Here is a 541,132-nt window from a genome sequence, read left to right on the forward strand (position 1 = left end):
TTTATTTATCATTTACAAGCACAAAGAAATACATAATCTTTTTTTTTTTTGCCATGTCTTTATTGAACATAAAATTTACAAGATAGGTTGAACACAGAAATGAATCCTTATTTGTCTGACTTGTAAAAATGAAATATATTTAAAATTAAGACAAAAAAAGTTAATAAATTAAAAGTGCACACCAAATAATAATAATGATGATAATATTAAACTATTAATGATATTAATAAAAAATAAAATAAATAATTAAAAATGATCTTTCATTTAAATTAAAGGTTTGTACATTCACACTATTAATTCGTACATCTTGCACCTCTAAGCAGTTGTTTTGCGGATTTTGAACTCATATTTTCAGGGATTTACAATGAAATTTATGACATAAATCATTAAAAATAGGGTTTTCATAAATTTGGCTTTGTGTTTGTAAAAGCAATTGGCTAGAGGAATAGGGACAATATTACTTATTAATTTGAAATTGATCTTTTTCACTGTGGGTAATACTTTTGAACTTAAATTTTTGATTAAGTGGACTGTAGATAAAAACTTAAAAAAAAAAAACTTTATTTAGAACAAATCAACAGCACAAATTTTCATAGGAAAATAGAATCTTGCTTTCTTCCAAACAATATTAACAGGATTAAAACAAATTCTAGATAAAATCAAAATGGCAAGGCTATATTGCACTAAATAAAAAAAAATAGACACATATTTAAATAACAATAAAAAAAAATAAACCAATAATACATGTATATAGTGACAATAATTATTTATAAGGCAATATATTTTGAGACCCTTTCGGCAATTCACACAGTCGACTCATTATTTTTTTTTATTACTCTTTTATTATTATTATTATTATTATTATTATTATTTTGGTTTGTTTTTAGTAACAGATGCTCAAATTACAGTGCAAGAGCAGTTCCAAAAAGTGTCAGGTTTCCATCCAGGCATTTGAAAATACTATTTTAAAAAGAAAAAGTATAAGTAAAAGGACAAAGATTTAAAAAAAAAAATACACAAAAAATGTTTAAATTAAATATCAGGATACTATTTCTTAAAGACTTATTTTTTATATACTTTTTAATTAATTTCTAAACCAGGTTGATGAGGATTTGTGATTTTTTTTTTCTTACAAGAATGAATATAATATTTACCCATCATTATGATGCTGACCATATCAGATATTTCTATGGAGAGTTTTGAAAATTAGAATCTGAAACTGTAATGTGACTTAAACACATCCTACTTCCCAGTAGTTACCATGGTAGCAGAATCCATAGTTGCCATGTCCGCATGTCAGTGTATTTGGGACTGCTTATATTAAATTCCTCTTTATCTTTACTCCTCTACGTTCTCATCGACTAGACTCGAGTTTTCTTCACCTTTCGGGTTCCCTGGTATGACAGCGATACTGACTACCCAGGACTTTTAAGATATGAACCGCTGTCACTATATTATACAGTTATTTTAATCGTTCTCTGAGCTTCCCTTTATCACATCTGGCAACCCAGCGGAGAAGCGCCGCATCCTGTCATACAGACCGGGATTAGCTAGCTAATGATTTACACAGACTGTACTAAATCCACTCAGGACACCTTCACATCACTTCACAAGGTTTGTCACGAAGCAAAACTATTTCAGCCTGCCCTATCATACGAAGGAGAACACGTGTGGCTCATTTTGACGGCTCGGAGGCGGATTAACAGCTTAATGTACGTTAATATTGCTAGCTAAATTAGTTAGCAGCACTAGCTAGCTTTAGCTAAAGTTAACAGAAGTTACCTACATTGAGTTAGCGTTAGCTAGCTGAATATCATCCCGGCTGAGGCAGACAGTGCCGGAGAGGAGACAGGTTGGTTTTTATTGTTCCAGTTTCCCCGTGTTGTGAGTCAGCACTAACCGTAGTTCGTATCAGGAAGCCAGGCGAGTAGTAAGCTGAGCTGTCAAACACCCCGAGTCACGCCTGTGCTGCTGACAGCGTGGATGGAACTGACAGAGTGATTTCGTAGAAGAGGTTTGTGTCATGTTAACGCTAAAAATGGCTTCAGTGTGTATTAAACCTGTGCAGTCTCTACGATACCCAGCTAGCATTCAATGACATCATGCGCGGTGATAGCACAGAGCAGATTTTAGGTGTAACGTTACAGCAGCGGACAGTGCAGTTGAGCCAGTGACACTGTCTCAGTGGCGGACTCAGGCTGTGTGAGGGGCAGGGGCAACAACATAAAAAGGGCACCAGCAGAAAGTTTTCTAGCGTCTATAGCAGCCTATATGGCACTGCATTATGCTTTCTCAATTTTAAGGGCACCCTGAAGGGCACTGTGGCACATTTCCTTAACTAGAAGTGCAACCTGGAGCACACTTTAGCATGTTCTCTTCATTTACAGGGGAACTATACCCAATTTCAAAATTCACATTATTACTATAGAGTGTGCCAGGGCTGACGTCAAAACCCGGAAGTTTAGCATCGCGCTGGTTCCCGGAAGAGAAAGTGAGTGTGATTTTTGCATTGCTTTTTGGATTATGTCCGAAAATAAGCTCTGTGGCTAACACAAGTTTATGATACTTACAGGTTTTGTTCAGCGAGATAATCTTCACATATGAACACCTTTCATACCACATTTGAAGCTTAAATGCGATCACCAGAAGTAAAAAGCTAACGTTAGGCTTTAACAGACTACATGACTACTTCACGGTCGCATGACTCTTGACATCACCGCCACTAAGCTTTCAACTGATTTCGGCCACTTTATTTTAAAAACATTGTATAATGGGGAAATCGGACTGTTTAAGCTAAATTAGAAGCTGTAATGGCGGACTGCCAGCACTCTCGCCTGTTCGGGGGTGATGACGTTTAATGTCCGCGACAGGGTTTGTAGTCGTATTGAGCAACTTGTTAGCAACCGCCTTTTTTACGACACATAAAAGCTTCAAAATTCACAAGTAGGGTATTTACTGATGTGTTTTATGTCGTAGAACAAAACCTGAAACTCGCTTAAGCTTTTGTTAACCACAGACCTTATTTCAGGCATTTTACCAAAATCCCATTCAAAAAGCTTACTGACTTTTAGATGAGAGAACCGGAAGTGCTAAAAGCGCTAATGGAGTTCCAGGTTTACTGGCACACTCTATTGTCTGGGACGTTCTAAAAATATTAGTAATCTAACAACTCTCTCTGAAATATAAAAACAAGAGTGCTAAACCTCAAATTCATTCATGTCATAGATTTTTAAGTCTGGAGCTGTTTCATTTGCAGTGAATTGGGAAACATGTTCTAGATGACACTCAGTACGTTTACATGCAGCTTGAGAAAATCGAATTATTGGCTTAGTACAACTGAAACTGGACTTTTGAATGCATGTTAACAGCTTAGTCCAACTGAAATTGGACTATCTATAGCTCAACTTACACACTGAGATAATTCGATTGAAAATCCAACTATTGCTGCATGTATCCATTTATCGTGGATAGGGTTGGGTTGGTATGAGGAAAAAAAAAAAACGGTCCAGTTTTTGTGAAAAACCACATCAAGTTGGTAATACCGGATTTTCGCCACTTGGGGGCGCAATTGACTCATTTAAAATTAAAACACGACCATAGGACAACAGAGTGACAGTAACACGTTGTTTCTTTTATTCCTTAAAAATAAATTTGCAGATTTACCTTACTCAATCAGTGCAAACAAGGGTTACCTCCTTTGTCTGGTTCTAAGCCAAAGTGTTGCCATATTGGCACATTCTTTGATTTCTTTGAGACTAAATTGTCCGTCATTATCGAGTCCCTGTCACACAAACTCCAGACTACAGTACAGGCCTCGGCGCATGCGCATTCGCACCCCCTAGCTCAGTCCCCGCCCCACCCCCACCCCCCTCTCTCTCCTGCTCGCTGTGCGCTTGGCGAAGAGGCAGACACAGGTGCTCACAGACTCGGGCGTACTATAAGCGGAGCGGACTCCGCAGGAAATGTCCGCAGTCATTCGGGCTTCCATAGTTGAGCGCACTTCCGCGTTGTAGTTAATCCCTGCAATGTGAAAAATACATGCTGAGCAGTCTTGTGTGACACTGGTGTCCACACGGTCGTAAAATCTGAGCTTTGCGCGCACAGGGCTTGTGGACGTCCGCTTTTAGTCCGGGTGGACTTCCACGGAGAATGTTTGGGCCTGACGTATGTGGTCCAGTCGGTCTCAAAAAAAAAAAAAACCCGGTCCAAGATGGAGTACCGAACCGAAATTGGTATTACCGAGAACCGACCCAACCCTAATCGTGGATTCCCACCAAAAGCCTCATGAGCATCATAAGCAGCCAGCAGCCATTCATTTTCAATGCACAACGGTGACGAAGGGCGTCAGGGGCGTCGGCTGCAGTGAGCGGCATGATGCCAGCGACCAGAGCGTCAGGTAGAAGTTGAGAGAAGCTGAACTTTATGCAAATGAGCAACGCCGCCGCTGAAGCAGCAGCCAATTGCAGACCGGGTTTGCAGGACTCTGTGGACCCAGACTTATTTACCACCAATTACATTTCTCAGTGGTCCTACGTGCCAACAGGAGAGTAAAATCATAATAATAAAAGACTCATAAAAGCTATATGACTTTGTTTATTAGCATTATTTTAATTGTGCAATGAAAGTCATGGATAATACATAGTGAAGACATAAATAATACTATATTTGTTCATCATTGTAAAATGCACAGCCGGTCAGCCTAGATGGACACATCTGCAGCGCCCGGCCTTGCCCCTTTGGCCGCTGCAAGTGCCTGCTGGAGCTGGCAGTGTGAGTGATGTCAGAGCAACCAGAGTGCCCGCAGGCGACCATGAAGCTTTTGGTGGGAATCTTCAGTTAGTCCAAGTGGAGTCGGACTCGGCGTTCTGCGCATGCACCACTTTTTCTTTGGCAGGCTTTCATCCGAAGAAGAAGGAGATGACGTAGCAGCAGTGCAGTAACTCCCGGAAAAATAAACGAACAAACACCATGGCGACTGAGAAGCAGAAGACACACTTTTGGACGGACAAGGAAACTACATTCATGCTCTGACAGCTAAAGGAGCTAAACATTTTGAAGTTTATGGATGGTGGGAAAATGCGAAAGGTAGATTTATTTTAAAAAGTTTCTGAACAAGAACAAGAACTAGTTCAATACGCACTATATTAAAAAGGACACAGCGCCACCTATTGAGGCTGAGTCAGACATACGTGGTCAGAAAATCGATTTTGTCTTCTGCATATATACTCAGACAAGACGAGAAATATTGACTTGACTGATTAGCCGAGCTATGAGCTTAGCTCGACTACTGCGTGCATGTAAACGTACTGACTGAGAGTGTCCAGGAGAATGTTTTGAGTATATGGGTTTATTTTCTGATTCAGAACTGGGTATAAAAAAGAAAATCAGCACTCTTTGAGTCTTCAGTATCAGTCTCCCATTCATTATGTGTTGAACAGCTCCAGACTTTATAACTTATGACATCACAAGTTGAGACTTTTCTGGTTTCTGGCTTTGCGAGACAGTAGCTCATGTTCACAAATACTGACTGAACTTCCCGAGGCCATGGAAATAACATATTGGAATTCTTAATTTATGTTTTCTTTACTCTAATGCTGTGTTCCCACCAAATGCAATGAACGCGATTTACTCACGCGTAACATGAGTTTGGACGCCGGACCATTTTGTTAATTCGCGTTATCGCGTCAGTCATGCGAGTAGCGAGCCCGCCCATTTTCACTAGATAACAACATCTGGCCTGCCATTCTCTCCTCAACCATGGCTGAGATAACCACCATCGCTGCTTTGTACCTGCTCTGGAAGTCCCAGATGCGTCGGAGGGCCAAACGCCATTGTTTTTGGGTTCACCCTATCCTGCAGAAGCGCATCCAGCTCGGCGAGTTTCCCAACCTCCTCCAGGAACTCCGTCTGGATGATAACTGCTTTCAGCGGTACTTCAGGCTGACTGGGGCCCAGTTTGAGGACCTGTTGGCGAGGGTTGGCACCAGGATCTCCAGGCAGGACACCAGCTACAGGTGCTCCATTTCAGCTGTGGAGCACCTGTCCATCTGTCTCCAGTAGGGATGGGCATCAATTTTCGATTATCTATGATTGATTGTTAAGGCTTTTGATCGATCACAAATAATTTTGATCGATAGTCGCAGTGTTTCCCCTACAATGCCTGGCATAGGTCTGGCGAGCCGCCGTGCCAATGAGACGCCCCGCCCAGTGAGCACAGCAGCTCAACGGGCCTACGAGACCCCCGCCCCGCCTTCCCTCGAGGCCTCTGAAGACACTACGCCATTGAAAGACGGAGGTTTTGCTGAAAACTGAAGCCTGTAATTCTGGCTGGCAACGGTTGTAAACACCCAGGGGTGAACTGCGCATGCGCGCCATTCTTCCTCTTTGGCCTGGGGGGTTGAAGCTCAAAACTGGGGCAGCTGTGCTCTCTTGCGCTGACAGTCTGTCCTACACTCTTTTGTTTTCTCTCTTTTGAAATACTCGCTTATGAATTAATCGATAATTGATCGTTAATTTTTTTGATGATCGAATAATGAATTTTGATCGTTTGCCCATCCCTAGTCTCCGGTGAGTAGCAGTTTATTGTTGTGTCAACAACTGGACGCTTTCGCGGCACAGCGTCGCGTGAATTCGCGTCTGTTTGCGTCTTTGCATTGACTTTGTATGTAATCTCGACACGCAAATTTGCGAATTCACTTTTGGTGGGTACACAACATAAGGGCACCCTGGAGGCACTTTATCGTGATTTATCTACCAAAGGGTCATCCAAGCGGGCCATTTTGCTATACATGACCAGAATTTTTGCTGCAAATAATTATATATTGTTTGATTAGAACTCCAGTGAATGTAGGTGTGGCTGGAAATATTGTTTGACTGTATTGAATCTACACAGACATCCTGCTAAATGACTTATTTCTCCCCAGGAGTGCTATGGCCAAACAGTCTGATGACATCACCTCAGTAAATGGTCTCACCCTCACAGGCCATACCTCTCAACATTATTCAGAAATGAATCTGCAAAGGTAGGAAGGTTTTGATTTTGGTTGGTCATGCGGTATCATGTCACAACAGCTGGCGTTTTCACCCTGTGAGTCTGTGTGTGTGTGTGTATGCCATCATAGCAAACTGTACTACTGAAGAGGCCGGGTATTTCGCCAGGTGTTTTTATGTCCGTCTGTCTCTCGGTCTGTCTGTTTGCCTGTCTGTATGTAGACAGATATTTTTCAATGCAATAGCATCACAACCATGCAAAATACAGACAGGTGTGTAGTTAAGATCAAAATGAAGGCTGAGCTGGAAGAAAATTAATAATGATAAGAATAAATTTGATTTGTTATAGCACCTTTTCCAGAAATAAAATCCACAAAGAGCTTCACAAAAGACCATTAAATCGCTGTATTGGGGCTGGAGTGATCCCATCACAACAGGTCTCTAGGTCACTCTGAATCTATTAGTGTTTAAATTAATGCAAAATTTAATTGATCAGATGACTTGCAAATGCATTGTGCCAAAAAGGTTTAAGGCAGTATGAAATAAGATGATAACATTTCTCTCCAATGTAATAAAAGGATCTACATGGACTACAATGCCACTACTCCACTGGAACCAGAAGTGATCCAGGCTATTTCTGAAGCCCTTCAGGATGCCTGGGGAAACCCGAGCAGCAATTATATAGCAGGTGAAGAATCCTTAAACCTTCATCTAAATGCCTATGAACAGATGTTGGAATTGGGAAGCAAAGAATGTGTGCAAATTAATTTTCTTTACTGTCGGTGAGCTAATGCTGCTTTTCCATTATTTGCCTCCTCGGCACCAAACCCGTAATTTTGTATCTCAGCATGCCAACTATAAAAATTACTTCTTGTTTAATCTTTTATTTCTAGGCGCTAAAGCCAAGGCAATAATTAATCATTCCAGAGACAATGTGGCGAGAATGGTTGGAGGTAAAGCAGAGGACATCATTTTCACATCAGGTGGAACAGAGGTAATCACCACTGTTAGTTCGCTTGTTTTGCTCTTGTTCTGAAAAGCTACTTCACTTTTGTGGGAAGCTGTAAAATATTTAGTGCAGAATTGTGGTATCATGGATACGACGGCAGCTCACAGCAAACAAATCTTTCAGGCCAATAACCTGGTGCTCCACACTGCTGTGGAGCACTTCAGGAGAAGCTGCAGGGCTGCGGAGCAAGGTGAAGGGCACCAGAATGGAAACAATGGCCTCCCTCACATTATCACCTCTAATGTGGAACACGACTCGGTCAAACTAGTAGCGGAGCACCTACAGAAAGATGGCAAGGCAGGTAGGAGATCCTGTAGTTTTGTTCAGAATAATACCAGAGATTTTTTTTTATCAAACAATCACCCTTTATTTAAAAAGCAAATCTAAAGTAGCTTCCTTATGTTAACCTCCTTCCTTGGCTTGTATTTGTCACAGATGTGACATTTGTGCCTGTGTCTAAGGTGACAGCCCGCGTGGAGGTGGAGGATATCATTGCTGCGGTGCGTCCAAACACTTGTCTCATCTCAATCATGCTGGCCAACAATGAGACAGGAGTCATCATGGTAAGAAGGAGACAGAGGCTTAAATACCTGTCAGTCTCTCCTGTGTTCTCTTCTATCTCTTTATAGCACTGATGATAGAGAAATTTCACTTACATTATCCAAGTGGCTGAAAAATGAAGCCAACGTGGAAGTGCCAAAAACTGCAGTTTCTCTAACGGCCACTTGAGGCTGACTCCAAAAGCGAGTCAATCTCCAGTCGACCTCCCATGTTAAAATGCCCAACTTTACAGTAGAAAAAACATGTTTACAGCCTGGTACAAAAAACTAATTTCCCTTTTTATGACAAGACTTAATGCTAAAGTCATGCGTATCAAATATGAATTCCTAAGAACAATTCCAATGCAAAAACAAAAAGCTCCGTAAAGTATTTTCCCCTGTATGCTGAAACATCTTCCCCTCGTTAGCCACTCCAAGAGATCTGCCAGAGAATAAAATCCCTCAACAAGCAGCGCGATCAGCTCAGGATCCTGCTCCACACGGATGCTGCTCAGGCTCTGGGGAAAATCCGAGTTGATGCCTGTGAACTGGGAGTGGATTACCTCACCATCGTGGGACACAAGGTCAGGAATCTATTGTAAAAAAATATCTCGATTTGGCATCGTAAAAGAAACATGTTTCGAAAGGTTTTGTGACATTTCTAGTTCTACGCCCCTCGGATTGGTGCTCTGTATGTGAACAGCCCTGGAGTGAGGACACCGTTGTATCCCATGCTGTTTGGAGGAGGACAGGAGAGAAACTTCAGACCAGGGTAAACACACTGCATTGTGTTTCTTGAGAAATCATCAAGTACAAAATAGACATGGAAAAACGGCCAAGATCTAAATAAAAAGAATCTGTTTTCTCTTTTTCTGAATTTTACAGCACAGAAAACACACCAATGATTGCTGGTCTGGGAAAGGTATGTTTCCTACTTCATGTATGTGTTACTCAAATTTTTTACTAGCACTACATTTAAAAGTTTCATCCATTTTACTCTAAATGAGTTTTTATCTTCCTGATATAAAGGTGCATTTTTGAGTGGAAAAACAAATGTCTTGTCAAAATGATTAAGCAGTTGGTTGCAGATCTTTAAAAACAGACACCTGCAGCGACTAGTCCACAGTAATTGGCCTTAGTAGATCAACTGAGGAGGCTGCTAGCTGCTGTAAGGCCGACAAAAAGTACAAGCTTTACAAGTACACTTTCAAATGATACCACTTCTTCTCTTCCATGTTCCAAATATATCATTATTATAACCTCAGGTGACTTGGCAGTGAAAATGAGTTAAAAGACAAATACCATTGATATTATTTCTTTACTTAGACATCATACATGTCATATTATGCTTCATTTATAGCGACTGGTTTATTATGTGTCTGTCAGGCTGCAGAACTGGTGACCTCTAATCTGTCAGATTATGAGGGCCACATGCGAAGTACCAAACTTTACTTGGAAGAGCGACTGAAGGTGAGTTTGGATCCATTCAGAGAGATCAAAAATGTTACATTCTGGGGATTTTTGTTCTTTGACTTTAAAATAATACCCTGCAGTATCATTATTCTGTTGCTTCTCTCTTAAATTAAAAGCACCCATCAGTACGTTTTCCTTTTCAGGCCGTCTTTAAAGACAAGATCCACTTCAACAGCCATTACCCTGGCTCTGATATCCTCCCTAACACATGTAACGTGTCCATCCTGGGCCCGACATTACAAGGTGATGTCACGACTCTTCCGTCTCTGTCCTATGTCTGTCTTGGCCAACCAGTCCAAAACAGTGTCCTCTAACCCTACATCAATGTCAGCAGAGATAGTTCATGACCTGCACAGGGCTATTTGTAAACTACAGAGGCTTTGAATGATTTATTTCCTTCTCCTGCTTTAGGCTGGAGGGTATTGTCCAACTGTAGGAGGCTGCTGGCCAGCGTTGGCGCTGCCTGCCACTCAGACAGTGGAAACAAGTAAAAGAGTCCCGCCTTTACCTGTTATTCTTTTGTCCAGAGAGCATATTGATCACAGTTACATAACTCCCCTGCACTGCACTGTGTCTGTCCATCAGGCCTTCCCATATCCTTCTGAGCTGTGGCGTCTCCTCAGAGGTGGCAGCCAATGCCTTGAGGTTGAGCGTGGGCAGAGGGACAACCAAAGCAGATGTGGATACAGTTGTGGAAGATCTGAGGGAAACTGTGCAGCTGCTGGAAGAAATGAACTGATGGGCTTCATGTGAATAAACAGTTAGGTCAAATAAGGACGTACAGAATTAAAAATACATCATCTGCACTTATTGTTACATTAAAGTGGAGAAAGACAACTTTTCAAGTCTCCCCCAAAAACAATAAGATCATGCTACCGTTATTTTGATACAGAGGTTGACTAGTATTGGTTTATCTGACCAAGCAGTAGGCTGGTTTTCAAATTACCTCTCTAAAAGGTCTCAATTGTTCCAATTTGATGGGCTCACCTCTAACTGACTGAACACCTGTAGGGTGTACCCCTGGGTTCTGTCTTAGGTCCGCTGTTATTTCCAGTCTATATTAATAGTATAGCATCAAAACATGGATGGTGCCAACTTTCATTTTTATGGGGATGATACAGTGATATATTAGGCCAGTTCCTCCATTACAGAGACTTTGGTAAAATTGCAGGCTGTATTTAATTTTATCCAGATTCAGTTTTCACAACTAAAGCTCATAAAACTAAGGTATGTATTTTTCAAATGCAAGGAAAAAGCCTGTGAAAACCAGTAATATTAGTAGTGCTCAGGGAAAGAAGTTAGAAATGGTCTCTTGTTACAGATATCTTGGTATTTGGCTTGATGACTTCCTGTCTTTTAAATCTCAGGTTGATACTGTTTTTAAAAAGCTGAGGTTGAAGTTTGGGTTGTATTTCAGAAACAAAACCTGTTTCTCCTTTGAGGCCAGAAAAAGATTGGTCTCTGCTACGTTTTTAACGCTTGTGGATTACAATAATCTGTTGTACATAAATGTATCTGTGCATTGCTTGCATATGATACTGCATACTATAGTGCTTTGAGATTTGTTACTGATTATAAAGCCTTCACCAATTGCTGTACGCTTTTTTCCCAGGGCTGGTCGACCTTTTTCGAGGCTCAGTCATTGATTTATGTTCATTTATAAAGCCATAAGGGGCAAACTCCCTTCATACATTTGCACTTTGATCTAACTGTAGTTGAAGTTTGAGATCTCAAGATTTAGTCTTGTCTGTTCCTAGTGCATGGACTGAGCTCGGAAAGAAAGCTTTTAAAAGCCTTCAAAAAAGATTTCAAACTGAGAAGAATGATCTCTCTACTGGATTTTAAACCTCTCATAAGTGCAAGGGTGAATGGATCATTTGGTACTTGTCATTGTGTGTAGGTATTTTAATATTTCTACATGTTACTGTATGTCCTCTGTGTTTTTTATTGTGCTTATTTTTGTTTGTAACTTTTTGTCATGCTGTTGTCTTGGCGAGGTCTCCCTTGAAAAAGACGTCAGTGATCTCAGCGGGACTTACCAGGGTAAACATGGGTTAAATAAATTTAACAAAAGAAAAGGTCACTCTTCATTTTCCTCAGAACCTAACAACTACAGTTCAATCAGGAGAGACTCGTTTTTAGTTTTGGAAAAAAAAATTTTTAATGACAAGTGCACATGAGAATGAAAATGTGAATGCCTAGAATGACAGCTGAAAGCTGCAGAGGAGAGAACAGATGTAAAATCTCGCAGTGACGACCTGATTGGCTGATGGAGGTCGTGGCTAATTACAATAGGACAGCTAGAAGAGTGAACGCCCAGAGGCAGCAGATTGGAGGAAGCAGTGGGAGTGGGAGAGGGAGAATTGTGAATGAATGAGCACAGGAAGGTCTTCCTGATTGAATTTACGCTGAGCTTCATTTTACCTAACCTTTGAAACATAAAATCATCATAACAGCAGTAACCACTGCTCAATTAGAAATGCTTCTGAAAAGAAAATATATTCTTTGTTTAACTTATCAAACAGATATTGAATTATAGATGAGTGTTTCTGGTGATAGTGTCAGCTAACATTTAGCAACATGGCTAAGGCTAGCTATGATTTCTAACGCTAGTGGCCAGTCACAAACAATTTGTTTCTGGCTGGTACTGGCTTACTTGTAGCTCCTGGTTAATTTTCTGTCTGTTAGCATTAGCTAGTTGTAATGTTAGCATCATGGCTACCAGTAACAGCCAGGCTACTTTCCAAGGCAAGAACTAGAGATAGAAACCCTGATCTCAATGCTACGATAAAAACGAGTAAAACACCCAGTATTATTGATGAGTATGTAGGTTTTATACTTTAAAGAAAACTTCACCTGCATTTTGCTTTTATTGGACAGGACAGCCAAGTGTGAAAGGGGGAGAGAGAGAGAGAGAGAGGATGAGACGCAGCAAAGGGCCACAGGCTGGACTCGAACCCGGGCTGCTGCAGCAACAGCCTTGTACACGGGGCGCCTGCTCTATCCACTATGCCACCGAAGCCCCCAAAGTGATCATTTGTAAATCAGTTGCTTTTTTCCTTGAATCCATGAAGAAAACTTTGTGTTTCCTGCATCCTTCCAAGGCTAATCAAAGAAGGCTTGGACATGCTCTATGACCCCATGGAAACTATGGGATATGACACGTGCAATGTAACTGGAGTTGCAATGTTGTAGGGTTACAGCAGACAGCGCTAGAAATAAAGGGATGGTGTCCACACAGGTGCTCCTTTGGTGTGCTTGGCCCGACAGAACTTAATGGGTACGTTCAAAGAGATGGTGGCCAACATACGGTAGTACATTTTTAAATTAAAAGCATTTGTTTTTGGTCTTTCATTAAGCATCTTTTCAGAACTGTAATTCTCACCCATCTCTTTCTAAAGATATTTGGGGCTATGGATGCCTCAGTTAAAGAAATCAATCATCCTCATGTTCTATGCTAGACCAACAGCTATTGAGCCTTTCGGAAAGTGCAGACTAGATTTTACTGCATGTGTTGTACCCCAGTGATGTGACACTGTGACATCTTCTCTTTTTAACCTCCTTGCATGCCTCCACAGTATGAGTAGAATCCAGAAAATGGATGTTTGGGAAGTTTGGAAATGGAACTTTCAATACAGTTCTGCTGTTTTTAAATCTGCTTGTCTGTGACTTCAATTCATGGCATGAATTCTTCAAAAATTCAAGGTAAAATGCAGTGAGTAATTGATCTAGTGGTTATTCTGTGGGTGATTAGTAATGCAAAATGGATGACACTTCTTTTGTGCCGTAAATCAATACTTCATTGTTCCGGGAGATCATAACCTGGTGGCAGACAGAATGGCATAGTGAAAGTGACGCTTATAGGGAACCAGTCTAAATGCAGATGGTGTCATTATTTTACAGCCATTACATTGTGCAATCAACATTTATTTCATAATAACAAGTTACAGCAAAAACGTGTCTGTTGCTGCTTTAACTGATCATGTAAAATGGATGAAATATTTAATATGAATAATAAAAATGGAAGAACTTGAAGTGACCTGAGGGGTGATGTTATGGAGAGATGACTGTACTCAGCTTCCATCACGTCATGTGAGCAGCCAATCAGCTAATTGGCGTCAACATTTATGAGTGTTATTGACATCAAATATTAACACGCTTTTAATATTTTTCTAATCAGCCACAAAATATTACATGTAGATGATAATCTCGCAAATGTAACATCTGTTTAGTCTCCCCACTGAGATGAATTTTTAAAATAGTTGTAAAAAATAACACTCATTGTAATCCACCAAGTCTTGGCTCTGACTTCTCCCATTACTTAAGTTTCCGTGCCGCCTCAGCTCCCCCATCTCCAGTGAAGCATTGGCGCGTGTGCCAGCATATGGTCACTGCCACACAAAGGAGAGCAGGAGGCCACGAGTTCTGCGCCTCCACCCGTCTTTCATTACCTTTCTATCTCACTGGCTCTGACCCCCTCCTCTCTCCCCAACAGCCGTGCTGGCCAGCTGGCTGCCGCTCAGGTGTCACTTTCCTGGCTCGGAAAGAGGCAATGAGTGCATGAGTTTTTGTTATTGAATGAGAGTTGAGCATGAGCGAGAAGGAGATGTTAACCTGGTGGGAGCCAAAGAGCTCCGGGGAGCTTGTTCTGCGTGCCATAACTTACTCATAGCAGCCAGGGATGGTGCTTCATCGGGCCATCCAGGCAGCTCGAGCAGGGGATCTTGCAACCCTGAGGGAACTGGCATCTTCTGGTTACCTCTTACCTGTCATCGCTGATGCTCAAGGTGCAGGCCCGGTGCACCACGCAGCAAGGTGTGGACGTCTGGAGTGCCTGCAGTTCCTGGTGAGCGAGGTTGGGCTGGCAGCTGACACTCGGGCCTTGAACAGAGCCACACCAGCACATGATGCAGCAGCTACTGGCCACATCCAGGAGCTGCAGTGGCTGATAGACCAGGGAGGCTGCAATGTTGAGGTAAGTTTATCACTGTGAACAATCTACACAGAGAGGGAGAGGGGGAAACCTACCCTGAGAGCTCAAGTGCCCTGGAGAGGTGCCACATGTCCAGCTTTCCCCGTAATTTCTACCAGCTCTTTTGTGTGAGTCTAAATTCTGGCGATGGCTTTAGATGGTCATCTAACTGATCCCAGGGTGAGGTTACATCACTGCAGTTGTAAAAGGTACAGTATGCTACCTTTTCAGATGTATTACCAGCTGATTACATCATATGGTGTCGACTTACTGGGTATCCATTAGTATTATGTAGCAAGTGTAATTATGTCCAGATGCTTGTGGGGAGCTCCCTCCAAACTTCGCTATTGGTCTGCCGACATGTTGTTTGCAGACTTCCTGCCTGAAATCAAAGAACACAATGTTTAAACTTATCATTTCTTACAGATTATTAATGTCTTAATTAATGATCCTCAGAAGAATCCCTTCTGCAGCTATGAGAAAGACATGCCCCTGTTTAATATCTCGCACCATATCCTTTGTGCACAAGTGACAAAATGTCTTTGACGTGTGCTGATAATCAAGTGTTCATTACAATCATCTTTGTTAATATTTCCAGGATAGGGATGCCGCTGGTGCCACCGCGCTTCATCTCGCAGCCCGGTTCGGTTGTGTGGAGGTCATTAAGTGGCTGCTTTCTGTTGGAAGCGCAGCGGAGGTGGAGACAAACTGTGGAGCTGTACCTGCACACTATGCTGCAGCCAATGGGGACCTCACCTGTTTAAAACTACTGGTTCAGCAGGCACCTGGGTGAGTTCACAGCTGATCCTAATAGCTCTTTAAAAGACTGTTTTTTTGTTGTTGTTGTTGTTGTTGTTGTTGTTGTTTTCAGAAATCAATATGATGAAGGTCACGTGAATATAGTAAGGTAAGGTAAACTTTAATGTCCCTGAGGGGCAATTTGGGATACAGACAGTAGTCATGAGTACAACAAAACAGACAATACATGACACACAGTATCCAGTATCACACACTGACAATTAGTGGTCACTGCTGGTTAAGATAAGCGACAGCACACAGTGACAAAGGACGATCTGTAACACTTAGTGCTACATGTAGGGAGGCATAACCTCCGCCCTAATGGAAGCGTCTATGGGCCCAACGATGAAGAAGCAGCTCTGATCATCCAGGTAATTTCATACAGCACAAACAGAGCTTTTCTGGCTTCATGAGCCACTGAGCAACTGTCCAACTGAACGGGGTCCTGCCTTCAATGCTGTATCCAGCAGTGACTGTTACAAAGATGAAGACATGACAGTTCCCCAAAAGTGAAGCCAAAACCTCTTGGTCGCCCCCTGGTGATCGGCTGCAATATAGGTCATAAATAAACCCCACCCCCTCCAAGTTAGCAGGTGGGACATGGCCCAATTCATATTACACGTCAAATACATGTTCAAGTGTTATTTGATGCTCTAAAAAGGGAATGTGACATCATGATTGACAGCTGTGTGTGTCACTGGTGTGTTTGTGTTCAATGGCACTTCTCATGATTAGGTCATTAGGTGTACGGGCAGGAACTTGATACTATGGCTCCACTTCCCAGTCGCTACTGTGCAGACTCTGACTCCAAATGACAAACATGGCAGCTGGGTGCCTGGGATAGTTTGGCTTCGATGGGCAAAATGGAGACCTGTTGTTCATCTTTATATGCAGTCTATGGTTGAGCCACAATATTTCTGTGTCACCTGTAGCAACAACAAGGACAACAACATCAACTAAAACTTTGCAGAGATTCTCAAACTTATGGAACACAAATAAAACCATCCAATTTAACGTCACTGATGATTTAACAAAACTTTGCTTTAACTCATGAAAACTACATTTGTTTATTTTGTTGCCACCAGTCTTGTGTTTGACACATCTCCAATCACTTATTCTGTTAAATCACATTTGCAGATGATGATTGTATATTCTCAAGTGACCAGACACTATTGTTACATTACTCATGTTTAAGTAAAAGGATTTGTGGCCTTTAGTGACAGGTGAACATGTGTAATGTTAATCCTCCCTCCTCCATGAATCCCTTCTCTCCTCCGTCCCCTTAACCTGAGACAGTGACACGTACTAAGGACCAGATAAAGATGTGCTGCACTTCCTGCTTCATTTCCTTGTTACAGGAGAGTTCGACTGTAATTAGCATGACGCATGGCGGGGTCAGACCATCACGTGTGATGACCGGTAACCTGTGAATAATACATGCCTGGACACTGTTAGTCACATGCCAGCCTTGCGGTTGTTGAAGTACAGGACATACGTATGTCAGTGTAAATGAAGCTGAGCTGTGTTCACAGGCTTGACAGATTACCTGAATAAAGGTCATGACCCTTGGTTTATAAATGTCAATATATCCTGTCCTGTGTTTTTGGAGTGTAAGATTCCTGACTGGATCCTTAGAGCAAATGAGATGCAAACTAACATCTTTATACTGATTTTGGTTTTGTTTTAGAATTGATTTCAACAATAATAGTAATCATATCTAGAGAATCTAGATCATCTGTCATTACTATATTCAATTATATGATGGAGTGTAATAAAACCCAAACCAGCACATTTCCAATCGATAAAGTCTACAAACCAAATATTGACTGACTGGGGGTTTTTTGGGTTTTATGGAGGACAAAAAATGACTTTAGTGTCAATAATTATTAAATAAATGTATAAATAAATAAACACATAAATAAATTTATAAAAAATACTGAAATAAGTAAAAACAGGAAATTAAAAAATGAATATATGAAACATTTTGGAATAAATAAATATATGAATATAGAAATATATAAAAAGAATAAATAAATAAATGTTACATTAAATTAGGAAATAACAGATAAATGAATAAGTACCGAAATAAGTAAATACAAGCATATATAAGTAAATACATACATTTAAAAATAAATGTATGACAAAAAACAGGAATAAATAAATATGGAAATAAATAAAAGAAAAAAAGTGTTTAATTAAATATGGAAATAATAGATAAATAAGTACAGAAATAAGTAAATACAGGAAAATATAAATAAATACAGTAATATAAAAATAAAGGAATAAATAAATATGGAAATAAGTAAAAGAAAAAATAAATAAATGTAAAATTCATTAATTCATTCATCATCTTCTAACCGCTTCATCCTCTTGAGGGTCGCGGGGGGGCTGGAGCCTATCCCAGCTGACATCGGGCAAGAGGCAGGGTTCACCCTGGACAGGTCGCCAGACTATCACAGGGCTGACACATAGAGACAGACAACCATTCACACTCACATTCACACCTACGGACAATTTAGAGTTATCAATTAACCTAGTCCCCAATCTGCATGTCTTTGGACTGTGGGAGGAAGCCGGAGTGCCCGGAGAGAACCCACGCTGACACGGGGAGAACATGCAAACTCCACACAGAAGGGCTCCCACACCCGGGATCGAACCGGCAACCCTCTTGCTGTGAGGCGACAGTGCTAACCATCACACCACCGTGCCGCCCTAAATGTTAAATTAGATATGGAAATAATAGATAAATTAGTAAGTACTGAAATATTTTGTTACAGGAATATATAAATAAATAGAACATTTTAAAAATACAAGGATAAATAAGTAAATAAATATGGAAATAAATTAAAGAATAAATAAATGTTAAATTAAACATGGAAATAATAGATAAATTAGTAAGTACTGAAATATTTTGATGCAGGAATATATAAATAAATAGAAAATTTTAAAAATACAAGGATAAATAAGTAAATGAATATGGAAATAAATTAAAGAATAAATACGTGTTAAATTAAACATGGAAATAAATGCACAAATAATTAAATAAAAGTTGATCATGAAACAGGACATAAATAAATATTTTTTAAAAACCCTTTTTTGATTTGCGCACTTATTTTATTTATTATTTGTTCATCAATTTATTTCTGTATTTATGTCAGCATTTATTTCATTAGGTATTTATTTCCATATTTATTTATTTGCATTTTTCTTTATACATATTTATTCATTGATACTTGGCCCTCCACACGGTTGCACCAGTCGTGACTGAAATACTAAAAAGTGAGTTCAAAACAGCAAGAAAATGAGAATCAGTACATTTATTAACAGCAAATTCATTATATGTCATTTATACTTGACAATATGAATTTCAGCTTTAAGTTTGTCACTTCAGTAACTGTCTCAACTGAACACAAGTCTATTATGGCTAAAATAACCATTGCATTGTATCAGGCAGACGTTTGATACTGGTCCCAATACTGACTACATGTTTTTAAGCATTTCATGTCTGACACTGGTAACTTAACCTTGTGGCCCCCTGTCCTTGATGTATGTTGGAGTGCAGGTGTGTGAACCACCAGACTGTCATCGGTGCCACCCCGCTTTACCTGGCCTGCCAGGAAGGCCACCTGCATGTTGTCGAGTACCTTGTGAACAGCTCCGGGGCTGACGTCCACCTGAGGGCCCACGATGGCATGACCTGCCTGCACGCTGCTGCTCATATGGGCCACCAGACTGTGGTGATGTGGCTGGTCAGTAGAGAAGTGTTTCCTGGATATATTTGTGTTCTACTGAATCACCACACACTTTGATCCTTTGTGCTTTTCCCCAAACAGGTGAGCCATACTGATGTCAGCCTGTCATGCCAGGACAGAGAAGGAGCGACTGCTCTGCACTTTGCCGCCAGCAGAGGGCACTATTGTATCTTGGAGAGGCTGCTTCATATGGGTTCAAAGGTCATCAAGGATTACTGGGGAGGGACCCCGCTTCATGATGCTGCAGAGAATGGAGAGCTGGAGGTTAGACAGCAGTTTGCTCTTGTTGTTTTTGTCTTGTCTAAATAAACTAAACAGAATGAATGACACAATATTTTCTTGGTATCTTGGTCTGTTACACTGTCCTGTTCCCTCTTCCAGTGCTGTAAAATCTTGTTGGCCTATCAAGCAAAGCCTTCAGACCAAGACATTGATGGATTCACTGCAACAGACCTGGCAGAGTACAATGGACACCACGAATGTGCCAGATATCTCTGTGCCATGGAGAAAAATGTAAGCTGTCTGTCTCTCACCGACAGTATTTTTCCTGATCTTACACATTTTCCTGCTCTGTGTCCTCTCTCTCTGTGTCCGCACTGCCCAGCTGTTTATTCTGGCAGGAAAATCAAAGCTAATTCCCGGTCAACAGCAAACATCTGGAGGATCTCGGAACCTCGGTGAATCATTTTCTCAATTTGCATTTCATGCTGGTCGAGCCTGTCCTTCTCCGGCGCTGTTGTCTTCCACTCAGCCTGATTGCTCTCAGTTTAAGAGGTCTCAGAAAGTGGAGGATGAGGGCTTTCATGTTTAATAAGGCATTGCAGGCGATGGTGCCGTGAGTGCTGGAGGAGACTCTTGGTTCTTATTTTGCCACTGAGGACTCTCTGAGATTAGACTGTTTTGTTTTGCACAGAAAGCACGACACTCCTTAATGTGACTGATGAATATTTTAGTGTTAACACATTGTTTGTGCTTGTGTTGCCTGCTGAAGTCAGGGGTCATTGTGGTTAAAACTGCCCTGCTTCAACTCAAATGAACCAGTTTACTGTGTGCAGCATCTTGCTTTATTTGTTTTTCTTTTGAATAGCTACATAACAGTGAGTTTTGGAGGATTACAGTTGGTACTGACACTTAAAACTGGACTTGTGGAGTTGATTTAAATAGAGAACAGATTATACTCCTAACTCAAAGAGCCTATGGGGACCACTCTGTCAGCAGACTTGTTGAACCTTAAAGCCTCACAGCTGTCCACCTGCAGCCTGTCCTTGTTTCTCCCCATCACACTTCACTTACCGCCTATGGTGCAGACAACACAGCGACGTACACAGAGTAATGAAAGCTGTCGGGCCCGATAGATGCCATTAATAAGTCAGCAGAGAAGAGCAGCACTCATACATAAAGAGGATGATGATAGGGAGCCGTTGAGGCGTGGCTGCTGAGCTCCCCTTCAGAAATAATCCTCCCAGCAACAATGGAGAGCTAATTAGCGCAGGGGCCGCTGCGACGTCGAACGCAGCCGGAGCCGCCGCCAGCTAAGGGCCTATCAGTTACCCCTCTCCAGCGGCTCAGGTGGAGGGCCCAGTGGCTGAGCCCGTTATGAGATCCACAAGCTTAAGTTTCAGCGTTTTCACCATTCTGATGCCTGGAACAGGCAACTCTATCCCTCTGTGGACTGGGAGAGCAGGATGTCACTGGCCTCAAACACACGTTTGATTGTGTGTCATGTTTTTTTTTTCCAGGGACTTGGAAGTGCTATGATTGTCACCTCTGGATACTGTGTAATGTTGGTAGCAGACAGAATGATGTATCAGGTGTCTTGGACAGACAGACTGATGTGAACAAAGGGATGATCTGATAGAGAACCTGAAATAGTAGTTAATTGATTTAAATCATCATGATTTTTGCAGAGCAGACTGTGTAATGCTTTGAAACCTCCCGTGCCAGAGATGAGCTGCACAAGCTTTAATTACATTTCTGGTGGTGTGTTAGTTTTGTAAAGTGCTGCTTGGATCACGGGTTTCATCGGTTCTAAAGTGTCAGTCAGATAATCTCATTTCCGAGCAGCGACCTAAATGGATTGGGACGTTGACCGGGGAGAGCTGTGTGTTTGGCCTCTCTGCATGTTTGGATCTCTCACAACGAGGTCAGACTCGTTCAGCGCTGTCAACCGCTCTTCCTCATCTCGCATCTCAGGAACAGCTGCAATCAAATAAACAGTGTGTGGCGTGAGGTTTACTTCACACACATTTGTGGCTTTTGCTCTCCATTCACAGCGATCGGGCCGCAGAGATACGGCTGTTTCAGAATGGTATTTTTAGAATAGTTGGGAAAAGGAAACACTTTGTGGTCTAATTCATCACTGTGATTTCATCAGGATCTACTCGTCTTCTGCATTTAGAAACAAAACACATTCTTTAATGGCTTTTGTTTTATCTCTTGGTAAAATATCTAATCAACACTTCATCTGATAAACTCATTGTATCCCTGATTTTGTAAGTCCTCCATCCTCTTTCACATCAGGTCTCTTGACCTGTCTGAATCTCACAGAGCTTGGCTGCATCACAGTTGCATGTGTATCACAGATGGTTGAGATATTTACAGAACTGTAAAATCTACATCCTATCCCCAAACGCCCTGTAACACTCTCTGCAGATTCAGCTTTAAAGTATGTAATGCCAAGGTGTTAAAATCCAACAATAGCTGTGGACAGGTTGTCTGCAGGTTCTTAAACGTCTTAAATTGCCTTAAGTTTTAGAAATGTTAGACCTTAAAAGTCATTAAATAGTCTTAAATTTGAATTTGTGAGGTCACAATCTAATTTTATTTATCCAGTTATTTTATTTTTTCATGCTTTTGCCTTTAATTGACAGGAGAGAGTGAAATGGGGGAGTGAGAGAGAGTGGGGGGATGACATGCAGCAAATGGTCGCGAGCTGGAGTCGAACCCACAAGCACTGCACCGAGGCAACACCTCTGTATATGGGGCGTCAGCACTAGCCACTACTCTACCGACACTCCTTATCCAATTATTCATTGTATTTTTAGTCTAACAAGTAAAGCTCTTCTGTGTGAAAGTCCACATTTCTGATGTCACAAATATTTAAACCTATTACTGAACCTCAAACTGTCTGTTACTGTTACTTCATACTTGCCCTCAGCTGTTGGCAAAATGTAGATTAATCTAACTCTGATAATCATACTAGTACATAAAACCTACCTCTGCACGGAACTACATGTACACTACTTACCTTTGTACTTATCTGCAATACTTTAATAAGATAAACATGACTTGTCCAAAAATTAGTCTTAAATTTGGTTTACAAAATATCTCGAAAAGGTCTTAAAGACCATTAAATTTAAGTGTCTGGTTTAAGCTGAAATGCCCAAAAATTCCCAGGTCATAGCTCCTTCCAGGATTTCCAAGTATTGGTGTCATTGTTGCTGCTGTTGTCACAAAGACAACCGGATTTCTTTCTGTTTTCCTCAGATCCTGGCAACTACCAGCAACATGGGACACATTTTGTTTTCCACAGTTACTTCGGTGGCTTCAACGTCTGCCAGTTCCATTACTGGGAGTAGGAGCTGTAAACAACTTACACCGATACTCCTTGGTGACTGGGTACAGCAACTGTACCGATAACGCTTTATCATGATACAATATTATATGTCTGTCACGACGATACAGTTTTGTTTTGATTAAAATTTAATTTGTCTGCAATTGATATGAAACAATATCAGTATATACCTTTACTGTCTTTTTCTGGGCTGCTTACCATTGTTTGACATGAATGGGCCATGGGAATTTCAATGGTTAAACAAACATAACAAAACAATGGCACTCACTAATCAATCTTCTTTTGTATTTTAATTGTGGACAGAAGATGGATTAGTGAGTGCCGTTGTTTTTGATTATTTTCATCGTCGACTAATCTGTCGATTATTTCTTCGATTAGTCGACTAATCATTTTATCGAAAAATTTGTTAAAATGTTGAAAAATGTCGGTCTGTCTCTCCCAAACCCCAAAATTACATCATCTAATGTCTTGTTTCATACTCACGCCAAAGGGTTTTAGTTCACCGTCATGGGAGAGTGTGTAAAGCTGCCAATATTTGAACGTAAGAAGCTGCAATAGGAGTATTTTGGGGTACTTTTATAGTTCCTTTCTATGAAAAATGACTCAAACTGAGTAGTCGACTTCTACAATAGTCACCGATTATTTTAATAGTGGATTAGTCATCGATTAGTCGACTAATCGTTGCAGCCCTAGTTGACACACTCTTTTGCCCCATCAATCGAGTCTTCGTCCTACATGTTGGCAGACAGAGTTGAACGGTGAAAGCAAGGCTCATAGGGAGCCAAACTAAACATCAGTTGTGTTATTTTTCTACAGTCAGTATATTATGCAATCAACATTTATTTAATAATGACAAGTTAAAGCAAAAAAAAAAGGTCTATTTCCACTCAAATATATTTGAGTTGTAAAATGTTGGTTGGACGAAACAACCAATATTAATTTGTCAACTTGGGCTTTGGGAATTGTGATGGCCGATCATTTTTGAGGCCACCCTCAAAAAAAGCTTGACGGGGCACCTGTTGGCTCAGTGGGTAAAGTGGGCACACGCAGTGGCTGCATGCCGGATTCCAGCCTGTGGCCCTTTGCTGCATATCATCCCCTTTCCCTCCCTCCTTCATGCTCAAAGTGTCCCATCTAATGAGGGCAAAAGGGCCAAAAAATAATCTTAAAAAACTTAGCTCCTTCTGCCTCAGGTGTGGATATAAGCTGCTTTTTTGTCATTGTCTTGTACGATATTTAACCAGATATCTTTGGAAATTTTGGTCTGGCAAAACAACCGATTTTAATAAGTCAGGCTGGGCTTTGGGAAATTGTGATTGGCATTTTTTAATTTTTTTTTTTTGACATTTTAGAGACTATTAATCAAGAGAATCATTGATTAATCGATTGTGGCAATAATTGGTAGTTGCAGCCAGCAAGAATACTGAAATACATGTTTTTATCAGGAAATTGGTGAATTAGTGTTTGGAAAATGTAGGCGCCATTTTCCTTGGCACGTTGTTATTTGTTGTCGGCGTTTCCACATCAAGTCAAACCCATCTATCTAAGCTTATGGTATCACATTGTGTTTCCACTGTCACAGTTTACTGATCACCTCAGGTTGATTTTACAGCCACCCCCACAAAAAAACCCTGATGAATTAGTTCCTCCGTTCAATTGTTCCAAGTGGAAAAAGCACCTGAACGCGCATGGATAAAATGTCTTTTTTCCAGCTGCTTTGACAAGTCTTCCGCTGATACCTCCCTTCGTGCCACAACATGGCCATTGGTTTGTCCATGCATTAGTGACATTACCGGCCACCCTATCCTTTCCCTTAATTATTAACAGCATTCTCCGATCAGAGTTTTTGTTTATTACCTGGTGGCCCTTGGCCACTGGCAGAGATGCTGATGATGGTGTCAAACGAGTGGTTGGTGATCTTACGATAGTGTCACATCCTCAACACGGAGCGACCGCTGCAGATACCTGGCTGCATGACTCTGTGCTTCCGGAGTCTCACTGTGAAGTGAAGACGTTCCTGTGTGCACTGGGAGGATTGTTGAAGGTCAGTGGGGCTGGTTTATAGATCATTTTCTCTTTTAGTTGTACTCTCTGTACTGCTTTGGCCTGTTTTTGCTCCTCCCTGTGCTTTGTGACATTATTTTTCATTGAGTATTTGTTCATAAGTAGGTGACTGGACAGGCTGAGTAATTAGTTTTGTAAAACGAAAGGAAAGTTTTGCAATTTCTGTTAAAGAGGCCCTCGCTGACAGATGTGTTGGCAGCGTTTGACCTACTTTCTGATCAGTTGTGGCCTCTTACGGTTAGGTATGACTAATACTCCAGGCTTGTGACATTACAATATGTTGTCATTGTTGATTTTGTGCAAATTGAACATGATTTTTCTTCCTTGTTTTGAACCATGTGCTGTGTCTAGATGTAGTTTTCTGATCCAGTAGTTGTTAAAATGTTTCCGTATGATGTAGACAAATATTGCCATTAGTCTTGTTTATCACAGTGGATGCATAAAAGCTGTAAATGTTGGCAAAAACATCATGTCTGTCACTTGTTAGCCTCTCAAACATTTACCTCCTTGCGGGAAACCTGAGAGTATTTTAACATGTGAGCAGACATGTATTTACACTATAGTGTTCTGTGTATAATGTACACCCGCTGTATACATTCCACGTTGCAATTTATCACCAAGAACGTGAATATTTCATGTGGAAGCAGGTTGTTTTCATGATCGACTCCAGAATTACAAGACATGTTTTTAAATACACATGCTTAAACTCTCTCATGGCTCGACCCGCAGGGACCACAGATTACTGCTGCTGCGTGTCCGACAGTGAGACAGCACCGAGTAGCTGTTTCTTAACTCTTGGCTCCTAATCTGTAGTGATCAGGCTCTTTGTGCTCTTTGATAGAGGGAGAGTGGATCCAGGCCAAAACAGGGCTAGGCTATCTATATATCTGCGTGGCAATTGTGATGGGGTGCTGATGAAAACCAAATGCTCTCTGGCCACTGGGTCTAATTAAACACACACACGGACCGGTTCATCATAGCTTTTAGGACATTGAACTGTTACGAGAAGGGTCACAAAAGAATCAGGCTCTCCCCTTCCCATTTTCCCAGCCCCCCCCCCTGTTTATCTATTTATGGATTGCACAACTTCGGGGAAGTTGATTCCTCCGCCTGAGCAGTGTCACAGCATATTTCGTGCTGTTGGACATCAAAGTACCGTGTGAGAGGAAATGGCAAGGACCACCTCACGGACAAAAAGCACAACAGCATGCAGCAGCATATTAGGGCTGCCTTTGATGTTTTGGTTACTAATAATGTCCTTGGAGAGCTGAATTTGATATGCATTCTGCATGGAGTGCATTAAGACAATGCAGGTTCATTAAAGGGGATCTAAATGTTTCCATACATCCTACATCCTCCCTAGAGTGGTGTGAAATGCTGCCAATTATTCAAGGTTGCTTACTATCCCATGCGCTTGTTTTTTCTTTCTCTTTGTCTTTTAAAGTGCATGTCCTCAGGCTTTAAAATGTTTTGATGTGTTCCTATCAATCTAGACATTAAGTGCTTTTAATTAGCTTGTTTCTTACAATAATTATTTTTTTAGACCTGTAGAAAACAATCCAAACAAATCTCACACCATATTTTGCAAAAAGTATCACAACTCCAGAGGTTTGAAAAATTCACACGTATCAACTCGGAGGAACTGATACCGTAAAAACAATCAGTCCACCCATCACTAGTACAAAACCAAATTATTGCCCTTACATTTCCTCCATTGAGATATATTGTGTCTTTGACAACGCATGAAAGGGATCTAGCCTTCCTCAGGTATTTTACTCCTGAAAAAAACAAAAATGTCACTTTTTGTCACTCGACTCTTTTTACATTTATGTCGAACTGTCACAGAAGAACTACAGTTCTATTCCAGAAGTAAGATTACATATGGTGTTCAGAAAAAAACAGTCAAAATGTAAAAAATCTATAAATCTGTTTCTGTTGTGTGTCAGTGTGATTGTATGAAAACATGCAGAGATACAAAACCTTTGACTCCATAGTCAGTATGACGTAGGGCATTAACGACTTTGATTTTTTTCAGGTCGACTTATCTGTCAATAAAGTCGAAGTTGAGTCTACAAGTCATTTGATGACGTCATCACATTGACACGGCGGAGGAAAGTAAAGTATCTCCACACGTGATGTGTGTCTGTCAAGGCCCAAACATACTCGGGCGGAATGTACGCGGAACGGACTCTGCGGAGGTCTGCGCGGACTAAAAGTGGACGTCCGCAAACACTGTGCGTGCAAAGCTCAGATTTTACGACCGCGCGGACTCCGCTCTGCACACCAGTGACTGCTCCACATGTATTTTTCACATTGCGGGGATTTTTCATGGACATTTTTACAGGAAAGTACAACACGGAAGTGCGCTCGACTATGAAAGCCCAAATGACTGGAGTCTGCTCAGCTTATAGTGCACCCGAGTATGTTCACTTTAGTCAAGGATAAAGTATCAGTGTGGCAGCAATTGCATTCCGTACACAAGCACACACAGAGAGAGAGAGGGAAAAAACACACGACTTGTCGACTCCTCCCGGGGGGTGTCGACTTGTGCCACTGACGTCGACACGTCGACAAATCGACTTTTCTGTTAATGCCCTAGTATGACGTCACATGTAAAGAGACAAACAACATTTTTGTTACGTAGCATTTACTGAAAAATAGATGCAGAAAGAGTCGGAGGAGCATTTGTGACATTGAGATGTTTAAATCATAGTTGGGAAAATCTGTGAGGGTATAATCTAACTGTCATATTGGACAATGTGAGGTTTGATCAATATCAACAGTTTCTCCTTCACAAAAGTGACATTGTTTAACTGTGGTGCTGGAAAATTCACAACAGAAAAGTCATGTCACATTCAGACATCACAGTAGTCATGCCATGGTTGGATTTGTCACAACATCTTTATCTGAGGTGTCTGAATGTAACAATACAGATGGTGTGATTTGATCCGATGTCAGTGACAGGACAGATATGGATCAGTAAACTGTGAAAACCCATTTCTGCCAATGTGAGGAAAACAAAACATCCTGTGAGTCATCATAATGAAAAGTCTTTAATGAAATAATGGCTCAGTATGTGATAATAATGAGTTAGTATCTCAAAATAACAAGTTATTATTTTGCAAAAGTTTCTCATTTGTGCAATAAGTCATTATTTTGAGATACTAAAGCCCTATTTGCACGGGACTAGTATCACCTGGGGACCTCTGGTAATTTGCAATAATTGAAGAGGTCGTCTGTTATCTTAATACCGTGCGAATCTGCCATGTCCATAAAAATTCCACAGCATCAAACATGAAGATGCTTCCGCTTTTACGTCTGGAACCTCCTGTCTACAACTGGCTTGAGACACATCCTCCGTGAGGACTTGGCTCAGAGTCCAGAGTTACTCTCTTATCCTGAAGCCTCCTTAAGGAATCTGATCCTGTTTGATTTGGTGGTGGGAACTGCTTTTGACCACATGCCTTTGCTGACGTTGACGCCAGCAGGATTTGAACCCTGGACCTTCCGCATGGAAGACGAGTACTAACCACTACACTAGGGAGGCCCTATAGTGCCAAACACAAAGGGTTGATATTAGTCTTGTGCAAACCAGCATCTCTGTGATTTGGGGTTGTATTTAGGTTCTCTCTCTTCTGTCTCTTTCCCAGTCGAGAATTACGAAGGCTGCGTTGGCAATTTAAATGTTTTGACAGCATTTTGGGTACAGCGGGGTCATCTCGCTACACAGCATGGAAACCCATTTGCAGAAAGGACAAGCTCAAATCTATCAGAGGAGCAAAATCTCGAAAGATGATGAGATGAATGACGTGACAATATGTGGCAGAATCTGTTCTGTTCGTTTAACCTATATTGAATTTTTAAAAAAAAGTGCAAATGTGCGTCAAATAGAAGGGATTTGCTTATCCTGTGCAAATGCGCCATATGAAACATAAAGGTTAGGGGACTGATTCCAAAAGCATGTGAGATCCCCAGGTAATACAGGTCCTGTGCGAATAGAGTTTTGATCATTAGTTTAGTTCATCTGCCCTTCTCAAAGTGTGAAATGACCTACTGCTGTCTTAAGATAGAGGTAAATGTGCCATTTTAATACTATTAGACCTCAATGTGGCCTTTGACACTGTTGATTATTGTATATTATTAAACTGTCTTCAAGAACTGGTTGGCATCTAGGGAACTGCCCTGAAGTGGTTTGTCTCCTATTTATTGGACAGGTCTTTTTCTGTTAAGATTGGTGGCCTCTCCTCCTCATCTGCCCATATCACTCGTGGTGTACCTCAAGGTTCCATTTTAGGGCCCATTTTATTTGCACTGTACTTGCTTCCGTTAGGCTGCATTTTCTACCAGCAGAAAATCTCTTATTACTGTTATGCTGACGACACACAAGTTTATCTTCCGTCAAACCCAGGGGATTCTTGCGCCATCACATCCACCCATCCATCCAAGTTCTATATTTGATATCATTTGGTCTTCAGAAGTCTTCAACAGTATTAAGTGTGACTCTGTGACATTTGCAGAAAGCCTGTGCAGATAAGCCCATCGAGGTAATCACACCAGTGGAAGAAGAAGTGAAGGTGAAGCCTGCTTTGTTGTCACAGTGCAGCAGGGAGGATTACTACGGCAGCCTGAGCGACACATGCGGGGACAGTTACAGCACTAACACACCCATGGATAGTTTAAAGGTAAACGTTGAATTTAGTTTCTCACCATGTTTTCCATTCTTCACCTTTTCCTTGTATATAACCCAAAGCAACCGGGCCATGTCTCTTTTTTCCCCAACTAGCAACCTGAGAGTGAGGAGTCCCCGCAGGCAAGGTACCCTCAGCCCCCGTCTGCACCTCCTTTACCTTCTGCTTCATCCACACCCACACAGCCAGAGAGAAGTGCCGTCAACAGGATAGAGGAGGTTCACATCGCAACATCTGGTGAGAAAAACATTTCTGTTAATCATATTTTATCCCAGTTTAATCATTCTTTTTACCAAAAATGTTTATTATTACTACTTTTTGGTTACTGGAAGTCACCACTCATTGGAGAAAAATGTCTGTGTTCATCGGTGTGAATAATACAAAGACTTTTTTTGGATTCCAGTTCTTAAAGGTTTCAATCAATCCAAGGCCACTGGGAGTGAAAAAACTGCCTCTGCTGATAAAGTGATGTTGCCTGATGCAAACCTCCTGGCTGAAAGAAAACTCCTTGGTGACATGAAGTCCATTAAATCCTTAAAACAATCAGGAATATCAGGAGTCTTCACCGGACAAGCAGTAAGTGCAGTAAGCTTTCTCGCTGTGCACATCCTTCCTTTGTAAGAGCTTCTGTCTTTTGCTAAAACGCAGTGTCTGTTCAGAACAAGATGGTGGTCCTGCCCACTGAGGAGGCCAACCTGTCGGACATCGACTACCTGGTGCCCACTCACGATGAGAGAGGCCGTCCCATCGCTGAGTGGAAGAGGCAAGTCATGGTGAGACAGCTGCAGGCCAGGCTACTGGATGAGGAGGATCAGAGGAGGAAGGTAACTTCTCTCTGAAGATTGAGCATTATTAATTCACTTACATTTATAGCCTCATCTGAATCTTACAGATTTGGTCCAACAGATACAGGTTTTTTTAATCAAGAAAGCCAAAGTTACAAAGTTAACCTCTTTTCTTTTTGTATGTGTTAACCTTTTTTCTTTTAAATGTGGGTTAAACAAACAGGACTGATTCTGCCACACACTGTTACATGTTATCTGTCTTATCATCTTTTCAGATTTTACTCTTGTGATTGACTTGAGTTACTTTTTTTTCTGCAAATTGATCTCCATGCTGTGTAATGTGATGAGTCTACTGCACTCAAAACGCTGTCAAAACTTTCAGTTATGATTGCCAATGCAGCCTCTGTAATTCCCAACTGGGGCAGATGCAGAAAAAAGGTGCAGAGAATCAAAAAAAAAAAGGTAACACAACAAAAAATGGTAGGTGAGATGCAGTGGAATTTTTACTTGACAAATTGCAGACATGGCAGATTTGCACGGGATCAAGATCTCCGACAACTTCTGCAATTATTACAAATCACAAGAGGTCCCTAGGTGATACTAGTCCCATGCAGATAGGCCTTTCAGAGATATAGGGCGTGTCTCTGCATCAGCACGACCCATTTTCCCCCTTATTTTATGTGGATAGTTTTAGTGTATTTTGACAACGTTTTCAGGTTTCCAAAGCCAAAACAATTAGTCATTAATCACTGAGTCGATCGATGGCAACTATCAGCAGTCGCAACCATTTTGAAAATTGATTAATCATTTGCAGCCCTAGAAAAGTCAGGTACATGTTATATAGCCTTCTCTAAGCAAATGATCATTAAGCCTCACCAGACCACACAGAGCAAAGCGAAAACTGTGGTCTAATTTTGTGATGCTCTTCTAAATCTGCATCACTGAAAATTCTAAAAAAAAAACATTTGGAAATCCCATCATCATTTACTTTTAATTGCATGTAACAAATCACTGAACACATAACACATTGCTCGTCAAGTCATATATCTGAGGTTTGGATGGCAGTTTTACTGTATCATTACTCTTTCCCTCTCACGCCTAAGTAATTTGAAATGTAAAAAAAAAAGAAGCTGACATCCTGTGTGTTTATCTGCCTGCTGTTGCCTCTTCTCTTACAGGAAAATGGGAACAGATATGCCAAAGTCAGCTGGAGGTACTCCCAAGCCCACAATGCAATCCTGGGGCCCTCTGGTGAGCTGCTGACTGAGGATGACCTCATCTATGTGGAGCAGCAGATTGCCAACGTCTCCATGCAGAGGAACTGTGAGGGCTACGAGCTGGAGCTCGCTCGTCTGGCTGAGGAGCTCCGGCACATCCTGCCAGCCCCCATAGTGAACATCACCGCCAACACACAGTTCAGAAACTTCTCAAGTCAGGTTCCTCTACCTGTGTGGTGCGGTCGCATCTCAGGCATCGTGAAGAGCATGTCTCTGCTCATGACCAACCTGACGGACCAGCCCTACTGCAAGATGCCCAACACCGATCTGATCACTGTGTTCTCTCAGACGCCACACAGACAGAACTCCACCAGGGGACGCAGGGAGAGGATAGAGGATGAAATCCATCAGTTCGGAGTGTCTGTGAGGACTCTGAAGTCTAATTTTGAGACACAGAACTTACCTTTGTCAGATGAGCCGGAGGAGGCTGTCGTGTTGAGTTCTTCCCCACAACTCGAGGCCACAGAGTCAGACAAACAGCCTAAAGTCTTGAGTCCGGCCCCAGAAACAGACCAGAACAGTGACTCTGGCATCGACTATGATGAAAACGTTACAGATGTCCTAGAGACCACCAGCCTCAGGAAGGAGCGTATAGTCGTGTTGTTCTTAGGCCACTGGAAGAAGTCTGCCTACACTGTGACACTGAAGAGCAAAGATGCAGCGGAGAGGAAGATGAGCAGTGGAAGCTCGGGGATGGGCGATGACAAATCTGTGGCAGATCGCAGGAACAGTTTGGAGATCGCCCAGTCGAAGATGATGAACAGCTCTCTGGGTCATTTCTTCAAGCAGAGGAGTGCTGTCAACAAGATGCTGGGAAACTGGAGGAGCATGATCTCCAGCGTCCCGTCCAGACAGATTCGCAGGTATCTATCATTACTATCATCCATGTTAGAGCACAAAACTCCACCTGCATGACTCATTATGCAAGTTTGATTTGTCAAAAAAAATCAAGTCCGTACCACAGCAGCCCTGGTTCGAGTCATGCCCTTTGTTGCATGTCTGCAGGTCAGAAAATCAGATTATCACTGAGGTGATTGGGAAGAGAAAAATGCTAAGCTTCTAGTCTTTAGTCTCAGCCTTGTGTTAATATACAGTATAATGAGTCACCCTTTGCTGTTATCCACAGGCTCCACAGGCAGAAAGCCCTCTACTCCCCGGAGCAGTTCCTACCTCGTCTGGAGGGTGTGTCGGTGGAGTACGACAACCTGACCCTGGATCTCTTCATGCTGGGCTACTTCCACATCCTGGAGTTGGAGCTGCCTGTGGACGAACGCAAAATGAGACACCTGCTCTGCTTCGAGGTGTTCGACCACGTGGGGAGCTTCCCCTGGGAGCTGGTCAGGGACTTCCACAAGGCCGTCATACAAGACATCGAGACTGGAAACCGTGAGTGGAAGGATGGCTTTGAGGACATTAAAGTGAAGTTCTTTGGAAACACTGTGAGTCAGTCTGAAAGCACTGTAGAGGTGGTGAAACATACCCTCCCAGAGATTAGACAGGTCCCTAAGGTAATTGTGCAGACACCTACGCCGGATGAGGGGATGCTACACGGTGGAACTGACATCTCCAGTTTTAGCAACGAAGAAATCTGTAAATACATCGACCGTAGTTTTGCTTTTTGGAAAGAGAAGGAGGCAGAGATTTTTGATTTTGAGTAGTGTCATCTTTTTGATATTTTTGTATTGTTTGATGTTAGATTACATTCGGGCTGGGTATCAAACCTAAATACTGTTTGAGTTGTGAATTGAATTGTTGTGGTGAAAGCTAGTGCAGAATGCTTAGCCAGATTCATAGCCATGTTTACATATTTGATTTGAATGATTGTTTTGTAAATTTTATACTGTATTTTATTGTGTTAAACATTAAACTCACTAAAATTTGAAAAGGATTTTTATGTTTCTACATAGCAATATTTTGTAGATATTTTTGGTACAGCTATTAGAACTTAAGTATCGAACTGGCGATAGAATTTGAACCATACCCAGCCCTATAACAAAAGCCAGAGTGTCTAAAGTGTTAGTGTGTGTTTCTGAGAGTAAAAACTGATAAGATTCACTGACATTACATCTTCTTTTCGATTCTCACGTTTTCAAGGCAATTTTAATCAAACCGCACATCTCTTAAAGGAACATTTCACCGCAAAATCAAAATCCTATTACCTGTAGTGCTCTTTATCAGTCTAGATTGTTTTGGTGTGTGTAGCTGAGTATTGGAGATATCGGCTGGAGAGATGTCTGCCTTCTCTCTATTACAATGGAACTAAATGACACTCGGCTTGTGGTGCCAAAAGAACACATTTGAAAAACTCAACAGCAATGTCTCTTTCCAGAAACCATGACCCGGTTTCTCAAGATAATCCACAGACCTTGTTGTGAGCAGTTTCTTGTACGAACTATTTCCTTGGGAGCAGGAACATATTTTGACTAAGGGTTGCTACATTGTGTAAATGTGCAACCTGCACACTTACAGGAGCTACAGGAAAACTGCTCAGATGTACTTACATCAGCCAGGAGTCCAATGGATGTGTGCTCCCTCCCTCAGACACAAATTCTCCCTGGACTGCATGTGTACATCCAGTTGTCTGCTCACCGAAGTCACTTACAACTCCTGGGGAAATCATAACGTTACAATTGCTCGTTGTCTGCTCCATCATAATCTGTCATAAAACACAGTCCCGATGGATTTGCCCCCCTAAAAAGCAGCTCCAAAACTCCTCCTGTCCTGGCAACTTCCTGGTCTTTCTCAGCCTGTTTACACTATTGATTAGCTCCCACTATCGCACCTTCCAGCACCCATGCTTTCTATGAAACTACACTCGCCAACCATATCACTGCACAAAAGGAAGCATGCATCTACTCGTGGACGAGAGGCTCATACTGTAGGTAAACATTTATGGTGTCCTCCTCAGCTCAGCTGTAACATTAGCTAGCTCGGTGGTGCTAGGTGGGCTAGCAGTAGATGTACACTTCCTTCTGTGCAGTGATACAATTGGTGGGTGTAGTTTGATAGAAAGAAAAAAGTTCCTACGTGAAACTCCTCAAAAACAAAGTTTGTGGATTATTTTGAGTGATTTCTAGAAAGAGACATCACTGCTGATTTTGAGTTCAAATGTATGATTTGTGTCGCTTTGAGCACCACAAGCTGAGTGACACCTACTGCAGTGGCTCCCAACTGGTCCGGCCATGGGGTCCAGGTTTCTCCTTAGTCGTTAGTTCAAGGTCCACACAGTGTTACACATTCAATGTCATACTTGCGTTTGGCCATGTGTTCAGACTAGTCTGCTGTCTCTGTCAAGCAGCTGTCTGCTAGTCACTCACTCTACAGCAGGAAACGGCACTTCAAAATAAAAGCTTTGTGCCAGAAACTTACTGTACTTACAAATGAAGTGTGTTTTTTACAAACTTGACACGTTTGCAAGTCACTTGTGGTCCATTCAGAATGGACCTGCGACCCACTTTTGGACCACGACCCATAAGTTGGGAACCAGCGATCTAATTCCATTATAATTGAGAGAAGGCAGTCATCTCTAGAGTAGATATCTCCAACACTCGGCAACTCACACCAAAACAATCTAGACTGATAAATAGCACCACAGGTAAAAGGAAAAATATGTATTTTTAGTTTGGGGGTGAACTGGACCTTTAACATCTACGTAGACACCCAGCACTTTGCCCTGCATAGTGACAGCTAGTATTGATCAATTGTTGTGACGTACAAAAAAAGTTGGTGTTACGTCAGTTACCTCATCTGCTCACTCTCAGGCCTGTTGGGAATAATATGTGCTTGTAACAGCAGCTGTGGGCTCCATACTTGTTGTTTGGAATCTGACTTCAGCCCAGCGTCACTCTCAGTCCTATAAATAACTGAAAGACAGGCAGCCTGTCCCAATGACTTGGCAAAAGCTTTTCGCCATGCTGCCCACTCCATGTTGATCTAACCAGCCGCTCAGCTGCAAACAGCTTTTTTACTGGAAGGATGAGCCATTGTTTCCATGCTCTGCTCCTGTGGTGAGTTTGTTGTTGGTTTCTCATTTAATTTTACAATGTTTGATGACAGGAAATGTAATTTATTGTTGGCTTCAGAGGAGATTAGAGTCATGCTGTTACAGTATATCGTATAAATCACGAGCCAGAAGTACTTTGTAGTCCTTGTAACAACACAGTGATGCAACACTTAAGAAAACAAGGCACTTTTTATTTTATTTAGGTCACAGAGGAGAAACTGTTTTCTAACTCACTGGTTCTCAACATTGTTTTGTGTTGAGAACCCCTGAATTGATACACACTAGGTCATGGACCCCTGTTTGATAAGATTTTGCCTCGAGGACCTCCATCTGAAAAGATTTTGGTTGTTAGATATGATTGAAAACCAGAATGATTAAGACCAGAATTCTATAATTGTCAATTACATTTGAGGAGATGACTGTGGACGCTGTGAAACCTGATCAGAACAGTCACCCATATGACTCTCACTCACACTGGGCTCACCTCTATACTGAATTAGATAGTGAAAAATAATATTCCCCATTTTTCTGGGGACTCCCAGGAGTTCGCTGAAGGGCCCCTGGGGGTCCCTGAACCCCTGGTTGAGAACCACTGTTCTAACTAAGCTCTAAACTTTAGACTCAAAATTACAAAAACACATTTTATCATTCAGTATAAAAACAAAATAATTGTCATACAATGTTTTTAAAGTAATAAATAACAAACTGTTCCTGTTACACCAGCTTTTCTTGAAGGTGTAGTTTCTTTGTATGATGCAATCCTGTTATCAGGGCTGCACAATTTTAAATCCAGCACAGCAATTTCACAATTAGATTGTTCCAGGCCTGAAAAGGTCTTGGAATTAGTCAAAAATCATTAAAAGTTTTGGAAAAGTCTTGGGATGTATAACAAATATAACAGCAGATATATTATCTGTAGCTGTTGATTTAACATAGCTTTAATATGTATCAATGTGTGAAGTTTTGTTTGCTAAACATATGTTTCGTAATTGTCTATCTGGGTTCTCACTTCCTGTACGTCAGGTCACTGACATCATGTCTGAATGGAGTTGGTGTCTGAGATGTTTGACAAACCCTGGGCAAGTAGGGAAAAAAAAAATAAAAATATCTAGGGTCCTTGAAAAGTTGTGTAAAAGTTTATGTGGGAAATAATTTTGAGATAAGATTATTAACTTCTTAGTAAAGTTATTGCTAATCTTTTCTGAAAAACAAACATTGTTTAGACATGTCTTAATGTATTTTGTTCTACACTTGCAGGTAAGCTTTAAACTCACGTTTTCCCTGCCAAAGGACGATTTGACCTACTTTGTTGACCATGGTGCGCAATGTGGATGACCTGGACTTCTGCCTGTCCTCCCACCCTCAGAGCATCCTGGAGGGCCTGCGCTCCCTCTGCTCTCACCCCAAACTGGTGGATGTAACATTAAGCGCGGGCGGCCGGGACTTCCCCTGTCACCGCGGCGTGTTGGCCCTCTGCAGCGCGTACTTCCGCTCCATGTTCTCAGGGGACTTTGTGGAGAGCATAGCTGCACGTGTGGAGCTTCATGACGTTGATCCTGATATACTCAGCTGCTTGCTGGACTTTGCATACACAGGCAAACTGACCATCAACCAGAGCAATGTGGAGGGGCTGATCTGCACCTCCAGCCAGCTGCAGTTCCAGACGGTGAGAGCCGTGTGCAGCCGATACCTTCAGCACCAGATCGATGCGACCAACTGCCTGGGAATACTGGAGTTTGGGGCGATCCATGGGTGCCCTGAGGTGATGGCCAAAGCGTGGGCCTTCCTCTTGGAGAACTTTGAGGCTGTGCAGCAAGGTGAGGAGTTTCTACTGCTGGGAAAGGAGAGATTGGTCGCCTGCCTGTCCGACGAAGGACTACAAATCCGGACAGAGTGCACCCGCGTAGAGGCCATCCTGAAATGGGTCAGGCACCACAAGGAGTCTCGGCTCTGCCACCTCCCTGAACTCCTCACCTTATCCCGTCTCCATCTACTCAGCCTGGACTACCTGGCTGACACCCTGCTGAAGGACAGCCTGGTGCAGGCCTCTCCCAGCTGCAGAGAGACTGTGGACAAAATACACAGAGAGGTTAGTGAGTTCACACTTCCTCCATCTTTCCTCTCTTATCTTTGTTTGCACAATCTGAGCAGATTTTTCAAAACAGTTGTGACTTTTATTCCTCTAGAAGCTGGATTTGGCACCAGAACAGACGGACAGACTCAACTCTCAGAGTCCACAACCAAACCTGCAAGAGGTGCTGCTGGTGATGGGAGGACGTTCACTGGATGACTCAGATGATGAAGACGACTCCGATGAAGAGGACAGAGACCCACGACTGCAACGACTGCTGCCCAGGAACTTTGCCTTCTACAACACAAAGACAAGTACAAACAATCTTTTTTTTTTTTTTGGCACATTTCAAAATGTCAAGTTTGTTTAAGTTCAGAATCCATTTCAGGACAAAAATTTGTTGTGAAATGTTTGTCATGTTCCTAAAAACAGTTTGGCAGATGTGCTGCAGGTCGTTAAATGTAGTGTTGACAGAAAAACAGCTTTGCGGGAACGCGGCCTGGATGTGACAGAATTGGACTGTCTTCTCAGTTCCTCAAATGAGCATTTTATTGTGCAGAGCTGGAAGAAGGCATCCGTGTTCTGATTTTCATATGGGATGTTAACAAAAAGATTGCTGCATTTAATTTTAAGATTTCTGGTTTTACATTCAGGCATGACAACTGTAACCACAATGGTGAGGGCTGTGCCAGCAAAGTTATGTGTTCTTTAACTGTCTTGACCTAACTTTGACTTTTTCAATGAGGACATTTGTGCGTCTTTGCCTAATTTTTCTGGTATACATCTGTCATGTGCACACTGTGTTTGCGACTGCGTTTGAACTGAGTTTTTAAGGTAAAGTGTGTCAGATTAAGAGGGATTTGGTGGCGTCTAACAGTGATTGCAGATTACATCCAGTTTAAACTTCTCCCGACCAGAATTCTTTGAGTGTTCATTGTTCAGCAGTTTTATTTTTGGGGGGGCCGCATTATCCACAGACGTCTCTTCCTTTCCAAAACAAATGAACCAGGCTATTAGAACCACTAAAACACTCAATGAAACAGTTTCAAGCTAAAAATCAGTGCATCTCCGACGCTATTTGGCATCTCAGACACAGGCGGGTTGCCCACAACATACTGTTGTGTGCTCACCACTTTCCTCTCGTAAGGTAATTTGTGCTTACTTTTTTCTGATCCAGATGTTCAGGAAGTTTTATTGTGAGCCGTATTATTCACAGAGGTCTCGTCCTCTCCAAAACAAACAGACCAGGTGATTGAAACTGGTAAAAACACTGGATAATGCAGTTTCACGTTACAAATCTATGTATTTCTGACACAGTTTGGCATGTCGTTGTGGGTGGCTAGTTCAATACATGCTAATGTGAAGTCACCTTTTTACTCTGATAACACAAGATCCAGATGTTCAGGAAGTGAAGGCTGAATTATCCACAAATGTCCCCCCTTTCAAAAACAATTGAACCAGGTGATTTAAACTGCCAGAAACACCTAATAAAGCAGTTTCACGAACGCCAGCATTGCTACTGCAGTTGGGCTTTTTACTGTGGTGGCTAACGCAAAAATGCAAAAACGCCATTGGCCCTTTCTGGGCTGGTCCATTCTAGAAACACGTCGGTGCAACATGGCGATCTCCATGAACGAATACCTGCTCCCTGTGTAGATATAAACGGCTCATTCGAAGGAAACAAAAACACAACTATTTTTATTTTCAGGTCATTGCAAACCTAAGAAAATATACTAATTATAGTATATTCCATTCTGCCAATATGTCCCCTTAAATCCTCTACACTGGATCTTTAAAAGGCGATGTAAATGAGGTCCCTGAGTGTGTCTTCCTGGGTTCCACAAATGAGGGGCCTGCACAGTGAAAGCTCTGTCATCTAAAGTGACAGGTTGAGATTTTGGATCCTCCACACTTGAGGATCTCAGGCACCAACCAGGCTTATAGGGAATTAGCAGATCACAGATATAGCTCAACTCAACTCAACTCAACTCAAATTCATTTGGAGAGCACATTTAAAAACAACTCATGTTGACTGAAGTGCTGTATAAAAGGAATAAGATGCTAAGACACAAGCACAGCTGTCGGGTACACAGCTTATATCTTCAGAGACACAACACACACAGGCACACATCAGAAAAAGCCACATCAGGGGGACTCAAACGCTAATGAATAAAAGTAGGTTTTGAGCCTGGACTTAGACGAGTCAGTGGAAGGGGCGAATCTGATTGGGAGGGTGACGCTGTTTCATAGTTCAGGGGGAAACACAGCTAAGGCACAATCATCGGTGTGATGTGGTTGCTTCTCTTAGTATGAGTTAAAGTCAAGTCCTTGGATGTTTTGCCTGCTGATGCCAGTGTTTTGTAGTCATCAAGTCTGGAGGAGACAGAAGCGTGGATTGCCGAGGAAAGACATGAGCTGATCTTCATTTAATATATCTCTGTGAAAACTTTTTGCTTTCCCTCTGCATGGTGCTCAAACATGACCTCCCTTTTCTTCTACTCTGCAGAACAATGGCATGAGCTCCCTAACTTCCCCAACCCTAACAAGTGGGGCTACGCCATGATCTCCTTGAACAATGATGTATACGTCACAGGTGAGTGAACTGCACTCAACACAGAAACTTGAGGGGCAAAAATAAAAAACGATGAACAGTTTTGAGCACCGATCTTGTGAGGAATGTAAAACATTGACACTTTTGACAAAGTGCTCTTGTCTGTCTGACAGGGGGCTCGCGAGGTTCGAATACCAACACCTGGTCGACCACAGAGACCTGGAAGTACATCACAAGAGAGGGGAGGTGGGTTACTGTGGCACCCATGCTCCGGCCTCGGACTAACCACACGTCAGCAACTCTCAACGGGGAGATTTACGTCATTGGAGGTAATAAAATAAACATAGTCCTGCATGTGGTGCCTTAAACCTGCAGTGCAATGGAAAACTTTGACGAGTAGCGCATCTGCCCTCAATCGCTGACCTGTGCTTATAGTTTGTAAGAATTTGCTTTCTTCTTTGTGGTTGAATAGTTTCAGTGATGGCCAAGTTCGAGGAACAGGGCAGTATTTTAGATGAGCGCTTGGGCTGCTCCAACACACATCTTTAAAGGGACACTTAACCCCAAAATCAAAAATACATATTTTCAGTCTTTGGCATTTTGAGCACCACAAGCCGAGTGCCATCTAGTTCCGTTATACTGAACAGAAGGCAGACATCTCTACGGCCGATATCTCCAATACCCAGCAACTCACACCAAGACAAATTAGAGGAATAAATAGCACTACAGGCAAGAGGAAATGTATATGTTTTTGATTTTGGGGTGAACTGTTCCTTTGGGATTCGATATCATCACTCATTTTACTTACATTTCCTCCTTTAGGCACAACGTCAGATCGTGTTGAAGTCGAGCATTACGACCCTTACACCGACACCTGGGCATTGACGTGCCCGGCCTTGAAATACGTGACTAATTTCACCGCCACGGCGTGTCACGGGAGGCTCTATGTGATTGGCTCATGTGCTGTCAAGTACAATGCACTGACTATGCAGTGTTACAATCCTGTTATAGGTAAGGATGATTTACGCTAACCTCATGTCTCCAAGGGGTCAGCTCTCTTTTTTTTTTTTTAACCCAACTCTAAATTAAATAATGACAATTTAAAAAATGTTTTATTATTAGCAATATTATTGTATTTTTTTTTAATTATGTGTTTATTCATTTAAGGAACAAGAACAGAGAAACGTTGACAGTGGTAGAAGCAGTGTCTGATGTTCTGTACACATGTATCATTTCTAACACCAGTCCTTTAATGGGCTTTGATAGTTCAAGTAATCATTAAATTACATGTTACAATTTAGAAATGCACGTGCAGTATTTCATTCATTTATGCAGTCCTGTTGATGTAGCTTCATTTCCAATAGCTTCTGATAGCTCTCCTACTTGCTATGTATTAGTACTCTAACCAAATATTGATTGGCTCATAGTAAGGCTGGGCGATATCTCGATATTTTGGATATATCGATATTTTTTAAAACAAGATATGGAATGCAACGCTATCGTTTACATCAATATGATCTGTTGCTGCACGCTGTCACGCCTGTTTCTCCACCCCACAGCCGCTGCTTCTTTCTCCCTCTCTCTCTCTCTCTCCCTCACACACACGCACATTCTGCCCCGCCCCGCCCAAAATTTAAAGCCCCACTGTTGCGCGGGAAAAAAGTAATCCTCTGTTCATTCATCCTGAAAAACGTATGAAACATTCACTTCACTATCCACCTTTATTTTCTTGACTCCATGCGAGCTACCGGTCAACAAGTGCCATGTGTAAAAACAGAAGCTTGGTCTGCGTGATGTTTGATTGCCGTGCCTGTGACCCGCAACTTTCGTTTCCGAAATGGTCGCTATCGCTAATGTGCTCACTTACATGCATTTTATTTATTCAAATTTTATTTTATTTACTTCAAATGTGATCCTTCTGAGCTCCCAGATCAAACTCTCTGGCGGGCCGCATATCGGAGTTTGCAATCAGTGCGGCTGGCTGAAACTTAAAGTCTTGCGGTGGCGCAGCTACCGTAGGACCACCGCCTTTTAAAGTGGCCATTTATTCATTATGGAAAATATCGATATATATCTTACACTGAAATTCCAGGTAAAGATATCGAGATAGTGATTTTATTCCATATAGCCCACCCTTAATTCAGAGTACATTTTGTTATAAAGCTATTAACAGAAGTCCCAACTATCCAAACACAATATTCAATTCAGTGTAGATATTCTTTATTTTTCTAAATCATATGTTTTTACATGTTTGTTTTCTTTTTACAGACAGCTGGATCAGTATATGTTCACCCTTCATCCCTAAGTATTTGTCCTCTCCTCGTTCCGTCTGTGTGGATGGCATCATATATCTGGTTGCCGACAACACTAAGAAAGTCTACTCTTACGATCCAGAGGCAAATATGTGGCAGAAGGTAGACTTAGACAGTCCTCAGTATCAATGCTAATTTCAGAGGATTAAAGCAAAAAAAAAAAAAGATCAGTTTTATTCTCCTGTTATTTTGCCTTCAGCTGTGTTGTGACTTTCCCCTCTCCTCAGGTCCAGCTTCTCCACATGCTTCACGAGAATGGCGGCCTGGTGTCGCTGGATGGGAAGCTGTATGTCACCGGAGGCCATTGGAAAGGTATGGAGGGGGACTACGGGGTGGAGGTGGAGGTGTACAACCGAGCCGCCAACACCTGGGAGGTGGAGAGCTTCCTGCCAAGACTTTGGTTCTACAGCGGAGTCTGCACCATCTTCCTCGACCCATCCCAGTGGCCTGAGGTTTTCCCCATGGAGTCAGCATAATGGCCTCCTGTCCTGACGGGACTAAACTCAGGGTCAGAGAGTTCACAGAGACGTGTTACTATCATTCATACCGTGTTACAACACAAGTGGAATGTTGATCCCAGGATGTCATTGTGCCCCAGAATAGTGTGTTACATGATTCTCAGGTATTCGTGGCTGTTTTAGGGCCTTGCTCGGCCGCTCAGCAGGTGTTTATTTATACTTTGTATCACGTGTTTGAGATCCAAATTCCTTTGTGTATTATTGAATAGAGCTTGTGAATCATTAAATCTTTGTAGCGTGAGTTTTATTATTGTTATTGGTTGTACATCACCAGTTTGGAATGCTGAGATTATTATTAGGGTCATTTCTGTTATGTAGCAACATTTATGCCCGCATAGTTTATGTCCTCTTACTTTCTTTAAAATGTGTCAGATATTTATAACAAATGGTCAGTGTTGGAGATGTTACTTTTGAAATGTATTAGGTGAAAGATTACCGGTTACCCTGTTAAAACTTTTTAGTTACTTTTCTAACAAATGTCTTAAACTGCTGAAAAATATCCAGAAATAGGCTCTGCCAAAAAAAAGGGGATTCCTGCATGGTGAAAAGACGCAAAGCAACAAAATGAATGTGATATTCTACATATAAATTTTTAAGTGAAAAGAATATATTCAGATGTAACCCCTTTGTAATCACCAACATTTTGGAATTTAATCACATGTAACTAGTTACTCTCAACACTGCAAATGGTTTAACGTCTACTTTGTCACACAAACACAGAGTAATGACTTTATATAAACCACTGGCGGATGAAGTGCAAAACATTGATCATCTTGTTACAATACAGTGTTTTGCAGGGAAATCTTTGGTCCTGGCATTGATGTGGATACCAAATCATGTAGGAAAGAAGCAAGCACTCTCAAAATAAATCCACTCAACAGGTGCACGGCCAAAAGCAGCAGTGCGTCACACACTGAAGAAGACTTTCTGTCGAAACGTCTGTGTTTCTGGTAACGCCACCCAAGTTGGTTTATTAAATTTACCAAAAGGACATTTGTGAGTGCTTGTTTCTTTTCTTTTTTTATTGATGTGGATACCACCTGACACTCAAACACCATTGCAGACCAAGTACCCCCCCCCCCATGGCAACAGAACATCCCGATGGCAGTGACAATGCACCATGCTACACTGTAAAACCTGCTCAGGAATGACCCGAGGAACATGAGCCCCCAATCTGGTCTAGCATTCGTGGGATGTGTCAGTACCCCAGAGGTACCACTGATTCACAGTGGGGCCTCCTTGGATCTGACTTGGATATGACCTGGCAAGGCATGGACACAGGGGTGTCCTGTGGTGTCTGGCACTGGGGCATCGGTGACGGAGCCTTTATGTCCCGTTATGAGGCGGGGTACTGCTACGTCCAACGGATGCTTGATCAGATTGGGATCTCAGAAATTTGGAAGCCAGCTGGATGCCCTGAGTTCATCATCACATTCCTTAGGTCATTCCTGAACATTTTTTTTGTGGTGTGGCAGGGTGTGTTATCTTGCTGGTGGGGAATTCCATTGCCATGAGGCGGGGTATGGAGCTTGGTCTGCAACTGTGTTTGGATGGGGAGAACGTCAAGTGGCATTCATATGGGGCGGCTGTGGCTCAGGGGTAGAGCGGGTCGTCCATCAATCAGAAGGTCAGCGGTTCGAGCCTCCAGTCTGCATATCAAAGTATCTGTATGTCAAAGATACTGAAGCCCAAATTTCTTCCGATGGCTGTTCGTGTGTGTGAGTGTGTTTAAAAACTGAGTAGCAGGTGGCACCTTGAATGGTAGCCTTGGCCACCTGTGTATGAATGTGTGTGTGAATGTGATGTGGCGCTATACAAAATGCAGGTCCATATGAATGCTAGAACATTATTTTGTAACTAGATAAAAAATATCATTCGCTTCATCCATCAGTGGTTCTAATGTTTTGGCTGATTATTATATATATCTACAATGTTTGAAAGGCAGATTTTCAGGAAGTGACATAATTTTCTTTGGAGGGAACTCGAAGGGTAAAGTTGAATAAGATTAAACTTTCACTCGTGTTTTTTCCCCCCTTATGTGTCATTAATCTGTTTGTCACATTCTTAGTTGTTCCAACCTCATCAGCTAAATTATGAAGAATGTTTGTCTGATCAAAAACAAAATTCAAAAACATATTTGATATAGTTATAAAAGTTCTGTTTTATGTCTAGGTGGTTAGCTAGATAAATCTGGATCACTCACAGAGCTAAAGCTAATTCAGCACATTAGCTCTGTGTCATTTTCCCCCCTGACCTATATAAACCATTCCACCCATAATAATTATTATTTGAGCACCTGAGATTGGCCAATATGTGTTCCAGAGTTAAAAATGGCACCTTTAATAAAATGTGTTCCTGAAGAATAGTCCAAAAAAAAAAAAGAAAAGTAAATCCTCTCTGTGGAAACACTCCTCAATTTGTCCTCAGTGTCTTGATGATCATTAACCCACTGGAATCCAGTTGCTTGTTCTCATGGCGTCTTGCCATGGCAACACCCAAGCCAGCATTCTGTTTCTATGGCAACGGCCCGGAAGCGCCTGGTCACCTTGGCAACGTCGACCTGGGATTAGAGCGGTGCTTGTTGCCTGCAGTCCTTCCTAAAGTTTCCTGGCTAAAAAGTTGTGTCAGTGATTTCTTTTCAACTTTCTTTGCTTATCTGTGAGCAGGTACCAGCTCTGTGCCACCTTTACGTATTTATTGTGACATTATTTTAACGTGAAGTTAAGTTTGTGCTTTGTTTGCGTCAACATTTGACTTCTCTCTACCTTAAACTTTATTAGCGCTAAGCTAAGGTTAATGTTCGTCGAATGAAACCATTAATGTTATTAGTTAACGTGTCATTGTTGAGGCTGGGCCAGTTTTGACATGAGTTCTCAACGGGAGCAAGGTGCACACTCACCCAGGCTGGAGGCTGTGATTCAGGTGGGTATAACTTCTCCTCTGTGTTAGCTGCCATCTTTAATATTTTAACAGGCTTTTTTTCACGGTTGACACTTTGGCATGTCACAGCAGGAAAATCACAGGTGTAGCTAAGTAATTAACGAAATTAAAGATGGCTGAGTTTCATTTATGCCAGCTGCTTCAGTTTCAGGGTCCTGGTGTTGTGTTTGCTGACTCACACTGTCATGTTTTAATGGGACATTTAAATAGTGCAGTATTGGTTTTAGTAACACCTGTGACGAGTCAAAATGGCTGCTGTCAGAAAGACCTATTGAGAGAGGAATAACTCAGATAATTTACCAAAGTAAAAGTTTGTGTAAAAGTGTAGAAACTGTCTGTTACAAGTAAAAATAAAAGTCAGACATTCAAAGTTTTACTTGAGTAAATTAACAGCATCAAAATATACCTGAAGTACTCATTATGCAAAATGCCTCATCTCAGAATAATATGTATTTTATTACTGTATTAAAATTACTGATGACATGAACATTATGATGTCGCAGCTGGTAAAGACAAAGCTAATTTTAACAAGGTTATATAGATATAGTTTAGTATTAAGTGGCAGTTTCTAATAATATTTTATACTAATAATCCGAAATTGCAGCAACTAAAGATTTAGACTAAATGTAGTAGAGTAAAATATACATTATTTGAATAGAGTAGAATTATAAAGTAGCAGAAAAAGCGTGTTTCAAATTGCACTAAAGTACAGTACTTGAGGAAATGTACTCAGTTGCTTTCCTCCACTTGAAATGTAAATTGCACAAATACCACAATAAAGTAATTAAATAGGTCTAAGTGAATTAATTACCCCAATGAATTGAAATATTCAGTGCATTTTGTTAGTGCAAAGTAATTTCCATTTTATGTTACTTCATACTTCTATTACATTAAATTTCAGAGGGAAAAAATGTGCTCTTTACTCCACCTCATTTATCTCTCAGTAATAGTTACATATTATAACTATAACAATATAATGCAATGTTATAAATAAGAATCCCCCAAAACTATATTAAGTGGTTAAAATAATCTACAACTTGGCCAGCGCAGTTTTGAGTGTCACTTCCATAGTAATTAATTAATCATGATAATCCAATATGTATTCATGTTTTTTTTACTGCTCCCGTGCAATACCCTAATAACCTGCAGCTTTAACAAAAGATATTCCCAACTTGGGTTCAATAAAGTACATCCATCCATCTACTAATATAAAATACATCATATATAAACCTCTGAAAGGCTCCATTCTGCATAACGAGCACCGTAATTGTTGAGTAAGTACATTTTGTTGCTTATTTTTCTGTATTTTTACTTTAGTAAAGTTTGAAAAGTGATGTCACTACTTTTATCTAAGTAAGTCTAACCTCAGTGAGTTGGGTCTGCTCAGTTGTGTGACATGTTGGGGTGACTGTATGATTGTAGAAGTTGGAGGAGTCTCTGCTTCACTCTGATGGCAGCTCAGGAGAGAGGACACTGACACTTCCCGGTGATGGACAGGAGTCCGGTGTCACGCCTACACCTGTCCGCACCCGCATCCGGCAGATCATCACCAGTAACCTTGCAGAGCAGCCAGCTGGTAGGAAAGAGAGCTTTAATTCAAACTGAAGTCACGCAGTTCAAACAATAAATCTGCCTCGCTAGATGTTATCACTATACCCCATGTGGCAGGATTGACACTTCTGTATGCATGATCTGTTTCCGTATCCCAGGTGAGAGCTCTGAGGTCAGCGAGCTGGAGGAGAGCAGGGCCCTGAGGGAGCAGCTTTCTCCAAGCCACATGGACCGTAACCAGCCGCGAGTCAAACAGGCCAGTCTCACAGAGAGGGTAGGAGTGACACAGGGCGGCCACACATTCTCAGGTCAAGGCCAAGCTGTTGAACAATATTTACATTTAAGCATTTGTGATACTAATGTGATTCTAGTAGAAATATTGTCATCAGAAATAACGAAATGCTCAGGTGGCATCATCTAGCTAAGTACACATTATCGTCCTGTTATTTTTGATTTAAACAACAATACATGGGGACTGTAGTTTTGTCATGACCATAACCGTGTCAGTGTGTGTAACTGCGATCATGACAAGCACCTCTTCAAATACTATCTCTAAACACCCCCTGTTACATTTTCCAACCCTGTTTTGCTCCTAACTGCATCGGCAGACATTGTTTATAATGTCAGATGTCAATGCGGCTCTTACAGGCGTTGGAGTATGTAATACTGTTGATGGTGAATTTGTGCAGTTTTGTTTGGAGATGAGATCAAGAGGGTCAACCACACTAGAGCATTGACTGCAAAAAGCTACCTGCATTTGAAATGGAATATGGTTACAGTAAACATCAGTGTACCGCCACTCTTTCCAGCAGGGAAAGCCTTTTGGGGCTGAACAAACAAACAGTGCGGGCAGCTTGAAACAGCTTCGCATGTACTGTAGTGAAAGCTGAGGGAGAGAAAGTTTGGAATATACATGTACAGACTCTTGATTGAATTAATGCAACTTGGCACAAGCACTTTATGTCATACGTTTTTTTTAATTAACTGCTGTAGAATTATAGTGTACATATTACACTAAGTACTGTATAAGATCCATTGTGTGTGTGTGTGTGTATGTGGGGGGGTGAGTGAGTGTGGATGCATGTGCGTGTGTGTTTGTAAGTGTAAATAAGAAAGGGGAGGGTGGTTCATGAAGGGTTTCCTTGTGGTCTGTTCAGGTAGACTCAGACCCCCCTGTGCTCACAGGGACCGGCGTCTCCCTTCACAGCCCCCCATGGTTGCCCCTCCATGTAGCGGCTGCTACATGGGGGGAAAACTGTGAAGGTCACCGGCCTCCTCCCCTGAGACTGTTGAAGAAAAAGCTCATTTTTCACGGAGCACAAAGCGGCCATTTGTGATAACACTGCCCTCATTCTGCTGCTTAAATCTAATGAACTCCCACTGCTTGCTTTACTCTTGGAACTTATTTTAAAACCAGGGCTATAAATATAACTTAATTAGCTTGGCAGATATATTTAGTGTATTTATTTTGTTGATATTTTTAGATGTGTGAAAAGGCACTAAAGAGAAAAAACATAAGCAAGTGTTGCTGGTATTTGAAGCCCACAGCACTGAGTACCAATTTGAAGAGTGGTGGGGTGCAGGGTTAGCACCAGCGACCCAATCGCCAGAATGAATATTGAAATTATGCATTTCTGCAAAACACGGATGAATTTGTACTTTATTATGTATCTCGTATGTTGGAACTATGTTTCATCAACGCTGTGGTTAACATGGTTAGGTTTTGGCACAAAAACTACTTGGTTATGGTTAGGAAGAGATTGTGTTTTGGTGTAATACCTGGTTTTGGGGGGCACATTCCGTACTGGAAATGCCTTGATGTCCTGGTAAATAATAGTAGCTTTTCATGGCACAATACTGTCTGGAAATGCAGCGATCTCTCGTAAAAAAAAAACAAAAAAAGTTTTGTATAGCACTTTCCCAGCTGAAAATGCAGCAATGTCTCTGTAAAACGCAGCCACTTTTCATGGCACTATCCTTGCAGGAAATGTAGTAACGACATGGTAAAATCAACTGCATTGTGTGGCACTATCACGGCTGAAAACACAGTGATGTTTCAGTAAAAACAACCACTTTTGATGGCACTATCCCACCAGGAAATGCAGCAGTATCTCCAGTGGAAACATAGCAACAGGTCACTAAAAAGCAACCAGGTTTGGTGGCTAAAAAGACACTGAAGACGCTATATGATGGCTTGCTTAAAAAAAAACAAAAAAAAACTGGCTTCGTTGTTTGTTGGTCTCCAACAGTGGTCTGCAGCTGGCAGGATCTTGTGCCATCCACCTTCCTCTCCACCTCCCAATTATAAAGTCAGCTCATATATTAAGAAATGTTGATATGATTCATATAAAACATACAAATTTAACTTGTCCGTGCTTCGCAGAAACCCTAAATGCCAACATTTTCCTCTGATGACTGGGCTTGCACGAGACAAAGATCACGGAAATTATAACTGTTAACGCAGCCGAATGTTTTATCCGGTGGTGTCTCAGGAGTCAACAGGTTCATTACAAGACTCCTGTTGTGACTCGTCTGTTCCAGTGAAAGCTCCTGTCTTCTCACTATTTTTCCCCTGCAGAGCAGCATGGTTATTTGGCAGCTATGCTGTGATGTGATGTTAATGCACTGTGCTAATCAATGCCCTAGAGCCAAACATACCGCCTTGGCTGTGGCATCCGTGTGGAGGTAACATTTAGGCCAACAGTCTTACCTGCAGATAGCTTCCTCCCTCAACATTCACTGCCGAAGGGATCATATTACTAAATATATCATACACTGTATGATCCGTTTAATTTGTCAGCATATTTTGAGGCCCATATCAGTATGTCTCACCTGTACGTGAGAAAGCAGCCAGACAGTACACATTAATCATCAGATCTCATGAGAAGGGCTGGGCATTAATTCAATATAATTGTTTTTTGGCTGTTTAATGGCATCATGCAAATCATGATGATATGCAATCCTGTTGTTAAATTAGGCAGTATGTTGTCCTTTGAGCAGTTCACCCTGCCCCTACAGTAACAGCCATCCTACAGTTGCCTGCTCACAGCTGGAGTCTGACCTCATGTCAGTTCCAAGGGTCAAACAACAAGCCCTCATAACTACATCCAGGCCAATGTCTTTTAACCTTTGGGATCAGGTTGAAGTGATGTGACCAGGTTATTTTTCACACAATGCCAAAGACAAAGAAACTTTAAAGCCCGCAGCAGGAAGGTGTTAATCTCTCTCACAGGGTTTGATTTCTCCGGTTACATCACCATGTTGTTGTTGCATAGTCATTTTACAGCAGACTTGTGACTATTGAGTCTCTGCTAGTCGCCTGGCTACCTCACAGTGACAACAAAACAAGGAAAATATAAAATATATTAATATATATTATACATAAATTCTTTTATTTTTTCCTTTCAAGACTTCTGGCCAAGAAATTGTCTTGCACATAAACTCCTGTATCATTTGTTACAGTTACACCTCAGTTTTTATGGATTAAAGCTGCAGTGTGTAGGATTTAAGGGTTTTTATTCACAGTAATGAAATCTAATATTCCTAATTATGTGTTCTGTAGTGTAAAATCACCTGAAACTGAGAATGATTGTGTTTTTGTGACCTTAGAGTGAGCCGTACATATCTACATAAGGAGTGGGTCCTCTTTCACGGAGCCCGCCAAGTTGCACCAGCACATTTTATTTCCTAAGAGTGTTTTGCCCAGTCCTGCCCTATTGTGCTGTGATTGGCTAGCATTAGTCACATCAACGCAATGAGGTTAGAGGCAGTAAGGACAAAGAGGTCATGGTTGATAACACATTGCACCACTGTGTTTCTACAGAAGCCCGGAACAGACAAACCAAGACCTTGCTCTAGAAAGGGCCTTTTGTTTTGTTACATTACCTGAAGACCACTGTAGTTCTGCTACACACTTGGAAAGAGAAGGCTGAGGGTTATTTAGTTGGTTGCGATCTGCAGCCTCACCACTGGATGCCACTAAAGCCTACCCACTGCTCCTTTAAGCAAACGAGATATAATGTGTTGATGAGTGGGCTTCAGAGATGATGCTGGTGCATTTTTTTTTTTTAAACTTTGGACAGAGCCAATCTAGCCGTTTCCCTCATTTCCAGTCATTATGCTAAGCTAAGACTGGTGGCTGGCGGTAGCTTCATATTCTCATGTGACTCTGGGGAAGAGAGTGAATAAGCATATTTCCCAAAATGTCTACCATTCCTTAAAGGGACAGTTTACCACAGTCTAGTACCAAAAATACAATGAAACTAGATGGGATTCCCCTGTGGTGCTCAAAACGTTTAAAAAAAAGCTAGCTCAGTGGTGCTAGGTCAGCTAACAGTAGATGCATGCTTCCTTCTGCACCTTCAGTGCAATGATACAGTTGGTTGGTGTAGTTCAGTAGAAAGAAAATAGTTCCTACATGAAACTACTCACAACAAGGTCTGTGGATTATCTTGAGTAACCAGGTCATGATTTCTGGAAAGAGACATCACTATCGAGTTTTTCAAATGTCAGTTTTTCAACTGCCATCTAGTACCATGAAACTGAAGAGACCACATTTTCCCAACTTTCCTTAAGTCTCTTTGACTTGACAGAAGACCATTAATGCAATACTGGTGAGGTCACACCTCGACTCTGAAAGCCGTCCTCTGTGTCTCTGTTAAGTCACTCAGCACGATCCTTGATGACCCCAGAAAATTGCTCATGAACCAGGATAAACCTTGACCCAGTTTGTGAGCTGGATGGTCCCAGGAGGTTGGAGAACATGTTGGGGTGAATTCTGAACCCTCTGTGTTGCTTTTGGAGCCCCGCCAGTGTGCATTTTCTCAGACATAGACATCCATACCCTACTGCCTGAACTCTTTGTCAGTGGCTGCACAATGCTGCAGTGTGGCAGTCAGTTGGATAAAGATAAACTCTCGCTGAATGATTTCTGACACCATCTGCCATTTGCCAGTGCCCTCTGAAATCTTGACTCCCCTGGGTCTCTGCATAAGAACCCTGTCAAACATAGTCAGAGCAGATAAAGTCTGTTTTTAGGGATTGTGTTACTGTCCCCTTTTACCCTGCTACCCCCCTCTGTTTCCAGTTTGTTTTTCCTGCTGGCACAAACCCATTCATTTAGGCTGCAGTTTAAATGGAGCGCTGCCAAAAAGTCTGACTCTTTCAACTATCATGAAATTGTAAAAATTAATTGCCTTCCCCAGAGAGAATACTCTTGAAAGCCCATCCATGCGCTGAATTTTTGATGAAAGTATTCCATTAAACCTTTTCAGCATTTGACATTAAGCTACTCATGTTACCTGACTTTAAAGTCAAACATTAAGCACAGTTTTCGGTTCTTTTTCACATGTCAAGAGCGTCTAATCAGAGGTGAAGTCTTGAACTGACTGACTGGTATATGTATAAGCCCCTACAAAAAACACTATAGTATTACCATTAGGAGTCACTGTAAACATACCACACAAAAAAATCACTGTTGCTTTAGTAATTCCATGTTTTTTTGGGAACACAAGATAGAAAATTACTATTGAGTTGGCTATGGTCACCATATAGTGAATTACAGTTATACCATATTGTATAGTATTGCTATGATGATTGTATTTCCATTCTTAACGGATACAGATATTTTCCCCCAACATTCTAAAAAATATTATGTTCATATGACCTTCTTTTCACAACATATTTTCATTCATACTAGAACGCAAAAATGACGAACGTAGTAGTGTACAGGCTGATATTACCTTTTTCCAAACACCAATCAGAGATCTCATCACAGTTGATTCCTGTTCAATTTAAGGTTGCAGGAGCTCACTCAAACATAAGAGGGATGCTCTGGACATGTTTAAGTTTTCCCTTCAGTCCTCATCGACAACAATCCCACTCTGGAAAGTGTCCCGCTATCTGCTGATTCAACCGTGCCTGATCCAAAATGGTTGTTTCTGGTTGAACTTAAACCACAGACATGGAGGAGGACCAATAGGCCAAGCAGTGTTAACAAAACGTTAGCGCATGTGTGGTCTGCTGTTGTCGTGGTTGTTTGTAGCGCATGCTTATTACACAAAGCAACAATAAGCATGCACAAGTTGAGGAAATCATGTTATAGTTTCTCAAACTCTCGATTTTATATGTCCACACACACATAGTCTGTAACCGGAAAAATCTGCACCTTAGAAGGCGTTTTTAAAAAATCAGTGACTTAAAGATCTGTTTGTGTTTACCAAGCAGCAACCTTCAAGACTAAAAAAAATGAAGCCAAAGCGGAACTGCAGTTCATCGACTTGCCACTTGAGGCTGGCTCCAAAGCAGACTAAATCTTCATAGACTCGATGCTGAACTCGAGGATTCAAAACGGCAGTTCACAAGCTAATGGTTGACATAATAGTAACTATATCTAATATGTATACAGTCTGTGGTGTTTATGAGAGGCCAACACATAGAGGAAAATCTCAAAATGTCTGTATACGTGTTGACAGGGCCCTAAGCAACGCTGTAATATTACCTGAAATATTTACTGTAGAAACACCAAACAAAACACTATAGTAATATCACACATTTACGATAACATCATCATAGTATTACTATAGATATGGCTGTTACACTGGAGGAATTCTTCCTGCTCTGATTAAAGTTGACTCAGCAGCACGATATGTGGTATTTCTATCCTGATTATTACTATTATCGCTTTTTAAATGACAAAGATGACACAGTTTTAAAACAAATTACTTATTCATGCTAGGGGAAGGCTGTGGCTCCGGTGGTAGAGTGGCTTGTCCACTAATTGGAAGATCTAAGGTTCAATCCACGGCTCCTCCACTCCGCATGTCGAAGTATCCTGATGGCTATGCCAATGGTGTGTTCAAGTCTTAAAACTGTGCAGCAGCCCCGGCCACGTGTGTGAGAATGAGTGAATGTGACTCCTTGTGTAAAAGTGCTTTGAGTGTTAGGAAGACTAGAAAGGTAATTACCTTACCATCTAAATGTAGAATACAAGAAGGTAATGAGGCCGCTGCGTTCCTTATTTCAATGCATTGAAACAAGGGGTGCAGCTTTTTTAACTTAGACGTTTTGGTTGCGTCTGATTACTATGGATACATAATATTCATATATGTAAAACTGTTGGCACAAGGTAGAGTACCTGCTCTGGATGAAGGAAAGGTTCAAGCACCAAGAGAGAGAAGATGGACCTACTCAACAGTGTGGGTTTTTAAATGCTTTTTAAAATAATATATAATAAAAGAATACACGGTATAACTATTGAAATATGTCAGGGCCACTACAGCCAATAAAAAGGCACTACAGAAAAAAATGTTGTAATACAATAGCTGTTGAAAAACACTATAGAACATCACAAACTTACTATAGACACTATAGAGTTCTTATAGTACACTATAGTAATGCAGTAGTTTATTTTAGTAGGGTTGTGTTTGTAGGTTTTGCACAGCACTGTCCTTGCTGTCGGCATTGTGTTAAGTGCTACAAGGCCGGCCACATGCTTGCGAGTACACCGTGTGTATTATTAGTTTGGCCGTATTTACACAGATCACTTGTATCCCTGTGTGCCATCACAGCAGCTGTCCCCGAAACCAAAACGTTCACTCCATGGTAACACACTCACAGCAGCTCCCCCTCCTCACTCCCATTCCCCCTGTTTGTTATCCCACATTGTGTAATTACCGTCAGTGATGATACATAAACAGCTTTCACAATCAGCTGGGGCTCTTTCACAGAGTCAGCACTCAGGGGGTAATGTGAGGGGAAGGGGGAGCGGGTATGTTGTTGAAGTAGGATAGTGCGTTTTTTGGGCAGCTTGGGGGCGATGGACATCCGCTCCAGCTGTGTTTAGGAATCTGACAGATAGTGCACTCCATTAATTCCCTTTATTAAGCCTCTGGGCCCAGGCCAAGCCAGGGAAAACGTTTGCAGCTGTAACCCTTCACATGCTGGCTGGACTGCGCACTCATGGCCAGATTTTGTTCTGGGTGAGTCAAAGTCAGAGAGAAAAAGGACTGACCGGTGTTACACAGTAAGAGAGGAGACACTTTAGAAATGCAAAGCAAATTTCAAAACATTTAAAAAAGAATAGCTGAAGCATTTGATAAACTGGTGACTTATCAGCTCTCCAAATGTTGTGACATTAGGTCAGTGGGAGAATATTGTAATCATAACTTGGTAACTGAAATGGATTGGATTTTGATCTACCACATGAGCAAGGCAGCAAGTTTTGGCCCAAACACCAAAGCCTTCACAAGGGCCTTGAAAATGATTCTCTTGTTGCTTGTTGGCAGATGAATCAAAGCAAGATTATCCCTTGATGTTGTTTGAAGTATTTATCAAAAGAGACAATACAAGGAGTGGCACAAATCATAAATATCAAGAAATATAAAAAGCTAATTCAAAGCACATTTTAAGAGGCTGAGAAGTCTTTTACTTTGGAAACATAAGCGGGGCTCAGGACACAGATACTTGGAGATGGAAAAAAAAGAAAAGGAAGCAACCATATGGAGGCATAAAACATACCATGATAAAAAGGCTGTTTTTGTATAAATTGCATCTTTAACATTATTGCAAAATGGCAGTAGATGACCTCAAAGAGTCATGCTACATTGGGTTTGGGCTCAGTCCACTTTAGGGGGCCACGGAGGCTGCTGAAGAGCGATTGTACTCTGAGGCAGATCGTAAATAGCGAGGGTGTTCAGTGAGCACACTTCTGGGCCCCCAGTAAGCCCTGTAAGCCCCAGAGTTAGGGCAGATGGAGGACTGGGATTACTCGCCTCTCTCTTTTGCCTTTTTACAGTCACCGATGGATGGGTGTGTTGTGAGGAACAATGAGTTCAAACTAACTTGGAGATGAGGGTGATGAGATTAAATGATGCAAGCAGAGCGAGGGAGTAGATGGTGATGTAGGAGAGTTCAGTGAATGTGGGGGTCTCCACAACAGGCTGTTATGGCGCCCTCTTGGGAGCTTCCTGCACGGAGCATGGCTAATCCAGAGCAGCCTCCAGCCTCCTGCTTTACAGCTGACTGGGGAGAAACAATAAAAAAAACCCGTCCCCTCTGTAGTGCGCGGAGCATGGGCGAGGCGCTGGCGAGAAGCCCACACACTGCAGCTATGTATGAAAACGTGCAAACAACCGTCCTCAACAGGGCAGGGCAGAGACCTTCAGGGGTTGCCAGGGACACCTGGTCACTGAGTGCACAGCAAGGTAGGGAGGGTGTAGACTACAGCATTGGATGGAACTGAACTACACATAGAATATATTGGCGAAAACACACAGGCTAATGTCACAATTTGTAGAAACAAATCTGCAATATTTGTATAATTTGTATTTCCTTCCAGTTCCAGGGAGGTTGGTGTGTCCCCACAGTGTACTGTATGTTTTCATATGATGTGTTTCATTTTAGACAGACGAGAGATTGTAGCTCCATAAGCCCAAGTTTCACTGCGTGTGTCATTTGAAGTGATTTGATTATTTGCTGATTTGTTTGGGGATATACACCATTAAAGTCATTGCAGGACAACTCCAAAGGACAAGTTTTCTTTTAAATAAATATAGTTATGTTTACATTCAGTGTTCCTCACCAAAACACATTTTGTGTTTATCCTCGAGGCCTGACAGACATGTTGGATGTATTTTCTTCCTCGTGAAACATTTACAAAGCCAATTTTTTAAAATATGTCCAATCTTGAATTGTTTACATCCTTGTTTACTTGGTAGTAGTTCTACATTGCCTTTGTTGGTGCATTGCTACACCTCTTTGCATGTCACCGCTGGCAACTGTTGATCAGTGATGTAATGTGAAACTGGCGGCAGAACTGCATATCGTGCTGCCAGGATGCTCATGTATGCGCCTGTATGTCCCCGTGCATGTGCGCAGTACAAACAAAACAGGGACCCAGCTTCATGGCGCTACCAGTGGTCGAAAATTCCACAGGGTATCTTTAAAGATGGAGAAGGCGGAAATCTGAAAGAGGCAAAAAACAATCAAAGAATATAAAAATGCATCTTCCTCTTGCAGCTCTCTCTTCTCTGTCTCAAGCCCCTCCCACCACATGACCTCAGGTATATGCACATGCTTCATACAGTACCCCAGTCATTGTAGAGTCGCCCGCAGCTCATCAGCTCAGCCATTCTTGCCCCACTCTTTCTCTGTTTATCTGACTGCAAATGCCACAAGAATTAGCTTGCTAGCCACCCAACTGTCCCTCCGCCTTGCTCCCTACCACTGTGAACTGCTTCACTTGGAGGAGATCAGGCAGCAGCTGCTAAAACGGACATTCTGTTGGCAGCTGTACCGCCAGGTTTCACAGCAGGCTGGTGGCCAGCAGCAGCACCGGGTCTAATCTGTGTAATGGCAGCAACATAAAGTTATCTGAGCTGGTGGTTAGTCTGGGGTCTGCACTTGCTGCATTCTGGTTTCTGTGGCGGCTGACTGATGGGCCGTCTTCGGAGCTGCTGCGTGCTCTCCTCCTAGCAAGGTGGTCTGAAGTGATACACATTCTCATTCAAGACTCCAGCTAACATTAGCTACATAAAATGTTAACTTAAAGCTGCAGCTATGAGCCTTTAGCTCTGGTTGGCAGAAGGCTAAACTGTTAGGAAAGTTCTATCTCCATCTCTCAAAGATCTCACCGATACTAACACACGTTTTTATTGATTTATTGTGAGACTCTTTTTGATAAGTCCATCTTCCTTTCGTTGGTTGCATTGCAGTGTGGGCAGGTATTGCCAATGCTGGTATCACACCTTTTTCTGCTACTGAATCAGGGTTTCACCATCTGAAGGGACATGAACCCTCAGCTGCATTGGTAAAACAGCCAATAGGAATGCCTTCTCTCTGACATGACCTGTGATTGGTCCCCTGTCACAGGCTAGATTTTCTAAAGCCTGAAATCAGAGCCAAGAAGAGGTAAAGAAGTCTAGTGTCCCCTCAGTCCACTTGAATTTCAATTATGCAAAAATTATTATGGGATTTTTGCCGAGTGACGCCAAAATAAAACTGCCTACCTCAGCTTTAAGGTACAGTATCAACTGAAATGTCAGGGGCCTTCATCCGAATCATTTAACTAGTTTTTACACTATCATTAGAAAAGTTTATATTGTGCACACTTGGTACATTTTAATAGAGAGTTAATAGTGGTGGGTGATTGTTGCACCAGTGCACCTTAATGGGTTAATTTTGGCCATGGTGTTGACTGCGCTGCCTCTGGGGAGTCTTGTTAGGGGCAAATATGTGGAAATAACTGAGCCTTTTGTATTTCTGAGTTACTTGTTATGAGGGTGAGTTTGATTTAGTTTTGGTATGTTTTCATGACTTGGTGTAGTACAGCATGGTCTCAGTTGTAGTGTGGTCCCCTTCCCCAAACAGCATTAGGCCCCTCCACAAGGATCCAAATGTAGATTTTGTTCATGTGTTGTAATAAACCATGTGTGCTATGGCCATGTATTGAAGGTGTATTTATAAAGTACATGCTTGTTAGTAAGTCAGTGTTATTGCTATAGTTGTGCCAAAATACTTGAAAAGATGCATAATCACTAAAGCTCCGCACACAGCTGTTTCCAGGAGTCCCTTTAAACACAGCTGCTGCAGTTCTGTGTGTTTCAAACACTCCGCCCATGTTGTTCCTCCCTTCTCAGTCCCTAAAGCTGTCACCTCAACAACGGGCAGTAAAAGAGGCTTTTGTGCTCTCTGGGTCCTCGAAGAAAAACACCAAAAGCACGGAGCCAAGTGCACGATGGCCGTTAGTGTAGTTTGTAGTATAAAATTCTGAGAAGGGCATTTGAAAATGTGTTAATAATGGTGGCAAAGTGGCGGGGTTCAGTGTTGAACAGTGAGACTATTGTCTTGGCTCTCTTGGAGCCTGCTGGAGAGATTAAGCACCCAGAGAAGAGATGAGGTACAGAAGAGAGGTGGGAGGGAGTGGGTCGCAGGGTTGATTTGAAGGGCTTGGATGGTGGTTTGGAGTGTGTTGTAGGGGAGGGGGCTCCCTCGCTCTCACTCTCTTCCTCTCTTTTAAATGAGAAGTCGGCAAGGGCAGCTGGAGGCACGCAGTGTGTTGTAGCGCTCTGGGGCCATGTGGTTTGTATTAGTGAGGACAGGGTGTCTGGCACCAGGATAGAGAGTGGGTGGTGCAGTGGGAGTTTAGGTTGTGTGAGGTTGAGAGGTTACAGGACATTTGGATTTCAGATATGGGAGAGGATTTGAGATTCCTCAATGAGAAAGAGCAGTGCGTTGCTTTGTTTTTAGATGCAGTTGATAGACACAACCATTGACAAACATACTGTACTTCTACATTCCATAGACATTAATACTGTAACCCCATCTTTGAATACAAAGTTTGTGAAACTTTCTAGTCAATCACATGTTGAGTATTACAGAGTTCCTATTTCTGTGGGGAACATGCAGCACACATTTAATCTCATCAGTACTAATATCATTGAATTGTGATGATAGTAATGACAAGTCAAGATGTAAGACATTCTTTCTGGCATAAATTTGCATGCATAGTATACGTCAAAATATATCAAGCAAAGCTCCCATGCATTAACTTTATTTTTCTCAAACACAACCCACAGTGAACTGATGAAAACTGCTAAATGACTTCTCTGAATGAAATCATAGCCCAACCATTAATCACAGGTATTTCCAGATATAGGATGAGATAGACTGAGCCACGGGTTAAGTACAATAAATCCCCGTGAATGGTGCAATAGACGTACACCACAACAGCTGCAAAAATGACCATAGTACACCTCCATGACACACTGTCAGTGAGTGTGTTTCCATCCGCCTGTTTTTATGTGAATTTGAAATTTTTCTATGTTTGTGGGAGGTAAAAAAGTTGGTGTATCGATATCAGGTTAATGCGACTATAAGTGCAATGGAAACAGATTGATTTAATATATTATGATGTACGGTCGTGAGATACTGTCATTGCATAGACCAATGCACACTCTCTTCGTTGTCTTACACATCCATTAGTTTTCTTCATTTGAGGTTTAACTGGGGCTCTGTGTGATGTTACTGAGGTATCTTCTTATGCAGTGGTATAATGGCAACTGACTGCCACCTACTGCTTATCTCAATAAATCAGCTCCCAGTATTCGAGTAACAGTTGTGGATGGAAAAGCGCACAAATGAGCCTTTTCTTTTGCTGATTTTCTGAAAATTCAGCTGGAAACCCAACTTGAGTTTCCAGTTTCTTAAGTACACCCACATAAAACAGTGCAATCTAACTCATTTGGTCTGCAATAAATCCTTGTGAATGGTGGAATGGACGGACAGTTCAGTATTACGCAGCCCACTATAGCAACACCACAACAGCTGCAAAAATGACCACAGCACACCTACATAACACACAGTCCGTGAGACAGAGTACAATAAGCTTTGTAAGGATTTATTGTAGGGCTGTTGCATTAGACCTTACAAATGTATGTAAAAAACACAGTGCAGAGTGTGTGTATATTACTGCAATGTGCAATGTCCTGTCACATTGTCAAACTTGCCAAAGGTCATTTGTTACTGCGGTTGTCAGTACTTGGATACTTTTTTCAACACCGCATGTTTAAAACGATACAACCTCTGTTAATTATATGTTCCATAGTAATGAAAGTACCGATGATGTAAAGAACAGATGTATAACATGATTTTAAACTCAACGCTGCACAGATGGCCCTGTGTCTGATACGGCATCTTCACCAGCAACAAACCCAGAAAGTGACTGGAGGCGTGTGGTCAGTGATGTTTTCTGTACCAGCGCTGTGTACAGGTTATTAATTAAGAAAATATATCTGTGTATATATCCTATTTTGTATGCCTAGGCCATTTTTGCTGTTTGGCTGGACTGCAGAGTTGAGGTCAGCCCTATAAAGACAAAAGTCTGTCCCTGAATGACTGAGTGAGTGATGAAGTTACACCATTGGTCAGAGAGACTAAAGACATCGAAGTTGGTGTTTCCCCATTGGCTGTTGCTCTTTCAAAATGAATAGGTGCTTACAAGCTGATGGACAGAGACATGGGTGCTGACAGTTAATGTGTTACTGTATTCCTTGTTTTCTGTAACCAGTGTTGCATCACAGGATGGGGGCATTAGCAAGCTAGCTAGCTAACTAGCCAGCTGCTGCAGGAATGCTTCATCCACACACTAACACATCGCTATCATCAGATGAGTGACAACTATTATTTTTTATGAGCATTGTAACAGAAACATAAAGGCGTGGTAAATTAGCTAGATAGCCAGCTAGCCACAGGCAAAATGGCATAGCACTATACTAGGGGCCTCCCTAGTGTAGTGATTAGAGCACTCATCTTTCATGTGGAAGGTCCAGGGTTCAAATCATGCTGGGGTTGACGTCAGCAAAGGCATGTGGTCGCAAGAGGCTCTCACCTCCAAATCAAACGGGATGAGATTCTTTAAGGAGACTTCAGGATAAGAGAGTAACCCCGGAATCTGAGCCAAGTCCTAGACGAGGGTGTGTCTCAAGCCCATCGTAGACGGGAGGTTCCAGACGTAAAAGCAGATTCATGTCTAGCCATATACTAGGTTTTGACCTTGTCTTGTTACACCAGTGTTTTGTCAAAGTTTTAAATTCTGTTATCGTGACCACCCTGTGTCTTTCCGCTCCATCCAGCTCGATCAGATGCTGATGCTGCCGTCACCAGTGGACTCAGACCAGGACAGTGTATCACCAGGATCCATGAACAAGGAGAGAGCTTACAGGCAAAGACTGCAGGCATTTCAGGAGGCTCAGCAGAGACAAGCCCAACTTGTCCAGAAACTTCAGACCAAGGTGACTGTAAATAAATAGAACTCACAATTCAAAAACCTTTACATGAGAAAAAAAATAAAGTTCCTTTGGTTCGTCTGTGCACCTTATGTTGGTTTTATACAAGGTTCTTCAGTACAAGAAGAGGTGTGGGGAGCTAGAACAGCAGGTGCTGGAGAAGACCTCGGACTCTGAGAAGATGAGATTGTTGGTATGTCTAGACTGTTGCATCATCTTCAAGAAGCAGTATTGCTTAAATATAAACATTCAAGCTCTAAGTCTAAAGGGTATTCTAAGGCAGTGGTTCCCAACTGGTCCAGACTTCTGCGTAGTTATTAGTTCAAGGTCCACACAGATAAAGACATTCAGTGTCATACTTGTGGTTGGCCATGTTGTCAAGCTAGTTTGCCATCTCTGTGAAGGAGCTCTCCATTAGTCACTCGCTCTAAAGCAGGACATGGCACTTCAGAATAAAAGCTCTGTGCCTGAAATTCACTGTACCTAAGAATAAAGTGTGTTTTTTACAAACTTGACACATCTGCAAGTCACTTGCGGTACATTAAGAGGGAACCCGGGACCCACGTTTGGACCTCGACCCACCAGTGAGGAACCACTGCTCTGAAGCACTGGCTCCCAACTGGTGGGTTGTTCCTGATGAGCACAAAGCAATTTTGGTAAAAAAGAGAAGAAGAAATAAAAGCCTATATGAAGCGGTACAATAAAGCACTGTGCCATCATCTGATTTACTAAACTAGAAACTAAACTACCAACGCAAAATTCATGGCTCACCAATTCTTTCCATCATGCAATAAGCAAAAGATGGCATTCTAGTTGCATTGAACTGATTTATTTTAGGAATTATGCATGACTGATGTTTGTTAAATTTACATTTAAAATGAATCTCACTGTCCTGCAGTACTCCAAAGTACCCCTAGAGGCTAGTCTGCTCCTTAAGGCCCAGACACAGCAAACTGACTTCAGAGTACTCGTGGTGGTGAAAGTCCCCTGCTGCATCACCTCGAGTAGCCTGTGTCTCGGCCAACCAGCACGTACGTTATGCTCCTGTGTGAGAACAAATAACTCTCCACACCAGCAGACGGCCATAATCTATATTCCTCATTCGAAGAGGGAAACTGGAAGATCGTCTTGACGCTAGTTAGGCTGTTAGCACGTTAACCAGTGACCAATAAAACAAATCATCACAAAACATTTCTGTCCCAATGGCTAAAGAAAAATAATCTTACCTTAAGTTAGTTTTGGTCTCACTCCCTCTTCACTGACTGGCTCCACTGTTGCTTACGTCAATTCTACATGATGAATCAGCCAAAGAAGGCCGACAGGGGCCGACAGGGGGCAATAGTGCGGGACACCACAACGACTCGGATGGCAGATGCTCACCAACAGCTCAAATTTGAGCAACAACCAGTTGGCTTGGTGTGTCAGGGCCTTTACGCCCAACCAACCCAAAATATTTTTGAACTGGCTGATTAACTAAATTTGCTTTGCTAGCATTGTTATTCTTTTAGCTGTTTTCTATTTTACTGCATAATGTTTGTCAAATCTTGATCATTAGAATTAATTTTTGCAAAAATACTCAAAACAGTGTTTAAGTGTTAAACTAATCTTTGGACATATTTGGACATATAATAAGCCATTATATCTCCATTCAAAATTCTGTAATATTATTTTATCCTTCATGCTCATTTGTTTAAATCCAGCAAGCTATGAAAGTCAACCAGTAAAGGAATAATGCATAAGTAAAGGTAAAACATGGGTTTAATGTCGTGAATAAGAGTTGTGCTTTTATTTAAATGTATTTAATTCATCCAAATATTATTCTTGGCCGAGTGGCCTCCGCAGAGAGTTTGGATTAGCGGATTTTCACTGTAATTGTGTTGCTTTCTAAATATTAGTTAACTGCTAATTTACAGCACGACCAAATACTGAAGTGTTACCGAGATGCCAGTCGTGGTGGTGTGTTTTTGTGTGTGTGTGCTCAGCTGCAGGCTCACCTGGACTCAGCTCAGCGTCAGCAGCAGACAGAGCAGGATCTCAACATGGCTATCCAGAAAAAGTCTGCTGAGCTGGAGGAGGAGCAGAAGAGGTGAGTGATGGACACCACAGAAACGTGTACAGCTTCTGTATCCATAAGTAATACATATCTGTGAGTCTTAGAAAAAGAGCACAAAGTTCGGATTCCTGAAATAATCTGCAGCAGCAGGGAGTCGCTATTTGGCTGCAGACTTCAAGCAGTAAATTCATGGATAAACCTGTTAGAATTTGCTTTTTTATTTCTCTGTTTCTTGTTGAGAAGCAGAGATCGTGCCGAAATATTTCTGAGAAATGTGTGCACCAGAGATGTTCCCAGCAGTTCCTCCTGCTGCGTTTGCCCTGCCCCTGCTGCAGGGAGAAGGCAGAACCTGCCCTTGGCAGATAATCACAGTATCCAATTTGTCAGAGAAAATTAGTGGGACTATGTTGGCTTTCTTCTCCAAAGCATTTTAATGATGCCTCACATTAAGTGTGGGCCAACCTCTGCAGCTGAGGCCAGGTTTTAATGCCCTGTGATTTATATAGTTATGGAACTTTATTTGAAATGCCCATGGCAGAGACCTGATCGTTTTTACTGCCTAAAATATCACTCACTGCAGAGCTCGATCCACTGAAGCACTTTGTAATGTAAGTGCAATGTAGAGATTAGGCCTACAGCCTCCACTTTGTTTCTGCTAATTATTGGGATTACTGCTGCTCAGTTCCCTTTAAACAGGATATCATCCCATACTTGCAAACATGGGCTTGGCTTTCCTTCAGACAGATAACCAGAGACAGCAGTGAATACTTTTACATGCAGAAAATATTCTGGTTTCTGGCCCTTATTCCTAAAAAGTCAATATTTCTACTAAGCTTTTTACATGACTAATGAAAATTAATATTCCACTAATATTCCTGTTTACATACAGCCATGCAAACTCTAATTAACATACCCTAACATGTCATTTAACACGTTTAAATATGGAAAAGTGAAACAGCTGAAGTAGCTTGTGCCATTTTGCTTCTTTGCGTCAAATGGCCACTTGAGATTTACAGCAGAAATAAACAAGTTTACAGCCTGGTACAAAAAAACGGCCCATTCAGTGACAGGTGACGCGTCACTACAGTCTGAGAGTCAGATCCACCTCTCACTTCTTCACAGCGCCAACCTCCAGTGGCATTGTTACGTCTGGGCATCAGAGGTTTCAGCCCTGAATGTTTTATAAACAGCCCAGATTCTAAATAGGCTGTATATATATATATGTATTTTAATAAATAAGAATAGGCCTAATAATGATTTTAAAAACGCCCTGGATCTATTAACGTGTCATTCCTTTAATCCATTAAAGCCCTCAAAATTAAGTTTAGCTTTCCACCAGTGACAGACTTCACCTCGCTCTTTCATTCCTTCAACCACCTTCTAGAAAATGTTGCATTGCAATATTTGCGCATATCAGAAAACCTGCTGATGCCTTAGTCTTTTATAATGTTTAAAAAAATAGGTATGTTCCACCTAACAACCAAAGCTTTGGACTTGTCTTCTGGGTATGTATCTCTACTGCAGCCTTGCAAACTGTTGGCTGGTTGGTTTGTATACAGAACACAGAGCTGACTGTAAACAGGCAAGATCCTGTGTATCGCAAACTGCGTCAAAAACCCCAAATATACCATATTCCATATTCCAAATATGTCCAAATAATGCTTAAAAACCCAAATAATATCGGCATATCACAAATGTCTTAACTGGAAATTGCTACATTTGGACTAAGGTCTGATTTGGAACATGCTGTTTACATGACACATATCAATTTCAGATTCTTGTCATATTTGGAACAATACTGGAATATTAGTGTGCATGTAAACACAGTCAATGTGGCGTGCTTTACTGTAACAGGGTGTGTGTTTAGTGTGAGAATGATGTAAACGTTTTTGTAAATGACTCTGCAAGCAGATCTGGTTGATATTACATCTAAGCTGACACAGACGTTATAAAACTGTCTCACATGTTCGCCCTCCGGTTGGCAAGGGTGGATCTAGAGGCTACATGTAAGAGTGATATGCCTGCGATTTAAATGGGGGGCTGTGGAAGTGTTACAGGAGGGTGTCATGAGACTCGTTTGTCAGGGGAGTAGTGCCAAATGGTCTCTCACTGTCATTATGTTATAATAAATAATGTTATATCCAGGTGTGCAAGCCTCAGCCAAGTCAACTCTGTGCTGCGGGAACAACTGGAGCAGGCAGGCACTGTCAACCAGGGGCTAACGGAGAGCTTGTGGAAAGCTCGCGAAGACGTTGACTTGTGTGATACCCGTCTGCGGAGAGAGCAAGAGGTGAGAAAAACCACAAAAATGAAGTGCTTGAGTCAGAAAAGCAACAGGGAAAGCTCAAGTTTATCCCTTTCTGTACAGAGATTGTGCAATTAAAGTCCTGTTGAGTTCACATGGGGTAGGAATTCCATTCATGGCCAGTTTTGTCAATTCATTCTCATTCCCTGTTCATTTCATTGCTATGATTTTTGAGTTGTTGTTTCCTGTGAAAACATTCCAAGTGCTGAGGGGGAGGAAAATTTTGTGCAAACAATCTGGCGTTCGTGCTGTAAATGGGCTACATCTGTTGATTCAGGGAAATCCAATTATTTGTATGTGTGCCAGTGTGAGTCCAGGAGTTCCAGTATTGCATCTGTTTGGTATCACAATAAAATGAAGGGTGCCATCATTTGCTGTAAGCAACCCTTACCACCCACCCTCGTCCCCTTGTTGTGTGCTTCTCTCTGCAGACATGCGCCTCCCGGCTGAGTCGTGAACAGGCTCGTGTCAGAGCTCTGTGGCGCCAGGCTGCTTCCCTGCGGAGTACTTTCACCCAGCTAAGGACTTTCACTGACAGGTGAGCGTGGCGCACTGCCAGAATCCCTCCAGCGATTCAGGATTCCACAAGAACCCCCACCGCTCCTGCGTCTCACACTCACGACTGCAACCAGAATCCATCTCTCTCAGCCAAGGATCAAAGTGGAACAGGTCAACAGGGTCGCCAGTCCCCCTGCTCATTGTTTCCTCACTGGGGGGGGCAGATGGCTTAAGGTGTCTCGCTTCACTGTTGAAATCATCCATCAAGGCAAAGCTTGATCTCTATAAGACATAGCCTCTATCATGTTGAACCACGACAAGAACTACTGAAGAGTCATTTGCTGTAACAATGATTGCTCAGCCCATAGACAGCTGTACAGTACTATAATTTAAACTGAAGACACTTCAAAGTGAGCCCTGATCCCAGAGCTTAAATGCCATAGACATCCATCCTTTGCAAATACAAGCAGACAGTTATTTAGTTGGACTAATGGCTCACAACCGTATGAACAAAAACAGCATGTCATGTTTTCTTACCCTTTCCGATTTTTCCTATGTTATGATACAGTCAGTAAATCTTGATGCACATTATTCTGTTCAACAGGACACTGTCTGATATGCGCGGGGAGTGTGTCGCTGCCAGCCGGCAGCTGCATGTTGCCTGCATGAACTTAGAGGCCAGAGTAACACAGGAGAGCACCTCTAGTGGTGTGGGGATGTCAGCACTGGAGAGACAGCTGAAGGACAAGCTCAAAGAGGCCATGCAGCTTCAGGGTCGCTGGGATGCAGAGAAAATCGAGCTTAACTCCAGGTGAAGTCATCTACGAATTCTTTGGGCCTGTCGACTGTATCATTTCCCTCCTTTCTTTTGGAACTTAGAACTTAGAACAACTTCGAAATCCCTCAATTTATTTCTCAAAAGCCGATACATTTTTCACCATGAATGTTGGACTCATTAACTACTAATGAAAATAACTGTGTGATTAACAACATTTTAAGTCAGCCCCCCAAACTTAAAACTTCAGACTGACAGCACAAACCCCACAGCCATGTTATTCTACATTCTGTGAATTGGCTTAGCTTATGGAGGACGAGAAATGACTGAAGTATCAATAAACATATAAATAAATTCAGTGATAAATAAATAAATAAATAAATAAACATATTAATAAATAAATAATTACAGGAATAAATGAATTGTATCAAATATGGATATAAATAAATGGTGAAATCAGTAGATATATTAGATATATTAATTAAAAAAAACATGGAAATAAATAGATAAATGCATGAATAAATAAAAAAGTTAGTTAAAACAGGACACAAATAAATACCTTAATTTTATTTCTACATTTTTGCACACCTACATCTTTTCTGTATTTCTGTGTCTGTATGTTTATGAGGCATTTATTTATTTTTTATTTATTTAATTATTTCCATAATATTTTTATCATTTATTTATTTACTGTATTTATTTTCATATTTATTTTTTATTCCTGTATTTATTTATACATTTATTTATTTTTTTGCAAATGCATTTTTATTATCATTTTAATAAATTAAAATTATAAGATTGCAAACATGGCATAAGAATGGCATTGACATAGCATTTTTTATTTATTTATTGATACTCATGCCATTTTTTGTCCTCCATATTGTAGTCGACGAGGACTAGGACTAGGACTTGCCCAAGAAGCTATCCTCAGTGACCTCTGTCTTTTGCAGAGGACAGAGGACTGCAGAAATGTCAGTGCCTTTGTATTCAGCTGGCTTTGATCTTATCAAAAGTCATTGTTAATCCTATAATTCTATGCAGAGAATATGATAGCGTTGATGGTCTGGCTGAGGAGGAGTACATGTCAGTCATGTGTCTTCAGTGTCTCAGGAGATCGTGAGTCTGTGTGTCCTATATTTATATGCATATTTATCTGTATAGGATCCTGGAGCTGACTGACACGGTGAAGCACCTCCGCAGCCAGAACAGTGGGAAGGATTCCAGCCTCAACACCATGCAGATCAGTCTGGACAGGATGGTGGGACCCTGGGAATCATGCCTGGGAGGTGGTAGATAGACGGGCGGTTAAATTGGGTTGTAGTCTGGACCCCGGGCTTGATAAACTCCACGACTTCCTCGTCTAGAGGGCTGCAGTCTGGGGAATGTCAGGCTTGCTCTATGTGTGCTGCTTATCTGACCTTAATGGTTTCCTGCTCAGGAGACGAGGAGAACAGAGGATAAAGCAGAGATGGAGGTCCTCCACACAGAGATCCAAGCCCTGCAGAAGGTTTTATGTCACGTTCACCAGGTCAGAACAAAAGCACACACTGACCGAGGTCATGCATGATGTTAGCACACAGAAGATCCATGTTTTGTCTCATTCTCCATCATTATATCTGCCTTACCCAGTTGGTTGGTGGCGACGGTGATGGCAGTGGCTCTGAAAGTTTGTCATCTTCACCCCTTCATGGCCGGTCTCCTCTGAGGAACACGACGCTGATAGCTGTGCAGAGTGCTCTCTCCAAGTATCATAAACAAACACAGGTTCAACTAAAGTGTCTGTCTTTGCTTTTCTTTTGTCATTGTACATGTTTTAGACAAGTGGCTCCCAACCTGAAGGTAGGAAACTAATAGAAACCTGAGAGGTTATAAAATGATTAAAGGAAGCTTTATTTTCATCAAATATACACATTTTTCCTTTTACCTGTAGTGCTATTTATGAATCTAGATTGTTTTGGTGAAAGTGTTGGAGATATCGGCCGAAGAGATGTCTGCCTTTTCTATTGCTAACTCACCTAGCACTACTAAGCTAACTAACATTACAGCTCAGCCAAGGAGGACATCATTATTGTTTACATCTAACGCTGTATCGAGTATGAGCCTCTCGTCCATGAATAGATGCACGTTTCCTTCTGTGCAGTGATACTGTTGGTGGGTGTAGTTCAGTACAAAGAAAATAATTCCTACATGAAACTGCTTACAGCAAGGCCTGTGGATTATCTTGAGTAAGCTGGTCATGATTTCTGGAAAAAGACATTGCTGTTGAGTTTTTCAAATGTATTTTTTGGTGCTTTAATCACCACAAGCTGAGTGCAGTCTAGGTCCCTCTCTACTGCTGGTATCTCCAACACTCAGCAACTCACACCAAAACAATCTGATTGATAAATAGCACTACATGGAAGAGGAGAAACATGTGCTTTAGATTTTGGGGTGAACTGTCCCTTTAAGAGGTCAGAAATGCCAAAATTATTGAGAACCACTGTTTTATTTGTTTTAGAGACTGTCATGACATTTCACTCTACTTTCTTTACCTGCACACTTCAAACAATGCGTCCATGTACATCCCACAGGACCTGCATGGGCGTCTGGATGCCGCCCTGGAGCAGGTGGAAACACTGCGTGATCACCTGCAGCAGAGAGACACTGAGAGGAGAGAGATGGAGCAGAAGATCCAGGAAGTGAGGAGGGAAAGTCAGGAGGCTAAAAAGGCTTTGGAGGAAAGCGTCAGAGACAGCAACAGATACCGCTGCTCACTGGAGCTCAGCTCAAGGTACACCGAAACATTTAATTATTGATTTATTTATGCATTTATTAAGTTATTCCTGCTCTTATGTATGCATTTATTTATTTATTAACATTTTTTTTTTTGGTCTGTATTATGTATTTATTTATTTTTTTTTAATTTATTCACGGATTTATTCGCTTACTCATATATTTATTTATACATTTATTTATTTACCTATGAATTTATTTTTTACTGTATTAATTTATTTTTTGTTTATTTACTTTATTTGTTTATTCATGTATGTATTTATTTACATATTTATTTATATATTTATTGGTCGATATGTCATTTTATCATCCTTTATAGATGACAGTTATAGTTTGGGGTTGAGTAGAAAATCTTCACCATCATTACCAGAGCATATTTGAATGTACTGAAACCTCGCCAAAAACAATATTTATACAAGAAGTGTTTGTTATGGTTCTTTTTTTAGAAATATGAAGTGTTCTAATAATGAAGATCCACATTGTGCAACAGCTGACCTTAACAAACTCTCTGTACCTCTGTGTCTCACAGTGAGAAGAGCAGCCTGGAGAAGCTGCTGTCAGGGCTGCAGCAGGAGGTGGACTCCCAGCGTGCCGAGCTGGAGGTACTGCGAGGCTCATCACTGGAGCTCCAGAGACAGCGGGACCTCCTGAGGCAGCAGAGAGAGGATCTGGAGATGCAGCTGGCACGCCAGCGCACAGAGGCCCAAAGAGGGTACAGCACGAGCAAGGGAGAATGACCGTTACACAACACGCATCCCGTCACCAGCGATTGTTTTCAAGCTCCGTTTGTTTACAGTTCAGATCAGGAACACATGTCATTCTCCAGCCGGCAATGTACCCAGATGACAGTTGGATGAAAATGTAAATGATTTACATTGCATTACTGCGCTCATGGAAGAGGACAGCTTTTTTGAGGGTTTCTTTTGCTTTAAAAAAAATTTGATTAGCTGAAAATTGGAGCAGGACATGCGATACAGCAAAAAAGTAACTCCCTCAGAGTTCTGGCCTCTGGCACCAACATTTCTCCTTCTTTCAAAGTGGAGATAGATTGCTGTTAAGGGATTTTGTTTATATAAATGATCTGCGTGTGTGTTAGACAAAGACACGATGTGAGAGAGTCATGTATGTGTTGCATTTTGTGTCCCAGTGAGAGGAGTCTGGAGGAGCTTGAAGGGAAACACTCAGATCTGCGCAGGGAGCTTGTGACAGTGAAGGAGGCTCTGAGTCAAGTCACCCTGCAGAAGGAGGTGTTGGAGGATGATAAGGCCAGCCTCGCTCTGGCGCTCAGCAAGGTAGACTGCTGTTTGTTTGCACCAGGTAGCCTGATCTGATTTACTAGATTCTCCCTGAGGGTATCAGTCTATCTAATATTTATGCCTCGCTCCACAGATGGAGTCTCAGAGTGCTGCTCATGAGTTAGCCCTCACCAAACTGCAGAATCAGGAGGCTGCCCTTAAAGATTCTCTGGCCAAGATGGCTGCCCTGAGCGAAGGCTTAGCTAAAGACAAGGTGGAACTCAATCGTATACTGCTCCAGGTCAGTAGTGTTGATTTTGTTCATGAATACTGTGACTGAATATATCTCTCAAAGACCTTCCTCCTGACTAACTCAAAACAATGACAAGACAGCGCCAACGTCATTAAACACTCATTGTGACTATACCAACATGCAAAACTCAGCAAAGCCCTAATTTTTTTGATAGCTCCCAAAGATAATCCTGCCAGATTTTCTTTAGGTGTGAGGTACGTTAAGAGTGTTTTTAACATCCCACAATCTGCCTGGAAGTCCATCCTGACAACACCAATTTCATATCACAAATATTCAACATGTTTAGAATTTACAATCTGATATCCTGTTGTGAGGAGGGAACCCCGAGGATCGCGGGTGGTCTTGCATGTCTCAGAGGGTTTTAGTGCATAGTCAGGCACCTGTGTACATCTCTGACCTGCTCCACCGTTATATAACCAGTAGGTCACTTAGTGATCACATGTGATCTGCGGTCTGTGTTGACGCCTTAAAAGTAGCTGAAGGCTCATTTATTCTAATGGGCCTTTGTCTCACCTTGTACAGTCTAGAGTTTGTAATTTTTGTGTGTTTTAAGGTATGTTGTTGCTATATTTTTTGTTTGTTTCTCTTAAATGATTTTTACAGTTTTATGATCTTATTTTTAACAAATTTATTCCTCTAAAATGCTACATTAAATAAACTTTACTTACTTACAGAATTAAAAAATAGTGGACATGGTGCAGTTGCCCTGTAACACTGATGGAAGGCAGAGTTGAACAGGACAGAAGTGAAATATTTCAGTTTCCCCTCCAGACAGAAGGTGAGAAGACGGAGCTCGGTGAACGTAGACGGGAAGCTGAAATGGAGCGGGCAGCAGCCAGGGAGGAGACGGCGCGGGTGCAACAGGACATGATGAATCTGCTCGCTGACAAACAGGCCCTGGAGAGCTCCCACAGCCACTTACAGGATCTTTGCCAGAAGCTGGAAGCAGAGCTGAGCCTGCTGCAGACGGAGAACGCTCAGGCCCTGGAGCAGCACTCCCAGGTCAGAGACCCCCGGCCATCCAGCCTCCATCCCCCCAACTCCCTCCACCTGGGGGAGAACCATGTTGATGTTATTAATAGCTTTCAGCAGGTTCACGGAGCTCATTGTCACATTAAAATGTATCGGAGGTACTGGCCACATCTGCTAGAGTTTTTTTTTTTTCTTTCTAATGGGATACGGAGAGCAGTTTGAGCCCCTCTCTGTGTTTTATGAGTAACTTGGGACATAACAAGCAAGGGATCTTCATGAACAAATGTGAACTGGAAAAGATAAATAGATAGACATATAATATCCAGTGGGGGTTTAGTGAAAAACCCAATAAATTAACACCTAAAGTATTCCCATCCTTCCCTCGGCAGATCCAGATTTCATCCCCTGAAGAATGAAAGGAATCCTCTCCTGTTTTGTTATCTGTTCCGAATGTGAAACTGGGATATCCGCGTTGATCTCTGCTAGAATATAACAAACCTAAACAATTTGACAAATTCCGTCCAAACATTTTTAGACAGCTTATCTGTAAAAATAAATCATGTGTGTATAAAATAAGCTCTGCCGTGACCTCCACTGCATGGAGCTCGTGTTTCATTCCCTTATTGGGCGCCACTCACATCATTAAACATTGGTGTACTTCTACTCTGATATTTATTTACCTGAGGAGAGGCTGAAAGACATCATGTGCCAATATTTAGTCAGTGTGAGTTCATTTTCGTTGGGTTAAATAGCAGCGATTGTTGCTTTTCAAAGAATTAGTTACAGTGAAATATTAGAAGTTGCAGGCGCCCATTATAGACCCAGACATTGTGTGATAGTGTGTTCGTAACAGGCCAGGGACATACAGTTTTGAGATCTTACAGCTTCCAGTAAACGTGTTTTTTCTGTCCCAGGACAGAGCTTTATCTTAAGATTTGTTTGCATGGACCCTAATATTCCACTAATAATCAGAATAAATGCCTTATAGAACCACCTCAGTCAGAAGAGACAGGCTTGATTGGAAGGTATACTCAGTTGGGTTGAGACAGGTGCTGTAAACCTTTAACAATCCGTTCAATAGGAAAATACTAGCCCTGTTTAATGTCCACTTAGAGTCCATAAAAGATGAGTGACAAAATAGTATCCATATAAATGGTTCCTTCAGTTGCACCATCGCCACATCCACCCTCCTAAATGCTATATTGTAGGCAACTGGACTTGCTTGAGTTTCTTGAAGACGTTTCGCCTCTCATCCAAGAAGCTTCTTCAGTTCTAAAGGACTGGTGTGGAGTCACAGAGTTTAAAGCCGAGAAACTCAAGCAAGTCCAGTTGCCTACGATATAGCACTCAGGATTACCATGACCTGGATGACTGAGAATCTTCACCGACACATCCACCCTCCTGCATTCATGACAATCCCACCAAGAGCTGTCCACAGTACAGACAAATTGTCTCTGTGTGTTACATTTTGGAACAAAACTATCAATATAAGCACATCTGTGTATTTTATGAGCTCGATACTTTGCAACATAAATCCCCCTATTCACAAAAAAGTGTGTTCACTGGTTCCCCTGTAGCGGGTAAAAAACACTGAAATATTCCCAATTTATTATTGTATTTCTCTGCCTCATTTATAAGGCTTTAGGATATTCTCTTAGAAGCTGCCACCTTGCATAGTTCTGAGATTCTTCCCTGAAATAATGGACCTTCCAGCAGGTCGTCCTTTAATCACAAGTTTGGTTGTTTGATCCCTGACTCTTTCTCTCTGAGTGTTAAAGTGTCCTTGAGCAAGACACTGAACCCCAGGGTGCTCCTGACAGGAAGGCCAGCCTCTTGTATGGCAGCAGTTGTGCAGTTGAGTATGGGTGCGAATCGGTGCATGAGAGGCAATTTGTAAAGCGCTTTGTCTGGTAAGGTTGAAAAGCTCTATATAAATGTAGCCCATTCACCAGATCTATCATGTTTGCATTCAAGTGCAATTTCCAGTTAGATAATCTGCCAAATTCGGTGAATTACTACAAGATAAATCCCAGGAAAATCTCAGTACTTTCAAACAATAATCTTTTGTTAGACTTTACATGTATATTGTGCAGGAATTGTCAGCTACTTTTTGTTGACGATACTGCCAGTTTCAGCATTTTGTCCCCAATTTTTGATGCTTCCTCTTGGATGCCTGCTTCTTACGTTGTGGCACCTGGTCGCTACCTTCACACAAAGTCCCGACTTCACCTGCACACTGTGCCCAGGAACATCCTGAACACAGTGAAACAAGAAAGAAAATCTGAGAAACTAGGCAGAGGGCAGAGTCTCTGCAGACGAATACACTGCTGGTTCAGTAGTGATGATGGAGAGCGATTACTTTGGTATGAGTCTATACGTTTTTTAGGAAAATCCTGCAAAGTATATCTTTTATAAATGCTGTAATAAGATTCAGAAAGTTCCGCATCAACTGCACATGTTCCCAGTTCAATGCTTTCCTTGCTACATATAGGTCCTGTGGTGTGTCACGATGATTTAAGTGGTAACTGGAAAAAAATCATAACCCCACTAATCATTTTTGTTTTGCTTCAGGCAGTGCATTTGTTATGGACCTGCAGTTCCTGTACACTGTCATGGATTGCTTTAAGTTTGTTTAATTTATGCGTCATAACAGCAAAAAGTGAGGGGTATCTGGAGTTCAATTTCAGCACAGAAAATGTGGCTGCATAACATGCAGAGGTTGAGTGGTTTGTTCTTAATACAACAGATACAAAATACCCACCATACTCCTGCTGCTCACAGCTATGACAATACAGATATGAAGTGTGAATGCATTTAATAATTTTTTGTGTAGTCTTTATTTTGTGTGCAATAAGGAAAAAGTATGATTCGATTATTTGATGGAATTTTAAAAATCTCCGTTTGTCGGTCTCCAGGTCAACAGGCAGATGCAGACTGTGTCAGAGGAGCTGTGTGCGTGCAAGAAGGAGCTGGAGACGCAGACCACAGCCCTAAAGAGAGCTACCCATGACAGGGAGGAGCTGGCCAAGGACAGGGCTGCTCTGGATGTCAGGCTAAACTCCGCTGACCGAAAGGCCTGTGGTCTCACGCAGGAGCTGGTTGCACTTAGGTCCGTGTGGGTTTGTGTGTATGAGTGTTTGTTCATGTGGTTTGACCTCTAAAATGTTTGCGACCAATCTGAGATTTAAAACCAGTTTCCCCAGTTTGTTTTCTGCAGTTGCATTCAGCACACGCTACAGTGGAATTGTTTCTGTCTTCATTGGTTGAGGTCAGGGTCAGAGCTGGGGTTAAGCATGTATCGGTTACGGTTAAGAGTGTAGGGAATGAATGTAAGTCAGTAAATCTCCTCATCATAAACAACCCAGTGTGTATGTGTGTGTGTGTCTGTGTGTTTGTTTAAGTCAGACTCACTGCCAGTGTGTATTCAAGGTCATTTTGACTTTTTAAGCAGATTTTACTTTGTGAAACCCAGCAAGTCACATGTAACAAGAGTCTTTAAGTAACATGGTTTTATTTGGAAACTATGCTCATGATGGATCATTGAATTTTATGACCTACACCTCGTGGTTCAAAGGTGTTTTTTCTCAGAGCTTAAACCACTTCACCGCTGTGTTCCAGAGCAGAGAAGGAGTCCCTGGAGACAGCTCTGTATGAGAGCCAGGAGCTTGCCTCGTCTCTGGAGGCCGAGCGCACCAGGACGGAGGGGGAGAGGCGCAGCTTGCTCCTGGCTAACGAGGCCTTGACGCGTGAGTAGCCCCCTCCCTCAGAGACCCCACTGTCCTCCGTGCCAAGGCCCCTGGCCATGAAGCTTTTCCAACAGCCCACTAGAGATCCATATTTCAGCTGTGAGCTCTGCAGCAGCTGGACTGCGGGATCACTGGGGCTGCTTTCTCAGCTGACCAGGGTCCCACAACCCCGCACAAACACACATGGATCAGATAAGTCGTGTTAAGCTAGCATGTTCCACATAAATCCACGGATGAGTATCCCCTATAAATAAAACTGTAAATAAAATCTTGCTGATCCTGAGTGTCTCCTTCTAGTAATCAAGTGGGATTTTGATAGAGATCGGATACATGTGTTTAGGTGATGCTGCTCGGATGCGTGTAGATGCTGAACGCCAGCTTGCGCAAGCTGCACAAGAGCGGAGTAAGCTGGAGGAGAAGCTGGCCCAGGTGGAGAGGAATGCCCTGCTGACCCTGAACAACAAAGAGCAGGTTCACAGAGAGCAGCTTGAAGCTGAACGCCGACAAAAGGTTCAGTCAAACTTTTGTTGACTTGACAACATTTAAATCAGATGCTTTTGCTACCTATTAACTAATCAGTGTGTGTGTGTGTGTGTGTGTGTGTGTGTGTGTGTGTGTGTTTGGTGGTTGACAGGAGCAACAGTGTGCGGAGCTGACAGCTCAGCGGGAGCAGGCGGAGGAGCAGCTGCGGAGACAGTGTGAGGAACAGCGTGCGCACAGCCACAAGGAGCTGCAGCAGGTGCACGAGGAGCAGGCCAGGCTGCAGCAGGACTTCAACCAAAGCCTCCTGCAGGCTGAGAGTGAAAAGCAGCAGGTGTGTGAGGTGGTCTTCATAGGCTTGTTACCATTGTTTATGAACCTTGAAATATGGCGTATCGTAGGAGAGGCCAAGGGTTAGAATTGTCTCATAAGCACCACATTCCAAGTTTTGTATTCACAGTTGCCAGTGTGTCCATCAAATGCTGTATGAGCTGCCAGTATCCTCATTCAAGGTCACGCTAGGTCCATTCCATAGTCTGTACATAAAGGCGCACAACACGTCTCCACTTCCTCCGACTCTACAAAAATGAAGAAAAATATCTTGGATACAGCCATTGACATCCTACACTGGTGACGTCATTTGAAGCCAAAGTCTGCGTGGTAGAGATCTCCATGGTATAGCATTCCTGGCTATACATCCATCTGCCCAATCGCAAGCACACAGATTGGCACACACAGCTGTCATGATGTCAAACACCCTTTTTATAGCATCAAATAATGAGCTTTAATCAAAATTAATAGAAAAATTAACACAAACAAACACCAGTGTGATCAGAATTACCTATAATGGCCCACGTCTCAACTGCTAACATAAAGGGGGCGGGGTTTAAGACCTATACTGCAGTCAGCCACCAGAGAGAGATCAAGACGTTTTGGCTTCACTTCTAGGGAGCTTTCGAGTCATCCTCCTTTAAATACAGTCTTTCAGTGAAAGGTTATCTAAGCACAATAGTTTCTGCATGTCCAAGTCCCCATGGCCAAACTGTCTGTGAGCCACATTATGACTGACCCTGACCTCGCTGTCTGTCGTCACCAGGCTTTGTCCCAGAAGGAGGCAGAGAAGGCTGCCCTCATGGAGAAGCTAGCAGCCCTGCAGCAGGACCTGACCACAGCAAGCATGGAGCTAGAATGCATGCAGAGGGAGGTGATTCACAAACAAGAGCAGGAGAAGGTAAAATCTGGCTGGCTCACGTTGGCTCTGGTCAACTTTCTATGTCTTTTACATGTAAGTCAGCTAACACAGATATGTGTACCTCACTGTTCCAGAATGCAATGGCTATCCTTCAGTCTGAGCTGCAAGACCTGCGGGCTCAATTTGAGGAGTCTTTGAACTCCCATGAGAACACCAAGAAGAGTCTAACTGAGCAAGCCAGAGAGTTAAACCAACAAAGAGAAGAAGCACAACAGGAGGTGAGAATCTTTAAAAACATCACCCTTTTTTTTTTAGCCTTTCTCTTAAAGGGGACTAATTATGTTTTTCTTTATTTTCCGTCATATATATATGATGTTACAGTGTCTGATGTTTGTGTTAAACATGGCCAAAGTGTGAAATATTGGAGTAAATGTATGTTAAAGTAAGACCTGTGAGCAAAAAAACATCGCCCTGGTTCCCTCGTCAAAATGCCTACAGGATTTTTCCATTGGATTTTGGATTATTCTAGAAAATAAGATCTGTGGTGAACAAAAGTTGTTGATATTTACACGTTTCGCTTTATTGTAACGTAAGGCTTTAAATGAACCTCATCACTATCGCACAAATTCAACATCACTACCACAACGAGGCTGTGAAGCCGTTTTTGGCAGTGACCTCTCTAACTTGTAAGCAACTGCCTTTTTTGAGACACATTAAGGCTTCAAGATTCACGAGTGGGGTAATTACTGATGTATTTTATTTCATACAACAAAGCGTTAAAGTCTCTTAAGCTTGTGTTAAATACGGACCTTATTTTAGGCATCTAACCAAAAACCCACTGACTTTGAGACGAGGGAACCAAAACTGCAAAAATGCTAACTCATTTCCACAGTTTCCACATTTGAATCCGCCCACTCCGCCAAGTTCAAGTTGGCCGATTCATCCGGCATCTTTACATGAAACAGTGTTCCACGGTTAAATTAAAATGGGGGCTTCGATAAGCCAATCACTGCCTTTGCCAAGACTAACTTCTTTTTTAAGAAGACAAGATAGATATAAACAAGATAGACACTGCTATCGAGACTGTTCTAGATTGACATGTCTTTGCAGTATCACCCAACATTGCAGTTTGTTTTTACTTTGCTCCACGCAACTCTAAAACCCTGGCAAAACAGGTATGTTGGCATGGCTATAAATCAGTGTGGACATGAAATGACGCAGATATATTGGTCTCTAGTAATTGGTTAAGTAAAATTAAATCCCACTCCCCCACGAAAATATGTTAGAGTGGATAAGTGTCACAGTGAAGATGGAAATGGAGTGCAACAAGTTGACAATTTCTACTTTCATGAAAAGTTGACCTCAGTTCGTGACAGATTTCTTTTTACGGTCATCTGCTAAAGGCATATGTAACCTTGGTTGCAGAAGTTGTTTTTTTCACCCTAGTTTTAATTAATATTCCTGCTGGAATATGTCCAGTTGTGTTTGGAAGCTTCTGTTGTTGTTTTCATGGTAAAAAGTGCCGCTATTCTCCACTACAGTCATTCCCTGGCTGCAATGGAGATGCACATACATCAAGACATATAAGAACTGGAAACGCTGACCAATCAGGCTTTTTCGGGAGGGGGAGATTAAAGAGACAGATGCTACAACGGAGCTTTTCAGACAGAGGGTGAATACAGGTATTCCAGCACAGACAGTATGAGGCTGATAAAGTGTTTTTTGAACATTAAATTATGTAAACTTGTTCTAGTACAAACCCAGAATATAAGTATGAACCTAAAAATGAGCCCCTTTGAACATAAATATCATGGGCGTCTTTTCAGTGGCACCAGTTTATGATAATGTCCGTTACAATGATGACTCATGTTTATATGGACAGGTATATATAAAGCAATTCATAGAATATATAGTGTGGATGTCAGTGGTGGTGGTTTGTACAGTAGGATCACAGAAATGGATAGGAAATTACAGGTTTGTTTGGCTTGGCACAGGATGGGAGACCACGGATCTGCTTCTAGCGTGAGTGAGAGTTTGCACCAATTAGTGCCAGTGTGAGGGAGAGCCATTTACCATAGGCCGCTGTTGACATTGGCCGATGCCACAGAGCTTTACTAGCATCAGGGTGCCATCAGGTGCACAGTGCACAGGGCCAAATCCTACAAGGAGAGGTGGTGTCTGCTCTTAAGACTCCCTCTCAGCACTCGCTCTCTTTTTCCTGTCAAGTCCACTGCAGGAAAAATTTGGTTCCATTGACCTTGATATAAACATAAAAGCGCAAATTAGAGACTGTAATTTTGGCCCAGTGACATACCTCCCCAAGCCAAATGAGAGCTGTAAATCTCATCTCTTGGGGTTGCTTGAGGTCAAGATTCCAGCCACAGGGTCGCTGGGCGTTTTAGTGAAATAACAAACTCACAGTCACCTCATTAAGATGTGACTGCAGAGCTGTAAGGGCCTCGCCATGCCTTGATTTAAAACCCTGGTTTCCTAGGAAAACGAGATTGTTTATCTGTGTGGGGACTTTATGGTTTTAGGGAAAAAGCAAAAATGAGGATCATCCTGTCTTCGCTCTGTCTCCTTACTCTTGTCAAAGAATAGTGAATGAGGTTGTGTGGAGCCAGAGCAGAAGAGTTTTGGGGTTTGGACAGCCCTCCCCACCATATTTCAAGTCAAGCCTCAGCGACACTGTCATATTTGGCCGCAAACTCCTGCTCGTTTCCTTGTTTGATTATTTTCACTAATCCCGTCTCAGGATTCTCATGTCAGACAGTGACAAAGCAGGAGTGAGAGTGTGTGACAGAGAGCTAGTGAGCACGATAGAGGAAGAAAGCAAGGGGAGAGAGGCAGAACCAGAGGGAGGAGGATACGGTCCCTGGTACCGTAATATGAAATCAAAGTTTAAGTTAACCCCTTGTATAAATAAGCCGGTGGGGGAGTGTTTATTTTCTCCCTTGCAGCAGCGAGAGGCTGGCTCCACTGGGACTCCAGGTCCCCCTCTCCCATCCATATAACACAACAGTGCTGCCCTCACATCCCCTGCCTTTCTCCTCCACCACCCCCCTCCTAAAAAATCAGATAAAATAAAGTATAATTGGCCAGATCAGCACTGGCTTGTTTTTTCTCACATTAGAGTTTATGAGAAAGAACCATCTTGTGTGGCCTCTGAACATAACACTCCTGCTCCTCATCCTCATCCTCCCTCCTCCTCCTCCTCCTCCTCCTCCTCCTCTTCCCCCACCACCTCCACCAGGGGAAGGGGGGCTGCTGTTCATCATGTTGCTCTCTGTGGATTCTTTACACTGCGAGCCGCAGAGGGGAGATGGGGAGAGACAGCACCTGGCTACAGGCCCAACTGGCTCTTATCCATGCCCAGATAAGCTCAGTCCTCCCTCTTTTTCTGGCTACACACAACATATTGCCGTAAAACAGAATATGGGTCATACTGTGTCTTGAGATTGCACACGAAGCACTTAAAATAGGAGATGTTGAGATTCAGCTTTCAAACAATGAAGCTGTGATGCATTATCTGATCCAAAATCAGTCTTACAGTGTGCTGAGGGATTTTTCCCATTCGATGTTGACGATTACATACACATGTTTGAGCTTCTGATGTACTGTAGATAACAGCCTAATAGTAGTTTTTTAGGAATTTTTAAGAATATAAAAACGTGTGTGTTGGGTGATTGACCTTACACTGAACAATAATATAAAGGCTTTTGTTTTTGCTCATTTTTTCCATGGGTTGAAATAAAACTTTTGCTATGTACAGAAAAAGTCTTATTTCTCTCAAATTTTGCGCAAAAATTTGTTGAAATCCATGTGAACCCAGTCTTACACCAAACAACGTTTCAAGCAATTTTACTTTCCCAGACAAATTTCCACTGTTGGAATTAAGTCATTCGAGTTTTACCTCAGTTGGTGCGCGCTCCCACGATCTTGTGTAAGGTTGTTCTAAAATTCAGCCCGAGCTGTCTTATGTCGTTGGCCTTGGGGTTTTTTTTCATCTTGATGTTCTGTTAAAATCAAACGTTTAATATTATCTTAAGTATGTAGTCAATTCACGTTCAGTGACATGAACACTGTCAATAAACAGTAGCTGTGCTCCCTCCAGCATCAAACAGGAAGTATGACGCCGGGAAGGCACAAGAATGTGAACAAGTCTCAGTTCTCTTGAACTGTAGAAAAGGTAAATGGACTGCACTTATAGCACCTTTCTAGTCATTTGACCACTATGAGTCATGTTCACCCATTTGTACACTGCTACACAGTTTCTTAACACACTGACACACAGCCATTGGGAAGAATTTCAGCTTCAGATTCTCGTGTAAGGATACTCTGACATGCAGACTGGAGGAGCCAGGGATTGAACCACTGATCTTCCGATTGGTGGACGACCTGCTCTGCCTCCTGAGCCACAGCCTCCCCAGGCAAAACTGGTGGAGATGTGGTGAGAACAAGAGTCTGTGTTAAATTCTGCATGTATCTGATCCAGTAAACAGCACCTAATTGAGAAATCCTAACCAGTTCACGTCTTATTCCCACGGTCTCCTTCCACTAAAACAGTGCAGCTAACCAATGAAGGCTGCAACAAAATCCAAAAGTTTGTACGAATACTGTCGATATATGACGCCTTTTACCTTGTGTTTCCAGAGTTATGTGTTTATACAGATACACAAAGAATTGCTAATTTGTCATAATTCTTAATGCAAGTTTGGAAGTGCCTGATAAATGTCTTTTTTCAAGATGAAACTGTACATTATAGAGTGGCCTTTTAGTGTGACCATCCCAAGACACACCTGTGCCATAATCTTGCTGTTTAATCAGGATCTTGATATGCCACACCTGTCAGGTGGATAGATTATGTTGGAATAGGAGAAGTGCTTACTAATGCCTACCATACGCTAGAAGATTTTGAAAATACTTTAGAAAAGACTTTGAAAAGATTAAAGTTTTACACCCTCTCACATCTAAAGCAAAATGTGGGTTTTTAGTCAGAGACTATTTGCAAGTAGTAATCTGGATCTTGATATGCCACACCAGGTGGATGGATTATCTTAGAAAGGGAGGAGTGCTCACAAATTTGTTCAGTGCATATTGCAGGTTTTAAAAGGAGTTTAACGCTCATTTTAAACCAGGAACAAGAAAAAAGCGAGAGTTTATGTATTGACCTCATGAATAAGAGGTTTGCTGTTTATCTCCTCCTTATTTATCCTTATTGACATATCGCACCTTTCCTTCTCCATAAATCTGGGCATGAAGTTAGAGGGCCTTCGTCGGCAGCTGCAGGAGTCAGAGGATGGACTTATTAAAGGGCAAAGGGAGCTAATTGAGGCCCACAGACAGCTCCAGGAGTGTGCACAGGAGCGAGATGAGCAACGAAAAGAAGCTCTGGACCTGAGGAGGCTCCTGGGTGATGAGACCAGAGAGAAAGAGGCGATCCAAGCCTCTAACCAGGAGCTAAGAGGTTTTATCAAGAGAGCAGAGAGTGACAACAGCAGGTATGGCTGTCACATGGAACGGCAGATTTCCTGTAAATTCAGTAGTTTTTTTTTGTTTGTCTAGCAGCAATGAATATTTTGGAAATCTTTTTAACTTCAAACATATCTTTACTAGCTTGAGACGAGCCGTGGAGGAGAGGGAGCAGAAGGCAGCCGTCTTAGAGGAATGCAGGAGCTCGATGCACCAAGAGGCAACCGCTCTACGGAGCAGTATGCGAGAGCTGGAGAAGTCTCGCCTGCAGGCACGCAGAGATCTGCAGGAGCTGCGCAGACAGGTGAAAGATTATTGAGGAAACTGCCTTCCATCTGATTTATTTTAAATAAAAGGATTACCTTCAAGCAGTGTGTGCTATGTTAACACGAGCAGGTAAAGGTCCTTGAAGGCGAGAACAGCCGCCAGAAACAGGAGCTGCGTGAGCTGCAGGCCCGGGTGTGTCAGGAGGAGCAGAAGGAGGAGGAGGCACGTCGTGAGGCTTTCACTCTCAAGCAGAGAGTGCTGGAGTGCGAGGCTGGCAGAGACGCAGCGCTGAATGAGGTAGAAGGCCTCCGGGAATTAGTCTGTTGACAACATGCTAGAGCAAACATTCCACCTTTGCTTACATACTTGAAGAATACCTGCCATAGTCGTGCAGGGACAAAAAACATGAATGATAACACACTGTATACTCCTCTGTAACAGTGATGGGTTTTCTTAGAAATATTTTGTTAATATAAATGAACAACAGTTTATTAACGGGACAGTTGCGATCTTTTAAAGTGGGGTTGCATGAGGTGGTTCAAAAAATCCAGACAATGCCTGTAAAAAAACAATATTTCATTGAAAACTATCAGAAATTTTAAAAAATCAAACTTGAGTCTGTTTTAATGAACAGTGTGGCAAAAATTAGGCTTTCTTTTTTATAAAATTCATTTTCTTTTTAACCGCCTCTGTCTCATAACCCCATTTTGGGGTCCCCATGTTCTCATGACCGCAGCAGTGTTGTCAAGTGAATGTATGGCATACTCTTACATTTTGTTTCCAAAAGCACGAAGGCCATTCCAAATGGATCCCACATTATTATGATATATTCGAAGTCTGGTTAATGTATCTTTTTCCAAACTAAATACAACAAATATCTAAACGTCAGTCTTTGAAATATCCTGTGACCTTGTCTATATATCACGCATCTGAGCCCTGAGAAGGTTGAGAAGCTATGAAGCCATAAAGAATGGTCACATTTCCAAGGTATATTCCTGTTTAAAATTATGCCTCAGTCAGGACTCTGGTCCCTCTTAACCTCTTGTGATACAGTTTAGAAACCCTATCAGTGAACTTTGACAAGCTTGTCAGCTTTAAGCACATTAACCCTTTATAGAAACCATGTCCTTGTTCTTTACACAGTTAAGTGTTGGTCACTCAATAACACTCAGGGCATGTTTCCTCAGGAATTACACTGTAGTGTTGTCAAACACTGCTGTAGTAAGAACTATGTTCAGCCTGTTGCCCATATTTCATCCTTTAAGCAATACTGTAACCCCCAGATGACCATTTGTATATCAATTAATAACCCTCTGTTAAGCTGAATTCATGACGAAGACTCAATTTTTGCGCAGAAAATCTCGCATGCCCCCACAGTGAATGAAGAATCCAAAAACAGAGAAAATTAGGTTCATCTTGTGACTCTGTGGTCTGCGCAGGTTTCAGGTCTGCAGCGCCGTGTGATGGAACTGGAGACATCGGAGCATCAGACCCGAAAGATGCTGCAGGACAGAGAGGCTCATCAGCAGCAGTGTGACCAGAGGCACAGAGAAACCACCGCCCAGTTGGAGATTGCACTAGAAGACGCTGGGATCAAGGTCAAGGAACTCTCTGTGCAAGTCGGCCTCGCTGAAAGCAAGGTCCGGGCCCTGGAAGAACAGCTGGGCCTGGGTGATACCAAACGCAGAGACCTGGAGCTCAAGTTGGCAGGGTTGTGTTCAGCTGTGCACCGCACTGTTGGTACCAACCATGCAAGGCTTTCAGGCACACTGGGGTCCCGGAGACGGTCTCCCTCTCCCTGGAGAAACCACCTCCAAATGAGAGGTATGGTCATGCACTTTCACCATAAGATGATGGCATTTTTCACTATGACAGGATACATTAATAAGTGTGTTGTTTGGTTAGGGGGAGACAATGACACAGACGGATCTGTATTGTTCTTGTCTCGTGGTGAAGATGATGAGCCGGACGTGGACTCAGTGCATACAGTCCTGCGGGAATTCCAGCAGGAACTCAGGGATACACAACGAGACAGGGTATATTTCAGCTTCTTAATAAGTGAATAAAGGCTCAAACCTCAAACTCTGTGAGTGGTTTGAGATTGCTGACCTAAAGTTTGCACTTTTTTAATCTCATAAACGCATCTTACTCCTTCAGGATGAAGCCAAGGCTCAGACAGTCAGTCTAAATCAGCAGGTTACAGAGCTCCAAGGCAGCCAGGATAAGTCAGCCACCCATCTGCTACAACTACAGAAGTCCTTGAAGCAGTCAGAGCAGGGTAAGAAAACCAGTGGATCCCACTTAACTGAATATCCATTATTATTTCTGTTTAGACATACAGCATATCTAACATGTTGTTCCAGGGAAAAGAGAGATGGCAGATCGACTGCATGAGGCACGTACATCCCTTTCCCTGCAGGAAGAAGTAGTGCGTCGTGCAGAGAGGGAGAAGAGAAACCTTGAAGAGGAGGTAGCCCAATGCAGGACTAGTCTGCAAGCTGCTGAGGCTGAATCCAGGGCTCTGCAAGTATGTGAAAGCCAAAATTAAATCCAAAATTTTGGAGAAATGAACAACATCAGCAACCAAGATTACGTGTTTCCCTGATGTTAGCATGTAACTACTTATAGCAGTGTACAATGCAATACCATTCCTGAAGCAGATGACGATATAAAGAAATCTTTCATGAGCTGACACATCTTGTCTCCAGAGTAGAGAAAAACATTGAAAACATTGAGTATTCAGAATGGTCTGAAGCCTGAGGTTTTAGCTCACAGGAATTGGGACATTATTTATATGACAGAAAATAAGGAAAAGCATAATAGGTCCCCTTTGACTCAAACAACATACAGCATCTTCAGTGACAGCTGATAAACTCCTGTGCCAATTCCTCTACAGGACAAGTTGGAGCTTTTGCAGGATTCAGAGTCGCGTGCAAATGTAGAACAACAGAAGCTGAAGGAGTCTCTACAGGCAGCAGAAAGCAGGGTGAGCCGCCTGGAGCTCTCCCAACGCACCCTCGAAGGTGAGCTACAGAGGGCCCAGCTCAGGGCAGCAGAGCTGGACGCAGAGGCAGGGGCACTGCAGGAAAGACTAACAGAGCTGCGGAGGAAGCTGAGTGAGAGCGAGGACCGGTGTGCAGCGCTGAGGGTCAGTGAGGAGAGGCTGGCCACGTCACTGGCTCGAGCTGAGCAGCATGAGAGCCAGCTGAGAGAACAGATCCACAAATTGTCCAACACCCTCAGTGACAACAGGACCAGCAGTGGAGCTCTGCAGGAGCAGATCACACAGCTGCAGAGGGCTCTGACTGCCAGTGAGCAGGACCGAAGGCTGCTGCAGGTACATAAGAACGTTACTGTAACATAAAACAAATCATGTGCACTGTGTATTTTTTATTTGTAAGCTTCTCCCCCTCTCTCAACATAAGGATGTTTGATTGAAACTTCAAAATAAGATGAATAGCCACCCTTCCACTGCCGTGCTTTGATTTACAGTGCAGCAATGTAACCTTCTCAGCTCCAGACTGAGCATTTTTATTTACATTTGCCGCTGTGGTTTTCCTGAAGGACCTCAAAGACTGAGCAATAAAACGCTCAGGCAAGCTCATTAATTCTCCAAGAGCTTCTCAGGAGAGCTTTCCGGTCTTAGTTTGGGACTGCACTTTAAAGATACTGAGCAAACAAAAACATGACATGCTTGGTATAAATCTCCTGATTTGCTCAAAAGCTGTCAGGTCATTGCAGTAAAAAGCGCGAGAAAAGTCCCAACTCTTGCCGGCAGCGTTCAACAATCTGTCAAGGACTGTAAAAAGAGACAGAATATAAAAGACGGGGAGGACCAAAGGGTCAGCCTGAGTGCAAAATCATGTTTTGATGAAACTGAGTGGTTCATTGTATATCGACGTGTGTGTGCCCATAGGAACGTCTGGATAAAACACGAGATGCCCTCTCAGAGAAGAAGAGGCTGAACCACACTTTAACAGAACAGACCCAGAACCTTCAACGAGCCCAGGAGGATTTAGAGCTTAAATATTCTGAGCTAGAGAAACATAACAGATCACTGAAAGAGGTGAGTCACGCTGAGGTTAAAGTGCAAACAAAGGTGCAAAGGTTGAAGCTCTGTTTTGATGTACAGATGATTGACTGTGTCCCAGAGCCTGAAACAGCAGCAGGAAGCTGGACTGCAAGCACAGGGGAGCTCTCAGCAGCTGCAACAAGAGAAGGAGGAACTCCAGGACAAAGTCACTGATCTTCAGAGCTCTTTGCAAAAGCTACAGAGCGAGAGAGCAGAGATGGAGAGGGTGCTGACACGTCTTGGTAAAGACAAGTCAGCACTCAGGAAGACACTGGAGAGGGTGAGCTCACCAGTCTGTTGCACTATACTTTAGGGAGTTGTTTGACATTAAGCAAAATAAGTTTATTCTCTTTGTTTCCGAGAGTTAGACGAAAAGTGTGTATGTCACATATGGAGCTACTGCCAGCAGCTGGTTAGGTTAGCTTACCTTAGCTTAGCATACAAACAAGAAACAGGGACACAGTCAGTATTTTTCCCAAAATATCAATCCATTCCATTCTCCCTAATCCTTAGGATAAGTCCCACTGAAGTTGTAGAAACTTGTCTAAATCACAGTTACACATATACTTGGACTACTATAGAATACAGTAGATTACAATAATAATAATAATAATAATAATAATAAAAATAATAATAAAAATAAAAAATCTTCAGGAAAAAAATGACTGCAGTGGTTTCGTATGACACTTACATAAAGTTAGGGTATCTAGCACAGGTGCTTTGATACTGACAGTAAGAAGCAACTTCATAACATTACAACTGAAACAGTAACAACATCATTGGTTGACTCGGTGGGAGACCTTTGGTTCCCCCATGTCTGAAGAAAATGCCACAGAAGTGGATGCTCCTGTAGTAAATAAAAACATGGTAAAGTGCCCCCTATGGTGCCCTTCCAATGGAGAAAACATGATAAAGTGCCCTCTTGGATGCCTCTATGTCAGATTAAGCATGATAAAGGACCCTCTAGAGCAGTGGTTCCCAACAGGTGGGTCATGCGAGTCCATTCTGAATGCGAAAAAAATGACTGCAGTGTGTCAAGTTTGTAAACACACTTTATTTTGAAGTACAGTGAATTTTAATGACATTGGCCAAACACAAGTATGACGCTGAATGTATTTTACCGTTGAGAGCTTTGACTTTGAAGAAATCTGGACCCCATGGCTGGACCAGTTGGGAACCACTGCTAAAGGGTGCTCTTAAGCAGTGGTTCTTTTAGTGGAGAAAACAAGTGACGTCTTGCATGCCCTCAAGTGGATAAAATGTAGTGAAGAGTCCACTAGGGTGCCCATCCAGTAGAGAAAACATGATGAAGCCCAAGCTAGTGTGCTCTTACAGTAGAGAAAATGTAATAAAGTGCACTCTAGGGTACTCTTTCAGTGGAGAAAATTGATAAATTCACCTCTAGGGTGCTCTTTTTAGTGGAGAAAACTTGATAAAGTGCAGACTAGGGTGCTATTTCAGCAGAGAAAACATGATAAACTGCCCTCTCAGATGCCCTCAAGTGGAAAAAATGTGATGAAGTGCCCTCTAGGGTGCCGACTGTAGTGGAGAAAACGTGATAAGGTGCTGTCTCAGGTGCTCTTCCAGTGGAGAAAATGAAAAAAAATTCCTCTAGGGTGCTCTTCCAGCAGAGAAAACGTAATGAAGTACACACTAGGGTGCTCCTCTAGTGGAGAAAATGTGATAAAATCACCTCTAGGGTGCTCTTCCAGTAAAGAAAACATAATAAAGTGCCCTCTCAGGTGCCCTCAAGTGGAGACAATGTGATTAGGTGCCCTCTAGGGTGCCGACTGTAGTGGAGAAAACGTGATAAAGTGCTGTCTCGGGTGCTCCTCCAGCGGAGAAAACTTGATAAAGTTGCCTCTCGGGTGCTTTTCCAGTGGAAACAACATGATGCAGTGTCATAAAGGCTGCCCTTCATGTTAGAAACCTTTCTGCTAGCTGGCGTGCCACCACATGCAGCTGGTGCCCTTTCTTTTTTTTCACCCCTGCCCCTCAGAAAGCCTGAGTCCGCCACTGAAAGTTATGAGCCCCCTTTTGTTGGACCCCAGAACATTAACCAGCTTTTCCTCAGGGGACCTGAAAAGTCTTGGTGCTGAATATGAGGTAAAAGATCTGAAATGTAATATATAATAAATATAATACATGAAGGAGCCAAACCACAAAGGGCTTTAAAATGTAATTAAAGGCATCTTAAAGTCAATTGTAAAACTGCTGGAAGCCCATGTACATGTACTGCAGAAGCCAGGACTGAAGTAATATGTGTTTAGTGTCGGTCAGAAACCTCGCTGCCACATTCTGGATGAAATGAAGACGTGCAGTTGCAGAAGCATTGAGGCACATAAATGGGCAGTTACATTAATCCATGCAGGAGAATAATTTGCCGGAGTTTGTCATGTGCGTAGTATCATTTGTCCCATTTTCCACATATTCATCTCCTTTGTCACACATTGTACGGAGTGATCTTGAAGTGATGGAAACATGTAGGTGGACTGTGAGAACTCTGCGCCTGGCTTCTGCTACACACATTACAGGAAGGCACATGAGTGCAGAACAATCATGGTAAAGTCGTTCACATTATGTCACCCTCGTGTTGTTGTCAGGTGGAGATGGAGAGGCTCAGGGGGGAGGAGGAGGCAACGTCGGCAGCCAGAGAGAAGGAGCAGTTGGGACAGACGGTCCGCAGCCTGGAGCAGGAGCTGGCCGAAAAGCAGGGTGAGCTGCAGACTGTGCAGGTGAGAGGTATGGAGCAGGGGTCACACTGTGGGAACAGCGTATTAGTATGGATCAATCAACTTCTCTTCGTCAAACCATGCCAGTCATGCAATATCCTAATTTTGCTTTGATGATGCAGCAGTTGGGGCGGCCTGTAGCTCACCTGATAGAATGTACGCCTCATGTTGGCTGAATCCTTGCAGCGATCTGTGTGTCATCTCCGTCTCTATGCCCCCTTGAGCTGAAATAATCTTGAAACAAGCAAACAAAAAATGCAGCAGTTGCCCATTTACAGTCGGTGCAGAATGCAGCAGCACAGATTTCTCACAAACACTCGATGTCGGGCACACATCACTTCAGTCTTGGCCGAACTACACTGGCTCCCCATCCAGTAAAGAATTCAATTTAAGATTATATTGATTATTTTTAAATCCCTTCATGGTCTGGCTTCGCTTTACATTTCAAAACTCTTAACCCTTATTTGGCTCCGACACCCCTCAGATTAGAGAATTAAATGTTCAAAGATCTATAGGGGGATCATACTTTTACTATTTTATTTTTCCAAACTGTTTAATGTCATTCTTTTAAATTTAGATTTGTCTTTCTGACCACGTCTTGAAATCCCTTTTTTACTGAATGTTCTGTCTCATCAATCGTCTTTCAACTTGATGTTTATCTTACTGTATGGTACTGTATGGTGTTGTATTTTGTGAGGCACATTTTAAGTCTGGTTTTGAAAAGTGCTACAGAAATAAAGTTTATTATTATTATGTAAAATCATCATAATACAACTGTTACTGTAACTCATGTAGCATTTAGAAATATTAAAGTGTTTTATATGAATCTGGAACTCTCTCTAAAGCTTCACTTGCTTCCATGAAAAGCCAGATTTCATACACTCTTTGAAAGCACTGACAAGTTGTATTTGAACAGCAGCAGCACATCAGTCACAATTCCCAAAGAGGAAACGTCTACTGTTAAAATGTAATTTCATTTTATTGAACATGTGTTTGATTGTTTACACCTGTCAAATAAAGCTGCCTCTTACCCATGGATGGATTATGAGATAGTGCGCCCCTGGGCACAGACATGTAAAAGGCCCCCCATTCCTCCTCAAGGTGGTTATTTTGGCTTTTTTTATGGTTGTCCTGAGTGTTTTTTCAATCTCTTAGTAGTTGTTTTGAGTCTTTTGTTGTTGTCTGCATCTTTTTTGTGGTTATTTTGTGTCCATCAGTAGTAATTTTGAGTCTTTATATGGTTCTTTTGTGTTTCTTTGTTGTCGTTTTGAATCTCTTTGTAGTTGTTTTGAGTCTTTTTGTGTTTGTTTTGCATGTTTTGATGTTATTTGTGTCAACTTGTAGTTGTTCGGTCTTTTTATTGTGTTTCTTTGTAGGCTTTTGTCTTATTGTCATCTTTTTGAATCTCTGTAGTTGTATTGAGTTTCTTTGTGGTCATTGTGTGTCTCTATATAGTTTTCTTGAGTCTTTTCATGGTTAGTTTGTGTTTCTTTGTAGTTATTTTGTCTCGTGGGTTTTTTTTAATCTCTTTGTGGTTTTGCATCTGTTTGTGGTCATTCTGTGTCTGTATGTAGTTGTTTTGAATCTTTTTATGGTTGTTTTGTGGTCTTAATATCATCTTTTTGAATGTCTGTAGTTGTATTGAGTTTCTTTGTGGTTGTTTTGCATCTTTTGTGGTTATTTTATGTCTCTTTGTAGTCTTTTTGTCTCTTTCTAGTATTTTTCAATCTTTTTGAAGTTGTTTTAAGTCTGTTTGTGGTTGATTTTAGTCTCTTTATGGTTGTTTTGCATCTTTTTATGCTAATTTTGTGTCTTTTTGTAGTTTTTTGCATCTATTTTATGGTGGATTTGTATGTTGTGTCATTTGTAGTTGTTTTGCATCTCTTTGTAACTGTTTATGTGTCTGTGGCTTTTTTGCCTCTCTTTGCGGTCATTTTGTGTCACTATATAGTTGTCTTGAGTCTTTTTATGGTTATTTTGTGTTTCTTTGTAATCTGTTTGTCCCTTTATTGTCTTTTTGAATCTCTTTGTAGTTGTTTTGAGTCCTTTGTGGTTGTTTTCATCTCTTTATAGCTGTTTGTTATTCTCTTTGTGGTCATTTTGTGTCTGTTAATGGCAGCTTGATTGACTTACCAACAAGAAATCTCAATAAAATCACTTCAAACAGAGGCTGCGGTTCAGGTCCCCCCTGTCCCCTTGGGCCCTTGGGCCTGCGCTCCATAGGCCTATTAAATAATCCATCCCTGCTATTACCAACATGTGTTTTCTAGTTGGCAACCTTGCCCAGGTAAGAGCCCTCATGAGGCAGAGTTCAGGATGACCTCAGTAACCCCAGGTGTCAGAGAGCTGTCTGTGTCCCCATTCTGCTGAACCTCTGATTACACTCACTGACCTTTATCTCTCTTTCACTCTATTTTAAATTCTGTAAACTCATGTGAACTGTCCTCAGGCCCAAATCTCCCAGTTGGAGCACTCTCATGCACAGCGCCTCCTGGAGGTGACAGCCCGCCATCACCAGGAGTTGGATTTGGAGACGGATCGTCTGAGAGACAGCCAGCTCCAAGCAGAGCGGGCCCTGGAGAGCAGGGAGAAGGCTCATCGCCAGAGGGTCAGATGCCTGGAGGAACAGGTATTTTAATTCTCGGTGTGGATGATTTGTTGGAAAAGGTCTTCATTTTGGGTTTTTTGTGTTACCTACCTACCTTCAATTTTTCTGTTCGTTTTTCTTTATTAGGTGTTGACTCTGAAAGAGCAGCTGGACCAGGAGACAAGAAGACGACAGGTCTATTTCAATCAGATGCTACAGCCTGGTGTGTAAGCAGAGACCCTGCAGCGAAGTATGTAGCACCTCTGGCTTCCTCATTCACTGTTCGTCTGGCAGCTCCCCAACAACATTATGTTACAAGCTACGTCCACATTTGGAAGCGCACACAAACACACTCCTAAGGCGTTTGCTCCCACCCATGCACATGTGCACACCGGATTACATTAATCTGCAGGAAAACTCAACAACAACAAACAATGAGTGTTTTGTTTATAAGTGGACTGGACGTGCCAAATTGTTTTAAGGATTTCCTCTGGCTCACTACAGTTGGCGTTTCTAAGTCTGTTTATGCTGTGTCAAATTTTTTTTGGAAACAATGTGATGCAAGGTTTCCTCAGTTGGTGCTTCATTCTGCTCTTGTGATTGTTGCTACACTCATTTGTCATATTGATTATGTACCAATTTTATATGTCATAATCACTGTTTGTGTTGTGAGAATATATATTCAAATATTTACAGTAATTGTTAGCAGATTTCCCTGGTGCTGTGATTTAGTAGTGTTTCAGGCAGTCATGAAGATACTGTCAGTACTTTGTTTTATTATGTGTTGTATTAGACTGAATCAGTGATAACGAGTGCAAAAGTTGTGATTACTTTTAATAAACTTGGTGTATCAGTGCACAATTATGCAGTTTTGTTTTGCGAGAGATGTTGAGGTTTGAGACTCGATGGTGTTTATTCTACCGGCCACACAACTTTGTTATGGGAAAAGTTTTCTGTGAAAGACAGTGCTGCCCTTTCATGGCATGTGAGTTCTGGCGTTTGGCTCGCACCATTAAAAGCCTTTGTGGATTTAGTGTTGTGGGTGAGAGAATGACCTTCGCTCTCTGTTGCCAGTGCTGTCTTAAGTGTTTTCTTTCAAAGATCTTTGCAGACTCCAAGGTCTGCTGCGGGGATCATCATTCCTTGAAAGTTTCACTTGCAATCCATCTGTAATCCCTCACAACCCTAAAAAACTTTTAGATAATATGTGGTCCTCCCTTTGATACTTAGAAACCACACATACACATGCATCTCTTGTGTGTGTGTGTGTGTGTGTGTGTGTGTGTGTGTGTGTGTGTGTGTATCTGAAAAGCAAACTCTTCTTTCATTTCAGTCCTCACTCTTACCATGCTGACTGTACAGTGTTGCATTTTCACAACAGTGCACATGCATGTCTTCTCACTGTGCAACCTTGCATGCCGTGGTAACTGTACATAGTAGAAGTTCCACTGAAAGGGGAAAATCTTGTCAGAGTTTCTTTAAAGCAGCCCTTTGATTATCATAGATCCGCCCAGTGGTTATCCAGTTACCGGCCTCTTTGCAGCTATTGGCTGCAAGGAGCTAATTATGCAAGGTAGTGAATCCCTGTGGGGGAGGTGGGGCCAAAACTGAAAGAACTCCTTTGGCAGGCAGAATAGAGCTTTTATTGAGGATATTTCTAAGCTGACCATCAGGGACCAAATCGCTGGATTGTTAAAAAAAAAAAAAAAAAAAAAAAAAAAACACATCTCAGCTGAATCACGCTGCTCCCCCTCTTTCATTCCTCCCCTCGTTTCATTTCAGTGAGACAGAGTGTAGCTCATGCAGTACCCAGCAGCAAGCAGAATGCAAGGAATCTACAGTATTCCCCTGTCTCACACAAGAAGCCCAGTTCACTACTGAAGGACAAGAGAGGGGAGAAAGAGGCAGAGCCAGAGAGCAGTCAGGGGAGGATTCAGACTGCTGTGGTTGAGAGGAGGAACGTACGGTCTTGTCCTGTTCTGCTCTGCTCTTGTTGCCTCAGGTGTGTGCGCTCCTCCCTCCCCTCTGCGGTGCCTGCTGTCAGCTCCATCCCTGGGTGGCTGAGGCCATGGTGTTGGTGCTGCGAGCCCTGCTGCCCTGCTTCTGCACCCTGCTCTCCCTGGACCTGCTGCCTGGGGTGGAACTCGCCGTGCCCCTGGAGGACTTCTACCCCTTTGGCCAGGAGGAGGGGGACTCCCAGACCAACGCTCAGGACGACGGAGGCTCCAGGCTCGTGGAGATCTCTGTTGCTTTCCCCTTCTTTGGAGACAGGCACACAGGACTCTATGTGAGTACAGAGCAGTGGCTTTTTATGTGTGTTTATGTCTTCATGTGTCAGCGTGTGTGTGTGTGTGCATGCACTTTGCAGTTGGCAATTGAAACTGACATGGTGTGGATTCTATAAGAGCCTTAGGGAGATGAGATTTGGCACGCAGCCAAAAGCTACATTGCATCGTCTCTTGAGAGTTTGTATATGTTTGTGTGCGCTCACAGGCTCTGGTGTGTAACCTCGTGTAGAATATCGTGTTTTCTCCCCCATGGGTGGAATCATAATCCTCCATGACATTCTCTTCACTTTACATCTGCCCCTCTCGCACTCTGAGGGCTCTCGAGTGCACCGAGGGAGCGTGTGAGAGACACTATTAGCAGAACAGCGGTTCTAATAAGTCCACAATGAGCTGTTAAAGGAAATGACAGTTTGTGTTCTTGGTGTTGCCGCGGAGCATCTGTGAGCAGTTCGTTCTCAGAGAGCGGGGGGAAAATATGCACGCTGGAGAGAGAGAGAGAGAAACAGTGCTCATGGGAGGAAGCTGAATGGTTTGACAAGGATTTTCGCGCACCACAGTGAAACACACTTTGATCTGCCTTTGTCATGTATTGGGTTCAGTTCCAGCACATGGGAAGGCAGAACTCCCTTAAATCAACACCACCTGTTGTGGTTATGCATCTCGAATCCCCTCCTTCTCGCTCTGAGCCCCGCCCGCCTCCTCCCCGTTCAAACCATGGGCAGGGGAGCCCGAGGAACCATGGCAACAATGGGCAAGGTCAAAGGTCATCTTTCTAATCTGAGCATCTGCGCCAAGGGGGTGAGGTCAGCCTCCCAATGAAGACATTTTTAAAACTCTTTTGCATCTACACACACAGTGCACTGACAGTGGCACAGTATTTCGAGTGCAGTGTTTGTGTCTTTCTGCAGAGTTATAAACTCACTGTGTGTGTGTGTGCAGCCTCTGTTTATCACAATTGTGTTTCCTCCCAGTTTTGCAATGAATTCCAGTGCATCACTTCTTCTTAATAACACTGATACACAATAGTAGAATTAGACAAGATAAGACAAGTTGCTTGTTGCTTGGCTTGTTGGTCCTAGATTGAATTATCATCTGATAAAGATAAAAATCTGAGAACTAGATGTTAGTTGCGATGTGATATCCTGCATCTCATTGGACTGTAACTCTGTAGTCACGCAAGGCATAACAGATTGTGACAGGCACTTGAAATTACAGTCACGCTCATTTTAAAATGCCTCACCTGAATCCATTAAACATCTGCTGTAAAGCGCACGGGCCACATGGTGATCTCTGCCACCAGAGAGCTGCTTTGAACAGTTAATATTTCAGTGAGGGGATAAATGTGTGTGAATAGTTTCTCCCAGAGGTTCGTTCCAAGCCTCTGGGCTGCCGCCACATGGAAGCTGTAGAGCCAAACTGATTTTAGATGGTTTGTGGGTGCTGTCTTACATTATTATCATAACTGATTCTGTTTAGCAGCACACATACCTTGAAGTCCACACAGCAGATCCTTTTAAACCCTTAACTATTAGCTTTTGTCCCCTCCTAAAGACATGTTATTTTTAGCTCAGTTGTCAGAAGAAAACTTTGGATTGTATATTTCTGTATTCACATGTTTCATAGTATCATATCATCATTTCTGAAGTGATGTAGTACATTAACTGACTTTGTCATGTGGAGGTGGAGTAGATGGTGAATGGCATGACACCTTGGCAAGACAAACAACAAAAGTGGTTAGTGATTAGGGAATCATTGCGGTTTTTCCAGCAGCTATTAAAGTACCAGACGTGGGTGTTTTGAAGCAACCTGTCACTGTTTTTCCAGTGGCTCATTAGGCATGAAAAGAACTTGTTTTTCACTGAGACATCTCTGCTTTTCCTGCAGGGGTTGTGCCATGAAAAGCAGCTTTTGTTTGCTAAGACATCGATGCATTTTCTGCCACTATAGACACATGAAAGCGGCTGTTTTTTTGCACAGTCATCACTGCTTTTCCTGCAGGGGTTGTGCCATGAAAAGCGGCTGTTTTTTGCAGAGATATCACTGTGTTTTCTGCCGCTATAGACACATGAAATGCAGTTGTTTTTTCGCAGACATCACTGCTTTTCCTGCAGGGGTTGTGCCACCAAAAGAGGTTGTTATTTGCAGACACATTGCTGCTTTTCCTGCTGGGATAGTGGCATGAAATCAGTTGTTTTTTACTGAGACATTGCTGCTTTTCCTGCCTGGATCATGCCAACAAAAGAGGTTGTTGTTTGCAGACACATTGCTGCTTTTTCTGTGGGGATAGTGCTCCCAAAAGTGGTTGTTTTTTACTGCAACACCACTGTGTTTCCTGCCAGGAGAGTGCCCCATGCAAGAGTGGTTGTTTTTTACTTAAATACTGCCGTTCTTCCGGCCAGGATTGTGCCCCCCAAACTGGGTATTTTGAGCCAAAACATGATCCATTCCTAACCATAACCAAGTGGTTTTTGTGCCTTAACCTAACCACATGTTAACCACAGCATTTCAACCCACTACATTATAACGAACAAATATACAGTGCCAACATTTTCTCTGGTGGTTGGGTTGTTTTAGAAGTTGTGATCCAGAAATACAGCAGTGGATTTATAGACTGCCACAGCCATGTGACTCTTGGTTACAGAAGTCTCTAATGTCGCAGCAACAGACCCAACAAATCCCTGTGCAAACAAGGGTCCCCCCCGACTTGGTCCTGCTCCAGTCCCACTTCCGCCTCCTGGTAACCAGGCTGTCCCTCTGTTATGGTTTGTGTCTGGGAGTTTTCACATGTTGCTGGGATCCCTCCCCCTCCAGCTCCCCTCCCCTCCCCTCCTCCCACGCCTCAGATAACATGGCAGGGGTCTTCCCCCTGGAACTGTCCAGCTGCTTTATCTGAGAAATGACCAATCACTTTAACAGAACACAGATGTATCTGCAAAGCGTCTTAGGGGCTTCCAAACAATGCAGTTCACGGATTAACTACTCTTACGGATGGCCAGTGTGAAGAACATGAAGGAGGATGTCCAAGGTCAGGGAGGAAAGAACGCAAGTTTAAAAGCAGATGTGAGAATAGATGGTTGTGATCAAAGGTATTCATTGCAGATACACAGTGGAAAAACTCAAGCTTTTCTCCGGCTTGTTGTGCTTGTTAGTAGGCTGAAACATGTCATTTAAAGTATTAAAATGTCCAAGATAATGTGGCATCTGTCTGTAATTAGGAATCAAATACATTTAAACATAATTAAAATACATTGTTAAAAGGATCCTGCCAAGAACGTGATAAAGTGTAACTATACTCTTCACAGATTGCACATCTGCTAGTGCTCATCTGCTCTTCAAAAGAGCTTTGACACTTGAGCATTTTCATTCACTCACTTTCACTCACCACTTTGTATGGCCCAAAGATGTGCGCATCAAGTTTTAGTCTTTGCACTCTGCATGGGTGCTTTTATATGCATGTGTGAGATGAGAGATGTGGCTGAGATCATCCACCATGGACAAGATATATATGCACATACTTTTAAAAGCCTTAAAGTCCTAAAGTAAGTGATGCACTTTGAATGAACAGTTAAGCATTTTGGGAAATGGGCACTCTTTTGCTTTCTTGTAGAGAGTCGAATGAGGAGATTGATACCACTCTCATGTCTGTTAATGATGAAGCTACAGCCAGGAGATGGTTAGCTCAGCAGAGCATAAACACTGGAAGCTTGTTTGTGTAAAAACAACAACTTGTGGTTTTACAGGAGGGTTGTGTAACAGACTATTTGCAGTGACTTCCTGGAGTCTCCGCTGGTTGCCTTTAAAGCTCACAGTGATGACAAGACTCCAGGAAGTCAACGCACCCAGCCAAGAAGTAGAGAAGCAAAGTCCCTCCTCTTTAGGTCTTTCGCATGGGACCTTATTTTGGAAAAGATTCTGTACAGTAGTCAACAGTAAGAGTCAAATAATTTTTTGATCCTGTTTGAATTGTGTTATGAATTACACATGTGATGTTTGTCAGTTTAAAAGATAACTAAGTCAGGAATGTCAGAGTTTGTTGTAGGTTTGTCGTAGTACCATTTAGTTTTGTGTGAAACCGCACAGTGAACTACACCTCACATCACGCACAATATACGTCCCCAAAACCAACCTGGCCGTTACCTTGGCGCAAATGTAACAATAGGCTCATTTGAGATGAGCCAGACCTGCACAGACTCAATCACCGCCAATCACACTGCACGCAGGTTAGCTTTGTGTCCGACTTGAACTTTAAAGGCTGCTAAAAACTGTGTGACTGATCTGCAGCTTTTTGTCAACACCACCTGCTGCTGCCACCTGATCTTGTCAAGGCGCAGTTCATCCTGAACGAGCCTACTATCTTACCTGATGTATTTTATCCAGCAACTCCTGGTCTTTTTTATCAGCAGGGGAGCAAAAAGACGAGCAAGACCCGTTACTCATGTAAGTACATTTTGGTACTAAACACACAGGCATCGCAACAAACAACAAATCACGACAATATAGACTTTCTTGACTTGCAAAATTATCTTTTGAATTTACAAACATCATATATGTAATTCATGGCACAATTCAAACGGGATAAAAAAAAATTGTCTTTCGCCATTGACTACCGTACATATTTTTCCCAAAGTCACATGGTGGTCCACTGGAAGGTAAGAGACTTCACCTCTCTGTAGTCTGGTGTATCTTCTGATCTAACTCTCGGCAAAGAAGCAAATACGTGTATTTCCCCAAATAATAAACTTTTAAATTACGACCTCAAGCCTAAAACTTTACTAGATGTATTCAAATAGAGTCATTAGAAGTCATGTTTCTTTTTTAAACCTTTTTAACTGGTCACAGTTTTAGTCTCAGTTGTCTTAAAATCCAATTTTTACAACTTTAAATTACTTGATGGAAGTATTTTTTGCTCTTTAATCTGTCTGCTTTGCAAATTAAATTCTTTATGGACACCTTTCCTACATTACACAGAACATTTTAACACCTTTTTACACCAAACCTCCACATTGCTTGCACCATGGAAGTTGTATTAGAATCCACTCACACTGTTCCAGACAGGATTTATTGCCTCACTCTAAACTCTTTGGAGATAAAGGTGAGCCGGGGCGAAGGAGATATGCCAACTGCTCACACTGTAGTCACTTCCTTCTTCTTCCTCGTCAAATAATTGTACAAGCTTGTAACTGTGAAACCTCCGTTTTTGACAAGGAAAACTAATGTTTTCCTGCGCTGATCCACGGGCACCTTATTCGTTTAGGGGTTTGCTTTGGCTTGACTTAAGCCAGATGAAAGTTTATTTTAGTCCATAAATTGCTTGGCTCTAAAGAAAACCACCCAAGCAAAATCCTGGATGTATCCGGCAAAAGAATTCCCAAAAAAATAACAAGGGAGTTGTAGAGTGGAGTGGCACCATTGAGAGTGAGAGGAAGAAATATGGGGATATACTTCTTACAAGGTTGGCTGATCGCACCTCTTCTCCCCTGTGATTCTGACCTTGGTCATGTTACAGCATAGCACAAGGCAGCTCTGAACCCATTCACTCTCTCACATAAGTGTGATGCATATCCACCCTTCACTGGATGTTTGGTCGAAATCCATGGGAAGAAGAAAATATGATGCAAAGACAAAGGTCCGGAGTTCAGTTTGAATTCCTCTAAGGTCATTACCACGTCAAAGAAGTCCCCTAAAATATTAAAAAGTAAGAAATACACACTTTTAAACAGTTCCAGATGCTACTAGAGATCAGATTAGGCGATTAAACATATTCCAGTATCGAGTATAAACTCTTATTTAGTGTTCAGCATGATTTTCTACACTAATTTTGCTGTAAGATGGGTGACTTCCAGACCACTGCTACCACAGGTCTCTCATTAGTGGGTATGTGGGTGTGGGAGGTTTGTAGTTCATGTACATCCTCTCATTCATCCAGCCCTGTGCCCTCTCTCTTGTTTTTCTGCCGGTATCAGATGGCGCTCTGGCTGACCCCCGGGCCCTGCCCCTGCAGTCGCTCCTCTTTTTCCCCACATCAGCCACGTTCTCACCACATCACGCTGATGCAGAGGGGAAGACTGTGGTCGGGCAATTAACTTAGCCCCTGCGCCGTGCCAAACAAAACTTCCTCTGCTGTTTTTACAGCAAAGTCCTTCAAATTATGGTTTTCATACATGCAGGGAGTGAAGCCGAGCCATCTGACGTTGCTTTGTCACTGTCACATGCCACTCGGCTTCGACACAGAGAGGCAAAGTTCACGCCAGCGATTAGGAGAAACAGGATAGGTGCCACGGTGGGAAGAATCTCCCCTTGTTGACAATATGCAGAAATGATGTATGAATGAATGAAGGCCTTTCATGGGGACTTTCGCCCTTCGGCCTGCAGAACTTTCTCCGCTCAGGTTTAGAAGCTTGTTTCTCTGGATGTTTAAAATTAAGTGCAGTGGCTCTTCGGACTCTCTTATGTGCTGCTTCATAATCTATCATCACATATGACTGTTTACCGCATTGCTTCATGCTGTTTTAGAATCTATCACAGAAATCTCTTGAATTTTCTTCTCTTCTTGAGGCTTTTCACTTTCTGCCCCAAGGGCTTAGGTTTTGTTTCAGCACTGGGTGGAACACATATGAAACAGGGGATTTAGGGTCCTCCACCAAAAAACTTAAACATCAAACCTTTAGTTAACTTTATTATGATGACTTTTTTATGCACCAGTTTGTACCTTTTCTCCAACAATTTAGGGTGTACATGTCTTTAATTTTGTCAAAAGAAAAGTGGGCAGTGAGAAATTTCCCTTGCGTCCCTTTCCTGAAATGTACACCTGTGTTCTCCTCTAAATTAACTTTATCCCACCTAAACCATCCCTTATTTACAATTCACCTTAGTTCAATTCAATAGAACTTTATTTATCCTGAAGGAAATCCTTTAAATTACAGTAACAGTACAGTAACTACAATTTAACATTCACAACCAGTAACAACTAGAACAACCAGTGGGTTCTCCATGTCAGGGTCACTGGGCCCAGTTTTAAGAACAATGGGGAAATAAATATCTGGCCAAATACAAGATAAGAAGTGTGTTCAAGGAGCAAATGGACTTGAACTGAACTTTCTTATATTATTAATCTTTTTCCTTTCCTACAACTCACTTTTCCTATCGAGCGCCACGGCAGCGAACCCTCTTACAAAACACAAACATTTGTCACATTTGCTGTCTTGGTTTTGTGGCTTTCATCTTTTAAGCCTTACTGTTGCTCTGTTCAATTTTGTAATTAATTTTTCCAATTGCAGCTTTGACATATAAATGAACATCCATTACAGTTAAGACCTTGCCAAGTGAGTTCACGCTGCCGATTGAGCCCATCGCCACCAGGGAAAACATTCTGTATATAGGAGTTTTGGTGTCTGTGGTGACATCCGAAGTGATACCTTTAATGTCAACCAGCCAGAGCTAAAGGGACAGAGATCCGAGAGAGACCATAGTAACAGAGCAGCAGCGAGGAGTATGGTGACGCTATGATGAAAAACCTAAGAAGCATCAAAGAAAAGTTTCTGGAGTGGGTGCTCCAGATAAAAAAGGAAGTTCTGCATTTAGAGAAAAGACTGAAGTCAAACAAAAGACTTGAAGAGAGTGGTCCTGGGAACGTGGGTGATGCAGCAAGTTCACCTGCAGGGATACGTGATAAGCGCCCATCAACAGTGTTCATGTAGTTCCTTTCACTGCCAGAGGGGGGAGACAAAGGTTCTGCACTGCAGCTTTAAAGCTGCACTAAAATATGTTTTTTGGATCAATTGACTATGTGTGTTTAAGCACTTATTTGTGGTGACAAACCCACACAGCGAGTTTTTTGTGTCTTTAAGCTCATTCTTTTGGTTTTACAGCCCATAATATCACTGTTTTTGTTCAGTTTCACCACCTTTCCAGCTGCAGCTGGCAGCTGTTTTTAGCAAAAAAGATCGGATTTGTCCAACAAGTAGTCCAAATCCAGATATTTAATTTTCAACAATAAAAAACAGCCTTTGAGAGTGAAAGTAATTGTTTGTTTATTATCTGTTGATTGATTAATCAGTTAATCACCTAACTGTTTCAGCAACACACCAATTGACCTGTTAAAGAGAGTTAATATTCCACCATGCCTCAGTACCTGCAGTGCTGACTGTGCATTTCTCACAGAGGAGACATGTCAGCGAGGGGACGACGGGTTCATTTATTTGGTTACTTTGCTGTTGGCAGACGTCTGTGGATTTAAAGGCTGTGAACGTCTTTCCTGGTGTGATGACTTTGCAGGTGCGTGAGTAGCAGAGACCTGGTTTTCTCAGCTGCTGTCATTTCACGGAATAAAGGTAGCGTCTGTTTGCTCCATGGGAAGTGTAAACATCCGTTATGGGAGCGTCCGCTGCCCCATGCTGCTGTTTGCTCCATGAGGTCAGAACACCTCTGTTTGTCCACCCTCACCTCTTCTCAGCACTTCTGCTCTAACCCCGCCTAACCCTACAAATGAGTCACAGTGGCTTCATCTGACGCGTTTAGCCAAATATATGATTCATCTTAATCACATCCTCCGTCTCTCTCCCCTTCAGGTGAACAACAATGGCCTTGTATCTTTCCTGAGGGAGGTGTCTCAGTTCACACCTGTGGCTTTTCCGATCGCCGGGGACAGGAGGGTTGTGGCGCCATTCTGGGCGGATGTGGACAATCGTCGAGCAGGGAGAGTCTTCTACAGAGAGAGCCACGAGCCCTCCATCCTGAGGAGGGCCTCAGCTGAAGTCAAGACGTACTTCTCAGAGTTCCCCGACTTCAACGCAACATGGGTCCTCATCTCTACATGGCACCAAGTTACTTTCTTTGGAGGCAACTCTCGCACACCGGTATACACTTAACAGCTCTCACACTATAACATGTAACATAACATGTAGTCACAAAATATGGAGTAGCTAACGTAGTTTGAAATCTTACAAATCCCGATTTGATTAAAAGAAATATGTCTATGAATGGGAGTTTAGAAAGAAACCAACCATCCAACCAGAATCCTCCAAACTAGTGTGACACTTCTTTTTATTAGATTTATTGTCACAATAACCAGTAAGCTATCAGCTACAATAGGCTACTGCACAGTACACATATCCCGTCTGCGGAGGACAGAAGCTGCCAAAAACAGCCCCTTTATTTGCATAACAAAGAAGAAATGCATAAAGAAAATCATACAGAAGTTAATAATAGAAGTTAATTATAGTTAATAATAAAGTTAAGTTAATAATAAAATAAAATATATGATCAGACATTAAAAAAATAAGTAATAAATGCAAAAATAAATACATTTAAAAGTTAATACAAAGATAGATAATAATAAATAAATAAATAAAAATCATATAAGATAAATATATAGAATTAATATAAAAAATACATTTAAGGTAAATTTAAAATGAATAAAAAATAAATGCAAAAATTAAAAAAGTTAAAAATAAATACAAATAAATAAAAGGAAAAATGTGAATTGGAAAGTAATTAAATAGTGGAAATAATAAAAAAAAAGTAAATAAAGAAGTAAATCAAAACAGAATTATCAATTTATGTCACACTTTATCAATTAATTCATAACTGTATTTATTTTTAATATCACATCTGCTACATTTAATGGCATATTCATTCATTATCGAGTCATTTATTTATTTTGTTTTTGGACAGTGTCCGTCCTCCATACTCATCCACCTGAGTGTTTGGAAATTAGTGAGCTAGAGAAGTTGAATCAGTTTGTTAAAAGTAATGAATGAATGGTTATAAGATCCAGCCTCTGCCACTCCAAGTGGTCATGGTATGAATGTAAATTTGTATGCAAAAAAAATAGTGGTGTAACTTAACATCTACTTTAAATGTTCAAGTTAAATTCACATATTTGGAACATGACAGGTGGTGTTGATGAAGGGGTGTTTGAGTTCATCTAATAGGGATGAACTACTGGGAACCAGTGGCCTAGATAATCTCAGAGTCCCAGTAAATAGCCTTATTGTTGTCAGACAAAATTGGGATGTAATATGTGGTTAGAGAGCAGAGCTATTGGGTTTCATTCTAATGATAATTGTGATTTTTTTTCTGCCTCGACAACAGACCCTGATGAGTCTATTATGTCTCCAGCCTGACTGAGATTCAGGAATCTGTACCATTATTGATACAAGGAGTCTGTCAGATGCAGGCATTAGTAACAAATTTCATGGAAATCAGGAAACGCTTTAACCGAACCCGTTCCTCTCTGTGCAGGTAAATACTTTCCAAGTGGTGCTTATTACAGATGGAGAGCTTTCCTTCACTATATTCCAGTACAATAACATCACTTGGACCACAGGCATGCACGCTACCAGTGGAGGAAACCTGGCTGGGCTGGGAGGGATCGCAGCGCAGGTAAGATCACATGGTTATTTGCTTAATGGTCAAAATTTGGATTGTTCTGTACGATCTGCTTCAGGTGTCTAAACTCTGATTCAGCGATCTTTTGTGATGTCTTCCTCCTTGTTACTGTCTCTTCCCAGGCAGGTTTCAATGCTGGCGATGGCACGCGTTATTTCAACATCCCCAGCTCACGCACGGCCGATGTGGTGAACGTTGAGGAAACCACTAACGTGGGCTACCCGGGCAAATGGGTCTTCCGTATAGATGATGCAAATGTGGAAGTGGGCGGCTGCAATAACTCCGGTAAGACCTGGTTCTGAGAGATTAGTCCTCCTTCTCCCGGCCGCTGTTAATACGTTAGCTTCTAGGACTCCAGTTACATTGACCTCTCTCTGCAGCATCAGTGTGTCCACACCTGCGACCGTGTCTGAACGGAGGCCAGTGCATCGACGACTGCATTACAGGCAACCCCTCCTTCACTTGCTCCTGCTTGGCTGGCTTCACTGGCCGACGGTGCCAGATCGGTGAGTTATGGTTGACACTGCTTCCTGCTCTGTTGGGCTCGACACACGCTGCGAATGAATACCTGTCTAACTGAGATCAGCCAGGAAAAATAATATTAAAAGAAAATACTAGAATTCACCTGGCTTGCCAAAGGGACATCCGGATATTTCCTTAATACCTGTATCAGCTTTGTGCCAATCCGTTGCATTCTCCTCTGACATAACCTTACTAACTGATCTTGGCCAGATGTTTTCTTCTAATTAAAAGAGTCACACTACCTCCTTTGTATTTCTCCCTGTCCCTGTAGATGTCAATGAGTGTGCCTCAGATCCTTGCCAGAACGGAGGAACTTGTGAAGACCGGATTAATAGTTTCGTCTGTCAGTGTCCTCCTGGATACACCGGGACTCTGTGTGAAACAGGTACAAAACACACTTTGCCCTAAAGTGGAAACAACTCCTCTTTCTCTCTTCTACGTTGTATCTGTTTGTATTTTAAGAGTAAGTGTTTACTGCTGGGGGCCTTAATTGTACTGTGAAAAGAACAGCGTGTGCATCCATGTGACCGTAGCTGTCCGTGCATGTTCAATGTGGAAAGTACGCCTGAGCCTGACTAGTTTTATCTGACACATAACGGCAGTGATGGATTAATTAAAGAGGAAAAAACACAAGAAAGAGAACTTGAAGCTGCACCTGAAAGAAGAGAGGCGGAGGGTTATGTCTCAGCAACCAGATCTTTGACACGGAGACAGCGTTCGCTGTCTGTTCAGAGAGGCTCAGACAAGAAATATCCAGGTAGATGGTAGCCTCGTGAAATTAATATTTGAGTCAATTCAGTTAATGGTAAATGGTAAAAAAAAATCAGAAATCATGACACACTGCTTTCTCGTACATTTTATAAAGTTTGTATCAAACTGTACCATATCATATCGTATCGTATCATATTGCATCGTATCATATCGCATCACAGCACATCGCATCGTATCGTATCGGTATCTGTGATTCTGGTATCAGATCGAAACTTTTGTGGTATCATCCACCCCTAGTATGCAAAACATGCAGGTCAAAAAATTACACATGAATGCAAAACAACTTCTAAAAAAAACTTGTTTTAACTAATAAATACAAATCTTAAATGCACTGAGGATTTTTGTGTAGTCAGCATCTTTGTACTCTTTTGTTAAAATAGCAGTACACTTGACTTGGTTAGGACTCGAAAAAAGTTTAGAACTTGGGACTTGATAAGACTTGAGACTTAGGACACATTCACACTGGCGCTATTTGGTCCGCTTTAAACCACCCTGGTCCGCTTCCACGGATAGTTTGGTTTGTTTGGAGTGGTGTGAACGCTCATTCGAACTCTGGTGCCGACTAAACGAGTGAACTCTGGTCTGCTTGAAAACTGGGGGTCTCGGTTCAATTGCAAGTGAACCCTGGTGTGGTTTGCTTACAGTGGAAATGCAAATGGACTATCCAGTGAACCCAAGAGAGGAAGTGACGTAGAGCGCAGTGCATTTTGGGTAGGAAAAAAAACAAGCCAACAGCGCGAACCGGGAGAAGCAGTTTTTAAATTGTTTAGGGAGAGGATGGCGGCACGTGGATTTAATCGGTCAACGGATCAGTATTGCATCAAGGTAAAAAAAAAACCAGCTGCAACAGCAGTATATTAAGGTCTGTGACTTAAAGGGATGGATTTCCGTTTTCGGTCCTGGCCAATCGATGAGCCGGGTTTTCTTCTTCCTCATGCTTTTTTTCTTCCTAGTCAGTGGTGGTTTCAGGCAATACCGCGCCCAAACAAGCAGCTGTTGTAACTGCGTGACGTTGTCCAGGCGGTTTGGTCCACTTTAAAAAGTGCAGTGTGAAAGTGAACTGAACCAAATGAAGTTGTGAAATTTTCTCGCCCAGTCGAACCGAGTCCCCCGGACTATCCTGGTGTGGATGCACCCTTAGTTGTTACTGACTTGATCCCACCTCTGTTTGTAAGAAGCTAGGTTTTATTACTTGCTGATCTCGTAGAAAGAATGCTAACTGAATCTTGGTTTGTGACCTTCTTAAGTCCCGTAACTGGTTTTTATCACTCTTCCATTTTACCTTCTTGTCCTCCACAGTTACTCTGGTTGTTCCACCGTGCGCCATTTCCACTACATGTAATGCTAGGGCTTTCATTGTGACCGTGTGGGAGGCAATAAAGGGTTTTTGCCATCTTGGTTCAGACTGCAGAGCCTCGGTGTTGTTATTTTATTACCTTCATAAGCATAGGCACGACTCATAACCCTTGGCTACACTACCAATCACTACCGGAGGAGAGCAATCCTCTTCCAATTTTGGTTGCGCAATGGTTGACACATGGCCTTTGTGCCATAAATCAAGCCTTCATTTTCTTGGGAGATCGTACCCACTGGCAGACAGCATTGCAAAGTAAAACCAAGGCTTATAGAAACCAGTCTTAATGCTGATCGTGTCATTATTCTACAGCCATTACATTGTGCAATCAACATTTACTTTATAATGATCATTCGGAGCAAATAAAATGGTGTATTGCCACTTTAAAGCTGCCTTTTTTATTTTGTCTTTCCAGAACACTTTCTGTAGAATCACATGGAAATGTGGAAATTGTTCAAATTTAAAGTAACAGCATGTACTAGAAATACAGTAATATATCATTTTACATAATAGTGAATTACCCCAAAACAAGTTAATCTGACATTTTTACCGTATATTAAAAGATTCCACACTTCTTCTCTCACCCTCTGCATGCACTAAATAGCCTGAAGACCTGGAAAACCTCTGATTAATTAAGGTATTTTGTGCCTCATTAAGCAGTTTCCACACCAAAAAAAAGTATTTCAGAATATCTGGGTCCAGCCTCTCTGGAGCTTCTGTGCTTATTCCCACAGTCCAGCCTGTGGAGATGTATCAAACCTCTTCTAATACCTTTCACAGCCAGCAGCACATACTTGCAGAGTGAGGGGAGCAGTGTGGCGGATATATTAATCAGCTGAGTAAATATTCCATGAGCGTGTCTTTCTGTCCCTGTGTGTGTGTTGCAGACATTGACGAGTGCGGAGACAGACCGTGCCTCAACAACGGGTTGTGTGTACAAGGCGCCGGCAGTTTCACCTGCGTGTGTGAACCGGGTTACACTGGTGTCCTGTGTGAGACAGGTGAGCAGGGTCAAAGTAGGCATGTCTTTTCTGCTGCTTTGTACATCAAACTCAGTCATTCTGGCAGATGTTTAAGTCCTAAGAGTTCCCCAGTCTACCTCAATAAATGGGTCCAAGTTGAGGTTACGGTTGAAGTCATTTGCAAACAACTCTGTTTTTTTCCTTGAGTCACAAAGTGTAGCAATGAACCACGGTGAGAAAGTTCACTGGAGTCAGGTCGGATTCCAAAAAGACATTTACTGATCTGGCTCCTCCTGCCATTGATTGTTGATGAAACTTGAACCCAATGGGGAATTGAATTATCAGGCCCTGCACAGTTCATGAATCCTTGTAGCTACATGAGACGGGATTACTCTTAATACCAGACACCTGGTCAAAGAAACTCACTGGTCTCAATCCAGTTCGGTGTCTTAGACAACCACATCTTGCTTTTCCATGTGAAAATGTTAACATGAAACTAAATCAACAGCGCAACTGATTCACTGCCTTTTGTGCGTCCTCCAGACATAAACGAGTGCGAGTCGCAGCCCTGTCTGAATGGAGGAGAGTGCATCGATCAGGTGGCCAACTTCACCTGTGTCTGTCCCGATAACTTCACTGGAGCGCTCTGCGAGACAGGTGATTGGAATTTAACTTGAATTCTGCCAGAAAAACATGTTTGGACAAATGATTGTTCCTAAGAAATGTTGATATCTTTCTCTTCGGCTCCCTGTAATACATCATTTTTCCAAATGCAACAAACACAAAGGGAATCCTATCAGATATGGAAGACAAGAAACGACTCAAGTATCAATAAACAGGAAAAAATGTATAAAAGATTGATTCAGATCGCCATCTTGAATATATACCTGTGTTAAAAGAGGAATGATAAAAGTTCCTAATTTAAAAATAGTGCCATATGCTATATATGTCCTCAAAAAGCAAACCCACATATGTCAGGGTTTACCATTTTATTTTTATTTTTTTAAATAGTAAATTATATGCTTTTTCTACCAAAGCTATAAAATCTATTAATAAATTACAAAAAATATTCAATGAAATGATCAATTGTCTGATTTGTCAGATATTATTATTTGTGTCAAGACAATACCTGCACAATGGCGTGCACTAGGGCCCGTCGTAACTTCCTTGCACCACTGGTGTTGTATGTATGAATAAATAGAGGAAGCGCAGCTTGACTATGGAAACAATATGCTGTCTGTGGTGATGAACACCATGGTAATGAGCAAATAAAGCTCAGCCCAAATTTTTTTAAGTTTGTTTTAAACTGGAAGTTGCACATTTAATCTTTTTGGTGAAATGAAATATGCACTTTCCAACGACCCAAAAGATTAAACATGCAACCATCTACATTGGCAACTTGCTCATTACCAACCAAGATACAAAAATTTAGCATCCAAAAGATGTAAGGACCAGATTAGAAAACATGATACAAACGCATGCTGCGCAGTGGCAGCATTAGACAAAAAAGAACATTGTTTTACCACTAGGAATGCACACGATTAGACATCTAAACAATTTAACACCTGCCCCCTCGCTAGTCCGCACCAGAAATATTAGTCGGTTTAACCAATTAGTGTTTTATTCATGTACAAGGCGGCTTAACTGTCATGCAGCCGCCGGCCACTAGCGGGTGCTACATAGCCGTCAGACAGCAGTCCCCCTCCCTGCTGTAATGCTCGAGTAGACTGAAGTTTCAAAACAGCATGGTGGGAAATTGTAGAGATGTCCTCTCACAAAACCAGCGCGGTTTGGCAGCACTTTGATCTAGAAAATGAATTCAGCAGCAATTTATCTTTTTTAAGATGTTATATTATTTGTTAACTTTCAGTGAGTTGTTGTCAAATAATGTGCAGGCTTAACATTGATACTGCACAGCGCAAAATGAAATAATTTTTTCCCCCGTTTATTTATTTTGGGGTAAATAAATAAAAATAAAACCTCCAAAAAAATGGGTGGCAGCATATATATCTCAGAGACAAGTAGGGGTGGGAATCACCAGAGGATCCACAATACTTAAGTCACAATACACAATACGATAGCAATTTTAAATATGTTGCGATTACCTTTTTTCAACTGTAAATTATGTCCCCAAAGGAAAACTTTTTCTATATCTGTTTCAATTGATTATATTATTCTAGTAGGCCATCTAAAGTTTAATTTGTATTTTTTAATATTTCTGAAAATTGATACTTAGTACTGTGTGATGATACGATATTGCCACACAAAAATATCGCGATACTGTGCTGAATCATTTTTTTCCCCCACCCCTAGAGACAAGTTACCAAAAAACAATCACCAAATACATCCTGAGGTAAATGCAGAAATCTGTTTTGTCACTATTTGGATGAACTAACCAAGAGCATAGGTTTTGTTTCTAGGTTAGATTCTTGGTTAGATATCCTCTGTTAGGACATTTTTAGCATCAGGCACGTAATTTCCTGCATCCTGGTGAATTTTTATTTGCCAATTTGTGCCTTTTCTCCATCAACTTAGAAGAAGAACATATACTTTATTAATCCCAGAGGGAAAATTCACCATTTTCACTCTGCTATACACACAGGACCGAAATACACACACACATGCACGTGCAGGACCTATACATGCATTAAATGGAGAGTCTGTGGTCCCTGTGGACTGAGACCCGAGACAGCTTGTCAAGGGCTTGTCTGGGAATTGAACCAAGCTAGAATAATACCACTAGACCAACAAGTCACGTTTGTCTAGTCCAAATAAAAGTCCTCTGCTGCTTTACTGTTTTTACCAGGAGGGACAGATGCACATATTCTATACAGTAAGCGGGTTGTGTCCCCTGTGTCCTCCCTGATATCTACACCTCTGGAACACAACCTTTAAAGCATGTTCTTATCTTCCTCTCTCAGAGCTGGTGGAGCTTCAGGTCAATGTAACTGAGGCAGAAAACCAAACAGGTAAAATCATGTACAGCTACATCTTAAACTCAGCCAGTTTTTTCCACATACAGTTTGATCCTTACACTGCTGCCTGTTATGTTTCTCCACGCGCAGCCTTGTGTGAAGAGGACGATTGCAAGAAGCACCAGACCTGCGAATACACCAGCTCGGGAATCCACAACTGCACCTGCGCTCCAGGCTTCTATGGTGACGAGTGTGAAGGTATGGTACACTTGGGCCGCTGACGCTCGCTGCAGGCAGCTGGGCAGGTAGAGAGCAGACCGGGGTATTTAAAGAGGAGCTGTGCTATCCCACAGGAATTTGGAGCGCTGCCCTGGAAGAGGCTGCTGTGATGATGGATTATTGTAATTATCAAAACTGACACGGCCTCGCCCAGTTTACTACGGGAACCAGTCGCTTGATGTTGTGAATAATTGTTTTATAGCACATTTTATTAGTTTACCAACAAGAGGAAGTGCTTTGTCTAGACTTAAAAAGGCCTTTTTATGAGTCAAAGCTGGTCTTTGGTATTCAGGTCATTTCTTCAGACAGAGCTGTTGAAATATGCATGCTTCCACACCGCTACTGGCTTCTCTGGAAGTTGGCCATTGCACCACACTGTAGTTTCAAACACAGCTGCTGCTTGCATAACCAAAGGGCAATTTGAACACAAAATATGTAAAACGCCATCATCCTCTGCTAATGCTTCATACCTTCCTTTCATAAATGCATATTAAGTCATTTTACATTATGTTTAATGTCTGTATCGCATTATATTTGTTTTAGGAAATAACTACTGAGCCATTTAAAGCTAATTCATGCTCCCACGAGAGGTTAGTGTCACCCTCTGATAGCAAGATCTTTTCTTTTTTTCTCCACCAAAAGCTCTTTAATAGTATTTGAGCTATTGCAAATGCATGCTACTTCTCACCCTTGAGCTGAAATAACTATCAGTGCTTATATAGGCTCTCTTAAATCTCCCAAATACTTTCCTGCCTGGCTCACTTGGAAGGCACAGTGGAAAAAGGAGCATGATCCTCCAAGGAAGAGAAAGTAGTGGGACTCAGAAGTGCCTAATCAGGCTCTCAGATCAAAGGGGCCCGGCCCGCACAGGTGGCCAATGAAAGTGGCTCTTTCAGAATTAACAATCCATTAATTGCCCTCGGGGCCATACGTTTAGGTCACAAAATATGCTCCATATCATCAGAAAAATAATACCCTCCACCGAGCTCCCCAGGACTTCAAAGGGGAGCCATTTAGCTGCGATACGGCCACGTCCTTTGATCCACTGCTGCAATTAGGAAGGAGAGGAAAATAAAAACATTCTTACAATTTGTACGGAGCGGGTGTGCAGCACGCTGACTGGTAACCTTCTGGTCCTGTGAACTTTGTTGGAAAAGATTAGGGAGAGAGGAATGACAGCAAATCAATACACAGTTTACAGTATAGCAGATGAAAGACGTTCAACATGTGGTACGCATGTTGAACTTTATACCTTCTGCCTGTGTTTACACTTAGGCCAATACTGAAAAACGTAACATAATTTAAGTACTTGCTTTCAAGTAGCTCGAGCAAACTTTCCAGCTTCGAGCCTCCCTCCCTCTCTCTCTCTCTCTCTCTCTCTCTCTCTCTCACACACACACTTTCTCTCTTCCTGTGTCTGCAGAGGAATGTCTTTGCCAGAATGGGGGTGTCTGTGTGGACATCAATGGGACCTGTGAATGCCCTTCAGGCTACACAGGACTCTACTGTCAGTTTGGTGAGTATGATAATCCTATCAGGTGTCTCACAAGAGCTTTGATGAATATAAGGTGTCATTTACAGTGGGGACGCTGGGAACAGGTCCCCACCACTTTTTGAAATTTCCGTTTTTTCCCCATCACTTTTCAAAAGCATAATTTGTTAAAAATGTAATGTAATACGCTTGAAGAAAAGAAACAATTCATTGCTTTAAAAGATGTACAGATACAGTATACTTAGGAGGTATGCATATTTTTTATCTATATTAATGGTTGTAAATTAGTTTTGGATTGTTGTTGACAATTTAAATAAGACATGAATAGTGAGAAGGGGGTAGGATTATGCAAGTGTGCACTTCTTCCTACATAAAGTTCATTCATTGATTCATTCAACAATGCAGTGTCAATATACAAGAAACAAATGTGCATTGTCCAAAATAACTAACGTGAGCTTAAAATAAAATCCCCCTCAGCCAACTGATTCTAAAATGACCTGTAATCATATATGCCAATCAGTAACTCCAACAAATTGTTGACACAGTTCCTCCTTGTCCAAGTTTTCTATTCTCTCTTTGTACGAAAGTCGAGAACGACCGTGCTTCAAACTATTTTTATAATGGTGTTATGTCAATCACAAATTGCTTATTTCGTTATCTCGAGAAAACGAGCCTTGTTATTTTGAGATCACAAGACCATTACCAAAAGGTCCTAGATGAATCCACCTAAAAATCTTTTATCTGATACCAACTCATGCCCACGTACGCTTCCGGTGCATCATAGAAGCCTGGTCATGACATTACCAAAAGTGTGTTTGGCAAGCATCCAACACTCTTGGCAGGGCGTTGTAGTTGTCAAGACGCCATCTATGTATGGTGGCATGGCACTCCTGATCTCTGATAAGCATTTTAAGTATCCTAATAAGAGGAAACAGCCTTTTTGTAATTCCGGTAAAACTTCAGTTAAAAGCCCAGTCTCTTTAACTAGCCCAGTGTGGCTACACATTTAGACAAATAAAGGCCTGTCTCAATTAGAGGCCTGGTCTGGTTGCCAAGCAGCTCATTTTCTAATAGAAGTTCTTTGGATGTACGTCAAATTATGTGTCCATTCCTTTTTTATCCTAAAAGTTATTCATATTCCTTTTATCCATAAAAGTCTTCAGATCAAAAGGATCAAAAGAGTTTTTATAAAAAATTGATCCAAGTTGTGAGGATTGTTTTAACAGGATAAACTGGTGCTGTGTCGGAATGACGGATGCTGTAATCTTCGAGTGCCGTAACTTTCTCTCTCTGATGCATTGTCTGATGGAGCTAGATCAGATGAATGATTCACAATTAATATATTATCTGAAGCCTTTACAAGTATATACAAGTAATATTCATTCAGGTTTAAATAAACAATTTGATTGTATTTTCCATCTTGACTGAGCAACAGTTTTGTGTGAAAAGAATTAAAGGCCTGTTGATTTCAGTGATTTATGCAGATATTAGCCCAGTCTATTAATTGAAGTGTAATGGTGTAACAAAATAAAATAACTAGGGCTGTCAAAGTTGATGCGTTAATCACGATGCTTTTAAGATCCAAACACATCCAAACATCATTTTTCTTTAATCGCGTTAATCATGTGCTGCTGTTTCATCCCTTCGATGCACCCTTGTCAAGCCGCCCCAGTGACTTCCTGCTTCCTGCTGCCACAGTGATGGAAAATAACACCACTGCACTTTTGAATGGATCATTTCACTTTAAAAAAAACTCCTAGCTGGCTCAACTGACAAGTCAAAAGTAATGTGCACCTTGTGTCAAACAGAAGTAAAATAATACCAAAGTATTTAGAGTTTGAGCTGCCACCTATGAGCTGAGCACACAGGTGCTGCTAATCATGCTGTCAACAGGCAACTGCGTCGCCAATGCCGGACACAGGCAAAGTGAATTGCCACAGTGGATGAAACTAAATCAAAGTAGTTAACAACACTGTTTGCTAAATTAGTGGCAATTGACTGCAGACCAGTCGACATCGTGGGAGACTCAGGTCTGAGGGACGTCCTCAGGTTGGCATGTTGTCATGTTTTCAAGACCACACTGTTGTAGCAGTGCAGCACTGATTTGAAAGAAAGAAATCTAAAAGTCAAGATCATAAAGTAAATTTCTTTGCATCCATTTGATTCCATTTGAATCAAGACACTGTGATAAGAATTTCTTTACATTGTTTATATGGACTTCAAAGCTGTTGTGAAATGAAAAATAATGGAATTTTAAAGATAGAATTAATTTACGATTAATTTTGACAACTCTTACATGTTGTTTTCTTGTGATAACGGGTTGATAATCTCGTAATCACGAGGAAGCAAAGCTCAGTTTCTCAAATTAACAAAATAATCAACTTGTGATCTCAAGACAACAGCATTAAAAAACAAAAAACATTGGAAGCATGGCTGCTCTTGGCCTCCGTACTCTCTGTGAACATGACACATATAAACTATTAAAGTCCAGGGGATTATGAATCATTGTCATGAATAGGCGTCACATGCACATTTAAAGAGGTCACCTCCCCAGACAAAAGACACAAAAGAGGAGAGAATATATTTTGAGCTATCATCTGCCACCTGAATTCTGTGTGTTCCCTTACATGATTTCCACCATAAATTGCTGCAGAAAAATTCATCATAATGCAGGAAATGAAATGTTTGACACTCAGAGCTGAGGATCCACCGTCTTCTAGCTAGCTATCACTGCACCCTGAATGACATGGGGAAGTGCAGATTCAATATAAATTGGCTATATAACCAAGACTTCAAAGCATAGCTAAAAACCGGTACAAGGCAATGCACATGAGGTTCAGCGTATTTCTAAGTATCTCAGAAAATCTAATTTGCTTTAAGTGATATGAACCCAAAATGCCTAAATTTGCACGTTGAGGACCATTTAAAAATGTTTTTTTATTCAAGCCCTCATGTCCCCACCACTTTTCAACACAAAGTGACAACCTCGAATGAATGTGTGGGAAAAAAGTGAGTCACTGTATCATAAAGCCTCAAACCAGAAATTGCGAGCGTGTCGTTCACGATGCCTTCCTCTCAGAAGTAACCCAGACGCCATGCAGTAACAGCAGACCGTGTCCTGACGGCAGTCCTTGTTTGGAGTACGGAGGAGCGTACCTGTGTACATGTCAGACGAGTGGAGCAGAGCTGGATCACAAGGACTTCTACCCCTATGGTAAGAGCCTCAGGCACCAACCTAACAACATGGCACTTTGCAGCAATGTGTCATTGCATGAGCAGCTGGTTTCTATAGCAACAAACACATTTTAGAACACACTGGTCTTGACAAGTGTCACTTTCTATTTCAGAAGGACCGGTCACATTTGCAGTTTACATTTATGATGTGGGCAGAAATTTTAAAATGATTTGTAGTTGAGTGCTCTGAGGAGATCTTGTATTCGATCCAATCATTACATGACAAATAATCTGTGTTATTTTTCCAACTAAGCCAACATGTTTGAGTAGAATTAAAGAGCTTTCCCAGCGCAATGGAACACAGTCAAGTCTCGGTGTGTGTTTTTCAGTACAGCCCCGATCGGTCTGCGACTCCTCTCCGTGTCTGAATGGCGGCTACTGCTACGAGCGGGATGGAGGCTACACCTGCGAATGCAAATATGGATACTGGGGGAAGCACTGTGAAAAAGGTAGCATGATTGATAAAAAACACTTTGAGAATACGTGAACTGATGAAATGCCTTTATCAAAACATCCCTCAGACTCATAACTCAGACTCAAACCCAGCTTTAATGCAGCAGGAAACGTGCCATTACTCGTAATGCTGCTTGAAATATTACAACGCCGAAAGGCTTATGATAATTTGTACTTATGACTGAGTTACGAGCTACTTTCCTGAATTATGGCTTGAATTGCAATGTAGTGGAACAGATTTATTTTGTGCGATTAAAAGCTACGGTTCCCTCCTTCCTGTCTCTTTCCAGTTAGACTCAATACCTGTGCTTCTGGGCCCTGCCGCAACGGAGGCTCCTGTAAGGAAGAGGCGGGGAGCTACAAATGTGTGTGTCCTTACAGATTCACTGGAAAACACTGTGAAGTGGGTGAGTGCCACCCTCAAGTCATATTCACTTATTCACTCGAAGCACAAACATTTTTCTTGCAAGTTTTTGTGAAAGCATTGGACAACCCCAGTTCTTTAGCCCCTATTAAAGGAATACTTCACCCTGCAATTGTGTATCAGTTACTCACCCAGTGTAACGCTGAATTAATGAAGACAACTTTGTTTTTCTCACATTCCTCCATGGTGAACGAAGAACACAAAAAAAGGAGAAAATTCTTGATGAATAGAAGTCCTAGGGGACCACGTTTAACAACAGCAAAACTGTATCAAAACGTCTGTTTACAAACTCTGACAACTTGTGCAGGATAATCCAAGTCTCATTTATCCAGTCGTATGCTCAGTACTTCCGACAGGGAACTGAACTAAAAGTGAAACCTATCTATGCTCTCTTTAAAGCCAGACTCCATTGACAAAAACAGTAATTTTACCTCACTGAACACAGGAGCTGCTGGTCTACTGCTGCCTCGAGCCGTTAGTTTATTTGTGTTATTGTGTGACTTTGGTGTTTTAAAGGGTTAGTTTGGATTCACCAAAGTCACACAATAACACAAACAAACTAGCGGATTGAGGCAGTGGTAGACCAGCAGCTTCCGTGTTCAGCAGGGTAAAATTACTGTTTTTGTCAATGGAGTCTGAGTTTAAAGAGAGCAATAATTTTTGCCCTATTATTGTTTTTAATCACATCCTGTGAAGCATATTGGGCTGCATCTTTGCATTAAAGATGATATACAAATAAACTAATAAACTACTAATTCTGGGTGGCACAGTGGGACAATGGTTAGCACTGTCACTTCACAGCACCCTGTGTCAGAGTGTGTTTTTTTTAGGTGCTCTGGCTTCCTCCCAGAGACCAAAGAGATGCAGGTCAGGTAAATGTGAGCATGAATGGTTGGTCCCTATGTGTCAGCCCTGTGATAGTCTGGTGACCTGTCCATAGATAGAGATAGACTCCAGCCCCTCCCTTGACCCTGTACCAGGATAAGTAGTTACGGATAATGAATGAAAACTAATTCGCTGTGTATGTTTCCTTGCAGGGAAGCCAGATCCCTGTGCCTCCAGCCCCTGTCTGAATGGGGGGACATGTTTCCACTACATAGGAAAGTACAAATGTGAATGCACTGAGGCTTTCAGCGGCAGGCACTGCGAAACAAGCAGGAGCTTAGTACAAACCAACGCAGGTAAGCAGACAATGTGTCACCACACAGTAATGTCCGAACTCTCACTGCTATGCTGAAGTTTGTACAACACTTACTTCAGTAGATTGGCGCAGGCAGGGGATATCCTGAGCTGTTAGGTATAGAGATACTGTCTCTCCATCTGAAGATAATTTTAGCAGTGTTGCTGCACTGGAGGCTTCACATTCACAAATATAGAACGGCTGCTTAATCTATATAAAGTACGACCTGATGATTCATGTCTACGCACTCTAACAGCATGCTGAAGATAATTTTAGGCAGACAAAAACAGAGGATGGAAAACACCTCTGTTGCTGTTAGTCTGTTCTGTGTGAGCTCCTTTAAGCCCCGGTGTTTGTGAGCTCGTGTTACGGTGCATCCGCGCTGACATTATCAACGTGTTTGTGTTCATTTCAGAGCTGGGCTGTGGCCTGCCCCCACAAGTGAAGCACGCCGAGGTCCAGTTCTCCTCAACAACACCGGGCTCCATGGCAGTTTATATATGCCACTCAGGCTTCACGTCTGTGCCCAGAGCCACTCAGAGCATCTGTGGCATCCAGGGAGACTGGAGCCAGCCACCCATTTGTGAGGGTCTGTAACACACACCAAAACATGGACACACACTCTAAACAAAAACTTTGAATGAGCTCTGACAAGTCCTCATGAATAAGATTCCAGTTATCAAAGGAGTTAATAATCTTTATACTCATTTCTTCATCTCCTGTCATTACAGAGATCAACGAATGCCTGTCACAGCCCTGTCTCAATGGTGGTACATGTCGGAACCAGGTCGGATCCTACCAGTGTGAGTGTGACGTTGGCTTCAGTGGACACCGCTGTCAGACAGGTAAAGCCTGATCAGAGTCCTCTAAAAATTAAAAGGCAGCTCCATTATTCTATTTTACCTTACTTTGGGGTTGTTATATCATTCCGTAGCTTATTCAGCTCCCTGTGTATTGAAATCTAGTAATTCTAATTTTGGACTGAGGGCCTTAAAACACAAAGCTGACAATCAGCTGTCAATCAGTGTCAGACTGTCTCTTTCAAACATTCACTCATGTTATCAGAGAACCGGGGTTACATTTGTAACCGAAAGTGTCAGCGGTGTGTCCTGCACCACTGGCACTATCAGCCTTTGTCAGCTGTTTTTCCAACCAATTTAGCATGTTGAATTGGCATCAGACCCAGCGGACAGATACAGACTTGTCCATCCGCTGGTATGGAGAGTTACTTTGAGACTTTCTGGCTGAGACACAGGCGATGTGAGGCGACACCAGTCAGTCTTTGTTACCGGTTTTGTGTATTTCTAAAATGTTTTTCACACATGACCTGACAGAGGTCATGATGTCGTTGCTATTCATAAACCCATGTGCTGCTGTGGACGCCACATTAGTTTGGTTCTGAAAGTCACGCAATAACACAAACTACATGATGCCTCAGGTAGACCAGCAACTCCCGTGTGCTGTGAGGTAAAATTAGTGTTTCTGTTAATGGAGTCTGGTGACTGTGAAAAGGATCTTGTAACGGCTTGAGTTCCCTGTGGAAACTGCCTGTCTAATGGCAAGGTAAAGTGGTGAAAATAATCTTAATATAGCGAACACTCAAACTTGTATTGATTGTTGAAGGTGGTCCCTTATTTAGCAGGTTAAACTACGTTTTGCTTCTGCCCTCGTCTACTGCCACCAGACAGAACACGGGTTGTTATTGGTCAACAGCTGCCGCTGACTGGTTGGTTTGTTTGTGGTATTGTCTGACTTTTGGATTCAAACTAACATGGCATCCACTGCAGTACATTGCTTGGCTTCCGTGCTCCTGCCTGCTTCTCCAAACTGGGAGTGACAAAGACAAAATAGTACACAGATGGACCCGCCCTTTAAATGCTGACATTTAGTGCATCTGCACACATGTAGCTCATGTGTCTGTTTCATCCCCCTGAAGACATAAATGAATGCCTGTCGGATCCCTGCAAGCACGGGGGTACGTGTGAGGACCGGCCTGGCTCCTACTTGTGTCACTGTACTCAAGGCTTCAAAGGCCAGGACTGTGAAATAGGTAAAGTGTTCATTCAACCTCTTGCATTACATTTAAATCTTATACCTCTTAGATTATCTCAGATAGCAATCACAATTCTATTGTGTATATCTGTGTGCAGAGCAGGACGTGTGTGACTCCAACCCCTGTCTAAATGGTGGTGTGTGTCGGGGTTACAGACGGAATTATTTGTGCGTGTGTAAAGACGGTTTCTTTGGGGACCAGTGTCAGATGTGTAAGTGGCTTTGCACAGTTGATGTTAAAAGCTGATTCACGCAAGTCAGCCGTTGTTTTAACTGCTTGTCTTTGTCACCCCCAAGTGGAGAACCCATGTGTACTGCAGCCTTGTGGAAACCGTGGGCTCTGCAGGAGTGACAAGAGAGGCAACTACAACTGCGTTTGCAAAATCGGACACACGGGCAAAGACTGTGAGAAAGGTCAGTGAGAGTCACACCGAAGTACATCAGCTCAATCAGCTCATCCTCTGTATGCAAAGACAACTCTGTAATTATTTAATGTATGGATTTGACATGTAAGGTTGCCACTGTTCCCAGACCTGTTGCCTCCCTCTGGTCTCCATGTCCTGCGTGTGGAGGAAAACGAGGTGGAGCTGCGCTGGGACGAGCCAGAGCCGTCACACAGCCTGGTCAGCGGGTTCCTCGTCACTTATGGTCCCCTCGGCGCGAGCGATCACCAAACAGACATGCTGGATAGGCAGCAATCCTCCCACGTAATGCGCGGCCTGGTGCCCGGCCTGCTGTACAACATCTCCACCTTCTCCATCAAACGTAACACCAACAACAACGACAACAGCCAGCCCGCCACCGCACTGATACGCACCAGTGAGTATGGTCTCTAAGAGTCTCTCTCTGTGTTCACATCAGTTTGATCCCACGTGTGCAAGACTTTTCATGTGTGTGTTTCTGTGCCAGGACCTCAGCCAGTGGAGCAGCTGCAGGTGGAGAACGTTTCCTCCTCGCAGGTGTGGCTGAGCTGGCTGGTTCAGGCGGCTCATCATGCTGCAGTCAGCAGGGTGCACGTGTCTCTGTTGCCTTCAGATGGCGGCGAGACACGCACTGCTGTGCTCAACACGAGCACCACTGAGTACACCTTCAGGTCAGGCTCTGCACCTTGCTTCAGAACAACACTCATAACCCAGAATTTCAAATGAATGTGCAGACCGGCAGTGTCCTGTGTGTCCACTACATGGTGCTGTAGGTGTTGCACTTTGAATGGTTTTGAGCAATATACCTTTTCACCACTAGAGGGCACTATTTCACCACTGTTTAGAGGCCCTTCACAGTATTATGAGGATGACGAAGTCAGGTATTATGAAATGTTGTTTAACGAGAGACCCCCCCAGCTGAAAACATAGTTTTTTAATTAACTTTTTTAGTTATTAAAATTGTATTTTGTACAGACAAGAGAAAGAAAACTTTCACATGTAGTTTTTTTTTTTTTTATCTTAGTTCAGATTTCAGCTCTGGAAATGTCAGCATAAAGTGCACATGTAATTAGATAATGCCTCATTTGCATATTTAAACATAGAATTTTAGAAAAGTTATGTAAGAAATCGACTAAAGAAGTTTCATGGTGTTATCTAACAGTTTTTTCCTCATACTCTGTGCCAAAAATCACCACTTCAGTAGCCCTTACATTCACCAGACTTTCTAGTTTCATTCCTTTCTATATTCTGAAGGTTTTTTAAGAGGGGTGTGTTCATATTTTATTCATAGCCTGATTTATGTAATGTTTTATTCTAGAAAACATTGCGATTTATTTGGCTTTTGACGGTATTTTGCTGATTTGTGGAATGATTTAAAAAAAAAAAAAAAAAAAGGTGGAAAAACAACACGCACATCTTACCCAGTTTAGGGGTGGGTGCTGGACCAAAAAAATTTCACATGTAAAAACAAGTAAAGTTTATATGTGTATATCTGTGTGCAGAGCAGTTTCAAGCCATGTCGGCTCTTCCTCAGATGCTTATAAGCATCTGAGGAAGAGCCGACATGGCTCAAAACGTCATGCTTTAAATAAATTGCACTCGACTGGAGCTATTTTGGTTTGCGGACTTTACTTGTTTTTACATGATAAAAAACAACAACAACAGACATCCAAAATTCCCATTGAAACACCTTTGACTCTAATATGTCAGTAAAATGAAATAAGAATTTTGAATCTGGTTTTATTCAGTGGTCATTTTTGTTCTGGAAATGTTTGCAAACCAGTGCATATTTAATAAACTTATGCCTCATGGACTCCCTTGGATTGTCACTGAGTTACTGGTTGTATTAACCTGGCACAATTTGCATTTACATTTTCTTTAGGTATTTACACCCTATTTGCATTTGAATTTATTTAGATATTCACCCTCTGCACACATGTATATTTCACCTTCTGTGCTGTATATGTTTTTATACTTTCCAGCATTCCTTATTTAAGACAGTCTTTACTTTTTACTTTTAAGCCCCTTCTAAAAAAAAAAACAAAAAAAAAACAAAAAAAACTGTACCTGCACTGTCAACCACAAATTTGCACCACCATCGTAAGCATATCTACTGTAGTTACAGCTCTCTGTAGTAGTCCTCGGACTAGACTGTCATTTCACCGCTGTGTGTATTATTCATAGGATATCTATCTATCTATCTGTCTGTCTGTCTGTCTGTCTTGTAATATGAAAAATAATTGCCTTAATGTTAGTTATCAGCTGGGGAAGTTTCATGGTTATGTCTATCAGTTCACCTTGGGTGTCTCACCTTAAAGCAATATGAAATAATAAATCCAAAAATAATAAATGTGGCAATAAATATATGAATAACTAAATATAAAAGAATGGAAATATTAACATGTAAATGAGTCAGTATAGTTCTAAGAATAATTAAATAAGTTTTTCAAAGGACTGCTTTTATTCATTTTAGTGGACTTTTATTTCATAATTCCACATTTCTTTATTTCAGCGAGCTAATTCTAGTCTCATTTATGGTCTGATAAATTTATTTTAAAAAAGAAAAAAACAGCTAGCTAGTTCTTGTGCTGTTGCTTTGGTGTAAATCTGTGAGATAACCACATAGGAAATGGAAATAAAACAAATCCAATGTAATATATTTCACAGAACATATTACACCCCGTACAGGCTACATGAAATGGACATTTCTCCCTTGTGTCAGCGATGGAAGACTTCACATCGCTGACACAGATGCTGAACAACTTCTTGTTTTTCTTTCACAACTTTGATAATTTCTGATCCACTCCTGAGTTTATTAAATATTTGTAAATATATATTCCAACGTTATTGTGCTTTGTTTGCTGTAGTCCCATTTTTGTGTTCCTCTTTCTGTTTCCCAGCTCATTACTCCCTGGTCAGATGTACACAGTGGACGTGCTGACTCAAAGTGGAATCAGACCAGATGAGTTTCCCTCCACCAGCCACTCAGCTGGACCCCTGACTTTCTGGACAAGTAGGTTACCTCTCGTCACACAGAAGTCATTAGAATGGTGATAACACAACTGCTGGTCGTCTGATGAGGTGCTAGTGTGCCAGGATTATTTCTCATTTAAACATTACAGTGCACATCTCAACATATCACTACAGATTTGTTTTTGAATTTCATTCATTTTTGAAATGCTGTTAGTATTTTAAAGCATAACACAGCAGAATAAAAGATAAGAGTTAAAAAATAATTACCTCAGTCACCACCACACTGAGCAAAAAGAATCTGACCATCTCCATGTGTTTCCTCCCTCAGGGCCTCTGCCCCCTCAGAACCTCTCCCTGTCACACGTGACCACTAACTCAGCACAGATCACCTGGAGCCGCCACCCGAGAAACGTCCCAGATGGCTTTGTGGTCAACGTGACCCGAGGGTTGAATACCAGGAGTCGCTTCCTGCCCAATGGGAAGCTAGGATCATACACCCTGCGAGAACTGACGCCAGGACAGCACTACTACGTGGCTCTCACATCCGTGAAAAGCACGGGGCAGGAACAGATCCACAGCATACCTCAACACTTAGCCTTCGCTACCTGTGAGTGTCTGTGATTCTCTTAACCCTCTAATTTAGGTGGACGTGTTCCAAAAAAAAATGGAGGGTTGCTGTAGAAATGACCTTTTTTGCATCAACAGTGTTGATTGCATGCCCAGATATTTAGCCTCAGTGAATGCAGAGCAGGTACAGGTCATATGTTTGAGACTATAGACTGTGTAAAAGAAGTGGATCTCGTCTCCTGGTCTGAAAAGTGAAGCCAGTGATGAAGTGCCTTAAACCTGCATTCTTTCTAATGGCCAGCAGGGGGCGACTATTCGAGTAAAATTGACAATAAAGCTGGGTATGAATCAGGACAGAGGCACAGCAATGGGCCTGCTCCACAGCTCCACAATCTCATATAAATATGGTCATTCTGGGCTCCAAAAAACCAAGACAGCGGCTGCCGAAATACCAGACTTGACGCTTGTCAGGGTCAGGGTGGCGACATCCACTTCTTTTATATACTCTATGTTTGGGACACAACAAAAACAATTTGCTCAAATTTAAAATGTGGCTTCGCTGGACGTATCAAATGACAGATGATTACAAATATGTGAATTGTGAAATTGTGTATGCATTTCCTTTTGACCTAGTGCCGATGGGGACGAGATCAGGGAGAAGAGAGAGGCCAGCTGGGGCTGGACGCACACTACCCCTGTCTCAACCTAAGGACCAGGGAGGCACAACAGACACAGAGAACTCAGAGGAGCTGCCCAGGTACTCACAGAGTGCTTATAATTATTAACGGTGTGTCCTGCTCCACTTTGCTGGTTAAAGGAGCTATATGTAAGAAATCTAAAGCAAATAGTCATAAAATCCTCCTGATATGTCACAGAGACTAAGGAATAATGTTTATATAACATACTGATCTCACCGACAACAATAGCACAGCCAGAATATTCGCATTTAAAAAAAAATTTACGGTCCGCAAATCATGTTTATGTTTTGAATTTGTGTTTTGGCCTGTTGCGCCACCCACCGCCGTCTACCAGTCACACAGTCAGTAGAGTCTCAGCATCAGTTACAGTTACGACTGAGCTACAGCAGCACGGCAAGCAGCAATAGCAGTGTCCCAATACATAGCATTAGCAGTGTCCCGGTACATAACATTAGCAGCCGGCTCCTCAGCTGTATCCCAGCAGCAGCGTTAGCAGCAGAGAAGCCGGACTTCCTCGAATGGTCCGCTGGAAAACCGAAGATCACGGATGCGGCGACACAGCCCTGCCACAGCAGCTGCCCGTGGGCAAACTAATCAGTCTCCAGCGTGCCACTGTCCAGCAACCTCGAATCTATAGGGGAGGGGGGGGCGGACACGACTCGCGGCAGTATTTTGAATTTGAGTGCAGTAACCGTTTTGGCCACATTCTTACATACAGTGCCTTTAAGTGGTGCATAATCTGGTGCAAGGGGCAAAGGGGTTCTATTTAGTCCCTTAATTAGTCATAGATGTGTTTTGGGCTTAACATGAATGCAACCAGTCAGAGTGTGATCTACCATTCCCTTTAAAACCCAGGTGTGCCTGCATCCGCCACGCTGCAATTTACATGAAGAAGCAAGCAGTTCTGTGCTGAGAGCAGTGCAGTAAGAGCTGATGTCACTGCAGCAAATATTGTTGGACATTTAAGCAGCAAAACTAAAACCTGCAGTTAGAAACTTGACAGAGGAAACAGACTTAAACTTAGCTTCTAAAATTATCAGTGAAGTTACGCTGCTCCTGGTGTGTAAATGCGTACAGGGTCTCTCCTAATGGAGATTCTTACAGCAGCTCTGCTCTGCTCTCTGCTACGTTCACATTTTACAAAATTGCATTGATATTTTCCTCATTAATGATGTGTTATTTCATCCACTTGCAACCCATCAGCGTGTCCCTGTGTGTGCAACAAGCAGAGAGTAAGCATGTTGTGAACCCACCTGTGTAGGAGCCCTTTAAACAGCAGGAAAATACTGCACCGTTCTGACTTTAGTCCAGGTTTTTGTTGGTCTACGATGCAATCGCTTTCTACTGCCTCAAAATGGCAATACATTAGCAATGTGCCTGACCACACCTTGGTGCACAGATTGGCACAAACATTTTCTACTTACAATGTGGGCACTGAACGTAAAACTGACAACAGTAACAATGACAGCAATGACAGTTGCACTGTGCTGTGCACCACGTTGTGCTGGGTGAAAGATAGGGCTCAGAGACTTTTGTTTCCACCTGGCAAATCAATTATCACTTAGCATGGTTTTATTTAAATGATATTTGTATGGTATCTAACATGTTGAAATTTGTAACATTTGCGGATGATACACATTTATTTTGTTCAGGTGATGACATGAAAGAGTTGAAAGGGAACTGATCATGTTGAAAAAAATGGTTTGCTGTTAAAAAGTTATTACTAAATTAAAATAAAACAAAATTTAAGGTGGTAAGTGGCATAGGGGCTAATTGTGAAATAAAACAGGATTGATAGAGTATATGAAACAAAATTTTTGGGCGCCATTATAGATCATAAACTATGTCGGAAGCTGTACACAGAACATATTGAAGGCAAATTATCTAAATCTATTGCTGTTCTTTATAAGACAAGGGAGTTGTTAAATAAGAAATGTTTGTATATATATTGTACTGTTCACATGTAATGCCTTGTATGTCCTACTGTGCTAAAATTTGGGAAACATATAAAACAAATATAGACCCTGTAATTAAACTTCAGGAAAGAGTTCTTAGAGTAATACATAAAGCTGGTTATCATGAATCTACTAATCAGCTGTTTATAGGATCCTACACCTTAAAATGGTTAGACATTGTGTATTTAAAAACATCGGAAGTACTTTTTTGGGTTGTGAACAAAAGCCTTCCTGTCTGTATTCAACTTTTTTTTAATTAAAAGAAGGAAATTATCATTTAAGAGACTTTAGATTTTAGACTATAATGTTTTTGATTATTCATTTATTTATTTCCTTTCTTTGGTATTGTTGATGTTCTAGGTTATCCTCTGGTTTAAATAGGATAGGCAGCCTGTTCCTTTATTGGTTATCTACTGTGAGAACATTTGTGTGAAATCATCTTTGTTTCTCCAGATGCACATAAACACAATTAAAATGATTCATTCATTCATGTTGCAGATACACAGAACTCATCGACAGAAGGGGAAAGATAACAGCCAAGTTCGCTCACATGCCTCGAAAAGCTATTCGACATCGGACCAGTAAGTACGAGTAGTGCCAACAATGTGATAAACACTTTGTGGGAAGTCACTACTGTAACACTGTTTGACACATTATCTAAAATATTGTGTGTATTCATATACAGTATTTAGAGTATTTGACCAAACTACCCAATAAAGTTGTTCACTCTGCAGCTAATTAATTCACCCAGACATTATGACACTGTCTGACATCTATTAAACCAACATATTGAAACAGTTCTGGTGTGCTCAGGATGTCCAAACAATGAAAGAGTATCTTATTTGCTTATCTTGATGCAGATGGAATAATTTAGGCCGTGGTCCTGTAACCATATGGTCCTAACCATGGCCTGTCTGGATGACAAATGGGTGGTCCTCTAGTGTAAACTGGACTCTCTGCTATCGCACAAACAGACCTGCGTTATCTGACACATGCTGTCCACTTTATCTCGCAGCTTTCGATTGAGTCAAACAAGTCAGAAAACTTGAAGAAATATTTTCTTTTTATTTTCATATAATTTCTTGTAGTGTATTTTCACTTTTTTCCACATAATGCATCCCAGTGCAGAGGTTTATAGCCTATAGCCTAAACAGAAGAACTGTTTTACAGATGTTATCTTGTACTCTCGAGAGAATACGCTTCCTTTCTAGGATTGTTCTGCCCCTTTTAATGATGTTACACCCATGATGTCATCATATGCATTTGCATTTGATTTTGCTCAAATCACTAATGTCATGTTTCTTTAATCCAGCCTGAGGAGCATACATATAACATGTAAAGTCTCCGTATGATGTCATTCTTCTTTTTTGGTTTCACACTGATACATGACAGGAAATGTTTTGCCTTGCAGAACCTGACCCACCTATAAGATTAGAGAAGATGGAAGAAACAACAAACAAAATCAGCCTTGCACTAGAGGTTCAAGAGGAAGGTTTAAGAACGAAGCCTGGTAGGTGTTTTGGTGGCACATCTGCCCTTGTAATTGATCCCAGCTGATGTGGTGCTGCACATACATGAGATTTATGTCCTGTTGGAAAAAGACCGCTCATTAGTCTTTAGACGAGTCATTTATTATCAATGTCGTGTGTTTGCAAAACACTGTGATTGAATTGTCAGTGAGGATGCTAACCTTGAAAGACAGGATGTTACATTCAGGAAAGCAGAAAAAAGAGGGGGAAGTGGTGTAACAGCTGTAGATAGTGTGTGTGTGTGAAACTTGAGACCCACACTCGTTTTGCTGTGTGGATGCTGATGGCAGCTGTTGTCTTTTAGAGCTGCCACAGGACTGCCGCAGTCTGCCCTGCCAGAACGGGGGGACGTGTGTGGACGAAGGCGACTCCTACATCTGCGACTGCACAACAGGGTTCAAGGGCAGACAGTGTGAACTGTGTAAGTTTATGTGCTTCCTCTCTCTACACACAGACACACAGACACACACACACACACACACACACACACATAAACAGAGGGGTGGGTCCAATGAAAATAGGCTGCTTTTTGGCAAATGAGCAACGGATGGTTACTCATTCTGTTGATGTTTTAGGTATGGAGGACAAAAAATGACATAAGATTCAATAAATAAATAAAAGAAATAGGAAAAAAATACTAATAATCTATAATTAAATAAATATGTAAATAAATATATGCATCAAGAATCCTTATATATAGATAAAGAAACCACCTACCTCATAAATATTCAGACACAGAAATAAATAAATGGAAGTTCACAAAATGTAGAAATAATTTTCAGATATTTGTTAATTTATGTTTTGTTTAATTATCTACCTTTATTTATTTCTGTATTTATTTATTTTAACATTTATTTATTGATATATTATTTTATTTATTTTTCATGGATTTATTTATGATGCATTTATATCCACATTTATTTATTTATCCATTACTGATTTTTTGGCCTCAATATTATGTTGAGAACTGTAAACAAAGATTTAAAACACATGGTTTCTGCTGGGAGATCAATTTTTGTCTTCAACACCTGATCTATCAGTTAATCAGAAGTTTACTGTCATGATGCAAGCATAACAAAATTGCAAATGTGTCATCCTCAAATGGTGCGTACTATTTAAAGGAATAAAAAAACTATGATAAATGTAAATATAAGGAGTATAACATCAGAAGGGTTGTGAGCTGTAGGTGGGTGATATTACAGGGAAACATTTGACAAAGTGTAAAAAACATTGCTGAGAGCATTAAACCTTTTGAAAGGTCTATTTAATATGTCATATTAAGAGGATTTTGAGCTGAGGAATATAGGACCCTGGGAACATATCAAGCAGCAGCCTACAAGGCTAAGAAATGAAGTCAGTGCTGAAGTGCCAAAATGCCAAAAACTGCAGTTCATCTTATGGCCACTTGAGGCTGACTCCAAAACAGAGTCAATCTCCACAAGCCCTCATGTTAAAATGCCCAACTTTACAGCAGAAATAAACATGTTTACAGCCTGGTACAAACGCAGTTTCGGTCTCTATAGCTAATTTCAACATTCATGACAACTGTATGAGGGTTGAATTTTTTATATACCTCATCCCTTTATATTATATTAAGGCTTAAAGTTTTGATTATTTAAATGCAGGGCTGCTTGATTGACAGACTGTCTGCGAGGTGTCACGACAGTTAATAAGTCAGATCCACACTGAGATCCTCCACAGCCCTTCGCTCTCATCCAAATATGATCATTTCTAGCTCCAAAAAAACAACATGATGTTCAAAACGCTAAACTCGAAGCTTCAAAGTGGGAGTCCACAAACTAATAGGCGACTTCACAGTGTCTGGGTCCATTATTTTATACAATCTGGAACATATACATATTCCATGTATATGGGACATATAGGCTCCCCTTCAGAGTCTACAGCTATGCTAGCAGTTCTGTGAAGCTCAAGGGACACACGATAATACCAGCATGTCATTAGTATCGGCTGATATTGGCTTTGAAATTAGCCATTAAAATCGGCCAGTATGCTTATTCTTATTTTGCACAACGAATAAATATTACATACATTGAAAATCATTCTAAATTATGTCTCCATCTGCTGGTGGGCCATCACGATGAGAGTACGTACTGTATGCATAATATGATGTTAGTTCCCCTACAGAGGAGACTTGATGATCACTAAAAATCAATATCCGTATCAGTTATCGGCCAAATAAGTTGTTATATATCGTCATATTGGATATTGGCAAAAAATCTGATATCGTGCATCCCTGTGGAGTTCTCTTTGATAAATGCTAACACAAGCATGCTAGCATTCTCTCCATGGCAATGCTAACACGCTGATCTAAGCAGGCAGCATGTTTACCATGTTCACCTCGCAGTTTAGCGTATAAGCATGTGTTGAGTTGGCGTGGCCAGAAAAACATCAGCTGGACTGGAAACTAAATATAAATGCTTGAGGATCAGCTCACGTCTCCTGTCAGCATGGATGGGATAAATTATGTAGCAAAGTGATGGATGATAGAACGCTGTTTCAAGCGCCTTTTACCCAAAAGGCAATAAATTGATTGGTAGCGTCCCTGCTAAGTCAAATAGATATATACATGATTCTCCAAAGAGAATTTGGTGAAAGATGTCCCCTCTCTAGAGCAGGGTTTACAGTCCTGTCTTTGTGTTCTCAGCTGTTCTGTTGTCTCTCAGTGTAACTGAAGCATCTCAAGGTGTGAATTTACAGTTTAATCTGGGTTAGATTTGCATGTCATCATGTAAACTGTCACGGAGCTCTGAGCTATGTATAGATCTCTGGTTTCTTAAAAGCAGGAAACATGCTTCGCTGACAGTTGACCCCTCTGACATTTATAAACGGCCTGGTTAACTTTGAAGCTCAGAGGCATGAATGTACAACATGAGCATGGTGTCAGCGAAGGCACAAAGCACCATATTATTACACCACTTTCTTTTCTTCAGAGAGAGACACTGTTACACTGATCACTTCTGAATGTTCTGGGGTGTGTGTGTGTGTGTGTGAGAGAGGCAGCGGTTTATCATCTGTGAACAACGTCCTTCTTTGTACTGATTTTACTCAATCTGTGTTTCCTGTTTCTCGTCGGTTAATTAAGGCACCAAAGAACATAAAATAAGTCAGTGCCCGTGACAAATTACTTCAAATTACTATCCACACACAACTTCAACTTTATTTATTTATTTATAAAGCATTTTTTATACAAACCTGCAGCCCAAAGTGTCCCACATAAAATAATAAATAAAATAATTAAAAAAAAAAAACAATCAATGCAAGATAAAAAAAAAAATGATAATGTAAATTAATAAATAAAAGTGAGTAAAATAAAATAAGATAAAATAATCACCCAGGATAGAAATATTGTAAAATAAAAAGAATTACTAAAATTTAAAAGCTAAGTCTATAACACGGCTCCAAATTAAAAGCCAGATTAACAGCAATATTATTAATGAAGACAGTGTGTTTTGTCTTCATGAGAGAAGCCTTACTCCTCAAAAAATCATTCAAATCCCTCAACAGTCTAAATTCCTCATCTGCAGATGACTGGAGTCTCTCCATGTACACTGTCATTAATTTTAAAGATGTGCTTTACAGTGACGACTCAAGTCACCAGCTTGTGTTAAATGTATCTGTGACACACTGTAAAACTGCCAGCTGCCTTTTCAACACTGTTACTACAGAACTGCTTTAAATAGATGACAGTCAGTAGGAATCCATTGGCTACAGTGTCTTATTGAAGTTAACAGTCATGGACACAGATCTATATTTATATTTATTGGAGTAATTGATTATACGCTACCAATATTAGTACATACAGTACTAACTCAGAAGCATGAATGCAATTTAATTTCTTCCCTAAGAGGAATGCATTCATGGAAATAATTATTCGGATTGTTGTTTTCTACTTTATGAAAAGCAGCTTGAATTATATTTTCCTAAAATCAAAAGTCAAGGCCTTACTGAAGGACTATGAGTGATAGATCATGTTGGAACAACCAATTTCCAAACAAATACAGGAATAAATGCATACAATAAATAAATATGTAAATCAATAAATAAATGCATTAATTTAAAAAAATTAGATGCGGTGGGTAGGACCTCCTACCTCATTAACATACAGACACAGAAATACATAAATATTGCTGCACAAAAATGTAGCAACAAATTTAAGATATTTATTTGTTTGTCCTGTTTAATTATTAACTTTTATTTATTTGCTTATTAACTTATTTATCTATTTTTCCATATTTATACCAACATTAATTTATTTATATATTCTTTTTTTATTTAGTTTGGCATTTATTTATTGATTGATTCATTATTTGTTCCTTTATTATCTTATTCCTGTTATTTATCTATGCATTTATCTATTTATTATAATATCTAATATTATTTCTAATTATTTATTTATTATTTTATTTGTACATTTGTTTATTTATTTCCATACTTATTTAGTTATGAATTTATGTATTATTTTATTTATGTATGTTTGTTTATTTGTGTATTTATCTATACATTTCTTTACTTATTTCCATATCTAGTTATGAATCTTATTTATTTTATTTATTGATTGATTATTGTCATTTTTCATCCTCCATAGACATCAGTTTTTTTATGAAAAAAAAAAATCACAAAATGTTCCAGAGGAAAATGTGTGCGACTGATTAGCAGTATTTTTTTTTAAAATACCTTAATTATCATATGCAAGACTGTCGACTTTATATCAATATAGTAGGTTTACGTGCTCCATCAGTCTGCTATAATGAGCAATTTAAAATATTAGTGGACTCTGTATTGGATACATTTGCTGAGAAACAGAATTGTTTTTAAATGCAATTGTTATAAATGGGAAAAGTCATAGCTGACAAAGAATTATACCCAGTTTAACATAAAATAATTTGTCTTGGTAGCATTTACATTTTAGCTTCCCTAAAGCATCTTTTTTCACCTTAATTAACAAATGTATTCTATTTATTCTATATCTTCCACCAGTTTGATTTTACTGATAATCACATGTTGATGAAGCGGTGTATGAGGAGACACTGGACACACACTCGCCCCTCTTGAGTCCTTTCCTTCACCTAAACATCCAGCGTCAGATTGTTTAAACATTCCTTTCCTAAAACCATCCATCAGCCAGAGAGAAGGGCCCAGCTCCTTCCCACACCACTCCTAAACCATCCAGCAGACTTTTCCCTGCTGACAGTACTTCCAACATTCATACCTCATGTTGTGTGACCCGCTGTTTACAGTGTGCCAACGAGTGCCGCACCCCTGTACCCGTCTCTACTCTGAAACCAAGAGTGTGCCTGTGTGGGAGGGTGGAGTGTGCCACTACCTGTAAGTCACATCAGGCATGCTGATACCCATCATGATAAATGTGGTGTTTAAGCTTCTAAATTGCTGAAGAAAAGCAGAGATTATTTTTAACTGATGGATCTGTGTTTTATTCTTCACAGGTACAAAAGGACGTACAAAGTACAGCAGGATGTTTGTTATCGAGAGATCTGTGAACCGACGCCTCCAAAGAAAAGTCAGAGTGAGTTCAAAAAGCTGTCTGAACAGTGTTGAAGTTCATCAAATAAATCAATGCAGTTCTTTTCACACGCTGATATTCACTTTCTTAACAGGCAGAAGAATAAACAGACAACAATAAAGGTTTGTTTTCTTTTACACAATCAACATAATGATATTTTAGGCGCTGTAGAAGCTCACAAGCTTCATAACAACTCTCCTAAAAATGAGTCTTTCTTTCTTTTATTTCTAGAGCACTTGGATACTGATGAAAGGACTGTCGTCACTGTCATGTGAAAAAACCTAACTTCAATTTTGGTGTTTATAATCTACTTGAAGTAACTGATTATGGTCATTTTTTTGTGCTGTCAGAACCCACTGTAACATTTTAGAAACAGATCATCATTCATCTGAAAATGAGGTTGTGTTTGTTCATTCCTGAGAGCTGTGTTTGCAGCGCTGCGCTTCATGAGAGGACTTCAGTCAATCAAATGAAAAAATGGTCCAGATCATTTATCATTTGTGACGTTTGGTGACTGATCTTTGGTACAAACACATATGTATGCAAATATTAATGGTGAGCAGTCCACTGTGCTGCATCAGAGACCTTATATACCTCATTTCCATGTCCATGCTGACACATTAGGAGAGGTTTTTATTATTTGTGATTCAGCTGCAGGTTTTGTCCCTCAGGGAAATAACTGTAGAGTGTTCCAATCTTTTCTTGATACACGCCCCCCTGATCTCCTGATAATGACGATGGGAAATATATGTTTTCTCCACACTCCAGAAATTCATCTCTTCCTCTGACAATGGTGCGCAGTATTGTCTGTGTATAAATATCTTTCTCTGTGTCTTAGCAGGCATCACTGCTCGCTCTTCTGTAAATAGTGTTTATAGGCCATTTTGTAGGTGAATATTTTAATAATAAAAATGTTAAAATGTTTCGTGCTTCTGGTGTCTTTTTGGGTTTATTTTTGCATCATGGATTTCATCTTAAAACAGTGAGCAATGTCTTACTACAGCATCCATGTTACATGTATGCGTAGGCAACGCGGTCGCCACAATAAATTTAAATGTTATTATGTAGTGGCTACGTTGAAACTTAACATTTCAACAACGCTGTGGTTAAGGTGTTGTTATGTTTGAGCACAAATATCACTTGATTATGGTTAGGAAAAGTCCATGTTTTGGCTTAAAATAACTGTTTTTAGGGGACCATCTCTGCTGGAAAAATGACAAGTTACATCCACATTTGATGCCTAAAAAGCCACTGGAAAAACAGCAGTTGGTTGTTAAAAAAGTTGCTTGAAAAACAGCATGGGTCGCTACGAAACACTCATGTTTGGTGGCTAAATATCCACTGGAAACACAGCTATGTTTTCCTACAAAACACCCAAGTTTTGTGCCTAAGAAGACAGTAGAAAAACAGTGGCAGGTCACTAAAAAAGCTGCTGGAAAAACAGCGACAGGTCACTGAAACACAACCATTATTGGCGTCTAAAAAGGCACTGGAAAAACAGCAATGGGCAGCTAAAAAATTACCAAGTTTTGTGCCTAAAAGCTGCTGAAAAAAACAGCAACAGGTTTCTACAAAAAGCCACTGCAAAGACAGCGATGAGTGACTTTAAAACGCCCATGTCTGGTGCCTTTAAAACAACTCAAAAATCAGTGACAAGCACTAATATAACATCCAAATTTGGTGCCTAAAAAGCCACTGGAAAAATAGCCATGGGTCACTAAAAAAGATGCTAGAAAACCAGTGACAGGTCACTACAAAACCCCACATTTGAGGCCTAAAAAGTCGCTGGAAAAACAGCCATGGGTAGCTAAGAAACACCCATATTTAGTAGCTAAAAAGCCACTTGGAAAAACAGTGATGGGTCACTAAAAAGGTGCTTGAAAACCAGCAACAGGTTTCTACAAAAAACACATTTGAGGCCTAAAAAGTTGCTGGAAAAACAGCGATGGGTTGCCAAGAAACACCCATGTTTCGTGGATAAAAGTCAGCAGAAAAACAGTGGCAGGTCACTAAAAAAGCTGCTGGAAAAACAGTGACGAGTCACTTCAAAATGCCCACATTTGGTGCCTTCAAAGCATCTGAAAAATCAGCAACAAGCCACTGATAAAATACTTGCGCGTGGTGCCAGAAAAGCCACTGGAAATACAGTGACGGGTCATCAAAGAAGCAGCTGGAAAACCAGCAACAGATCACTACAAAACACCCACGTTTGGTGCCTAAATAGTTGTTGGAAAACAGTGATGGGTCGCAAAAGAAGCAGCTTGAAAAACACAACATGTCACTAAAAAGCACAGCGATGACATCCCCTGCACTTCTAGATAAAAAAGTCGGCCCACCTACTACATCACTTTAGAAACTTTGTTAAGGTACATAGAAAACATGCAAATGTAACGTTTTTGAGTTTTGCAGAAACGTACAATACCAAAAAATCCTTCTGGTGACTGAGCTGTCGTGGGAACCTGATAAATATATTCTTTTCAAACAAGTAATCTGAATTGTCAAATAATGGTCCGGATAGTTTAGACATCACAAAAATCACCTGGCTGGAAATATATTAATTATAGTTTATCACGAGGAGGGAAGTCAGACCAAAGCCAGTGTCACTGAATGCACAAAAGTTTAACTGAAAGACAGTTTATTATTTTTGAATGGTTTATTTAAAGAAGGAATAGTGTCCATCACGCTGAAGATGTAAACTACTAGCTAGCTAAAATAGTTTTAGTTTGACTGGTGAAACAGGCAGCTTTACACCCAGGTTAAAGGGCAGGGCCCAGCACCTCCCTCTGTTCATAACTCTGGAGAGCCATGATTGAAGACCACTGACCTGACCCTGAAACCAACACAAACTAAAAGTAATATAATTGTATCTTTGAATTTCAGAGCTGATGTCTTAGTTTCAGCGGCCTCTGTCAAATTACGCCCCTCTGCCTCTAAAAAGCTTGTTTCTCATTATGTAGTAGTTTTGGCATGTTGAGGATAATCACCCCTTATTCCCCACTTGTTCCCCAGACCTGCGGTTTCTGTGCTGCCTTCAATGACCCTCGGAATGTCCCAAGCTGTGTGTGCCTTTTACCAACCCTTCCCATTGAAGTGCTGAAGGTTAGATGTGAAATAAATGGACTTAATGTGTATCACAAGATTGAATTTGATTTGATTCAACTGATTTCTGATGTACATTTTTCAACCATTTTAGTTCATTTTTAGTAACTCTCAGCCACTGGTTCACTTTATATCTTGTATATTTTGACTGATATTTGACAACCTATTGTTTTAAAAACTGGGCCCAGCATGTGACCCTGACCAGAGGAACCCACTGGTTGTTCTGGTTGTTACTATTTTTTCTTTAATGAGTATTAATTGTTGTTACTGTAATGAATCATTCTCTGGCACAGCGATTTCCTTCAGGATGTATAAAGTTCTTTTGAACTGAATTAAACATAATCGCAAAATTAAAAAAACAACAAATACTAATACAAAAAATAATAATACAAAAAACTCACCAGCAAAAAAAAAAAAAAAAAAAGCCAGTCACTTGAGTTTATTGCAGAGTGCCCAATTGTTCATAGGTCCTACATAAATCCAAAAATTAAGTAATGTCGGCTTTGGTTTTATATACAGTGTCCATCAATCCAAGTGCAATCTCCTATTTATTAAATTGTGCAATCCAAAGTACAGCTTGATACAAGCTAATTTTTTTTTATGTTTTTACACTAATTATTTCCGATTTTATGGATGATTATGTTGTCTTTCTTTCGACTTGCTTGTTTAATTAACTACTTGGCACCTGATCAGACGTAGCACACACTCCTCCGTGCGTCAACCAGTCAAGCTGCAGTTTGCATCCATGTGTTTTCAGATTTATGACCGTGTAAAATGCCTGAAATATCCTCCTGAGGCACTAACTTTGTTTGGTATGACTGTTTAATTTCTCCTAGCTATTTGGGATCAATAGGACCCGATAAGTATAAAAAACAAAACATTGTCAATGATAATTAAGTCCCAACGTCCTCAAATGAGACAACAATAAAGTCTGGATGTCCTCGAACAAGTACTCCCTAATTAACTGTGTCTTAGCTTATTACTGTTGCTAAAATTTGTTGCCAAACTGAACTACAAACATTACTGATATTAAATAAACAAGTTTCAACCATAAAATGTGATCAGGTTTTGGACCGTCTCCACATTTGTATCGGGATCAGCTGCAGACTGACTTGGCAGAGATGGCTGCTATCTTGTTTTTACATGGATTAGTGTTTTGTGGTCCCACTACCACTAGACACAAAAAAGTGTCCACGAATGAGGACAACAGGTCCAAGTTAAGTAGAATGAAGTTTAAGATGAAGTAAAGCCAAAATGTGATGTCCTCGTATGAGGACACAGGGCCTCAGGAGTACGGAGGCGTATTGCATTCACTTGACAAAAAAAGGCCTGTTTTTCTGAGTAATTTTTTCTGTTTTTCGGAGTAATTTATTTATTTTTCTGTTTTTCGTGCTATTTTTTCTGGTTTTCGGGGTATTTTTTTCTCTCTCTTTTTTCGTGGTAATTTTTTTTTCCTGAACAAGGAGACAAGATACTTCAAAATCTCACGAGAAGCTCCCACCTGGCACCTGCAAGTGACTGGTGCCTGCGTAAAGTCGACAAACTAATGATAACACCATCTATATGACTTAAAGACAAGAGTATCTCCTAGTGTCTCAAACCCAAAACATAGTAAACCATTATATAATATAATGGTTTACTATGTTTTGGGTTTTTACTTCATCTTAAACTTCATTCTACTTAACTTGGACCTGTTGTCCTCATTCGTGGACACTTTTTTGTGCCATCTAGTGGTAGTGGGACCACAGTACACTAATATATATATATATATATATATATATATATATATATATATATATATATATATATATATTATATTCCATTATATCGAGCTCTCATCAAAGGAATGAAAGCGTCTGTTGTTCTATTGCTCTCTTAACTCAGAAAAAATTACACAGAAAAACAGAAAAAATTACTCAATAAAACAGATTTTTTTTAAATTTGTCAAGTGAATGCAATACGCTTCAGTACAGGAGGATATGGATGTTGCTGCAAAGATATGAGTATTGCTAATTGTTGCTTATTAAATCAAAAGATGGGTTAACCACAATAGGGAAGTAATGGTGAAATCACAATTTAAAAAATAATTCCTCTCCTTTTATGGGTCAAAATTGTTTGTAAATTATGTGGTTAACTACACAAAAAATGCAAACACTATGCAAATTTAAATGTAGTACAAAAATGAATTCAAACTACTACCCCTCAACACTGGTACTGCACTGTACGATATTCTAACTGGTTCAATCCTTTTTTGGTTGGGTGTGAATATTTCCGACAGCCCCTGAAGGCAGCATCCCACTCCTGGCTGCCCCCCCTCCTGCTCCGAGTGAAAACTGAGATAGTGAGGAGGAAAAAGCGACGGGAGGACAGACAGACCATGGAGGGAGAAAGCTGGATGTATTAGCTTCTCTCCTACTTTAGGACACATTTTTCCTTCTTTCGTTTCCGCCTGTTCAAATCAAAGCGCCTCGATGCGGCGGTGTGTGTTTTGTGTGCTGGGAAAACGTCGTAAATCTTAACATTCAAACATTCACCGACAGTCTGACCGCGGACGGTTAGTTAGCACGACCCGACGAAAGTTAGCCTGCTCCGGCTAACTTAGTTAGCCTGCTCCCAGCTAGCAAGACAAGACAAAAAACAGGCTAGTGGAAAAAGGAGTGGGAAAGTGGCGCTGCGGCGGCAAGTAACTCGTAATGTTGCCTCCCGGGATTAACTTCAGATACGGATGAGAAAGAAGTTGGCGAGTGGGGAACACCGAGAACAACCGACGGCCACTGATATGTTGGGGGTGATTCACGGCTCTGGCAGCCCGCCTGAGTCCCGAGGTTGGCCACACTCGGTGCTGTGGAGGCTCGGGGGCTTCTTCTTCCTCCTGCTGCTGGAGGGGGCCGGCTGCCTGGCCAACCCGAGCAGCACCTCTGGCTTCAACAACAACAATAACAACAACCCGAGTGTCAACATCTACATGAGCGTCGAGGAGGTGAAGAAGCTGCTGGGTAAGAAGGCCTGCATGTAGAGTCAGCTGTCTGCAAACTTTGTGACCAGTGACTGAGTCAGGGTTACTGCCAACATGGGCACACACACACACACACACACACACACACACACACACACACACACACACACAGGGGATTTACTTTGGAGTATTGGTGCTTAACCTAAACATTAAGAGTAATGGAAGAAGTATTCAGAGCCTTTAGTAAAAGTACTAATACCACACTGTAAGTGTCAGTATCACACTTAAAATATTCTGTCACAAGTAAAAGTCCTGCAAAACCTCAGCATCAAAATATACTTAAATTGCAGCAGTGAAAGAAGTATCCAGATCCTGTACTTGAGTTAAAGTACTAATACCACTCTGTAAAAATACTCTGTTACCAGTCCTGCATTCAAAATATACTTAAAGTACAGCGGTTGGAGAAATATTCAGATGCTTTACTTAGGTAAAAGTTTTAATACTACACTGTAAAAATACTCTGTTAGAAGGAAAAGTCCTGCATTCAGAATCTCAGCATCAAAATATACTTAAAATGCAGCAGTGGAAAAAAAGTATTCAGATCCTTTACTTAAGTAAAAGTGTTAATAACACACTGTAAAAAATCTCTGTTTCAAGTAAAAGTCCTTCATTGAAAATCTTAGAATCAAAAGATACTTAAAGTGCAGTGGTGGAAGAAGTAGCCTGAACTTTTACTTAAGTAAAAGTACTAATACCACTCTGTATAAATACTCTGTTACCAGTCCTGCATTCAAAATATACTTGATGTGCAGCGTTTGGAGAAATATTCAGATGCTTTACTTAGGTAAAAGTGTTAAAACCACATTGTAAAAATGCTCTGTTACAAGTAAAAGTCCTGCAAAAATCTTGGCATCAAAATGTACTTAAAAGGCAGCAGTGGAAAAAAGTAATCAGGTAAAAGTATTAGCAATAGCACCACACTAAAATGACTTTCAACTAAAAGTCCTGCAAAGTTTTGGCATCAAAATATACTTAAAGTACAGCGGTGGAAGAAATATACAGATTCTTTACTTTAAGTCAAAATATTAATACCACACTAAAGTTATTCTGTCACAAGGAAAAGTCCTGCATTCAGAGTCTCAGTATCAAAATATATATTTAAAAGGCAGCAGTGGAAAAAAGTATTCAGATCCTTTACTTGAATAAAAGGACTAATAGTACATTGTAAAAATACTCAGTTATAAGTAAAAGTACTGCAAAAGCTTAGCGGAAATATATGCCCTAAAGTGCGGTGTTGGAAAGAAGTATTCAGATCCTTTACTTGAGTAAAAGTGTTAAGCAGGACTGTATAAGTAAAAGTTCTGCATTGAAAATGTTACTGAAGTAAAAGTATGTTACTGTCAGCAGAAAAATGCACTTGAAGTATTAAAAGTAAAAGTACACAATACAAAAAAATCCTCACTGATGAGAAGCTGGAAACTCTTTTTTTTTTTTTTCAATATAAAAATGACTGAAGTGATCAAAAATATTTCTGTCCATCAACTTGTTGTTATAATTAATGTGCTAAAATATTTCAGCTGTACTCTAGGCCTATATGAACCATCACATTTTATAAACTCTTAATTAAAAACGTAAATTTGTAAAGTAACTAGTAACTAAAGCTGTCATTCATTTAAATGTAGTGGAGTAGAAGTATGAAGTAAGATGAAAAGAAAAGACTCAAGTAACGTACAAGTATCTCAAAATTGTGATTAAGTACAGTACTTGAGTAAATTTACTTGTGCCAAAAGTAAAAATACTCATTTTGCAGAATGGATCATTTCAGAATAATATATTAGATAATTTGATTATAGTTTGTGATGCATTAATGTGTCATTGTTGCAGGTGGTAAAGTTGGAGCTGATTACAACTGTTTTATATACTGCTGTGCTGATAGCTCAATCCACAATACTATAATTTATTAGTAGCTTGTAACTAATGTTGTCAAATAAATGTATTGGAGTACAGAGCACAGCATTTGCCTCTAAAATGTAGTGGAATACGAGTATAAAGTACAAGTACCTCATAATTGTACTAAAGTAAATGCACTTCGTTAAATTCCACCACTGCATATTAAGAGAAAATGAAAGTAATGATAAACACAAGTGTTGCAAAAATCAAGAGACAAATGTAGAATAGAAATAATGATAATAAAGCTACAAAAAAAATACTAAAAAGGGACAATATACATGAATACAAATGAAAGAGTGGTGCAGGTTTTTCTTTAAGAAGTGGTAGTTATGTGCAGAAGTATTGTTGAAGGAATGTGCAGAAGTGTTGTGATGCAGTTGTGTCAGTGTGTCCCTCACATCTGCACTGCAGTCAAACATTACAACCTACACTCATTGTGTTTAAAGAGCAGCCGTAGTGTTAAATACATCATGAGTCCATCTTAATTTGTAAATGCTCCCTGGCCCTCAGTGCAGTGTGTGACTTTGAGCCAAAATGCACAAGTTGTGTTGTAAATCTGCAAAGTTAGCCATGATGAATAAATGAAAAAGTCACATTTATCGTCAGAAATTGCAAATTTGTCATGACGAAGTAATGATGACATAACGGAAGAAAACAACATCACTTCTTATTTAAAACGCCTCGTGCTGTGTGTGTACATAAAATTAACGTTTGCCATTAAATGGACCTCACACTATCACAGGCATGGTTGACATGTGGGCAGTAACTGACTTGTAGGAGCTGTGCTGGTGATATTAGCATCCCTACAGTGATTAAGATGTAATACATGACAAATACTGTGCATATCATATCATATCATATCATATCATATCGATCTTAAATAGTATTTAATATTCTCTCACACAATAAAACCCCAAAGTTCCATGATTAAGAAAACAGGCTTGAAGCTTGAAGCAGCTTCACAGCTATTGTGTGTTTGGACGCTGGGCTGCATCAGCAAAGGTATGCTGATGTGTCATCAGGAATTTTAGAAAGGGGGAAGTGACTAAGCCATACATTAAAAGAGCAACCAGAGCAGGGATGACTGTGGTTGAGTGTCAGAGTTAGGTTTTATAAAGTGAGCTGCAGGGAGGTGAGTGTGGTCCAGGGTGTTCATGGAGCTGTTGGAGTTCATTATGTGGCCGCACAAGATGCAAAGTCTTATGCGTGATTTGGGCCAGGCCATATTGAGCCACTTGTATTTGAGCTTTACTGTACATTAGTGCTGCGACTATTGATTATTTTCATGCCAATCTGTTGATTATTTTGTTTTTATTTAATTTATTTATAATTTTATTTTTATCAGAGAGAGAATCCTTTCAGCACAATTACACACACAAAAAACATGCACAATAACATGTGACGCATATATCCCTGATACAATAGCACCGAAACATATTCTCCCATCTATTGCGCTCTCTTTCCTTTTACAATATGCAAAATAAGAACATCTGAACAAAGGATGTCACACTTTTCCAAACCTTCATCACTCATTTTTCTACGGAGATCTACTCGCAGCATCTTCTTCCTCAGTCATCTCAATAATTCATAGTCTGGTACTTCAAATCACGTAAGAAGGTACTTAGAACAGTTCGGATCTCCATGAGCTTATATATTTGATCCGTTTTGACCACCATCTCTTGAATTTCTCTGATTGTAGTTTTAAAGGGAATGTCAGTCTCTCCATGGTATAGATTTCATGAACAGTTCTTTGCCAGTCTTCCAGTGTTGGTGCGTTTGGTTGTAACCACCTCCTTGTCACAGCTTTCTTCCCTCCAGTCATTAATATGCTCATTAAATATCTATCTGCTATCGATTGGGTGTACAATGCCATGGTACCCAGATACATTGACAGGACATCAAATGGAATAATAGTTTGAAATATGTATTCCAGACATTCATGAATGTCATACCAGTAAGACAAAAGTTTCGGACAGTCCCAAAATAAATGATAATGGTTGGCTGAATTTGAACCAAACATCCTCCAACAATTTGTTCCAGCCTATTTTCTTGTTTCATTGATTTGTTGTTTTTGTCCCACAACCCAAAGGTAGTCAGTTTACGGTCATAGAGAAGTAAATAAACCAGAAAATATTCACATTTAAGAGGCTGAAATCAGAGGTTTTTGACTTTTTTTCCTTAAGAAATTATTCAAATAAAACACACCATCTAAGTATTGTTTTCATAATCGTTATATCTGCCCAGTATTCTATCCAATAATTGATTCATTGTTTTGTCAATAAAATTGGAGAAAATAAACACATCCTGCATTCTTTGCCAGAGCCCGTGGTGGTGTCTGCAAATGTTTGGTTTTTTTATTTTGTAGCTAACAGTCTAAAAATCAAAGCATTTTAGTTTATTATCATATAGGCCTATGGCTAGGGTTGCAGCGATATTCAGGTTTTAAGGTATATTGTGACGTGTGGATTGACGATTGTCATCAGGGCTGCAACTCGTGTTGTTTATTTCTTCGATTAGTCGATTAATCATTTCATCAAAAAATGTGTTAAAATGTTGAAAAATGTCAGTCTGTCTCGCCCAAACCCCAAAATTACGTCATCTAATGTCTTGTTTCGTACTCGCGCCAAAGGGTTTTGGTTCACCGTCATGGGAGAGTGTGTAAAGCTGCCAATATTTGAATGTAAGAAGCTGCAGTAAGAGTATTTTGGGGTACTTTTATACTACTTTTCTATGAAAAATGACTCAAACCGATTAGTCGACTACTAAAATAGTCACTGATTATTTTAATAGTTGTTGCAGCCCTAATTATCATATCGTGTCCATTTGCTTATCTTTGATATTAGAAAAAATGTCAACTATATTTTAGTCATTTTCAAAAGGGAGACTTTATGTACATACTTCCATTTTAAAAAAAAAAGGTTTCAAGTTTCAATTATAATACAACTTTTGTACAGCTAAAGATAACCCTTCTGTTTTCATTCCCTTAGGGTAATTCTGACTGATAATAATATAAATTCTGTAATACAGTGATACTGTGAAATCACAATGTTTTCTGAGATCGCACCGTGAAAATCTCATACTGTTGTTACCTTATATAATAACAAAGAAAAGCATCAAATTCTCACATTTAAGGAGAATTAAACCACCAAATGTTTGACTGTCTTTGCTATAAAAATTACTCAGGCGATACTTTCCAACACACCTGTGTCTGAGATATGAAACATCATTTGAAAAGTTGCTCAAAAAAAAAAAAAATACTGAAATGATTAATCGATTATCAAAATAGTTTAATTAGCTAATCATTGCAGCTCTACTTTACGTAAAGGTGAAATTAAAAAACTTTCTAGACCTTCAAAATATACAGAATTGTGCTGTTTTAACGTCTCAATGTGGCTGCTCTTTAGTGTAGGTGTCTTCCTGGTGCCAGTGGGATTGAGCCAGTCTATGCATCGTTCCTAAATTGTTAATTTTAGGTTTACTGGAGATGTGTCGAGGGTGCAGTTTGGAGCCAGTTATTTCCCATGTGAGTGCCACTTTACGGTTTAATGAACGGGTAGAAGTGCTAGTGTGTGATGTCTCTGTGGAGGGAGGAAGCTGATGTTGCAGCTTTCCAAACTGACTAATGTGCTACTGCAAATGAATGCATCATCATCTTTTAGTGAATCAGATGTGATTTGGATGGACTCGATTCAATTTGTCCAGGATAAAATGTGTCGGGGTGTCCAGGTTTTGAACAGGAAGTTGTGTTGGCTAACTTGAGTTAGTCATCGCTGCCAGCTTGTTACTGTGTCAACCGAAGAGGCTGATTTTGGTCTCTGGCACTTTGATGTTAAACTATCACTCATTGTGCTGTTTAAAACAAACATTTCAGCTCCTTTGCTCTTCTCTGTAATCTGACTGGTGTTGGACCGTGGGCTGACTCTGTCCCTTTTGGTTCCTTTTGTTCTCCATCATGCTGTAGTTAATCTTCTGCTGCCAGACAAGGGCCTCTCTTGTGGTTTGCTTGAAACCTTGTCTGGTCGTGTGGAGAAATCTCTTTATGTTTGACAACTACGTGTGCGGAGCTAAAAGTATGCGTGTGGACAGAATCTTCCATGATGCAGTTGCAACTGTAGGAAAAAACATGTTGGAGGGAAGTGAAGCTGGCATCGACTTCACATTAGTGATATGCTGCTGGGGAGCCTCACTGCAGAGTCATGCAGAGATCTGAAGTTTGCAGCTGCAGCAGAGGTCGTGTAGCAAACCACAGACTCATCAGTTAGCCTAATGGACATAATGAATCAAAATGTGGATTCATATTTTCTCTGAATGAAAACTGATTGATCATGTGCATAGATGAGACATGACGTGTACTGTAACACACTCAAATGGTGAATGGATTCGACGTGTGTCACAACATCACTTGGCAAAGCCTGTGAACGATTTAATTTCCTCCACTGATTTCAGCCTGCCCGTCTGTTGGTGCCCAGATTAGGGTGCTGCTGCTTAGCGCACAGTTTCTCAGTTTGTCTGAGTGCCCAGCTGCTACCAGCACTGCATGCTCACATGCTCAGACATACATGCCTTCAACTTCCTGTGGACAAAAAAAGGAATGTAATCTCCTAAAATTGCTCTCTGAACCACAGTTGGCATGTGTCTGTTTACGGGAGTTTCTGGAGAGTCTTGCAGCCCGTTTACACCTGGTTTTATCACGCATCTTGCCTGATCCAATCACATGTGGAATGCTATGTCTGTCTGTTCACACCTGGCGTGAGAATGCATCTCGAGTGACCACTTGTGGTCGCATCTCACTTCCCTCGCTATTTGGAAATAATTACATGAATAATTTACGTTGGTTTTAACTGGCAGGAGCTTTGACATGCGATATACACACTTATAGCCTCAACTATTTAAAATGAGTATAATGCTGTTTAATTGTAGGGCTGCGCACAGCATATACACCCTCTCTTTGCCCCGCTCTTACTCTTTTCATCATGAGACACACGCTGCTGCTGCTGCGATAGTATGAGCTCTATGCTTGGGACAGTTGGTAGGAGTCCGACTGGCCACCCACACACAGTGACCAGGCTAACATGGCTAACCTTACCTACAGGTTATCAACAGAGTAAATAGCAAAGTCAAGCCGTGGGGGTATCAGATAAGCAAGGAAATCAGCTGAGTAGGCAGTCCTTCAATGTTGACCAGGACAGATAGTGTAGTGCGGGGATGACGTTTTTTTTGTAGGCCAACATGGAAGTTAATATCGCCCTGATTCCCTCGACAAAAAGCCACCAAGACGTTTCCATTGGATTTTGGATTAGGGATGCACCGAAATGAAAATTTGTGGCCGAAGCCGAATAATATTAAGCGCTTGGCTGAATACCGAATGCCGTTTTTTAGTTTTTCATTAGTTTTAGCAGATGAACCCCCTCCAGATTAGTGTTGTCAGGGTACCAATATTGGGACCCACGGTACGATACCAGTGAAAGTATCGCGGTTCTGAGTAGTATCAGGATACCACACAAAAATGAGGCAGATGTGTCTTTTGTCATTTATAAAAAGATAAATCACTTTTCTATAATACATCAATGATATTTCAATGGAATAAATTACTTATTAACTTATTCATGCTTCAAAAATGGCATCAATAAGTGATTAACATAGGGGGGATCAAAATAAAATAAATAAATGAAATAAAAATCAACCAGCCACCCTCCTCCCCTGACAAGTAAAGAACAGTCCCTACAGTGCGGTGAGGTTTGTGGACCAAGAAATGTGAACGGCTTGTTTCTCCTCTGATACGCCACATACTGTGTGCCGCCATGGCTCAGCTGTTCAGGTACTTTTGGGCAGTCATGACAACAAGTTATTCACCTGGAGCCAGACTTCTCCGTCGCCGGTAAGCCATTATCGTGCGCCGCCGTATTTGACAGGAATACATTCCTCTCCGTGTCTGTGACCCCTGTTCAACCCACAGCCGGCGGGATTCGTCTTTTGTTTCTGCTGCTGGTTCAAATCTGTACTCACACAGCGTGCTGAATGATTTATTTTGCTCGCACAAAACTATTTTTAGTCGCAGATGTGAGTGTGGTGATGGACGGAGTAAAATATCGCCACGCTGCCGACGTTTTACTCTGTCCGTCACCGCACGCTGTTTGATTGTGTTATCAAAACACGCCGCTATTATTCGGCCTTGCTTTTCACTTATTCCACCGAATACTGAATGTGTGTTCTTTTGCAATATTCGTCTGAATATATTCGGTTACCGAATATTCGGTGCATCCCTATTTTGGATTAATTTTGGAAAACAAGCTCTATTGCTAACAAAGGTTTATGATAGTTACAGGTTTTCTTCAGCAAAATAATCTTCACAAATGAGCACCACTTAAATGTTTTTTAAGCCTAAACGTTTTAAGCCTGAACTACATCACGGTCACATGACATTAGCTTTGCCACCATCACAAGGCTGTGAAGTCGTCTTTGGCATGATGGTGTTCTGTAGTCTCATTTAGCCCCTTGTTAGCTTCAGAATTCATGAGTGGGGTATTTACTGACATATTTTATGTTGTGGAACAAAACGTGGAAGTCTCTTTAGCTCATGTCAACCACAGACCTTATTTCACTGAAGACCCAGTGACTTAAAGATGAGTGAACCAAGAGTGCTAAAATGCTAACCCACATCTGGGTTTTAGGACTCATTCCTGCACCACTCTATTTACGTACATGGGGCCCAGATCACCTCCAGATGTGGTCTGAGTGATCGGAACCCAAGACACATTGAGGATGCAGTGGGTGCAAGCTCACCTGTGCATAGAGCTGTCCATTTGTGATGTGATCACCCAGGACACATGTTAACACCAGCTGTAAACAGGGCCTTGTATTTAACAGAGCAGTATCTGGGGCACCAGGTGTTGATAGGGACTCGGTGATGTTCTGATTGTACTGCTGGGGCATTAGAAGATGTTCAGGGTATCCATGGTATATTTCAGTTTGTTCTGTGTGTTGTCTTTATTTGTTATGTCAGCAAATTAATATTTGTGCGTTGAGTCCAAGCTTGTCATTAAGTGTATAATAACAGCTGTGTTAGCCAGCTGTAAGAGGTGAGATAAGAACTGGAGCTTATCTTGTTTGATGCTTTGCACACCACAGACACAGGGCAGGAGTTTTTGCTGTGGTCTCTCTGCTTTGTAAGCAGATGGACCCTCCGCTCAGGATTTCACTCTGATAACTTTAACAAACAACGTGACTCTCAGGGGGTAGGTAAGGAACAGGAAAACGTCATGCCTGAATGGAAACGGGGTTTTGCCTGCACAGCCTGTTTGTCTGTGGATGAACTGCAGGCATCATCCCTGATTGTTTTTGCATATGACTAACGGGGAGTAAACTGGCTGTTTCAACCCAGCTCTCCACATGCATTCCTACCCTCAGCTCCCACATCAGCTGTGTCTCAAGACCCGCATCCTGGGCTGGAATTGTGTTGCAGCTGCCAGCTCAAATTCAGTTACTTAAAGGAATACTTTATCCATAGAATCAGTCTTTGCTGGACAGCAGTTGAAGAATGCTAAACATCCCTGCAACCTATTGTTTGTACAAAACATGGTGAGTTGCATGACCCACATTGAACGAGCTGCTTCCAATTTGGGTGAAAAACCGGCGAGATCACACTTTCTGTTTTTAGATGTGAAGCCACCTCACTGATCTGAACTTCAGTGTGTACAGTTATATATTTCTGGGGTGTAATGAAGGTCCATAATGGTTAAAACAGATAGTTAGTGAAACAGATTGTAAAGAAATTAGATTAGAGAAGAAGTATAGTCCTGGACAGGAAACAACAGATATAATTCAGTCCCAGTGGAGAGTCTGTGAAGCACCACAGGGCTTGAAGTACTTTTTTCTGTGCCGCTGCTCTGGTGCATGTAACTTCTTAAATTACTTTATTAATTTTTTTTTACGGCACCATTTGGTGTATCGATCCTTTTTCCTGGCACAGAAAATACAGCGAACCTCTAAAAGAAAACATTTATTCATTGCGAGAGTTTAAAAATGAGGACATTACAATTTAATTTGAGCTTCCCTGCACTATACAGTGAAACTCCCTCAATTATTATATGGTCATAGAAGCATTTTTGAACAGCTTTTCAGCAAATCTAGTATATGTTATTCTATTAGGACTTCTCTTTTGATGCCACATATTCAAGGAAATGTATAACATATAATGTGGACTGAATTACTGGCCCTTTTTAAACAGGAATTGTGCAAATTTGCAGGACCACAGTTTTGTATATGGTGCTGCTGTTGCCTTTTGCTGCTCTGTCTTGTCTGTCCATGTGCTGTCACTCTCCTCTTAATTGCTCCAACACTATCAGATATAAATGTTTTTCATTGTGTAAGAAAATGGACATGTTGCATGAGAGTGTGTGAAAAATGTCAATTGCATGCGTCTTGCGAGTCGATGCATGAAGAGTTGGCAGCTGTGCTCAGTGTACAGTATGTACCAACGTGCATGTAAAGCTGAGACTTATGTGTGCGGCTGATATTTTACATGCACTACCCTGCATATGATAATTAGACGGGACCTCATTATGAACAGTTTTATGTCGCCAATTAAGTTAAGTTGTAGGTGACTTTAACACAACCCTGTTTTGGGCAGTTTGGAGTTTATATTTAATGTTCTGTGGTTTACATACATACATATATATGCACATGGTATTTTGAGCCCTGCGTCAGAAAAATGGCCTTCACGGTTTCCTAGGCCACACGTTGACATATTGAAATGTCTTATTTTGTCCAGCTGTCCGCCAAAAACCCAGACATATTCACTTTACAATTATGTAAAACAGAGAAAATCAGCAAATCCTGACATTTGAGAAGCTGTATCCAGTGATTTGTTTTGGCATTTCTGTTTGAAGAATGACTTAAATGACATCAGAATAGTTTCAGATTTATTTTCTGTCGATCAGCTCAAGCAGGTACCACGCCAGAAGGTTTTTTATTTTAAAGGTTGTTTAGAAATGTATATGATGATTGTCGCGAGAGACGCTGCATCACACTTCTCACTTAACACCAGGGGTAATCCTCGACTACATTCATAAGGCCCATGACCCGAGCTGTGACACTGGTTTCACAGGCTACAATAGCGTTCTTTCTTTCTCTGTTTCCTGGCATTCTGACCATCCATGTGATCATTATGAAGATGAGGGATGAAGTAAAAATAAGATTTCTGTACGTTAACTCGCTGTCTCCTGTAATAATGACCTTTTTGAGCCCAGTTTTCCATGGTCGACCAGGCAACACAGTACTCTGAGGATTTTTTCTTGGTGGAAAGTAAGCACTGAGAGAGTCTGTTTTCTAGTTCTTACATGCTGTACTCACTTTGTCACTGGTCTTACTGCTCACTTTAGTAATGCTGGGCTTTTCCAGTCATAGCAAAACCATAGCTTCACAGTCCCCAACCAAAATTAGTATTGTGTACACAAAATAAGCAATTCCCTATAAAGTGATTATTCCAATACTTTGCTTGTGGGAAGAGGATGTTGTGTGCAGCTATAGTTGTTGACAGATTCTAATCAGGCAAACGCCGTCTGGTAGTACAGCTACCTCACATATTGTAATCCTGTTTTATTTCATTGTGACTAGTGTTGTTTTCGGCGGCCTGTTTTATTTTAGTTTTAGTCTAGTCTTTGTGTCATACTTTCTATTAGTTTTAGTCACGTTCATACTCTTTTTTGTCTAGTCAAGTTTCAGTCAACTAAAAGTCTGAGTATTTTAGTCTTATTTTAGTCAGAATAATCCATGACTATTTTTGTCTCGTTTTAGTCAACGAAAACTGATGACATTTTAGTCTAGTTTTAGTCAATGAAAATTGTATTTTAGTCTCTTTTTAGTAATGCAATTCTAAATTAATTCTAAAATTAATTCAAAATTAGCTCCTATAGTGAGAGCTAAATATATATTTATTTATACAACAGTTAGTTCCGACCGAGTAATTTGATTGGACGAGAGGCATTCCATGAGTGCTGATATAGAGTATAACGTCACTGGGACTTGTAACAGGAAAATCACTCCACTCACAGGTGTATATGTATAATGAGCCGGTGAATACTGGGAAAATAACTCCCGACAGGGGAATAGAACCCCGACGAGCACCCTGCACTGCCGGCAACAGCTGAATCACCTTGTCAGGGTAGCGTCCCTAGCAACGCTGGGCTACATAGCAATGGTCATTACGCAGTAATATCAGACCTCTGAATGCCGCGACTGACCAATCAGAATACAGCATTTAATAGAGCCGTGTAATAAATGTAAATACAGCCGTTAATTAACCAACTGTCACACTCGCTACATTGACGCAAACTGACACTATAGCGTTACACCAAGAAGATGGATATCATCTTCAAGAAGATGGAAAAAGAAATACTGCAAAATAATAATAATAACGTGACTAAACATTTTAACGTTATTTCATCTCGTCTGGTTTTGGTCAACGAAAATTTTAGAGACATTTTGCAGAGGTTTTATTTTGTAAAACACTTTTAGTCTCGTTTTTATTCGTCAACATTATTGCATTATATATTTAATTATAGTTATCGTCACATCACCACCATTTACGTTGCGTCTTGTCTCGTTTTCGTCACGTGATAAAGGTTCGTTGATGACGATACTTAGTCATACTTTTCGTTGACGAAAAAGCAACACTAATTGTGACTTCCAACAGGGAAGCAATGTGGACATTTTTTCCACTGGCCTGTCAGGTGAGAAGGTCAGTTGGTGTGAAGTATTTCACAGCTTGAAAGATGGTCTTTTCACAAAACTGGGCTATCTATGAAGTGGAAAGACTCAAATACTTTTGAAATTGGTGCAATGTGACCAGAGAAAACAGGAAAAGGGTTGTGGCATTCACTTTTTGCTCAAGAGGTAGAAAACCAACAACTGCTCGAATTGCATTGCACCAAATCAATTAACACTCTCACGAGTGGGTGACGTAATGAGAGTTGGTATTGGCTTGTCTGAGAACAATATGGCGGCCGGCAGGTAACAAACAATCTTGTATTACAGCTAAAAAGTAAGCTACAATATATTTTTGAAAACATTTTAGGTGAGGAAAAGGCAGCGCAGCAACAGAATCTTGGTTCACATTTAATCAGCACTGCTTAGGTTTATCGTTTGATCTGAGTTTGGTCTTAGTTTGCATAGAGAGAGAGAGAAGGGCAGGTCTTCTCTTTGATCCGCTTCTGTACTCTTTGAGCCTGTGGTGGCGGTGGGCTAGAACTCGCCTGATTGGACCCAACCCGACCGAACAGGTTGGGTCTGGGAAGGACAGAAAATGAGACAAAGAGAGAGGGTGGCACTGTAGGGCAACTTGGTTAGCAGTGTTTGCTTCTGCCTCCCCAGCAGGGGGAGAAATGTTCGTAACATGCATTGAAGAGTGGTGATCATGGTCACCGCATTGCCATGGAACGCCATTTTCACGAGGGGCACAGCCGGCTCTGCTGAACCTAGGGGCAATTTAGAGCAACCTAACGTGCATGTCTTTGGATTGTGTTAGGAAGCCAGAGTACCCGGAGAAAACCCAGAGAACATGCAAACTCCACACAAAAGGCTCTAGCTGGCTGTTGAATTCAAACCTGGAATCCTCTTGCTGTGAGGCGACAGTGCGAACCACTGCACCACTGTGGCGCCCTGAAAATATAATAAATGAAATGTTACATGGGATAGATTTTTTTACAGTAGATATTGTAGTTTTTTTAAAACTGGGCTAGGGCCAAAATCTGCTGCCGTCGGTCCGGCTCTGGTTGGACTTGGACAGAAATTGTGCGGGTTCGTGTAAGGTTGGACCTGATCTTTTGGGCCGGATAAGAGCTCTGTGACGGGCTTACAAAAACTGAAAGCTGAAGTTTTAGCAAGAGTCCTAGAGTCAGTGAAAATCTGACAGATGACGTGTACATTTTTGCTGACAAATAAGCAGGGGGATCTCAGCTCATTTACACATACTACCCATGTTGTTATGACACAAATCAGCAAAGTATCCCTTTAATTCTTGCTGAGCATGAAAAAATGGAAACATCCAGGTCTTCAAAAATGTGAGCAAGTGTATAAAATCGTCCTCATATTCTGAGGAGCCAAGTGCATGTCGGCTAACCAGCCTACCTCCCCTCCTCCCAAGAGCTGAAAGGAAAGCAGGGGCTTTGAAAAAGAGCCTGTGAACAGTGAGGAGTGATTGGCAGCAGCATTCATTTCCTTCATGCCACTCTCCAAGGATCCTGCGGTTGAATAGGGGAGCCCCTGCTTTCACATCTTTTGTCTGAGAGCTGCTGCACTCAGACAAAAGATGGGTGGTTGCTTTACAGGAGCAACCACCAAATTGTTGCTCTTGTGTTAAAATGAGAATATTGGCATTGGAAATGTACAATCATGTTTTCTTTCCCAACTTTGTCCCTTATGACACAAGAGTTTGAGTTCTGCTGTAATCCTGTTGAGACCACTGCCATGCTTGAGTTGCACTGATTTAATTTGGCCGTCATTTTGTCGTCTTGCCTTCTAGTCTCGGCTGGCATTTCTAAAACAAGCTAATTTAGTTAGGAAACACACCTTTCTCAACTTAAAAAAAAAAAAGTACAAAAATATTTGACCTTGTGCGCACAACCCAGGCTTTCAAACTGCGGCCGTACTCACAAAGCCGCCCATGTAAAACAGCATCCAAAAATAGCGTGAGACGGTGTGCGTGCGACTTCTTAAATGACCTGTTAGGCTGCCTCGAACTGCTAATCATTTTTTCAGTAAACCATTTGATATTTGTTGAGTAAACTAAGGAGCCCCTTCAAGCAACAAATAACCATCAACGAGGTGCCTATAAAGGGACAGCGGCAGACAGCCTCACTCAGATTCCTTCCCCCTGCCTTCATCCTCGTCTGCCCTTGGGCCACTTCATGGAATAAAAGAGGAAACTGATGTATGATTTCTTTTGAAGTGAATCAAAGAAAACCACAGAGATTGTGACTTAATGTGTGTTTTTTTTCTTGCTGTAAGATGCTTTCAGATGTGACTATTTTTGCAACCAGAGCTGCTGGTGCTGTCTGACTGTAAAAAGTCAGTTGGTGTCTTTGGTTATGCTTTTCAAAGAACATACTACGTCATGATGACTTTATTCTGCATTCTTATAGCGCTTTCCTTTTTAATTTTTTAAACTTTGATACTGCTTTTCTTCAGTTGCTGGAGGTAAAGAAACTTGAGTTGGATTTGTGTTGGGACACGCACCAAAGCTTGGCTATGCCTAATCTTTCCTTTGGAAAGAAAGGTGTGCAGCTGCCAGAGAGAAAGACTGAGGGAAGTTTCCATCCAAATATGGCAGAAATTTTAACCAAATTTCCATAAAATCAGCAAAAGAAAATGTGAATTAATACAGGTTTCCATCTGCTACTGTTTATCTCACTCTCACTTTGGTGTGCAGTGTTATATTATGTCTTTTTTTTATCTATTATCTTTGCCATCAGTGTAAAGAACAGTGGCTGTCTCCAGATGAGTGCTGTTTATTCTTCAGGAAGATTCAAGTGTTTACCTCGAAGGTTACTGTAGGACAACTCAAATCATGTACCCACTCCTGTAGACTTCATAACCTGGATGATGAGTTCAAGAAAAATAACTCTCAAGTGCCCTGCATCTCCAGAGAGATAACTGTGACGGGATGGCATGTCAGGTGATTTCCTGCTGAATTTTTTAGCCCAATGCCTTTTGTTAGGGTGGATGTTTGAGAGCCAAGCTTTGCTATTTGATAACTGTTTTTATTTTATAAAGCAACCAGCAAGTCTTGTGATCATTTAAGATTAGCACTTAAAGCCCAGCTTATTCTGAATCTGGTTTGAATATGTCATCAGTCATACTATAATTATCATGTCCAAGTTTCCCTGTGGTTGAGCCAAGTTTTCACCGAGTCAGTGATCTTGTTATGAATGATTATGAATTAGCTTTATTGCATTTTTAACATGGTGAACCATTTCTAACTTTACATGAAGGAAGTTGTTGAGATGTTTTTGTACATTAACTGCCTGTTTATACTAGAGATGTACCGATACCACTTTTTCCTTCCTGATACCGATCCCTGAACCTTAGTTATCTGCCGATACCAAGTACCGATCCGATACCAGTGCCTAAAATAAAAATGGATGGGATATGAATTGTTGTATGTCTCAACTCCTAAAACTCTATGTAAAATATTAAGAAATGAATACATGATAGTAGAATGAATGCCATAAAACTTTTTTTTATTATTATTATCCAGTGTTATCCAAGACATTTTAAAGGCTACAGTAGAATGCTTTTTTAACTCTGCTCCGTTTCCATTTCGTTTGCCTGTAGCGTGCGTATGTGTAATGACGTGAGGCATACGTGGTATTGGATTGGTCATAGGCTGTACTCGCCAATACCTGATACTACATTTTAGGCAGTATCGGAAGCATTTCCAATCTTTGCGTTTGCGCCTATCATTTACACGTAACCGGCGTTTTCCTCAGCAAAAACTGAGATTTTAAAAAACTGCTTCCAAAGTGAAAGTTTTTTAAAAAAATATTCGTTTCTATGGAGATGTGTAGTAGTGTATCATTGCTTTTATCACTAGCACCAAGAGGAAAACAAATCACTGTGCATGTGCAGAACGTTCTTCTCTGGTGTTTAGCATATGGCGTATCGCCACCTACCGGCCTGGCATGGTAATTGCAGCAAAAAACTGCAGTTTCTGCGTTTTCAAGTAAACAGGGATATTGTTTAAACAACTGAAAGTGTAAACCCGGAATTTTTTTTATACGGGATAAATAAGAATCCGTTTTTATTTGTATCTGTATCCGTGTAAACAAGGCCTGAATGATGGTATGAATTGTAAGATATATGTTCAGATGAGACAAACCTGACCAAGCAGCGAAATGAGTTTTCTCTTCATTTTGGGTTGTTGTGTGTAACTTGTTGGACAACTTTAAATTAAGTGACTGCTAGATTTGGGCTGCATTGCAAAAAGTTCTGAACAAGTTCTCCAAGTTGTGTATTTTTGTATTACTAGTGCAGTGTCCGTTGAAAACATTTCTGTTCAGAACAAGCTAATTGGTCAGCCTGTGGTATTGCTGCTTGCAGCTTTCTCAGGAATCATTCATGCAAACAACTTCACACTGGACACTGCGCTTATTTGGGTCCTGACCGACACACCTGTGCCCCAAACAACTATAGGTTATAAACAACAGACTAAACTGCTCATCAGTCAGAGAGATTTTAGCATTGAGCTACTTAACATGATGTCTTTTTCAGTCACAGACCAAAACCCGCTCTCCTCAGTTTATAGCTTTTCCTCTCTGTCTGATATCTAAGACCTTTAGATCCCTCGTACATTACCCCCTCCTCTCCTGCCCGATTCATGCCTGTGGATTTGTTTGGAGTTTCCAGTTGATAGAGTTTCATGCAGGCCCTCATTTTCCCCTTCCTTGGTTAATGTCGCCAGTGTCTTCCCAGTGAGAGGCTGGAGGGAGTGTTTATCTCCCGAGCGCTCAGGGATGAAGGCTTTGGGAGGTATAGTGTCGACTGTGCGCACAAGAGGGTCTTTGTTATATCTGTCCTGGACCTTACCACCTGGCCACTGCCACCTTTTGTTCTCCTCTTTCAGTCTGCAACGTGATCCACAGCTCACAAGAGAACACTGCATGTCGATTTAAAACTTTACAGAGCCCAAAATGTTCAGACAAACTGAAATCCTGCTGTGAGTTCTAGTTTTGTGTTGACATCTGTATATGAAAGGAGCGGCCATTTCCAGTAGGTGCTCTGATATGTGGTGTTAATAGTAAGGTATCAGTTTCGGTGTCTGAACCAATACGAAAAATGTAGGAGGACTGAAATCTCCCCTCTCACAGCTGAAAGAAGTCACAATGTGCCCTTTAGCAAGGCATGTAAATTAGAAGGACTGATTGCACTGTGCAGCTCTAATGTGTTGGTGCTCTAGGAATGTCAGCAGGGTGTTTCGTGGAAAGAGCTTGTGATTAGTTTGGTGTTGAATGTCTGTCAAACCAGTGAAGCAGTGCATCTGTGGAGCTTTTCTTATTTCCCAAAAGAGTTATTTTAAGTGTTAGCGTCTTGTATAGCCTCTCAAATTGCCTATTAAAAGATCACGAGCAACTTCCAGTTGGCATGCTGCGAAGAATATAAGTCAGTTTGTGCTCATTGGGCCTCATGCAGGAAGTGAGACAACAAACAAATTTCCTCTTGTATTTGTTAGTGTCTACTATTTGTTCTCATTTTATTTGTGTCTGTGGATTTCTGGGATTCTTTTCTTATTTTTTTAATCTTATCTTAGGTAAGAAAAAATATGAGTGGTCTGGAGCACTCTTACCAAGACAAGAGAAAAACATATTTTTCAAATTCTTACCCGACATGAGGAAACACATGTTTTAAATTTGAGGAATATAAAAAATGTATGAATATAATAAAATCAAATTTAGGTTATTACATGTTTAATAGTAATTGAAATTATTGGATTATTAAAGTTGGGGGCTAAAGAAATACTATTGGTCCATTGATTAGGACTATAAAATCCCTTAGATAATATCACATGTGTTCAGCTTCTGAATGGCTTGCATGCTGCTCTTCGGACACATTCACACTGGCGCTATTTGGTCCGCTTTAAACGAACCCCGGTCCACTTCCACGGATAGTTTGGTTCGTTTGAAGTGGCATGAACACTCATTTGAACTCTGGTGCGGACCAAACGAGCGAACCCTGGTCCGCTTGAAAATTGGGGGTTTTGGTTCACTTGCAAGTGAACCCTGGTGCGGTTCACTTACAGTGGGATATGCAAACGGACTATCCAGCAAACCAAAAAGAGGAAGTGAACCATAGAGAGAAAGTGACGTAGGGCGCAGTGCATTTTGGTATTTTTGTGGTGACCAAGCTGGCTGAATGGGATGGATTTCTGTTTTTGGTCCTGGCCAATCAATGAGCCGGGTTTCCTTCTTCCTCATGCTTTTTTTCCCTTCCTGGTCAGTGGTCGTTTCCGGCAGTACCGCCCCCAAAAGAGCAGCTGTTGTATCTGCGTGATGATGTCCAGGCATTTTGGTATGCTTTAAAAAGTGCAGTCTGAAAGTGAACCGAACCAAATGAAGGTGTGAAATTTTTTAGCATTCCCCGTCCAATCGAACCGAGTCCCCCGGACTATCCTGGTATGAATGCATGCACCCTTAGATGCCTCGGTCATCCAGGCCTCACACAGAGAACATGTCTTTAGAGATCACATGATCTATTTGATAAATGAATGAATAAACGCTGACCTCATAAAAACGCACTGCTTCTAAAAACATTTTCTTTTAATTTCAGTCACTGTGTGTCCCTCTGCTGTTCTGAAGTATAAATCTGAGGTACTTTTATTTATTACAGTATTTTGATCTCATGTCATTTTCTACTTTTACTCCACTACACTTTAAAGGGGTTTTCACTCCACTAGAATTATTTGATAACTTAAGTTATTAGTTACTTTACAAATGCAAGGTTTTTACACATAACCCATATGAAAATGCATAAGTGCCACTGAAACGATTAGTTGATCAATAAAAATGTAAAAACTTTCATCATGGTTCCAGTTTCTCAAGTATGAGGACCAAATGAGAACCATTTCACCCCTATAGGTTACACAAGAACCCAAACATTTTCTCATAACTTTTCTCCAGATGCTGACTTATGAAGTAGAACTGAGTGTGGTTTATAACATGACTCTAAGCATTTGGTGACAAGTTCAGCCGAGGTTAATATGAGGCTTCAGCGGTATGAGTGGGAACCATAGTCGGGGACATGCAAAGAGGGAATTTCATACTCAAAAGACTGTAACTGTAGAAAGTACTGACTTGATTTGCCAAACTCAGACTGCTGAAGCCTTATATTAGCTTTGGCTAAACCATAGAATGTATTTTTGCACAGAGTAAAGATTGTGGATTTTGTCCACTGTTTCTTACAGTAGATTCATGTGAGAGAGGAATATATAAGAAAGCAGGAAAGGAGGGAGGGAATACAGCCGTAATAGAGCCAAGAAATGATCACATCAACAAGTACCTCTCTCAGAGTACTTTAATGTGGACTATGATGATTGAGAAAAGTCCAGTATACCATTTGGTTATTCAGAGTTCATTCAGAGCACAGTCTCAGAGTGCAGAGCCCACTGTGGGGCACAGACAGAGCAGCAAAATGCCAGGCTAGGGCAGGAAATTAACTTATTTGTCACTGCCACTGTGGCTGGTGGATTCCAAAATCTACCAGCCACTCAATAGATTACAGTTGTGGGGGTTTTTTGGCTGGTGAGTGGAGCAAACCAGCAGCCACTTGCATATTTTGCCAGAATTTGGCTGGTGGCCGGTGCCAATTTCCAACCCTGTGCCAGGTGCAGTCAAAGTGAAACTTAACTGTTAGTTATTTCATATAGATATAAAATGCTATATTTCTAAGAACAATTGCGCTCTCATTATAATGTTGTCTAGCATTTTTCCAAGCTACTTTTGAGGAAAGCGTCTGCGTGCCTGTGGAAAGCGCGCACCCTGCGGTTGAGCGCTGGGTCTAAAAGTTGGCTTTCTGCAGCAGCTGCTTGTCTAATCCAATCTATTGTTCTGTTCTGATCTGATCTGATCTGACACGATCAGCTCTAATTGATACACCACAAACTGATCCATGAGAGGAAAAAAAAAGGTATTTAAAGTTCCACCTGCGCTGTGTTTACGGACAAGCATTTATCGTACTGCCTAGTTGTTTTAATCATGTCCCTCTCTACTGTCTTTGACTATAGTTTGCCCGTTAGTCGCTGAGTCTCTCACTTCAAGAAGAGGGTATAGTTTTTTAATGACTGGGACTGAAGTTATTCTTGTGGAATTCATGTTTTTCACATGTCGAGCTTTTTCCTTCACATATTCTTTTTGACCGCTATGATTCAAGCAGTTACACCATAAAAAGTTATTTAAGGGCCCTTCTTCCTCTGTGCACAATGCAATGCAATTGCGGTCATGTCACTTGCTAAAAAGATTTTTGAAAAGCTTTGTGTGAAGACAAAGAGAAGAGCAACACAGACTAGCACTGCACTGCCCAGAATGAGGGAGCTTTAGTTAGGGATGGGAAATGATGAGATTTTGGTGCCAGTACCATCATCAATTATTTTTATTGGTTTGTTTTCTTTATCGGTTCCGTTTTTGATTTCTGATCAGTTTTCTCTGTGGGGAAAAAAGTAGGCCTTTCAGTGTGAGCCCAACTTTTTAGTATTGCTTCAACAGTTAGTATAGGAAGTTTCTAAAGTGTATAAAGTCTCAAATACATGGCGTTCCTGGAATTTAAGCCAGTATCTTACAGAAAGATGTCTCAGTATATTGCTAGTGTTTACACTCGTACTTGAAACGATCATTTGACAAACATTGCAAGCAGCACTGTTGTCATCTGTCATCATGAAATGAAACCATGCTTGGACCGTTCCATCCTCTCTGCCATGACTTCTCCTCGTTGCGACTTTCCGGCAGCGAGGACTGTCAGAAAAACATGCCGGCATCGATAAAAGGAATTGATACTCTCGGACAATTTGGAACCGGTTCTCAGTTCCCAGCCCTAGCTTTTGTGTGATTTGTTTATTTTGCAACAGTATGATCAGTTTATCAGGTCACTTAGTTGATACATGATGATGAATTTCACCAATTTGTCATTAAACAATGTCACATCATGTACTTGTGCATGCTAAGCATGAACAGATGATTTTAACAGCTGCTTATTATGGCTACATGTCACTGTGGGCCAAACTATACATCACTGAAGACAAGTTTTATTTAAACAGTTGTATGCATTAGATTGTGCTGATTAATCGAGGGACTTACTGACCTTTTGTTTAGGCTAATTCATGAGAAATGATTTTCACATTACAGGCTGCACATGTGAGGTATCGATATGAGTTGAACATGATGAATGAATACAGCAGTCATTTCTTTTAAAGATTTATTTCACCAACAAAAATTGCTGTCGTGTGTTTCATACAGTATTAAAATGTAAAAATAGAGGATTTATTACTGCAAACATGAAGTGTTGATTTAGATGTTCTCTGTCATTGTTATTTCAGCGTGCTCAAGTGTGCTGAGTGAGTGTTTTTTACATCAGTGCAGGTGATACAGTGTGTTCTGCCCTGGCTATTGTTAATCACTTGACACCAGCAGAGAGAAATGGAAATTTCCTGCAGGAAATAATCCCTCACAACACAACACGCTGCCAAGTTATCACACTGGAATTCAAACTGATGGTGTTGTTATTTTCCATTAGTGTTCAAGAGGACTGTTAGCATTAGAGATGTTTGGATCTGTCACAGCAAACAGCACGATAATGCAGTGAGGCTCTTTGTGACCAAACACTAACTAAGAGGAATCTTGTTTACAGGCACACCTTCCACTAATGCTGTTTCCCCGTCCAGAGAGCAGAGAGTGTGAGTCAGTGATGAAACCTCAGGAACCACTCACTCCCTGCCCTCGGTCTGTGTACACTGACAGGCTCCTGTTGCCATTCCTTCACATTCCTGTTTTGAAGTTGTTGCAGCGAGGGTGGATGGCTATGGTGCTGTTGGAGGGACAAACTTTAGTCAGACTCACACTGGTCCTCTTTGGGCCTTTATGCCTGGTTGCTTAGTTTAATTGGTATCAAAGCAGTGCTGCCCCATGTTGAGAAGAGGGAGGTGGAGAGAGTTGAGCCTGAGAGAGGTAATTATAACAGGGCTAAGCTGTGTTGCCCCTTGTACATCTGTGTATATATATATTATAGTATATATGTTAGTGTTGCACGGTATACTGGTACTAAAATAGTACCGCGGTACTAGAGTATTCCAAACGGTACTATACTGCATTTGGAAAATACCGGTGCTGTTTTAAATTGATTCAATTCATTAATTTATTTAATTTATTTACGCACACAAACACCTTCCTTGTTCCTACTGGAGCACAGATTGCGCAAGTGGTGTGTATGACAACACCTGTATCAACGTTCGCAGCTGGCACATGTGAAAAAAGGCAAGAGAAAGTCTGCCTTGCAAAGGGAGACAACACGAGACAACACCAACTTGGTGAAACATTTGAGCAACCAAACCATGATGTCTGTACTGAGGTATTTACCGAACCATGATTTTTTTTTGGTACCGTTACACCCTTACTGTTTATTGTTCTAAAGGTTTGTATCCAAAAGGACTTTTCCTTAGGAAAAAGTACCGAAAAGTATCGAAATTCATATTGGTATCGGTACCGAAACAAAGATTTTGGTATCGTGACAACACTAGTATACATCCACAACACTTTCGTTTGTTTCCCTTTTTTCATGAATTGAAATAAAAGATTGAAAATGTTTAGCGATGCACACAAAAGCAGTGTTTCCCTCAAAATTGGGGGGGTGCATCAGCAGCAGACTTTATAGTGTGTGTGTTTAGTTGGGTGTCCCTTTGTGATCATTCTGTGTCCCCTCTCTGAATTCAAAGGTTTCTTGTGGGTCTGTGAAAGCAGCGCAGGCTGCTTTGGCTTGATCAAAACTGAAAGCGAACAAAAAGACCCAGTGCTGGACCACGGGATGCACGGTTTACATGGGACTGCAGCAGGTTTCATTTAAAGTAGGTTGGAAACATGCTGGACAATACTAAAATAGGTGTGCTGTTGTTCTAAGAGTAGGGCGTTCTATTTCTGTACAAATTAATAAACGGTTAAGTTTCACTTTTGCCGCTCCGTCTGTGCCCAGACTACGCTCTGCGCTCTGAGAGTGTGGCGCTATAAAAAACTGAATGGTATATGTATTCCAACAGTGCTCCCAAGAAAAGATCCAGCTTCAAAAATAGAAAATCAGTAGGTGGCAAATGTTATCGTGGTGGACTGCCACGAATAAATGAATGTGTGGGAAACCCTGAAGTAGGTTCTTTCTCTCAAACTTGGTTTACAAATTGGTTTAAATCTGTATTAGTGAGCGCTTTGACTCCATAATCTATCCACCTGACAGGTGTGGATTATCAAGATGCTGATCATGACTACACAGGTGTGCCTTGGGCTGGTCACAATAAAAGGTCACTCTAAGATGTGCAGTTTCTTTTCACACAATGCCACAGATACCACTGTTGACCAGAGCTGTTGCCTGTGAACTGAATGTTTATTTCACTACCATAAGCTGATCTGGCAGTACATCCAGCTGGCCTTGTAAATACAGACCATGTGTAACCACACCAGCTGAGGATGTCCACATCCAGCGTCTTCACTTGCAAGATTGTCTGACACCAGTCACCCAAACAGCTGATGTAACAGTTGGTTTGCACAAGCAAAGAATTTCTGCACAAACTGTCAGAAACTGTCTCGGAGAAGCTCGTCTCAGAGGCTGGTCTCACACAATCTGGCAGGTGAAGAAGCTGGATTTTGAGGCACCCGGTGGATGACCTGCAAAAAAGGTTATTCAGAGGTGGTATTTTGTCTTAAATCAGTGTCCGGGTTCAGTTCTGGGTGAACGCAAGAATGTTGATCGGATAGGGTTTGTTGTTTTCACCAGCTAGAATAAGAGAGCGGGTTCAATCAGATGCATTACGAACTGGCGTGTTAACTGTGGAGATGTGCTGCTCAATATTATGTGATAAAGAAATATACCCTAATTTCACATGTAAGAAATGGCCCAAAATGATAACTTTTAACATGCTGCCTAATCAGATTATTTGAACAGTGCATGGTTATGTAGGATTTGCAGTTTTGGTTCAGGCTGCCGATCTTGTCAGTGAGTCAGGGTTGCACAAGCGATTAGTCATATGTGCGGGTGAGGGGCCCGGTGCGGTATTCCACGTCGCGGTGCCGGCTCAGGAGTGGTCTTGAAAATCAGATCCATGCAGGACTCTGTGTGGAGGGCCACAGCTGGCTCTTTGGAGCAGGTAAATGTTCTGCCAGCAGATACGTTTTACCAATTTTGCTCATTTATAATTGTCTCAGTGCTGAGAACATGAGATGGGATCTGTATTTTTAACTTTACATGTAAAAACTCACATTTTATTTTAACTATCTGTTTTAGTGAAAGTGTACAAGAAGCAATTTCTCAATTAATAGAAGGGAAATCCAGCACTTTCACTCTTCAGGCTTGGTTCGATTGTAGTATATGTGACATCCGTCCCCTCTCTGAGTTGGTAAATGCCTGAGAATGTTTTTAATTGAGCCAATGTGAGAAAGGTCTCTGAGTCGGTGCTTTGAGATAGCCCGAGGGTATTGGGGGAGCCTGGGCACATTCTTCCCCTCTCTTTAAACTAGATACTCACAGACTGATAGGCAGACCCCACTCTGCCAGACTATGCTTTCAAGGACTGATAGCACCGCCCCAGGCCGGGGTTGGGGATTTCACCCGCACACATTAGACTTGTATTACTTCTTGATGCAGCTGTAATGCCAGTGAAAAAACTTTTTTAGGCCTGTTCATGTGAATGAGACAGAAACACAACATGTTACCAACCCGTCCCACTCTCTGATGATCATGTACGATGACATTTCCTAGGCTATATGTTCACTAAAGACTGAACGGTTGATGTATGCAAGTCCCCTTTGATCTAAAGCATTCCAGTCCCTTTCTCTTAACCCTTCCCCTGCCCAGTTTTGCTTCCTGGATAGAAAATTGCGGTCATATTTGGATGTTGTCTCACTTGAACGTTTTGAAGTTTTCACTTGGGCACTAAGAGGGCTCAAGTACTAACAGATGTGGTTAGTCCATCTCTTTTATTGTGGGGAAACCCCCCTAATCCAAGCTGGCAGTTTGAGTGGATATTTTACCATTTTCCTCAGGCTTGCTCTGTGTGAGTGTCTAAATCTACCTCTAAATTAGAAAATGTCCTGCCTTTTATGTGCACTGTAGTGGTTTTTATCTGGATTTCCAAAATATTCAGTAAATGATCTCAACTCTTTCTCATAAGGTGCAATTTTATGTCCTCTGTCCTCACGCAGGCCTCGACGCAGAGCTCTACTATGTGCGAGATGATGTGGTGAATCATTATGCCCTCTCCTTCACCCTGCCTGTGCCCAGCGAAACCAACAGTCTTCACTTCTCATGGCATTCCAAGACAAAGGTAAGTCTGGAGTTTTTTGCTCTTTTTGCACTGCCGTTCAAAGTGAGAATTTAATGCCATTATTCAGCTTTGCTGTTCTTCATAAACATGTATAATTGTGAAATGTGGGGACAGAGTTTCCTCGCCTTTAGGCCAGCTGCGAAAGTAGTAATAGCATCCCAGCCGGCAGGATGGGACCATGGTTGTGTGTTATGTGTGACACAACCCCAGAGAGATTTAAAAGCAGCCAGCAGCGGTTAGCAGCTAACTCAAAGAAGAACAGCAGCCGAAAATGTCCGTGAGACACTGAGACAATGGGTGCGGTTACATGATGGCTTCTCATTCAGAATGAAATAAATCTGAATGAAATCATTCAGAATTAAAGTTTTTCCAGGTAGTTTACATGAGAAATATTCATTCCGAATGAGGGCTTACACGGGAGATCAGTTTAATCGCCTTTATTCGGGTCCATGCAAGGTTTGGGGCAGGTAAGGTTTCTGATTGGATAGGGGGCGGGGCGGATGTTGCATGTTTATGTTTACTGGAAGAAAACACTGTAGTCCATAACAAGATACTTGACGCCGCCGTTCTTAGTGCCTTTTTCAGGCTTGTTTTGCTTATATTCTTGAAGCAGCAGTACAACAACAACCTTGTTCTGCTTCGTCTGTTGAGGAGGAGAAGGGAGGTAGAAGGTCAAAGAAGGGAGATAGAAGATCACTCTGGACCATCTCTTGTTTTTAGAAGCTGCCATCTTGTCGCGCACGCTATATACGTCATCACGCCAGAGCGGCAAGGAAATGCATGCACAGAAACACCGGAATGAACTTAAAGAGGAATGAGTGTATACAAATGCGAGAAATTCTTTCATTCGGAATTAGAAACGGAAAATTAGAAATATTTCAGCCCCTTACATCAGAATGAATTTTCAATCGCATTGGCCATTTTCATTCCGAATTAGGTGTTTACAAGATCACTTTTAATAGGAATGAACTTTCATTCCGAATGAAAAGAGAATTAAACTGTCCGTGTAAACGCACTCACTGAGGTCTGGGAGCTCCTTACCCTCTGAGCAGAGAGTAAGATCGGCCTCCAAAAACAGGGGTGGTAAATTAATGGTATTGCCATGTTATGCCAAGTATTGTTTAGAAAGCACCGTGTTTACTGCTAAGCTATCTAAAATCACTCACTGGAGATGATGTCGCTGTTTGGTTCTGTGTAAAAATGGATAAGCAGAGTTAAGAAGGGACTTCTTAGCAGCCCTTTAGTGCAATCATTGTACAGGGCTATTGGATAACCATTTCAGTACATGCTTTTTTCCCCAATATGTTGATTGTCATTGTCCTATCTTATTGACAACACATCAAAGAAATACATAACAATAGTACAATGGTTTGAAACTAAAATAATATACAATACACACTACATAGACACATCTAAATACACTCATACTTTCTACATGCACAGAGATCAGGCACAATACCAATAAATCAAATTATTACCTTACAATTTTTTGAATTTCTGATCAGATAATGCCTATGTTTCCTCCTTTCATAATGTTCATATTTGGTTCCCAGAGCTGAAATAAGTCTTTTCACTTAACCTTAGAAATGTAAGTTAGTCTTTCCAGACCTAAACCCTCAGATAGCTCCTTTATCCACATTCTCAATGATGCAGCGTCAAAACATATCAACATGATGCAATAGCTCTCCTGGCTTAAAGAAGTCCAGAAGTTTAGTTTATTTCAGTGATTGAATGAAGTCCTCTGGATACATTCCAAGCACACACAGTTTGTCAGAGATGTTGAACACCAAGGTCCCTTTAAACGCCAAACATTTTATTACATCCTTTTCTTCATCATTCTTTGTTTATAGGTTGACTACCGGCTTGGCTTCCACATGGAGAATCCTATTGCCATGAACCAACCACGGAGCAACATCTCCAGTCAGGGGGAGGTGCCCCGTGTTCCCTCTGGTTTGTCAGATATTCGCCTTTTGTTGTGTCATATGCTCATAGGGCTCCTATGTGCTTCTTAGTTGTAGACTTTAAAAGGTCTTTCAAATGGAAACGCCCACGCAGCTGTTAGCAAAACAGAAGTGACACAGGTTAGAGCTCTAATAATTAAAATATAACTACAAAGGTTAGTTCAGATTTTATGAAGTGGGGTTGTATGAGGTACCCTTTCCGACATTGAACTGAAGCCTTTATATATTTCTCTTCAAAGCCACCAGATTCCTTTTGACAAAAAATATGCTGTATTATACCTCACAGACAGGGGAGTTGCTTTAGACTTTTTCCTTGATAAATTAATTTAATCATTTCTGAGTATACTGTAATGTGACAGTAGGAGTGGCAGAGTTGTATACGACATTGTTAGATTTGTAGGATTGTGCTCAACTTAAACAAGTTTTACAGCAGAGTTAATTAAAAGCCTAATCTTTATAATTCACTGATGTCATACATCTGTGATGAGTGATTCCTGGCATAGTTTCACGTGCTGCTGGGGGCCAAGTTTCTCTAAATGACACGTGTGTTCATCTCTCCCCAGTCTTTAGAGTGGACCTCTTCTGTTCCGGCAAGGTCGATGGAGAGGCTGTTTTAACTGTGCAGCTCAATCTGACCATCCATGCCAACAACTACACAGTGCTCAACTTCAAGAGGAGGAAAATGTGCTATAAGAGTAAGTATCTTAAAAATCAGCTAATAATCCAAACAGATGTGCAGTTAAAGGTACGCATCGAGACGGGGGTGCAGCCTTACTGAATGTTTTTTCTTTTCTTTTTCAGTCAGTATCATTATTTGTCCATCTGTAGTTTTTCATAGCTGACATCTTTATACGTAATAGCAGGGAAAGCACAGGTGTAATTAATAACAGCAATGATGGCTGTTCCTGCTGGCTCTCTGTGACATTTCGGTGGAACTGAGCTATCGTTAATATTATTAGTAACACCTGTTTTTTTTGTTGTTGTTGTTGTTGTTGTTTTTCTGTATGGAGGATGGAAAAGGACTAAAGTATCTATGTAAGAGTGTAAAGAAATACTGGAACAAATAAATAAGAAAATAAATACATAAATGTATGAATAAATACAGGAACAAATAAATATGTACAGAAATAAAATAATTAATAAATAAATAAAATGTATTAATAAATGCAACAATAAATAAGTGCACAAATAAATAAAAAATATAGAAATAAATGTGAAAATAATTAAATAATTGTATTTATTTACTGAAATCTGCATTTATTTATTTATTTCTATGTTAATTGTGGCATTTATTTATTATTTATTTATTTCTGTATTTATTTCCATATATATTTATTCCTTGGCGTGTAATTTTTCATCCTCCATATTACTGCTTTGACATTTTCAAAATATCTGCTGTGATAATAAAATAAATTGTGCCAAAATATATTCAACATAAAACACTGAGTGTGTGGAGAATTTTAGTGATTTACTGGCTGTGTGTCAGCACCGTGTGTCAGATGCTCTGAAGAGTTACAGTGGGAGATGAACAGGTTTTTGTGTTCTGTGTTCAGCTCTGTGCTATTTTTAAATCTGCCTGAAGATAATTACATGTGGCCAGAAGGTTTCTTGCCATATTCCACATGGAAACCAATTTATTCCCATCTTATTTTGAGCATGAGTCAAATTAGCAGCCATAAGAGAATCTTTGTTTGCCTGGGTGGTGCTTAGAGTGTACGCTGGGAAATCATACCTGTCAACTTAGTTCTAGACCAGTGTCTGTAGCCCCAAAGCAGAGGATAAATGATGATGTATGCATGTTGTTTTAATTTTTTAATTGCGTCCCAAGCTTACTGACGTATAGTCGTTTTTAACAACTGGAACTTCTCAAAGAATTTTTAGGAAGCTTAACCTATAAAAGCTATTCCAGGTTTGTGCTCCTGGGCATCTAACAAAATCCCTGCTTGCGAGGTTGTCCCTTCTTGTCATCTATGAACTAACAGTGAAGAATACTGGATGTTGGTGATTAGTTGATCAGCAAAACCCAACATAAGCCCTCCTGCTTTTTATCTTGCACTTTCTTGTTTCCTATCATTTAGTCTTCTTATGGTTTTAATTTCCTTTAAAGTTGGGGTTGGCAGAAAGAAAGAAAACAGCAGAATTTGAAAATATACCCTCCTCTGGAGCTCTGAACATCCCTGTGCTAAGTCCCTCCCACCAGACGACCACAGGCATACAGTCCCTGACAAAAGTCTTGTCACTTATCCAAGTTGTAGGAACAACAAATAATAACTTGACTTGTAGTTGATCAATTGGAATCAGAAATGGCTTATATGAAAAGCAAAGGCCTCTAGATTATGCTTATTATACCAAAATAAAGTTGTGCATCATTCACTGAGTTTTATCATTTAATCAGGACAGAAAGGTCAGATCTTGCTTGGACAAAAGTCTTGTCGCATACAAAAATAATGTACTGTAGAAATGATGCTTTATTTTGAATACACAAACATGCTCCAATAACATCAGAACATAAAGTCATGGTGCCTTGGGAAAAAGAATTAATATTGTGTATGACTCCCATGAGCTTGGAGGACTGCATCCATACATCTCGGCAATGACTCAAATAACTTATTGATGAAGTCATCTGGAATGACAAAGAAAGCAGTCTTGCAGGACTCCCAGAGTTCATCAAGATTCTTTGGTTTCATCTTCCAAGCGTCCTCCTTCATCTTACCCCAGACATGCTCAATAATGTTCATGTCTGGTGATTGGGCTGGCCAATCCTGGAGCACCTTGACCTTCTTCACTTTCAGGACCTTTGATGTGGAGGCTGAAGTATGAGAAGGAGCACCATCCTGCTGAAGAATTTGCCCTCTCTTGTGGTTTGGAATGTAATGGGCAGCGAGAACCTCTTGATACTTCAGGCTGTTGATGTTGCCATCCACTCTGCAGATCTCTCGCACACCCCCCATACTGGATGTAACCCCAAACCATGATTTTTCCTCCACCAAACTTGACTGTTTTCTGGGTGAATCTTGGGTCCATGCAGGTTCCAACAGGTCTTCTGCAGTATTTGCGGCAACTGGGATGCAGTTCAATGGATGATTCATCAGAAAAATCAACCTTCTGCCACTTTTCCACTGTCCATCCTTTCTGCAAGCTGTGGGCCTTGGCAAATGCAACACGATTCTTTTGTTGTCTTCTGTTTAATGCTGGTTTGTGAGCAGTAATTCGGCCATGGAGACCATTGCGTGAGAGAGTTCGACAAACTGTTCTGGTAGATACAGGAGTTTCTGGTGACCAGTTCTGATGTTGCTCTGCTGCAGTTGAAAAAGGGCTGGCCCTGGACTGCCGAAGCAACAAATGGTCCTCTCTGACAGTTGTGTTACGGGGTCTGCCTGACCTGGGCTTGTCATGAACGTCACCAGTTTCTTCAAATCTTTTTTTTTTTTATCCTCTCCACTTGACATTTGGATACACTGAAGATGTCTGCCACCTCAGCAGCAGACTTGGTCTTCGGGCTCTTGATGATCAGCACTTTGGTCTGCGGTTGAATCTTTGGCATGTTGTCAGCGGTCAGGTTGCACTTCACATGAAGGTCTGGTGTGCTGGGGTTCTTTTTATACACACCTGGGAATGTGTTAATTACAGTATTTGTCACAGGTGGAGCTCTAATCTGTGATTGGTTGAATCGTTTAAAGACACGACAAGACTTTTGTCCAAGCAAGATCTGACCTTTCTGTCCTAATTAAATGATAAAACTCAATGAATGATGCACAACTTTATTTTGGTATAATGAGCATAATCTAAAGGCCTTTGCCTTTCATATAAGCTATTTCTGATCCCAACTGATCAACTACAAGTCAGGTTATTATTTGTTGTTCCTACAACTGTATGTACATTAATGTACGTTCTCTGATTCTGTTTATCAGACCAAAAATGAGACAAGAATTAGTTGCGGCATAGGACTGCTATACCTGGTGGAGAGCTGGCAGCAGCTTTGCAGATGTGGTCCTCGGTAGGCGGATGTAGTGGCTCGAATTTGACCAGTGCAAACCCCCCCCAATGCAGGCAGGTAGCAGGCAGCAGTGGCAGGTCTGAGCTGTGTAACAGCAGCAACAGAAAGTTTGCTGATTCAGCTGGGAGTCTTGGATGTCCTGTCCTCCGGAGCTGGGGTTTAGGTTGCTGTGGCTGACTGGGGGTCTGTCTGCAGAGCTGCTGCCCGCTCTCCTCCTGGCGAGGTGGTGTGTAGTGGTGGGTGATTCAAGGCTTTAGCTAATGTTAGATACATGAACCTGAACTCAAAGCTGCAGCCATGAGCCATCAGCTCCATTCAGCAGAAAGCTAGGCTATGTTCTCCTTATCTCTGAAATCTTCTGCGGATATTGACATGTGAGTTATTTGTTTACAGCCATACTCTCTTTTAGACTCTTTTTTTGGGTTGCCTTGCAGTGTACGCAGTTGTTGCCAATGCTGGAGTAGCACCTTTCTCTGCAGGATTCTCATCCATTGAATCAGGCTTTCAACAAAGTGCATGCACATTTGCATTTGTAGAACAGCCAGTAGAAACGCCTTGTCACTGCAATGACCTTTGATTGGCCAACATCTCCGAGCTACATTTTCTAAAGCCTGTAGAAGTCTAGTTTTCTCTCAGTTCAATTGAATTACAATATGGTCAAAGTCTAATATGGGATTTTTGCTCAATGACACCAGAATGAAACTGCCTACCTCAGCTTTGAGGATTCTGCTTTTTTTTTCCCGACACTTATTAAAACACCACAGACAACATTGCTAAATTACAGAGACCACATTTACAGGGTTATGTTGAAAGAAAGTTTGAGATGTGGTGGAAAAACATCTCTCTCTATGTCCTCGGTGTATGTGATTTCAGCCATTATCAAGGCCGTTTTTAGTTTAATCATAAGGTTTTGTTTTACATATTACGCTGGGGTTGTGTGAATGAAGTCTGTATATTTTCACCAGAGTTGATATAATTTTCTGTCCTTCTCTCCGTGTGAACAGGAATCGATTCCGACCCAAAGATTCCCATTCCCCCCAACAACAACACTCTTCCACGGCCTGACTGTAAGTAATCTTCCCTCCACATCCTGCTCTACTTACCCCTCAGTAGCAACTCCGTGCATTGTTTATCATAGGTGGCATCAGCCTGACAAGACGGTGGCCAGATTAGTGCTGAGAAGTCTCTCTGTATAGCAGTGCACATTAGTCAAACTTTCCATAACCAAGGCATATGAGCTCAAAGAGGAGGATTCATTCTCCTATTGAAGTGCACTCTGTCACCCCCCCACCCCTTGGAGTGGCGGTCCTCTTCCAGGGGGATTTATTCAGACTCTTTGTGAGCCCACTGCCCCAGTAACAAAGTACCATTAGTGGGTTGTCTCTCTTCTGCTTGGGTAGGCCCGCAGAACCTGGGGCCCTCAGAGGCTTTTAGAGAGGTGATGAGAAAAGCTCTCAGACACTGGATCCTGGGCACAGCTTCTACTCTTCCAGGACTCCATTAAGCCTAAGTGGAGCCCCCAGTGCACTTATAGTTTCTTTCTCTCTCACTCATGTCTTTACCTCATCGCCTTACGTCATATTTTTGTTCTGCTTCTTTCATAAAAGCAAACACTGTAATAAGGGTGGTACTTTTTGTTTACCAAGTTTTTCTTTTGCTGTGTCTGATTGTCAGTATGTATGGAGGACAAAAAATGACAAATTAAATATAAATAATAAATGTTTAAATGCATACATAAATAAATGAATAAAGAAATAAATGCAGCAGTTAGGACCTCCTACCTCATTAACACACACACACAAAAATATGAAGATTAATTAAAAGTTGTTCAAAAATTAAGAAGGCTTTCGTTAATGAGGATGGTATTTTTTTTGCAACGATAACCCCATTTTACCAAGTTTCTTAATTGCTATGTCTTGTTTTTAACCTGTATGGAGGAAGAAAATTGACCAACAAAGTAATGATTAAAAAATAAATAAATGTGTAAAAAAAATAACTAAATAGAATAAGTAAATGCTGAAAAATATATGTAAGAATATATGTAAGAAATAAATGCATAAAGAAAGAAAGAAATACAGAGGTTTGGGCCTTCTATCTCAGTAACATACAGACAGAAAAACTAAATAAATATAGTTGTACAAAAATGTAGAAATAAATTTAAGATATTTATTTATATACTGCTAAATTATCAACGTTTTGTGCATCAGTCTATTTATTTCCATATTGATTTAAACATTTTTGTATTCAGTTATTTAATTTTTTCTGTATTGATTTCAGCAATTATTTATCCCTTTATTTATTTATTGATATTACGAATAATAATAATAATAATAATTATAATGACTTTGTTAAGGACAGAGAAAGGCCCATAGCGCACCACATGAAAACAGACAATCATCTATGTAAGAAAATACAATTTATTTTTTTTATTTATTTCTGTTTTTATTTTTACTAATTCCTGTATTTATTTTATTATCATTATTTTTTATTTATCTTTTTTTTTTATTATACTTCAGTCACTTTTCATCCTCCATATCTTTGTTCTGCTTCTTTCGTAGTAGCAAACACTGTTGAAGCTTTCTGTAATGGTGACGGTATTTGTGTGCAGTTATTACCCATTGTCCCACCTTTGCTGTGTCTGATATCTAACGTATGGCTTGTTCTCGTCAGTCGACGGTGTGACCGCCCCCACCACCTCCACCCAGGTGTTCTATATCAGCGTGAGCGTCTGCTGCATCGTCATCTTCCTCGTGGCCATCATCCTGGCCATCCTGCACCTGCACAGCATGAAGAGAGTGGAGATGGAGGACAGGTTTGTTTCTCTGGTTTGTCCTGGTTCCAAACAGACCTTTTGTTATGAGTCATTTAAGCCGAGTACACTCATTATACTGAAACTGATGAAAACCAGCACACAGCGCAGCAGACTTACAGCCGTGTATCTGTCACCTGTGGAAGTTATGTTAGTGTTTTCTGCAGAATGCTGCTGTTCAAAGACCAACAAAAATAGGTCATCTCCACAGAGAGGATTATATCAAGTTGAAACCTGCACTTAAGATCTCCCGTTGTTCGCTTCCTGTAATCTCGACTCCAGATGGCTGTAGGCAGCCACACTGGTTATTGATGTGAAATGAGATCTGAGCCTTCAGGACAGTAAATTTAAATTATACCAAGATTGTTTTCTCACTTTCTGTGGAAATCTGACTCATGTGATAATTAAATCTTAAAATAAGTTGCTGTAAAGTGGCCTTGATTTGATCATTATGGAATCCTTATTTTATATAGGAATATTTGTTGGTCTGTCAGATCAAGTTTCTGAGCAGCGTTAGATCAAGGTATTTTTCTGTCTTTTATAGCTGAACTGAGACGTTGACTAATCAGTTAGATTAGTCGATCAACAGAAAATTCGTGTGGCAACTATTTTGAGAATAATTTTAAAGCAAAATGTTAAAAAACCCTCACTGGTTTCAGCTTCTCTGATGTAAATATCTGCTGTTTTTGTTGTCTTTTATGACAGGAAACTGAATATTTTTTGGTTCTGGAGTGTTGGTCTGATAAAAACAGAAACTGAAGATGTTACTTTCAGCTCTGGAAAATTCTGATCAATATTTTCCTGTGTTTTCTGTAATTTTATGGACTGTCAAGAATATGACCAATTTGAATTGATAATGAAAATTATCATTAGTTGCAGCCCTAGTATTTAGAGTTTAAGTTAGTTTGTAATGAAGTTTGGAGTCCTGTCAGGGAGTAGCGATGCCATGGCGAGGACATTTTCCCACCAGTCTTTGGTTTTACTGATTACACTTGGCATTTTACATAAAAAGAAAACTGCTGATGATGCTCATTATCTGCAGCACACTATATTAAGTTACAGGAAACTGGTTTACACATTGCTAAGATCTTCCCTAGCTGAGATGTTCAGGTCTAACGTTGGAACCCCATTTAGTAAATCACTGGTTTGAGACTAGCTTGTAGAAGTGAGAAGAGACTTCACATGCAAACTTAGTTATAGCTTTACAAATCTCTGCTCATAAACAATCCTTGGTGCCTCTGTATAACGACTCTGTATTTCTTCTCTGTTTTCAGCGTGAGTGACAGCGGTAGCTCGCAGGGCCTGTCTCAGCCGTCCACACAGACCACACAGTACCTGCGGGCTGACACTCCAAACAACGCTGCCCCCGTCACCAGTAAGAGATTTCACCCCCTCTCACCACATTACCCACAGGCGATCAGATTCAGTAACAAGATGTAGCATCAGTTCATGTTATGAAATGGCACCTAGAATTACATTCAACCTGATTCAGATTGACATAGTTGTTTTCCCTCTTCTCACACTGGCATCTGCAACTGTGTGTGCTTTGCCACATGCAGTAATGGACTGTGAATGACCTAATTAGCCTAACTAGTATCATAAGATTGTAATGAAACACAGAGCTCCTGCAGTGATGGTTTCTGACTTTATGGTGCTACTGAGCAATGTGTAAATGTGCGCACTGTGTGCTTTGCGTCAGGCCAAGTGTTCAGCTGTTAAGAGAAGCACAAGCAGGCTTTTATATTGATGTAAATATAGAACAAGGTGGGGAACACAGACACACAGTAACAAAGTTATCGTAAGAGTTAAATCGAAACATCTGACTTCCCTACCTCAGTGGATTATACAGTTAGTGAGTGTCTGGCACATTTTAGCTCTTTGTTAGTTGTTGTTGGTGTTCAGAGGCAGTGTGATTACTCAGCCAGCTCTTGTTGTCTTGACTGGCTCCCATTATAATTATGGGTAAATCTGTGATGTTTTAGTGGAAAGAAAAGGAATATTCTGGCAGGCTTCACACTGATCAGTTTGTGTTTATCATGTGGATTTGGCCTTTTAATTACAGTGCAAGTGACAGGGCCACGAAATGAGAGTCAAGGTTGCCACAATAAAATGTCACCATTGTTACAGCAGCCCCAGAATTCATATGACATTTTGACGAATATCTCATTAGTCAGATGGCTTAAGTATCAACAAATCATTCAATAAATAAAAATAGAAAACAATACAGCAATAAATGAATACGGTGGGGAAAAATATAGTAAATTGACACTGAAATAAATCAAAAAATAAATGAATAAATGTGAATACATATGGAAATACTGGAAAAAATGTTGATAATTAAACATTGCATTAATGGATAAATAAATATCTTACATTTATTTCTACATTTTTGTACGATTATATTTATTTATTGCTGTTTCTGTGTCTCTGTGTCAATGACGGAGGTCATAATCTCTGTATTTATTTCTTTATTCATCCGTTTATTTATTTATCCCTATATTTATTCTTTTCTTTTTTTAATACCTGTCATTTTTAATCCTCAAACTTACCATAATACACATTTTTTCCCCCCTTCCATACTGTTACACAATTTTAAATTAGATTTGTGAATAGATTTTAATATTCAGTTAGTATTCAGTTTTATTTTGAAGGAATAGTTGTTAGATTCAAGCCTGATAACTGACCAGCTAAAAATGAAACAGAGCAAGCGCAGAATATTAAAACAACAAAGGCAAAAAACTATTTAACAATCTAAGACCACTCTATGAGAGACAATAAAAATGATGATGTAAGAAAATAGATTTAAAAGCTGTAACAACAGAAATAGTGGTAAATGTAAAGCAGAAGTGAAATAAAAACTGGTTTAGTAGATTAAAAAGACAAAAAACGATAAAAATGATCACAATAAAATTTCCATAAAAAAAAAAATATAATAATATAGTTAAAGAAAATCTAGCCTAAAAAATGGGGGGGGGAACTAAAAAGACAATTAAAATTAATAAGGATAAAACATGATAGATATAAAATAATAATAAATATAATAAAATAGAAGATAAATTAGAGTAAACTTTTACAACATAAATATAGTAAAGTAAGTGAATAAAATAATGTAAATAATATATGTATAAACCATTCCTAATCAAAAGCCTGTGTGACTAAGTGGGTTTTGTCATTGTATGATCCTTCATCGCCCTCTTGTGGTCACAAACCCACATCTCACTTCCTGTTATGCCCACTTGCCTTTTCCTCATAACCTGTGCTTTGCTGAATGTGATTGTCTGCACCACCATCCACCCTTTTTTTTTTTTTTTAATTCCTGATGGGCAGGTTTACTCAACTTGCGAGCATGCCTGGTTTGATTAGTGTTGTGTGTTATCAGTTGACAGTATACAACCCTTCATTCATTCGGGTCATGTTGTAATTTGAGCAAGCTCACCATTACATCACTTCTTTCTCACGCCCGCTCTCCTCTCCTCTTGTCATCAGACAATCACCCTGGTTCTGCACCCATTCTCCAGCTTGCTGCCTCCTCCTTCCAAAACCCTGGTGTTCCCCCTCATGAAACCAAAAGTAAGTGTCAGTGAAGCGCCAGAGACGATTTAATCCTCAGAGCTGTAATACTGTTTGGTCGTCTTGTGCACCGCAGTGATGAACGTTAACACTTAAAACCATGTTTTGTCCATTTCTACTGTTTTGTGAACAGAAGAGTGAAAGCACATGTTTTATAGAAATTTTAAAATTCCTTTCCTCTTGGTGGCTCGTTCAAGCCTCAGAATCATGACCTCTCCATCTCACCTGCTTTATACTAACATTTTCCGTCGGCTTTGTTGGGAAACTTGATGTGCCATGTGTTTAAAATTAGATAGATATTTATTAAGGTATTTTGAATTGAATAGTCACGGAAAAGCTTCGGCAGTAAGTGCTGAAACAATATTTTATTGTTAAGGAAGTCAATTCACAGACTTAAACTCACTGTTGACAATTTTGACAAGCGATTCATCATTTCATTCATTTTTCAAGGAAAAAATGCTGAATCTTTTCTGCTTCAAGCCTCTAAACTGTTTTGGATTTGCTGCTTTTCTTTGTTCAATGTAATTGTAAATTGAATATTTGGTTTTTGAACTGTTTGTCAAATAAAACGAGTCATATAAAGATGTTTACAAGGGCTCTGACCACTTGTGATGGGAGTTTTGACCATTATTTTATTACTACTTTTAAGTCATTTTGGATTTTCAAATTAATTGATGAATCATGACAATTGATGAATGAATTGATTCCGCAAATAGTCGTTAATTTTTTAGCAATTCCTCAACAATCTTAAAAGAAAGACGGACAGATAATGCACCATGCCACACTGCAAACATGGCTCAGGAATGGCCCAAAGATGTGACAAAGACCTCAAAGTGTCAACCTGGCCTCCAAATTCCCCAGATCCCAATCTGAATGAGCATCTGTGGCACGTGCCATTAACTCACCTCACAACCCACTGGACTAAATGGATCTGCCGCCAACACACTGGTGCCAGACACCACAGGACACTCCCAGAGATCCTGTGTCCATGCCTCCACAGGTCAGCTTATGGTGACCAAGAGTTACTCAGACCAAATGAGGTGTGCATCAGTGACTTTAAAAAAAAGGTAATTGTTGAGCTTGCTTTGGATGGACACTATTGTCCCACAATGCACTGCACAACGGAATTGGAAGCACCGCTCACAGCTTGTCATCAATTGCAGAAAATAAACGTCCCTTTTAGTTTGACCTCCAGGGGGCAGCATTGACCTGTACTGTGTTACTGCTCATTATACAGTTGACACACTCCAGCAGAGATTTAAACATTTAATCAAAGTACCTTATAAAGCCCAGATCTGTTTCTGAGATTTAAACCTCATCTTGACGCCTCTGCTTCATTCTCACACATCGAGCTCACAACTCAGGTTTTCTGAACAAAGTATCAGACAAGAGGAAGAAGAGGCCAAGGGCAGATTGACTGTCGCTGCCTCCAACTTTATCTGGAGGTTGTTTTTCAGTGAGTTTCCCATTGTCTGCCTTGTCCCCTGGTTTATCTACAATCTGTCTAAGCAACTGTGCACAGTTCATCCTGGCAGCGAGCTGCAGACACAGGAGGTTAGAATGTGTTATCTCTCATCACTGACATGTTGTGTACACATGGAGTGTGTTGATATAAAAGGGTCGTGTATACTCATGTTTGTTCGTCTGTGTAAGGGATGTTGTGTGTACTTTTTTCCCAACCAGAGTCTCTCCGACCTCAGTAAAGCAGCGGCCATTAACACTGAGTACGTCTGTAGGTTATGTAATGTAAGTGCTGTAATACAGGACTTAGCGTTGATGCAACATGCGCAGGGTACTGTCCATGACTGTGTTTCTTGTAATTGCTTGAATTCACTCAATTCAACGGCAGTACGGAGTGCATTTCAGCAGAAACCTATCTGTGTGTGAGAAATGCGTCCCTGTCAAAAGTGATGCAAAGCAGAAGTCCCCCAGGTTGTTTCCCAGTGTTAATCTGGGTTAAAAGACCTGTCAATCCATTTAAACGTGTTTTGTTTACACTGGGATCATGTGTGCCTTTAAAACGAGTCTGTGTTTTTCCATCCTCACAGGTTACCCCTCTCTCCGCATTGAGAAGAATGACCTGAGGAGTGTCACCCTAATCGAGGCCAAAGCTAAAGTGAAAGACATTGCCATCTCGAGGGAGAGAGTCACACTGCGTGATGTCTTGCATGAAGGTATTTGTCTCTCCCTTATTCTTCCTGAAGTAGCTCTCACGTCTGTGTTCCTCAGAAGGGTGTGAACATTATCTCAAGGATTCCACTGAAAAGTGGAACACAAATTCAGAGTGTCTGCTCTTGGCTCTTCAAAGAGGTGCTGCTCACTGGTTGTGTCATGCAGAGTGGTTAACATTTCTTCCCCCTGCTCTGCTCAGGAGTGTTGTTGTGTATGAGAGGTGCGGTTTTGAGTGGCATGTTGGTGGAGAGGTTTTTGATGGAGTGGCTGTAATTATTAACATCTCTTATCACTTCAATCATACATAGACATAATAGGTGCATGCATTTTTTGACCTTGTGCTGAGGTCTGAGAATTACCCTTAAAAACTCCCTGACAGAAGTTAAAAATAAGACATATTTGGCAAATGACACACTCCAGCTTATGTTGTAGGAACATATCTATGTTTTTACTTACTTGCATTTACACAAACAGCATGAAAACAAATTGAACATGTAACAAGAAAGATCCAAAACCCATAGGATCAGGTTGCCAGTCTCCTCAAGAAAGAACTCTTTGAAAATGCAAACACAAAGAGATGTGCACAAATGAAACAGAGCAATAAAACGCTGACATTGAACACATAAAATACCAAATGAGACAGAAGATTCTCAAGATAAGAGGTCAATAAAATATGACAGTAAAGAAAGTGGCATGAGCATGTAGGGCCTGATTGAAACGATTTAGCACAAGTGCATTTGGGGCGTGTCCAACTGGCCTTTTGGAGTTGAACAGCGCATTATCTGGGTGCAAAGTAATGCGCCATGAGTAACGGACTTGTGTTTAGTCCATTAATTAATCATAGTTGTTTTGGGCGTAACATGATTCCACCCTTAAGAGTGTCATCTCCCATTTTCTGTAGCAGCCAGGTGCACCTTAATGTGACGCATTGCTAATTACATGTTGGATCCTAATGCAGTAAGAGCTGTGATGTCATTGCAGCAGATATCACGGGACACTGAAGCAACACCAAGCAAACTTGAAACTGCAGCTCTAAACTCGACAGAGGAAACGGAACTAAACTTTTAACTTCTGATATTATCAATGAAGCTACGCTGCTCCTCGTGTGTAAATGTGCACAGTGTCCCTCCCTCCCTGCTCTGCTCTCTGCTACGTTCACATTTTACAGAATCTAATAAATATTTGCCTCATTAATGTTGTATTATTTCACACACCTGCAACCCATCAGCGCGTCCCTTTGTGTGTAACAAGAACAGTGTATGTTGTTAACCAGCCTATGGAGGCACTTCTTACTATTTGAATAATGGGCCCTTTAAATAGCAGGAAAATGCTGTGACACAGTCATTTTCTGCTGCCTCAAAATAGCAGTTCACCAACAATGCACTTGACCACACCTCATTTTAAGACCTCCACACCCATGGGCGCTCAGATGGACGCTATCTACACAATGTGGGAACTGGTCATGAAAATGACAACTGTGTCAGTCTGATTAAGCAATGAAAGTTGCACTGCACAATATCTATATCGTATATCTAATAATTATCCATCCATCCATTTACGTAACTGCTGATCCTCTTGAGGGCCGTGTGGGGGCTGGAGCCTATCCCAGCTGACATTGGGCGAGAGGCGGGGTACACCCTGGACAGGTCACCAGACTATCACTTTTTTTCAATATCGTAGATAAGCAAATGTACGTGGTACGGCAACAGTCAACATTTGTATCACAGTATACCTTGAAACCGGTGTATTGCCCTCGATCAGAGATATATTTTGCCCCGTTCAGAACAAAATGCAAAGTATAATCAGAAACACTTTTCTGTTCATAAGACGCAACAGGCTCAGCGTCTTTAAGATTTATACTGTTCTACTAGTGACTGTTAACAGCTGTGAATTGTAACTATCCAGGTTACCACTTTGGAAACTGGTGCGTTAAATATTAAACGTGATTTCTGTTTATGTTTAGTAGCTAAATGAATGCAGCCATACAAAAAACATTTCCATCATCCATGTATTTGTGTGTCTGTGATGGAAAAAAAAAAACAGCTGGTGACCTATGAACACGAATTCTGCTTTTTTCCCTGCAATGTATGAGCATGCCTCGTCAGATCAGTGTCAGTGGAAACTTGCCATGAACCCAAAATAGCAAAAGTTTGTTCTTGCTGAGGCATATTACACATTGACAGAAAGCCATAGACAGTGAAGTTTCTAAATCTCTTTCTTTGGCTTGGTATCAAAGATAAACACAACTATTTGGGCTTCAGTTTGGCTCGATGAGAAGTTCGCACTTTGGATGCTGGATGCTTTTGGAGACAATTCAGCATCGTCATGGAGTGATGGAACTGAACAAGACTGTACTTCACTTTCTGGAGATTTGCCCACAGTGGGGTTTAGTGTGGTTGTGTGAATGATGTAATAGTTACCCAAGGGTGACTGTAGTACAATGGAAGCAAAGAGTGTGGGTGTTCTGTTTTTAAATGCTGCTTTAAGGCCCTCTGATGGTTTATGCTCTTTGTTTTTGTCTAGAAAGCGAACGAGAACATTGGCAGTGCCTAATTTTTATTTTTTATTTTTCTGTAAAATCTCACAAAAGTAGGGATGGGAATCAAAAACCGGTTCCAAATTGTGCGATCTTTTCTAAATTCTATGCCTCTGAGCTCTGATTAACATGCTGGCATCGACCAAAGGAAGTAATCTGACAGTTGCGCATTGCAAAACTAGTGACGTAAAACTCATGCGTCTGCACTGCTTAAAACTTGCAACAACAAGGAGCCATGGCGTAGAGAGAGAAACGTTCCAAAGCCTGGCTTCAGTGCCGCTTTAATGTCTGCAAAATGAACATTCCAAGTGAGGGTGGAAACACCAGCAAGAAGCTGGAACATCTTCCACGCAACTTGAGCTTAAATTCCAGGAATGCCATGTATTTGACACCCTACGCACGAGTGCTACTGCTTCCCAACAGAGCATCACGTCCTTTACTGAGGTTAAATGTCCTGTTATGATAACATTAGTGCCACACAAACAGACCTAGCAGACTTTTTCTTTGACTAAGAAAACCAATTCAATCTATACTGGATTCAGACTCAGAGATAGTAAAATATTTGTGACGCTACAGACATGTGTAGGCCTACTTTTCTTCTAGAAAACTCATAAGGAATTAATAAGTAAATGATAAAGAATGGGATCAATATGCAGAGTCTATATTGGCATTGGTATCTGTAAAATGTTATCAGTTACCATCCCTATACAAAAGCTGCAACTGAACCCCTGAATCTCAAAGATATATTTAAATATCTCTTTGCTAGTGCCGTGGCTCCATTGATGGCATTGTTAATTAGTCGGCCCGTCATTTATATCTATACTGAAATATGTCTGTGAGGCTCAATACCAATACACCCCTTGCCCCTGCCACTTAGCTCTTACCACTCTGTTTTGCACTTTCACATCAAGAGGTATGGTGAAGCGTTGGGGCTATATGGCCCTCCAAACAGAGGTTTCAAAGAATCATGGGCAGCTGAAAAAATCATTGGTAAGATCGCTGCACAAGCGATTAAAGAAATCTGAAAATGTGTTTTCCGCATTAACAAAGATTTAAAAATTAAAATAGCTATCATCTAATCTTTATAATGTATTATGGTTCTTTTCTTTATAACAAGCATTACAAAAAAATGTAGTAGTATGCTCATGTCTTGGCAGCTACGTGACTAAACATGTTATTTTTATCATAGATTTGTGCATGTCAGTCCTACATTTTGACAAATATGCTTCCCCAGAGTGGAATATGCTGCTGAGTGCTCCAGAATGAGTCCTAAAACCCAGAAATGAGTGAGCATGTTAGCACTTCTGGTTCCCACATCTTGAAGTCAACTGGTTTTTGGGTTAGATGCCTGAAACAAGGTCTGGGGCTCACCCAAGCTTAAGAGACTTTCACATTTTCTTCTATGACATAAAACACACCGGTAAATACCTCACTTGTGAATTTTGAAGCTTCTATGTGTCTTAAGAGTCGAATGCTAACAAGAGGCTTAATGAGACTACAGAACACGGCTTTACTGCGGTGCTGTGGGGGCGACATTAGTCATGCAACTGTGTGTGTAGCATTTTACTTCTGGTGATTGAATTTAACCCTATGGGCCCAAACGATGCATAGCGTGTCCAAATTCACACCCGTTCTTCTCTGTGGATTTTCTCTGCGACCATGTGTCATAGCGAGCATATCACGTGAAACAGCAGAATTGTAGCTTTCCGACAAGACCGAGCACTTGTCCGTAGTCCAATGTTTTCACAGCGAAAAAAAATGATAAAATTACACTAAAATTATGTATAACAGAGCTTTCATACAGCTCTGCACACACATTACTCTTGGATGGATTACTCACGAATGCAGACTCGCACAGAAATGCCATGCATATCACATGAAAGCGCAGGACCAGAGCTTTCCAATGATACCACACACATCATTGTGCTGTCATCCCATCACGCTATAAATACAGATCAAGTGTCTACAAAATAAAAACCTGACGAATTTCTTTACAATCCATTATACAGATCTTGTTATCAGTCACTTCATATAGTGTGGAATATCGTATCTTACCGCGTCTTAGGCTTGCGTGTGTTTCTCCCTGTCTATCCACATTTGTAGTCCAGCTTTCAAGTTGCAAATATCTCCATATTGTCCAGTTGACACTTCATCAAACATTGTATGACAAGACCAGCGCACTTCACCTTTGCGCACCCAAACAACTGAGGCCTAATTATGCATGCATGACAGGGCCGTAGGAATTTCTTGCAATAATGAAAAAATACTGGTAATCATGTCCACCTGGCACAAACCACATGTTTTGGACAGCTGTGAAGTGACAGAATGTCCCAGCATCATGGTTCTTATATTGCCAGATTCCAGACAGTCTCCCCTCTTCATATATGGTAGAATATGTCATCTTCCAACTTGCTATGGTGAGATACATGTAAAAATGTAAGAATTTAGTTACACAGATTTGTTGTTTTTTTTTTCATTGATATAAAAATTAATATAAATACAGGCACATAGAAGGACATGAAATGATGGCAAATCTGGATAGCCCACATTGTCCTGAAAAAACAAGATACAGCATGTGTATGTAGCCTTTATAATGACTGTGATATGAGCTTAAAAGTAAAGGCAGTAAAAGTACCCCAAAAACGCCTAGGGCCCATAGGGTTAAGCTTCGAAAATCGTAAAGGTGGTGTTCATTTTTGAGTATTTCGCTAAACAAAATGTGTAAGTTTCATAAACGTTTGTTTGCAGCAGAGCTTATTTTCTACAGTAATTCAGAATCTAATGCAAAAATCCCATCGGCTTTTTGACAAGGCTTTTTGACAACTAGTGCAACGGTCACTTCTGCGTCAGCCTACAGAAAGACATGATCCCTGGAGCACTCTGTGTTAGTGCAGACTGGCAGGGAAGGAGCACTGGTTGCTACTGTTAGCATACAGGAATTGGGCCTTAAGTCTTGTTAAGCTGGCTCTGATCTCACTTGGCTACACTTTGCTTGTTAACGACATTTAGGCAACTGTCAGCAATATGTCTTCTTTTAGTGTTGAACTCTACATCCTTTCATGTCTTTTGTTCCATTTAAGATTTGCAGTCTTGTTGATAACTTGCCCTTCCACTGAATCCTTTTCTTATCTTGTTTGCGTCGGACGTGACTAACTTTACTAGTGACTAATTGTACTTTGCATGGGTGTGGTGATCAAACATGTTGTTGAGGCTGAATGATACACATATCCGCTCTGGCGAGCTCATCCTGTTATTTTTTCTTGTGTAATAAAGTAGCTGGAAACTTTCATTATCATTTTGATATTGCTCTTTCCACAATGGTGGTTAGTTAGTCTTTGTTAGATGTATGAGTCTTTTTATCGCAGTGGTTTTAAGGTCAGGTTTCAGTCCAGACCCTCCCTGGTTTAAATATTGATTCTAGGTAGTTAAAGTTAGCTGTATGGTTTAAATTACCGCAACTAAATTATCAGGATCCTCCACGGCCATCTGCAAGGAAACACGCCAGCAAATTATCTGTACTTGAGTATCTATCCAACTTGCCAACTGACTTGCCAGTGCAGTCATGTATCCACACACATCAGATCCTTCACACAAAATGCCATGAATGAATAATTAAATATCAAAAAACACTAGAGATAACAACTAAGAAACGACAAATAAAAGACATACAACTCCATGTCTCAGAGATGGTTGAACTCTGAGTGGGGTTCTTGTTTTTGGGAGCCGGCAGGTCCAGACAGGCTTGACGGAGAAGGCAGGGGCGGGAGGGAGACAGTTAAACACTAACCCTGTTGTTATGCTTCGCCTCTTCTCCTGTTGAAACACAGGGCACAGTTAGCCTCAAGGCTCAGATCTTTTCTCTCAGTTTATGTTGATGGTTTATGTTCTTAAATGGCATTTTACCTCCGTAAAGTCCTGGAGCAATGGGGTGACAGTTTAGACAAAGGAGATGATGAACGTGCTCACTTGGCCTTTCCACATCATATGTATTTCTGAATCGTTAAGCGATGAAAGGTCCTCTGAGCTCCAGTGAATCGCTCTTGTTTTGGCGCTCGTCAGTGAGACGAGAGCCAAAGCTGCCTAATCCTTTTAAGAGACAAAGCATTTTAAGCAGAAGCCTGTCCACCTCTGTCCACAGATCAGCCAGGCGTGGCGACCTGTGAGCGAGGTGACATTTCGATCTTTGTATGTGGTGCCTCTGGCTGTGTCTCTCCTGCCCTTTCCCTTCCAATAAAAAACCTGTGGTTTGTCTTTGACAGGCACATTTGGCCGCATCTTTCACGGCGTGCTGCTGGACGAAAAGGACCCCAGTAAGGAGAAGCAGGTCTTTGTGAAGACAGTGAAAGGTACGTGCTCCATCCTGGCTGCAATGCACAGCTGAATGCACATTTGTCAAATAAATGAAAATATTGTCAAGTCATGTGTGTTGTAAGTTTTCCTCCCTCTCATTGATGTGCAGCTCACTGTGGGTTTTCTAATAAGCAATCGCTGAAATGCCAAAACAAGATTGTAAAGACGTAAAACGAATGACGAATCAACTGAAACATACGTAGCTACCCAGTAAATACGCACACCGATTTGACAGCTAATGAATTATATTTCTTACTCATGCTGCAGGGTTTGCATGCCAGTGAAAAGACTTTTATACAGGACTGTCAGGTTCTTTGTTAGCGGCATGTGTCAGCTCTCTCTGCCAGCTGCCTTCTGACCTCTCCATTCTCTTATGTTTACTCAGGGAGGGGTGGATACCACTCAGTGAACAATAACCCCATGCCAGTCTTGGCTTTGTTAAACTCTTTACTTCCTCCTCATGGGCCTTTTGGGAAAAGAACAATACTGCTTCCATAAGTACTAGACGATGGCAAAGCTGCATACACTGATTAAAAACTGGACCTCAGTGAGCTTGGCACAAGTCAGTTTTCCTCTGAAGTTTCCCACTACAGTTGATTGTTGGCACGGAAATCTGTGGGGGAAACAAATAAAAATCAAACAGTACATGTTGTCTGAGAGCACAGAAATGATATCCTTAAATTTTCAACTTTACTCTAGTTTTGCTTAATTTTTAATCCGATTTTGTGTCTGTTGAAATTGTTCAGATCATGCGTCTGAGGTGCAGGTGACCATGATGTTGACTGAAAGCTGCAAGCTTCGTGGACTTCATCATCGGTGAGTGGAAGCAAACTCGAGTAACTGTTTTTGTTTTTTTTGTGCCACTTGACTTTATGTGACAAAAAATGTAGATATTGAATATAATAGAATTTCAAACAAGAAAAAACACTACATATTCCCAACGTGGTCTGCGTCTTAGACCATGATGCCATTGTCACATGCTCAAATCACAGTATTAACCAGTACTGTGGTTAAAGACAGACGTTGGTTTTTCCTTATAACTGTTGTCCACTTCTGCGACAGACTCAGATCATAACATAGCAGTAAAAAAAATCTGGTTTACTCCGAACCCAATGTCGTACTCTGCCACAGCAGTTCCTGTGGTCGTCTTTTAAAAAGCTCAGTTTGAATGCTGATGAAAGAACCCCACATTTTTACACATTGGGGTGAATTCATAAAGATAGCACCATAAATTATGGAACACTGCTGCTAACTGACCCGTCTCTGATTCACAAAAGACATGGACATGGAAAATGCACAACAGAAGGACACGTTCAGGAAGGTTAGCGTATGATTGGATAGAGCTACGCATTTTAAAGTCACCCACAATTGCTGCATGGAGCTGTAAGCAGTGCTGTACAGAATAGTATCGTGGCGTAAGTGGTAGTAAGCAACACAAAGCATTGTGGGATTTTAGGATGCAGAAGCTGCATTACAGACAAACTATCCGTAGACGACCGTGAGATCCAGCTTGGTAACACGGTGAAATGGTGAACGTTTGCTGCATAACCGTTCTCACGACCAGTGTGGGAAACGGATCGCTGATGGAGCACGAGTAGCTTTCCAGCTCGCAGAAGACACTGTGCACACTCCACTTAACCACTGGAGCTGAGCATCACCAATGGGTTGGAGGTTCATTAAGGCAATGATAGTGCATAAGACATAAATAACATTGACTGGTTTAGAAAAAAATCAAAATAGCCTCCACATTTACAGCTAAACTTAATCGCCATGAGGGAAACTAGTCCCAAACAGTGTCCAAAGACCAGCAACAACAACACCACTGCAACAGCTGCTTTAGCTGGAAAGCACAGTAAGTAACCAATTTAATCACAATGTGACCCAAGTGAAAGACAAACTGTAATGACTAATTGTGATGCAGTGTTGGCCATGGGAAAAAAATGTTTGTAAATCTGCAGGTCATACACCCATTTGTGAACTTAAGGTAGGCCTTGAGAGATTTATAATTTTGGAACTGCTCGAATGTGTTGGCACTCAAACCACAAATGAGGTCGGGAAACACGTCCGGAAATGTGACATTCAGTAGCTTGTTAAAATTGCCTGACCGCTGGCTACTACTCCCCAGAATAAAATGCGCTGTGACATCATCGCCTATTCTCTGTTGGCCGTAGAACCTTATTCGTGTTGACTGACAGTTGAAGTTCACAGAATCCTAACCAATAATCATCAATTTAAAAAAAACTGTGAATTTTTCTTCTCAGGTGCATTCATGAACGCATGTGCATGTGTAAGGTCCTCTTTGACCCCTGTGAAACAGCGCTTCCCTGAAAGCCACAGTGTAATTCAAATATTGTGAATTTACTATGCATCTGAATATATCAAACACTGAATGACAGCATTGTTTGCATTAAATTATGTCTGAGTGATCTAAATGCTATTGCTTCATTTAGTGTATAGATTTCAAAAGGAGCAGAAAAAAATGTCTTGGTGACAGACAAAAAAATATACTTGCCTACCACAATGGCAGGCAGTGAAAAAAGTTAACTTAAGACACTGCCTCCAACTCTCTGAAGAAGCTAATAATTTCATTGCAACAGCGCATGGCAGTAAGAGCTGATCTTAGATGTTAGAGGTTATTTGCTTGGCAGCACAGTAACAGTGCGTTTTTAACTTTTGCAGATGCTTTGAGAATTACACCGTTTCTTTTTGTCTTATTTGCGCAGGTTTAGCGGCCACAAAAGCTGCCCTGTCCCTTCGTGAATTTGCCCAAGTACACTGAATTTTGCTTAAAATTAAAATAGAATTTGTATAGCTATTGCACCAACTTTATCTGGAGGTTTGGTACTTTCACTTTCTTTACATGACAAAAAATTGTCGTCATTTTTGCCCGCTCCTTCCTCTTTCTTCTTTTTGTGGTCAGCAAAATAATACTTTGACACTTCCTCTTCCACAATTTGGCAATAATTTGGAAGCTGACCGGTAACACGTACTTCGATCTTCCAGTAATCCCTTTGACGTGCAGCTACACATTTATTCACAGTATGCTCTTGTCTGTTACACGCTGTTCCCGTTCTTCAGATTGTCTTTCTCTCCACCTGCAGAAATCTGCTGCCTATAAGTCACGTATGTACAGAGGACGGAGAGAAGCCCATGGTGCTGCTGCCTTTCATGGCTTGGGGCAATCTCAAGCTGTTTCTGCGCCAATGCAAGCTAGCTGAGGCTAACAACCCACAGGTGAGGCTTCAAGTCAGCATACATTTGGTGGATAAAAGAAACACGAATCACTTATTTAACCATTAAGATTAATACCTTAATGTAAGCCTTGTATGGCATCGCATTGAGACATTTATTAAACTATTAAAATTAATCCCCCTGCTTGGAAGAAAAGTCAGATGTTATCCAAGAGTGGAGCCTGAGAGAAGGTTTTGTGTGTTTGCAGCAATCAACACGTACCAGTAACTACTGTTTACACTGTTATTAGAAGGACTGTTGATATAGTCATGAAGCCGGTGCTCAAGGCAGAGATTTTTATTCGCTATGTAAAGACAATCAGGCTTTTGTACAGGTTAACCCCAGGGAGTCTTTGATGTGCTTGGCAAAGCCACAGCACAGATCCAACCGATCAATCAGCTGCAAAATACAGATGCAGCAAACACCTCGCAATCACAAGACGAAGCATGCCATCCATTTGCATTAATCAAAACCGCTTTGTAAAGTTTCAGGTAACACATCAGCACCTTAGTTCTCAGCAATCTCATTATGTACTCTTGGCAGTTGTCAGAGACAAAGACATAGTCATTAAGTTGTGCTGTTGCAATAAACATCGAGCTATAAATCAGAAATGCATCAGCACAGGTGAGATTAAGCTCCAAGGAGGCACAATAATATAGTGTGGCATTCATTCTGAAAGTGAACATCTGGTTTGGAAGATAAAAAGAAAAAAAACAAAAACAAAACAAAACACTGTTGACCTTTTCCACAGTTGTCATTTTTCCACTGACAACCCAACTGTTAACTTAACCTGACTGAACTGTCTGGTACCAGCTCCACACATCTCAGTTTAACTTGGAATTGTTGCCTTAAAATGTTCTTATCTCTGTTCACTGGTTGCCAGGACTTTGCTTTCCTGTGTTGTGAGATTAATTAATTTAGGTTGTATCAAGCTGTCCACTGCCTGATGATTGAACAGCTGAAAAACTTCCACTGTGTGTGTGTGTGTGTGTGTGTGTGTGTGTGTGTGTGTGTGTGTGTGTGTGTGTGTGTGTGTGCGCGCGCGCGCGCGCAGCCGACTGAATTAGATCGGATACAGAAATACAACATGCAACACTCAAAAATGTGTTTTTCTTCAGTTTATGTCCCCACAAAGTCCGACCTTGACTAGACTGACTTGTATCTTTGCTCTGGAGAGGTGTTGCATTCCTGTACTGGGGGGGAGATGTCTTTGCACCTCCCTAAAATCTACGGCTGCCCCTAATAGTCGACCAAAAGTTAGTCAAACAGAAAGGTTATTAGTTGGCAATTAGTTGCTTAGTCGCAGAAAAAACAAACTCTGTTAGGAGCTGCGCCTTGTCAAAATAATTTAAAACCTGTATGACTGGACCATGTGGGAATTTAATTTGAAAGGACAGACACAGGAAGTGGCCACGCTCAGCAGTCAGACAGGAGTCAGGTTCATTTCCAGGGCTGGTACCTGCAGTTATTCCACAGGCTAGTTAATAACATGTCGGGCAGGAAATCCAAAGTGTGGGATCATTTTGAGAAAGTGAAGGACGAACCCAAGGTGATATGTAAACTCATCTTCATTGATCGACTACAAACATGACGTATCATCTGAAACATGGAAGTAGCTACATGTCCATTAGCCCACAGCGTCATTAACAGGCGGCTCGCTCAGTGTGTGACGTGCACTTGTAGATAAAATATAGGCCTATATTAATGAAGGTTCATTAGTACGGTTTGTATTTCTCTGTAATGTAGCACAGTGTTAACAATGTTACTGATACTATTCTTTCTCACACCTTCAACTCAAACCACCAAAATATATCATTTAATAATTACATTAATATCGTAAACATGCGGGCAACTAGTCGACTAACGGCCTTAAATGACTGAATTTTCTTAAGGGAAAACTGTGTTAAACAAAATATTAATCAGTATTTTTACATACTTTAAAAAACCAATATACGCATCAATATGTGGTACTGTTACTCCAGGAGCTCTCCTACAAGGCAAGGTAGTCTTTTAAGCTTTACAGGATGTTTATACACTTGGTCCCAGACACACCTGCTGGCAGATCTATTGTCTACAAGCCCTCCTGTAGCTCCGAGCTCAAAACAAATAACTTTCTGAGACTCTTGCTCAAACCTTTGAGTAAGGGACTTTCTGGGATTCAGATTGTTTTCCATCTGTTGCATACAACAATATTAAAACGACATTATGTAAGAACTGTTACATTTGTGATTCGGCGCCTCACAGTTTCAGAGCGGTACACCGCTGTCGTAAAGACAAATTGTGCCTGCAGGGTTGCAGGTTGCAAACTGTTTATACTGTCCTGATGTAAACTGTAAACTGTAGTGATCTGTCTCACAGATGCCAACTACAGCGTGCAGACGTGCTCATAATGACAGTGCTAACATGCTGATGATAAGCAGGTGTATTGTTCACAAGTTCACGGTCTTCATTCAGCGTTTTAGCAAAAAGAAAATTAGCCATTTAGCATGCTAGCATATGCTAATTGGCACGAAAGAAAATTTAAAGGATCATCAAAGTTATTACAGCTCATCCCGTGACTGACAAGGATTCTCATGAACCACATTTTCTAGCACTCCATCCAACAGTTAATCAGATATTTCACTCAAAACCACAAATGTCAGCTTATCATGCCAGCCGAGGAAAAGTCTTTCTGGTTCAGTGGATATTTGCACCAAGCCGTAGCAATCCATCAAACAGTTGTCGTGATATTTCACTAAAAGCCAAAAGTGTTGACCTGCTGACGGTGACAGAGGACCGACATTGCCTTCCCTAGAGCCATGCCTGTGGCTCAAAACACGAAACAGTTAGTCGCTCCCATATTTGACCCAGAGCTGACTGTGTTCCCATTCAAAGGAAGTAAGAACAATTTGACACAGAAGACCAATTTCACCACAGTAAAGTCACGTCAGCTCCGATGTGGTCTCCTGTCCTCGCCCCCTCCCATTTTTTGTGTTTTTCCTGTCTCTGCTTCTCAACTGCACGTTATGTCGCTCTCCCTCATTTCCTTTCAGGCCGTCTCTCAGCAAGACTTGGTTTACATGGCCATCCAGATTGCATGTGGAATGAGCTACCTGGCTCGCAGGGAGGTCATACACAAAGACCTCGCTGCCAGGAACTGCGTGTAAGTGTCCCTGACCCGGCTCAGAGCTGCCGTCACCTGTCTTCAGTTCTTCCCTGTAGCTTTCAGGTGATTTAGTCTGGAATTTAATTACTAAAAAGTAAAGATGCCAACATTTCTCTCGTGTCTCTCCCCTCCTCTGACAGCATTGACGACAACATGCAGGTGAAGATAACAGACAATGCCCTTGCCCGAGACCTATTTCCGATGGATTACCACTGTCTGGGGGATAATGAGAACAGGCCAGTCCGCTGGATGGCCCTGGAAAGCTTGCTAAACAACGACTTCTCCAGTGCGAGTGACGTGGTAAGAATTACAGTATGCTGCAAAACACAGTTCGCTTCTCATAGATTTAAGGGTAAATTTGGTATTTTTCAACCTGGGCCTTGTTTTCCATGTTTTTGTGTCCAAGGGATGAATGGCAACAACTTTTGAAACTGAAGTTACCGTGTAAAAGTACCAACTCGAGCCATTTATGCACTGTAGGGTTGCGGTTTTGTGGTGTTTCTGATTACTCTTTTATCAAAATGTCTGTCTCTGTAGGGATCCTTTCCATTGTTGTCACTTATAAAACAATCTGAGCCTGTCAGTGGTAAAAACAAACCCTTTTATTGGATGAGCATTGAAGTTGTGAACATGCCACGTGTGGTTACATCACAGCCTGTTTTGCAGCTGTCAACTACAGCATTTTTGTATTGCAATGCTTTGTCCATTAGTCACTTAGACACAAGTCATGGAAAAATAGGGGCCAGGATGACAAATATTAGACTTACCCTTTAACCGTTAAAACATTTCCTGCCTCTTAAGGGTTTTCAGTAACTACAAAATGTTCATGGTGCAAGACAGAGAGGGTGATGCAGGAAATAGCACCGATTGTATCCAAGCCATTCTTAAAGACGCTTGGTCAAGGTGTCAAAAGGAAAGGAGGTGCAGTGTTGAGGTGCTCCGGCTCTTCCCTTTTTCCTGTCTCAGGATAGCAATGCGGGCGCGGCGGAGACAGTCGGGAAGCTCAACGATCCTTAGAGACACCGCTCAGACACCAGACAGACATGCCCCCACCCCTCCGCATTCCTCTTATGGTCACAGCGCTTCATAGTAATCACCATCTCTGCCCTGCACTTACAGTTAACAGAAGCCTGGCATTATCAACTAACTGAGCTTCAGGGGAAGTCCAGACAGAGCTGCGTAGCATCATAAGAACATCAAACACGCCAGTGTTACGCGTGTGAATACGCCATACCCCTATGTCACTGGTTATGCATGTTTGATACTGAGCTGGACTGGATGAGAAAGTGACTGTGGGCACGTTCAGGCCTTGTTGGGAATGTCTGCCTGGGCACTGATGTGGGTAGATTACTGTATATCATGTTTTTCCTCTGAAGCCCTCTCACCACTGTGCCCTCTGTCCTCAATCACTCCCTACACTTCCTTTAAAGGCTCTGTGTCACCCCATCACAGGTTATGACATATTAACTACGCATGAACAGTATACAAAACTCACAGCTCACTTCATAGGCACGTCATGCTTTGGTGCAAGTTTAAACGATACTTCTTTTCATGTATTAACAGACAGTATCTCCTGACTGAGGTAACATTTCTCCACCGGCAACTTCAGTAAACTATTTTTATTTTAAATATAAGGGACATTTCAAACACCTCTGTGTTAAGGCAAATTCATGCTGTAGCCAACACAAGTGCAGTGCAGTGAAGCGCAGTTAAGTTTGATTAATTTGACACATAAAATACACATAAAACATGGCTCAATAGTGACATCATTAACATTAACGTAACTGCTTGTCCTGATACAGGTTCCGGGTAAACTGGAGCCTATCCCAGCCGACATTGGGTGACAGGCATGGAACACCCTGGACAGGTCTCCAGTCTATCACAGGGCTGACACATAGAGACAGACAACCATTCTTGCTCCCATTCACACCTACAGACAATTTAGAGTCACCAGTTAACCTGCATGTCTTTGGACTGTGGGAGGAAGCCGGAGCAACCGCAGACTCTACACAGAAGGGCCCTGAGTGGCCAGTGGATTCAAACCCAGAGTCGTCTTGCTGTGAAGCAACAGTGCTTCACCACCACACCATCGTGCTGCCAACAACATAAACAAAAGTACAAAATCCAGCTCCATTATAACTCACAAGGTTCACAGACAAAAAATGTGTCTTATACTCGACATATTTTCCCCACATATACAACATGCTAACATTAGCTGTCACAGTAAATAAAAGCATCTTTTCCATTGAGGGAAATGGTTCTCAGTTAACAAAAGTTAACAGGAGGTCATCATTACAGTGATGTGTAGTTACATTTTTCGGGAGGTGTATGCCAGACTACAGCCTAGGGTACACTTCTACGCAGTCTACACCAATGCCAATTCAGTGCAGTGCATTCCCAAAAGACAACAGGTCGCAACAGGCTATAAAGCTAAAAAGCAGTGCTTATGATATGAAATAAAACTAATTTGAATAATAAAAAATAAAACCTGTGCATTGGGAGGAATGTTACACTTAGTTTAACCTTGGCTTGGCTTTCAACATTCAAAGCACCCAAACGTGCATCATCCCAGTCATCGGCACATCTGGGTGCTGTCAAATGTGCATTAGCATGTATGGTGTTTTTTTCATACACAGACCCATAGCAACGTCAAGCAATGACAACACACCGTCATCATCTTATACACAACTCACTCTCTGTGTTGCTGGGAACCCTGCAGGAGGGTCTCCTGGCATTTCATTTGCGCTTGCCTTAGTGTGACTGGCTCATGCCTAATTCATACTTCTGCGGTGCCTATGCAATCTGTGCAGGCACCTCTCACACAGATACATAGTAGGTAATTTCACACATGCATGTTGGGACCAGCACTGTCCAGAAATCCTCCCTCCCAGCTTTGATATCCAGTCAAACTTATGCAGCGTCTCATGTATTTGGCGTGAAGTTCCATTTTTCAGGAGTCTCTCTGCGAGCCCCACAGACCGTCTCTGCAGCTCTGCGGAAGCTTTGTGTCTGTTTCTCTACGGAAGTACAAATTAGGCACTTCACACCACAGCTTGTTGTGCTAACCTCAGCGTATGTTACTAAGAGCCCATGGCTAAAGGTTTTTGGGTGGAGCTTGTGCTTGTGAGCTTTGGTTCCATGTTATGTGCATCACTCTCTGCATGCGGCTGTGTGCATCCAGCTGTGACGGGTCACGCAGACACAATGAAACGCTGCTCTTTTCAAGGATAATCTGTCATTTTCTGTTCATAAGTCACTGTCAGGTTCACAGGAGCTGCCCAGTTATTTTAGATAAGAATTAGCCTTACTCCCAAAATTCCAAATACCAAGTGTGACCTTAGATACGAGGTAATAACACGATTATGGAAATGCTTCTTTTCCTCCTGGGAGGTCAGCGTGAAGGGTCAACACAACAACACATGCAGGGCGGGTCCTTGCTGACACGGGTCCTTGAACTCTCAGTCTCCCTAAACACAACGGCCACCCAACTGTTTACCCTCAGTCTCTTAACAGAAACTTTCAGCAGTGATTTATATTCCATATAAATTTTTCAACATAATTTCCTCGCATTGTTCCTGCGAAGCATTTTTTGCGACTGTTCCCCACGGGCTTTTCCGCACCCTGAATAGGAATGGTGGTCGTGTTGATCCTGTTTGATGATAACACATTAAAGACAACAGCTTGTGTTGATCGTGTTTAAATAAATGCTCAGTGCAGGACTCAGTGTTAATCCTGTGTCGTTTTTTTTCTCCACAGTGGGCCTTTGGAGTGACGCTGTGGGAACTGATGACTTTGGGTCAGACGCCATACGTCGACATCGACCCTTTTGAGATGTCGGCCTACCTGAAGGATGGGTACAGAATAGCACAACCAATCAACTGTCCAGATGAACTGTACGTTGGATTACAGAGCACACACACACACACACAAATATACAAACACTATTTTTTCTTTTCCCTAATAACGTGCTTAAAGATGCTGAAAAAACAGAATCCATTTACCTGTCCCTTCAAGGTGTTACTGGGACATACAGCTGCATATCGCCAGCCTGAAGGTGAAAAGAAAGAGCCATATATAATGAGAATAATTTATGGACTTCACTTTGAACCATGTGTTAGTTTACATTTATGAATAAATACTAAAAATGTCGGCGTCAGAATGATACACAGCATCTTTATGGATTTTGACACGACCACCCAAAGCCTGAGCTTGAGCTTGCATCACAAACTAATCCACCCAGGTGGTCCACCACTGCAGCCCTGCTGTGAGCCAGGAAAAAGCCTGTTATTATCCAGCAGTGTAAGGTGACAGCCTCATTGCAAACTCGATACGGAGGAAATGGCATGTAAACAATAACGCCGTGGTGTGAGAATGACGCCTGTGGGCACTGGCTGCTCCTTCTCCTCGACAGTTGCAGGATGTTGATAAAGCTTAACATTTACCATCACTGGTCGCTGCTGCTGAACATTTCAGTTTGACCCAGCTCCCGTTTTACACACACAATGTGTCGGCACACTTCATCTGGTCTACACACTGAGATGGTGCGTTTATATTGGGGCATGTCAGAACCAGTCAGCTGTCTGCGCCCGTCCGCCATTGAAGGCCAAGTGTTAATTATTTTAATGGACAAGAACATGAGGTACAGTAGTAACTTGTAGTAGGCTGCAGATGAAGACGGATTGTTCCTCAGCACATTCAATAAATAACCAGGCATGTGATGAGCAAGGGACAAAAAAAGCAGAAAAATATACAGACCCTCCACCATCCATTTACAGCACAGAAGGAAGCATGCATCCGACCACTGAGCTAGCTAAAGGCCCAAACACACCAAACTGACTTCAGAGACCCAGCGGCGATGAAGGCCCCCTGCTGTGTCGCTTCATGTCTCCTGTTTCTCAGCCAAAAGTTGCACATGAACACACTGCAAAGACTGCAGCCGACAGCGAACCAGCATGTACGTTCTGCACCTGCCTGAGGAGAAATGACACTCCACACCAGCAGATCACAGCAGTCTGTAATCGTCATTCAAAAAGGGAATCGGAAAGACCATCTTGATGCTAGTTAGCCAGTTAGCACATGAACAACACAACCTGATGCTGAAAGAACAAAGCATAGTTACCGCGCGTCAGTGAACAGTTACACAAACCATCCGGAAAGGTTTCTGCCAAAGAGCTCAGTGGCTGAAGAAAAATAATCTTACCTCATGAAACAACTTTGTTTTGGTCTCAATTCCAATTTGCTTCTCGTGCCCTGAGCTGAACTGCCAATCAGATTTCATTCACCAATGGACTCAGCCACTGACAATGTTGATTCCACATGCTGAAGGGGCAACAGTGTGGGGCACACCGCACCAACTAGGGCAACAGGCGTTCATCGATGGCCCAACATTGATCGACAGCTGACTGTCAGCTTGGAGTGCCAGGGTCTTAAAGTTAACAGCTCAGCCAAGAGACACCATTGCAGTTAGATCTTGCGCTGTCAGGAGCACGAGCCTCTCGTCCGCACGTATTTCACACTTGCTTCTGCGCAGTGATACAGTTTGTGGGTGTAGTTCGGTAGACAGAAAATAGTTCCTACATGAAACTGATCACAACAAGGTCTGTGGATTATCTTGAGTAACCAGGTCATGATTTCTGGAAAGAGACATTGCTGTTGAGTTTGTCAAATGAATTTTTTCAGCCTGAACAATCTGGATTCTCAGGTGCAGTCCTCACTTCGCTTTTCCAGCAGTATAAAGCCCTCTGTCACAAACTTACATCCACTGTCTGACAGCCTTTATGTCATTATTTAAAATAGTTTCATTTATCATATATACTTTTTGCCCACTTGTTAGTAAGTGTAGTATAGTAAAAGAAAATGTTCTGTTGCTTCGACCAAAAAAAATCTTGTGCTGGAAAACCCCCTGATAGTGTTATCTACAAGGTCCTCGGGGAATAATCACCTGAAATCTATAAAATAACTGAACACGGTTTCCGTCTGAATACAATGGTGGTGAGGTGATGGCTTCCTTTTCCAAAATATTAGAGGTTGCAAAATAAAACATTTAAGGTCATGCTTCGGTGTTAAGAAATGATTTTATCTCCCTCGTTTATATCAGTGCTGTACAGGCAGCTCCTGTTTCAGGACAATACAACATGTACTGTAGGTAAGTGTGTGTGCCACTTAATTACAACGCCCTGAGTTTGACGCAGCCCTGTCTCCGTGAGAAAATTTTTGCGGTGTACGTTTCTACAAAACACAGATTCGTTGGATATGTATGTTTCATATGTATCATATGAGCTGACTTTGTCATGTGAAGGTGGAGGGGATGGTGGATAGCGTGAGACTAAGGCAAGACGCCTGCCCAAATGCAGACCACTCTTTGAGACCAACAAACAACAAAACTGGTTGTATCTTAGCAACCCGCCATGTTTTTCCAGCCACCAAATGTGGATGCTTTGTGGCGACCTGTTGCTGTTTTCCCACCTGGAATAGAACCATGAAAAACAGTTGCTTTTTACCGAGACATTGCTGCTTTTCCTTTGGGAATTGTGCCCCAAAACCGGGTATTTAAAGCCAAAACATGATCTTTTCCAAAACATGACCAAATGTTTTTTATGCCTAAACCTAACCAAGCGTTGACTTTAAAAGTTTCAAACCATCTGCCACATAATAACATGTAACTCTAAAGTATCTGTGGTGTGCAGAAATGCACAAAGTCAACATTTTCTTCTGGCGACAGGGTAGTGTGATGCCAGCTCTAGATTTCTGTTTCATGTCGCCTGTCTTCTGTCTTGAATGGAGGACGAAAAATGACCTCAGGCCCAATTGCCAGACAACCACTCCATCACCTCCTTATCCTAGCTCTGGTTGAGGGGTGAGAGGCTGTCAGCAAGTTGTTTGTTGGGCACAGGGAAACAAAGATCTGTGTGGGTACATGAGACCCTCATAAATAGGGTGGGTCATGGGGAGTACCACCAGTTGGTCCAGGAGCTTCTCCTCCATGATGGCTGTTTCCAGGCATATTTTAGGATGGCTCTAGGTAAGCTCTAGGTATCCAACAACCGCTACCACCAGTTTCTCCTCCATTGTTCGAAGGCCCGCCTCTCAAATCATATGATTGGACAATGGGGGGAAAAACTGGAGATGACTTGAGCTTTTCTGCTCTGAGTTGAAGTCTTTGCAGCTCAAGGAGTTCAGAGCACTCTGGGAAAAATGTCAGGCGCCTCGAGAACAGAAATGCAAGGCGCGTCGCAACACAAAAACCATAGGCGCCAAAAAGCTGCCTCCAGCTGCTAAAACGCTTTCTGTGTGATCAGGGCCTTAAGTATCAATCAATCAATAAATGTTGAAATAAACAGATAAATGCATAAACAAATAAATCAATAAAGAAACAGTGGTAAGTTAACAGGAAATAAGTAAATCTTAAATTTACTTCTACATTTTTGCACAACTACATTTACTTGTGTATTTTTGTGTCTGTCTGTTAATGAGATTAAAGGTCCAACCTCTGCATTCATTTATTTCTCAATACTTATGTCAGTTTTTCATCCTCCTAAATCTCCCCCTGCATCCTGTCTCAAACAAAAACACCCAACATGATGTGAAATGTCTCGTGGTCAGACCTTTGATCCGACCCTCATTGTTTTCCTTCCCTGTGTGTTGCAGGTTTGCAGTGATGGCTTGCTGCTGGGCCCTGGACCCAGAGGAGAGGCCCAAGTTTCAGCAGCTCGTTCAGTGTCTCACAGAGTTCCACGCAGCGTTGGGTGCTTACGTGTGAAAACAAGCTGCTGCTTTCCTCCCTGAGAACAGCAACACTGAAGGCTGGTGGACACTTCATAAGGAATACATGTCTGAAATGTGCCTTGTCAGATGACAGCAGTCTAAAGCCTGATGATTTTATTTTGTACAGTCCTTTTGGAGTTTTTATATAGTTGAATTATCTTTTTACAGCATAGCAAAGTAAAAGGAGTCTTCGTTGAATATTTTTTTTCGTACGCTTTGAAGGTGTCTAGAAACGTGGTGCTCTTCGCTTGCATTCCCGGACGTTTATGTGCCATTGGACAAATTTTTTAAAGCGCAATTTAAGCCTCTGACAAAGGGGTTTTAAAGACAGTATTTTCTACAGTTTTTATCTTAGTGAAACAGTGTAAAGTGTAGATGTGGATGAGAGTACCTCTACAGCAGAATGATTTAGGTACCAGAGTAGTTTAAGGGCTTCATTTGTATATGTAACCACACTCTCCAACACGGTACGAGAGGCCTCAAGGAAAACTTCGGTACACTGTTTCCTCTGGACGACACTACAAACGACTTTTCTTCGTGGATCAAACGTATGGACGCCACAGCTTGTACAAAATCAGCATCGCAAAGCTACATATATGACTTGATTTTTAAGAATCCAGAGTGAATAATGGACACTGTTTGAACGCCACCAGCTTCTCCCTCTTTTGTACATTTAATTTCCACTATCACAACCTCCGAACAGAGTTATCACCATGTCTCTATTTTATAAGCTTGATTGTTCTGCGTCAGAACACGGCCCGTCACAGGATTTTTTTTGACTGATTTTTGTGAGTAACTAGAACATTAATAATCACTGTGAACACAAAACTGCCTACCAGCTTTGGTCTAATCTTATTCTCACACCTTTAACATCTTTGTGATGTGTCTTTATGCTCACTGCATGTTGAATTAAGGTTTTAAACTGCTTCCCAAATTTCATATCCACAAATTAAATGGGATCTTTTAAATATAGAATGTCGACTTCATTTCTTTTCACATCAGAAGGAGCACTTAAAACAACAGCGCTTCCCATTGTTTTAGGGAGAACACCTGATACCACAGTCATGTTTGTTTTGTAGCACAAAAGCCGCAGTTGAAGCCGAGTGTTTTGGTACAACAATGTTTTTCTGTTTAGCCTGCAAAGCTTAAAACCACAATGATGCCTTTGCTGTTCAGCCATGCCAGCCGTCCAATTGTTGATGGAAAAAGAAAAACCAAATGAGTAAAGTTTCAGCTCTTAATACTCAGGTATCTGTGTCACCAAATAAGCGTCCATGTGTGTGTAATGTAAGAACATTGTTATGGATTCTTAATTCTCTTATTTTCTATTTGAGTCGCTTTTGTTTTGCCTCTTTAGCTTTAGGCTGATGTCACATGGACCCTGCACTTCTTCCTGATGTTGTAATGGAAAGTTATTTAAAATCTAATTTGTGCAGAATCCCTTAAGTCCCCAGCTTTACAAGTCCTCGTCCCTACACCCAATCCACCTTAAATACTTATGAATATTGACAAAAATAGCTTTTTTTTTGGTTTGCATTAAAGGGAGAGGTTTTTTAAATGGGGTTGTATGAGGTACTTAACCATACTACGTGCAGCTTGAGAAAATCAAATTACTGGCTTAGTCCAACTGAAACAGGACTTTTAAATGCATGTAAACAGCTTAGTCTGACTGAAACTGGACTATCCGTAGCTTGCCTAACACACCTAGACAATTCGATTGAAAATTGAACTGTTGCTGCATGTATCCACTTAGTCCAACTGGAGTCAGACTCAGGGTTCTGCGCATGCACCACTTTTTCATTCGCGGACTTTCACCAGGAAGAAGAAGGAGATGACGTAGCAGCAGTGCAGTAACTCTCGGTAAAACAAACAAACACCATGGCAACCGAGAAGCAGAAGACGCACTTCTGGACGGACAAGGAAACTACATTCATGCTCCGACAGCTAAACACTTTGAAGTTTATGGATGTAGGAAGACGCGAAACACGGATTTATTTAGAAAAGTTTCTGAACAAGAACCGGAAATAGTTCAATACGCACTATATTGAAAAGGACACAGCGCCGCCTATCGAGGTGGAGTCAGACGTACTTTGTCAGAAATTCGATTTTCTCTTCTGCATGTATACTCAGACAAGACGAGAAGTCCGACTTAAATGACGAGCTGAGCTATGAGCTTAGTAAACGTACTGAGTGTATTACCCACAGTAGATGGCAGCCAGCACACCCCCAGTTTGGAGGAGCAGACAGAAGTGCTGCCACAGAAGCTAAGCAATGTACTGCTTTGGATGAGGACAGCAGCGAAAAAGATGTAGCCACCTATAAAAATCAGTATCAGCTTATGTACATGCTTTTTTTTTTTTTTTTTTGGTAAAGTTTTACTGCCTTGCCCTCAGACAACCCTTTCCAACAGGAAACTAAAGCCGTCACATTTCTCACCACACTCCTTCGTAATTTTGCTTGCAGAACACAGGATGCTGGTCTACCACTGCCTCCATCATTTGCTTGTGTTATTGTGGGACTCAGGAGTTGTAAAGGCATAGTTCAGATTTTTTGAAGTGAGGTTTATGGGTTACATATCCATGCCAGCAGTTTGGAGAAACAGACTTGAGTCCAACATGGAAGCTAAGCTAAGGTACTTAAGCCACCCAAAAAAAAAGTCCCACCTAAAAATATCAATATCACTTCAATCAGGAGAGACACAATCTGAGAGAAAAGAATATTTATCTACATGTGCACATTAGTATGACAAATGTGTAAAGTCTTTGGCGATTAGACCCCATCGTGACATCTTCTATTCTAGGAGGGTAGTGAATACCCTTTAAAACACCAAAGTCACACAACAACAGCAACTAAGTCAGTAGTCGAGGCAGAGGTACACCAGCAGCTCCTGTGATCAGCGAGGTAAAATTTCTGTTTTTGTCAATGGAGTCTGGCACTGAAGAGAGCATGGATGGGAAACTGAAGCCACAGCTTCCCTGTCGGTACAGGCCGTCTGACAAAAAGGTAAAAGGGTGGTTGCTGCCGCCCCCGACCACACATTGTTTAGCTTCCCTGTCAGACTCCTGTCCTGCTTCTTTAAACTGGGGGTGCACTTACTGACATCCTGCATACACCGACTATGGATCGGTACCAAATGCAACCCCATTTCCAAAAAATGAACTGTCCCTTCAAAGGGTTCAGGTACAGTGATGTCACTCAGTATTACAAAACTAACCGACTGAAGGAGCGGTCGACCAGCAGCTTCCGTGTTCTGTGAGGTAAAATCACATAGAGCACAGATAACGGCTTCACTGTCTGTTGGGAAGAGCCGTCTGACGGCGAGGTAAAGAGATAAAAATATTCTAAATATAGCATACATTTAAACTGATATTGATCTTTTTGTTTTGTTGCTGACACCCCGTCCGTCGCAGTTATTAATGCTGATGCAACATTAATTTAGATATTTAACTACATAATGTTTTGGGTTGTTTCACCGACAAAGATTTCTGCATTTCTGCGTCTCAGTTTTAAATTTCTTGGTGTTTGTGTTTGTGTTGCAATGTTCTTCTTATTTCTTGGGATAACCAGCTAAATGTCAGTGATGTGACGTCACGTTGAGGTATTTCCGCACAGCAACGTTCAAAGACGACATCCTTTCAAAACACCAGTTGTTGTGTTTCCGTTCATCACAGTCAAAGAGTCATTTCTGCACAGTTGTCCTACGATTTCTTCACCAGCAGCAGTCACAATAGACAATAATGCAACGCAACCACAAGACGTTGAGTAAGTGGATGTTCTCGTTATCAGACTGTTGTGTCACAATCTTGTGGGCGCTACTGAGTTAGTTTGCAAAGTAAAATCCAGAACATCCTCAGGTCTGAGAGGGTTTCTGGGTTTGATTCAGTAAACGTATTCAGAGAGTTCTGTAAACCTCTCTGAAGGCCCCTGTTCATACTTGTAGCCTCATATAAAAAACACAAGATGGATTTCCTGGATGGATTCAGCCAAGTGTGACTCACCTTTGGATCTGCCTTCATTATTGTCGCTCAGTTTCCTCGAGATTTAAGCACATTTCCATCTGGCGTTTCCATTATTTTGTCCACTTGTGTGTAGATAGAGTTGTAATACATTTATTATTGTGATATAACTCATACTCATAAGGATACGGACAAAAGTATAAATAAAAAAATAAATATGTAAATAAACAAAGAATGAATAAACAAATATGAAAATGGATAAATACAAAAATTAAATAAATACGTGAATTATAAAGAAAATAAAGAAAGAAAAAAAAGCTGAAATAAATTTGGAAATGAATACAAAATGCTGAAATAATTAAACAATGGAATAAATGCTGAAAGAATAGAATAAGAATAAGAAAAGAATAAATAAATGCTAAAATGAATACCTTTTAAGTAAATAATAAATGCTGACATAAATTTAGAAATAAATGAATAAAGGAATAAAAATGGGGATATAAATGAATGAAATAAAAAAATAAATGCTTAAATTAAGGAATGAAAAAATGCTGAAATAACTGGAAATTAATAAATAAATAAAGGAATAAATAAATGCTGAAATAAATACAATTTAAATAAATAAAATAATAAATGCCGAAATAAATTCAGAAATAAATGAATAAAGGAATAAAAAATGCGGCTATAAATAAACAATGGAATAAATAAATGCTGAAATAAACACAGAAAAGAAAGAATACATGCTAAAATAAGTATGATTTAAATAAATAAAATAATAAATGCTGAAATAAATTCAGAAATAAATGAATAAAGGAGTAAATAAATGCTGAAATAAAGGACTAAATAAATGTGAATATAAATAAATAAAATAATACATAAATGCTGAAGTAAATATGGAGATAAATAAATAAATGCATAAATAAGTGTGGAAATAAATAAATGCATAAAGAAATTAAAGCAGAGGTTGGGACATTGCTACTTCATTAACATACAAACAAAAATGTAGAAATACATTTAAATTATGTCTTGTCTACTTATCAAATGTATTTATGCATTTATTTATTTTTATACTTATTTCAACAATTATTCATTTTTTATTTGTTTATTTCAACATTTATTATTTCCATATTTGTTTTTTATATATGTATTTAATTCTGTATTGTTTAATACATTTATTTATTGTTCAGTCTTTTTTTTTTTTTTTTTGTCCTTGATAAAAGGGACACAGTTCTCACCTTTGATTTGTTGATTCATAATATCGCCGTACTTTACTTGAACACACCTGTTAATCTAAATATTGTTCTACCAAAGATCAACTCTCATATCTGTGTTGCCTAGGAACACATTAAGTTGACCATCGACCTGGTCATAAACTATATTGACAGGCTTTTAATTCGTGGGTGGCACTTTATGTGAAACCAGTATCAACATTGTATCATAGTTAGTTGTGCAATACATCACAACAGATGCACAGTGTATCATAAGAGCTGTTACTGTTTATCAGGACATCTCATATGTGCAGTCAGTCAGCTCAAGCGTCACATTCACAACAACTTGGGTTCAGTTTTCCTGGAAGTTAAATGTTTTCTGTACATCATGGTGTTTTCACTATGACTCAAGTACAGTACATATGTAAATGATATTATTCAGACATACTGCAGACTGCGTCACACACTTAGTGGAAACAGACGTCTTGTTTAAGGAACTGAGAGGAAACAGTGGTTCAATCCAGACCACACAAATTACAGAAGTGTAGAGCTTTTTAGGTCCTTTGTAAAACATGAGAGGCACAAAATCTTTGTAATTGTAAAAAGCATCCCAGTTATTGATATCAATAATCCAAACTTTACTTGTAGCAGACCTGATAATAAGCAACTGTGGCTTTTGACTTCTTGTAGAATTAGGATATCGTACTTTTGTCTCTAACATAAAGCTTGCCGCACAGAAATAAATACAGTTATAGTTTAATATCAGACTTAGGGCTCATTCACACCAGTATAGTCCGGGGGACTCGGTTTAATTGGGCGAGGAATGCTGAAAAATTTCACGCTTTCATTTGGTTCGGTTCACTTTCACACTGCACTCTTTGAAGCGGACCAAACGCCTGGACAACGTCACGCAGTTACAACAGCTGCTTGTTTGGGGGCGGTATTGCCCGAAAAGACCACTGACCAGGAAGGAAAAAAGCATGAAGAAGAAGAAAACCCTGCTCATCGATTGGCCAGGACTGAAAACAGATTCCATCCCCCTCAGTCGAGGATCTTAAGATACTGCTATCACAGTTTTTTTTTTTACCTTGCTGCGATACTGATCCGTCGACCGATTTAAATCCACGTGCCGCAATCCTCTCGCTAAACCATTTAAAAACTGCTTCTCCCTGTTCGTGCTGTTGGCTTTGTTTTTTTTCTACCCAAAATGCACTGCACTCTACTTCACTTCCTCTTTTTGGTTCGCTGGATAGTCCGTTTGCATTTCCCACTGTAATCAAACCGCACCAGGGTTCACTTGCAAGTGAACCGAGACCCCCAGTTGTCAAGTGGACCAGGGTTCGCTCGTTTGGTCTGTACCAGAGTTCAAATGAGCATTCACACCACTCCAAACGATCCGAACTATCCGTGGAAGCAGACCAGGGTTTGTTTAAAGCGGACCAGATAGCGCCAGTGTGCATGCGTCCTTAAAGTGCACATCACAGACAAGCGTAGGCATAACGTTATTCAAATACATGCAACACTTCCATCCTTAGTTGTGTGCCAGTATCTTCTCTGCCGTCCTTTCTTAGTTGTCCCTTGTACTGACGCACCCGAGATAAACTGTTTTGTTGCCCTAAGCAGGCGCAGTTTCGCAGGAGCCCTAAGACAATGAAAGGATGAAAGACATTTTAATCATGTCCTGTATTTAACTGGAACCCTGTAGTGTCTGTTTGGTGGGAGCAGTTCATATTCTGAATGCATGTCAAATTATCGTCCCCTGAAAAGTCTCATTAAAAGCCCGCCATGAAGGTTTTTCTCCCCCATGATTGCTCATTCCCCCAAATTCCCAGAAAAAATAAAGAGTAAACAACCTTGGTGTCCTCAACGGCAGCTACAGCCCTGATTGCAGTGCACAGTAGAAACAAAAAGTACCATTGTAAATAAAAAAAAAAGTAATGATGGCTGAATTCCATTTTGTTGTTTCAGTTTCAGGGTCCTGGTATTGTGTTTGCTGACTCACTGTTATACTGTCATGGTTTATTAGGAAACATGCTAATTTGTGTACCAATTACTCACCCTGGTTCATGTTGAATTTGTGAAGACATAGGGGCAGACATAATGCAACAAAACTATATCAAAGCATCTTTGTAAAACCTCTCCCACAACCCGTGCAGTATAATCAAAGTCTCTTTTATGCAGTCGTATGCTCAGTACTTCACAAACAGACAGCTCTTTCTGGCAGGAAACTGAACAGGAAGTTAAACTTATCTATGCTCTCTTCAAAGCCAGACTCCATTGACAAAAACAGTAATTTTACCTCATTAAACACGGGAGCTGCTGGTCCACTGCTGCCTCTATCGGTTAGTTTGTTTATGTTATTATGTGACTTTGGTGTTTTAAAGGGTTAGTTTGGATTCATCAAAGTCACACAATAACACAAACAAACCAACCAATCAAGGCAGCAGTGGACCTGCAGCTCCCGTGTACTGTGAGGTAAAATCACTGCATTTTGAAAGAGACTGTACGCCGTCGCTACACACTTAGCCTACACACGTGGCCTACGCCGTTGTGAACATTTATACTTGTACAGTGATGTGTCTGTGTCACTCTGCAGTTACACCTCCAAAACACAGCAGGGTTTCTGTGAGGTGCTGTAAAGTTTAGTTGATTCATAACACACATTTAACACACATTAAACATGGCTTAATAGAGACAACTTCAAACACAAGTACACAAATCAGCTTCACTATAACTCGCAGCATTCACAGACAAACACTTGTCTTTATCTGGACACATTTTCCCCACAAATACAACATGCTAACATTATTAGCACAAGCCTATGGCATTTCACATTGTATAAATTAGCCTAGCGACTAGCATGTTTTTTTTCTACTCATATGAAGCCAGGGACAACAGCAACATTTAACAAAGGTAACGTTACAAAATCCGGCTCCATTACGACTCACAAGGTTCACTGACAAAACAACTATCTTATACTAGACAAGTTTTCCAAACAAATACAACATGCTAACGTTATTAGCACAAGCCTATGGCATTTTACATTGTATAAATTAGCCGGGCGACAAGCAGAGATTTCCTTTACTCATATGAAGCCAGGATAAATCACGCACAAGACTTAAAATGCTATTTATTGTTGTCACAATTTATTGTTTCTTATCTGTGAAATTATAATAAATAAAAGCTTCATTTCCACTGAGGGAAATGGTTTCAGATTACAAGAATAGTCACAAGGTCTGCGCTGCCGCCACGTGTAGTTACATTTCTGTAAATTGTGCACATCAGGCTACAGCGTAGGTTACGGCCTCGGCTCTATGCCGACGCAGAAGTACAAATCCCACAGAAGGGACAGCTCCTTGACAGAGACAGCAAACTAGCTGGACGACATGGCAAAACGTAAGTATGATGCTACATGTCCTCCTGAGACCCAAACAATTGCTTGATATGCATTTTTAATTTTTCCTAGATTTTTGGGATCAGAAGGACCCAATAAGTAGAAAAAACTAAACATTGGCAACGATAATTAAGTCCCAAATTCCTCAAACGAGACAATGGTGAAGTCCCAGTGTCCTCAAATGGGACAACAATAAAGTCCTTATGTCCTCAAACAAGTACTTCCTAATTAACTGTAGCCATGTTTCCATCAGCCTGTTTAGATGCGCATCTAGAAGTATCGCATCGGAAAATTATGATGGAAACGCCAAAATTCAAATTAAAATCCCCTAAAAAATAGATAAATAAAACAGTTATGTTCGAATTAAGTCTGACGTAGCGCACCTCTCTCCATGGTGATATCCACACTCCGGGTTGGGAAGGCGGTAATGCATTTACAAGCTGGTTGCCAACTGCCAGAAAATGTAGAAGAAGAAGAATGCGAAACTTGTTTCATTTCCGGTTCTGCGGAAAACTCGCGCGACATTTGTACATTTAATGGAAACACACTGGATTCGTATTTCTTTTAAGGCGCATTTCCCAATGATTCGAATCACTTTTGGATGGAAGCATAGCTAGTGTCTTAGCTTGTTACTGTTGCTGAAATTGGTCAAATTTGTTGCCATACCAAACAACAAACATTATTAATCATAAATAAGGTCTATGTTAAGTAGACCAAAGTATAAAATGTAGTAAACCTAAAATGTGAGGACACTGGGTCTTAGGAAGACATTTAAAACTGTGTGGACCTTGAAGTAACGGCTGCGGGGAAATCTGGACCAGTTGGGAACCATTTGGTTGAAAGGTTGTGTAAAGATTTCGCCTGCTGACCTGGAATCTGTTAACACATGGTTAAACATAGTTGAATAATAGCCTTCAGTAGCCACACTGACACTGATGAGTTCATTCATTAGTGTCTCTGTGTGGGCCCCCCACTCATTAGCTCCAGGCTCACACTGAGAGCTGCATACCACAAAGTAATGAAGCATTAAGTGTGTTTGAGCTGCAGGAGAACAAAGCTCGGCTCCACTGAAGTGAGGAAAACACCAAATATTAAATATGAACCTGGATATTTCCTGGAAAGAAACTATTAAATTGTTTTCACGATTAACGCCTGAGGTCACGCTCTCACAGGTGAGTGTTGCACAGGCTCGCGCGTGACTCAGCCAATCAACGCGGGACTGTCTGTTCCCAATTCACAACTTTCAAAACATTTGCGCGTGGAGCTGTGGGCTGAGTCCAATTACATCACCGACGGTCATAAAACAGCAGTGCAGCTCACCGGGGGGAGAAAACAAAGACAGCCGCTGACACACGCTGCTTATACCACCGGAGCTGAGCTGAGCTGAGCGCGAGCTGGACGACACGAGCTCAACTCATGGACATACTCACATACAAAGAAATAGGAATGAAGCGACCGAGGACGATGTGCTGCAGCATTAAGGTAAGGCATCAGTGCTGCTACACACACAGTGGCAGGCTGCACAACCTACTGTCAAGCGCCTTGTTTTAACCTGTTCATTGTTTAGATAAGAATCTGAGCTGGGTTTATTTTTAGGAGGTTGCATAACGTTATAAAGGTGATACCACTTAAGTAACACAATGTGATTTCATAGTGAGTTTTCTGTCTGAAAACCTGAGCAGTGTGTCCTCAGAGTAAACAGAGCTTCACCTTAGATAAACAGCTTCACTGTCATTGTGTCGAGCTGTTGTTCCTCTTATCCCAAAAACATTCAGTTTATTTAAGTCATCAGTGGTGCAAAAACTGGAGTTACCTTTGACTTATATGAGAAGAATGAGTTTTTTTTAAAGTGTAACAGCCATTTAATAATCATTATTATTGACGAGAAACTGTCTGATCTTTGTAAGTACCCTGACATGTAAAAGTCCTGCATTCAAAAACTTACTTAAGTTAAAGTACATAAATACTGTGGTCCAGATATACTCAAAGTACCTAAAGTATTCATTAGGGAGTGTTCTGCACTAATCAGAGGAGTGGGATGGCTTGGGTTTGACTTTTTTTGACCCTCCTCGAAGCTACAAATATTTTTTGTTGAGCCTTTCTGACTGACTGGGGGAAAATGCCTCCACCATTAATTAGTGAGATGTTTTTACTTTTTTTTGGTTAGATTTTTAAAACTTACTCTTTGATGTTTGAAAGTCAAAGGTTAATATAGGAGGACAAAATCCTGGAGCTGGAAAAAAGCATGTCGTTCATGCTGGTTCGTCGGTGCAAACAATTTATTTTTGGCGCAGAATAAAGAGATTTTTATGAAACGCCACTATTTTAAGCTCAGATTTTTTTTTGTTTTTCTTTGACAGGAGCCTTTATTTCACACAATGCGTCCAAGGACCATGAGGAATTTGAAAATCCAACAATTATTTCTGTTTCTACAGTTTCTAGCTGTGTTTAACTGTGTAATTTTGGCAATTTTCTTTTAAAGAAAACATGCCTTCCAAACCAGCCCAGGTATGTTTTCTTTAAAAATTGTTGGTAAAAAATAAATACATGAGTTGAACAGAACACCTTGCTCAGCTTCACAGTTTATTTGTAACACTAAAGTTTTGGTCCTCCTGGACCTGCATCAGGAAGGTTTGTAAAATAAAAACAACATTAGTTGTACATACATTAGTCTTTAGTCAATTCATATTTTGTTTTAGTCGTCAGTATCTGCAAAGTAACAGTAGTAATAAGTACAACATTAGCCTCTGAGATGTCGTGAAGTATAAAGTTGCTGAAAATGGAAATATGTAGTGTGAGCTCTTTGGAATTATACTTAAGTGCAGTACTTGAGTAAATGTGCTTAGTTACATTCCACTATTAATTATTTTATGACTCAGTGTTGTAAGGTAACTAATCATAATGTCAAATTAAAAATGACATGCATAGAAAAAGGGGAAAAAAAGACATTTTTATAGCTGCAGCTATGTCCACAATCTGATTATTTTCAAAATTCCTATCAATATTACAGAACCCAATGTGAAATTATCAATATTCTGTCTGACCAACAGTCCAAACCCCAAAAATATTGAATTCACTGTATTGTAAGATCAAGAAAAGCAGCAAATTCTCACATTGGAGAGCCTCGAACCACAAAATGTTGGCAATACCCCTTGAAAAATGACTCAATTATGAAAATAGTTGCTAATGACTTCTATTTTAGGCTATTATTGATAATTGACTAATCTTGTCTGCAGGAATCCTGTCTGCTTACGCAGAATTTGTACAGTGGGAAATGTTAACATTTTTTCTGTCATTAAATCTATCAGTGATTCAGTTATGACAATAGTTTTTATGTGCTTGGCAGCCGTGTCCAGCTAAAAGTTTGGTAGATTTCCTGCTCCTCTGGCTCCGGTATTCAGAGTCTCACTGAGCGCTGATGAGCAGGAGAAATGTAACCTCGAGTGCCAAGTGGAGCACTTGTATATTCGCTGTATTGCAATAATGGCAGAGAAACAGTTTGTTCCAGGGCTGTGACTAATAATGAGGCAAAGGTCCATGTTGCTTGCAGCGTAACTCAGCGAGAAATGACACGTCTTCTTCATTGGTACTGTGTTGTGTGAATGAAGCATGAGTAATACATCTATTTTCTGCAAGGGAGGAGGAGACGACTTAAGCAACCTCTAAATTTCCAGAAGGTGAAGTTTTCTTTGAAATATCTTGGGTGTTTACCTTAAGTGTTCTCACACAGAATGTGGTGGGTCCAGTTACTGCAAACCTCCTCGTGTTTATCATTTTAAGGCTTCACTTTAAAGTCCTCTCTGTTGAAACCAAGATGTACAAATATAGAGCGGGTGGAGGACGGTGAAACAGTATGGCTCATCACATCACTCAAGCTGGGAGTTCACAGTGATTTCTCACCCATCCTGCACAGTGCAAGTATACCTTAAGTTCAAAGCTGTATAGAGGTGTATTTACAAAGTGGGAGTAGTTCAGATTAAAAGCAGAGGAAGCAGCAGGTAATGTGTCAGCAAGCTTTTTCTGCAAGTCATTCCTGCAGTGCTGAGAAGTGGGAGCAGCTGCCCAGAAAGTGTTGAAGTATATGAGCTGACTTTGTCATGGGGAGGTAGAGGTGGAGGGGAAGGTGGATGGCGTGACACCTAGATGGGACAGCTGCCAAGCTGTAGACCACTGTTTGAGACCAACAAACAATAAAACCGGGTGTTTTTTAGGAACCTGTCACTATGTTTCCTGCCAGTTTTTTTTAACCCTCAAACATGGGTGTTTTTTTGGAGCCCGTTGCTGCATTTCCTGCTGCTTTTTAGCCCCCAAAGGTGGGTTCATTTTAGAGGCCGGTCGCCGCATTTCCTGCAACTTTTTAGCCCTAAACGTGGGTGTTGTTTGCAACCAGTGGCTACTTTTCCAGCCCCCAAATATGGGTGTTTGTAAGGGGCCTGTCAGTGCATTTACTGCAGCCTTTTAGACCCCAAACGTGGGTGCTTCTTAGTGACCAGTTGCTCTTTTTCCAGCAGCTTTTTAGCCCCCAAATATGGGTGCTTTTTAGTGACCTGTCGTGTTTCCTACAACTTTCTAGTGCTCAAACATGGATGCTTTCTTGGGGTTAGTTGCTGCATTTCCAGCAGCTTTTTGACCCCTAAACATGTTTGTTTTTAGGGGCTTGTCGCTGCATTTCCAACAGCTTTTTAGCCCCCAAACTTGGGTGGTTTTTAGCAACCTGTTGCTGTGTTTCCTGGAAATATCTAGCTCCCAAACATGTTTGTTTTTAGTGCCGTGTTGCTGCATTTCCTGCAGCATTTTAGCCCCTTGATGTGGATTTTTTTTAGGAGCCAGTTGCTGCATTTCTTGCAGCTTTTTGACACCTAAATGTGGGTGATTTTTGGTGACCCAGTGCTGTGTATTGCAGCTTTTTATTCCTCAAACATGGATGCTTTTTTTGGGTTCATTGCTGCATTTCCAGCAGCTTTTTAGCCCCTAAACATGTTTGTTTTTTAGCAGCTTGTTGCTGCATTTCCTGCGACTTTTTAGCCCCCAGATATGGGTTATTTTAGGAGCCAGTTGCTGCATTTCTTGCAGCGTTTTGGCCCCCAAACGTGGGTGCTTTTTGGTGACCCAGTACTGTCTTTCCTGCGGCTTTTTAGCCCCCAAATATGGGTGCTTTTTAGGGACCTGTCACTGTGTTTCCGTTAGCTTTCTAGCCCCCAAACGTGGGTTGTTCTTAGCAACCTGTTGCTGCTTTACCGGCGAGCTAGTGCCATGAAAAGTGGTTGTTTTTTACCAAGTCGTTGTTGCTTCATCAGCGAAGACTGTGCTCTGACAACCAGATATTTTAAGCCAAAACATGATATTTTTCTATTTGGAAACATCATGTTTTGGCTATGAAATTTTGGAAATGTTTTATTTAGGAAATTCCTAACCCTGGGTATGGTTTGGAATTTCCTAAAAAATATCATGTTTTGGCTTAAAATGTAGTTTTGTGCCTAAACCTAACCACATTGGTTTTCTTGAGTTATTGAAATAAAAATTCAAATGTATTGTACCTGTGGTTTGCAGAAATTTACTGCTGCAACATTTTTTCCTGGTGATGGGGCTGGAAGCAGAGTACCTTTTCAACTATGTCAAACTGTTATGCCAGAGCTCTTGATTACTGTTGGCGTTCTGTTCAGCAGTTACAGCAAAAGAGTAATCAAATCACTTTGCACTCAGCAGAGCCAGTCGTTCAACATTGTTTTTGTAGAGAGCAGTCATTTTCATCCATCTTTTCTTGACAACAGTACAGGCTGTTCAGCACTTTGCTCTCTATTTGCTCTGTTTTGTCAGGACATTCTGTTTGTTTTTTCCCACAACTTATCTGCTGTGGGCTACACCTAGTCTGCGCCCAGGTCACAACATCAAATTCTCTGTATGGATTTCTCTGCAAACATCTGAGCCGAGTTTCTGCTCAGGGGCACATGATGTTTACATCCTGAAGAATGGGACAAGAAATCTTTGAAAGCACCTGTTAGCTTCTCTTCACACCTCAGTGCACCTGAGCATGCGTCTCATGTTTCTGGCTGAATAGAGTTTAAGCAATAGTTGAGCATTGTGGGGAAATGCACGGATTTGTCTAGTCGCCAGAAGAAAATGTTCGAGCTGTGCATTTCTCATTTCTGCATTTCCACAGATATGTTACATTTGTGCATTTCAAACATATCAGTGTTTCTAACGTGATGTATTTCTAATTGTTGATGAGCCGGCTTTGTTACTGGGAGGAAGAGGGGATGGTGGATGGCGTGACACCTGGGTGAGACGGCTGCCAAGCTTCAGATCACTGCAGACTGAAACCAGCCACAAAACTAGTTCTTTTTTGTTGTTGTGCCTAAACATTACTATAGTACACATCAGCCACAGCATTGTTGAAATGTTGTCTAGAGTCAGATGACAAGATTGATGCCACTCTTATATCCTGTCAGTAAGGTTACCACCAGCAGCTGGTTAGCTTAGCTTAGCACAAAGACTGGAAACAAAGAAAAACAGCTAGCTTAGTCTGGCTCATAGCCCCACACTCAAACGTCAAACCATAACCTGTCACGTTTAAACATCAGGGTTTTGTGCTGATTGAACAGATAATATGGCCTATAAGATGTCAATTAGCTAGATTTAGGGTGTTTTCACACTTTGTCCTTTCAGCCCCATAAATGGACTCAGAGCAGTGACTCAGCATTTTTTGCACATACGTGAACACACCAAGTGAACTCAAACCCTTCTGAAGTCCACAGTTGGGATTGCTTAACCTGTGCATTGTGAACTCACTTTGCTCTTTGCCATTGTGTTTAGCCCTCCAGATGTTATTGCACTGGGACGCTTGAAAAAACAGACAAAATCACGTCGGCCTGTAATGCTTGCAAGGACGTAGGACGAGGAGTGGTTTGGTCCACAGAAGATACTGCACGTCTCCAGATGTGGAATGTAGATTACATCAAATGTCAACAGCCTACAGCACAGAAACACCAAGGTTTTCCTCCAATTTTAAGTTCATCTGAAAGTGAGGGGCTTCATAACCGCACTGCAGCGCCACATCAAAGTAAAAACAACAATGAACTACATCAATACGTATTACATATAGGTTATAGTGTGAACAGGATGAGGACTGAGGCCAAATCAGAGCTGAAGTTGACCAGATAGAGAACTTAATCCTCTTTCAAATGAACTGACAACATGAACACAAAAAGTAGCCCCTTTTCTGTTGGTCCACTTTTCGGTGCACTTTAAAAGGACTGAGTTTGGTTCATTTAAAAAGGTAGGCTGAGCTAACTGTCTAACATTACTTGCTGTAGCCTTATGTTAGTGAACAGGCATCAAAGTTTGATCTTGTAATCTGATTACCTTTGATTAAATGAATAAGCATATTTTCTCCAGGTACTTCCTATCCACCTTATTCCTGAGGGCACTACTGTAGAAATGATTTTGTGCGCAACTTTCAGTGAAATAGCGGAAGTAGCATTAAGCTAGTGGCTACTCTTGGTAGCTAACCGCCAATTCTGGTTCTTTCCGAAAGTAATTTTCCTTCAGTTTAGCAAATACTAATTTGTTTTTGTTGTTGGTTTTTTTTTTATAAATATTTAACTAATGTCAACACTGGTACCTGTTGCACTGGCGATGCTAACTTCATCATCCCTGCAGCACTGTATTGCTTTAAATCAGAGAAAATGCTCCTTTGATCACGATGCTGCTGCTGTGCACCAACTTTTTTCCGTATGTTTCACAATGAAGGGAGGTGATTCTGTTGCTTTAGTTTCTTTCAAGTATCCTGGGAGATTTCATATCCTGCAGCTTTTCCTTTATTTCTGTAGTTTTTGACCAAGTAGATCAGGCATTTTTTGTAGAAAAAAAAAAAGAATTATATCCAGTGTGGTAGCTACAGCACGTGTCCCTGAAATAAAAGCATTTGAGAACTTCCCTCAATTCTTTCCCTCACAGCAGGGCTGAAGGCTGGGACAATAACATCCAGACAGACGGAGCTTAGAGTGTTCAAAAGGATAAATATGTTCATAATCCACGGAGGATCCAACTCTGCTTGTGCTTACAAACATTAAATAGACTTAAATCACTTGTATTAACAGAGCGGATAAATAATGAATCCTGCGTCTTTACATTGGGACGTGGTGTCGACACACTGTTGTATTGTTGCTGCCCTTCTTCTCCACCTTTTATAATACTCTATGGGTATGTTATTCAAATTCCAACACTATGCAACATCCCTTTATCAAGACAAAATTGACCCGCTGTCATTAGAGGCTTAAGTAGATTTTAGGTTGACCTGAATCTGTGGTTAAAGAAACAGTTGTGAACCACTAACTTTTTGTTTGAATCTGAACCCCAAACAAAAGAAACTCTTTTTCCTTTCCCAACAAATGGATCCTTTTGAGATAAAGTGTGGATGAAATATTAGCAACAGTGTGAAAGCATCAATTGTGTGTGTGCTAACAAACCATAAAGCCAAGCTTTAATAGGAGCATTAACTGTTCTGAGTCAAACACATAGTTTATTCTCCCTCAGCCGATCTGTCACCCAGTAAACAAACTGAAAGCCTGGATTTATCACTGTTTTCATAGCAAATTCGCTCCTAATCTCAACACGTATCTTCAGCGTCATTCGTGCATTCATGACCCCCCCCGAGCGAGTGTTTGTGAACACCTCCTGACACACAGACGGGTGAGTGGCTCTTCCAGATTACTGGGAGCACGTCCAGTGGGCAATCTTGATCTTTCCACATCTCTGGACGTGAAGACAAAAGTCTAGAAGACAAAATCATTCCATCAGTTGGAGACACACACACTGATAATGATTCAATCATTGAAACACACTTTAATTATTTTGTTTTTAGTTTCTAGGAAGACCAGATGAATTCATGAAATGCCATAAGACATCACTATTAGTCATATTGTAAAAACTTCAATCAAAACAGCCTCAGAAACCAGAGGTGGAAAGTAACCAAATACTTTACAAGTACTCCAATTGTGTGTGATCATGGAGGGTCTGCTGGTTTCCTGGCAACTGATCCCACCCAAGAAATATACAGGCACAGAGAGGCACACCCTCGATTTAGCACTTCCATTTTTGGGTTAAACAAGTGAGATATAAAGCATGGTAATGTAAAGTGGGAGATTTTGCTTGCTTTGTGGACTTGGAAAAGGCTTATAACCACGTCCCTTTGGGAGTCCTGTGGTGGGATCTGCGGGAGTATGGGGTACCGGGGTCATTGCTACGAGCCATCCGGTCCCTGTATAACCAAACTGATAGCTGTGTCTGTGGACCTGGCACAAAGTCAAACACGTTTTCAGTGGGACTTCCTGCCTCCACTAGGGTCACCCCTCTTCACTTATTCTGTTTGTAATCTTCATGGACAGGATCTCAAGGTGTAGCCAGGTGTTTGATTTGGGGACCTCAGAATTGCATTTCTGCTGTTTGCAGATGATGTGGTTCTTTAGGCTTCATCAGACCATGACCGTGAAAATGTATATAAAAGAAGCTAAAATGATTTTCCTCCGCGGGGTGGCTGGGCTCAGCCTTAGAGATAGGGTGCGGAGCTCAGAGTAGAGCTGCTGCTCCTTCGCATTGAGAGGAGCCAGTTGAGGTGGTTCGGGCATCTGATAAGGATCCTCCTGGGGGCCTCCCATTAAAGGTTTTTCGGGCACGTCTAACTGGTAGGAGGCCCCGGGGCAGACCCAGAACACACTGGACGGATTTTATATCTCATCTGGCCTAGGAATGCCTCGAGTCCCACAGGAGGAGTTGGAAAGCGTTGCTGGGAAGAGGGATGTTTAGAATAGCTTGCGTAGCATGCTGGCCCCAGACCTGGCCCCCGATAAGCAGACGATGATGGATAGATGGATACAAAGTGAAGTGAACTACCTTTAGACAGAGGCAGCCTTATTGTTTGACCCTGTTTTAAGCCATTGTTCCGAGCCACTCTAACCATATCCCAGCTTGTTGGTGAAGATTCTCAGTCATCCAGGTCATGGTAATCTTAAATGCTATATCGTAGGTAACTCTACATCTGCTCGGGTCCCAGGCAGAAGCTGAGTAATGTAGTGTATGCAGTTCAGTGCACTGGTGAAACAAAACAACCACTCCACAAGCGCATGGACTCAACTGGCCATTCACATGCAAAGGAGAAGGGACATTCTTTTGAGGACCGCAATGGCCAGAGAAGAAAGATGGTTTGAATGAGGTGTGAAAGACGCCATCTACGTCAAACTGGAGTTAACCATCGTTAAACAAAGGAGATGGCCTATGACACCACTTATCACCCACCTACAATTCAGTCTTGGAATCCCGCCCCAAGCGTCTTAACACCCATTCACACCTGGACCCATCTAACCCTAACGACAAACATGATGGTGGGGTGGGTCAACGACACACCTGTGACCTCAACGACTCTGTAAGGGCTCACACCCATACAGGGTTTAAAGACTCCACACCAGTCTGTCAGAAGCGAAGAAGCCTCTTGGATGAGAGGTGAAACGTCTTTAAGACACTCTAGCAAGTCCAGTTGCCTACGATGTAGCATGCAACATATCCCAGCCGTAGCTTCACATTTTGTGCACACAGCAAACATTTGAATTCTGTAAAAGGGAACATTGCTGCCTAATGAGTAGACATATTTTTACTTTTCATACTTCAGTGCATTTTTCTCTTATACTTTTATACTTTTTCAGCGCTCGACAGTGCAAGCATTTCACTCACATTTGCAACTAAAAATAGGTGTGTGCGAACTGTAAAAAAATATTTAGGGGCACATGGGCGCATAAAAAAAATCAGCAGAAGCAGCCTATATTTTTGTCAATAAAAAAAATATGATAATCTAACCGCAAATGTTGGAGGAACTCCAGCAGCCTGCCTTCTTCCCTCTTCCGCGTGTGACACGGTTATGGGCGGTTTTCCAAGCCACTGTCGGCACAATGAATATAAATCCCACTGTCGGCAGGGTGTAAATAAGTCAAAGTGTGGCGGAGGAGACGGACTGGGTTAAGCGGCAGACCTCCGGGGAAACCTGCTCCATTCTCCCCGCAGTTAGGGACCGTTCGCCACGGTACCGCTGCTGGGCAGGGTGGAAATAAGTCCTGCAGAGTTTCAGAGGACCTGGAGAATGTTTTAGGATAGTAATAACATTATATAAGATAATCATATTGCAAAGATAATATATATAAGATAATAACATTAAAGACAAAATTAAATTGCAATACTTTTTCAAAACTTGATGATTTTACCTTTCTGTACATTTTGTATACAAATTCATTAAATAATTTTGCTTGTAAAATGTCTATTTGCATCATGTTTATTACAGAAAACACATTATTTGATCAATTTACATTGTGCCCCTAAAGTTCTTTGTGCGCTCCTTACTTTTTCAACTTAGGAGCACATGTGCTCCTTGGGAAAAAAGTTTGCGTCAAGCCATGTTTTTTTAAAACTCAAATTTTAAATGCAATAATTCTACTTACATAAGACTTACATTACTGATCTATATTGCCTCATTTTACGCCCAGCTCATCTGTGGTTTCTGTGTAGAATATGTACATTTTGTCCCTTTAAATGTTGTTTCCTGTCTTTTGACGTGGTGAATGCGGCAGAGTCCAGGCCTGATGTGTTGGTACTTGTCAGCTGTGCCATGTGTTTTGTGAAGCAGCTGTTCCTCGCTGCATTTCGCTGCACAGACACCGTAAGATTGCTTCTCTGATGTTTAACTGTGCACTACATTGAGTGAACGTCACATCATGTCAGTGTGTTGCGGAGGTGGAAAAACACGGGAAAGTTGTTCAACACAAATCTGGTACTTTTCCGAGAGACCACGTTTTGGATGACAATGTGATTCCTCTGAGTTCTTCTCTGTTTCTTGGAACAGTTTAGGCCTCTCGGGAGGAATATGCTTTAGGCTTTGAGTGTGATCTGCTTCTCTGTGCGAGCAGCCAAGCGTCTCTCGCAGCTGAAAACGCCACAAAAGACGCTTGACACTTGACATTTATGACTGTAACCTACTTTAGAGACTCAATCCTCCTCCTGTGTTGTCTGTCTGTCTGTCCTAGCTGTTTGTCCTGTGCCACGGCCTCCTGCAGTTCTCTCAGCTGCTGTACAGCTCCTACTTCAAGAGCACCATCAGCACAATCGAGAGACGCTACGGCCTCAGCAGCTACTCCTCAGGAACTATTTCCTCTCTCCACGAGGTAGGAGCCAACAATAACATACCCTCACACAGCCTGAGATCATGATAGCTTTATTTCAAGGATACCGGTGACAAAGGCGGAATTGGAGAACAAGCAGCGTATCACAATCGCACTTCCTGAATTCAAGCCAGACTCAAATATTTTGGAACAGTTTTATCACAGATATGAGGGGTCAAGGAAACGATAACATGAGCCGTATGTGCTGGATTTTTTTGTTTAAGCTCAAGTGGGTTTTAATTGCATCACACTGATAAATATTTTCCAGTTAGGTTTCGAGTATGCATGACCAGGGGTCACTCATCTGTGATTAAATCACTGTGTTGACATTGCTACCTTAAGGCTTTTTAAATTCTTTTGCGGCTCCCAGGATTTGGCTGCGCATGGAGATCTAATTTGATTTACAACATCTGATTTGATTGTATGATATTTTATTAAAACACAGCCTGAAGATTTCAATTTCGGATCTCCTTTTAGAGTTATTAAAACTGCTACAGATGAAAAATGGGAAGGTCAAAATGGAGAACAGGTTATTCTTAGCGATGAACCTGATGAGAATTATCACCCGTCTCTGCAGTTCATCTCAGCCGTACAGCTTTTTTAGCTAATTGTTTAGGTTTCACAGCCCACAACTTAACTGTTTGATTCACTCTCATCAGCTTTATTTGTAGATTCAGATTCACTTTCTGAATGAAAAGTGAAACTTATTTATGCTCTCTTCAAAGCCAGACTGACAGAAACAGCAATTTTACCTCACTGAACACAGGAGCTGCTGGTCTACCGCTGCCTCGATCGGGAGTTTGTTTGTGTTATTGTGTGACTTTGGTGTTTACTGACTATCTGATTGAGGCTGTAATGGACCAGCAGCTCCCGGGATTAGCAAGGTAAAATTACAGTGTTTGTCAATGGAGTCTAGCTTTGAAGACAGCATAGGTAAGTTTCACTTTTCGATCAGTTCCCCGTCAGAAAAACAGTTTTCCTCACAAATTCAACACAACACTGGGTGAGTAATTGATATATAAGTAGTCATTTTGGGGGCCAAGTATTCCTTTAATCCTGAACTGTGCCTGTGTTGTGTGCCGATCCCACTAAATTTGGATTATAGTGCAACCCTGGCCACTTCCATATTTGGTTTTAAGAGTCCATTAGTAATGTTTGGAAAGTGTGAGACCTGCAACTTGATGCATTAAGTGTGAAAGGATTGATTCCTCAGGCTCCTCTCTGAAGCATTTGTCTGTGTCTGTCTCTCAGGTCAGCAACAGTGTGCTGATAGTGTTCGTGAGCTACTTTGGAAATCGGGTTCACCGGCCTCGCGTCATTGGAATCGGTGGACTACTGATGGCTGTCAGCGCCATGATGCTGACCTTACCTCACTTCGTATCCCAGCCCTACGAATACGACTCTGTTTTACACAGTAAGAACAAAGACCTGAATACCACGCTGCTTCTCTGTCTCCGCTGGCACCACTGTGACAGCTACTGTGACTCAGTCCAGAGCTGGGGACTCATGAAAGTACAAATATGTCAGTGCAATTTATGAGACTTTACTTAAGGGTTCGTCTAGGCATCTTTTCAGCAAAGGCTCCACTCACTCAGCAGGAGTGAAGCAAGTATCTGCTTTTTGTACTCTGCAGCGAGTGGTGTATTTAGAAAACTTTGCCAGTGCTCCCCAGGTGAACTCTTTGTAAATCAGAGAGAAATTCCTAGTGTCTGTGAACTCGCTGAAAGTTAAGACGATTAGAGTTACCTCCAGGAGATTTAATTTGTAATAACAATCTCTCTCTTTCCACTTTAAAGGGATAGTTCAGATTTTTGAAGCGGGGTTGTGTGAGGTAAGTTTCCATAGTCACTGTATTACCTACAGTAGATGTGAGTTGGCACGCTCCCAGTTTGGAGAAGGAGAATAAAGTACCAACATGGAAGGTAACCGATGTACTGCTGTGGACAGGGCCGGACGCAAAATGTATTTTAGCCCCCCCCAAAAGTGAATATAGTTTAATACAGTGCTATATTGGAAATGTTTTCACTGCTTTACCTTGCCATCAGACAGCCCTTTCTTTTACGGAACTGAGGCCATTATATGAACACAGTCTCACTCTGAAGTCGTCAAAATCCAGCGCTTGGGCAGTGACTTGCAGCGTCAGAAACCAACAAAAGAAGGCATCCTTTAACGTCAGCATGATATGTGGCCGGTTGCCATTATAGTTTAACGTGCGTGGCGGCATCAGGGAAAAATGCGGCGGGACAAGGATGAAAGTTAAGGCGGCGACAAACACCGACTTTCACCCGAGAGAGTGGTGTTCGCGTCTCATAAGATTCTAAAGCCAAACCCTGAGCTTTTTTCCTAAACCCAACGTTTGTGTTTGTTGTTGAAGGACAAAAAACATCAATTTGTGGGGTTGTACCGACGTAGTGCGTTTATTTTGGAAGAGACTCTATGTAAATGTTAAATTTCCTGTGAAAACAAAAGTGTATCTTGAAAGACGAGAACTTGACACAGTGTCCCAGAACGTCAACAACCAATGCACCCAGGGTACCCTGCACGTCGTATGTGGACGTGGAAAGTCCATGACTTAACGTGTAATATGTAACGAGTTCAGAGTGAGAATGTATTGGTTACATATCTCTTCTCAAAGCCACCAGACTCCTTTGACAAAAACAGTAATTTTACCTTGCACAACACAGGAGTTGCCGGTCTACCGTTGCCTCAGTCAGTTAGTTACTTCATATTATTGTGTGACTTTGGTGAATCTAAACTAACCCTTTAAAACACCAAAGTCACACAATAACACAAACAAACCACCCTATCGTGGCAGCTGTAAATCAGCAACTCCTGTTCTCTGCAAGGTTAAATTACTGTTTTTGTCAAAGGAGTCTGGTGGCTTTGAAGAGAGCGTAGATGTATATATTGGCCTCAGTTGCCCATCACCAAGGGCTGTCTGACAGCAAGGTAGAGTGGAGAAAATACACAATAGTGGCTAAAATACATTTTGTGTCTGCCCCTGTCCACAGCAGTACATTGCTTTAGCTTCTTTGGTGGTACTCCTGTCTGCTTCTCCAAAGTGGGGGCAGGCCGACTGCCATCTACTGTAGGTAATACACTGACTATGGATAAATACTTCATACAACCCAGACTATCCCTTTAATCTTGCCCCTAGTTAAAATTCTTAAGTGTTGTGCAGAGTGTCAGTGAAGGGCCATAGAAGCTTGCAGTTGGGAGAAACTTTCTTGGTTAAGGTTCGAAAAAATGGCGTAGTTTGGGTTAAGATGAATACATTCCTGTCAGAAAGGGCTTCCTTGGAGAAAGCCTGCGAGGAAAACTTCTCCCATGTGCTAAAAGCTTCAAGAAATTAAAGAAGTCACATCCACCAGCCTCTCATTAACTTGTCCTCCCCTCTCCCCCCCTCTCTCCGTCCGTGTGCTGTGATCCAGACCGCCAAGACATTTGCACCGTGCAGAAGAATTCGAGTAACCTGGAGTCGTGTGACCGTGAGGAGAAGAGGCGTCTGGCTGACTCGAACAACCTGTGGCTGCTGATGGGCAGCGCTCAGCTGCTCTTCGGTGTGGGCTCGGTGCCCATCCAACCATTTGGGATTTCCTACATAGATGATTTTGCTGGACCTGGAAACTCCCCTCTTTACATAGGTGAATGGCCTATGGTTGATTGATTTGTTTAGATAAGGAGAGCACAATCTGAGGGTCATGGTGTTATTCTGGGTCATTCTGCAGGCTTTGGAAAACTTTTACCATCAGTGTTTCATGACCTGGGAATTAAAAGATGGTTTCATGCAGCTACGTTCTCTTGTTTTGGTGAAAATGTTCATAATATTTTTGAGAAGTTCAGCAATTTTAAGGTTTTTAAATTTAAGATTGAGCAGCTTTTTATGCTCCTTTATCTTCAGAGCACCAAACCTAAGGAAACGTGGTAAATAGAGTAAACCTGATTTGTTCTCCTGTGAACCTTTCAAACAAAGGATCATTGGTTTGCAGATGGAACCTTGTAATTTTTCATTTCCTTTAATTCTATATACTTTATTAGTCCCATAGGGGAAAATCAGTTTTTTCACTTTGTTGTCGGCGAACTGGCGGAAGAAAGTTAAAGATTAATTTCGATAGACACCCTTATGTTTTTTCAAATTGAATGCATATAAGCAAGAATATCCCGACACAAAAGGTTAATAATTTGTTAAAGAATAATTATTTATTTATTTCAAAAAGGGAAAAAATGTAGAACCTTAAAAGTGGGAGGTCACAATTTGGTAAGAAAATTATAAAAGTATGGATGACAAAAAATGACGAAGCATCAATAAATAAATGTATAAATAAATACAGCAATAAATAAATAAAACCTGGAAAAAAACAATAAAAGAATGAATAAATGAAAAAAAAACCTCATAAATAAATAAATAAATAAAAAGAAATAATAAAAGAAGTTAGAACCTCCTGCCTGAGTCGCATAGAGACACAGAAATACATAAATAAATAAATGTAGTTGTACAAAAATGTAGGAATTAATTTAAGATAGGTTCAGGTTCCAGCAGCTTCAGAAATGTGAGGAGTTGCTGCTTTTACTGACTTCCTGTTTCCTGTTTGGCAGCTGCATGAATTTTGGCCACAAGCCACTCAAATGATTTTATCACATTTTTGGACCTTTTAAATACTTTTATAAATTCATACAAACATTTCTTTTAGGGAGTTGTTGAAGTGTGGATGAACAGCAAGTAAAGAGACATTTATTCATTTATGTCCTTTCAGCTTTTATATGTGTATTTATTTATGCATTTATCTATTTCCATATTTATTTCAGCATTGATTAATTAGTTTATTTATTAAAGCATTTGTTCAAGCAAGTCATTTTTCATCCTTCATACAAAACAGCTCGACACTGCTTCAAAACCTCACAGCTGCTTTATCATTCACAGCCATCCTGTTTGCAGTATCTGTATTCGGGCCGGCCATCGGATACCTGCTGGGCGCAGTCATGCTGCGGATCTATGTGGACGTGGACAAATATGGTTTAGGTAATGATCAGGTTTTTAAAGTTCCATCCATCCCACAGTTATTTTACTGACAGGTTACAGCAGGAACGACTGTGCTCACTGCTGTTTTCATGCAGGAGCTGAACAGGAGCTGAGAGTGTCTGATCCCCGCTGGGTCGGGGCCTGGTGGATGGGCCTGCTCATCACCAGCGGCTTCCTGGTTCTCACCTCCATCCCCTACTTCTTCTTCCCTCGTCGGATGCCGGCAGAACACAATGTAAGTCACACTCTGACTCTCAGAGTTCTTTAAGGTCACAGCAGCCTTTTTTTTTACAACTTAACACTCATTGAACTGTGGTGTATTGCTCGTGTTTTACTGACACCTACAGGCTCTGTGTCAACATTGCATTTCACTTTTCCTCTTTTCACTATCTTGAAGGCACACAATGTTTCGCAATATCAACATATAAATCCAAATTATTCCTGACACATATTACCTCACTGACCACACTTCTGTTCCCAAGAACTGATTTGTACTTTTATATTTTGACCTTTTACAACAATCCACAGAAAATATTAGTCATAGATGAGAAAAGGGCCAGAAATTCATTTCCCACTGTTTTGTGAAACCACATTTTGGCTCCTCTAGCTTTGTCCGGGACTCGACCTGGTAAAATAATAAAGTTGTTGTTGTAAATTCAGCTAAAATTAACACATTTGGAACATGACGGGTGAGTGTTTATGAGGTCATCTGATAGCAACGTGGGGGTACGTCAGACAAAACAGGATAGGAGTCACTGATACAGAGTACTTTCTTGGCTTTGTTTAAAACATACAAAACTAAGAGCAAATATTTCAGTATGAAGAAGACACAAAAGTCATCTTTGAGCAACAAAATCTCTCTAGAAATCTTTCATTGTGATGTTGGACAGCTTTGGGTGATTTTAATGCATGAATGCAGCACAAAGAGACCAAAAGAAATGGGCACAAAACGAAGGTGTATCATATAAACTGTATCATATAAATGCTCCTGTACATGGAGGAAACAAATAGACTTAAGCATCAATACAGAAATAAATGAATAAATAAATTGTGTGCAGATATGTCAGTTCAGTCATACAGGTAAAAGGACTCAATTTAAAAAATTGGCAGCCATCTGAGACCCATTTCATGCTTATTTAGAGGAGGCCAGGGGACGTGATTAACTCACTGCCATAATTTCTCATGGCCCTTGCTTGAGCTCGAACACACAGCACTCTGAAGCACTTTATTTTATTATTTAAAAAAAACAATCTTCAAAATGAAATAAAGTTATGAAAAAAAATTATAATAATAAACAGAAATAAAATGAACAACTAAAAAAGTATACATGAATAAATAATTAAAGAGAAAATAATTAATTCATAAATAAATGTTGAAATAAATATGGAAATATAAATTATTTATTTAACAAACACATTAAAAAATAATTAAGCAGGATATAAGTGAATATCTATAATTCATTTCTACATTTTTGTACAGCATCATTTGTTTATTTCTGTATTTCTGTGTCCCCATGTTAATGAAAATAATCATGATAATAAGTAGAAATTTAATTCAAAAATTCAATTTATACATAAGTGTATAAATATACTGGAATACATAATTACATAAATAAACAATTAAAGAATAAATTCATAAATTAATGTTCAATTAAATGTGTAAATAAAAAGATGAATAAATTATTTTACAAATTTATTTAAAAAATATTATGCAGGACCTAAATAAATATCTATAATTAATTTCTACATTTTTGTACAACTACATTTGTTTATTTCTTTATTTCTGAGTTCCCATGTTAATCAGATATGAGGCTCTAACCCCTGAATTTATTTCTTCATTAAAGTAATTATTTATTTTCATATTTATGTCAGCATGTATTTATCCTGTATTAACATTAAACATTTATTTTTATTTGTTTCTTGTCCTCCATACCTGTATTCATTACACACTGCATATTTGCCTTCACACATTCAGTCTACACTGCCTGTTATGTTCCAGGTGATTGGAAGTGAAACTGACATGAGTGATGACTTCAAGAAGCCAGATGTCTCTTTACTTGATTTCCTGAAAAGTAAGTTAATTATATTCAGCCTGCAGAGGTTCAGAGAGTTTTCACTGGAGTCGTCTCCAGTATCAATAATCAGTAATAACCTGTGTATCTTTGTGTGACTGTGTCTGATCAGTGTTTCCCAGGATGTTTGTCCACCTGCTGCTGAGCCCTCTCTTCCTGATGCTGGTCCTGGCCCAGTGCTGCTTCTCCTCAGTGATCGCAGGTCTCGCTACGTTCCTCAACAAGTTCCTGGAGCGACAGTACAGCGCGTCGCCCGCTTACAGCAGCCTGCTAGTAGGTAGGTACTGCAGCACCACAAATATAACCCTTTCAGTCAACTGCTTGAAGTCATTGTCAGCTTTTAAATAATTCAAGTCATAATGTAAAGCTTGGTATATACACTCACTGGCCACTTTATTAGGTACAACTGTTCAACTGCTGATCTACTGGGATTTTCACACACAACCATCTCTAGGGTTTACAGAGGATGGTCTGAACAGGAGAAAATATCCAGTGAGCAGCAGTTCTCTGGGTGAAAATGCCTTGTTGATGCCAGAGGTCAGGGGAGAATGGCCAGACTGGTTCAAGATGATAGAAAGACAACAGTAACTCAAATAACCACTGGTTACAACCAAGGTGTGCAGAAGACCATCTCTGAAGCAACAACACCTTGTCCAACCTTGAAGCAGATGGGCTACAGCAGCAGAAGACCACACCAGGTGCCACTCCTGTCAGCTAACAACAGGAAACTGAGGCTACAGTTCACACAGGCTCACCAAAACTGGACAATAGAAGATTGGAAAAACGTTGCCTGGTCTGATGAGTCTGGATTTCTGCTGCCACATTCAGATGGTAGGGTCAGAATTTGGTGTAAACAACATGAAAGCATGGATCCATCCTGCCTTGTATCAACGGTTCAGGCTGCTGCTGGTGGTGTAATGGTGTGGGGGAGATTTTAGTACCAACTGAGCATGGTTTAAACACCACAGCCTACCTGAGTGTTGTTGCTGACCATGTCCATCCCTTTATGACCACAGTGTACCCATCTTCTGATGGCTACTTCCAGCAGGATAACGCACCATGTCACAAAGCTCAGATCATCTCAAACTGGTTTCTTGAACATGACAATGAGTTCACTGTACTCCAATGGCCTCCACAGTCACCAGATCTCAGTCCAATAGAGCACCTTTGGGATGTGCTGGAACAGGAGACTCACATCATGGATGTGCAGCCGACAAATCTGCAGCAACTGTGTGATGTCATCATGTCAATATGGACCAAAATGTCTGAGGAGTGTTTCCAGCACCTTGTTGAATCTGTGACACCAAGAATTAAGGCAGATCTGAAGGCAAAAGGAGTCCAACCAGGTACTAGCAAGGTGTACCTAATAAAGTGGCCAGTGAGTGTATATTAAAACCATTTTTATGAACTGTGGAAGTGAAATGAAACAGTCTGTTAAAGTCATTTAATGGGCGCTCTAGACTACAGTGTGTCAGCCAGCTTGCACCATGGCCGCTTTCCAAAGAGTGAATTAGATCTGTGACATCATCTTTTCCTCGATAGGAATTTAATTTGGGTTTTCAAGTTTGCTCCTTTGCAGCATTTTTATGTATTAACAGACTACAGCTGACATTAATGTCAGGGTGTTAGCAAATACAACACTTCTTTAGGCACGCAATAATAACATCTTCACCTGGTGGTCACTGAGCTGTTCATGTTCCCCAGGTGCTGTGAATCTACCTGCAGTGGCAGTGGGGATGCTGGTGGGCGGGGTCATCATGAAGAGGGCACGTCTCTCTCTTAAGATCATCCCACGCTTCTGTGTGGCCATGTTGACCGTGTCCACCCTCCTCTGCATCCCTCTCTTCTTCATGGGCTGTCCCACGCAGAAAGTCTCAGAGGTCAATCACGACCAGATCGGACAGTACCGGTGAGTGAGGAGAGCGGGGCGTTGTCATGGTGATGCTTTCATGTGACACAGAATTGCTTCTCAAAGGGGTAGTTTAATTTATTAGAGTCACACACTTCCAGCCTGGCTTATGATAAATACACTCAGATGTAATCAAATCAGTGTTGACTGCAAGTCCCAAAATTTTCCACCAACGTTTGGGAGGAAATTTTTTGCCATGTGGGCACTGGTCACTATCTTTAACCCTTTTGGTACATTTCTCACAAACTCACAGAGATTTCCAACAATTACACACTCACTTTTAAATTCTGTTTCTGAAATATGAGTTGTCATACTCATTTATTGAATCTGGGAGCTCACACAGTGCACACAGGGAGTCGTCAGGACACTCGATACAGTATAATCCCATTTCTTTGTTTACGTTTGCCTTCATGAATATGCAAATTCTAGGTTAGCCTGGCCAAGAATTGGGCGAAAGTAGGCCAGTGTTACCTTTCAACATCACTTCCAACTGCACGCCTGGCCATGAAAATACACCAGTGTTTTGGAACCTGCATTGTTCGCACACAGTGTTCGTCTGCGAGCAGCCTTCCAACATGCTGCTCTCTGTGTGGGCCGGGCATAAGCACATACAGCGAGCAGCAGTAGTGGCCCAATGTCCGACACCGGCACACCGTGAGGACAGAGGGCTCAGTGGGGACGCAGCACCTGCAACAGCAAGCGAACACGCCGTCTGTGTTTATTTGACTGAAAATAACAATTTCAAGTGGAAGTTGGGAGGTTCAGATCAAATTTCTAAGCCGTCCAAGTGAATTGATTTATAGTGGTGCTGTATTGTGTTCCAGGAGACAGATGCACTAAAATTAAAAGCAGTTTTTCAAGTTCAGACAAAACTGGTGGAACATGAAGTCAACAGAGCGTGTCTGATAAAGCCCATCTGAGTGCAGAAGCAATTCTGAGAGGTAGCATGGTGATTTTCCAGTGAGGGCTTTGTAGATAAAAAGAATCTCACAGCAGAGTGATAGAGTCCAGGAGTTTGATATACTGAAAACAAAACATCTGAACCTTAATGACTTTATCGTAACAACTACTTGCAGAATACTCAGACGTAGTCAAAATGAAACACATGGGCTTATCTGAACGTGTTTCTCTCCTCCTTCCACAGGTCTCTCTCCTTGTGCTACTCCAACTGCTCCTGTCCTGCCACTGCCTTCAACCCTGTGTGTGGCTCTGACGGTGTCGAGTATATTTCTCCGTGCCATGCTGGCTGCACCAACTTCACCAAAGACTCCAACAACACCCACAGGGTTCAGGTCAGTGCCTCCTGCTCATGGTTTGCTCCCACAGTGTAAATACCTGCAGGTCAGGCTGATGTGGAAATGATATATTTAACATTGGCGTAGAGTGTAGGCTACTGTATATGAGATGTATCTGATGATGTCATTAAAGCTACAGTTGGCAGTGTTGGGCAGGAGCGTCACTACAAGTAGCGACATTAATAATTTAACTGTATGTCTCAGTAGCGTGGTGGCAACGTTACTATTTTCTGAGTTGGCTATTGGCTTTTCTTGGCAAGACCCGCCCTACTCTGCCTCTGACTGGCTACATTGCACTTCTTGACACATCTCTCACGTGTCTCGCCCATAGACGGTATATATTTAGTGGATTTGCAGTGGACACCGGAGAAATAGACACACCAAGGGCAGAGAAAAGAGCTGAGAGACAGAGGACAGTATTAAGAAGGAAGAAACATACAGTACCTATGTCACGTGTTATATGCAGGAATTGTCCCAGAAAAAGAAAAGTTTTAATTCAGGTCTTTTATTTTTATTGTCATAACATAAGGCCCTTTTACACTGCCAGATTTTCGGCGAATGTTGGGCCATTTTGCTGGCAAGCTGCGAGCGTTTAGACACACAGAGCCGGATTGGTGAGTTGATCCGAGGTGCCCAATTTTCCATCTTGTAGGGTAGTCATATTGGCGGAACCTTTTTTGGTTTGAGGTGCCCGTCCGCCACAGGAAGGGCTGTTGATGACTTGTGGGAGGAGCTGTTGATGACGGCGCACGTGCGGTGGACTAACAGGAAACAGCTGATAGCAGGAATTAGCGAGCAGCTAGTAGCAAGAGGGAAACACAAACCTGACAGACACTGTAAAGATGAGCAACTAGGGAGACAAAGAATTGCACGCCCTCCTTGCCCTCACAAACGAAGAGGCCATTAACCGTCAGATGACGGGGACGGTGAAGGACGGGCCGACTTACGAGAGAATCACCGAAGGACTGACCAGCCACGGCTTCCCTCCCACGTCACTGTTTACGTCACACGCTGAGCTACACGTTTTGTTACTTGCTCACGCCCCCCATTGCCCCGAAAAAGACGCATTCTGTATAAACAAAAGTAGGCAGGTGGCATTTTGCTGCACTCCCCGATTTTGTTTTTATCCTGCCAATGCTGAAAAAAGACTGATTGGGCTTTCCTGCAAATTTGCACAATTCCTATTTAAAAAGGGCTATAGCAAGATAGCCTACTGAAAGAGGCCAACACAGAGAAATGCATAAGAGGAGAAAGAAAGACAGAGATCAATAGGTTGACTGATGATGTCATGTTATTGGAGGACATGTTCAAATGTCACAAAGTCTTCAAAAGTTCTCATTTAAATCTTAAGTTTTATAATAAACAGTTCAACTGAAGATTTTTTGCTGCCTGTCCACCCTATCTGGCAGTTTTCTTATCACTGAGATATCGTTGATTTAACATCAAGTCCATAAATAAAAGCAGCTGTAAAGTGCCAAGCTACTTTTGCCATTTTCTCACAGCTAAGCTTGCTACGTTTCTCTGTGGGTAGCTTCAGTGTAGTGAAACGTCATTTTGATGTGGCGTAACTTGCTGCTTGCTCAACACTGACAGGTGGTAACTTTTGTGAAAATAACTGTGATATATATTTTGTTTCACAGATTATCTGTCTCATGTAATCCTGTGTGGATGTAGTGACAGTTTCGACAAATATGACTCAGTCATTTTTTATAAAAGTTACCAGCTACAGCTTTGAGTCATGCTTGTGATATGGGGCTGTGTAAACATGGCATGATTTGAGGAATATTTGTGCAACACAAGAACAACATTGTACAATAAATCATCAGCAGTAATGAGTTAAATTACCTGATACAGACTAATCGTGTCAGATAGGAATGCTTGATAAGTTTATTGAAAAGAAAAAAAAATGAATAAGTACGATTTGTTTTTACAGCAGGGAAAGAGTTCAGAAATGTATAATTTCCTTCTATAATCTTGTGTAATTATCTCAGTGTGGGACAAGGGAATAAGTGTTTGGTTCTTGTCCTAGCACAGGATCTGTAAACGATCCTCCTGTCAGGATGTAATTAACCTTTAACTGTGTAGGAGCAGAGTGCTGTAGGGAATGCATACGCTGCACTGAGAGAATCTGCTCTTCAGGGGGTTGACTTGATCTTTAAACATCTTTTATTCCAATGTTAAGTAGACACTTGGGACAGGAAGTGACTTTGACCTTAGATGCCTCTACTTTGTGACGTATCTGCCAAATGATCACACATTTCATATCAGCAGTGATATGAAGCGCCGGTCCTACAGCACATCATGTGTCTCATCATCAGCCAGGAACGCAGTCAGACCTTACGCAGGGACTGCTCTGCTGCTAACAGGACGCAAGTGGCTCAGGATCAATGTCCAATCAATGCTTATTAGTCACAGAGCATATAGGAGGTGTTTTAAGAGGGACAAAACGTCAGTATCCAGACGTCACAGCTTGTGAATAATCTTTTCGTGGGTGGATTGTGTGACTGCTGATAGAGTATTAGTCAGTTTGACTCAGCTCGTAAGCTCACTGTGTAGTGCTGCACTACAAACACAGGCAGCACGACCAGCTTCATTAATGAATCCCAAGAAGTCTCAGAATAATTATTTTCTCCTTCTGGTGGACTCACACGTCCACAGGTGAGATTTAATCAGGTGCTGGACAAAGGTCTCGATTCATTTTCATAAGCACTTTCTGTCTTTTGATTTCAACACACCAGCAGATACGGTGTTGTGTAAAGGTCCAGTGTGTAAGATTTAGGGGGATTTAGTGGCATCTAGTGGTGAGGATGCAGATTGCAACCAGCTGAAACTTGTGGTTATAATTCCTTCTTTGTTCAGGAGGTTCTTACCAGGAGCCGAATTATCCACAGAGGTCTCCTCTTCTACAAAACAAACACACCCAGTGATTTAAACCGGTAAAAACACTGAACAAAGCAGTTTCATGTTAAAAAAAAAAATCAGTGTTTTTACGATGCTCTCTTTACGGAGGGGCTGCTAACTACGGTGGCTGACGAGAAAACCCGAAAGGCCCTATCTAGAGCCAGTGTTCAGTTTGCCATTCTAGGCTGCTGTAAAAAATATCAGTCCAACATGGCGATCTCCATAAATGAGGATCCGCTCCCTGTATAGATCTAAACATCTCATTCTAAGGTAATAAAAACACAATGAGTCTTATTCTCAGGTGATTTTACACTAAAGAAAACTTACTTACACTTCTGGCTCCAAAAAACAAGATGGCAACAGCCAAAATGTCAGACTGAAGGTTTCACAACAGTAGTCCACCAACCAGTCCGTTACATCATGGTGGACACATCCACTTCTTTTACAGTCTGCGGTCTAACTTCAAATCCCAGTGGGCAAAATAAGCATCACAGTAGATGTAGTTACAACTTAACAAAAGCTGTTTGTGCAGATAACAACAATATGAATATTCCCTTTGCTTTCTGTTTGGTTACAGCTGTATACCAACTGCAGGTGTATATCAGGGAGCCAGGGTAGCGCCCGCCCTGCTCCGTGTCCAAACAGCTGCCCACATTTCCTGCTCCCCGCCATTCTGGTCATCTCTCTGGCATCATTGATCGCCTGCTTCACTCACAACCCCATGTACATGATGGTGCTCAGGTAAGGAAGGATGACCGTATACTGCAGTATATTCACATTTGTTATATAATTTTAATGACCAAAATAGATCTAATGAATGATACAATAAGCTTGTCCTCCAGTATTAACACTTACTAATGATTTTATAAACCCTTATATTTTAACCAGGTTACGTAAACATACTGCATTAGAAGACATAGCATGAACTTAGTATCTTTCTTACTTTTTTTTTTTTTTTAAACAAAACTTGTATTTAATATATAAAAAATCTGGCCACACAGATCAGTTTTCAGAGGCTCTTATGGACTTTATAAATAAATAAAAAAAAATAATAATAAAGAAATGTTGAAGTTAATGTGGAAATAACTAGATAAATGCATAAATAAATAAAAGTTGATAAATCAACAAGACAAGTAAGTTCATATCTTTATTTTATTTCCACATTTTTGTTCAACTCCATTTAATTATTTCAGCATCTGTATTTTTACAAGTTATGCGGGCTTCACCTCTGCCTTTATGTCTTCATTTATTTATTTATTTTCATGTTTATATCAGCATTTATTAATTCATTTTTGATTTATTTACGAATTTATTCATTAATACTTGTATTTTTTTGTCCTCCATACAAAAAGATGCTAAAACAGATTTATTCAGTAAGTGTAATAGTTACAGAATGTGTTTATGCTGTTTTCCAGTATTATATTTAAAATGTTGGTTTTATTTTATATCCTTGAAATTTCTTTTCCCGTTCATTTCAGATGTGTTCCCTCTGAAGAGAAGTCATTCGCAATAGGAATTCAGTTTTTACTCATGAGAGTATTGGGTAAGTCAATGTGTCGTGCTACACTTTTATGAATGACTAATTATTGTATTGATGATATGCTTCTTTTTTTCAAAGTGCCTAATTGACCCCTAAATCCCATAATATCCACCTGTCTCTATTATTATAACTCAATAAAGTTCACTGCTGTATGGAGTCCCAAAGTGTCCAATATTAAAAAAATAAGAAGAAAAAAAAGAGAAAGAAATTATTGCATGACTAAACTGAGTAAAATATATAAATCAACCAATTCATTTTGTAATTTGTTTTTTTTAATTATTAACTAATTATTATGAAATATATCATTATTCTCATTTTACAGTTTTTATGAGAGTTAATTTTTATTACAAAGCGTATAATACAATTACAGAATTTTACATAGAATAAAAAGTGATGAGAAGTGACAAAATAAAATATGATATTAAATAGAAGTGTCTATGGGCTGTTATGAATTAAAAACACACTACACTAAAAGAATTACCATAATGAAATAAAACTAAAATGAAACTCTTGGCTAACTGAAAAGAGTGATATAATAACCTTGTTAGTTTTCTGAAATTATTTTACAAATTATTGGTTAATATATGTATTATTAATTTAATATGGCACTCTTTGGGGCTCTGTACAGTTGAATTCCACTGGGATGTTGCTGGTCATTTAGTGGCTGCTACACTAAAATAACACAGTCTAATTTAACATATATTTGAATTCCGTTCATCAGTACTTTTAAGTAGATGTTGGATTGCCCTCTAGTGGCTCTGGCTCACACACATGTGGACAGAAGTGTGTTAACATGCTGCCTTTCTGTGTCCCTCTCAGCCTGGCTTCCTGCCCCCGCTCTCTTCGGGACAGCCATCGATACGTCGTGTATCTGGTGGAAGCGTGTGTGTGGAAAGAAGTTTAGCTGTGGTTACTATGACAACAACATCCTGAGGAACCGGTGAGAAAGCTTATCCCTTAGAGCACATATTGCGCACACACACACACACACACACACACACACACGGAGGACATCCACATCATTTATCTTTATCTGTCTGACCCCTGCAGCTACCTGGGCTTACAGGTGGGTTATAAGGTCATGGGTATCGTCCTACTGATGATGCTGGGGTGGAAGGTGAAGCGGACCCAGGAGTACAGTCTGGAGAAGAGGCCTGAAGGACCACTGTGACCTCGCTGGGCGTCCCCGTCGATCCAAGCCTTTCTGTCCCGTAAAGCTTTGCTGTGGTTGAAGAACACTGTGCAGAGTGAAGCCACAGCCAACACGGGACTACGCTGACCTCAATTTCTGTAGGCCCACCTCCCCACCAGGTGCCTCACCGGCTGGAGTTAGGAAGTACAATTTCCAGAAGGGACAATGTCTGATGTTTTCGGATGCTTTAATACTCGCGATTGGAATTATTCTGACTGTATGACCCGTGTAATACAAGTCAAGAGAGGACTGCTGAAACACATCGCTGTATGGAATGACTAAAGTATCAATAAATAAATAAATGTATAAATAAATAAACATGGAAATAAATAAATAAAATAAAAAATAAATGCGGACATAAATACATGCCTAAATAAATAAACATGGAAATAAATAAATAAAAGAATAAATGTTGAAATAAATAGATAAATGCATAAATAAATACCTAAAAGTTGATAATTAAACAGAACATAAATGAAATCTTAAATTTATTTAAGACAACATTTATGGATTTATTTATGTATTGTTGTATCTATTAATAACATAGGAGGTCCTTATTTTTTTTAATTTATTCTTTTATTTATTTTTTCCTGTATTCATTACTATTTAATTATTGATACTTATGTCATTTTTTGTTCTCCATACTTCTGTGTCGTACCTCACAATATTTTGTATGTATCATGATGTGAGTTCAGACAACTGAATTTTTTACTGTGTGTAATACTTGTTCCTGTATCGTAGGAATCCCTCCAGGTTTCTATTTCCAATGGGAACATATCCTGTAACTAATTACCTGTATTAGCTTAATATTTAAGTTTATTTTTTTTATAGATGTTTGTCTCATACACAGAGACATCTGTGATACCTGCAATACTCGTTTCATATACGATCACATGTATAACACTTGATTTAATTGCAATGCTAATGAATTTTCAGATATCAAGTACATACACTGTTACTCATGAATGGAATTAACTGCACATGTTATGCTTCTACTGCTGTGGTTATGTGGTTGTTTGTTCCAGTAGAGTACATAAATGTGTAAACATTACTGGTTAATATACAATACAATTAATCAAGTCAGTGTGAAGTCTTCTACTCATTTCATTAATTTACCGTATGGGGTGCCACCTGCGGCTCAGTAACCATTGACATGCACTCATACGCCAATGGAGCAGCCACTGGGAGCAATCTGGGGTTCAGTATTGGATTTAGGTCGGGGGAACAAGAGGGCCAGTCATTAGCATAAATGCCTTCGTCCCAAGGCCCACTGCACCAGTGTAAGGTCTGACAATAGCTCTGAGGATTTCATCCTGGTACCTAACAGCTGTCAGTGTAACATTGGCTGTGACATAGAGGTCTGTGTGACCCTCCAAGGATATGCCTCCCCAGACCATCACTGACCCACTGCCAAACTGGTCATGCTGGATGATGTTACAGGACGCATAACGTTCACAGCGGTATCTCCAGACTCTTTCAGGTCCAGTGGTGGACCTGCCAACTCTGGTGTTCTCTGGTGAATGATGGAGCTGCACGGTGCTGGGCTGTGAGTGCAGGTCCCACTAGAGGACATCAGGCCCTCATGCCACCCTCATGGAGTCTGTTTCTGACAGTGTGGTCAGAAACATGCACACCAGTAGCCTGCTGGAGGTCATTTAGTAGGGCTCTGGCTCCTCGCACAAAGGAACAGATACCGGTCCTGCTGCTGGGTTGATGCCCTTCTACGGCCCTGTCCAGCTCTCCTCGTGTACCATGCAGTCTCCTGGTATCTCCTCCACGCTCTTGAGACTGTGCAGGGAGACATAGCAAACCTTCTTTGGACCGCATGTATGGATGTGCCATCCTGGAGGAGCTAGACTACCTGTACAACCTGACTGGGCTGCAGGTACCGCCTCATGCTACCAGTAGTGACAGAGACACTAGCAGAAGACAAAACTAGAGAAGAATCAGTCAGGAAGGATAAGGAGAGAGCAGCTATCTGTGGTCACCACATGTAAAACCATTCCCTTTTTGGGGGTTGTCTTGCATTTGCCTCTCCATTGCACCTGTTGTCACTTTGATTTGCACCAAAGCAGAGCAGCAGAGAAATATTTCTTGTACCTCTCTCTGTTTCCACCATTTTCTTCTGTGCTTAAGAAACTTTTAAGCCTCTTAAAATTCCTCCTCCCTGCTCCTAACAGCCCTTAGCTCCCTTAAGGGCTAAGATGTTCTGTGAATAACTTTTATCTTAACAAGCAACTAGTCTTAAGTTTAAGGGGAAATTCTAAGAAAATGTCATAATTCTAAGAAATTTCTTAGAATTTTGTCACTAGGAGCAACTCATAGTACGAGGAAGCTTTGTGACTACAGCCCCTGAAGATTAAGTGACTTGGTGTTATACTGTGACCATTAAGTGTTCCCTTATTTTTTTGAGCGGTATAGAAATAGTCCTCTTGTAGATGGTCTTGTGGTACAAACTCCATGTAGCTGCTTTAACCCCATGATACCTGAGCCAACTGGCTTGATTTTTTTTTCAAAAACAGGGAAAGTAGGCAATGAGATACTTAATAAAAGGCCTGAAAATTAGCAAGTTATTAACATGTTAGAAGAAGTAACGTTATTAACTAAGAAATTACTCAAAAACAAGCCAAAAACAGAAAAGTAAAAAATGAAACAAGACAAAAACAAACAAGTAAATTACCTAAAAATAAGCAAAAATAAAGATATAAAATTAAAAGACACAAAGGGAAAAAAAAACTAACGAACAAGAAAATTACCTGAAAATAAGCAACAAATAAAATAAAATAAAAAATACCTGAAAATAAGCAAAAAAAAAAAAAGAATAAATAAGGAGCAAAGAAAAGTAAAAAAAAAAAAAAAAAATGAAAATAAAAAACAACCAAACAAACCAAGAAAATTACCTGAAAATAAGCAACAAATAGAAGTAAAAAATACCGGAAAATAAGCAAAAAAGAAAAAAGAAAAAAAGAAAATTACCTGGAAAAAGGGACAAAGAAAAGTAAAAAATAAAATAATAATAAAAAACAACCAAACAAACCAAGAACATTACCCAAAAATAAGCAACAAAGAAAAAAAAAGAAAATTACCTGAAAATAAGCAACAAATAAAAGAAAAAACCCCCCCTGAAAATAAGCAAAAAAAAGAAAAAGAAAATTACCTGAAAAAGGGACAACAAAAGTAAAAAATGAAATATAAAAATAAGCAAAAAAGAAAATTAAATAAAGAAAATGACCTGAAAAGAAGGAACAAAAAAAAAAACAAATTAAAAAAAAACAACCAAATAAACCAAGAAAATTCCCTGAAAATAAGCAACAAAAGATGTAAAAAAAGAACAATACAACAAATAACAAATAAATAGACCCCCCCCCCCCCCCAAAAAAAGCAATAAATAAATAAATAAATAAAATAAAATTACCTGAAAAAGGGGACAAAGAAAAGTAAAATAAATTGAAAAAAAAAACAAATGTGCTATAAATTAAACTAATTAATATCTGTATTTATTTTCTGTGATATTTTCCTACTTTTTTGATGATTTTCGAATAACACTTTTCTTATAATGCTCATTGCCTTTTTCTTTGTTTCCTGTAGAAATGTGTTGCCATATTTTAAGCGCTTGTCAAAGGCATCTGAATGCAGCACAAGATAAAGGATGTGACTTCAGGGTAGTGTGAAATATTAGCCTGATTGTTTCTTGCCACACACACCTGAGTGTTTGTCTCTCTGACACAGAGACAGCAGTGTCTTTCTAATGTGCTGAACTAAAAGAAGAAGTTCCTCCAGACAGATGACACCGGGTCCAGCAGCTCTGTGTCCATGTCTGCCTCTCCCTCCCTGTCTCCCCCGACTCACATGACGTCATTTTATATCACGGCTGTCAGTTGAGCGGAGAACGAGGAGAGGCCGCGCATGCGCAGACGCCCTGGGTATGAGAAAAAAATGAAGTAAGCGTCACGGACCGGTGCAGCAGCAGCAGCAGAAGCAGCAGCAGTGTGTTCCCATCACGAAGAGAGCCGCCTTTCCACCCAGCATCTTCACCAACCGACACCGAACTCGAGTGGGAAACACACACAACTACCAGTCAGACTGTCCTCCGGTGTCCAGAGTTCCCCCTCCTCCTCCTCAAAATGTCCGTGGGCAGTGACTTTGGAAACCCTTTAAGAAAATTCAAACTCGTCTTTCTGGGGGAGCAAAGTGGTAAGACGTGTTTAATTCTCCCGAGAAGTTCATTTTGTGTTGGTGTGAACCCGCTGCACCTGCCGGCGCCGGGTCAGCAAGTTCATTAACGTCGTGGAAGACACGTAGCTAGCTAGTTTGAGTTGTGGGGTTTAAACTGAGGCATGAAGAAATGTCTCCACTGGGGAAATGTGTGTGTTCAGTTGGTGGGAGTGAGGGTGTGGAGGGGAGGGCGTTATTTTAATCAAATTACCAGCCTCACAATGGAGCGGAGTGTGTGACATGTAGCAGCCCGCAGTCTCTGAAGTTTAGCAGTAAAATGACACAGGCTCGTTTAAAGCCTTAAAGCTGGCTGTTTAGTTTGAAACATCCCGGACTAGCTGTTAGGATTCACACAGCAAACGAGGCTGGGTATGTGCATGCAGGGAGACAGCAGTGTGCAGCCTCGGGTCTGATGCTGTGGATGATACAAGTTGGTAAATATTCCTGTGTGTGTTGAGACACACCCAGGTTGTCAGTGGCGATGAGATAACTTGTGTGGCTGCAGTCTCTGCCCTGGAGTTGTTCCAGTCTGCCTGCTGAGGCTGACCAAGTTTTTGCATCATGGCTTAGATTGATCATTTTGGAAATATAAATCATCATCTGTTTTTATCTCCATCCCCAAGCTCTCCTCACCCACACCCTTTCATAGCCATTCACACGGCTCTCCTTTTTTCCCCAGTGTGGCAACACAGTTGTTTTCCACCAGATTACACTGAGCTGGCTGAGACATGATTTGAATCTTTAGGTTTGCTTTGTCTTTTTGAACAGGGTAGGTCTGTTTATGGTCTAATTCAGAGGTCTTGAGCAGCCAAATGAACCACATTAGTCATGGTTCAGTCCTTCTGTAGGTCCCATTGATCATCCAGTATAGTGGGGTCATGCATTACATAGTATATTGCTTAATTTTACAGCAGGGCAGCATACTTATTACCTACATAATGGATATGTATCGTCTAATATCTGCACAACCAAGCATCGGCTCTATAACCAACGAGGGATCAGTGCTAAATTTAAAGCAATGCCCTGCAGTCTTCATGGTTAAGACTGGTGCTGACACAAGAAACAAGAAATTGATGATTGATTGATCATCATTTAGGATGCATCTAACAGTTATTTTCACTGTTGGTTAAACTGTCATTTATCTCGGGATTACCTTGTTTGGTCTGTAAAATGTCAGTAATTGTGATTTCCCAAAGCCCAAGATAATGTCCTCAGATATCTTGTGTTGCCCACAACCCAAAGATATTCATGTTTACTGTCACAGAGGAGTAAAGACAACAGAAAATATTCATGTTCAAGAGGCAAGGGTCGCAGCAGTATACCCGTTTTAAGACATACTGTGATATAAAAGTTGATGGTTATCATACTGTGTACATTTGCTTATCTACAATATTAAAAAAAAACATTAACAAAATGGTTTCAAGTTTCAATTACAGTAATAAAACATTTCATTGGCCACCAATAACCTTTCCGTTTTCATTCCCTCAAGGATCATTCTGACTGATAGTAATATAAACTTTGTAATACTGTGATGCTAAGAGACCGCAATATTTTCTGAGACTGTTATTGTACCGTGAAAATCTTATACCGTTGTGACCCTATAAGAAGCCGCAATCAGAGAATTTTGACTTTTTCCCCCCCTAAAAACATTACTTAAACTGATCAATGGATTAGGGATCGATCGATATGTTTTTTCCAGAGCCGATGCCGATACCGATTATTATGAAACAGAGATACCAATAGCCGATATTTACAACCGATATATGTCTGCTGTAAAAATCATAGTCGACACAGAATTAGAAAAATAAACACTGACAAAGCACTACATTCAAATGCAATTAAGCGCATATAGCATATTTATTCTGAGAACTTTTCCAAATAAACAATCAGTTGGAAAAGGTAGGTCTTGAGTTTGTTGTTAAAAGCCTGGATTGGTACGTGCAGGCAGTGAGAAGCACGCCAGGGGCAAAACAGTGCAGCTAAGGAAAACAAATATGTATATTGGCATATCGGTGGGAAAAAAATCACAGATACTGATAACCCTAAAAATTCAAAATATCGGCCCGATAATCGGCCAGGCTGATTATCTGTCGACCCCTACAATCGATTATGAATTTAGTTGGCGATTAATTTAGAGGTCCAGTGTGTAAGATTTAGAGGGATTTAGTGACATCTAGTGGTGAGGATTGCAGATTGCAATCAGCTGAAACTTCTCCCAGTTAGAATTCCTTCAGTTTTCATTGTTCAGGAGGTTTTTACAGGGAGCCACATTATCTGCAAAGGTCTCTTCCTCTCCAGAACAAATGGACCAGAAATATTGAATAAAGCAGTTTCACGTTACAAATCAGTGTTTTTCCAATGCTTTTTGGCACGTCGGAAATGGGCGGCTCACCTACCACATGCCAATGCATGTGCATTTTTTTCTCTGATAACTTAAGATCTGGATACTCAGGAGGTTTTTACTGGGAGCCGAATTATCTGCAGAGGTCTCATGCTCTTTAGAACAAACAAAACTGGTGATTAAAACTGTTAAAAAAAACAAATGAAGCAGTTTAAGGTCACAAATTAGTGTTTCCCTGAAGCTGCTCATTGCACAATAGGGCTGCAACTAACGATTATTTTCATTTTCGACTAATCTGTCGATTATTTCTTCGATTAGTCGACTAATCGTTTTATCGAAAAATGTGTTAAAGTGTTGAAAAATGTCAGTCTGTCTCTCCCAAACCCCAGAATTATGTCATCTTATGTCTTTTTTCGTACTCACGCCAAAGGGTTTTAGTTCACCGTCATGGGAGAGTGTGTAAAGCTGCCAATATTTGAACGTAAGAAGCTGCATTAAGAGTATTTTGGGGTACTTTTATAGTTCCTTTCTATGAAAAATGACTCAAACCGATTAGTCGACTACTAAAACAGTTATTATTTTAAAAGTCGATTAGTCATTGATTAGTCGACAAATCGTTGCAGCCCTATTGCACAAGGGCTTTTAACTACAGTAGCTGATGCAGAAACGCAAAGGGCCCTGGTTAGAGCCAGTGTTTGGTTTGTCCGTTATTGCCGACTGTAGAAACATGACAGTGAACATGGTGATCTATGAACAAGAACCCGCTCCAGATAGATATAAACAGCTTTTTTCTGAGGTGATGAAAACACAGTGAGTCTTATTTTCAGGTGATTTTACACCAAAGAAACATACTTATTATATTAAATTCCATTTTTGACATTATTTCCCCCTAAATCCAACACACTGGACCTTCAGTAGTTGACAACTAGTTGATTATGCCTTGCAGATCATCATTTACATGACAGAATAAGTCATTCTCTGGTTCCAGTTTCTGTAATGAAAGGATAATCATTAGCTGCAAACCTAGTTAAGATGGATTTCAGTGCATTGAGGAGTTTGTTTTGCATCTGAAGGTTATTAAATGTGATGCTTCAGACTTTGTAACCTATAAAACTTGACACTCTCCCTGTCTTTTCACAGTACTCTTACATCTAAATGAAAGTAAATTAGATGCAGTGTATATAACAAACAGACCTAGGACTGCTGGTTGGCTTTACTCTTGGGCAATTTTAGGATATTAAGTGCCAAGCAACAAGCCAAAGGGGATTTGGCTGCGCAAACAACTGTATTCACCAGACCATGGAGCTGACTGAATGTGTTGACATATAATGGTCAAACTGTGGAGACAGAGACATGAAGAGACGTCATTTCGTATTCACTGGAAGGTGAAGTATTAAAAAGTATTTGTAGGTTTTCAAAAGTGAATGGCACAGAGGACATCTCCAGCAGAGGAGAATGAATATGTCTGATTGGGTGTGCTATTTATTTCAATTCAAATACAGAGATTAATCTTTCTTTATTATCATTTAGATGCTGAATGAGCAGCTGGTAGTAATATAAAAGCAGAGTCTTCAGGTGTTCAGGTTAGACAAAGGTTTATGGAGCGTTTAAGATTTGCTGCAGCTTCCTTTCTTTTATTTCTCTCAATGAAAGTCTTCTATGTGTTCATCAGTTATACTCTGGGGTATGCTTTTGTGCAGAGTCTGTCAGCAATACAGGAAATGTGTGGGAATCTGTGGGCTGCAATATCTGTAATAATTACAGACATGTGTTTGACATAGGGGTGGGAATCACAAAGTAACTCACAGTATTATGCTTTGGATAATCAGGATTCGTTGTCCATGATAAGGATGGTATCACGATACATCTACAATGCATCATGATGTCTCGGGCATGGTGGTGCAGTGGTTAGCATTGTTGTCATAGCAAGAGGGTTCATGGTTCGAGGACAGGGTGGGGGAGCCATTTTAGCCATTTTCTCCACAATGAGATCAGGATGATGACGAATCAGTGGCTATGCATGTTTGTTGTGTTGCCCCAGCCCAGCTCTGCAAATCATTGATGCGTTACCTTTGTGCGTTTAATAAGTATCATGTCAATGTGTCTAAAGTGACGTAGTTCTCATTATGTATACGAGCTGACCTTGTCATTAGAAGGAGGAGGGGATGGTAAAGACGGCTGTCAGGCTGCAGACCACTGTCTAAGACCAACAAAGACATCAGTGGCATTTTGTGTAGCGATTGAGCCACCTAAAGCGGGTATTTTTTACCGTAACATCAGCGGCTTCATCAGATGGAATTGTGAGGCCTTGGTTGCTTGTGTACTTTACTTTCTTGCATATTGTGTCTTTACTGATTTTGTTTGTCCCATCTGTGTTTTAAAAGCTGAAGAAAAAGGCCCAGACTTTTGACATGAAAGATGGCGGTGCCTCTCTAAATTGTTTATCTCAGTGTCGACACTGTCCACCATTTTCCTCCTGTAACTTTCGTCTTCATTGCAAGGTAGTTAACTTCCTTTCACTTTACCCTAATTTATTATGGCAAGCCTTTTTAACAGTTAATCAGTCATGGTGTTAGCTATTGTAGATATCAACAATTGCCTTTCGACTAGTTAATATTCCAAGCCAGCACATCCATAATGTAATTTCAACTAGTGGCAGTTCTGATTGAAGATATCGTCATTCATTCATTTTCATAATCACTTTTCCTGTTAGGGGTTGCGGTGGGGCTGGAGCCTATTCCAGCTGATGTTGGGCGAGAGGCGGGGTACACCCTGGACATGTCACCAGACTATCACAGGGCTGACACATAGAGACAGACAACCATTCACACTCACATTCACTCCTATGGGCAATTTAGAGTCACCAGTTAACCTGCATGTCTTTGGACTGTGGGAGGAAGCTGGAGTACCTGGAGGAAACCCACACTGACACAGGAGAACATGCAAACTCCGCACAAAGGGGCTCCCCCACCCTGGACATCGAGGATGTCTATTACTGTGGGTCTGTCTGTCCTACTGAGACATAATTTATGCCACACATACTATAGAATTGCAGAGTGTCTTTGTGTAGTGCTCTAATGATCACAGACTCAGCATTTCCCATAATTACTGCTTACATCATCACTGCATGGTAATTATGGTAACTGCTGTAAAGTTTTATTAGCGACATAAACCTTTGGCCTAATATAATCCTGGAGGTTTGTAGGGTTTTGAATGCAGTGGTTGTCCTCGTTCAATAGGGTCTTTGGTAAAATGGCTTGAACTCTAAAGCTACTGGAGAGCCCGCAGGTCTGCAGCGACGAGTCCCAGCCAGTCTGCAGGAGTGAAGTCTGTTCCTGTTGTTAGCGTGCGGTGGACTTTATTTGTCAACCACTTCTCATCCAGACAGTGGCAGCGCAAGCCTCGTGTTTGATTGGGTCGTCTCCGGTGGAGCTGTGTCTCTCTGACATGTCTGCTATAATTGCAGCTGGTGCCCAGGCGGGCGTGAATCCCGTCAGCTCTGCCACAATCATTTATTAATGTACACGACTGGACTCAAGTATGTCAGGAACGAGGGCATGAGTGGAGAGGCTGTGGTGCAAAGACTACTTGTTCTTTCTGGGTTGATAGTTCCTGTGTACTGTGAAGGCCCATAATGGTGGAAGTGTGTGAAAAATGTGTCTATAAACGGAAAGATGGCATGATGTTCTGTTTTTCATAAAAGAATCAGCTAACGTCAGAGAGGTGGGGGCTCCAGATTAAGTGGGTGGAAGCAGGCAGAATGTTAAATGAGCTGTCAGGAAGTCTTTCCTCCTGCATACTTCTTTGGGTGTTTTCTACACTGCCTGTACAAAGGAGGCTGGCTAAAGATTTCTTTGACAAAGCTGAAGGCTTTAAGCAGGCCAATCAGCTGTTTCCAAGTCTGTGTGCCCACGCTCCCGGTGGAGAGCATTTTGCAAGTTCCAGCCTCAGAGAAATCAACCAGGTCATTGTTAGAACACCTCAGATTACTGCTCTGAAATTATTGGGTCATAGATGTTTTGCCATAGGCATGATTTCAAAGGAGCAATACTGCATGGTACTTTGTAAAAGCTAATTGTTTGGAGGTAATCCCCTGCTGTGTGCTTCATTTCACCTCAGACAAACTGAAGGGAATACATTTGGTGGATGCATTCGCATGGCTGCCATGAGATTTTGCTCACTGAATCAAAATGCCATCTTCCATCTTTCACTGCACAGAGATTGCCATCGCACAAACTGGAGCTGGCTTCAGAATACTGCTGAATCACCGGACCAATATGCTTCAAAGTAAGGTTCGGTTGGTTGTCTAATGCATCAATCACCGTGTCTCGGGGGAACAGCTTTCTGAGCAAATGAAACTCTGAGTTTTGGCTTGCCCGGGCAGGGAGCAGCCGACACATTTCCTCACTGAGGCTGTGAAACCACAGACGCAGATGTAGATACTACGTATTTTCCCACACATGCACACATCAATAGCATGCAGCTTTTTGTACAGAAAATGCACTGTGATAAGCATAAATACTGGAGCAAACAGGAGCTGAGTCACAATTCTGTCTGGGTTGGTATACAACACTAAATACTGGAATGTGAAATACAGTTCAGCAGATAGTGCGGCAAAGTAATCTTCAGTTTATATGGGATGTGTTTCCATCTACAGGGGTTTTCCTGCGTAGAGATTTATGAGGTGGTGACCTCCATCAAATTTCGTCCCTCTTCCAGCTCTCCACATAACTCTGATGGGTGTGTTCATGAAAAACACTTTCCTAACAGTGTTGCACTTGGTGGATTTCTGTCATTTGTAACTGCAACTGCAGCATTACGTCAAGGTGCAGAGGTGGTGCTGTATTGTAATCAGCACAAGTCACAGCCAAATGTGCTGCCGAAAGTGCCAAAGAGGAGACAAAGTAGGGCTGTGGTCAACCAAAGAAAAACTATGTCAACTGAAATTATACTTACGCTTCAACCAATTGATTGGTCGATGGGGGAAGAATCTGCATCTGGGAGTGTTTTGGGGAAGAGACTGCGGCTGTCACAGTCAAGGGTCGGAGAGATGGGGCGGGACAAATACCACAAAGACCAACCATCACAGAGAACGAATACACAAGTACTGAACAATAATAACTACTGTTGTCAGCTGTTTTTGGCTGGACTGCAGCAAAGCGGGTACGAGCCATATAAACAGGAAAGAAAGCCAATGAGGTCATTATCTGACTCCTTTTACCTGCTGTTTGATTTTCTAACATAGTTTTATATTTGCAGCTGGCACTTACAAATGCTGTTGCAAATGATGGGCGGCGTTTGTGAACGCAGCTTATGCAATTTGGTAAAATTGGAAAGATATTCACAGATTTGAACTTCTCAGATTAATAAGCAAAGCGTTAAAACACAAACAGTGCCTCTTTTTAACCCTAGTAAAGTGGACAATGATTTACAACCTATCTATCCTCTGAGCTGGACAAATAACATTGCTCTCTACGTGCAGCCGGTTGCGAGAGGACTGCACAGGGACCGTCTACAAAGTGCAACACCAAAAAGAGACAGCCTGCTACAAAAATATTCAATAATTTCACTCTTCACTCACCAAAATCACTTCACATACATAAAACTATTATAACTCCTAAAATATGTTGCTTGCATAAAAGTTTTGTTTGAACCTGTTGAAGCCACGCTAGACATGCACATGTGTGCACATGATCAGGATGGTACCACCCAGTAAAAACCCTGATCTGGTGATATGTTTGGCTCATTGTTGGCAAGTCTGATATGAAACTGACATCTAAAAACTGCTTACGGGACTTGATGTTTAGATAATACATGTGCAGCCTGTATGTGCACCCATTTCCTCACAGAGGCTGAGACAAATATTCAAGGATGATAATATCTTGCTGGTGTGAATCAGAGGAGGTTGGAGATAAAATGTGTTGAGAACACTGCTGTGATTTTCATGTAGGTTGGCTTGTTTCTTTTCTTTTGTCTTTTCTGTTCCAGGCAGCTTCTTGATACTCTCTGTAACAACTTAGGAAAATGGCAAAAGAATCTTTTTATCATTACACAAGCCATTAAGTAGTCATCTATATTTATCTTGTTTTAAAATGGTGATATTAAACCTGCCAGTCTAATAGTAAGAATATTGTATAATTTGTTGAATTTTCACTCCTGCCCTGATATCTACACCCAGGCTTATGTAAAACACCTCCAGCTTGATGATCAAAAGTAATTTCACCTTTCAGAAATCTTCTTCCTGAAAACCCAAGAAATTGCTGCTTGCTCTATTTTCTTTACTGCAGCACTGTGGGTCTAGCATGAATGAAGTGCTAACTAAAGCAAAGAAGATGGCAGCCACCTTCCTCAAGTCAATTCCCCTTCATCACGTCGCACATCCCAAAGGATTTACCAGGCTTACAGAGTTTTAACTGACTGTATGGACGGATATCAACTTAGAGAATAACTTTGCCAACTTCCAACCAGCTCTGTGTCATGGCAGTGTGTGCACTGTGTGGAGATGAACTCTGTTTGGCTTCCCCCCTCATGCCACAAAAGTCCAGAGCTCTGCACCTAGTAGCCGGCAAAAGTCCACTGGGTGACGCATTTTAGCCACATAATATTTACATTTTGGCAATAGTCAGGTGTGTATAATCAGTCAGTGTCACACAGTGGGTTTGTGTGGGATATTTGTTTTCAGAGAAAGACACTAAAGGAAATTTAAAGAGGACGGGACCACAGGGCTCTGTGTCGTTTTAGCTTGCTCTTCTTCGTCAGTCTTCTTCTTTGGGCTGCCCCCTGAAAGTTGGAGATTCGAATCATCATTTGCAGACTTCTCAGTCGACTGAGATTCTTCAAGTCGAGCAGGTTTGTCAGTCAGTGTTCAGTGTACCAAAATGTCCCCAGATTTGCTGCAGTGTGAGCACTCCGCACTTTTACACTGCTCTTCGGTACAGGCAGCCGCAGACACAGAGACTGCTGCCAAGAAAAGGAGAATCTTTGCCCTGATGACCAGTGATGATTGGTCGTGGACCGTGTCGTGTAGTCTGACAAAGTGACTGTCGGAATGGACAAAAATGTTGTGTAGTCTGAACCTGGCATAACACCTGTAATCTAAGGACCCAACACCCATTGGATGTAGCGATACAACTTTTGCGCTTTGTGTCATCTTTGTGTCTGTAGCTTTAGCTGAATCATATGAAAGCCTGATGTTTGTTAAAAGTTCTATTTACTGACGTATTGCAGAAAGTTGAGCTTTTAGGTGGTAGTTCATTTTATATATGTAGGATTCATCTAAGCTCTATGTTTGCCATATTTGAATTCCCAGAATAGTTTGACTTATCACAAAGACAGATAATAAAGTATGATATTTATGTGCATGTTGAAAGAACCTTTGAGCAGTTGAGTTGATGCATGTTTTCACATGAGCTTGGTCTGGTCCTGTGTGATAAATGAGCCAGAATAAAATGATGCCACACCCAAGAAACAACACCTTCGAACAGGACTGCCACAGGGTTTTGGAAATTCTATTCCAGAAAACTCCAAAACCACAATATCCTGAAAATTAGTCGAAACAAAATCTTTCCTTGTGCAAGAGCATGTAAGGCTGTGTAGAGAGCCTCGGGTGTGTGGAGGGTGGAGCAGGGGAGCTCAGTTGGCTATGCTTTGCAGGGTAGAGCACAGTGGGGCAGGCTACTGGGTGTAACCTCTTCAGCAGTGAGGAACCTTTTTTGACTGAAACAGTCATTAAGTAAATAAGGACAGGTTTGCATCTCAATTATACCTTCATCATATCGGCTTTTTTAGGGGTCTGGCCATCCCAACTTCATCACATTTCACTTAAACTGAATCCTGTGGCAAAGCCAGCAAGCTGTGGAGTAAATAGAGTTACCATTTTCCTTTAATCAGGGATTAAAGATAGTCTGTTCATATTGATGTGAAGATTGGATTCTTCGGGAGTCCAGCCTGCATTCCCCGAGCTTCAGCTCTGCTGCTGTAACGTTTGATAATCTTGCTGCGTCTAAACACAACTGGTCATCTCTTTAATTTCACATCCCATTGCATCTTCCCGGCAAGAGTTCTTCTTCACTGATGGACTGGGGGAAACAACTCCCTGACAGCTTTGATCTGTTATTGATCGGCTCAGCTGCCCACTAATGGGTGTAATTGATCAAAAGGCATCAATCTCAGCAAAATGCCAGGCTAGTGCCTCCATCCATGGCTTTAGGGCAAGAACACGTCTGAGACCATGTGTGTTAGCCCGACACATTGGACATTTTTATAAACTAAACCTCTTTACAGTATCTGTTTTTTAGTCATGGTACCACTAGCATGGCTCTGGTGAAGTGCAAAACCTGAAAGAATGCTCCTAAAACCCGAAAAAATCATCAGTCGCTCCACCACTTTGGTCCAGACTGAAATATCTCAAACAATTGGATGGATTACCATTGAATTTTCCCAGGATTAATCCTAATGACTGTGGTGATCCTCTGACTCTTCCTGTTGTGCCACCATGAGGTTGATGTTTTTTGCTTTTCATGAAATATCTTAACAACCAGTAGATGAATTGGCATGGTATTTTGCACATATCGGTACTCAATACTTTTTAAGGTATCAACTGAAATAACCCAGTTCCAAGTAGTCTCAAAATGTCTCCAGTTAAAAGATACCCGCATTCGATCCTCTTTGCGCTGGGAGTCTGGTTAAGCTGAGCGTTGTTATTTGAGAGAGTTAGCAGCTCATAATGTTTGAAATTATGGCTATCATAGAACTTCAATTAAAAGTCGAGCTCCAATGAAATGCTGAGTCTCTTTTACTCAACGGGTGTGGCTACACATTTTGACATAAACGCAGGTCTCGATTAGACGCCACCTCTGGTTGCTGTTGACGCTGCCAAGCATTTCATTTTTATAGAAGTTCTTTTGCTGTATAAAACCTCTTAAAGCCCACCGAGTTGTTGGCTAACCGCTTGAGCTGGCACTGGTATATCAACACTGCGGAAAATGAGTATTGAAACTACAGAAGTGATATGTATCGATAAGTCAGTATTTTTGACACTACTACTGTGGTTTATGACAAAATACTTGCAAAGCATACAACATATTTGACAGTCTGTGGATATTCTCATTTATCCAGGTCAATTCCATTCTGGCAACAATACAATCATAGGCAACTGGACTTTGATGTCATATTTGACAGTGCCTTATTTCCATATCCCTGAGGATGTGAAAGGGAGGGGCCTGAAAATAATATTAACAACTGTAGGTTTGCTTTTTTAAACAAACTAACATTTTCTGACTTATTAAGAGGTGCTTTCAGTCCTGCGGGAGCTGGTCTGCAGCCAAGGAATACCAAGCAGAGCAATGGTAGAGCTTTACATATGCTGCACAGCTGAGTGGGCGTGTTCCCAAAGGCCCATGGGAGAGCACAGCCTCACTTATACACTCTGCCCAGAATAAAACAGGATTGCAAATCTGTCTGCTGCCCATGCAGTGATGTAGAGAAACTGTCTGATTCAGTTCCGCCCGCCTGTGTGCCAGTGAAAAGATTTTGGAAGCAATATCTGATGACACAGTTTTACAAAGAGCAGGAATAAAATAGTGAGTGGGAACTCGCCTTATTACAAATCAAACTTCTTCCCCTGCTTTCTTAGAATAAATGTTACAGGGAAACTTCAGGAACTGAACTTTTAAAGTACCTCACATGATTCAGCTGGAGAGACTATTCTCTCTAAATTGTGTGCCTCAGAAATAGATTGGACCCTTGCTTAATGTGAGCTCTTTCGAAGGAGGGAGACAGAGAATACCATTTAAACATAATCCTGGTTGCTCAAACAGAACGGCTCTGTGAATAAAATCCCCGCTGTGCAGGAAGGCTGTCATTTACCCAGCATGGGATGTGACACTTCACTGAGTTCAGCAGGTCTCCATCAGTGTTTACCCTTTCACCAGTTCCCCAGATGAGCCCTCATCACGGGGCTGCTTTAGCCTGCTGCAGCCTTAGATGGTACATGGCTCCGTGTGTATTTAGTCATTGATGAGCTGTGTCATTTCTTTTTAAAATTACATTAGTTAATGTTTTGAATCTGCACTGTTCAGTGCTGTAGATGTAACTGTAAGGATATATTGTCTCATTGAGATGCCAGTGTGAGCACCATGCAGAAGGTCCTGCAGGGATTTATGGAGTGGAGGGAAGCTGAACATTCATCACTCCAGTTTAACATAGTAGGGAGTGTTTTATCTCGCTCAGTGGACAAAGAAATGAATCACCACCAGACAACTTGCAGAGAAACAGGTGGCAGAGATGCCGTGGGGCTGCAGCAATGTAGGACCGCTCACAATGTCGATGTATTTTTTATTGTATCAGGGCTATTTTTACAAGCGTTACATTAGTTTTTGTTCTTTTTAATCAGATGTATTTCTGTCTTTCCACAGCCCTTTATACTGTATATCCTGTTTGTATCCTTTGATGGACAGGAAGGCATCTCCGGGCTCTGTTTTAATCTTTTTGTCTATTTTTTCTCCCTGGAACCTGAATGGTTCTTTAGAAGCTGAAGCCTGTTTAGATGAGTACTTTGTCCCACGCATTCCTGTAGCTGTGGGATAGTTCAGCCTTGGAGCAAAGGGAAGCCTTGATCCTAAACACAATGGTTACAGTGCTTGTTTTGTCTCTACTGTGGAACAAAGATCCAAAGGTAACCAAGCTCAGATTTCATAGTGTGAGATCAGCCTTGAGTCAGCATTTCTTTGCTGGGCTCATCGTGACCGTTCAATCCAAATATCAAAGCTTTATTTTGTTAAAGATGACTGGTTCAAGGCCGGTGTACAAATGTGTTGCAGCTTTTCTGCAAAACTAGACAAGGCCACACTCCAGTGTTAAAGTCTCATTTGACCACTTTGTTAAATCACAGGGATATTTACATATATTTACACGAGTAATTGAATTGATTGACTTTTAAATGAACAATTTTAATTTTTTTCTCAGGTGGTCATAATTAGAAGAGTAGACATGATGTACACATGTGTAAACAACCCCTGAAGAGCATTTATAACATGGGTGGATGATGCATCAAATATACTCTTTGTATTGCGGCTTGTTTCACAAGGATGTATAAAATAACTGTATTGTGAACATCGAGTATAAACACGTCATTTTTTAAGCTACCAGCATGAGACTCACTTCATCGTTTTGGTTCTCTCATTCTCCTGTGGCTCTCCCAAGCAATAGTTTGTGACAAGGTGGGCTGTGTTTCTCGTCTACAGGGCTCCAGACCGCTAATATTTAGTCACATTTTTGCAACCATGGAGCACCAGTGCGACTTGGAAATACTATTGATATATGAAGTGGAGAGGTGTCAGCGTGTTTCCAGCTCACAGTGATTAACTCCTCACATTTAAAGATGCAGCGGCAACAGTTTAACTTTGTGCTCAATGCTAACATCTGACTGTTGGCTAGAAGCTACAGGTTTACAACAAATCATCAACATGTCAGGCCTGAGATGACCCTGGTGCTTTAAAATAAAAGCACCAGTGGTTCTGCTTTGATTTATTTAATTAGAATCTTACTTAATTTATCTTTATTATAACAGCACTTAATTTAATTTCGTTATAACAGTACTTTAACTTTATTATGACAGTTGCTACTTCATTGTAACTGTAGTTCATTTAATTAGTTTATTTGTATATTAGTAGTCTACAGTACTTTAAGGAGATTTCAGATTATCAAGATATATATCGTGTATCGTGATATGGCCATTTCGCCCAGCTGTAATTGATAATATTTGTTTTCTGTCAGGATATTTTGATACCAATTAGAGGAAGCTTTCACACCAGGGTACTGGGCCCAGATCTGAATACATTGGACCACAAAGTCCAGTTTGCAAGATTAGTGTAAACATTGTGTACTATGCCTGATTTAAAGATCGATGCACTGTGTCCAGTTCCACTAGAAAAGGTGGTGTCGAGTACAGTATGCAGCATCAGGTGTGAAAACTAAAGCTGGGCTCAGACAACATGAGTTTTGGCTGATTTCCCTCTCCTGACAATTGGAGGAGAAGTCCAGTCTGGGACCTTGATGGAAACCAATCTACTAATGTGCAAGGTTTAACGATCCCGTCGTAAATCTCCCGAACTGCTTGCAGTGTCATCATTGCCGCCGTTATAATCTCAAAAACATTTTATTGTTAGGATTTAAAATTCGGATAATTACAGTTATGATTACATCAGTACGGAGCCACTGACGGTTTTGCCAAGCAATGGTAAACATTTTAGCCCTTAAGGCTAACGGTAGCTAGCATACTTCTCTTGACAGGTATAAAAGTTAAGTTAGGTTAGAATCTCATCTCCTTTTCCCGCTGAAGAATAGATAACCGGTCTTGACCATTTTTTTAAGCAAGACCTCTTTAGTCTTCTGCTTTTGTTTCTCAGCAAGTTGTCGCACCATGTCGGTCTCCATTTTATTTACATCTGCTTCCTCATGAGTTTGCATGAGTTGGTGCATATATGCTCCCTCTGGCATGATAATCTTAGTAATAAACTGTAGTGTGTGATTCATTATTATTTTTCAGTCTTACAGTGTGTGCATGTTTGAGATGAGAGAGAGGATCATTTATAAAATTTCTCTGTATTTGCATGATGCAACCCCATTCCAAAATCAGTTATGATTTTAAAACTCCTGTAGTCTGAGCCTGACTTAGCTGTACCAAAACACATAGTGCTATTTAATGGGAGTTCCAGGCAGCGAGTAGAGTTCCAAAGATCTTGCAATTTGCATTCTTTTCTAAACTGTAGTAAAGCAGATGTAGTTGCACATGTAGAAAGTAGATGACGACACAAGTGTGCTGGAGTATGGGACAACATAATGTCAAAGCTGAGTGACTGGGGAGTAGAGAAGGGGCTGCAGTTGTACTCAGGCACTGTATGAATCACCTGATATAAAAGCTGAGGGTACCAGGTGCAGTTCTTTAGCAATGGAGGGACCCTTTTGTTAACCTGTGGAGTACAGACTGTGCCTTAAATGTAGTGTACAACTCATGTTCTTTTCAAGAAGCCAGATCCTGTTTTACCAAGGGCTCTTAAATTAGATGTGTTTTTTTTTCTCTTCTTTTTAGAATCGGCTGAAAATAATTATTCTTGTCTACATGTGAGTGCGAGTAAAAGCTGAGGATCAATTCAGGCTCGATAGCAAAATATTTACTGGCTCTGGCTGTTTGCCAGGGTTCAGAAAACAAGCTTGAAGACTCCACTGGGATGAGCATGTTGCTGTGTTTGTATCAGCCATGAGAACGTGAAGGCCTAAAGGCCCTGTTACTGGGTTTGTTTTTAAATCTTTCAGCCTCCCAGTGTTAAAAATGGTTAAATTAAATTAACATCAGTCAGGGGGTCAGTGGCCATGTTGTTTAGTACTCCTACTAAAAGATTAAGAGGCTTCCAGTGCTACACATGGACTCATTCTGACCATTAACTGGCACAGTCAGCACTGGTTTAAACAGGCTCGATTTACAAATCAATTAAGCAGAAATTATCCCAGTGATAAATTGATTAGATGGCTTAGGGTTAAAGACATCATCATGATCACACCAAAGGATAAAAACTGAATCTAACCTCACTGTTACCACAACAGCACTTAAGTCAATATTAGCCCAGTATATTCCTGTGCTTCCCGTTGTTCTTCCTTCAACAGCAAAGGAAATTGCCTTATGGACACCTGGATAATGAAATTTAAGTTAATTAACAGCAGACAAAGGATGTAAATTATTACAGTGGGTTTCATTACCTTAGCCCAGTCTACACAGTGTTTGTCACTAAACAATAAACCAGCAACTCAAGTAGTAAGAAAAGAACCAAACCAAGCTGTTTTCTCTTATGAGCTGCGGACAATGTATATAGAATCAGGTTCAGACATTGCCCGGAGTTTCTCTTTCACACATGAAGCACACAACAGGAGTTTGTCTGTGTCAACAAGCGTTTTCACCCACTGGAGATACTCTGGTTTAGGTGAGGACTGGCGCCTGGATAGAGCGCGCAGGAGGCAAGACATGAGGGCGTGTTACTCCATGTTCCATAGCCATTTTGTTATTTGGTCATAAACAACAAAGTTTCTTGCTATTACTTGTATTTCCCTGACAATTTTGGCTTTGGTCCTTATTGTCACAAGTTCCTGAACCTTGTCATGCCTCCACTTGGACTTTTTCGTTGCCGTCTTGGTGTAAATGACCCTTCTTCTTCACTCTCGGATGTTTGTTTTCTTCCGGTTTTGTGTGAGCACAAGGTAGAAACATCATTACACAACCACTTGCCCACTGTGGCTGTATTCTCTGGACAATTACCTGCTGTATTCGCATATGGACTCCATCGGACATTAGCACAGACTGTACCAGGGAGCTGGCAGGATATGTCTGTTTCACAACCAATCCAGCTGATTGACATTTGTGTTCTCACATAAGGCTCCCCTGGGTAATGTCTAGATAATATTAAGTTTGCAGTGTGAAAGTTTATCTATGAAAGGGGCTTTTGTCAGGTCTCTAGACAATTTATTACCACTCCCAGACGTAGCTACAGTGTGCTTTTGTTTTAAAGGGTTTATCCTATACTACCTTGGAAATCTATTTTAGTTGCGCAGTTGTCCCTTTGGTCTACATTGTAGTGTGTAATACATGTCACTTGAAAAAAATTAATGGTAGAATGGAGTGTGAGATGGATTGCCAGTTTGGTGCCATGTCTTCAGTGATGTGATGCTCAACGGATCGTCGTGGTGAAGAGGGAACTGAGCCTGAAGGTGAAGCTTTCGATTTACCATCTACGTCCCACACCTCACCTATGGTCATGAGATCTGGGTAGTGACCGAAAGAATGAGATCCCAGATACAAGTGGCCGAAATGAGTTTCCTCCTTGGGGTGTTTGGGCTCAGCCTTAGACATAGGGTAGGGAGCTCGGACATCCAGTGGGAGCTCTGAGTAGAGCCACTGCTCCTTCATGTGAAAAGGGGTCAGTGGAGGTGGTTCAGGTATCTGATCAGGATCCTCCTGGGCGCCTCCTTTTAGAGGTGCGCCAGGCACGTCCCACTGGTAGGAGGCCCTGGGGTAAGCCTAGAACACACTGGAGGGATTACATATCTCATCTGGCCTGGGAACACCTCAGGGTTCCCCAGGAGGAGCTTGAAAGCATTGCTGTGGAGAGGGGCATCGGGGGTATTTTGCTTGGCCTGCTGCTCCCATGACCCGGTCCTGGATAAGTGGGTAAAAATGATGGATGGATGGAAATAATTATCTTGACTGAAAAAGAATCAATAAGATACTTGTTAATTGTTATTTATGATGTTTCTTACCAGCTGAAATATCCAGTGGCATTGAGCCGGCTTACAACCCAACTACTGTGTTAAATGTTCAGATTGTTGTGGCACTCTAAAGTCTAAAGGTTGGAAATTTGGAAGTTGGAAGTTTCCCTTAGGAAAATGTTAGCCAACTTAGTAGCAACCGGATCATGACCTATGTCATCTTGTCCTCAAGTTAGTTGGCAACCTAAACAGTCATTACACATAGTAGATATTTTGCATTTGCTGTGTGAATTAGCACCTCTGCTTTTCCCCCTGGGGCCATGGATGATGAGAGCTTGGTGCAACGTGTTCAACAGTATGTAGTAAACACTTTCAACACCTGTCTGTAATTTCTGTAATGAGATTTACTCATTGGCACCACATATTTGCATAGTTTTATAAATTTGCTTTGTTAACCCTGCTGCTGTGCACGCTGAGAGCATGAGCATATCTGAGAATATTAGATGTAGTCCAGCGTTCTGTATGTATGAACGACTGGAACAGAAAGCAGTGTCCTCTTTCTCTGAGAGGATGCGGTCTTCATTTCTCCAGCTGCCCTCCGCCTCGTGAGAATGAAATCTAATTTAAACATTAAAACGTCCAGTTGGTCTGTCTGAAGCCCTCTGGCCTCCAATAGCAGACATACGACTTCTATCTCCTTTCCCAAGGCAATCGCAAACACCACCAGAGTCATATATTTCAGAACTGGTGTCACACCTTGGTGGATATGTTATCGTGCTCTTACTGTGTACTGTACGTGTGTGTGTGTGTATGTGTGTGTGTGTGTGTGTGTGTTGCTATTGCTTTTAGTAACATCAAATGCCTCATTAGACTGCATAAGGGCTGAAATGGCTTCCTGAGTGCTTTATGTGTGCACGGGAGACTCAGCCTTTGTTGAGTTTGAAAGCATGTTCATCCATTATTCAGAGGTATTGGTAAATGGACGTGTCCTGGTAAGAGTTCATGTTGCAGATTTTCTGCAGGTGCAGTCCATGTGTCACACATTTTAAAAACAATGACTGCTGCTCATATTTGTAATTCCACCACAATAACTCTGAAAACCTCACATTATGTCTGTGTTTGTTGCTGATTGATTCTGCTTGGGTTAAATTAACTGTCATGGAGCCAGACGGGAGAGAAAAGCTCTAAAATGACTGAATGAATAAATAAATAGATCCTTTGAAAATCCATAACTTTCCTGTTTCATTCATGAGTTGGCAGCAGTTTAACAAGGCTAAGAGTCTCCAGTCATGCCAGCAGCTCATTAAGGAGGTATACTTTGCCACAGTAGTCCTTTGAGCTAAATGCTAACATCAGCAGCATCAGCACTAACCACTAAAGTGCAGCTGGTGCTGATGGGAATGTCATTAGTTTTGCAGGTGTTTGGTTATAAACAAATGTAAAGATGAAAAGTCAGGGATCTCCTTAAAGTTAACAGAATTCATTCCTCGGTTGACTTGGATATGTGTACCAAATTTCACAGCAATACAACAGATGTTTCACTAAAAGTCAAAAGTGTCAGCCTCATGGTGGTGCTGGAAAAATAGACAAGGGATCGCCAAAGATATTAGGATTCACCATTCGGGAACTAAAGCCTAATTTATAGTTGGATGTGTGACAATTTTAATGAGTGTCCCTTGACAGAGGTGACCTATCTTGACAGAAAAATTTTTCCTGGGACACTTTTCTTTCATGTTGTGCACCTGGACAACTTTGTTATGGCACAGACATCGTCATATTTTGTCGCACAATCTGATTGGTAGTGTTAAGGCCTTTGTACACCGAGTCTGTGATGGCTGAAACCTCTTGCTGAAGCATAAATTTAAAACGTCGTACAACTTTTAATTTCTGTCAACGTCTCTTTCCTCAAGGGTTTCATGCCCTACCATAAATCAGCCTTAAGGGTGCTCCGATAAGTATTGGTATGGTCACTGGTCACCAGGTCTATTTGAAGCCTTCCATTGAAGCTACAACAAATATAGATTTCCTGTTAAATACAGTAATTAAATTTTCAGACACCTGGTAGAACTGCCACACTGGTGAAGCCACTTTAGTGACGTGCAGAGAAATGATCTCTAGTGTTTTAAGTCATCTGATCGGCCATTATAGAGACCACAGATCCAACTGTCGATCCAAATATCGGCAGGTGACGATTGGTGTCCAATCTATCAGAGCACCCTTACTGGGAGCCATCAATGTGTGTACAGAATTTCATTGCAAGTCATTCAGTAGTTGTTGAGATATTTCACTCAGGACCAGGTGGCCGACTGATAGACAGACTGACCGATATTAGATAGATCCTCATCCCGCTTGCAGGGCTGAAAATGTCAGCTCTGGTCAGTTATATATGAGTTTAAACCATTTCTGTGTTTGTGTCTACTCTGGACTTCCGTGTGTTCCATATGAGATGGTTTCAGTTACCATTTCCATGTCATACAAGCCAGAATGTTTCACAAGCATAAGATGCAGTGAAGCTAATAGTGACAGTACACAGATGAGGAAAAGCTGTTCCCCAATCATTTGCCTTGAACCAGTGTAACAACAGTAGATCTTCATCCCTTTTCAACCTAAAGTTTGTGCTTGACTTCTCCTGCCCTTATATTGCACTTCAGTGTATTCTCTTTGTGAATGTGGTGGAAACAACACAGCTTGAAGAGTCGAGATGTCTCAAGACCTCTTAGCTTGAGATGACTGGTCAGCTGTGTTACATCTATTTGATAAGGGTTGCTATATCCAAGTTACTTTGGTGCTTTAAAGTTGAGCATGGTGTCTATAGAAAAGGGTGTTTTTGGTGAAGAATGGAGTTTTTTCAATAGTCTGTGTCGCCAGTTTTCATATAACAAGTTACAGTGACATGTCAGTGACCAGTTTTTCTATGCAATTTAGTAAAGGTGGTTCTTAAACTGACGTAACATGCCTGGTACACTGACATGTTTTTTCAGCTCTGGCTAATTAGACCTCAGCTATGTTATCAAACTCTCTACACTAACGAGAATAATAGAGGTTACCCTGCCCTAACAGGTACAGCCTGATGCCAGTCAGGCACAGTCTGTACACACCCACACAGTCCAGTCACAGGAGAGAGGAGAGGTCCAATTAGACAAATTAGGGGAAAACATCAGTATGTGTTTGATTAAACATGACACAATAAACTTAGTGAAAAGCCTGTGAAACAGTGATTGTACATATGCTGATTTTAGCTTAAGCATTAAGATATCTTCTCACCAATAAACCACCTTAACTGTGTTCATTAAAATAGTGCTTTAAAAAAAGAAGTATTACAGACATCCTTAATACAGCCGATTCGCCAAGGGTGCTTTCACACCTGCCCTGTTTGGTTCGTTTCAATCAAACTCAAGTTCGTTTGCCCACTAAGTGTGGCTCATTTGGGCAGGTGTGAACACAGCAGTCACACTCGGGTGTGCACCATAACAACAAGGTTGTCTGGTTACAAATGAACTCTGGTGCGGTTTGTTTGTGGTGAGAATGTGTTCCGACCTAGTCTGAGTGGGTGGAAGTTTGCTGCAAAGATCAGCCTCTCATTGGGCGGAACGAGCCACCCTCTGAGGTCCCGCCCTACCACCTCCGGTTGCAGTTTTCAACACGTTTTTGTGGGCGCGTTATACCAAAACCTGTTTCCCCCCCCGGCAATATTTTTGCAAGCGCACCATTGTTGTGGCACCGCCAAGAGCGATTGTGATTGGTTGAAAGAAATACAAGCAGCCGGGGCGTTTTTTTTCTCCAATCTTAAAGTGAGAGTCGGCTCAGCCAGACCTTTCTTTTCTTGAGAAAGGTCTGGTGAGCGAGACTAGTTCCGATCTGAACCAACTGCAGTCACATGACACATTGTTTGGGTTAAACATGAGCATGTTACAGTCCTGGAGGATTATTAATGTGCACCTCCTCCTGTACTGCCTTACGTTGGATTTCCACTGGATGCGTGTCCGATGCGGAACAGCAGCGCTGGTTATCCGCTGCGTGCTCCACCGTCCGTCAATACCCACCGACTGCGTTTGCTGTGCGGAGTGGTGCAGCTCCGCCAGAAGACATCTCGGCGCACCTCCATGATTAATATCTCCTCATCCATGGTGTCAGCGGGGTGAAATGATGTCTGAAAACCTCTGACCTGTTGACTTCAGGCCTGCCTCTGCCCGTTATGTAGTTTTCAAGGTGTAGTGCAGGGAAATATGATCCCCTGCGAACACTGTGTATTTTATTTTGAAAATTAACTGATGTTTTATTTTGTTTCTGTGCACAACTTCCTGCCCCGCACGATCTGCTCTGTGCTGAATTGCTGCTTTGTGCTCCGGTGTCCGGCAATAATAGAAGTCCTGTGTATCTGTTGCAGAGGGCTCTGGACTGCCGCAGCTGAAACGGAGCTGGAACGCAGCACAGCCGCAGCCAGTGGAAACACACACATTGACTAGAATTGAATCCTATCGGCTCCGCTCCCGTGCCGGAGCGCAGACGCAACCAACATGCATCTGGTGGAAATTGGGGGTTAATATGCACATTCAGCACATCCAGTGCATCAAAACATTGTTTTCTAGTTGGAGCTGCGCCTCGTTTTCAAACTGTATGGTTTGACTAAAATGAACAATGACAGCAATATAGTCCACGATGAGCAGCGCTAAAATCAACCTGCGTAGTTGTCCCTCCATTGTGACATTAGAAAGTGTCACATTTATCTTGCAAGTGTACTCTTCTTCAACGTTTGCTTTACTTCCTGGATTTTTCCCACATGGAAATTCTGACCAATCAAGAGCAGCTTTCTCACGCAAGGCATTTGATCTGGTCCGCTTGTAAATGCTGCCGTGAGAACACGAATCAACTCTAAGCAATTATACAAATTTGTGACTAAATTAGTCCCTGATTCAGACCAAAGCAAGACAACTCTAGGTCTGAAAGCAACCTAATGTATAACCATGTGGTAGACAGCTTAGCTAAATGGAACCTGGCCAATGTTGTTTCATTATTCTGACTGCTCATGGTGTCACCAGACATATAGGGTACAAGCAAAGAGGCAGGATTTTGTAGTTTATGTCCAGATAGACACATGCAGGCTAAGCTGGATAGTTCTACTCTGTATAACACATAGCAGTAAATCACACAGCTGCAACTTATTCTAACCAGTTATGTGTTTGCTTGAGAAATTATTCTTGGTATGTGATGATGAAGCAGGGTCACACAGTTTGCCTGAGGCAGCCTCACATCTAGTGTTTGAATCCGGAGAGCTCATCATGGCTCAGTTTGGGATTTGCTGCTATGAAAAATTAAATATCTCGATTGTTCCTCTCACTGGAGGTCCGTCCTAGGACCCAACAACAGCTCTGGGTGAAGTGATGATGATTGTGTCTTTGGAGTAGCCCTAGAGTGAGACACCTGTCCGTTGAATTCTTGTCAACCAGAATAGTTTTTCTAACACAGTATTTTTGTGAAATGATGAGACACAGATGCAGCTGGTTAATGTTTGTGCAACATCCATGCACAGTTTTGATTGTCACTCAGGTATCAAATTAGCATTGAAACTACAAAGTTTCATCGCAGAAAGGTTTCTCTCTGCTCGCAGGGTGGCAGTTCCTTTTGATTTGTTAATGTGTGTGTAATTCGTTAACTTAGACTGAAGGAAATTCATTTGGAGGCCATCTGCTGTTTGGCTTTCTCCTGTTGGGTTCTCTATGCCAGCTGCTGTGACTATGAATAAACAAGTACACAGATGCAAGAGTCCATATCTCTCCCACTGTTCTGTATCTTCTCCAGGTCTCTGTGCTCTCCCTCCTCAGTGAGGACAATCATAAATAACCACTTATTTTTCTCTGTTCCTTCCCTCATTGATAAATATTAGATATCTGCCTCTCTCCGGCGTGCCCGGCTCTCATCCCGGTTTCGTGCGAAGGCAAGGCATGACACGTACGGTTTTATTTTTATCCGTCTCCTTGTGAGTGGGAGTCGGGCCCATGCAGAAAGCACTGCCATGCTCTGATTGGCTGCCAAGTCCTCAAGGGTATTCCGTGATGCCAGCCGCCAAGTGACCAGCAGTGGTTTTACCTGGCTGCTTGGCACACAGCTGCAGGACTGGATGGACAACTCAGTTATCATTCAGCTTTAGAGAGCTCAGGAAGAAGTGGAAGTGTGGAGTTTATGACACTCTGTGTGTGAGTGTGTTTGTATTGTCTGGTCTAGGGCTGCACGATCTGCAAACAGAATCATATTGCAATTACTTTGCCAGATATTGTGGTTGCAATGAGTCGCAGTTTTAATGATAATGGTCATTTTTGCATTTCATTTTTACTGAAAAAATACAGAAGTGATTATGTGAATGATTTTTGCTGGGGTCTGTACCAAACGAGCATGTTCCCTTATGTCTGATGATGATGATGTCTATGATTTGTTGGGCAGGGCATTTCTTTAGCATCACAGTGCGTGCTTCATTTGTAATGGTATGTTGTAGGGCGACCAGTAGTCGTCATTTAGGGCCATTAGTTGACTAGTCGCCCGCATGTTTACAATATTAATTTAATTATTAAATTAAATTAAGATGAAGGTATGAGAAAGAACACTGTGCTACATTACAGAGAAATACAAACCGTACTAATGAACCTTCATTAATATAGGCCTATATTTTATCTACAAGTGCACGTCACACACTGAGCGAGCCGCCTGTTAATGACGCTGTGGGCTAATGGGCATGTAGCTACTTCCATGTTTCAGATGATACGTCATGTTTGTAGTCGACCAATGAAGATGAGTTTACATATCACCTTGGGTTCGTCCTTCACCTTCTCAAAATGATCCCACACTTTGGATTTCCTGCCTGACATGTTATTAACTAGCCCCTCCTTGGCTCCTGTCTGACTGCTGAGCGTGGACACTTCCTGTGTCTGTCCTTTCAAATTAAATTCCCACATGGTCCAGTCATAGGTTTGGATTTTTTTTGAGGTGCAGCTCCTGATAGAGTTTCATGTTTGCTTTTTTTTTTCCTGCGACTAAACAACGAACTTAAACTTGCTGACCAATGACCTTTGTGGTTGACTAAGGGTTGGTCAACTATGAGGGGTCAGCCCTACAAATTACCAATTAAAACCAACTACATTATCAGTAAGATGAGCACTTGCACCTGCGTGGGCTTTAGTATGTTGTGACACATTTTACCTTCATTGAAAAATTGCAGCTGCTGTGATTTGGTTATTACACCTGTCCATACAGCAACTTAGATGATAATTCAATTAATTGTGCAGCACTAGTCTGATCAGTAAACTAATAATGAGTAAAATATAATTTCTGAATACTTTATTTACAGCATCAGCTATAAAAGCTTCTTAAGTCATGTCTGCAAAACTATTTATTTAATTAGAAAGAAACTTCTTCTTAAACTTCACTTGGCAGAAGTTCTTCTAATTTAAAGTCTACTTCAGTCTCTTCTGTTAAAAATACATTTGCACACATATACACTATATAAATGCTCTGATAATTCTGAAAAAGACTAAGGTGTTGATTTTGTCATTTAAAGCGTGTGGTTTTCTATTTCAATCACATTCAATACAATTATCTACAGCTCTTGTGATGTCTCGTAGGTATTTATCAATTTCGTTCTAGCATATTTGTTACACATTTGTTTTTTCAGTCACTGATTATTTAGGTGTAGAGGTGAGAGAATCCTTAACTAACTCATTTTATGGTTGTGCAGTTCACAAATAGCAGAGCCTAATGTGAGCCCAACTGTGTTGGGCCTTTAACATGCCGTAAAATTACATTTTGAGCTCTTAAGAGAGGCCTTGATGAGGTGAGTGCTGACTGTGCTCAGCAGAGCCCTGCTGGTGAAAGTGCAGGTTGTGCAGCAGCAGGTGCTCAGTCCTCTCCGTTAATTGGCCCTCATGTTGCTAACTCACTCCGCACAGTCTTTGAAGCATCACACCAAGTAGTGACTTCATTAAAACCAAGGCTGTAATTGGAAACCCACCACGCAGGAATCCCCTAACTGTGTTACTATTTATTAAGCTGTCTATAGGGCGACTGCATAACTGATAGCTTCCTCAGGGTGGTTGTGTAATCAGCAGGGGTAGTGTGAAGGAGTGCTGCATGTTGCATTCCTGCACTGTGTAGAGACATGTGCATTAAGGGTCTGAATAACATGAACTGTTGTCAATAAATGGAGTAGTTCATGACTGTAAAGTAAGTCAGTACATTTATTTGTATTTTCAGAATGACTGAGGAGGACAAATAAAGCTCATAGAGATAACATGCTTGCTAACAGTTGGTTAGATCGTTTGTTAGCTCATTAGCTTTGTTCAGACACTTAATAAGTTCACACAGTTTATTTAAAAGAAGTATTCAAACCATCGACTCTTGTCATGACAGCCTGCAAACCAATACTCCTTTTGGGGTCATATATACTTGTTTAAAAAGTAATGCATTACTATACTTAAGTACTCCCTGTAGAAAGTAATTCATTACACTACTTGCTACATTACTGTTGTGTTAATCTGCAACTTTGCCTGGGATGTATTGTCACATAACAGTTTTTATTCCAACAGAGGAAGTTAAATAAAAGTTGATGTTGCAACACAATTAAAAAAGCCATGATAGGCTTCTCCATTTTGGACTCCCTGGCTCTCCGTTCCCTCAGATCTCAGCACTGCAAAGACGACTTGCTGTTGGTCTATGGAACAAATTTGCGTGTCAAAATTCACCAAAGTTGAACTCTACTGGGAACGTTTACATGGATTTATTTTGCCTCCTCAGGCAGATCCTATGATCACGGTGATTTCGTTGGAATTTATTTGTTTTGTTGTGAAGTTTAGGCGTAGCGTGTCCAGGTTTAGACTTCATATATTTGATTGATTGATTTAACATGTGTTATAAACTGGGGAGATTAAAGGAGGCTTTATAGGTGTGGAAGATCTACTTAAAGGTACCAGAGTTTGGGACTAAACGTCTGCTTGAGCTGAGCTGTGTTCATTTTGACTGTCAACACTACATTGATGGAGTAATCCTTTCAGCATGTTAAAGATGTTTTATGATGGGGCAGTCAGCTAAATAATTTCTGACACAACTACATGTACTTCTAACACAAACAGTTAGTGTTAGTTGAGTCTTGAGCAGATGTCTACTTACATTAGACAGTCTCATCAGATGGTGCTGTCTATTTCTATTCCAGCATATGGACTTCATCTAACTGTGAGTCTAAATGGAGAATGATGTCGTCGAGTTCACATACGATGCTGCACTTGGATGTTAAAGATTTAAATGCCTTATGTAAGCTCATGAATTCATCCTCTCTCACCCTGACTCCGGCTTCTTAACAGAAAAGATTAACTCTTAAATTACCACAGCCATTTGGGTAAGACTATATGCTGTTCCAAAAAACTATAATGTAGGCTTAAGTATTGATAAGTAAATAAATGTTTAAATAAATAAATACAGGAAAAAATAAATAAATAAGAAAATAAATAAATGTATAAATACAGGAATAAATAAAAGATAAATAAATGCTAAAGTAAATAATTTAATTCATTAATGTATTTGTATAAAAATGTAGAAATAAATTTGAAGTATTTATTAATTTATTCTGTTTAATTATTAACTATTTATAAATTTATTCATGTATGTATTTTCTTCCATATATTAATTTCAACACTTACTTATTCATTTTTTTAGATTTATTTTAATAATATAAATTTTTATTCAATTTGTTTTAGGATTTCTTTGTTTGTTCAATTATTTATTTCTGTACTGTATTTCAACACATATATTTCATCATTAATCTATTATTTATTTATTTATTCCTGTATTTGTTTATACATATGTTTTTTAAGATTTTGTTAATATTTATTTATTCATTCCTGTATTTATTTATACATATGTTTTTTAAACTTTTGTTAATATTTGTTTATTTATTCCTGTATTTATTTATACTTATATTTATTTTTAAATTTTGTTTCATATTTATTTATTCCTTTATTTATTTTTACATTTACATAATTATTTATTTATTTATCTGTTGATACTAAAGTCATTTTTCATTCTCATTAGGCTTGCAGCAAAAGCAAGTAGATTGAAAAGGGATTATGTCGTTAGAGGAAGGGCTCTTTTTTGGAACACTATCAAGAAATCTCAACAAACAATGCAGCGTCCGGTCCCTGCACAGACCAGGCGGCCCCTAATTAAGGTAACACAAGAGAAGCACATTAGCATATTCATTTTGAGATCCCCCTTTGAGTCCAGTAGCAGATCAGGACTTGAATGAGCTGCTCTTAAAACAAGCCCACTGGGTCTTTATTAACAGGCGCAGGTTAGTTTGGCTGGTGAGAGCCACATGGAGGCGGTTTGGGTGAATTAGTCTGCTGTTGTCAAGAGACATGTTGTGAATAGTGGATGTTTTTCTCCTGTCATTAAGGTGGCCATTTGTACAACTTGTACACTTTATCCACTTTAATTAGAGTGTGCAGTAATCAATAGGCGCCAGACTCTGAAGAAAAAGCTACATTGAAAAGGCTAAATGTCAAGATGAGATATTTGCTCAGATGGCCTGAAATCACAGAACTGGATGCTGTCAGCAAATGTTGCATTGTTGCTTTCACACTGAAGGGACAGTGTACCATTATGTAGCTTAATACCAAACCAGACAATCTTTTTTATCTACCTTTTTCTTATGTGTGGTGATAAGTACTCAGTGAACTTCCTCATCATTATAGGGCTTTCTTTGTGTAAGAAGACCCAGTATGCTTTTCTTTACTTTGTGTCACAGTGGATGTTCATAATAAACATGGCCGAAGTTTTCAAATAATGAGGTATCATAGGTAAAAGTAATCCCTGTGAGCAAAAACCTCAGGTTTTAGACCTGTCTCTGCTTTCGAGAACAGCTGACATCAGCTAGTGATGGATTTCTTTATATGGTAATCTGCTTCAGGAATGTTACTGCAAGTGTACTACTTCATTACTACACTGCTACATATGGCTACATGGTAATGTCAGGGAATCCTGTAATCTTGGTTGCTGATGTTGTAATTTCTCTCTGATTTCAGGTCCCATTTCTGCTGGACAGATTTTGGTTTAGAAGCTTTTATTGGTGATTTTTCATGATAAATTGCTGCTGTACTGTGACAACCTGAACGCTAGCTTGCTAGCTAATGTTAGCTAGCTTGCTAATATACTGCGAAATATTATATATGATAAATTATTTATATATATTTTTTTGTCTTACATTCCATGCCTGTCTCCTGACTCATTGACAGCCAGGCAGCATCTCTCTATATTTTTCATGGACAGTATTAAACAATATCAGCTAGTTAAACATGGAAACAATCAATGGGTGCAATCCACATCGCATACTTTTTACTTTTAGTACATACTGTAGCTACCCTTAAAAAGAAGGGGTCAACTGATAGTGGATATTTAATGGCTGATATAGTAACGATAGTTGGGAGCAGGAATAAGCAGATAGTGTTTGCTGCGATTTTTATATTGGAACATCATTGAACACCACTGACCACTCGGTGAGTTTCATGGCTTTGAAAACAAACGTTTATGGTGGTTTTTAGGACAGGTTCACACATGGCCATAGGCAGCAGTGTTAAGCCAGGCAGGGGAAAGACAAATTCTCTGAAAATGAGCAATCGCCACTATTTTGGTCTTAGCCACTCTATTTTATTATAAACAACCCAGAAATGGGGCTCAGAGTGCAAAATACCGGACTTCTCCTTTAATTTCTCCCAGACTTCGTATCATATTCCTATTGGAACATGTCGGGATGTGAAGATTTTGGTTTAGAAGCTTTTTGGTGATTTTAGTGGTGGTTGATGTGGTGATTTGGTGATTTATTATTATTATTACTTTCATTAATGTTGTTGTAAGCTACTGTCATTACCGTCTGTCCTGCATCTCTCTCTCTCTCTCTCTCTCTCTTTTTCTCTCTCTCTCTTTCTCTTTCTCTTTCTGTCTCATTGTGTCATACGGATTAATGTTAATTTATTATGCTGATCTGTTCTGTACGACATCTATTGCACGTCTGTCCGTCCTGGAAGAGGGATCCCTCCTCAGTTGCTCTTCCTGAGGTTTCTACCGTTTTTTTTTTCCCCCATTAAAGTTTTTTGGGGAGTTTTTCCTTATCCGCTGTGAGGGTCCAAAGGACAGAGGGATGTCGTATGCTGTAAAGCCCTGTGAGGCAAACTGTGATTTGTGATATTAGGCTTTATAAATAAAATTGATTGATTGAAAATTGAAATGTTGTAACCTCCTGTTAGTCAATCATGCGGCTGCAGTGATGTTACAGAGACACTGACGTGTGGAAGACCCAGAGCCACTGACCAGTTGGAGGGGACTGGGCTTTTTTGGGAGGGAAGTTTAAAGAAATAGGTGCTAAAATGGAGCCACTCAGACAGAGGGTGAATACGGGTGTTCCAGCACAGAGAGTATAATGAAAATTAAGGTAAACATTAAAGCATTTTAACATGTTCTTGTAGGAACCCCAAATATAAGTATGGACCTGAAAATTAGCATAATAGGTCCCCTTTAATAAGATATTAGTCAGCTTTAACACTTGTTTCTCATTATAATTAACTTCCTGTAATTCAGTGTTGTCCTTCCTTTTGAAATTTAATAAGCTACAGCTCTCTCTGTAAACCCACTGCCCTGCGAGAACATACCTCTGTTACGACCTGAATGAAAAGAGGTTATTGCCATGTTATCTCTGCGGCTGCTTTGGATTTTACTTTTATGTCTGACTAAAGCTACTAATCATTTGAATCCCATCATAATCTCTAAAATAGTGCGCAGTGTTAATGGCAAAGAGGATGAAAAGCTTATGAAAAGGAAATGTTCGGAAATGCAGAGCTAATTCTGAAATGTAATCAAAAATCTGCCTTGTTAATCATTTCTTTTTAGCCTAACAGAAAATTCACTGAATTATTGCAGCCACGAGCGTAACTAAGCTTCCTGCTTCCACCCCAGTAATTAAATTCACACAAACAGACCTGGAGTTATGTCTGAAGATATTGACAAAAATTGAATACCATGCTCAGTTCAGCCTTTTAAGATAAAATGTTCAAATGCAGAGCTAATTCTGAAATGTAATCAAAAATCTGCCTTGTTAATCATTTCTTTTTAGCCTAACAGAAAATTCACTGAATTATTGCAGCCACGAGCGTAACTAAGCTTCCTGCTTCCACCCCAGTAATTAAATTCACACAAACAGACCTGGAGTTATGTCTGAAGATATTGACAAAAATTGAATACCATGCTCAGTTCAGCCTTTTAAGATACAGAGAATGCTGTAGGTTAGATCAGGACATATTAATGTTTCCCTGTAGTGCTTTGGCGTGACATCTCAGTTATGTCATTCGCTGCGCATCATTAAACTGTTTTATACATACATTCAGCAAATCAAAGTGCTCGTCTTCCTCTCTGGGGAAGGAATTTTGGTGTCTCTTCAGATTTTGTTCAAACTGCACTTTCCTAGATACCACTTCACTTAGAGTAAGAAATAAGGGCATGCTGTCTGTCCCTGAGACTTGAAGCTTTCGGCAGTGACTGAGAGGCACAGAGTGCTGTCTCATGTTGCCGAGTGGTCTAGGAGGATGAGTCAGCAACAACGACGTCGGATCAGACTTTCCATTCTAATGTCCTGCTCTGTCATAACCACAGAGGGTGAAGGCATGCTGTGCCGACCACATACTCAGGGTGAAAAATAGTAACTAAACCACATACTGGAAAGTCAATATTGCAATGTGTCGGGCTGCAGCTATTGATGATTTACCAAACTGATTAATAAAGGTGGGTGAAAATAGATTCTCAGATGCATCCTGTTCTCCCTTGAAAGATTATGTCTCGATCATAGATTGTACAGAAATAACAGACGTAGTCACAGTGAACTCACCAAATGGTTTGTTGACTCCTGTTGTGGGGCCTCAAGTGTGGCATTTTGGCCGTCGCCATTTTGGATTTTTGGAGCCAGAAGTGACCATATTTGGACAAGAGTATGGCGTTGAGAACGAGAACTTCTACACTGGCTTCATTTTACAGCCTCTGGAAGATTTCTGTAATTAATACAGAGGAGTTAACAATCACAATTTAAAATCAAATTCTCGACATTATGATCACCTGTAATATTTTTTTAAGACTGGGCTACAAGTTTCTTACAGCTGAACTAATTGGATGGTGAAATGTAATGGAGGTAAACATTTCGTGTTTATGTTTCGACGCGCTACTATCAATAAAAGACTAGTAAATCGAGTAAATCAGTCTCTTTATTTTAATTATGGATTATTACAAATATTGTATGCTTTAAAAGTAGCAAGTAGTCACAATGAGAAAAAATAAATCGTGTATATGAAATCAAAACTTCCCTCCCTAGTGTAGTGGATTGAGCACTCGAAGGTTCAGGGTTAGCGAGAGGTCCCCACCGTCGAATCAAACCAGATCACATCCCTTAAGGGGGCTTCAGGATAAGAGAGTAACTCCGGAATCTGAGCCAAGTTCTCAACGAGGGCGCATCTCAAGCCTGTTGTCACGGGAGGTTTCAGACGTAAAAGTGGATTCATGAAATCAAAACTTTTGATGCATTGTAGCCCTCTGAGTTGGAAGCAAATCGTTAGATGCCCACAGATTCCCACCCCTACTGATTAAAGGGGAACACCACCTAAATTAAGTACGCCAGTATGTTTATCCATGGCCTTGGAAAGTTCAATTAATATGTGTTAACATTAGTTGCTTGCTCTGAAAACCAGAAACCAGAGAAGCAGACTCAAACATGTGACGTCATTGGGAATAAAGTGTGGAGCTGCTCCATAGATGCTGACTGGGAGCCTAATTTTTGTGGATGCAAAGTTTTCTTTGTTATACCCAATTAAGGTTTATGCTAATGTAGTGTTCTCAGGTCAGAAACTGAAAATGTACACAGAACCGGGAATGCACCGATCTGATATCTGGATCGAATATCGGCCCCGATATTAAGGATAGACCGATACATCGGCCAGCCAATATATCGGGCCGATATTTAAGTTTTTTACTTGTATCGGCATCGGCCGATACGCACGTGGGTTCGCGGATTTATTTTTCCCTGGCATGATTTACAGACAGGCATCCACAGGCAGCTCTGTGTTGCCGGAAGACCCTGCAGCGCACATGCAGCAAATCCTACTGTGTACAGTAGTTGTTGTTTTATTTATGCTTCAACTTAAATATTTGTTTATTTTATAAAGACATTACTGGAAGATTTAAGAGCAGTGAACTCTTTTTTTATTTGAATGTATAATAATAATAATAATATTCTACCTGTTCTACCTCAACTTTCCATCTTGTTTTAGTATTTTTTACTGTTCAATAAATGTTTCTTATTTTAAACTTGAGACCTGTAATATTTGTTATCATTGTGTCATTTTTTTGATGTAAATTGAGGGAGCAAAAGCAGTATTGGCCCAAAATATCGGCTCAAGAAAATCGGCAGTCCATAATCGGTCATCGGCTAAGGGTGATGGAAAAAAATCGGTATCGGCATCGGCCCTAAAAAAATCCATATCGATCTATCCCTACCCGATATCATCAAAATAGATGGATTGGGTATCGGAAAATGCAGCCTATACCTGAGACGATCCTTTCCCTTCAAATCTATTGTGACACGAGCTACTGTTTGTCTTTCGCCACTGAGCGAAGGAGAGAATCTGCTGTGGAGATATTACACACTATTTCAACTGCTGCTGCACAATTGTTTATTTTGCTTAAAGATAAATAGTTCATCATTGCGTTAATCTGTTTCATCTTGTTTCATTTTATCTTAGAAAAGAACTGTGTAGTCATCAATGCCTGATGCCTCTAGTCTTTTCTGTTCTACATGTAAAGGTATATAGCTTTTTAGGTCAACCATGGTATAGGATCGGTATCGGGTATCGGCTGATACTCAAAGCCACAGCATAGGGATCGGTATCGAGACTGAAAAAGCTGATCGGTGCATCTCTACTCAGAACATTCCCCTGGCTGCTCTCAGTGTCATCCAGAACATGTTTCACCATTCATTGTCGATGAAGCAGTTCCAGACTTTATACCTGATGCCTATATTTGCTTATATTTAAAGTGTGAAAGTAATGAAAATGGCCATTACAGTTTACATGTCACCAAGACGAGGTCTTTAGAATGCTTGTTTTGTCCAAAAACAATCCAAAACATTAATGGTATTTAATTTACAGACTGTTTATGACTTCTTGTGTAAAAATTAGAAACCTGTAAAAGGACCTTAAATATGCATTTGATAGTAACACACCAGATATAACAGCTTTACTGTAGCAAGAGCTAACAGGGTTGAGACAAAATGGCAGCATCCTCAGCTAAAATAATATAACTAATAACTTATATCAACAACACAAACACAAACAATTCTCAAATTGTGTTCAGTAGGAGCAAAGTCATAGGTTAATCCTGGATGGGGGTTTATCAAACATAACTGGAACCCTACACAACAATGTACTAGTTAGCTAATGATAAACGAACTCTTGGTTTTGGAAGTATCACTAGGTCTCCGTATGTAGCTTGTTACCAGGCATGGGAGTGTCCAACGTTAGAGCTGATAATCACACATTTTAATCCACTCGACGCAATTTTGCTGTTGTGTTTTTGGTTTTTGAAAAGTGACACTCAAAACATCTATTGCACGGCTGTCCGTCCTGGTATACAGTTCCCTCCCCAGTTGCTCATCCTGAGGTTTCTTCCTTTGTTTTTCCAGTTAAAGGTTTTTTTGGGGGGAGTTTTTCCTTATCAACACTAAGGGTCCAAGAACAGAGGATGTCAAATGTTGTAAAGCGGCACGGTGGTGCAGTGGTTAGTATTCCAGCCTCACAGCAAGAGGGTTCATGGTTCGAACCCCAGGGTGGGGAAGCCCTTTGTGTGGAGTTTGCATGTTCTCCCTGTGTTCGCATGGGTTTTCTCCAGGTACTCCAGCTTCCTCCCACAGTCCAAAGACATGCAGGTTATATTATTTGGTGACTCCAAAATTGTCCGTAGGTGTGAATGTGAATGGTTGTCTGTGTCTATGGGCCCTATTTAGATGGTCTAAAGCAGACGGCGGAGGGCGCATAATCCATGTCACAAGTGTCATTGCTATTTAGATGCAGGCGCAGTTGTCATTTTCACGCCCTGCGCCCCCGTCATCTAACTAGCAAATGAACTTGCGCTTCTCTGGGTGTGGTAGTCTAAAAATGAGGAGTGGTCAGGCGCAGTCATGGCGCGTTGCTAGTTAGATGACGTAAAAAGCAAATGCGCCAGTGACCAACAAAAACCCGGTCTAAAGTCAACGGCGCAGTATTTCGCTGTTAAACAAGTTAGTAATATGCGTCTCTAGGCGGGTGCACAACGCGCGTGCACTCTGCTCAGACACACACAGAGCAGCCACACATATGCAAAAGATAACAAATAAAAATATGATTACAATGTGAAAGGTTATTATTGCGCACATAAAATATTTATCAGAAACATGTCTTAATGGTCAGTCATTAATCAGAATGATCTAATCGCTGTAATAATCATCATCATAATTTGTAATAATGACAAATGAAATTGTGAAATTATCTGACCAATCAATCATTTTTTTGATTGAAAACCAAAGCCCACACATTGCATTTATTTTAACATGTTATACTAGGCTACATTATATTATATTATTATATTATTATCTGAGTGTAGAGAGGACACACATGCAAATAAGAAGCAGAACACAGCTCTAGGAAACATGTGAAAACAATTAACAGACGTGGGTGGGGGAGAAAATGCTGAACAGGTCCTAGCTGCTAGGATCAGCACCTTGGGGAGCTCCGCGGCAGTCCTGACAGCTGTGCTCTGCTATATGATGAAAACAGGTTTGAATAATATTCCACAGATATTTAGTAAGATCTTTCTTGTATTAGTGATCCCACGCCTGTTTTACCTCGGGGAGCTTGGGTGCCTGTCTGCTGTCCCTGTAGATCTGGTTCTGACGGACCTTCACCTCCTGCACGAGGAGATCCGTCTCCTCAGCTGTAAAACGCTCACTCTTACCAGTTGGTAGGTCCACCATCTAACTAGCTCTCCGCCATGCGCTCCAATCGCACCTCTTTTAAAGGGAATGAGAGGTGACACTCTGATTGGCTTATTGAATGATTCGCCCAAAACACACCCATGACTAATTCACAGAGTAAGTACAACCATTTTAGACTCTGCCATGGCGCGCAATCTAAAAACGCGCTGTCTAACTAGCAAGTGACTGGGACACGCCCATGCGCCGCGCACCTGGCGCTTTGCGTTTTAGACCATCTTAATAGGGCCCTATGTGTCATCCCAGTGATAGCGACCTGTCCAGGGTGGACCCCACCTCTGAACAAGTGACAGCTGGGATAGGCTCCAGCCCCCCAGCGACCCCCAACAGGATAAGTGGTTACGGAAAATGAATGAATGAATTGAATTCAATTGAACTGAACTGAAACAAAGGGCACCACCCAATCTGCTCTCCAATGCTGAGTTCCACATTAACTACAGCCCCATGCACACAAAATTATACTTTACTAGACAAGTCATGATGGAGTTTTAATTCCAAATAGACCGTGACCGAGTTAGTAGAACTTGATAAATTAGCTGGTATCTATCTAAAGTAGGACAGCTCTGGAGCCGAGTCAGCAAGATGATGTATTGATGAATTAGCATGAGATCATTAGCATAATCAGTAGCCGCACATCAAATCCTGCCTCGCAGATATGGAAACCAAGTGAGGGCACAGACACATGTAATCAGTCTGCCTGATTAAAACTTTTTCTGTAAACAATTGTAGCTGGTTGCCCATTTGATGAACTGTGAATTAAAGACAGATTATGTTTACTGAGTGTGCTTGTGCTGCACGTTTCGAGAACTCAGTCACAGTACATTTCTCTCACATGAATAATGAATTGAAATTTCACAAATATTTAATAACAACAAATCTGGAATGGCAGCTGCACGAAAAAGATGTTCCACTGGGGGTATATGTAGATGAGTAGATTTAGATCTGTTAGTCAAGAGCCAATAAGATGAAATGGTAGTCAGCACCATCCAGAGGCTGGACAGTGTTTACAGGCTGATTAAACTTAACTGTAGCACTTTGGATCTGTTCCACTGGAGTTATAGGGATAAGATATTGACTCTCAGCCAACCATCTGCACTGCTGCTAAATGGATAGAAGAGGATGTGATTGATTCCTGCTGGCGTCCCCATTTTCTTTACTCCAGTCCTGCTCATTAAAAAACCCACTGGGGATAAAAAAAATCTGAAAACCATATACACCATCTATCAATGAGTCAACCATGTCTCACCTGCCTTCTTTTCAAGGAGTGATTAATTCTGATATATCATGCCTCATGCTCCTAAAATGATTAATTAATTATTGAACTGATATGAAATTAGGCAGCTTTTTTCCAGTCATTTATCAGTCACATACCATAACACACCTCCATAATGATTCTTGGCAGTTAATGTTTTTTTATTCTTCTGAGCAAAGCATCAGATCTACGAGTCTGGTACATTTAGGTACACAATAAGTATACTCTTCTTGTTCATACACTGGAACAACAGCTCGTCCAAAATGGATTTTCCTAAACAGGCCCAATGAATCAGTCGTCCCTTTAGCTTCACCTTGATATTGATGGCACTGTTGCTTGAAATAAATGCTAGAATATATGTGTGATTGTTGAAGTACCTTGCAAAAGAATTGGAGAATGTGTTGTCCAGAATTATTGTAGCTTTTTATTTGCAATGCACAGGCATTGATTGGGAAATCAGTAGTGTTGGAGTTGAACAATGCTCCGAAAGTGTAGCTCGCAACAGATTGTTGATTTAAGGTTCAAGGTTACAAATCAGTCTTAAGCTTTTACTCATTGAGCTGCCCTGTTTAGGCCTGTGATGGATATTATTAGGGACATGGGACAAGGGACATCCTTGGTGCGTGAGACTGTTTATGTCAAAGATTTTAGCGAAAATGTATGTGTTTGGGAGGTACTGAGCATACTACTGGATAAGTGAGACTTTTGCTGAATGAGTTGTGTGAGAGTTTGTAAACAGATGTTTTGATATTGTTTGCTGTGAGGATAAAGTAGGCTATTCCTTTTAAAGACCCTGAAAGCTTCAAACCTGAAATATTTCTCCAAAATATTAAATATTCACAACTAAATAAGCCACATTAAAAGTAAAATTCGGAAAAAAAAATGTTTCAGTCAGGACCACTTTAGTCAAAGAAAACTTTATTTCCATTTGCAGTATTATATTTGGTGGTATGGTTCTGTTCTGGGGCCTCTCTGCCTTTCCTAAGGCCTATGCAGAAAGCCTCTTTCACACGCCTGCGTGGAAAGCCTCAGGGCAGAGAGAGCACACCTCTCTGCCCTTCCACGCGCCTTCATGGAAAGCCTAAAGGCAGAGACAGCTTACCTTTCTGCCCTTCCATGTGCAAATGAGGAAAGCCTACGACAGAGAGAGCAGCAGCAAAACTCCCCTGGCAACAGAACAAAGCAGCATCAATGACAAACAGAAATGATATTGACAAGTCAAATGCAGCATGAAAAGGAGGAGCTGAGGTGGGGTCGGGTTGCAAAGCGGCAGCAACAGTAGGCAGGCCAGTTTAAATAGGGCGCCCTGAATGAGATTTGCCAACTGGTTGCATAGACAGGAATCATGTGATCTATCAGCTGACTCCCTTCCATCAATCAGCTGCTCCATCAGTTGACTGGGCTGTTTGAGATCAGCTGATGTAGCTGCGCTGTGAGCTGAGCTTGACACCGGAAACATAAGCCATGGTGCACTGAAACACTTCACATTTTTGGACAGAAACAGAAATACAAACGTCTGTCATTTGGAATGATGAAAATTAGTAGGAAGAAAATTGAGAAAATAGGCTGTCAGGGCCTTTAAAATCAACCAGGTGTCATTTTAATAGACTTAATTAATCAGTCTGTTGGCTTGGCATTTGGCTTCGATGCTATGTGGATGACTGACATCTGTAAATGTCTGTTGACGCCCTTTATTTCTACAAAGGTGGTTGACTTTCCCCTCAGGTTACCTTTCATTCAGTAAAAATTAGTTTGCATCTCATCACCCTGTTCTCCCCATTGAATATATTAAATGGGAAATGTAGGTGTTTTGGGAACACACATAATGCCAGGAGCGGCAGCAGCATTGTAATTACATCTGGACCTGATGGCACTGCTGACCTCCTGGTCACCCCCACACACAGTAATGAGCTCCCTGGGCAGCTGCGACAGCCATGACTGAAACCATAACCACCAATCCTGCTGTTACATTCACCAAGTGTCTGAATGGAGGAAGAAGAATCCTTGCGTCTCTCATTTAACACATTCTGTCTTTCTTCTCTTGCAGTTGGAAAGACGTCTCTGATCACACGGTTCATGTATGACAGCTTTGACAACACATATCAGGTAGGTGCTGCGGCTGGCGCTGTGAGTGGGTATTTTGTCTCTAATGATCAATTTTGTCTCTGTTGCTCAGTCACACTGTGCTCTGTGTCTGCTTTAGTGAAACATACAGCTTTACATAAATCAAACACAGATCAAAGACATAATCATGGAAATAAATTTACCAGAAATAACCATTTTTGTGTGTAAAGTGAGGAAGTTACAGCCAGCGTGGCTGTTCAAGCAGACACCTTTGAACTGAACAACATCAGGAGCGCTGTGGGCCCTCGAGCGATCACTATTTCTAACCCTGTTTTCCAAAGCAGCCTAATCTCACTCGTCATCCTGAAAACAGAATATTGCTTATGCAGCCACGGCACTGGAGATCTTTGCAAGCGTCTGCAGACACACAGAAAATAAGACTTGCAGTATTATTGCTTTATAAGCAAAAAGTATCTACTTATATAGTAATAAAAAAGGAATTAAATGTAAATCTCACAAAGCTATTCCGCCCTCCTTCTCATATAGTTAAGAGCCTGTGTGTGTGTGTGTGTGTGTGTGTGTGTGTGTGTCTTTTAGCTAACTCTGACTCTTTATTGAGGGAATATACAGCGTTATGAGCCTGTGCGTTGTGTGAAAAACCCTAAGCAGATTAGCCCCAGAAACACTGGAATACCATCATGAGAGCACCGAGTGTTAAAAAAAAACTTTTGTTTAACTAAACTTCAAGAATAGTGTTTATCATCTACTGATAATACTACCACTATACCACTCAGTGTAACCACTTTACATCTTGCTACGCTCTCCAGAAGGAAGAATCTCTGTCATGCTAACGAGCTGTACAGTAGGCTCCAGCTGTGGACTTCTTCTTGAGGCAGTCTTGTTTTACTTGTTTGATTTAAAGGGACAGTTCACCCCGAAATCCCAAATTAATATTTGTCCTTTTACCTGTGGTGCTATTTATCAGTCAAGGTTGTTTTAGTGTGAGTTGCCGAGTGTTGGAGAGATACTGGCTGCAGAGATGTCTGCATTCTCTTGAATACAATGGATCTAGCGGGCACTCAGCTTGTGGTGCTCAAATTGCCGAAAAACATACATTTGAAAAACATAACAGCAGTAAATGTGTTTCCATCCACCTCTTCTGGGGTGCAGTTTCAATTAGCGGACTAAAAAAAACTGAGTGGATTCGCAGATAATTCGAGAAATCGTAGAAGTATTGCAAAACCTTTTACTTTTGGTTGGTGAAGGTGGAAAAGTTGGTTTAGCAATAAAAGGTAAATGCGACTAAGAGCAATGGAAACAGATTAAGGCAAATAGTTACAATATTAATAGTTCAACAAAATAAAATCTACCAAAAATTACACATTTAAATAGCTCTGAAGTCCAAAAAAATGTCCCCTGGGATCTATATATATATATATATATATATATATAAAAATGTGACTTCCTTCTTTTAGCAAAATCCTAAATGATTGAGTTGTTTTTTTTCCCACCTGGACCTTTATGCTGCCATTTCTCCTCTAATCATCACGCTGTAACCCGTGACAGGCTGTTATGATACCACAACTATTTTTTGTCAAGCCGCAAGCGTCACATAGGTTTACATTACCAAAGGTTTATGACTAAATCACTTGATGATACCGACTCCTGTGTGCACATGGCGAGAGAGCAGAGAGAGAGACGCTGTGCTGCTGCCAGAGGAGCCGCTGAATGAGTTCCCTCTGAGCGGTAAGTCGCTAAAAGAGTCTGAGAAGTCCGGGGCTGTTCATAAAACATTCAGGACACCACAGTTTATTCCACACTACTGAAGCTGCTCCTCTTTTTGGAACCACTGCAGAGTCTGTGATATTTTCACTTTCAGCCATGCTTGATGTTGCCGTGGGTAACAGTATGACATCACTATGAGTATCACGATTTGAATTTTTGATATGATTTTAAAAAATATAACGGTATTATCGTGAACGAGAGGATATGGTTCACCCCTAAAAAGTGGCTCCTTAGCCCCTCTCCAGTGGCTCCCAAAATTAATTACATGGAAATGAATAATGCTTATTTTATCTATATCAGTTTTGCAGGCCTAAAGACATTCTTACATTCTCCATTTGTAAAATTGTGAAGCCTATATACCAAATAAAAAAATGTTTAAGCAATTCAGCAGCTAAAATGCGCATAATACATCTACTGCCTTGGCACCTTTTACTTGAAATTTTGCTGAACTTCAATAACAGTGGCTAGTCTTGAATCTTCCTAGCTAATGAGGTATTATGCAAGTTCAAAATAGTACAGTAAAAGTCTTGGAATAAAGTACAGGATTTCGTAGTGCCTGGACAGATTTGTTTGCTTTCACTGCCAGCTCAGCAAAGTTCAAGTACAAGCTTAATAGGCTGTTTTACTTTCATTAAAAGCCTCAAATACGTTAAGCGGCTCCACACATTTTTTTATTATTATTATTATTATTATTATTATTATTATTATTATCATTATTGGTCAAAAATGTCTCTTTTGATAGTAAGATTGCTGACCCCTGGATTAAGGGAATGAATGCTGACATACAGTCATGACTTACTGTCATTGCCAGGCCACTGCAAGCTGTCTTCATGATCCCCGGATGGCTTTAAAAATGATTATGTCTGCAAACAGAGCTGTAACCTGTAGGGCTGGCCCAAAAAATTCAAAGCTTCGAAGCTTCGTTCGATGGCACGGGATTCGATTGTGAAAAAAAAAAATCAAATATTCAGCTTTTTTTTTCTCCGTTTTTTTGGGGGACCTTGAACGCAACACTAACCCCATTAGGCTGAGTGAAGAAGTCATCTGGTCTGATTGTTGCATGAATTGCCTGAAAAAGTTTCATAGTAAATCAGAGAACAGGGATATTATTATTGCCACGGGTTATTTGAAATGGACAAAGGTATTCTTTACTGGTGAGTTAAGGGAGAAAAGCTATCATGCAATTAAAAAAGAAAACATCTCCAACAAGGAAATAGAAAGCCCGAAGTGCAATGAATGGAGACCTATTATCCTGCTTGAACACAGACGACTAAATTCTTTCAACAATGTGACTCAAAATAATGATAAAATCGATATTATTGATGTAAAATAATATGCTGATGGTGACATTTTCCACCGGTCCGCTGCGCTCTGAGTCTGGTGTCAATGACACATGCTGCTCTGAGTCGCGCATCTGTCTGCTTGCGCTGCAGTGCAAGCCGAGGGTTTTAATTTTTAGTCTGAAATCAAAAGTTAAACACTACTTATCAGCAACCACAAGAGTTTTTTTTTCATTTGTGAATATTTTTATCTTAATTCTAGGGTTGCAAGAAACTACCTTTTCTCCATAATTTTTAAGTTATTAACTTTTTTGGACTTTTTTTTTTTTTTTTTTTTTCGCTCTTTCTTTCTTCGTGTGAGGTTTGGGGGAGTTGACATGCTGCTGCGGCACGGACATTGCCTTCTTATATGGGACGCCTGCTCTACCCACTAAGCCACCAGGCACCCCACAAGCACGATTTCTACCAAACTACACCTGTCAACTGTATCACTGCGCAGAAGGAAGTGTGCATCTACTCATGGAGGAGAGGCACCGGCTTGCCTGAAGATGCAAGATGTAAACATTAACAGCATCCTGCTCGGCTGTGCGGAGATACAGTTGGCGGGTGTAGTTTGGTAGAAAGAAAATAGTTCCTACATGAAACTGCTCACAACAAGGTCTGTAGATTATCTTGAGTAACTGGGTTGTGATTTCTGGAAAGAGACATTGCTGCTGAGTTTTTTAAATATATTATTTTGGCACTTTGAGCACCACAAACTGAGTGACATTTTGTTTTGTTATATTGGAAAGAGGACAGACATCGCAACGGCCGATATCTCCAGCAGTCAGCAACTCACACCAAAATAATCTAGATTGATAAATAGCACTACAGATAAGAGGAGGAATATGCATTACTTATTTGCGGGTGAACTGCCCATTTAAGTTTTGCATATTGTTGAGGCATCAACCACACATGGAATACAGTATGTGTAGAAGATGCTGGCAGTACACAGTGTGGTGAAAAGCATTGTCTTTGGAGTGATGGATGGATGTAGGACAGTTATTCAAGTCTCTTTTCAAGCAGCAGTGTCAGTTATTAGCTGGCTGCAGCTTCTTCAGTGTGACAATCTACTGTTTTTCTTTGTCATGTATGACAGTTAATTGAACATCTTAAGGTTTTCATCTGTCAGTCGACAAATCAAGCAAACTGAAGACGTTGCTGTGGCCTCTTTTTCAAAGATGAATCAATTAGTCAAGTAAAAATCCAGGTTAACTGATAAGGAAAATAATCATTAGTTGCAGGCATGGATGGATGATTAATGATTGAGAGATGAGTTCAGAGAGACTCAGAGGCCTGTTTTGGCAGTGAATGATGTCTCTGCCCGAATACTGAACCTCACCTCATCTAACTATATCTCGGTTTTAATTTGAGGAGTTGTTGCTTTCATTTTAAAATCATCTGTGAGTTGGACAAGACATTTCCACCCGGTATAAAATTGGCCCGCAGCCTTGCTGTCAGGCCAGTGGAGTTAATAATGTTCTGCAGCCTCCTGGTCCTTCTAAAGCTTGAGACATGCAGCTTCAGTCTCACAAGCCCAAGTGTTAATCTTGCCCTGCCTTTAAATCATCTACAGCGTCTCTAAAGATTGACTCAGCTCTTGATCTGAGCTGTGCCTCGTTTTCCTCACCTCTTCCATCTAACTTGACTGTCTTGTCCTCTTTAGTATAAACATGTAGCGTTAAAACTTGCTCTCTATCACTAGGAATGGAACAGTCGTTACATTTTGAAAGGTTGTTTCCCCCTGTTTCCAGTCTTTGTGCTAAGCTAAGCTAACCAGCTGCTGGCAGTAGCTTCATATTTACCAGACAGACATGAGAGTGGTATTGATCTTCTTGTCTAACTCTCTGCCAGAAGGCAAGTAAGCTCAAAATGTCAAACTTTTTCTTTGAGAGTGATGCACAGCATGGAGAACACAATCTCTGCTCCACAAACCAAAGGCTGAACACGGTCAAAAATATTGTTCAGCTTGTAATTACTTAGTTTTTATTTTGTTGTCAGTTGTTGCTACAAAGATCTGTCTTCTTCTCTGGCCTTTCTGCATCCTGCTAACCCTCCAAAAAAGGCAAAGAAAAAACACGTCTCTATTCTTCAATGTTCACACAAGTACTGTACTGCACTGTAATGAGATTTGAATGGCTCATTGTGTGTGGATTAAATTGTCTGTGTTAGCTCTGTGGTGCTGCGCTTTCACAGTTGCTGCTGTATCCTCTTATATGTCTACATTCGTAAGTCATGAACGACTACAGAGCCAGACGTTTCACACTGACTGTTCAGGCTCGTGTCTTTGTGTTGTTAAGCTGTTGAAACTTCATGATGCATTGATGTTTCTTTAGACACCTCTTTGTCACAAATTACTGTGGAACTGGCTTATATTCTTGTTAAAAACGAGAGGGTTGTTGCTGGATGATTAGCGGATAGTAGAATGGAATTATGCCTTCTGTATTTTGAAGTCCATTATTAGTACGTCGGCACCCAAATCATCCTTGAACACAGTGAAGTTAGGAAATTAGAAATTGTTTTTAAAGGTGTGCTATGCAGGAATATTCAATATCGGTTTTTAAACACAACACTCAAGCTTGGCCCCTCCTCCCTAGACTGTTCCTATGTACACTGCAAGCTACTGTACCAATGTTGATACTTTAGCAAGCTAACTTAGCTAACCTCCAGCACCAACCTGTCCAACAGAAACAGCAGGGGTGCACTATATTGTAGTTTTTGCTGATATATGATATGCCGATATATTATAACTTATTTGGTCAATAACCAATATCAATATCCACTTTTTCTCAACCTAATTTTAGTGATCATCAAGTCTCTTCTGTAGAGGAATTAACATCATATTAAGCATACTCTTATCGTGATGGCCCACCAGCAGATAGAGACATGGAATACAATACTTTTCAATGTATGTAATATTCATTGATTGTGCAAATTAAGAAAAAGCATGTTGGCCGATTCTCATAGTTCATTTTAAAGCCAATATTGGGCGACACAGATGACGTACCAAACACTGTGCATCGCTGGAAAACAGGCCAACTTTGCGTCATTCTTCATCCCCATCCTCTCCTTCAGTGCTCACAGATTCACTCTAGTTTTGGATCGACCTTGGTATTTTGCCTTGCTATATTCAATCATAATAACTTCATATGTATTGCGCAGTTCATACAGCAAGTGCAACTCAAAGGGCTTTACGTAATAAAATGAGAAAATACACATAAAAGACATATATAAGATTCAATCACACACTCACACAGACATACACACACAAAAAAATATGAGGTAGGTTTGATACCAGTTAATTAAATAAAAGCTACAAAAATGCAGGTCTTAAAAGATTTAGTTTGAAGCTGTCTACTAAATCAGAGAGTCTGGCGTCCTCTGGAAGGCTGCTCCAGAGACGAGGGCCAACGACACAGAATGCAGCATCGCTGTACTTATTAGGTCTACTCTGGGGGCATTTAGTAGACCAGAGGTGGAGGATCTCAGGGATCTAGAAGGAATGTATTTAACCAACATATCAGATGAATAGTCAGGAGCCAGACCATGAAGAGATTTAAAAACTAAAAGCAACAGTATTTGCTTTCTTTTGACGCTGTGTCCGCAATTTTCGTAGCTTCCTCTTGGATGCATGCTGCTACTACTTGGTCCTGACCTCACCTGCGCACTGTTATTGGCTGGGGGCCACACGCCACTTCACAAATCATGCAGCCCATAGATGTCCCGACCACAGCAAAGTTTCTGATTACTTTTGTATGAGTCCATTGCTTTTTTAAGGGGAAAGTCCTGCATAGTATACCTTACCTTTAGTTCACTCCTTTATTTCAGTGCAGATACAGAAACCTGAGGCAAAGATACAGCCCGAGGTGAAAGGGACAGGTGCATGCTGGTGTTCAAAAACAAGACAAAGTTAGTCACAGTTTGGCCGGCTGATTTGGACAAACACAGTGTACAGTCCCAGCAGCAGCAGTGGCTGTAACACCCAGCTCACAGAGGCAGTGAAGGTACTGTGCAATATTTCTCAGAGCCATAACTCAGTCAAATCTAAACACAGAGACATAATACACATATTTTAAACTTCAGTGTAACTTATATTTTCCAAGCATAGTATATGTGATGTCAGATGAAAGACTAATAAATCACTCAAAAATCATTTGAAAAAGAAGCGCTCTAATGTGTACAAATAAAGGCTTAAATCTTGGAGCTCAAAGGCAACATCATACTTCCTGTTTATATTCCCCACATTACTGAACTGTGATTATCCCCCAAATAGAAGTAAGAAAAACAATAAAGTTATGAGTGAAAAAAATATTAATATTAACTTCTTTCATGGGCGGCACGGTGGTGTGATGCTTAGCACTGTCAGCGAGAGGGTTGCTGGTTCGATCCCGACAGACATGCAGATTGGGGACTAGGTTAATTGATAACTCTAAATTGTCCATAGGTGTGAATGTGAGCGTGAATGGTTGTTTGTCTCTATGTGTCAGCCCTGTGATAGTCTGGCGACCTGTCCAGGGTGAACCCTGCCTCTCGCCTGATGTCAGCTGGGATAGGCTCCAGCCCCCCCGCAACCCTCAAGAGGATGAAGCGGTTAGAAGATGAATGAATGAATGAACTTCTTTCATGTTTCACTATCAGTATTTTTAATATAAGTATGAATCAGAGGGTCAGGGTGGAGTCACGGGGTTAGATGGCTGGTTTTGAGGGTAGACTTTAAAAGCCCCTGCTCTATATCAATCCTGTATTATGCAGTACGTGGTGACTGTAGTGAGATTAATATCTGCGTAAGGCCTGTAATGCATGGATAGTAAATGTGACACGATAATTTCCTGCATCATTTTCAGAGAGCAGCATGCTCTTAAGCACTATTACCTGGAGTGAACGTAGGTGTCTGTTGTTGCCTGCAGTCTGTCTCGCTCCAAGGCCACTGCTGTAACTCCCAACCTGAATGCAGCTCGATAAATTACGACTTTGAAAGTCCAGCAGCCGTCAAAGTCAGCACTGAGCACAGTCATTCTGAGGAGCATGGGGGGGGACACGGCTTTCCAGACAAATGGCCGTATGCACTGGCGTCTCCGTGATGAGGCCCGAAGGGACATCTCTTCTCACCCTCGCTTTTTCAGCCATGTCCTCCCATTTTAAGTGGGCAGGGAGCATGCTAGGCAGACAGATGCAGGACAGATAGCATCTGCTTATTTAATAATGTCCCCATATGCTGTTTAATGCCGGTCTCTGCTCCACACTATGGTAATGGCCTGTGCACCAAACGATAACAGCAGCCAGGGAGGAGTATGAAAATCAGTTGGTGATTATATTTGTGTGTAAAACAAAGCCATTGGAATCCACCAATTAACCCTTCGTTCCACAAAACAGCCTCTTCATTCCTGGTTTACGGTCACCTTCTGTTATTTTTTTCAGATAGTGGATTAATGATTTTGTTATGGTGCCACAACCTCTGCTTTGTAGCCATAGATCAAAGCCAAAACTCAGTTTCCTTCTCTTCTGTGTGTGTTTGCATGCTGTCCCCTCTCCCCCCGTGTCTTAACGCCACTTCTCTTTCCTCTCCGGCTCAGTGACAGGTAGGGCTGTAAATGATGTTGCAGTTTGTTTTTTTCTAGCTCAACTCCAGAGACCTTTGAGTATTAATTAAAATGCGGCATGCATTAGCTCAGTTTGAGTGTCTATGCTGCTGCGCAGAGGGGAGGCTGGATTTGCCCAGCGAGGGTGGAAAGATGTTATGAATGTGAGCCTGCAGGAGACATCTGCCCTGATGAGAAGATTTATGAAGGTTTCCAGGCCTACACACTGAATCACCGCATGTTTTTGTTTTCATCTACGTCAAGCTTTCAGATTTGGGCTGATCCAGTTCAATCCTTTGAAGGAAGAGTAGCAGTATATTTAGAGACCGAGGGCCATCAGAAAGATGAAACCGAGCGTGCTAGTGGCTTTAATCAGCAGGAGGATGTGAGCGAGGCGAGCCAGATTTGCTGCCTCTAAAAGCAGCAGACTCCCATCAAGCAGCCACCCAGCCGAGAGAGACAGAGGCAGGCGTCCTCACTGCCTGGCAGCACATGCTAAAGGGCTCAGAGCCCTCCAGAGGCACAACGCTTTTGTCAGCTTGGTGGAGCTGTCAGTCAGGCCTGGCCACCAGGCTGTGACTGCATCTGTCTGCTCTGCCCAAATACTCAGCTGATTAGTTCAGCAGCAACTGGTGAATCTGATTTATTGGACTTTCAAAAGATACGTATAATCGGGCTGAATTAATTTTATTATTGATCAATCTGTACATTGTTGTCTCGATAAATCGTCGATATGTTTTATCCGACAGTACAAAAATCCAAAGCTGTTGAGTTTATTATTTTGTATGACCACCACATGTTTAGCTTTCTGCCCAGTAAAATGACTGAAGGGTTCGAAATAGTTGCCAATGTTCTATTGATTGATTTATCGATTGACTAATCGTTGCAGCGCTAATATAAAATGTGCTTCCTTGTGACAAGTTAAAGGACAGAACAATAAAGACATAAAGTTGGGGCGTTGATGGCTTAGTGGATAGAGCAGGCGCCCCATGTACAAGGCTGTTGCCGCAGCGGCCTGGGTTCGACTCCAGCCTGTGGCCCTTTGCTACATGTCATTTCCCCCCTCTCTCTCTCTCTCCCCCTTCACACTCAACTGTCCTATCTATAACAGCAAAAATGCCCCAAAAAAAAATTTAAAATCTGAAGACGTAAAGTTTTGAGGGCACAATCAGGTCCTACGTCAATTGGCGTAGGCATAGTTTGCCGATTGAGGCTACTTTTAATTTGCCAGAACATGTCTTACACCCCCTTTACACTTTGCATTAACATGCATTTTTTTGTTATCGAATTGCAATCGGATTGCTCTTGACCACATGAAAGTACAGGTGTTAATACACTCGAAACGCATTGAGGATGGATTGTTATCCGATCTGCCAAACCAGTTCTGAAGGTGGTCAGGGATGCATTGTGACCACATCGAACGCAAGTGTAAACTCAAATGCGTCTCCAATCCACATGCAGCAACTCCATGGGCGACGTAAGCGAGGTGTGTCAGCTGGACACAAGAAGACACTGGGTAGCGACTGCCAAGAAAAAGAAAAAACACGGATGAAAGCCGAGGATGGAGTCACAATGAGACGAAGTGTTTGCTCTCCATTTGGTCCGACAGAACTGTCCATACAATAATGCGACTTCACCGAAATGTTTGCAGAAGAAGAAGAAGAGGAGGATGTGACGTCAGCGGGACGGAGCGTGATCGGATAGCAAACTGATCTGAATGTGGACACCAGAGATGCATATTAATACCAGGTATAAATGTATGTGGTCAAGCGCTATCCGATTGCAATCCGATCACAAAAAAACGCATGTTGATGCCAGGTGTAAAGGGGGCCAGTTCAGCCAGTTTGCTTAAAATCAAATAGTTTTAAGATCGTACGCTGGCCCAGACCAGCAAAACCGGAAATTGACCCAACTCTATTCTTCATTACACTAAATTAAGAAAAATAAATACAGTAAATCAAAATGTTATTGTTTCCATCTACTCTGTTGTGAGAATTTGATCCTTTTTTATGTCTTATGTGACAGTAATTTGAATATGTTTGGACTTTAGAATATTACTTAGACAAAAAAAAAAGCTTTTTCAAGGCATCATCTTGGACTGTAGGAAACTCTGATGGGCATATCCATACATACAGATCAAACAATTAATCAATTGTTCAAAAAAAAATAATGAGCAGAGGAGTTAATCAGTTTCAGCCCTTAAACAAGATTTCAGCAACAGTTTATGGGTAATGCATGTTAGAGACAGTGGGTCTGAACTTATTTTAAGATACATTTATCATCACCAGAGGTGAACCAATTAGTTGAATAATTGATAAGTCCAAAACATAAAATCAATCTGCTGCATTTATGATAACTGATTTATCTTTTAAGTCAAGTCATGATGCCAAACAGTCTCTGGTTACAGCTTTCTCTTTGCTGCTGAAACAACCCAGTGTGCTTTCAGGGCTTTCACTTTGGTTAATCTTAAATTAATGTCATGGTGGGGTACAAATCTACCCATAATGCTTTGTGACACGAGTAAAGTGAGTTAAATAGACTAATTATGAATCTGCACCGGCGCTACTTATTACTGTGGTTACAAATGTAGCATGCTGTAATTGTTATGTTCCACAGTATATTATACACAGCCTGCTGTCTGACAGAGAAGGTATAATCACAGACTGATCCATTCCCTCTCGTGCTGGCACTAAATTCCAAATTAATCTGATTTTGCGTGTTCACAAACTGCTGTCAAATACGGCGCTGTGAGCTAATGCCAGTGTGCCCACTGTGGCTCAAGGTCTATTGGTTTAACAGTGTCCCTGCCAGATGGAGGACCTCGAAAGCCCTGGTGGGAGCAACAGTGGCAGAAGTATTCATATCCAGAAATACCACAGTTAGTAAAAGAAAAAAATATTCAAATAGTCATGTGGCAGCAACTCAATACATTTAGTCATGTTGAAGACGACCTGCTGAAGTTCAAACTGAGCATCAGAATGAGGAAGAAAGGTGATTTAAGTGACTTTGAACGTGGCATGGTTGTTGGTGCCAGGCGGGCTGGTCTGAGTATTTCAGAAACTGCTAATCTACTGGGATTTTCACGCACATTTGTAGGGTTTATAGAGGATGGTCTGAAAGAAAAAATATCCAGTGAGCGGCAGTTCTCTGGGTGAAAATGCCTTGTTGATGCCAGAGACACTCACACACCGATGGAAGCATCATAGGGAGCAATTTGGGGTTCAGTATCTTGCTCAAGGATACTTTAACGTGGAAACGCGGACTAGTTCACTGGATAGCACCGGATAGCACCAAGGTTCCAAGAATCCTGAACAGAACAGGTTAAAAAACCAAAGCTACTTGGTGGAAAAGGGGTATCAGCGGTGGTAATGGCAGAGTGCCAAGCGCTGCTTTTTTTACATTCCCCACCGAAATTATCCTGCCGGTCCAGGGATTGAACTGACAACCTCCTGGTCGCAAGCCTCTCTAACCTTTAGGCCACCACTGCCCCATGTAAATAGTGTTAGAAACCCAAATTACACGTATGAACTAGGGATGTTCCTGGCGACTAATTTCCCTTTTGACTAAATGAAAAGTTTAATTAAGACAAGTCGACTAGTCTGAAAAATTCAGCACAATTTATTGCTTAGTATTTGAAACATTGTTCCAAAAAATATTGTGTGCATGTAGACAAAGATGAGCTGGTAGATATTGCTCAGTGGAATCAGTAGTGTGTTGGCTCATAGAATGATAATCAGGCAATTCCAATGGATTACAAGATCGTTTTTTCCTTCCTCCTGAAGTGTTTTACTATTCCAACTCCTGCTGTCACGGAAAAGTCACAAACATCCCTCCTCCTCCTCCTCCTCACTGTAATTAAAGTCTAATCCATCACTGCAGTATTGTGCCCACTGCTGAAACACATTAATCACTCCATTACTTCCTTTTTAAAATTCACTGAAATAATCTGTGTTCTAGTGAACTGCATTCACTGAATTTAAATGCGTAATACACTGAGATAAGGTGATGACTAAATCAAAAGTGGAGCAAGTATTTTTGTTCTGGTATTGCGTCAGTCCGGTAATGTTACCTGTGGCTGCATTTCCATCTGGTTAAACACAGTAGTATTTGTCAGAAAACTGTGATTTCCATCTTCATTGCCTGAGAGTACCAGCTGAGTCATCATGTTTGAGTGCGTACACACAAACCCACTGTAACACCTTCCCTGACACCATTAACTGCAGGTTTAGTCTCCAGCAGCACAATTGTGATTGTGACAAATACCTGTATCTGCGACCCTGTTTACACTTGCTTTAATGAGACACAGCACCGTTCACACCTGTGTCTATCATGTGTCTCCAGCTCACTACTTGACCTTAAATTCCTTACTGCCTATGTCATTTCCACTAGAAGGTCAAAGGACCAGCCAGGGTACTGCTGGAGATAAGGCTGACAGCAGAATCCAACGTGTCTCCATCACCAGGGGAAAACAGTGAGTGGTCATGTAACACTTCTGTGTTCATGAAATAGGAAAATTGTAGAGCTGTCACCAAAACAACCACCACATCCTGCCCTGATGATGTCATTTCCTGTTATGTCCTTGTCAGGGACCCATCAGGACACAAAAGCATAAATACAGCAAAAGATTTGTGATCAAATAATTATTGTCATTATCAATTAATGGATAAATTAGCCTTATCTATTTTTTTAATTTATCTTTTTGTCTGTAAAATAGTAGGAGAGTAAATCACTGGTTTCATCACAATATGATATCATATTGATTATTAGACAACGATACAATAGAGAGTCCTCAACGAGGGCGCATCTCAAGCCCGTTGTAGATGTGAGGTTCCAGACGTAAAAGTGGATTCATTCACAAAGTCCGCCACGACGTGTTGGACTCTGCTGTCAGCCATATCTCCAGCAGTAACCTGGCTGGTCCTTTGATCGTCTGGCGGAAATGACATAGGCTGTAAGGATTGTGCTCGTCACACATTATTAGCTTTAGCATGTTTACATTGCATAAATTAGCCTAGCAGCTAGCAGGCTTTCCTCTATTCATAACTAAACAAATGCGTATTATTTGTACCTTTTCTGACTAAATGATTTAAGTCACTGCATACGATACGATTTCAATACGTTGCGATTCAGGGGCCTACGATCGATATGAGACAATATTATCTGCCCATTTAACACAATCGATTACAGAAGAGGCCACCTCCCCTTTCCTTTTTGATTTTGGTGATAAAAGATAAAAACAACACATAAATAATATAAACAGCTGTAACCAGAAGAAGTGCAGGAAAGTTTACTTTATACAGACTCCATTAACACACATTACACAGCACATGGACAAGAAAGAAGAAAATGTTTTCATTTTAACCAAAACCATCATCTTCTTCATAAAACTTCAGGCCTATCTGGCTTAAAGCCCTGAAGGCAAACTTCTTTTAACAGGCGTAAAACATGGATTACCAACAACATCATCCAGCAAAGATAGAAAATTCAGCTCAATAATGACTGTCAATATTCAGAGACAAAACAGTTGTTTTTTGCTCGTCACCTGTTATTAGCTTTAGCATGTTTACATTGCATAAATTAGCCTAGCAGCTAGCAGGCTTTCCTCTATTCATAACTAAACAAATTACGCGTATTATTTGTACTTTTTCTGACTAAATGATTTAAATCACTGCATCTCCCGATAGAACAGCATGGGTAAATTTCAGCCTGCATGTGTGTTTATTCAGCCTAATGTTGCTGTAGTGAGAAGTTAGCAGAATGGGATGTCCGACCAGGCAGGTAACGTTACGTCATGTTTCATCTTCTGATTTATTCCCAAGTAAATAACGTTATCGTCATCGTCTTTCTTTCGGCTGCTCGCCGTCTGCCTGCTGCTGTTGCTGTTTGACATTAACTCAGACTTTCAAAATAAAGGCGCATCATAAAGATGATGATATAGATCAATGTTTTCACGTGGCATCGATGATTTGATATCGATCCTGATTGATGGATTCTTACACTCCCACAAAATAGTAAAAGATATCCATTTTGCCAGAGATCAAGGTGACATTTCAGATGTCTTATTTTGCCCAAGCAACAGTCCCAAACCCAGACCTTTTCATTTAGCAATGATGGCAACAAAAGCACCAAACCTCTACATTTGAAAAGATGTTACAGGCACATTTTTGGCATTTTGGATAAAAAAAATAACAGAAATGGTTAATCCATTATCAAAATAGTTGCTGATTAATTTTCTTGTCAACTGACTAATCCATAAATCAATTAAATGTTTAATCGTCTAAGCTCTAGTCTTACTATAGTCTTATGTTGTCATTCTGTGTCATTGCTTGCATTTTTATAAACATATATGGTACCTGAGGGGTAGTCATATTAAGAAAAAAGAAATTTGTTTTTAAGATAATCATACAAATTAGAGTTTTGGTCAGCTGGCATTGATAAGAAATAGTTAAGTCACATTGACTCGATCACAGTGGTGCTTGCATTAGTTTGATTCTACACCTTCAGTGTGATTTGTACTCTAAGGAGTAAATGTTAATGAATCTGGCAAAATCAATTCATTTAATGATAATACTAAAAAAAAAAAAAATCCAAAAATGTCCTAAGGCCGTTCAAGTAAAAAAAACAACAAACAGAAACGATAAAATATAATGTCAGTGAACTCCCTCAGATCTGTTAAAAGCATTTTTGCCCCAGCCCCCAGCAGAATAGGCCTAAAGAGCCACAGTCTGTCTTCTAACAATGTGCAGTAGTTAAAAATTAAAAAGGATTATTAATAATTTCTGGCGATCTAATCCGTTCATGTATAGCTGTCTGTGTGGGGTTCTATATTTAACACTGGGGCCAGAAAGAGCCTGGAGCACCTCTGCTATCCCCTCCTGCCAAATCTCTCTGCTTTTAACTTCATTCAAACCATTGTGTCAGTAATATCGCTCCAAATCTGCTATTTTAAATCTTTTCCCTGGTGACCAAAATGTTCAAAACTTCCTTTATTTTCAGAGTTATTTTTACAGACTGTTGTGGTGGGTCAAATTAACCAAACTGACCTCAAACACACAGCGTTTTCTTTCAGTCTGTTATGCAAGTTGTTAATTACATTTCAAGCATATTCTGCCAGAATAAATAGGGGATTTAATTTGGAAGCGCATGTAATCCACCTGTCTGTTTGGGGCTGATACAGCCAAAAAAATATTTTTATTTTGCTGACTATAATCTTGTATCAAGTATTTTATGATTTTAATTCTTTGAGGCTGTTTATTTTCAGCCCAGCAGTGCTTGATGTGACCGAGTGTAAAGAGTATAAATGAAATGAATCCTCATGCCAGACTCTCTGAGTTAGTCCACTGTTGTAGCTGGCATCGCCAAGGAAACCAGTGCGTGATCAAGCTGCTGATGCCCAGTTCTGTCAAAGTGGGCAGCGGGCACCCTGCTGCACTGCCTTCCATAGACAAACACAACCGATACACCTACCTGCTCAATCACACATGGGAACAAATGTATCAGAATGTGTCTACAAAGAAAATATCAAAATAGCTGAACTGCGTCCTCTGAAGACAAGTAATTCCCTGTCAGCCATCTGCAGCACGTGCCCCAGCTGCTCAGTGCTGGAGTCTGCAGGCTGAGGTCACACAAGCTTTAAACATGCAGCTGTGGACTGCTGTGTAATCCTGGGTCATTTCTACACCCGCGACCATGAAGTCCTTTACACCCTCGACCCCTCGTATGTACACTGAGACACCAAACATCTGGATGCACCACATGAAAGTGTCACGAACCACATCTGTCTGAACCAGCTGTCATTAAAAGTCATTCACACAGGTTTGTTTCGACTTATTTTGCAGTTCAGCATGCTATTTTTGTATGTTCCTTTTCTGTAATATTATTCACTATACACAAGCAATAAATTACTCTTGGATACAGTCAACATACACCGATGAGCCAAAACATTCAAACCACTGACAGGTGAAGTGAATAACTGAGATTATTTTGTTCCAATGCATTGTTCTGCTGGGAAACCTTTGGTTCTGGCATTCATGTGGATACCACCTGACATGTTCCACCCACTCAGACACCGTTGCAGACCAAGTACCCCCCTCATGGCAACAGTACTCCCCAGTGGCAGTGGCCCCCCAGCAGGAAAATGCACCATGCCACACTGCAAACGCTGTTTATAAATGTCCTGTGGAGCGTGACACAAAGCTCAAGGTGTCGACCTGGCTTCTAAATTTCCCAGGTCCCAATCTGCTCAAGGATTCTTGTGATGTGCCGGTACCCCAGATGTACCTCTAAACCAAAGTGGGGCCTCCTTGGATGGGACTTGGCTCTGACCTGTGGAGGCATGGACACAGGATCTCTGGGAGTGTCCTGCGGTGTCTGGCACCAGTGCGTTGGCGGCAGATCCATTTAGTCCAGTGGGTTGTGAGGTGGGTTAATGGCACGTGCCACAGATGCTCATTCAGATTGGGATCTGGGGAATTTGGAGGCCAGGTTGACACTTTGAGGTCTTTGTCACATTCCTTGGGCCATTCCTGAGCCATGTTTGCAGTGTGGCATGGCACATTATCCTGCTGGGGGGCCACTGCCATTGGGGAGTACTGTTGCCATGAGGGGGGGTACTTGGTCTGCAACGGTGTTTGAGTGGGTGGAACATGTCAGGTGGTATCCACATGAATGCCAGAACCAAAGGTTTCCCAGCAGAACAATGCATTGGAACAAAATAATCAGTTATTCACTTCACCTGTCAGTGGTTTGAATGCTTTGGCTGATCGGCGTATAAACTGCTCTTTCCAGGCCTACGTGTTAAGATAAAATAAGATGATTCCAAGGTACTATACTGAAAATGTTTGGTCAAAACACGGCTAAAGACTGGGCGATGAACTTAATAGATTTAGCTTGTCAAAAGCCAAGGTCACTGTCACCTCACTAAACACATGATGAAGTGATGACATTTTACATTTTTGGGTGGGACAGTGGGCCAGTGGTTAACAAGAGGTTTTCAGGTTCAAACCCTGGTTGGGGGGTTTGAACTTCAGGATGGGGGAGCCCTTCTGTGCAGAGTTGGCATGTTCTCTCTGTGTCAGCGTGGGTTTTCTCTGGGTGATCCAGCTTCCCCATACAGGTTAACTGGTGACGTAGGTGTGAATGTGAGTGTGAATGGTTGTCTGTCTCTATGTGTCAGCCCTGTGGTAGTCTGGTGACCTGTCCAGGGTGAACCCCGCCTCTTGCCCAATGTCAGCTGGGATAGGCTCCAGCCCCACCGCGACCCCCGACAGGATAAGTGGTTGTGGAAAGTGAATGAAATGAAGGACATTTTACATCTAAAAAGGTCAAAGGTTGGGGCATGGGTTCGACTCCAGCTTGCGGCCCTCTGCTGCGTGTCGCTTCCTCTCCCACAATGCCAGTTTGACTGTGATTATTCACAATGCATCTTTTGTTCTTAAAAATATTTAAGCTGCGTACAGTTAAATGGAATATGAGGAGGATTTCCAACACACAGCCCATGGCTGCAGAAGACTAATAGAATAGTTAAATCTAATGCTAAATCAAATACAAATTACATTAATGACTTATAAACACTGTAATGTGTATTTTGAAAAGAAGCCATCTTTGTGGCGGTGAGATCTGAAGGTTTATTGTCACATGTCTAACACTGAACAGTTCTGGCATCAAACACAGTGCTAAAGCAAACAAACAAACAATCCCAGATCCGCAGTTTAACATTGATTCCTAGGTTTGGATTCGTCCAAGCCAGAGCACCTGATGATATCATGGTAGGCAGCAAAGCAGAAAGCAGCGAGCTTGGCTGCGGAAAGTAAACATCCCTTGAAGAGGGAACACAGTGCCATCTGCCTCGTGACACAATAAGGGAATGATTAGATTGCTATTATAAATGGATAATGTGAGATGATATGAGTCGTGATTTTAAACAGCCCATCTGAGCATAAAAACCAAATGGAAAGAATACAGTCGCTCTGATTATTGAAGTGGAATATTTGTACAATAGTAGCTGACATACTGTAACCTGCTCCAATTTAAAATCACTTGATGATGAATCAGTTGACATTACAAACTCAAAAATAATCACAGACTTGATTGAAAATCTACTAAAAATGAACATCATGAGCTTCACTGATGGGTGATGGGTTTCTTTCAGTGCTGTTGTGTTGGATTGAATTATATTGTACGGGTATTCATTACAGTCGCACATGGGTTGATGTGATGTGATGAGGACTGTCGTGAGCCGTGGATCTGACTGTAATCTCTCCTCCTGTTTTCTCCCTTTCTGTATCTTTCACTTGCATTATTTAGTTCCTCAGTAAATACTCTGCTTTTCGAGGTATTTACAGTGATGTTGATCCATGGATGTCTTCTCTCCCTAAACCAGGCCACAATTGGAATTGACTTCCTGTCGAAAACCATGTACTTGGAAGATCGAACGGTAAGAAGCCCAGCTACAGCTGCATAATGTCATGACGAAGATGTTAAATGTTTGTAATGTGTCAGCAGTGCAGTAACACCTTCCCTCAGAGAGAAACATACAGTACAACTGCTCATCAGTACAATAATGCATGTGCTGAAATTAGAGATGCACTGATTGCTTTTTTCTCTGACTTTTTAAGTCTTGACTCGCCCATTCTGGTTTTCTTTCTTTCTAAGAACTATAATTGACAACATACTCAGACATTTTTGTACGTTTTTGGTAGTTAAATTTAATCATATGTTCATAATAAAACATTGACTGTTAAATAACTTACATTTTCTCCAAAACTACTTATTTATTTATTTGTTAATTCATGCAAAACTCTATGAATCAGTATCTGTTTACAAGAATGTTAAAGGAACAATGCGTAAGATTTAGGGTGCTTTCACACCTGCCCTGTTTGGTTCGTTTCAATCAAACTCAAGTTTGTTTGTTCCCTAAGTGCAGTTAGTTTGGGCAGGTGTGAACACAGCAATCGCTTACGGATGCGCACCAAAATAACCGGACCGAGACCTTCTTGAAGAGGTGGTCTGGTGCGGTTTGTTTGTGATGAGAACGTGTTCCGACCTGGATCTGAACCAAAAGCAGTCACATGACACATTGTTTGGGTTAAACATGAGCATGTTACAGTCCTGGAGGATTATTAATGTGCACCTCCTCCTGTACTGCCTTAATATGCACATTCAGCACATCCAATGCATCAAAACATTGTTTTCTAGTTGGAGCCGCGCCTCGTTTTCAAACTGTATGGTTTGACTAAAATGAACAATGACAGCAATATAGTCCACGATGAGCAGCGCTAAAATCAACCTGCGCCAATCAAGACTGACCAATCAAGAGCAGCTTTCTCGCACAAGGCATTTGATCTGGTCCTCTTGTAAATGCTGCCGTCAGAACACGAACCAACTCTAGGCAATTATGCAGCTTTGTGACAAAATTAGTCCCTGATTCAGACCAGAGCGAGACAACTATAGGTCTGAAAGCACCCTTAGTGGCGTCTGGCCGTGAGGATTGCAGTTTTCAACCAACTGAAACTTCTCTCATTTAGAATTCTTTTGGTGTTTATTGTTAGGTAAGTAGCTGAGAGGGTTTGAAAAGTCGCTAATGACAAAGCATCACTATTTGACGAACTGGGAATAAGAACAGGTTGCAGTGGCTGCGACAAGAGTTGGTTGTCGTCTGTGCTGCTCTGCGTGAGACGTTAACCATCGTGCGACACGTGCATGTAAATCTGAGCAGGACAGAATCGACTATATCTGAGACTGATCAACCAGTTACCGGTTACCTGCTGATCAATTGGTGCATCTGTACATGTAATGTTACCCAGCAGTACTGATAAACAGCAGGTCGTCTGTCGAACTTGTGACTGTAACTGTATTTGTACATGTCAAGTCCTGGATTGCAGAAAATTTTCTTCAACTCAACCAGGACAAAACCGAGGTTTTAGTTATTGATCCTGAAGCTCAGAGAGAAAAACTTTATGCCAAACTGCAAGAACAAGTGAAAAAGCTCTGAATTATCTTTGATTTGAATCTTAGTTTTGAACCACATATTAGAAGTGGAACCAAAACTGGATTTTATCATCTTAAGAGCATTGCCAGTGCGACTGGTCCTCTCCCAAGCCAACACAGAGACACTGATGCATGCTTTTTCGATTGCTGTAATGCTGTAATTTCTGGTCTTCCTGAGAAAAACATTGCTCAGTTACAGTTGTTACAAAACTCAGCTGCACGTGTGCTGACGAGGACCAGAAAGAGAGCACACATTACACCAATTTTAAAGTCTCTGCATTGGCTTCTTGTGTGATTTAAGGATGCTTTTATTGGTTTATAAAGCTCTTAATGGTCTTAGTCTGACCTATTTGTTGGATTTGGCGGGTGGGTAATGTGTTATTGCTTTTATTGTGTTGCATTCTGTTTGTGTGAAAGTTTGATTGATGATGTAAGATGAATACAGTGAACGCCAGTCTGCATGCCTGTTTATCTTCTGAAAATCTTATTTTAAATGTTTATATAAGTGTGTGTGTGTGTGTGTGTGTGTTTAGGGAGCCTACTGTTTCCAGGCTCTCTGACTTTCTGAATAATCTCAGCCTCCTCAGCTTTCCCTCTCTGAACCCCAGGTGAGGTTGCAGCTCTGGGACACAGCGGGACAGGAGCGTTTCAGGAGCCTCATTCCCAGTTATATACGGGACTCCACTGTGGCTGTGGTGGTCTACGACATTACAAGTCAGTGCCCCTTGTAAAATAATTGAATATTATACTCACACTTAGCTGCAGGCCTTTGCTGTAATTTATATCCAGTTGGTGTTGTGAGGACTTGGAGCGTCATTTTCCATGACAGATAGTTACATTATTCTCTCTCAGTTTTGTCGGTGGCTTTTATTCAATCGTTTAAAACAGCAAAGTGCACTTACTGCAACATGGCTGCCCTCAGGAAGTGGATTTTGTTCTTGATTTTATAGAAAAATATGGGTTAACACCCCCCCAAACTATGCCCTCTTTTTCACCCTGGAAGACATGATGTCTGTCTCATCGAATTCCCTGTGAAAGAATACAATACGACTCTCTGCCTGCCTGTCAGCAAACCTGCATACTGAATGAATGTTGCAAGGTCAAAGGGATTTATTAAGAACCTTAACATGCTACAGAGCTGGTACATTATAACATGGATTTATTGTGTAATTCCAGGACTGTGTGCATCATACAGTATCATCTATCAGATAATGTCTTCAGATCATGAAATAGAAGATATTTTTAATATGATCCACCACATGGGATTTTTTCCCTGTATCATCTTCTTGCATTAATAATTAGCAGAACCATGTAAGGCAAAATGTTGGATTCATTTTGTAGCAGCAGATTCCACTTTATTTCCTGCCAGCTGTTATAAAAAATCAAAGCATGTCATTCGGTTAAAAAAATCCAGATGAAATGTTAATGGTTTTGTTTAGAGCAGAAACAGCAGGAGAGGTGTCAGCGTATTGAATGTTACCGCAAATGAATAAACAGCATCTTTAATTTGAGTCTTCTTTGTTTCCTCTTCTCAACAGATGTTAACTCATTCCAGCAGACGTCAAAATGGATTGAAGATGTGAGGACAGAGAGAGGAAGTGATGTCATCATTATGCTTGTCGGCAATAAAACAGACCTGGCAGATAAGAGGTATGTCGTTACTGATGAACCCACTGTGGAGGACTAAAAGGACCAAAGTGTATAAATAAATACAGGGATAAATAAATAAATAAATACAGAAATTATTTTATTAATAAACAAAAAATTCCAGGAGTACATACATAAATATGGAAATAAATAAATGTAAATACAGGAATAAAGAATAAATACAAAAATAAATAACTACAGAAATAAATAAATAAATGTATAAATAAATGCAGGAATAAAGAATAAATACAAAAATAAATAAATACAGAAATAAATAAATACATTTATAAATAAATACAGGAATAAAAAATAAATACAAAAATAAGTAAATAAATAAATACAGAAATAAAAATTAATACAATAATAGCTTAATACAGAAATAAACAAAAAATAGAATTAAAAATACATTTATAAATAAATGCAAGAAAACAACAATAAATTCAAAAAAAATAAATGTAGAAATGAATACAGGAATAAAAAATAAATATAAAATTATATAAATACAGAAATGAAAAATAAATACAAAAATAAATAATTATAGGAATTTTAAAAAATAAATTTATAAATAAATGCAGGAATACAACCATAAATGCAAACATAAATAAATTAATAAGTAATATTGAAATAATTCAATATAGAAATAAATATAGAAATGAATAAATAATTGTTGAAAAAAGAATAGAAATTAATAAATTCAAGACTATATAAATAAATGTTGAAATGAATATGTAAATGAGGTTGATAATTAAACATGATATCTATCAATAAGTATCTTATTGTTATTACTTATTTCTGTGTTTATTTCACCACTTATTTATTTATTCCAGTATTTATGTATACATTTATTTATTAATTAGTTGACTAAATTAGTTGACAAAATGTGATACACTTCTTGTATCACATTTTGTCGTTTTGTGAGCATTTCCTTTTGTGTCTTGACACCATGGCAACCATGATGTGCAAAGTGTCCGTCTGTCTGTCAGTCTGTGGGAACATTCAGTTGAGCACAAAACCTTGAGAACAAAACATACAAACATCAGGCTAGCTCCCCACAGAGCCGATGATTTGATTAGACGTCGGAGCGTCTTGATGAATAAATCTGTATATTAATGAGACAGAACTAATTATCTTGAGACTAATATAACTCCTTAATACTATATGAATTTGATGTTTATGCCACCTCAGTGTTATATGAAGACAGGCATGAGATATTAATGTCTGCCATATTTTATATTAAATATCTAAATGAATACACTCACTAGCATAACTGGTTATGTTTAGTGTTGTCACAGTAATTATGGCGGAACATTACACAACTCAGCTGCTCTTATTGCTTTGAAATGAGAAAATCATTGCTTCCTTGTGGAAATTATGCAGTGACTTATTCCCTGGTGACACTTAAGCAATTATGAACGGCATGCACACGGGAATTCTTTCTTCATGCGTGCATATATGTTCATATATAACTGATCTAACTCTGTAGTCGTAGTGAGGGAAAGGTGAGGAAATGCTGCTGCTGATGATTTAAAAAATGAATGCTTAGAGAAAGGCTAAAAATTAAATGACATGGAGCAGAAATAGGCAGTAGAGGAAGAGCAGTGTTAAATAAAGGGAGAATTGAACCATAAAATGGACTGTGTGCTTGTGCCAAAATGCATTTATGGTGCAGAGTGGATTGTTTGCACCAGCGAGCCTAACTTTTTCATTTAAGTGCATCAGCACATAATTTAAGTGCACCCCAAAATCTGTAACATTGTTAACACTGAGAAATACAAAACCGTACTAATGAACCTTCATTAATATAGGCCTATGTTTTATCACTGTGGGCTAATGGGCATGTAGCTACTTCCATGTTTCAGATGATACGTCATGTTTGTAGTCGACCAATGAAGATGAGTTTACATATCACCTTGGGTTCATCCTTCACCTTCTCAAAATGATCCCACACTTTGGATTTCCTGCCTGACATGTTATTAACTAGCCTGTGGAATAACAGCACCTGCATTCAGTGAATAAGACAGACACACGGACGCACAGAGACAGACCTGTTAAATGTCAGGCGCACCGGTGAGACTGATTAAAATATTTAGTTACACTTGACAGATTTTTGGTTGCACTCTGGAGCCCTGCTCACAGAGCTGCTGCATTACAGTTTTCATATCATGTAGAAGTGATTTAAATACTCAGTGAGTTTTATATCTGAGAAAATGCTTTTTAGTACACAGGCTTTAGTTCACAGTATACAGTTTGCATCAGTCACATATTTCTGAGTGCAAGTTTGGAGGTTGACTGGTCTATTTCTTTGCTGGAGACAGTTTGCTGAAACAGCTGACCATCTACTTTCTGCACTGGTTGACTGATCTTAGTGTCATTCGAAGACAAAAGTGTGCCAGCGTTGTAGATGATGGTGTGGTGAAGAGTGATTGGGTTGGACTAGTTTCTGTTCGACAGGTTGGAAGAGTTTTCAGGAGCATTTTCAAAGATAACTTTTCCCCATGTAGTGAGGAACCATGCATAAATTATGATGCACCAGTTTTATTGTTCTTGTCAGGAACATTTGCCCACACTGTAAAAAATAACATTTACAATAACATGTCGAGGATCTACTTTGAGCTGTGGAAAGAAGTTCCCATTGGTATAACTATGTTTGAAATGGGTGCACTTTTTTTTGAGCATCATACACTGAACTATACTGCTATACTACTGAAATACAAAAAAGTCCAGTTGAATTTTAAAAAGATGAAAGGAAATAATTTCTGTTGTTTTACTGAACAAATTAAACATATAACTGACTTATTCCACAGGCTAGTTAATAACATGTCGGGCAGGAAATCCAAAGTGTGCGATCATTTTGAGAAGGTGAAGGATGAACCCAAGGTGATATGTAAACCCATCTTCATTGGTCGACTACAAACATGACGTATCATCTGAAACATGGAAGTAGCTACATGCCCATTAGCCCACAGCGTCATTAACAGGCGGCTCGCTCAGTGTGTGACGTGCACTTGTAGATAAAATATAGGCCTATATTAATGAAGGTTCATTAGTACGGTTTTGTATTTCTCTGTAATGTAGCACAGTGTTAACAATGTTACTGATACTATTCTTTCTCACACCTTCAACTCAAACCATTGTGTTGCCCCGCCCAAAATATTTAATCATTACATGAATATCGTAAACATGCGGGTGACTAGTCGACTAATGGCCCTAAATGACAACTATTGGTCGGCAAGTAAAATTCTTAGTTGAGGGCAGCCGTGATGAGTGGGAGCCCTGATTGGGGTGGACAAATGCAAGTGTCTAAATATTGAGGGGTGCATGCCCCCTGTGCCCCCCCAAAAAATCTACACCTGTGCAGTTTTAGATTCACTGTGTAACTGACTGAAGACGAAGCAGAAAAACTGCTGGTGTTGGCAGTTTCCAGGATGTATCTCTCTTGATCTGTCAGTAACAACAGACCAAAGGCAAAAGCTTTGGTTTCTGAGACTGCGTAGGGACAGTAAGACTTGGCAAAGTGTCCATCTGTGTCCACAGATCTGTGGTGAGAAGCATATTGAAGACTTCCTGAGCTGTTACATTTAACCACAGAATGAGGTGTGGTGCTAAATTAAATCATTTTGAAAATGTTGGCCTCCAGAAAAAACACTGAACTGAAACTACCAAACCTTTTCCCTTTAAGTGAGGGGTAATTTATCTTAACTGCAATCTAGTTGGGTCTTAATGGTTCTGGGAGTTAAAACTCCAGTAAATGTTCCATGTAAAGAAGTAAAGGCTGTTTACTGCATTAACATAACCTCAGCATCCTCTCCTAATTAGCTTCTTCTCAGAGGTTAATCAGCATCACTGCTGTGTGTGTGAGCCTGACAGGTTGTGAAAAACTAAAATGTCCGTTTTTCCTTTTAAACTATAGCAGTTTTTCTCTGCTCCAGTTTTTGTGGTTGAACATGTCAGTAAATGTTTCACATACAAGAGATGATAAATGTTGCTGTCACTGTGAGGACTGCTGCATGTTTTCAGTGGCTTCAGTGATGCGACGCGACAACAGTCAAATCCAAGCAATAATAGTGATTTTCTTTGGATTCACTGTGTGAAATACACTTCAAACGAAAGTGTGCATGTGCATCGCATGTCGGTGTCTGAGGAAATGACTTGGCACAGGATCTGACAGCGCTGTAAATAATGTGGCTGACATTGAAAAATGAGCTGAAAGTCATCAAACATCTCAGTGTGAGGGAGAGATAAAAGTCTGGCAGGGATGCAGTGTGTTTCTCTCTGTGACGTCTTGGTGGCTTCATGTGTGACTTGACCTTTAAAAACCATCTCACAGTATAGTAAGTCAATGATGTAATTAGTCATACTGTCGTACAGTTTAGCTTCGATGTTACCTGAGAGGAAGCAAAGCACCTCTGTCAGATGGGCTCTCTGAGTTTGTTTGTTTGTTCATTCATGTGTAGTGGAGCTTCTCACAGTGCTCAGTACCTCAGGGAGTTGAAGAATGCACAGTTTAGGTGCTGCAGAGTCCCCAAAGTCCTGGATGCGGGAAACTTTGTGTGCATTGTACACCAGGCAGCATCAACCAAGTGGAGCCTGATGTGCTGACAGGAAGTAGTTTGTTCAGCTTTCCTCTTATTTTTTCTGTAGAGTTACTGCAGTACTTTGGTGTGAAGTCGGTTTATGTGCTGTCACTTTGAGAGTACTCCACCCACAAAATGATCATTTGTATATCAGTCACTCACCCAGTGTTACGTTGAATCTGTGAACTTATTTTTCCAGCGTGCCTCTGCAGAGATTGAAGGATCCGAAAACTGGGAAGCTGATGCATTGGATTAAAAAGGTTTAATCCAAGACTCATTTATCCAGTCGCAGGCTCAGCGCTTCCAAAACACACTTTACTTACTGTTTAAAACACTTCCACGTAAACGCTCTCATGCATGAACAAGTAGTGTGCCAGGGCAAACACTTGCTCAATAGAATGCACAAGCAGGATTCAAACACACACGCTCGTTCAGGTGACATCTTATTTATCAGATATGAAAATTATTTCTGTAATTGACAAATTTATTGTCATGCTTAAGATAGTTGCTAGGGTTGCCCCAGACTGAGAATTTTCTTAATTGACCAATAGTCATCATGTAGGGCCATTAGTTGACTAGTCGCCTGCATGTTTACGATATTGATTTAATTATTAAATGATATATTTTGGTGGTTTGAGTTGAAGGTGTGAGAAAGAATAGTATCAGTAACATACCAAACGAGCATGTTCCCTTATGTCTGATGATGATGATGTCTATGATTTGTTGGGCAGGGCATTTCTTTAGCATCACAGTGCTTCATTTGTAATGGTATGTTGTAGGGCGACCAGTAGTCGTCATTTAGGGCGACTAGTCGCCCGCATGTTTACGATATTAATTTAATTATTAAATTATAAATTTGGAGTTGATGGTTTGAGATGAAGGTATGAGAAAGAACACTGTGCTACATTACAGAGAAATACAAAACCGTACTAATGAACCTTCATTAATATAGGCCTATATTTTATCTCCAAGTGCACGTCACACACTGAGCGAGCCGCCTGTTAATGACGCTGTGGGCTAATGGGCATGTAGCTACTTCCATGTTTCAGATGATACGTCATGTTTGTAGTCGACCAATGAAGATGAGTTTACATATCACCTTGGGTTCGTCCTTCACCTTCTCAAAATGATCCCACACTTTGGATTTCCTGCCCGACATGTTATTAACTAGCCTGTGGAATAACAGCAGGTACCAGCCCTGGAGATTAACCTGACTCCTGTCTGACTGCTGTGCGTGGACACTTCCTGTGTCTGTCCTTTCAAATTAAACTCCCACATGGTCCAGTCATACAGATTTTTATGTATTTTGACAAGGCCAACTATTAGACTCAACTATTAGAGGGCAGTCTTAGTAGTCGCTACTATGTCTGTGTGCCGTTCGGTGCTGAGCAGGTTGTGTACAGTTAGTGTATCGGGGCCTTTTCTCTGAAAGCAGCTGCCAGCAGTAAAGTTGGGGCCATGAAACCAAAACAATACACTTAAAGATGCTAAAAAGCTCCACAGAGCAGAAAGAAACTACAGTAAGTGAGTGAGTGAGAGTGATTTTATAGATATCCAGTATAACGAGTGGTCACGCTACAAAACAATAAACAAGACAAAAGATCAAATTGATCTTTTTGTTAACTTTGTAATGCTTTAGTTCATAATAACTGTGGATAGTGATGATGTGGCACCTTATTTGCACATACTGTTAAAGAGATATTATCATCAGTGGCTTCAGTGAGAGCTGATGTCATATTTGAGGACAGAACTGCTCTGAAACCCCAAATGCTCCACTAGCTGGGATGCCACACATCCATTATGCAATTTCCTTGCCAACTGCCTGTCTGATGATGAATGAGCCTCTGTGTTGTTTAAGTTGGAACTCAGACGCATGCATCCAGAAATAGCCACAGCAGCACTGGTGCAACTCTGTCAGGTGGTGTTATTATGTAAATACATCTCCTGTGCAGTGTTTTCTGTTCTCACTTATTTTGCTACCTCACAAAGACTGAATTTATCTTTCTGGTGTGCTGTGATTCAAAGGAGGAGTTATTTAAGGAGAGGAGGATCAGTTAAATATAATGTTGCTCTGTTTAATGCTTTGCACAACAGGATAACTTGCCAGTGTCAGTATCTTTAGACCGACGTTACAGCCAGTTAGTGAGAGTTAGAGTAGTGGTATTTTTGAGTTAGTATATCACTAAGATTTCCTTTTTGTTGAGAGGAACAAAGAAAACTGGTTACGTCATGTTTTTCTCAGCAGACCAGAGAGAGGTTGATTTAAGCCAGTCGTCTTAACGAACCTGCTGCTGTGCGGAGTGCAGAGTCAGCAGGACTGCACTGATCTCTCTGTTTGTGTTAATGGACACCTGACACAGTCTCCGTTTCACAGCGAGAGCCAAACATTCACTGCCAGATTCATTAAAATCTAATGCAAATTGGCTGTTATTAATTTCTCGCAGGACAGTGTAATTAATCACTCTCAGTCATTAGCTAATTAAGTCTGGTGTATCCTCACCAGCCTAGAATAACAGGAGCTTCGGCTGCAGACAGCGGGCCTCACCGTTAGTCTCGGTGTCTTCTCGTCTTTGTTGGATGTTGTTGTAGTCTGTAAATGGTTTTATTTCTAATGCGTTAATCTGCAGTGTTTTGATGATGATTATTCTCTTTTCACAGGCAAATCACAATTGAGGAAGGTGAGCAGAGGGCTAAGGAGCTGAGCGTCATGTTCATAGAGACCAGCGCCAAAACGGGGTACAACGTCAAACAGGTGAGTTCGGAGAATTTTGATGCTTCGATGTGTTCTTTTCAGAGAAAAAAGATAAATTACAGGCCAATCTGCCTACGATTGACTGATGCAATTACACAAATCACTCTTGATTTGGAAGTTATCAGCCCATTAGATGGCCTTTATCTGGGAATATTAGCCACACAGATATGGGTTAAAGGGAGAAACAGGCCACACCTACGAAGTTTTAAGGTTTTAAGGCTTTACTTTCCTTAAGTTTAGGCCCAAAAACAACATGGTTAGATTCAGAAAAAGACAGCATGGTACATCAGTTAAAACAACTGTCTGTGGTTAAAATAATTAATGTTAACTTTTGGTTTCACACGGGACACAACCCCTGCTTTCCTTGGTGAAAGTCCTGTGTTTGTGTGACCCTTCCCTCCTACCTGACGCAGACTTTCTCACTCTTTATACTGTGTCACCTGACTTCCTTCTTTGCTCCTATCAAAATTATTATGGTCATGGGAGGCCGCCATCATTTCACGGCCTGATAACGGCCTTCTGAACCTAACAGTAGGTGTGGCAGGCCCCTTCTAACCCATATCGACACTTATAACCACTGATAACAACCATTTAATGGCCTGATAACATCCTGTTGACCTGTATTTCCTCTGAAACGCTGACTTATATCCGAGTAAATAAATTTATCCTCATCATCTCTCGGCTGCTTGCCATCTGCCTGCATCTGTTTTACAGTGACACAGACTTGCAAAATAAAAGTGTACCCTAAAGATGGCGATATAGATTGGTATTTTCACTTTTCATCGATGATACAGGATCGCTGATCTTTGAATCAATATATCAGTCCACGGCGATGGATTGGTACACCACTAATTATAAGAAAGAGCTGATTTATTTTTTATTTTTCAATCATGGATGATTGGTGTCAGTATACTTTAACCAGACTGCTTCCTGCATGGTCAAACAGCACCTAAACCCCCCTTACTCCACACCTTTCTAATGTCAGAATCAATGGTGCTGCATCCATGAATTTCTGTAACTTTCAGAAACTGATAATCCAACGTTCACGCTTGCTTTATGCAGCAGTTGCCCAACTGTGAAGAGTTGAGAGAATAGGCAGGGTTTAAACTTCTTTAGAACTTTTTTTTTTTTTTTTCCCAGGCTTACTCAACAATTTTTGTCACTTGCCCTCCGGTAGAGACTGTCTGAAAATGTGAGCCAGTAAACACATATTTAATGAGTACGAGCTGACCCCAGCATGTGTCTCTCAGCATGTTAAAGCCACCAACTGCGGATTAGTGATATGGCATTAAAACTGAGAGCAGGAATGCGATCATGCGTGTGCATCCCTGTGGGAATGTACAAGTAACAAACAAACCCACTCATCAAAACATTGCCCCACATTGCTACTGGTGCTCCACAGGGTACCTTTAAAGGTCTCTTGTTTTTGTGCCATGCTTATTGCAGTATTTCTTTCTCATGTGTAAGTCCATGCTGTCGCTACCACCTGACCAAGACTGAATTGTGCATTTTTTCCTTCCTTTTAATGACAGTAATGTTTAGAGAAATGTGTGCAGATACAAAGCGAAGCGCCGCCTGCCTCAACAACAGTGATTTGTCCCTGAACAGATGTTTGTGGTCAGAAACAACGACTGTCTGTTAAGTTAATAAGTAGTGAGATGAAGGCGAGCTGTATTGTGTCTGTCCGTGAATGGTGTTTGCTGGCAGCACAGACAGAGGAGGCTATTCTTCAGCTCACTTCTTGCCAGTGTGGACTGACAGTGAAATGCCAGGATGGAACACAGTGGTGTAAAACCTACAGAACAAAGGTCACGGCGATGCCTCCAAAGGCTGCAATGTTCACACTGTTTTGCTGTGTCATCGCTGTCCACTGAGATGGTATGTCAGCAGATTTAGGCTTTCTGGCATCAGTTGGACCATCTTTCATGTGACTGTATAAGCAATGTTATAAATCTACTGTTTGACAGTGTCGTTTAACTTCTTTGATTACTCTTTTTTTCACTATCATGAAATATTTTTCACATGTTTGAAGTTCTTTACAAGGACTAAATTTTACAGTAACACCTTAAAAAGAGAAGGGACAGATGCATACAGATCAAGCATTGAGAAGACAAAACAAGAAGCAGTGCCAAAATGAAAAAGACATCAAATACAAAACAAATCTAACGTAACATGAATAAATGAGTCTCTCCTCTCTTTAGCTCTGGCTGGTGGATGTAAAATACATCACTTTACCCTAGCATTCCCACTGCAAACCGTACCTTTAAATGTGGGCGGGGTTGTTGTCACTCACTGCTCCGTCCAGCACTCACTGTATTTCGTCATTATTAGTGACACAGATGGAAGTCTGCACCTCGTTTATCGTCCACAGAACGAGGCTGTACGCCCACATTTTCAGAACAAATTAAAACAGGCTGCAGTGAGAGTCTCTCTCCATGGGATATTTAAAAATAGTGGGTTTGTGCATTTAGTCCTTCTCAGGCAAGCTCAGGGGTTTAGTGTTGCCTTAGCCCGAAGCTACGTGACCCTTTTCTTGCTGTTTACATAACCAGGCTGAAATTAATACATATAAACACTTGAAGATCCACTCATTACTAAAGTAATGGTCTCCGGTTTTCGTATGGAACATTTAAGGTGTGTTGATTGAGTCACGTCGTCAGCTCGTGCATTGAGTAACATTACGAGTTAACGTTCCACCTTAAAAGTTACCGGCAGTCAGCCCAGTGAATGAAGTTATTTTTTCTCCGACACCGGCTGCTGCAAGAAGCAGCAAAACATCCTTTATTTTATAGTTACAGTTTACTAATAAAGCTCTCCACAGTATGAACAGTGGTTACATGAGCTTCAAAACCGGACACAACTTAGCCCTGACCGTCCTCTACTTTTAGTACCAAATCTTTGTGCCAGGTACCCCAACAAAAGGGGGACCAAAAATGGGGATGGTAAGGAACAGTTCTATTGGTACCATCCACAACTTTTCGCAGTGGAAACGGAAAAAAACAGCGTACCATACTGCTCGGTGGAAACGGAGCTTTTCAGTGCACTTGCCCAGGAAAGTCGACACAGACACTTTGCACAAAAATCTGCTATACTGCGAAATACAAATAGGTTTTGCTGGCAGTGATTGGCTTAATTAACATTGTGTGAGGTTGTTTGGCAATGGCTCAAATGTAACGGATTTTCATTAATATTAAAGTCTCACACTCAGAAAGCATTGTACACCCTGTATTGTTCACTCAATTTGCTGGATTTGAATTATTGTGTGGAGGTTCGGGACGACACCTACAAAAGCACCCAACAATCATTATGCATACTACAAAAAAGAGCCATAATTATAGTAAACAATGTTGGATATTGGAAACCTTAACCCTAACCCTTGATAAGAAGGGCATTTGATTTGAGTGTATAGACCAAATCACAATGTTTGTTCACAATAACTTCTGGGTAGAAAACCCCTGTGTCATATACGTACAGTTTAACTGCGCTGAGCAAACAGGGCGAGGGACAGCTGAGATATCAAGACACAGTGGTTAAGTGTCATCGGTTATGAGGGTGCTGGGTAACGATAAAGAGTGGAGAAGGGTTCAACATGCTCAAAGAGGTCTGGTCAACATGTTTCCCCTAATAACAACACTTAAATTAACATAAGGTTGCTACCTTTTTAACTGTTGGGGCTCAGACTAAAAAACATCAGATAGAGTTAACGTTAGTCTGACTGACAACTGCTGATTTCACACGTCTCCACAATTCAAATCAGTCGCCATTTGTCTACCTGGAAATCACTATTGTTGTTAGCATGATGTCATGTTGAGTCGACTGTGTTTTTCTTAGACAAAGTAAGTGTCCATGTTGTGCATCACTGATTCAGTCTAAAAACAAAGTGACCTCATTCTGTGTCTTCCTTTCCAGCTGTTTCGGCGTGTGGCAGCTGCTCTCCCAGGAATGGAAAGTATGCAAGAAACAAGCAAAGAAGGCAGTATCCTTTGACCCATTTACACGTCATGAAAATCCACTTTCATGACATGATATTTTAATAATAATGTGCTCGTCGTCGTAGCTCAGAGGAAACTCTTTCTCATTTTAATCTCAGTGTGATCGCATCATTCACTCCTCGCCTCTAAATGAAAGGAATTCCAGGAGTGAACTCTGCATACTGGCACCTACTTAAATAGGTGTCAGCTACCTGTCCAATTAAATCTGTTTTTAGCACGACACTCTCGCTAACTGGCACCTAACAAGTGCAGGAGGTGGGGCTGAGCAGATAGTAGGTGCCCGCAGTTTTGTTGATGGTGGGTAGGCAGGTTTGCTCATTTAAACCGGTGACAGGAGTCTCAGTTTCTTGCCATCAGCCCGCGGAGCTGCTGCAGACGACTCTGCTAACTGGCACCTCATATCTGCCGCTGTCAGCTGAGCGTGTCACAGCTCCACCTGTGGAAGATTTGTCAGCGGCTGCAGCCTTCACTTTTTCACTCTCTAAAAACATAATTCCAACACTTTGTTCCTCAGGAAGCAGCATTTAACACTGCAAAATTAATTTAGCTACTGAGAGCATCTTAGGTGGCTTTTCAGCACACACATACACACGCACACACACTGTAGAATGTATTTGTTTTGATTACATTTAAGAAGCGATTCCACTCGAGAGACACACGTGTTTATGTCTGATGTCAGAGGAGATAAATACAGCAGCTGAGACAGATTTCAGCTGTAATTTTCATCAGTAACTAAAGAGAGCCCTCAGGCTGTCTCGGCTCCTCTCACACTCCCACATTGATTTTCACATCTGTAAATATATCCGATGTGGGTAACAATAAGGCAGCCTACACTTCACACTCTGGCTCTTTTGGATGATTTTTGTAGTCTGCAGTTAAAAGAGGCATTTCACGCATAATATATCTGCACTCCACTTTGATTGGTTTGATTCTGAAAGAAAGCTGTTTAGCTCCTTAAACCACATTTTGATTTGAACACCCTACTGTTATATATTTACTGTAATCCATACAATTCAGTTCATTTAAGACTGTTTTGATACAGTATGCCTCTGTGAAGCTTCAGATTAGCCACTCTTTTCTTTTTATTCAAGTTTTTATACACTTTTTCCCCTTTTAAAGAGATTGTAGAAAACCAAAACAAAAGATAAAATCAAACACAGACAAACTGAGAGGAGAGCAGCAGCTCACCAACACTGAGGAATACCATTATCACAGCACCAGTCCAAGTCACTGAGCGAAATACACAAATGCCCACTTACAGTACATATCACATAATACAGAGAGATGATAATGCTAATAATCGTAAGCCTTCACATTTACTCACTAACATACAATAAGCTATGAGGCTACAACAAAAGCTAATCCCACCCACACATCAAAAGGTGGACAGATTATAGAAATAACACTGGCTGCAAAGTTTCTGAGCTGTTTCCATGTACAGTATGTTAAATAACAACGTCTTTTACAGGAAGCAGACAAATCTGGGAGCTTGTGCTTTATTGGCTCTAGCACATCAGTGTCAAACTCATTTTGGTTCATGGTTCTCTGCTGGAAGACGGTGGATCACCCTCTCTGGGTTTGGCGGGAGTTGCTGCCTCAAGTGAGGGAGTTCAAGTATCTCGGGGTCTTGTTCACGAGTGAGGGTAAAATGGAGTGTGAGATGGACTGGTGGTTTGGTGCGGCTTCTGCAGTGATGCGGATCCATCGTGGGGAAGAGAGAGCTGAGCCGGAAGGCGAAGCTTTCGATTTACTGGCCCATATGTCCCAGCCCTCACCTATGGTCATGAGCTCTGGGTAGTGAGGGAAAGAATGAGATTGCGGATACAAGCAGCCGAACTGAATTTCCTCCGTGGGGTGGCTGGACTCAGCCTTAGAGATAGGGTGAGGAGCTCAGACATCTGGAGGGAGCTCGGAGTAGCTCTTTTGTGTCGAAAGGGGTCAGTTGAGGTGGTTCAGGCATCTGATCAGGATCCTCCTGTTCGAGGTATTTCGGGCACATCCCAAAGGTAGGAGGTCCCGGGGCTGACCCAGAACACACTGGAGGGATTATGTATCTCATCTGGCCCGGGAACGTCTCAGGGTCCCCCAGGAGGAGCTGGGAGGTGTTGCTGGGGAGAGGGACGTCTGGGGTGCTTTGCTCAGCCTGCTGCTCCCGCGACTCGGCCTTGGATAAGTGGATGAAAATGGATGGATGGGTCACATACAGCCAAATTTAATCTGAAATGGGCCGGACTAGTAAAACCGTTGCTTAATGGCCTATATATAACAACAACTCCAATTTTTTACCTTTCTTTTAGGGTCAAGATATAAAGTACATTCTGATTACAAGTGCAATTTTAGTAATATGTCTCAGTTTTTCCACATTCAGGCAGTTTACTACTCACTGTCATAACGTGCATTTTCACATACATTTCCACTCTTGCCCAGTAATGCTGGCACCACTCCAGCAAACCAAAGTGGAAGCTATTGAAGAAGCTTTTCTTGAAAAGACAGATGTGTGTGCCTTACCTTCTCCAGAATTAGTCAAAAGTTTATTATACCAGCTCATGTCTGCACACTGTGTGTAGTCTGTTCACATTTTTCTGTCACTCAGGCGTTATTTTCGTCCTACCTGCCCTAATGTGCTGCGATTGGCCGTCAACACCTGGCAGCTGGTTGTTCAGTGTTACACTTGTTGATAAATCAAAAATGATCTCAGAGGTTCCAGACTAATTCTGCATTTACGAGTTGGTGTGGCGATGTCAGGCTGGGTCAGTGTAGCCCCGTCCACCCTATGGGTCGAGTTTAAAGGGATAGTGCACCCAAAAATGAAAATCCAGCCATTATCTACTCACCCATATGCCGAGGGAGGCTCAAGTGAAGTTTTAGAGTCCTCACATCACTTTGCCGTAAGCCTCCATTAGGTGGAGTTGTGTTGCTACCTCCTGTCCCCTTGGATCTCCGCAAGCGTTGCGAGGACTCTAAACCCTCACCTGAGCCTCCATCGGCATATGGGTGAGTAGATAATGGCTGAATTTTCATTTTTGGGTGGACTATCCCTTTAACATCTGTCCAGTTTTCTCCTCTAATAAAAGGCGAGAAGTCTTTCAGGCAAGCAGATATGTTGTCTGTTTACAAATTGGCAATCATTAGTTTCAAGGTTGTTTTAAAAAAAAACAAACAATTGAGACAAGTGCTTTCATTCAGGGAATAATAATAAAAAAGCTCTAATTTTTGACAGTTTCCACAGTTTGTTGGCCGTAAACAGGAAGTATAATGTTGCCATGCAGTCAGTGAGTTAGCTTGTAGCAGGGATACAAATTGAGCCTTGTTTTTTCACCCTGTATTTTGGAAAATTGGCACCACTAAATTTAAAACTGTAACTGGATTACTGTGACACTGAAGAAAATATAAAAACCCGATGATTCTCAGGCAGGCTCAGGAGATACAAAGGAGGCATTTTGTACTTAAAACAACGTCTTTTGGAAGACAACCACTTGATTTGACGAACTCACACGGTTGAAGTGTCAGGGTTTGTTGTATTTTTGAACACTTAGATTTTGGTACATTAAAATGACGTCAGGAATGGATCTCTAAATTAGTGTAAGCAGGAGGAATGAATAAAGCAAGCTAAAACCTGTTTGAATGTACATGTAGGCAGCTGACAATTGTTTTAAGGCAACATGAACCTATACTTTGACATAACCCATACTGTATGTTCAGGTCTAACTAGCTTTAGCATTAATAAAACCCATTATGTAGTCATGGAGACTTTAGTGTACAGTGGGTATACATGTCACCCTTATATTCGTTTAACAGCCTTTCATGTCATCGTCTCTTCTCCACATTACTCTGAGCCGTATCCAGTATTCGTTTTTCCCTAATGCTGTCCCTGAAAGTTGCTGCTTGCACCTCTCGACATTTCTCTTGTACGTACAGTAAATCAGCAGCATGTAATGTTGTCGCTGTTTCTCCTCTGACAGCATTAGTCCTTCACATCCTCGTCAACACACAAAGTAGGGTGCCATCTCTATGGTAACTGTGGGTGAATTATGAAATTGCCTTTGATTTAACCATGTGCGTACAGCACTGTCATTACTGGTTCGGTGTGAAGCCGTCTCGCTGGCACTGCAGCATTTGTCTGCTCTAACGTGAACATAAATCAGATGCAGACCTTGGTGTAGTGAAGGAATGCCTTCATCTTTGATTATAGCCCATCGGTTACGGCGAGTCGTCCGGCCTTTGCAAACTGCACGGCCTCCGTAATAAACTCAGTAACCTATCGGCCCTCTGAACTGTTGAGATCACCTCTCAGCTTTTATTGCAGTCAGGCATATTTCCTGGGTATAATGCATCACTCTCATTCAGCCAATTACCTTTTATCTCTCTTCCTGTTTTTTTAATCTCTGTCTTTAATGAGGCATAATGGATGTGGGGGTGAGCTGTGTGAGGTGGAGGTGTGGTGATGGATGTCAGGTGGTGACAGTTCCTCAGCAGCTCTGTGCCTCTGCTGTCACTGTCAGTTAATGGAGCAGCTCCTCTGTTGTTACTGCACTGTGAATTGTATTGATTTAACTGGGAGATGGACAGAAATAGGCTCAGTACAGGATTCATACATGCATGTTGTATAGTCTGAAATTATGGAGGCACGGCAGCTTCATTTGTATAGCACATTTCATACAAGGGCAGTGCTAGCAAGCCAGTGCTTTACAGAGCAATGAAATATGAAATACGATAAAGGATACAGAAAAGAGTGAAGAGGAAAAAAAGATATACAGTACTGTGCAAAAGTCTTAGGCCATGACTAGCTTTGTTGTTTTCGCAAAGTTTTAATGACCATCCATTTTTTCAGCCTCTTAATTAAGATAGGAACAGAACATATCGGAAATATGTACACAAAATAAAAACAAAATGGCCTCTACAGGCAAATGACAGTATTTAGTGTGACACCCCCCCCCCCAATGACACTAAGCAAATCTTGAATTCTTTTGGGGAGACTGTCCCAAAGTTTTCTGAAGTAATCCCCTGGTATATTACACCACGCTTCTTTCAGCACTTCCCAGAGTTCTTCTTTAGATTTAGGCCGTCTTTTATTTCTTTCTCTGTCCAGGTGATCCCATACTGCTTCTGCTATATTCAGGTCTGGACTCTGGGGAGGCCTGTCCATGACTGTCAGTGTTTTATCAGCAGTTTTTCTCTCTAAATATGATTTTACTGCATTAGCAGTGTGCTAGGGATTGTTATCATGCTGAAAAATGAAGCCATTCCTGATCAGGCACTTTCCAGAAGGAATGACATGATGAATTAAAACCTGTACTTTTCAGCATTCATGATCCCATCAATTCAATTCGCTGACACCACTGGCAGACATGCAGCCCCAAACCAGGACAGACTCTCCACCGTGTTTCACTGAAGGCCGCAAGCATTCATTCCTCCATCTCTCCAACTCTTCTTCTCACAAATAGTCTGCAATTAGACCCAAGAATTTCAAACTTTGATTTTTCACCCCATAAGAGAGCCAGGTTTCTGCAATTGTTCAAATGTAAAGGGAGGTCATTTAATACTTGCCACTTTAGCCTGTAGAAGCTGCTCTTTCTTATTTTTTTTTCCTGTTATTTTAATACTGCATAGACATTATCTGTATTTTCTGGTTGTATTCTAATGAAGAGATCAAGAAATAATTATATATAGTCATTATAGCATTGCTAAAATGACAAATCTAATGGTGGCCTAAGACTTTTGCACAGTACTGTAAGAGGTATAACTAATTACTAAATGATTTACAATTTAAGAAAAAAATCACCATTAAAAATAGCAGTGCAGCGCAGACAAGAGGTGCAAAGGTAAAAAAGAATATTTTAAATGATTTCAATTTGATTTTAAAAATAAGGATGGATGGATGGATGGATGGATGGAGTATGAAAAATATTTGAGGTATCAATAAATAAATGAATATAGAAAAATCTAAATAAATAATAAATGCTCAGATTTTTTATTGGATTTTTCACACAAATGTCAAAACTGTTACTTTTCAAATTTCAATATTGATTCAAGTGTAGGTACATCGAGAAAATACTTAATACAGTGAAACAAGACAAAAAAATGAAAGAATAAATAATTAAAAATTGTAACAAATGTATAAATTGGTCACAGATTTTTTTTAGCAGGAAATAAATAAATAAATTAATTAAATTTCTATCTCTATTTTTGCACAACCACATTTATTTTAATTAGGTAGGAGGTCTTAAAAGAGAATAAATAATTGAAATATTTTTTTAAAAAAATGATATCACAAAGGTATATGTTGGTCACAGAAAAAATGAGTTGATAATTAGAAAGGAAATAATAAATATATGACATGTAATTTATATTATTGGGTAGAAGGTCCTAATCTCTATATTCATTTATTTATTTCTGCATTTACTTTCTGTATTTATTTTTTCTTATGCGTTTTTATTTATTCATGTATTTTTATACATTTCTGAGGTTATTTATTGATTCTTATGGCACTTTTCATCCTCCATATGGCAAATTCAGAAAATATCGTGGTGTCATGGTATCATGGTATTACAGAATTTATGTTATTATCAGTCAGAATGACTGATGACTTAAAGGAATGAAAACACAAGGGTTATTTTTGGATGAAGAAATATTTTATCACGATAAATGAAATTTGACACCATTTTGTTTAACCGATGTTTGTGTAAAAAGTCTCCTCTTTGAAAATAACTAAAATAAAGGGGAGATTCAACGTCCAGTAAATGAACCATTCATGGACTGTAATGTAGAAGCATTTGTAGACAGAAATTTTGAAACTCTTAGATAAAAGAAAACGGGTTTTTCACCTGTGTTCCTTTTAAAGAATGAGTCCTCTGTAGACTTGGGTTGGTTTTTCAAACAGTATTCACAGTGTACTCTCTGTTCCCTTTAATTGCCGGTTTTAAATTGGGGACGGGTGGGTCACGCTGATTTATGGAGGATGTCAGGGCCTATGGGGCACAGTCTTCTGCTCTCTGTCTGAGAACAATTTCCTGCAGGGTCACTGGGTATTATCACCACTGCGGGACCCCAGACAGAGAGACAGTGAAGAGGGTACTTGACCCAGATCAAGTGCCGGGGTCGTCCATGTTAATGAGACAGAGCCAGAAAGCAAACTTTATCACACCAGACTCATGATGATCGGAAAATGCAGTCAGAGGAAAGTGCCATTTCATGACTGTGTTTAAAAAGACATTGTGTAACACTGCAAGTTATGTTTATAGACATTGTAAAGCATTAATGAGGCTTTATAAAACTTTATCAAGTGTTATATGTGGTTGACATGATGTGCTTTAAGTTTATCATTCATAATGCTTTATACCTCCAAACCAAATTGACAACAGTGTCCTGGGTGTCCTATTTTCAACCACTTATCCGAAGCCCGGTTGCGGGGGCAGCAGGCTGAGCAAAGTATTCCTAGGCTAGTAATGGGTTACTGCCCTAAGCGAGGGAGTTCAAGTATCTCGAGGTCTTGTACTCAAGTGAGGGTAGAATGGAGCATGAGATGGATCGCAATCTGGTGCGGCATCTGCAGTGATTCCGGTGCTGTGTCGGACCATTGTGGTCCAACACACAGAGCTGAAACGGAAGGCAAAGCTTTTGATTTACTGGTCCATCTACATCCCAACCCTCACCTGTGCTCATGAGCTCTGGGTAGTGACCAAAAGAATAAGGTCTTGGATACAAACGGCCGAAATTAGTTTCCTCTGAAGGGTGGCTGGGCTCAGCCTTAGAGATAGGGTAAAGAGTTGGGACATCCAGAGGGAGCTCGCAGTAGAGCCGCTGCTCCTTTGCGTCGAAAGCGGTCATTTGAGGTGGTTCGGGCATCTGATCAGGATCCTACTGGGCACCTCCTGTTAGAGGTGTTCCAGGCACGTCCCTCTGGTAGGAGGCCCTGGGGCAGACCCAGAACATGCTGGAGGGATTACATATCTCATCTGGCCTGGGAACACCTTGGGGTCCCCCAGGAGGAGCTGGAAAGTGTTGTTGGGGAGAGGGCAATCCATTGTTTTCTCAGCAGAGAACCATGGCCTCAGATTAAAAATTATAAGTTTGATGTTTTATATCAATAATACGCTATAGCATGATTTTGTGAGTGCAAAGCTTAAACTTCAAACACTGGGGCGTCGGTAGAGTAGTGGATAGTGCCGGCGCCCCATGTACAGAGACATTGCCTCGCTGCAGCGGTCGCGGGTTAGAGTCTGGCCTTATTTACCGTGTTGTAAGTCCTACAAAGTTAGAAACATTTGTATAATTTGCATTATAATTTTCATTTTCATAAATGTGCTTGTCATGCATTATTTACATGACCTTCATAAAAAGAGTCACAGATAGTAAATTAATAATAAAAAATTAAGTAAGACTCAATTTTAGGAAATATATCAGCATATTAATAAATATAATAATAATAAAAATAAATAGAAAAAAATAGAAATAAATAAAAATGAAATAAAAAAAGACATATGGTAATAGCAAAAAAAATCAAAACTATTAAATTCAAATTTTTTTATATATAAATACAATCCACAGAAAAAAGTAATACATGATAAGAGAGAAAGTAAACAACACCATACTTTTTCTAAGAGGAAACATATAGTTGTTAAATGTGTGATTCAAGTTAACATTTAGGGCTGTTTTGTAAAGTACTAACGTCACATCATGCCACTTCCATTCACAGCATTTTCAAGGTGAAGTGGTTTAGGTGAAGATGCCTCTGAAGTGAGACTGACGCCATGATTGTCACTGTGTTGTCTCCTGGTGAAGCAGTAAAACTTGACAAGTGAACGTTACATCTGTTTTCAGTATAAATCATAAAATGCAGCCACAACAGAGGACAGTGTTGCTTCTGCACCTAATTAAGACCCCAGAGAATATGGCCAAGAGAAATGTATTGTTGGGTAAATACACCAGTTCCTGTGCTGTCCCTGGAAAATAACAATGACGTGCTCTTCCTACAGCAAGTTTGATTCACCAGTGTTACATATTTGGCTTTCTCATCCAGTTGGTATTTTTTAAGATATGATTTTAAAGCTGCGGACCAAACAACCAAGCTTAATGTGATAGGGTTTGCTCATAGTTAAGAACCCACAGAGAGTTAACACCAAACTCTATAGTTTCCCATTTTAGCATCTTGCAGCTCATTATTTTGATTTTACGGCCTGCGACTACTGTTTTGTTTCAGTCTCACCCCTTTCATCATCATTGTTTCCAGCTGTAGCAGGCAGCTGTTTTCAAAGAAGAAGCTCTAATAAACTGATTGTACACTACCTGCCCAGCACTAAACAGCAGACACATGAATTAGCAACAGACTGGTGAACAAGAGAGTGAATTTGTGATAGAATAAGTTTCTGTATCTGCTGGATGTGTAGAAAGGAAACTCTTTGCTAACATGTTCACCATATCAACTTATAAGATGATACTATGTCACTGTTGTGTTTACAGCTTGTGTCACTGCCCCCAAGTGGCCAAAAAGGTAAATTAATGTAGTTTTAACTTAAGGGTTCCTGTCTTAAAGCTGGCGAAGTGGCGCATGGTGCAGCGCAGTTGGTGCAGCCAATGTACTTGCACCCATCTGTGCGCTCATGGGCATGTAGGTTTTAAATTAAGGTGTGGTCAGATGTATTGTTGGTGTATTGCTATTGTATTTTGAGGCAGCTGAAAGCGATTTGGCCATTGACCAACAAAAACCTGGTCTAGAGTCAGAATGGAGCCGTACTTTCATGCTATTTAAAGGGCACATTATTCAAATAGTATGATTCGCTTACATATGGCCGTATACTCTTCTTGATACACAGACAGGGACGTGTGGAATGGTTGCAGGAGGGTGAAATAACACATCATTAATGAGGAAAATATTAATTAGATTCTGTAAAATGTGAATGTAGCAGAGAGCAGAGCAGAGCTGCTGTCAGACTCCACATTAAAGGAGACACTGTTTACATTTATATGCGAGGAGCAGCATAACTTCATTCATTATTTCAGAAAAGTTTAGTTCTGTTCCCTCTTTATAACTACATATTAGCTGCAGTGACATTATAGCTTTTACTGCATTACTCTCATCAAAAAACTGCTCACTTCTCCAATTTACCGAATCCGCCATGTAATTATAAATGACACTTAATTTGGTTGGATTCATGTTACGCCAAAACACACCTATGATTATTAAGGCACTAAATACGACCCCTTTGCCTCTTCTACTTTATTTGTGTCCAGATTATGCACCATTTAACTTGCAAAAGGACACTGTGCATGCACTTGAGACCATTTGCTATAGATCGTTTAAATAAAGCTGTGATTTCTGGTTATTGAAGTTTCCTCTGTCATTTGAACAACCTTAGCGTACCCTGACAATATGAAACATCTACTAGTGGAGCAGTAACAGAACTCATTGCTTATTGTATAGCACGTACTGCAGACCGTACCTACACATACACACACACACACACACACACAGGTATCAGAAGACAGAAGTGTTCAGGACTGAGTTGCTCACTTGGTTTGGTGATGTTGACAGCTGAGATAAGGCCTTAAGATTCCAGATGCTCAAGTATATGTTCTCATTTAAAGACTGTCCATCAAATGTTACCAGACCGCGATGACACGCTTCCATAAAATATGAAAACACACATCAGCTGCTGCGGTTAACAGCACCAGCCACTGTAGCCATTTACAAAGCCATCCTGGGATTGTTTCCAGACTCACTTGCATACAATATGTAGGCCACAGTTTGTGTCTTATACATGCATAATGCTCACTGGAAAAATGAATAATAAGTAGGAGTGTGCCACTGCTGTCATGCTGCCACACTCTCCAGCAGCAGTGTATAGACGCATTCGCAAGTACTCAGCCATGATACACTCCTCTGCTCTGGAGGATTCACTGGGAATAACACCTCGTCTGACGTGAAAAACAAACTGCAGAATCATTCTGACTTACAGCAACAGCTCATTAACACACTATTGTGCGTCAGTCTTAATTGACGCACAGCAGTGCCAGTGACTTCAGCCAGAATCCAATCTCAGTTCATTACTAACTAACAATAGAGGAGAGGTTTTTGTACATGTTGTCAGAGGGGGACAAAATAAAGACATAAGTATTAATAGATAAATACATAAACATGGAAATAAGTAAATAAATGTGAAATATATATATACATAAATATAAATAAAGAAAATAAAAATTAAATTGATGCATGAATAAAGAAATAAATGCCCAGGTTAGGGAACAGAATAACAAAAATATTTTTCCTAATAAATTTTTGTAGTTTTACAAATATGTAGAAATAAATTCAGGATATTTATTTATTCATGTCTTCTTTATCATTTTTTTTATTTATTTGTTTATCAGTATATTTCAGATGTTATTTATCATTATTATCGTTATTATTATTTTATTGTCTCATATAGGTCTTTTGACTGATGAAACTTTTGATGTCATCTTAAATCCATTAATGGGAAATGGCACCATCTAGTGGTGGTTAAGTGGTACTGCAGTCATCCATGCACGTACTGAGGTTTGCCTCTCTGAACCACAACATGAATGTGTATTTTTAAGGAGCCCAACACTTTCATCTGGATGTCCTCTTTGAAAATATTCATATCAACTAATGTATCCATGTTAACACTATCTTCATTATTATCATTATTATTATCATATGTCATTATGTGTAAGTGACTAACAGGAGAAACTGTTTCTGGAATAGGTCCAGTATTGAGCGACAGGGCTGCAGCCAGAAGGTGTGAACCAGGCTGCAGTGTAATCCTTGCGGGCAGCTGAACACTGTCAATGTTCTAAGTGTCTGACAACATAAAAGAAAAGATCCCTCCAGAGATTGACCTTTTTGTTCGAGTAAAATACTTTATGTTTCGCCATTGCCAATCCCACCAGACTCCATTTACAGTAACAGAAATTTTAGCATGTATAGAGGCAGCATATTTTCATAATCAACTGGGTGAATTAAAGGACAACTTAAGAATTTTTCAACCTGGGCCCTATTTCCCCATGTGTATGTGTGCGTATGATTCATAGGTACAAGTCGTTCTAAAATTGGTTCAGTATTGAGGGAGGCGGATGCAGCCGGAACCGCGAAACGAGCTAAAATGGTAGATATGAGGGCAAATGCGTCCCCTATAAGTTTGTGCATTAAAGTGCTTTTTTCCGCCACTGACCGGTTCAGATCGCCAGTGCTATGAGTGGAGTTAGCTGTCAGTCAGTGCTGGAGCAGAGAGGGGGAGGGCTGCCCCGCTGGGTACTGTAAGTGAGTATGTGTGTATGAAGTGTGTGTTTTTTCGCCACCGACTGGTTCAGATCGCCAGTGCTATCTCTGTAAATAGCATACTAGCCTTTCCCTTACCTCTGGGCTGTGTGATGTCACGAGCTTTGCTCCACTGTGTCTGTAGCTCTCTCTACTCGTGGGACAGCCGTTTTCTTGAGGAAGAGGTGTTTCGGGATTGGATGTCTTCTCTTCTTCGGCTGGCAGTAGTCATCTTGGGAGAAGTGAGCACTGCAGACCCGATGGTCTTCAAGGTGCAGTGTCTGGACAGGAGTGTTAGCATCTATTTGTAGCACAACTAGCCACAACTTCAGCATCTTGCCATCCGACAAAGGCAGCCTATGAAAGCTGTACAGGGTGTTGCGCGACATCCTGTTCTTGCATTTGTGAAAAAGGCCCATTTATTTGAGCACTCCAAAAACTCCGGTAACACTCCAGGGGGTAGCACGTAAAAGACTCCATCCCAAACTCTGACTCTTCTAGCGTAACACACACACTTCATACACACATACTCACTTACAGTACCCAGCGGGGCAGCCCTCCCCCTCTCTGCTCCAGCACTGACTGACAGCTGACTCCACTCATAGCACTGGCAATCTGAACCGGTTAGAGGTGAAAAAAAGCACTTTTAATGCACAAACTTATACGGGACGCATTTGACCCCGTTACCGTTTTAGCTCGTTTCGCATCTCCCAGCTGCATCCGCCTCCCTCAATACTGAACCAATTTTAGAATGACTTGTACCCATGAATCATACGCACACATACACATGGGGAAATAGGGCCCAGGTTGAAAAATACCGAAGTTGTCCTTTAAGGGTTCGTTTCAACCAAAGCAGAGTTGGTGATTGTTGGAACAGTAAAAAGACAAACAAAGACGGCTTTTGTTTTATTTTGCTTCTGTCGACTTGAATGAAGTGTGTTTTACAAAGATAAAGTCATTGTTTGTTTAAGTGAAGTCTGGTGAGTTTGGTGATAGTGATTTCAGGGCTGTTTCTAGTTAAACAAAAAGGATCTTACTCTTTAACAAAAAGGTCTATCTCTGTAGGGATCCTTTCATAATCCTGTCAGACACTCGAGCCTGTCAGTGGCAAAAACAAACACTTTTAGTGGACGTCAGTTGACGATGCAAACGGTCCCCCCAAATGTTCACATTGCAGCCTGTTTTGTCGCTGCTGGCTGAAGTAGTCTCGCTCAGTACTGTATTAATTCCAAAATTGTTGTTCCCATTCGTCACTTAGACAGAAAAACATTAGAGAATGGGATCCAGGTTTGAAAATACCAAAGTTACCTTTAAAGTGCATGCAGCTGAATGAGATCAAGACCAAATGTTTCCTTAACGTCCTTCTCCAGTGATTGACATCAAGTTGGACAAGCCTCAGGAGCCCCAGACTACTGAGGGCGGCTGTTCCTGTTAATACTCAGCACCATCCTGGAACAAAAAACATCATTTACACCACATGCTTGTTATGTCGCTTCCTATTGGTTAACCTGCAGTTGACTTTGCACGTTGAGAATCTGGCCTCCTTCACCTGACTATTGGTCATCGGTTGGACCTAGCAATATGTGAATTTGGTTCTAAAGTAGTGTAGCCTACTTTGTTAATGAAACTGCCAAAAAAAAGTCGTACAACTTGCAAAAAAAAGAAAAGATGTGAAAAAAGATCCCCAAGTTACATCTGTGGATACGATTTTTTTAAGTAGAAAAGGAAGTTTCCCCAGTTTCTTTTTTGTATTTTTGTATATTCAGGGAAATCTCTCTGGAAAGGTTGTTTTTGTAAAAGATGCAAACAACTCAGCTCTGTGTTTGAGAGCTCGATAGGAACAGATGGTTTTAGACGTATTTTTACGGATCCCACTCTTGTTATGGGCAAAAACGGAGGTCATTCCCACATTATTACCTAGATGCTAATCCCGTGAAAACCTAACCCTAACCCCTTACACAGCCATTTTTGACTTTCTACCTGCACTTAACCATTTCAAGGCTTATTACCTAAACATAACTAATTTTAATCTGAAGCCTAAACCCTGCTGTCCAGTTTGGCAGGCCAATCACAGCGCTCCTGCCCATAATTCCTGTGGGATCCATAATTTTGCGTTGCAGGAACTGAACAGTAACATCTTGAGTATCTAATGCATGCCTAGTTTTTGAGCATAGGTACTGTCTACCAGTGTACACAATATGTAAATGGTAACATTACACCAGTGACTTAATGCACTCTGATAATGACTAGTCCAAGTCTTTTTGTTTATGAAAACTGTTGAACTGGATTTGTATACTTGACTTCAGAATATCTCTTTGTCGTGCGTGTGTGTATAAATGTGTGCTTTCTGTATAGGCAACGTTAGAATGCAGATATATAGAGGGCCACTGCCAAGTCGTGTCATTCTTGCCACATTAACGGCACCATTAAGATCACCATTTGTTTGCAGTATGTCATAGATTTCCCCTCCCCACTCACAACGAAATGACATCTGCTGTTGCATCGTGTGATATCTTGGTAGTTGTGATTATGGTAGTCTGCACATTATGCTGTAAGTGAGCAGTGGAGAATCAAAGCCCTTGCCTTGTGTCACAGAGGAACAAAGTTCCCCGTGTGGTGATCTGTAGACTTTAATGACAGTCCTCCCCCAAAAAACAACATAGGTCATTTGTACAAGCAGGTTACTACGGCGCAAAGTCACGTTTATTTTCAGGTGGCGACCTCTAGTGGCTGTAGTGACAGGAGCAAAGGAGGAAGTCAGGTGTCGTAGTATAAAGAGCAACAAAGTCTGCATAGCGAGGAGGTCGGGTGGGCGGACGGGTCCAGGACACAGGACTATGACCCAGAACACCACTGTTCGTGTTGATGTATTATTAGATCTGATGCCTATTCAGTCCTGTGAGACTTGCTCGCTTAGCACATATGCCAAGAAACATTTCTAGCTTCTAGTTGTACTTCAGCAATATGCAGCCTGCTGAATATGCGCAGTAGTGTTTCTCCTGCTGGTCCCACTCAAGAGTTCCCGCTCAGCTCACAGACTTTACATTATGATGACCGATTTTTGAATCGCTTTTCTTGGCTTGAGGAAAGTTTTACAAATAATAGTAGAAAGAAAAAAATAGTAGAAAGAGTCATGATTGGCCTTGCTTGCAGTTTGAGATGTAACCAAAAGTCAAGTTAGGCCTGTGTATGTAACATACGTGACATAATGTCCTCACGTTAAAGTAATGTACTCAAGCCAACTTGCATGAGTAACTGAAACTACATAACAAACCTACTTATTTGGACCTGAACCTCGATCTTTTCCTACTCCTAACCAAGTATTTTTGTTGCCTAAATATATGTACGTCATCCACATGTTAAAAAACAGTGACCGTTAATGGTCACATCGTTTTGCGAGTCATTGGCAAATGAGCTGTCGTTGAGGCATGAGGACGTGTTAATCTCATAGGTATACATAGAGATCTGGATATAGCATTGGAAGCGGGGCCCTGTTAATTCCTTTAAAAATGGCTCAGTGGCGCATGATGGCAGAAAAGATCTGGGTATAAAATTACCTGGATCTTCTCCATCAGTTGGCCCATAGAGCGAGCGCAGAAGACACTTCAACAAGCGAGTGGCAAAGGTCAGGTTTAGCCCTTTGGTATTTTTGAATGGGGATAACATGATATAATCATTCGGCTCTTCTAGACTGTGTTTTCGGACCACATGGATGATATGGGAGTGATCGGCACTACCTTCGCACTGTGCAGCCCATAGAGCAGGCAAACTAGAGACTGACGGTGGCTGAGTGTCTTATTTCCATTGGCTGAATGGCAGATTTTCTCTTTCGTGCTTTGCCAACTTGAACGACTCTTCAAGACTCCAAAATGTTATCAGACCAAATGGATCACATCCTGATAGTAAAGCAAGTAATTTTGCGAGGTTGTGATGTTCAAAAAAAACATTATCCTCTCATTTACAGATGTCTTTATCAACATGTTAGTCAATGGGGAAAAGTCTTTTGGGCCACAGGGAGTCACGTGACGGACCGTGGAAATTGCAGTAACGCGGTTTGGCCACTGTGAAAGTTGGCTTCAAAGCCTGGTGCACTTGCTGGGGGCCTGGGAACAACACTTTATGAATGCAATTGACTAGACTTGAACAAATGACCTGTGTGGTTGTACGGGTTGGAGGACTTGTTGACTTTAATGCAGGTTCTGTGATCCAAACAGACCGCTAACAACTTAAACCAGTGCATTGTAAACCAGTTCTATTCCTGACAGAAGACTAATTTGCACATGTAGACCTTTCAGGTTAATATGAAGTTCTGAAAAGCTTCATTGTAAATGTACAGTCACTGAAGGCGCGTCTGATTGTCACGTGACGTGTCCCCACTGAGATGAGGTTTTCTTTGCTGCTTGTGTTTAAACTGACTACTGACGCTGGCATTATGCAATGTTGCAATGTTGTTTAAATTTGGTCTTAACACACTGGCGGTGAAGTCGGCCAGTGACGAGAACACTACTTTGATTTGACTCGTCTTTGAAGTGAAATCTTACTGCACTTTTGAAGAACATGTGTTAGAATTAGAGTGACAATGTAAGTCTTAGAAACATGGTTTAAAAAAAGAATCTTTATCTCCAGAACATTTGGAGTACTGTGTCTTAGAGTAGACTTTATGAATTGTTCACACATGTCCAAAAAAGGGGAGCACTCTTGTGAGAACTAGTGAACCTTTCTAACCCACATAATGAGCCAAATAATAATAATAATAATACTAAGAGACAGAGTTGGATCAAATATCACAGGAGACACAGACTGGAACACACTCTCTTGTGGGTTTGGGAAAGACAAAGACAGGTTGCTTTTAAAGTTAAAATCCCTGGAAATGAAAGACAAAGTGATAATGTATCAACCCTCTGCGTCGCTGCCTATTTATTATCTCCAAACAGGAATGTACTGCTCTTATTACCGACCACACAGCCTTGTAAAGAGAGCACTTTTTGAGAAATGACTCATTGGGTTTTTATTTTTAAAAAGGACAAATGATTATTCAGTAGACGTACCTTTGTATTTATTCCCCTTGCATATTGAAGTCCCACTTAGAGGCCCGTTTGAGCATTCCCTGGAAATGGACCAAGTAGTGCAACAAATGTCTTTGCGTGTCGGGGGTCTGCGTTTGAGGATGGAGGCCGTGGCCATTCCCTGGGGGTGTGTACGTTCTGTCACAGCTCTGTGCAGCAGACCTGATCAGTCCAGAGCTGACTCTCCATTCACACTGTACAGAGATCTAGCATGTCTCTCCAAATGATTAATAAAGATGTCTTATTACCAAAATCGTGCACTCTTCTTTTTTCCCCTGAACTTTTCTTCTAACACTGTACACCTCTGAGGTACCCGTCTTTCAGATTTCTACCTGTCCACCTTATTGTGATCCAGTACCTGTGCAGTGATTGTGTCTTTTTGTCACTGTCCTTTTGATGGACTTGTTTCAAAAAATATGGAGGACAAAAAATGACTTTAAACTGCAATGTTACTCAGTCGGACTGACCTGACGACCTGGGAACGACACTTGAACAGTCAAGTAAAATAAATAGAGGAATACTTAAATAAATACTTAAAAGACTGTCTAAATAAAAGAGGAATAAATACACAAATAGAAGAATAAATAAATTAATACATAAAATAGATAAATGTATAATAAAAAAGGAATGAATAAATAAATTTGTAGATAAATAAATAGAGGAATAAATACATTAATACATAAAAAAGAAATAAATGTATAATAAAAACCGGAGGGAAAAAAAAATACTACTACTAACCAAAATAATATTGTATAAATAAATGTATAAATAAATAGAAGAAGAATTTAATATAATTAAATACATAAATAAATCTAAAAATAAAGTATATAAAATTAAATAAATATAAAAAATGTAGTAAAATAAAGTAAATAAATAAATGTTTAAATAAGTAGACTTTTTATTTATTTGTTTATACATTTATCTATTTATTATTTACATATTTATATATTCCTCTATTATTTATTTTTTACATATTTATATATTGCTCTAGCCAATAGAGGAATAAATAAACATGTATAAATTAAAAACAGGGATAAAATAAATAAATAGGTAAAAAATACATTTTTAAATAAACATAGAAATAAATGCATAAATAAATGAAAAAAATAAATAAATAGATAAATGTATAGATAAATAAAGTTGATAATTAAACTAACATAAATATCTTAAATTTATTTCTACATATTTTGTGTTATTTCTGTATTCCTGTCTGTATGTTGATGAGGTCGGAGGTCCTAGCCTTATTTCACCATTTATTTATTTATTCTTTTATTTGATTTGATATTTATTTATTAGCGTATGTATGTATTCATTCCTGTAGGTATTTGCACATTATTAATTAATTTATTTATTTACTGATAGTTGTGTCATTTTTTGTCCTCCATACAACTGTGTGAAAAAACAGTTATGACAGTATCTATTTTAAAATCACTTACAATGAACCCGTGCACTGAAATGACGGGTGGTGTTGATTCAGGGGTTCCTGAGTTCACTTTAAGGAATGTGGTGGTATATTAAGCAAAAAAAGGCTGGGAACCACAGGTGTAGTTACAGCAATGAAGCAATTATTGTGTCAATGTCAAGTATATATACATGTTGGAGCGTGCACGGTTTCTACTCAGACACAACAACTCCAGTGTCTGCTGATGACTACTGGCTTTACTTATCATTGCTGGATTAACCCAGATTAAGGCCCCGGGGCACAGATGAGCCGTTGGCCCCAGTTTGAGTACATCTAGGCCTTGATTACTAATTGTTCTTTAATGGTGAATATTATCAGAAACACATCTGGAGTGAATCCTTAGTTTAGTCCCAGAGTTACTGTACTGCGAGCACACATAAGCACTGGAGGTATTTGAGTTTATTCCACATAAAACACATATTAACAAAGGAATGTACTCTGTCATTGCAGCTCTGTTTGGAAACTGTCTTGCACCATGTTGGTTGCAAAGAATTCTGACCATGAAATGTGTTTACCTGTTGTGTCACTGGATCAAATACCTGTGTCATTAGCCAGTCTGAACAGACCAACCCGCAGTGGTTGAATGTAACTAAGTACATTTACTCAGTTGCAGCAGTTACTTTATAACAGTAGATTATTTTTACTTTGAATACTTTTATGTGATAATAATTTTGTACTTTAATTCAGGTAATTGTTGCTTTTATTTTAGTAAATGATCTGAGTACTTCCACCACAGCCAACCTGCAGGATTCAGATTCTTCACTTAAGTAAAAATACCAGTACAATGATGCAAAAATACTCCTTTACAAGTAAAGGTCCTAAGGGGTTAATGTCTCCGCAGGTAAGGGACTTGCACGGTTGCACAGAATCCCTTAAAAGTTCTCCTTAGTTAAAGAAAAGTATTATTACAATATGTTATTAATAAATAAATGTATAAAAACAGGAATAAAATAAATACGTAAACAGATATAGGAAAAAATAAAATGAAAAAAATATGGAAATAAACAGGTAATTGCATAGTAACATAAAGTTGATGATTAAACTGACATAAATAAATACCTGGAATTTATTTCTGTATTTATCATTCCTGTCTTGGTAAAATACAACCTCTCTTCATGGCACTACCCCAGCTGGAAACACAGTGATGTCTTGGTAAAAAGCAACCACTTTTGTGGAACTATCCTGGCAGGAAACAGTTAACAACAACTGCTTTTCACGGCGCCATTCCAGCTGGAAACACAGCGATGTCTCAGTTATAAACAGCTGCTTTTCATGGCGCTGTCCCCAGTGGAAAAACAGCATCATTTGGTGACTAAAAAACTGCTGGAAACATGACAATAACTCACAAAAACACACACAGTTTTGCTTAAATGTGACAAGGAGCCTCAACTACATGGTCTAAATGAAAGAGGTAACAATACTGAGAAAACACTGGTTTAATCTTTAATGCTGTGTTTTATTTCATAGATGTGTGTTTTATGAAAAAATTCATCTAAACAGTTAATCCTGTGGTCAAATAAATGTAGTGGAGTTAAAAAGTATGACATCCTTCTAAAATGCAGTCAAGTAAAAGGTAAAAAGTAACATAAAATGGAAAGACTCAAGTACCTTACAGTTGTATTTCAGGAAATGTACTTAGTTACATTCCATCCCTGACTGGCAATTATTTCCTGTTATGTTGCAGCCTCAATCCCAGTGATCATCACTGCCATGACCGCACTCAGAGCCAGTAAATACGTTGCGAAACTGAAACTGGTGCTGTGCCACTTTCACAACCCTGTGTTGTTTGCTGGCTCTCTGCAGGGCCGCTGCCTTCCTGCTGCAGGCCAGACTGCAGCTGTGACGGCCAACTCTGCTGATGCCAGTTCATTTACAACTTGGATGCAGCTCCGTGTTTGGCATCATGGAGGAGATGATGTCAGTCACTGTGATAATACTGAACCGTGGGAACACATAAACGATATTGAGAGGGAAAAAAACACACCATCAATCAAAATATGACCAAGTGTGTTTCACAGGAGTACAGCTGAGACGACCTGTTAAAACTAGTTGGCTACAAAACCGGTGTGACAACTAACGGCGCTCTTTCTCCATCCAGCGTGTCTCCAAACAACAATGACCTCAATATGATGGAGATGCCAAACACTGTAATACTTAACAGTGACCTTGGACTGAGATTTAATTCTCTTTTCATTTCAGAATGCCATGTGCTGTGTTGTTTTGTTTTTTTTTTACTGATATGTGCACATAAGGTAACACAAAGGCCATTTCCATGATAGTGATGATCCAGATTCTAATATCTTCGAACATGGAAAACTTGCCAGATGCTCAGTGAATGGAGTTCTTAATCCACTTTCATGGTTGAATGAGTCTTTTGTGGTGCGTCTTTGTTGTGCATCGAGCCCACAGAAGTAATATTCACATTATGCGATTCAGAAATCTCCTACTGGCTTCACTTTTTTTTCAGTCACTCAAATACTTAATGTGTCATGAATGATGTCAACAGTAGACAACTGTCATGTTTTTGCTCAGAGTTTAAGATTCTTTTATGTCCAAAAGCCAAATGGTATAATCGGCATTAAAGGGTAAGTTTGGTATTTTCCAACCTGGACAATATTTTTCCATGTTTTTTCTGACTAAGTGACAAATGAAAACTATTTTTGAATTTCATCCAGTATTGACCGAAACAAGCTGCAGTGTAACCACTCGCAACATCAATATATGTCCACTTAAAGTGTTTGTTTTTGCCACTGACAGGTTTAAGTTATTATTGTAATTGTCTGACATTATTGTGGAAAGGATCCCTACAGAGAAGACCTCTTTGTTAACAAGTAAGATCCTTTTTGTTTAACCAGAAACAGCACCAAAATCGCCATCGCCACTTCCACCAGACTCCATTTAAATAAACAGTAATTTAATCACTGAAAAACTCACTCATTCAACTTCGACAGAAACAAAATAAAACTCACAAAAGCTGTTTTGTTTTGTCTTTCTACTGTTCCAACAATCACCAACTCTGGTTTGGTTGAAACAAACCTTAATTCACCCTGTAAGCTGGGAAGATAAGCTCGCTCTATGCATACATGTACTTAAATTACTGTTTCTCTAAATGGAGTCTGGTGGACTTGGCAATGGCCACTTCTGGGCTGTTTGTTGTTAAACAAAAATGATCTTGCTCTCTAACAACAAGCTCTGTCTCTGTGGGGATACTTTCCATAGGTTTTCGGACACTTAAAATAACAATCTGAGCCCATCAGTGGCAAAAACAAACACTTTATGTGGATGTAACTTGATGAACAAACATTCCCAGAATGGTTACACTGCAGCCTGTTTCACCACTGGACAAATTTCAAAACCTCTGGTTCCCATTAGGGAAACATTGGTTCAGGTTGAAAAACACCAAACTTACCCTTTAAATAGTAAATAAAAACACAAACAAAGAGAAATTTGTTCAAAAATAGTTTTATTAGATACTTTGTCAACTAGCTATCATAAATAAAAAACCAATAAGTTATATTCAGTGTTCAGCAGTGGCTATGGAAAAGGGAAAATCCTCAGGAGACCATCTGTTACGAGGGGGTCTCGGGGTGTGAGTCCCACTGGGACAGCTGAACCAAATCCCACAGCACCAGCTGGGAGAATTAAGCCCAGAATAAATAATGGGGAGACAGGGCACCTTTGGCTGAGGACAAAACAATGTCTTGACAGGAACACAAATGGATTCTCGGCCCTAACGGCCTCAACTTTCCTTCTGCTGACGAGGCTGAGTCGAGTCTTCTAGTGGCGTCTACCATCCGTAAATTACATCCTGAGAGGAGCTGTCGCGTCTTTTCAAATAGTCTCTTCAGTTGAAAGCCTGCGCCAGGATTTCATTTCCCTTCAAATTAAAAAAGACAAAAATATTAGGCCACCGTTTCACTTTATTTCTCTGTTATTATCGTCACCAAAGTCAAAACTTACACATTACTGCCCGGCACGATCCTCTCCTGGTGTTGCTTTGTCAAACTGAACCTCCTGAAGAACGCAGGCAGTTTGAGCTTCGTTCTCGCTGAGCTGGAGGAGGCACTGAAACATAAACGAGACAAGATTTTAGGGCTACAACTAACGATTATTTTCATTACCATTTAACCCTTTGAAACCTGAACAAAGTGGCTTGATATATTTCAAATGGTAAGATGGGAAAGAGCAGCTTCATAAGAAATTACCCAAAAAATAGCAAAAAAATTGTAAAAAGTTACCTACCAGGTAGAAAATTACTTTAAAATTAGCACAATTAAAAAAGTGTATATATATCTAAAAAAATAAACTAAAAAGGGAAATTACCTAAAAATAACATAAAATAAAAAAAGTTACTAGAAAATTACCTTAAAATTAGCACAATTAAAAAAGTGTATATATATATCTAAAAAAATTTTAAAAAAAATAAACTAAAAAGGGAAATTACCTAAAAATAACATAAAATTAAAAAAGTTACTAGAAAATTACCTTAAAATTAGCACAAAAAGTAAAAAACAAAAACAAACTATTACCTAAAAATGTGAGAAAATATAAAATAAAAAAGAAAACCTGTAAGAAGTTACTGGAAAATCAGTCCAATAAAAAAAAGAAAGTAAAAACAAAAACTAACAAGGAAATTACCTGAAAAAAACTGCTATTTTTTTCCTCTTAAATTGTATATTTTTCCTATATATTTTTTTTAAAATATTAAAATGGTTTACTCGCCTGTTTCTCTCTTTATTAAACAAATTTTCAGGTTGTTTTTACTAATTTCCTGAAATCTGCGGGGCCTTTCTTGCCAAACAACAAATCACCTTTTTTCCACTGTTTTAAAAACAAAAATGAAACCAATTCTTGTAAAGGCCGTCTGAACACAGCACAAGAAATCTGATGCCGATCCATGTTTCAAAGGGTAAATGTGTCATTTTGTCCAAAATGTTTTGCATTTTTTCTTGAAAAATGACTCAAACAATAACTTGATTATCAGAGTAGTCACAGATTCATATTCAAATCCATTAATTGATTAATTCTTACAGCTCTGCAGGATTTTACTCCCACGACTGAACGTGGCACTTAAGAGCCGAGGTGCTAACGAGAAGCTTTGTGGACAAACGTACTGATTATCACCCGAGTGTGAATGGATAGGTATGGCTGGAATGTTTTGGTTACCATTCTTCAAATTTGACGCTGGTTTCAAGGAGACACTGTTCTCCTTCACTTTGGTTCTTTTCTAAACAGTTTCAGTCCTCACACACTTTAGAACAGCGGTGTTTGGAGAAAAAAAACTTCATATCAAAGCTACTTAATAGAAATTAAAAATCAGGAGAAACAAGAGGTCAAAGGTCACAAAGTTTCTTGTAAACAGTCCGGAAAATTCCCATAAACAAAAACCTGCAATTACAGCACTGTGAGTGTGTACTTGTGTTAATGTCCATGCATGAGTCTGTTTTCACTGTTTAACCCACCATTCTGCCTGCACCGACGGCTGTTTGGTCTCCGTCCCCTCCTCCTCAGCTGCTTGTTTCAGTCCATCTTCCTCCTCCTCCTGCTCGGCCTCTGCGTCCGCATCCTCCGGTATCTGCTCCCACAGCCTGCTGTCGACCCACAGAGCTTCCTGCAGGCTGAGGCCACGTCCTATGCAGGTCACCCGGCGACACAGAGGGCAGCCCACGGTGAGCAGCCCGCCGCTGGCCTGCGACATCGTCTCCAGGCACGGCTCGCAGAAGGTGTGTCTGCAGTGGAGCACGCGGGGGATCCTGTCCATCCGAGAGTAGGGGAAGAGGCAGACGCTGCACTCACTGTCCTCACATAGAACCATGGTAGAGCTGAGTGTGACTGTAGAGATCAGAGTTAGTGGATGATCTGTAAGTCCCAGTGAAAACTGCTCCACTGTCTAATGACTGATGATGACGACTTGTTGGAGTAGATGGTCGCTGCAGGTTCTCACCTTGCTTCTCTCTGTTATATAAAAATAAGTTTATTTATCAGATGAATGAGCAGTTTATTATCCTAATCGCAATCAAAATAATGATTGCAGAGTAGGTAAATATGGAGATAAAATAATGAAATAGGAAAAAGACACTGTAAAAGCTGAATAACTAGACGTGCAACTTGATAAAATTAAACCTTTTCACAGCAGTAATATTTGAATAGTCAGACTTTCAGCAAAATTGAATCAAAAATACATCCTATATTAACCTTATTATCTCTTTATTTATTTTAAGACTAAAATAATACTGTTTTTAGGCCTGAATAAAAGTCAGCTGTACATTTTGAGTATAGTCCAGACAGCGCTGACAATAAAAGGAAACTGACACTGAAAATGATAACAATGATACAAACACCATCCTCTACGAAAAGGGGAAAAGTTTAATGAAGGTAATAATGAAAATGTTTGTCTGTAAAGTCTACTCACAGTTCAGATGAAGCCCATGTAATAATGTTATTCCCAGAGCAGACTCAGAGCTCCTGTATTGTCCCTTTGGAGTGAACGGCTCAGCCACACTGCAGTGAATGGAAAGCCGGGCTCGTCTGCCGCCTGTTAGGAGTGTCTGCTGTGTTTGTGGGGGCGGAACACAAACTGTCTTCTCAGGGCCCCAAACCCCTCACACTCACACACACACACACACACACACACACACACACACACACACACACAACAGCTGGGGAAGCAGAGCAGTGGAGATGCTCTTTGTTCAGTGTTTGAGGGAGGGCAGGTGGAGAAACGGGTCCGGGAAGTTTGGTTGGGAGGGGGGGTGTAGGCAAATAGTGGATTATAATAGACGCATGCAGATAACTGCTCGTATATGGAAAACCTAAACCACGTCATTGTACATTTGGATGTATTAAAATTAAGTTGCACAATGATGCACCAACACAGTGTCCTCAAAAAGGATGGGCTCGTCCGGGATTTGAACCCGGGACCTCTCGCACCCAAAGCGAGAATCATACCCCTAGACCAACGAGCCACACATGCATTGCAATAATGCTAGGTATTTATTCCTAGCATTACCAGGCTAGCTGTTAGTTGTATATTGTTGTTATTTGTGTTTACTATCTACACCTCCATGCCGAATAATTCCCGAGCTCTACTCCATGCTATACAACCCATAACACCGGCTAAGCTAAGCTAACGTTAGCTAGTCTAGAAACAGGATTCTATCTGGCTAACATGCTAGCTAAGGTAAGGAAACGTTCAAAGCCCAGAGGGTAACGTTATATGCCCTCAAAACAACTAAAATAATACGTCTCTGAACTTGTAACACAGTAACCTGCTTTTGGGAAACTGCAATAAACGCGAATGAAGCTGGAGTGGATGTTTAAAACTACAGCTAACGGTTATTGTCAACCGGCTGCAGCATCGCGTTAGCATATAGCTAATGCTAGCTGTTCCGAAAGCCGTTCATACGCATACAAAAACATGGGCTCGTCCGGGATTTGAACCCGGGACCTCTCGCACCCGAAGCGAGAATCATACCCCTAGACCAACGAGCCACGTGTTCTTGGAGGCAGACGCCACACAATTTATTGACGGCATTAACGGTGAGTACAAAGTGTAATGATGTTACTTTATTTTTGGGTGTATCGATGGTTATGTAGATTAAACTAATTATTTGAAACCCCTTCGCAGTTTGGCGCAGACTGTCGAAATACAGGTTGGAAATAAGCTTCATTACAGTGTGCGGGATGTAAAAAGACTGAGCTGCAGCGTCTTGTAACGTTTAAGCATTAAATACTTGCCCGAAAACTACTATTAGGTGTTATTACAACAGCTGGGCGGAATTAAATTAACTGTAGCTGTAACGTTACCTGAATGAAGAGCCTATATTGATATGACCCGATACTGTGGACGTAAAACACAGCGTGATGACGTCGCATATTGTGGGCGGGGTTACCGCCTAACATCAGGAAATCCATTGTACCTAATGAGTGGTTGAGTTAACGAAGTAAACAAAAGTAGTAGTGAAACTAGCTAACGTTAGCTCATTATGTTTGCTAACTATGTTAGAAACTTTGATAACGTGTTTCCTGCACTCAAACCAAACTAAATTAACGTAACGTTATTTCACGAAACTCAACTGGCATCGCTGCAATTAAGTTTGTGGTTAGCCAGTGACGGTAATGCTGTCACAGGTTGCTAGGTTAGCTAAAGTTAAGTTTAAGCTAAGTTTTTTAGGTTAACAGACCCTAATATTGTCACGTCCATCCAGATGGAGGCTTCTTTGGGATCTCTGCAGAATCCTGACCTCAGGTAACGTAACATGTGGCTAAAGCAGGTGGAAAGCTAACTAACATGAGCTAATGACTGAATATCACAGGCAACCAGATCTTGCTAATGTGGTATTTTAATGTATCTGTATTCCAGCTCTGTCCTGTCATCATGTGAGCCAGAGCTTCAGGAGCTGATGAGACAGATTGACATCATGATCAGTCATCAGAAGAGGGAGTGGGAGGCTCAGATTCAGGCTATGGAGCTCAGGATGAAGAGTGGGGAAGAGGAGCTGTTGGCCTCCAGGAATCTCATTGAACGGAGGGACCTGGAGGTGCAGTAGCAGATCCTAATATTTTCTTTAGTTACGGCATGAGGAATATGACCAGAACATTTAACCTCTTTGGTAACAGAGAGATGGAAATACTCTGACAGTCTTTCACAATCAATCATATTTTGGAATATAGTGTTTTGCTGTATTGCAGCATGACCGGTTTCACAATTTTACTGCTTGCCACATGTGTTACTACATTTTAGGGATGCATGATATTGGATTTTTTGCTGATATCCCATATGTTGCTAGATAACTACTCATTTGGCCGATAACCAATACCATAGATGTAGATGAAGATGTAGTACTTTTACTTCATTGTCTTATTTATATGCATTTATAAAGAACATTTACTTTAAAATTTGAAAAGCCCCAAGGAAAATAATAATTCACAACCTTTTATTTTCTAAGAGTCTTGTTTTATGTTGTAGTGGTTTAAGAAATTTGTAAAACAGATGTAAAAACTTGTTTTTAAAGCCCTGACGAAGACCTGCAGTGGTTGAAACATGGTGGTCTTTTAATGATTTAGTCACTACAATAAAAGGCTTTTAATAGTGCTTGGATTGCCTTTCTGTGTATCCTGTTGTTTCTCGTTTTCTTGACCCGACACAAGCTTCTGACGTATGTTTTATTTCACAGAGCATATATATATATAAATTGGTTTGCATATCAGCAGAAATTGGCGTGTTGGCAGATTCCGATATTTCATTTAAAAGCCAATACTGGCCGATACCGATGATGTGCCGATATCATCATGCATCCCTACTAAATCCTGTTATATATGATGTTGATGTTTTCCCCAATTTTTTACACCACCGCTGTCATCACCTCTGATCACAGGTCGGATTGCTCTGCAAGCAGCTTGAAGAAGTCCAGTCTGGTCGACAAGAGTTAGTCACCAAGTACGAGCAGCAACTGCAGAAAGTCCGGGAAGAGGTGAGACAAGTTTCAGTTACAGAGTTAAAGCCACTTATTGAACTGATTACTTTGTGCACTAGTATACAGGATGTCTGCAACTGTGCAGTCTTATTCTTTGTCTTTCCAGTGAAACTAAACTAAAATAGTCCACTCACCCATCCAGTCTTGCTCCTTCCATGGACTGTATCACTCTTAACCATTTACCTGATTTTGCCAATACATTTGTGAGTTTCTTCCTCCCGAAGTTAACACTTGAATCTCAGAGAATATCCAAGAATGGCAAGCACTGGCCCTAACCATGACCTTTTTGCCCTAACCCTGACCACTTCCAACCTTGATACTTCAACGTGACGAGTATTAACTAATCACAGCATGTGGTGGGATCCATATTAAGGCGTGGCACAGATGGGTTTAAATCGCTGCATCGTTGCAGTGTGACTGCTCTCACCCGGGTGCAAACAGACACTCTGTTTTCATTCCTTTAAGGGGCACTGTAACTGATAATAATAATAATAATAAAACTTGTGTCATACCATGAATATGTGATATTTCCTGAGGTGGTTATTGTACCCTAACAATCTCATACTGTTGCAACCCTACCATATTTCTTGTTAACCTTTTTAAATGATCAAAATGTCAGTCAAAGAAATCACTCCTAAAGCAACTTAATCATTTTCTATCTTTACAGATTGAACAATCTTAGATCTTACTCAGCTTAGCTCACACAGGCATCTGATATTGATGACTGTGAAGTCTAATTTGTCCTCGCATGTATTTCACAGTAACATTTTCAAGGCCTCTGATTAAAACTTGAATTAGAGAATCCTCTCTTACTAACATTTTTCTTGCAGTTGGATAAATTAAAGAGGAGTTATCACAAGCTTCAGCGCAAACACCTCAAAGAGACCAGTGGAGGAGCGAATCCTAAAGAGGCAGACCGATCAGAGGTGACACGACTCAATGAAAAGATCGAGGTACAAAAAAATCATTCATTTATATCTTGTACCTGACATCATCACTTACAGATGGTCACTTACTGCCACCTCCTGGTTGTGTGGAGTATAATCATCCTTGTCTCTCTGCAGGAATATCACCATCACTCTGCAAAGTGGGAACAGCAGCGCATCCACTACCAAAAACAACTGACGGCACTGGAGGCCCAAAACAAGAGCCTGACTGATGAGCTCACACACATGAAGGTAAAAGCTAATTAATAACTGTAATATGTAACATTCTGTCAGACAGAGGCAGGTTATTTTTCACACATATTTTCATGTCGTTTGATTTCCAGGCTCAGTTGGCGTCGTGGCAAAAGGAGAGGGAGCACAGGGAGTGCTGTGTACAGGTGCAGCATCTGCGTGCTCAGCTGGAGAAGGCTCAGGGCAGCATGCACTCACAGGAGCTTGAACTGGAACGCCTCCGACCGCTTGAGATGTGGCTGGGACAGTACCAGAGGGAGAAGCAGGTTAGCAGAATGGTACCAACGTATACAGGCAGTGGCAGAATAAAGACTGAGACAAACCTAAAGACTAAATCAGGCAGCACACAAGTGGCAACATCCGTCACCAGTATCTGAATCTGAAAACGTGAGATAAGAATTTTTACGTATCACACACTATATGATTTTTATCTGCCAACTGTCAACACCAACTGACCTAGACTGAAATAGACCTGCTCCTAATTGGTCCCCTAGACAAAGGAAATGTTTTGAAAATTTCTTCTCACGATTAGAGTGAGCGAAATTATCACAGTAATCCGTATCATCGTGGTATTGTTAAAATGTGCTGAATATGTTTGCAAAGTTGTGATACACCCTCTCGAAAACCACAAATAAAATTAGCAACAGATTTTGTTTGCATAAACATAAAAATAATAGCATTGTCAACATATTATGTAAAGATATGAAAACCATATCAAATGTGCGCTCTTATAAAAACCAAGATACGATCACACACTTCGTCCTCTTAGAAGACTGAAACATATCCAGGGTGTTGTTACAGCCTTCCGCAGTCTTTTCATTGGTGCAAAGCAATAATAAGAAACAATAATACTAACTGTCTGGACGTGGTTTATCATCATCATAATAATAATAATGATAGTACCTTTCATACATGAAATGCAAGGCAATTCAGTGTAAAAGGACATTTAAAAATAGTTTAGAACATGGATTAACTGATTCATGAAAGCGTATAATTGTAAAACTGTAAATCATAAAATCAAGTAGTATTTTTAAAGTGAACAGATACGTTTTTAGCTTTCTTTTCAAAATATTTTGCGAGCTAGCATTCCTGATATCTATTGGTCGTGTGTTCCATAGCTTTGAGGCGTCATTCACAAAGGCGGCATCCCCGATCTTCTTCCTGCTGTTGCTGGAAACCTCCAACAAACCAGCAGCAGATGATCGCAGTGTTCTTGTAGCTTGGTCCTAGCCCATTTAGAGCTTTGTATACAAGGAGGACGACCTCATGAAACTGGTAACCGTTTCATCCCTAGTCCCATCAGTCAACACTCTCAAATCATAATCAGAATTAGCTCAATTGTTGTAATGTGTGTCCCTGCTTTAAGGTGATCATCATTGGCCCCTAGGCCCTTTAATTTTGTGGGGTCCTGTACTGCCCCAGATTACGAATATTGTGGTCAAAAATACCACAATAATCGTCAAACTTTCCTGAAATACTACAGCTACTGCTGACATGTAGTAAAAATCACCATGATTGCTTTGGATTTAAACATATCTAACAAACTGAACAGTGAACTTTATACAGCAACTCTGAAGTGAACTCACGTCAGACGCACTAAAACACTATAAACAGGTTGATGGTTGGGGCGTCGGTAGCTTAGTGGATAGTGCCGGCGCCCCATGCATAGAGGTGATGCCTCGCTGCAACAGTCGCGAGTTCGACTCCGCCTTGCAACCCTTTTCTGCATGTCGTCCCCCCTCTCTCTCTGTCTCCCCATTTCACACTGTCCTGTATATTAAAGGCAAAAAGCCCAAAAAATAATCTAAAAAAAACAGGTTCATGGTTGGGAACATTTAAATGCACTCTTGATTGTGTGTACTGATGTGTTCGTACTTGTCCCTATTTATTCTGGGTGGTCATGGTTGTGAAAGAAACAAAATCTCCTGCACACATCCTGCCAACTCTTGCACTCTGTTTAGTTGCAGCATTTCTGTCTTCAGAACTTCACATAGTTTATGAGTTGAATTTTAGTCTTCAGGACTTTGTGGTTCTTTGACAGTCGGAGTTTAAAGACTTTGTCGTAACATGGCGTAATGTAGAGAAGAAGACAACCACAAAAACTAACATTGGCCTTTTGTAACAGTGGATCTGTGCTGCAGTGTAGGAGATTGAAGTATAATTTTGTCAGCTGAGGATCCATGATGTTTCCACAGGTCCTCTCAGAGGAAAGAGAGGAGCTCCACGCCACACTGGACTCTCAGGATACATTTGTGCGAAGAGCCAGCCTCGAACGCCAAAGACTTCGTAATGAAGCTGCCAGACTCAACCAGGCACTGCAAGCTAAAGATCAAGTCATTCGGTGGGTGGATCTCCACCTGTAACTGTGCTTTCACACATCATGTTGTGATGTAGTACATTACGAGTTCACCAGAGGGCAGTCTAGACTCATACTAAGGGAGGATGTGTTGTTGATTAGCTGCAGCAGAGTTGGTTTAATGCTTGTGTGCTGTATGAGAAGAGTTTTTATAGAAGTCAATAAAGCACAGCTCTGTTGTTTCCTCAGCTCTATGGAGGACTGTCTGGCAGCTCAGGGCTGTGCTGGTGTGGAAACTCTCAGACAAGATTTGGAGAAAACTGCGACCAAGCTTCACTGCGCCCAATCATGTGAGGCTCATCTCAAGGCTGAACTAGCTGAGATGAGAAAGGTCAGAAAACTTCTCTGACTGGTGATGCTGTGCGAGGTTTTCGACATACGTACTGTTGTGTGAGTAAAGCACGCTCAAGTAACATCCGTATTGTTATATCTGGATTTATTCTCCAGCTCAGAGAAGAGCTTCAAAGGGCCAAGCAGACCCACAGTGGTGAGGTGGAGGGAATGAGGACGGAGGTGTCGAAGCTGACCGCTGAGCTGCACCAACGTGACGTCACCATCGCCGCACTGAAAGGCTCCTCGTCCAGCATCAAGCAGCAGCACCGTGGTGATGTAGAGCGAGCAGAGCAGAAGGTGGCGAAGCTGAAAGTAAGAAAGATGAACAGGTGTAGAGCTGTGACATCATAGTTTTTATGTCAAAATCAGGTGGAATGTGTAACAGACAGGAGTGTTACAGAGAGAGCCGCAATGCTCACACAATCTTTGATATTTGGAGAAATACACTAATAAATAAATACATAAATAAATAAAAGAATAAATATGAAGTACATACAAAAATAAATAAATGCATATAAAACAAATGAATAAAAATATAGATAAAATAGTAAATGAACATATTAATGTCGAAATAAATATTGAAATAAATAGATAAATACATAGATAAATAAGTAAATTTTAAAAATAAATATGGAATAAATTGATAAATGCATAAATAAATAAAAGAGTAAATAAGAGCTCTAATAAATACAGGAATATATAAATACATAAAGAATAAATAATTGAATAAATAAATGTTGAAATAAATAGATAAATGCATAAATAAATAAAAGAATAAATAATTGAATAAATAAATGTTGAAATAAGTATGGAAATAAATCAATAAATGCATAAATAAACAAAAGAATAAATAAGAGCCGTAATAAATACATAAATGGATAAATAAATAAAATAATAAATATTTGCTTAAATAAATGTCGAAAGAAATAGATAAATGCATAAAAATGACAGTTAAACTGGGCATAAATAAATAAATAAATATTGTGCATTTATTTCTGCATTATTATAAAACTAAGTCTATTTATTTTGTATTTTTGTGACTTACTTTCCTGTTGAACCCTAAATTAATGGCACCATCCTCAGGAGGAATGCCCTCCCAGTCCTCTCATTGTGAATCACTGAGTTCCACATCAAGTTTATATGTCTGTTAGTTCATTATATTACCTTTATTTTATTTTGAGGCTTTTTTTTTTTTTGCACAAGTGTTGAAGACAAAAAAAGACAAAAACATTAAGATGGGACCCTTGTCAATTTCTGTTTGCTCTCATGCTCACATAAATCTTAAGCTGGATATGACACACTCATACATCTTATCTTACATATCGTCCCTGTCAAACATCAGTATGTTAGCATTAATCCAGTGAACAGCTTTGTATTTTTTGGTATCATCCAAGGGGGTTACGGAAAACCACACCATCATGCTGGGGCCCGTGCATCTTCTCAGGGGTTTAGTGAAACAAACCACATTGTTGTTCTTCTCTGACTCTCTCAGGTGACTCAGGCTCAGCTGGAGACTCTACAAACTGAGAACCAGCATCTGAAGGCTCTGCTGCACAGGCTGGAGTCTCAATCACCAAAGGTTTGTCTGCGGCCTTTGACACAGTCGTTATGTAGTCATTACACATTTTACAGACAGGATTCTTTTCCTAATTTGCAGGAGACCACCACCCGCTACGAAGGGCAGATCCACAGCCTCTTCAAACAGCTGCACACCCTGTCCCATTCCTCTGGAGAGCACCCCTGTAGCCGGGCCCAAGACGGCAGGCCTGACTCAGCAGCATCCTCCTCCTCCTCCTCCTCCTCCTCTAGTAGCACAAGACTCACCAGGAGAAACTCAGTGCCAAAGCTGAGTTCAAATGACTCTCCTGCTGAGGGGCAAAGCTCCGGCTCTGAAGCCTCTCTGGCCTCGGCATCTGCAGAAAGAATCACACCCTCTTCCTCTCCTTCTTCAGTGGTGAGGCTCATCACAAATAATAATTCACAGTTGTAGTAAAGGCAATGTTCTGTCCTCTTTTTATCAAAGAATCTCATAGTTGTGTGTTTATCTTACCTCCAGGAGCCTCCATCAGTGTCTCCCACAAACCGAACAGTCTCTCGTTTCCTAGAGGAAGAAAACTTTCGGATGAAAGAGCTGCTCCAGAAACTGGACACCCACATCCACGGTATGAGCGAGAACAACGCCAAGACAGTTTCCAAGTACCAGCCAAGTGGCTCAGGGCCCGAGTCTGCCCAGGCTGCAGCACAGAATGGTTAGTGATGGAGTAAGGTTGAATAAATCAGGAAATATAAAAGTGCCTCGAACAGCAGTGCCGAAGACTACATCCTGTACTGAATTAAACTGCACGCGGTGGAGAATTTATGGGGTATTTGCTGTGAGCCTCACTCGACTGAACTTTAGAGACATCTATTCTTATTGTAACACAGTTTGCACAGTTCTTTCTCAGAGCTTTGAGCTCTCCCAAGTGTTCATAAGAACTGTCAAACGGAGCAATTGTAATTCAGAAATTCCAGTGAGCTCTCAGGCTGCTCAGAGCTGTGGCCTCACACAGCCTGGCCTGCTCCGTCCCCACAGTGGAGGCCGTGTTGTATGGGGTGACACATATGACACAGGATTAGTCTTGTGCAGCTGTTTAGCTCAAATTGTTGCCTGCAATTTTTTCCTCATTCTGTTTATCATGTATTTATTTTATCTGTGCGGCGGCAGAAGTTGAAACCAAGTGTTTCGGCTTTTCTGTGTTTTCACTGAAGCTTATCTTAAAGAACGAGCGCCAACAAAGGCTGACTGATTAAACGCTTTGCATGACATCACGAGACCTGCATTCAAACGCACCACAAAGATGACAGCTGACAAGCATCATGTGCACAATCTGTGCCTCCAGTAGTCTGTGTTTGCAATCTGAAAGACAAACAAACTAGAATACCATTTCACGACACGATGAATCTGTTGAAAAGGTCTCATTATATACTGGAAACGGGAAAGGAGAACATGTCTGACCAAAAGTAATCTCTATAAACAGATTTATGCACCAGTCACATTTGAATGGCAAATAAACAGTACCTGCGGAGAGGTGGAACACAGTTTCTGAAATGCAGTCGTCTGGCGATAATTCAGCTTTATGTTAGCTTTTTATTAGCTTTTATCTGCATTAATACACAGATAACTTTTCATGGAGATAAGTCAAAACGACTGGCGCACAGAAGAGGACGTCTTGGCCTAGGAATCAAATGGCCACACCAAATCTCCTGATATATTTGCCCTGACAGCTCATTAATCGTTGGGTCTCTAAAAAATATCAGAAAACATTTAAAAATGTCTGCTACAGTTTTAAAGAGCCCAAAGTGACATATGTAGATGTCTTGTTTTGGCTGATCAGTCGTCTAAAACCCAAGGCAGATCAGTACACTTTAATTTCACACAAGCAAATGTTTAAAATCTTTACAGCTGAGAAGCTGGAACTCTTAATTTCAGCATGTTTGCTTCTAAAGACCATCCAAATAGTTTGATTTCCTGATGCTGTGCTAATCAAATAATCGTTACAGCTGTGGTCAGCTTGTAATCTTGTGGAAAAGGACCAAAAAGTAGAGACGCTGAAAGAGAAGAAAACTGCACTTAATGTGTGAATTTCGTTTCGGAGACTGACTCTATCAGCAATTCAGTGTCAAGGATATAACACCAAAACTAGAAGATGTGATGGTCAGCAACAGAAACTCAACAACAGCTCAACTGCGCTTGGCGTGTGAAGCTCTAACGTGTTGACAGCTCGTAATGTCTTTAAATTTTCATTAGTTTTGCCAAATTGTTTTAGGAAGTTGTTGCAATATCTGAAATAGTTTAACTGTAGAGAAGCCAGATGTTTGGGCCCTTTAACCCAAGACATATTATATAATGCTGCATTCCATTCAAGCTTAGACGACATCTGACCTCCGTGTGTTTCCTGCCGGGAATATGTCTGATTGCCTGAACACTGATAATTTCTATTTAAAGGCCCAGATGCACGAAATTGACTTCAGAGAACTAGTGACAACGAAGGCTGACTGTTATGTCACCTAATGTCACCTGTTTCTCACCCAAATGTTGCAGTTAAACACAGTGCAAAGACGACAGTCAGTGGCCAACCAGCATGTACGTTCTGAGCCTGTGAGAGGAAATAACTCTCAATACCAGCAGGCAACGGTGGTCTGTGTTTGTCATTTAAAAAGGGAAGCCGGAAGACCAACAGGACGAACTGAAGACGCTGATGTAACACACTGGTTTCCATCTCACTCCTTCTTGACTGTTTGCTTTCCTCACTTTTGTTTAGCTTCTCATGCACTGAGCTGAGCTGCCAGTCAGAGTCATTTCATTCGCCGCCACGGATTCAGCATGCTCAGCTGACTCAAAAGCCATCGATAAGGTGTGGCTAGTGCCAACAGTGCACAAGACACCGCAAAAACAAGGCAGCAGACGCTCACTGAAGGCCCAGCATTGACCGACAGCCGACGTTTGGCTTGGTGTGTCAGGGCCTTGAACTGATATTAACATTTTGTGAGTAGGACGTGTTGTCTCAGGCAGTATAGGTGTTATTATCAGACCTTGGAGGAAACTGCTTCTGATTAATTTAAATTGGCCTTAAATTGTTGAGCATTCATAGCATTTTCTGTCATATTCGTGTGATCTCACATAACAGACTTTCTGTCGCTGAATTCCACCTGGATTACTCGTTGGAACTCTGATATTAAGAGGAGTCGCTTTGCACTTCTCCTCATACCGCGCTGCGTGTCCCAATTTCTCAAGTTGCCTGGAATGCAGCGTTATTACTTTGCATTTACATCCAGAGAAAAGAATGTTGCTGCGAGCCAAAGGAGTGTCCGTCCTCCCCGCACGTCTGTCATAACTGGGAAAATACCAGATATGTACATGTCTGTCCAAGACTTCTCAGACAGTAGGGAGGGAGAGGAGGCAGCTTATACTGTCGCTCTCCTCATTTTCCCCAGTTGCTGGTGTCAAACCCCCCAGCACCGGCACCAGCACCACCACCACCCACCCTGCAGAGGCCCACTGGCTAGTCAAGTGCAGGAATGTGAGCACCATGCCAATGCTGTCATGAACCTTCCCCTGCGGCCTGCTTTGTCCTCATCATTAGAAAGCTGATGGAATGTTAATATCAACCATGTGGGGCGCTCAACCTCACAAACACTCAAAGGCCGGGGGGGATAGTTATATTTTACTGCTGCCCTAATGAAGAACATACCGATCGAATGGAAATAAAGTGAAAAAATGTGAAGAAATATGTGTTTGCTGTGTTTTTGCTGTCACACTGTTTCAACAACAACACAGGAGTTCTGCTCAGCTGTGTCCGAGTCCAGTGACTTCTCACTTTGGTATTTGGTAGCCTGTGTTAGGCGCACTGTAAGCCCCAACAAACAGCACTGAGGAATTTGGCAAGGCAGGCATTCCTCTGGCTCTCTCTGGAGGGAGGTGAAAAGGTTTTTATATGTGGAGATTCTTTGAAGGGGCCTAGTAAAAGGGAGGAGGACTGGGAGTCCAAGGAGAGTTCTGCCTTATTTACGTAATGATTCACAGGAAAAATTCTCTTAAGGCTGCGAGATGATTGAGTAATTGCTAAATTGATGAGTTTAATGAATTGAATTGCCCACATTAGGCTCTTAACTCTATCAGGACAAATGTTATGAGTGTAATTACTGGTATGATGCAAACAGAGGACATCATCCCTCTAAAGGAATTCTCCTGGTTATTTATTTATCATTAATCATAATTTGCTTCTAACGATTACATTATCCAGCAATTTACTTTGCCCTTCCACAACCTTGGCTCACTTGCAAGAAGCATAATAATAATAATAATAATAATAAGCAATGGTTGAAATTGATGCTGCAGAGGCCAAAATATTCTAACTTCAGTCTCAAGTGCTGATCAAAGAGAGACTTGTGATCACTGAAATTAGTTGGGAAAAAGTGGATACATCGGCAGCAGTTATTGGCCAGATAAGTTGTAAGATCTCAGCATATAGGATATCGGCAAAAAATCCAATATCATTCATCCCTCCTGATGACATCATCGAGGCCACTTACTTGGTTTTTCCAGACCTTTCAGTCGCACCTTCTGGCCTTCCTTAGCAGGTGGAGTTTACTCAGAAAGGGTAAAGGTTATTCAGTAAGGCAACTGAGCAACTCCATTCAGTGAGGAGCGCAAGAGATGCGTCGGAAAACCAGAGTAAGTGGACCCTGCGAGAAGTTTTATTTTATTGTATTTTATTTTATTTATTTATTTTTATTTTTCGATGTTGAATATCTCCTTGGGACATGTTTCATTCTGCCTCAAATAATAATTTATGTCCAATCTAATTTGTCAAAAAATAAAATAATATTAATGATACAAAAAAATTCTCAAAAATGCATCTACTCCGTGGAGGATGAAAAATGTCAAAAATAATTAATCAAAATAAATAAGTAAATAAGTGTAAATCAATACATGTACAGATATATAATAGTAATAAATAAATACATAAATAAATTCAACAATAACTGAATAAATAAATGTTGAAAGCAAAATGGTAATAAATAAATAAATACATAAATAAAAACTGACAAGAAGGACGTTGTTATTAAATATCTATTATTTTTACATTTTTGTACAGCTACATTTTTTATGTCTGTGTGTGTGTGTGTGTGTGTGTGTGTACATTTTTTATTTATTTCAGAATGTATTTGTTCTTTATGATTTTATGGGTTTTTTTCTGTCTTTATTTGTGTACTATTTCATCCTCCACACTACTCCCTCTCACTAAATTATCCTTAGAAATCTATAAACATGGAAATATTTTCCATTTCGAAACTTAAACGGTTCGATAAAAGATGTCTCCTACAGTGTAAAGTGAGTGTGTGGGCACTGGAGGCTTCAAGTTTCCACATCACACCTGTGTAAGTCTCATATTGGACCACGTTTAGCTTTCAAGCTAGTTGTGATATCAGAAAATCATGTTTGCATGGAAACATCTTGAACTCAAATTTAAAGGTAGGGTCTGGAGGATTTTCCAGTTGCTGTTTGTCAACACACATTCAAATTTGGCCCCTCCTATCAGGCTCAACTCTCCCGGGTGTATGGAGCCCGGAGGTACGGAAGAAGGCTTCACAGAAGAGGTTCAGGCAACGCTCGCGCTGGTGCACGCTCGGACACGCTCGGGCACAGCGCCTGCGCTCTCTCATTGGCTGGGGAAATCTCCGCCCAGAAGCGGTCCGAGCTCACAAAAACATCAAAATACAGTTAAAGGGCAGGAGCTCTGCAAACTAAGTCACCACCACACATGAGTAGAAGCCCATAGGTGCTGGTTAAGCAGGATTTCATTTGTATATGTCTGTATTTTGTTTTGTATGAAAATCCTCCAGATCTTACCTTTAAGGTGATCACAGAGAATGTTTCCCCCTTCAGGCAGATGAATGTGAAAACAGCCTTCTAGTGTCAAACTCTGCATGTACGTCATTCAGCACAGTGAAGCTAAAGGTAAATATAGTTAATAAGTTAATTAAATGTTGTCTTCTATTTAAACCGTTCCATTTACCCAGCTTTGTCTTCATGCTTAAACATTTTACCTGTAAATGTACTAAGTTTAATAGTTGTTTACTGTAGTTATTGTTTCAAGAGCCTGACAGCAAATTGCTTAAGGAACTCTGAGACACTCATCTTTAACTGTTTCTCTTGCTTTACCACAAACAAGCAGTAGGGGGAGCAATTTAAATGCTCTGTTGTCTCATCGTGGTCAGCGGTGATGAATCTGCCAAGTCATATACTCCTCAATCAACCAGTAATACAACAGCTTGTGTCTGTATTAGATGCTTGAAAGATTCATCTTCCATGTTCCCGTCATAAATCAGGAATCTCTACAGTCCTGAATCACAAACCAGACATCATGAAGCCAAGTTATCAAATACACAAGTAAATCCGACAAACTTGGTGAATACTTGGTGGGAAAATCGTTTCACATTATCAACCCATCTTGTTGGAGATATCTGAGGTATTTGTTTGAGGAATGTCTCTTGTCTGTGAGATCGTAACTTGTCATGGGAATAAAGATTGAAGAATGAACAGAGATTGTTTGTGAAGAGGGCTGACTTATCTCTGCAGAGAGCTGCCAGGCGATGCAGGTTGGTGGGGATTTCTTGAACCTGGAGATTAGTGAGCTGGGGACGAGAAGAATATCTGATTCTCTGAGTTTCATTAAAACCAGTTTCAACAACACGTTTTTTAACAGTTTGTTTTTTGTCTGCATAAAAATGTTAACAGAGTTGCCCAGAAAGTGAGAAATGTCCCTTCAGAATGTTGCACTTCCATTCCACTCACAGGTTGTTGCACCTTGACGGAAGTGATAAACGTGTCTTTATATGAATTGCTGAACTTCCTTCACAAGATTAGACGCCTTTTCCCAGAATTGTTGCAGCCTGCATGCATTCTTTGTTGCACATTCCACGACGGGGCCTCAGAGAAACATGCCTGTCGTGCTTCGCGTGTGTCCATGTCCCACTTCCAGCTCCAGCCATGTCCCGTCGATTGGGGACGTCTCATTGTTCTTGAGTTGGGGCAGGGTTGAGGGAGTGGGAGTGCAGGTTGCGGCGGGACTCACCTCGTGCATTTGGGACTCAGGACGTTCGCTGCAGGACACTTGGAATGCTGCGGAGACAGACGGAGGGGCGCGTTCTTATCAGCCCACTCTGTGCTCCGTGCCAGAGGAACTGTGCCAGAGAGGTCAAGAGGAAAAGTCTCATTCCTCTAATACACAATGAGTGCGTGCAATGCACACTAGCGTCCCACTTACAGTATGTTTGTTTGCATATTGTGGCGTGTAAACAGTTGTGGAAGATGTATGGAGATCTTTACGTAACAGTCGGAAAACCATAACTTGAAAACACTGATGAAGTGAAGGTGTCTGAGGTTTTGTTATTGCACAAATACATTCAGATGATTCAAATGTAAAACAGAGGAGATCGTGGAGTTGGATGCAGGGGCCTGTAGGTGTAGCTTATAGCAGCAGATGGCTGGCAGAGGCTGCTGGCTTTCCACCAAAAGTTGCAGGTGGTGCTGAATGGTGACAGCTGCATTTTAAGGGCTGGGTGCTGAAAGCTGTAGGCAGAGACTGTAGGTGGAGGCGGGGGCCAAACTTTAGGATGAGGCTGGAGCTGGGGCAGAGACTCGTTGATGAAGGCTGTGGCCGGATGCTGAAAGTAGAAACTTAGTTTGAAGACAGTAAGACAATGTATAGACTCACATAGAAGTAAACCTGCTCAGTCATCACTGACGATCCACTAGAAGTGTGCGGTGGTGTATTTATCTGCAGAGACTCAGTTCTCTGCCTGTATTTTCTTATTGCCGTCTTATTTGCTGTGCTTGAGACGTTTATGGGCGTGTACATTCACAGCGCTCAGGTGAGGTTGGGGCTCCAGCCCCCCCCCCACAACCCCTAACAGGACAAGTGGTTACGGAAAATGGCCATCTTTAAATGCAGACAGTAGCTGCAGGTAGATGTTGGCTGCCAAAGGTCATTCAAAACCTTCACAAAAGCTCGCACATCCAGTTGATTAAAAAAAGGTGCTGAACGAGAGAAGAAGTAGAGTTGTATCATTTAATATATTCATCTTCCATTTACCTTTGTCTGCGTTTTAAACACAGCAGGAGCTGGAGGTGGAGGCTGGTTGCCCAAGACAGTTAGCAGCAGATACAGCTGTCAGGGGCTGTAGCTGGGACTGGACACCAGGCGCAGGGGACAGATGGCTTAAAACTAGGAGGGCAGCTGACCGATGGAATCTACATACAGATGCTTTGGCTGTCAGAGGCTGAAGGCTGAAGACCTGAGCTGGCTGAATGATCTGCAAGCTGGAACCATGCCTACAGGTTTTGGTGGAGGTTTCAGGGGCTGGCTGTAGGAAGCTGCAGGTGGACACAGAGCTGTTTCAGTTGTCAGGAAATAGCTCCAGGTTTCTGTTGACACTTAGTGCTGAAAACTGTTCGTAGAATTTGATGTGGTTGTTTCTCAGAGGCTTTAGGTGGAGGCTGGAAGCTCCAGGGGGACTGCAGACCTTGTCTTGGACCTGGCTTGCCGAAGTATTCAGCCAAAGAATCAGGCTGCAGCAGCAGGTGGAAGCTGGCTGAAGTTTACTGTCAGAGCCTGTAGATGATAGCTGAGGCTGAGGTGGAAAGTGAGAAGGGTAGCCACAGACTGGAGGCAGCAGCTCAGGAGGCAGCTGGCCGTCTAATGGTGAAGGTGTAGGGTAAGGCTGATGATATATTTCCATTCGGGCATGTTTGGATATGAGGGGTCACGCTACCTCCCAGCATCTGATGCTTGACAGATGAGCTACTCTGCGGTATGGGCTGTCTGCTCCTGGATTTCAAACCGGACCAACATGGCTGCTTGTTTGAGAACCTTCTCTCATATTGTGAAAGTTCACCAAAACATATTTCTGAAAATATTTGAGGTGAGAAATAAGCCATGCAGTTGCTTAATCTATCTTAATTTTAGATCAAAAATGGCTAGTTTCAAAGTTTTTTGAATTTCCAGAGGCCATGAGTAACACTGGATGCCTAAAGTAGCCTAGACCTCAACTTCATGAGTGGCAATGTGACACCCCATCTCTCGAAATGCAATGCAGCACAACCAGAATGAATTGCACGGCTGCTTGCATAAGCCATTTTTAAACAGAGATCACACTATAGGGATGCTACGAAGTCCTTTCTTTATGCTGCCTTTGCTTTCTTATACAGAACCAAACTCCAGCATCATGCTGCCCCAGTTTGTGATTTTAGACAGCAAGCAAGCTCCACGGAAGCAAAAGAGGAGTGACGGGCATGACAACAGCATTATCCTCTAGTGTGACATAACATATGACTCAGGCAGTGCTTTCTAAACAATAACAATGGCATAACGTGACAATACCAATCATTTCCTGTCCTGGTTATACTGCAGCTGATCTCGTCCTCTACTTTGAGTGTAAGAAGCTGCCGAACCTCATTGTCTCCCCATTTTGCAGACATTTTCGGTTGCTGTTCTTCTTCTTTGAGTTAGCTGCTAACTGCTTCTAGCTGCTTTTTAAATCTCCTGGCAGTGGGTTGCACACATAACACGTTGTCATATTGTCACACTATCATGTCTTGCTCGCTGTCCCTTTGACACAGATGTCAATCCAGCACTGTTAATACTTCCGCTACTGGCTTAAAGTTGGAACAGCTCTGTTCCCCCATTCTGTGATCATGCCTTATATAAAGAATGGCGAGGTGGAATAATGGCGAGGCGATCCCGCCTTGAACCGGCAGTGTAAAGGGGGCTCTAGACATTGTGTGGAAGTGCTGTTGGATGCTCTGCCCACACCTGGCTAACATAACCCTTGCAAGAATTGTGTGTAGGCGATGGCTTATCTGATCTTGCAACCCCAGTGTCACTCTGAGGTCGTTAAAATCCGGTGCTTGGTCAGTGACTTGCAGCATCTGACACTAACAAAAAAACCCCGTCAATTTGCGTTGTTGTACTGACATAGTGCGTTTATTGTGAAAGAGACTGTATGTAAACGATAAATTTCCTGAAAGAAGACAATGAATGTAACAGCCATAACGTGACATGGAGTCCCAGAACAGCAACAACCAACACACCCAGGGTACCTTTCACGTCACATCTGGCCATGGAAAGTCCATGACCAAAAGTCAATATGCGATGAGGTCGGAGTGAGAATGTGTTGGTTCTTGCTGTTGCAAGAAGCTGCAGGTGGATGTTGGACATCAGTGGCTGGATGTCAGAGTCTCAAGCATACTGTGCACTTACTTGTTTCCCCTACAATGTATTAATCCTTTAATATTTTCTGTGACTGTGCACGTGGGGCATAATGGGTAGTGAGATGGAGAGTTCATTGGCTTCTTATGATAGCAGGATCCAAACCAGTGTTTTTAATTCTGACACTGGGGCAGCCCTTTTGTTCATAGTATGATCCTGGATTATACCTCTTAATGAAATAGGATAAAGGTTAAACTCCCTCCCCAGAGCTGCAGCTTCAGTCCTAAATAATATAAATTCTTGGAAAAATGGAGCATCGTCTTGTTGATATTCAGCCCAGTCAGAGGAGGAATTCTTTCATGCACTTTGATGTCGGGTTTCCGTTATGTAAAAACTATTTAGAGCATTCCTTGTTCATTCATGGCTAATGAGGGCATCCATTTGGATCGCCTCATGTAATTAGTTTTCACATTTCCCCTGCAACCACAAACATCCCGGGCTAGCCTCATTTTCTCTCCCTCTCTGTCTTATGCAGTGACAGACACAAGTTTGGTCAAGTGTGACCATTGTGCAGTGTTTTGTGCTGCAGGACTGAGGTGTGAGTTGTGACATAATATTGAATATATGAAACAGTTGGAACCAGTCACTGTGTGACTAGAGTTGTGAATCATTTTGAATGCTGTGTCATTTTATTTGCATATTGTTGCAGCCGTAACTGAGTCATTACAAATTGAAGTAAAACCATTATAACACATAAATTGGATTTACCAGGTTCTTACACATCTGTCACATCCCAAATGAAAAATATTATTTGGGATGAATATTTGGGCTCCACTCAGTCTGAGAGAGTCGTGATGTGTTTGATACGTCTGTGCCTGAAAAAGAACCTCCAGGGAAAATTAGGCGAAAAAACAATGTGCAATAACTGATTATAATCTACGCCACACAAGCATCCTGGGATACGCTGATGAATTGAGGTGAAGAGTCCGTTTACATTCCTTCATTCGTAGTGACATAAACAGCTGGACATGTTTTGATTTGTAGGTCATTTTAAGAGAAATGCCTGAGGAAGTGACGCCCTTCCTTATTTCTACTTTCTAAAACCCCCATATCTTTCCATGATACAGTAGAAATGTCAAGAGTAAAACTTGTGCAGATAAAATCTGAAATTATCCTCATGCTTTGCCGTTCAATAGATTGGACCAATTTTGTGCTCTTAGAGGATCTTGCAGAGATTACACACTAGTTGGATCTTGGTTTATGTTGTCTGTCACACGGCCAGATCAGTGTTTCTCAACACAGGGGTTAAAGGGATAGTCCTGATTTTTTTTTTTTAAGTGGGCTTGAATAAAGTGTTTATTGTTGTTTGTATTACCTACAGCAGATGTCAGTCAGCAGGCCCCCTGTTTGGAGGAGCAGGCAGGAGTACCATGATGGAAGCTAAACAATGTACTGCTGTGGACAGGGGCAGCAGCGAAATGTATTTTAGCCACCATTTAAAAAAATTAAACTGGAAATCCGACTTCAGGGCAGAGTCCTGCACGGGTCCAGTTTTCAAGATCCACCCCACCCCGACTCGGGGACGTACAAAACCACACCCGAACCGCAAACCCGCGCATCAGGCCAATTAGTACTGCAACCCGGTCCGGTGAATATTGAACAGCATATCGCCACAGTTAAGGTGCCAGTGAGTAAACAACAACCTGAATGAAGCAGCTCTCACAATAAAAACCTGACTTCAGCTCCATCATCAACCCTCTGTGTTCTTCTCCCATACGAGTGTAAAAGCACTTGTTTGTTATGTTTAATGCTTTTAAACTTTTAATCTATGTAAAGGAAGTTTACATGTGTAATAATAGACTTACTTTCTGTCCAGAGCGACGTTCAGCAGTCACAAGCCGTCACGTGTTTTCAGAATCCATCGAGGAGAGGAGTAATCCATCAGGGAAACACTTCAGAAACATTCTAAAGTGATAGTTGTACGTTTTATCCACTTATTTCTCAAATACCTAAATTATTATTTACTGTTTTGGAAGCGGCGCTTGTTAGACGGTGGCAGCCATGTTGATTCTCTCGCCCAATCACAAATTGTGTTATTAGATGGTGAAACGTGTGTAAACAGCTGAACCAGTGACCGTTGCGAAATAGCGGAGGCGATCCTCAGAGAGTAAATAATGACCAAGATAGTTATCTGTAGTTTATCGAACTAATGACTGATGTGTTTATCTAAAACCCGCGATCCGCCCCGCATGTTATTTTTTCCACCCAGATCCAAACCCGAGAAATTTTTTTTTTTTTTTTTAAAAAACACCCGCAAATCAGCTGTTTTTGAGGGTGCCCGCAGGTACCCGACCCAGTGCAGGACTCTGCGTCAGGGTAAGGTTGTGCCATATCATATCGCTGACAATAATACCCAAATAATTTCTAATCCATCCATCCATCCATTTTTACCACTTATGCGGGGCTTGATTGCGGGGCCAGCAGGCCAAGCAAAGCACCCCAGACGTCCCTCTCCCCAGCAACACTTTCCAGCTCCTCCTGGAGGACCCCAAGGCGTTCCCAGGCCAGATGAGATATGTAATCCCTCCAGCATGTTCTGGGTCTGCCCCGGGGCCTCCTACCAGTCAGACATGCCCAGAACACCTCTAAGAGGAGGCACCCAGGAGGATCCTGATCAGATGCCCAAACCACCTCAACTGACACCTTTCGATGTGAAGGAGCAGCGGCTCTACTCCGAGCTCCCTCTGGTTGTCCAAGCTCCTCACCCTATCTCTAAGGCTGAGCCCAGCTACCCCACGGAGGAAACTCATTTCGGTAGCTTGTATTCACGACCTCATTCCGTTGGTCACTGCCCAGAGCTCATGAGCATAGGTGAGGGTTGCGACATAGATGGACCAGTAAATCAAAAGCTTTGCCTTCTGGCTCAGCTCTCTCCTCAGAAGCCGTGATGCCGGCAAGTCAGCACCTCCAAATCTGAGGTCATGGTTCTCTGCCAGAAACCGGAAATGGATTGCCCCCACCAGGTTGGGAGAGAGTTACTGCCTCAAGCGAGGGAGTTCAAGTATGATTTTCAACAACAACAAACTCTGCAGTGGTTCCAGAAAGAGGAGCAGCTTCAGTAGTGTGGAACAAACTGTGGCATCCTGAATGTTTTATGAACAGCCCCGGACTGCTCAGACTCTTTTAGTGACTTACCGCTCAGAGGGAACTCATTCAGCGACTCCTCTGGCAGCAGCACAGCGGCTCTCCCTCTCCTCTCTTCTCTACTTCTTACCTTTGGTAATGTAAACCTACGTGGCGCTCGCAGCTCGACAAAAAACTCCATATATGTGAATGTGTGATAGTTGTCGTATCATAACAGCCTGTCACAGGTTACAGTGTGATGATTAGAGGAGAAATGGCAGAGCATAAAGATCCAGGTGGGAAAAAACAACTCAGTCCTTTAGGATTTTTTAAATGTGTAATTTGTGGTAGATTTTATTTTGTTGAACTATTAATATTGTAACAGAATCTGAATCTCACTGAGTTACTGTTGTTGTTCACAAACTAAAGAAATGAGAGATCGTTTTTCTTCTGTAAAACTATATCTCTTATTTTTTTTGCAATTCTATGTTCTTAAATTGATAATAAAATATTTGTTTATTAATTTGTCATATCGTCAAGAATATCATTATCGCCAAAATACCCTGAAATACTGTGATATTATTTTAGGGCCACCCCTACTTCAGGGGGCATCCAGTTAAAATATCTGACCAGGAACTCAGAAATACCAACGTTACAGTTCAAATGGAACGCACCATAAGATACATGCTCCATGTACATTATGATTTATTCGCCTAACCTGTTTCCATTGGACTTTTTTTTTTTTTTAGAATTAATGACATATCATGTATGTTTTTATGCACAAATTGAAAATGTGCATTAGAAAAAGTGAAAGCAAATGAGCTTTCTGTCTCTCCAGGTATCTAAAAACCATTAAAATGAAACAAGTGAGAAGAGAACCTCTCTCGTTGGGTGAATTGCTTGTATGTGACGAGGGATCATCAGTTGGTAAAATGTCAGTGTTTTTTCTTCAAGGTATTTTGTCTCCTATATTAGAATGTCAACATAATCTGCCGAAATCAAAAATGATTTCAGTATTTCTTTATTTTTTGCTTCTTGTTCAAATGGCTGTTTTACTGTGATAGGTTAATGTGTTTGATAGCAGATGGTGTAAGAATGTGTACACTCTTGTGTCTTAAGAGGAAGCCTTTTCACACTTGATTATCAGGCAGCTGTTGTCACTTGGCAGTTGGGTGGGTGCAGATAACAACAGTGTTATCAAGATTATTGTCACTCAGAAATGGATGTCGTTATCTGTCCTTTCCAAGAACACCCAGTTCCCACTGAGGTATGCAGGAAATCACAACACTGTGCCCAACCCTATACCACTATGCCACTCACTAATCCTCTTATGTAATGTTTCCTACTCCACCTTCCCACATTTGAAACTTCACATTTAATGACAAAGTAGTGGGCTTCAAGTAATGTACGGCAGCTTGAAGTTGCATATTTGTAATACCACTGTCTTATCTGGAATCTCTAGAGCCAATTTAAATGCCTTCTCAGTCGGACTAAAACATTACAGACTCTTAACGGCTTCCCCTCCTTTCATGCTTGAGTCAACGTTGCTGCTCCTGTGTGTTTAAGTCTTTAATTATGTGAGCCATAAAATTGTCAGTGTTGTTGGAGATCACAGGGAAAATTGTCGTCACCTGTGGCGATCACTCTGCGGGGTGACTGTGTTGTAAATCAACAGGCTCTCGCGGCCGCTCATTCAGCAAATCTGAAAGACACTTTTAACCGGGTGGATTCTAAATGCACATTTGCAGTGATACGCAGATGAAATGCCTCGGTCAGATACTGTGAGTCTGACTTATTGAGAAGAAGCTTTAAAACATGCAAAGAGAGGCCAAGAATGTGAGGCATCCATTCATTACGCAAACAGGATTTGAGTTGTGATGTGTGATTGTTGGAGGTGTTTAAAGTTAACTGTTTATATGATTTATCTGATGATGGTGTGTACATTGCTGTCTGCATAATACACAAAGGGTTTTGAGGAATTATCTATTTATTTATACAAGCTTTTTTTAATCAACTGCAGAAGAAGAAGTCAAAGAGATTGTCCTAAAAATGTAACTTAACCATGAGCCCCTTTTACACTGCCTTTTCAAGGCAGGAATGTTCTGGCACTGGTATTCTGCCTCACTGTCTTATATAGGTACAAACACAGGATGGAGGGTGGGGTTGTTCCACCTTTAAGTTGGCAGTGGAGGTAGTAAGATCTCATTTACACCGCAAGCGATGGATTTGCATAGCGCTCGCGAACGGTCGCTGTTTACTCGTGTTTTCATTTCGGAGAGCATGTTAACAGGATAGAGCACCCACACCACATCCGTTCTACGCGCTGCTCGAGTCGCACTGCTTTCGTGGGCAAGCTCGAAAATAAAAGATGCTGATTTTTTGCGCGAGTCGCGAGTGAATGGTCGCGGTATTCAACAAAAAAACACAAGTTTGCATGTGTTGTGACCTCTCGGCCACCATAGACATCTCCCCCTTTACCAAGCAAGACCTGACAGGCACATGTTTCATGTACTTACCCATGTGTAGTGCTAAATATTAATTCTCCAAGCGTTGAAATAATCATTGCCGTGCGAACCTGTCCACCCTGGGCTTTGGGTCCAAACTCACTTCTTCTTCTTTGGGGTTAAAGGGAAATTTCGGTTTATTTCAACCTGTCTCCTATCGTCCTAAATTTGTTTCAAGTGACTAGTGACATAAAAATAATAGTTAGCATGTTTGCCGTTAGCCTAGATACAGCCGGGGTGCATAGTAGCGTCAGACCTGTTAAAACGTAAGTGAACGGGCATACTTTAAGTGCAAAGTTAGTCCACTAAACAAGCTTTTTTTCCACAAAGACCGCCTCATATCGTTAGGATAAATGTCAGAGAACATATAGAAAACGACATGTAAACGTGTTGTCTTACCTTACCGGTGTGCTGCCATGTTTGTTTACCATTTAGCTCTGCTTTCCAAAGCGCGGCCGAAATATCGCGAGAACAAGCACCGATCTCATACCGTGCGTTAAATGAGGCCTAACAGAGCCGAATTGGCAGGACAGGATGGGTTTGAAGTTCAAGGACGTTCTATGCGGGATTTATACTTCTGTGTTGAATTAACACCGTACCTTCGGTATAGGCTCTGCGTCGATGTGGAGCTGACGCTGTAGCCTGACATGCACCTCCCCAGAAATGTAACTGACGAAATTCTGATGAAAAGATGGAACTATGGAGGAGCAAGGGATGGATCTGACTCAATGACTTAGTCAAAGCAGCCATGTCCTCAATTATGCGAATTATAAAATGTAAACATACGTTGTATAAGAATTCACCCCCTGTACAGTTTTTAGTTTTAGCTATAGAGACCAAACTTTTTTGTACCAGGCTGTAGACATGTTTATTTCTGCTGTGAAGTTGGGCATTTTAACATGGGTGTTTGTGATTGACTCACTCTTGGAGCCAGCCTCAAGTGGACATTAGAGGAAGTGCACTTTGTATCTCTTGTACGTTGACTTCAATTTTCACTCCTGTAGGTTGCTGCTCACACAGACCACATTTTGCTCTCATGCTTGTGCTTACTTTCTATAAGTAAGCTAAATCAAATATACTTTTCAGTAAGTCAGACACTGGTTCAGATCCTCTCTTGACAAATGGGACTCCTGGACTTGACACAAATGGTTCCTCTTTATCTCCTCTCTTCGCCCTGTGGATGTCACCAGGCACATAAAGGCCACCTGACAATGCACTATCAGTGGTCTGCAGGTCTCCTCCCACGCTTTTAACGCGCTCACCCTGAGCTGCACATGTTGCACTACTGAGGCTGAATTTGTATGCAAATGGCAGTGCTTCCTGTCTACTATCTGCTGGGGCCAGGGTGGGATTTCCTCATTCCTGACGTCTGACCCCTCCGCTCCTCTGTCTCCTCTGCCCCTCTAACTCCAGTCTACCATCTGGAGATCGAGGTTATCACAGTGAGCCTTTGGCCTCGTCATGTTTGTTCAGTTAGACCTGTATTTACCAATGCTCTCTGCTGACAGAGTGCTGTTTTACAAATACGAACAGGTTCTCTTTTTTATTTTGAAATCTCAGTGAAGATACCCTTAATAACAGGAGTGTATTCAGCTATAAAATAAAATCATTTTAAATAAGAGGACATCACATTGAGGGTTGTGGTTTTCACCAATACAGACTTATTGATTATATAGTTTATTGTTGTTGGTATACAAAAAAAAATGTTACAAAAAATTATTACACATCTAGATACATATTTCAGTATTAAAGCAGTGGTTCCCAAGCCCCAAGAGGTCCCAAGATAAATCTGAGGGGGTCCCAATAAGATAAAAGTGCCTGTAATAATGATTCTAACATTAACAATCAACCGTATGACTACTTGTGTGTGAAAAAGTGTTGTTTAATGATATCAGTCTCAGCTCTGTGAAGCTTTAAAGCCTCTTTTGGCTCTTTGTTTTGATTTTACAAGCTGCAGCTTTCTTGTTTTGGCTTTCTTATCATTCTTAGTGCTGTTTTCAGCAAAGACGGTAATGAAAAATATAATTTCGTACCCTGCTTACCATCAGATGGCAGCATACTCGCCAACCATTCCAGTTTTCAAGGGAGAATCCTGTAATTCAGTCAGTCTCCACGCTGGGTCACAATTCTCCTGTATGTTTTTTGATTTATGATAAATTTTCAATCCTTTTCCTTTTCCGTATCACAACCTGTTTCTGGTACCGTAGAGCGTGTACAAGCCCTACAGCTCTAAAAGCCTACTGTTTCCACCAACAATACAACAATACAGCTACACCAACTATTGTTTCCCGTTATCCATGTGAAGACAGCTGCTCGTGCCTCATCCTCGGTATGTAAGAGACAGAGAAATGGAGAGTACTAAGAAAAAGAAATACTTGTTTCTTACAGAAAGAGGTATGCATTTGGTAAAATCTGGCCAGTCGATTTTTTTCGTGGTGTATGGGGAGGCACACGGTCCGATGCAATGAATGCATGAATTAATAAAAACTATGCATATTAGTTTTTTTCCAGAGATTCACACAGGAGAGGCAGATTATTCTGTGTTCTCTCTTGAGAATTAAAAGTAAAATTAAAAGTATCTGACATAAAAATGCATTGCAGTGTACTTATATTGTTATTTTCATTCTAGAAAACTCCCCAGAGTGCAGGAAACAAACTCAGATTTCTCAAACCCCTAAACCCATTACTTTGGTTTCGAAATCCTCACTATCTTTGGAGTCTCAAGGTTGGCAAGTAGGGACAACAAACAGAACAGAACAACTAACAGTGGAGCATTCAACAGCTAATGAGCCCAAATGCATCCTTAGGAGTTGGTGGAGACCAAAACGGAGCTAAAAGGAGCACACATATTGGACTTAATTTCATCAGAGGGACACAAACACAACTCCAAACGAATGCTAATGTTGCTTCCTGTATCTGCTGAATGCATAAGCAGGTAGATTTGCCACTTCAACTTTAAAGATGATATGTTAGTGTTATTTTAGCCGCTTCTTTCTGCACCAAGTGACCACAAAAGTTATTGCAGGTTAAAAGAGCAAACATGTTTGTCAGACTTGTTTTCTGACTGTGAGAAAACTATCTAAGATGGAAAAATGATTATGTGGTTTAGTTGCTCACAACTTGTGTTCGCACTTAATTTATAGTCTCTAATTAGGGATCACATACGTAGACATTGCTTAATTTGAAAGAGCCAGAAAGGTTGGGAACCACTGTTTTTAGTCACCCTGATGTAGAAAACACTCTTTGCAACTCTCTGTTTCACATACAGTAGCTTTAATATTGCATTTAATATGTCAGTAGTAGTATGCAATGTAGCATATTTCAAATTTGATTCATAAAGTCCTATTATAGATGGCTAAAGTCTGTCCTACTTTGGGATTAATTTATTTATTTATTCAATAGCATATCAGTTTCTCACCCTAACATATTTAATGTTGTTAAATGGGGACAAAAGAACAATAACAACATGCAGTGGTGTGTTACCAGTGAAAGTAAACACTCTGTTGGCGTCCAACAGTCTGTTGCCGTCAATCATGAATAAAGTTTAGAATATACGCTTTGTGTTCACTTGCGTATCCGTCCGGAAACACTTTCTCCAAACAGCGCAGTGAAAATGGCAGAAATCGGCCCCAGAAATCCAAAGAAACATCCGTAATTTTAGAAAGGAATGTCACATTCCTTTGCAGCTGACTGAGCCCAGTCTTCCAGAGTGCCTCCTATCAGGAAGTGCTGCACAATGGGAGCAAATTGCCAGAAACACAAAGTCAGACATTTGGGACAGAGGTGGGGGCAGACAGAGGAAACTGTGTCAGGCACTGCTTTCAGACAATAACCTCTTCTACCACACTCAGATTCAACAATAAATATAGCCGAGGATAAACTCGATAGTGAAATCTTCTGGGAATAGACACTGTTTGGATTGGCGTCATCAGCTCTGCAGCGATGAGTGTAAATGTTGCATTACTCCAGTTCTGTTAAATGTGTTATACAGATGCACAAATATTGATTAGTAAGTCTATTAATATGTAGATTAATACTATATATGGAACGATATTAAGGTCACAGTTCAGGACATGGTGGTACATTTTGACCACTGTAATTATTTTTGCAAGCACAATTATATATTTTAGATAATTTATTAGAATGCAGTTTGAGAAAATAAAAGGTATATTTTGTGCTGAATAAATGAGTAAAATTATTCTCTGTTTAACAAACCTTTTCAGGGTCAAAAATGACCCACTGCTGCTCAGAATTTAGGAACAAATAAAGTACAAGTTACTTTTTTCCTGGTGTTATTAAAGGTTTGTTTATGTCAATAAGGCTCAAAAACTAAGAAATACTTGAAGTGCTGAATGCTCAAAGCTCAGTTATAAATATATTTGAATATACTTATATAACAGCATACTATAATGTATTTGGGTAAAACAGTACTGGTCGAAGCATAAAGTGTCACTGTTTCACTTTAACATTTTTGAGTTGAAGTCAAGATGAAATTATAAAGTTAGCTAACTAGCGATAGCATAGTATGTCAGTGTGTCTCCATTTCCCTAAAATGCCACTGGTTTTGACCCATTGGTTAGAATTTCTTCACTCTGAGGAAAGTGGCATCTGTGACTGCTTCAGAATATGTGCAAGGCATTTACAGTGGACTGCCTTAGCAACTAATGCTACATGGAGCACACTACACTTTGTCTCTCCCTCCATGATGAATCCAACTATCAGGGCTGTGGAGTGACGGACTACAAGTGATAGCGTTACATCTTTGAACTACAAAATATGAGTAACTGCATTCTGTTACAGTTGGAGTTAAAATTGGTGGTACTGTGAGCACAGTTATTGTCTTTGAAAACAGATGACTTGAAGGGACACATTTATTTGTGTTTGTTTTATTTGCTCTAACATCATGTCCTGAATAATAATAAAATAAATTATACATTTTATTAAAATGCCCTTTTCATCAAAAGATCTCAAAGTGCTACAGGTTAAAAACAAAGAACACTGCAACACAAGCGTCACTTTGATTGCTTAGTTTCCTATTGGAATGTCCGAACAGACTGTCACTCGCTTTGAAAGTGCTGCAGTGGACGAAAAACGACTGATTCATAAAGTTGAAATGAGGAGTTGTCTACAGTGGTGGTTCCCAACTGGTGGCTCATGGGCCAAAAGTGGGTCGCAGGGCCATTCTGAATGGACCACAAATGACTTGCGATCACGTAAAGATTGTAAAAAACGTACTTTATTCTTAAGTTGTTGGGGGTTTTTTTTTGTTTGTTTGTTTTTTTAAGAATTTATGGCACAGACCATTTACTTTAAAGTGCTGTTTACTTCTGTAAAATGAGTGACAGCTACTTAAGAGACATCAAACTAGCTCAACAACATGGCCAAATGCAAGTACGACGCTGAATATATTAACCTGTGCGGACCTTGAGCTAATGACTATGGATAAATCTGAACGCTGTGGCAGGAACAGTTGGGAACCACTGGTCGACACAACACCTCCTCATTTCACTACAAAAACCTAAATAAGGTGGCAGCTGGCTGAGGGAGAGCGAGAGGGAGCTAAAAGTTTCTAGTCAATGACTATCACTTATAACAAGCTACTGTCATTCCCTGTAAATATCATGATATAAAACAGGTTTTCCGTTTAAAAAGTACGAACATAGAACACTGGCTGTCTTTTAAGTGGTTAGTCCAGTTGAGCACACAGCTGATTAGTACGTGGTTTGTTTACATGACATCACAGAAGTGCGTATTTAACGGATTCATTGTAGACAGAGAGCGCCGCTCAGTTGTCCTCAGGACACGGTGTAAAATACCTATGACCCTCCTAACACTAGTACTATCCTGTAGGTGTGCACTATCAGGGCATCACTGTTGTGACACGCCTACTTTTCAGTGATCAAATCAAATTCCTATAAACTTTATATTCGGCCTGGCGATCCTGTTTCACACAGAAATACGTCACAGTACAGAAGCTGGATACGCTTGAAATGCTGTGTCATCTGGGGTCTCATTTATAGACGTGTACGCACAAAACGAGGCCTGAAAAAGACGTACGCCACTTCCCACGGAAAAGTTGTGATATATAAAAACAGACTCGATGGGATAAACTTTGACCCATGCTTACAAACATTTTGGAGACGGGAAATCGGAGACGCAGATGGTGAGGTGGAAGCCTGACTGTAGAAATTATACAATATCCAACTGCAACACAAACTCATTTCATGCTTAAATTTATTGGTGGACAAGATTTCCGCACACTTACATCTGTGTAGTGTTTCACTCATGCATCTTAATGTCAACTTCATTTATTTCTATCACACCTTTTAAGCAAACTCGCAGCCCAAAGTGCCTCAAATAGCAAAAAAAAATGAAACAACACAGACAAGAAAAATGATTCAAAAAATAAATCAAATAAAACAAAAACAAATTAATTCACAATTAATTAAATAGATTTGATTAATTTAAAATTAATTAACAATAAATAAAATGTTGCAAGACTAAAAAATGTTAACAATAAAATCATGACATTATTAAACATGCCATTACTTTCTTATGTTGGGTCAGTATCCTCCCCTTTTGTGGCTGTTTTAATATGGAAAGCCCAGTCTTTAACCCTTGCTGCTCGTATCAGGGCATTGAGATAATTGGCCTCTGTCACAGAGGTCCACCACCTGCTCTCTTTGTCCCACTCAGGGCCGTTTCTAGGCTTCCAGCAACAGAGGCATCCATCTCAGCACTGTAGCTGATGAGCAGATTGGGGGCTCTGCACTCAGCATGGCCTTAGGAGACATCTTTATCTGGCCTGGAAGCGATGGCTTTACCCGGCCATCTGCTTCCACAGGGACAACACCAGGCCTGCGTGGATGGGGAGGGGGCCGGCGAGCCCGTGTGTGTAACCTGAGATTCATTGTTCAGACTTGTTGTGACTGTCATTTTGGATCCGAGAATGATGGTGCGGATTAAAATGGCACAGTTTTTTGAGATGAGCACCAACTGTTAAACAGTCTGAACATTTGTTCACAGCTGCAAGTGAAGTGCAGCTGATGTGACATGAAATGGTTCTCCCACCTGCTCTCCACATAATGGCTTCGAGAATGTGAACGGAGAAATGTGAAGATTACACTTGAATAGGTCCTCTCTGTTCGGGAAAACAGGTGGTTGGTTTATCTTGTATAGAATGTAACTATATATTTGTCGTCTCTTTGTATTTTTGAATTGTTGGCTGTACGCTCGCTCTGCTTTTTGTTTTGCACACACTGCATTCTTGTGGCAGAAGTCCATATGGTGGGGGGCTGACAGGTGCATCTGCCTCTAAGCTGGAGGGCAGGAGATAGTCTGCGCTGTGCTTTGTTTCCACAAAACATCTGCCCCCTTCAGCCTAAAGCCACGTGATATTCCACCAAATACCATCCTTTGGTCGACATTTTCCTCCCCTTGTGTTTCCAAGTGGTCTAGTTGATTCCTCTGCTGTTGCAAGGACTCTGGCAACTAGCACAGCTTCCTCAGTTATTTTGGTTGTTCCATCGTCCGCCATTCTGCTTTCCATGAGTTGACATCATGATCAGTCAACACACCTTAAATGTCAATACTTTGACCATTCTGTTTGTATTTATTGTGTCTTTCATGACACACGCTTCAGTGATGATTGGATCTTAAAGCTCTTAAAGAATATTTTTAATGATGTAAAATACATTATGTGAACTGCGATTATTCTATTTTCTTAAGTGGAGATAGAAGTGGTGTCATTTCTGTGCGCTCCAGCAGCACAACACCCTTGCTGGGGATAGTAACTGCAAAGCATGGATGTATAAAGAGAACTGGATACAGGGTTTATTCCCATAGAGGCAGTTTCTCTGTAGGCCAATGTGAAAGTTAGCATTGCCCTGGTTCCCTTGTCAAAAAGCCTACAGGATCTCTCCATTGGATTTTGGATTATTGCGGAAAATAAGCTCTGTGGCAAACAAACGTTTATGATACTTACATGTTTTGTTCGGCGAGATAATCTTCACCCATGAGCACCACTTCTATGATTTTTGAAGCCTAAATGCAATCACCAGAAGTAAAAAGCTAACGTTAGGCTTTAAAACAAAGTACACCACTGTTGCATGACTTGATATCCCCACCACAACGAGGCTGTAAAGCCGTGTTCAGCGTTATGATGTTCTGTAGTTAAGCCACTTGTTAGCAACCGCCTTTTTTAATTCACAAGTGGGGTATTTAGTGACATTTTGTTGTCGTACAACAAAACATGAAAGTGTTGTAGGATGCATTCACACTGGGCTATTTGTTCCGCTTTAAACGAACCCTGGTCCGCTTCCACAGACAATTCGGTTCGTTTGGAGTGGTGTGAATGCTCATTCAAACTCTGGTGCGGACCAAATGAGCGAACCTTGGTCCGCTTGAAAACTGACGGTTTCAGTCCACTTGCAAGTGAACCCTGGCGCTGTTCACTTAAAGTGGGAAATGCAGACGGACTATCCAGCAAAACAAAGAGAGGAAGTGAACCAAAGACTGACGTAGAGCGCATTGCAGTTTGGTGTTTTTGTGGTGACCAAACTGGCTGAAGGGGACGGAAATCCGTTTTCGATGAGCTGGGTTTTCTTCTTCTTCTTCTTCTTTTTTTTCCCTTCCTGGTCAGTGGTCATTTTGGGCAATACCACCACCAAACGAGCAGCTGTTGTAACTGCATGACGTTGTCCAGGTGGTTTCGTCCGCTTTAAAAAGTGCAGTGTGAAACTGAACCGAACCAAATGAAGGTGTGAAATATTTCAGCATTCCCCATCCAATCGAACCGAGTCCCCCGGACTATACTGGTGTGAATGCGCCCTTTAGCTTGTGTTAACCACAGACTTTATTTCACACGACTAATCAAAAATCCATTCAAAAGATCCACTGACTTTGAGACAAGGGAACCAGGAGTGCTAAAACACTAACTCATTTCCAGGTTTTAGGGCTCATTCTTGGGGCACTCTGTTGCTCAGTGGCACATGAAGCCAAAAATGTTTGACTTCTGTGTGTAAAATTACCCAGATCGTCCACTCTGCTTCCACATTGTGGGGCCCATAGAGCTGGCGCACAAGAGACTTCGGCCGGCCAAGCAGCTAACCTCTGGTTCAGCCGTCTGCCAACTTGAATGGGGATAAAAACGTTTTAACTGTGTGTGTGTCTTCTAGACTTTCAAAAATGTTATTGTACCTAAAGGATTAAATCCGGATAGTGATACGAGTCATTTTGTGGGAGTCAAAAAAAAAAAAAAAAAGAAGTACCCACTGATTTTTTTTTGGGCCCAGTGGCATGATGGACCCAGAAGTTGTAATTCCATTGTTTGTCCACTATAGAAACTACCTTCAAAGCCCAGCGTTCTTCCTGGGGGCTTCTTACAAAGAACTTACATTGATTCTCTTTAGTAACCTATACCTACCTACGATTGCTGACACACTACCTTTGTGCTGTAAATCTTGCCTTCATTTTCCCGTGAGATCATACCTAGTGGCAAACAGAATTTTCATCGTCAAAGTGAGGCTTGTAGAGATCCAACTGCAGATGCTTTATGTTTCAACAGCACTGTGTTTAATGTGTGGTTAGATTAAGACGTAAAAAAACATTTGATTATGGTTAGGAAAAGACCATGTTTTGGCTTAAAATTCCTGCTTTGAGGGGCACAATCCTGGCAGGAAAAGCAGCAATGTCTTGGTTAAAAACAAAAACCTTTTTGCCTAAAAAGCTGTTCGAAAAATGCGACAGGTTGCTGCAAAACGCTGACGTTTGGTGGCTGAAAAGCACCATCCCTTCTACCTTATATTTTATTTCTTTTACCTTTATTTAACCAACCTTCTGATGACAAAGTCGGCTCATATACCTTTTCACTTTAGAAATGTTAATATGGACCGTATGAAATGTGAACATGTAACATATTTTATTATATTGCCAACATTTTTTTTTCTGTCGACTGGGCCCCATTTCCTCTTTTTCCTCTTTTATTTCTGAAGCAATTCTTCATCTGCAGTGATAACAGTAACAAAACTGAAATAATGGCTCGTAGACCTGCCATGTTTAGTAAGATTCCCCATTGATTTTAACTGTGTTTATGCCACTTCTTGTTGCCTAAACCTCCTTTCAGATTGGTTATTTTTTCAATAAACATTAGGCACCATTCAAACAGACAACTCAAGCATTCAGAAGAATGCTCATGTTGTCTGTTGACACAAGGCCTGTGTTGTGAGCCAAACACAGGTCGCTTGTTTTCTTGAAATGGCTAAATTGAGCTTAACACCTTCCAAAGGTTTCTGCAACAGTGACAGTAAGGAATGTTTGGCCATCAGCTGTTCTGACTGTTTACACTGCTCTTATTTCATATTGGTGTCTTGGTTTCACTGAAGCAGAGGTAAGTCTCACCACATGGATATTTTGGGGTTTAGGGGACTTTTATGTTGTGTAGTTTGGAGGTAATTTCTTACCGCAACACCATTCTTCATTATAAACCTTCAATATCCTCATTTCCCACTGTATCAGTGTGACAGTCCAGCTTTTCCCAGTCTTAACTCTAAATACAGTGTCTTCTTCTGTGATTTGGTTCACACCTCTTCAGCCGGGTGAGTATTTGTTCATTGTGTAGACGTGACATTCTCAAAGCTGCCATTGTGTTTAATGCAGCAGAAGAAAAAAAAAACCTTACCTGTAAGGTATTTAAATGCAGAGGCCATTAATATAAAAACACAGAAATATGTAAAATAAATAAATGTAGTTGTACAAAAATGTAGAAATAAATTTAAGATATTTAAGTCCTGTAACATTATGAACTTTTATCTGTTTGTGCATATATAGATTTATTTCCAGATTTATTTATTTTCTTCTTTATTTATACAGTTATTTATTTGTCCATTCATTTAATTAATTTATTTATCTACATTTTTATTCATTCATTTCTGTATTTATTTATACATTTTTACTTTTTATTACTATGTTTATACATACATTTATTTCTTTATTCCTGTATTTATTTATACATGTTTACTTCTTATTTCTGTATTTATTCATACATTTAGTTTTTATTCTTGTATTTATTTATACATTTTTATTTCTTATTTCTGTATTTATTCATACATTTAGTTTTTTTTCCTGTATTTATTTATACATTTTTATTTCTTATTCCTGTATTTATTCATACATTATTTCTTTATTACTGTATTTATTCATACATTTAGTTTTTATTCCTGTATTTATTGATACACTTATTTATTAATAGATACTGGTAATCAGGAATCCTTGAAACTGTGAGATTACGTTAGACCTTCTTCTGTTTGTATATACATATTTATTCTAAGGTGAGTCAGCCGGAGGTTAAGTCATATTAAAATCACTATCAGTTGTTGAATGTGTTCCTAAACTGGCTTGTTTCAGTGTCTTTTCAACAGAAACCTCTAAAGTACTGCTGCAGACCAAGAGCAGTTTGGAGATGTGACATGTGTTTACATGTATGTCGGAGAGGCCGTTAGGGGAGCATCTTAAACGGATTTGTTTAGGCAAATGAGACGGCAGGATGTTGATGTAGCTGCAGAGATGACTATCACCACAGCAGTTGCTCTTTGACCCCTAGCTAAAGTAAATGGCCAGCAGCCTCTGGGCAACACCGTACATGTCAGTGCTGGACTCATTAGATAGATCAGTACATTTTGTTTTAACTCCTTAACAGTTTTCATCAATTGTAGTTGTTTGCTAACATCCTAAAAATTTCAAAAGTATCTGCGTAGAACTACTTCATAGTGTATAAACTATTTATTGAATGAATTTAATAGGCCTCAATATCACTTCAAAAATAAAATTCTCTAAAGAAAAATTTCCTCCTGCTTCCTGTTCCGCACTGATGTACAACTCCCTGCGATGTAACTTTGCCCGGGAAATGTTAAGATATTGTTTCATCTGATTTTGCAGGGAATTAGACTTGGGGACAGGCGTTGATAATAACTATACAGAAATAGCCATCTCACTGATGGTCTTGTTTGCTTATGTAGCTCACAAAGTGGCATCAGTATTAAAAGAGGCTCTCATACCTGTTAAAAACTCCTTGTAGCTGCTTTAAATTAATTTCTAATGAATTTGTAGGTTGTGTTCACAAATGTGTTTAAAATACGACCACACAGGAATCCTAAATTATCACTACATTGTTGTATTTTACCATGAAAGACAATAATGTCGATGTAAAACAAGCTGTACTGGATTCAGTCAGTTAGATCCAGTTCATTTTAGTTGGACTGAGCTGAAGTGGAACAGAGTAGAACCAGTGACGCGATGAGCCCACGAGGCAATCATGAAAATATGTGTCCTCGTGTTATCTGTAAACAGCATCACCCACAGGCGTAGTCCTGTAAAGAGTACCTCACTGGTTCACTGCGACTTGTTTACTTTTATTGCTAAGTGAGGAATTTCTTGTGTCACCAGGTGCGAGGGACCATTTCTTGGTCATCCTGCAACACGTCAGACTTGTATAAATGTTCAACTCCAGTTGTTTCACAGCCCCTGAATATGGCTGCTGATTGAGAAGTTTTAGTTTGTGTGAATAAGCAAACATAGCATTTCTTTCAAGTCTGCTGCTCTTTGGGGGGACAATTAATTACACCAAAGATTTGTTGAGTCAGTTTTTAGATTTCATGACTTATAGAAAATTGTTCTCTGCTAATAATTAAAAGATTTAAGCAAAACAAATCGCATGAGGTTGCCTCTGTATATTTAACTCACTTTATTTCCATAAGTTATTCATAGCTGTTGTCTACAGAGAAAAGTTGTGCTTATGGTTTAGGACAGCAGTATTATTCATTAGAAACCCCCTTCATTATACAGAAACATCACTGGCTGCTGGTTGCCCTCCTGTCGTCCCCAGTAAAGCAGCAGACTGGAGGCTCGCTCAGACCCCATGGACATGGTAATGTGAGGAATGCGGCCATTTCCTCCTTTGCAGGAAAACAAAAGGAGCTGCTGGAGCGCCTAGCTTGTCCCACCTCACACAACAAGGCTGCCGCTCCCAGATCACAGTCTGCATTGTGTTGACCCAGTCAGCCTGGGACACACCACTAACAGGTCTGAAATCAGAATCACAATCAGCTTTATAGGCCACAGATGTGTGGTAAAAAGAAATAGACATAACAGCTAAGAACAAGGACAGTAAAGCTGGAAAAATAAAGTTATTGAAGTGACAGGGCTTTTATGTAAACATATATGTGAAAAAGGTATATGCCGTATAAATTATAGAAATAAAAAAACCAATGACCTGGAATGAAAATAAAATAAACATAAGTCAAGTGCTCTGTCAGTTGTAAACTATACAAATAGTGCAATTTCTTCAAGAAGTCAAACAGGACAGTGTTTCATAAAGCTGAAATGTGCTAACATGTTGTTAAGTGTGCTGGTTGAGTCTTGAGTTAAGTCTTTGACATTCTTCCCAACCAACTGATCACACCAGTGGTCGTACCTGCCCCATAGGTGTCTGCAGTGTATTTTTGGGGCAAAAGAAAGGAAAATTGCGGTCCCAACTGACAGTAGCTTGGCAATTTAAAAATGGCAGGTTCATGCATGATGTCTTGTGTTGTGCAAGTGACAACTCTAGTGACAGCTGCAGTGTTTCCCTCTAGTATCGGCTCAGATCGCCTGAAACTTCAAGTGAGGTGGTACCAAAGAAACTAGCAGGTACGAGGTCCTATCCATAGCTTTGCAAAATAGAAAACCAGAACAGTGAGTTGAGTCGAGTAGAGCCACGCTTGCTTAGGTTCTTCCAACAGAGCCCAGCTAGCTGTTTCTTCTCTCCAGTCTTTAAGCTAAGCCAGAGGTTTACGAACTGTGAGGTGCACCTCATCACCAAAGACTCAGGGGGAGTTGAAGGGGTGAGGTGTGGAGGAAGAGACGTGAGGTACAGTGTGTTGAAAAGGACAGATGCCTGACAGAGCTGACCAACTCTATCAGCAGCAGCAGACGCAGAGAGGCAAGAGACGTAGGGCGCATTCACTCCAGGATAGTTCGGGGGACTCTGTTTGATTGGGCGAGGAATGCCAAAAAATTTCACACCGTCATTTGGTTCAGTTCACTTTCACACTGCACTTTTTTAAAGCGGAACAAACCGCCTGGACAACATCACGTGGTTACAACAGCTGCTCGTTTGGGGGCGGTATTGCCTGAAATGACCACTGACCAGGAAGACAAAAAGCATGAGGAAGAAAATAACCTGACTCATCGATTGGCCAGGACCGAAAACAGAAATCCATCCCCTTCAGCCGGCTTGGTCACCACAAAAACAATGCACTGTGCCCTACGTCACTTCCTCTCTTTGGTTCACGCCCTCTCTTTGGTTTGCTGGATAGTCCATTTGCATTTCCCACTGTAAGCGAACCGCACCAGGGTAGAGCTTAGATCGGGCCCAAAAAATCCAGCCCGACCCGGCCCGAGCCCGTGCACGTTATGTCCGGGACCGCCTGTCCGTCCAATTAACTGTAATTATGGGCCCGAGCCCGATTTAAACCCGACATTTTTCAAGTTGGCTGTTATAATTAAGAGTATTAAACCACAAGTCTTGTTATTTGAATGACAGAAACATAGGATCTTAATGAATGGCGCAACACGGAAGCATGATTATGTAATAAAACAGGTGTTTATTTTAGGATCCAGGTGGTGAAGGGCTGTGTGCGCACAATGTGGCAACATTGTAACTGAGGGCCGAATTCACAAAAGGATTGCGTGGCTTTTGCGGCCGCTAAACCGGTGAAAGCAAACACATACCGTCTAATTCACAAAGCACGAGCAGAGGGTGAAATGCTCCACTAACTGCGCTGCCAAGCAGATTTCTATGCAAATGAGCCTCATTGATAAACAACGTCTAATTCACTAACACCAGCGCTAATAGCCACACGCATTTTGAGTGAAGTAAGTAACGTCTTTAGAAAGCTGGTGCAAACTGGGCGCTCCTCTGTGGAAGCCTCTCGCCCAGACTTTCCAGTGATCGTGGCAGCAGTGATCGTCTGTTAAATCAGTCTGTAAATATTTTGACATTATTATTATAATCATTATTACTTTAATGGCATCCGAAGATAGTGATGCGTTGAACAGGTGACAGTCTGCGGCCGTTCTCAAAACGCACTTCTGTCACGCACTTCAAAAGCAACTTTTACGAAACGGGGGAAACAAACTTGAACAAAAACGGTTCCATAATTCATATTAAATTCAAAAGATAACGAAAAAACAGCTACAAGTGAGAGGGAATAGTGATAAAGTGGTCAAACTTGGTCAAATCCACAGCCTCAACCCATCCGACACTGTTAGACTGACTCACCAGCAGACATCACTACATGAGGGTACACAGTATTCAGTACTTTGCCAGACAAAGTCTGCCATTGTTCTGCCACGGTGTTCTTGGTGCAAAGCCAGTATTTATACTTTGCCATGTGTGGCTTATTGCAATCAGGGGGAAATCAGGGGCAAACTGCACTCAGCTGCCAAACTTTGTGGGCGTGTTTGCGCTGGTAGCCTATATCATTAGCGCAATATCCTTTGTGAATAGGACGTTAAGACGGAGCAAACTGCGGGTGCAAATAAAGTGCAATTTAATCAGCGGCCGCAGTTCATTCTTTGTGAATTCGGCCCTAAGTTTGTTGTAACTTTAGGCTATGTGTCATACAAAGTGTGGGTTAATTTTATTTTTTATAATACTGTAGGCGGACGTGTGAAGAAGATGACGCAGTTATTCTGCAATTAAACCACCGTTTATTACTGAACAGTACAGGTTACTGTTGGCCGTAACCACGCCAAAACAACCAACAAACAACAACTTAGCTGTAACTCCATCTGTGCACTCCTGCTCTCTCCTCCAGCTCGCTCTTACACACACCAGCACGCACACTCACACAGCCCTCCTCATCCCCGTCACACTCGCACCCCGCACCTCATTCAATCCCAAACATGCCATTAACTCACAGAACATTGACATTATAACAGAACATTTACTGCAGGGTCGCTACAATACATAGCCTATAACATTATCAAATCATAGCTTTAAAAAAAACAAACAAAAAAAACACGTCATATCTGACCGGCCCGGCTTGGGCCCGTCAGAGGGAGGGGGGCTCCCAGCCCGACCCGGCTTGGGCCTGCGGCCCGGGTCAGGCCGGGCTCGGGCAGAGAATATAAGCTCTACACCAGGGTTCACTTGCAAGTGAACCGAGACCCCCAGTTTCGCTCGTTTGGTCCGCAGCAGTGGTCGAATGAGCGTTCACACCACTCCAAACGAACTGAACTATCCATGGAAGCAGACCCGGGTTTGTTTAAAGCGTACCAAATAGCACCAGTGTGAATGCGCCCTAAAAAATCCTGATTCCCGCAGGTTACGCGTTTGTGAAAAACAGCATACTCTCTCCTTTGTAATCATAACTAAACAAATCTAAACACAGCGAAATGAAACACGTGTTCTTAGATTCAGTGTAAGTTGCACTGAGAATCATCACGTTTGCGTCAGTATCTAAGTGATTCAGTAATAGTTATCTGTACATTTATGGTTATTTTGTAAAATGCAAAACCACACAAAGGCACAGCTAATGACACCTGACTTAAGCTCCATAGTAATGTACAACTATTCAAGCAGTAGCCTATCAGTCTTTGCATCTAACCCTATACTATATACACATATTCCCTAAAATGACTAACTCTTCCTTTCGGAGAAGATCCATTTCTTTCTCTTCTTCTCATTTCACTTCTGAAGTAAAATGTTTTCCCAGAACATCAGGAAATGTTTATGATATTGACGTAATTGTGTGGGTTGCACAAACACACCTGAAAAATATTAAACTGGTTCTCACTGAATAGATTTCATTTCCCGGGAATGAAACCAGTCAGTCACACTCAGGTGTTTGACGATAAACCTGCTGCGGTTGGCACTGAGTGAAGTCGTGAATAAGAATAATGTTAACATGTAGCAACAAGTTTAGTACTGATTCATTTTTTCTGATCATTTTGTATTTTCCCATAAACAGAACATGACACCCTAGGTATCAGAAAATGATCATAAATGACATCCTGTTCATCAGTTTTATTTCTTCTGGTCAGCCTGCCAGCAAGCCACACCAAACAGATCCCACATATTGACGACATATTTATTCACAGTGTAAATGACACGTGTGAGTCATGTTGGCTGAAGATGACACAGCTCAACAGAAATGCTTTGTGAGGTCCATTAAACTTGACTGAATGACATAACGCAGGGCTTATGTGAGATTAATGTAGCCCATTGTTGCTGATATCTTTATTTTGTCTTCATCAAATCTTTAAAAAAAATACTTTTGGGAAACACACTTATTCAATTTCTTGCTGATTAGATAAGAAAATTGATACCACTGTTATATCGTTACAAAGCTACAGTCGGTTAGCTTAGCTTAGCATAAAGCTTAGCTTAGCATAAAGACTGGAAGCAGGGGGAAACAGTTAGCCTGACTCCGTCAACATGTTGATGTAATTAACACCTTATGTCTCACTTTTTTTTAAAAAAAATCTGTACAAAAACAGAAGTGTAAGAAAGACAAATTGTGGTTTCAAGTGGTTTTATGTGCCAAATTATTTCTTGGCCTGGGACAATAGAGAGGTGCAGAAATAAGTCCTAAATCCTGGAAATGAGTTAGCATGTTTGCACTCCCGTCTCCCTCGTCTTAAAGTCAAAGGGTTTTTGGTTAGATGTCTGAAATATGGTCTGTGGTTCACACAAGATGAGAAGAGACTTTCACGTTTCATTCTAAGACGTAAAATACGTCAGTAAATACCACACTCGTGAATTTTGAAGCTTTCGTGCATCCTTACAAGGCAGTTGCTAACAAATGGCTAAATGAGACCAACACGGCTGTGCAGTCTTGTTGTGACGGCGATGTCGAAGTCATGCAACTGTGTGTAGTTCATTTATTGAGTAACATTAGCTTCTTCCCTCTGGCGATTGCCTTTACATGACGATTGTTTTGCTGAACATAAACAGATCTTATCTTCTGCAATAACCCAAAATCCAATGGAAAAATCCCATTGGCTTTTTGTCGAGGGAACCAGGGCATTTCCTGGTCAGCCTACCAAAAGACGTTGACCCTGCAGCACTCAACCAGTAGCTACGTTTACATGCATAATTAAGTCGAGCGATGGTTAAAGCTCGACTAGGCCACTTAATTGCGCTACTGTCCTTGTCCCAGTATACAAGCACGGTTTTTTTCCGGTTGACCTATTACGTCACAGATCAAATTGAGCATCATCCAACTGTTTCTAGGTCAAAGCTTGGGGTGGAAACAGAGAAGCATGTTCAGAGCACCTTGGTTAGTTTGGGTCCAATTGACTATATGCAGAAGCAATTTGACTCCCAGTCACATTATCTGGGTGTGTTAGATCAACTTTGGGAAATTCAATTTAGTACAATTTCAGTTGCCTCTTTTGCTCTCCACACACTCTGTTTGCCTACATTCAGGGTGTCTACAGGTACTAGTCGCTTAAATTTCATGCTTTTTAAAATCTTTCAAGGTAATATTCACCAAATTTAAGACTGGTTTTAAGCAAATCTTTTCCTTATTTAAGCATTGCAGGTAAGTGTAAGGGTGAGTTGTATATATGTGATTCTGTGTAGCAGCAGGTTTTATGCAGAATTTCTTGTTGTTAGAGAGAATTAGATTAGTCTGTGGTCTCAGTTTTTATGTGCCGAATTGTTTCTTGGCCAGGGGCAATAGAGTGGTGCAAGAATGAGTCCTAAAACCTGGAGATGACTTAGCATTTTAGCACTTCCAGTTCCCTCATCAACAGGTAAGTGCAAGTCTGAATTATAAAGTTCAGATGCAGGTTTAAAGATACAAAAATGTGGACGTTCACACAGAAGAGCTTGACTCATTTTGACTAAGGACGCATTCACGCTGGCGCTATTTGGTATGCTTTAAACAAACCCTGGTCTGCTTCAACGGATAGTGTGGTTTGTTTGAAGTGGTGTGAACACTCATTGGAACTCTGGTGTGGACCAAACGAGTGAACCCTGGTCCACTTGAAAACTGGGAGTCTCAGTTCACTTGCAAATCCCTGGTGCGGTTCGTTTACGGTGGGAAATGCAAACCGACTATCCAGCAAACCAAAGAGAGGAAGTGAACCAAAGAGAGGAAGTGATGTAGAGCGCAGTGCAGTTTGGGGTAGAAAAAATACCAAAACCAACAGCGCGAACCGGGAGAATCAGAGGTAAAAAAAGAAAAAGTTGGAAAATGTCTCCTGGGCAGACATGGAGTAGTGAGGAAGAGCAGGCATATAAAATTGGTGTTGCTCCATTGCTTTTGTTCGAGGGGATGGATTTCCATTTTCGGTCCGGGCCAATCAATGAGCCGGGTTTTCTTCTTCCTCATGCTTTTTCCCTTCCTAGTCAGTGGTCGTTTTGGGCAATACCACCCCCAAACGAGCAGCTGTTGTAACTGCGCGACGTTGTCCAGGCGGTTTGGTCCGCTTTAAAAGTGCAGTGTGAAAGTGAACTGAACCAAATGAAGGTGTGAAATTTTTCATTCCCCACCCAATTGAACTGAGTCCCCCGGACTATCCCAGTGTGAATGCGCCCTAAAAATAAACGATGGATAAATTAGATTAGATACATTTTTTGTGGCAATTGAGACCACACAAATTAAATTTCAAGTGTAATTAGGTTCATTTTGTCTACTCAAAATAGATTTTAAGACTATGTGATGACTTTTGAGGTCTGATATATTTTTAAAAATGGATTTAGGACATTAAGAACCTCAAGACACGCTGTACATGCAACCAAAGCCTGCTCAAATGTGAGTAGTCAATACTTCTCAGACCACAAACTGAAAACAGAACACTTCTGATACCAGAATATTGTCCCGTAAGAAAATATCACGCTTCTTATTAAAGTCAAGTAAGCGAATGAGCAAACTGTCCAACTAATCCTTGAGCAAGCTGTAGTGCTGTACATTATAAAACCCTGGTCCATAAAGCAACAACACAATGAAAGGTGTTTTAAACCTCTTGCCTATTGTGTCGACTCAGATGAATCCTGAAATGACAAAACCTGTAGATTCTTATCAGTTGTTTAGGTAATCAGCATTCTTCAGCAACTGTTGGACTTCAACTGCCATGCAAATCAGCAGGTGTATGTTTGCCTGAGAGATAAAGGAACCTGCAGTTTTTCTGCTGACAGACTGCACTGCCTTAACAAGAGGAGACTTGTTTACACCCAACAACCTCCACCACCATCAGGATGATCCTTTTCATGCAAAAAAAAGAGAAGAGGCTGTAATCAATGACATTACTATCCAATACTACCGCCCAACCCCCACTGCCAGCTGATCCCAGGGTCTCCATCCACGTACATGTGTGTGAGTGTGAATGAAGCGTATAGCTAGTGGTGGAGGGGAGAACAGCAGATGGCAGGACTGCCCCCATCATGTCTGCTTTTTGGGGGAGAACAATGCATCTCTCAGAGTTCTTATTAAAGGAGGGGAAGGGGATTTCAGTCCACGGACAGCTGGCAGGCAGCGTGCCTCACACCCGCCCCTCTCCCTCCGTGTCCACACACAGACACACACACTCTGCAATTAACTGGCACGGGCCATGGCTTAAATATTTACCAGGCACATGCGAACAAAAGGCTGCTTAAGAAATAATGATTTATCCATGTCTCAATTATATTACGGCACTTTTTTCATCACTGTAGTTATAATAACATCTCTGACCAAGTCTGTGTAGGTAAAATCCACCACACATGGTACATCAGCTTTAATTATCACAAATTATAATAACTTCTCTGTTCAGTAACATATCTGTTCATCAATTATAGTGTTGATTATCAGTTTAATATTCCATTAGGTGAGCAAAATAGTATTCACCAACATTCTTTTTAAAACTGGGGATGATTTGGGACATTTGTTCGGCAAAATTGTTATTTTGTTTTGTTATTTAGGTTCTCAAATGTAAGAATTTGCTGTTTTTCTTTGTTTACCGAAAGACTGGCTTTTGGGACTCTTGGTTGGACAAAACAAAGAGTCTGAATACATCACTCTGGGGCTTCTGGGAATTTGAGATGAGTTTAATCACAATTTTCTGACATTTTATAGACTAAAAGATATTTCAGTGGCTATGGAAGTGCATTGCATTCACTTGAGATGAAAAACCTGTTCTGTTTTTCTGAATTAAGAAGATCATAATCTTGTTTTTTCAGGAAAATGAGAATTGGAAAGATTATTAATCCAGTTGATTCATTAAAAAATAGCAATTATGTTTCATAAAAAGTTTTTTTTATATAATTCTGAGAAAATCTTGTTGATTTAGAAAAACGGAGCCATTTTTTTCCATGGAAACATTCCTCATAAATCTGAGACAATAATCTTTACGAGATAAATTTTGAGTTATTTATGAAAAACAAGCAACTTTTTTATCAATGAAATGATTTTTCCAAGTGAATGCTTCTGTAAATAACCTAAATAAATCAATAACAAAAATCTTTTCAGTTATCATAGGCTTTTTTTGTGATGAGAGATTGAGATTGTGTGTCAGTGTTTGTCAAATATCACTTTTATTTTAATAATAAGAATAATAAACTGTATTTGTGTCGCACTTTTCAAAACACAGCTACAAAGTGCTTTATGGGACAAATAAAACAATACAGCATCACAATAAAAACGGCAATAACACTGAACATAGGCTAAGACTAGATAAATCAAAGTGTGTGTGAATAAAATAATAAAATTGATAAAAGAAGGATCGACAGTAGACACACACCAGATTTACTGTAAAAGCTGTTTTGAGCTGTTTTTATTGATGATACATACCTAAAGTACTTTGATAAAACCTTTATGACAGTTAGGTTGTAATGTTTACTGCATTTTGTGATGTTTTTAATCTCCTGCAGTCTGCAGTAACATCCCTGTGTTGCACCTCTGACTGTAAGGACTTAGACCTCCATAACATTAGGAGCAGGGACTTTAAATTCCTCAAACCACAACACAACAACAAACTCTTTTGCATGATACAAGCAGCCAGCTGAGGTAATGTGCTGCTGCTCTCAATCCAATTTTTGCCCCCTCCTCCTCCTCCTCCTCCCCCTCTCACCCTCTCCTCCTCCTCCCCTGTGCTCTGCTTTTGATCCCACAGGGACTTGGAGCCTTTACATTCCAGTCATTCCAGCCGCAGCGAACAATCGGCCCTCAGTTATTTATTCGTGCAGCTCAGCCTCGGTCCGCTCAGTCTGCTGCTACCAGTCAGTGCGCACACGTTCATGGAGGAAACCGCAGGAAGAGGATCAGGAAACTTGTGGACATTGTTGAATTGAGCGCAGCATACTCTGAGATTAAACCACCTTTATCTGTTCCGACTGTGATGACACTTTAATTTGGTGAGTTTTACATTTTTATTTCACTGGATTTATCTCCGTTGTGTTTGGATGAGAGCGAGAAGTCTCACAGGCACCGATTGTTTGCATGGCGCAGTATTGTGGATTAACTATGTGCGTTTTCAAGTTGTTTAAAGTCCCATTTATTTATTTAATCTAGTAAAGAGCACCGCATTTACTGAGCTGGATCTTGATTTCCAAAGATATCCCAGAAGAAAAAATTAAATTAATCTCATAAAGTTGAGTTTCTGGTCAATTTAAAGCCTCTCAGGAGGATTTTATTATAATAATTCCCATAAGGAGCTTTTAGAGAACAGGATTTCTTAATGAGGCATTTTGTATGATTCAGTATGTTTCCTCAGGATCATAGTTTTTATGTCAAATTTTGTTGTGGGAAGTCTGCAATGTTTATAGTAACTGTAACAGCATTACACATCTGTCTGGCTTGGGAAAGCTATGCTATAAAGTTTGTTGGCAATAAAACTGGATCTGCACTGACATCACTTTCAGGGGTATTTCCAGCAGCAGCTCATGCACTCACAGCTAAAGTCATTGTGCAATAGAAGGGTTAGTAAATTAATTGAGAGGAATGTTGGCTTCTCCCTGTGGCTCATAGCTGAAACACGTTGTAGAGATGGTTTTGATGATAACAGCCTTGAAAAAATACTGAGCTCATGAGATAAAATGTAACATATGCTGTGAAGTGCTGAGTCTGATCAAGATTGTTGTCTTTTGTTTAGACGTGTGATTTGTGAAGAGCCCAGCTGCCACCTCCAGGCTGCTTTTTTTTTCATTCATTTCCTTCTGACTGACATGAGAACCGCTGAAGGCTCATCTGGAACGGTCCTGCACCGTCTCATCCAAGAGCAGCTCCGCTACGGGAACCTGACCGACACTCGCACACTTCTGGCTATCCAGCAGCAGGCCCTGCGCGGAGGCAGCAGCAGCGGCGGGGGCACCGGCAGCCCTCGCTCCTCTCTGGAGAGCCTGACTCAGGAGGAGACCCAGTACATCCAGATGTCGACACGACAGGAGCCTCAAGGCCAGGAGCACCAGGGGGACTGCTTGCACTCTGAGAGCCAGGTGTGCCATCTGTACCAGCTCCATGGAGAGGAGCTGCCCACCTACGAGGAGGCAAAGGCCCACTCCCAGTACCTGATCTCCCAGAAGGGGCAGGCAGTGCAGGAAGCACCCAGCATGGACATAATGGGGAGCCACAGTGAGGGGCAGTGGGATTTGAAAAGGGAGCACGCTCGCTCACTCAGTGAGAGGCTCATGCAGCTTTCTCTGGACAGGAACGGACTAAGAGACAGTCTTGCTATGAGCTCCTCACACAGCTATCCACAGCTGTATAATAATGTTGCAAACGCCGTGGCAGCTGACAGGCAAGGGGCCCAACAGTGTGTGGAACAGCGTGGGCCACCCCCGGACTACCCTCTGTTTGCCAGACTTCCTGGATACATGCTCAGCCACTCACAGGAGCACGGACAGTACTACAGAGACCCTCCTCCCCCCTTCTACTCCCAGCATCACAGGTAACAGATGGACCACACTGTGGAATTATCACTGAGTTTGGATGTCAGATAAAATGCAGCCAAGTAAACATCAGACAATATTTTCAGACAGTGTTTCCAAGGTGGTTTTCAGCACTGTTGTAATGTATTACTCATGCCTCCCCTCAGCAGGTCTGCTCAGTCCCAGGTGGCTCACAACAGCATCGCTGCAGCCTCCAGCAATAACTCAGCTCAGAGCGACGTGTTGATGCGGGAGAATGAGCGCCTCAGGAAGGAGCTGGAGGTCTACACCGAGAAGGCCGCCAGGCTGCAGAAGGTGAGAGAAGAAGGTGGCGTGATGAATGGAGCTGTTGGCTCACAGAGGGTTTTGAAATCGTAAAAAACAATAGCTCCTTGCCAGTACATGTCAGGGTGATAAGTTGTCTGGCAGCTGAGGAGAGAGATCCTAGTGGCTGGTTCACTTCATGGAGGAGTAACGTAGACAAAATAACTTTTTATCATATTTATTTTAATATTTTGTGACTTTCTCAACCAGTTACGACCCCAACACCTTCAGCGGTCAGCAGTCGCTATATGTTGAGCCATATGTGAGCATCTGTCTTTGTTTTTGTGGTGTGTACAGCATTGTTGGCACTAGTCGGCCAGCTTTTTAGCCAATTCAGAATATTGAATCAGCAGTGATGCCAATCAGTGAGAGAAATCCCTCGAATTGGAAGGTCAGCTCAGTGCACGAGAAGTGGAAGTGAGGAAAGTAAACAAACCACTAATGCTGAGTTCCATTCACCTCGGAAGTTGGAGCTGGGAATGATATCACACCTGAGCTGACCTCATTCCAGTACAAAAAGTGGGAAAACCAAGATGTGGGTAGCCATACCATTCTAGCCGGGTTAGCCATTGTTAGCAATATCTGTTAAAAACAATGCATTACGCTGTAACTTGCGCATACAAACACCATATCAAGATGTTTGCAGATAGACTGTGGACACGACTGTGTGTGTGACCGTTTTAATGAGACACAAATAAGACAGAAGTATTATTAAGCAGTATATTACTACTGTCGCTGCACAGAGCAACAACATGGATTTTGAGGTCAGGGTCGAAGAGTTTCCCTCGACTTTCAGAGTTGGAAATCCAACTTCAGGAGTCGCTCTAGTTGGAATTTCAACTTCAAAATTCTGACTTCCCAATGGAAATTCAGCACCATAAAGTCAAGAGGGTGTTAAATCACAACAAACTCATCATATTACATAAGATTAATATTTAAGCCATTGAGCTCTTTACCAGAAATTGTACATAATTGTTTGTGGTGTTGTTTACTAGTGCACGGTAAACATTTGTTCTCCCAACATCAGGTTTTATTATTAGTTTGCTAACTGGCTAAGTAGCGCCTTGAATCTGTCCAGTTGGACCTCCGGTTTCCCTTTTTGAAGGACGAATACAGACTATTTCCTCTCACACTGGCACAGGACGTACGTGCTAGTTGGCTGTTTGCTGTGGTCTTTGTGGTGTTTTCAAGTGCAGCTATTTGGCTGAGACACAAATGACTTGAGGCGACCCAACAGTCAGCCTTCGTCACCGCTACTGTAGTTGTTTGATGTCAGTTTGGTGTGTCTGGGTCTTTAGGTGTTGAGAGTTTCCTCCCCCCTCCAGCCTTTGGAATGCCTACAACACATCATACCCCCATTGTCTTTCAAACATACTGGCATATTGCCATGAAAGGAGATAAATGCCTTGACACCTGGGACTCACAAGTGTTCACTCAGGAATGTTGATTCCCACTTTTCAGTTGCGCATAGTATTTAAAAGCCATTTGCCTGTGGGGGCAGCAATAAAGAGGAAAGAATGCATTTGTACAGATGACTAATTGCCCTTCTTGATATTAACAACTGAAACATAAACCACAACCCAGACAGTGAATGGAGATGCCTCTCCCAGAGACTGATCATCCTCTCACATGTTTTTCCCAGTTGGAGTTGGAGATTCAAAGGATATCTGAAGCTTATGAGACTCTGATGAAAGGCTCTGCCAAGCGGGAGACTCTGGAGAAAACAATGAGGAACAAACTTGAGGCGGAGATTAAGAGGTTGCATGATTTTAACAGAGACCTGAGAGGTATGTGCCCGTTCATGTGTTGGTAATGCAAAGATTGCTTTTAATGTCATCCAGTGTGTGTAACCATCATGTTTGTTTTTATACAGATCAGCTTGACTCTGCTAACAAGCAGCGAGCAGCCAAGGAGGCCGAGTGTTCAGACCAGAAACAACACGTCTTTGTTAAACTGCTGGAGCAAAGTAAGTTTATGTCTGCACCAGTGTTTTATTAGAGAAGGGCTCAACACCAATACACCCCATTCCCCTACAGCTTAGCCCCTCCGTTTTGCACCTTCACATCTAGGGGTAGGGTCTCGATTCTTGTTGGGATACGGTTAAGTGCTGGGGCTACATGGCCCTCCGAACGGAGGTTATTAAGTGTTATGAGAAATCTTCAGCAAGATGGCTGCATGAGCAACAAAAGAAACTTACAGATGTATTTTCTCCATTTATAAAGATTTTGAAATTATGATAACCACTGGTAAGATAGGGGAAGATGCACCCCAGGGTTAGATTATATAGTACATAGGCCACAGTACTGTAGTACAAATTGCTAGCATTATTAGCTAGCTAGCAATCATTAGCAATGCTAGCTAGCTAAAATTTGCCAACATTTTTCGCAAGCTTGCTTGAGGAAGACATCCTGAAATAAAAGTGATTAGCCTGAGGTTAAGGCTCCAAGTCTTCTACAAAGTCAAATAGTGGGTTAGGGTTGAGATTTTAGGTCGTTTTAGGTCGTTAGTTACATTGTCAGTGTTGAGCTATTGCTATAGTCACGTCTGTTTATGTGAACGCCATCGAGCAGGGTCTTGAAGGCTTGTCCCATTTGATAGGGGAAAATTTCAACCAATACCCGCCGTAACTTTGTGCAGTGTGTCAAAGAGACTCATAAACAAGGGTTGGGGGTAAAATAACTGGGATTGGGCCAAACTGTCTGACAGAAAAGAATAGGAAGACTTGAGGATGTTTTCTTTTTAAATCCGATTTGACAAATCACTCTGCCGGGTGAAGCACTTAACAATGGCAGGAACATAGTTCAGCAGGGATTGGTTTCCTCCTTCAGTGAGGTGGTGTGTTATAAAAGCTGCGGTCCCACATGTCGGGACACAAATGGCTCTATCTCTAATGCTAAGAGTTGCTCTTGACACTGAGACGCCAGCTATTTTTCATAGCTGTAGTAAATGTGGCCTGGATTCCAGGAATTTTTATAGGTATTTCAGGCCGTCTCGGCATTAGGAATGCCGTCCTCCCCCTCACTTCCTCCCCCTATGCTCAGTTTTGCATCACTGCTGACTTCCCCTCCTCAAGGGGAACTAATAAGTCTGGGGCTCCAGGGCGTCCAGGCCCAACTCAACATGACCTCTGCCTCGCGCGCTTTCCTTGTTTGGGCATTTCTTTACCTCATGGTTCAATCATGATTGGCCAGTTGTGAATATTTCTTTACTCCCTTTCTGTTCTGTGCTGGGATGTGCTGCAGAGTAAACCCAACTAGCCTCAGTTTACTTATCTTTGTATTTGCCAAGTACCATTTTCGAGTCAATACATTTTTGTAGCATGCGTAGACATATCTGACAGTACAGATTAGTATGAAGCTGTTACATAATCAGCCATACTATTCTGTTACACATTACCCTGCTGGAATGAAATGCACCTTCCTGGGTATTTTAAACAACCATGTGATTTTCTCGAGCTGCAAAATCAAGATCTTTTATCCATCTGCTTTTCCTGGAAACAGTTATCTTGAAACAACCGGAGCAAATCCACATTTAAATCACGATAGTGGGATGTGTTGTGTATATTTCTTTGTTACAAGGACCACTTGAGTTATATTCTGAGCTGCTTGTTTACTTCACGTCCCTTGAAGCATTCCAGAGCTTTTCCCAGTACAAAGCTATGCCTGTGTGCGTAAGTGGATAAGAGGAAGTCTGCATTCCCTCCACAGGCATGCACTCGTGTTGTGTAATCAACCCCCTTTTTAAAGTGGCACAACAGATAAACTGGTTTTCCTTTCAATAAGGGTTTTTCTATTAAAACATGGACTGGTTTTTAAAAAGTAAATGAGATTTTATTATGTTGATTTCAAGTTTGCAGTACAGCCAAGTAGTTGTAACTCTGAGATTCATTTTTAGAAGACATGGTGTCAAATGGTTTGTCAGTGAACCTCATGCCTTGATGGCAGAGTGTACATGTCTCTTGTTGGGTCACATTCCATTCAAAATGTAACTCACTGGGCTAACGTGGCGCCTCACTGACCCATCAGTAGTCACTGAATGGTCCTAATATACAGCATATCCTTCTCTGGCATTCATTTGACCTCTGTACCTGCAGGATTTTGAGTTTTTTTGGGATTGTTGTGGCCTAAAATACCTGATTTCACAGCAGCTTTTCTTAAAAAATTACAATGCATTTTGCAATATTTTTAGCCGTTTGTCGTTTGTTTTGGGGTTTCTTGGTAAATTAATTGTGGTAGCAGGTGAAAATTAGCAAAAAAGTTGTGATTTTTTTTTTTTTGTTTAATTCATAAAGAAATCGAAGGCAACTTGTTCCAGTGAGAATACAAACGCACTTTTCTGAGTTTGTGATTTCTCCTACACTAACATTACCACTAACCACATATATTTTTTATCTTATTTTTTATTTTTGAAGATTTTTTGCCACGCCTTTTATTCCTTTTTTGATGGCGACAGTAGATAGAGGCAGGAAATGTAGGGAAAGAGATTAAAGGCATAACATCCAGCCTATGTTGTATGTGCCCTAAGCAATTGGCTATCAGGTCAGAGGTAATAACCCACCAACTTCATATTTTTCAGGATCACGTCACTTGCCTCTCAACCACCACTCACCACTTTCTCCCACCCTATCTGTATCTTAGATGAAGAGCAGCAGCGGGAGCGTGAACAGCTGGAGAGGCAGATACAGCACCTGCGCGTCTCCGGTGAGGAGTGCCAGCGGAGACGGGAGATGCTGGAGCAGGCTCTGGTTTCGGCACAGGCCCGCAACCGGCAGCTGGAGGAAGAACTGCAGAGGAAGAGAGCGTATGTGGAGAAGGTGGAGCGGCTGCAGAGCGCGCTGGCTCAGCTGCAGGCAGCATGCGAGAAGAGGGAGACACTCGAACTGCGACTGCGCACACGACTGGAGCAGGAACTGAAAAGCCTCAGGGCACAACAGGTGAGGAGAGGAAGTCATTAAACAGGCTTGTGTTTCTTTGTAGATGTTAGATGAAAAGACTGATATCACCCTCAGGTCTGTCCGCTACATATGAAGCAAGAGCCAGGTGTTGATTAGCTTAGTTTAGTATAAATGCTGGAAGCATACCAGCACCTTTAAGGTCACTAATTTTCCTTTGTTATGTTTATGATGTCAGTCTCAGAAAGAGGCAGCTGACCCCATGGCTTCAGAACCGAGCTCCTCCACATTGCAGCAGCAGCTGAGGGAGAAGGAGGAGCGTATTCTGGCCCTGGAGGCAGACATCACCAAGTGGGAGCAGAAGTACCTGGAGGAGAGCACCATGAGGCAGTTTGCAATGGATGCAGCTGCCACTGCTGCAGCACAGAGGTACGACAAAACATAGAGAAATATATCAAAGATTAAAATAACCTATAGTTAGAAACGTATATAAGTTTATGGAAGTTCTTTAACAGTCTATTTTATTTGCAGAGATACAACCATCATCAAACATTCACCTCGACATTCACCAAACAACAGTTTTAATGAAGACCTTCCTTTGTCGAGTCACAGACATCAGGAGATGGAGAACAGGTAAACATCCCTCCATGTCTTTGCTCCATGTACGAGCTTATGCCCACTTCTGTTGTTTGGGTTTTTGATCTAATGGTGTCTTTCATGTGTTAAGGATCCGCGCACTTCACGCTCAGCTCTTGGAGAAGGATGCTGTGATTAAAGTCATCCAGCAGCGCTCCAGGTGGGAGCAGGGCAAGGTGGAGAAACAGGGGCTTCGTCTCGCCAGATCCGTCCCCTCCATCAACACTATGGCCAGCAGCACAGAGAGTAAAGGTGAGTACAAGATGTTTGCTCTCACGCTTCAGGCAACAGAGGGGAATTATGCATCTTAAAAGTTTGGTATTTACCAACCTGGACCCTATTTACCCGTGTTTTTGTGTCTAAGTGACGAATGGGAAAAACGTTTTTTTTTAAATTGGTTTGGCGCTAAGCGAGAGGCTGCAATGTAACCAATCAATGGACATCCATTAAATGTGTTTGTTTTTGTCACTGACAGGCTCAGACTGTGATTATAAGTGTCTGACAACATTATGGAAAGAATCCTACAGAGACAGGCCTTTTTGTTTGGCGATAGCGATTTTAGGGCGGTCTCTGGTTAAACAAAAAGGATCTTACTCTTAAACAAAAAGGTCTATCTCTGTAGGGATCCTTTCCATGATGTTGTCAGACACTTAAAATAACAATCTGAGCCTGTCAGTGGCCAAAACAACTACTTTAAGTGGATGTGACGGTGCACAAATGACCCGAGTGGTTACATTGGAGCCTGTTTCGTCAATCCCTCTGCTGCGGTATCGCTCAATACTGGACCAGTTTCAAGAATTGTTGTTCCCATTAGTCACTAAGACACAAAAACATGGTAAAGGTTGGAAAATACCAACGTTACCCTTTAACGACACATGCTATCGAGCGACAACTGGCAGACTTGTCAGTGTCGCCAGACAGAATGTGCACTTCCTAAAAAAAAGTATTAAGTAGGAGACAACCCCTTTCATGCCCCTCAAATGGACAACGTGTTTTTAAACTGGAATGCATATCATCTCTCACTCCAGAATAGCCCGATCCAGAATAGTCATGGGAACAACTCCGCGGGGCAGATGTTCTGCAGTGTGTAAATGTGGATGTAAGCGGGTAATTAAGCAGCCTCCTCTCTTTGTCTGCATTTGTAGGAAAGAGCCTCTCAGATGACCAGACAGGTGCTGCTGCTGCTGCGCTGCAACCCCAACCCCGCATGGGGCCCAGGGGCCCAAGCCGAGATTCCAGCACCCAAAGTGACGAGGCCCCGCAGGAGCCTGAGCCCACAGCAGAGCCTGAGAAGCTAAAGATGTCTGAGGTGATACCAGCAGCTACAAGTGGTGGGTTTACTGTTCATTTAAGCATTTGACCACACAAACTCTTTAACTGTCAGCTCTTTGATCTTTATTCTATATGAGCACTATTTAAAATGTAACCAGACCCTGGATCAGGCCTGACTGATCCTAATTTTATATTAAACAAGTGCTTTTCTAATTTGCTCTTCTTATCTTCACTGTAGACTCCTCAGAGGAACCACTCAAGACATTCAAGAGCATCAACAGCTCAGACGCAGAGGTGGTTGAAATTCTCATTTGAGCGCTCGCTGCACAGACACAGACTGAACAGTGACAGCCAACGATGACAGAGTCTTTGGCCAAAGTCCTCGTCTACGTCTGACCACAAGTACAGAAAGACTGATCGTCCTACCTGAGCGGTTTCACCTGCATCAACATGCAGAGTCCAGAATGTGGCACAGTTTGCAGAGGAAAGCTGAGCTTTCCTTCTGCTGCACAAATTCAGACATTTGCTGCAAGAGACAGAAATAGAAAAAAAGGTACCTGGACAGTACTCTGCATTGTGATAGGAACTGGGCTGCTGATGGTGCATATACATATGTTGTGCATGTTACGTTTTGAGTTGTGTATTGTATTTATATTTGTAAATGCTGCTCATATTGTGATGTTACTTTTATGTGTGAGAGGTGAGAAGAATAAGGATCGCTCGCCTTGTTGCGCTCCACTTAAATTATACACATTTATACTCTCTTTTCTGGATTAAGCGCGCAATCCTTTTATTTTTTTGTTTGGTTTATTTTGAATTTCCAGTAGCGAGCCTATTATCATGCCCTCTGAAAGTCATTGGAATATTTATAATGTAAGCATCCTCCATGTTCTCATGCCATGTTTGGGGATTATTCTGTTTAACAGAGCCTGAATTAACAGTTGCTCCTCTCTTTAAAATACATTCAGGCCTCTGCTCACAGCTCAGCAAAGGATTTGTAGAACGTCTGCTCACTTCTCTCTTAAAAAAGCCCGCGAGGATTGACGGTGTTTCACAGGGGGTCTAATTTTCCAGATCCCGGGTTAATGTTGGGGGCCTCCGATGGCGACTGCCCAGCATTTCGCTCCGCTCCGCTGACATGCTGGAGCTAATCTTCTCACATTCCCCCGCTGAGGGAATGCTCCCGTTAAAGAAAAAGGCTATCTAAAGTCTGACCCCTCGCCCTTGTTAAAATGGCACGCATTCTCCACATGTTCTCTTCCTGGGGCTGGTTATTCCTTCGGAGTCGCGGTAGCTGGTTCTACTGCGAGCACAGAAATGGTCAACTATAATTGGCCTGCATTTGCTACTCTGTTTGTTGTCCCCATCACTGTGTTATATTCAGCTGTGTTTCCCCCATTGCTCAAGTATCTCACATTTCTGAGTGGACGACATCTTTAACGTGGAATCTTCTATTTATTTCTCCCTGCATAGTGTAGGATCACTGAACACTGCTGAATGTAGACTCCGATTCTCCAGGACTGTGTTTTTATTTAACTGGAATGTGCCACAGCTCAGATTTTTCCTCTTCAGAGGGAAATGCCGCTAAGCGAATAGCTAACTGTACAGAATTGCTGAATTATCATCACTACAACATTATCAACAGGAGTTATGTCTGAAGTTACACAAATTGCATGTGAAATCTCACATTTGACTGGTATTCCCCTTCAAACTCTGTCACCATATTTCCCGTCACAGTGCGTTTGCTGGTCGATGCAGTGTGTCAGCCTGACTTATTAATGCCCTTCACTTTTTTTTGGAATGTGTTTACATGAATGGCTATTTGAAGTGAGAGAAGTTAATATATTTTGTAGTTGTTTTTTTCATTTATGTACTTTTTGTTTTCTGGTGCCAAAGATGTACTCGTCTTCTAAGTTATAACCCGTGACAAATACAAAAGGTTCTGTTATGGTGCCTTGCTTGAGCTGGTTGACCCATTGTGATGTTGCTGTGAACTTTTGTAAAGGAAACATTTGTATGTATGCCTTAACATTTCACTATAATAGATTAAAATTCTTAATATATGTCTGATAAAAGGCTTCTGTTGTGATTCCTTTCACTGGTTTAATACAGTATAGGCATCATTTTATATGATTATAAAACTGTACTGAACATCTGAGGTGTCCGATAGATGTAATATTTAACGTCTATCAACTCGACTCAAGACCTTCACTGTTAGTTTCTTCTGCACCATTATTTTGCTGTGCTCCATCTTGATCAATAAAAAACAAAGTGATGTTCTACAAGTTGACAATAACCTCTTACAGTTGCCCATTTCTAAATTTAATATATAAACCGATGAAATACATCAGTAAATACCCCACTTGTGAATTTTGAAACATCTAGGTGTCTTAAAAAAGGTGGTTGCTAACAAGTGGCTAAACGAGACAACAGAACGTCATCATGCAGTGGTGGTGACATCAAGTCATCCAACTTAGTGTTTGTTTATAGCCTAACATCAGCTTTTTACTTTTGGCAGTTGCATGTACGCTTCAAGAATCAAAAGTGGTGTTCATTTGTGAGGATTATCTAGCTGGAAAAAACGTGCAAGTATCAAACTTTTGTTTATTTTCTGAAGTAATCCAAAATCCATTGGAGAAATCCCACTGGCTTTTTGTTGAGGGAACCAAATGATGATGCTAACTTCTCTGTCGGCCTACAAAAAAATGTCATCCTTGCAGTACACTACTCGCCTTACAGCCATATACAAAGGTTTGTTATTTTACTGCTAACATGTAAAGGGACAGGTCACCCCAAATATCAAAAACGCATTTTCTCCTGCTTACTTGTAGCGCTATTTATCAATATAGATATATCAGCCATAGAGATGTCAGAGCTGGTAAATGCCATTGTATTCAGACATAGGATCAGTTCTAAACTTTATTTTATTTTGGGGAAAAAAGGTTAAAAGTGCAAGAGGAAAAATAATTAATGTGTAAAAAAAATCGCCTCTGGTTTTGGAGACAAAAGATTTATACATACAATTTAGAAAAACTAGACTAAGACGGTTTTTGTGTTACCTCTAAGCCATGCCATGGAAGACTGTGTAAGTTGATTTCTTTTAAACTACAGATATTAAAGGGACAGTTCACCCAAAAATCAAATATACATATTTTACCTCTTACCTGTAGTTCTATTTATCAATCAAGATTGTTTTGGTGTGAATTGCAGAGTGTTGAAGATATCGGCCGTAGAGATGTCTGAATTCTCTCCAATGTAATGGAACTAGATGACACTCGGCTTGTGGTGCATTTAAAAAACTCAACAGCAATGTCTCTTTCTGGAATTCATGACCCAGTTACTCAAGCTAATCCACAGACCTTGATGCGAGCAGTTTTGTGTGGAGACTATTTCTTCTCTGCTGAACTACACTTGCCAAGCAGAAGGAAGTGTGCATCTACTCATGTATGAGACGCTTGTGCTTGTGACAGCTGAGATGTACCCTTAACATTAATGGTGTCCTCCTCGGCTGAGCTGCAATGTTAGCTAGCTCATTGGTGCTAGGTGAGCTAGCAGTAGATGCACACTTCCTTCTGCGGTGATATGGTTGGCAGGTGTAGTTCGGTAGAAAGAAAATAGTCCCTGCATGAACCTGCTCACAACAAGCTCTGTGTATTATCTGTACTTCAGACACAGCTGGTGCATTTTGTACCTCTTAACCTCAGAAGAATTCACTTAATGTAAAACTAACCTATCAGTCGACTCTAGTCACACCATTGCAGAGTAAAGAGGAAAGTTGGGAAAGGTCTGAAAGCCCAAATAAAATGTATAAACTGTTAAATGTATGAAATTAGTGAACCTTACATTTTAAGCAAGCCTATGAAACTTAAGCATAATCAAACATGGTGTGCCAGTAAAGTCAAGAAGAGACACAAAATCAGTTAAACAGCTGTCTAACGTTAGCTAATGTTGGCTAACATTAGCCACTTTTTAGCTTATGGTCATACCAGACCAAGGAAGGCTGTCCCACTCAAATTGTGTATTGGATTAAGGAAAGGTGGGTTTTACAGCTAATTCTTTTTTAATAGCAGTGTGTGTTCATTTTTCCTCTGAGTATCAAGATCTTCCCCTCATGTTTAAGATGTGGCTGTAATATGGTTGTATTTCTGTCCTTCATGGAGAATATGGAGGCTGTGGTCAGCTTGAATCCATGGTGATCATGATGAGCGGTTTTTACAGTGGACAAAATGTGTCAATGTTTCCAGAGACTGTCCTTTAACCAGTCCTGAGGAACAATGCATCTCACTGCTTCAGTATGTTCCAAAGTGTTGTAACTTCACCAAAATATGGCTAAATATATAATTGGTACAGAGTGGTACTGTCCTTTTGGTTCACTGCTCAGCACTTCCATTACGATTGTCTGCCCAGCACCAAATGGCAGACATGCAATGTTAGCGACTAACATGGTGAAGCATTTTACAGCTAAAGAGACATACATTACCCTCAGGAATCGGTGGAGACCCAAACAGAGCTAAAAGGTCAGTGAATATATTCGCCAGGTGGCCAGAAATACAAAATCTAAATGAATGCCAACAATGTTAAGGTGATGTTGTTTTTACAGCTTGTTATGCTGCCACCAGTTGGCTCAGGGGAATAAAATAAACTACCGTAAAACTTCGATTAGTAGCCCAGGCTAGTATTTGCTTAAATCACCGAACTCAACAGGCTTATATTTGGGACAGGTGACAGTGCTTTAATTCCTTTTACACAAAACTCTTGCTCAGCAGAGATGGGAGAATACATTCATATTATCTGAAGTAGTATGAACATTACTTGTAGAAAAAATGAGGTTTCGTTTAACATATCAGTTATGTATCATTCATTTGATCTAAGTCTGAGAGACAGGGCATCAGAGAGTGAACATTATGACACTCGTTTTATGGCACCTGGCATAGCAACACCACTTAATCCTGTTAAAACAATATTAATAACTTGGATTAATTTTCATGGAAAAACCATTTTGATTTTTTTTTGATCAGTCAACCCTTATGGACTAAGGAAATATAGATAACTTACTGGGTTATTGAGGACTGAACACATATTCTGACTTTCTGACAGCTTTAGAGGAATGGAGTCACTACTTTTTTTTTTTTTTTTTGTCCCTCTTGTCTTCCATGCCGGTAAATCTGAATGGATCATTCTTTGGTGCTTGTGGTTTTGGTAAAGTGAAGTGAATGACTGAATTGTGGAGAATCTAACCAAACTAACAATAGCCATGTTTCCATCAGCCTGTTTAGATACGCATCTAGAAGTATCGCATCGGAAAATTATGATGGAAACACCAAAATTCGAATTAAAATCCCCTGATTCGCACAAACTAAAATACGCTCGCTTTAGCCGGGTTTTGGTTGATTCGAAAAAATGTTGATTCGCAAAACGGGGGATGGAAACAGTTATGTTCGAATTAAGTCTGACATAGCGCACCTCTCTCCATGGTGATATCCACACTCCGGGTCGGGAAGGCAGTAATGCATTTACAAGCTGGTTGCCAACCGCCAGAAAAAGTAGAAGAAGAATGCGAGACTCGTTTTGTTTCGAGTTCGTAGTTTTCACCAAAGTCCGTACATTTAATGTAAACACACAGGATTCTTATTTCATTTAATGCGCATTTCCCAGTGATTCGAATCAGTTTTGGATGGAAACATAGTTAATGTGTAGCATGTCTACACTGACAAAAAACATTCATATTTGTATGTCCCATTTATACAGCTATCTAACGTTAGCTTAACTGGGTCGCCAACTTTATACATCCAAAAAACTTCTATAGAAATGAATTGCCTGGCAACCAGACCAGGCCTGTAATTGTGACAGGCCTTTATTTGTCAAAATGTGTAGAAACACTGGGTTAGTACAGGAAACTAGGCGTGTAATCGGGACTAGGCTTTTAGTTGAAGATTTACGGTATGCTGTGATTATAATTATCCTTATGAGAGCCACGTCACTGGATGATTATCTGTACAAGAGTGGCAGTTTTATTTCAGTCACATTCAAAAACAGCTATAGTGTAAATGAATGAGGAAAAATAACTGCAACATTACTCGGGATGATAAAATCGTACTTCCATAATTTTGCAATTTTTGGTGGGCATTGTTGTGACCTAAAATGTCTAAAAAAAATTGCAATGTTTTAAGACTTTTTTCGATGAAACTGTGGGAGTAAGTAAAAATTCCAAAAATAGCTGCAACTTTGTTTGTGTGTTTTTATTAAAAATCAAGAGCAAATTCTTCCGGTCAAAACAACACTGTTCTTAGTTTCTGATTCATACTACACTAATGTTACCCCTCACCGTGCACATATAATCTAACTCACCTTGATTTCGGATGCAACAGTCATGGCGATTTGTCTCGTCTATTGTCCATGTGTTTCAGCCGTTCTCCGGGTGTGCTTTTTATCCCAAAAGTGTTTGTCATCGACAACCTTTTTGATCCTTAGGGAGTTGCGTTGCACAGTCTTTAGCTGTGATTTTTGTTGGTAAATGTGAGACATTTGTGTGGCATGTTTGCATCTTCACTGCCAGAAACAAGAAGTAAGTTTGGTGACTCATGGGAAACTACGATGATCGGTCAAATTTGCTGAGAAGTTGCATGGATTGGACAAAATTTAAAGTTTGTGCACGATTCACAAGGATTGGTTGAATTTTGAATTGATTAATTATTGTAATCAAGACATCACCACATCCCAGAGGGGCTGATAAAACATTTCCCTGCTCATAACTCAAAGTAATTTGATAGTATGAAGCTCAGTTTTGTGAGGAACCCACTGTCTTTATCTAGTGAGACATAACCTTGGCACCATTTGTGATAACACTATCAATTTTGATAAAAACATCATAAATTCCAACAACAGTATTTCCTCAGAGGGATGGACTGTCCACAAATCCAGATCTCAGTCTTTTTGTCCTGTCACTAACTTTCCAAGTTTTTCTGACTGAATACCTTGGATACACTCTTCGCTGTTTTGAACACAATGCCTTCGTGACATTTACCCGTCACCTAACTGATAGAATGCGGCCCTCATCATCTGTTTTCCATTATTTATCAAGCAAGCAAGCCTCTGATGACAGACAAACATCAGTAGTGTTGTGCTGTGAGCTGTACTTTGTGGTCTGTACATCAAATCCCAAGCAAATGAAGAAATACCTGGAATTTCATCCAGTGTCATCATCAGCAACTGCAAATTCTGAGAATATGAGCCTGTATTGTCAGTCGGTGCATGAAAGTTGGAGTACAAACGTAGACTTCTGATAATCTTAAGTCCGAATTCTATGTCGCCAGTTTTTTGGCTTTTATGGGAGTTTATTTTGTATGATCTCTCTAGTAAAGGTTGATGCAGCCTTTACAAGCAAAGATTCTTCTCTAGACTTTTAATGTAAATATTTTTGCCTTCCTTGTTCCCCTGGTGAGCTTGGGATGGCATTCCATAGATGCCACACATTTTCCTCCTGCTGCCTTTACTTGTTGTAGCCAAGTGCCACTTTTCTCAGCTCAGAACGGCTGCAATAATAAATCTCCATCTGCTGAAAGTCTTTTTTCAGCTGAGACACGTGTAGCACCTTGGGGTCTGTGATAGACCACTATTTTTTCTGTCCCATTGGAGCTAAGAAAGATGATATTTCAGGCATTTCACCCTGCCACTGATATCAGAACATGTAAGACAAGATCCCCCACCAAACTGTGAGATGTTAGGGGGTTCTGTAGGTGAAAGGTTATGATGACGTGCCAAGTTTGAGCAGCTTCTCCCGGGTGAATCATTCCTCGCGATGCTCAAGTGTCCTAAAAGGAAGACATTTCAGTGCTACGTACGTGTATGCATTCCACTCACATCTGGAGTCTTACAGGAATGACCATGAGTGTTCTCAGGACTGTATGCATTTATCGCCGTGATTTCACCACCCAGAGACTGTGAATGGTTCTCACTTGACCACAGCATCAGTCACCGTGGATCAAGAACAGATGTCAAAGTTATGAGATAATAAGGTTTTGTTATTTGTCTGTGGAGTCATGTGAAATAACGTGCGTTCTTTACATGCTGTCTTTGCTCTGCTTATGTTCGCCTTGCCTCTACAGTTAATGCACTTTTAAAGTTATGCACTGTTTGTATCATAATGTGAGTAAATCAATGTGTCTGGCAGCAACAGAGGGGACAACTGGTAACAAATCATCTGTCTCCTTTTGGAGGCTTTTGAGCACATTTCGCACTAAAAGTCTGTGTGAAATACTTGGAAAAATAGCTGCAGAGCTCTGTGTTTTGCCTTAATTTCCATGGAGATTCCAAAACTTCCTGCCTACAGCAGTCATGGAATGTGCCCCCACCCCCTTAACTTTTCCACATAAATCAGGGCACCGTCCTCTAATTTTAGGGCTGTTACTGAGATGAAGCAAACCTCTCAGATAGCTAGGACACTTGCAGCTAATTTTTAGGCCCGTGGCAGATGCAACATTGTGTGGCTGATATGGCAATGGTATGAAGGTGTTTTGATTTGGGTGGTGACTGTGGTCGAGCAGCAGCAAGAGCACCACACCTGTATCACCACATCATATCAAATGTGAGCCTTGTTGATTGGACTTAATCATTTAAGCGGCTCTGATCAATATTTTCATTAGGAATGGATCAAAGGACTTAAAGGAACAGTTCACCACAAAATCAGAAACACATATTTTTCCTCTTACCTCTTGTGCTGTTTGTCAGTCTAGATTTTTTTGGTGTGAGTTGTCGAGTGTTGGAGATGTCTGCCTTCTCTTCAGTATAATGGAACTGGATGGCACTCGGCTTGTGGCGCTCAAAGCTCCTCAAAGATAATCCACAGACCTCTCTGTGAGCAGTTTCATGTGGGAACTATTTTCTTTCAGCTCAACTACACCTGCCAACTGAATCACTGCACAGTTTACTGCTAGCACACCTAGCCAGCTAAAGTTACATGCTGTCACGAGCATTAGGCTCTTGTCCATGATTCGATGCACGCTAGAGCACTGATTCTATGCTCAAGCCCAACTGGCCTGAAATTACGGGTTGTAATTTCAAATTATTGCTCTGGGCTTGAATCGTATCGGGTTCTCACCAATTTAGCAGTTTTTTAAAAATGAAACTGGCAGTTGTCATGCGTAAATGGCAGGACTTTTGATGATCCGAATCAAGAGGGAAAGAGAGCGAAAAAGGCGACTGAGACTGACAGAAAGGAAGTGACAGAGCAACTGAGCAGTATAGTGGAGTGGAGAGCGGGACAGAAAACGAGAGAAAGATAGACTGGGGTATGCAAGGTGACTTGGTTGGCAGTGTTTGCTTCTGCCTCCCCAGCAGTTTGAGTGGTATGTGTGTGATCAGCATCTGCGCACCACGTCGCCATGGACCACTGTGCACACTAGATGCACTGAGAGATACACGAAAAGACAGACCATTGAAATAAGGAGGAGAAGACGGACAAATGGTGAGAGGAAATACATCAGCCCTTAGCTTGTAATAAATATTTTGACATAAAAAAATACAGAATATAACTCTGGCTTTTTAATCATGCTCGGGCCCAAAACTGCTGCCCTGGGTTGGGTCCAGCTTGGACAGAAACTGTGCCGATTCATGCAGGGTCAGGCCTGATTTTTTGGGCCTGGTCAGAGCTCTAATGCACGCTTCCTTCTGTGCAGTGATACGATTGGCAGGTTTAGTTTGATCGAAAGAAAATAGTTCCTACATGAAACTGCTCACAACAAGGTCTGTGGATTATCTTGAGTAACCAGGTCATGATTTCTGGAAAGAGACATCGCTGTTGAGCTTATCAAATATATATTTTTTGAGGCACTTTGAGCAGCACAAGCCAGTATACTAGACAGAAGACAGACATCTCAACAGCTGATATCTCCAACACTTTGCAACTCACACAAAACCAATCGAAATTGACAAACAACAATACGAGTAAGAGGACAAATATGTATTTTGATTTAGGGTGAACTGCCCCTTTAAACTTTTTTGGTCAAAGATCTTGCTGTTTGTAAATACTGGTGTGCAAATGAAAAAAGAAAAGGGAACAAGACTGCCTTCTGCTTCTGCCAACCTCAGTGATTTATGAGTATCTTAACATCGCTGACCCTTCACCTAAGTGCACACTATTCACCTCACAGTCCCTCAGAGGTCTAGTCAAGTACATCGTCATTTACATACACCTGGGCCATAAAGGCTTTTATAAAACATCCTGCATGTTGAGGCATGGCCACTAAATTCCCCAGCTGTGCTCACTCACTCACATACACCTGTTGGTATGTTGCTTTAGCCGAGAACTTGTAAAACCTTCATGAATGCATTCTTTGTATGCTACCTCTGATTAAAGTGATGCGAGTCAACATGAAATTCAGTAGAATTAATTTTTCACAGTGAAGTAAGCAGATATGGGGAAATGTCATCACCAAGTTTACAGCGGTGCGTTTGAATTGTAGAGTGAGTCAAGCTTAGACTGAACCGGTGTGACAGCTATTAACATGTGTTCGCTGATGGGGGATTTTCACGCAGACAATCTTTAACTCATCTTCTATCTTATGGTCTCTGACATTTCACGTACTAATGTTCCATTTACTCATTCGTCTATGTTGTTAATTACTCACTGGCACTGTAGATTTAAAAAGACCAACGTTTCACAGGTAACTAGGTCGCACCTGGCCACACAGTGTCTGATCTCTGCCGCTGACTCAGGTGTCATTGTCTTCATTTAGCCTGCAGAGCTTCCTCCACAGTGCGTCTCTCTGTGTTGCTTCAGACACACAATATTTTGACTCATGCGCTCATTCCTTTCCTACAGTGAATCAGTCTTTCTGGGTTGTGCAGCTCAGCTGATTCATTGGGAACCACTGGCAGTTTGAGACTGTTCCAGCCACATAGCCATGGTGAATGTGGTGCCTCATGCATGCTTCACGGAGAACACTGTCCTCTGGGCATCGACTCAGACATAGGTTGAGGTTAGATTCCTGAGACAGGGTTAGGGGTTACACAGTCTACAAGTGAAGCAAAGAAGTATATAAGGGTGCTTTCAGACCTAGAGTTCATGCTTTGGTCTGAATCAGGGACTAATTTTGTCACAAAGTTGTGTAATTGCCTAGAGTTGGTTCGTGTTCTCACGGCAGCATTTACAAGAGGACCAGATCAAATTGTGCGAGAAAGCTGCTCTTGATTGGTCAGAAATTCCATGTGGGAAAAATCCAGGAAGTAAAGCAAACATTGAAGAAGAGTACACTTGCAAGATAAATGTGACACTTTCTAATGTCACAATGGAGGGACAACTACGCAGGTTGATTTTAGCGCTGCTCATCGTGGACTATATTGCTGTCATTGTTCATTTTAGTCAAACCATACAGTTTGAAAACGAGGCGCGGCTCCAACTAGAAAACAATGTTTTGATGCACTGGATGTGCTGAATGTGCATATTAAGGCAGTACAGGAGGAGGTGCACATTAATAATCCTCCAGGACTGTAACATGCTCATGTTTAACCCAAACTTGTGTCATGTGACTGCAGTTGGTTCAGATCCAGGTCAGAACACGTTCTCACCACAAACCAACCGCACCAGAGTTCATTTGTAACCAGACTGAGACCACCTTTTCAAGAAGGTCACCGTCTGGTTGTTTTGGTGCGCACCTGAGTGCGATTGCTGTGTTCTCACCTGCCCAAACAAACCACATTTTGGGGGCAAAAAAAACTTGAGTTGAATCGAAACAAACCACACAGGGCAGGTGTGAAAGCACCTAAGTCCAAGTCAAGTTCAAGACCTTTGGGCAAGTCCAAAGAGACTTTAGTCCATTTTATTTGATTAGTGTAAACACCATGTACCGTACCTAGACACGGAACTTGGATGCGTGCCCGACTCCACTTGAAAGGTGGCCTCAAGTATTGTGTGCATCAGGTGTGAAATCCACCTGTACCAAAACGAGGATGTGGACTGCTATTCAACGCAAGAAGCAGTCAGTGAGAAGAGCTGCCAGGGCTTTTATTAGTGCTGCAGATATCCTCTGATATCTGTATATGTGTGCAGAGCTCACCAATCTCTGAGCTGCACAGCCATATAGGGTAAAATATGAACAGCAAACCGTACTAGACATAATGCAAAGGCTGACTTGTATGGGCTTTGGATCTTGCAATTGTCGCTCTTTTCTACACTGTAGCGGCAGCTGAGCACCACAACTTGAGTGCCATCTATCATTCGTTGATTAATTTTCTGTAACCGCTTATCCTGTTAGGGGTCACGAGGGGCTGGAGCCTATATCAGCTGACACTGGGTGAAAGGCAGGGTTCACCCTGGACAGGTCACCAGACTATCACAGGGCTGACACATAGAGACAGACAACCATTCACACTCACATTCACAATCTAGAGTCACCAATTAACCTGCATGTCTTTGGACTGTGGGAGGAAGCCGGAGTACCTTGAGAAAACCCACGCTGACACGGAGAAAACATGCAAGCTCTGCATGTTGGGGTGAACTGTCCCTTTAATATCTGTTGTTTAAAAGAAGTCAAGCTACACACTCTTCTATGGCACGGCTTGGAAGCAAACAAAAACCTTCTCAGTAAAGTTTTTCTAAACTCTATGTATGAATCTTTTGTCTCTAAAGCCAGAGGCGATTTTTTTGTGAAAGGTCAACACATTAATTATTTTGCCTCTTGCACTTTTAACCTTTTTGTCCCAAAATAAAAATGGCCTCAGGGAGTTTACTTCCCTTGAACCACTCAAATGTCCCTCTGTGGAGGCAAGCTGCAGATATGTTATGTAGAAAAGTAGTTGTGTCCTCTAAATGTGAAGATAGTCACAGATACGGTTATTTAAATAATTGACGGAATGGTGGAAGTGAGAGCCGTGCATCATCGTCATATCTCTGAATAATACCCAGAAAAACAGGGAATCCCCGTACAGCGAATCTAATAAAGCACATGTCATGCACTGTTTTACCTCTCACAACCGGATGACCTGAGACACAACATCTTTAGATTTACACAAGTAATGTAAACCCACTGTCACTGATAATGGCAACATGGTAGTCTGTGCCAGGGTTGCACAGTAGTTAGGATGAGGCCTAGTGCCAGATTTTGCGTTGAAACAGCCACTGTATGTTTTATTGTATCATCACATGATCAAACATAGAATTGACGTTGGACAACAACAGCATACCTATTACCAATCTGTATCTGAAAAAGGTACCAGATAAAATGAGACATTATTCATTAATTGGATTTGTTAAACAATTTATTTGTAGTTTGTATCGTTTATCTAAAATGACCATGTAATTTTATTGTAGATCGAAGAATTATTGACGAAGATGGGGAGAAAATAGGGAGTGCTGCACTGGGTTAGGGCTCTATGTAGTTAGTCGGCCAGGGTTTACCCAGGGTACCTTGCACGTCATATCTGGACGTAGAAAGGTCCATGACTAAACGTTAATATGTGATGAGGTCGGAGAACATGTCATCAGTGCTATTGCACATTTAAAAGAGAGCATATAAAAACACTCAAGGATTCAACCTCACTAATACTAGTTCATTTGGTCGTGTTTCTGAGGTGGCGAGTTGAATCAGTTGCAAGGACCCATTCTCTGGTCTAGAGAGAGCAGGCCGTCCAACCACTCTCTCTACTTGCCCCCCCTACCTCATCGGCCCTGGTGCAACAGTACAGGCAGGCAGTGGCCTGTACTATGTGCGGTTGGATTCCAACCTGCGACCCTTTGCTGCGTGTCATCCCCCATTTCCTGTCACCCTCCAGCTGTTCTGTCCACGTTATTCCTAGCCCCCATGATACCTTGCGTGAATTATGTGTGCAACTATGTGGTAACAGTAATTTATTCTTCTTTCCAAAAACACACCACCTGTTATAGCTCAGACAGGATTATGCGATCATACCTTTGCCATCTCTGACAGCCATTTCAAAGCATTGTTTTTTTCCCCCTCGCAACCGAGCATGCTAGCAATTAGCTTGCCTTGCCACATTAAAATATTGTTAACTTTAACATGGCCCGAGCTAACTTAAGGTAACATCTGCTCCTTCTAAAGATGATTTCTGATTTCTGATGATAAAAGACGGGGATATCATGAACTGATGTCGCGTGACGGACCTGTCAGTCTACGTGTCATTCTCTTCTGCTAATTCTGACACTTTTTCGCTAGGTCTGGTGAAACTCTTGTGGTTTTATTTCTCATATCAGTGATTACCATGGCAACAGGAACAATCCATTTTTGTTCTGGTCACATATTCAACACGGTTGCTGAAGACACAATTTTAGCTTGGACTGGTTGTTAGTCGTTACAGACACGGACGGTGCAACAGGGGGTCCATGTCATTGGTCCGACAGCCCATTGGTCCGACAGCCCGTTGGTTCGACATCCCATTAGTCCGACTGTCCGCAGTGCTGAACGGCTCGCAGCAGGCGTATGGTGCGCCGCGACCGGCTCTGGGTCAGCTGGGAAAGGCTTGAGGCGGAGCAGGCTCACGGCTCATGTGTTTGTCACTTTCTTTTTCATTTTAACCCACACCATGATCTTTTCCTGACCCTAACCAAGTGGTTTTTGTGCCTAAACCTAACCAGACCTTAACCACAGGGCATCATGATGATTTCGGAACGGACTTCGGAACAATGTGTTTAATATGGTCAAACCAATGGGCTGTCGGACCAATGGGCAGTTCCCGCAACAGGTACCAGAGCTCTGCAAAGACATTTCAGAAAATACTAAGTTAACATTGGTTAAATATGAAAATAAATCAGTATTTGCTAAATTGAAAGACAATTACTTTCGATAACAGCCAGCATTGGCGGTTAGCCACCAAGAGTAGCCACTGGGACGAACCACAGTCAGTCTATGGGACTAACTAAGTTAATGCTACCTCCGCTATCTCACAGGAAGTTGTGCCCATAATCATTTTTATAGTAGTGCCCTCAGGAATAAGGTGGATAATAAAGGTAAAAGCCGTAAAAAAAAATGTACGTACCAACAAAAGCCAAAAATGGCAAAAAGAAAATCTTCAACAGTTTCTACAATCAGGCTTACATCTCACCATCTGCATCGCCAATTTCTCAAAAATGTTCATGAGCATGGGTCAAAGTTTCTCCCATTAAGTCAGTTTTATAGATTTGTTTTTACAACTTTTGCATGGGCCGTGGTGTACGCCTCTTTCAGGGCTTGTTTTGTGCATACACGATGTTCATAAATGAGACCCCCGGTGTGTGCAGTCCTGGAATATGAACCCAGAACAAACTGCTCCCAGAAAAGTGTCAGAAATATTTCTAAAGTACGTCGTAGAGATGGACGTTATAAAAAGCCACTCTGACTTATCATGGCAGGCACGGCCACATGTGTTACTAATAACATTAACAATGGCTCTGTTATACAAGTGTAATACGCCGTGACAGTGTGACAGTGCGCCAGCATGCACAATACCAGGACTGTGAAACTGAGGCAGCTCCATGGAATTTCAACCATCATTAATTGCGTTATTTATATTTGTGTTTTCCTTCTGTCACATGCCAGAAAAGGCCTCTGGACAAATTCTCTTCTGCTCAGCTCAAGAATTTTCCTCCACACACTTGACCTCTGGGTCAAAATCTCATCATGTGTCAGACAGAAGAGTCCTCAGACATTTCTGTGATTGGCTACTGCCCTCTAGTGTTCTGTTAAAGTATTGCAGCAGCACTGATGCACTGGGAGGGCTCAGATGTTAGTTAAAAAGCCAATCAGATCATTTAGCGGGAGACCGGCACCGCGATGGTCACGTGACAAACGGAAACAGCCGAACTTCAACTTGACTTGAACTTGAACCCTTTACTGTTTGGAGCTGTAACGACGACACATTGTCAAATACACAGCCAATGACGGGATTAAAAAATAAATTTATTTAACTACGCAGTCACAGAATAACTTTGAGGAACTTGTACTTTACTTTATAAAAACTATACAGCTCTCTCATTCTTTAACAGGTGAATTCTACATACAGTACAGTATTTTTCCTTTATTTTTTTTTAATTTTTAGTGTTTGCAGCAAGTGAAAACCTACTTGGCAATAAGCCTTATTTAATTTTGATTCTGCTTTATTGCATTTCATAGTCAAATATTGCACTTTCTACTCTAGAGGATTATCTATAGATTAAAAGTTTATGATGCACTGTTAAAGACCGAACTACCAAACATGAAACTGCATATGCATCACCCAGCTACAGCATTAAAATGCCCCCTTACATGTCGTGCATCAGTAATAATATTAACCAAATCATATCGTATAACAGAGGATATGCTTCAAGTTTGAGTTATTCATTTATCACGGTGGAGCCTAAGACTTTCATTTAATTATCATATTAAATATACAGGCCTACACTAAAAAGAAAAAGAAAACCAAAGTTAAAACAAAATGTGAATCTAAACATAGAATACTGCAAGTAGAAATAAGATATGCAATATAACATAAATTGCATATAAAATCAAGTAATACAAATTAGACATTTCAACTGAACATAACTGAATGTAAACAGGAATGTAGTAAAATATATTTGCATAGAGTTGTAAAACAATAGCCTAACTAAAGATGAATAGAAGGTAAAGTGACAGTAAAAATTTAAAAAATTTAAATATTAATATTTGTCACATTTGCCAATACTCTATAGGCCATGATTTCAGAAGTATTTTGAATGCAGCAATATTTAAACAGAGGATCAGAGAACTTCTTCTACCACTGGCCAACTGTAATCTATAGAAAACGACTGTGCATAATATTCTGTAACATTCAGTGGCGTAAGGAAGTTAGGATGAGCCCCAGTGCATGATATGGTGCATGTATTGTCTTGACACAAATAGAGACTTGACATTGAACAACATCAGCATACATATTACCCAGCAATCATCACTGCATATCTGAGAAAAATATCAAGGACAATTGAATATTGAAGACATTTAATTGAACAGTTTTTATATATATATATTTTAATAGATTTTATATCTTGTGTAGAGAAAGTCTGGAACAATCTGCCCAAGGAAATCAGGTCAGTCGAATCAGTGATCTCTTTTAAATCCCTTCATAAAACAAACTTTTATTGGAGAACCTTTCCGGATTTTACTTAAGTTTTAAGTTAATCTCAACTGTTTTTTTAATTCCTCCATTTTGTTTTTATCTGTTCTTTTAAAATGTGTTGTTGTCATGTCTTGTCTGTTTTAATTATTGACATGTAAAACACTTAGTAACTGTTTTGAAAAAGTGCTCTGTAAATAAAGATTATTATTATACAGATTATTTAAAAAAAAAAATAAAATGGAGTAAAACATGGTGTGGATGGGTTTGCCTTTTTGTTGACATATATAGCAAATGGCACCATTTTTAAATTAGTCACTTGTTTAATTATTCCTCTTGAACACAAGAATATATTCAAGGTGAATCTGATCCCACTGCACTGTTTATATTAACGCCCCTTCTGGAAGTGCTAGTAGATTAGCTTCAGTGCTAACTCGGCTCCTTCCGCCGACCACGTGACTCTGCAGTTCGGTCGCAGCGGTTCCCCTGAGACCCCCCCCCCCCCCCCTACCTCCCTCCCCGCCGCAGTCTAGGTTGGTCAAAACATTTTCGGAGCTCCGATTGGTCAGCGACATGGGACTCTCTCCTCTGATTGGTCGCCTGACACAGGGAGGTCCGGTTCTTCTTGAGCGTTCTTCCGGCTTACATGTTGGGGGAAAAAAAGAAAAGACGAATGGAAAAATTGTAATCCACAAAACGACCCTTGCCTTGTACCTCAGCGATACGGTAATATCCACACACATGTAGAAACATGTTCGCTTGTTGAGCCCGGCGAAGTTTACGCCTTTGTACTCTGTAGAAAGTTCAGGATTTAGCACGGAAAGCAGGCGGCAACAGCGGGGTTAGCATTCTAACGTTAGCATTCTGCTAAGCTAAGATAGCTGGCTAACAAGGTAGCTTTCTAGTTTTTAAGATTACCGAGCAACAGTGAGCGTTTTCTGACACAGCGGATATCGTGTTTGGTTGTTTTGTTGTCGGCAGTCGAAAAGGCGTTTTTGTACCAGCAGGTAAACTTGATATTTGATAAGCAACGATACAGTTGTTGTCGGGCAGTTTTGTCATATGATATTGACCATATAACGGCAAACAAAGGTCCACAGAAATGCTGTTGTCTGGTTTTTCACAGTGAAATGTATTTGTGAAGGTTTCAGTTTGTAGCAGCACCAGTTGGTTTGTGTTACCGACTTGCTGCTTTGCTAGCTGCAAAGCATAATACTCCGCAGTGCTACTTCACCCTCAGTGTCCCCGCGCCGCCTGTAAATGGTTAAACTGGTTGGCTTTTGTTATTGTAGCACTGTCGTACGTGTTTAATTTGAGAGTTGCAGCTATTAACTGATGTTTTAAAGATGTCCTAAGTGTTTGCAACATCTTTGCCTAGACGTCCATTGCTAATGAAATAGAAATCACCAGAACCGCCCGGTCACATTCTGGAGATAAAATACATTTTTAATTATTTATAGCTTGAAAGAAAAAAGCAGATTTAAACAGAAAGGCTCTTCCAAAAAATTTAAAAAGATTTGTGGCACTTCTTTGTCATGCAGTTAAATTACCTTCCCAGTTATCCCCCATTTTATCTTATTTCAGGGTGTCTACAGGTTCTTTAAAAAGTCTTAATATGTCTTTTATTCTAAGTAGTCTTTAAGTTGAATTTTTGAGGTCTTAACAACTACAAACATTTTATCTAATTTTATTTATCCTTTTTTTTTAATTTCTCATTGTGAGAGTACACATTTCTAATGCTATGATACTGTCATTTTACTTCAGAATTGCACTAACCTGTTGGCAAATTGTAGGTTAACTTAACTCGCTCTACTAACCATTTTTCTACGTAAAATTTATCTCTGCACAAGACCACATATTTACTACTTGCCTGCAATGCTCACCTGCAATGCTTGATTAAGTAAAACATGATTTGCCAAAAAATCCCTCCAAAATTTGGTTAAAAAGGTGTCTTGAACAGGTCTTAAAAGGCATTCAATTTAACTGTCTGATTCCTGTAGACACCCTGTATTTAGATTAGGGCTGCAACGATTAGTCAATAAATCGATGACTGATTGAGTATTAAGATAATTGCTGACTATTTTAGTATTCGACTAATCGGTTTGAGTCATTCTTCACAGAAAAGTACTATAGAAGTACCCCAAAATACTCTTATTGCAGCTTCTTACGTTCAGATATTGGCAGCTTTACACACTCTCCCATGATAGTGAGCTAAAACCCTTTGGCATGAGTACAAAACAAGATGACAGAATTTTGGGGTTTGGGAGAGACAGACCGACATTTTTCTACATTTAAATATATTTTTTTGATAAAATAATTAGTCAACTAATCGAAGAAATAATCCACAGATTAGTTGACAATGAAAATAATCATTAGTTGCAGCCCTAATTTAGATATTATATATATTCTGACCTGAAGGGTGAGGTTATGTTTAGTGTAATATGTGAAATATGACCAAGCTGACTGTTGGTGTTGTGTTTTCATTGTAGTTGTATTGTACGTATTGTATGTTGTTTTTGCTGCTGCACTACTACAACATGACTCTGTTGCTCACAAGTGTTTTAAAATTATTGTAGATTTTTGTATAGACAAAGCTGATTTAAAGATAATATCTTCAGTATGTCTGGTGCAGGAATAAATGTACATTCTTGGCATTGTTTCAGGTCACTAATTAGTTAAAATGAGCTCCCAGCAATTCCCCCGTCACGGGCTGCCGGCTTCCAGCGGGGGAGCACCTCAGATCCCCACTGCTGGAAACCTGGTGTCTGTCAATCAGCCGTCAAATCCACCAGGTAACCTATAGTCACTGAAGTGAGTTGCAGGATATTTCACACATGGCGAGCAAGTAAATGTTGAATCAGATGTGTTTTTCCTTAGCTGGAACAGATGCTGAGAGCAGTCGGGATGCTGACCATGGACAGCCGGATCATCCACCTGCCGGGGGCGGGGGAACCTTGGCGTTCAGAGATGACAAGCAAGAGACGATGGTAGTCAGACCTTACCCACAAGTACAGACGCACGGCCAGCCACAAGCTACCCCCCAAACCGTGCCCATTCAGCCCGGCACACCTGTGACTGTACCTGCCCCCTCTGTCCACCTCCCACAGGGCCAGCCTGCAGTCCTCACTGAGGGACAGATGAAGGTGATGATATATGTCTGTTACTTTAAAAAGCTTTATATACATGTTAACAGTAAAGGGTGTGTGAACATAGTTAAATCATTGGCAAAGATAGAATGCATTCTGTGGTTAGAGGACAACACATTGTTGCTGACCAAGGTTGATTTATTCATCCAGAAAGTGTCGAATCACAGCTGGCTCTTGTAAGATAACCTTTCTGAAGGTGGAAGCTCAGATTGTTGGGATGACTCAGGGCTATTAAGGGACCAACGCTCTGTAATGATTATCTTTAATTTTGAAACAGTTCACGATGGAACTATTTCCCTTCCTCTTTCCATCCTCGTGCCCTCCAGACAGAGTCAGGCAGGTTTCATTTTACTTCATACTTGGGAGAAGCCGCTGTGGCCAGTTAGCTCTAGAGGAGGGACAATGGAATGACCAGGAAAATTATGACAATAGCAAGTACAACTTTCAAAATTTTCAGCTTCATATAGTTCTTGTGATGTAATTTAATTCAGAAGGATCAGCTCAATGACTAAGATGATATTATAACAAAAAAGTGACTGATACAATTTACTGTAAACCTAATAAGGACAATGGTCATGTGCAAACTGGCTGACTTTACACTTACTTGGTGAAAAGGTAACAATGTTCTACTGCAACATGTTGTTTCATATTGCAATTTTGAAGGTTCACTCAATCTCGCATAGCTAGACCTGTCCCCACACTTTGATTCAGCGCTGGAGAAAGGTCTGCCTGAACCCATTATAATTCCATACTAAGGGAAAAACATTCTGACATGTTTGTATTTCTTTAAACCAATCACAACTGCTTCACAGCGCTAAGCCCAGAAAGCAGTGTCAGTGCTCTTGCAAAATAATGTCGGGGGAGGCTAGCGTGACGGTGAGAGAACTTGTTTTGGTGGAATGTTTGCATGCGGGTAGGCGAGCCCTGGTATTAAAATGGCTAAATCAATACAAAAGAAAACATCATATAAAACACTGAAATTTTAGGGTGTAGGTTGCTAGCCCCGAGGTTGTAGTTGTTTTACGCAGGGCACTAAAATGAAGCTTGGAGGTAATATTTTCCATGCAACTCTAGTTTCATAGCAACAGGGATTTTGAAAATGGGAACACACAGATGGTGGAAGGTAAGGAGAATTCTGTCTGCAGCAGGCGACCCACGGCAGGTTTAGACGCACGGTCTTTATCATGTGAGTCAGACAAGGTAGGGTTCGCTTACAGGGACACTTTGCCAATTCTCAACCAGCTTTTTGTCACAACAATGGGGGTAATATGTGTAAATAAACTGTAGTAGATCTCCATCTCTCAGTGAAAATCTGCTAGATGACACGTTTCACACTCTGTGTCACATTTCGAGAGTGTGACCATCTTCTCAGCCCTGAAATACTTCTTCAATGTTGTTTTTTTTCTAGCATTGTTCTTAACATTCTTCTGAGCTTAAGATCAGAAATGTAATGTCTGTCTTTTCTTTAGGCTGTCCTGAAGTCACCCATGCCAAGTCGTCTTATTGCCCCAGCACCAGCTTCCAACCAGGGTCACATCCCCATACCTCCCAAGGTGCCTGGTCACATTACTGTCACCATAGAGAGCAGCATTGCTCCAACGCCGTCTATACCTGTGGCAACTATCAGTGGTCAGCAGGTGAGTGCTCTGTGAGCTGTCTCTGAGTGTGTTGTTGTCTCTTTCTTGCTGATGACTGAAGTTGTGAGCGGCCTGTATTGTGTTTCAGGGTCACTCCAGCAACTTACACCACCTGATGCCGGCTAACATTCAGATCATTCGGGGCAGTGCCCCTGCACTGCAGATCGGGACTCCTGCGGTCCCTCCCCAGACCTTCACATCTCATTTACCCCGAGGTATGCATGATGCAATGAGAACAGTATGCCAGGTGGCTTGATGTTTGCCTCTCCTTGAAACAGTAGTCCATTTACTGCTCAGTTATGGCAGTGCATTTCTCTACATCGGTCTGTTTGTTTCCTGGTAGGTGCTGCTGCAGCAGCTGTTATGTCCAGCTCCAAAACTGTCCTGCGGCCAGCCACTGGAGGAAGCGCAGGCCCCGGCCAGCCCACAGTTCAGCACATCATCCACCAGACGATTCAGGTGCTCTGATGTACTTTAATCTAAAAAGGAGTTTATATTCTGTTTGACATTTAGACATATTGTGTGTAACTGTGTCATCCTCCACAGTCCCGCCCTGCTGTAACAACGTCGACAGCTGTGCTTCCAACTGTGGTGGCCCCCATTTCAGCAACTAGAACTCAGTCCCCAGTTATCAGCCCGACAGTCACACACTCTGCAGAGGTGGCACATGGGTAAGTAGCAGTCTAAGAATGTTTTGATTAGGGCTTAGGTAGAGATGCTGCATGTGTAAGTACTAGAAAAATAATTTGATGACAAGAAGTTTTGTAGTGAAGTTGAACAAAACAGTCAGTGAAGATCAGTTGTTCAGAGAGGGATGTTGCCACAAAAGAGTCGCTACGAAGTCCCTTCTTTAAGCCGCCTTTGCATTTATACGCAGAACCAAACAATGGTGACGTCATTGTGCTCCAGTGTGTGATTTTAGACAGTGTGCTGGCATTCTGGAAGCAAAAGAGGCGCAACGGGCGTGAAGTCTAACACCACAGTGTTGGCTTCTAGTGTGACATTTAAGATAGACATTGGCAGCGCTTTCAAAACAAAACAATGGCAGAAACACAGCAATAACAGTGATTTACCATCCCCATTATATGGTAGCTGATTTTGTCCTCTGCTGCGAGGGTAAGGAGCTCCCTCATTTTTTCCCAATTTGCAGACATTTTCAGCTGCATTCTTCTTTGAGTTAGCTGCTAACTGCTTTCAGCTGGTGTTGAATGTAACATTCTTGTTTACCAAGCATCTAGTCTCCATAGTAGACCAGTGGTTTCCATCTTTTTGGTTTTGTGACTCCTTAAATCAAAGCAGTGTCTACTTTTTCTTCTTGTCAGAGATATTGGCAGTTTAATCAAAGATTTTTTTTTGTCGCATATTGCTTCATTTGATGGACTTTTGGGAGACTTGAATATGTGAAAAATGTCAAGTATACAGCTTAGAACAACGCCATGAAGAAAAATGAATTTTTGTATAACATTTTCATTCCCTCTGGAATTTATTCAAACCTTGCCTGTGCCTCATGCACTAAAGAGGGTGTAATTCTTTTTCCAGGCGTCCAGGGCTGACCATTCACCCTCCTCCAGCCACCGTCAGTATTCAGAGGTCTCAGACGTCCCGTGAGACCACCACACGGATCACGCTGCCGTCTCACCCTGCTATTGGGGCTCAAAAACCTCAGCCTCCACACACCATGACACAGGTTACTGTTATTTGACAGCTGCTTATAAAAATGAAATTTTAAATTTAAACTGTGACTGAACTGAACTTCTGGTTCCCCCACAGAAGCCCATCTTCAGTCCTGTGACACCAGTAGCTGCAGCAACTGTGGCACCAATTGTTGCCACTAACACTGTGCCATCAACAACAACAATAGGTACTTTACTTCTACTTAACTTTTGTACATTCATTTCTACAAGCGAGGCACGAAACTCAGAAACGTTTGACTTAAGGCACAAAAAATAAGCCACAAATTATCATTCTTACTCACATTATTGATAATCTGGTCTTCTTCATGTTTAGGCTCTGTGCCACATACCCAAATGACCAGTAACACTATTGTCACCATGACGATGGCCTCGCACTCCTCTCATGCTACAGCAGTGACCACCTCTGCCATCCCTGTTGGTGAGTTTGTCTCGTTGGCAGGAACACTGTTGTGTGCTTCACAAGCAGGAGGCGTTATCATATTGTATTTTAACACATCTTTCTCTAAACCATTCCTCTGTGTTGTTTACAGCGAAAGTTGTCCCTCAGCCCATCGCCCACTCTTCATCCCGCGTGCAGCCCGACTACCCCGGAGAGAGAACCAACCTCATCCCCATCCCAGGCCATCGGTCGTCTCCTAACCCCGTCACCATGGAAGCAAGAAGTGACAACAGGTGAGCACACAATGTTGGAGCCTCCCTTATCAGCTTCATTTACATGCACTAAATATTCAGTTCTTTGTGCTCATTCTGAAAAGATAATATTCCTACTAAGATATGAATATGCCATTAATATTCATGTGTACATGCAGCCATGCATACTTGGATTAACATGCCCTAACATTGTGTCAAAATATAGAGAAGTTAAATCATTTGTGCCATTTTTGCATCAATTTTTTTATTTGATTTAAGTTTTCATGTGGTGACATTGGGCTGGGCGATATGACCAAAATCTCATATCCCAATATAGGACATTTCATATCCCGATAATGATACCTGTCCAGATTAGCACATTTTAATCCAATGAATGAAAAGTTTATTGTCGCCGTCTCGCTGCCTCTCTGTGCTTTCTCAGCGCTGCGGGGCTGAGCCCTCAGTGTGTGCAGCACAGCAGAGACAGACAGTGGTGGAGTTGTCGACAACTAAACTCATTATGTTACTATAAGTGCCGTAAAAGCTTTGCGTCACAACGATATAAACGATAGAGCAAAATATGAAATGATAGACATTTTTCTCTTGTCACACGATATGTATTGTCATATCACACAGCCCTACGGTGGCAGATTTTTTGGACTGTGCGAACACAGCCTCGCTTTCAGTCCTTCAGCCACCCCCTCGAAAAGGTCGGCGTTGCAATATTTGCACATATCCAAAAACATGTTGCCTGCCAACCCATTAACTCTACTTAAAAGTCATTGTGTTTCTCCTTACGACCAGAAATGTGGGCTTTTCTTCTGGGCATGGACCATCGTTGTTGCAAACACTCACTCACACACAAACCAGCTCACAAATGCTCACCTGACACAATTGAGCAGCTCTGTCTCCCACACATGTAGCACTGCACTGTATTGCGCGTGTGCTACTGCAGTCATTTCATTCATCCCACAGACTGATTCAGCGCAGCACGTGCAGACTAATTAACAGACAGATTAAACAGAGGAGCAGCTCTGTGTGTTTCAGTGTTGCTGGAGAACTTGTGAGTGGCATGACCCTTTATTAATATAGACGGAGTTGTCTAAATCTACATCTTGCATCGATATATCGTACATAGTCGTTATATCGCCCAGCCCGAATATTCCGAATGTGCTGTACACATGTCCATAGACTGCTACCAAAACCTTAATAATATCAGCGTGTCCCACATTTTGATCGGAAAATTCAAAATGTGGAAAAAGGTCTCAGCATTTATTTAATCTTTTTATTATTATTATTTTTTAATGTTCTCATTTCTGTATTGATTTATACATTTATTTATTTACTGATACTTTTTTCATTTTCCAAGATAAACCTGTTGATGGAAAAAAAGGTTAAACACATCCTCTTGGCTTGAAAAATAAATTGTTTTACCAGCTATTATTGACTAGTTTGTTGTTGTTTTTTTTGTTTTTTTGTTGTTGTTTTTTAGCAGATTTCATTCATCAAAGGAAAAAATGGAGGGGTTGATTTGTAGTTATGATCTCTATATAAATATGTGGATGTGGAGAGTATGAAGACCATAAAAATCTTGTATTAACATCCATTGCTGACAGAGTTACACGATGAATAAAATGTGATTAAGATGTACTTTTTATTTTTATTTTGTAATGTTTTATTTAACTTGGTTGTTTAATTAACATTGGGGTCCTTTTTTCCGAAGAGACTTGTGTCGAAAAATAACTTATAAACATAAAGTTTAAGTGTAGACGGAAGCACAGATAATTTACAGACACAGTTTTCACAATTAAGAAAAGCATTTACAAGTGCAAGTGCAAATACACAATTACAACCGTATAAAATGTTGAAGTGAAATAAACTTAATATGTTTTTGGAGCTCATCTCATTCGTATGCAGCACAGTATCTGAACCCACTTTTACAGCTAATGTTCAGACGTCCTGTGACCTGTAAGGACTGTATTTAAGTGTAACCAGAGAGCAGAGGTAACTGGGCAGTTTTTGCAGTCGAGCCTTATAAATAAACAACATACAGTGCTGCTCCCTTCTGTTTGTCAAGGAGGACGATGTGTTAACCTCAGGAGTACAGATACGTTACTGAGATGACGATGAGCGTTGGATTAATCTTGTATGTTTTCTTTTGAAGGCCTTCTGTTCCTGTGCAGTTCCAATATTTCCTGCCGGCGTACTCCTCGTCATACCCTCTGACACACACCTACACCCCCATCAGCAGCTCTGTATCGACCATCCGACAGTATCCTGGTAAGTCCTGCTAACCAGTGTTGCTTTACGGGTTGTCACAGCTAAACTTATTATTTGACTTGACATTTAAAAGTCTGGAAATGTTGACAAAATATGCTCAAGTAAGTGTTGTGAAATGTGAAACCCGTCATTTCGTGGCACACAGATCTAATTTGAGCTCTCTTCCCCCTCTCAATAAGTTACTCCTCAAGCTCCGAGTTCAGCGCTGCCCACCCAAGCTGGAGTAGGCGTGGCAACCACTGTCCATCTCAACCACATGCAGCTGATGGCAGTGGATCGGATCGGTCTCCCCTCTGCACAAATCAGCACCCAAGGGATCCAGCCAGCACCAATCGCTGCACAGGGCATTCAGCCTGCGCCAATAGGAGTGCAGGGCCTGCACACGTCTGCACCCATAGGCACACAAGGCCTACAGCAGGCACCAATAGTCACTCAGCAGCAGCAGCAACAAGCACAGTCTGAAGCAAAGCCAGGTGATCATGAAACATTGGCTTTTACTCAAAATGACACGGTGTTGATGAGTGCGTCGCCGTGTCGTGGGCTGTTTGTAACACTTGTTTTAATTTCATTCAGGGGTTGTTTTGGCTGATGGTTTTGTTGCGAGCCCCATCAGCAGCACATTCAGCACCACCCAGCCAGTCGCCACCATGGTGCAGGCACACACGCAGGGAGGAGTAGGAGGAGCCCCCACGCTGGTCTCCTCCCCTAGACCCAGCATCCTCCGCAAGAAGCCTGCTAATGAAGGGTGAGTATGAGCACATCATATGAGACAGTGGCTCCAAAACGACGGCAGCATCATGCTGATCCAGTGTGTCATCATACACTGCATCACTGCTTTGCAGAATCAAAAGAGGCATGGCAAGTGTGACATGTAACAAACAGTGTCAGCTTCTCATGTTACATGTAACATACCCGTCGACAGTGCTTTATGAACAACAACAATGGCATTTACATTTCAGTAACAATCATCTCTGTCCCAAAATGTCACACCTGTGCCGCCCATGATCCTGTCCTGTTTATACAGACACAGCTTTGGTTCTGTTACTATCTTCTGTGACTGATTAAAGGCGAGACCACTTTGTCCCCCCATTCCACGATCATACCTTACATACAGCACAGCGAGGTGGCATAACGGCATGAAATTCCTGCCTTGAACAGGTGGGGTAAAAGGGGCTTGTGTATCGCGTGCAAGAATACTTTCATATTCATCTCCAAACCCTCTCTTACTTTTTTTCTGTAAGGTTTGTTTGTACGAGGGCTCCAAGACAGATTCAGTAAACTCTCCTAACGGCTCAGAGGTGTCTTAAAATGCTTATTTCAACCGGATGAATGAGATATTCTAGAGAGTATCGCTTGTTTATTTGCCGAGTCATTCCAGACTTTGGTTACCCTAACCCAACCCTCTGTACATTCAATAACGAATCACTGGACTTTTGAAAGGGGAGCTATGATGCTTTTATTTGTTTTTCCTTTTCCTTATGTCGGATGTTCATATTAACGGTGGCTAGAGTTTTAGATAATAATGTAATCATTAGGGATGTTCCCAGCGACTAATTTCCCTGTCGACTAAATGAAAATTTTAATTAAGACTAGTCGAAAAAATGAAAACACTCAGAAAACAGTCAAAATTTAGCTCAATTTATTGTTGAGTATTTGAAACATTGTCCCAAAAATACTGTCTGCATTAAGAGCCCTTTGAAGCCTTTAATCACAGTCCTCAACAACCATGTCGGATTTGAAATGCTGCTGAAGTACGAGACACTTTGCGCCATGTTGTATGAATGTGAACATGATGGCATTAACCATTAAACAAACATCTAAAATAAATAATAGCCCCTGAAATGTGGGGCACATTGAACCTTGCAGATAATCCCACAGAAATGATAGCAGTTCACTTTAAAGTTAATAAAACATCTAAATTATAATTAAATTTCAGCTGAAATGGTGGTGACATCAAGTCATGTGACGGTAGTGTAGTTTGTGTATAGCCTAACATTAGGTTTTTACTTCTGGCGATTGCATTTAGGCTTCAGTAATCCTGAAAATGGTGTTCATTGGTGAAAATTGTCTCGCTGAACAAAATGTTTAAGTATCATAGACATTTGTTTGCCACAGAGCTTATTTTCAGCAGTAATTAAATCCAATGGAAAATCCCACAGGCTTTTTGGTAAGGGAACCAAAACTAGATCCCTGGAGAACTCTGTGATGGAACAGAGATGCTGAAATATGCAAGACCCAGAAAAGCTGACCAGTCAGACCAGATTGGGCTTTCTTAGGAGGGTGCTTAAAGAGACAGGTGCTAAAACGGAGCATGTCAGACAGTGTGAATAAAGATGTTCTAGCACAGAGACAGCCTGAGGAAAATAAAGTGTCTCTTAAAAATTAAAGCATGTAACATGTTTTAGTAGAAACCAAAACTACAAGTATGAACCTGAAAATGACCGTAATAGTCTTTAAACATGTCTTTTCAGTGGCACACGTTAACTTTATTACAAGGTGACTCCAAATAAAACTTGACAGAAACTGAAGTTTAAACAATTATTCCTTTTACCAAATCATTCCTGCTTGTCTTTGTGTTTCAGTTGTGTTCGTAAGAACCTGATCCCAGCTCAGCCCAGTGAGCCCAGTGGTGGCAGAATCGACAGTGGAGTGAGAGGAGCAGGATCTCCCCGACCTGCAGGGTGAGCCGCTGTCACAATGATCACATCAGTTACTTTGTTTTCAGTGTGTTATGATACGAGTGTGTGACCTGACCTTTTGATTCCTCTCTCAGTGTGAAACCCAAAGCCGAGGTCCACATGGCAGTGGCCCCTCCTGTCATGGCTACAGTAGAAGCACTGCCTTCTCAGGGAGGAGAGCAGCAGGCTGTGTCCTCAAATGCTCAGCACCTCGCCCAAGCCATCCCCACCATGCTCGCCACGCCGGGGCCTGTACCTCCCTCTCAGCCCTCCACTGTCCTCTCAGCCCTTCCAGCAGCCATGGCTGTAACTCCTCCCGTTCCTGCTTCAATGGCCAACACTGTGGCCTCCCCTACTCAGCCTGCAGCCAGTAGCACTGCAGCCTGTGCTGCCAGCTCTGCCTGCCCAGATCTGAAAATTAAACAGGAGGTGGAGACCATGGACACCTCCCAGCCAGGTGAGGAGCAAATCAATCATGAGTGAAATTACTTAATGTTAAATTATAGGAAACTGAAGACTGTCTTTATCTCTTTCCCTCAGATCCCAATGCGAACCTGTCATCAGCCCCAGCCCTCACCACCCAGGCCTCCACCCTGAACACTCCTGCCACAGGAGATCTGATCCCCGGGGCCTCCCCGAGGAAGAAGCCCCGCAAGCAGCAGCATGTTATTTCTACAGAGGAGAGCGAGATGGTGGAGACCAACAGCACAGATGAGGAGAAGGCCCCAGGCAGGCCCATCACTGGCAGGGCTGAGAGGCGCGAATCTCCACCAAGGGAATATGTTGGTATGTAATTTAATGCCATCTATTGTTGCAGTGATGATGATGATGTTTGTCATCTGCACTTGTTCAACGCTTGTTTTTTCCTTCCAGATGAGGAAGGAGTGCGTTATGTACCAGTCAGGCCTCGACCACCTGTTACTCTGCTGCGCCACTACAGGAATCCCTGGAAAGCTGCCTACCACCACTTCCAGAGGTACAGCGACATCCGGGTCAAAGGTCAGTAGCTCCCTGCTCTCAGGTGGAAATGCTTTAATAGCAAATGAGAATTATAGCTGCTGCGCAGTGATGGGTTGGGTCCGGGCATTTTTAGGCAATTCTGAGCAACAAGCATAAGAATTGGAAGACATTTAGGAATTTAGCAACACAATCTGCCTTTTGCATCAGCTGAGGCTTGAACTCACAACCTCTGAGACTAAGGATCAGTTTCTATCTCACTGAGCTAATTAGTCAGTGACAATTTATGTGTAGCTTCACAAACTGACTAAGCCAGACGTGCAGGTTTAGCAGCCGTCCATGCATGGAAAAGCAGATTTCAAACCACTGTAAAAAATTCAGTCATCGAAACAAAAATCTGAATATACACATATTGCATCTAGACAGCATGGAGATGTTGGTAATTTATTTTAAAAATGATTGATTTGCTCCATAAGTGAAAAATTGCCATTTTTACATTGACTCAAATTGTTCACATTAGAGCAAAATTCAAAATGCTGTCAAAAATTCAGTTTTTGAGATACAGTTCTGAAATTTGCCACACATCATCTACCATGACTCTAGAATTTTGTTATTTTTTTCATGAACATTGAAGATTTATTTAGCAAGAATTTGCATGTATATGTTTACAGTACCGTTTACAGTCAAACATTTTGATGCACTGTAGGCTCAATTTTTGATAAATCAAAAATCTGAGAAACATAGTTTTTGTAGGACAGTCTGGAGATGCTCTGTAGCAAGTTTGGTGTCAATTGAGCAAAAATTGTGGGAGGAGATAGGTTTAAGAAGTTTTACAGTTTTTGGAAAAAAAACAGTGAACTTCATAATTTTTAATAGGTTTAAATGTACAAAAGTTTCTTCAGTATTGGGGCTACAGTTAGATGAAAGTTGGGAAGTTGTAGCATGTATGGTTGATTTGTTATACAGCTGAGGATATCTGGCATGAGACTGGACCTTTGTGCAAAGTTTGGTGAGTTTTCACCCATGGGAAGTATGATTTCCTTGGAAGAAGAAAGAAGAATACCTAGGATTACAATAGTATCCTAGCAGCTTAGCTGCCCGGACCCTAATGATGGATGGCAGCTTGATGTGCCTCCACGCTGGTAACAGCCATGTCCAGAGGCATTATGTTTTCAGGTTGTCTTTTCTCATGAATGAATGTCTAATAGGGTAAAATGATGAAGTGATTTTGTATCTAGAGGGTTAAAGGTCAGGTTCACTGTGACATCATAATGTTCTTTTCTGGCCATTGTTAAACACCATGACTCAGGAACAGAGACATTAGGTCTGATGCTGAATTGGTGACACTACTCCTGAGTTTGTAGCTTCACTGTAGCAACATCCATATCTAGTGTTGTTTACTCTCATGGCAACATACACATCTGGACAGACAAGGACGTAAACTGCAGCTAGACTGGTTGGTGGAGGCGTACAACAGCGAGGCGGTAATTGTAGTTGTTTCTAACAACAACTGTTTTCTTTCCTCTCAGAGGAGAAGAAGGGCAGCTTACAGGATATGGCGAACCAGAGAGGAGTGGCATGCAGAGCACAGGGCTGGAAGATTCACCTGTGTGCTGCACAGCTCAGGCAGTTGGTGAGTGCTGACCCCAGACCTGCAACAATATAACTCTGAAGTGTTGTTTATCTGAACTGTCTCCTCCACAAACAGACAGACAGGTTACATATTAGCCCAAATGAATTCTGACTGTGCTGGAGAGGAATTTACGTCCCCAGAGGTACGCTGCACAACACACTAACGAGCAACAAAAACAAAGCGACTGCTCGACTTGAAGCTACAGTATCTCAGTCCACTGAGGGGTTTCTGACTGACTGTTCGAATTTCCAACTGTCAAGGGGCAGCCCAAAAATTTATGTTGAACTTCTTGCAACAATCTGACCACAATAATGTAAGACACATATTGGTTAGAATTAAAATATTCCAACAAAAAGACCACATTCACAGATCACAAAATGGTGACAGCTTACTACTTAATATTCATGTTTTGATTGGACTTCTGTTAACACACTGTGTTTGTTACTTGATTTGTAGTCGAGTTTAGAACATGATGTGTACAGCCGCCTCTCCACCCTCCAAGAGGGCCTGATCCCTAAGAAGAGAGCAGGCTCCGATGACGACCTTCACCGAATCAACGAGCTTATACAGGTAAGATTGTTGCTACAGACTGAGACTTTAAAATGTACAGTTATCTACTCAGATATTTGCAGTCATTGCCATAGTAACCATGTACTCCCAACGCTCGCAGAGACAGGAAAAAACAGTACGCTTCTTCACACACAAGAGAGTTGAAGAGCGAGTCTGTTGCGTTAACTGCGTTGCATCTGTTTTTATAAAAGTGCTTTTGATACTGTATCTCAAATGTGACTTTGACTTGCAAATGAAAGCGTGTTGGCCATTTCATAGAAAATACCGAGATGTATATCGTGTTACTGTCATTCAGCCTGTAAATACCGAGATATGAATTTTTGTCCATGTCACCCAACCCTTGGACCAACCACTGCTGGGAGATAAAAAAAAAAATGTGTTACTTACTGTGCGCCGCTTGTGATTTATTTTACTGGGAATATCGCTACAGACACCCAGTTTGTTATACTGCAAATGCAAGGGCTTATATCATAGGATCAGTCTACACTGTGTTAATTCATACAGCGATAAATGGTAACTTAACAGACATTTATTTGAATTAAAACCTTGAGATCATGACTTTAAGGCAAATAAAGTTGCTAAGTTTTGTTAAAACTTCAAAATTTTTGTGACATTGATTGACACAAGGTTTAAGCAGGAGTTATAGTTGTGTGCAGACCCTACGCGCATGGCCTACGCCGTTGTGAGCATTTTTACTTGTGTGGTGGTGTGTCCGTGTCGCTCTGCAGTTACACCTCCAAAACACTAGTAGGCAGCGGAGGTTTCTGTGAAGTGCTGTAAAGATTAGTTGATTCAAAACACACATTAAACACACATTAAACATGGCTTAATAGAGACAACTTCAAACACAAGTACACAAATCAGCTTCATTGTAACTCGCAACATTCAGAGACAAACACTTGTCTTTACCTGGACACATTTTCCCCACAGATACAACATGCTAACGTTATTAGCACAAGCCTATGGCATTTTACATTGTATAAATTAGCCTGGCAGCCAGCGACCTTTCTTTCTTCTCATATAAAACCAGGGACAACAGCAACATCTAACTAAGGTAACGGCACACAATTTGGCTCCATTACAACTCACAAGGTTCACTGACAGAACAACTGTCAACACGTTTTCCAAACAAATACAAAATGCTAACATTATTAGCGTCAGCCCATGGCATTTTACATTGTATAAATTAGCCTAGTGACGAGCGGAGATTTCCTCTTCTCATATGAAACCTGGATAAATCCCAAAGTACAAATCCCTTAAGGATCGACGTAGAGCCTACGCCTTAACTACAGCATCAATTCAACGCAGAATTATAAATTCCCTATTAGGATGCCTGCTGTTACAATACAAAACCTGCTCTCTCTTCACAACTCTTTGTGCGTTTGTCCTCAGGGTAACATGCAGCGCTGTAAGCTCGTGATGGACCAGGTGACCGAGGCCAGAGACACCATGATGAAAGTGCTCGACCACAAGGAGAAAGTGCTGAAGCTGCTCAACAAGAACGGCACCGTCAAGAAGTCCTCCAAACTGAAACGTAAAGAACGGGCATAATCTCGAACCTCCTCTCCTCTGTCGGCGACCACCGCCGCCCGTCTCTGAAGGGGCGAAGGAGCTGCTCAGAATTTGGTGCTATGATTTGCTGCATACAATCGCACGCACCCTCCCTATCTGCCTGAGAGCAGACAGAGAGAAGTGACGGGAAGGCTTTGAGAAGCAGACGGCCCATCAGGAATATTTTCTCATTAACGACCCGACGCACATATTGAGCGTGGAGCATTGTAGGTTGCATTAGAGTGGCCAACTGGACGGCCCTGTCACTGTTTCCCACTCTTTTTTTGTTCATTTTTGAAGACCCCAGAGACCATTTTTACTAACTTAATTTCTGCCTCTTCTTTTAAGACAATGTTGGAACCGGCACGTTGTGATGGTTGGCACTAAATGCAGTTGCAGCAAAAACAGATGAAAGTATTTCAGTGAAGGTGATCCACCTGAGAGTTGTTGAATGGTCATTGACAAAGAGTCCTTTAGTAAGATGTATGTATACAGACTAATCGCAGTCGTGCTCTTTTCATTAATCTGTGCCTTCATTTTGTCGGTGTACATGAAATGGATGGGGACACGTGAACGCTGTTCCACGTGCTGTCAAAATATTCTTAAAATATCAGTCAGAGAAAAGTGTCAGGTCAGTTTCACTGCTTCCCCTTTCTCTCCAAACACCCTGCAGCTGCATTTTTCTAGTTTTGATTTCTTCAACACAGTATGGGTAAACAGTTACCTAATATCAGCCACAAGTTTAGGTGTAGTCTAAAAGATGACGAGAAACTTATATGGGTTTAGATTTTTAAAAAAAAAAAAAAAAAAAAGTACTAGATGAGAAACTAAATGTGGCAAATTGAATTGAGTTAATATCCACAACAATGCTCTTAAAGGATGAATAGTGTCCTTAGATGGTGATTTGAAAGCGAGAACATACTGCATATGCATAAAGCCAAGATGACTTTACATTTAAACTGCCATGAGTCGACAACTTAATCCAAAGTGAATGGATGTCATGGTGGTAAAAACAATATTTTCATTTAGTTTCAGGAAGTGAAGTGCTTGAAGCGAGTTCCCTCGTGTGATCTTACTGGTGGATTGAATTCATGTAAATCACTGTAAATGTGCTTTTGGTTTTTTCCATTGACCTGGTTTTTCTTTCAAGTTTTGTACTCAATGAAACATTTTGTGCCGTGTGATGTGCTGCTGCTTCATTTTGCAGAGTGTAGCGATAATGACGTTATGAGATGAAGTGAGCCTGAAACATCCAGCTATTGTACATTGTTTTCGTCTGTGTAATTATAGTAAAGATACTTAAACAATACCAGATACACTGTTAAGTCTGTATATCACTGTTTGCTATAAGCGTGTGTGGTTTTTTTTATACTTGGTTGAAAGATTTTTTTACATTTTTCACTTTAATTTCTCATTGTGATGTCTGTTTTTTATAGAAACCCATTTTGGCTAATGTCATGTCTTTGTATCTCAATAACAACTTTATATCTCAAAGTAGCAACTAATTGCAAAATAATGAGAAACTCCTGAGATAATGACTTTTCTCAAAATAATGACTAAGTATCTCAAAATAATGGGAAACTTATTAAAAATCACACAGTATCTCAAGGTAATTACTTATTATCTTGAGATATATGTTGTCATTTTGAGAAAGCTCATTATGTTTTAATAGTAAGACATTTCCAGATAGTAAATCTGTTTCGTAAAGGTTCTGATTATTTTGAGATGTTGAGTAATTATTTTTGAAAGTTTTGCATTATTTAGAGAAACTAAGTCATATATATATACATTTTTTTGGAAAGTTTCTCAGTATTTTTGATACTATATCATTTTGAGATACTAAGTTATTATTTCAGTAAAGTTTCTCTTTTTTTAGATACTTAGCCATTATTTCAAGAATTTCTCATTTTTTAGTCTGTATTTTGAGAATGTTTCTCATTATTCCCAGATACTAAGTCCTTGTTTTGAGAAAGTTTCTCATTATAATTTGACAGACCAAGTCATTATTTTGAGATACTAAGTCATTGTTTTGAGAGAGTTTCTCATTATAATTTCACATACTAAGTCATTATTTTGAGTTTCTTATTATTTTGAGATACTAAGTCATTTTGAGAAAGTTTCTCATTTTGAGATACTAAGTGACTATTTTGAGATACTAAGTCATTATTTTGAAAAAGTTTCTCATTATAATTTGACATACTAAGTCATTATTTTGAGAATTTCTTATTATTTTGAGATACTAAGTCATTTTGAGAAAGTTTCTCATTTTGAGATACTAAGTCATTATTTTGAAAAAGTTTCTCATTATAATTTGACATATTTATTATTTTGAGATACTAAGTCATTATTTTGAGTAAGTGTCATTATTTGGGGATACTAAGTTAACATTTTGAGAAAGTTTCTCATTATTTCAAGAAACTAAGTCCTTATTTTGAGGATGTTTCTCATTTCGAGATACTAAGTCATTTTGAGAAAAGTTGTCATTATTTTGGGAAACTAAGTCATTTTGAAAAAGTTTCTCATTATAATTTGAGATACTAAGTCATTACTTTGAGAAAGTTTATCATTATTTTGGGATATTAAGACATTTTGAGAGTTTTTCATTATTTCGAGATACTAAGTCATTATTTTGAGAGTTTATCATTAATTTGAGATACTAAGTTTATTTTGAGAGTTTATTTTTTTAGGGATGTAAGTCATAATTTTGAGAAAGTTTCTCATTTTGAGATACTAAGTCATTATTTTGAGAAAATTTCTCATTATTTCGAGACACTAAGTCATTATTTTGAGAAAGTTTGTTACGTCTTAGATATTAAGTGTATTTTCAGGAGGTTTCTCATTATTCTTAGATACTAAGTTATTTGGAGAGTTTGTTATTTTTTGAGATATGAGGTCAGTATTTTTAAAGTTTCTAATTTTTTAGTCTATCTTGTGAAGGTTTCTCATTATTCTGAGATACCAAGTCTTTATTTTGATAAAGTTTCTCATTATTTTGAGATACTAGGACATTATTTTGAGAAAGTTCGTAATTGTTTTAGATACTAAGTTATAATTTTGAGAGTTTTTCATGATTGTGGGAAAGAAGGTAAGTATTTTGAGAAAGTTCCCTTAAGACAAAGTATTTCTGTCGATATATGTCAATATTTTAAAAATGTTTTTCATAATTTCACAATACTAAGTCATTATTTTTCAAAAAGGGTTTCTGATTTTTTTTAGATACGAGGTCATTATTTTTGAGAGTTTCATTATTTTTAGATAAGTCATTTTTTGAGAAATTGTCTCTTTTTTTAACACAATAATTTTGAGAAAATTTCTTATTTGAGATACTAAGTAATTATTTTGAAATGTCATTATTTTGAGAAAGTTCCACATTCCCTGGAGATATGAAGTCATTCTGTCAACAGGTTAGGTCATTATTTTGAAAAAGCTTTTCATTATTTTGCAATCCTAAATCATTATTTTGAGGTAGTAAGTCATGATTTCAAGGAAGTTTTTCGTAAGGACTGAAAGGATTCTTTTTTTTAAATCACACTGGCTGAAATGGGCTTTCATAATTTATAATATAAACCATTCCAAACTGGATATCCAGACCACACCTGACGACAGATAGTGAGATTGCTGGATCACTGCTTTACAGTACAATTAGCATTATCATGGGTTATCTTAAGGAGCATGCTCAGACACTTATCTTCACGTCATAGTTCATCATCTTTACATATTAGGAACCTACAGTATATCACTTTAGTTTGATAGTATACACAAACAATCTAATCTGTCAGTATTGTCCCAGATCATACAGCTTGTATAGATTGTATGAGTTGTTTCTGTTTCATATGTTCACATCTCCAACATGAGCTCAGTCATTTCTCTTTATGATCTGCGGTTTACAACATAATTGCCTTGGAGCACAGCACAACGCGTCGGCAGAAATTGACCTATGACGGCTGTTTTATGGATCAGGAAAAGTGACTTACCGGCATTTGGGTAATCTGCATTCCTCTTTTAGCGTGATTTTTGACATCAGCTGACCAGTGTCTAGTGTTTATCATTATTCAGTATTTCTAAGAAGAAAAAAAGCAAAGATTTTATTGTGTCTTGTTTTCATAATGTTAATTTTGATTGCCATATTTAACAGTAGATAGCAGTACCACTATAGCCTTGTCTCTACTTGTCAATCATTGTGAAGCCAGGTGTGGATTATTTAGTAGCCAGACTATTAATTTAAAGGGGAAGAACATCAAGGTCATATATTTATCAGCAAATTATTGTGATATATAAAAAACACATTCAAGATGATGGTCTGTGGTGACAGTAAGTATTTGTCTTGAGTCTGGTGATTGGTGACACTGGGTGGCTCTACCTTTGCAGGAGCAAAGTCAAAGGGCCATAAAGGGGTGTTTGCTGGGAAAACTCCCTGCTTCCTGCTTTACCGTCATTCAAGGAACAGTTCCCCCAGCAGCAGCAGCAGCAGCAGCAGGGGCTTCCACCAAAGACAAATCTCAGGTAAGAGTTGACACGATACATAAAGGTGCCTTTAAATCTGTACCTTTCAGTGTGATCTCATAGTGACAGTCTACATCAAATCATTAATAGAAGTGTCTTGAAATTTAAAGTCATATTGATATCATGCTAAATGTAGATTTTTTTGAACTGTGTTCAAGATGTCCAATCAGAATGAAAAGTCTGTTATGTTCAAGGACCCCAAAACTGTCTTGTAATTTGAAGTTGTTTTTTTTTATTGTAGTTACTTCACGATCTTGTAAGGCAATTAAAAATATATGATATCTACAATATGTTGCTTCAAATACATTAAGGCATGGTCCATACTATTAAAGGCTACTGATGGGTATCAGGTATTTGCAGCAGTGGAAGAAGGACTCAAATCCTTTAAGTAAAAATAGAAATACCACTCTTAAAATACTTCATTACAAGTATAGTCCATGATTCAAAATGTCACTTAAGTACAGAAGTATTATCAGCAAAGTGTTCTTAAATAATGAAAGTTTAATATTATTATAGAATATTATATTGTCCTGTTTCTGTCACTTAAAAATACATGTAATACATGTTGTTGTGGAGCTAAATTTAGATTATTGTTTTTATGTAAAAAGTAACTTCAACTGTCTCAAAATAATGGATGTAGATCACCAACTGATCTGCGGACTCCTGTTTTAAAGCCCAGAGCCATCTCAGATTTTTGGAGCGACTAAAGACCATATTTGGACGAGAGGTTGGAGCTAACTGTAATGCTCGCTGCTTTGTTATCTATGGTTAACTTTGATATGCTTTGATATGCTAATGCTAATTTTTGTTGGTTTAAAACCTTAACTGAAAAACTAAGCAACTCTTCAGAGTGTCTTTGGTGAAGAAGACTTTTTTAGACGACCAGAATGTTACAATTTCATAAACTGAAAACACCCTGAAAAAGCAACAGCTATGGCTTTGCCTATACTCTATGAATCTGGGGTTAGGCCATGGTAATGTTATCTAACCAATGTTGTCCCTGTAGTAGCTTCTTGTCAACGGGCAGCACCCACCTGTAACTCAAAGCGGCCACACCCTAATTATGCCTAATGTTAAGCGTTAATAACATTTACCAGGGAAGTTATATAAGAATCCTCTCTCTCTAATGTGTGTATTACGCACTTTCATTTCTGTTTCTAACCCATTCCACATTGTATTTCTGTAAACATTTTATTTCTGCGGTAAAGTTGGGATTTTTAACTTGCGGGTCTATGGAGATTGACCTGCTTTTGGAGTCAGCCTCAAGTGGCCATTAGAGGAACTGCAGTGTTTGGCACTTCCATGTTGTGGCCTTATTTTTCAGCCCTGGAGGTTGCTACTTGGGTAAATGTGGCGGAGTCAAATGTACAATATTTCCCTCTGAGGTGTCGTGGAGTAAAAATATAAAGTAATATAGAGTAGGAATACAAATAAAGTACAAGTATAGCCCCTTTCCCACTGCACAAAAACCTATTAACACCCATTAGCGTTTGGCTTTTGTGTGTAATGGGGAAGGTTATAATCCATATTTACACCCTGGTCAAATGACTCGGCAGTAGTCGCAGGTATTTATTGGCTCCAGCTCCGATTGGCAGGGATGGAAATACACCTTTGTGAGCGCTCTAATTTTAACCCCTTTACAAAATACCATGTGTCTTTGCCCAAACAGGGCTTGAACGTTGTTTGAAACGTAGTCAGCACCGAGTCTGACAGAGACTAAATAGGTAAGATAAATAAAAGTAACCACTGTAGCATTTGTACTGGCCGCCATGCTGCCCTTCACTATTTACTAACCTGTTTTCCAGCCTGTCCGTGACGTCGAATGTGACGCACCAGTTACAAAAACAGAAAGTCATGCTTGTCTGCTGCAAAGCCCTGTACATGACTCTGGTCTACTAGCACTGGGAAAAGAGTCTACAGCCTATCTTAAGTGGGTTTCCCCATGTTAAAAAATCTGGTATACATGCACTAATTTTATTGGAAAAGGGCGAATGTCAAAATTCTACTTAAATTAATTACTTAAGAAAGAAAACTTGTATGTTTTAATTAAAAATTACTGTCACTGTGCTTAATCTGGATTAAGATGATATGTTTTTTATTTTCTTTACAGACTTAATCCAAGTGTCTGCGATGCTGCACTTGAGTAAGGTAAGACTGTGTAATTGCATAATATATTTACATAAGTCATGATGCCCAGATAGTCATCTCAAAACTGTTCTTTTTGGTCATGTTCTTTTTTTAATTACAACTTCTGATTTCCCCACCTAGGGGGATTTTGTATGGGTGGACTCCGGTGTCGGCGTGCCAATCGGGGCGGAGGTCAAGGTGACAGACACTGGACAGTTTCAGCTGCTTGACGATGAAGGAAAGGTACAAAACCCCACAAATGTTTGTCTTTTTTCAGGTCCAGAAAAATTAGTACAAGTCTGTTACGTAACATCCACTCTGTCATAACCTACACACAGGTGCACAAGATCAACAAGAAGACGGAGGGCACCATCCGGCCCATGCACCCCACCTCTGTAAAGGGCGTGGATGACATGATAAGGCTCGGTGATCTCAATGAAGCAGGGCTCCTCAGGAACCTCCTGGTGCGACACAAGGAAGGCTCCATCTATGTAGGTTTCTATTCCCAGGATCCACTCTGAACCACCTAGTTTTATGATGTCTATAACCTGCTGTGGAAATGCTTACTCGCCATCGTCTTCCCTCGCTGTGAATGGCGTTTTTATCTCAGACTTTGCCCTGTAGTTTATCACAGTGCTGTTTGTCTCCATAGAGACGAATGAGCCTCTGTTGTAAGAGAACGTCCCAGTGTTTCTGTGTCGTCAAAGCTCAGCAGTGTGTGTTTGATTATGAATCGGGTCATTTTGTTGTGTAAAAATACTACTGCTAAATGCTGGGGGGCAAAATTTACTGAGGCTCATCATCTTTTGTGTTGGACTTACTTCTTCACTATAAACCACTGCGTTTAACACAGCTTCACATTATTGTATTCCATCCATGAAATCTTTAGATCTAATGAATGGTATTTATAACATGCATCACGAGTATCGCAGCAATAACCAAACAGGGGGGTCATCAGGGTCACTGGCTTGATGATGTGCTCACACCACAATAACTTGTTTATGCTCACACACATTCCTCTGTGTGTCTGTGTGATAGTTAACATGCCCCTCTGTTTTAAGACATACACAGGCTCCATTCTGGTCGCAGTCAACCCTTACCAGCTGCTGCCCATCTACACCACCGACCATGTGCACATGTACACAGATCGACGACTGGGCGAGCAGCCACCACACGTCTTCGCCATCGCAGACAGCTGTTTTTTCAACATGCAGCGCAGCCGAAAGAACCAATGCTGCGTCATCAGGTCTGCGTCTGTCTGAGGCTGATTCTGAGTTATTATTTAGACTGTGTCAAGTGACTGATTCATTAATTGAAACCCTTATTTATACAGGGGAGACTCACTGAGAGTATATGGAAGATAAAAAAATGACTTGTATGAATAAGTCATTTGTATGAATAAATAGTGTGAAAAATATATAAATAAATACAGGAATAAATAAATAAATAAATATGGAAATTAATTAATTAAATTAATCAAAAGAATAAATGAATGCTGAAATAAATATGGCAATGAATAAATAAATAAAAATAAAATAAATAATAAATGCAAAAGTTAGGACATCGTGCCTTGACACAGAAATAAATACAGGAAAAAATAAATATGGAAACAAATAAATACAGATAAATGCATTAAGAAATATGATAATGCATAAATAAATGTACAAAAAAAATACAGGAATGCATTAACGTATAACGTATAACTAAATATATTAGATACAGGAAAGAATAAATGCTGAAATGAATTGATAAATAAAGACAAATAAATAAATGCTTAAATAGTGTTAAAATAAATGTGGAAACAAATAGATAACGTTGATAATTAAAAAGAAGATACATTGATTAATTGAATAAATGTATGTGTCAGTACGTTAATAAGGTATGAACTCCTAACCTCTGCGTTTATTTAGGCATTATTTCTTTCCAATCCATCCATTTTTGTACCTATTAATTGTTGTATTTACTTATTTACGTCCTTAGTAAACTGAATGTCTGTGTTTTGGACAAAACTAGACATTCTGAAATGTCAGCTTGGGTATTAGCTGAGTTTGTATGGATCAAACATTTAATTGATTATTAGAAAAAATAATTGACAAATTACCAAATAATTGAAATACTCATTATAGCTCTACAGCCTTGTCACGGGTTACCATAAAAAAGATACAGAAGACAAATGAATGATACCAAGGGAAAAATATCATTGAAAGCATTCAGAAAAACCTGGAGGTGCTGTTTTAATAATGATGACAGACTGAGAAACTTGAGTCCTTGAGTTTTATAAAAACTTCAAAGATACGGAAAGCTGATTTTTCAAGGGCACTGTGTGAATGTGGGGTTTACAGTATTCTACTTTTTCAGAGGGTTAGATAAATGTGTAGGTAGCTTTTGACTTAATAGTTCATGAATAATGAGGCAGTGAATAATGAAATGACTGAATGAAATGATAATGAAACAAATGGTGCTGTGATGTGGGCCCTTTAGGGACCCCGGGAAAAATGCTGACGTGCACAGAAACTATCACCATTATCCACAGTAAGAGGAAATATAGACTGGACTTGATGTTTACAGCTGTTTTTAGAGAAGATTTTCGTGTCTATTCAAGAAGCCAAGTTTGAGTTTAAGCTTCTTTATCATTTTGAGAATATGAAACTTAATAGCTAGTTTACTCTCTCTCAAGAAACTCTTCTTCTTTTCATATTTAAAACAATTTTGTGTGTGCATAAGTGGGCATTCATGCTTAATTGTTTCTGTAATCTGCATAGAAATAGAATCAACAGTTACAGTAACATACAGGTTTAGATTATTATTATAGATTGTGGGAAAAAAACAGGACCTAAAAGTGATCCTTGTGGAACCCCTTTTTTAATGTTGAGAAGTTTTAAACCACATTTCCACAGGTTTAAAGCAGAGGTTTAGGTGAGAAACAGTCAAAAACATTTGTAAGGCAGAAAAGAATTTAAATAATAAATATTTAAATAATGAATAATAAAAGGAAGAATGTATTTTTCCATGCCACACAATTGACATTGTTGAATCTTTCTGTCAGTGGAGAGTCAGGAGCAGGGAAAACTGAGAGCACCAAGCTTATGCTGCAGTTCCTGGCTGCAGTGAGCGGCCAGCACTCGTGGATCGAGCAGCAGATTCTTGAAGCAAACCCCATCTTGGAGGGTATGAGCCAAACACCGACATCAAGTTATAGGATAGTCTTCATAATCAGCTGAATCCCCCTCTTTTTTAACTTAATCCACTTTGGTATGCATTGCTGTTTTCTTCTCAGCTTTTGGTAATGCCAAAACCATTCGTAATGATAACTCCAGTCGTTTCGGGAAGTACATTGACATCAACTTCACAAAGGGCGGGGCCATCGAAGGGGCCCGCATTGAGCAGTACCTGCTGGAGAAGTCCCGAGTTTGTCGCCAGGTGGGTGGACTGGTTAGCTGACAGAGCAGCAACATGGTACAAGTCAAATTTTCTTGTGGTAAAAGAACGTGTGCTTTCATGTGCAGGCGCCTGAGGAAAGAAACTACCACATCTTTTACTACATGCTGATGGGGATGCCCGCTGAGCAGAAGAAGATTCTTTCCCTTGGGACGGCTGCTGAGTACAACTATCTGACCATGGTACTGAAATAACTCGGTGAAATGTTAATAAAATGCTGTCATTACGGATACTCCATGATATCTTTACATAGATGGTATAGATGTTGGGGTGGCTGTGGTCCAGAGGTAGAGCAGGTCGTCCTCTAATTGGAAGATAAGTAGTTCACATTTAAATTTAATCGCCAGGGTAACTGCACCAGCTGTGAAGGACGTGATGATGTGAAGGAATACGCCCACTTCCGCTCCGCTCTGAAGATCCTCATGTTCACAGAGAATGACTCCTGGGAAATCTCCAAACTGCTCGCTGCTATCCTTCACCTCGGGAATGTGGACTTTGAAGGTAAGGAGGACAGCACTGTACAATTACACTCATGTACTTTAGATATATATAAATAACGGGGTGTCGGTGGCTAAGTGGTAGAGCAGGCGCCCAAAGTACAAGACTGTTGCCGCAGCGGCCCGGGTTCGAATCCAGCCTGTGGCCCTTTGCTGCATGTCATCCCCCCTCTCTCTGTCCCCCTTTCACGCTTACCTGTCCTGTCCAGTAAAGGCAAAATGCCCTAAAAAAAATCTTAAAAAAAAAAAGATATATATAAATAACTGCATCTTTTGAGCCATTAAAGTTTATTTTCTTGCATATTTCAGGCACCATAGTAAATAACCTGGAGGGCTGTGACATCCTCGCATCATCTCATTTCAACATGGCCAGCCAACTCTTGGAGGTATGTGTGCTTTTCTCTAAAAAAGCAAATAAAAGAAGCTGAGATGACTTGGTCTGACTGTTTGTCCCATCACCTCAGGTGGATCTCAAAGCACTGGAGAGGAGTCTGACTCAGCGTTCCTTCATGACAGCCAGAGAGAGCGTTACCAAACATCTGACCTCTGTCCAGGCTGTGGACGGCAGGGACGCCTTCGTCAAGGTAACAGCAGTCTTGAGGTGGTTTCATAAGGGGAAAATGTAGTTGATGTAGCTGATGTTAATTTATACTAAACTTATCAATGGATGTATGAAAAAACTAATCAGGCAAGAAAATGAAACCTGATGTACTGTGGATGTTTTAGGACTTTTCAAACTTTACATAAAGCATAATAACATCTTGAGGACGACTGGTCTAGCTGTTCTGTTCTCAAATTTGTGATGTCATAGGATATAAAGTCTGGAGCTGCTCCACAGAAAATGAATGGTGAAAGACCAGCCAAGGGAACGTTCTGAATGTATGGATACATTGTCTTCGTGATAACTGAGAATGCTACAACAGGATGAAGCTCATTTAAACCAAACATTCTGTGGGTCCACAAAATCAGACTCCCATTTATCGTCCATGAAGCAACTCCAGGCTTTATACCCAATGACATCACAAGTTTGAGACTCACTTCTCTAGTTTCTGGCTTTGAAAGAGAGCAGCTCATGTTCACACATATTAATTGAACTTTTTGGGCCATGGAAAAAACATAATGGAATTGTTGATTCAGGTGGTGTTTTCAATGGATATCAATGTTCGAAGTATACTCATATGTTGACTTAACACTTATTTTTGTTAACATGCTAACATTTAGCACGTAAGGAAACATGCTAATGTCAGTATGTTGGTATAATACTAGTTAATATAGGCCAAGGAAACTAAAAAGAAGGTATGGTCATAACAACAGTTCTATTGGAGTCAATCTTTAATCCGTCATATCTTTGTTGTTCCAACTTTGATTGAATTATGGCTCATCCCAGCTCCTGCTGGACAGAGCCATGATCTGTCTGGAGACCAATAACAAGGAAAAAATAATGCACATATTTAAAGAAAAAAAAACATCAGTATGCATCACGTAACGTGTGTTTTGTAATCTGGTGGAAGGATTTTTCAGTCGAAGATATGATGGGTTAAAGTGTGGTTTGCTGTGTCCGCCCCATTGACTTCAATAGAACTGGGACCAAAGTCTGGCTCCTCGAACGCTAACCTTTCCTTCCTTAAAGATTCCTTGATATCGCCTATCTACAGCATGTTAATTCTACCAGCACAATTTAACACCCAACATTTTATCCTGTTAACACGCTTAGGTTACATGCTAAAGCCAGTATGTTGGTATGATCCTAGTTAATACAGCTACAGTATGTTAACTTTACCAGCGCAGTTTAATGTTTAGCATTTTATCATGTCACGATGCTAAGGGTACATGCTAATGTATTTTGTCATGATTTGCTATTTTAGCATTAGCTCAAAGTAACATTACAGCATAGCACGGCTAACAGAAATGCAGCTATTTGTTTCTGACATGTTGGACGTGTGGAAACTTTCAACTGCAGCTGGCAGATGAAAGGTATTTCAGATTTATCTTTGAGGCAACCATTCTTTAATATGCTCCCCTTTATTGACTCCAAGGTTGGCAACCTCTTTTAACTGGAGACCAGGCCAAGACACCCCTGACAACAACAAAACAACACAAGATCTGGCAACAAATAAATCATCCCTGATTGAAGCTAAAATAAGAAAACTAAAACTAGGCTAAGACCAGATGCAGATAACAATGCAGTCGTTTACCATAGCATTGATGTAATACCTTGAGTGTCTGTGTCAAAACCTCTGACATTCAGGTCTTTAGTGTTGTCTTGTGTAATGCTGTGCATAATCAGTAAGCTGTCCTCTGTGTCATTTGTCCAGGCTATTTATGGAAGACTTTTCCTTTGGGTTGTGGACAAAATCAACACTGCCGTCTACAAGCCAGCTGAGGACTCCAAAGATGTCCAGCAGTCGATTGGCTTGCTCGACATCTTTGGCTTTGAGAACTTCAACAAGAACAGGTTTGCGTTTATAACCGCTCTCATTACATTAGAGCTATAATGATGATTTTGTTAGAAACATCGAACACATTGTAACGTTGACTAAAATCCATCTTTCTGTTGCATTTGTTGACCTGTTGCAGCTTTGAGCAGCTGTGCATCAACTATGCCAACGAGCAGTTGCAGCAGTTCTTCGTCAGACATGTTTTCAAGCTGGAGCAGGAGGAGTACGCCCGTGAAAACATTGTTTGGAAGCACATTGAATACAAAGACAACCAGGGCACCTTGGACGTATTGGCCATCAAACCTCTGAACATGCTGGCACTTATTGATGAGGAGAGCAACTTCCCCAAGGTTTGTATCCTACTTGTATGTCAAAAAAGTATAATGGAACAAAAAAAAAGGAGGTTTTAACCCTCTTCTGTTGTTCAGGGCACAGACACCACCCTGCTCCAAAAAATGAATCAGGTCCATGGCAAAGGGGACATCTATATTCCCCCCAAGAACAACTACGAGACGCAGTTTGGAATCAGGCATTTTGCTGGAGAGGTCTACTACGATTCAAAAGGTACTTTTAAAGCTTTCAAAATCAACATTGCATTCTTATGCAAATCCTGAGTGATGTTCTCACTGTGTCTGTCCCGTTTTGAGGTTTCCTCGAGAAAAACCGTGACGCCCTCAGCTCAGATCTGATTCAACTGGTGGAGACCTCCACCAATAAACTCCTCAAGAAGGCGTTTCATGATGTGCTGTCCTCCAATACGATCAAGAGCATCGCCAACCCCAGGATGATCATCACTACCGCCAGCAACAGCCTCAGGGTCAGTGCAGCCTTTAGCTTCAGCATGAGACAGATTAAAGAACAGTATATAAGATTAAGGGGGATATATTGGCATCTAGTGACAAGGACTGCAGATAGCAACCAGCCGAAGCTTCTCCTGCTTAGAATTCCTCAACTGTTCATTGTTTAGGAGGATTTCCACGACAGATGAATTATCCTCCTCTCCAAAACACACAGACCCGCTGATTTAAACTGGTAAAAACACTGAATAAAGAAGTTTCACGTTAAAATAATCTGTGTTTCCAACAATGTTTGGTACATTGCAGATGGGCACCTACTAATGTGTGCTCACCTTATTTCTGGTCAAGATGTTCAGGAGGTTATTACCGGGAGCCTAATTATCCACAGAGGTCTCCTCCTCTCCAGAACAAACAGACCAAGTGATTTAAATTGGTAAAAACTAAGAAAAAAAGCTGTTTTGTTTTCAAAAATCAGGGTTTATTATTAATTATTATTATTATATAACATTGCATTTCTGCCATTATATCCCCCTAAATCTTACTGGACCTTTAGAATAACATTATTGTATGTTACGACTTACACAATGTGACATTGGTTTGTGTCTGACAGCAAGCGAATGATAACAAGAAGCGCATGCCAACTCTGACCGGCCAGTTCCGCCAGTCTCTGGATTCTCTGATGAAAACACTGACTGTGTGCCAGCCCTACTTCATACGTTGCATTAAACCCAATGACTTCAAGAAGCCCATGGTGAGGAGAGAAGCTGCGTTCGCTAAGCCAAAAATAAAACTTATTTTCATCTGTACTGAAAATGAATGAAACAATTTGGTGTGCTTCAGCTGTTTGACAGAGACCTGTGCATGCGTCAGCTCCGCTACTCCGGTATGATGGAGACCATCAGGATCCGCAAAGCTGGATATCCTGTGCGCTACACATTCGAGGAGTTTCTGAATCGCTACCGCGTCCTCCTGAAAACGTCCATCTGTGATCCCAAAATAGTAAGTTGGAGGTTTTAGCGTGGTCATTCTGATGATGACATTGTCACACCTTTTCTCATTTTCTCTTGCTGTGTCTATTATGGAGGATGAAAAATAACATCAGTATCAAGAGATGAATAAAAGAAGTGAATAAATAAATACAGGAATGAATAAATAAATAACTACTGAAATAAATAAATTAATTAAATGAATAAATAAGTGCATAAGTAAAGAAACAAATGCAGAGGTGAGGTCCTCCTTCCTCATTAATTAATAGATGTATGCTGTACAAAAATAGTAAAAATAAAGTAAATTTAGGATAATTTATTCATGTCCTGTATAGTTAACTTTTATTTAATTTTTTATGATTTGTCTATTTGTCTATTTATTTATTTCAGCATTTATTTATCATTTTATTTATTTATATTCCCGATTTATTTTTTATTCCTGTATCTATTTATTTATTTATTTATTTAGTTAGTTAGTTAGTTAGTTATACATTTATTTATTTATAGATTTATTATTTATTGATACTTAAGTCATACTTTGATTTTATGACAATTATTTTGCTCTGACAGGAAAGTAAAGAGAAATGCTGTGAAAGCATCTGTGAGTCTCTGCTCACCGGAGAGGGCGACTGGAAGACTGGCAAGACGAAGATCTTCCTCAAGGTGCCGCCTTACATTTGATGTACAGTCTGTTGTTAGAGCTGGATATGTGTGAAGGCATACAATGGACAAACTAATTTAAATGTTATCAGCAACTGAATACTTAACTGCGAAATTCAACCACTGCTGAAGCACGATAAAATTCCAGTGCCACTGAATTTGTACTATTTGAATAATTTACTTTGAAAATCAGTTATCTAAAATTGTGCTTGGTACCTTTTTTCCCGCTTGTTTATGTTTATGTTATTTAGAAAAGGACAGTGCACATTAATGAACATGATCACTTAAGTCACTTAATCTACGGTTTCCTCACAGGACTTCCATGACACCATGCTCGAACTGGAGCGAATGAAAGAACTAAATAAAAAGGCACTTATGATCCAGAAAGTCCTGAGAGGCTACAAATACAGGTATGAGACAAAAGCTGTAAAATTAACTGCTTGGCTTTTTATTTATTATATTTTTGCTTGTGTGACTTCATGTCTGTGTGATTCTTGCCCTCTGAAGGAGACACTACCTGAGGCAAAGGGCAGCCGCTCTTGTCATTCAGAAACACTGGAGAGGACACAAAGGCAGAAAGCTGTACAAAGTGGTGAGTCGCTGTTCAACATATCAGGATTCATCAAGGTGAAAATACAGGCCTGATGTGCAATAAACCCCCTTTAACTGTCTTCCCGTTGTAGGTCCAGCTTGGCTTTGCGAGGCTGCAGGCGAAGGTTCGATCTCGCCAGCTTCACGTCCAGTATAAGAGGAAGCGGGAGGCAGCCATCGTGCTGCAGGCCCGAACCAGAGGGTACCTGGCCAAGAAGGAATGGAAGCACAAGAGAGATGCTGTGATCCTCCTGCAGGCGCATACCAGGGGTGTGCTGGCACGAAAGAGGGTCAAAAAGATTAAGACAGATGTAAGTTCAACTTAAAGGACTACGAAGAGCCTTCTCTGGGTGACAGTTGCGTAAGAAGGTTAAAGTCCCTGCTGGTTTTATCTCGGACAGTCGACGTTGCCAACCTTTTTTGTGTGACGTGTATAGATGAATTCAAGAACCCTTTCATCAACACTGCCCATCATGTTCCAGATGTCCATTATTTTCAACTCTATCTATTTTGGGGTATTTTAGCTCACAAGTTCACCTGTTTACCTATTAATTTTAGGTCATTATTTCAACTGTCATCAATTACTGTTAACTATTACACGTTTATCCTATCATGCCGAACTGTCTAAACCATTTATACACTAATTTTAGCTAATTTTTAAACCTGCTCATCCATTAATGTCAACCATTTTTCCGTTACTTTTAGCTAACTGTGCAACCATTTACTTTAGCTCGCTATTTCATCTGTTTATCTGTGAATTTTAGGTCATTATTCAAGCTGTCATTCATTGCTGTTAACTACATATTTATCCATTACTTTTAGCTTTTTACTTTTAGCTAATTGTTGTGACTCCCCTGCTAGCTTGCTAACAAATGCACTGTGATGTATACTGTGAAGTTAGCTATAGGAGGCTAACTGGTTATTGTGATGACAAATGCACAAAATTCCCATATGACAATTTGAAGATATAGCTGCAAGTGCTGATTCCAGGTTTTAAGCCAGCATGGACCATTTTAGGTTGAAAACTCTGAAGCATCAAGTCCTACAGCAATGTTCGACATCTGATAACTAACAGGGTTTATGACAATTGGACAGATGGTAATTAATTTATCACCACATCTGGTCTGGACCACACTCCTCATTTTGGGGTCATGCCTCAGTAGCTTAATTAATAATATCCGTCAAGTTCGGTGATGTTTGGACAAATTGCACACGAGCATTTGCGCATAACTTCTAATCATTGGTGAAAATTCCACGTCTACAAAGCACCATCTCATAAAAATGTGGGTATATTTAAAAATCAAATCATAATTTCTATTTTTTTATATTATTTGAGCTGTTCCACAATCTTTTCACATTCCTCTATGGTTAGGAATTACTGTGATAGAGGACAGTTTGTTAGGAGCTCATGCTTCAGTAACCAATGCCAAGGTGTCTATAAGCAAAGCAGCCCCAATCTGCACAAATGCTACCACTCTAACCAGCAGCAGAAACATAATTCTACAATTTAAGGGCCATTATTTACTTAATAGTCATTACTTTGCAGACAGTTCTCTGTTCCTGATTTTCTTTTGTGTCGTGTTCTGTCAGATGTACCTCTCTGCTAAAGAGAAAGAAGAAGAGCAGCGCGCCATTTTGGAGAGACAGAAACACTTGGAGGAAGTGCTGAGGCGGAAGAAAGAGATGGAGGCCAAAGCTCAGATGGAGTCCATCACAGAAGACGAGATGGTGGACAGCATCTTTGACTTCCTGCCCATTGTGGTTGGAGGGCGGGAGGGGCAAGCACCTGTGGGATTCGAGGTTCGGTAACTGGAAGCTGTGCACATTTTGTTTACCTTTTCGAATCCGTCTGTACACGTCTGTATCTGTTTTCAGAAACTTGAGGAGAGAAAGACAGTCATCGAGGAGATAGACATCGACGATATCCCGATGGAGGACGATCTTCCCAAAGAAGACTACGATGACCTGGATGAGTACTCCTTCTCCAAGTTTGCCTCCATGTACTTCCAGGGTGCAGCCACCCACACCCACATCCGTCAGAGGCTTCGGCAGCCGCTGCTGTACCACGAAGATGAAGGAGACGTCCTGGTGCTTCTCTTAGACCACTTTAATTCATCATTTCAGTTGTTCTTATGTGAGGAGTATATCTGTTTGTTTCATTAACTTACCTTTCTGTGATCACCAGGCTTCACTGACAGTGTGGTGGATCATCCTGAGGTTCATGGGAGACCTCCCCGAGCCGAAGAATCAGCAGGTTCGGGCTAAGGCGACCCCTACACAGGAACGCTTTATGCCACAGGAGCTGATCTCCAGAAAGGACAGACGTCTCAGCCACATGGTTGGCCTGGATCAGGTAAATATCCTTACAAAGCTAGGACTTTTGTTGTTGATTAACATTAGTTTGTCATAGATTTTAAAATATAATTTCTGGCTTTTTAGAGGGTGCTGAGGAGTAAAAAAGAAAGGAAGCCTTCCACAATACCCGAGGAGCCAACACAAAACAAAAGGGGCTCCATTTTCACAGACCTCCTGACAAGAAATAGGAAGGCTTCTGCCATGCCCACTGAGACAAACCCGAAGGTTTACACTGTGCCAGAAGGGGCCCCGCAAGGCAGAAAGGGATCCATGTTCACTGACCTACTGTCCAGAAACAGAAAAGCATCGACCATTCAAGAAAACGGAATACCAAGATCCGCTTCAAACTTCAGGAAACCCTCCATCATCATGGAGGAGGTATAAAAAATATTTGTTGCTGTGAACTTCTCATTCTCAACAATTTTGTAATATATTGAAGGAAATGCCATGTGTTTTGTTGCAGTCCGAGGATCTGACTGAAGTGTCCAAGCCTCCCACCCTGCAGACTGTGAAGGAGGACACTGAAGTCATGATCGGAGAAGGACCCACCCTGGAGCGGCCACTGACATCTCTTGAAAAACTCCACATTATTGTGGGATATGCCATTGTCAGACGTGACCTCAGGTAACAGAAGCTCCATTTAAATATCACACACATTGCAGGGTGCTTTCACACCTGCACCTTTGGTTCGGTTCAGCTGAAGTCAGGTTAGTTTGCAGTTCGTTTGGGCAGGTGTGAACAAAGCAATTGCACTCAGGTGTGCACCAAAACAACCCGACCGAGACCTTCTTGAAGAGGTGGTTTCTGTCGGGTTACAAACGAACTCTGGTGCGGTTTGTTTGTGGTGATTCAACCTCGATCTGAACCAACTGCAGTCACATGACACATTGTTTGGGTTAAACACGAGCATGTTACAGTTATTTTCTGAGCCTAAAAATATCGTGATACAATTTGCAGGACATATCGCCCAGCCCTAGTATCTACCTCATACAACCCTATTTTAAAAACTCATAACTATCCTTTAAATTCTCTACTAATGCAGTATTTATGTGTTGTTTGTCCAGGGATGAGATTTACTGTCAGATCTGCAAGCAGCTTCAGGATAACAACAATCGAAACAGCTACTTCCGTGGCTGGATCCTGCTGTCCCTCTGTCTGGGCGTCTTCCCTCCCAGTGATCGCTTCATCAGGGTAAGTACAAACACTTGTGTTGGCTGCTCCACTCTGATTACCGGTGTGCCGCATGCTGTGATGTTTTGCTCATCTCCTCCTCTGTCTTGTCTCGGCAGTACCTTCAAAGTTTCATCCGTTTCGCTCCAGGAGGCTACGCTGCCTACTGTGCTGACAGGCTGCGGCGCACAGTGACAAATGGAGTGCGAGGGGAGCCTCCAGCCTGGCTAGAGCTGCAGGTACTGAGATGAATTAGATAGATAGATACTTTATTGTCCCCGAAGGGGAATTTGTCTTGGACTCCATGAGCTGAGACAAGCTGCCGCCATTGTTAAGATTACAGAAAGGAGAAGACAGGTAAAGTTGCACATTTGCACAACAAAATAACAACAGAGTTGCACATTTGCACAACAAATACATAAATAAACAAATTTGCACGTATGCACAACAATAAATAAATACAATACTACCTATACTGCTCATTCACACAGCAATAAATACCCATATTACACATTCCCACATGTTCCCAAACAAATACAGTAAGGGGATAGACCACAGCAACAACATATATTGCACATCTCAAACTGTTACCTTATTTAATATTCTAATAGAGGTAGGGACAAATGAATATTTAAATCTGTATCATTTGCCAGATGGTAACAGTACATATTCTGAGGTGAGGATGTGAGCGGGATCGGATCGGAATTAATGGTTTCATGTGCATTGTCCCCGTAGAATTTGATAAACAGATAGTTAAAAGGTGATTATTGCATTCTACAATTGTAAAAATGTGTAGCCGAAACATGGAGTTAAAAATGTCTTAATGTTTCATCAACCAAAATGTGTGTCGTACATCTACGACCTGGTACCTTTACTCTAGATTTAGCCAAACTTCAGCAGTGGTTGCTGCCTCTAGCTATTGGATTACAATTACAAAAAAAGAAAAGTCTTGAAGGAAAATAGAGGATTTAATAATGTGTGGACAGATTCATTCGCTTTTTCTGACCAACGCTGTAAAGTTAAAGTACTAAATAATTATAAATAGCCCACTGCACACTGGCCACCTTGAAGTAAATCATGTTAATGAATGCTCATTTAGACCTGTTCATAATGTTGATGGACTAATTTACACAATTACACAATTACAATTTAATTTTTATAGGCTGTTACCTTTATTCAAATATGTTTTGTGGCTTCAGACAGATTTTTTGACCCGTGATACAGAGCATGGGGCATTGTTTTGGCGAAAATGAATAAGTGTTTTTTCTTTTTAAGATTTTTTTGGGGCATTTTTAGCCTTTAATGTATAGGACAGACAAGTGTGAAGGGAGGAGAGAGAGAGGGAGTGACATGCAGCAAAGGGCCACAGGCTGGAGTCGAACCAGAGCCACTGCGGCAACAGCCTTGTACATGGGGCGCCTGCTCTATCCACTAAGCCACAGACGCCCCGACCTAAATTATATTTTGGTGGCAGATAAAGGGACAGTTCACCCCAAAATCCTCTTATATGTAGTGCTATTCATCAATCGAGATTTTTTTGGTGTGAGTTGCAGAATGTTGGATATATCAGCCGTAGAGATGTCTGCCCTCTCTCCAGTATCATGAAACAAGATGGCACTCAGCTTGTGGTGCTCAATGCTCCAAAAAATACATTTGAAAAACTCAACAGTAATGTCTCTTTACAGGAATCATGACCCAGTGCTCAAGATAATCCACAGACCTTGTTCTGAGTAGTTGTTTTTGCAGATACAAAGAATAATGTGGGCTAACAGCAGTTAAACAGCACGACTTAAGAGAGCAGCCAACGTCTCATGATGGTTTTCTTATCAGCCGATTTGAAAACACTGAATAAGTATTTGTTAAAATGTCCAGGTTGAAAGTCAGCTTTTCCTAAAATAAAAGTATTTAATAGGGAATGTTTTTAGCAGTTATATGTGTGAACGATTTTCTGTCTGCACCCACCAACTGTGTCACTGCACAGAAGGAAGCATGCATCTACTGCTAGCTCACCTAGCACCACTGAGCTAGCTAACGTTACAGCTCAGGAGAGGAGAATGCCATTAATGTTAACATCTCACACTGTCATGTGCACGAGCCTTTCGTCCATGTGTAGATTCACGCTTTCCTCTGTGCTTCTGCCTCAGAGGAAAAATATGTATCTCTGATTCTTCTTCTGTACTGTGACAGGCTACCAAGACAAAAAAGCCCATGATTGTGTCGGTGAAGCTGATGGACGGACGCTCCATTAACCTGCCTGTCGACTCTGCATCGACCTCCAAAGAGATCTGCCAACTCGTCTCGAACAAAATCAAACTCAAAGACACTTTTGGCTTCTCTGTCTACGTCGCCTTGTATGAAAAGGTACGCAGTTACATCCGCTCTTTGTACATGTATGTTCCTGTAGTACAGAAGGTGATCAATCATTATATATGTGTGTGTATAATTTTTTCTACACAAATGTATTCCCAAAAAATGTTTTTAGAATATCTAGATATCCATAACTTCACATGTTGACATGTCCTGAAGGTGTGGGCTCTGGGGAGCGGCCGGGAGCACGTGATGGACGCCATCTCCCAGTGCGAGCAGGAGGTAAAGAGGAGAGGAGGGCAGGAACAACACGCTCCTTGGCGTCTCTTCTTCCGCAAGGAGGTCTTCACCCCCTGGCATGACTGCAATGAGGATAAGATCAGCACAGACCTCATCTACAGACAGATCATCCACGGTCTGAAGTTTGGAGAGTACCAGAGTGAGAAGGTGGGCTCATATTTGGAAGGTTGTCCTCTTCCTGTCATATTCGCAGATGAAAATGTGACATTTTTTTCCCACATCTCACATGTACAGGAGGATGATCTTGTTCAGCTGGCTGCAAAACATTTATACATCCAGCACGGCCCAGACTGCAGGCCAGAAAATGTGAAGGAAGCCGTTCAGGAGTGCATCAACAGCTCTCTGTTGGAGGCGAAGTCAGAGGCTAAATGGGTGCAGATGGTCAGCACTGATCACGCTGAGGTCAGTCACAGCACGTACCAGAAGGTGCAGCGTGAACAGAACCGGGCAGAGTAAATTTAAAGTTTCTGTCTGTTTTCCTTAAACCACACCAGGGTTCGTTTCTGAGTTCAAAACAGAAGGCAGATTCAGTAAAGGCAGAGATGGTCGACTACGCCCGAGAGAAGTGGCCCATGTTCTTCTCGAGGTTCTTTGAAGTTGTCAAAATGTCAGGTAGGCATCTGTCGGCATAGACTGGCTTTCCTCTGTTCGACAAATCAAGATAATTACATGAAATTTAAATTCATTAAGCAACTCTAATTACAATGTCATGATAATATGTATGCTTTTTATGTGATCTTACTATACAATGACGAAAACTCTGTCTGTGGGTGTGTCTGTGTGTCTTTTCCACGTTTTTCTCCTCACTGATTTGGTCAATCCATGTGAAATTTGGCACAGTGGTAGAGGGTCATGGGAGGATGCGAATGAAGTAATATTACATCAATTGGCCAAAGGGGGGCGCTATAGCAACCGATTGAAATTGCAAACTGTGAATGGGCATATCTCATGCCCTGTATGTCGTAGAGACATGAAACTTTGCACAGAGATGCCTCTCCTCATGAGGAACAAATCTGCCTCAAGAACCCATAACTTCCGGTTATATAGATTGTCTGCCATTTTGAATTTTTTGAAAAACACTTAAAATCGATCTCTTCCTAGGAAGTTTGAGCGATCTGCATGAAACTGGGTGAACATAATCTAGGGACCAATATCTAAAGTTCCCTCTTGGCAAAAGTTGGAAAACTTACTAAAACTGAGCTTCTATAAGGCAATGAATATTGTGGAGGGCGTGGCTCATCACATAAAGGTGTATAACATCTCATGGGTTTCACCGATCACCACGCAACTTTGTAGGCATATGACCACACATAATCTGAGGGGACCCCTCCATTATTGACCCCATCAAACAAAATGGGGGCGCTAGAGAGCTCATTTCTTATCTAGGCCTAACTGCCATATGGATTTTTACTAAACTTGGTAGATATGTAGAACAGGACGCCTCAAGGTGACTGGAGAAATTTAACTCTAATTGGCAACTGGGTGGCGCTATAACAACAGAAAAATGCTTAAAAATGGCTAAAATTCGACCGATCTCTGTGGCTCCCCCTGTGGACCAATGTTGGTGTTTTTTTTTTTTCAAATTTTTGATATGACTAAGTCATGGTATGGTATGCTGTACTCAGTGGGTATGGGCTAGTTAATATTAATCTTGAAAACAAATAACTTGAAAAGATAAAATGATTGAAGTTATCATGCGCTCTACAGAGAGTGCTGCTCCCCTAAAAAGTTTGAAAATAAAATCAAAATCAAAGTTCATATCATAGATTCACTTTTTGTAATTTGTTTTGGCTGATCGGTGTATATCTTCCTTTTAAACTGTATTTGTTTTGGTTTAAAAAAAAAACATTGAATTTGACTTTAGAAATAGTCCAAGAATCCAAATTCCATTATTAGATAACTACTAAATAAATTTATAGTTTCTTTTGTTAATTCCTACTTTTACATTTATTCATTTCTTTAGATGGAATGGACAATGAATGAGCTATATCGGTCATTAAAAAAAACATACATAGTGTATTTAGAGCAATCAGTGTTTCTGCTAAAGACTTCCATCCAACTCTTGCATCAGAAAATTCTGCATTATTTTCCCTCCTCAAATGTTAAATATTAGAAGTTTGCAGTAACAGCACAGAATCTTCTCTATTTGTGATGGCAGATTAGCTCTGAAGTAATTAAAAACCAGTTCAGGTCTTTTAGAAGAAATGCCACATACAGCAGCTTAAAAATATTTTTTCATGGCAGAACAAAACACGTCCAGTACAACAGTATAACAATATATTTCTACACTTTCCACAGGAACACAGAGACAAACACTTTTAATGATCAACAGTGAAGCAATTAGCTGCTGCTGTGTTTTGTATCTATGTCAGGCTGGAATATACAAAGCTATTTATAGATACCACTGGGGTTAAGACTCGAGCAAAGCAGTTGATTAGGAGTGAATAAGTGGGCCAGGAAGAACATGTCTTCCTTCAGTTTTACTGTTGCTGAGCTTGTGAACAACCAGTTTACAAAACGATACATCTGAGCTGTCTCCTAACACTGGTTATTTTCCTCTACAGATCAAATTTTCAGTGAAATCTATCTTGTTCCTGGCTGTAATTTCATAACTGACAACATGCCGGCAAGATAGAAGTAATTGTACAGAGCAGGATTCATCAATATAATCATCGGAGTTGGACAATTTTGCTAATCAAGTGTTTAATTGTTTATTTTTTAATGAATATGCTGATCACTCCTTGTGTCTAGCTTCTCCAGCGTGAGGATTTCCTACTTTTTTTTTTTTTTATGATTGTAAGTTGAATATCTTTGTGTTTCAGACGGTTTGGACAAAACCCAATTTCAATCAATCAGTCAATCAATTTTATTTATAAAGCCCAATATTACAAATCACAATTTGGCTCAGAGGGCTTTACAACATAAAACATCCCTCTGTCCTTTGGACCCTCGCAACAGATAAGGAAAAACTCCCCCCAAAAACCCCCTTTAACAGGGAAAAAAAAACGGTAGAAACCTCAGGAAGAGCAACTGAGGAGGGATCCCCCTTCCAGGACCAACGGACGTGCAATAGATGTCGTACAGAACAGATCAGCATAATAAATTAACAGTAATCCGTATGACACAATGAGACAGAGAGAGAGACAGAAAGAGAGACAGAGAGAGATGCAGGAAAGACGCTAATGATAATAGCTACAATAACATTAATTTAAGTAAATTATTGTACAATATGTTGAAAGTATATATTAATATATGATAGTATATGTATGGGACAATAATTATGTGTATAGTAACAGTAGAAGTATGACTAATGATAACAGCAGCAGCAGGAGGCATCAGGCAGGACCACGGCAGCAGCACAACCACACGTAACACTATCCAGGCACCGCTGCGATACGAGTTAACCTGAGAGACAGTGGAGCACAAAGGCTCCGGAGAAGAAGCCAAGTTAGTGACATGCAGTAATAGGACAAAAGTGTTAGCAAGTGAAGAAGAACCAACCTTTCAGAAACTAAGGAGAGAGAGAGAGAAGGAGAGAAGGTGCTTGGTGTGTTATAGGAGGTCCCCTGGCAGACTGGGCCTATGTCAGCCTAACTAGGGGCTGGTTCAAGTCAAACCTGAGCCAGTCCCAACTATAAGCTTTATCAAAAAGGAAAATCTTAAGCCTAGTCTTAAATGCGGAGACGGTGTCTGCCTCTCGGACCGCAACAGGAAGATGATTCCACAGGAGAGGAGCCTGATAGCTGAAGGTTCTGGCTTCTGATCTACTTTTGGAGACTTTAGGGACCATGAGTAACCCTTTGAAGACGTCACTTTAATGTCTAGCGTCTGTCATGGGCATTCTAAGAGATAACATAAAACTAATAATAAACACATTTAATGACATATTTGTTTTTTCAAGCAGTGATGCATTTTTTTAACCGTAATAATGAGTCTTTCTGCGATATCATCTCCCATCAGTGTTTATATTGTTCATTGAAATGCTCTGAAAGTGATCAAGAAATAACTGGTGAACGTAATTGTTAGTTGCAGACCTAAAATGAAAGCCCTCATATCTGTGGGTTGCTACAGGGCCTTGACTGCTTCACACATTAATCCTGCACTCAGGCTCTTTTCTTCAGGGTGGCTGAAATGATTTAGAAAAAATGCAACACTTAACTGCTTTACAGTATAAATCTCAAAATTCCCCTCATATCCCTCATGAGTCATGATTTATTGGTTCTTTTAAAGGTCCTCCACTGCCAAAGAACAAGTTCATCGTGGCCATAAACTGGACTGGCATCACTTTCCTGGACGAGCGAGAGAAGAGGCTGCTGGAGCTCTCCTTCCCTGAAGTCACCGGAGTCAACACCGTCAGGTGGGGAGAGTCAGAGGAGGAAGCAGTGAGGTGTGTGCCAGTTTACAATGAGGAAGAGTTACTGAAACAGTGTGGTGTTACTTTGTTATGACCCAGGGACAGTAAAGCGTCTGGTCAGGTGGTGACCCTGCTGACACTGAAAGGAGACTTCACTCTGAGTGGAAGCACAGCTGAGGACATGGCAGAGCTGATCACGATGTTCCTCAGTGGACTGACAGAGAGATCTCAGTATGCTGTGACGCTGAAGGAAGCCGACAGCGAAGGTCAGAGGACTGATTTTCATTTTTCTTATATTTTCTTTTTTAAGGTCATATGACAAAATGACTTAAGTATGAATAAATAAATAAATGTATGAATAAATAAATAAAGAAAGAAGTTCATTTGCAAATAAATTAATAAATAAATGCTTAATTAAATTTTTAAAAAAGCATAAAAAGCAAATAAATGTAATAATGTAAAAAAAAACAGGAATAAATAAATAAATATTCAAATAAATGAATAAATACATTTCTTTTAAAATGCAGAAATAAATAAATGCATAAATAACCAAATAAATGTATAAATAAATACAGGAAAAAACATATAAAAATAAGGAAAATAAATACGGGAATAAATAAATAAATACGGGAATAAATGAATAAAGAAATGCTTAAATAAATACATAGACAAATAAATGCAAGTTAATAGATAAGCAAATAAATGTATAATAAATACAGAAATGAATGAATAAATAAATAAAAAGAATAAATAAATTGTGAAAGTAATGGATAAAGGCATAAATGATAAATAAAAGTTGATAATTAGAAATAAAAATAAAATCCTACATTTATTTCTATATTTTGTACATTACATTTATTTATTTCTGTGTCTGTATGTAAATGAACTTTCTTTATTTTTGTATTTATTTACTTCTGTGTTTATTTATTCACTTCTTTATTTATTTATATCTGTTTTTATTAATACATGTATTTATTTGTTCATACCTATGTAATTTTTCATGTATCTCTGCAAATTGCCAACTGATATCTGAGTTGATTTCCATTCCTCTACAGATGACCCCACACTCCTGAACTTTAAGAAAGGAGAGCTCATTGTAATAATCAAAGACGACGAGTTTTCTCAGCAGCGTGGCTGGATAAAGGGCCAAAACGAGAGCACAAGAAAAACAGGAGCCATCCCCATGGAGGCCATCTTAATCCTGCCAACACTCAGCAAACCCACCAATGAGGTCATGGTATGGAGGTTTCGATAACACATCCTCCTCAGATGAGTTATTGTGCTCGGGATCTGTGGAGCATTAAATTTGTTTTCTTTATTTCAGAGGCTCCTCAACTTGTCTCCTAACCAGAGGAAGAACATCATACCCAAAGAAACAGGAACTCTACAGAGATTAGCTCTTGCCACACTGAAAGAATTCTCCATTGAGTATTTCAGGTATCTGAATTTTGTTTTCACCAGCTGATTAGCAGGATAAAGCTCACTGGAACAGTGCTAACAGCAGGAATACCCGTCTTGTTCCCTTGATCCAACAGGCAGCCCACTAAGGATGTGAACCGTCAGGTGATGTCCAGGAATGCTGCTCCTGAAAGACTGTGGGCAAACTCAAGAGAGCCAATCAGACAGCCCCTCCTCAAGAAGCTGGTGGGCAATCCAGAGGTCAGCCACAAAGCCTGTCTGGCCTTCACTGATATCCTTGACACACCAGGGTTACGTTCAAGAAAAAGTAAATGTTCTGCACTTGTAAAGGGCTCTTCTAGTCTTCTGATCAATCAAAGTGCTTTAACACTACATGTCACATTCACCCATTCACACACAGGCCAAGGCTTCCACACAAGGTGCCACCTGCCACTCAGTCAGTAACCATTCCCTCGCACTCACGCACTGATAGAACAGACATTGGGAACAATTTGGGATCCAGTATCTTGCCCAAGGATACGAATGATGGGCTGGAGGAGTCAAGGATCAAACTGCAGATCTTCCGATTAGTGAGCTACAGCGAGCCTCGGAGCCACAGCCACTGTAGCATTTCTTTGAGTAAAAATGCAGGCATGTCATCAGGACACTTGGCCGGCCACGACATAGCCTACTCAAATGATACTCGCAGCTTACTCAAAGATGCCTTATCATTTTAATATATTTAAAATTTATATGTATGGATAGAAAATTCAGTTATATTACAAAATAATATCTCTCAAAGTCAGAAATTCAGATAGGCCCCAATAGGGACACATACACACACTAGAGTGTGGCGATCCGAGCCCGACGGTACCCAACAGGTCGCGCCGGGGTTGGTCAAAAATGTATAAATTGTATTCGGGCTCAGGTCGGATTCGGTCAGCTGTCAGTGAAAATGTAGTGTAAAAATAAATAAAATCCTATTGTCTGTCCTGTTTATTGCTTGGGCACTGTTATTTACGTGACAACACCTGAACATAACACACACAGACACACATTGGCTGTTTGTTTCTACCTCTCTCCTCGCTGGAAGTCTCGGACCTCCAGCCGCCCGCCTCCGCCTTGATTAAACGCTGAAAATAAAATAAAAGAGGGAGACAGGTTTTTCCTATTTTCCTATTCTCTCTGCAGCAGAGCACCCACGGCGCACGCCCGGCCTGTTAAATAGCCTGTAACCGTAACAGCTGTGTGACACAAACTCAGTGCTTTGGTCATTAAATAATGTCGGGCTCGGTTCAGGTTTGGGCAGAAATATGCGGCCCGTGCCGCACTCTAACACACACACACAAACACACAGAAAACCGGACATTATCATCAGTTTATAAAAACCCCCCGGACGCCCGGACGGGACGTGAAATGTGGGCATGTCCGGGCAAAAGAGGACATTTGGTAAGCCTAGTGAAGATGTCATTTTTGGTATGCACATCCTCATGCCAGGGACATTACAGTAAGCATAAAGCTAGCATCATGCCCCTATGGTAGGAGGCCCCGGGGCAGACCCAGAATACACTGGAGGGATTACATATCTCATCTGGCCTAGGAACGCCTCGGGTCCCCCAGGAGAAGCTGGAAAGCGTTGCTGGGGAGAGGGACGTTTGGAATACTTAACTCAGTAATTTGCCCCCGCATTCCAGCTTCGGATAAGCGTTTGAGATTGGATGGATGGATGAACCTAACTTAGTAAAGCGGTGCGCCATTGAGGCATTTTTGAAAACATCCAATATGGCTGCAGCTGATGTGGAACTATCTGCTAAAGTGCTTACAGACATAATGATGCTTCACCATCACAGCTGATCTCTGCACGCTGTAAGCTGTCCGTCGCTCAGCACTGTGTCACTTGTTCCTTTGCTCCGATTGGTTGTAGGTCTATCTTGAGTCCAGAGGCATTTGGGTCTATGGCCGTTGATCAAAAATAAAAATGAACAGTAAGGTCAAAAACATAGTTCAGTCAAGAACACTTTTGTCAAAGAAAACTTTATTTCCATTTGCAGTATTATATTTGGCGGTATGGCTCTGTTCTGGGGTCTCTCTGCCTTTCCTCAGGCCTACGCAGAAAGCCTCTTCCATGAGCCTACGTGGAAAGCATAAGGCAGAAAGTGCACGCCTGTCTGCCCTTCCACGTGCAAATGAGGAAAGCCACAGGCAGAGAGGCAAACCTCCCTGCCCTTCCATGCCCTACATGGAAAGCCTGAGGCAGGGAGAGCAGCAGCAAAGACCCCTGGGAACAGAACAGAGCAGCATCAACGCCAAACAGAAATGACATTGATAAGTCAGACACAGCATGAAAAGGAGGAGCTGGGGTGGAGGAAGGTTGCAAAGCAGCTTGCAGAGGAAACAGCAACAGTAGGCAGGCAAGTTTAAATAGGGCACCCTGGATGAGATTTGCCAATTGGTTGCATAGAAAGGAATCATGTGAGCTATCAGCTGACTCCATCAGTTGATTGGGCTGTTTGAGATCAGCTGATGTAGCTGGGATACGAGCTGAGCTTGACATCGTGTCCTGCCTGAACTAACGCTATGCTCAACCTTTGGGTGTGCCGTGGTACCCAGTGAATACAGCGCACACCACTCCAGCCTCTGCACCTTTGTTGCGTGTTATATCTCCATCGCTTTCCCCCATCCTACAGTGTTACCAGTCAAATAATGATGAAAACAATATAGCTTTGATAACTAGACAGCTGGTCTAGCTAAGCTAACGAACATGCCGACAGTCTTGCCCCAAAAAACAAACCAAACAAGCCTCCTCAGCTACCTTACCCTAACAAGCACCTGTAGCATCACAAGCTAACGACATCTGCCCGCACTTTTCTTTTTCAAAGTGTATGTTAAGTTTATGAAACCACTATGGCTGTTCCTCCTTGACTGCTGCGTACCGATCCTGAAGTACATGGGCGATTACCCCACCAAGCAGATGCAGAGTCCTCTCGAGCTCACCGACCAGATCTTCGGCCCCGCTACTCAAAACGAGGCGCTCAGGGATGAGATCTACTGTCAGATCATGAAGCAGATGACCAACAATAACAACAGGTATGTCACCATCTCACATATTTAGATTTAAAGCTTTTGGAGGATTGCTCATCACTACTGTTACTCATAAGTCACTTGAAAGAAAACAATTTTGATTATCAATTAAAATAAATGAAATTGGAAGAATATTGTTTTTTTATTAGACACCAATATTCTGGTTTCAGCTTCTCCAATAAGATGATTTATGTCATTGCAAACTGAATATCTTTAGGTTTTGAACTCCTGAAGCCAGTTCAACTTACCCAGGATATCTTTTTGTTATCTGGCCTGGACTAACCCTAACACTGGTTGTCTGTATAACTTGCATGACAAAGCTTGTTATCAACTAGTGCAGTCAACTCTGGGTTTTCCTATCCAGCCACGAGTGCGTTTATGAAAGAGGCAGGGGTGTTAATTATGAACAACATCATCAGAACCATGAATGAAGTAGGCTGCTTCATATGAGATGAAACTGTGCTGAAAGTGTTAGCGACTGCGACACAGTGAAATGTCAGTGGCGTGGGATGTAAATGATACTCTGTAATCTTATAACGGAAATATTGAAAACCCTATGCAAAAAGTCACTGTCAGCCGAGTCTTAAATCACCTGTAGGTATCACTAGGCTGTAAGTATAGAGTATTTTTACCATCTAGTTGGATGATGATGAATATGTCACATAAAACACTTTGCTACTGAATTAAATGGTGGAAAAGTAGCCTAGTTAAAGGACAACTTCGGTATTTTTCAACCTGGGCTCTATTTCCCCATGTGTATGTGTGCGTATGATTCATGGGTACAACTCGTTCTAAAATTGGTTCAGTATTGAATGAGGCGGATGCAACCGGAGCCACGAAACGAGCTAAAATGTTAATGGGGGCAAATGTGTCCCGTATAAGTTTGCGCATTAAAAGTGTTTTTTTTTTCGCCACTGACCAGTTCAGATTGCCAGTGCTATCTCTGTAAATAGCATACTAGTGTTTCCCTTACCTCTGGGCTGTGTGATGTCACGAGCTTTGCTCCACTGTGTCTGTAGCTCTCTCTCTACTCGTGGGACAGCCGTTTTCTTGAGGAAGAGGTGTTTCGGGATTGGATGTCTTCTCGTCTTCGGCTGTTGGCTGTTATAATTAAGAGGGCCTGGGAACACACGGTGAGCGCGTTAATGCTGGGCTTGACTGTCCACACAGGCAGCGCATTTCTCCTGCGCTCTCCGCACCGGTTAAACATCGACTCCACTTATCTGTTCCCGCCAGTACTCGTTTTTTCACTTCAACAGGTCATTTTAAACAAAAACCACAATTCTTGTCATTTGAATGACAGAAATATAGGATCTAAAGGACAACTTCGGTATTTTTCAACCTGGGCCCTATTTCCCTGTCTGTATGTGTGCATATGATTCATAGGTACCACTCGCTCTAAAATTGGTTAAGTATTGAGCCGCGAAACGAGCTAAAACGGTAATGGGGGCAAATGCGTCCTGTATAAAAGTGCTTTTTTCCGCCACTGACTGGTTCAGATCGCCAGTGCTATCTCTGTAAATAGCATACTAAGTGTTTCCCTTACCTCTGGGCTGTGTGACGTCATCTCGCGAGAGCTTTGCTCCACTGTGTCTGCAGCTCTCTCTACTCGTGGGACAGCCGTTTTCTTGAGGAAGAGGTGTTTCGGGATTGGATGTCTTCTCTTCTTTGGCTGGCAGTAGTCATCTTGGGAGAAGTGAGCACTGCAGACCCGATAGTCTGCAAGCAGGGCCGCCCCTCCCTAAACGCAGAACACGTGCTGTGCGTAGGGCCTCATCTTCCATGGGGGGCCACATTTTGTGCGAGGGGACGCATATGCGCAATGGATGCGCACATGCGCTACCGTGAGGCGCGCGTAGAATCAGCTCGAGGAAGGAGAGAAGAGACCTGACCGCCCATGCGTCGCTGCAATGATTGACAGCACTCGACATCTGAACAATCAGAGGGGTGCGCTGGCAGGCACTTGCAGAGCTGCAGCAGGTGAAGAGTTGTCGACATGTCATCCAAAAGAGCCTCAGGAGTATGTGTGGGGTTGGGAGGGAGGGCGGGCTCCACGGAGGGGGGAGACCCGAGCCTCGGGGGTATGTGCGGGGCCGGGAGGTCGGATGCTCCCAGAGAGGGGAGAGGGAGAAATATAGCTAAATAAGATGAAAATCGAAAAGAATGTCTCTGTATTTTATTTCTGTTTTCAGTGTTTAATTAAGGTGGGAGAGGCGGAGGGCTGAGGGAGATCGGACGCCTCCAGAGAGGGGAGAGGGAGAAATATAACAAAATAAGATTAGGGAAAACCTGTCTCCCTCTTTTATTTTATTTTCAGTGTTTAATCAAGGGTGGGGGATTGAGGTGGTGGAAGTTACTTTCTTTTGATGAGTAATTGATGGCTATTTGTGACTCAGATTTGTTTATTTATTTATTTCAGTTTGAAGTTATTTTTATTTAATATTTATTTATTTATTTTAATTTTTTATTTTATTTGACTGATACAGCCAAACTACTATATCTACAGTACATTTGTTATTGCCAATAAAGGTTGTCAAGTTAAATGGCAAGTTGTTGTACAGTCATTTTGTACCTATGATACATTTGGGATGGGGGCCTCCAAATAAAATTTCGCTTAGGACCCCAATTTGGTCAGGGGCAGCCCTGTCTGCAAGGTGCAGTGTCTGGACAGGAGTGTTAGCATCCATTTGTAGCACAACTAGCCACAACTTCAACATCTCGCCGTCCGACCAAGGCACCCTGTGAAAGCTGTACGGGGTGCTGCACGACATCCTGTTCTTGCGTTCGGGAAAAAGGCCCGTTTATTTGAGCACTCCAAAAACTCCGGTAACACTCCAGGGGGTAGCACGTAAAAGACTCCGTCCCAAACTCTGACTCTTCTGGCGTAACACACACACTTCATACACACATACTCACTTACAGTACCTAGCGGGGCAGCCCTCTCCCTCTCTGCTCCAACACTGACTGACAGCTGACTCCACTCATTCACACTCACAATATGCTATCTACAGAGATAGCACTGGCGATCTGAACCGGTCAGTGGCGAAAAAAATGCAGTTTTAATGCACAAACTTATACGGGACGCATTTGCCCCCAGTTACCATTTTAGCTCGTTTAGCAGCTCCCGGCTGCATCCGCCTCCCTCAATACTGAACCAGTTTTAGAACGAGTTGTACCTATGAATCACACGCACACATACACATGGGGAAATAGGGCCCAGGTTGAAAAATACCGAAGTTATCCTTTAATGACTGATGAGGTCTATCTGACCGAGATGTGATATATATAATAGTGGGAGCCAATTAACAGTGTATGGATTATTTTACTAATAAAATATTGTCTTTTTTTCCTAGTTCTCATCACACAGGTGTCTCATGATATTTTGAGCTGCAGTGATGGAATCAGAGTGTAACTGTGGACAAAAATAAACTTTGCTTAAGTCAAAATCCTGCTAAAATCATGTGTTTAGTGTTGTAAATGATCTCTGTGTTTGTTAGAAGCTGTTCACTGTTCCCTTGTGTATTTTTCTTTGTTTAGAAGGTAGGAAGTACCGTGAGAGACATTCAACAATTTTCCAGAAGTGGAGCTGAAGCATAACCACCCTCTAATGTTTCATTGTATATGACTGGATTTAAATACAACCCAAGACTCTACTTCCTCACAGTGTCCTACATGTCTTTATCTCTGTTGCCACGTCCATCGCTCAGGTTCAGCATGGAGCAGGGCTGGCAGCTGCTGTGGCTCTGCTGCGGCCTGTTTCCTCCCAGCCAGTCTCTTCTGAGGCACACTCAGCGTTTCCTGGAGTCGCGCCGCAGAGAGCCCCTCGCCTCTGACTGCCTGCAGCGTCTGCAGAGCTCCCTGAGGTGAGCGCAGCGTGCTGTTTAATACGTCACCGGCACATGGCAACGTGTTTCCCCCCCAAGTTCCAGAGAAGGGTGTCTGAGAGAGATGAGTGGGTGATGACACAGAGAGATTGCAAAGAATGACAGGATGATTCCTAGAGCAGCTAATGTTGCTCATAGAAAACTGCAAGTCAGTTGCAACACTTCTGGTTAGCAGCCACCGAGACATGACATGACTAGAGAGCCTTTACTTCATGAAAGATTAAAAACACAAGGCACCACAGCTTGGCATGTTCTTTTCTCACGTCATAGCGTCATGTATTCCGGATGAAAAATTACACAAGTATCAATAAATAAACTATAAATAAGGGGAAAGTGTATCATGCTGAGTGCAGATCTCTGCCAGGTGGTCAAGTGGCCGCCCAGGCTCATCGCAGCTACTCTGGACAATTGACCCTTTGCAAAGTCCCGCCCCCGGACACAGACTGGCCAATCGTAACATACCATCGGGCTGAGATTTCCTTCATTTTCAGGCTGGTTTTGTGGATTTGGAGCTAAATGTTGTGCCTGGGGCACGTCGTGTATTAATGATACTCGAGGTTGGAAAAAGATATACGTTTCTTCCCTGTTCCAAAACCAAAATCAAACCCTGAAAAGTGTAGGGTTAGCTAGCTAGCTACTGAAGATATAGCCTACTGAATGTATACACATGCTGCTTTTGCTTTGTAATAATTATAACAGTGAAACAAAGACCGACCCTGCTGTACAGGAACCAGTGAAGGGAAGCAGGGAAACTTTGCTCATATTCAACCAGCTGTGTGTCATCACAGTGTGCGCAGATGAATGCTGTTTGACCTCTCCTGGAGATCCCTACCCGTCCAGTGGTGGAGGTCCGGGTGCTGGCAGCAGCACGGGGGCGAAGCCAAACACGGTTCATGTGCACACACTGTGATGCCACACAGCTGGTTCAAAATCAGTAAAGTTTCCCTTTATATTCATTGTCTTGTGTGGCGATCAGCAGTGATGTGGTGGTTCACTTTTACACTGTGATCTGTAGCCTATAGTTCGGCTTTAGCTTCTAACTATCTTTGTCTTTTTAACCTGTTGTTGCTGCTGAGTCAGTTTGACATCCTGGATATATCCTTCAAACACAGACTGTAGACCCCTCTGTCTGCTTCTCTCTGAATCACTGGTTCCAAAATATGATCATATTCTTTCAGGGAGTGCAGTTAGTTACAGTGTGGGCTCCATGCTTACTCCAACACCTTGTTGGACCATCACAAAGGGGCGGCAGGCACAGCGCAGTGCGTTTCAGAAGCATCCTACAGCTACAAATCTTTGATCCATGACGTTTATAACTGGATTTTTAACAAAATTAACTTTGTCTGTAGGCTACAGCACAACAAAGTTGTAAATTATAACAATAAACTCAATTAAAGCAAAGCAAAAAATGAAACCATTTATTTATTATTCACTGATAGTAGGGTCATTTTTCGTCCGCCACACGTGACACCACAGTGTGAGAAAAGGAAATGTCAAGCTGTGAAAACTTGTGTTTTAAATTTCCCATGAGATAAAGGTTCTTTAAAAACTAATATAACTGAGTCATATGTACTTATTATACCCGAGTGCTGATTGGCTCACAAGTAGAACCTTGTAGAACCGAGTCATTTGATTTTGAAGATAAAACTTCATAATTTGTTTGAGGGCAATTTGTGCAGTTTAAGGCAGAACTTACTTGCAGCGCTGCTCACATTGACACACATGTTGCATCACCTCTGCAGTGACATGCTCACACTTTGTATTTGCACCATCGATTGACCTTCAGTTTAATTTCCATCTTGACAACAGGCTCTCAGAGAGTTATTTTTGACCATCACAGTGGGTGCTTGGTGTTACACTCAGCATTTTATCTGCACAGAATCTGTGGCTTCAAAATGACCTTTGCTGTCCTTGTGTAGGATGGAGCCCAGGAAGCTCCCGCCACACCAGACAGAGGTAGACGCCATCCAACAGAACAGCACCCAGATCCTCCACAAAATCCACTTCCCCAACGACACAGACGAGGTGCGAACACAGACCTGTTGTGTTCATATTTAAAGTTACAGAACAAAGCCAGGTCAAATATTCCTGCAGTAGTACCAGTGATTCAGTGATTCCTCTCGTCCCTCTGCAGATTTTTGAGGTGGGGACAATCACCAGGATCAGAGATCTCATCCAGAACATCACCAACAAGCTCAGTCTGACTTCAGCAGACGGCTTCAGCATTTTCGTCAAAACACATGACAAGGTTTACTGGACATTTTTCAACCTCAAACATGATGTTTTGAGGCCCTCTTTTATGAACATTCACTCAAGAAAGTCTGTGTTTATTTCAGGTTCTCAGTTTGAATGAAACAGACTACTTCTTCGACAGTCTGAGACAAATCACAGACTGGTCCAAGAAAGCCAAGAGGATCAAAGATGGTAAAAACATTTTCTGACAGGACCGCCAGTCGGACTTTAGACAGTGGTGTGTATTTACCTTTAAAAACCTCTTTGTGTTGTGGATGTGTGTTTTTTGCAGGCGGGCCAGTCAACATACCCTACCTTGTGTTCTTCATGAGGAAGTTGTGGTTCAATGTGGTCCCTGGCAGAGACACAGAGGCCGATCTTATCTTCCATTTCCCTCAGGTGCATTTGAATGATGCAGCTCAGCCACCATCACATTTTCCAGGCTGATTAGTTTTTCCACCTGATATTAAAGTCAAATCATTCCATGAACGTAATGTCACCTGACTTATAGATGTGATAGTTTCAACACGAGTACCAGATTGCTCCCTCTGGTTTCATCATGACCAGCAGGAACTTTAGTTTAGTTTATTTGTTTATTTGAAAAGGGACAATGTACATTAATCAACATTTTTAAAAAAAGAAACATAACATGCACCCGAAATAGCCGAGAGGCTAATTTTCATCGGTAGTCCCTTTTCCAGTTGTTAAAGGCATCAATAAAATACAACATCCAATATATATAAAAAAAATAACACATTAAAGATAAACATTATATACAAGATAAACATTCTGTACGGCACACATATCACATACCATTGAGTGACAGATGGAGACAGATGAAAAGGTTATCTCTCAATGTGGTCAGTAAACTTGGGATCAAATCTGTTGTTGCCACAACAGCAGACGTTATAAGACTCCCCTCTGTCTTTCAGGAGCTACCGAAGTACCTGAGAGGCTATCATGTCTGCACCAAAGAGGAAATGGTCAACATTGCGGCTCTGCTCCTCAGAATTAAAATTGGCAGTGACAAGAGCCAGCTAGTCATGATTCCCAAGCTGCTGAAGGAGCTGGTGCCCGGGGACCAACTGAAGGCCATGTCTGAAAATGAGTGGAAGAAGGTACTTTGCTTTAACTAATCTCATCTCCAGAGTCACTTAATCAGCTGTATATCTCTTAGGTACAATTGTGACTTTGCTGCGACAGCGCCACCTTGGAAATTTCACCCAAGGAAATTATAGAGAGTGCTTTGAGCTAATGAGGTCACACAGGAGGTCAGAGACGTGTTTCCATAAAAAGAAGGAAATTATTTAACAAAAATTAACCAACAATATGCAGCAGCCTGTCTCTCAATACTTTCCAACTCCCTCTTGAAGAAGTAAATCTTTAACAGGAATCTATGCAGTCGGCTCAGTGAGGCTGTTCGTTAGTTATACATGCTTTATTATTATTATTAACCTTTATCTAACCAGGAAGATCCCATTGAGATTAACAACCTCTTTTTCAAGAGAGACCTGGCCAAGATAGGCAGCAGCAAGTATGAAGCACAGTTACAAATTACACAGATAAAACACAAACAAATAGTATTGAATTAACAAACAGATTATGAAAAACAAGTACATGTAGTGGAGTCGGCCTCAAGTATTCTTAGTTTGGATTTAAAGGCGCTCAAAGAAATTAACCCTGTTAGTTTCCAGTCATTTTGCAACATATTCCATGCTGAAGGTGCAGAGTAGCCAAAAGCCTTTTTACCCAATTCAGTACGGGCATATGGAACAGAAAGCAACAAGTAGTCTTGCAAACGAAAGGAGTAAGGACGAGCACTTCTCTGTGCAATTAAGGAACAAATATAGGAAGGCAGTACACCAAGTAATGCCTTACAAGCTGACTGGCTGTAGAAACAGGTGACGTATTTTATGTTCTAAAACTAGCCGCCAGCAATTTCGTCGAGCTCAGACCGGCCAGTTCACACTGCTGCAGCTTTTCTCTGCAAAGTTCTAAAACAGTTTTGTCTCATCATGAATCATTGGTCTGAACTGGGCTTAAAGGATATGGCCACTTTAAAATGAAAATACAGACAGTACTTACTGAGTCCAGTGTAGTTTTTTAATCCACAAAACTCGTTCAGGGTATCGGAGGATAACAGCTAGCCAGAATAACAGCTACACTTGAAGTGCATGGAACCCACGTTTTGAAAATGCAATAAAACTCTGCTAATGCATTTCAAAAACGTCAGAACGGTTCGTCCGTCGTAATCCAAGTGCCCTGAAGCCGTGGCTTCATTTCATTTCATTTTCAAAATGTGGGTTCCATGCACTTCAAGTGTAGCTGTTATTCACCGTCTTAGTGTAACAATTTAACATGATAACGTTTGCCAATTAGCACTAAATGTAAAGAACCGAAAGAATTGGATAAAGAGACATTTTGATCTGAAGCAGGTGCTAGATTAAAAACAGCTGGGGGGTCACCAAAGTCCTCAGGATTCATCCTCTGGTGACCTTGAATATACAAGATTCATGGCATTATGTCCAGTCAGTGGTTCCCAACTGGTGGGTCGCAGTCCAAAAGTGGGCCACGGGTCCATTCTGAATGGACCACAAGTGACTCATGAATGTGTTAAGTTTGTAAAAAACACACGTTATTTTAGAGGGCAGTGAAGTTCTGCCACAGAGCTTTTATTTTAAAGTTTCCTGCTGTAGCGTGAGTGACTAACAGACAGCAAACTCAATGGCATGACCAAACACAAGTGTGATACTGAATATATTAAACTGTGTGGACCTTGAACTAATCACTAAGAGGAAATCTGGACCCCGTGGCTGGACCAGTTGGGAACCACTGCTGTCCAGTAGTTGCAAAGATATTCACCACTGACAGACCACAGTTAGCATGGCTAAAACATTCCTCAAATATATAGTTTAACTTTTAGATAATGTGAAGTTATTTCCTGGAACAGCAAAAAAACGACAGTGTCCAGAATGTGTGTTAATCTGCAGCTAAAAATAGTCCCGAACAAATCCAGTGTTTACTTTAACTTGAGTAATGTTAAACATTACTCAAGTTAAAGTAAACACTGTTAATGTAATGTTTAACATTACTCAAGTTAAAGTAAACACTGGATTTGTTCGGGACTATTTTTAGCTGCAGATTAACACACATTCTGTGCGTTAGCAAGTGTTCACAGGAGCCGGAAGGTGTATCCGGGATTGAGTCAAAATAAACTACAGTGTGTGTATTCATGATAATGACGGAACAACAGTGTGATTCACTGATGTGTCTTAAACAGTTAGAGCTCTATGGCTCAGAGGATTACCATACATCAGGCTTTAATACACAGACGCTCACATCGAATATCAACAGACGACTTCTTTAAATTGCTCATATGAACAATATCACCATTATGTCATGTGTGATGCTTATCCCTGCTCTCTGAGAATATTGCCTGAGGGCTGTGGGGGTGTTGGAAAATCATTAACCTCATTGAAAGCAGTGCAAATACTTCTACAGAACAGACTGCTGTTTCATACTGTGATGTCTATATTTTTTTAGAGTATTGGCGCCTATTACAACAAACAAGCTGGCATGACTGTCGATGAAGCTAGGCTGGCGTTTCTGAAGGTGGTCTACCGCTGGCCGACGTTCGGCTGTGCGTTCTTTGAAGTGAAGGTAAGAGCTGCAGCAAATGCAGCACAGACTCTGCTTTATCTTGCTATCTGTCGTCCATTTGGTCGGGTGGGCGGCTTGTTTATCTGATGCTGTCTGTCTCAGTCCCTCACACCGTTTGTCCCCACGGCACACTAACTGCATGTCTGCAGAAAGCACGATGAAGAAAAGTTGTCATTTGTCTTTATAACTTTCTCCTCAGCAAACATCAGAACCAAACTTCCCAGATATTGTGAGAATAGCCATCAGCAAGCAAGGCCTCACCATCATCCACCCTAAAACCAAGGTGAGAAGTAAATAAAAAATCATCTTTAACAGCATTGTATTTAACACCCTGCCCCCACTTTTCACCATCAACAATTCTTTTCTCTTGTAAAGGATGTGCTGGCAAATCACCCCTTCAACCGCATTGCTAACTGGTGCAGTGGCAGCACCTACTTTCACATGACTATTGGCAGCTTAGTCAAGGGGAGCAAATTTCTGTGTGAAACCTCACTGGTAAGATCCATCATCAGACACATGAGCTTTATTGACTGTGAGTAAAAGTTTGTCCTTTTAATTTCCTCTCTTCACCTCTGTGTCTTCCTTTAAAAAGGGTTACAAGATGGATGACCTTATATCCTCCTATGTCAACATGTACTCCAGAGAGAGGAGGGCAGCGCAAACCAGGAACCACCGCTTCAACATCTGAGCCGCAGCAGCACGAGTGCGACGCAACTTGTGCCTGTAGCTGCAGAGTTAAACCCACACATTCGACATGTTGTTCATACACACACACAGAGGCAGTTCTGTTTTTCAAAGTGCAATCAACTTTATTTTGGCTCTGTGGGAAAAAAGACGCTGATTAGTTTAATCTGCATCTGGTGAAATGGTTACATCAGATCTTTTAGACATTAACATGCACAGGAAGCTTTATTTTGCATATTTCTTTTTTCTGTTAAGTTTGGTGGTACTTGTTTGTGGGTATGACAATTCACTCGGGAACATCATAATTTATTTACAAGACATCCTACACATTTGCAAACCTCGTCTTTATTTGTACTCACTACAATTGAGACTAATTTCTCTCCATATTAATCTGCCTGCCTTGAAAGCATTAAAAGGTGCCCTGTGGTGTTTTCTCGAGAACAAACAAAAGTTATGGTCGTGATGGTTATAAAACACTTGAAAAGCCTTTAAAAAATTGAAAAATGCAAAATTGGCCACGTTTGTTTGCCTGGCATAGTTAGCACATTGCTATGCTTCTTTGTGTGTTATCGATACCAACCGATGGGTGAAACTGACAACAAAATGTGAACTGTGTGACCCAAAAGCGTGCATGTGTACATGTGTAGCCTTGTGCCTGCAATACAAACAAACCAGGGGTCCACTTGTCAAAACATTGCTCAGTAGTGCTAATAGTTGTCAAAAACTCCACAGGGTAACTTTAAAGGGGACCTATTATACTGATTTTTAGATTCATACTTGCATTTTGAATAAGCCGAAAAAGCCAAATCAGCTCTGATTGGTCAGAGATCCGAAATTAGGGAGAAATTAACAACATCTGCAACCAAGATTACGTGTTTCCCTGATGTTAGCATGTAGCTACATGTAGCTGTGTACTTGCAACCAGCTAAACATTGTAACGAAGAATAGAGGCAATTTCTACTCTAAAAGAAACACTAATAAAAGCTTCTAAACACAACCAGACATGTTCCAGCTGGAATATGACTTGAAATCAGAAAAAATTAACAACATTGGCAACCAAGATGACGTTTTCCTGACGTAAGTACGTATCCACACGTAACGGTGCACTTGGAACCAGGGAAGGACTGTAAAAAAAAAATAGAGGCACCTTCTATGGTGAAAAAAAACCCTAATAAAACCCTCTAAACAAAACCAGACACGTTCCAGCAGGAATATGATTCAAAATCAGGGGAAAAAATAACAACATTGGCAACCAAGATTATGTGTTTCCCTGATGTTAGCATGTAGCTACATGTAGCAGTGTACTTGCAACCAGGGAAGGGCTGTAACGAAAAATAGAGGCACTTTAAGAACAAATCACTAATAAAAGCTTCTAAACAAAACCAGACATGTTCCAGCAGGAATATGATTCGAAATCAGGGAAAAATTTAAGAACATTCGCAACCAAGATGACGTTTCCCTGACGTAAGCATGTAGCTACATGTAGCGGTGCACTTGGAACCAGGGAAGGTCTATAAAAAAAATAGAGGCACCTTCTATGGTGAAAAAAACCAACCCCTTATAAAAGCCTCTAAACAAAACCATTAATGTTCCAGCTGGAATATGATTTGAAATCAGGGAAAAAATGGACAACATCGGCAACCACGTTGCCTGACGTAAACATGTAGCTACATGTAGCGGTGTACTTGGAACCAGGGAATGACTGTAACAAAGAATAGAGGCATTTTCTACTGTAAAAAAATCTGTAATAAAAGCTTCTAAACACAACCAGACATGTTCCAGCAGGAGCATGATTTCAAATCAGGGAAAAATTTAACAACATCTGCCACCAAGATTACATGTTTCCCTGATGTTAGCATGTAGCTACGTGAAGCAGTGTATGTAACGTGCCTGGAGCAGATGACCATATAAAGAAATCCATCACGCTGACATCAGTTTGTCGTGAAAGTACGAAAAACGTTGGAAACAGAGTATTCAGAACGGTTTAAAGCCTGAGGTTTTGCTCATATGGATTACCTTACATTAGGTAATAAGAAACATGTTTGAAACTTTGGCCACATTTGATATGAACATCCGACGTTATAATAAAGGTAAAAAGAAAAATCGTAATAGGTTCCCTTTCAATAAATGTATAGAAAATATTTTAATTTGCTCACAATGACTCTGCTCATGTAAAAACAAATTAAATTAAGCATTTTTTGTTGAGAAACTGCTTTTTTTCTGCCAAAATTGTGAAATAAAACATTTTTAAAGTGAAAGCCTGTTGGTAACTGTTAAAAACATTGAGAGCATCTTATCTTGTGTCAGCAGCCGGGAGCCGCACCCTCACAGCGAGTAAGCCGAATGATATATTTATGATAGTGAGCACTTACGCAGGGCAATGTTTTCGCTCAGGGTTACGAGACACACAACAGACAGAGCCGAGAAGCAGAACAAAAGCGGAGGCCGTCCCAATTAGCAGTTGGCAGTAGATTAACAGGATAGTGGTGTCAAAGCTTCTCCCCAGTCTTGCACACAGATAGTGGCTTCATTCAAGTCTACAGAATACCATTTGCATATCGATGATACAGAGAAGAGAAAGGGCCGATGTGTGTGACACACAGCTGTGATCTCCTTGTATGAAAGAAATATTATCCCCCTCCAGCCAGCGGGTACTCTCTCCACATCTGTCCGATGGCTATGTGACTGATTATTTTGGGCATTCCAATTCAGGATGCCCCCAGGAGGCAGGAGACCAACAAGGGCCTCTGTTTCCTCAAAGCATCCCCCTCCTCCCCACTCTTGTTTTTCACTTGCTCTCCTATAGGGAATGGGGCCCTCTGTCGAACTAAACAGACCATCTACAAAAGATCATCTCTGAGAGTTTAGTCATAAAACTTCTCAATTAACAACACAGTCCATCTTCTATCTATCAGTGGGGGGGTGGGAGTTCATGGTGAAGGCACTCGGTGCACCACTAGGCCTGGTTTCCATGGAGTCATACCCGACAACTCGTTGCGACTGAGGCATGCCATTCTTCTCCACGCTGCTAAAATGTGCTGCTTACTCTGACTCAGGCTATTGTGGAGCGCACAAGTGGCTCTCTGAGGAGAAGGGGATGGAGAAAGAAAGGGTGGGGTCAAGGTTCAAATGAAAGGCTCTCATTGGGAGTCCCTTTCTGTTATCAAATTTGTTGAGACACAAAAAGAGCTACAGTCTCATTCCCAAGAACATCTTGAGGGAGAGAAAAGGGGGTTATAGGACAGCGTTCTTTGTCGCGGCTTCAGTTCCTCAGAGCTCGCCGGCTGGACTCTCAGTCTTCACTCTGCTCCTGCACCGATTGTTCAGCAGCTGAATTGTAAAGCAGCAAGCTTTTCTTCAAGAAGTCCACTCTCTGCTAAGCTCAGGTAAGTCTTTTTATTTTATCTTAAATAAAGCAATAGAGATGCATTTATTCTTTTTAGTTTTAATAACTTTATTAAAAGTTGCTCCACATGAGGGATTCCTTCTGTTTGAGTTGTATACTCTGTATTTAAGTTTACAAATTGAAAAGTAAAACCATGATACTAGATCTACAAATCTCACTGTGCAATAGTAGTAAAAATTTATTCTGTAAATGTGCAACTTTTGTCATGTAAATCCCAAAACAGATCAGCATTTGAATCATTTTTTTTAAGCATACATTGATGACAGTCTGCTTTTTAAGACTGGAAGAATGTGCATTCGCATTTTTAATCCAATAACCAAATTTCACAGTTACTTTATTCTGCCGGGGTTTAACTGCGACGAGCTTTAACAATACAAGATTGTGCACATTACAGCTGTCACATTTTTCTCACAACAAATTGTCACCGACTAATCTCTGAAAAGGACCAACGCCAGGATGCTAGTCTCCTCTCTGCCAACGCTCCTGCACAGATCTGCTCACCCAGATCATTGTGACGAGGCATATTTCACGATTGCCTCTCTTTAGGATTATCCCTCGGGGATCCGTATTTATGGGAGCTTTTCCTTTCAGCTGTGCTGCTCTGGGTTTGTTATCCCTGCTGGGACTGCAACCCTTTTCTTTGGGGCTTCTGAATGCGCTGAGGCTGAGCCCTGGCTGAGAAATACCCTCTGTTGTGGGTCTCACAGCTCCACACACTGAGACACGCTGCTACATCTGGCTGGTTCCTAATGGGCCAAAAGTCCAGACAGAGAGCTGGTGAAACAGATTTTCAGCCCAGTGAGATAAAGAGACACAATCCCTTTCTCTTTCTGTTAGTGAGCCCTGCATTTCACTGTTTGGTGAGCTGTTGTATATTTGAGAGCCTCCCCTCAGCTTTTGGAACATCTGTGGGAATGACAAGTTCATCCCCACTGCACATGTTTAGAGGCTGTTCTTGGATCCTCCACAAATGTTGTAGTGAAAGTTCGGGTGAGGCCTTAGATTAATCATTGCCATTCACGCCCCGGAGGTATTTGTGTAGATGTGCAGGCGAAAGCAGAGAAAAAAAGAGATAAAAACAAACTGAGAGGAGTGGACAGTTGGAGCTCACCAGATGGACAGAGGAGAGGGCGGTTTGAGGTGTGTCTGAATATTTCTCTAAGAAATGTGCAATCCTTTGAGGAATGGTATTAGATGGAGTGTTGGTGGCTTAGTGGTAGAGCAGCGCCCCATATACAAGGCTGTTGCTGGCCCGGGTTCGAGTCCAGCCTGTGGCCCTTTGCTGCATGTCATCCCCCTCTCTCTCCCCCTTTCACACTTAGTTGTCCTATCCATTAAAGGCAAAAATGCCCAAAAACATATCTTTTTAAAGGAATGGTATTAGATTATATAAGTCGATTTCATGGACATAGTTTAAAGTTGACTAGAAATTTGCAGACAGATATTTTTTAAGAAAAAGTATTTTTCACTTGGGCAACGATTTTTGTCTCATGTATGCAGCTGTAACCATTGAAGGAATATTTTGACATTTTGGGAAAAGAAAATAACAAACAGGAATAGAAGAAGGAAGATAGATGTGACTCTTGAGTTTATATAAAGTTTGAATCAACAGCCAGTTAGCTTAGCTTGGCTTAGCACAAGACTGGAAACAGTAAAACAGTTAACCTGGCTCTGTCCCAGGGTGATAACCACCTGTAAAAGCACAACTTGTTGTCTTATTATTTCAGGTTCTGTATTAAACAAAGGAGTGTAAACTGTAAGATACAAGGTCCTGGTAGCGAATATGCTTTTCGTAGGGGGAATCTGGGAAAAATTTGCAAAAGTCCCGCCCTCAAGCGCTAGGATTGGACAGGCAGCCTGTCAGTCAAACTCGCACCCCAGCCACAGCTACGTCATCATTCCTTCATTCATATCTTCTCTACAGCCAGTCTGCCGCTGTTACTTAGAAATGAAAATGTATGTCAACTTCGCCTTCACGCACCAAACAGCTGTAACGAAACTGTGAGGCTAGAGAGAAATGTTGATTCGTTTGCCTTTGTGATCTTGTATATTTCTATAAAAGAGAAATGTTGATTCATTTGTTTGCTCTTTTGTTTGATCATTAGGCTGTGTTAATAGGCCTACACTGTAAATAGTTCATCGTTCTTCTTAATTACGCCATTACTATAATTCCATTATGTAAAAATTATTTATATATTGAATACTTGCATTACTATAATTTCATTATGCAGAACTTATTTATATATTGAATAATTACTTGCATTGCTATAATTCCATTATGTAGAAATTATTTATATATTGAATACTTGCATTACTATAATTCCATTATGTAGAAATTATTTATATATTGAATAATTATTCTAATGTGCTTGGCTTAGACCTAGGCTATTTGAATTGTGGTAGGTGATCAGATCAGCCCACACAGCATTGCAAAACTGGATAACATCATGTCAGATCAGACTGAAGTCAAACTAGTAGCCTACATCATGGATATATATAGAACACGGCCTACACAGTCCAACTTCTGCATCACAATCATTGGTAGAAGGGTAGAAAAAATTAGCACTCTCAAATTTTTATTAATATTACATCAATGTGTTCCACCTAGGGACATATTGGCTTCCACACAGTGAGCCAAGCTGTGAGGAGCGGCTGGCTTCCTCCCTGTCCTCTTATAGGGGTGGTCACACACGCCAATCAGAGAAATTTGTTTGACTAACGTTAGTTTAATAATAAATATTCATTACAATCTCCTTACAATCACAGTCTCCTTCCCTGCAATGAAGCGCGAGCTGGCAGGGAAGCACAAGCGAGTGATGCAGTCACGTGACGGATTTTGGCCTTTTTGGATTGGATCAGGTATTAACCAACGTGATAGGATAATCTCCGGCTATCCTCTCATAAATATTCATGATTTTCCCAGATTCCACCTACGAAAAGCATATTCGCCTCCTGGTAGGCAGATATTTTGTTTCCTGGCTAAGCTAACTGGCAGTTGGATCTAGCTTGATATTTAGCGAATATACATGAGAGTGGTGGCACAGTGTAGCATTGTTGCCTCACAGCAAGACGGTTCCTGGTTTGAACTCAGGGTTGGGGAGCCCTTCTGTGTGGAGTTTGAATGTTCTCCCCGTGTCAGCGTGGATTTTCTCTGGGTACTCCGGCTTCTTCCCACAGTTTAAAGACATGCAGGTTAATTGGTGACTCTAAATTGCTCGTAGCGTGAATGGTTGTCTGTCCGTATGCCTCAGCCCTGTGATAGTCTGGCGACCTGTCCAGGGTGTACCCCGCCTCTCGCCCAATGTCAGCTGGGAAAAGATAAGCGTTTTCGGAAAATGAATGAATGAATATGAGTGTGGTGTCAAAATGTTGAGCCTGTTCCTTTAAAAGGACATATTTTCTGTCTCGCCTGTAGTGCTATTCATCAAGCCAGATTGTTTTGGTGTGAGTTGCTGAGTGTTGGCGAAATCGTCCGTAGAGATGTCTGCCTTCTCTCCAATATAATGAAACTAGATGGTGCTCAAAGTGCCAAAAAAGTACATTTGAAAATTTTTCATGTAGGACTATTTTCTGTCTACCAAACTACAACATGGCTGGATCCTGCACAGCACCATTGACCTGGTAAAGGTGCCAGGCAGTAGACGTATCACGCACATTGTAGTTGCAACAAGTTGTAACTTTATTTAGTCAGTATCGAGGCTTCACATTTTTACAATTGGAGAATGTAAGAATTTCCTTAGACCCACAACACTGATATTTAAAAACTAAAATGTTAAAAGGGGGGTTGCTGACCCCTGTGCTAAACTAGCATTACAGAGTAGGTTTGAAAGTTTTATTTTGAACAGCTAAAGTTTCATGTAACACCTTTTCTTATATGATAAGATAAACCGTTAAAAAGGAGAGTGAAGATCTAATGACTTCCTGAAGTTAATAGTGTGCAGAGGAAGTCTGCTGACTGTAGTGGTCAGAATGAAGTCATTATCCGCTCTGAGGGCATGCGTACATTAGCCAGGGACACTGACATCTATTGTTACCGTGTGAGACTGGCACTGTGACAAATACTCTCCCTGCCTATTGTCAGGGTGTGTGTGTGTGTGTGTGTGTGTGTGTGTGTGTTGGAGTGGACAAGGGTTGGGTTTCCTGTCACTGGGGTGGTTTGCTGTCTGAATACTAACAATGAACTATTTTAGAAATCAAAAGCACATGTTTCGAAACGTCATGCCTCGGATGGTCAGATCTGATGTGTAACTGTCATGATTTATTTTTATCTATCCTGCAAAATTATGTTGATTTATCAAAATAAAAAGCATCCAAAAATGTTTTTCTGCTTGTGCCTGAAAATTGCTTTTAGGATATTTAGGATAAACTCGTAACACCTTTTTGTCTCCTCAGCCACCAAAATGGACACCTCTACAGTGGAGCTAACCTCCCTGTCACCCAACGGGTCATTGGAGAGCTGTGCGGCGGTGGATATGACAGTTGAGAACACACTGTTTGGATGCTTCTACATCCTGGTTTTCTTCCTGGCGCTGAACGGCAACAGCCTGGCTCTCTGGATCTTCTCCCACCAGCGTGGCGCTTCCTCTCCAGCTAACGTCTTCTTGATTCATCTGGCTGTGGCAGACTTATCCTACGTGATCATCCTCCCACTGAGGGCCACCTACCACCTCACCGGAGGCCACTGGCCCTTTGGCGAGGTGCCCTGCAGACTGGCAGGCTTCTTGTTTTATGTCAACATGTACGCCAGCCTGTACTTCCTGGCCTGTGTGGCGGGGGATCGCTACCTGGCTGTTGTTCACGCTGTGAGGTCGCTAAAGATTCGTCGTGCTCGCTACGCTCACATCATCAGCTTCTCTCTATGGGCGCTGGTTACAGTCTCCATGGCGCCACTGCTCATCACCCATCAGACTGCAGAGGTGGACGGTGTGACGGTGTGTTTGCAGCTGTACAGGGAGAAGGCCTCTCGTAATGCTCTGATCTCCCTCGCTGTGGCCTTCACCCCACCTTTCCTCACCACCCTGTGCTGTTACCTGCTCATCATTCACAGCCTGCATCGGGGCTCCAGGTTAGAGCCGGAGCTCAAGATGAGAGCGCTGCGCACCATCGGTCTGGTCATGCTCATCTATGTAGTGTGTTTCCTGCCTTATCACGTGAGCAGGGCCAATTTCATCCTGGGCTACGGCCATCCTGACATCACCTGCCAGACACGCAGAGGCCTGAGCCTGGCCAACCGCCTCACGTCTTCCCTCACCTGCCTGAACGGGGCCATGGACCCGCTGATCTACCTGTTTGGGGCGGAGAAGTTCCGCGGCACTCTAATGAGATTGTTTTGCAAAGATCAAGCAGGAGTGTCGGGAGCCACCAGCGGAGAGTTAAAGGGAACACACGAGAGCTCTGTGAGTGCCAAGTCTGAGTTTTGAGGAAGAGAAATTTGATCTCAATCCAGAGCTCTTTGGGAGTGATGTATTTTCAACACAAACAAAAATTGCTTTAACTATTCACTGACTGTTGCCTTGGACTGACTGGAGGCGTCCACAGTGTTGCTGATGTGCTGCTGTTGCCCCCAAAGCTTGAATTTAAAGATATACTATGCAGGATTTTACTGAAAAGCAATGTAAAGAGATATCATCCTTTTTAATCATCACTTATGACCTACTAGAAGTGTGTGGTGGTGTTTTTTTCTGCAGAGACTCTCTAACTGTATTTTCTTCTTATTTTTTGGGCTTGAGCGTAAAAAAGGTAGTGACTCACTGTCAGACCATAAGCAGCAGGCATTCAATAGACAGCGCCGAACTGCCCCTGCAAATATAGCGAGGCAAAATGCCAAATGAGTGAATCTATACTTGTTTTTTTACTTTCACTTTCACTGGCGAGTGTGTTTGCAAACAATAACAGTCCTGCATGGTATACCTTTGAGGCCCAGTTCCAATCTCCACCCTATGCCCTATTAGTTACCCTCGTAGACTTTAAACATCACCCATTTGAGTGTAGGAGGGTGTGAGGACTCCAAATGCCATATGAGGATTTGGAAAGCACTTGTGATCTAACGTCACCCAGACATGGACATCCTGTGTCCAGTAATGTGTACGACTCATGTTCTATATGTGATGTAATGAAATTGTACTTTCGGACCAAATCAACATATCTGGAAGTCGTTATCGTGCCATCTCAAGACTTATAAACACTTACTTTATAACTCCAGGAAAATTCTTTCCTTCCAACTTCTTCCATGTTTTGCTTATGTTTCCTTTGTAAGCTTCCGAGATTCCATTGTCGTCATCGTTGACGATCAAAGTCTGCAGGTATGCGTACTCACAGAAAGTGTGCATGAAGTCAACCAGGGAACTCTCGAGCATTCGTCCTCACCGTCAAAGTCTGTGAGACTCTGAGGCTTCAGCTGCATGTGACCTCAACATGATATTGCTGTTTTCATAAGCTTCTGATTTTTGTGTCAAACACCAAATGAGCAATTTTGTACATAGTCAACTTTTAATGTATGTTATTGTTTATTGTTTTGTATTCTCAACCAAATGTGATAAATACTTGTTATCTTTTAATATCTTTCTTTTTAAATTGAAGGTTTTTTAAGCTATGCTAGCATTGTGATAATGTCCAGCTCAGTCAACAGAAGAAAATGTTGGCATTGTATGTTTCTGCAGACCTCGAACACAAATCAACATTTCTATAGTGACAGTGCATGAGCTGACTTTGTCAATGTAAGGTGGAGGCGATGGTGATGGATGGTGTGACACCTTGGCAAGACATCTGCCAGGCTACAGACGACTATGCGAGACCAAAAAACAACAAAACTTGTGATTTAGCGAGTCATTGCTGTTTTTCCAGCTGCTTTTTTAAGTGATCCATTGCTGTGTTTCAAGCGGCTTTTCAGGGACAAAAAGCAGAGACATTGCTGCTTTTCCAGCCTGGATTTTGCCCCCAAACATGATCTTTTCCTAATCATTACCACACATTAACCACGGTGTTGCTGAAGTGTAAAGTTTGAACCAATCTGCTACATTATAATGTACCACTTAACATATCCATGGTTTGCAGAAACATAAAATGCCAACTTTTTCCCTGGCGATTTTCTGTAATGTTGGTCAGTTGGTCCGTCACTTGGCCAATACTCTTACTGTAATGATACATTGCTTTTAGCCAAACTCTAAAAAAGGCGGTTTGGTCCACTTTGGTCCAGACTTAAATATCTTTTGGTCCCGACATTCATGTTTCCCTCAATGAGCTGAAGTTGTTTCACCAATACCTGCAGAACCAGTGACCTCCACATCAGCCTCAGCTGATGCTTTGCTTTTACTGCTAGTTAGCAAACGTTAGCATGCCAACAGCTAAGCTTGTCAGCATCAGGCCTCCAGGAAGTGCGCCGGACTTTGAAGCCAATTTGACATAGTGGCTAAACCTCGTCCGTTACAGGATGCCATGAGGCCCAAAAAGACTTCTTCCCATAGACTTACATTGGGAAAGAGATGTCTCTAAATCAGTGGATACATTTTTTTTTTTTTTTTAAATCTCACAACCCCCCACAAAATGACTTATTTCACTATAACAATTTGGTTTATTCAGTCTGATAACATTTTAAAAGTCTAAAAGAGACAATTGAATCAATTTATCCTCATTCAAGTTAGCCAAACCCAAAGTTAATCCCTTTGATGCTGCATTTTTTACTTCCTCAAATTCATTGTTTCCAATGTAGAGGTGTGGCAGGCGCGCTCAAACGCCAGAGTGACCACCGCGCACACACACATTCTCGAGTGCCTATTTTTTCCTGGCGCGAAGGCTGTACCCTCAGTTAAACCGAGTTCAACTTTTGGAACGCAGCAGCGCCCACCGCATGTCATGTGACAAGGAACAACCAATCACAGCCGGCAGATTAGCTTCTTCCGTAAGTCTGTGATAAATATGATCAGTTGATCATTTTGGTACAGAGCTGCCAGAGCTTTACATCTGTCCCACAGACAAAAGGCCCCTTAGCCGACAAAGTCTTGTGCGCTTGCTCTATGGGAGCAGAAGATTCAGGTAGTTTTACACTCAAGAAGTTAAACTTCTTTGGCTTCATGCACCACTGAGCAACTTCCAAAGGAATGAATGGGGCCCCACCTCCAATGCTGTACCCAGTTCTCTTTATACATACATGGTTAGCATTTAGCTCACCAGTGTGCAGCCTCTCAGAGCAGTTAGCGTGGCTATTGACTCTAAGTCTTGTTTTACTGTAATGTAATGTGTGTTTTTACTTACAAATGTAATGTTTTTTAAAATTGCTGGAAGACACCAGAACCATGTTTACTTTGCTTGTGCTAGACAAATCCTCATTGTACTGTACATACATTCTTAATTATCCATCTCCTTAACTTTCCTATGCAATGCATTTATTGTTTTGTCCACGTATGTATTATGTTGCACTGCTGCATGGCAAACTATTAACCCTGTGTCACTGTGAGTCAGTTTGGCCTGACATCATCTGCAGAAAAAGTGATGTTTGAGACGGAAAGACATGATTGACACAGATCAGTAGGATGTGAGTTATAAACGTCCTTTGTAACCTGTAAGCTGTAAATAATAACTCAGTAAACATTTGGTTTCATGTGCATGAGATGATGTGTCTTCTCTACGCTGCCATTGCCCCATCTGCGACTTTGAGCTGCACTCTGTGAAAGTGCGAAACCTATTTCGAGCGAAGGACAGAAACCTCCAAGGCTGCAGTGACTTGTCACTGTGTAGTTCTCTTTTTGTGTCATGTGACCTGTGTTGTGGTTTGTGAGCAGCTTTTTTCTCTCTCTTATTTCTGCAAGACTTCCTGTCCATCACATGAACGTGGCAAGCCATTCTAAACTTGTATTTCCTGAATGTATGTATTTTAGAAAACCCCCTAGCTCTCCTAATGAGACGATCAAACAGTTTGTAATCAGACTCAGGTCGGGTCTTCTGGGCGAATTTGAGTGCTTGTTTAATTCTAGGTCAAAGGTGAGCTTTAGAAAAGTGCATCTGGGAACCAAATGAGGTTTCTTATAATTTCAGTTTATTCCCAGGCAGATTTTTTCATAACTGTGAAAAGTAATATTTGATCATTTTTTTCTTACTTCCCCTTTTTCACTTCTTTCACTTTGAACTTTTACAAACAGCTTCACCTTTTTCTGCACATTAACAAACAGGTGCACGGAAACTGAAAGCAGGAATGCTGGTTAATGATTAAAATAATGTGATAAAGATTTCTACTCAACAAGCGAAAGTCTGTATTTCCATTTACAGCTCTGTGGATCTGACATGTAGCAGGCAGCGCAGAGGCACCAGGGCCCTCCTCCTTAACTTCACAAATGAGGAAGTTCATAGCCGAGCTAGTAGCAGCTTCCTTTTACAGCTTTCGGAGGCAGAGGATGAACAAGTGAAAGAAAGGACTTAATGGTACGCACCATGAAAAGATGAGAATAGCCAGAGAGAAAAACTGAGTCTACTTTTGGTTTGCTGGAATATATTTTAGGAGCAGATGCAAAACTCTTGAGCTCAGACCCCTGGGTTAGAAACAGGATGCCAAGTTATCAGCCTTGGTTCCATGGTACTATAACTCGATCCAAAGCTGAGGATCTTCTTTCCAAAGCAGCAAGAGATGGAAGCTTCCTTATCCGGGCCAGTGAGTCCATACAGGGAGCGTATGCCCTCTGTGTTCTGTAAGTTGACATCATTTATTTCTAACTATTGCACTGACAGTTTGTTTTGATGCATTTTCATAGAGTGATTCTTTTTCCTTGTTTAAAAAAGCCTTCACATCCTGCAGTATGAGATGTGTATGAACCTAAATATTGAAAGAAAAGCATGACTTGGCTGTTGTACCGACTGATTTTGGCATCATGTTTAAGAAAAAAATCACTAAACATGATTAAAGTCAAATTTCCCCTGCTGCATTTCTATGTATCAGATTGCACATACACACTGCAACACAAGACTAGTTCCCCTTTATTTGCATACTGCGCTACCACAAAGCAACACCCTTTGCCCTCTGCAACTCATATTATTTTTCAAGGGAACCTTCATTTAAAAGTACTGCCTAAACTGTTCTGAGTGCATGATGAACACATTGAATACACCAGCCAGCATGTTTCTTTACCTACATACTGTACATGTTATACCACAGTGACATTTTATTGTTATTACCACAGATACCAGAACTGTGTGTACACATACAGAATCCTGCCAAGTGAGGATAAGAAGCTCTCTGTCCAGGTGGGTCGACAGTTTGACACATGCCATCTTTATTTTGGTTCGAAGTCAGATGTTTTATTATTACGGTTGTCAAATTGTTGGTGTGTTTGCAGCATAAGTGGCCAACAAGGCCAACACACTGCATTGGCCCAAGTTATTTCCATTTGAAGAAACATGCTGCACATACGGAAACGATGCAAAGTCAAAACACACAAACCCCGAAAACAAATGTAACAGAAAAACACTGTGTAGTCAACACAACCTAACAACGTAACCTTTGAGTAACTAATTGATAGTAGGTGTCCACAGGACCCGTCATTTTCATATTTGCAATGCATTCTGGTAGTGCAGTGTGGCATTTTGAGACAGTTCGTTCACTCCACATTTGCATGACGTTAAGGTCAGGCTACTTTATGCAAATCAGGGGTGTCCAGCATGACTCGACGTCTCTGGAAACTGTCAGAAACTTTTAAATTAACCATCTTCAATTGAAAATGAAAACAGATTCAGCAACTGCATGGCTTATGTCTTGCTTCAGATGTTCACAGAAACACATTACAGTGATCTATTTTTGTAATATAAGAGAGAGTTTCCAAATGAGTAGCCATGCTGGTCAGATTTGAAATCCGGGAGCCAACAGACCATGAATAAATTGGCGTGCCCATCAAGAATTAGCTGGGAATGACCCCTCAATCACATCCAAAAATGCTCCTGTGGAGGCTAAATGTAAAAAAAAGAATCCAAACCTTTGTATTTCACTTCTTTACTCCTCTTTTTTTTCCCGCTTCAAACACAAACTCATCTGGTATCTCTCTCTCAGGTCGACAATCAAGCTGGCTTTGTGCTTTTTTGACTTTGCACGGTTAATGTATTTGATAAGATAAGATAATCCTTAATTTGTCCATCAGTGAGGAAATTTGCAAGATTACATCAGCAAAGGGACTGCAAACAGGAAGCATCAGTAGAAAAATAATAAAGTACACAGCAATATATACATACCTATGTAAAATAAACAAAAAAAAAAGTTGACTGATAGAAGTATAGATATTGCACAGTTTAACAATACTGATATTGCACCTGAGTGATTGATCACGAGCAGTAAAGAATAAAAGCAAGCAGTGTGTTTGCTGTTAACATATTTGTTTTGGCTTTCTTTGGCTTTTTTTTTTAATTTGCAGTCAATTCCATTGTTGTATTTGCTTTGGATTTTCATCTGTGTTTTTGAATAGGCATCGTGTCTGAGGCTCCAGCACTTTTCTCCAAACTGAAATGTTTTCGGCCATTGTACCATGTTTGCCCTTGTTACCACTGTAATATAGCACAGTTTTTTCTCTAATATCAAAACTAACTGCTGGTACGCAGCTGTTTTTAATGCAGCTATGACTTAATTTAAAACACGCTGTATATTCATATGTATATTTGTACCAATCGTTTATTGGCTTGTAGCAACACCTTTAACTACATCATTCACTCAGTGAGTTTGCCACTTTTATTAAAATTTAAATAAGTCATAAACGATTGAAAGGATTGTATGAAATTGTCAACAGAAAGTCACGGCCCCAGAGGATGAACTGCAGTTTTTAGGTGACCCTCTACCCTTTCATCAAGCGCCATCATCAGATCAGGCTTTAACTTTGTTCCACATTTTCGTTTAGGACCAAATACTTAAACTAATGCCATTTCCATCAGCCTCAGCTGTGTTTAAATCTAATTCGCAAATATTAGCATGCTAACATTAGCTATCAGTGAAGAACCCGGGGTCATCAGGTGTTTCGGGTCTTAACATCAGACACCCTCACCTGGGCGACCCACGCAGGGATGATCAGGCACCGGCTTGTGTCCAGGTAGCTCACGTCGCCACTCATGGCCCCTCTTAATCCAGAGCCAACGGGAAGCCTAGTTAATTTGAAATGGTAAAAAATATATATACCTGCTTAGCGTCAGCATCGTGACATGGTCATTGACCTTAGCATTTAGCTCAAAGTAGTGAGTGTCAGGCATATTTGTGTTTCCTAGGATACCAAAGGCATGACCTGCTCTACTCTCCCTCTGACTGGCTAGTACTCCTTGCCTTCGTTGGTTGTGTTGATGAAGTTTAGACAAGAGGAATGGGATTGGTTATGATTAGAGTAAGAATGTCAGGGTAATCAGAGGCAGACTGAGCTTTACTGTTGTTCTTGAATCAGTCACATTAAAACAGATCCAAACATTAAGCATTGAATGATGGTGTTTGTACTATGATCTTATTATATTGATGACACTTCAGTAAATACCATGAGAAAAGCTAAACCTCACAATGTGTAAAACTCCCTGTATTATTCAACCTGTTTTCAAACAGCAAGAGCTTTAATGTCACAAATGCCTTCATTAGACTCAAGCAGTGGATCTGTTATCTATTGGCATTAATACTTTTCTAAAATACAGATTCCATGTGTGTGTGTATTTTTTTTTTTTTAGCTGTACTGTTAAATGCCTAATCGTGTTTTTGCATTCAGACTGAAGAGCCAGGGAAGATTAGCAGCTATGTGTCATTGTAGCCGTGTTTTATAAGCGATTAGTGACTGCTAAGGAGTGACTCTATGAGGCATGAGGAAGACTTTTGACTGAGGCAGGAGCTAAGAAAATGACAGTAATGTTTTTGGGAACAATAAAAGCAAAGGGGACTTTAGTCTGCAGATCAGGAGAGGCTTTATTGCCTTGATATCGGTCCATTGTTACCTTTGGTATATAACTAAAACATGCTTACCGTACATTGACCGGGAGGAAGTGAAAGCTGGTGCTTGTGAGTTAATATATGCAGATATTATTGAGTATCGTCAGCATAGAGTTGAAGATAAATAAAGTGTATCATATGGGAAAATGTACATTTACCATAAAAAGGGGCCTGCATTTTTTGTGAAGCTTGATTTTAGAAAATGGACAAGCAAATCGTGAAATGTGCTGAGTACCAGGGCTTGAATTAAGCAAGCAGCTGGCTTCGTATGAAGTACAAGCATGTTAGATTTTTGTTCGCCTAATAATAAATCTGCACTTTCACTTTAAGTCAAATGCAGGTCCTCATGATTTATTCGTGACTTATTGTAAATGTCAGGCAAAACAGGTCTGTTTCCTGCTCACAGGAGGTGCAAGTACAGGCAGAAATATACAGCTGTGTAAGCTGTTTATGCAGACAAGTTTCTGCAGACTTCTGATCGTGCCTCCAGAGGGTATTTAGAAGTAAATATTTGTCATTTGTATCCTCAAACTAATAAATCTCTCCACATGCATGTGCGTGCTATGCAGGCTGGTTTAAAGTATTTGCACTTTATTATTCCAACACAAGCAGGAGCTGAGTACGATGCAGAGTTAAAGTAAGTACAGTGACAACAACAGTTATATTTGAGAGATAGTAGCCAGATCACTTCATTTGTAATGGCTGCAACTCATTTTAAAATTTTAAAATAGGCATGAGATCAGAGCTGCTTTGCCATAAAACAGGTCTAACAATTGTGTTTAAAGCAATATAAAAGCCAAAGATCAGTAAGCTCATGAGAAAAACTAAATAAAGGAACTACAATGTGGAAAAAAAACAGTTAAATCTTTTTGAAACTCTTAAAATGGCCATACACAGCTGCTGAGGGAACTTAGCTGATGATATGAATGCAGCTGTAGTCTGATGGAGGAAGCCACAGACGGTGCAAGTAGACATGTCTGACATCACAGGGGAAGTAAAGCTGAAAGATTATGTCACCTGGTTGGGTAACAAGAAAACAAAGGTCTTCCAGAAAACAACACCACATGACATTTTAGTTCTGCTAAAGGACAATGATGTGTCTGCTGTAATCTGCTCTTCAGGCATCTGAAGGAGTTCCTATCAGGTTCTTCTCCATGCTGCCGGAGCTGGTGGAGGCGTACTACAACCCCAACATGGGTCTGGTCACACATCTGCAGTACCCCGTCCAGAGGGAGGAGGAGGTGGAGGAGGAGCCAGGTCAAACAGCTTCACTTCATATGACTAGTAAAAATGTGCCTGTTAAAGATTTTTTTAAATTCCTAAACAACCTGAACATCTCTGTCCTGCAGAATCCAATAATCTCCCTCCGCAGCTTCCGCCCAGAAACTTCATGGGCAATGATGTGAAAGACAGCGACCCTCAAAGACAGTCTTCTGAACAGGCCTGCAAGTCCTTATCGGACACCTACCTGATGAGACTGCAGTACATGGATTTGTCCACGTATGGTCACATTTGTCAAATTTGCACTGATGCAACACAGTCAGATCATTCATCATGCAAAGTTTTTGATATCAGACTGGCAGTGATGTTCAATGTGATAATTCCTACCATTATGGGCAGCAATATGACACAGTGATGTGCTTGACTGAAGTTAACTGACGTGGGTCATTCTGGTGATATTTATTGCACCAATCTGTGCCTTCTCTGTATCAATATATGGTGTAAATGTAAAAAGTCCTCTGTTACTTTCATCATTTTCCTGGCGGGAACTAATGCACATGTTCTAAATATTGAGGGGAATGTGTCCCCTGCATCGCCCCTGAAATCTACACTCCTGCATTTTGGCATCTCAAAATTGCAACAAATTGCAGCCTTGGCTTGCCATACTTGCTGTATCTCAGATGATAATATTAGAGCCCTGAAATTTGGCATAACATCAATCAAATACAGTATTTTTTGCATTAAATATTAAAATATCCACATTTGTATACTCTGGGGAACTGCCTTGGGCCCCCAAACCACCAATTTTTTACTTTAAAAAAAAAAATATCTAAGGACCAGTTATGAAAATATGACATCTTTATTTGCCCTTCCATCCTCTGGATCAGTTTTACACCATGTTGTCTGTTCCCTTCCCAAATTTCATGGCTCTAGGAGTCATATGTCTGCACATATTGCCCACTCTGGGTTGGGAGTGAGTTACCGCCCCAAGCAGCAAGTTCAGGTATCTCGGGGTCTTGATCACGAGTGAGGGTAAAATGGAGCATGAGATGGAAAGAAGGGTTGGTGCACCATCAGTAGTGATGTGGGTGCTAGACCAGACCATGTTGGTTAAGAGGCAGCTTATTGGTCCATCTACGTTCCGATCCCCAGCTATGGTCATGAGCTTTGGGTAGTAACTGAAAGAATGAGATTGCGGATACAAGCCTCCGAAATGAGTTACTCCATAGGCTGGCTGGGCTCAGCCTGAGACATAGGGTGAGGAGCTCGGAGTAGAACTGCTGCTCTCTTGTGTTGAAAGGGGCCAGCTGAGGTGGTTCAGGCATCTCATCAGGATGCCTGCCTCCTGATCATCTCCCGTTTTCTGGGTGCATCCAACTGGTAGGAGGCTCCAGGGTAGAACAAGCAGCAGCCTCCAGGCCTGAAAAATGAAGCCATAAACTGCAGTTCTTTGATCAACCTCTTGAGGCTGACTCCAGCCAGTCAATCAGTCAGTCAATCCCCATAGACCTCTGTTAAAATGTCCAACTTTACAATGGAAATAAACATGTTTACAGCCTAGTATAAAAAATGGTTTTGGTCCCCATAATTAATTTACCCATTCATGATAACTAAGGGGGGTAAATTGTTATAGAACTCACCCATTTACAGTTTATTAAGGCCTAAAGTTATATATAAAAAAAGGACAGGTCGCTTTGAGTGACAGGTTGCACAGGGCCAGCCTCTCACACAAATATGGTCACTTCTATCTCCAAAAACCAAGGTGGCGATGGCCAAAGTGCTGACCTTGAGTCTTCCGAACAGGATTCCTTAAACCAGTGGGTGATGTCAGGGTAGCTGCATCCTATATTTTCTTGCAGTTTGTGGGGCAGCACCAGAATACGTAGGAGGGATTATGTATCTGGCCTTGGAACGCCTTGGGATCCCCAGGAGGAGCTGGAAAACACTGGGGAGATTGGTGTCTAGAATAACTTGGTCATCCTGCTCCCACGGCAACCCACCCCAAATGGGTGAAAGAAATTGGAAATGGAAAAAAAAACTGAACCCTAAAAATGGCTTCATGTTTAAGATGTTTGTTAAGGGGCAAAAATAATGACATCCACAGGGGAAAAACACCACGCAGTTCTCATGAGTCAGCAAAAAGATTTTACTTAATTTATTTGTAATACATGTACTCATGTATGAGTAATGAGACAACAATTTGCTGCTGTCTTTCATATTTCCAGAATACCAGAGGACCATCAAATGGCTCTCCAAGAATACTTCAGGACCACAATCTGTTCAGATGCTGAACAAGTACAGTACGGTTACCCTCACCTCCCCGGGCTGAAAAAGCTAACGATGGCAATCTGCAAGAATCTAAACAGGTATAGTTACTAGAATATATTCTACAGACCACAGTGTGGAGGGCTGATATAACCATGCTCTGACCTTTTTTGTGAGACAGTGAAATTTCCCGCGTCCTGCCGGTTCTCGAGGTCTTTCACAGAGCGTTGGACCAACAGCTCTCCCCAGGGCTTGGACAATATCCAAAGCAAGTGGGTGGCACCCTTGATCCTTTGCAGCAATATAAACTCACACAAAAAGCCCTTCTCACTGTGTATTATTTCCTTTACTTTCAGATGTCTGGTGATTCAGGTCAGTCTGTATCTAACAGGCTTGAGCAGCTGACAAAGCTGCTCTACGCAATAGAAGATAAGGTAAAGTGACTCATTTTACTGGCTGACTGTGAATAATCTGGGTTATTGACTAACAGTTGAAGTCATTTACAGATGATACAAGTCTTCTCTTTTTCTTTTTCTTCCAGGCAAAAAGCTCTCTGCTTGAGTCTGTTGGATATGAAGGAGGTCACAGGAAATCTCTCATACCCCTCGTTACGTTTGAGGTGCTTCTCTAAATTAGTTGCTGTATTACAACGCAGGAAGATGAAATGATGTAAAATGTCTGGAGGTTTGTTGTTTTATTTGACCTGTTTCCTCTTTCACTTGCAGGTCAAGCAAGAATCTTTGGGTATTTCCACAAAGATGTTCCTGAAAGTGGACGTTGAAAGTGGAAAACTCTTCTTAAAGAAGTCAGTGGATGGCCCTGACGACAAATTCTTTGTTCACAACAAAAGTAAGAAATCAAAAATCCCAACAATTATTGGATAGATTGCCAAGAAATGTTGTTGTTGGTCATTAATGGTCCCCAGAGGATGAATCCTACTTGACTTTTAACATTTTTGGTTACTTTTGGATGGATTGATGTAAAATCTGGTACAGACATTTATAACTTCCTCAGGAAAAGTTGTAATAACTTTGATTATCCCTTAATTTTCAAATCATTTAGCGCCATCATCATGTTCCAACTTATTGTGAGCACTTTGGCATGCTGAGGGTAGCATCGAGTTCAAGGTACCGATGTGCAAAGAGAACTAGATGCCGAGTTTGAGGTGGGGCTCCATTCATTGTCATAAAACCTACTCAGTGGCACATGGAGCCAAAAAAGCGTGTTTTTTTTTTTCAATTTTTTTATTGAAGTTTCAATCCAAATACATAAAACAGATACACAAATAAAAACAAACACAAAACAGACATTATTAAGAAGGGGGCTGAGAGTGTGCCATTTTAGGAGAATCTGACAATGTTTCTCTACCGCACGCCATGTTGACAGTACAAAAGACATAACTGGCCCAAGTTGGCTTTTAGCACTCTTGGTGGGAAGAGCAGAAAAAATAAGGTCTTGTAACCTATGTGGGAGGGCTAAATTTTCTTCAGTTGGTCTCCAAGAGACCTGCACAGATGGATCTAGCCATACAGATACAAGGCGTAATACCAAAAATACACTTTGAAATTTGGAATATTTAAACCCCATCCTTTTTGCTCCTTTGTAATGTAGACAACTTAAGACGTGGTCTTTTACCACCCCACACAAAATTTGAAATGATCTTGCTCAAGTTATCCCAATATTTTTTAGGAGGTGGGAGAGGAATCATGTTAGAAAAAAATGTATTCTTGGGAGAACATCCATTTTGATTATGGATATTCTAGCTGACATTGAAGTAGCTAATTTGGTCCACCTTTCCATATCTTCTTCAACACGTTTAAATACATGTTGAAAGTTTTTGGTGGAGATGGATAATAGAGTGGGATGGATATCAACACCTAAATATTTAAAAGTTTTAACCACTGGAATAAAAGCTGGAAGTGTAGATGAATTAAAAGAAGGATTTAAAGGCATTAGCTGGGACTTAGTCCGGTTGATCTTATAGCCAGATAGGACACTAAACTGAGCAAAAGTTTCCAGAATGTGAGAAATAGAAAATAAAGCGTTTTTGACATACAACAAAATATCATCAGCAAATAAAGATATGTGATGGTGTGTGTTGCAGAAAGTAATAGGTTTAATATATGGATGTTGTCTGATACTCTGAGCCAGAGGTTCAAGTGAAAGAACAAAAAGGAGTGGAGAAAGAGGGCAACCTTGGAGTGAACCTCTACAAATAGGGAATGGAGTGGACAAAATATTGTTAACTATAACTACAGTTGTAGGGTTGGAGTAGAGAACCTTAACCATTTCAATGAGACCCCGCCCAAAACCAAACCTACCAAGGACCTCCCACAGGTACTGCCACTCGAGCCGATCAAAAGCTTTCTCGGCATCAAGGGACAGCACTGCGCAGGAGTCCCCGATATCTTTGGAAAAACGTATCACATGTAGTAAGCTACGTATATTATCTCCTGCTAGGCGGGATTTCACGAAACCAGTCTGGTCCTGATGTACTAGCTTCTTTAAGTGCGGCTCAATTCTTGACGCTAAGACTTTGGCATATGCTTTCACTTCGGCACACAAGATACTCAAGGGCCTATAATTATTGCAGAATAAAGGGTCTTTCTTAGATTTAGGAAGGACAGCAAGCAGAGCCATATTAACATCACTAAGAAAAGAACCGTTTTCAACCGAAGCCAATATCATATCTAACATATATTGTCCAAGATCTTCCCAAAATGTAGCGTAAAATTCTGGAGGAATGCCATCCCATCCAGGTGATTTCCCTCTTTTCATGCTGAGAATAGCATTTTTAAACTCATTTAGAGTAATAGGGGCTTCCAATTGGGTTGCCTCCTCCTGAGTTAAGGAGGGGAGGTTAAGATTTTCCATGAAATCATTACATTTTGAAACATCTGGTGTTAGCTCTGAGTTGTAAAGATTAGAATAAAAGTTGTGGAATTCTGTATTTATTTCTTGCGGATCCGTTAATATTCCATTTGGAGAGCTAACAGATGTTATATTTGAGAATTTTTCATTTTGTTTGATCCTTAGTGAAAGCAAATGGCTGGGCCTGGGTCCATTAAAATAGTAGCTTTAAAACTACTATTTTAAAAGTGTGACCTCACCTCTAAAATTAAATCAAAATAAAATTGCCCATTCCACAGTCCAGTCTAGTTGTGGCTAATGTGATGTGTGTGAGTGTGTGTGTGACTGGATTCAGGAGGTGTTAAACAGTCTTTTTGCCATGGGGATGAAGGCTCTCCTGAAACCACTGCTGCAGCTGCTCCTCTGTCGCTCCAGGAGGCTGTGGAGGGGGTGTCTGCTGTTGTCCGTTATAGCTTTCAGTTTGTTCAGTGTGCTCCTCTCCACAGCAGTTCAAGTGACTTTCCGGTCAGGCCCTGCTGGTGAAGCAAGTCATTTTAATGCTCACAATAATTTATCTACTGATTTACATATGTCTTGTTCACAGTGTAAGTCTATCTGCCATGTTGAGTGTGACGTCCTGTAAATTTGGATGGATTTTGGTTGGCTGTCGGTATTTCTATTGCTCATCAAATCACTCTGAAGATGATCTCAACATTTGCCACTGATGTTGTTACAGTTGTTGTGTGGACTATATCGTGTTCTTGAGTTAGAACGATTTTAAAACGACATAAGCACTGTTATCGATATAGTTCCTGACAGTCCTGTCGTCTCTTTTAGCAACTGCTGTAAACCCTCAATGCGACTCATTTTAATAAAAGTACTTTGATCATTTTTCAGTCCTGCAGTTGGTGAAATCCCAGAAAATGCATGCCAAACTTGTCATTGTGGCCGAGTCGGAGAAAGAGAAGATTTTGCGTAAAGAGTTTGTCTTTGATGACACAAAGGTAACAAACATCTGATCAGCTGGCTTGGTCCCGATTTTTCTGAAAAACTTGTTAGCATTGGTTTTGTCGCCCTCAAACAAACTATTGTCAACATGGTTTGATACAAATATTTGATAAATTCTGATTCTGATTGTCTCACCAGAAAAGGGAGGGCTTTTGCCAACTTCTTCAACAAATGAAGAACAAACACTCTGAGAAGCCGGAGCCTGACATGATCACAGTGTTTGTTGGCACCTGGAACATGGGTAACAATAGTAACTTCTCAGTAAACATCAATTTATGACTCATAATGCACTGTTACAGTGAAATACTTCTCCATAAACCTTTAGGAAATGCCGGCCCTCCCCACAACATCGACTCCTGGTTTCAGTGTAAGGGCCAAGGGAAAACACGAGATGACACCGCGGATCACATCCCGCACGATTTCTATGTCATCGGGACTCAGGAGGATCCTTTGGGTGAAAGGGAGTGGGCCGACACGGTGAAAGGCATCCTGAGGAAAATTACAAACATCAGCTTTAAACAAGTGAGTGACTCAAAATCATAAAGTTACAACTGACTGCAGGTGCCGAGCAGTGACGCATCACATTATCCTCTAACACCCAGGTGGCGATCCACACTCTGTGGAACATTCGCATTGTGGTTTTGGCCAAACCCGAGCATGAAAACAGGATCTCACACGTTTTTTCAGACAGTGTGAAGACGGGGATCGCCAACACTCTGGGTAAGCACTTCCACTTCTCCTCGAGTCATTTAATGACCTGTCATGAAAGTTCACCGAACAATAACACATCACTGTGGTGTGTGTTTTAGGAAACAAGGGAGCCGTGGGAGTGTCCTTTATGTTCAACGGTACATCATTTGGCTTCGTCAACAGTCACCTGACCTCTGGAAGTGAGAAGAAGCTCAGGTGAGCAACAGATTACTCTTTCAGCAAAGCCAGGCTTACATGTATTAACCCTTGTATATGCACTGGTTTCGATGTTACAGTCGCATGTAAACCACCACAGTTGACCCTAGTGTGCCATGACACACACTGCCACCCACTGGCCAGCTGTTGTAAGTGCAACACAAATGTCTCAAAACCAAGATGGCCGATGGAATGCAACCAATGTGCAGCTCAGGAATATCTTGCCAGTCCCTTTATAATAGAAGACCCCTGCAAGAAACATGTAACATCCAAGGAGTAATACAGTTGTTAGAATTTACAAGTATTGATTTACATTCAATTATTCATCTGTCCACTAAACTGGACATCAGTATTTTAACTACAAACTGCAACGTTGTTGGTCTTGAAAATACTTTATCTGTAGTGACTTTCTGGGTTGATTAGACAATTGAAATGATTTTGACCATGTTTTTGTAGAAAATGTTCATTGAAAAAATACACAGTTCAACAGGGGAAGGTGTAGGGGGTGGTCCTGTAGAATCAAGAGCCACGAGATGGATGAGGGAGGGAGGGAAGGAGGGAAGGAGGGAAGGAGGGAAAAGTAGAAAGGGAAGAAAATCCTTGAGGGCTTTCTGTCAAAAGAGGGATCTCTTGGTTAAGGGTTAGGAAAAAAGTCATGGTTTGGGTTAAAATGATCTTTTCTGTCAGAAAGGGCTTTTGGGAGAAGGCCTACATGGAAAACTTCGCTCATGTGCAACTTTTGAATTGCATTAAACAGTATTAGAACCTGTTAAAATATGTGCACACACAAGTTTAACAGCTCATAAAACATAAAAACATAATTTGATAGTTTCACATAAGATATCAATTTTCAAAATTGGTTTCAATTTCTTAACGCAGGCTGTCTACCTGAGTGGACATGTTGAAAAACTCCTTAAAAATGCACGTTAAAACAACAACAGCTTCAAATTCAGATTTTTTTTCATACCTAAGGAGGAATTAAAACATTTATAATTCATGCATTATATACCATTATATATGGATATAACCAAGGGTGTAGTTTCGACCAAAAATTTCACTTTTGAAAATCACATTTTTGTCCCCAACACCTGTACAGTGTCATTTTGATTAACTCCATTATATTTAAGAAACAAAGATAATGAGGTCGTCATGGGTGTTGCAAAGTCAGATAATAATAATAATAATAATAAACTTTATTTATATAGCACCTTTCTTACAATAATTTTGGCTGTATTTGCAGACGCAATCAAAACTACACCAACATCCTGCGATTTCTGAATCTGGGAGATAAGAAGCTCAATCCATTTGACATCACGCATCGGTTCACCCACCTCTTCTGGCTCGGTGATTTGAACTACCGTGTCGAACTCCCTTCTACAGTAAGTTGTTGTTAAATGCAGTTTGTGCTATAGAAACAAGAACAAGCAAATGCAACATACTGTTTGTACTTTGAACCAAATTCATCGAGCTTCTCTTGTTATAAATCAACGTGCAGATTCACAAACATATGATCTGTGTCTGCTTTTATGAAAAGTGTCTTGTCATGACGTTTATCTGGCAGATCCAGCTGTGAGTCAGTGAGCGGTGCATAAAAGAGCGTGCTGGTTGTCAGGTGTCTGAGCTCTCAGCTGCGAACACTTTCAGGCAGGAAAAGTCACCTCTCTGCACTGTTTCCCTTCACAGGAAGCTGAGCACATTGTGACAAAGATCAAACAGCAGCAGTACCAGGAGCTCCTCAGTAAAGACCAGCTCAACATGGAGAGGAAAGATGGAAGGGTCTTCCTGCATTTTGGTGAGAATATTGATGAGTACAGTCACACAGCAACGTGTGTGTGTCCCCTACAGTCTGTGCTGCATGTGATTTTTTCAACCTGTTGCATTCATTTATTGTCAGCGTGCTTAAGAAATAAAAACATGTCTTTTTAATCATAATTTTTCTTGACTGTAGATGAAGAGGAAATCACGTTTGCACCCACGTATCGCTTTGAAAGAGACACCAGAGAGAAGTATGCCTACACAAAGGCCAAGGCCACAGGGGTACGTTTATATTTAGTCAGATGTCTTTCCCCTGTTGGGCTCCTGTGGGGCCCCACAGTGCAGAAACACAACTCTCAGTTGACACAGAACATGGGTTTTGCTTTAAGCGATGCAGGTCAAAAAGTCCAAGAAGATGTGCTGTGGCTCATAGAAAATGTACAATACAACCCATCTACAGAGACCAAGAGCCTCGTGAATGTTGATGTCTGTATTGATCCATACCAGCAAGAATGTTTGATCATGTTTCTATCAGAAATTACATGACCTACATAAATAACCTCCCCCCTGATTTTAATGCTTAAATTGCTATTAAAATCCTGTCTGTTGCTTTCAGTATTCATGTATGACTTTAACTCCACAGACAAAATACAATTTGCCCTCATGGTGTGATCGTGTCCTGCGGAAGTCATACCCTCTGGTTCATGTCGTCTGCCAAGCGTACGGTGAGTAATTCAAAATGAGCTCTTATAGTAGTGGTTTCTTTTACAAGGCCGGATAATGTCTGAATTAGGGAGGGGATTATGTTTTCAGTTTCAGTTCAGTTTATTTGTTTGTCAGCAGGATTATGGGAAAAGTGCTGAACTGATTTTCATGAAACTTATTGGAAGGGTGGAGCAAATCATTTTTCATTTTTGTTAACATTGTGAGATAAGACAAAATGTCAAATAAAATTTCCCCAAACATGGTTTCTGTCATTTTAGGTAGTTCTTATCACGCTGATGTATGTTCAAGTGTTCATTTTCTCAGATTAGTTTGGTTATGATGTGTTATTTGATGGTATAAACACAGTCTGACCACCTGGGCTTTTATTTTGGTACTTTCGTTAACCAGCAGTGTGCATTTGTATATTAGCTAAATATTTAGTCTCACCAAGCACATTCAGATTTAACATTTAATATTTAGATTTAGATTTAACATTAAGATTTAACATTTAGATTTAGATTCAACATTTACATTTAACATTTAGATTTAACATTTAATATTTAGATTTAGATTCAACATTTAGATTTAACATTTAGATTTAGATTTAACATTAAGATTTAACATTTAGATTTACATTTAGATTTAACATTTAACATTTAGATTTAACATTAAGGTTTAACATTTAACATTTAGGTTTAACATTCAACATTTAGATTTAACATTTAGGTTTAACATTCAACATTTAAATTTAGATTTAACATTTAGGTTTAACATTTAATATTTAGATTTAACTGTGACATTATATTTCAAATACTGCTGTATATGTGGTAAAAAAATGACTTTAAAAAATTCACACCACTTTTTTAAAAGTTGTTTGAAGCTAAATATGGCAAAATGTTGCTGTTAATTTCAGTGCAAGCCACTTTACAAACGGCACCCCATACATTCGGCCTTGGTGAAGGTCTGCGCTCTCCAAATGCCCTTTTAGTTTCCTTTGGTTCCCCAGGAAGGCCAGATATACACTTGCTTTTTAAGTGTTTGCACGGACAGGCGCCATTGTAGCTACTCATGTTACTGGAGGATTCCACTTGAGGGCACACCACAGAACTCAGAACAATGAACAGATTCATTCAGCCGAACATTACATCTTGCAGGGTGCACCAATGACATCATGACGAGTGACCACTCACCATTATTCGCTTCATTTGAAGTTGGAGTCGCCTCACAATTTGTCTCCAAGCAAGGTATGATCACCATCTACGGCTCACTGCAGATGACTTCATGTTATACACTCTAAAATAGGATTATGTCTTTTTTTTTTTTAATTTTCAGATCCAAGCAGTGCACCTCAGGGTGGGATACAGATCATGAACTGTGTGGCCACCTTGTTGACAAAATCGAAGACCAAGTTCTTCATTGAATTCCATTCCAGCTGCTTGGAGAGTACGTTTTGTCTGTGCGATGTATCACATTGGATTCTGCTTTAAAATATACTTAGATGATCAAAACAAATATTTCTCCAAATGTTACAGAAACAGTGAAGACTTCAGAGGGAGACAACAGGGAGCACTCAGATGGGTCAATAAAAGTTTGGTTTGGCAACCAAGTTGAGGTAAAGTTAGGACGGAGTTTTCAATATGGAGGATGACTCGTTCTGAGACGCAGTTGTCATTCGTTCTATTTCCTGTCTTTGCAGCTCACCCCGATCATCTCTGACCCCGAGTACCTTCTGGATCAGCACATCCTCATCTGTGTGAAGGCGACGGACTGCGACGAGTCGTATGGTAACAAACTTACACACAGTTTGTTATGCGGATGTATTTAGCTGAACAGTGCTGACAGTTTGCTGGTGTCTTCTTCCTAAAGGGGAGGGTTGTGTTGCGCTGCGAGCTGCACAGTTCTGCTACACAGAGTTTCAGATCTCGTTGACTCACCACGGAGAGAAGACAGGCACTTTGACAGGTGGCATCCAGTTACACACGTCTGAGGGCAAACCCACAGAGAAGTTATACGGTGAGTCTGGAGATAAACTCGGGACCTCAAAGGAATAAATCCCCTCCAAATGACACATATATATATATATATATATATATATATATATACATATGAAAATAGATACGTCCGTTGTAAACATCATTGCCCTTCTACTTCCATGTTGGCATAGATACAGCCAGTAGATGGCACTAGAGGGCAGAGTCACAAGTTTCACACAACAACAAACAAGGCGACAGTAGAGGTCATAATGTACCTTTTCTTTTAGAACTTAATTTTTATTTAGTTTTCATCAACAAAAACACAGTGTATACATTTCTTTTTTTTCCCAGATGTAACATTTGTACATTTATACATGTAATCAAAAATGACCTAATTTAAAGAAAACAGCGCAGACATCCACTCTGATGTCTTAACCCATTGGTTAGCAAAAGCAAAATTAAAAAAAAGGAATGAAAAATAATAGTAATAACTGTCCACTCCACATTATAATCACACAGATAAAGTACAGGTGCAAAATTTGTTCTACAGACATTGACATATTATGTATATAATGTATTATGTGCATGGGGGGGAATATAAAAGCAAAAGTTTGGCAGAGCCCTACTGGATGATAAACATCATTGTATTAATAAAGCCATGACAGAATTTTTGTGAAGCCTTATAAGTTCCGTTTGGCCATTTATTAAAATGTCTTAAATGTCTTAAAATGTTGTATCTCGCTTGAACTACACTGCCTCCACGATTTCTGGTGGTACTGCTCACATCCGTATCAGTAAGCTTTCAGAAAACATGCACAAAAACGGGTGAAAAGAAAGCAGAGAACAGATGTTGAGCATAAATGAACCCCTCGCTCACCCTGTGTTACATTGAGTTCAATTTAAAAAAAAAGTTGTTTTTCTGCCATGCCTCCACGCTGAATGAAGAATCCAAAACCTGAGACAATTCTTGATGAACTTAAGTCATAGGGGTCTGCATTTAACAACAGCAAAACTATATCAAAACATCCATTTACAAACTTTCCCACGGCTTGTGCAGTATATTCCAAGTGTCTTTTATTTCATTTTATTTTCTCCGCTCATGTCCATACACAGCAACCAAAGTCACGATAAAAACATTTCTAATACACTTTCGATGACCGAACAGGAGCAGGGAGAAGAAAATTATTTTACCAGCCCCTCTCTCAAAACTTAAATAATCAGGAGAAACAGATGGTCTGTCAGTTACAGTTAATACCAATACCTACAGTTACACACAGTGTCCCCTTCAACAAGGGAACAACCTCTACACGACAACTCCATACCGTCCAATTGTTCTTTATACATTTTCTTAAACTGAAAATTATTTACACAACTTTAAATCATTTTGTAAAGAATTCCACAGTTTAATGCCCATGACTGAAATACATGGCTGTTGTAATGTAGTCCGTGCAAACTGGTGCTTAAAGTGAATTTTTTTTCTATGCTCATCATACTCGGAAATAACAACTTTTGTAGATGTTCTGGTAACACTGCATTTTGCTCTAAACATAACTAACAGTGTCTGTAAATCAACTAAGTCTTTAGGTCTCAATAGTCCTGACTTGATAAACAGTCTGTTGGTGTGTTCTCTTGGATCTACTTTATGAATAACTCTTACTGCTCTTCTCTTTAACATCACCAGTGGCTTCATGTATGTGTTGCCCCACACCTCCACGCAGGAAGAATTATCCAGTAATATGCTCAGTGGTTTCCAAACAGGCAGCCCTCTCTGACGGGGAAATTAACAAAAAGTGGAATTTGTCTATGTTCTCTTCAAAGCCAGACTCCATTGATAAAAACATTAATTTTACCTCGCTGCACACAGGAGCTTTAGTGAATCCAAACTAAACTAAACTAAACTAAACCTTTAAAACACCAAAGCCACATAAAAACAGAAACAACCTGACTGAAGGAGGCAGTGGCAAACCAGCAGCTTCTGTGATGAGTGAGGTAAAGTCAATGTTTTTGTCAATGGAGTTTGGCTTTAAAGAGAACATTGATAAGGTTTAAATGCTCTCTATTTCAGTTGATGTAGCATCAAGTCCTCTTTTTCTCTGCTTTCAGATTTCATCAAAGTTGAAAGGGATGACACTGTCACCTCAAAAGGCAAAGGCGGTGACCCGACCAAGTAAGACTTTTCTTTTTTCCACTTCACTTTCGCTTTCACTGACTTCAAAAAATATCTCAAACATGACACCCGGGTGTGATATTTCCTGTCTTCTGGTTGACAGGGGCTCCATGACCCAAGCGCATGATATTTCTAACCCCAGTTACATGGGCGTATCCTTCAGAAGTGGCAATGTGATAGATAAAGGTTGGAGTTACAGCATGCCACCTAAAAATCTTCCACTCGCCGGACAAGGTTGTAAAGACATCAAGAAGGGTGGCTATGATGTGGGCACACGCAGTCCCACAGGAAAACCCTTAAATCCTACGTAAGGAAAAACATCTCACATTAATAGCTGATATGACTGAACAGAATGTGAAGCTGAATGTAATCTCCTGTTTCCTAGGAGTGAGGATGAAAAGGTGTCAGAGATGTTCGACAATCCATTATACGGTTCAATGGGAAAATCACGGGGCAAGGACCAAGAGCACCAGCAGAAGGACCACCTCACACCAGCAGACGGAGACCCTGATCGCCCCCCGCTGCCCACCCCACGCAACCGCTCCTTCACCTGCTCTGAGACCAAACCTCAGCCTACAGCCCCCATCACTTTGCTTCCCTTGCCGCACAAGAAACCAGTGGTGCCTTCACGTTCTGAAGGGGGCGCCCCACACAACCGGCCTCCTTTGCCTTGCAAGGCTCGGCCGGGCGTGCCGGAGCCCCAGAACCCCAGAGACTACAGAGACAGCTCCGAACTCCCCTGCAAACTCAGACTGCCAGCGAGACCTGGCCAGCCACTGCCTCACAAAGACAGTAAGGAGAACTCTGACTCATTAGTCTCATGCCTGTTTCAGACTGCATAAAATTTCTGTCTGTTATGATGGTCGCTGTGTCAGATTTTAGAGTCATAACATTTTGCCATGACTCGGCCAAGAGACGTGACAGAATACACGTTGGTCCAAATCAAGTCTAAGCTTTCCGTCTTTCATGATGCAATGACATTGACAGAAGTTCTGTCAAGGTCCAAACACACCAAACCGACATCAAAGAACTAGTGGCGCCAAAGCCGACAGTTGCATCCCCTCACGTTGCCTGTTTCTCAGCCAAAAAGTTGCACTTGAACAAACTGCCAAAAAGAAAGCCAAGGGCCAACTTGCATGTACATTCTGCGCCTAACTTTCCATACCAGCAGGCAGAGGTAGTGTGTATTCTTCTTTCAAAAAGGGAAATCAGAAGACAAACAGGACGGATTCAAGATGCTAGTTAGCTAGTTAGCTAGTTATCACCTTAAAAGCACAACCCTATGCTGAAAGAACGTTTCTCTTCTTGTGCGCTGAACTAAACTACCAGTCAGAGAGATTTAATTTACCGATAGGCTTTGCCAGGTCAGACGCCTAAATAAAAGCCGACAAGTGCCAACTATGGTGCAGGACACACTGTAAAAACTAGGACGACAGACACTCGTCAACAACCTGCTGACATTGACCGACAGCTGTCTGTCGGCCCAGTGTGTCAGGGTCCTTGGACTTTCTCGTTGTCTGTGATTTTGATTGACAGAGTTGTACACATTTGTCAAGTCTGTCTACCTGTCATTTTAATTCTGATTTTAGAATGATAATAAGACATTTAATAGCATTTCATAGTCATTTATTTTTTTAATTATCAGGCATTCATAGCGCAGTTGCTGAGTCCAAGACAAATTTCCCTTTGTGGGACAATAAAGTATATCGTATTGTATCCTATCGTATCAACGCCATCACAGTTATTGGTCTTGTTAAAGAATCTTCAGACACTCAGCTGCCGTTACATTTTGCAGCGGTATGATGTGATATCGCCAAACAACGTGATGGGTAAAGGCAGTGAGACAACGTGGTCATGCCTGTGTGATCAAAGACTAGGCTGTAGCTAATCAATGTGAACACGCCAACAACTGGACAGGGGTGTGAATTACTTAAAGTGACAGTAAATCGTCCTCAGTGATGGTCAGTCAGTCAGTGACAGAAAATATTTGGATAAAGCGACCTCTGGTCATCGGAAACAAACAGTAGCGGTGTTTACGATCCTGGCTGTCTTGTGTTCGGAAAAGCCTCACAGCTATTTACCTTTACCGTTCACATCGTTCCTCTAACAAATATATTATCTAACAAATATAAAACATATGATGATGTAAACTCTTTGTCTTCCCTTAGTGCATCCTGAAGTTCCCAAGATGGGCCGTTCTGTGAAGTGAGACCGGGCTGCACCACAACTGTACAGCTTCCTGCTCTGCATCTTTAGAAACTTTAAATACAGTAAAAGCCTCAGCCGATCACTCCCCTGCAATATGTATGACTTATGACAGACTGTTCATTTGTAACAAAGGAAGAGTTCTACATTTTGGTGAATATGCCTGTGCACTTGCTCACTGAGAGTGAAAGGTGAAGTGCGACACCACTTTCACGTCTGTATGCGAAATATGACGCTACAGCCAGTTAGCTTAGCTTAGCTAGCCTGGCTCTGTGCAAAGGGAACAAAAATCTGGCAACCAGCACCCCTAAAACTCATTTATTAACATGTTTATCACATTTGTCTTAATGCTAAACTAAGCTAACGTCTCCTGGTTGTAGTCCTACATTAAAGGGCCAGTGTGTAATATTTGGCATGGTTTATTGTCAATCTGAATCTGAATCTGAATATTCTACCCATTAATATGTTTATACAAGTGTATGATCGCTATAAAATAAAACTGATTTGGTTTTCGTAGCCTTATAATTATGCTTATATATATATATATATATATATATATATATATATATATATATATAGCAAGGGCCTTGCTTTAGTGAGGTCGCCATCTTGCGCCGCCATGTATGTACGGCAGACCTGGTGGACAATCCAGCCAGCCAGAGAACGCGTTTCGCGTGTATAAATGAACCAACGAAGACAGCGGGAGGAAGAAGGAGGAGGAAACAGCAGAGTGTTAGTAGTTCGTCGATGGAGAGTAGTGAAAAGTTTTTTTAGTTATAAAGTTTGCGAATGGACCACACTTACCACGCAACAGGAGACAATGAACCCGAACCGTCATCTGCGAGGAAAAGAAGACGCAACTTCACTCCTTGTGATGCACTCTCTGCGGCACTTTTCCTCCTGATGATATATCTCCCCAACAATGGTAGCAGTAGCACCGAATCCCATTCTGTGCATTCAGCCTCTCTTCTCGCCCGCTCAGCATCAAACACATGGAGTTCCTCATCTGTATGCTCCGGCTCAAACAGGTATGGCTCTGGGTCTGTGTCCGCTACAAGAAACTCTTCAAAATCGCGTTCAGAGTTGTCCATTGCAGCTACTATAGTCCGGAGATATTGCTAGGCTAAATAAACAGCTGAGCTCTGTTTACCGGCTACGCTGTCAGTCAGTGTGCGGGCTGGAGATTGAGCAGAGAGGGGAGAGGGCTCCCCACTCGGTATGGTAAACGAGTATGTGTGTAAAGTTATGAAGTGTGTCTGTCATGCTAGAAGAGTCAGAGTTTGGGACGGAGTGGAGTGTTACTGGAGTTTCTGGAGTGCTCAAATAAACGGGCCTTTTTCCCGAACTCTCCTCTGGTCTCCTGCGCGTGAGGGATTCATTACAATATCGCAACATGGTTTAGATTTCTAAATAAACATTCACCTCGCTAGATAGACCTACTCCTGAAAAAGTCGTGCGCAAGGCTTTTTGTCCCTACGAGGCCAACGTCATTTACCCGACGGGAGGGGTGAGCGAGTGAGCCCTGCAATCTAGAATTTGACCACTGATGTCACTGTTTTCAACCCATTTTACACACTGGCCTTTTAAAAGTACCAACACGAGCATGGCATCAATCATATCTACTTCAAAGCAAAAAGGTGCACTTTCCAAAATGTCAAACTCTTCCTTTAAGGTGATAAAAACATTAGCAACACATTTTCAGACTACCGCTAAGCTCGCATTAAAAGGAAGGTTTGAAGTTAAACTCTGCTTATAAATAACTCTGTTACATTTCACGTAGAGTTTCACACTATACATACAGAAGCTGATGAATGTTTACCGCACAGTATTATGTTGCACAGACGGTAACATGTTTGCCATGAAGAGATGTACAATAAATGCTCAAATAAATTCAAATATCAGCATAATGTGGGATCTTTATCACAACCTGAAGTCACGATTACTGTCTGTGAAAGTGTAAATAAAGTGAAAACAGACAACTTTTCCCCCTCTCGCATGTCCTAGTGGTGTAACTGTTGGTGTCCTGTAGGCTGAAGAAATCTTCAGAGGACACACATTTCACATTACTCAGAGGTAGAGCGGGTCGTCCACTAATCATACGATGGGTGGCTCCTCCAGTCTGCACTTTGAAGTATCCTTGGGCAACATACTGAGCCCCCTATTGCTCCCAATGGCTGTTCAATTAGTGTGTGAGTGTGTGTGAATGATTATTGAGTAGCAAGTGGCCCCATGTATGACAGCCTCAGCCACCAGTGTGTGAATGTGTGAATGGGTGGATGTGTCATGTAGTGTAAAAGTGCTGTTAGTGATCAGAAGACGAGAAAAGTGTTAAACAAGCGCAGTCCATTTATCATTTACAGTAGCTGCAGATACATTAATACTCTTTGGTAACTGGGATAGCGCCCAGGAATAACAAAAGTGCTATCCTCTTCCTGTTTTGGTGACGCAAAATGTTGATGCACTTGTGTCGTAAATCAAGTGTCATTTTCCCGCGAGTTCGTACCCAGTGGCAGACAGAGTGCAGAGTGAAAGCGAGGCTTATAGGGACGCCATCTAAACACAGATAGTGTCATTATTTTTTTGTCATTTCACTGTGCAATCAACATTTATTTCTTTATTTTGGCTTTTTATTTGCCTTTATTAGATAGGACAGATTTAGCGTGAAAGTGGGAGAGATGTGGGGATGACATGTAGCAAAGGCACCGCTGCCACATGGACACAGCCTTTGTACATGGGGCACATGCTCTACCAGGTGAGCTAGTGGCCGCCCCTGTTGTTTATGTCCTCCTGAGACCCTGTGTCCTCATATGTGGACATCACATTTTAGATTTACCTGACCTTATACTTTATTCTACTTAACTTAGACCTGTTGTCCTCGTTCATGGACACTTTTTTGTGCCACCTAGTGGTAGTTTGAGTACACTACACTAATCCATATAAAAACAAGATGGCAGCCATCTCTGCCAAGTCAGTCTGCAGCCGATCTCGCCACAAAAATGGACAAAACCTGATCACGTTTTCAAACGTGTTTATTTATGATTAATAATGTTTGTCGTTGTTGATATGGCAACACATTTGACCAATTTTAGCACCAGTAACTTGTTTGAAGAAGAAGTCTTTTTTTTATCAGGTCCTACTGATCCCAAATACCTAAGATAAAATTAAAAATGCATATTAAAAAAGGTTGGGTCCAAGGAATATATTAGAAGTTACAAATATTTTTCCTTGTGCCTCTCTGAGTGACTGGTGGGAAATGCACAACACTTCTTCTACCATAAATTAGTTATTAGATTTTTAAAATTCACCTTTTTATGTTTGAAAGTTAAATGTTAAAGAAGAAATCCTGGAGTTGAAAAAAGACTCATGTTTTTCACTCTTGTCGTGCTGGTAAGTGTTAACTTAGACGTAGAATAAAGTGATTTTGATAAATTATTACTATTTAAATCTCAGATTTGGTTATGTTTTTTTTTCTGATGGAAACATTCGTTGCACACAATATGTCCAAGGGCTGTTGGAAATTTGAAAATCTAACATTAATTTCTGTTTTTACAGTGTCTGTGATAAATGGAGTCATTTTGGTGATTTTAAAAGAAAACATGTCCTTGGCCAGGTGTGGAAGGCATGTTTTACAAAATACAACCAACCACCAAGTTTGCTAACATAAATATGTCCCTACCCAGAGCTTAGAAAATGATTTGACATGCTTCCTCCTCATAAATAACGAACAGTCCCTATATTCAAGCAAAAACTTGTCTATTTCCACTTTAAAGATTGCAGCAGTCACCACTGTAGTGCTGCAACACTCCAATCATCTGCCTCCATCTGCTGTTGCCTGAAAGAACTGCATGCACAGTGAGACAAGATCACAGAGGACGGCCTACTCGATGGTACTGGAAATATACACAACAATCAACTCCTGTGTTTCTTCATTTTGTTCAATCAGAGAAACCTCTTACAGAGAATTTCCTACATAATATTTCCTGAATTTACATTTTTTCCTTCTTTAAATCAAATGACTTTGAAAGTTTCCCCCTGATCATTGGTAACCCAGTCACCACACCTCCGAGCGGCTGAGGAGGTTATTCTGGGCACGTGAGCAGTTCTCTTCTCAGAGATATCATCGAGTACAGTGGTTCCCAACATCAGGACCCTTCGAGGGGGCGAAAGATAAGTGACAGGAATCAAGATTTACATTTGCTACACAAAATTTCATCAATCTTTCTGAGACGTCCCTCCAAGCTTTGCTGTTTGTCCTACAAATTACTGGATGGTTTAACTTGTTAAGACCTATAAAAAGTTACTTTTTGTTCCTATAAGCTAAAGCCATATGTAACTACTGATGATGGGTTGCAAGCAGTGGCGGACTCAGACTGTCTGTGGGGCAAGGATGACAAAGATTAAAGGGCACCAGCTGCATGCGATAGGGCTCCAGCACACAGGAAGTTTCCTTGCATGCCGAGTAGCCTGTATGGTACTGCATGTATTTTTTCCATTTAAAGGGCTCCGCAGAGGGGCCCCTGAGTTCTCCAGTGGTTGTAAGTAGACTTTGCCTCATTTTAAGGGGTCACAAGCCAAAAAAGGTTGGGAAACAGAAGTCTAGTAAATAATAAATGGTGCAAAGGCCTTTTGGGCCTCTTTAGTTTTTGATCCTGTGCCTCAGGATCCAGTGTCCTGCTGTTTTCCAATATTACACTCAGCAAATCAAGAAACTTGCTGACATGCACAGCAGGTCTGAGAAACACTTTGAAATGAAATTCTTTATTTATTAAACGTGCAACACTTACAAGAAGAGAAGAAAATCTTAAGTCTCATTCTCCCTCCAACAAAATAAGACATAAAATAATGCAAATTTAAATGTATCGCATATCCTGCACCAAACTGTTCAGCTCTCTGATTCTAAAACAGTTATATTGCACATATTTGTTATAAAACTTTTATTAATTGTCACATTTTTTACCCTATATTCATGATCTTCACTTTTGGAGTACTTTGCCTTTATTCTATTTTTTATTTCCGCTCAATATGTTTACTGTATGCACCAAACACTGAGGCAGATTCACTGTCACTAAAAACCTTCTTGGGATTAAACTGAATTCTGATTCTCATTCTAAAAATATCATAATAAAGGAAGTATAAATGAACTTGTATAAATTGCATAGACAGTATTACAGTTAAATAAGCTGAATGTAAAGAGGAATGTGGTAAATAAAAAATATGTTTATACAGAGGTGTAAACAGTTTCTAAAACAATAAGTAAAGTATTTAAAGCTAAAGTGACAGTTTAATTGTAGTGAGATTATACATGAAGGACAAAAAATGCCTTAAAAGTCTTAATAAAAATAAATAAATAAAAGAATAAAGGAACACTGAAATAAATAAATGCATAAAATAAGAAACAGAGGTATTTATTTATGTCCAGCTTAATTACCAGCGTTTATTGTAGTATTTATTTTCATTTGTGCAATAATTGATTTATGTATTTATTTTTTCTTTTGTCATGTATTTATTCCTGTACTGATCTCTGTTTTTATTTATTTATTTATTCATTTATAGTATTGATTCTTAAGTACATTTTTGTCCTCGATAAGTATAATGGTAAAGTGACAGCATAATCGTGAGTTGACATTATTATTACATTATATTATAACACACAGACACAGAAATACATATAGAAATAAATATAGTTGTGCAAAAAGGTAGGAATAAGAAAATTAAGATATTTATTTATTACTGTCCTGTTTATTTATTTACGCATGAATCTACTTTTCCATATTCATTTCAGCATTTATTTATTTATTTATTTATTTATTTATTTATTTATTTATTTATTTATTAACCCTTTATTAATTTGTTTTTTGACTGACTCCTGTGTTTTCCATATTTAAACATTTATTTATTGATTTTCATATTTATTTATTTATACATTATTTTTCGTTCTCCACGCCATTAAAATGATTATTATTATTATTATTATTATTATTATTATTATTATTATTATTTTCCTCGTGCCTCTCTTGAGTGGCTGGTGGAAAATGCATGGCGCCCCTCTGGCTCCCTCATGTGGAGCTGATGAGTTATTGCACCCTGCTCCGTCCGTCGCACTAATATGACGCACTGTGTTACGACATCAACACCCGACGCACAACCACAAGAAACCAACAGCAACAATGGTAAGAAACTGAATATTTAAACGTATGATGTTGTTTCCAGTTTTCATTAGATGTTTTATCTGAGGACTCAGTATTAAAGTCCTCACAGCGCACTGTGCCGCGTTATGTCCGCCAGTTTGACAGTTACGTGCGACCTGTCTGTGTCGTGCTCCACAGTTAGCTCGATGCTAACATTAGCGTTAACATGTCGTTGTGTTCTCCAGCTTTTCTACTCGTTTTTCAAGTCGCTGGTGGGGAAGGATGTGGTGGTGGAGCTCAAGAACGACCTGAGGTGAGTTTTCTCTACTGTCAAACCGGGTAACTGTGGAACACTGTTTGATTTAACCGACATTATTTAGTCAGTCACAAGACTGTTGGGAGCAGTGGAGGGAGAATGTGAATGATGGCAGCTGTAAAATACATGCTCCAACTTTTGGTTAAACGTTATATAACACTACAAACTCAGTAGAAATGACATATAAATGCTATAGATTACAGGCTCAAACCTACAACAGAATTAAATGAACTCATCTCCTCTGCAGACTCAACTGAACTGTATAAACTTCATTTATAACAGTTTTTAGTACATTACAAGGTTTTCTTTTGATTGCGTCTTGTATGATTTTTTTTTTTAGACCAGGGATCATTCAGCTTCACTTTAGTTTTTAGTCTCCACTTTACCAGTAAACTCTATATTTTTACAGTATAACACACACTGTAAACATGTAAATATCTGTCAGATATATAAATATAAGCCTAAACTTTAAAACTACTGGCGGATGAAGGGAATACCATCCATCGTCTTGTAACAGTGCATTGTTCTGCTGGATAACCTTTTGTCTCAGCATTCACGTGGATGTCGCTTGACCCACTCCACCTCCCTAAAACACCGTTGCAGACCAAGTACCACCCCTCATGGCAGCGTCACTTCTGATGGCAGTGGACCATGCCGCGCTGCAAAAACTGCTCAGGAATGGCATTGACCTGGCCTCCAAATTCCCCAGATCCCAATCGGATCGAGCATCTGTGGAACGTGCTGGTACACAGTGCCAGACTGCAGGACACCCACTACAGGTCCTATATCCATGCCCCAACAGGTCAGAGCTAAGTTTGATCCAGTGAGGCCCCACCGTGGATTGGGGGTGCCAGCATCTCCCACAGATCCTCGATCAGATTGGGATCCAGGGAATTTGGAGGCAAGATGATTGGTCACTCTCCTCGGGCCATTCCTGAGCAGTTTTTGTGGTGTGGCATGGTGCTTTATCCTGCTGGGGAGGGTACTGTCATGAGAGAATGCCATTGTCATGTAGGTGGTCTGCAATGGTGGTTGGGTGGGTGGAGTGTGTCAGGTGGCGTCCACATGAAAGCCAGGACCAAATGTTTCCCAGCAGAACTTCCTTGCAGTGGTTTTTATATTTGGCTAATCGGTGTATACTGTCACATCCCAATACCTCACGTATCTAAAGCAGCTTTGAAATTTATTCCAGCACCATTAGCACTTTGCACCGTTGTGCTATCATCAGACTTTTTATTCTCACTTTTTATATTTCCGTCTCTACATGTTAGTGAAATCTTTATGCTTTCCTTGTTCAGTTTGTAGCTGTATGCCTGTGTCTTTGTACACTGAGAGCAAAAAAAGGTCAAATTCCTTGTATGAGATGTAAGGATGGGATGTCCATAAGTGCCTGTGATGATTTTAATCCCAACATTTCTCTTTTCAGCATCTGCGGGACGCTTCATTCTGTCGACCAGGTTGGAAACCCTGATATATTATTTCCCTTATTTTGAAACCGAGCCATTCAGCTGTTACATTTCCTACCTGACTGCCCAGTTGTGACAACTTCTTCTCTGTTTGTGTTTTAGTACCTGAACATCAAGCTCACAGACATCAGCGTCACTGATCCAGAGAAATATCCACACATGGTGAGGTCACACCTGTCACTGAGTTTCATTTCAGCCATCTTAACCCTGATGTTCTGTTTGAGATCTACAAATTCTTGGCCCCATTTAACAGCTCAAAAAACAAACATAATACTGTTTTATCACCTTGATACTTCATGACTCATCTAAATGTTATGGGATTTGCTTATAGTCATGATTTTGAAGTGAGGATGTTACAGAAAATAAAGCATTGCTCCTAAAGACGATGGATTCTCTCAAAATCCCAAATAAGCGTATATACACGTGCGTACACATATGTGTGTGTGTTGCGAGTCCCTGCACAGGTGCATGTGAGGATCCATGGGAAACTTACAGACTCGGGTGCAGACACAGAGGTCTGTTATACATGAAACATAAAATACGTCCTTATTTGTTGTAAACACAACTTTTGCGATCATTTCCTTTACAAGCTGAGTTTGTGACAAGGGCTACCACTTAAATACTTTAATACATCTTTGGTTTTAATGATGTCAAGACCCAAATAAATAGGAAAGTAAAGCCAGTGTCAACAAAACACCCATGACACTTGTATGCTGTTAATAATTTGAGAGTTGCATGTATGAGACGCTTTGGGAGGAAAAAAGAATCACAAAAACTCCATCAGCAATCTGATAAAATATTATCAGACAGATTCTTTAAGCTGATTCTTTCAGCGTCTCCGACACTTTAAATGACGACTTATCTTCAAACTCCACACTGTCTTGTTTTAATTTGCTTCAGCTGTCTGTGAAAAACTGTTTCATCCGTGGATCTGTGGTCCGGTACGTTCAGCTACCTGCAGATGAAGTGGACACTCAGCTCCTGCAAGACGCTGCGCGAAAAGAAGCAATACAGCAGAAGCAGTGATGGACGGGGGGTTTAGTCTGGGGTGGGCAGTGGGTGGCGGGGTGGGAATTTTTTGTGATGGCTAATAATAAGTAGTTTTGAGTTAAAGATGATACAGTTTGTGCAGCTCTTGTAATCGAGCAGTATTGGTCATTTTCCTGTGCTTTCACAGAGAGCTTAATTGCATTCCTGACATTAGTGATGAATAATTTTCCAAACGGTAATTATTGGAAATGGCCGTCACCTCACAGGCCGCACAGGAGGCTTCATTTGATACTGTATTATGTTTTGTTTTAAAAGAAATAGACCTAAATTCATGTTTGAGCCCAGTAGAGGTGAAGATCTGTTGTAGTGTTTCTGTTGCATAATACAAGCACTGTTGCTTATCTTTAAAAAAAAATAAAATTATGACTTCTTTTTTTTTTTTTTTAATGTCATTTCAAAATAAAAAAACTATTTTATTTACATATTGATCATGTCATTGTCATTTACAGGGATGTTTATGTAGTTTTACCAGTGAAAAATGTTTAATTATTTTAGTTTTGGCCTTTAAAATATTGAAGAAAGTTATTTTGTATATGACTGCATTCATGGGAAATAAAAATGAAAGTCCCGTGGCCTCATTGTGCTAGTTATCAAAATCAGAATATCAGCATAACTTAAAATATGTGAGGATGATAGTGAAGACATGATGCACCATAAAGTGTCCTCTGGATGTGCTGTAGAAGTTCAATGTGACATGTAGAATCGTTTAATTCTTATTAATTATTCATAATTTTTTACCTATATTTACAGGTACTCTATTGGTCCATTTTGGCTTCCATATTACAAATTGAAACGCACTTTTATGTTGTTTTCTGGTGTAATGTTGTCCTATGGAAGGCCTGGAAAGTTGTCTGACTGGACCCTGAAATGGTTTAATAAATGGTGAATTAAAAAAAACAAAGATAGATATTAGGGCTGTACTGAAAGTCTTCTTTTTAACTTCTTTTTAAAGCTTCTAATGAGGTTTTCGAATGAAGCATCTGATGTCAACACCCAAAAAATCGTTTAAAAATCCGAAATCTTGTATTTGACTAAAGTGATTTACAGTGTAGGGTTTAGTGGCATGTAGTGGTAAGGTTGCCGATAGGGATGCACGATCGTATCGGCACAGCATCTGTATCAGCTGAATCGGCTGATTCGGCTTTAAACCACTTTAATTCAGAATCAGCCAACGTGCTTTTTCATATTTTGCACAATGAATGAATATTACATACATTGAAAAGCATTGTGTTTCATGTCTCCATCTGCTGGCGGGCTGTCACTATAAGAGTATGCAGCATAATGTGATGACAATTCCACGTCAGAAGAGATCTGATGATCAGATGTAACAGGGTCAATTATACAGCAGGAATATGCATATCAAAGTCAGATATTAAGTATTTGAATTAAAACAAAATTATTTTCAGTTATTATTACCTGACACACTGAGGCCTCCATAGTCAATATGTGGAACGTTTGATACCCAGGTTCTGTACCCCTACGCTCACCTTTGGGGGTACCCCAACTATGAAGGGGTGTCTCCCACTTTATCTCTCCCCTTTTGCTGTTGTACTTCATGATAAAGGTAACCCACATTACTCTTGTAGTAATCTGTGTTTTAGCACTGTTAAGCTATGCTATATTATTCAGCCTAAACTTATTGTATAATATGCTAATATATTCCTGTGTCACTTCATTCGTGTGGGGGCTCGAGTTCACATGGTCGTAATTGACGGAGGATTTTGTTTTTACCTCTAGCTGTCAGGAATAAACATAGATTGCCTCCAAAGTTATCCACAGTCTGGGCCTCTTCATATCAACACTACGCAGAAAATACTAGAGTCCACCTGGTACATAAAATTAAGTGGGGAAAAAAGTGGGTTTATCAGTATTGGTTATCCGTCAAATGAGTTGTTACACATCGGCATATCGGACATTGGCAAAAATTCCAATATCGTGCACCCTTAGTTGCAGGTAGCAACCAACTGAACCTTCTCCCGTGTGCCAAGCATGGAGGAGAACTGCAGTGGCTGATGCAGAAATGCAAATGGCCCCGTCTGGAGCCAGTGGGTGTTTTGTCTGTCTGGGCTACTGTAGAACAAGATGGCGGACTCTGTGGAAGAGACCCTCTCAGTATGTAGATATAAACCTTAACACTGGACTTCTAAATTAGTTTGTCTTTTTAATCAACTTGAATTAATGAATCAATGTAATTTATGGTGCTGCTGAATCACTGTGAGACCTCCCTGTTAATACTGGTGCGTGCCTCCTTTTGTGTGCAGCAAGCGGCAGATCAGATAGTTATTTGACCACAGTGAAAATGTCTTTGAAATGCCAACAAATATGGACTGAATCAGAATATTTGGTTCAATACAAACTTCTTTTGACGACTTGACCTTACAGTGCTCTGGAGCTATTGGAAATATCAGCCTCTCACGAGCTGGAAACAGTCCTACGCAGCCACCGCTGGAATCTAATTTTACATATTGTATAATATTGTTGCCTGATCTGTAGAGATTACAGGTTTAAGCACAATGATTAGACATGAGAAAAAAGGCTGTACAGCATTTCAGCGTTGATGAAGTATTTGAATGTCAACGTTATGAATGAAGCTTCGATCTATTCAGCACAGCTCTGCTAGATACTGCTGTGTATCTTTATTGACTCAGTTCTCAGACTCTCTGAGCTTCTCTTCTTGTGCTCCTGTTTACCATTAACCTTGAAATGGCACTTGTGGCCACAGTGTCTGTTATTCAGCTGAAGTTACGTAGGCTTGCTTTAATGTTTATCTGACAGAATGAGTGAAGGTGCGGTGAATGGCTTGTTGGTGAGCAGTAAAGTTTGTAAGCAGCTTTGTGGACTGTTAGTGCAGTTTATAAGAGGTGAAACTAAAATGCCATATTTTCTCAGTGTTAACAGTAAAGTTGAGAAGTAACTGGGAACAGGTTTTAAAAGACATTGAATTCATTAATCTTAAAATAAGGTCTTTATTGGTATTAAAATGTCTTAATCTTTCAGAAGTCTCAAAAATGCTAAGACGTGACGTATTTTATGGATCTTTTTTTCTGATGTTGCATTGTAAAATAATATTTTACTGAATGACAGTTCTTGCATTAACTTCATAAAGATCAGGACAGGTGGACAAATGACACTCGTATTTTGTTTCTGCTCAGAGCGGAGGATCCATTGTGTGCTAGCGAGCTCTCACTGGCTATAAGGCTGAAACCCGTACAAGGCAAAGTGGCTTTTGGAAAACCTTTGGTTCTGGCATTCATGTGGATACCACCTGACGTGTTCCACCCAACAGTACTCCCCAGTGGCAGTGGCCCCCCAGCAGGATAATGCGCCATGCCACACTGCAAACATGGCTCAGGAATGGCCAAAGGAATGTGACAAAGACCTCAAAGTGTCAACCTGGCCTCCAAATTCCCCAGATCCCAATCTGAATGAGCATCTGTGGCACGTGCCATTAACCCACCTCACAACCCACTGGACTAAATGGATCTGCCGCCAACGCACTGGTGCCAGACACCGCAGGACACTCCCAGAGATCCTGTGTCCATGCCTCCACAGGTCAGAGCCAAGTCCGATCCAAGGAGGCCCCACCTTGGATTAGGGGTACATCTGGGGTACCGGCACATCACAAGAATCCTTGAGCAGATTGGGACCTGGGAAATTTAGAAGCCAGGTCGACACCTTGAGCTTTGTGTCACGCTCCACAGGACATTTCTAAACAGTTTTTGTAGTGTAGCATGGTGCATTATCCTGCTGGGGGGCCACTGCCATTGGGGAGTGCTGTTGCCATGAGGGGGGGTACTTGGTCTGCAACGGTGTTTGAGTGGGTGGAACATGTCAGGTGGTATCCACATGAATGCCAGAACCAAAGGTTTCCCAGCAGGACAATGCATTGGAACAAAATAATCAAAGTTATTCACTTCACCTGTCAGTGGTTTGAATGCTTTGGCTCATCGGTGTATACTCTAAAACATTGTTTTATGTTACAAAAATTATTTGTACAAAATTCTGTCAGTTAATGGTTTTTTTCCCCTTGAAATTTGGTTATTGTTAAATTGGTCTCAAGCTTCATTCCAAGCAAAAAAAAAAACGTCTTAAAAAGTCCAAAATCCAATTTGCCCTGAGCTGTAGAAATCCTGTGTGTAGTTTCTTCCTGTTACTGCAGTATTTACAGCACTTTCTAAAAGCGAAGAGATGTGTGTGTGTCAGATGTGGATTATGAAAGGGATTCAGTTTTGGTCAACAGCTGGAGAAATCATGCATAACATCTCTTTTTTTAGTTGCTATTTACAGTAAAAGTACAGTAAAGTGTACTTTGTGGATTCAGTTTTATAAAACTAAAAATAAAATTATGATCCTCTGATCTGGTCAAACTCACTTAGAGAAGAGTTTATATATTGTGCTGTGTTTGATCTAAAAGTTATGTCCTCTAGTTTTTATCATGGCCATGCTGAGGTGTAATTTCCAGTGGGGACTAAAATCCCCATTTCTGGCCACCCGCATTTTCAAAATCTTTTTTTTTTTTAAACCAAAAAATTCATGTTTAATATGCTTCTGTTAGACAGCTGTCGGATCCTGGCATTTTGAATTAAGATGCTGGTTTTGCTCTGACATACTCCAAACAATGCCACAGATGAGCAGCACATTTAGTTTTATTCTGGCAGAATTTAGCGTGAACTTAATTATTTCTTGGATTTTTATTTGGTAACTGAGGTCCCTGAATGTGTGTCGATATGCAGGAAATGGGATTCAATTTTTTTTCTGGTAGAGGACACCCATTATTCGGTGTCATTTATCTCAATATGACAAACTCAATCCGGTGTTAATACATAGAAATCCAATACCTTTATTTTACATTCATACATCTATAACATTGTACAATAATTTTAATGCAGTTAAAAAAGCCCAATCCAAAAACAAGTCCTGAAGATTTACAATGATGAATTTGCATGTTTTAAGGTTGGTGACGAGCATTTAAAAATATATACACACGCTCACTCACACATACACACACTCACATACACACAGGGGGGGTTAGGACAGGTGTTGTCCTTGAGTTGTACCTTGATGGAGCTGGGCTGAATGGAGAGGAATTCAGACACCATAGAGAAAGGCACATTGAATACACAGTGTATGTACAAACAAAAAACCTTGACACTTACACAACTTTACTGTAGGAGCTAGAACAATGACCAAAAACTGTAAACCTTCACTTATGGAAAACAAATGAACAAAAACAAAAGTCACATCTATACAAATACATTTGAAGCAAAATATTTTCTTGGTCATAACAAAGCAGTACCTTGAAATGCATCTCAACACTTAAGATTGGCTCTGCCAGCAGAGAGCAATCCCACAGATATAATTACACAATATGTCACAATATTTATGCAGTTGCCCACTTCATGTGCGCTGACAACTGGCAGAGTACCTCATGCATAACCTCATCAGACAGCAGCAGCAGTCATCTGATATGTTTTGACTGAATCCAATTACTATGTCGTTTTTTTTTTTCTCCCACCTCACATGAATATGGCAACTTGACATGGTGCAACATGTACGTACATCTACATAAAAATGTATAGACAACTCTATACAGCCGCAAATCTCGTAATCTTAAAATATATGTACCACCCGTCAATCAAAATTTCAACACTTTCAGAAAAGTAAGTTCTCTGATATAAAATACTGTATTTTCAAAAAACAGATTGTTTACATTCCATCCTTCTCAACAAAATAAAGCTTTATATACGTACCTTCAAAGCTTAGAAACACTCCCAATATACATATATATATATATATTCATATCTATATAGAAACAATAAAGTGACTAAGATGCCATAAGTGGCTCTACGTTCACATGTAGTGGAAACCCGTTTAGAATGGCGTACGCAGCCAATTTATTTGTCTAATGAACACAGTGTGGCACTACAATTTTGGATGATTGTACAAGTTGGGGTCTTTAAATGCCAAGGTCAAGATTGCCTCCATTAAAACTGTTCCCTTCTTCCAGCTCAGCACGCCTTCGTCAAGTCAGTGGGCATGTCCGCCGTCGACATACGGTACTGGATCTTTGTGTTAGTGATGGCACCGTGCTTCTGTCGAAGATGCAGCCGCAGCTGACTCTTGTGGCGGAAGTGCAAGTTGCATTTCTCACACTGTAAAAGAAGGCAAAATTAATTCGGGGAATTTTATGAAGATTATGCAAACGTGTGGGTTTTTGAACCTACATGGTAGGGCTTTTCTCCCGTGTGTATGCGCAGGTGGCTCTTCAGCGTCTGCAGGTGACGGAAGCGTGTTCCACAGATCTCACACGGATATGGCTTCTCACCCGTGTGGATCAACACGTGAGCGCGGAGATGAGCAACCTGAAACGTGAAAACATAAATAAAATCAGCAAAAACCAAATTATCTGACTGACAAAAAAACTTCAAGCTGTCTTCTGGGATTGAGTTATTTTCCACAGACACACTTTAATGAGACATTTCAGACAGCACACATATTAGCACTCATCGTAAAAAGCCAAAACACCCCTGAGGATGTTCCTCACTGTAATTATGTGTACGTCTGTTAAGCTCATAGTTACAGTTCAGAGCTGAGTATTAGTGCTATTAGCCAATATACAATAGAGAGGGAAAATATTGTATGTCAGGGTGTTATTACCTGTACAAAACGAGCTCCACACGTCTCACATTTGTATGGCTTCTCTCCTGAGTGGATGCGAGTGTGAGTCTTGAGGTTAGCTGGTCTGTTAAACTGAGCACCACAGATATTACAGCGATACGGCTTCTCTCCTGATTGAAGCAAAATCAGAGGGAACAAAAAAGTTAGACTCCAGCAGCAAATCAAGCAACAAAGGATTTGACAGACAATAGACGAGTCTCTTTGATGTACCTGTGTGGACGGTCTTGTGGCTGGCGAGGTTGCCCTTGTAGCGGAAAGCCGCCTGGCAGCGGTCACACTTGTATGGCTTGTCGCTGTGCACTTGAAGCATGTGTTGTTTCAGCGCTTCGTCCTCGGCAAACTTGGAGTCACATTCGTTACAGAAGAATGTGCCGTTTTCTGTGTGGGAGAAATTTCAGTGAACCTCTAGTCCTCAATAATAATTTTTTGATTTGTCACCGACACTTGAATACGAGTCGTAAACTCACCACAACTGGAGTCGGAGTATTCTGAGTGCAGCTCTGCCATGTCCTCTGATAGACGGGACCTGGAGGAGTTGGGACACACTTCTGAGTGCTGTGGGGACGGTGTGCCACAAGACGAGCAGTTGATGCGGCTCAAGTAGTGCGGAGGGTGGCTGTCACCGTTCCTCAGTGACCCCTCCAGTGCGCTACAGACACAAAACAAATACTTCCAAGTCAGACGCAAAACAAACACTTTAAATCAGTTGTTAAAAAAAAAGTACTTTAAATCAAATAAATTGGAAAATTTTAAATTTGAAAAATGATCTTGGTGAATGTCCAAAATCTAGAACATCAAACTGGATTAACAAAAGCATAAAAACATGGCCAGGAATTCCTCCGCTCTTATGATACCCTCCTACACTGCCCCACATCCTCCCAGGACGTCATACAAATTGTTTCACATGTCAGCTGTGCATGTGACAGAAACCTCACCTGTTAATGATGTTGTTGAGACGACTCGCCTGGGGCACCGGTAGGTCCTCACTGTGATCGTTGCTCTTGCTCGTGGTTTGTGGGTCCAGGTTCTCCGAGTCGCTGGGGTGGAGGTAGGGTTGCAGGCCAAGGCGCTGAGGTGACCGAAGCCCGGGATCCCGCAGCCCCACCTCGTCCTCCTTAGCGCTCTGATTCAGCACGATGAACTTGTACTTCTTCCAGTTGCGAGATTTGGGGTCCTGCGTCCCTTGCGGAGCTTGCACTGCAGCAGCTTGGGAGAGGCCGGCGTTCTTGCTACTGCTGGACTCTGTTGGGGAGTTGGGCTGGCAGTCCGATTTGAGGGGGCTCTGCGGGCTGCTCATGAGGCTCTTGCGTCCAGCGGAGGAGATTCCCAGCGGGTAGTGCTGATGGATCAGGTCTTCCTCTGCCTGAGGAGCGTGATCTTTTCCCGAGTCTCTCTGGTGCTCGAGGGTCAGCACAGGAAACGCACGCTTCCTTGTGCCGAGCGCGATAGACTGGCTGACCCCCTCGTGGCTCTCCTTCCGCATCTCATCGTCTCTCCCTACCTCCCTGGAAGCGTAGGTGGTGGAGTGAATAATGCTGGAGGAGCTGGTGCCAACCGCCCTGGTGTATTCTGCCCTGATGATGTTGGCGCTGTCATGCGGAGAACAATGCTTGTGGTGGATACCACTCTTAGAGAGGTCAGCAAAAGCGTTTTTGGCATCAGTCAGCTTGCAGAGAGGGAAAGGGAATCCTGGCATGGGAAACTGCCCGTAGAGATGGTAGTTGCTGGGGGTGCTGACCCCGTTGAACATGTTTGAGCCGTAGGGCCTCCCATCCCTGAACGGACCTACGCGGCTGTGCAAACTGTCAACAACATCATGGGGCCGGTACGCGTGGACATCCTGAGGTAAAACCAAGGGACTGACCAAAAACTCATCTCTGGGCAGTTTGGCAGTCGGATCACTGTGGAAAGAATGAGAAGGTAAAAAACGAGACAGATGCTCATGATGATGAATTTGACCGATGTAATAGAACCTTATTCTGCCAACCTGGATTTGATGAATCTGTGGCAGGTGTCCACAACATGGTCCATCTGCAGGTAGATGGCTGTGTTCATGATCGCCATAATAAGACTCTCCTTTAGTGTGAGACGGGAGGTGTACATAAACTCCAGCAGGATGGCGAAGCCCTCTGGATCCACCTTTGGGTCCAGACTGATTGCATTAAGGTTGCACTTGTGGGAGTCGGTAAAGATGGTGTAAAACAGCCCACTGCGGCCACGTAACAGAGAAAGAGATACAGACAGAGCATACAAAGATCAGTCATTTCACCATCAAACAGCAGGAGAGTACTGGCTCATAAAACTTGGCCTGAATAACACACACCTGCAAGCCATGAGAACAGTCTTGTGTGCACGAAACTGCTGTCTGTTAACCAAGATAGTGACATCTGTGAGGATGTCTCTGCTGCGCAGCCGGTTCAGGTTGAGCAGGACATCACTTGCATGGCGTGTGAATTGTATGCAGCTGTCTGCTGCGCAAGCCATTTTGTCAAGTTCTGCAAGAATAAAAAATAAAAATTATTACACAAAAAAATAAATGTCCCGCTGAGTCAGTGCCACAATTCACCCCTCTGTGTCAGCGCTGGAGTTCAGGTGATCTTTAAATGAATTCATTGGGCTGAAATTATTTATGATCCGCACAAGGTCTTTATCACTGAGGCAGAAACAGGTGCAGCCGTTCCTCCAGAAGGCGGCGCCATTTATTAAATAAACACCGTCTAGACATTTAAATTTCTACCTTTGCAATCATTTCTCTCCCCCTCACTTTCTCTCTGTTGAAACCACTGGTTGACAAGTTAATATAACAAATGAGGCAGGGGAAAAATTTAGCACAGTATAACAGACTGGGGCAGACAAAATATCCATGATATGAGTCTGTAATAACGGTTATAAAAATAATATTTTTTCCGGAAATATAAAAATAATGACATTGTTTCACACTGACTGATTAATATAATAAAAAAAATAGTAAAATACAATTCAAATAATGGCATGCCTTGAGTATTATTTTTAGATATGTTAGCGGTTTTATTATTTACAAATTAAAATGAGCATCAGCTCGCTCTTATTTCTCTGAATTCAATCTAACAGAGAAAAGTTTGTGTCTCTGCCTTCAGCGAGCCGGTGTCGGATTTTCACCCTGAACACTTCTGAACAGTTTCCAGCTCACTTATCACTACAAACTTTTTATTGTCACTCAATAACACCCAAACTATGAATTTTAATTACAACCGCAAGATGTCCTCGCCATGATTGAATCTTCAAAATAAGCCGGTGCAGCTGGCAAGGTTACACAAGTAACACTTTCCCCTGTTTGCTCTCATCCAACCTGTGACAGCCCAGCAGCGCTTTGTGTATTCTTTCTCTTTCCTCTGCCAATATAGCAGCGCATTTCTGGGTCAGTTAAAATTTAATTTAATTAAGACAAGGCAGAATGGCTTTGTAATAACACGCACGCGGATTTGCGACAGTATCTTTAACTGAATGTGAAGACTGAAGTCTGTAACTGGACACGTCCGAAAATAGAAGCAGGACAGAATGCAGCCTAAATAGACTGATATCCTCTGATCTGAAGGTGCTGGCAAACAAGCAGGAGTGTTGTCAGGAAATTTTAAAAGTTTACAAAGCACGCTCATTTCTGTCAGCCCAAATATCCCCCTTATTTTTTTTTCTTTATTTGATGAGCCCCAGCAGTGTAATTGCAGCTGTCCCTGAGCACGAACACGGTCTGACCGAAACTCAGAAATGAGGCAACACTTTGCAGGGAAGCCAACTGTGAGCGCATCTCTTCAAACCAACTTGTTACGAGGGCTACCTCCGTGTCACAGTGGAAACACAACTTGGTGCGACGACGTGTCTTCTTGTAGCCTCTATCTACCGTGGAAAAAAAACCACACACACACTCACTCTCTCTCTCTCACACACACACACACACACACACACCCATCAACACTAATGTTTCCGCTACAATATTACAGTAACAGAAGGGCTTGTTCGGCGCAGCCTTTTGCGCTCCATTGGAGCAAATTACCGTCGGAAGTTACAAAAAAAAAAAACTGAAGCTAAGGGTGCCATGCTGCCAGCAAAGTTAGTGTGACAGCGCTGTGTGTTGACACTGTAGCTATTAAATCACAACGCGTTTAAGAGCCGAGCAGCCAACTGTCCTCCCCGGGAACAGCGCACCACAGCCGGGGCTTTAGGTCGCCTTCACACCGCTCTCACAAAAACCCTAATTCGCCCTTCATCTGCACGAGTGTTATTACAGCTTTACAACATGACTCTGTGTCAGCGCGGCATGTCAGCCCGCTGTCTGCCTCTCTATCTGTCTGTCTCTCTGTCTGTCCCGCTGGCTCCAACCAGCCATCACAGCGCAGCGCGAGGCAGATGATCTGTCAGAGAGGGAGCCGCGCGCTGCCTGCCTGCCTGCCTGCCTGTCACTGCACGAGCCACTTCAGAGTTTCGACTCTGCACTGTTCAAACTGCCAGCAGCCCCTCACACACACACACACACACACACTCACACACACACACACACATACACAGACACAGTCTCCCCTCCAAAAAACACTCAAAAACAGCACAAATAGCTCAGTGTAAAACATCAGCAACACACAGTAGATAACAACTTCGCGCCAAATTAGAGGAAAAAAAGGAATTTAAAAAATCACCTGGTAGCGCTTTCCTAGAAACTTCTTGCATCACCACTTCTAAGAACCCCAGTTCTAAGAATCAGACGAGCTCAATTCTCGGAATTTGAGCCCGGGACCGTACCACTCCGCCGCGGCAGGGGAGTGACGTTTCCCCCCTCTGTGGCGACGACAACTTATTTCCAAAGCGCTTATTCTAGCAGGTAACACACATAATCACTTTAACAGCCAGCAGCGCGTGGATGCAATGTTTTACCAAGTGAATTATTTCGTAAAATAACGCGGGGAATTGTTTAATATCGCTGCGACCCCCCCTGCTTTTGGTTGAGCCCACAGTCACAGCACGTCACCAGTTCCTTAAACCCAGCCCCCGAAATTCTCAGAACTAATTTATATTCCATGATTTAGGCAATGTGTCGTGTCGCTGCCGTCCGTCGCATTTAACACACAGACCCTACATGTACAGCACACAGACCGACAGCTTAATTAGGCCCATACGGACAGGTCGATGAGACACACTCTCATTTCTTTTTTATTTTTCTAGCCAGATTTCCTGCAGGTCCGCTGACTTCATAGATGGAGAATGCTGCGAGTCACCATCGGGGGTTTGTTGAAAAAGGAAAGCTTTAATAGATTTATTATTCACAAGTCTATAGGCAGAGTCGGTGTGGTGTGGATGTGATTGTTGTAGCTGGTGTCGATGCATGGTCCGGAGTTTTTAATAGTCTCATATGCGCATATAACGGTTTAATACACTCGGGTTGTGTTAAAGCGGCTGGTTTTCTTCTGCAGACAGTGGGTGGCCGATTTAATTGTAGTTAACTTAACACAGAAAACTTGTTGCATGAAAGTCTAAAGCAGTGAAATGCAACCAAGCTTTAATTGGTTATATTTCAGAATGTGTAGGGAGTTGTAGTTTAACATGCCTCTTGTAGACATTCAAATTTAATGTCTGCTTTGCTGCTGTAATGTTACATCTATCATCCTCCCAAAAACACTTTACACACACTTCTTATTATGTATTTTATTTTGAAATGTTTCCTCCTTTTATAATGGTTTAATAACAAGGTCAGGGTGCTTGTGAAACCGTCCACATCAGGTGATGTGCACACTTACAAACATTGCTCATTGAAATGCAAAGTGAAAGTTTCCTGGAAAATTAATTGAATGCATTGCTGTGATTTTTCTCCCCCTCTACCATTTAATTTAAGGCATGTGTACTCCCTGTTGCATCATTTCTCAGAGTTGGGCGAGAATAAACGCAGTCTTTCTTTTTTCTTCTTTTGTACTTTTCAGCTCACTAGTGTTTTTACTTCACGCTCTTTCAGTTTGGAACAGTCAGGCTTTTTGTTTAAGACGATGGCGCGAGAGACGAGAGCTGTGTGATGTGAAATGAGAACTGGTGTGAGTTTAACATATAGGTGGTGTGTGATGGCTGGTTCGGGAGGGGGGGTGTTATGACAGCGTCTGAAAAGTTGTATTAATTTTAGGAGTTGTGGGCAAGCGTTTACTGTCAGTGACTCACCTTGGAAACTTTGTTTGTGGTGACTCCAAACCACGGCTTCCCCGTCTTTTCTCATCCCGTTCACCCCTTGGCACAGAAGCAGCATTTGTTGAGCTGATAGTGCACAACAAAGACAAGTTTGTACAGTTAATTAGAAGAAAGTGTACATTTCTAAATATATCTTCAGTATTAGAAATAAAACACAAGACCCCTGGTGTGAATTAAATGCTTTTGTGGCACTGATCAGATAAATATTAGAATAATTAAGCTGATACTCGTATCACTGTGACAAGTGGGCAAACAGATTAAAGCGTGAGCTGTAGTCAGTTTTAATAATGATAACAATCAGTAACACATCCCATGTTTGAACAGACAGCCTTGTAATCTGTATTGGAGTTTTATTTTGGTAAACCGTCCACATTTAGGCTTTTAATACGTCTACACCTACTGATCGCTACACATGTGAGCAAGGAATTGAGGAATATGTTGTGAATCTCTGACAAACGGAGAAGTGTAAAGTATATTTTAAACTTAGATTACCTTGATTTAATTTGAAGCTAATTTACTTTTGATTAACATGAGGATGTTTCTTTGATTTTACACAAGTCACAGTTTTGAGAGAGATTTAAAATGTGTCCTGATCCCACTGTTGTTGCACAATAATGATAACATGAGGTTTAATTCAAGGGCGTAGGCTTCTTTTAAATATTGGGGACACACACACACATCCATCAGGGTATTTGGGGGCTTTCTGTCAGAACATTTGGAGCATTTTTCTCCATTCTTGAGAATTTTTCTGCATCAATTTCTGGAGTAAATAGCTTTAATCTTGTCAAAATAAAAGCATATCTTCTAAATATTGCAGGGCACATGCCCCCTTCAACCCTAAATCTACACCCCTGGCTTAATTAACACCAGTGAGTTACCTTTATCAGTCAGGCTGCTGATGATTCAGATGCCTTTCTTTTGTTTTGTCTTTAACCCTTCATGTGACGCCACCCTCCACTCTAATGCAACCCACATCTCCCTGTGGATTGCCCGAGCATCCGCCCATCTGGATCCGGCATCCCACTAAAAACACTCCAGGTGTTTACAAACCATTGGGGGTGGGGAGGGAAAAAAAAAAAGTCTCCAAAATAATTAAGACGCACGCGTTCACAGCAACCTCCGATTCAGCACTGCCAAATAAAGACTATCTTGAGCTCCAAACAAAGAGCAGCGTCAACTTTATTTCAATCCACTTGGGGGATGTTTAAGGCGCTCCAGCGCAGTTATGCATAATGCACGGCCATAAACCATCCAGGAGTTAGGAGAGAGATGTGTAATTTACCGAGGCCCCATGCTGTGCCCAGCTATAGAAGGATGGGATAATTACTGCAAATCCTTGGCAAACTTTTACTCAACCAATTCCTAGCAAAAATAAATGACCCACTTACAGAGGACAGAGAAAGAGTGCAGGGTAGCTGATCAATATCAATCAGTCTAAACTGATAGGAATGACACACGGGGCACATTGTCACGTTATGAACAGTGTATCGGTTAATCCTTGATCTCCATTCAGGCTGCATAATTAAACAACGGGTCATGACGTTTGGGTCTTGGTCTCTTTGTGCAGGCGGCACACTGCTCAGAAACAATCCCAGCCGAAGCAGGTTGTGACAGTGATTCAAGTCTGCCCGGCCAGTAACAGCTGCACATTAAAAAAAAAAAAAAAAAGCTTGTACACTTCTGACACAGTGTGAAACATCTCTAAGCCGTATCATTGCCTACACTTGGTGCATGATAGGTCATTGAATAGAAATGCCCACTGACAAAAGCCCGAGGCCCGGAGGTTGCCTCACTTTTTTTTTTCATAAACTGCACACTTTTGTCTCGTTTCACAGCAAATTTCTGCCAACTTCAGTGTTCATTGTCAGCAAAGATGTGAGTGTGGAGTTTTGTTCTGAGAGGCATGATGCAACCAAGCTGTAACACCAAACAGATAATGCTGTTAGCTACAGAGGTCTTTTTAGTTCCTTTCTTTAAAAGAATTTCTTTTTATATTGTTAAGTTTCACTTTTTTAACTCCATGCATCCCAGAAGCATTTTTTCCCTTCTTTTGTCCACAACAAAGTCGCCCTTTGTCAAACACCATTCCTACTGCAGGTCTGAATTGTGACACGGCTGCAGTGCGCCTATAAAAAGATTTGTTCCTCTCGTCTCATTGTATGTATTTATACGTTTTTCCTTGATCGTCTGTTTGTGCAGATCATTGGAAACAAACGACATGCATAATTTATAACGTCAGTTAAAGAACACGACATGCAATAAATAGATGCAGTGAATCATTGATGCCACTTCAAAAGATTTTCTGTGCAGGTAATGATGAGCGCACTTTACTTGGAAGCTTGCCTCTTGCCTTTTTTTTTTTAATTAACAGACAAACTGGCAAGTTATATTCTGACGTGAAATCGTGTCTGTTTGCAACAATGCCGCTGCGTGTCTCTGCACTTACACACTCCAGGTTGAAAGATGGCTTTCATCCCACTTGACAAGGTTAAACACACACAAGATTATCAGCAGTGGAGAATAATAGAGAAGCTCAGAGAGGTTTGCATTTATCTAAAAGGAGTCCTTTGATTTTATGTGCTGCTCTTAATATAATTGTAAGTATGAACATTTTGGCAGTGCTCTGTATTTAAGACTGTTTCCCTTTGCTCAAAGTTATGCACGTATTGTAAAGCAGCAACAGTGTTTCAGCTCCAGTGGTCAATAACGAGGCTCCCTGGACACGTGAAAGCTCTGTTAAACGCTGTTTTTATTCTGCTTTATCAGTTATTTCAAAAAGAAAATACACACACGCACACCAAAAAAACTTTGGAGTAAGTTTCTGCAGAGTGCCTGTGTGGATAACCTTGAGTTCACCAGCTTGCCTGTGCAAGCTACATGCTAAGGTTATAGTCAGAGCAGAGGCGTGTTAGTGGGCTAGAATTCCAATTTTGTCAAATCAAAGCATGTAGATTCAGGACTTTCTCAAGGCCAGCTGAGAGGAGCCAGGAATGCAGCCTGCAGAGTCGAACTTGATGGAATTTTCCACGCATACCAGAAACAGTCCCTTGCCAGTGTGCCATCTGCTGGATGATGGGTCAGTTACTGCCACAAAACACGAAGGATATGTAGCACAAGCGCGCCGTAATAACTACCATCCTCACAAAATCTTCACAATCTGACTGTTTGCTCTTGTCTTCCTTCTTTTCTCTCACATGCCCAGGGCTGCAAAATGCAGGAGTTCCAAGAGCACATGAGGAGGAGTTGTTAAATTTGGGACAACTTCTGCACAGATTAGTTTCAAAGCCTTGTTGTGTGTCTCCGCATGGATTCAGCTTGGCATTTTAACAGAGGTATCCACTCGCAGTGATAGGGAGCTTTAGTGCAGAGATTCAAACGGTAAACAAGTGGGTCTTATTTCTTTGCACCACCCTCAATAATGATCCAATAAGAATCATCTGTCTGAATCAACCCCCTTTCCTGCACTGCTGTCACAACACCTATTAGTCAGTATCAAGCTAAGGAGATCTGGTATGTGTTGGAAGCGTTGTGAGGCAGCTTCATCACATCACAGTGGTTTTTTTTGTTTGTTTTTTCATAGACAGTAGAAACGTGCATTCTCCTGCTTACAAATGTACCTATACTGTGCCAGAGTGATCGCCCGCAGAGTACTTACTGAACGAGCAGACATAAAGTCAAAATAGTTGGCTGAAAATAATAGATACATAGTTTAAATAGTCAGCCGAGAGAGAATAAACATTTCAAATAATGGGTTTAAAAGTGATGAATTAACTGTTGAGATAGTTATTTAAGGTGATACACAAGCAATTAATGGCGAAATATAAAAGTAAAAGAGAAACAGCAGTAGGATGCAAGGAGAGTTCAGTATGACACACTTATTCATGGTCAGTGTTTTACATACGTACATGTCTGTCGGCGTAACAGAGTTAATAAGTCGGTGATCCCACTTACCATTACAGGCTGTCAATGTCATTATGGAAGGTGCGCTGATTTTAAATTATTGTTACAAGCTTACCTGTTTCATTATTGTGTTATTTACTGTCTTATTTTGTTTGTTGTGATATATTAGTTACCACTGAGATTTCTTTTTGTGTGTGTGTACTTGAACGCCACACTAATGAGACCATGCAGATTTCACGGAGGCGCCCCCGTTCTCTGCTGACTCTGGTCTCGTGGTAGGCTGACTTCGGCTAAGCTCTGCCAAAATGACTTTTTATGGTTAGTTACTGTGTGGGTAACTTTATTAGCTTGTTAGCGGTTAGTCGCGGCTAATCCAGCAAGCCTCGAGTGTTTGTTTTTTTCATTTTGTTTCAGTACATTTTGAGCTGCACTGTTAATGGGAGCTGGCTGTGGAGGCTTATATTCACTAGTGCTGAAATAAATGCGGATTTAAGCCAAACAGTGACTGAGAGTCGGTCATCATTTATCTACGCAACGCAAAGCAGTTACATCGGCACACCCCTACTGTGCTTTGGAGAAGCGGGCTGGAGTGCCGACACGGAAGCTAAACAATGTACTGCTGTATTGTATGTATGCTGTGATGTATTTAGCTACACAAAAAAATCAGCTATATTTAAAAGCTGCAGTTCCCCATCTATGTTCATGTTAAAGCCACCAGACTCCATTGACAAAAACAGTGATTTTAGCTCACTGAACACAAGAGCTGCTGGTCTACCATGGCCTGGATCAGCTAGTTAGTTTGTGTTATTGTGTGACTTTGGTGAATCTGAGCTAACCCTTTAAAACACCAAAGTCACTCAATAACACAAACTAACTAAATTATTGAGGCAGCGGTAGACCAGCAGCTCCTTTGTTAAGTGAGCTAAAATCACTATTTTTCTCAATGGGGTCTGGCTTTGAAGACAGCGATGTAACGGCTTCAGTTCCCCGTCGGAAGTCGCTGTCTGATGGTAAGGTAAAGCAGTGGAAATATTCTTAATATAGCGTACACTTAAACTGATTAATTTTTTTTAGTTGGCACTTTTTTTTTAGGTAGCCAAGATACGTTTTGCTGCCGCTCCCATCCACTGCAGTACATTGCCTAGCTTCCATGTCGGTACTCCTGTCTGCTTCTCCAAATTGGGGGCGTGCTGACTGCCATCCACTGTAGGTAATACAATGACTATAGATAAGTACCTCATATAACATCGCTTCAAAAGATCAGGACTGTCCCTTTAAAAAAATATGATTACAGTATCCATATCCTGTAGTGTTGCTCTACATCCACTTTAAAATCAAGTGATATTTAAAAATGATGTATTTAAAGTTCAGCGCGTGTTGGAGCGCGTCAGATAACAAAAGGTCACATTCCTATAAGTTGTATCTGCACTATGAAACATGCCTGCTTCAACGCACAGTTTCAGCATAATAATTTCACACTGTGGTTGAACATAATTAGGACACTGTCCAACACTTTGGTGACAAAGCAAGAAAACACAGTCACACTTTCTCTACGAGCGGCATCCAGTGATTTTTCAGGGATTTTTCAGGGTCTCAGATGATCCGCTGCAGGAGTGACACACATAAACACAACTCTGTGCAGAACGCAGCACGTGAAGATTTCACTTCAAGCGTGCCGTTTGCACTGTTTAGGCAATACAGGTAACATTTCTCCTGAATTTCCACTGTGCTGTCAGAATCTTCCACTGTCAACATGTTTATGCTGATGTTAACTGGAGAGGCCACCAGACCAGTTTGAATTCTTTGGTTTGCATTACTGTTAATGCGGGGCAGTACATCTATATTATATCGATATTGTGATATGAGACGAGGTATCGCCTTGGATTTTGGATATTGTAATATTATGTGTCGTCTTTTCCTGGTTTTAAAGGCAGTGTTACAGTAAAGTGATGTAATTTCTGAATTTATCAGACTGTTTTATCTGCTCTATTATCTGCATTTACGAGGGGTGTCATGATTTATCGGTACTGATATAATGTTAATAATATACATAAGATAATGTCATGTAAATGATCAATATTAAATAAGTGTTTAAATATTGAATGAGTTGTTTTTTGAGTGTAATTCATGTGGCAAACAAGATACAGCATGTACAATAAATAAAGTTAAATATGGATTTGACTTACAGCTTCTTTTTTTTCTCCAAATTTTGAATTGTCATCGTGAACTTGCTTGACCACAATGGTTGTGTTGTGAAAATCTGATATCATGCCAGCCCTTGTCCTCACTCAGTTTAGTCATTATCCACTTTCAAGCTGTTTTCATGAACTGTTTGTACGAAAATGTACCAAAACTCAACCCACGTAATCAGGGAGGCTGTGATTATCTGACTAGTTTGCTAATGGGAGTAAAGAAGGAAGTAGAACAAGGATGAAAGTCCGCATAAAGAGGCAGGTTGGTGTGATGGATGGGTAAAACAAAGATGTGACTTTCCCCCACAAGACGGGTGTTTGTGTCCCATGATAAAACCAACTGAACTTTGAGTTAGTTTAAGGAGTAACGTCCACCATGTTTCTTTTCCTAAACCAAACCTACTAAACTTTAATTTCCTAAACCTAGCCTACAAAATTTTAATTTCCTAACCCTAACTTACAAAACTTAAATTTCCTAAACCTAACCTATGTAACTTTAATTTCCTAAACTTAACCTATAAAACTTTATTTCCTAACCCTTACTTACAAAACTTTGATTTCCAAAACTAACTTACGAAGCCATAATTTCCTAAACCTAACCTATGTAACTTTAATATCCTAAACCTATTCTACGAAACTTTCATTTCCTAACCCTAACTTAAGGAACCATAATTTACTCAACCTAACCTATGTAACTTTAATATCCTAAACCTAACCTACGAAACTTAAATTTCCTAATCCTAACTTACAAAACTTTCATTTCCTAAACTTAACCTACGAAACTTTAATTTCCTAAACCTAATCTACGAAACATTATTTCCTAAACCTAATCTACGGAACTTTATTTCCTAAACCTAATTTACGAAAGTTAAATTTCCTAAACCTAACCTATGTAACTTTAATTTCCCAAACTTAACCTATGAAACCTTATTTCCTAACTCTAACTTACGAAACTTTAATTTCCAAAACTAACTTACGAAGCCATAATTTCCTAAACCTAACCTATGTAACTTTAATATCCTAAACCTAACCTACGAAACTTTAATTTCCTAAACCTATTCTATGAGACTTTAATTTCCTAACCCTAACTTAAGAAACCATAATTTCCTCAACCTAACCTATGTAACTTTAATATCCTAAACCTGATCTACGAAACTTAAATTTCCTAAACCTGACTTATGTATCTTTAATTTCCTAAACCTAACCTACAAAACTTAAATTTCCTAATCCTAACTTACGAAACTTTAATTTCCTAAACTTAACCTACGAAACTTTATTTCCTAAACCTAACCTACGAAACATTATTTCCTAAACCTAATCTACGGAACTTTAATTTCCTAAACCTAACCTACCCTACTTTAATTTCGCTAAAGCTGACCTATGTAACTTAACATGAAGTACGTAATGTGACGACACCATTCATGGGGAGCTACTTCGTCATATGAGGACACGTATCCACATTACTTTTCCAAATGAGACTACAAGAAAAGGTGACCTATATAATGATTCATAGACTGTAATGAACTTCCTGCATGGTAAAAACAGTTTTTCCTGGGAACTATTCCTTTTAATGCACATGTAATGTGTTTATGGAAACATTAAATAAAGGTCAATAAAAAGCAAAATAAAAATTACAATATTGTTGCAATATTGATGTTGAGATTTATGATCCAGAGCTGTAATCACCTTTTTAACATTGGAAAGGACCATTTTCAATCTACACATTCTGCCACCCAACCCTCAATGGGGATATGGTGGGAATTTTTGGAGATTTAACAGCTAAACTGACCATTTTAAAGCATTTGGAAACAAAAATCTTAGATCAGGAGTTTGCAAAGTTTTGATGACTGAGTGTCATTTTATGGAGCCAATAAAAGGATTGAGGGCCGAACAGGAAAAGTCTCAGAAATTACTTTTAACACTTAACAAAAACTATGACAATAGATATTTTATATCCCACATAACACTTAAATTACATTCTAGTTTTGCACTTTTTAAAACATTTGAAAATAATGAAATAGAGAGACAGTACAGTGTTTGACATTGATTGTACCCACAGCAGTTGAGCAGCTGCTTCTGCTGGGGTACGGCAACGTCACTTGCACAAACCACACACAGAACTGCAGAAGAACTGGTGTAAAAACAAAAATGTCAATTTGTTAAGATTATTTGTGGTTATGATCACATTTGCTGATGATTATTTCGGACAGCAGTGTGTGGTTTCCTGTCATAGCATCCTTTTATCAATACATTGTGGGGGACATTTTGAGCACGTTTGAATACTATTTAATTTTCTCCACGTTGCCCAGCCCTGATTGTATATACTGGACAGATTGTGCACAAGCACTGTGTATTGAATCTGGCATGTGGACTGATGCTGACTGGAATCACTGTAGCAAAAACATGATCAGAGTTTGTAGGAAGTCACTGTGCGTAGTCACAGTCACAGCCAGTGTTTTGTTACTGCAGCTCTCATGTCATTCTCTCAGTTAACTGTTGCAGCTCTTAACTTTCTCTCTGCTTCTCTCTATCTTTCGCCCCTGCACTCTGGCCCAATTTTGCTTTCAATATCAAATTCTCCTGTGTTACATCGCTCCTACTGCCAGGTCAAAGTAGCTGCCTGCATCTAATGCCAACTGCTGATACTGGTCTACAGGGCTGGTTAAACAGGAACTACACACACCTAGCTCCAGGCCACGGTTCAACAAGAACCAGGCACAAAGCAGCAGCAGCAGCAGCGGCGCCGCACTTAGCACATCCACCACCTCAGCTCTCTGTCTCTGCTGCTTCTGTTAGAAACATCCTAAAATATGAACGCAATCCTGAGTAAAGCATTGTTATAGCTCTTATTATTTATTTCCCTGCATGCAAACACGACAGGGTCGACGCCACTGCGGTTTCTTTATAAATCTGTTTTCATAAATGCAAAAACAGACTCTAGATGAGCTTTTTTAAATTTCATTACAAATCTGGCATTAGCCCTCGGTGTGTTTCAGCCGAGATTCCATCTGCAGCAAACGTTCACAGCCTCCATTAGTATATAGGTGTATTTTCATGTCAGCTTTTTTTTTTTTTTTTTGGGGCTTCCTGCAGCCAAAGCAGTAAATGGATTTAAATCCAACATGGAAACATGGGATTGGCGAGGATGAAAGCAATCCTACCAAGCCCCAGAAGTCAACTGCTTTACCACAAAAAAAAAACAACCCTCAAACTCCGGGTACTGACAAGGATTCAAGACGAGATAATTCCAGTATTTTTGTGAAATATCAAGGAAAATATATGCATAATGTATTAAATGCTTGTGTACATTTAAATTGTTAATGTGCAGACAGAGAACACTTATCAGAAAAAAACATGTCTTTATGTTTCCTTTTAGAATCTAACTTTTAAATCTGTGTTAGATTCGCTTAAAATCTATAATTTTTAAATAAATTTTCTTTGTCTTGTCAGCGCCTACGACCTTACTTCAGCTGATACATGAAACTCTCTCCTCCTAAATTCTGGAAAACCTCCCACTCTTTATGTTTGCTAGAAACAAATCAACTCATATTAACATCAGGCCTCATTAATCTGCATTTATGCACGTTTGAAACAAAGAAAAGAGCGTTTTTTATTGCAATTTATTCCTCCTAATGTATCACAGTTAACAGCTACTGTATCCCTCAGTGCTTTCATTAAAAGTTTACTGTGACGCCCAGGAAATGCCAGGTGGAAGTGCTGATGCAAGAAAGCAGAGTGACACCTCCTGTGCTTGACACATAATTGTTATCTGTTCTACATCACACACACGCACAGACACTCTTGATATCCGCTGAAATATTTTGTGCTCTGTGTGCGCAAGACCACAAGCACTTCTTGATATGATCACATGTGCACTTTACAGAAAATCAACCCTACGAAATTTCAACATCCGTGGTGTAGATTGTGCATGTGTTTTTAGGTTTTAGGAGACTAAGACTAAGTATTTTTGACATCATAACCTAAACCACTGATCTTTGTTTTTGTCTTTTGCACAAAAAGATTCTCGAAGGTTACAACTTCAAAGATCAAAAGTGACTCAGAAAGGTCTCTGAAATCACTCAGATCCTCTCTTGGCTCCCACTGAATGTCTGCTTTACATGTTTTTACATCCTGTAGATAAACCTGTGAGGACATTATTGCGCTCGGTACTCCCATTTGCTTATCAGATGTCAGTTGTTTTATCGTGACCCCTGTTGATGTTACTTTGCATGCTCGTCCTTGTTAATGATGCAACTGAGCAAGCGATTGAGCAGTATATTGATCTGATCTCTGAGATTAGCTGCAGCATCATGAAGGCGGTATGGAAATGGAGAGATTTATCAGTCATTTCAATGCAGGGGTTAGCGAGTCAGTGTCTCTGGTCTTTGTCCGTGGTTAAATGTTTTTTGCTGTCACTCATCCTGTGGACAGTTTGCTCTAAGACAAAAGAATGTGAACAATTTCATGACCAGTCCCATGATACGGACAAAATATACTGCAGTGTTGCATGTGTTTATTATATTATATATTTATAAGGCAAACTTGATATTTGTGCACAGTTTTTAATATCATTTCATAATGCATTTTATTATCTGGAAAAAGCTTTGTGACCCTGTGAGAATTTAAGACAAGCGCTGGTAATATAGCATTGCAAAATCACAGTCTACTTAGGTATGTCAAGTTTCTGCAATTTTTTAAATTTATTTATTTAAACATTTTTTTAATTCAAGGGTTTGTTATTACGATTCACATTTATTTAGTCAACACTGGAATATTTTCATTGTAAGTTGTGTCAGTTTGAGAAACAGAATAAAGAAGTCTCACCTTTTTTCTGCTGGAAGGAGTGAGGCATGATGGGATCTGTAGTGGGAATCAGGAGGAAGTGCAGGTGCCTCGAATTCAAAGCCCAGTTCAGGATGCAATGGGGCCTCTTCTGCAGTTCCAAAAGTCTTTTCAGCTGCGCCAGTCACTGAGATCAATCAACTTTTCTACCTGACTATGGTGAGATTCCGAGCACAGCACAACACAACCCGCCTTACTCTTTTCACCAGAGTTTTATTTTTCTGGCAAGTAGCTAGATGTTCCAGGATGCAGAGTCTGACTGGTGCCCGAGCCTCCCCGCCCCCCTGAGTGGCAGCTAAAGCTGGAGGGATGAAGCTGTCTTCAGTGCAAAAGGGCACCGAGTCTGTGTCTCGCGGTGGCGGAGCAGCTCTGGTGAAGCCTCATGTCTGTCAGTGTTCAGCAGGATGGGAACGCTTCTGGAAAGGCGGGCACGGCAGCCGGGCTGAAGTGAGTCAAGTCGACTGAGCACGCTTCATGTTAGTGAAACGGTCCACAGGGCATCTCTGGCTCTCTGAGCTGATAGGCCGCCTGCACTCTAGCGTTCATTGATTGTAGCACTCAGTCGCTCCACTTTTCCACGAATGCTAAAACCGTGGGGCAGGCTCAGTTTTGGAAAAAAAAAAGAAGAGATTAAACAGCCTGTAAAATAATCCCAGTTTTCCTATATATAATTCATTTGAATGAAGAGTCTAAAATCCCATTAAGCCACAGGAGCACAAACCACAGACTAGCAGTGCCTTTAACATGGAGGAACTCTTGGAGCTCAGGCCATCTGCCAGATTAGAGTTTTTCATATATGGCAATGACACATTGTTTTATAAACAGAGCTTTTATACAACAAACATTTCAGTGTCCTGGAGCATTAATCTACCTAAGCTTATCTCAATCCATGGAACTAGATATTGCTCTTTATAACTTGTCTAGTGGAGGGGGTGTTATTACATCACACCAGCTGTCACTTCAACCTGCCACAGCCAATAGGAAGGTCAGCAGTGTGGCTGCTGGAGGGAAAATTAGGGCGGAAAATCCTGAAAACAGTCAAGCAATATTTGGGGAAAAACTGCTAATATCAATGTTGCATTAATTTTTTAATCCTTTGTTGCAAAATCAAATAATTAGAAGAGCTGCATGTGATATTTTTTTATTACTTTGGTCACAAAACACCAGTGATAATGCACTTTTCTGCACATGAACCTACATTTAGGAGGATTTAGTTGACTCTAGTGTTGAGGACTGCAGATTGCAACCAGCTGAAACTTCTCCCAGTTAGAATTCCCCCAGTGTTCATTGTTCAGGGGAGCTGAATTATCCCCAGAGCTCTCTTCCTCTCCAAAACAAACAGATCAGGTGATTCAAACCTGTAAAAACACTTAACAAAGCAATTTCACATGACAGATATGTTTCTCCAACACTGTTTGGCATGTCAAAGACAGTCTGTTAGCAAAGGCACCTGCTAATCTGAGCTCATGTTTTTTCTCTGATAATTTAAGATCCAGATGTTTAGGAGGTTTTTACCAGGCGTCGAATCATCCGCAGAGTTCACCTCCTCTCCAAAACAAATTAACTTGCTGATTTTAACCGCTAAAAACACTGAATAAAGCAGCTTCATGTGAAAAATCAGTGTGTCTCCAACGTTATTTGGAATGTGTGAGATGGTCCGTTAGCAAAGCACCTGCTAATCTGTGCTCATGTTTCTTCTCTTATAACTTAAGATCCAGATGTTTAGGAGTTTTTTACCAGGCGTCGAATCATCTGCAGAGGTCTCCTCCTCTCTGAAACAAACAAACTTGGTGATGTAAACTGCTAAAAACACCGAATAAAGTAGTTTCATGTTAAAAATCAGTGTTTTTCAAAAGCTGTTTGGCCCATCACAGAGGGACTGCTA

At 40.9% G+C, this 541,132-nt stretch overlaps 17 protein-coding genes and 2 non-coding genes across 34 annotated transcripts; 15 read left to right on the forward strand and 4 right to left on the reverse strand.

Annotated features, from left to right (window-relative positions):
* The first annotated feature begins 1,118 nt into the window (after positions 1 to 1,118).
* Positions 1,119 to 14,243, forward strand: scly (selenocysteine lyase). 7 transcript variants are annotated; one of them, XR_007450168.1, is made up of 15 exons: positions 1,627 to 1,712; positions 6,924 to 7,022; positions 7,569 to 7,678; positions 7,884 to 7,984; positions 8,123 to 8,300; positions 8,435 to 8,562; positions 8,967 to 9,122; positions 9,204 to 9,310; positions 9,424 to 9,460; positions 9,925 to 10,008; positions 10,155 to 10,254; positions 10,423 to 10,498; positions 10,597 to 10,771; positions 12,009 to 12,054; positions 12,892 to 14,243. XR_007450168.1 is itself a non-coding variant. In XM_049587039.1 (14 exons), coding segments are annotated over exons 1-13 (1,332 nt in total). In that variant the 5' UTR covers positions 1,627 to 1,710; the 3' UTR covers positions 10,751 to 10,771; positions 12,009 to 14,243. The 7 variants fall into 7 exon arrangements, 4 of the variants coding, with proteins under 4 accessions (XP_049442998.1, XP_049442996.1, XP_049442997.1 ...); XR_007450166.1 differs by having other exon boundaries at positions 10,597 to 12,054; XR_007450167.1 differs by having other exon boundaries at positions 10,597 to 12,054; positions 12,897 to 14,243.
* A 433-nt stretch (positions 14,244 to 14,676) lies between these two features.
* On the forward strand, positions 14,677 to 35,127 carry LOC125895291 (espin-like protein). The gene is made up of 11 exons (XM_049587012.1): positions 14,677 to 14,986; positions 15,582 to 15,772; positions 19,344 to 19,530; positions 19,615 to 19,797; positions 19,915 to 20,046; positions 29,689 to 29,853; positions 29,955 to 30,096; positions 30,263 to 30,435; positions 30,519 to 30,683; positions 31,823 to 32,784; positions 33,048 to 35,127. Exons 1-11 carry the CDS (start codon positions 14,693 to 14,695, stop codon positions 33,577 to 33,579), a joined length of 3,126 nt encoding a protein of 1,041 aa, XP_049442969.1. The 5' UTR covers positions 14,677 to 14,692; the 3' UTR covers positions 33,580 to 35,127.
* Positions 35,128 to 35,789: 662 nt separating this feature from the next.
* On the forward strand, positions 35,790 to 43,617 carry klhl30 (kelch-like family member 30). The gene is made up of 8 exons (XM_049587029.1): positions 35,790 to 35,928; positions 37,182 to 38,013; positions 38,111 to 38,309; positions 40,502 to 40,588; positions 40,720 to 40,875; positions 41,369 to 41,557; positions 42,815 to 42,960; positions 43,086 to 43,617. Exons 2-8 carry the CDS (start codon positions 37,240 to 37,242, stop codon positions 43,332 to 43,334), a joined length of 1,800 nt encoding a protein of 599 aa, XP_049442986.1. The 5' UTR covers positions 35,790 to 35,928; positions 37,182 to 37,239; the 3' UTR covers positions 43,335 to 43,617.
* A 2,319-nt stretch (positions 43,618 to 45,936) lies between these two features.
* Positions 45,937 to 95,033, forward strand: crocc2 (ciliary rootlet coiled-coil, rootletin family member 2). Of its 3 annotated transcripts, none has more exons than XM_049586984.1 (36): positions 45,937 to 46,298; positions 47,739 to 47,892; positions 48,026 to 48,141; positions 62,498 to 62,656; positions 62,760 to 62,843; positions 64,633 to 64,736; positions 66,849 to 66,993; positions 67,440 to 67,546; positions 68,111 to 68,317; positions 69,443 to 69,539; positions 69,720 to 69,809; positions 69,911 to 70,045; positions 70,852 to 71,051; positions 71,583 to 71,765; positions 72,201 to 72,345; positions 72,443 to 72,589; positions 73,373 to 73,603; positions 76,489 to 76,682; positions 77,192 to 77,319; positions 77,660 to 77,829; positions 77,954 to 78,133; positions 78,896 to 79,030; positions 79,126 to 79,269; positions 84,254 to 84,492; positions 84,608 to 84,767; positions 84,860 to 85,027; positions 86,170 to 86,554; positions 86,636 to 86,766; positions 86,888 to 87,008; positions 87,094 to 87,257; positions 87,627 to 88,067; positions 88,647 to 88,796; positions 88,882 to 89,082; positions 91,406 to 91,517; positions 93,984 to 94,163; positions 94,269 to 95,032. In XM_049586984.1, the coding sequence occupies exons 1-36, from the start codon at positions 46,242 to 46,244 to the stop codon at positions 94,478 to 94,480; spliced, it is 5,976 nt and encodes a 1,991-aa protein (XP_049442941.1). In that variant the 5' UTR covers positions 45,937 to 46,241; the 3' UTR covers positions 94,481 to 95,032. The 3 variants fall into 3 exon arrangements, with proteins under 3 accessions (XP_049442941.1, XP_049442942.1, XP_049442940.1); XM_049586985.1 differs by having other exon boundaries at positions 45,938 to 46,298; positions 91,406 to 91,537; positions 94,269 to 95,031; XM_049586983.1 differs by having other exon boundaries at positions 46,227 to 46,298; positions 91,406 to 91,544; positions 94,269 to 95,033.
* A 595-nt stretch (positions 95,034 to 95,628) lies between these two features.
* On the forward strand, positions 95,629 to 137,006 carry sned1 (sushi, nidogen and EGF-like domains 1). 2 transcript variants are annotated; one of them, XM_049587009.1, is made up of 32 exons: positions 95,629 to 96,408; positions 104,977 to 105,264; positions 106,652 to 106,792; positions 106,921 to 107,083; positions 107,179 to 107,304; positions 107,592 to 107,705; positions 110,333 to 110,446; positions 110,951 to 111,064; positions 113,329 to 113,376; positions 113,473 to 113,580; positions 115,025 to 115,117; positions 118,176 to 118,307; positions 118,657 to 118,776; positions 119,071 to 119,187; positions 120,242 to 120,385; positions 120,800 to 120,973; positions 121,116 to 121,229; positions 122,321 to 122,434; positions 122,535 to 122,648; positions 122,734 to 122,850; positions 122,968 to 123,255; positions 123,346 to 123,529; positions 125,759 to 125,871; positions 126,160 to 126,438; positions 127,032 to 127,155; positions 129,550 to 129,632; positions 130,463 to 130,561; positions 130,885 to 131,001; positions 135,839 to 135,926; positions 136,046 to 136,125; positions 136,217 to 136,244; positions 136,354 to 137,006. In XM_049587009.1, the coding sequence occupies exons 1-31, from the start codon at positions 96,190 to 96,192 to the stop codon at positions 136,240 to 136,242; spliced, it is 4,155 nt and encodes a 1,384-aa protein (XP_049442966.1). In that variant the 5' UTR covers positions 95,629 to 96,189; the 3' UTR covers positions 136,243 to 136,244; positions 136,354 to 137,006. The 2 variants fall into 2 exon arrangements, with proteins under 2 accessions (XP_049442966.1, XP_049442965.1); XM_049587008.1 differs by having other exon boundaries at positions 95,632 to 96,408; positions 118,173 to 118,307.
* A 4,547-nt stretch (positions 137,007 to 141,553) lies between these two features.
* Positions 141,554 to 204,691, forward strand: ryk (receptor like tyrosine kinase). Of its 2 annotated transcripts, XM_049587024.1 has the most exons (16): positions 141,554 to 142,217; positions 168,067 to 168,188; positions 170,039 to 170,138; positions 170,713 to 170,844; positions 175,151 to 175,213; positions 176,817 to 176,958; positions 178,230 to 178,330; positions 180,442 to 180,525; positions 182,574 to 182,699; positions 189,493 to 189,579; positions 190,330 to 190,399; positions 192,685 to 192,817; positions 195,847 to 195,956; positions 196,100 to 196,259; positions 199,716 to 199,852; positions 203,607 to 204,691. In XM_049587024.1, exons 1-16 carry the CDS (start codon positions 141,947 to 141,949, stop codon positions 203,716 to 203,718), a joined length of 1,950 nt encoding a protein of 649 aa, XP_049442981.1. In that variant the 5' UTR covers positions 141,554 to 141,946; the 3' UTR covers positions 203,719 to 204,691. The 2 variants fall into 2 exon arrangements, with proteins under 2 accessions (XP_049442981.1, XP_049442982.1); XM_049587025.1 differs by lacking the exon at positions 180,442 to 180,525.
* An 8,725-nt stretch (positions 204,692 to 213,416) lies between these two features.
* Positions 213,417 to 241,493, forward strand: slco2a1 (solute carrier organic anion transporter family, member 2A1). Its single transcript, XM_049587026.1, has 14 exons — positions 213,417 to 213,763; positions 224,347 to 224,484; positions 225,733 to 225,895; positions 227,913 to 228,125; positions 229,403 to 229,501; positions 229,597 to 229,736; positions 231,500 to 231,572; positions 231,685 to 231,849; positions 233,277 to 233,481; positions 234,626 to 234,773; positions 238,255 to 238,418; positions 239,156 to 239,220; positions 240,037 to 240,157; positions 240,268 to 241,493. The coding sequence occupies exons 1-14, from the start codon at positions 213,698 to 213,700 to the stop codon at positions 240,386 to 240,388; spliced, it is 1,881 nt and encodes a 626-aa protein (XP_049442983.1). The 5' UTR covers positions 213,417 to 213,697; the 3' UTR covers positions 240,389 to 241,493.
* Positions 241,494 to 244,026: 2,533 nt separating this feature from the next.
* rab6ba (RAB6B, member RAS oncogene family a) lies at positions 244,027 to 334,843 on the forward strand. The gene is made up of 8 exons (XM_049587048.1): positions 244,027 to 244,603; positions 283,614 to 283,672; positions 302,695 to 302,748; positions 304,910 to 305,015; positions 305,840 to 305,951; positions 313,181 to 313,274; positions 317,184 to 317,250; positions 330,908 to 334,843. Exons 1-8 carry the CDS (start codon positions 244,534 to 244,536, stop codon positions 330,970 to 330,972), a joined length of 627 nt encoding a protein of 208 aa, XP_049443005.1. The 5' UTR covers positions 244,027 to 244,533; the 3' UTR covers positions 330,973 to 334,843.
* A 4,701-nt stretch (positions 334,844 to 339,544) lies between these two features.
* Positions 339,545 to 343,913, reverse strand: im:7152348 (uncharacterized protein LOC559250 homolog). 2 transcript variants are annotated; one of them, XM_049587050.1, is made up of 5 exons: positions 343,872 to 343,913; positions 342,478 to 342,600; positions 341,528 to 342,020; positions 340,026 to 340,130; positions 339,545 to 339,942 (listed from the first exon to the last, which is right to left on the reverse strand). In XM_049587050.1, the coding sequence occupies exons 3-5, from the start codon at positions 341,878 to 341,880 to the stop codon at positions 339,897 to 339,899; spliced, it is 504 nt and encodes a 167-aa protein (XP_049443007.1). In that variant the 5' UTR covers positions 341,881 to 342,020; positions 342,478 to 342,600; positions 343,872 to 343,913; the 3' UTR covers positions 339,545 to 339,896. The 2 variants fall into 2 exon arrangements, with proteins under 2 accessions (XP_049443007.1, XP_049443006.1); XM_049587049.1 differs by lacking the exon at positions 343,872 to 343,913 and having other exon boundaries at positions 342,478 to 343,506.
* On the reverse strand, positions 342,959 to 343,030 carry trnap-ugg (transfer RNA proline (anticodon UGG)). The gene has a single exon. It is a non-coding gene; the product is annotated as a tRNA-Pro (tRNA).
* On the reverse strand, positions 343,485 to 343,556 carry trnap-cgg (transfer RNA proline (anticodon CGG)). Its single transcript has one exon. It is a non-coding gene; the product is annotated as a tRNA-Pro (tRNA).
* A 44-nt stretch (positions 343,914 to 343,957) lies between the features above and the next one.
* On the forward strand, positions 343,958 to 354,722 carry cep63 (centrosomal protein 63). 2 transcript variants are annotated; one of them, XM_049587028.1, is made up of 12 exons: positions 343,958 to 344,313; positions 344,428 to 344,605; positions 345,443 to 345,538; positions 346,372 to 346,494; positions 346,606 to 346,719; positions 346,812 to 346,985; positions 348,915 to 349,060; positions 349,265 to 349,406; positions 349,523 to 349,720; positions 350,901 to 350,987; positions 351,066 to 351,362; positions 351,465 to 354,722. In XM_049587028.1, exons 1-12 carry the CDS (start codon positions 344,273 to 344,275, stop codon positions 351,660 to 351,662), a joined length of 1,794 nt encoding a protein of 597 aa, XP_049442985.1. In that variant the 5' UTR covers positions 343,958 to 344,272; the 3' UTR covers positions 351,663 to 354,722. The 2 variants fall into 2 exon arrangements, with proteins under 2 accessions (XP_049442985.1, XP_049442984.1); XM_049587027.1 differs by having other exon boundaries at positions 350,901 to 351,362.
* A 34,231-nt stretch (positions 354,723 to 388,953) lies between these two features.
* amotl2a (angiomotin like 2a) lies at positions 388,954 to 399,876 on the forward strand. Of its 2 annotated transcripts, none has more exons than XM_049587022.1 (11): positions 388,954 to 389,166; positions 389,904 to 390,698; positions 390,849 to 390,993; positions 392,645 to 392,789; positions 392,876 to 392,968; positions 395,640 to 395,935; positions 396,132 to 396,322; positions 396,425 to 396,526; positions 396,621 to 396,781; positions 397,675 to 397,860; positions 398,040 to 399,876. In XM_049587022.1, the coding sequence occupies exons 2-11, from the start codon at positions 389,977 to 389,979 to the stop codon at positions 398,114 to 398,116; spliced, it is 2,118 nt and encodes a 705-aa protein (XP_049442979.1). In that variant the 5' UTR covers positions 388,954 to 389,166; positions 389,904 to 389,976; the 3' UTR covers positions 398,117 to 399,876. The 2 variants fall into 2 exon arrangements, with proteins under 2 accessions (XP_049442979.1, XP_049442978.1); XM_049587021.1 differs by having other exon boundaries at positions 388,955 to 389,166; positions 390,846 to 390,993.
* A 15,584-nt stretch (positions 399,877 to 415,460) lies between these two features.
* sap130a (Sin3A-associated protein a) lies at positions 415,461 to 432,941 on the forward strand. Its single transcript, XM_049587011.1, has 21 exons — positions 415,461 to 415,582; positions 417,520 to 417,648; positions 417,734 to 417,999; positions 419,472 to 419,639; positions 419,728 to 419,854; positions 419,983 to 420,098; positions 420,186 to 420,310; positions 421,179 to 421,326; positions 421,410 to 421,500; positions 421,647 to 421,751; positions 421,864 to 422,005; positions 424,128 to 424,243; positions 424,423 to 424,716; positions 424,817 to 424,988; positions 426,826 to 426,924; positions 427,017 to 427,378; positions 427,462 to 427,707; positions 427,795 to 427,920; positions 429,408 to 429,511; positions 429,968 to 430,081; positions 431,474 to 432,941. Exons 2-21 carry the CDS (start codon positions 417,537 to 417,539, stop codon positions 431,630 to 431,632), a joined length of 3,192 nt encoding a protein of 1,063 aa, XP_049442968.1. The 5' UTR covers positions 415,461 to 415,582; positions 417,520 to 417,536; the 3' UTR covers positions 431,633 to 432,941.
* Positions 432,942 to 436,087: 3,146 nt separating this feature from the next.
* Positions 436,088 to 475,260, forward strand: LOC125895314 (unconventional myosin-VIIa). The gene is made up of 48 exons (XM_049587053.1): positions 436,088 to 436,135; positions 438,246 to 438,283; positions 438,404 to 438,505; positions 438,601 to 438,753; positions 439,324 to 439,508; positions 441,309 to 441,430; positions 441,540 to 441,682; positions 441,769 to 441,882; positions 442,048 to 442,201; positions 442,507 to 442,583; positions 442,662 to 442,781; positions 444,513 to 444,652; positions 444,775 to 444,985; positions 445,064 to 445,199; positions 445,283 to 445,452; positions 446,043 to 446,183; positions 446,273 to 446,431; positions 446,989 to 447,081; positions 447,394 to 447,488; positions 447,586 to 447,670; positions 447,762 to 447,980; positions 449,260 to 449,469; positions 449,545 to 449,757; positions 449,855 to 450,022; positions 450,109 to 450,402; positions 450,488 to 450,648; positions 451,089 to 451,215; positions 451,314 to 451,433; positions 453,382 to 453,555; positions 453,721 to 453,948; positions 454,036 to 454,203; positions 454,296 to 454,413; positions 458,032 to 458,158; positions 458,255 to 458,421; positions 459,211 to 459,392; positions 459,480 to 459,592; positions 459,691 to 459,845; positions 462,487 to 462,640; positions 466,342 to 466,497; positions 468,438 to 468,543; positions 468,653 to 468,766; positions 468,855 to 468,942; positions 469,043 to 469,149; positions 469,683 to 469,868; positions 472,294 to 472,410; positions 472,610 to 472,693; positions 472,786 to 472,905; positions 473,003 to 475,260. The coding sequence occupies exons 2-48, from the start codon at positions 438,266 to 438,268 to the stop codon at positions 473,096 to 473,098; spliced, it is 6,690 nt and encodes a 2,229-aa protein (XP_049443010.1). The 5' UTR covers positions 436,088 to 436,135; positions 438,246 to 438,265; the 3' UTR covers positions 473,099 to 475,260.
* Positions 475,261 to 475,798: 538 nt separating this feature from the next.
* gpr17 (G protein-coupled receptor 17) lies at positions 475,799 to 485,681 on the forward strand. Its single transcript, XM_049587047.1, has 2 exons — positions 475,799 to 476,480; positions 480,893 to 485,681. Exon 2 carries the CDS (start codon positions 480,901 to 480,903, stop codon positions 481,918 to 481,920), a length of 1,020 nt encoding a protein of 339 aa, XP_049443004.1. The 5' UTR covers positions 475,799 to 476,480; positions 480,893 to 480,900; the 3' UTR covers positions 481,921 to 485,681.
* A 136-nt stretch (positions 485,682 to 485,817) lies between these two features.
* inpp5d (inositol polyphosphate-5-phosphatase D) lies at positions 485,818 to 508,373 on the forward strand. Its single transcript, XM_049587010.1, has 27 exons — positions 485,818 to 486,177; positions 486,667 to 486,730; positions 490,544 to 490,679; positions 490,772 to 490,922; positions 492,869 to 493,009; positions 493,090 to 493,180; positions 493,265 to 493,342; positions 493,450 to 493,527; positions 493,634 to 493,757; positions 496,656 to 496,762; positions 496,905 to 497,007; positions 497,092 to 497,288; positions 497,369 to 497,486; positions 497,576 to 497,672; positions 498,913 to 499,051; positions 499,356 to 499,464; positions 499,621 to 499,709; positions 500,071 to 500,152; positions 501,287 to 501,376; positions 501,465 to 501,575; positions 501,665 to 501,744; positions 501,829 to 501,916; positions 501,999 to 502,145; positions 504,209 to 504,272; positions 504,376 to 504,579; positions 504,658 to 505,064; positions 506,441 to 508,373. Exons 1-27 carry the CDS (start codon positions 486,038 to 486,040, stop codon positions 506,479 to 506,481), a joined length of 3,276 nt encoding a protein of 1,091 aa, XP_049442967.1. The 5' UTR covers positions 485,818 to 486,037; the 3' UTR covers positions 506,482 to 508,373.
* A 4,195-nt stretch (positions 508,374 to 512,568) lies between these two features.
* Positions 512,569 to 516,449, forward strand: smx5. The gene is made up of 5 exons (XM_049587051.1): positions 512,569 to 512,647; positions 512,851 to 512,918; positions 514,348 to 514,378; positions 514,490 to 514,549; positions 515,288 to 516,449. Exons 1-5 carry the CDS (start codon positions 512,645 to 512,647, stop codon positions 515,411 to 515,413), a joined length of 288 nt encoding a protein of 95 aa, XP_049443008.1. The 5' UTR covers positions 512,569 to 512,644; the 3' UTR covers positions 515,414 to 516,449.
* A 3,810-nt stretch (positions 516,450 to 520,259) lies between these two features.
* Positions 520,260 to 528,371, reverse strand: bcl6aa (BCL6A transcription repressor a). 3 transcript variants are annotated; one of them, XM_049587020.1, is made up of 9 exons: positions 528,287 to 528,371; positions 524,439 to 524,610; positions 524,103 to 524,324; positions 523,051 to 524,016; positions 522,583 to 522,764; positions 522,326 to 522,493; positions 522,095 to 522,225; positions 521,662 to 521,799; positions 520,260 to 521,589 (listed from the first exon to the last, which is right to left on the reverse strand). In XM_049587020.1, exons 1-9 carry the CDS (start codon positions 528,369 to 528,371, stop codon positions 521,446 to 521,448), a joined length of 2,208 nt encoding a protein of 735 aa, XP_049442977.1. In that variant the 3' UTR covers positions 520,260 to 521,445. The 3 variants fall into 3 exon arrangements, with proteins under 3 accessions (XP_049442977.1, XP_049442974.1, XP_049442975.1); XM_049587017.1 differs by lacking the exon at positions 528,287 to 528,371 and adding an exon at positions 526,783 to 526,904; XM_049587018.1 differs by lacking the exon at positions 528,287 to 528,371 and adding an exon at positions 525,344 to 526,732.
* Between the last annotated feature and the right edge of the window lie 12,761 nt (positions 528,372 to 541,132).

The sequence above is a fragment of the Epinephelus fuscoguttatus genome, linkage group LG10 (assembly GCF_011397635.1).
Source record: "Epinephelus fuscoguttatus linkage group LG10, E.fuscoguttatus.final_Chr_v1".
Classification (NCBI taxonomy): Eukaryota; Metazoa; Chordata; class Actinopteri; order Perciformes; family Serranidae; genus Epinephelus; species Epinephelus fuscoguttatus.

Excerpts from the sequence above, each read along its gene's own strand:
- smx5 (XM_049587051.1), top strand. Across the intron at positions 512,919-514,347 it reads GAGCTCAAGAACGACCTGAG|CATCTGCGGGACGCTTCATT; the intron begins GTGAGTTTTCTC and ends TTCTCTTTTCAG. Across the intron at positions 514,550-515,287 it reads CAGAGAAATATCCACACATG|CTGTCTGTGAAAAACTGTTT; the intron begins GTGAGGTCACAC and ends AATTTGCTTCAG.
- cep63 (XM_049587027.1), top strand. The coding sequence starts at position 344,273 with ATGGAGGCTTCTTTGGGATCTCTGCAGAATCCTGACCTCAG. Across the intron at positions 344,314-344,427 it reads CTGCAGAATCCTGACCTCAG|CTCTGTCCTGTCATCATGTG; the intron begins GTAACGTAACAT and ends TCTGTATTCCAG. Across the intron at positions 346,495-346,605 it reads GACTCAATGAAAAGATCGAG|GAATATCACCATCACTCTGC; the intron begins GTACAAAAAAAT and ends GTCTCTCTGCAG.
- im:7152348 (XM_049587050.1), bottom strand. The coding sequence starts at position 341,880 with ATGGTTCTATGTGAGGACAGTGAGTGCAGCGTCTGCCTCTTCCCCTAC. Across the intron at positions 340,131-341,527 it reads CCGTCGGTGCAGGCAGAATG|TGCCTCCTCCAGCTCAGCGA; the intron begins GTGGGTTAAACA and ends TTTATGTTTCAG. Across the intron at positions 339,943-340,025 it reads ATCGTGCCGGGCAGTAATGT|GGAAATGAAATCCTGGCGCA; the intron begins GTAAGTTTTGAC and ends TTTAATTTGAAG.
- LOC125895291 (XM_049587012.1), top strand. The coding sequence starts at position 14,693 with ATGGTGCTTCATCGGGCCATCCAGGCAGCTCGAGCAGGGGATCTTGCA. Across the intron at positions 20,047-29,688 it reads TCTGTGCCATGGAGAAAAAT|AAAGCCTGTGCAGATAAGCC; the intron begins GTAAGCTGTCTG and ends TGACATTTGCAG. Across the intron at positions 30,097-30,262 it reads GGTTCACATCGCAACATCTG|TTCTTAAAGGTTTCAATCAA; the intron begins GTGAGAAAAACA and ends TTTGGATTCCAG.
- slco2a1 (XM_049587026.1), top strand. The coding sequence starts at position 213,698 with ATGGACATACTCACATACAAAGAAATAGGAATGAAGCGACCGAGGACG. Across the intron at positions 231,850-233,276 it reads TTACAGCAGCCTGCTAGTAG|GTGCTGTGAATCTACCTGCA; the intron begins GTAGGTACTGCA and ends CATGTTCCCCAG. Across the intron at positions 239,221-240,036 it reads TTTACTCATGAGAGTATTGG|CCTGGCTTCCTGCCCCCGCT; the intron begins GTAAGTCAATGT and ends TGTCCCTCTCAG.
- amotl2a (XM_049587021.1), top strand. The coding sequence starts at position 389,977 with ATGAGAACCGCTGAAGGCTCATCTGGAACGGTCCTGCACCGTCTCATC. Across the intron at positions 392,790-392,875 it reads TTTTAACAGAGACCTGAGAG|ATCAGCTTGACTCTGCTAAC; the intron begins GTATGTGCCCGT and ends GTTTTTATACAG. Across the intron at positions 396,782-397,674 it reads CAGCAGCACAGAGAGTAAAG|GAAAGAGCCTCTCAGATGAC; the intron begins GTGAGTACAAGA and ends CTGCATTTGTAG.
- sned1 (XM_049587008.1), top strand. The coding sequence starts at position 96,190 with ATGGTGTTGGTGCTGCGAGCCCTGCTGCCCTGCTTCTGCACCCTGCTC. Across the intron at positions 129,633-130,462 it reads AGCTATTCGACATCGGACCA|AACCTGACCCACCTATAAGA; the intron begins GTAAGTACGAGT and ends TTTGCCTTGCAG. Across the intron at positions 136,126-136,216 it reads GCCTCCAAAGAAAAGTCAGA|GCAGAAGAATAAACAGACAA; the intron begins GTGAGTTCAAAA and ends CTTTCTTAACAG.
- ryk (XM_049587024.1), top strand. The coding sequence starts at position 141,947 with ATGAGAAAGAAGTTGGCGAGTGGGGAACACCGAGAACAACCGACGGCC. Across the intron at positions 178,331-180,441 it reads CAACGCTGCCCCCGTCACCA|ACAATCACCCTGGTTCTGCA; the intron begins GTAAGAGATTTC and ends TCTTGTCATCAG. Across the intron at positions 180,526-182,573 it reads TCCCCCTCATGAAACCAAAA|GTTACCCCTCTCTCCGCATT; the intron begins GTAAGTGTCAGT and ends CCATCCTCACAG.
- rab6ba (XM_049587048.1), top strand. The coding sequence starts at position 244,534 with ATGTCCGTGGGCAGTGACTTTGGAAACCCTTTAAGAAAATTCAAACTC. Across the intron at positions 302,749-304,909 it reads TGTACTTGGAAGATCGAACG|GTGAGGTTGCAGCTCTGGGA; the intron begins GTAAGAAGCCCA and ends TCTGAACCCCAG. Across the intron at positions 317,251-330,907 it reads AGAAACAAGCAAAGAAGGCA|TGATTGACATCAAGTTGGAC; the intron begins GTATCCTTTGAC and ends GTCCTTCTCCAG.
- sap130a (XM_049587011.1), top strand. The coding sequence starts at position 417,537 with ATGAGCTCCCAGCAATTCCCCCGTCACGGGCTGCCGGCTTCCAGCGGG. Across the intron at positions 421,752-421,863 it reads CACCTCTGCCATCCCTGTTG|CGAAAGTTGTCCCTCAGCCC; the intron begins GTGAGTTTGTCT and ends TGTTGTTTACAG. Across the intron at positions 422,006-424,127 it reads GAAGCAAGAAGTGACAACAG|GCCTTCTGTTCCTGTGCAGT; the intron begins GTGAGCACACAA and ends TTTCTTTTGAAG.
- inpp5d (XM_049587010.1), top strand. The coding sequence starts at position 486,038 with ATGCCAAGTTATCAGCCTTGGTTCCATGGTACTATAACTCGATCCAAA. Across the intron at positions 501,917-501,998 it reads GGACTGCGACGAGTCGTATG|GGGAGGGTTGTGTTGCGCTG; the intron begins GTAACAAACTTA and ends TTCTTCCTAAAG. Across the intron at positions 504,580-504,657 it reads GGAAAACCCTTAAATCCTAC|GAGTGAGGATGAAAAGGTGT; the intron begins GTAAGGAAAAAC and ends CCTGTTTCCTAG.
- scly (XM_049587039.1), top strand. Across the intron at positions 7,679-7,883 it reads GAGCAGCAATTATATAGCAG|GCGCTAAAGCCAAGGCAATA; the intron begins GTGAAGAATCCT and ends TTTTATTTCTAG. Across the intron at positions 9,123-9,203 it reads TCACCATCGTGGGACACAAG|TTCTACGCCCCTCGGATTGG; the intron begins GTCAGGAATCTA and ends TGACATTTCTAG.
- bcl6aa (XM_049587020.1), bottom strand. The coding sequence starts at position 528,371 with ATGCTGCTTCTGTGCCAAGGGGTGAACGGGATGAGAAAAGACGGGGAA. Across the intron at positions 524,017-524,102 it reads CACAGATTCATCAAATCCAG|TGATCCGACTGCCAAACTGC; the intron begins GTTGGCAGAATA and ends TTCTTTCCACAG. Across the intron at positions 522,494-522,582 it reads ATACTCCGACTCCAGTTGTG|AAAACGGCACATTCTTCTGT; the intron begins GTGAGTTTACGA and ends TCTCCCACACAG.
- klhl30 (XM_049587029.1), top strand. The coding sequence starts at position 37,240 with ATGGTGCGCAATGTGGATGACCTGGACTTCTGCCTGTCCTCCCACCCT. Across the intron at positions 40,876-41,368 it reads GGAGATTTACGTCATTGGAG|GCACAACGTCAGATCGTGTT; the intron begins GTAATAAAATAA and ends TTCCTCCTTTAG. Across the intron at positions 42,961-43,085 it reads AGGCAAATATGTGGCAGAAG|GTCCAGCTTCTCCACATGCT; the intron begins GTAGACTTAGAC and ends CCCTCTCCTCAG.
- crocc2 (XM_049586983.1), top strand. The coding sequence starts at position 46,242 with ATGAGTTCTCAACGGGAGCAAGGTGCACACTCACCCAGGCTGGAGGCT. Across the intron at positions 84,493-84,607 it reads GCAGAGAGTGACAACAGCAG|CTTGAGACGAGCCGTGGAGG; the intron begins GTATGGCTGTCA and ends TATCTTTACTAG. Across the intron at positions 88,797-88,881 it reads ATAACAGATCACTGAAAGAG|AGCCTGAAACAGCAGCAGGA; the intron begins GTGAGTCACGCT and ends ACTGTGTCCCAG.
- gpr17 (XM_049587047.1), top strand. The coding sequence starts at position 480,901 with ATGGACACCTCTACAGTGGAGCTAACCTCCCTGTCACCCAACGGGTCA.
- LOC125895314 (XM_049587053.1), top strand. Across the intron at positions 442,782-444,512 it reads GCAGGGACGCCTTCGTCAAG|GCTATTTATGGAAGACTTTT; the intron begins GTAACAGCAGTC and ends TCATTTGTCCAG. Across the intron at positions 458,422-459,210 it reads GAAGGAAGCCGACAGCGAAG|ATGACCCCACACTCCTGAAC; the intron begins GTCAGAGGACTG and ends ATTCCTCTACAG.